This window comes from Hemitrygon akajei, chromosome 1 (genome assembly GCF_048418815.1).
Source record: "Hemitrygon akajei chromosome 1, sHemAka1.3, whole genome shotgun sequence".
NCBI classification, from domain to species: domain Eukaryota; kingdom Metazoa; phylum Chordata; class Chondrichthyes; order Myliobatiformes; family Dasyatidae; genus Hemitrygon; species Hemitrygon akajei.
The window spans coordinates 33918533-34361907 of NC_133124.1; the positions used below are offsets into that span (position 1 = coordinate 33918533).

Below are 443375 nucleotides of genomic sequence, written 5' to 3' on the forward strand. Positions count from 1 at the left end.
TTTGTATCACAATGCCATCAATTCTGCCATCCAAGTCATTGACGTATAACATAAAAAGAATCAGCCCCAACACAGACCCCTGTGGAACACCACTAGTCACAGGTAGCCCACCAGGTAAAGCTCCCCTTATTCCCACTCCTGCCAATCAGCTGATGCTCTATCCACACTGGTATAATTCCTGTAACAACATGGGATTTTAATTGTTAATCACCCTCATGTGTGGCACCTTGTCAAAAGCCTTCTGAAAATCCAAGTATACAACAGCCACCAATACTCCTTTGCTTATCCTGCTTGTTATTTCTTCAAAGAATTCCAACAGATTCATCAAGCAAGATTGTCCCTAAAGGAAACCATACTGTCTGTGGCCTATTTTATTTTGTGCCTCCAAGTACCCTGAAACCACAACCTTAACAATCGACTCCAACATCTTCCCAACTTCTGAGGTCAGAATAACTGGCCTATCATTTCTGTTCTTCTGCCTCTCTCCGTTCTTGAAGAGTGGAGTGACATTTGCAATTTGCCAGCCTTTCAGAACCATGCCAGAATCCAGTGATTCTTGAAAGATTATTACTAATGCCTCCAGAATCTCATCGGTCACCTCTTTCAGAAACCTGGGGTGTAGACCATCTGGTCCAGGTAACTTATCTACTTTCAAACCTTTTAGTTTCCCAAGAACCTTCACCCTAGTAATAGCAACTTAACACACTTCTGCCCCTTGACACACTTGAACTTCCAGCATACTGCTAGTGTCTTCCACAGTGAAGACTGATGCAAAATACTGATTCTGTTCTTCCGCCATTTCCTTGTCGCCCATTACTAGCTCTCCAGCATCATTTGCCAGCGGCTCAATACCTACTCTCAGCTCTCTTTTATGCTTTATGTAATTGATGAAACTTTTGGTATTGTCTTTAATATTGTTGGCTAGCTTACGTCTGTATTCAATCTATTCCTTCTTAGTGACTTTTTAGTTGAATTCTGTTGATTTTTAAAAGCTTCCCAATCTCCTAACTTACCACTAATTTTTGCTCTATTGTATGCCCTCTCTTTGGCTTTCATTTTGGCTTTGGTTTCTCATGTCAGCCATGGCTGAGTCATCCTGTTTTAGAATACTCCTTCCTCCTTGGGATGTATATATCCCGTGCCTTCTGAATTGTTCCCTAAAATTCCAGCCATTGCTGCTCTGCCATCATCCCTGCCAGTGTCCTCTTCCAATCAATTTTGGCCAGCTCCTCCCTTCACTTTCATCTGAAGCCATCTCTCCTCCCAATCTCACCCTTCCTATCTTTAAACTATATTTTCTGACCTTCTCCTCTCTTATCTCATATGATCAATTCTTGTTTTTGTCTCAGAATCTTTTATTTCAAAATTGACATGATGCTGAATTTTTTTGTCATGGGTTTTTCAGCATGTTTAGTGGAGCTTGACTGTTTTCAGAATTTCTAATGCACTTCTTTCAATTCTTTCAGCCTTTTCATCATAAACTACAAGCACAACATCAACCATCTGAATTTTTCTACTCCACTTATTCATTCCAAGCTACTTGCTTCCAATTTCTGAATTTGCTACCCTCAGAGATCGACCTCAGCATCATTAAACATGCCGACAAGGGCAGCTCTAGTTTCCTGAGCAAAAACCAGAATGTTTCCTCCCTCCCATGCACCCACCCACTCACACGCAGTTAGGCCTCCAACCTCCAGTGGAGTCACAGACAAGTAGAAAAAGTGGATGAGCTTAGAAGATGGATCAGCACATGGATTTATGACACTGCAGCCTTTAGAGAGACTTGGTTGCATGAGGAGCAGGACTGGCAGCTCATTGTTCCGGGGTTCTATTGTTTTAGACATGACAGAGTGGGAGAGATTAAAGGGAGAGGGGTGGCATTACGAGTCAGGCAAATGGCACAGCGGTATTCAGTCAGGACAGACTGGAGAGCTCATCTACTGAGGCTAAATGGGTAGAACAGAGAAATAAGAAAAATATGGCTATGTTAATAGAGCACCCAAAAGTCAGCAGAAGTTAGAGGAACAAATTTGTAGTGAGATCACGGACTATTTCAAGAAACATAAGGTTGTGATAGTAGGTGATTTTAACTTTCTACATATTGACTGGGAATCTCATACTGTAAAAGGGCTGCATGGGAAAGAGTTTGTTAATGTGTTCAGAAAATTTCCTTAATCAGTAACTAACTAGAGAGAATGTGCAATACTAGATCTGCTATTAGGGAACGATACAAGGTGCGTGACAGAAGTTTGTGTAGGGGAACACTTTGCGTCTAGTGATTACAATGCCATTATTTTCAAGATAATTATGGAAGACGATAGGTCTGGCCCTCGGGTTCAGATTCTAAATTGCAGAAAGGCAAATTTTGATGGTATCACAAAGAATCTGCCAAGTGTGGATTGGGGCAGGCAGATTCTGGCCAAGATGTACTTGGTAAGTGGGAGGCCTCCAAAAGTGAAATTTTGAGAGTACTGATGTTATATGTTCCTGTCAGAATAAACGGCAATGACTACAGTTGTAGAGAACCTTAGTATTTGAGAGATATTTAGGAAAAAGAAGAAGGTTCACAGCAGATATAGGCATACAGGAACAAATGAGGTACTTGAAGAGTATAGGAAATACAAGAGAACACTTTAGAAGGAAATCAGGAGGGCTAAAAGAAGACATGATGTTGTTCTAGCTGACAAGGTGATGAAGAATATTATGGGCATCTACAGATATAATAAGAGCAAAAGGATAGCAAGGGACAAAATTGATCCCGTCAAAGATGAAAATGGTAATCTATATGTGGAGCTCAAAGAGATGGGAGTGATCTTAAATGGAGTATTTTACATCTGTATTTACTTAGTAGATGGACACAAAGATGTGAGGCAATGCAGCAGCAAAGTCATGGACGCTATACAGATTACAGAGGAGGAGGTATTTGATGTCCTGAGGTAAATAGGCTGGATAAATCCCTGGGACTGACAATGTGCTCGCTCAGACCCTGGGGGAAGCTAGTGCAGAAATTGCTGGGACTTTAGCAGAAATACTTAAAGCATCCTTAGCCGTGAATGGGGTGCCAGAGGATTGGAGGTACCTAATGTTGTTCAGCTGTTTAAGAAAAGCTCTAAGAATAAGCCACTGAGACTGACATCACTAGTGGGAAAGTTATTAGAAGGTATTCTGAGGGACCAGATAGATAAGTATTTGGATAGACAAGAGCTGATTAGGAATAGTCAACATGGCTTTGTGCATGTTTGGTAATTTCTAACCAGTCTTAGAGTTTTTGAGGGTATTACCAGGAAAGTTAATGAAGGCAAGGCAGTGGATGTTGCCTACATGGACTTCAGTAAGTACTTTAATAAGGTCCCATATGGGAGATTGGTCAATAATTGGTATTCAAGATGAGGTAGTAAATTGGATTAGACATTGATTTTGCAGAAAAAGTCAGTGATTGTAGATGGTTGCTTCTCTGACTGGAGGCCTGTGACTACTGGAGTACCACAGGGATCCATTCTGAGTCTGTTGCTGTTTGTCATCTACAGTATATCAATGATCTGGATGATAATGTGGTAAATTAGACCAGCAAAACTGTGGATGACACCAAAATTGGGGGTGTCGTGGATAGTGAGGAAGACTAGCAAAGCTTGCATCAGGATCTGTACCATCTGGAAAAATGGACTGAAAATGACAGATGGATTTTAATGTAGACAAGTGTGAGGTATTGCACTTTGGGAGGATAAACACCGTGCACGGTAGGGTACTAAGGAGTGGAGTAGACAGAGGGATCTGGAATACAGATTCATAATTCCTTGAAAGTGGCATCACAGGTAAATAGGTCTGTAAAGAAAGCTTTTGGCATATTGGCCTTCATAAATCAATGTATTGAGTACAGGAGTTGGGATGTTATGTTGAAGGCATTGGTGAGGCCTATTTTGGAATATTGTGTGCAGTTTTGGTCAACTATCTACAGGAAAGATGTAAATAAGATTGAAAGAGTGCAGAGAAAATTTACAAGGTTGTTGCCGGAACTTGAGGATCAGAGTTACAGGGAAAGGTCAAGTAGATTAGGACTTTATTTCTTCGAACATACAATAGAAGATAGAGGGGAGGTTTGATAGAAGTATACACAATTATAAGGGGTATTGATATGATAAATGCAAGCAGGCGTTTTCCTCTGAGATTGTGTAAGACTCAAATTGGAGATAATTAGTTAAGGGTGAAAGGTGAAATGTTTAAGGGGAACTTGGGGGGATCTTCACTCAGAGGGGTTGAGAATGTGGAATGAACTGCCTGCATAAGTGGTGAATGCAGGTTGATTTCAACATTTAAGAGAAATTTGGATAGGTACATGGTTGGGAGGGTTATGGTCTGGGTGCAGGTCGATGGGATAAGACAGAACAATAGTCCAGCACAGAATAGATGGGCTGAAGGGCCTGTTTCTATGCTGCAGTATTCTATGACTATGACATCAGGCCTTCAACTTCTGGATTTTCTGACTTCTATCCTAGACCTTTGGTCTGGACTTCAGAACTCACCGATCATGAGACTTTGAGCTTCATGTCTTGTTTTCTCAGTGTCAGTGTACTTAGATTTATAGAGAATTGAGCGAATTGAAACGTTTCCATGTGTTAGAAATCCAGCTGATCAAGAAAAAAAATACATTGAACAGCTGGATCTTGATCAGTTCATAGACCCTATTATAAACTGTTACACATAATGTCTTTTGCCTTTCATTTTTTGTAGTAGGTTTTGTGAACTATTAGCCTGCTCTGGCCAACTCACCCAGTTCTATCTCATAACATTGAGTGAACATTATTTTAAAAATTAAAAACGTGAAGTGATAGAATCCTTCACAGCAAATTTACATGCCTAAGAATTTTCATAGATTGAGTTCATTAAATCAGCTTCTTTCAGTTACACGTTATGAAATTATTTACAAGAATTCTTGTCCAGGATTAATATTTTGATTTCAATGTTCAAGAAACTGATCCATTTTTCTTTAAAAAGAGAAATGTTTTAGAATATGTACTGGTTTGCTACAACTAAAAATTTATATGAACTATAACTTCATGTATTATGAACTATATAAAAGAATAAGAGCATAAAGACATGAAAAGCTACATTATTATTTGACTGATTCTGTTGAAGAACTAAACCAATGCTGATATGGGCCAAAATCATCTCCCTCAGTTTTAAATTCGAAAAACAGCAGGATGAGTTGGGTAGATTTTCTTATGATTGGTATTTAATTATTTGCATTAAATTCTATTTTAACAGAATCTAAACTCCTGCCCAATTCAATCAGTACTGCTTCAGAGCTGAGCTGTTTTGGTGATAACTATTTTATGTCACTGAATAAATCATACTGACACTATTTACCAAAATAAGTAAAACTGCAGTACTTGTTTCCATCCTTGCCTGGAAAGGAGATGTACTACTGCGTTGGCACTTTGAATCCTGTAAGAGGCAATAAATTGCTTCATGATAGACTGAATTGATTCCACCCCAGCAGCTGTAAAATGCGATGCTATGCAAAAGTCTTGGCACATATATAGTGAGGGTGCCTCGAAGGTTTGCGCAGTACTGTAGTAATTTTATGGATTGCACTGTACTGCTGCCTCAAAAACAAACAAATGTCATGACATATGTGAGTGATGATAAACCTGTTTCTGATATGGGTCTCGTTGTGGACTGAGAGTGGAAAGGGGGCTAGGAGAAGGGACTTATGGCTGGGAAAAGGGGAAGAGAGAGGAGAGGGAGTGGGAAGCACCAGAGAGACATTCTGACATTCTGTAATGATCAATAAACCAACTTTCTGGAATCATATGACCTCGCCTGGTTTCGGTGTCAACTGCTGCACGAGCACTTCAAACAGGAGAAAATCTGCAGAAGCTGTAAATCCAAAATAACACACACAAAACACTGGAGGAGCTCAGCTGGCCAGGCAGCATCAATGGGAAAGAGTAAATATTCAATGTTTCAGGCAGAGACCCTTCATCAGGACTGGAGAAAAAAGACTGGAGGCTCTGACTTATCATCTTTGTTCTCCAGTCCTGATGAAAGGTCTCATTCTGAAACATAACTGTTTACTCTTTTCCGTAGATGCAGCCTGGCCTGCTGAGTTCCTCCGGCATTTTGTGTGTGTTGCCCTTAGTACTTGTTCTCTGCCACCCATGCCATTCCCAGCATTCTTTGCTCCCGCCAGATTTGCAAACTCGTTCTTCACTCCACATGACAAATATAATACTGTGCAAAAGTCTTAGGCAGCCGAGTATATGGGTCTAAGACTTTTGCACAGTACTGTATCTTCCTTTAAGGCTCCAATAAATTGTGTTAGGTTTTGTGATGTACCTTGCTCATCACTCTTATTTAAAGGAAGAAAGTTATTATTCCTTCATTTCCACTCTGCTGGAGCTCTACAGTTTAGTATGGACTCGCATGTACTCACATCAGAGAATCTTAGAAATTCAGGAGGAGACCATTTGACGTGATGTGTCCATTTTGGATCTTAGAAAGGGCCTTTGTCCATAATCCTATATGCTTTGCATATAATCTGCAAAACTTTATCAATAGTTGTGTATAATTGACTCATTGCACTGAAGAGAGTGGTGAAAGCTGTAGGAGCCATGTATCAATGCTTATTCACGCTTTGTCTTGAGTTAAGTCTAGAGTTAGTTAGAGTTAGAGATGGCTGAGTATGATATATTTTTTGTTGATCAGTTAATTTCACTGAAACATTGCTTAACTTTGCTTAAAATGAATTATGTTTAACTACATTGATGAAAGCTTAAGTATGCTTATTATGCTAAGACTCTATTTTGTTATATCACTAGTTTTAGTTTCATTAGTTTTATTGCTTCAAGATTGTTTTGCTAGTTGCTCAATATACTTCTTTAACTTTGAAACCTTATTATTGGATTTGAATGGATTAACCCCCTCCCCATTCTAAGTCTCTAACAGCGGTGATGGTTTGTTCGAGTATCCACCATAAATGTGAAATCTTAATCTGATGTTACAGTGCACGTAGAGATAAAAAGGTATGCCATATGACCATAGGAGCAGAATTAGGCCAAGTCTGCTCTGCCATTCCATCACAGGTAATTTGTTAACCTCAGTATCATTCTCCTGTACCTTTGTTGCCCTGACTAATCAAGAACCTATCAAACTCCGATTTAAATATACTTGATGCACCATCAATAACTCTCTGAGACGTGAGTCGAGATATCGATTTTTATTGACTGGAAGAAAGAACAAGCAGCAATTGACCACCATGCTACATCCTGGAGACTGAGGGCAGGTCTCAGGCCCCAATCGCCTTTATACCGGGGTCTGTGGGAGGAGCCACAGGAGCAGTCAGTGGGGGGGGGGGCGTGTCCAGACAGGTATATGTAGTTCACCACAATACTCATTGACTTGGCTGTCACAATTGTCTGTGGCAATTAATTCCGCAGATACTCTACCCTCTGGCTAAAGAAATTCCTCCTCATCTCTGCTCTAAATGGATGTCCCTCTAGTCTGAGGCTGCACTCTCTGGCCCCAGAATCCCCCACTGTAGGAAACAGTCTCTCCTCATTCACACTGTCTAGCCTTTTAAATATTCAGTAGGTTTCAGTGAGGTCCCCCCCCCCCCCCCAATTCTTCTAACCAACAAGTATAGGCTCAGAGCCATCAATCGCCCCAAATACATTAACCCTTTCATTCCCAGAATCATTTTCGTAAACTTCCTCTGGACCCTCTCCAATGCCAGTACATCTTTTCTTTGATAAGGGCCCAAAACTGTACACTGTACTCCAAGTGCAGTCTGACCAATGTCTTATATAGATGCAGCATACATCCTTGCTCTTATATCTGGTCCTGCCAAAAAGAACGCTAACATTACATTTGCCTTCCTTACCACTGACTCAACCTGTAAGTTAACCTTTAGAAAATCTTGTACAAGGGTTACCAAGTCCTTTGCACCTCTGATTTTTTAATTTTCTCCCCATATAGAAAACAGTCTACACCTTAATTCCTTCTACCAAAGTGCATGACCTCACCCTTCCCTACACTGTATTCCATCTGCCACTTCCTTGCTCATTCCCCCAATCTGTCTAAGTCCTTCTGCAGACCACCTACTTCCTGAACATTACTTGCCTCTCCACCTATCTTCATATCATCTGCAAAGTTAGCCACAAAGTTATTCATTCTGTCATCCAAATCCCAACTCCGACCCCTGCAGAACACCACTAGTCACAAGCAGCCAATCAAAAAGGCCCACTTTATTCCCGTGCTTTGCCTCCAGCCAGTTAGCCAATCTTCTATCCATGCTAGGATTTTTCCTGTAATACCATGTGCTCTTGTCCTGCTAAGCAACCTCATGTGCCACACCTTGTCAAAGGCCTTCTTAAAATCAAAGTACAGTAAACAACATTCACCGATACTCCTTTGTCTATTTTGCTTATTATTTCCTCAAAGAATTTCAACAGATTTATCAGGCAAGTTTGCCCCTTTAGAAAACCCTGCTGACCTTGGCCTAATCTATCGTGTGCCTCAAATACCCCAAAGCTTCATATTTAATTATGGATTTCCCAACATCTTCCCAACCACTGATGTCAGGCTATTTGGCCTACAATTCCTTTCTTCTGCCTCCCTCCCTTCTTAAGGAGTGGAGAGAAATTTGCAATTTTCCAGTGCTCTGGAACCATTCTAGAATCTAATGATCCTTCAAAGATCATTACTAATGCCTCCACGATCTCTTCAGCTACTTCTTTCAGAACCCTGGGATGTAGTCCGTCTGATTTAAGTGATTTATCTACCTTCAGACGTTTCATATTTAAGAAGGGTGGGAGGCAGCAGAAAAGAAACTATAAGACTGTTAGCCTGACATCAGTGGTTGGGAAGTTGTTGCAATTGATTGTTAAGGATGAGATTACAGAGTACCTGGAGGGACATGACAAGATAGGCCAAAGCCAGCATAGTTTCCTGAAAGGAAAATCCTGCCTGACAAACCTACTGCAATTCTTTGAGGAAATTACAAGGAGGGTGGACAATGGAGATGCAATAGATACGGTGTACTTGGCTTTTCAGAAGACCTTTGACAAGGTGCTGAACATGAGGCTGCTTAGCAAGATAAGAGCCCATGGAATCATAGGGAAGTTACTAGTGTGGGTGGAGCATTGGCTGCTCGGCAGAAAACGGAGAGTGGGAATAAAGGGATCCTATTCTGGCTGGCTGCTAGTTACCAGTGGAGTTCCACAGGGGTTAGTGTTGGGACTGCTGCTTTCTACGATGTATGTCAATGATTTGGACTACGGTATTAATGGATTTGTGGCTAAATTTCCCAATGATACAAAGATAGGTGGAGGAGCGGGTAGTGTTGAGGAAACAGAGAGCCTGCAGAGAGACTTAGTTAGTTTAGGGGAATGGGCAAAGAAGTGGCAAATGAAATACAATGCTGGAAAGTGTATGATCATGCACTTTGGCGGAAGAAATAAATGGGCAGACTATTATTTAGATGGGGAGAGTATTCAAAATGCAGAGATGCAAAGGAACTTGGGAGTCCTCGTGCAAGATACCCTAAAGGTTAACCTCCAGGTTGAGTCGGTTGTGAAGAAGGCGAATGCAATATTGGCATTCATTTCTAGAGGTATAGAATATAAGAGCAGGGATGTGATGTTGAAGCTCTATAAGGCACTCGTGAGACCACACTTGGAGTATTATGTGCAGTTTTGGGCTCCTTATTTTAGAAAGGATATACTGACGTTGGAGAGGGTTCAGAGAAGATTCATGAGAATGATTCCAGGAATGAAAGGGTTACTGTATGAGGAACATCTGGCAGCTCTTGGGCTGTATTCCCTGAAGTTCAGAAGAATGAGTGGGATCTCATAGAAACATTCCAAATGTTAAAAGTCCTGAACAGATTAGATATGGTAAAGTTATTTCCCATGGTAGGGGATTCTAGGACAAGAGGGCACAAATTCAGGATTGAAGGACATCAGTTTAGAACTGAGATGCGGAGAAATTACTTTAGTCAGAGGGTGGTAAATCTGTGGAATTTGTTGCCATGAGCGGCTGTGAAGGCCAAGCCATTGGGTATATTTAAGGCAGAGATAGATAGGTTCTTGATTAGCCAGGGCATCAGAGGGTGTGGGGTGAAAGCAGGGGAGTGGGGATGACTGGAAGAATTGGTTCAGCACATGATTGAATGGCAGAGCAGACTGAATGGGCTAAATGGCCTACTTCTGCTCCAAATTTTATGGCCTTATGAGCTAATATTTTAAATCATCTTCTCCTTATAGTAGCAACGATACTCACTCTGCCCCTTGATATTCTCGAATTTCTGGCATACTGCTAGTGTCTTCCACAGTGAAGACCAAAGGAAAACATTTACTAACTTCATTTGCCATTTCTTTGTCCCTGTTAATATCTCTGCAGCATCATGTTCCAGTGGTCAGATATCTACTCTTGCCTCTTGTTTACTCAATTTATATTTGAGAAAGGTTTTGAACCCTCTTTCATATAAGTAGGTAGCTTACCATCATATTTCATATTTCATCTTTTCTCTCCTTATGGCTTTTTAGTGCAATTCTGTTGGTTTTTAAAAGCTTCCTAATCCTCTAACACCCAATTGTTTTTCTCTTCCCAATGATCCCGAAATCTGAAACCCTGCCCACTGCACCAATTCCTCAGCCACACCATCCTTTTGCCAAGTATCCCATCCTTACCTTCACTGGCGCTTTTCACAGGCAGCAAACCAGAGATTATCATCCTGAAGGTCTTGCTTCCTATTTTGCTACTTTACCCCCTATATTCTCTCCTCAGGACCACCTCCCATTTCCTACCTATGTCGTTGGTACCAATATATATCACAACTTCTGGCTGTTCACCCTCCCCCTTTAGAAGGCTGTGGACCTGATCTGTGAAATCCCTAACCCTGAATGAAAGCTTTATACTTTTTAACGCATTACAGAAAGCTAAACTGAAGACAAGCTTGTATGTTGATAACCAGTGACTTTATTTATCTCAGATCTTGGCACTGCAAAAGAAAGAAAGATTTTGTGTTCTCTGAGGAATAACTTTTTATGGTAACACACATAAAATACTGGAGAAACTCAGGCTGGATCTATAGAGGGGAATAGCAGTCAACATAGATGGCCAAGATCATTCACTCTCTCTACCCCTATGATTGTGTGTCTAGGGACAGCTTAAATGCCATCTATCAACTTACCTATGACACAACTGTTGCTGGAAGAATTTCAGACAGTGATGAGATATATCAGCTGGTTGAGTGGTGTCACAGCAATTCATCATCGATAAAACCAAAGAATTAATTGTGAGCTGTAGGAAGGGGAAGTCAAGGGAACACACACCAGTCCTCACTGAGGGATCAGGAGTAGAGAAGGGAGAACAATTTCAAGTTCTTGGGTGCCAACATCCCTGAGGATCCATCCAACATATTGATGCAATTACAAAGAAGGCATGACAGTGGCCTCCATTAAGAGTTTTGAGGAAAATTAGTATGTCATCAAAATCACTCGCAACTTTCTGCACATGTAACAGGATTGGAAAAAGGAGCAGGAAGGTGTAAACTCAGCCAGATCAAATATGAGCACCAGCCTTCTCAGCATCGAGAACACCTTCAAAAGGGGAAGCCTCAAAATGGCAGCATCCATCATTCAGGACTGCCTCTCTCTCCCCCTCTCCCTGCAATGTAAATACTCCAGTTAAAGCCATATCCATGTGCATGCTTTTATTTAATTGACAGGTAGTTGTACAGACACAACAGCTACCATCAAAGAGGAATTACAGGAGCCTAAAAAGACACACACTCAATGCTTCAGGAATAGCTTCTACCCTTCGAAATGGACAATGGAAGGGTTCCCCTCTGAATGAACAATGAACCCATGAACACTACCTCTGTATTTTTTCTTCTCTTTTTGCATTACTTATATACATTTACTTTTTAATGTAATTTATAGTTTTTTATTATTATGTATTGGAATGTACTGCTGCCACAAAGCAACAATTTTCATGACATATGCCAGTGATATTAAACCTGATTCTGATTCTGATTATAAATATGGGCATTAGAATATCTAACATCGAAAATTATTACATTGGTGCTTAAGTATCAAATAACCTGTCAAACCTCATTTCTCTGCAACATGACATAATAATATAGTATATAAAGTATAGGGACAGTTTAAATATTAATTGGGTATTATAATTGGGTAACACATAGTATCTGTGTTGGAAGGTTTAACCCATTTTGTACATAAAACTTCCATTACATAGTAAACAGTAAATTCTGAACAACACACACAAAATGCTGGTGGAACGCAGCAAGCCAGACCGCATCTATAGTAAGAAGTACAGTCGACGTTTCGGGCCAAGACCCTTCGTCAGGACGGGTAAGTTCTGACCTAGTTTTTCTCCATAAGTCAAGAAAGACATTTTATGTGCGACAATGAGGCTGGGGAATTAATATCAGCAGTCATCATACCTTTTCTATAGGAGCAGAAGGAACATTCATGCTGCTCAATCTGTTCTCATAAGTAGCTTTTTAAGAATACTTACTTAACTTCAAATCAAATCAAGTTTAATTATCATTCAAACCATACATGGGTACAGTCCGGCAAGATAGCATTCCTCTTGGGCCAAGATGCAAAAACTTACCAAGCACATTCACATGGCAAGAGAGAAAAAAAAGAACGCAGTCATGCAAGAAAACACAGTTTTTTATTCCAAGATCCTGAACAGCAAGTCCCATAAAATGATGGCTCCCAGCAGCGCAGCCTGTAATTCCACCAATCCAACACTGGTGGGCAGCACCAACTTGAGCGGCTACCTCAAACCGAACATGGATGCCATGCCACACCACCTCCTGCATCGTGTCAGGACAGCAGACAATGGATTCTGCAAATGCTGGAAATCTTGAGCATCTCATGACGGTGGAAGGATAGAGTGCAGACAGATGTGCAAAATACAGGTGAAAAGCCTTGACAGAGCGGGCAGATGTGGAGAGGATGTTTCCTACAGCGGGGGAGTCTCAGAATAGAAGGACGACAATTTAAAGCAGTTAATTTTTTAGCCTCAGTATGGTTAATCTGTGGAATTCATTGACTTAGGTGGCTGTGGAGACCAAGTCATTGGGTATATTTAACGTGGAGGTTAATAGGTTCCTGATTAGTAAGGATGTTAAAGGTTATGGGGAGAAGGCAGGAGAATGGAGTCGAGAGGAAAAATAAATCAGCCATGATGGAATGCCGGTGCAGGCTCGATGGGCTGAATAACATAATTCTACTCCTGTATGGTCTAAGGTGGCATTGATGGTGCAAGCTTGTACTCATCCCCCTTCTCCCCCCCTTCTTATTCTGTCCCTTTTCTTTCCAGTCCTGATGAAGGGTCTTGGCCTGAAACTTCGACAGTTCATTCCTTTCTTAGATGCTATTTAACCTGCTGAGTTTCTCTGGCATTTTGTGTATGTTGAGCCCATTTAATAGGCTGTTAAGTGCCTTGTACTAAAAACTTCTATCGCATTTACAAAAAACCTTGATGAGGATTTGATAAACCAACATGTACAAGACAACAGACCAAAAGTGGAACGATGAGATAAAGCTGCAAGGCATTTTTAAGCGCTGCATGAACTTGATGGGCAAACAGGCCTCCAGGTTTTCCTGTCAGAAACATTCAGGTGCCTAAACCAAACGTGGTGCTCCTTCAAGAAAGTTCCAGAACAGAAACGTATCCCCACAACACAGTTGACTGTTAGGTCATTCTAGTTAAGTGGAAGGAATTAAAATCTATTCCAATATGTCATACTGTACTGACAAATCAGTAAAATCTGATAAGCACATCAACAACTGAGGTAAAGGAAATTGCTTGGTTTTACCAGTATGTCACAATAAGGTCATGTGAGAAGGAACGTATGTGCTTATTTCCAGCATAGTTTCTCACACTTTACAAATCGTTGCTGTCCTGGTCTTGATTTATTTCTGCTTATGCTCAGGATTAAATAGATATATTGTGTGGATCTTGATGGACCTGAGGATGTGATTGCACTGGAGAGAGTACAGGGTAGATTCAACATGATGTTGCCTGCATTTGAGTGTTTCAGTTATAAGGAGAGATTAGATATGCCTGTGTAAAGAGATGGCCTGATAGAGCTATACAAAACTATCAGCATGATAGTTGGGTAGATAAGTACACTTCAAAAGTCTTAAGCATATTTTTAAATATATAGCTAGGCTGTACAAAGGGTGAGTTTGTAAATCTGGCAGGAGCAAAGGACATTGGGAATGGCGAGGATGGAGTGCCACGGGAGGGGTGTGGGTCAAGTGGCAGAGAAGGAGTGCCAGGATGGTGCAGGTGCATGCACACCCAGCCCTGAGACGCCAGGCAAGGTCATATGATTCCAAACAATTGGTTTATTGATCATTACAGAATGTCTCTCTGATGCTTCCTGCTCACTCCCCTCTCCCCTTCCATTTTACCAAGCATGATTTCCCCCCTCCCTGGCTCCTTCCCACTCCCTCAATCCACAATACAGTCCCATATCAGAATCAGACATCATCACTCACATATGTCGTGAATTTTGTTGTTTTTTTGGGTCAGTAGTGCAGTGCAATACATTGAATTATTAAAGTTTTGTGCAACAATCTTAGGCACCCTAACTATATATGTATGTGCTGCAGTAAGAATCTGTTTCCCATGCCGGGAGTATCTAAACCAAAAGGGCATAGACTCAGGGTGAGAGGTAGGGTGTTTAGTGGGAATCTGAGGAAGAGTTTTTAAACACAGAGGGGATTTGGAATCTGGTCGAGAAGAAGATGGGGAACAGGTCCTCTCACAGCCTTTAAGAAGCACAAAGGCATAGCAGTCTTCAAATCACATGTGGATAAATGGGTCTACTATAAATAGTGCAATGATAGGTGTGGCCATGGTGGGTTTCTGTACTGTATGACTGTAAGGTCCTGGTAAACCTGCCCTTATTTGGTCTCTATAGAGAACACTGACTTTAGAGTTCCTCTGGAGTTGGACATTGACTGGTGTGTGGGCCCCATAAACAAAAAATGCCTAATAGGCTTTGTTGGAAAGCAGAAATGGGACAGTTTTATCTTCTCTCAGTGTTACCAAATATTTTAACAGGTTTTAATTCTGGTAGGGACTGAACCTCTAAGCTCAGTCATATTTGTGGACCTGATTTCCTATGACAAACAATGCTGACGGTCTCTGATTACTTCCTGCCTTTCAAAATGCAGGTAGATCCAGCCTCGCAGAATCCCCTCCATTAATTTTCCTGCCACTGACGTTAGGCTCATTAGCCTCTAGTTTTCTGGCTTGTTCTTTGTTTAATAAATGCGCAATATTAGTCACTCTCCAGTCCTTCAGTTCTTCACTCACAGCTAATGATGCCACAGCTATCTCTGCCTGGCCCCAGAATTCCTTCCCACAGGGATTCATCTACTTTAGTATGCTTACGACACCTCCTCTTTAGTAGTAGGGATATGTTTCAGGACATCACTGTTCTTTTCCATAAATCCTTAGCTCCAGTAGCCTTCTTCACAGGAAGTGTTCATTTAAGAACTTGTCTCTCTCCTGTGGTTCCAGACATAGACAATGATAATAATTCTTAAGTAGAGCTATTATCTGCCTTGTTAGCATTTTGCTCTTAATATATTTAGAACCTCTTTGGATTTCCTTTTCCATTGTCTGTCAAAGACATCTCATGTCCTCTATTTGCCTTATGATTTCCCTCTTAAGCGTAAGCGGAAAATATCCATTCACTCCGATCTGTTCACACGCACGGACCCACGGCAGTTCTTTCACTTTATCATACATTATCAGTCTATGAAATATCCTGTTGTTTTCTGGACATGGTCTCACTTCTAGGACAGTCTTTAGGATTGTAAATGCTCTGTATATTTTTTTTTAAGCTTCACCTTTTTTTTAAGATTACTTACATTTGATCTGATCTATGTTTATTTCGAAGGTACCAGTCCAGTTTCACTTATTGACTCACTCCATCATCTCTCTCAAATCACTGCATAATCTTCATCAATTGGCAACAAACACAGGCCTATCTTTGTTTTTCCCACTGTCTTGCCAGCATGCTAGTTACTCTTTGCTGTAGTTTCCATCACCTTATTCTCCTGTATGGGCAGTCCTACAACTTCAAGAATGTTATATAGATTCACCTTTACATTTCAAACTTCATATTCTATCCTTAGTCATAAAAATATCATCAATTGACTTTATGACCTGTTGCATTTCATGTCTTGTGAACGTGAGCTACAAAATAAGCCTTCTGTTTCACTGGGACCAGCACTTCAAACAAAATTTTAGCACTTTTAGATCAAATGTAAAGGCTATATTTAGTATTTTGAATCCCGTGTATATTACAGCTCTTTAGATGGTGTTGGGCTTCATTAGTCGGGAATCCCAATTCAAGAGCTGAAAGATAATGTTGCAGCTCTATAAAGCCCTGGTTAGACCACACTAGGATATTGTGTTCAGTTCTAGTCACCTTATTATAGAAATGATGTAGAAGCTTTAGAGAGGATGCAGAGGAGATTTACCAGGATTCTGCCTGGACTAGAGGGCATGTCTTATGATTATAGCTTGAGCAAGCTAGGGCTTTTTTCTTTGGAGCGAAGGAGGATGAGAAGTGACTTGATAAAAATGTACAAGGTGACAAGAGGCATAGATCGAGTGGATAGCCAGAGACTTTTTCTCAGGGCGAATATGGCTAATACAAGGGGGCATATTTTTAAAGTGATTAGAGGAAGGTATAGAGGGAAGTCAGAGGTAAGTTCTTTACATAGTGAGTGCTGAGTGTGTGGAAAGCCCTGCCAATGCTAGTGGTAGAGGAAGATACATTCAGAGCATTTAAGAGACACTTAAATAGGCACATGGACAATAGAAAAATGAAGGGTTATGTAAGAGGGATTGACCTTAGAGTAGGTTAAAAGGTCAGCACAACATTGAAGGCCAAAGGGACAGTAATAGAACCATAGAACATTACAGCACAGAAACAGGCCTTTTGGCCCTTCTTGGCTGTGCTGAACCATTTTTCTGCCTAGTCCCACTGACCTGCACCTGGACCATATCCCTCCATACACCTCTCATCCATGTACCTGTCCAAGTTTTACTCAAATGTTAAAAGTGAGCCTGCATTCACCACTTCAACTGGCAGCTCATTCCACACTCTCACTACTCTCTGTGTGAAGAAGCTCCCCCTAATGTTCCCTTTAAACTTTTCCCTTTTCATCCTTAACCCATGTCCTCTGGCTTTTTTCTCCCCTGGTGGTGGCATCCGTCGGTCTCGAGAGACCATGGATCTGCGCCTGGAGTTTCCAGGGCGCAGGCCTGGGCAGGGTTGTATGGGAGACCGGCAGTTGCCCAAGCTGCAGGCCTTCCCCTCTCCACGCCACCGATGTTGTCCAAGGGAAGGGCACTAGGACCCATGCAGCTTGGCACTGGTGATGTTGCAGAGCAATGTGTTGTTAAATGCCTTGCTCAAGGACACAAACACGCTGCCTCAGCTGAGGCTTGAACCAGTGACCTTCAGGTTACTAGTCTAATGCCTTGCCCACTAGGCCACATGCCAACACACGTTCCCCTAGCCTCAGTGGAAAAAGCTATACCCATCATAATTTTATACACCTCTATCAAATCTCCCCTTATTCTTCTATGCTCCAGGGAATAAAGTCCCTAACCTATTCAACCTTTCTCTGTAACTCAGTTTCTCAAGTCCCGGCAACATCCTTGTAAACCTTCTCTGCACTCTTTCAGCCTTATTAATATCCTTTCTGTAATTAGGTGACCAAAACTGCTCACAATACTCCAAATTTGGCCTCACCGATGTCTTACTCAATCTCACCATAACATTCCAACTCATATACTCAATACTTTGATTTATAAAGGCCAATGTGCCAAAAGCTCTCTTTATGACCTTATCTACCTGTGATGCCACTTTTAGGGAATTATGTATCTGTATGCCCAGATCCCTCTGTTCTACTGCACTCCTAGGTGCCCTACCATGTACATTCTACCTTGGTTTGTCCTTCCAAAGTGTAATACCTCACACTTGTCTGCATTAAACTCCATCTGCCATTTGTTAGCCCATTTTTCTAGCTGGTCCAAATCCCTCTGCAAGCTTTGAAAACTTTCCTGTATCATCAGCAAACTTGCTGATCCAATTTACCACATTATCATCCAGATCACTGATATAGATGACAAATAACAATGGACCCAGCACTGATCCCTGTGGCACACCACTAGTCACAGGCCTCCACTCAGAGAAGCAATCCTCCACTACCACTCTCTGGCTTCTCCCATTGAGCCAATGTCTAATTCAACTTACTACCTCACCATGTATACCTAGTGACTGAATCTTCTTAACTACCCTCCCATGTGGGACCTTGTCAAAGCCACTGCCTTCCCTTCATCTACTTTCCTGGTAACCTCCTTGAAAAACTCTAATAGATTGGTTAAACATGACCTACCACGCACAAAGCCATGTTGACTCTCCCTAATAAGTCCCTGTCTATCCAAATACTTGTAGATCCTATCTCTTAGTACTCCTTCCAATAATTTACCTACTACTGACGTCAAATTTACTGGCCTATAATTTCCCGGATTACTTTTAGAGCTTTTTTTAAACAACAGAACAACATGAGCTATCCTCCAATCCTTCGGCACCTCACCCATGGATACCAACATTTTAAATATATCTGCCAGGGCCCCTGCACTTTCAACACTAGTCTCCATCAAGGTCCGGGGGAATACTCTGTCAGTAATGTCTATGGTCTATTAGCTCCTGTACCTAATAATGTGGCCACTGAGTGTATGTTTCTGGTTTTCTGCTTATGTAGCCAATTCAAGTTTTGACTTGTGTGTTCAGAGATGCTCTTCTACACACCACTGTTGTCATGCATGTCTATCAGTTACTGTCGCCTTCTTGTCAGCTTGAACCACTCTGGCCATTCTCCTCTGACCTCTCTCATTAACAAGGTATTTTCACCCACAGAACTGTCGCTCACTGAATGTTTTTTTTTCCCTTTTGCACCATTCTCTGTAAACTTGAAAGACTAATGTGCGTGAAAATCCCAGGACATCAGCAGGTTTTGAGATACTTAAAGCACCTTGTCTGGCACCAACAATCGTTGAAAGTCACCTAGATCACATTTCTTCCACATTCTGATGTTTGGTCTGAACAAGTGAACCTGTTGACCATGTCTGCATGCTATTATGTATTGAGTTGTTCCCACATGATTGGCTGGTTAGATATTTGCATTAATGAGTCAGTATGCCTAATCAAGTGGCTACTGAGTGTATATATATTGTTTGGTCTTTCCTTTTACCTATATCTATAGCTCCCCTTGTGCACCATAATTAATCATAGGCCTCCCAATGTGATATTACATAGAAGTTAGTTGATATGGAAAATAGCAGGTGTAGGTATCAACGTTGAACTGACCAGGTTATGTTTGGGTTCTTACTTTAGTTCACATTGTGTGTGTTGCTCAGTTCACGTTTACACACTTCCTGGGAATTCCTGATCCAAGATTTCTCTCCTTCACACAGACAAATAGCTGCAGGCTAATATCCCGTGCGATATAAACCAACTTTGTACGAATTAGTGTTTGAATAGGTGGGCTCTGAACTAAAATCACAAGGTCAATTCATGTGCCTTTTTAATATACTGTATGCTGTGGATAGTGAATGATTTATCAGATTAGCTTTAGTATGGGCAAGTTAATGAACTGATGCCTTTGTAAAAATGTTCATTAACTAGATAAATATTTGATCCAACTGAAGACTGGGAACAGATTATCTAAATATATTTCACTTTGTACTGTTAATGTTCAGGAAGGTTTTTCTGTCCTTTAGCTTCGGTATCACCAATCAACGCAGATCTTGTTACTGAAACTTCCTTTGCATTCAGTTGTCCTGTCTTGCAGATTTGCACTTTCACATCACATTTGGCACCTGATCCATTATTTAAGTGCCAGAATATGTGCAAAGCTGTCCCCTGGCTGTTTTCCAAGTGCAGTTCATCAGATAGCCAGCCCTGACAACCTCTGCTGGATAACTTCTTGAGTGCAATGTTGGAAGCTAAATCTTTTTTCCATTTGGTCTCAATGAAAGGCAAAATGTGCTCTCAATCTCTTTCTCTTACTAATTAAGCAATGAACCTTTATTTCAGTCTGAAAACTCAAAGACTCCATTTTGTTGGCCATTGATCCACATCACAAATAAAGGACATACAGTATGGGATGAAATCATGGATATTTTCAGCAACAGAAAGGTTCCCTTATAACATATGAGATAAAATATAAAACAAATTCAAGATGTATGAAATAAATTGAATTTTGGGCCTTGCCATGGCACATAGGAGATTAGTGGCTCCTCGTCCACAATTTGTGTAAATAGCTGAAACTGCTATTATTTCTGTTTCTTAGGAATCAGACAGAGACTTAGGGTGGAAATCTATTGTACTGAACAAGAATACATATTTCTCTAACATTGTTAACAAAATAAAAATGTCCAAGATATTTCAAAAGAGTTTTATTGAACAAAGTTTAACAGCGATCTACGTTCTGTAAGGATAAATTAAAGATTCAAGATTGTTTAATGTCATTTCCTGTATACAAGTATAAAGGAGAACAAACTAATTGTTACTGTGGATCTGATGCAGCACACAAAAAAACACAAAAGGTAAAGAACACAATAATAATAATAAAAACACACAATATAAATACATAAAATAGCTTATATACATAGATTGAATATATGTCCACAAAGTTATGCTAGGGTGTACATAAGGTGACTGACAGGAAAGAATAAAGTAGTGGTGGAAGTGTTGATTAATCTTGCTGCTTGGGGAAAGTAACTTTTTGAGTTTGGTGGTTCTAGCATAGATGCTACGTAGCTTCCTCTGTAATGGGAGTGGGACAAACAGTCCATGAGGAGGGTAGGTGGGATCCTTCATGATGTTACTGGCCCTTTTCTAGCACACTAATGCTATATATGTCCTTGATGGTGTATAGTCTAGTACTGTTGATGCTTTGGGCAGGTTTGACTACCCATTGTAAAGCCTTTTTATCCGCCACAGTGCAGTTTCCATACGAAGCAGTGATGCAGCTTGTCAGGATGCTGTCTACTGCACATCTGTTTCAAAGGCAACTTTTACTTCCTGACACTGAGCCAATTTCAGATCCAATTTGCCCTTTTCCGTAAGATTCCATGGGCTTTTACTTTTTAGACTATTTGTCACCCTGTTACCTGCTGAAAGAAAATTTACTCAAGTTGTTCCACGTCATCCATCTTAACATATCGATGCCAAGTATCCTTGAGTAATCTATGCCTTTCAAAACAAAGGTTTATAGTATCACTATAAATCGACTCCAAAAATATGTCCACACTAATTAATGTTAAACTAACTGGCCTATAATTCCTTGCTTGGTCTCTTCTTTCTTCTTTTTTAAACAACTGGACAACATCAGCAGTCCTCCATTCTCACACATTTATTTATTTAAGGACTGAAAAGTTATGTTTTTGAAACTGATTTTCTTCCCTCTTTCAACTGCCTAGCATGTACTTAATTTAGTAAAGCTCATAAATCTATGAGATGCCAAATGCTAATACTACCTATTTTAGCCTGTCTATCCAATCTAATATTTTGCACTCTTCTTCCTACATCTCCAGCTTTAGCAAATTTTTCCCTAAAAACAGGAGCAAAGAGCCCTACTTGCATCCTCTGCCTCCATTGTATAGGTTATCCTTTAGGTACCTATAGAAGGGTCCTGAAGAAGGGTCTCGGCCCAAAATATCGACTGTATATTCATTTCCATAGATGCTGCCTGACCTGCTGAGTTTATTCAGCATTTTGTGTTTGTTGCTTTGGATTTCCAATATCTGCAGACTTCCTTGAGTTAATAATAGAGCATATGTTTTCATTGGTCTTCCTCCTTACCTTATGACACTTCTTTGGTTTTGCTTTTTTTTTAACCCTTCCTTTGCTGTCCTAATTTCCCTTTTAAATTTCACTATACACTAAGTATCCCAGGGTACTTAAAGAGGTGGCTCTAGAAATTGTGGACGCATTGGTAATCATTTTCCAATGTTCTATAGATTCAGGAACAGTTCCTGCTGATTGGAGGGTGGCTAATGTTGTCCCACTTTTCAAGAAAGGAGGGAGAGAGAAAACAGGGAATTATAGACCGGTTAGCCTGACTTCAGTGGTGGGAAAGATGCTGGAGTCAATTATAAAAGAGGAAATTATGACATACTTGGATAGCAGTAGAAGGATCAGTCCGAGTCAGCATGGATTTATGAAGGGAAAATCATGCTTGACTAATCTTCTGGAGTTTTTTGAGGATGTAACTATGAAAATGGACAAGGGAGAGCCAGTGGATGTAGTGTACCTGGACTTCCAGAAAGCTTTTGATAAAGTCCCACATAGGAGATTAGTGGGCAAAATTAAGGCACATGGTATTGGGGGCAGAGTACTGACATGGATTGAAAATTGGCTGGCTGACAGGAAACAAAGAGTAGCGATTAACAGGTCCCTTTCGGAATGGCAGGCTGTGATCAGTGGGGTACCGCAAGGTTCGGTGCTGGGACCGCAGCTGTTTACGATATACATTAATGATTTAGATGAAGGGACTAAAAGTAACATTAGCAAATTTGCTGATGACACAAAGCTGGGTGGCAGTGTGAAATGTCAGGAGGATGTTATGAGAATGCAGGGTGACTTGGACAGGTTGGGTGAGTGGGCAAATGTATGGCAGATGCAGTTTAATGTGGATAAATGTGAGGTTATCCACTTTGGTGGCAAGAACAGGAAGGCAGATTACTATCTAAATGGAGTCAAGTTAGGAAAAGGGGAAGTACAACGAGATCTAGGTGTTCTTGTACATCAGTCAATGAAAGCAAGCATGCAGGTACAGCAGGCAGTGAAGAAAGCTAATGGCATGCTGGCTTTTATAACAAGAGGAACTGAGTATAGGAGTAAAGAGGTCCTTCTGCAGCTGTACAGGGTCCTGGTGAGACCCCCACCTGGAGTATTGTGTGCAGTTTTGGTCTCCAAATTTGAGGAAGGACATTCTTGCTATTGAGGGAGTGCAGCGTAGGTTCACAAGGTTAATTCCCGGAATGGCGGGACTGTCATATGTTGAAAGATTGGAGCGACTGGGCTTGTATACACTGGAATTTAGAAGGATGAGAGGGGATCTGATTGAAACATTAAGGGATTGGACACACTGGAGGCAGGAAGCATGTTCCTGCTGATGGGTGAGTCCAGAACTAGAGGCCACAGTTTAAGAATAAGGAGTAGGCCATTTAAAACAGAGATGCGGAAAAACTTTTTCACCCAGAGAGCGGTGGATATGTGGAATGCTCTGCCCCAGAAGGCAGTGGAGGCCAAGTCTCTGGATGCATTCAAGAGAGAGTTAGATAGAGCTCTTATAGATATTGGGGTCAAGGGATATGGGGAGAGGGCAGGAACAGGGTACTGATTGTGTATGATCAGCCATGGTCACAGTGATTGGTGGTGTTGGCTAGAAGGGCTGAATGGCCTACTCCTGCACCTACTGTCTATTGTCTATGTCTATGCTTTCTGTACTCTCCTAGGCATTCTGCAGTATTAATGGGTGAGATAAACTCCATCTTTAGCATACTTCAACAGTCCCAGCCACTTTCTGTGTGGGAACATGTTTAAAAGAGGAAGGAAGGGAAAAAAAAGTGTCCATCTGTATACAGCCTGACCTACTGGTCATGTTGTAACCCAGCTATTAACAACACATAACATAGACAAAAAAATTACGAAAGCCTAACTGCCAGATACGGTGTCACCCTAATTGAGATGTTCCCTGTTATTTCCTTCCTTCTCCTAACTTTTCTGCAGTTTAAGACTAATTCTCTCTTTCCTGTTCTCATGAAAAGTCTTAGATATAAAACATTAACTGTTTCTCTAGCTCTAGCTCAGTATTTAGAGCATTTTCTATTTTAGTTCAGATTCCCAGCCACCACTGTTTTTTCTAAATTGTCATTTATCCTGAACCTCTTGAACTTCCTTCATGGATGACTCCCATTGTTCTGATCTGAATTTACCTTCAAATAACTGTTTCCTGCCTTCTTCTGCGATATCACTTCCAGCCTAGAGAAACTTGCCTTACTCTATTGTAGTATCTAATCTTTGAAATTGTCCATAACAATGCTAAATGTAACTGATCAGTACAAAAGTCCTGTCCCACTGATACTCCTCTTGCCCCTCTTCATTCATCAAACCACATCCAGAATTCCACCCCCTCAGCATACCATCACCCTCAACTCCCCAGCATGTAACCCAACAACTCAATTCAGTATAAAACATCAATCAGGCTGATGGTAGTATGAGATACTGAAATGATCTGCATACAGTTTGGAAGATTGATTCACAATGAGCATATGTTCGGAACATTTGAAGAATTAGGGCTATAACCTAATAGGTGGATTTCATGCCTGTTGTAGAAACCAACAATCTTTGTTATCACTGTGTTACCACAGTTTACCTTACACAAATAGGTTGAGTTTCATTAATGTTGAATGCATAAGCTCCAAGACCTAGGCCTCAATCCTCCCTGTGCAACTGGATCCTAAATTTCCTTATTTCTGACCCCAGTCAGTATAGATTGGCAACAACACCTCCACCACAATCACCATCAGCACAGAGAAACCACAAGACTGTGCTTAGCGCCCTGGTCTACTCTCTTAGTACCTATGATTGTGTCATTAAGTGTAGCTCCAATGCCAAATTTAAGTTTGCTAACAACACCACTGTTTTAGGCCAAAACAAAGGTGGTAACGAATTGGCATATAGGAGAGAGATTGAAAGTCTGGTTGAAAGGTACAATGATAACAACGTCTCAGTCAACATCAGCAAAACCAAAGAGCTACTTACTGTCTTCAAGAGGAGGAAACCAGAGGTTCATGAGCCAGTCCTCATTAGGAAATTGGAGGTCAGTAACCTTAAATTCCTTGGCATTATCATATCAGTCCTGGGAGGGCATGACAGCACCTCTACTTTCTTAAAAACTTGTGAAATTCAGCATGTCATCTAAAACTTCGACAAACTTCTAGAGATGTACAGAGAGAGTATCCTAACTAGGTACACGGAAATACCAATGCCCAGGAAAAGAAAATTCTACAGAATGTGGTGGATACAGCCCAGTCCATCACAGTTAAAGCCCTCTCTACCACTGAGTACATTTACAAGGAGCACTGGCATAAGGAAGCAGCATCCATCATTAAGGAACACCAACATTTAAGCCATGTTCTCTTTTTGCTTCTACCATTGAGCAAGAGGTACAGAAGCCTTAGGTCCCACACCACTAGATTCAAGAACAGTTATTACCCTGCAACCATCAGTCTCCTAAACCAGCCTGGATAACTTCACTCACCTCAACTCCGAACTGATTCTATAACCTACAGACTTACTTTCAAGGACCTTGCAACTTGTGTTCTCAGCATTATTTTTTTTAATTTTTAGTTGTAAAATTTGTCTTCTTTTGCAAATTGATTGTTTTTCAGAGTTTGCTTATATTCTCTGTCTACCTTGCGTTCCTAATAAAGTAGCCACTAAGTACATGTTCCTGATCTTCTACTGCTGTAGCCCATCCACTTCAAGGTTCGATATTTTATGCATTCAGAGATGCTCCTTTGCACATCACTGTTGTAACACATGGTTACTTGAGTTACTGTTGCCTTCCAGCTTGAACCAATCTGGCCATTCTCTTCTGACCTCTCTCATTAACAAGGCATTTTTGCCCACAGAACAGCCACTCACTGGATATTATTTTTTGTTGCTTTTCACATCATTCTCTGTAAACTCTTGAGACTGCGGTGCATGAAAATCCCTAGAGATCAGCAGTTTCTGAGATACTCAAAGCACCCTGTCTGGCACCAACAAACATTCCACAGTCAAAGTTACTTAACTCGCATTTCTTCCCCCACTTTGATGCTTGGTCTGAATGACATCTGAACCTCTTAACCATGTCTGGATGCATTTATGCATTGAGTTGCTGCCACATGATAGGCTGTTTATTTTTTGCATTAATGAGCAGATATACAAGAGTACCTAATAAAGTAACCACTGAGTGTGCTTGTACTTTGATAATAAATTTACTTTGACTTTGACATGAAACTATCTCTTCTTGTTCCTCAGCCGTTATCTATCTGTTTTTGGTGTTTAGAATATATATAGACCTATGTTGTAACTTCAATTAATTTTCGAATGCTCATCTGATATTGTCTGCCAAACAGAAACTGCATTGTCTCCTTGCTTTGCTGTAATCGAGGAAGAAGGTGCTGCACCATGAAATCATTAATTACAATTGTAAGCAGTTCTGCTGTCAAGGGCTCACTGTACTTCTACAAGTTTGTATCAATTGGATCCATTCTTCATCTTCAATTTTTATTAAGATAGTTATTTCACACTGCACAATGAAAGATGTTCTCTTCGAAAGTTGGAACGCTACTGGAATTAATAATTAGGAACAAAATTTGAAAATAACTTAGCTAATATGGCCATGACTTAGTAGTCAAAATTGTTTAAGAACACAAAATTCTTTGATGAGTCGTCTTGTACATTTTCCGATGAAGCAGATGGACTCGGAATTTTTTTTAATCAATGTTACTTAAAATTATGAAACTCAGGAACATAAACTTCATGGAATCAACATGGGACCAGAAGACAGAGGAGCAGAATAAGGCCATGCAGCCTGTCGAGTCTGCTGCGACATTCTATCATGGCTGATTTATTATCCCTTACTAATCAAGAACCTATCCACCTCTGCTTTAAATATACCTAATGACTTCTGCGGCAATGAATTCCACAGATTCATCAACCTCTGCCTAAAGAAGTTCCTCCTCACATAAAGGGACGTGCTTTTATTCTGAGGCTGTTCCTTCCGATCCTAGACATCATAGGAAACATCCTCTCCACATCTGCTCTATCTAGGCCTTTCCATATATGATAGGTTTCAATGAGATCCCCTCTCATTCTAAACTTCAGTGAGTAAAGGCCCAGAGTCATCAAACAATCCTCATACATTAATCCTTTCATTCCTGGGATCATTCTCGTGAACCTTTTTTAAGTCTTTGTAATATATTACAAACTATTTGCATGGGCCTGAGAAGTTACTAGTTAGAGTCATCATGTTATGCAAGCATTGATTGTTAGAATACATATTACCTCTTATTCATTAACTTATGCTCTAAAATTAAAAATGAAGTGTAATTGATAAGAGGGATAAGTCAGAAATAGTTAGGAGAAGCCTGAAAAAGGAAAGGACACATAAAATATGTAAGATGACACATAAATGTTCAAAGTTCAAAACTTCCAATAAATTTACTATCAAAGGACATATACTGTATATCACAGTATACTACCCTGAGATTCATTTTCTTGCAGGCATTGTATGTAAAATATTTATAAAGGTGGGCATGCTTCAGTGGCACGGGAACATGCAGCGTTGTTTGCGGCTGCTCCCAGTGAACCTTTAGTTTCTGTTGGTTGTTAACGCAAATCACACTTTCACTGTATGTTTCGATGTACATGTGATAAATAAATGAATTTGAATCTGAATCTACTCCCCAAACCTGAGCTGAACTATCCATGGAAACGTTAGAAGTGATATTGGAATTACCGTAGATGTCGGATTATAAGCCGCTACTTTTTTCCCACATTTTGAACAGCTTTGAACACTGCGGCCTTTACTACGGTGCAGCTAATGCATGATTTTTTTTCATGCCGCCAAAAACATTTTGCCTCGTAACAGTAGACCAATAAAATTGATGAGTAGTTCACAGAGGTCCAATGAAATTGTACGATAAATCAAGCGCACTTTCACAATTAAATTATTGTAAATCAGTCATTTGTACTCACCCTCATCAACATGGAAAACACTCGAAGAAAAGCATTGTGCTGCCTTTATGGCAGTTATTTAGTTTATAATATTTTTGCTTAGTAATTCATTTTCTAGTTAAGGTTAGAAGTGTTTTAACTATATTTGTTTTCTGTACTACATCGCGGGATGCTATGACGTCACATCCGGTTTCGCCGCGTCTTGTGGGATACCGGTTTGCGATAAACGGGAAGGCGGGGGCGAGCGCATTACGCGAGCGGCATTAGATCTGAGCGAACGCTGCTTTTAAGTTAAAGGCGATCAATAACTTTTCCTGGTAGGCTGCAGTATATATATATTTTACCAGTCGTTAGGAGATATTGGAATGTTGTTCAGTAAAAAAGTATACGCAACGTATATTTAAAAGTAGCTGCGTTACAGGCACGGTTCGAAAAAAAGCATTTGCAATATGTATTTGTTTATGTTACCATATGGATTTAATTAAAAGTTAAAAAATCCTCACGTGTAATATCTTTCTGTGTAAATATCTCATATTACAACGTGGGACACCTGCGGCCGAAAATACGGTGCGGCCTAAAATCCGGTGCAGCCTGTACAAGTACAAAATTGATTTTCTTTCTAAAATTAGAGCCAGCGGCTTTTAATCAGGTGCGCTCTGTAGTGCGAAATCTACGGTAATAAAGAGAACAATTAAGTCATGCTATCAAAGCAGTCTGAAAGTGTCATGATGATGTTGTATTGTGCCGAGATCTTGCCTCACCCAAGCACGACATGCAATTTCTGCTCTCAGACTGAAGAGAAACAAGAAGCCATGGAAACAACTGGCATGACATTAATTCGTAGTATCTTTCGTTGTATTGAGAAAAGCTTGTTAGGTGAATAAAGATATTTTAAATATAAAAGTTGCAAGTATACTCTTTTGTTTTTACTTACTCACTCAAAATGATGCTGTCATTTCAATAAACAAATAAAGGCACTTTACTTATAGAAGAACATACATTGTGCAAAGCAGGATTTCTTATGAGGCGTTTCCACCACAGAGACAGAAAGAACAAAAGAATATACTAACAACGGATAACATGCAACAAATCTAAAAGAGGTTCCTAGCGTTATTATGCATTTTACATTATAACGAACCACAGTAAGAGTCCAATATTAGGAAATTTCAATGGCTTGTCATCTGGTCACAGAATGCTGATTCCTTGCTCCTTTACTCTAACTGGGGCCCCAGTTCCTGTATTCCCTTTCACTCACAAGGACCACAGTAGATTACATTAATTTCAAAAATAAACTTTATGCACATAAGATATGTACACAAAAAGAAAACCAGTGCAAAACTCATTATATTTTTAGTGTCATTTGGACAACATAGCACCATTGCCTCTCATGTATGCTCCCCTGACCCCCAAAGTGATACAGCAGGAACCCAAGTGCCACACTCTGTAACATACCTAATTCTGTTTCCTGCACTCTCTTTAAATCAGAAGATTACAAGACAGTGGAGCAGCATTAAGCCATTTGGCGCACTGAATCTGCTCCTTCATTCCATCATGGCTGATTTATTATCCCTTTCAATCCCATTCTCATGCCTTCTCTCTGTAACCTTTGACACCCTGACTAATCAAGAATGTATCAACCTCCACTTTAAATATATCTAATGATTTGGCCTCCACAGCTGTCTGTGGCAATAAATTTTACAGATTCACAATCCCCTGGCTAAAGAAATTCCTCCTCATCTCTGTTCTAAAGGTTTATCCCTCTATTCCAGCGGTTCCCAACCTGGGGTCCATGGACCCCTTGCTTAATGGTATTGGTCCATGGCATAAAAAAGGTTGGGAACCCTTGCTGTATTGTGAGACTGAGTCCTAGGCTCATGCACCAAAGGAAACATCCTCTCCATATCCACGCTGTCTAAGGCCTTCCATTATTCAATTGGTTTCAACGAGATTCCCCTTCATTCTTCTAAACTCCAGTGAATTTGGTCCCAAAGATATATGTTAACTTCTTTCTTTCCTGGAGTCACTTTTGTGAACCTCATCTATGCCCTCTCCAATGGCGGCACGCTTTTTCTTACCTTTGTAGACAAGAGACCCAAAACTGCTCACAAACTTACCAATTTTGTACCAGCATCATTGTAATGTGTGACATCTAAAAAGATCTGAATTAAACGTTGTTGGAGTACAAACTATAACATTCAATCTACTAGTCCAGCACCATCGAGTCTCAAGTATGCCAGGTTACAGGAGTTTCACTGTAATTGGAATAGCACAATCTCCAAAACTGGGTACAAGGTAAAACAGTAAAAAAAAAGCTATTTGGGTATTCACAGCCATTGCTAAGTAATTTTGAATGAATTTCTTACATATGAACAGAATAAAAATGAGCATGGAGGACTAATTCACTTCTCGTGCTTTCTCCACCATTTAATAATGTCATGGTTAATCTAGTCTTGGTCCAATACTATTTTCTTAGCTTGACTTCTGTGGAGCTTTAATACCTGTGAATCTCTGTCTTTAAGTTTATTTAATGTCTCCTTCTCATTTCTCTGGAATAGAGAATTCAAAATATTCCAGATCCTCGGAGAAGACATTCCTCCTCACAATCATTTTTAAATTGGCACATCGTTATTCTAAAAATATATCCCCAATTATGAGGAGGTATGTGACAGTGGAAAAGTGTGTATGGAACCAGAAAAGATAGCAGAAGTACTTAATGAGTACTTTGCTTCAGTATTCACTACGGAAAAGGATCTTGGCGATTGTAGGGATGACTGAAAAGCTTGAGCATATAGATATTAAGAAAGAGGATGTGCTGGAGCTTTAGGAAAGCATCAAGTTGGATGAGTCACCAGGATCAGACAAGATGTACCTCAGGCTACTGTGGGAGGTGAGAGAGAAGATTGCTGAGCCTCTGGCAATGATCTTTGCACTGGAGGTGAAGAGGTTCTAGAGGATTGGAGGGTTGTGGATGTTGTTCCATCATTCAAGAAAGGGAGTAGAGATAGCCCAGGAAATTATAGACCAGTGAATCTTACTTCAGTGGTTGGTAAGTTGTTGGAGACGATCCTGAGAGGCAAGATTTATGAACATTTGGAGAGGCATAATATGATTAAGAATAGTCAGCATGGCTTTGTGAAAGGCAGGTTGTGCCTTACGAGCCTGATTGAATTTTTTGAGGATGTGACTAAACACATTGATGAAGGTAGAGCAGGAGATGTAGTGTATATGGGTTTCAGCAAGGCATTTGACAAGGTACCCCACGCAAGGCTTATTGAGAAAGTAAAGAGGCATGGGATCCAAGGGGACATTGATTTGTGGATCCAGAACTGGCTTGCCCACAGAAGTGGCTGTAGACAGGTCATATTCTGCATGGAGGTCGGTCACCAGTGGAGTGCCTTGGGAATCTGTTCTAGGACCCCTACTCTTTGTGATTTTTATAAATGACCTAGAAGAAGAAGTGGAGGAATGGGTTAGTAAATTTGCTGATGACACAAAGGTTGGAGGTGTTGTGGATAGTGTGGAGGGCTGTCAGAGGTTACAGCGGGACATTGATAGAATGCAAAACTGGGCTGAAAAGTGGCAGATGGAGTTCAACCCAGATAAGTGTGAGGTTGTTCATTCTGGTAGGTCAAATATGATGGGCAGAATATAGTATTAATGGTAAGAGTCTTGGCAATGTGGAAGATCAGAGGGATCTTGGGGTCCGAGTCCATATGACACTCAGCTGCTGCGGAGGTTGACTGTGTGGTTAATGCAGCATACGGTGTATTGGCCTTCATTAACCATAGGATTGAGTTCAAGAGCCAAGAGGTAATGTTACAGCTAAATAGGATCCTGGTCAGACCCCACTTGGAGTACTGTGCTTAGTTCTGGTCACCTCACTACAGGAAGGATGCGGAAACTATAGAAAAGGTGCAGAGGAGATTTACAATGATGTTGCCTGAATTGGGGAGCATGCCTTATGAGAATAGGTTCAGTGAACTCAACCATTTTACCTTGGAGCGACGGAGGATGAGAGGTGATCTGATAGAGGTGTATAAGATGATGAGAGGCATTGATCATGTGGATAGTCAGAGGCTTTTTCCCTGGGCTGAAATGGCTAGCACGAGAGGGCACAGTTTTAAGGTGCTTGGAAGTAGGTACAGAGGGGATGTCAGAGGTAAGTTTTTTATGCAGAGAGTGGTGAGTGCGTGGAATGGGCTGCCAGTGACGGTGACGTAGGCAGATATGGTAGGGTCTTTTAAGAGACTTCTGTATTGGTACATGGTGCTTAGAAAAATAGAGGGCTATGTGTAACCCTAGGTAATTTCTAAGATAAGGACATGTTTGGCACAGCTTTGTGGGCCGAAGGGCCTGTATTGTGCTGTATGTTTCTATTATAGATACCCGTACTAGGGGAAAGCATCCTTTCAGAATCATTATATCATTTACCATCAGAATCTTATATTTGAATCTTATCAACTATAAAATTTTGATGATGACATAGGAAGAAGATATTTCCTGCTTCTATCTTTCAGCGAATGTAGGCCCATTCTGCTAACTTTTTTTTTGCAGTCAACCCCTTTGTTCCAGGAATAAACCTCATGAGCATTCTCTATATTTGATTATCATTTACTAAATATTTTACTGTTGGCTTCTTCACAATGGATCCCAGTGTTTACCAATAACAAATGTGAGGACAACTGCTGTAGTTTTCCTGATTTCTGCTTCCTTCCTTTCTTGAATAGTTAAATCAGCCATAATTGAATTGTGGATCAGACTAGATAGGTGGATGGCCTAATTCTAGTGCTTTCTCAGCTTATACGATGAATAAACTCATCTCAGGCTGCCAACCAGGTACAACCGACATTTCAATGACGGACTCTGCCATCTTTATCTGGGATCATGCTTGGGCATGTCTAGCCTGGTGGTGTTAATACCTCTGTTGTCCAGCCCTCCTGATTGGTTAGTCCTCATCTGATCAGGTTTCCATTCTCCCACCTTGTTTATAATCGAATTCCAGTTTTTACTTAGAGCGAGGCCTTTGTCTTTGTTAAAATTCTTTTATTTCAATAGCTCTCTATAACAGGCGGTCCCAGAAGCCAATGGCACAGCACAGCACTAAGTAAGAACAGGAATTCAATTGTAAGCAAGGTGGGGGAGCATACCTGTAAGAGACTCCTGTTCCCACATTTGGCAGGGTTAAACTCCACCTACCATTATCTCCACCCTTATCTGCAAATGATTGATTTCCCATTGTATCTTTCGGCAGTTATCTACGCAAACACGACACCACCAATCTATGTTTTCACTCATGTCAGTTTTACTGTATGTATCACAAGCAGCAGAGGTCCTAGTACGGGTCTCTGCTGAACATGGACCTCCAGCCAGAAAAATCCCAAGGACCTTTGTATGTCCTGATGAATGGAATGATATTCACTGTTTACACACACAAAATGACGGAGGGACTTAGCATCTATGAAGGAAGATGAACAGACGACGTTTCAAGTTTTAAGTACATTATTGCTGCATGTTTACAACAGGAGCTAGTGTGACTTTGCAGACTGAAAGTTGCTCTAAGTACTGTGCGTGCGCTACGATGTAGTGCAGATGGTTTTCGGTGAGGTGGCACTGTCTTCCCTCCCGTCCTGGAGTGGCGCTGTACCTGGAGGTTTCCCCTGGGAGCCTCGCCTCGGCGTTGATGCTTGGGGCGGGGGCGGAGTCAAACAGCCCCTGGCTCCTGCGGACGTGGTGCTGGCCGCGGTCGTCAGTTTGCAGCGGCCGCCGTCTTCGCAGCTTCGGAGTTCGCTTCTGCTGCCGGCGCTATGGGTCTGCGCAAGAAAAGCAAGAACCCACCGGTGTTCAGTCACGAGTTCATTGTTCAGAACCACGCCGACATCGTGTCATGTGTCGCCATGGTCTTCCTACTCGGACTCATGTTCGAGGTGAGTGAGCGACGCCCATCTGGAGTCAGCTGATGGCCAGGCTTTTTTTTAATCGGCCGGCAGCCTGCGGTTGTTCCCGTGCTTGGTGACTCCGGAGTTACGTGGCGGTCCGTTGTGTCGCGGGAACCGCCAGTCCCTTTCTCCCGGTTATTTTTTCTCACCCGAAGCCTTTCTCCTGTTTGCCGAACTGCTGAGTGTTCTGGGATTTGTAGTGTGCCTGTGAGGTATATTGAGGCGACAAGGAGTGAGGGGGAACTACTAGGACCATCGTGCAACGCGCGGTTCGATTTCCCCACGGGAACTGTTTGGGTTGACGTGTCCAATTCTCAGGGCTTTCGAACCTCATTCTGCTTTAAGTTTACTGACGGTTTCCAAAATAAGCTTATGCAAAATTTTAGCCATCCTACACTTGATTATACCTTTGTGTTTAGAACAATTCGGAAATGTAATCAAAATGTGCAGTTAAAATTTCTTACTTGTTTGTCACATTTGCATCCGAGTCCCACTTTAAAGTATGGCCTCAAATGTTCCTCAGATTACTGTCCATCAAGTCTTACTACATGTAAAGCACAGGAGTCAATCAGACTTTTGATTCGCTACGCTTTTCCCTCGAGTGTAAACGTATGTCTATCTAAACCTGCAAGAATGTAATTACACGCTGATAAAAGCCCCGCAATGGCACGTTAGTGAGAGGCTTCACATTGTGACACATTTCCTTTATAAATGCGGGCGTATTTACAATAACAGTAGCATGTTTTTAGTTTTTAATTGGGGTTAAATGTTTTTATTCATCCAATTATCCTCTGCTGGTTAATGCTGCTTCACTGTATGGCTTCGATTTCCTTACGTGCAAAGTTGTGGACACTAAGAGTAAGAGAACAAAGTAATAGTAATACATACACAAATCAAAAGTTACAAGCGAAGTTTTACTGGTAGCAACTTACAGTATATGTAATCACAAGCATTTTAAACACAGTAATTGGTATTTGGTGCAGTATATTTGTGTTGGTTGAATAAAAACTACTAAACCCTATCCCACTATCCTTTACAAACCATGGTTCTTCATGTACACGTTGAATAAGTTTTAAAAGTGACGAGGGGTTCTAACTCTTCGTTGCTTTCCAACAGTGAATTCCAGAGAACCTACCTCCCTCTGGTGGAAAAGTTTTTGTACATCATTTTAACATATGCCATCTGGAATGGTCCTTCTACCAAGGCATCTAGGTACTTCGTAGTTACTTTCTGACCCCTCCTAATTTTTACATTTCAGTCAACACCCTTCTGTCTCTTAAAATGTTTCATTCCTGGCACATTTGTCCCCTCGCCAATTTTTTAAAAAAGTACCTTATGCTCAAGTTGTTTCAGTAGTGCTGCATATAATTGAAGCATAATATTATCTGCTGTGAGATTCTGTGGCACTTTCCCGTATGCCAGGGGTGGCCAAACTTACTTAGTGTAAGAGCCACATACGATTGACTTCAGATGTTTAAGAGCCGTGAGACATGAACAAAATTTACACACACATTTCTATTGTTACATACACATTTTGTTACAAAAAATATTATATAATTGTTAAGAAATACATGTATGCAATATTTATTCATGCATGTAGTTTTTTAAACTTGCACAATATTGCACATTTTAAAATACTGCACAAGCAATATTCCATGATATAACTAAACTAGCTTCAGTCGTATCAGCTTCCTATACTGAACGTTGTCAACAGTGTCTGCTGGCTATTTAGAGATGATTTTAACACAGTTAATTTGTTTTTCCGTAATTCGGATTTACGTGGATAATAAGCCGAAAAGTTTTTGTGATTTGTTTCATAGTGGCATTTCGAATTACTGACTTTGTAATGACTGAGTGACACATTGCAGATAAGACACAATGGTTTACCTCCTTTAACAGTGAATGCAAAATCTTCCTCCCACTGTGGCTTAAAATGTCTGTTTTCATCTTCATATTTTCATTTCTTACAATTTAATGACGCCATCTTCCTTCACAAAATTTTCACAGACACTTGAAAACAAAACTTGTATCCGCAGTGTACCAACTAGATCTGCACAATTCAATGTCCTGTGTTACACTGCGTTAATGTACATGACCTGAGTGAGGTCGGGCCTAGACTCACTAAGACTTTGAGCGCCAAACGACGTAGATCTGCATCATGTATTTTGAAACTCACGCCTGTCTTCAAGCTGTCTTCAGCACCACGTAGCGATTCTCACCAACTCTTGAGCAATGGAATTAAGTCTCAAGGGATTTCCTGCAGTTCTATTTATCGGCAAAATGCTTTCCCATTCATTTCTATGCAATGGCAGCACGTGGTAAAAAGGTCAACCAACATATTTCCATGAGCCGCACATTGAATGCCAAAGAGCCGCATGTGGCTCGCGAGCCGCGGTTTGGCCACCCCTGCCACATGCCAGCTATACCATCTCACTGAATATTCCTGCTTTCTTTTAGGATCTGTGGATATAGATTCCACAGTTCCAGCCCATTTTGTAGGATGTTCCCATTTGTTCTGTATGACTTTGTTGCTTTTCCAGCCAATCCTTCGCTCTCAAAGCCTCTCACTGGCTGAACTGTCTGCTATTTGTCTATTCATCTATATTTCTACTGCCCATTATGCCACTGTTGATTAGGACAGCAGAGAAGGTCTTCTGTCTCTGGCGGTGTTCAGGACTTCTTTCATAACTGTCAGTTATATAAGTTCCGGGTGGAGTCTCAGGAATACCGTCTCACTCAGATGTAGAAGCTTACTTCTGTGCTGTTTTGATAACAGTTTTGCTTTACCTGCAAGACCGGTGGACCACTCTTAGTCTGGCCTCTACCCTTTGACCTGTTTGGCATGGGTGGCCCTATCATAAAGCCCTTAGCTAACATAGCTCTCCGGGTCACTGAGGCATGCATGCCTCCAAACCACGACAAGGGTTGTGATCCTCTTGGAGGAGGCCATCTTTATCTTGCAATATAAAGCTTTCCTTCTCACCATCAACCAGATGCTTATTTTGTTTCTAATATCTTTAAACTTTATTATGCCCTTGCAATTAGGTCTGAATTATTAATATATTACCAAAAAATATTGAGTTCTGTGTCACTACTAGTTTCCGGTGTTAGCCATTAATTAACACATTGCTAGTTTAATGCCAGAGAATCTAAGAGCATCTTTCCAGGCTTTAGCTCCAGAATGCAGTGGTTTGTGCTGAATTTGATTCTGACCTTGGGTGCTCTCTGTGTCCCTGTGGCTGGGTGGTTTATCCATGGGTACTGCAGTTTCCTCTCAAGAGTGTATAGGTGGCAAGCAAATTCAGAGGGAGCTGATGGGCATGTGAGTAAATAATTAGCATCAAGGAGCTGAAATCAATATCCATTTTATTCGCTATATACATTTACATGTATTAGGAAATTGCTGTGGTGTGTTTGTGTTGAATGAAAACATTCAGCAATAATACAGAATTAAGAATTATATAAAATAAAATTAGAAGTACAGATATGGAATAAAATGTGCATGTATTTACAATGTAAACAGCATTATATATAAAGTGGTTTAAAGTGTTTACAGTGCTGTGACTGACAAAATAGAGGGAAGTGGGGAGGTCAGCGTTAACTAGGCTGGTCTATCAGATTAACTGCCTGGGGGAAGAAGCTTTTAAGATGCAATGAAGTTCTTTTTTAATAGCCCTGCACAGTGAGCAGTAAACCAAATGTTTCATGACAGGTAGCTCAACGTCAAAGAGATGTGGTTACATGGTTTTGTTGGAGATGGTCAACACCTGGCACTTGTGCAACACATTTTCTGAGGCTTATCAACTGAAACTTGAATTTTTTTTAAAATCATCGTGCAGGATTATCTGAGGGATTGAAATCGATCTGAAAAGTGGAAAATTATTAGTGAGCATCCTGCTTGGGACTTAATTCTGGAGGAAGCATAATTGATGAAATAATTAAAGATGGGCCCTCCATGCTTTCTTGTGAAATAATTTGTACTGAATCAGCTTGGCAGATTCACATATAAATCTATGTCCTCAGTAGTCTGGCGAGGATGTTTATGGGGCCTTTCTATATCTAATGTTAATCCTTCATAAACTGGAACAAAAAAATTACCTTAAGATCATCTGTGACAGTGAGGCGGTCAGGAAAAGTATATCATGTTCTTTGTACTTTGGGCTGAAAGTAGTTCCATATTTTCCATCAATGTGTTTCATTCTTCTGCTGGACTTAGAATTATTGATGGTGGAGGTATTTATGGAGCAGCTGTATCCTGCTTAATTACCCATTTTCTTGGCTGGATGTGACAAGACTTGAGCTGTTATCTCTCCATTATGGATAGCCTTTTGTTTGCAGTGTTTTTTTTTAAATATTTATTCAAAGTTTAAAGTACATTTATTATCAAAGTATGTATACGTTATACAACCTTGAGATTTGACTCCTAACAGGCAGCCACGAAATGAAGAAGCCTAAAAAAATGTTTTAAAGATTGTCAAGCACCCAGTGAACAGGAAATAAAATCAAATAATGCAAATAATAAACGTAAGCAAACAGCATTCTGAACTGAAGTCCACAAAGAGAGTGTAACCAGTTCAGTGCAGAGCTGAGCAGCGAGCTAAACTGGCCCATCCCTCATCTCGGGCCTCAACACCCTGACCGTTTCAATCTAGCCCTGTGCTTAAATCATCATCCAAACAGCTGGTTCAGTTGCTTTGATACACTCTGGGGCCTGGACCTCACCACCTTGATTCAGCCTGTACCCGACCTTCCAAAATCGGCTTGGCGTGTAAATTGACTGACCCTTGGGTCTTCCTCGCTGTCAGTGACAGGCCCACTGCCTCACCTTGGTTCAGCCACATCGAATTGCCTCCCAAGTCCAAAAGGAAGTTGCAAGCTACCATTTGCAATGATCGTTTACCAGAAAAAGAGGGATTGAAAAAAAGTTTTTAGTTGTTTCATTAGCCACCAGCCAGAGATTCACCAGCGTCATCTTAAACCGGAACTTATTTATGCATGTGAACATATATTTTGGCTTTACCCAAGTTGTCAGATTTTTTGGGGTATGCTTGGGGTTTACTCAGCATGCTCTTCGATTTTCCCCATCGAACCAGCATTGCTGCCTGATTTGATGTTAACATGAAGGGTAGAGGAGGGTGGTGGAGTGCTATATTATTACAGATTCTAGTGAAATAAAATAATTGCTCCTAATGCCACACAGCTCCTCATGAACCTTACACTTGAGCAAAGCTGTCCTCTTTGGAGTGATTTGAATGCCACACAGCAAGGTTGAAGGTGTTCTTGGTATGAAGTTGGGAATTTGTCACCACAAATGCACAATCAATTTTTGCACACCAGCCGGTATTTGGAAATGGTCTTTTCAAATAAAATAATGTGCTGTAGCCATTGTAGTTCATATTCCATGAATCAATTGATTTGATTGTTTGAGAGGGTTCGTGACAGCATAATTATGGGCATATCACCATCAGTGCCTGTTAGGTGTGTGTGTGTGTTTTTATTCCTTGATAACTATTGAAAAGCCATTTTGCATTCTGTTTTATGGGTAAGATTGAGTAGGTTTTATAATGAAAAATGTATTTCTTATTAATCCCTAAGATATTTTATCTTTTTTTTTTACAGATGACAGCTAAGATAGCTGTTTCTTTCGTCACTCTTCAACATAATGTCACAATCTCTGCAACAGGTATGATTTTTTTTTTAATCGCGTCTCACAGCAATGCTGTTCGGTAAGCGCAGAGTAAGAATGAAAATGGAGTAGTATGATTAAGCAATCTTACTGAGTCATGTTAGTAACGGTACACGCTAGGCAGCTTACAGTATGGGAGCAATGAACCTGGTCCGTCAAGATGAAAACATGCGGCATTCAAAAGCCTGCGCGCAAAGTGAGAACCCTCCGCATGCAGGAGGTCCAGTGGATTCACTGCATGATCAGTTGGCCACATGCACACTTGCTACCACCTTGTAATCAATTTGTTGAAATGCAGTGCACAACAGACCCTTCCAGCTCTTCAAACAGTGCCGCTCAGAAACCCCTGATTTAACTCTAGCCTAATCACAGAACAATTTTAAATTGCAAATTAACCTACCTTTTGGACTGTGGGAGGAAACCGGAGCAGGCACACATTCCGCAGGGAGGACGTGTAGACTTCTTTCACAGGATGTTGGAATTGAACTCCAATGTCCCAAGCTGTAGTAGCGTTGTGCTAATGGCTACTCTACCATGGCGCCCATGGTATTAGTTCAGATACTCAGCATTTATAGCATCCCTGAGAAGTGTTGTTGAATGCTACGTAAGAGATATTAGTCAATGTTTGAAAGTGTCTTTTTAAGGTCAAGAGGATTAAGAAGCAGTTTGGGGGGGGGGGGGATTTCTGGACTTGGGATCAGGTGGCAATGCGTAGGCGTACAGCTATGAGAGAGATCTGAGATCAGTGGTTGCAATAATAACCTCAAACTCAACTGTTATTCCATTTTTTGCACTATTTATTTTGTAACTTATAGCAATTTTGTCTCTGTACTGTTACAAAACCAAAGATTTCACATAATATATGACAGTGAACCGGATTCTGATAAGCCGTTTAGACGGTAAAGGAATTGAAATGCTCGATGTGAAAGCTAGAAATGGAGTTGTACGGCTGTCTCAAATTGTGGAATTGGAGAAGGTTACAAAGAGAAAGGTAAAACTATGTGGGGTGGTGGTATCTGTGAAGACTGGGAATTTTAATATTGGGGGGCTGCCAGAGACCAGCAATCAATATAGATTGCAAACAAGGCAAAAGACGGCAGTTTGGATACAGATAGCAACGTTTAGCCTGAACTGGTGTCTGTGGTATGTCAGTGAAATATCACTGACATACCACAGTCTGGAGCTGTGAGGTATTGATGGGGTAAAAATGTTCTGGTTTAAGCTACTATATTAGTTGCCTCCATCTTTCGTTGCTAAACATACCTAAGTAGTGACAGTTCACAGGTGGCTGGTCTAGCTGTTAGGGTTAATGTGAATCTAAACAGCTTGGTCCTGTTAACCGTCCATGAATCACCGTGTGTTTGATAGCCATCAAGTACAGGAACATTTTTCGTATCCTTTTCTAATAGAAAATTACACCAACTGCTGCTGTGACAATGAGTAATTCTTTGGGCTACTTTAGATGAATTAAACTGAAATATTCCCTCCAAAGATGCGTAACTTTGTAAAGCGATTATTTTCATTAAAGTATATATTTGTACCAGTAGAGATTTACTAAAGGTAGGAAGAATTTATGAAATACGAATAGTAAGAAATTAGCTGAAAATAAGTTCTATTGGCATTTAACCATACTCAAGTGAACAGCTTAATGAAACGTACCACTTTGCAAAAGCCTGTATATAAAAAAAAATTCTCCTGCTGCCTGTTCGAAATTACTTATCATTGCAAAGGAGAACAGAGATTGGGAGGTTTGCGTGTAGTTTTGAAGGTGGCAGGACAAAAGCAGAAGTTTGTAATAATAGCATATCATATCTCTGGCCAAGTAAAGTGGGGGGGGGCAAAAAGTTTGTAAAACTTAAGTTACGCTAGTTACATTCTTAATTCTGGACACCACTCTTAAAGAATCACATTAATGCTTCAGTGGGGGTGAAGAGATTAGTGGAATGTTATAAAGGATAAATTGCAAATACTCATCTATTTAATATACACAAATTAATAAAATTTATACAAATAAAATTATTTAATTACTAGTTTCCCCTGCTATCCGAAGGTGGAGCGTTCCTATGAAACGGTTCGTAAGCTGGAATGTTGTAAAGTGAATAAGCAATTACCATTTATTTATATGGGAAAAATTTGTGAGCGTTCCCAGACCCAAAAAATAACCTACAAAATCATGCCAAATAACACATAATACCTAAAATAACAGTAACATATAGTAAAAGTAGGAATGATATGATAAATACACAGCCTATATAAAGTAGAAATACTTTTCTGCAATCATTGCAGCACTGTCTAACATTGTGAAAATCTCACTACGTAGCGGAAGCAGTCTCTCCAGTAATCTTTAAGCTATGGGGCTGCCAAATCATACCAAGTAACATAAAAATACACAGCCTTTATAAAGTAGAAATAATGTATGGACAGTGTAGTTTCACTTACCGGTTTCACTTACCGGATCAGGAAGCCAGCGAGCATACTGATGATGGTGTATAAGGCTGAGTCATCGGAGGTTGGGGTGCTCAGCAAATTTTTCCAAAAAATTGCAGTTTTGTCACAGTTAAAACACTTGCTTATACGAATAACCACCTTCTGTAATTATTTTCTTCAGTTTGCTGGGAACTTCTCAGCAGCTTCGGTATCGGCCGAAGCACTCTCTCCAGTAAACTTTAAGCTATGAAGCTGCCCTCGCCTCAGAAACTGATCAAACCACCCATGACTACCTTTAAATTCCACTTTCACAACACCTTCATCACCATCGTCCAGTGCTTTCTATTTCAGCTTATTAAAAAGACTGACTAATTTCTCCTTAAGTATAAGATAACTTAATGGAACACCATGCTTTGTACACCCATCAATCCACTCAAGCAATAGACTTTCTATTTTATCCATTATTGGATGCCAACTAAGAGAGATCATTTTGCTACAAGCAGAACCAACAGTAACATCGGCAGCTTTCAAGATTCTCTCTCTGCGTATTAATAGTGCAGATGGTTTAACACGTGGACAGTGTCCTTACTTCGTTCATCACGATTGAAATGCTTAATTATGTTCCAGGGTAGGAGCTTGGTTGCTCGGGGCGCGCACTGCCTTTTATCGTAACAGTGAAAACACCTTCTATTAGCAAAAACAGGTAACTAATGTAGGTCTTTCGTAACAGCGAGGTATCGTAAAGCAAACATTTGAAAAACGGGGGCCACCTGAAAAGTAAAAACAATTTTCATCAATAGTTTTAAGAGGGTGCATTAGTTGTCCAACTATGAACTACTTCATTGCTTTTTCACCTCAGTGAGATGGATAGGCTTGTTGCAGTGATATCAGCTTCTCAACATAAGGCTAAATGTCACTCAGTAGTCTCAGATCCCCACATTCAGTAATTTGTAGTCTGTTTCATTGCTTTGAAACAAGTTGCACTTTACTACATATGACTTTGGAAAGGCAGTAAAGGACATCTTGACCTTTTTCCACAGTGCAGGATAGCATTCAGGGATTTCTTTCTGCAACCATTGGTCTTAATATGATTTTTTTTTTAACCTTGGCTTCAGCTCAGTCATTTGTGGCAAGATCAGTTCTTCCTCCATCTTTCCTGTTAATTCCTCATTACGTGTATTCAGGAATGAATTTATTACCCAATATGGAATTTGGATCAAGAGAAGATCGTGAAATCTTTTTGACCTGTCTTTATACAGCTCACCTAGGTGTGCACAGTAATCTTGAAGATCATCTGATATTCTTTCTTTCTTTCTCTTCCAACTCAGAGAGGCTCAAAAATTGGAAAAGGTCATGATGGCCAATGTTGCACTTAAATAGGTTTGACTTGGACACAAATGTGGCAACGACTGATTTGACTTTGATAAGATTCACATCATAGCCTTGCAATTGAAGATTGATTTCATTAAACTTTTTGTGAATAATTCAAAGGTTTCAAAGGTACACTTAATGTCAGAGAAATGTATACAAAGTATATCCTGGAATTCTTTTTCTTCACGACCATCCACGAAAACAGAGGCGTACCCCAATGAGTGAATCTCAGTTAAATGTTCGAACCCCAAAGCCCCCCAGTTACCCCCTCCCACGCGTAAGCAGAGCAAAGCAGCGATCCCCCCTCCCCCACCAGCAAAAAAAAGCATTGGCGCCCTCCACCAAACACTCAAGCGTGCAGCAAAGCATCAATAAAGACACAGACTTGAAGTACCTCAAAGACTACTTGTTCATCTGGTAATTCGGCATACCATAAGCTCTCTCTCTCCCTGATAAGGGAAAATGGGATGTCTCTGTTTCACAGCGAGAGGGGAGACATAACAAACAACTCACTGATTTATGATGTTAAAAGTCCATTGCGTCGCTTTTTCCAAGCTCTGTGTCCAAAGAACTCAGGTCTCCAGGCACACAGCCAGAGATCTTCCATCTCCCACGACACACTGATTTCCTGCAGAGGCACCAACCTTGGGTCCGCCCACCTCCAGAACCACAAAATCTCAAAATTCTGAGGCCAGCTGATCTTCTAGACCGTGTCCTTGGTCTGTCAAATAACGGCCAGTCATGAGACCCCAGGAGCGGGTCCCATTTCCACAAAGAAGTGAAGTCAGCGTGTAACTCCAGGTCAGGGTCTTCAAAAGAACCCTGAAAGGGAATAATAGAAATATTAAACAAAGAAGTAGAGCTGTTTCCGAAGATGCAAGCAAAGGAGTTGCCATTAGGCGCCATTGTCTCCAAAAGCTCCTAAGTATACCTGCCAAATAAGCAAAGTCATGCCTGATATTCTCAAGTTGATTACTGAATGAAGCATTCATGTCTTCACAGAATTCTATCACACTTTTAAAGTGCACAAAAGTGATTTTGCCATTGCACATGGAAAATGGCAAGGCACATTCAAATTGTTAATCATTCTCAATGCAAAGCTCTTGAAATGGTCAAGCATTAAGAGCATGGGACTTGATTGTATTTACTGCTATGATAGTAGTATTTAATAATTTGTGCAGCCAATCACTTAGGTTTTTATGTGACAAGATGTTGTCTGTGAATTACACTGTGAATGGTAAATATGTTAGACACAGGGCTTTTCAAGAAAGTAATAACCCCACGGTGGTGTCCTGTCATTGATGATGCCCCGTCTGTTGTACAAGCAAGAATGTTGGTGAGCGGATTGCCCTTTTTTTTTCAAAAAATTGCTCAACAACCCAAAATATTGACTCCCCTTCATATCTGTTTCTTGTTCCCTTGCAAAAAAAACTCGATCTATGCTTTCATCTTTTGTGATCATAACCAAGAAGCAAAGATTCATTGCCTAGCAAACTTGATTTTATCCAACTTCAGAGCAAATTCTGTTATCCTAAGTATGTTGCATAATTCTGTTGCCCAAGTATGTGTTCCTAATTCTCAGACATTTCACCTATTTGTCTTTGAACAGAGTTGTCGCTGGCTAATTATGTGGTCTGGTGACTTACAGAGTGAAAAACCCTTCTCGAAATCTCCATTCCTTGTATGGGGCTTTCCATATTTAGTAATGAGCAACAAAATGCTGTATGAAGCATGCAAACCATTACTTGTATTGTGAAGTGCTGGGAAGTGTTTTCTCTTAAAGTTTTCACAAAGTTCTTGTTTGCTTTATCAGTGTATTGTCTTGAACATTTCAAGGAGCCTGGACAGTTTCATTGCCTCATTTGATTTTTTTTCACGCAACTTGCTGTTGGTTGCTTGGTGCTGGTATAAATCCCTATTTCAGATACTCCACACTAAACTGTCTGTACTTCTTTTCATTTGGTCTGCTTCTGCCATTTTTGTTACGGGTTAATGTCCACAGTCCATCACCTTTTAAGTCCGACCTCAAGCTTTGTAATCAGTAAAGGGGAAAGTTATGACTTTATTGTAGCTCAGACAAAACCCGGCTCTATATGTAGGTACATAGTGGTGCAGCATTAACTCATTTGGGACTTGGGCTCCAGAAGTGTGGTCTATTTGAACGTGCATATTCTGAACTTTAACGCATTGTACCCCATACCCAATTTCACAGGAAATGCATCACTTTTGATTAGAGTATGGGAATTGTACAAGGTAACACTGTACAACAATGTGTGAGCCGGGCCGGGAAATAACACTTTCTTCAGTCTAGGTCTCTCATACAGAAGTGCTTTTCAACAGCTATAACATGCTTCGAGTAAAGTCTAAGAAAACGGTGGGTTGGCAAGAGCGAAGGTGATTACATTATCGTTGTAGTCAATTATGAGGCACTGAGGATCAAATGCTTATAAGTCATTCACTTCTTAAATTGAGCCTATTGAGGTGAGCCTCAGCCGCCCACCTTGCTGTTGAGCGCCCCAGCACCCCCTTTATCTTTACCACCCCCTGGGAAACTCCCACATCCCAGGAGGGTGATATTACCAACTTTGGGAACCATTGCTTTAGACTATAAGACATAGGAGCGGAATTAAGACCATTCGGCTCATCACATCTGCTGCACGATTCCATCATGGCTCATTTATTATCCCTGTCAACCCCATTCTCCTGCCTTTTCCCCATTAATCTTTGACTTCCTGACTAACTAAGAACCTATAAACCTCTGCCTTAAATAAACCCAATGACTTGGCCTCCACAGCCACGTGCAGCAACGAATTCCACAGATTCACTACTCTCTGGCTTTAAAAGATCCTCCTCATCTCTATTTTGAATGGACATCCCCCTATTCTAAGGTTGTGCCCTCTGCTCCTAGACTTCCCCACTACAGGAAACATCCTCTCAATATCCACTGTATCTAGCTAGGCCTTTCAATATTCGATAGGTTTCAATGAGATCCACTCCTCCTCATTTTTCTAACCTCCAGTGAGTACGGGTCTAGAGCTATCAAGCATAATGTAATTCTACATTAAACCTTTCATTCCCAGAATCATTCTCCTGAACTACTTCTGGACCCGCTCCAATGCCAGCACGTCATTTCTTAGTTAAGGGGGCTCAAAACTGCTCACAGCAATACATCCTTACTTTTGTATTCTAGTCCTCTCAAACTTAATGCTATCATTACATTTGCCTTCCTTACCACTGAATCAACCTGCAAGTGCCTTTACCCCTCTGATTTTTTGAGTTTTCTTCCCCTTCAGAAAATAGTCAATGCCTTTATTCCTTCTAACAATGTTCATGACCATACATTTACCTACACTATATCTGACACTTCGTACATCTTCCAATCTGCCTGAAGTTCTTTAGCAGACTTCCTCAACACTACTTGCCCCAACACCTATCTTCATGTTGTCTGCAAATCTGGTCACAAAGTCATCAATTCTGTCATGCAAATCATTGATATATAACATGAAAAGAAGCTGTCGCAACACCAATTCCCTGTGTGAACACCACTAGTCACTGCCAGCCAACCAAAAAAAACCTCCTTTATTCCAATTCTTTTCCTCCTGCCAGTCAGCCAATCTTCTGTCCATGCTAGTACCTTCCCTGTAATACCATGTGCTCTTATCTCATTAAGCAGCCTCATGTGCCACACCTTGTCAAAGGCCTTCTGAAAATCCAAGTAAGCAACATCTACTGATTCTTTTGCATATCCTGTCTGTTAGTTCCTCAGAGAATTCCAGCTAAAGGAAACCATGGTAACTTTGACCTGTTTTATCAGATGGCTCCAAGTCCCCTGAAACCTCATCCTTAGTAATGAACTTCAGCATTTCACCAACAACTGAAGTCAGCTCGCTGGCCTATAATTTCCTTTTTTCTGCCTCCCTCCCTTCTTGAAGAGTGGAGTGACATTTGCAGTTTTCCAGTCCTTTAACTTTCATCAGCCTTGTGTCGTCTACATTTTCTCTTGATCCATCATAATATCATCTTTTTCTCATAACCATCTTAAGATTCCCATCCTTCGAGTTCTCTGTATAGCCATTCACTCCAACTGCTCCCATGTCTGGTTATACTAGTTTCTTTACAATGTAGGTAATCTACTCAGCCCTGAGCTGAACCTCCAGCTAAACGTCTGTCATTGTGAGACCATCTACTTTCTCCTTCGTAATATTTGTATTGTCACGCCGATTTCTGGTTTTGTCTACTCCATATATGAAAACCCTGGCAGAGTTCTGCTGTCTGTAGGCAAAATTTGCCATCCATTTGTTATTACCTCAATTTTAAAGTTTCCACCATGTGTTTAAATTTCTCTATTGTTTCATTGCTCCTTGTTTTGGTAACCACATTCACCTCCAGCTCTACATCCCAAAAAAAACATACTTTTCTCCATTTCTGGGCATTATTTATTCTAAGTGAAATTTCCTCAGTTTTGGTGACCTTATCTTCTGCTATTTAAGCCCTGAACTCTTCATATTCCCCTTTGGGACTCTGTCTCTCCATTTCTTTGAAACATTTCTTAATTTATTGCTTATCCTACTAACTGCTTGCTAGGGTAGTTTTTAGCATTTTTGTCTGATTACATTTCTATTAGCTGTCTTAGTAGATTTTGATGCCAGCAACAGTATATAATCCGAAATGTTGTCATTCCCTTCAACAAAAAGGCTGATGCAAAGTGCTTATTAATGTAACAATTTTTCGATGAACCTCGTCAATTCAAGTCATTGCACACTTTAAAAAAAAGTTGTTTGAATAAAAGATTAGCTTTCATCTTTATTTTCCCATAATCTTTAAAACTTTTTAATGTTGTTGTCGTATGTAGTCTTCAATTTTAATTTTGATTCTGACCTCTCCTTTAATGGGATCCTGAAACCACTGCAGGCTTCTGACTTAATGAGATTTGCTTTCCCTTTGCTATTATGATCAGTTTTCTAAATTTGCATTGTTGCTCCCACAGTAATGTGCAATGTCATTCAGTTCATCTAAAAAAAAACTCGAATCTCATCAATATTAAACCCATGTGTTCTGATGTGCTGATTTTACTTCTAGTTTAAGTTTAATATATTACAGCCATTACTCCCAAATTACTACTTTTTAGTTTTGCTAATTTAGTTTGTCAACCTTATTTGTTTATTTGCCACATATAGTAAAGTTTTGCAAGGTTGTACTTTCGTTTTACACATGATTGTAGTCTAAGTGTCAATACATGGTCATTCTTTTTGTTTAATTTTTTAGATGAAAATGCTGAATCGATCATTCTTTATCGTTATGGCTTTAAGGACATCGCTACAGTTTTCTTTTATACGTTGGTTGCTATTATTCTTCACGCCATAGTGCAAGAATACATGCTTGATGTGAGTATGGATACTTTTTACTATAATCTATGAAATGATGCATGCTTTATACAGTTTTCAAATGACTGTTCTATTTCATTTCAGAAAATCAACAGGCGGATGCATTTTTCAAAAACAAAACACAGCAAATTCAATGAATCGGGACAACTTAGTGCCTTTTACTTGGTTTCGTTTGTCTGGGGAACATGCATTCTAGCATCTGTAAGTGTGACGTTATTTTGTATAGTTTTGGTTTTGCTAATTACAATGATTGAAATATAGTCTCAACAAATAAATCTTTTCTTGTCTATAGGAAAATTATGCATCAAATCCTCGGAACTTATGGGAAAACTACCCCCACATATTGATGCCGTAAGTATTTTCATAATTAATTTAGTGAATGTAAGCATAAATTGGAATATGTATAAAACATAAGGTTGAAAAAAGCTAATAAAAATGTTTTTAAAATTCTCCAATTTTTTCAGAAAGACTCTTTATTTTTGCCTTTTTATTTCTCTACCTTATAACGTTGACTCGTGCATACTTGTGCAATGTTGGTGCACTTCTAATAAAAAGCTGTTTATGCTGGGATTTGGGCTCAGAAAGTTAAGGATTCGTGATTGTAAACTTTTTTCCCTTCGTTTTGTGCCCAGGACTTGACTGAGAGTATAGGAGCACAAAGTCATTCTTATGATTCTGTGAGAACCTGATTTCCTCTACTGACCACTTCCTGATCTTCCTTAAGACGTGATCATTGGTGATTAAACTTTATTAAATCAGCAGTTTTGCTATCACCTCAATGCAGATATCTCAGTCATATCCAAGACCTTCTGGTTTGAGGTTTAGTTGGAGATTGTCTGGACTTTCTGCCTCTAGCTATTTTCTGAAATGTTAAGTCAGTCGCTTCCTACCTACGACTGTGTAACTTCACACACTTTTGATCTTTTCAATGATTTCATGCTCCTTGGCCCTGATCATCTTATTATCACTATAAATGTCCAGTCCCTATGCACCTCTGTCCCCCATCATGAAGGCCTCAATGCTCTCCATTTCTTTCCAAGCACCAGACCCAACCAGTTCCCCTCCACCACCACCCTCCTCCATCTGGTAGAACTGGCTCTCACTCTCAATAATTTCTCCTTTGGCTCCTCCCACTTCCTCCAAAAAAAAAGGTGTAGCCATGGGCACTCACGTGTATTCCTACCTTTTTGTCAGCTACGTGTTACAGTCTATGTTCTAAGCCTACACTGGTATCAGTCCCCAACTTTTCCTACGCTACATTGACGACTGTATTGGTGCTGCTGCTCCACGTGGAGCTCGTCGAATTCATCAACTTTGCCTCCAACTTCCACCCTACCTTCGAATTTATCTGGTTCATTTCTGACTCTTTCTCAATCTCTGGAGATAGTTTATCTACTGATATCATTTATAAACCTATTGGTTCTCACAGCTACCTGGACTATACCTCTTCCCACCCTGTTACTTGTAAATACACCATCCCCTTCTCTCAATTTCTCTGTCTCTGCCACATATCTCAGGATGAAACTTTTCATTCCAGAACTAAGGAGATGTCCTCCTCCTCCAAAGAAACAGGCTTCCTTTCCTCCACCATCAATGCTGCCCTCAACCGTATCTCTTCCATTCCATGCATGTCTGCTTTTACCCCATCCTCCCGTCACCCCCCCCCCCCAGGGATAGGGTTTCTCCTGTCCTCACCTATCACCCCACCAGCCTCCACATCCAGCACACAATTCTCTGTAACTTCTACCATCTCCAATGGGATCCCACCACCAAGCACATCTCCCCCCCCCCATCCCCAGGGATCGCTCCTTACACAACTCTTGTCCATTCGTCCATCCCCACTGATCTCCCTCCTGGCACTCCTTGCGAGCAGAACAAGTGCTACACTCCCCTACACCTCTTCCCTCACTACCATTCAGGGACCCAAACAGCCCTTCCAGGTGAGGCAATACTTCACCTGTGAGACTGTTGAAGTCTTCTACTGTATCTGGTGCTCCCAGTGTGGCGGGACCCAATGTTGGTTGGGAGAACTCTTTGCCAAGCACCTATGCTCCATCTGCCGGAAAAAGTGGGATTTCCTGGTGGCAACCCATTTTAATTCTATTTCCCATTCCCATTCTGACTTGTCAGTCTATGGCCTTTCCTACTGCCACAATGAGGCTACACTCAGGTTGGAGGAGCAACACCTTGTAGATAGATAGATAGATAGATACTTTATTCATCCCCATGGGGAAATTCAACTTTTTTTCCAATGTCCCATACACTTGTTGTAGCAAAACTAATTACATACAATACTTAACTCAGTAAAAAAATATGATATGCATCTAAATCACCATCTCAAAAAGCATTAATAATAGCTTTTAAAAAGTTCTTAAGTCCTGGCGGTAGAATTGTAAAGCCTAATGGCATTGGGGAGTATTGACCTCTTCATCCTGTCTGAGGAGCATTGCATCGATAGTAACCTGTCACTGAAACTGCTTCTCTGTCTCTGGATGGTGCTATGTAGAGGATGTTCAGAGTTATCCATAATTGACCGTAGCCTACTCAGCGCCCTTCGCTCAGCTACCGATGTTAAACTCTCCAGTACTTTGCCCACGACAGAGCCCGCCTTCCTTACCAGCTTATTAAGATGTGAGGCGTCCCTCTTCTTAATGCTTCCTCCCCAACACGCCACCACAAAGAAGAGGGCGCTCTCCACAACTGACCTATAGAACATCTTCAGCATCTCACTACAGACATTGAATGACGCCAACCTTCTTAGGAAGTACATTCGACTCTGTGCCTTCCTGCACAAGGCATCTGTGTTGGCAGTCCAGTCAAGCTTCTCGTCTAACTGTACTTCCAGATACTTGTAGGTCTTAACCTGCTCCACACATTCTCCATTAATGATCACTGGCTCCATATGAGGCCTAGATCTCCTAAAGTCCACCACCATCTCCTTGGTCTTGGTGATATTGAGACGCAGGTAGTTTGAGTTGCACCATATCACAAAGTCCTGTATCAGTTTCCTATACTCCTCCTCCTGTCCATTCCTGACACACCCCACTATGGCCGTGTCATCAGCGAACTTCTGCACATGGCAGGACTCCGAGTTATATTGGAAGTCTGATGTGTACAGGGTGAACAGGACCGGAGAGAGTACGGTTCCCTGCGGCGCCCCTGTGCTGCTGACCACCGTGTCAGACCTACAGTCTCCCAAACGCACATACTGAGGTCTATCTGTCAAGTAGTCCACTATCCAATCCACCATGTGAGAGTCTACTCCCATCTCCGTTAGTTTGTGCCTTAAGATCTTGGGCTGGATGGTGTTAAAGGCACTAGAGAAGTCAAGGAATGTAATCCGTCTAGGTAGCCCCTAACCTGATGGCATGAACGTTGATTTCTTGATCTTCTGGTAATTACCCCCCTTTCCCCCCAACCTCCTCCCTTCACCATTTCCCATTCCCATTTTTCTGTCTATCATCATATCTCCTTGCCTGCCCATCATCTCCCTCTGGCGCTCCTACCCCTTCCCTTTCTTCATGGCCTTCTGACCTCTCCTATCAGATTCCCCCTTCTCCAGCTCTTTATCTCTTTCACTAATCGACTTCCCAGCTCACTACTTCACTCCTCCCCCTCTCCTGGTTTCACCTATCACCTACTACTTTATATTTCTTCCTCCCCTTCTTTTCTGACTTCTCTTTTTTCTTCTGTCCTTATGAAGGGTCTCGGCCCAAAACATCAACTGTTGAATCATTTCCATAGATGCTGCCTGACCTGCTGAGTTCCTCCAGTATTGTGTGTGTTGCTTGGATTTCCGTCATCTGTAGACCTTTTTCTTGTTTGTGGTAGAAACCACCTTTTGAGTCATTCTAATGTAATACTAAATTTCAAGTTCAAAAGAGCCATAATTTGATTTCTGATCTGTACTTCACCTGATACGACATTATGGCTGAACCAGACCTTTATTTAATTTGTAACAATTGAAGCTATTATGATCACATGGGACATTAAAGAAAATTATTGCAGTGGACTTGAGCTGGTTTATTGAGAAGCAGTTGTGACCTATATCCAAGAGTTGAAATGTGAAATGTATTTGTTCACTGGTAGCTGTTTAGTTTGACACTAATGCTCATGCTTTAATTCTAGGTAAGATTGTTATCACTTTTACAGTTGTATTTAGAATGAATGTAAGAAAGAGAAGTGTCTCAGAAGAAGAAACAGATACTCAGTTCTGTGCAGCAACATAGCTGCCAGCAAACGTTTGTTGTCAGTAATTGCTGCAGTGTTTCAGGGTTATCTAGAACTAATTTTGTTGGTAATTGCAATGATACTGCTAAAATATTATAAATATATTAGCTGTTATGTACTTAACTATTTGCATGAGTTAATATTGCTAGGTGCATTTTGATTTCAGCTGTATATTATGATTTGCACTAAATTGTCACATATGTACGTTCTTTATCATGTATTTTATTTTAGCTTTCAGGTGAAGTTTTTCTACATTGCACAGTTGGCTTATTGGTTTCATGCCTTACCGGAGCTTTATTTTCAGAAAACCCGAAAGGTAGGCTTTAGTACTTTTCCTTTGTGTGGTGTCTTACATATCTTTTCAGGTGCAGCACCCAACATTGGGCAAAAAAAGCTGATTAACATAAAGTGAAATAAGATTTGCTAATAAACACCATGGCAGAGAAGTTCAGTCTTGACTTTGCTTCAAATTAAGCTCTGTGTTAGGGCACTCTAATTAACTTGTAAGCTTTGTAATGACTGTTGGTTTTGAGTTTCCCTGATGAATGAGTGTTTAAAGCCACAACCAACCAAATGATTTTGGGTTGAGTTGACAATCTTTTCATGACCAGGGAAACTCGCTTGGCTAGGTCAGTAGTGAAAGGCTTCAGTTGCCAATCCAGAGATGGATTGAAGTGGGTAGGTGTGTTTGCAATTGATCAATAAAGGACAGTGTGGTTGGTTTCTTCTCATGTACCCTTCACTGCAGTTGAATAGCCTGCTGGTGTTTACAGCCAAGTTGTCTGGTATAAATGGCCCACCAGTAGTTTATGGCCATTGCATGTACTGCTTGGAGTTTACCAGGTCAGCTGAGTTTAGTAGGCTGGACATCTGGGGAACTATGCACATGCATTGATGACATACCTGTACACTACATGGTCCTTTGCTGTAACTGTCAAGGAAGCCCTTGATGCTTATCTGCTGTCCTTTTTTTGGTGGGGCTTCTTCCATCACCATCTAAAGTAAAGACACAGCTGAAAAGTGTCACTCATGTTTTCCATGTCAACCACCTAGAAAAATGGGTATATTTGAGACATACAAGTACAGTAAAACGTTGATAAACTGCTATCATTTTGTTTGGAATCTCGACCCCTCTGACATGGGCCACAGTTCTCTGCTCCCTTTGACACCAGAGCCTTTAGAAAACAGTTATAGCACTGACAACACCACTATTGTAGGCCAAATCAAAGGTGGTGATGATTCAACATAGAGGAGGGAGATTGAAAATGTGGATGATTGGTGCCACAGCATCAACCTCTCACTCAGTCTCAGTAAACTGAGAGGTCCATGAGCCAGTCCTCATTAGAGGGTCAGAGATGGAAAGGTCAGCAACTTTAAATTCCTTGGTGTTATCATTTCAGAGGACCCAGCACGTGTTACATACCAGCAACAATAGATCACAGATTGAGTCTGGTTTTTAATGATAAAACACTATATTTATTAGTATCTACTCAAAATATAGAAAATTAAACAAAATAAACAGAAATTAACAGTGATGTGTGTGTGTGACTCCCAAACTGTCAAGCTTAGGAACAGTTCTTAAAGTCTTAAGATGATAAAATAGAAAGGTCCAGTAATCCACGGAATAAGTGAGGGGAGGGACTGGTAAATCCATGTTAAAATGTAGAGAGGAAGCGATCACAAAGAATTCCACAGGTTCCATGCTGGGAAAACGAAGTAACAGTCGCCGAAGATCTTATCCGTCAAGTCATCCCAAAATCCACGTAGAAATACCACAAGTTGACAGTCACAGAATATATCCCAGCACATATGGTTACCACATAACACAACTGAATCCATGTAGGGGTTAACAAAAGTGGTCGCCACAGGGTACTCCAACAAAATCCACATATGGATCATACAAAGTGACAGTAACACATCCAGTGTGCACTGTGTCAATCCTTTGGACTTGGGAAAGTATCAGGCTTTACTCATTATCGTAGCGAGCTGTTCCTGCCCGCAATCCAAAGCTCCCTTTCCCCCCCCCCCCCCCTTTCTGACTTTCTCAGTAGTCTGTCTGCAGCTTGTTATACTGATGTCATAGTCCCACCTCATCCAGGCGTTTTAAAGTGACACCCAGAATAAACGAAACCGCGGTCACGTAACACACAAAAGTGCAGTTACGAAGCGCCTCTTCTTCCTTTGGAGTTTGCAAAGTTTTGGCATGACATCTAAAACTTTGACAGACCTCTATAGATGTGTGGTATCGACTGGCTGCATCATGGTCTGGTGTGGAAACACCAATGCCCTTGAATGGAAATCCTACAAAAAGTACTTGATACTGCCCGGAGGACATCACAGGTAAAGCCCTTCCCTCCAATGAGTACATCTACATGGAGTGTTGTCACAGGAAAGCAGCATCTAGCATCAGAGACCACCATCTACGTCTTGCTCTCTTCTTGCTGCTGCCATCAGCAAGAAGGTACAGGAGCTTCAAAGCTCACACGACCAGGTTCAGGAACATTTATTACCCTTCAGCCATCAGGCTGTTGAATTGAAGGTGATAACTTCACTCAGCTTCACTTGCCACATCAATGAAATGCCCCACAACTTAGGAACTCACTATCAAGGACTCTTCATCTCATGTTCTTGATATTTATTGCTTATTTATTTATTATTATTATTTCTTTCTTTTTGTATTTGCACAGTTTATTGTCTTTTGCACACTGGTCGGTGCAATCTTCATTGATTCTATTGTGGTTATTCTGTTGTGGATTTATTGAGTATGCCCACAAGAAAATGAATCCCAGGATTGTAAATGACATATGTACTTGGATAATAAATTTACTTTGAACTTTAAATTTTAAGAGAAATATGAATTGAAAGTGTATTGGAGTATTAATAGGAATAGAGGACTGAAAAATTTACCAGTTCATATCACATATTCCAGATCATACCGGCTTAAGAATTTTACCATATAATGTAACAGTCTACTACCTTTTAAAATGCAGCATTATTCCCTCTCATCCCACCATGAGATCAAAGCCTCTTGACTTTCCTACCTTAGCTCTGGAACCACAATCCTTATCCTGCAGACATCCTTCCACCATTCCCAAGTTCATGGACCATGTTCCTTCCTTGCATCTCAGTCTTCCAAACATTGTCAGTAAGGCATGGCTCATTGGGAAAAGAAACAGTCCCCCACCCCCTCCATGGGCTGAGCATACTCATCAAGTTACATCTTTGCTCTTGTTTGGTGGAAGTATTTCATGTACTGATGCTGCAGAACAGTCAGTTAGAAAATCAGCATATTGATTATTTGAATTTTCTGTATATATTGCTGAAGACTTTCCAATTTTACAGTTGTTTTATGCATTCCAGAAAAGGTTTTGATTTAAGGTGAACTCTTGAATTATTCTTTGCTGTTGCTGATTTCTCATCAATTGAGTGTCTTTTTGCTTTTAGGAAGACATTCCTCGGCAGCTTGTGTATACAAGTTTGTATATTTTTCACATCGCTGGAGCTTATTTGTTAAAGTAAGTTTTTATTTTAAAGAGATGTGAATGAGGGGAAAACCTCAAAAGGTAACATTTATTTGAATAAGACATTTAAAATAAACCTCAACAAGTTTGATAAGCAGAAGTTCCTGTTTTCATGCAAGGGCTGTTAAATAATCAAAAGAAGGCTATAGCACTTAACCATAATAGCAATTCCAAAGGAAAATTTATTTTTAAATCTCATTACCTTTTTTAAAAACTGAACTAAACAGGACATGATTTATAGTTCACCTCTAAACAATTACATTTCTTGTTTAATCATGGGTAGTTTCAGTTGCATGGTTTATTTTAAAGAAGACTTGTGGCGTTAACCTCAACTAGCAGTCTTTTTCCCCTTGGCTTCTGGACTTCCATCATTATGTTCATGAGAATGATACTAATTTGAATATTACATCTCTGGGATAGCCTGCCCTATGGAGAAAGACCAATTTACATTGACTTCGGATTGAATGGCTTGTCATATGAAGTGTTTGTTGGCTCTGGACCTATATTCACTGGGATTCAGAAGAATATCATGTGACCTCATTGAAACCTATCAAATGGTGAACGGTCTTGCTAGAATGGACGTGGAGAGGATGTTTCCTGTGGCGGGAGTGTCTAAGACCAACAGACGCAGCCGCAGAATTAGAGGATTGTCCTTTTGGAACAGAGTTGAGGAATTTCAGAGAATGGTGAACCTGTAGAATTATTTGCCACAGGCAGTTGTGGAAGCCAAGTCTTTATGTATATTTAAGGCAGAGGTTGATAGATTCTTGATTGGTCAGGATATGAAGGGATACCGGGAGAAGGCAGGAGACGGGGACTGGGGAAAATTGAATCGGCCATGATAAAATAGCAGAGCATGGCCAAATGGTCTAATTCTGCTCCTATATCTTATGGTTTGTATAGTCTTTTTAGGCTAGGATGGATTCTTCATTGAACTGTGATTTTTGTGATCAAGTTTGCTGCAAGGTCTTGAGCTATATGTGCTTATGTATGTACTGTTCATCTTGTGCAAACGGAGTTCAATTCAGAAGGTTTAGCAAAGAAAAATTTAAGTTAGAAGTTTTTTGCACTCAAATAAGAAATAGTTTTCAGTTGATTTGTTTATAAATTAGTAGATGATCTAATTTGATTAATATTATGGTATTAGTTATATTAATGGTGGAAAACATGGTTTGAGTTGAAGACGGGCAGACTGCGACAATATTGAAATTATCGATATGGATATCACACTTTTGATGCTAACTTCAGGAGTGCTGTCAGCACTATGTTGACTCTGGTTTGAATGGCGATCGATAGAATGTATAGCCTGAATGGTCATTCAACCCAGCCAAACCCTGCTGGTTACATTCTCAACATGAGATTCTGCCACCTGTAACCATCCAGCCCAGAGGTTTCCAACCTTTTTTATGCCATGGACCAATAACATTAAGCAAGGTTGGGAACCCTTGATTTAACCCTTTGTTCATGTCTGTAAAATGTCATTTCTCAATTTATGATAGATTGAGATAATGGCTCACTAAGTTTTCCCAACATTTTGTAACCCCGTTTTATTTATTTATTTAGAGATATGGCATGGAATGGGGCCCTTTTGGCCCAACCAAGCCCTGCTGCTCAGCAACCCACCTGCTTAACACTAGCCTGCTCACAGGGCAGTTTTAAATGGCCAATTAACATATTAATTTGTACGTCCAAAGAAAATTGGAAGAAATATAGTCACGGGGAAGAACATGCAAATTCTTTAGAGATGGCACAGGAATTAAACTTCAAACTCCCAACACCCCAAGCTGTAATAGTGTCGTGCTAACCACTACACTTCCTTGGCATTTGAAGATGCCATACAAGTGTATTTAATTAAAATATAGTTATGTTATCTGGTTTTCTATTTTTGTCCCTCATTGGAAAACTGCCGATTATCTTGTGAACGTGTCCATTTAGCTTCTAGAAGCAACACATCAGTCTCGTTTTGACGGTCTGTCTCATTTTGAGAAAATCTTTCCTTTTGACTTGCCTAAATGCAGTTTCTGTGTTTAGGAATTATTATTCCAATTCTTTCTAAATTTGGAGACAAGTTTCAGGCTGCTTTAACTTCTATGTGTGATCAGTTGAGTATCAAGTTTGTTACTGCTATATTAGTCTTGATACTGTTACTGTGAGTGGGGATACCTTACAAAAACTTAATATTTATGTATTCCTTGCATCCAAAACTAAAAAAAAAATCTCTCTGTATTCTGTTTTTTCTTCTCCAGCTTGAACCGTTTTGGCTTGGTACTTCTGGTGCTACACTATTTTGTGGAACTTCTGTTTCATATCTCTCGACTATTTTATTTCAGTGATGAAAGGAACGAGAGGTGGTAAGTATGTGAGAGGGAATCTGCAAGCACAAGTATTGACCATTAAGTTTATTCTTCAGTGCTATCAGAGCAGCAGTTGAGGGATAAATATTAGCCAGGACACTGCCAGAATACTGCTTTTGCATATAACATCCAGTGTTCATAATTTCTGAAGCTTATTTCCTGAATGAGTTAACCATATTATTAACCAGATGGCTCTTTTTTTGAATTTGTTTTGGTATATAAATCACATCATCGAGATAATGTGAGATTAAATAACTCAGGGAATTCACAAAATTCTCGTATTCAGATACTGCAATCCAAGAGAAAGTTAACAACATTATTTATTCATAAGGGAGTTTATGCTTCGTTTATATGGAGCATTCCTAAATCCACATTTTAAGTATTATAATTTTTATTTGGGGAGGAATATTAATGAGCTTGGAAGCAGACTGCAGAATTTTGCCAGATAACTATGCGAGTGGGTGGATTGTCTTATCAGGAAAGATTGGCCAGTTTGTTCCCAGTAGGGTTTAGAAAAGAAAAGGAAGGAAGACTTGATTGAAACATAGCAAATCCTGAAGTGTGTTGATAGCATGGGTGTAGAAGATATCTTTTGTCTTATGAGAGAGCATAAAAATAGACATCTGTGTTTAAAAAAGGATTCCCCATAGATGAGGCTTTTTTCACTTGAATGATCATGAGTTTTTGTGACTCTTGTTCGAGAGGCAGTTGAATCAGAGGTTTTGAATGTTTTCAAGGCAATTGCACACTGGTTCTTGAGGAGTAAGAGAGTGAAAGTTTAACCACAATCTTATTAAATGGTGGAGAATACCTGAGTAGTTGAATGACTTTCTCCTGCTCCTATCATCGAGCATTGAAACAGCTTAGTGCTATTTGACAAATGTGAATGCAATTTGGCTTGCAAAGAACATTTACTGAAACAGAACAGGAGGAAAGTGAACTTAGTAAATAAAATTAACTGTGGAGAATGTAGAACATTCTTTAAATGCTATTACCTAAGAATAGTCAACAGTTTCACTAATATTTTACTCTAGAGATTATGGGGAGAACACTTGTCTAAGTCACTTTAAGTGGCATTTCGCTTCACATATTTGGAAACATACATGTTCCTCAGTGATCCATATTGTGTATGAATCAAATTATTGAAATTATTAATATAAATCAAATTATTGAAATTACTATTGGAGATTACTGTTTGGGTGACAATGTAGTTTGACACAAATTAACTGATTTATCTTGGTTGTTGGGGGGGTTTATAAGTGTGTAATTACAAGTGTGGAGAAAATTTAGGAATGGATAGATTATTCTGCATATGAGTTTTCAAATAATCTGATGCACACAAATGTTGACTATTGTTTTCTCAGTGAATCTGAAATCATTATGGTTTATTATTTATTGATGGTGTTTTACAAATTAGAAACATAGAAAACCTACAGCACAATACAGGCCCTTTGGCCCACAATGTATGCTGAACATGTACTTACTTTAGAAATCAGCTCGGGTTACCCATAGCCCTCTATTTTTCTAAGCACAATGTACCTATCCAGGAGCTTCTTAAAAGACCCTATTATGTCCGCCTCCACCATCGTTACCGGCAGCCCATTCCACACACTCACCACTCTCTGTGTGTAAAATAAATAATAACAACTTACCCCTGACATCTCCTCTGTACCTACTTTCAAGAACCTTAAACTGTGCCCTCTCATGTTAGCCATTTGAGCCCTGGGAAAAAGCCTCTGACTATCCACACGATCAATGCCTCTCATCATTTTATACACCTCTAATTAGGTCACGTCTCATCCTATGTCGCTCCAAGGAGAAAAGGCCAAGTTCACTCAACCTATTCTCATAAGGCACGCTCATCAATCCAGGCAACATCCTTGTAAATCTCCTCTGCACCTTTTCTATAGTTTCTGCATCCTTCCTGTAGTGAGGTGACCAGAACTGAGCACAGTACTCCAAGTGGGGTCTGACCAGGATCCTATTTAGCTGTAACATTACCTCTTGGCTCTTGAACTCAATCCTACGGTTGATGAAGGCCAATACACCGTATGCTGTGTTAACCACAGTCAACCTGCACAGCAGCTTTCAGTGTACCATGGACTCGGACTCCAAGATCCCTCAGATCCTCCACGCTGTCAAGAGTCTTACCATTAATACTATATTCTGCCATCATATTTGACCTACCAAAATGAACCACTTCACACTTATCTGGGTTGAATTCCATCTGCCACTTCTCAGCCCAGTTTTGCATCCTATCAATATCCTGCTGCTGTAACCTCTGACAGCCCTGCACACTATCCACAACAACTCCAACCTTTGTGTCATCAGCAAATTTACTAACCCATCTCTCCACTTCTTCATCTAGGTAATTTATAAAAATCACAAAGAGAAGGGGTCCCAGAACAGACCCCTGAGGCACTCCACTGGTCACCGAACTCCATGCAAAATATGACCATCTACAACCACTCTTTGCCTTCTGTGGGCAAGCCAGTTCTGGATCCACAAAGCAATGTCCCCTTGGATCCCATGCCTCCGTACTTTCTCAATAAGCCTTGCATGGGTACCTTATCAAATGCCTTGCTGAAATCCATATGTACTACATCTGCTGCTCTTCCTTCAGCAATGTGTTTAGTCACATCCTCAAAAAATTCAGTCAGGCTCGTAAGGCACGACATGTCTTTCACAAAGCCATGCTGACTATTCCTGATCATATTATGCCTCTCCAAATGTTCATAAATCCTGTCTCTCAGTATCTTTTCCATCAGCTTACCAACCACTGAAGTAAGACTCACTGGTCTATAATTTCCTGGGCTATCTCTACCCCCTTTCTTGAACAAGGGAACAATATCAGCAACCCTCCAGTCCTTTGGAACCTCTCCTGTCCCCACTGATGATGCAAAGATTATTGCCAGAGGCTCAGCAATCTCCTCCCTCGCTTCCCACAGTAGGGGTATATCTCGTCCACTTCTGGTGACTTATCCAACTTGATGCTTTTCAAAAGCTCCAGCACATCCTCTTCTTTAATGTCTATATGCTCAAGATTTTCAGTCAGTCCGCTGTAAGTCATCCCTACAATCGCTAAGGTCCCTTTCTGTAGTGAATACTGAAGCTTTACTCATTAAGTACCACCGCTACCTCCTCCGGTTACATACAGACTTTTCCACTGTCACATTTGATTGCACCTATTCTCTCACATCTTATCCTCTTGCTCTTACATACTTGTAGAATGACTTGGGGTTTTCCTTAATTCTGCTCACCAAGGCCTTCTCATGGCCCCTTCTGGCTCTCGTAATTTCATTCTTAAGCTCCTTCCTGCTAGCCATATAATTTTCTAGAGCTCTATCATTACCTAGTTTTTTGAGCCTTTCGTAAGCTTTTCTTCTTGACTAGATTTTCAACTGCCTTATAACAAATTCACTTGTTATATGTTATTGCAGTGATCTTAAGTTTAAACATAGATCGGATTCTTGTACCTTTTTAGCTGAGTTTTCATCTGACTGAATTGCTGCTTCATCTCACTGCTCCTTTTTAGTGATTAGAAAAATATTTCTATTTTAGACCAAGTATTGGGAATACAGTCGGCCCTCCTTATCCGTGGGTTCCGCATGCACGGATTCAACCAACCACGGATCAGGAAAACCTGGAAGTTCTCTCTCCAGCACTCATTGTTTGAGCATTGTTCGCCTCACGTCTTGTGTTGTGAGCGAGAGGAAGGAGTTTAAGGCTAGTAAGGAATGGCTGGCTAGCTCTGTCAAGCACTACAGCCTCAAGAACTTAAAAGATTCACGGGAGAATCGGGATCGGCGGATGCTAAGGCAGCATCAGCGTTCCCAGAAGAGCTACAATGGTTGCGTCTGTACTGAACATGTACAGACTTTTTTCTTGTCATTATTCCCTAAACAATGCAGTATAACAACTATTTACATAGCATTTACATTGTATTAGGTATTATAAGTAATCTAGAGATGATTTAAAGTATACGGAAGGATGTGCATAGGCTATATGCAAATACTATGCCATTTTATGTAAGGGACTTGAGCATCCGTGTTTTTTGGTATCCATGGATAAGGAGGGCCGACTACTGCAGCAGCCTCCTGCTCTTGTTCTGATTATCCACCTTTAGGTTTTTCAAAGGCTGTGGGTTCCAGTTCCATATTGAGCTTAAGTACACAGTGGAATATTGGGGGTGCGCTGCACTCTTGATAGTGTTGTCATTGGTGAGGCAATAAACCATGTCGATTCTGTCTGGTAGATGTGAAAGATCTCATGGCACTATTGAAAGAAAAGCAGGGCAGTTCTTTGTGATTGGCTAATATTTATACCCTCCGTATCATTTAAACATCATGCTGCACTTATGGAAACTTGATGCATTTAAAATGGTCACAGTTCTTACATTACTAGAGTCTGAAAAGTACTCTGATTGTAAAGTGCTAAGGGATATACTAAGGTTGTGAAGTATGCTCTGTAAGCTTAATTTTTATCGAGGCTGAGCAAAGGAAAACCATAGATTGCTTTGTTACAGAAACTTTCGAAAGGAAAGTTACAATTTTGAATTTTACAGGCTTTCATTTGCCATTTATTTGCAGTTCATATATATATTGGATTTGGAATCTTACTATTCTGCTTTAATTTTCAGTTTTACGGTTTGGGCCATCTTGTTCGTAGTGGCACGACTGCTCACTCTCTCTCTGTCCGTCCTCACGATCGGATTTGGCCTTACTGGATCTCAAAATCAAAGTCTCGATTTAGCCACCGGAAATTTCAACATACTGGCTGTAAGGTACAAATGTTAAATCAGATAAAGAATGATGTTGTTGCCTTGAAGGTAATAATATAAAGTCATAACATTACTTTTCTGCACCATTTTTCAATTACACATGCCCTGATGCTAATCTTCAGGTCATCTCAATAGACTTGTCCTCTGATTATAGTGATGATTTGTTTGATGTCATTTCATCTTTAATTATTACAGATGTGAGGCGGAAATGGAAAGGGTATATCTCTCCAGTATCTTAATGGTAGATAGTTATTGTAATAGTACTTCATACAATTTTCTTGTAACTAGACTTGCTGTCTCTGCAATGCATACAGTGTAAATTAGACTTATTTCAGCAAAGGAATTGTTTACAGCACAAGAATAAAACAGTGTTCATTGTTGTATCTCTTTAAAGTTATCTTGGACCTTTTGCATAAAAATTCCTTCTACAAATATCCCAAGGGGTTTTGTAGATAATTGCATTTCTTGTAGTGTAAAGCCACGTGGAATTGATTCCTCATTTGTGCTGAACCAATTGATCTTGGTCACTGATAATTTGGATTCCACAATTGTTTTCAACATCTGAGTACAGAACTTGGAATGTTACACAGGTGTGTCCCCCACCCCCCTTTACAAAGGTAGAGTGTTCCTATGAAACCTTTCTTAAGCCAAAATGGTGTAAAGCGAAGAACCATTAATTTATATGGGAAGAATGTTCTTAAAAGCAAAAATCCTCTTTGTAGTGTGAAAACAAGTTACTAATGTAGGTCTTTTGTAAAAGCGAAATGGCGTAAAGCGAGCATTCGTAAAGCGGGGACACCTGTACTGAACTTTTATGTGACAGTGAGGCAAGTAGGAATAAAGTGTGCAGTTCTGACCACCTACTTACGGGAAAGCTTGAGAAAAGTGCAGTGAAAACTTAGAAGGATATTGCTGGAGCTGAGTTGATTAATTCGGTCTTTATTCACTGGAGTCTATATAAAATTGAGAGGTATAGAGAGGGTGAATGTATGCTGGCTTTATCCCTTTATTTCAATGCAACAAGAACTAGAAGTCATAAGTTTAGTGTGAAAGTGAGGGGAATCTGAGGGGGATCTTCATCTGGAGGGTGGTGTGAGTGGGGAATGAGCTGCTGACAGGAGTGGTGGATGCAGGTTCAATTGAAAAATTTAAGAGAAGTTTGGATAGGTATATGGATGAGAGGGGTACAGAGGGCTATGTGCTCTGGGTGGAGGTAGATGGCACTGAGCAGAAGATCAAGCTGGTATAATGGCATCAGCACTGGACTTTGAGGCAAGTGGTCCTGGGTTCGAATCCAGCTGGCTCCTTGCACACTTTCCATCTGTGCTGGGTTGAACGTCGAGCTAGCGACTCTGCTTCATAAATAAACACTAAAGAAATGTCAAGGTTGCCACCCGGTACGCCTCGAAGAGCAGAGAGGAACAACACAAAAACAGATCAAGCTGGCATGGGCAATGGTGGGCCAAACAGCCTGGTTCTGTGCTCTATAACTATGATTCACTGCATAAAAGATCAATCAATGCACCATTTTAGGCATTGTGAAGAACCAGCAGTTGTATGTGGTGCTTTTGGGCAGCATGTGACAATATCATAGCAACTGTTAGTATCTAAAAGAGGGTATAAATCACTCATTAACAAATCTGCACTGAGCACTGATAGTGTTGTGCATTAATGTACACAATTATCCTTGCCTGCAGTATCTGCATTTACTGGCCTAAACGCTGTCGTATATCTATGCTTTATCCAGGCAGGCACAGGAAGTCAGCTAATTTGAACCGCTTTTACAAATGTAATTCTATATCTATGCCAATAATTCTCTATAAACCAAGTCAATCAATTATTGGTCCATGGATAGCTACAATATGTGGGAGCCTTTTTTCTCAAGGAGCAATATATTCCCATGGAACAAAGGCAAAGGAATTATATTTCACCTTTAAGTACATGCAAACTTAACTTACAATTTCTGATAAATATTAGGCTACCTTCTTTGTTAGAGCAAAATTGTACTAAGAGGTTGCACAGATTGTCCCACATGGAGTTGACCCTGTAACATTGATTACAGTCCTTTCTATGCTGTTGGCTGATTGGGACTATGTAGCCAGCTATTCCTGGCTAAGATTTTTGCCAATGTCAAAGTGGGGATTTTCGTGTCATTGAAGGAGGCAAGGACAGTTAATTATACCATTGCTGTCCTCTCCATTATCTAAGTTCCCGATTAATGGATTTTTTGCCATCTTACTCGTTGAATTATGTCCTCAATTTTTTGCACAGTTCTAAAGCTAACTTGCCAACTATTGCCTGGATTAAATTGACCTGGAACAACTTTCAGCTATTTATCAACCTGGCCCATTGATATAAAACAGTAAATAGCTTTGTTCCATTGTCAGAAGTCTTCAGTGCAATCTTTGATCTTCAGTTAACTGACATTTGGAAAATTAGAGCAGGTCTTTAGACTAAGCAAGGGAAATTTTGGCCAGAGTTTCTTATTCTTCATAGTTAAAGAGAGCTCTGTGTACACCTTGTTAATGCAAATATCTAATCAACCAATCATGTGGCAGTAACTCAGTGTATAAAAGCATGCAGATCAAATAGCAGAATGGGGAAGAAATGTGATCTAAGTGACTTGGATCATGGAATAATTTTTGGTTTGAGTATTTCAGAAACTACTGATCTTCTGGGATTTTCATGTACGACAGTCTCTAGACTTTTTGGAAAATGGTGTGAGGAAAAAAAAAAAAACAGCCAGTGAGCTGCAGTTCTGTGGGTGAAAATGCCTTGTTAATGAGTGAGATCAGAGGAGAATGGCCAGGCTGGTTCAAGTCGACAGGAAGGTGGCAGTAACTCAACTAACCACACATTACAAACTTGTGCAGAAGAGCATCTCTGAATGCACAACCCAAAACACCTTGAAGTGGTTGGGCTACAGCAGCAGCAGACCATGAACCACTGAGTGTATATGCCATGTTGTAGCAGTTTTCAGCTCAATTGTGATATCTTTTGCAGGCTTACTATTAAGAATTCATTATGAAGATTATGTACAGTAAAGTGTTCTTAAGGGCAATGATTTTTTGGAACAGCACAGAAAATAACTGGAAATTTGATTTGAAAATGTTTTTTCTTATTGTATACATTAATTAACTAACTGACTTCATGACTTGCCCATAGGACATAGTTGTTTCTGGTAAAGAGAAGATGACACAAGCCAATGTAACTAAATGTAATTGCATTATTAATTGCAGAATAAGTGCTCTGGCTGCCATTTGCCTAACCCAAGCATATATGATGTGGAAGTTCATAAATTTCCAGCTTAAAAGGTGGAAAGAACATGCACAAATACAGGCTCTAAAAAAGAAAGCCACTAACACAAAGAACAAACCAACTAAAAAAGGAGAAAATAAAGGTTAGTTTAATCGTTTAAGATGTGATGACATTTGATGACGAGCAGTGGTATTGCAAATAATTTTTAAACTGTTTGAAATGTATGGTTTTCTCTAAGATTTTACAATGCTCCTTCACTGTTACGAAAGCATTGCTGTGAATTTGTAGCTGATTAACTGGCGTCTTGAAGAAGAATGAATGGATTGGTGTTTTGGGTTGTATTCATTTTGCCTATCAATTCTCTTATAGATGCTGATCAAAAAAGGTCAATACTTGCCCTTTTCATATTTACTCATTTTTTGTACTTTTGGTCCTTCTCCTGCCATTCTTGATTCTTATTCTTCCATTATCACTTGTACCCACTTGAAGTAATAAAAATTTTGTTTGCAATATCAAAATTAATTCTGCATGATTTTGCAATGTACTTCAATCAGAATAATTTCTTCCCTTGCATTCAATGCTATAATCATAATTTTCCATGAGGGATGTTGTTTGGCATTATGGTACAGATATGTCCCTGCTTGTTTTACATCCCTTTCATTTATGGCTTGGGTTATTTCTAATACAATCAGTTTGAATATGTTTCTGATGTTCTTTCCTGCATAGTTAGCATAGATCCTGCATCTATTGTATCTAATTCCATATTGTTCAGCTTGTTTGCAGTTCACACTATGATTGAAGTTGTAATGAATTTCAACCCCAGTTCTCAATGGGTATGAAACTATCATAACCTGTCCCTCTATTTTTCAGCTAATGGAGTAAATGGCACCGTCACTCCCGAAGATAAAGATTCTCCACGTTTGAGGAAAGCTAAATCATCTTGAAAATAGACACATCTATATACAATTTGCCATTTGCTTTATTCAAATTCCATTGACAGTTTTCTCTCAAACATTATTTAATTTGCTGTAGTAGAGATTTCTAGGTACTGAGCAACCGGAAAAAATTAAAAGCCAATACAACTAAGGGAAATGAGAAACTGAAGGGTGGGGTGGGGTGGGTTGTTTTTCTTTATTCACACTGTCCCCATTTTACAGAGAAAATAGAGCAGGTTATTGAGTTTTCAATTTGTCTGTAAAGTTCTGCTCTACCAGAACAATTCAACAAAAAAATAGAATACAGGATGACCATAACCTAATCCTCAAGTGCAAGTCTTGATGAGAAGTTGCACTGCAGCTAGGGCTAAATTTTCCTAACCTCCAGGATTTCTGCAGCAAGAAAAGTGTTTTGTTTTTAAAAGAAAAAGCAGCTCAACCTTACCAAAGTAGATTTTACTTGGGAAGATTTGGTGATCTGTCACTCCCAGTGGGGACTATGCTATGTCGGGACATGGGAAATTTCACATGTGAAACACCTCTCTACCCCTTGGGAATGCAACATCAAATAATGGTCTGTTCTCCATTTGTAGTTAGTCGCATATGCCACTAAAATGATAATCTTGCAAATTGACAAAAATACAAAGGGCTGCAGCAATGCAATTGAGGCAGTGACCTTTCTGGAAAAAAATTGATATTTTAACATTTGTTTTCACCTGTATGTTGAGTTTTGAAGTTTGTATATTTTAATTTTATTTTGTCATTCATTGCAGCCTGAAGAAAATGTTATCTTTCCTCTTAAAGGCTGTATTATCTTATAAAGTTAAATGAGCAGTTTACTTAGCAATTCATCACCAGAGCAGTTTTAAAACATATAAAGTGAGATTCTGTACAAGTTTCTATTGTTAATATTTACAGGATAATTATACTTCATTTTTTTAATACTAGAGGATTCACATAAGTGTAAGTTTATATAAAGATTTGGTTCCTAATATCATTTATTTTCCACACTTTAATTTCTTTTGATTGAAATTGCAATTCTCTCCACTTATCTGGTCATCTGCTCAAGTTAATTTGAACAGGCAGAATTTTGAGAGATCGCTGCAATATCACATTTTGAAAGAAAACCACAGAGAAAAAATTGCAGTAGAAAATCAAAGAAATATTTACTTACTATTTTTTAACTGTTAAGAACGATAAAGGCTGCCAAATTTAAATAGTTTTATAAAAAGTTGTTCAAGGCCTTAGTATGCAGTGCTGCAGATGTAATGATAGATATCAGGTAACTATTACAAGGTTTGAAAATGTACAGCATTCTGTAGATAGGGAGTTGCTAATTTGAAATGGGTTTTGATTTTATAAAAATTGCATTGAAATGAGAATTTCGTATAAGGATCTTTGTTACCATCAAGTTTAAAAACATTTATAGACTGCTAACTATAGGCGGAGCTTTTAATTTTGTAAATTAAGGAATGCTCCTGGATAAAGCACTTCAATATTTTCTTGAAATCCTGTCCATTTTTCTAGTTTGGAATATAACTAGTGGGTAAGTGAAGGATTAGAAGTTAATCTGCAAACAACCCCTTTCCTACATTGCATTTTTGATCACAAGAAAGGTGATCATACTTGTCATCAAGTTCTAATAACTAATCCATGCATGTTTCAACTTTGTTGTCTTAATTCTAAATGAAAGTTGAATTAATGAGGTAAAGGCATCCTGGTGGTGGATTCCAATATGAGAATGAAGTGCATATCACCACATAATGACTGAAAGCACAAAATTACCACAATTTGTCATTATTTGAGTGCATAGTAACAATTTTTTTGAGTGCAGAATGTTATTTTGATGTGAGATGTTCTAAAAGTAGCAGAAGTATAGGCAGTTTAATATTGTGCCTTACTGTGCCTAAACCTCACTTGGTACTGTTAGATGCTGGATGCTCAAACTACTACCTTTCCTTCACATCAAGGTCTATTGTCAAAATGTGCAAACAGCAAGAGGAAGGCAAGCTGTATTTTTGAATTAAATATTCATGGATAATTTCTTTAACTCTGTTTTATTTTATTATAGATGTTTTCAAAGTTAATGGATAAAAGTGACCTTTTTCATTGCTGGCAACTGATGAGTATTAAAATGCAAGAGTCTTACCAGGACTATAATGATCATGTCTCCAATAATCAGGAACCTGGTTTTATTTTGAACGTGTTGTCTATGAATTGTATTTCCATTTATATGAACTGTCTGAATTATTGTAACTGCATTTGTTGCAGAGTAAATGTGAAGTAAGTTGTCCATCCTAGTTTGACTTTTTATTTAATGCTGCATCACCACGTTTACTGTAATTTTTAAAAATGATTAATTTATACAACTAGAGAAACTAAATATTGAAATTACAAAACAAAAAGAGGAATTTGGCGAATGGATCAGCATCTGTGGAGGCAAAATAATAGTCTGATCCTAGTCACCACTCTGCATCAGAACCTGGGCAGAGTCTCAACCAGAAATGTTGACCATCTCTCTGCATCCACAAATGCTGCTTTCACCACTGAGTTCTGCTAGTAATTTGATGCTCCAGATTCCCAGATTTTCAGTCTCCTTAATAAACCTACTGATTCCTATGGCTTTCTTGATTATACCTCTTCCCATCCTGACTCTTGTAAAAATACTATTCTGTTTTCTCAGTTCCATTCTCTCATCTGCATGTGTCTCTAGGATTAGAATTTACTTATCAGGACATCAGAGGTGTCCTTGTCCATCAAGGAATGGGGTTTCTCTTCATTCACCATTGATGTTGCCGTGACACGCATCTCCTCCATATCCTGGACATCTGTGCCACCGACTTGCCAGGGATAGAGTTCCTCTTGTGCTCACCTATCATTCAAAGAACCTCCATATCCATCATATCATTCTCCTCATCTTCAATGGGATCCTACCACCAAAACACATCTTTACCTCCTCCTTTCCTCCCACCCCCCCACAACTTCCTGCTTTATGCAGGAATTGACAGCTCGTTCATCCATTCTTCCCTCCCCACTAATCTCTCACCTGGCAAACAACAGAAATGCTACACCTGCCCATTCACCTCCACATCTCCATTCAGGGTCTCAAACAGTCCTTCCAGGTGAGACAACACTAATATGTTCGCTCCATCTGCCAAAAGTGAAATATCACAGTGGCCAGTCATCTGAATTCCTTTCCCCATTCCCGTTCTCACATGTCAGTCCCTGGCCGTCTCTTTTACCATGAAGAGGTCGGTCTCAGGGTGGAGGAGCAACACTTAATATTAGGTACCCTCCAATATGATAGCATAAACATCGATTTGTCCTTCCAGTATTTTTTCGCCTTCCCTCTTCTTTTCCGCATTCTGGCCTCTTACCTCTTCTCTTCACCTGCCTATTATCTCCTCTTGGTGCCCCTCCTCCTTCCCTTTCTCCCATGATCCACTTTCATCTATCAGATTCCTCCTCCTCCTCCAGCATTTTACCTTTCCCACCTATGATCTTTCAGTTAATTCTTCCCTCCACACCTCTGCACCTTTTTTTATTCTGGTATCTTCCCCCTTACCTTCTAGACTTAAGAAGGGTCTCAGCCTAAAACTTCAACAGTTTATCAATTTCCATAGAAGTTGCATGACCTTGAGTTTCTCTAGCATTTTGTGTGTGTTGCTCTGGATTTCCAACTTCTGCAGAGTTTCCTGTGTGCATCTTCAGTCTCTTGCATCCATAAGACATAGAAGCAGAATTAGGCCATTCAGCCTGTCAAGTTGCTCCATCATTGCTGATCCCAGATCCCATTCAACCCCATACACCTGCCAAACTATCCATGCTAAAACTATTATTAAGCTTGCTTAACAAGGGCTGAAAAATTGGTGTAGAGGTAGATGCTCAGATTTTTGGACCATTGAGCTCTCTTCTGGGGGAGAGTTGACCTGTACAAGAGATCTGACAAGTGAGGTCAGTGTGCTTAGGGCTTGGATAATTTCATGGGACTGAGATATTTTAGTAATTATGGGTAAGAGAGGGACAGGACTATCAGCTTAATTTTGGGGGTATGGAGAGGAGAGGACTTGCATTCTTGATAAAGAAGGATGTCACATTCGTCTGAAGGATCATCCAGTGAGGCTTTATGGGTGAAGTTGGAAAATAAGAAAGGGATGAACTCATTGTTGGGATTGTACTATAGGCCCCGAAATAATCAATGAGAATTGATTGAACAAAAATCCAGGGTTGTTGTGCAGAGTTGTTGGACTGATAAGGTTGTCATTGTAGAGGACTTTGACTTGCCCAATGTAGACTGGGACTGCCATACTGTTAAGGTCTTGTATTAAGTAGAATTTAGGAAAGTTTCCTTGGGCAATATAGAGCGCTGTGCTTTAGGATGGGGCAGGTGACTTTGGGACCAAAGGAGTTCTATTAGTTTTTGAATAATTATGGATATTGGTTAGCAGATTCAAGTTCCAAATTGGAACAGGGTGGATTTGGACAATACAAAACAGGAGCTTAAAGGTTGATTGGATTCAGACACACAAAATGCTGGAGGAACTTGATGGGTCAGGCGGCATCTCTGGAAATGAATAAACAGTCAAAATTTCAGGCTGAGACCCTTCAACAGGACTGGAAAAGAAGGGGAAAGAAGCCAGAAACTGTTTATTCGTTTCCATAGATGCTACTTGGCCTGTTGAGTTCCTCAGCAATATGTGTGTTACTCTGGATTTCCAGCATCTGTAGAATCTCTTGTGTTTTTGTTTGGAGGTGGTTTTGTGAGCAAAGGGCCTGTGGTTCAAGGTAAATTTACTACCAAGGTACGTATATGTCACCATATGGTACCCTGAGTTTCATTTTCTTGTAAGCATTCACAGTAAAATAAAGACAATAGAATCAATGAAAAACTGCACAAAAGACAACCAATGTGCAAAGGAAAAGTGTGCAAATGCAGTACATAAATAATACAGAGAACCTGAGTTGTGGAGACGTTGAAAGTGAATCCGTTTATTCATTTTAAATAACGAAAAGGGAAGTGAAGATCCTAAGATTGAAATCAATGAGAAATCTTGCACAGATTTACATTCCAAATTTACCCATTGTGGGCCAGCAACTGTAGTCGATTCTTGTGTCCAAAATATCAAATACCGTATATTAACTGCCCAATAGTAAAATCTTAAGTTTGGTAGAGCCAAACCGCCCTCCTTCTTAGGCTTCTGTAAATATTTTTTAGCTAACCTAGGATTTTTGTTCTGCCACAAATACGACGATATTTTAGAATCAACTGTATCAAAAAAAGATTTAGGAGTAAAAATTGGTAATGCTTGAAATAGGTATAAAAATTTAGGTAGTATCATCATCTTAATGGCATTAATTCTACCTACCAAAGACATAGATAGTGGGGACCACCTATTAGCAAGTTGCTTAATTTGATCTATTAAAGGCAAAAAATTAGTTTTAAATAAATCTTTATGTTTTTTAGTAATTTTAATACCTAAATAAGTAAAATAGTCTGTAACAATTCTATATGGTACCCGATTATAAATTGGAGTATGCATATTTAATGGAAAAAGTTCACTCTTATTAAAATTCAATTTATACCCAGAGAAGTTACTAAATTGAGCAAGCAAAGAAGAAATAGCAGGAATAGATCTTTCAGGATCAGATATATATAATAACAAATCATCTGCATATAATGATACCTTATACATGGATGATAACATTATGTCCTTCGAACAATTATCTAATAAATATAATTTATCTAAAACCCATTTTTTTAGATATCTACAAATTAGAAATTTTTTATATAATGAACTAAAGTCTTTTTCGAAAGAATGTCCATTGGACATTACAGAAAGAATTTTAGCTCTTAATCCTTGTCAAAAGGGTCTTGTTGCTATCATTTATAATATGATTATGAATCTACAACCAGATATATCTGAAAAAATTAAGAAGGAATGGCAGGAAGAACTGCATTGCCCTATTTCTACTGAGCAATGGGAAAGTGAATCCATAAGTTATGGAATCAATTTGGTGTTGAGGTGAGTGAATTTATCCCTGCTGGTGCAGAAGGCAAATGAAAGAATTCAGGTGAGCAAAATGAGCATGAGATAACTTCAGCAGTGAAGATTACAGAAACTCCAAAGAGATTTTTTTTTTAATATTTTAAGGGGAAAAAAGTAACTAGAGCAAGAATAGTGTCCTTCAAAGACCAAAGACGGTACCTTTGAGTGGAGCCGCAGGAGATGGGCAAGGTCCTTAATAAATATTTTTCATCGTTCTACCTTGGAGAAAGATCAAAACTAGGAAAAGTAAATGGGGAGGTCTGGGGATAATCTGTATTACAGTAGAGGAGGTGCTGGATGTCTTAGAAGGTATAAAGATAGGCAAGTCTCCAGATGTAGCCTCTAGGTGGCTAAAGAAGAAATTGTGGGAGCCCTGGAATAGATACTTCCATCATTGGTGGCCATGGGTAAGTTGTTGGTAGATTGTATAGGGTGGTAAGTCTAACATCTGGTAGGTAATTTACTGGAAGGGATAGAAAGATAAGACATATCTGGAAAGATGGATGGATTTTGGGTAGCTGACATGGGAGATCATGAATTATGAACTTTATTGATTTTTTTGATGAGGTATCCAAGAAAGTTGATGAGGCCATAGACATGGTTTATATGGAGTTTGGTAAGGCTTTTGATAAAGGTTCCACATGATAGGTAGTTCTGGAAGGTTAAATTGCATGCTATCCAGGGAGAGGTGGCTAACTGGATACACAATTAGCATGAAATTGGTAGCAGAGGTGATGATGGAAGATTACTTCTCAGACTGGAGGCTCATGACTAGTGATGTAGCTCAGGTTGGTACTGGGCCCATTGTTCGTCATCTAGAATTATTTGGATACAAATGCACAAGGCATGGTCAGTAAGTATGCAGATTACACTAAAATAAGTAGGATAGCAGACAGTGGAGATGGTTACGAAAAAGTAGAGGTGGATCTTGATCAGCTGAGAAATGGCAAACGGAATTTAATTTGGATAAGGGAAGGGTGTTGCATTTTGGAAAGTCAGATCCAGGGAAGACTTCTCTGGGGAGTGTGGTGGAACAGAGGGGGCTTGACATACAAGTATATGGGTACCTGAAAGAGGAGTCTCGTGGTAAAGAGGGCTTTTGGCTTAATTGCCTTCATAAGTCAGGGCATTGAGTATGACATAGATCATGGTGCAGTTGTACAGGACACTGGTGAAATCACGCTATGTTGTGAGGGGCATAGATGGGGTAAATACAGTGGTTTAAAAAATACAGGAACATAGATTGAGAAAGTTAGAAGAGTGGGCCAAAAAAAGATTATTGTGCTGCCTGACTTGCTGAGTTCCTCCGACTTCTATGTGTGTGTTGCTCAAGATTTCCAGTATCTGCTTAATTTCTTGCATTAATGAGATTTAGCTGGCAAGTTTTTATTTACGCAGTGATAAGCGTCAGGGGATGTGGTGAAGAAGGTACAGTAGCAAGGCTTTTAGATAGGACAAAGAACATGCGGCATACTTCCTAGGACATGTGCTACTACCTCTTCCACTAACCCCATATTGTTTGATTCCCTTAATAACAAGTAGCAAATTACAAATACACCCAACCCTCCAGCTAAATACTCTCAAGGTGAAGGTGTTTATTCTCATCTCTATCCTGAATAGTTTTGAGTCTGACCCAGGAACTAGATATTCCCAGCCAAAGGAAGCATCAAATGTGTGTAACCTCTCAAGCCACTAAAAGATTTTGGACCTCGCATTCTTCTCAACTCCAAGGCCCAGAGTGTATTATCTCTCCTCCTGTGACTAGTGCACCTTTGGAGGAATGAGCCTAATGAACCTCGGCTATATTCCCACCATTGCAAGCAAGTACTTTCTTAGGGAGGCCAGTCATGGTTTAATCAGAGCTCTATCATCAGAATGTCCTCTATTCTTGTCCTCAAATCTTATCCAATAGAAATTAACATTCCATTTCCCCTTCTAATTGCTGCACCTGCAGATTAACTTTCAGTGACCGAACACCCCAAGCCCTTCTGAATACTGTACTTTTGAATCACTTCATCTTAAAAATACTCCACCTCTCCACTTTTTTTTAACCAAAGTATTTGTCCTGATATTGACTTCCACCTGCCATGTCCTTGCCCATTTTCTAAGACTGTCACTGTCCCCCGAAGCCTCTGAATCCTCGGACAGTTTTCATTACCAACCTAGTTTTATATAATCAGTAACCCTGGATACATTCCGCAAGATCTTCTTATCCAAATCGGTGATATAGTAAATACACACACAAAATTGGTAGAATTTTGACAATTGATGCTAGATCAAGTAAATATATTTAAATCATAGCTATTTGTTAAGTAAAGGTATTTAACACAGTATGTGCTAAAGGAAGGGATATGGAATTAAGTCACAGATTACCCATAGATTAAGCTCAGTACATCACAGGCAAAGCCCTTCCAACCATTGAGCACATCTATCTGAAATGCTGTAGTAGAATGTCTCCATCATCTGAAATCCTCACCACCCAGGCTATGTTCTTTCCTCGCTGCTGCCATAGGGTAGAAGGTACAGGAGCCTCAGGACTTGCACCACTGGGTTCAAGGACAGTTACCACCCCACGCTGATCAGGTTCTTGAACAAGGGGGATAACTACACTCCAGATTGAAATGTTCCCACAACCAATGATCTCACTGTAAGGACTCATTCCTTGTTATTTCATGTTCTAGTTATTTATTACTGTTTATTTATATTTGTATTTGCAGTTTGTTGTCTCTGCACTCGGATTGATCTTTCATTGATCCTGTTATAGATACTATTTGATAGATTTGCAGAGTATACCCGCAGGAAAATGAATCTCAGGGCTGTATATGGTGATATGTATGTATTTTGATAATAAAATTTACTTTAAAATCAATGGTTCCATTTAATATCAAAGAATATATACAATTTACAACCTGAATTTTCTACTCTCTGCAGATACCCACGAAATGGAAGGAAAAAGATCTCAAAATGAATGACAGAAAAACATCTAAACTCCAAAGCTCCCCATCCCTGTCCCACACATAAGCAGCAGCAAAAGCATTAGCCGCACCTCTGCCCCCCCCCCACCGCCCCAGCCATGCAAGCAAAGCCTCCAAAGAGATGGTCTACTGTTCACCCAACGGTTCGACATGCCACTGTGTGTGTCTTTCTCTCCCCCACACTTCCACTCACTCTCACTGTGTGAGGGAAGACCAGCAGCTCAGGTTTATAGTCTGCAGTGGTGCTCTTACTTCGAGTTTCCCCGACTCAAGAGTCAGCAGCAAATTCCCTCTCACCGTCGAGAGAGATAAGCAATGAGGAAATAATAAACTTACCTCTGATTTTCTGTACATTGTAGACCATTATCATTCAGTTATTGGACTGTGTAATATATTTTAGAAGCAGAAAATATTAAATACATAGAAATGTTACTGAATGTCATAAAATACCTTAGAGCGGATACTGCAGCTTTTTTCATTCATCAATGTCATTATTCTATCTGATTCTGATTTACCAATCTATTGTTTCTAAGCAATGTTATAATTGTGCAAGAACTATGTGGTGTTTTTGATTTTTCAAAAGAGGCTTAAAATTAATTCCTCAAAATATTAATCACTGCATCACTTTATTCTGAGGATATATTGTCTAATTACTGTGCTCAATCTGCTTTTTACTTCAAACTAAAGGTATTTCCTAAAATACTAGAATTTTACTATAAAGCTGAGTAGAAAGGTACAGTACTGCAGAATTTGAAAACCAAAATGAGGAAATCATTGTATTTCTGAACAAGTTACTACAAATTAACCACTTTAAATGAAGCCATCTTATTCATACTCTGCTTCCAGGGCTTGAATAATTACCATCAAGTCCTTGCACCTCGTCAAAAAGACACCACTGAAAATTTGTGAAATTGGCCACAGGCAAACTGTTTTCTGGTTTTTAGTGAATATAAAATGAAATAGAAGACTAATATATGTTTGCTGAGGGATTTCTTATCTGGGTGTAAGAATCAGGAGAAGATTGAAATTGATCCTGACAGCATTCATCCTCAGTAAGCTGGGCAATCAAACCCGTGTATCCCATCCAATATAATCTCCAAATACTTTAATCTTCTCAAAGACAGGCTGTCAAGCTGGTCATTTTTCAGGTCAATTCCCCAGAAGGTTTATGAAATAACTGCTATTTGCTTAAACTAGCCATGGATCAACCAGGAGGTATGTTGTCTGCTGAAGGCTAGATCTGTGGCATTCAAGTCTAGTGACCCAGGCCTGTACCAGGAAACCAGGTATGACTTGTGGAGGGTTATTTCAAGGGCGAAGAGACAATTTCAAATGAGGTTGGAGGTGATATCGAATGTACGACAACTCTGGCAGGGTCTGCAAGACATTACTTCCTACAAAGCGAAACCATTGCATGAATGGCAACGATGCTTCACTACCAGATGAACTCAATGCCTTCTATACACACTTTGAAGGGGAGAATATAACTACTGCTGAACCTGGCATCTCCGTCTCAGGCCAATGTTAGGCTGTCTTTAAAGAGAGTGAACTCTCACAAGGCAGAAGGTCCCGATGGAGTACCTGGTAAGGCTCTGAAAACCTGTGCCAACCAACTGTTGGGAGTATTCAAGGACATTTTCAACCTCTCACTGCTACGGGCAGAAGTTCTGACTTGCTTCAAAAACACAACAATTTTACCAGTGCCTAAGAATAATAATGTGGGCTGTCTTAATGTTACCTGCGTTTCAGCACCTAAATTACAGAGAAAGGTTGAAAAAGTTAGGTTTTTATTCTTTGGAGCATAGAAGGTTGAGGGGGGCTTGATAGAGGTATTTAAAGTTATGAGAGGGATAGAGTTGACGTCGATAGGCTTTTTCCATTGAGAGTAGGGGGGATTCAAACAAGAGGACATGAGTTGAGAGTTAGGGGGCAGAAGTTTAGGGGTAACTTAAGGGGGAATTTCTTTACTCGGAGAGTGGTAGCTGTGTGGAACGAGCTTCCGGTAAAAGTGGTAGAGGCAGGTTTGATATTGTCATTTAAATTAAAATTGGATAGGTATATGGACAGGAAAGGAATGGAGGGTTATGGGCTGAGTGCAGGTCGGTGAGACTAGGTGAGAGTAAGCGTTCAGCACGGACTAGAAGGGCTGAAATGGCCTGTTTCTGTGCTGTAATTATTATATGGTTAATGACTATCGCCCGATAGCACACACATCAACAGTGACAAAGTGCTTTGAGAGGTGAGTCATGACTAGACTTAACTCCTGCCTCAGCAAGAACCTGGACCCATTGCAATTTGCCTATCGCCACAATAGGTCAATGGCAGATGCAATCTCAATGGCTCTTCACATGTCTTTAGAGCACCTGGACAACACAAAAACCTTTGTCAGGATGCTGTTCATTAACTATAACTCAGCATTTAATACTATCATTCCCACAATCCTGATTGAGAAGTTGCAGAACCTGGGCCTCTGTACCTCACTCTGCAATTGGATTCTCGACTTCCTAACCAGAAGACCAAAATCTGTGCAGATTGGTGATAACATTTCCTCCTCGCTGACGCACTGGTGCACCTCAGGTGTGTGTCCTTAGCCCACTGCTCTACTCTCTATATCCCATGACTGGGTGGCTAGGCATAGCTCAAATACCATCTATAAATTTGCTGATGATAGAACCATTGTTGGTAGAAGCTCAGATGGTGATGAGAGGGCATATAGGAGTGAGATATGCCAACTAGTGGAGTGTTGTCACAGCAACAACCTGGCACTCAACATCAGTAAGATGAAAGAGCTGATTGTAGACTACAGGAAGGGTAAGACGAAGGAACACATACCAATCATCAGAAGTGGAGAGAGTGAGCAGCTTCAAGTTCCTGGGTGTCAAGATCCCCAAGGATCTAACCTGGTCCCAACATATTGATGTGGTTATAAAGAAGGCAAGACAGCAGCTATACTTCATTAGGAGTTTGAAGAGATTTGGTATGTCAACAAATACACTCAAAAACTTCTATAGATGTACAGTTGAGAGCATTCTGACAGGCTACATCATTGTCTGGTATGGGAGGGGGGCGCTACTGCACAGGACCAAAAGAAGCTGCAGAGGGTTATAAATTTAGTTGGCTCTATCCCGAGCGCTATCCTTCAAAGTATTGCGGACATCTTCAAGGAGTGGTGTCTCAGAAAGGCAGCGTCCATTATTAAGGACCTCAGGCACCCAGGACATGCCCTTTTCTCACTGTTACCATCAGGTAGGAGGTACAGAACCCTGAAGGAACACACTCAGCAATTCAGGAACAGCTTCTTCCCCTCTGCCATCCGATTCCTAAATGGACATTGAAACCTTGAACACTACCTCACTTTTTTAAATATATATTATTTCTGTTTTTTGCGCAATTTTTAATCTACTGTAAATCAATTACGGTACAGTAATTGATTTACTTATTTATTTTTGTTATTATTTTATTTAGTTTTTTTCTTCTATATTATGTATTGCATTGAACTGCTGCTGCTAAGTTAACAAATTCCATGACACATGCCGGTGATAATAAACCTGATTCTGATCCTGAACAAATAATTAGCTGATTTTGTCAGACTTCATGTGAAGATTCCTCAAATCACCTCTAGATGGCAGCAACAAACATTTCATAAATTGAATTCGTGGTTCCATAGACTGTTGCACGCAGGGAATGCATATTACCAACTAACTAGAAAATTGCTTCAAATACTATTTCCAATAAAATTTTTCAAAAAATATTTAAATTCAAATTCGTAATAATTTTATTATAACTTCATCTTTCATTAACTATTTAAGATAATTTTGTTGCCCTCCTTTCCAAGAATCTTTCAACCAAATACTTAGTAATTTGTTTGTATAGATTTAGTGATATGTTTAATTTATTACAGTTTCTCATTGGATTATTGGCCAGAATTTTAAGGCATTCATCATTGAGGGCCCTCACCACCCGTAACTTTCACTAACACGGTCAGGGAGGAGGTACAGGAACGCGAAGACCAGTACTCAATGTTTTAGGCACAGCTTCTTCCCCTCTGCCATCAGATTTCTGAACTCTCTGTGAATCACTACCTCACTTTTCTTTTGCATTATTTACTTAGTGTAACTCATAGTATTTTTAATGTCTTGCGCTGTACTGTTGCTACAAGATGACAAATTTCATGACATTTGTCAAGATAATCTGATTCTGGTATCAGCAGACAGCTACATAATTGATGACATTTCTCTACAAAGATGACTGCAACTTCAGGATTTCTGCATAAAGAAATTAGTTTCAAAGTTGTCATCAGTAGTTTAACAAGATAACCCGCTGACTCTGGGCATGGTGTAGAGTCCAGCAGTGAAAAGCAAATCTGCCACAAATCTCCAGTGTGTTAGGTTTGATTAAAATTAAATTACCTATAAGGTGAACAATATCAAATGTCATTAGACAAGAGAGGGGAGCAGGTTTATTTTAAACAGTTTGACTTTAAACTGTTTATAAATGTTTTGATTTGGTATTAAAACTTTGTAGTGCATCATATTTTAATAGTTATATAATATTTTTAAATATGTCTGACTGTCAGAGCCTGTAGTATTAGTTTCTTCAGCTCTTTTCCAAAGAGAACTTGTTCTGCCCCTCCATGTAATGGTGAACACTGGGGTGATATGCACAAGGTGACTGTCAGTGGCTGAGAATTAGTCAGCTGGAGAGTGAACACACAGAAATCGTGCAGCCTGGCGGGTGCTCCTATGCCATGTTGATAGATCCCATGTAGATCAGCTGGCAGGGGTATTTGCAGACGTGTTAGCCTCTCCCTTCATAAATCTGAGAGGCCCACCCGCTTTAAGAAGACCGCTGTCATCCTGTTCCCTACGAAAAATAAGCTAATATGCCTTAATGGCTCTGATACTCTACCATCAGAAAGTGCTTTGAGAAGCCAGTCACAACACACATCTACTCTAGCCTTCCAGACAAACTTGATCCTTTGCAAATCACTTAGTGCCAAAATGGGTCTATGTGGATAGCATCTCAAGTTCAAGTTTATCGTCATTCAACTGTACACATGTTTACAGCTAAACAAAACCTCATTCCAGACATAGTCGCACACAGCACATCTTTCTGAACTAAGTTCCATCTCTGCAGCACCTGGGCAGAAAAGACACCCATGTTAGACTATTGTTTATTGACTACAGCTCTGCCTTCAATATGTAATTCCAAGCAATCTCATTACTGTGCTCCAAGATGTGTGAGTCAATGCATCCCTCTGCAAACGGATCCTCAACTTCTTGACCAAGGGACCACAATAGTAAAGGCAGGCAGCAGCGACTCCGCTGTGATTATTCTCAACACTCGTGCTCTACAAGGTTGCATCCTCAGCCCTCTACTCACTGTACACTCACACTGTGTAGCCAGATTCTACAAGGTTGCAGATAATAGTGGGTTGTATCTTAAATAATGATGAGTCTGAGTACAGGAAGGAGATAGAGTCTGTTAACGTGTCATAACAGCAACTTGCCCTCACTGTCAGCAAAACAAAAGCTCTGGTTTTTGACTTCAGGAGGAGGACAATGTGTATGCTCCTCTACATTCACAGTGTTGAGATTGAGAGCCTCAAGTTCCTAGGAGTGAAAATCACCAATTGCCTGTCTTGATCCAACCATATAGACGCCACAGCCAAAAAAGCTCACCAGCACCTCTGGTTGAAATTCGGCATGTTGATCCTTCCCAATTTTTATTGATGCACCTATCCGAATGCACGATGACTCGGCTTGGCAATTGCTCTGCACATGACCACACACGACGGCAGGGAGCTGTGAACAAAGCTCAGTACATCACGGAAACCAGCCTCCCCCTGTGTCCCGCTAATGCTTCTTGCTGTGAAGCAGCAAGCATAATCATATGGTTGCCCAGTACAATAAGATAGACTGTTAACCTCACAATCTATCTCATTGTTTACCTGCACTGTTCTTTCTCTGTAAAGTGTTCACTTTGTTCTGCAGACCAATGATGTTAGTTTTCTCCCTTGTACTACCTCAATACACTGTGTAGTGAATTGATCTGTGTGAACAGAATGCAAGACAAGCTTTTCACTGTAGTTCGTTTTTTGTGACGATAATGAACCAATTCCAATTTGTTGAACCTTTAGTGCAAAGCACTGTGCTGCTTGTGACTCACAACAAACTCGTGGACAATGTCTTTGCATGTTACTTGACGTGATGAGCCACTAAGCCATGTTGTTGTCATCTCTTTGGGCAGGCCCATTGAATTGAGACTAACTTACTATGATTTCACTTTTCAGGAAGGAATTAGGGCCAGTGTCAGAACTTCAGGTTCGCCCTTAGATGGGGCAAGCAAAGGCTGATGTATAGTTAGTGAGGTAGGGTACTCCCAACAATCTTATACAATACTTCTATATACCCCCCATGCATGGCCTCATGGATCACAACACTAATCTGACTGCACCACTTAAGATGTCATGGGCTAGAGATACACAGGATTCAGTGGAAATTTTGCATTTTTTGTACCGTGGACTTAATTATTCCAGAGTCTAGTCAGATTCGAAAAAAACTATCCCTCCAAGATTTTGTAAGGAGAAACCCATTGGAGTTAGCTTTTGTAGCTTCTTCCATGCCAATCAGGCCTTTCTAGAAGGTTGTTCCTACTGTTCCTACCCTGGAGACCAGTCTCTCTCCCTTTGGGATGTGGATCAAGATATTCAAGATCTCATTGGAAATCCCCTCATTAAAAGCCTCAAGGCTTGTGGATGGGGTTTGGGGTAAAATGTGTAAAACTTCAACATTCCTTTCAATGCAGTAAAACACCTCTAAATCTTGCCAGAACAAATTAGATAATTAAATGAGATATAAGAACAAATTAGTAAAAGATTGGTCGATTAACATATTAAAGATAGGGTTGTAAGGTTAGAGCTTAGGAAAGGAACTTCAGTTCTGAAAGTCACAGCCACCGATGGTAAAGGAATTAAATTTAGGGATGACCAGGCTGGAAAACTGGTATATTAGAGATTATTTACTTACTTAGGCCCATCACCTACCTCTACTGGGACATAATCGTCTGCCTTGGGCCACTCTTCAAATTATCCCCAGATGTATCCCAACTTCATAAATCCTTGCTCTCTCAGGGATGAAGTCTTGATGAAGGATCTTGTCCAAAGCATAGGTTCTTTATTCTACTCCGCAGGTGCTGCCTAAGCTGTTGAGTTCTTCCAGCATTTTGTGTGTGTTACTCTGAACTTCCAGTATCTGTAGAATCTCCTGTGTTCAGGAATTTTAAAATCAAGATATTATTTAAGGAGGGCTCACTGTAGATCAAGACCAGGGATAGTAGGTGAATGGGGCACGACAAGTTGGGAAGGCAACAGATATACCTCTTACTTGCAGAGAGGCCAACCAGTAAAGCATTAGTTTAGTCAAGACAACTGGTAAAGAAAGAGTAAATCTCAGAGATACCAGCATAGAAACAGAGAAGTCATTGCAAGTTATTCTTTCACTAGAAATTGTTATAGAAATGTAACACTTACCCAACAGGCTGGCATATGTCTAGGGGAAAAAGAGATCCAGCCACACACCAACCCCGCCTCCCGTACACGCAGGTGCTGTGAGAATCGAGTTTATGCCTCGCGCCCCCGCCGGCAGTATCAAACCCACAACAAATACCGTTATGAAATACACTTTAAAGAGTTTACTAAAATTAAAAGAGTATTAGGCAATACAATATATATATATATATATATACAAGAAAAAAACAAAAGGCGCCAACTTATCAAAGTTCAGTCAGTTTAGTGCACATCGGTGGAGCTCATCCAGCGAACTATTCGACTCCTCGGTGGTCGTCCTCCCGAAACTCCCACTTCGGACTCCCCGGTGGTCTCCCGAGCGCACGTCCTCCTTCCTCGGCGTCTCCCTCCGGACTCCCCAAGCCCCGCGCAACCCCTCCCCCAAGTTCCCAGCCTCACAAACACAATAACATTCCCCATTGATTAACAAATGAATACAATTACCATATCAGCCATTCTAAAGCGAAACAACGGCAATAGAAACTTTTAACAGACAAAGAAGCATTCCTACTCGTAACAAACCAAAGAAGCCCTTTTTAGTAACATACACAGGACATTGTACAGAAAATTGACATCAATAAAGTGCTGTGCCATTTGAGCGATATGGACTGCTTCTGAAGGAGGACCATAAGATTGTCTCATCAAAGGCTACAGGAGGGTCAAGTCAGATGAAGAATTGATTACCTTTGTGATGAAAGAAGGGCTGGGAGTCATGAGCAAATCATGCATATGGCATTTACTTCAGATTTGATGAGAATGAATGTAAACTAATGGACCTTTCCCTTGCTTCTAAAATACAACAGGAGCTTAAGAAGGGGCTGAGACGAGCGAGAAGGGGGCATAAGAAGGCCTTGGTGAGTAGAGTAAGGGAAAACCCCAAGGTATTCTTCAATTATGTGAAGAACAAAAGGATGACAGGAGTGAAGGTAGGACCGATTAGAGATAAAGGTGGGAAGATGTGCCTGGAGGCTGTGGAAGTGAGCAAGGTCCTCAATGAATACTTCTCTTCAGTATTCACCAATGAGAGGGAACTTGAATTCAGTGAGGACAATATGAGTGAGGTTGATGTTCTGGAGCATGTTGATATTAAGGGAGAGGAGGTGTTGGAGTTGTTAAAATACATTAGGATGGATAAGTCCCCGGGGCCTGACGGAATATTTTCCAAGATGCTCCACGAGGCGAGGGAAGAGATTGCAGAGCCTCTGACTAGGATCTTTATGTCCTCGTTGTCCACAGGAATGGTACCAGAGGATTGGAGGGAGGTGAATGTTGTCGCCTTGTTCAAAAAAGGTAGTAGGGATAGTCCGGGTAATTATAGACCAGTGAGCCTTACATATGTGGTGGGAAAGCTGTTGGAAAAGATTCTTAGAGATAGGATCTATGGGCATTTAGAGAATCATGGTCTGATCAGGGACAGTCAACGTGGCTTTGTGAAGGGCAGATCGTGTCTAACAAGCCTGACAGAGTTCTTTGAGGAGGTGACCAGACATATAGATGAGAGTAGTGCAGTGGATGTGATCTACATGGATTTTAGTAAGGCATTTGACAAGGTTCCACATGATAGGCCTATTCAGAAAGTCAGAAGGCAAGGGATCCAGGGAAGTTTGGCCAGGTGGATTCAGGATTGGCTTGCCTGCAGAAGGCAAAGGATCGTGGTGGAGGGAGTACATTCAGATTGGAGGGTTGTGACTAGTGGTGTCCCACAACGATCTGTTCTGGGACCTCTACTTTTCGTGATTTTTATTTATGACCTGGATGTGAGGGTAGAAGGGTGGGTTGGCAATTTTGCAGACGACACAAAGGTTTGTGGTGTTGTAGACAGTGTAGAGGATTGTCAAAGATTGCAGAGAGACATTGATAGGATGTAGAAGTGGGCTGAGAAGTGGCAGATGGAGTTCAACCCGGAGAAGTGTGAGGTGGTACACTTTGGAAGGACAAACTCCAAGGCAGAGTACAAAGTAAATGGCAGGATACTTGGTAGTGTGGAGGAGCAGAGGGATCTGGGGGTACATGTCCACAGATCCCTGAAAGTTGCCTCACAGATAGATAGGGTTGTTAAGAAAGCTTATGGGGTGTTAGCTTTCATAAGTCGAGGGATAGAGTTTAAGTGTCGCGATGTAATGATGCAGCTCTATAAAACACTGGTTAGGCCACACTTGGAGTACTGTGTCCAGTTCTGGTCGCCTCAGTATAGGAAGGATGTGGAAGCATGGAAAGGGTACAGAGGAGATTTACCAGGATGCTGCCTGGTTTAGAGAGTATGGATTATGATCAGAGATTAAGGGAGCTAGGGCTTTACTCTTTGGAGAGAAGGAGGATGACAGGAGACATGATAGAGGTGTACAAGATATTAAGAGGAAAAGATAGAATTGATAGCCAGCGCCTCTTCCCCAGGGCACCACTGCTCAGTACAAGAGGACATGGCTTTAAGGTAAGGGGAGGGAAGTTCAAGAGGAATATTAGTGGAAGGTTTTTTATTCAGAGAGTGGTAGGTGCATGGAATGCACTGCCTGAGATAGTGGTGGAGACAGATACACTAGTGAAGTTTAAGAGACTACTAGACAGGTATATGGAGGAATTTAAGGTGGGGGGGTTATATGGGAGGCAGGGTTTGAGGGTCAGCAGAACATTGTGGGCCAAAGGGCCTGTAATGTGCTGTACTATTCTATGTTCTATGTTCTAAAATGCCATGGTTCACCAGCTGACCCCTCAAATCAGAAAGAAAACGTGCAGAGACAGAGAAGCAGTTTCAGCGACAGGTTACTGTCGATGCAATGCTCCTCAGACAGGATGAAGAGGTCAATACTCCCCAATGCCATTAGGCTTTACAATTCAACTGCCAGGACTTAAGAACTTTTTTAAAGCTATTATTAATGCTTTTTGAGTTAGTGATTTAGATGCATATCATATTATTACTGAGTTAAGTATTGTATGTAATGAGTTTTTGCTACAACAAGTGTATGGGACATTGGAAAAAAATGTTGAATTTCCCCATGGGGATGAATAAAGTATCTATCTATCTATCTATCTATCTATCTATCTATCTATCTATCTATCTATCTATCTATCTATCTATCTATCTATCTATCTATCATAGATGTTGAACATCTCAAACAGAAAAAAAACAAGTACTCAGAGTTCTTATCTGAAAGGTTACCAATCTGTGCTAATTTACTTGCTGAATATTTCCAGCATCTTTTATTTATGTTGTAGAACATGAATAAGCCTGATGTGGGAAGCTGAATGATATATGTTGAAATGTGTATTTCATAAATCTCTGCTCACAGAACAAAATGTCACAGAATAATTGGAACAGATAAGAAACAATTGGAGGTCATGGACACCACCCACTTGAGAACAGCTTGGACATGAGTAGACACAAGGAGATATGAAGCTCAAGGCCAAAGCTAAAGCCATTAATGTTGGTCACATTTCAAATCATGGGATACAGGCATCCATGGGGGGCGGGGGGTGGCTGGGAGTGAAAGCTGTACTGCAGAGATGGCGTCACCTCAAACAGCGTTCTAGGGAATTGGATTAAGGGGGCTGTTGATAGGATTTTAAACTAAACTGTTTAGTGGGAAGGAGGGGAAGGATTCATGGTTTTGGACATTTAGAAAATTAAAGGGAAAGAACGAGAATGGGGAATCAAAACCAGAGAGTGACAGAAAGGGACAAAACACACCTGCAAAGAAGGTCAAAGCCAGGAAGAATAATTCAAAAGGCAAAATTGAAGGCTCGTTATCTGAACTGACATAGCTTTCACAACACAAATGTACTGAAAATTAAAATCAAAAATTAAAATACTAAATGCTGGAAATGTTCAGCAAGTAAGGCAGCATCAATTGGGAAGGAGTAATCAAACATAAAGAATTGAATTGAATTGAATTTATTTCTTACATCCTTCACATACATGAGGAGTACAAATCTTTTACGTTACGTCTTCAGTAGATTTGAAAAAAGAGAGAAAACAAATTAGTTATAAGAAGGCAGAAGAATTGATGGCATAAGTAGAAATCAATGGCCGAACCTTGATAGCCATTGCAGAGATGTGGTCATGTAGAGGCCAAGGCTGAGAGTTAAATCTTCTGGGACACTTATCCTCTCAGAGCAACAGGAAGAAAGGAAAAATAAAAGGAATAATAAAATACAAGATCAGTACAGCAGTAGCCTCAAATACAGTGGTACAACTTACACAAACCAGGATTACAAGGGGTCCTTATCCATTTCTTTATTGGAGAAACTTGAACTTGAGGCCTCCTTTGGGGAAACTTGGAGCTGAGAACCAATGGACTTCCTGCAGGGATCTTCAGTGGCTGCAGTGACCGTGGACTCCTTGAATGAAAATTTCCACTGCTTTCTAAACTCCAGGAATGGAAAATGTCACTCCTTTGTTCCAGAAAGGAGAAAGGCAGAAGGCAAGGAACTACAAGCCAGTTAGTTTAGCACCTTTATTGGAAAATCAAAGAGCAGATAGTTAATCATTTAGGAAAGTTGAATATAATTAAACTTGGTCAACATAGTTTTAGAAAAGGTAAATTATTCTTGAATTCTTTGAGAACGTAAGAAGGAAAGTCATTACAGGAAAATCAGTAGATATAATGAATTTAAACTTTCAAAATACATTTGATGAAGTGCCACATAAGAGGCTGGTACATAAATTAAAATCTCATTTTATAGAAGGAAATATGTTACATATTGCATACTGTGTTACAGAATTATATACTGCATTTTAAAAGCACAAGTCATATGTATCAGTATTGCAATGGAATAAAGGGAATTACAGAGGCATGAGAGAGGAGCTTGCTCAGGTGGATTGGAGGAGGATACTGGCAGAGATACAGAGGTAGCTGAAGTTTCTGGGAATAGTTCACAAGGCACAGGATAGATATGTCCCACAGAAGAAGTTCTTAAATTGCATGTGTAGGTGACCTTAGCTGACAAGGGAAGTTAACGACTGCGTAAAAGCCAATGAGAGGGCATCTGAGGCAGCAAAAGTGAGTGGGAAGTGGGATGATTGGGAAGGTTTTAAAATCCAGCAAAAGGCAACTAAAAAAGCTGTAAGAAGGGAAGAGATGTAATATGAGGGTGAACTAGCCAATAATATAAAGCAGGATGTTAAAAGATTTTTCAGTAATATAAGGAGTAAAATGGAGGAGAGAGTTGATATCGGACCACTGCAAAATGCTGCTGTTGAGGTAGTAATGGGGGACAAAGAAATGGCAGATGAACTTACTGGGTATTTTGCATCTGCCTTCACTGTGGAAGACACTAGCAGTGTGCCAGAGGTCTGTGAGTGTCAGGGAGCAGGAGTGAGTGCCGTTGCTAATTCAAAGGAAAAAGTGCTAGGCAAACTCAAAGGTCTTAAGGTGGATAAGTCGCCTGCTCCAGATGGACTACATCCCAGAGTTCTGAAAGAGGTTGCTGAAGAGATAACAGATACATTGGTCATGATCATTCAAGAATCACTTAATTCTGGCATGGTTCCGGAGGACTGAATGATTACAAATATCACTGCATTCTTCAAGAAGGGAGGAAGGCGAAAGAAAGGAAATTATGGGCCAGTTAGCCTTACCTCAGTGCTTGGGAAAGTGTTGGAGTCTATTATTAAGGATGAGGTTTTGGGGTACTTGGAGACAAATGATAAAATAAGTCAAAGTCAGCATAGTTTCTGTAAAGGGAAATCTTGCCTGACAAATCTGTTAGAGTTCTTCGAGGAAGTAGCAAGCAGGGTGGACAAAGGAGAGGCAGTAGATATAATTTACTTAGATTTTCAGAAGGAATTTGATAAGGTGCCACAAGAGGCTGATTAACAAGCTAAAATCATATGCCATTACAAGAGAGATACTGGCATGAATAAAGGAATTGCTGACAGGCAGGAGGCAGTGAGTGGGAATAAAGGGGCCTTTTCTGGTCAGCTGTCTGTGACTAGTGGTGTTCCTCAGGGGTCAGTTTTGGGACCGCTACTTTTCAGATTGTTTGTCAATGATTTAGATTGTGGAATTGATGGCTTTGTGGCAAAGTTTGTGGATGATGCAAAGACAGGTGGAAGGGTAGGGAGTGCTGAGGAAGCAATGTGGTTGCAGCAAGGACCGACAAACTGGAAGAGTAGGCAAAAAAAAGTGGCAGATGGAATACAGTGTTGGGAAAAGTATGATAATGCATTTTGGTAACAGGAACAATAGCGCAGACTGTTATCTAAATTGAGAGAAGGTTCAAACATCAGACACGCAGAGGGAACTAGGAGTCCTCATGCAAGACTCTCGGAAGGTTAATTTACAGGATGAGTCTGTGGTAAAGAGGGTAAATGCAATGTTGCCATTTATTTCAAGGGGAATAGAATATAAAAACAAGGGGATAATGCTGAGCCTTTATAAGACACTGGTCAGGCCGCACTTGGAGTATTGTCAACAGTTTTGGGCCCCTTATCTCAGAAAGGATGTGTTGTCATTGGAGAGAGTCCAGAGAAGGTTCACAAGGATGATTCTGGGAATGAAGGGGTTAACAAATGTGGAGCATTTGGCAGCTTTGTGCCTGTATTCACTGGAATGTAGAAGAATGCGGGGGTGGGGGGGTCTCATTGAAACCTACCGGATGTTGAAAGGAATAGATAGGGTGGACGTGGAGAGGATGTTTTCTCTAGTGGGGGGATCCAGATCTAGATGGCACCACCTCAAAATTGAGGGGCAACCTTTTAGAACAGAGCTAAGGAGGAATTTTTTAGCCAGAGAGTAGTGAACCTGTGGAATGCTGTGCCACAGAGTGTGGTGGAGGCCGTCCATATGTATATTTAAGTCGGAAGTCGATCGTTTCCTGATCAGTCAGGGCATCAAAGGATGTGGTGAGAAAGCAGGTGTAAGGAGTTGAGTGTGATCTGGATCAGCCATGATGGAATGGTGGAGCAGACTCGATGGGCTGAATGGCCTAATTCTGCTCCTATGTCTTATGGACTAATGGATTGAAATCTGGCTGCCTTGCAGAAAGAGTTGAAATAAATGGGTTCCTTTCAGACCAGAAATAGGTAACTATTAAGCAATGGTGCTTTATTGGCCTGCGCTTTTTCACCAGTTATCTTCATGATGCCGAGGGAGGATCAGTCTGTGAGGTTTCCAAATTTGCCAGTGCCGTGAAAATAGATGGAAAGACCTGTTGTGATAAGGATATTTTGATTCTGTGATAGGATAAAGATAGATTGAATGAGTCACCAAACACCTGGCAATTGAGTTTAGGGAGTTGGGGAAGTGTGAGGTTATACTCTTGAGTAAGAATAATGAAAAGACAGATTATTATCTAGATGGAGACAGCCAGCACGCGAGTGAAATTCAGAGGACACTTGGTGTTCTGGTGCATGATCACAAATGTCAGGTAGGCAGGTCCAACAAGTAGTTAAGAAGGCAAACAGCATTTTGGCCTTCATTGCAAAGGGGATTTGAATGGAAAAGTTGGGAGGTTTTAGTTCAATTGTATATGGTTACTGGAACATTGTGTAAACTTTTTGGTCCACTTACATATAATATAGTTACAATGGATCTGTCCAAGGCAGATTAACCAGACTAATTCTTGGGATGAAAGGAAGAGGGACAAAATAGGTTGGTGTTTAGAAGAATGGTGAGGAGGGGGTGGCCTTATTCAGATATACAAAACCGGGTGTGACCTTATTCAAATATATAAAGCACAACGTGACCTCATTCAAATATAAAAAGCACAACGTGACCTTATTCAAATATAAAAAGCACAACGTGACCTAATTCAAATATGCAGAGTGTGATCTTATTCAAATATACAAAACAGAGTTTGACCTTATTCAAATATACAGAACAGCGCGTGACCTTATTCAAATATACAGAACAGCCCGTGACCTTATTCTAATATACAAAACCGGAAGTGAACTTATTCAAATATACAGAACTCTAAGTGAGTTTGGCAGGTAAGTGCTGGGGTGTTTAAGCTAACAGGAGAGTCCCATACAAGGTAACATAATCATAACGGATCCGCATCTAGAACTGAACTGTATAGAAATTTCTCCTCAAAGGGTGGTGAATCTCTTGAATCATAAACAGGCTGAGTTTAATACATTTAATAGAATAATTTGATGATTTAACAGGAAGGGTGAATAAATAGGATCCCATAGCTGCAATGTATTTCATTCTCCATCCTACTCTTTGACCATTTTTTTTTCAATGTAAGGATTGAGAAACAGCATTTCAGCCTCCATATTGGTACTTAGTAGCCTTCAGCTCTCAATATTGCATTCAGTAATTTCAGATAGCCACTCATTCCTATTATTGTCTCTCCACAGGCACTACCTGACCAACTGAGTCTTTTCACATGAACTTGGAAAACAGGATTAAGCCACTGCATCTTTGCTATTGCATATGGTCTGCCCAGCTTCTTCTGTGCCAGCTCCACTTAGCCTCCAATTCCCAAATCTCTCAAAAGTTCATAGCACATTCATTTATTTCAAAGCTTCAGTAACTTCTGTACTCTGCATTTCACTGTTCCAGTTAGTTATTATTTTTTTCTCCTTTTCATTTTCCTGCACTTACTCCTCCAGACAGGTCAGTTGTGATGAACAATAATTTATTTTCCTCTCTGAGACCTGGGTCTACATGTCTGCGAGACCACTGGGAAGTCAAAGGCCTGTTTTCTGTGAGTCCATGAGTTCAATGGAGGTCGGAAGTCCGGAGGCATCCTCTCCTGGTGTCTGTGTGCTTGGGAGAGAGGAAAGGGGCTTCTTCTGCTGTTGTTGTTACCTTGCTGTTGTTCTGCTGAACATTGTGGACATGCTATGTTGGTGCTAGCCAGTGCTCTTCCCTGTAATACCACGGGCTCTTAACTTGTTAAGCAGCCTCATGTGTGGCACCTTGTCAAAGGCCTTCTGAAAGTCCATGTACAACATCCCCTTTATCTATTCTAAGTGTGATCTCCTCAAAGAATTCCAACAGGTCTGTCAGGCAAGATTTTCCCTTGAGGAATCCGTGCTGACTTTGTCCTATCTTGTCCTGTGTCACCAAGTACTCCATAAACTCATCCTTAACAATTGATTCCAACATCTTCCCAACCACTGAGGTCAGGCTAACTGGTCTATAATTTCCTTTCTGCTGCCTTCCTCCTTTCCTAAAGAGTGAAGTGACATTTGCAATTTTCCAGTCCTCTGGAACCATGCCAGAACCCAATGATTCCTGAAAGATCATTACTATTGCCTCCACAATCTCTACTGCTACTTCTTTCAGAACCCTAGGGTGCAGTTCATCTGGTCCAGTTGATTTACGTAACCTCAGGACTTTCAGATTTGTAATAGTAACTGTACTCATTTCTCTCCCCTCACACCCTTCAATACCTAGCACAATGCTACTGTCTTCCACCATGAAGACTAATGCAAAATCCTCATTTAGTTCATCTGCCATCTCCTTGTCCCCCGTTATTTCTCCTGCCTCATTTTCTAGCAGTTCTATATCCACTCGCATTTCTCTTTTATATTTTATATAGTTGAAAAAGCTTTTGCTATCTACCTTTATATTGTTTGCTAGCTTGCAGTCATATTTCATCTTTTCCCTTCCAATGATACTTTCAGTTCCTTTCTATAGTTTTGTAAAAGCTTTCCAATCCTCTATCTTCTCACTAAATTTTGCTTTGTTGTATGCCTTCTCTTTTGCTTTTACATTAGCTTTGACTTCCCTTGTCAGCCACAGATGTACTATTTTGCCATTTGAGTATTTCTTTGTTTTTGGAATACATCTACCCTGCACCCAATTTTTCCCAGAAACACACGCCATTGCTGCTCTTCTGACATCCCTGCCAGCAGCTCCTTCCAATTTACTTTGGCCAACTCCTCTCTCATACCACCGTAATTTCCCTTACTCCACTGAAATACTGCTACATCAGACTTTAGTTTCTCCCTATCAAATTTCAAGTTGAACTCAATCATATTATGATTACTGTCTCTTAAGGGTTCCTTTTCCTTAAGCTCCCTAATCGCCTCCAGTTCATTACGTAACACCCAATCCAGTATAGCTGATCACCTAGTAAGATCAATGAAAAACTGCTCTAAAAAGCCAACTTGTAAGCATTCAACAAATTCACTCTCTTCAGATTGATTTACCAACCTAATTCTCCTAATCTACCTGCATGTTAAAAATCTCCCATGACTGTCATAAGACATGTCCCTTTAGCTCGTCTTTCCTATTTCCCATTGTAATCTGTAGTCCACATCTCTGCTTCTGTTTGGAGGCCTGTATATAACTGCCATCAGGGTCCTTTTACCCTTGCAGTTTCTTAAATCAAACCACAAGCATTCAACATCTTCTGATCCTATGTCATATCTTTCTAATGATTTGATGTTATTCTTTACCAGTAAAGCCATGCCACTCCTCTGCCTATCCCTCCAATACAACATGTAACTTTGGACATTCAACTACAACCATCCTTCAGCCACAATTCAGTGATGGGCACAACATCATACCTGACAATTTGTAAAAGTGCAAAAACATCATCCACCTTATTTCTTATAATCAGTGCATAGAGATATAACACCTTGACTACTGTTAATGCAAACAACACATATCACTGTATGTTTCGATGTCCATGTGATAAATAAATGAATCTGAATCTTTCCTGGACAACCTTAGTGTCCATCCTGTCACTGATATTCCTTTGCCTTGTCCAACTGTCTGGCTCTCTGCAACTTAAAACATGTTTGTTTTCTCCTTTTTTTGGTGCTGGTTAAGGGTCATTGGCCTGAAACGTTAACTGTGTTTCTTTGTCCACAGATGCTGTGTGGCCTGTTTCGGCCGCCGCAGAAGGAGATGCCGGATGCTGGATTCTGCACTGGCTTAGGAGCTGGCCCCTCCTGTTGGTGTTGCCCTCCAGTGTTTGCTCAGTGGAAGGCAAGCTGGTTTGCTTTCTTTGTGATTGTGTTGCGTGACATGAGGAACTGCTGGGGGCGGCTCTTGCAGAAACGTGGCTTCAGGAGAACATCCATGCATCATCCGGACACTCAGGGACTGGGGCTATATTACTAAATACTTTAAAAATACTTTTGTAACTGTATGTTTTTCTGCTATCATAATTAAATGTGCTGTGTGTGTCTGCTGGTTCTGTATTTTGCATTTGACTCCAGAGATAAGGAGTGAAATAAAGCCAGTGCTTCCACCACACCCGTGGCTCTTGCGTCAGTAACCTTCGACATGTGATGGTATTGATCACAAAGACCTTAAGCCCAATCAGATATGAATAGCCATATGTACTCTCACTAAAGTGAGTTATTTTGTAATTACCTAATCTTCAAACTCTAGTTTACTTTTCTGTTTATTCTCCACAGCGAGTTCAGTCACCAATACCCACTATCACTCTTCCAACCAAGGAGAGATACTTCCAGCTAACAAAATTGTTTAAAACACAGTTCATTTATTTTCAGAGATACACATTTAACTCCAAACCACATTCTTAAAACACATTTAAAACTCAGAGGATTTCCATCTTAACCACTTCCAAATTACAAACTACTTCTAAAACACAAACCACTCAAGTACAAAGTTCAAAGTACAATTATTATCAAAGTATGTGTACTATATACGACCTTGAGAGTCACCTGCTTATGGGCAGTCACTGAACAAAGAAACTCAATAAACCCATTAAAAAAAGACCGTCAAACATCCAATGTGCAGAGAGAAAAACAAATCATGCAAACAATAAAAGTAAGCACAGAGTAAAGCATAAAGGACAAAGATTTTCCAAAGCAAGGGTATAGCTCTTATCATCTAAAAAGATACCTGTATACCAAGATGCAGACAACAAATTTTCCGTCGCAGAAACCGAAGCTGGAGGAATGAATTCTACTTCTTCCATGTTTCTTCCATAATTTCTTGATGTCCTTTACCCCATTCCTAATAAGCCTGAACTACTCTTTATATTTATACACTTTTCAGCAACTTGAGTGACTTCACAAACATGTGATATTCCACAGATATCCTTTTAACATGCAAACAGTTTAAAAGCATCTTTATCCATGTTATCCATCTGTTCTGCGTTTCCTTGAACTAAGCAACTTAAGAGTCAGCTTGTTCATAGACAGTTCATTCCTCCTCATGGTGTGTGTATGATTGAGTCTGCGCCCATCTGTTGTGTACACGGAGATGAAAAACATTATCCCACAGCAGATGTTTATTTCAAAGCGCAAGGCCAGAATTATCTCCTGAACGTAGGGGTTGCTGATCATCTCCCCTTTCCGGTGGTGCCAGGTCAGGATTTGCCTGTTCCTCTTGATCTTTTGCATCCAAGTAAGGTCTGTAATGTTGCCCCTACACAGGCAAAAGCCAAGGACATCAAACAATCTAGCCAACCTCTCAGTGAACTTCCTTCTTATAATGCTGAAATTGAAACTAAGCCTGGAAAGGACCGGAAAACTCGTAGCCAGAAAAGACAGGAAAAGTTTCAAAATACTGAAGTGAATTCAACCATTGAACCACACCCACCCCAGCTTTTGGGGTTTCAAATACCAACTGACATCCAGGCAATGCAACAAAATTATGTTAATCTAACTCCTTATTTTAAGCAGGTTAGACACCTTAAGGAAGGGGAAAAAGTTGAACTGATGAATGGAAATGGATATTTTATAGAAAATGGGATACTGTACCGCCAGCAGGGGTCAGCGAAGCAGCTGATGGTACCTAAATCTGCTAGAGAAATTGTACTTGAGTTGGGTCACTCTATGCCCTGGGCAGGCCACCTGGGGAAACACAAAAGTTTTGACCGTATTAAGTAACATTTTCACTGGCTGGGTCTACGTGCTGATGTGGCCCAGTATAGCAGAATCTGTCCTCAATGTCAACGAAACCTCAGCCAGTTTTCCTTCTAAAGTTCCCTTTCAGTCTTTGCCAGTCATTGTTGAACGGTTGGGTATGGATGTTGTGAGCCCAGTAGAAAGAAGCAGGTCAGGAAATCTTCTACTGCTACTAGATATCCAGTAGTTTTTCCACTTAGGACTGTCAAGGCTAAGTCAATTGCTTTTTGTTTGGTGCAATTCTTTGCAAGGGTGGGGTTTCCTAAGGAAATTCTCACTGATCAGGGGACTAACTTCATGTCCAGGTTATTGAGGGATGTGTACAAACTGCTGGGGATTAAAGGCATCAGGACTACCCCATATCATCTCCAGACCGATGGGTTGACAGAGAGATTCAACCAAACCCTTAAGCAAATGTTCAGAAAGTTCATAAATGACACAGGATCTGATTGGGACCAATGGTGACCCTATTTGTTTTTTGCTTATAGGGAAGTACCTCAAGCATCAACCGGTTTTTCACCTTTTGAATTATTGTATGGGCATGAGGTAAGAGGCCCACTTGCTTTACTTAAAACCCACTGGGGAAAAGAGTCATGAAAAAGCTGTGCCACAGAGTGTCGTAGCCTATGTTGTCCACATGAGGGAGAAATTGGAAAAAATGGCTGCATTGGCTCAGCAGAATGTGATGGAGGCCCAACAGAACCAAAAAACCTGGTACAACCAAACTGCCCAGGAGCAGAGTTTTTCCCCTGGACAGAAAGTTTTGGTAATGTTCCCTACACAAGAGAGCAAGCTTTTAGCTAAGTGGCAAGGGCCTTATGACATAACATGGAAAGTGGGCCCAACTACGTATGAGATAGCAACTCCTGGCGAGGCACGCCCACAGGGAATGTTGCATGTTAACTTACTATAAGAATGGTTTCTCAGGTCTGACCAGAAAGAAGTGTTGTTGATTAGACGTGTGGAAGAAGAGGACGATGAGGAGCGGTACCTTCCGGTACCTGCCCCTGCCTTGCCCGATCTCATCCACCTCACGGCTGATCAGCAGACCCAGGTCAGTGTCCCGAAAGTTTTAAAAGAAATTCCTGATCATACAAAAGTAACTGAACGTAACATTGAGCTTAAAAAGAATGCTGCTACGAGAAGGAGCTACAGAATCCTGGAGCGCTCCTGGTGCTCCTGAAAAAGCAGAAAGAATTGATGCTGTCCCTGGGCATCATTGAGGTATCAAGAAGTGAGTGGTGTAACCCCATTGTCTTTGTTCCAAAGAAAGATGGTACTATAAGATTCTGTATAGATTTTCGTTATCTGAATCCAATCTCTGAATTTGATTCCTATCCAGTTCCTCGCATTGATGAACTTATTCACCGGTTGGGCAAATCAAAATTTCTAACCACCATTGATCTCTGCAAGGGTTACTGGCAGGTGCCATTGACTCTACAGTCCCGTGAGCTGACAGCCTTCTGTATGCCATGGGGTCTGTATCAGTTCACTGTAATGCCTTTTGGACTACGTGGTGCCCCAGCTACATTCCAAAGGTTAATGGATCAGGTATAGTTGGGATTTTCTGATTTTGCTGCAGCCTGTTTGGATGATATTGTTGTTCATAGTGCTACCTGGGAGGAGCATAAAGATCACCTGAAGGCGGTCATCGGACGTCTCCAGGAAGCAGGATTTACTGTCAACCCCTTGAAGTGTCAGTTTGCCAAGACTGAGGCTGAATATCTTGCTATATTAGTGACAACGGGGTTATCAAACCTCAGACCCACAAACTTCAAGCCAGTCAGTCCTGTCCACATCCACAGACAGACCCAGCTGAAGTCCTTCCTAGGAATGTCAGGTTGGTACAGACGATTTGTGCCTCTCGTGCTGCTGTTCTCACAGATATGACTCGGCGGATGATCCCCACTCCGCTGCAGTGGCGTGAGGAGGTGGAATGTGCTTTCAAGGACCTCAAGGATGCGCTGAGTGAGAACCCCGTGTTGTGTAGTCCTGGCTTCACTAAAGATTCTGTGTTGCAGACGGATGCCTCAGAGCGAGGTTTGGGAGCAGTGCTTTTGCAGGGAGAGCATCCCAGTGGCTTACATCAGCAGGAAATTGTGGAGAAAGAATGCTTGGCAGTGAAATGGGCTTTGGACTCCCTCAAGTACTAACTCCTGGGAAGAGAGTTCATCCTGGAAACTGACCAGAAAGCCCTGAGGTGGATGGAAGGGATGAAGGATGCTAATAGCCGTATCACCGGCTGGTACTTGGCGATGCAGCCATATCGTTTCACCACCCAGCACATTCCTGGGTGAGATACCAAAAGGAGGGGAGAGTGTGGTGGCTGCAATTACCAGGCGCACCATCAACCTGGCATATTAAAGTGTCCTGTAGCTGACCATCCTCCTGATAATCTGGCAAATGACTAAACTGTTGCATTACACCAGCCTAAGTAGATGGGGCTGGATAATTGGATTGTGCAATTCTGTTACAGCCAGGGGGTGTGTTCTCTGGAGTTGCTTCATTTATGCCGTATCTTTTTAAGGAGAGGAATGTTTTCTCTCCCCTGCAATTTATGATGGAATGGCCAGCATTGAATATAAACTTGCAGTGGTGTCTCTTGGTTTGAGGAGTATTTATTATGTTGTTGTAACCAAGTTCTGTTTTGCTGATTCAAGTTTGGACTTTTGAACAGTTCTGCTGAGTTTGTAAATAAAACCCTTTTTCTTCATCTACCTGCTCTCCCAGTTTTATGCTTACCCTGGTCTTTCACAGAAACAACCCAAATTAAACAAGCATTGTCTTATACTCTATACTTGAGCAGTAACAAAGCATGTGTAGACACTCTTTACAGACAGAGTATCTTCAAAATGCAGAGCCTATTTACAAAGCTTTTCTACAGAGAGTGCTTGTTTTAACCTTGAGCTGATTGGTGCTTGTTATTTACATTTCAAGAACTGAAGACTGACTTCCCTTTGCAACCTGATGTCCAACAACTGCTAGCTGAATGTTTGCTGACATCAGTTTTTGATCTTACAAGAGGCAGTTGTTTGTTTAGAAAGCAAGCTCAGCAAAAAAAAACCAAGAAAGAGAAATAGGCCTGCTGGCCAAGAAGTGAACATCCATCACATATGTACCTCATCAGTTTTGTATGACTCTCTGTTACATCACTCTCTTTGACACCTACTTTCCTCTAAAGCAACATTGAGTCAGATCTCAATAACAAGTGTCAGTGGTTATGAATAAACCACAGGCCTATAGCTACCTAAAAGGCAGTCAATCAGGGACTTTCACTTGTGTATTGCCAACTGCTCCGTCCCATACTGATGGATTCCTTTGAGAGTGTTGTGTTGTGGTTATCAGGCAAAGTGAAAAACATAACTTACTGTTCAAAAATGGTTCAGCTGAATGCTTAATTATTCACAAACATTTGCAGTTATTAGATTTCTATTTTTTAACGCTTTAAACTTTAAATTTGATTTCCCTTCATTGGAATAGATTAATAGATTTTGTATACATTTCTCTGAAATTAAATGTACCTTTGAAACCTTAATAAATCAGTGCTAAACATACTGAAGAAGAGTGGATTTTGTTCTTACGTTTAGCTTGAAACATAAAAGTTTGCATTTGTTGTAATCTTGAGAGTAATCGCTCTTCTATCACGAGACTATGGGTTATCTCTGTTCTGTGCTGTAATAGTTATATACCAGTAGGTGGCAGTCCACTACAATTTCCTGATGAAGTAAAACCTTTGAAATAAGTTTTCCTCCATGTGTTCAAATGTATAAATTCAACTGAATGTGTACCATGTGAGTAAATCATTTCCCTTGTACAGTTACTTTAATGTTTGTTTTCTTTTCCTTTTCAAACAAATATTTCTATGTTTAGGCAACTAAAAATGTTGCTTCTAAAAATAATTTATCTCCTTTTAGGCAATCTTTCATGAAGAAAGGTAACTTGCTTCCATTCCTGTTCAATGGATTCTGGAGTGGTTAATGAGGCTGATATGTTGTCCTGTACTGCTCCTGTAGTCCTGTAAACTTTGCTACAGGCAGAGAGGTTGGTGAACAGTGCATTCCTTCCACTGTTCCTGTTGGGCTTCTGACAAAGGGATTCAAGTTTCTCAGCAACATCCTGAATGGTCCTCTTCCATTTCGAGCAATCGCAGGCTAGGATTGCCCACGATTAGGGCTAGGATAGTAGGGATGTTGCACTTTCTAAGAACATCCTAAGGTTGTTTCCTGTAACCCCTATTACTCACTTGTCCTGATGAAGCTTGGAACAGAATGCCTGTATTTCCCAATACAAGAATACAAACACAGTGTCAAGAATACAAACTTATTGAGTGTAGTTAGTGATTCACTTATGGGAATGTGTATCTGGTTTGGTTGGCAAACCTGTGAATTTGGAGGAGTCTGCGGGGATGGCATTGATAGCATCTACTTGAGCTCTTTAAGATGATTGCTGGAAATATGCCAAGCCCTAAATGTGCATTGAAGAACATGGAACACAGCTGTCCAGAAGAGTACTTGGGTGGGAGGGCTATGGAGGGTATATATGCCGATGGCACTAGGCAAGTAATAGGTTGGCATGGACTAGATGAACTGAAAAGCCCCTCTCTGTGCTCTAGTGCTCTATAACTTTATGTCTACCTTCTTAAAGAGCTATTTCCTGAGATATGCTTTCCAGAATCTCCAAAGACATTTATTATAAGACCATTAGGCCATTTGGCTCATCGAGTCTGCTCAGCCATTACATGGCTGATCCAATTTTCCTCCTAGCTCCAACCTCCTGCCTTTTCCCTGCATCCCTTCATACCCGACCACTCAAAAATCTATCAACCTCTGTCCCAGACAGTGGAAAACATCTTGTATTGTCCCGGTACCGAAGAAACCACAACCAAAGGAGTTGAATGACTTCAGACCTGTTGCCTTGACGTCGCACGTGATGAAGACCATGGAGCGGCTGATAATACAGAATCTGAGGCCACAAACCAGGCACGCCCGGGATCCGCTTCAGTTTGCGTATAAGGAGAAGGTGGGAGTGGAGGATGCTATCACGTATTTGCTGCACAAATCACTCTCTCACCTAGATGGGGTCAGTTGTGCTGTGAGGATTACATTCCTTGACTTCTCTAGTGCCTTTAACACCATCCAGCCCAAGATCTTAAAGCACAAACTAACGGAGATGGGAGTAGACTCTCACATGGTGGATTGGATAGTGGACTACTTGACAGATAGACCTCAGTATGTGCGGTTGGGAGACTGTAGGTCTGACACAGTGGTCAGCAGCACAGGAGCGCCACAGGGAACCGTACTCTCTCCGGTCCTGTTCACCCTGTACACATCTGACTTCCAATATAACTCGGAGTCCTGCCATGTGCAGAAGTTCGCTGATGACACGGCCATAGTGGGGTGTGTCAGGAATGGACAGGAGGAGGAGTATAGGAAACTGATACAGGACTTTGTGATATGGTGCAACTCAAACTACCTGCGTCTCAATGTCACCAAGACCAAGGAGATGGTGGTGGACTTTAGGAGATCTAGGCCTCATATGGAGCCAGTGATCATTAATGGAGAATGTGTGGAGCAGGTTAAGACCTACAAGTATCTGGGAGTACAGTTGGACGAGAAGCTAGACTGGACTGCCAACACAGATGCCTTGTGCAGGAAGGCACAGAGTCGACTGTACTTCCTTAGAAGGTTGGCGTCATTCAATGTCTGCAGTGAGATGCTGAAGATGTTCTATAGGTCAGTTGTTGAGAGCGCCCTCTTCTTTGTGGTGGCGTGTTGGGGAGGAAGCATTAAGAAGAAGGACGCCTCACGTCTTAATAAGCTGATAAGGAAGGCGGGCTCTGTCGTGGGCAAAGTACTGGAGAGTTTAACATCGGTAGCTGAGCGAAGGGCGCTGAGTAGGCTACGGTCAATTATGGAAAACCCTGAACATCCTCTACATAGCACCATCCAGAGACAGAGAAGCAGTTTCAGCGACAGGTTACTGTCGATGCAATGCTCCTCAGACAGGATGAAGAGGTCAATACTCCCCAATGCCATTAGGCTTTACAATTCAACTGCCAGGACTTAAGAACTTTTTTTTTTAAAGCTATTATTAATGCTTTTTGAGTTAGTGATTTAGATGCATATCATATTATTACTGAGTTAAGTATTGTATGTAATGAGTTTTTGCTACAACAAGTGTATGGGACATTGGAAAAAATGTTGAATTTCCCCATGGGGATGAATAAAGTATCTATCTATCTATCTATCTATCTATCTTAAATATACATAAAGACTTAGCCTCCACAGCTGCCTGTGGCAAAGAAGTCACCACCCTCTGACTAAAGAAGTTCCTCTTCATCTCTGTTTTAAAAGAACGGCCCTCTATTCTGAGATTGTGTCCTCTGGTCTTAGACTTTCCCACCACAGAAAACATCCCCTTTATCAAGACCTTATGCCATTCAATATGTTTCCATGAGGTCACCCCTCACTCTTCTTAATTCTAGTGAATACAGACCCAGAGTCATCAAACACTCTTATAACCATATATAACAATCACAGCACGGAAACAGGCCATTCCGGCCCTCCCAGTCCGTGCCGAACTCTTAATCTCACCTAGTCCCACCTACCCGCACTCAGCCCATAACCCTCCACTCCTTTCCTGTCCATATACCTATCCAATTTTACCTTAAATGACACAACTGAACTGGCCTCTACTACTTCAACAGGAAGCTCATTCCACACAGCTATCACTCTCTGAGTAAAGAAATACCCCCTCGTGTTTCCCTTAAACTTTTGCCCCCTAACTCTCAAATCATGTCCTCTCGTTTGAATCTCCCCTACTCTCAATGGAAACAGCCTATTCACGTCAACTCTATCTATCCCTCTCAACATTTTAAATACATCGATCAAATCCCCCCTCAACCTTCTATGCTCCAATGAATAGAGACCTAACTTGTTCAACCTTTCTCTGTAACTTAAGTGCTGAAACCCAGGTGACATCCTAGTAAATCGACTCTGCACTCTCTCTAATTTATTGATATCTTTCCTATAATTCGGTGACCAGAACTGTACACAATATTCCAAATTTGGCCTTACCAATGCCTTGTACAATTTTAACATTACATCCCAACTTCTGTACTCAATGCTCTGATTTATAAAGGCCAGCGTTCCAAAACCCTTCTTCACCACCCTATCTACATGAGACTCTTCAAGCCATTCAATCCTGGAATCATTTTCGTAACGCTCTTGTGAACCCTCTCCAGTTTCAGCACATCCTTTCTAAGGTAAGGGGTTATTGAGGAGTAATGTGGCAGGGTGGAGATACATCTCTACCAAAGGAGCTGTAAGACAGTCCTTTACTAGCCTGCAGATCATCCTTGAGCAAGGTGTGACACCTGCTTAGCCTCTGTCCCCTCAGTCAGGATCACATGGAGCCATGGGAGCAGGAGGTAGATGGTTGTATGAGCAGCTGGTGCGTATCACAAGCCCTGGTTATGCAAGCACTGACACCAGGAGGACAATCTCTGAGAGTATTAGTAGTGGCTGGGGTCACCTGTCTTGTAAAGACACTGCCCAGAAGAGAGCAATGAAAAATCACACAGCACATAATGAATGAATGAATATAGCAGGAATAATGTTGAATAGCTGGGGGGATAGCTGGTAATGAACATTTGTGAATGAATTGAGATCCATTCTTATGTGTGCTTTAATAAGAGAGTGATTGATAATATGGAGCTTGGCTTCCAAACTAACAAACATTACATTTACAAACATTGCTTCTGCAAGCCGATAGCTTGAGTTGGTTCTGAAGTGGAGGCAATCTAGGGCAATCACTACAGGGGTGTGTGCTTAGCCCACTGCTCTACTCTCTACACCCATGTTGTATGGCTAGGCATAGCTCAAATACCGACCATTGTTAGCAGAATCTCAGATTGTGACGAGAATGCGTACAGGAGCAAGATATATCAGCTAGTTGAGTAGTCATAGCGACAACCTTGCGCTCAGCGTTAGTAAAACCAAAGAGCTGATTGTGGACTTCAAGAAGGGTAAGACAAAGGAGCACATACCAGTCCTCAGAGGGATCAGAAGTGGAGAAAGTGAGAAATTCCAAGTTTCTGGGTGTCAAGATCTCTCAGGATCAAACCTGGTCCCAACATAACAATGCAGCTATAAAGAAGGCAAGACAGCGATTATATTTCATTAGGAGTTTGAAGAGATTTGGTTTGTCACCTAAAGCACTCGGAAACTTCTGCAGGTGTACCGTGGAGAGCATTCTGACAGGTTGCATTGCTGTCTGGTATGGGGGAGCAGAGACGACTACCTCACTATTATTTTAAATTTCTGTTTTTACACTACTTATTTTAACTTAACTATTTAATATACATATATACTTAATGTAATTCAGGTTTTTTCTATATTTATCATATATTGCATTGTAATGCTGCTGCAAAGTTAACAAATTTCATGACGTTTGCCAGTAATATTAAACCTGATTCTGATTCTGAAATAAATTCTTTACACCAGCTGGCAGTCTGTTGAATGTAAGATCCAAATATCAAGGCTAAAAAAACTTCAACACATGGCAAAAATCACATTGTCAAATATCCAGGGTTAAATTCCACAATCACAATTACTCCTGTCCTGTTCGAAGTTCAGTAAAGCCGCTTATAACAAGTCACCAACTATCCACTTTGTGACTAATCCCATTGGCTGAAAAATAGATCAGAGCACCAAAACTATTCATGTCCATGTACGTTCCCATGAGCTGGGAATAATGAGGAAGCTTTTCCCCTCTCCTTTCACTTTGTCTAGCTTCAGATAGTGCTGTTTAATACTCACCAGTATTCTTAAAGATACTGTAAATAAAGTAAGTAGTTAAACTGCTTTCTTCTGCCAGATGTGACACAAAATGTGAGTGATGTATTGGGAAAGTATAATTAAGAGTCCTTTACAAACATTTTTAAAATTTGAATATGAAGTTTCTTGCAGTGATACTTCATAAATGGATCATAAATTAATATATTTGTGTAAACGCAGCGAAAGGTTTCTTGGTATCTGTAATCTAAAGCACACTGTGCTGTTTTGAGGTTACAGTATTATTGCTGGAGACAATAGGCAAGCTACTGCCAGATACTAACAGCTTGATGGCAAACTGCCAGTATTTATCTCCCTAAACGAAAGCAAGTTCAGGACTTGAGTGCACGCATGTTCAAACCCAGATCTGCTGAATTTGAGGAATTGAAATATAACCTACTTTGTGTCCAACAACAAAGGAAAAATTTAGTGAGATTCTCCATCCAGGGAATCTACTCAGAGTTCCTACACCTGTTTAGATTTAGCGCAGGATCTATAAGACCAGTTATTTCAATAGAGATTGTACAGCTACAAATGAGGGAGGTAAGAATAAATTAAACTGCAGAATTACTTAGTGTTTGCTGCAGTGTGCTTAATTATTTTAATATGTTTATCAGACTTTTTTTCTTATAAATATTTAAATTTATTTTGTTGCTTCCTTCATAATTAATCATTTTGGATACATCCAAATGTCAGGAAATTATGGATACGAATGTATTAAACAACATTCAGGTTGAGTAGAGTCATAGAGTCAGCATGGAAACAGGCCCTTTGGCCCATCTAGTCTGTGCCAAACCATTTAAACTATCGACTCCCATTGACCAGCATCGGGGTTACTGCCGTCCATACCTCTACCATCCATATACCTATCCAAATTCCTCTTAAAGGTTGAAATCAAGCTGGCATACACTGGCAGCTCATTCCACACTCTCACGACCCTCTGAGTGAAGAAGTTTTTCCTCATGTTCCCCTCAAACTTTTCACCTTTTACCTTTAACCCATGACCTCTAGTTTTCGTCCCACCCAAACTCAGTGGAAAAAGTCTGCTTGCATTTACCCTGTCTATCTATGCCCGTCATAATTTTGTATACCTCTATCGAATTTCCCCTCAATCTTAGCAAATTGTACATATTTCAAGATAAGCTGGGGCAATAGGCCATTATTTTAAAAATTGTTAACAAATGGACTAGAAAATACATAGGTTTCTGAATGTTTATATGTAAATAATCATTGTGGCCAAGTACTGATTGGATCAGGGTACTCTTAACTAGCAGTATTGGTTATCATTTATCCAAAGTGATGGTCAGCAGGCAATCTGACCGATGAAATCTGACCACACTTAACAAAATTCAGCTCAGAGGATCTGGAATAAATGGTACTGAATTCAATAACAACCAGCCATGGAATGATTTTATCTCCACCACTGGATGGGTATTTCTGGAAATCTGAAGTGTCCCACTGCTCTGCTCCTCAGATTCTTCGCTGTCACAAAATCTAGTGGTTTAGCATTTGAAGAACTGGAATGATATTCAATGGACTGAAGCATATGGAAATTTTGTCTATTTATATGTAAAATGTGGATTTTCTAACCCTATTGACCCAGTGACTTAAATGATTTCAAATTATGTGCAGTTTTCTGGAGTCCGGTGCCTGACTTTAAAATTTTTCAATCCATTTATACTGCATATCCAGGTTCATTTTATTTTCATGATGTGGGTCAGTGCCAGATATGATTCATGTTTCTGACTTGGCCCCATTAGAAGCACAGATTTGTCTCCTGTTACAAATGTTAGGCTTTGTTGCAAAGTAGAGGAGTCTGTCTTACTGGATTTAGATCTGGAAGTCAAGGAAAAGACCGACGAGCAGTTGTGTAACAATAGGGTTCTATGATCTGGAAGAATATACAGAGGTCCTACAGCAACAATGTGGCAGAACAGGAATGCTCACTCCATTCCCTACTGAGTCCATCTCCACTACCACCCCCCATTCCCCACTGCTGTCCTTCCCCACTACCACCCCCCATTCCCTACCTCTGTCCTTCCCCACTACCACCTCCCATTCCCTACCACTGTCCTTCCCCACTACCACCCCCCATTCCCTACCACTGTCCTTCCCCACTACCACCCCCCATTCCCTACCACTGTTCATCTTCACCACCACCCCCCATTCTCTACCTCTGTCCTTCCCCACTACCACCCCCCATTCCCTACCACTGTCCTTCTCCACTACCACCCCCATTCCCTACCACTGTTCATCCCCACTACCACCCCCATTCCCTACCACTGTCCTTCCCCACTACCATCCCAGTTCCCTACCACTGTCCTTCTCCACTACCACCCCCCATTCCCTACCTCTGTCCTTCCCCACTACCACCCCCCATTCCCTACCACTGTCCTTCTCCACCACCACCCCCCATTCCCTACCTCTGTCCTTCCCCACTACCACCCCCATTCCCTACCACTGTCCATCCCCACTACCACCCCATTCCCTACCACTGTCCATCCCCACTACCACCCCCCATTCCCCACCTCTGTCCATCCCCACTACCACCCCATTCCCTACCACTGTCGATCCCCACTACCACCCCCATTCCCTACCACTGTCCTTCTCCACTACCACCCCCATTCCCTACCACTGTCCTTCCCCACTACCACCCCCATTCCCTACCTCTGTCCTTCCCCACTACCAACCCCCATTCCCTACCACTGTCCTTCCCCACTACCACCCCCCATTCCCTACCTCTGTCCTTCCCCACTACCAACCCCCATTCCCTACCACTGTCCTTCCCCACTACCACCCCCCATTCCCTACCTCTGTCCATCTCCACTACCACCCCCAATCCCTACCTCTGTCCTTCCCCACTACCAACCCCCATTCCCTACCTCTGTCCTTCCCCACTACCACCCCCCATTCCCTACCTCTGTCCTTCCCCACTACCAACCCCCATTCCCCACCTCTGTCCATCTCCACTACCACCCCCATTCCCTACCACTGTCCTTCCCCATTACCACCCCCCATTCCCTACCTGTCCTTCTCCACTACCACCCCCCATTCCCTATCTCTGTCCTTCCCCACTACCACCCCCTTTCCCTACCTCTGTCCTTCCCCACTACCACCCCCATTCCCTACCTCTGTCCTTCCCCACTACCAACCCCCATTCCCTACCACTGTCCTTCCCCACTACCACCCCCCATTCCCTACCTCTGTCCTTCCCCACTACCACCCCCCATTCCCTACCTCTGTCCTTCCCCACTACCACCCCCATTCCCTACCACTGTCCTTCTCCACTACCACCCCCCCCATTCCCTACCTCTGTCCTTCCCCACTACCACCATTCCCTACCACTGTCCTTCCCCACTACCACTGTCCATCTTCACCACCACCCCCATTCCCTACCTCTGTCCTTCCCCACTACCACCCCCCATTCCCTACCACTGTCCATCTCCACCACCACCCCCCATTCCCTACCACTGTTCATCTCCACCACCACCCCATTCCCTACCTCTGTCCTTCCCCACTACCACCCCCCATTCCCTACCACTGTCCATCTCCACCACCACCCCCATTCCCTACCACTGTTCATCTCCACCACCACCCCCATTCCCTACCTGTCATTCTCCACTACCACCCCCCATTCCCTACCTGTCATTCTCCACTACCACCCCCAATCCCTACCTCTGTCCTTCCCCACTACCAACCCCCATTCCCTACCTCTGTCCATCTCCACCACCACCCCCATTCCCTAGCACTGTCCATCTCCACTACCACCCCCCATTCCCTACCTCTGTCCTTCCCCACTAGCACCCCACAATCCCTACCTCTGTCCATCTTCACTATCACCCCCTATTCCTTATTACTCCCCCATTCCCTACCACTGTCCTTTCCCACTGCCACCCCCATTCCCTACCACATCCCATTTTGTTTCATCAGCCAAAGCATGACCAGAAGAATCAGAATCGGGTTTAATGTCACGGGCAAATGTTGTGAAATTTGTTAAGTTTGTGGCAGCATTGCAATGAAATATATGATAAATAAACATAAAGAAAAAACTGTATTACATTAAGTATATATTTGTATATTAAATAGTTAAAATAAGTAGTGCAATTTAAAAAAAATAGTGTTCAATGTTCATTTAGAAATCGGATGGCAGAGGGGAAGAACTGTTCCTGAATTGCTGAATGTGTGCCTTCAGGCTTCAGTATCTCCTTCCTGACAGTAACAATGAGAAGAGGGTATGTCCTGGGTGGTGGTCCTTAATGTTGGACGCCACCCTCCTAAGTCGTGGCCTCTTGGAGATGTCTTGGATACTACTGAGTCTATACCCGTGATGGAGCTGACTAATTTTCCAAGTTTCTGAAACTTACTTATAACCCATGCAGTAGCCCCCACATACCAGACAATGATGCAGCCAGTCAGCATGTGTACTGTGGAGCGACGTTAGAAGATCACTAATGAAAGCATTGCACTGCAGAGTAACTGGGTGCAGCACTGGCAAATGATCAACAAGCAAATCAAACACATTTTAACCTCTTGATTAATTCAGCACTGTATTTGCAAATGACATGAACTATCCAGGCTGGCCATTTCTTCTGTACTTGGTTAGCTTCCCACTGATGCTTATGTAGAACTATTGCATAGTTTCAAGTTACCTCTCTTTTTCAGCATCACGCCAACACCAAATGTACAGTCTCTTGCTAACTACCTTCATGTAGAGTGTTTGCTTAATACTTTTATTGCCTTCCCATTCCTCTTGGCTATTATGCTACCAATGTCAATTGCACAAGACATGCACAGAGTTTCCAGAGTGCATTCAATGAGATGGGAGAGTGGGTACAGGAAGAAGCCTACCAAACCTGTACCCTCTCTCAGCTGTTGAGCAGCTGTATCTCCAAACAAGGCAGGGAACTCTGAAGGAGGGATAGGATATGGAAAAGCTCATCATTTGGTCTATTTATTACTTGGGTCCTGACTCCAAATTGTGCATTGATTAGCTCTGTCCATACAGTGTCATAAGTCGGCCAGTGTTGTAGTAGACTTGAAGGTGAGTGGTCCTGGGTTCAGATCCGGCCAGCTCCTTGCACATCTGTGCTGGGTTGAGCATCAAGCTAGCAGCTCAGCCTCATAAAGAAACAGACAAATGCTAAAGAAATGGCAAAGTTGCCACCTGATGCACGGCAAGGCACAGAAAGGAACCACAATACAGTGTTATGCATGGAAGCTACATGTTATTAGACCATTTCGAGAATATATTTATTGCTTCTGCCCTAGTATCCATAGATATGGCAGAGAAACAAGGAAACTGTAATAAGATCAGGCATGCAATCTGTTTTGCTGGTGTTACCCCACAAATAACCACAAAATTGTACTCAATGTACTTTTTTTTCTCTTTGTTTAAGAGCATGTTGGAGCACAGAATATGAATGAGCTGGATTCAAGACTCAAATTTTTATGTCACCTGTACATTGAAACATACTGTGAAATGTAATATTTGCATTAACAATAATAACTGTTATTATTGTTGCAAATGGATACAAGACAATAGAAACTGGAAGCATAAAGACGGTGAAATTGAATGGAGGATCTTGAAAACACTAATATCCCAGTTTCAATATTAAAAAGATTATTTTCTGAATATGAAAAAATACTTCATCAATGGGAAATCTTTATGGAGATATTCAAACCAGCCTTGGTCTCTCTCATGAATCAGCATCGATTGCTTCAGCCAAATATTTAATTTTTTTGCAATGAATGCACAGAATGATACCATTCAGGCCTTAAATAATCCTTTTGTCTTCTCCTTGGATAAGTTTGATGAGAGTGATAGATTGCTTGGTATTTCAATAGTGTTCTTGTTATCTGGTTATACCTATTCGAGCATAGTGACACAAAGATAGGAGTCTGTTGTTGCTGACTCCCATACTGGCCAGACATGCTCCCCATCTTTCCCTCAGATAATTTCATGTATGCAAGGAAGTGGAAGTAAACAGCATCTATGACTTACAGCTACTGTGACCTACAACCCAGGTCACGCACACAACTCGAGGGGCACTTCAGTCTCTGAAACAGCACCACTAAGTGCCCAGGCATGGAGCTAATACCAGGGAGACAACATTATGTAGACATCATAAGATGTGCACACTGTTGTTATAGCAAAAACACAGCAACAACAAGCATTAAAATCAAAGGCAAATTACCTTCCAGTTAACAAAATATAGTGGCAACAGAGTTGAAGCCTGTATTAAGATGAATTTATTTGTACAAAACACATGTGCCGCTGAGAGTGATGACAAGGTCAGCAGTTAAGCAGGCTGCAATTCAAGTCATCCTTTTGCAGAGAACATTAAAGATAATAGGAATTTAGTACAAAGCTAAAAAGAAATAATTATGAGGTTATCATATATCAGAAATGATGACACTACTCTCACTAGCAAATGTGCTGGCCCAATTTTACTCTCCAGGTCTACTGTGGTTTCCTCAATGATCTTCAGAATCCTCCTCTTCCAGTTAGAAAGTAAAAACTAAGAAACAAGAGAAAACCTGCAGATGCTGGAAAACTGAGCAACACACACAAAATGCTGGAAGAACTCAGCAGGCCAGGCAGCATCTATGGAAAAAAAGTACAATCAATGTTTTGGGCCGAGACCCTTCGGCAGGACCAGATGACACTCTTCAGACCTCAAGCAGTTTCCACAATTAGATAATTTATTCCCACTTAATTACATTTATTCATCTGTTTCATACTACTTAATATCCTCAACCACCAAAATCTACCATACTTAAAATTTTCACCTGACTAAGCTTAACTGGATATTTTGGGGAGATATATACTACTTGGTCCATGTTAATTTCCAACTCAAGTTCAAAGTAATATTGTATATGGTATTATAAAATAATATGGGTTATTTTATAATATAAGTTTCAACACTTTGGCTGAACTATAATTCCAAGATAGGAGGAATTGTGCTCCAGGTTTTTATCTGTAGGACAGTGTCAGTTTATGTGAATATCAGGGGTTAAAACCAGATAGGATGCCAAAAAAAAACAACCTAATGACTTTCACAATTCACTTGACTGTATCAGCATAATTTATATGGGGAAGATAGGTTGTCAGTTATCAATTGGAATTCTGTCAGCTAGTGCAATACTTCAACAGTTCATTTTGGTCCATTTTAAGCTGGGTATCCTGAAACTTACTGTGAAAGCAAGGCAGGAGTACTGGCAATTGAGGAGGGAGAATTAATCTTTGGTAAAATTTCACTGTAATCACTAGTTTTATTTAACCTTTTAGGAAAGAATATGAGCATCTTATGGACTTATGCTTTTTTTTCCCGAGAGGATATATTCTATAACTTAAAGGTTGCTTTCTGTAGTTTTGAAGTTTGCCATATCACATGAGCACTGTGTCACTTATGTTGCTTTAGACTGAACCCCAGTTCTAGTCACAGGCCAGCAGCAGTACTACGAAGAGGATAATGGCAGAGAATGGAGAAGCAGGGAAGTGGAAAAGTACAACTTAAAGAAAGCACACAGTTTTAGCTTCTTTGGAATCTCTGAACAACATTGGCTCAGGGCTCACACTATTATGGCAAATAGTGGCAGGCTTCTGTATCAAGATGGATTTACTGTTGCCTGGTCACACTGTATTAGCTTCTATCAGGGATATTATTGCACTCAATTTTCTTGCCACAATACTCTCCCTAGTGCTCTGCTGAAGTAAGCCATCAGTAACCTGGCTTGAGCTCCTTTCACCTGGAAATCCAAAGGCCATTGAGCCTTTTCCATTTCAAAGATCTGTGGACAAAATGCAGTCGAGAATTCTTGCAACACTGAAAGAGGCGATTCAATTCCTGTCTGAAAGCTCAGATTAATTCTGTTTTCACCACCCCTACAGGCAGTGACTTTCAGATCATAACTATTCTCTGCATAATTCCAGCATCCTTGTCCATCTGTTAATTGGAGCAGCTACTCTCTACTTACTCTATATAAACTAGCTATTGATCAGGCCTTTCCTTCCTTTGGTTAATACATTAAGAGTGCTTGTCATAAGGGATGGATACAGTAAAACATGTGAAAAGTCTTTATGCTAGCTAAATAATTAGCAAACTATAATCAAAATAACATTTTTCTGAAACATATTAATGCAAACCTATCACAGACTCCCAGCGTTTATTTGTACCTCTCTTATGCATTGACTGAATTGGCTTTAGTGAAGGTAGTAGGTTGTTCAGAACCCGACTCTGAGTTGCACGGGCAATTTCCCCTGGGTTTATGTCTCCAAGGAACTGCTTCACAGATCTGACATATGCAGAACATGTCATGGGGATACAAAGCAGCTTGTTGCCCAGTTGTTGCGAGTCAAAGGAGTGCCCAGATACATAAACATCAGAAAGTCTGTAGATGCTGGAAATCCAAAGCGTCACACACAAAATACTGGAGGAACTCAGCAGGTCGGGCGGCATATATGGAAATTAATAAACAGTTGATGTTGCGAACTGAGACCCTTCTTCAGGACTGAAAAGGAAGGGGGATCATGCCAGATTCCTTCCTCTTCAGCCCTTTACCTTTCCCACCCATCTGGCTTCACCTATCACCTTCTAGCTAGCTTCTGTCCCTTACCCCCACCTTTTTATTGTGGCATCTTCCCCCTTCCTTTTTAGTCCTGAAGAAGGGTCTTGCTCTGAAACATCAACTCTTCTTTCATAGACATTGCTTGTCTTGCTAAGTTCCTTAAGCATTTTGTGGGTGTTGCCCCAGATACATGCCCACTCTTGGCATCATCCTTCCCATTGTACAGGTATATTTCACTGGTGTTATCGTGCCAGTGAACACGTTGATACAGATTAGTACAGCCACATGAGACAAGGTGTGGCTCATTTCCTTGCGGCACCATTAGGATGACAATGTATTTTTCCATGACTCTGGCTGCACTGGTCCTGGAAAAAAGTATCATCATACTCACGCTTGCAGCAGGCTTCTCCAGTTTTTCTGCAATTACACAGGGCGTCCTTTGAAGACCTGTCAGTATAGTAGTGTACATGTTGTAACCACTTCTTAATGATTCTCAAGCAGTCCTCAAAGTCTGCATGCATGTTCGATTAAACAGAATTTGGGATGGTGGTACGTCCACTGGCCACTGACTCCTAATTATTTCCATTTGTGTCCATCTATTGTCAATCATCTGCGATGTACAGGAGCAGAGCTAAATACCAATGATATGTGCTTTCTGTTTCTAATGAAGTGACTGAAGTGATGTATAGTCAGAATGGATCTTGTGAAGGTGCAGTAGCTTGCTCTGCAAACGCTGAGGTACAGGTTATGAAATCATGATGGTGTGACTGTTGCAAGTTACTACTATGAATATCCTACAAGGATTTTTTTTTCTCCTTCTCACCATTGAAACCAAGACAGCACAACCATTTCTTGTGATGTAAGCATATTTGCTCCACTGTGTTTCTAGTACTCACTGCTTAAATCTAGGTTGCCCCTACACCCAATGATTTCTCTGTAGTTATGAGCTGCATCACCTGTGGAGAGACCTTTCCTGTTGTCTGCTCTGAAAGGAAAAGAACAAGTCTGTGTGTTGGCATGTGTTTATCTGATGAATGAAAGGCATTTGATGTGGATAACACCAAAGGACCAGAATGGCACTGCTCATTGAACAAGGTTGATTAATGGATGAACAACAGGGCTGTGAGGAAACACACAGAAAGAGCAGAGGATATGTGTATCCATAAGATGTGTAGATCAAGTATGATGCAATGGAGCAGTCTTGACATTTCTAAAATGGTACTCAATGCAAAGGAAAATAGTTTTTATTTGATGTTAAACATCTTTGAAAGAGGTCTGGGGATGGTGGCCTTTTGTTACTTACAATTCTTCCATTGAGACTGAAAGTGGAGATGTTCACATTATGTTCAATTCTATTCACAGGTGAGCTAATCCATTCCTGATATCTGGGGATAATCTGATAAAATAAAACACATTCCACAAAACATTTGCACATCAAAGGGCAGACAATGGTTATTTCCAATAAGAGAGAATTCAATCTCTGTTGCTTGAAAATCATTGAAGATGGTGACTGCAGAAGAGGCAGAAAATTTTGGCTTTACTTTCTGCTAGCCTCTAGGAAAGTAAAAAGTGGTAATAACTTAAGAGTATATTCAGTGAGTTCCAAAACTAATCATACTCAATTGTTTCCTCTTCAACTTTCTATCAAGGATAATCATTGGTGAACCCCCATCATCAAAATCCTGGGGATCATCACTGACTGAAAAAATTAATTAGACCATCAAAATACAGTGGTCACAAAAGCAGACCTAAAGCTAGTTATCCAAAATCTCTGATCCACCTCCTGACTCCCCAGTGCTTTACAAACATCCACATGACAGATGTCAGGAATGTAATGGAATGAAAGTCGGGACAGAAATTACTTTCCGGAAGAAATTCTGCTTTAAGAGGAGGCTTGACCACCTAGAACAAAGTAACATTGACTATTGAAACTGTTGAATAGTGATACATCCACTGACTATTGACTCTTAACTATTTCTATTTGTATCCATCTGTTGTCAATCATCTGCGATGTACAGGAGCAGAGCTAAATACCAATGATATGTGCTTTCTGTTTCTAATGAAGTATCGGTGACTGAAGTGATGTATAGTCAGAATGGATCTTATGAAGGTGCACTAGCTTGCTCTGCAAATGCTGAGACCAGGTTATGAAATCGTGACTGTTGCAATCACCACCTGCTTCTATCACCAGCGTACTGTGGTAGTGTGTACAGTTGTTCCTACAAAAAGCACTAATGTCTTCAGCAGCAATTCCCAAATTCATTATCTTTGTCAACTTGAAGAACAAGAGCAACATCTGCAGGTTCACTTTCAAGGTCCACACCATATTTACTCAGAAATATAATGCTGTACCTTCTGTGTCACAATTCTGAATCTTGAATAAGTCCCAAGACCCCTTCCCAGGATTATATCCAGCAGTGATAAAGGGATAGTGTTGTATTTTTAAGTAGCTTCCAACATTTCCAGTGATTAAAAGGCAATTAGGCTGTATTGTTGCCTGTGCTTACATCAGTTAGTATGAATCATAAGGTTTGCACTGATTTTCTTGTATCTAACTCTTTCAGAACAAACATGTATAGTCGTGCAGTCTATGATAAAATTGAGGTATCTTGACTTGTATGGGTAGGGAAAGCAGGCATTGACTTGCACATTTCGGTGCAGTAGTTCACAGAAAGCATATTGATAGCAATGTGTAACCAGAAATTATTTCACAAAACTCTGTTTTTCTTTCAGTGTCACATAATACAATGATTACTTTTAACTAGAATAAATGACCACATTTGTTGCATTTGTCACATTTATAGTGACACAGCCATACACATGGCTATGAAGATGTTAACAGTTGATCAGTGCAGAGGGGATGTAATTTATCACAGTCTTCTTCCTCTTAAGCAGTCCCTTGGTGTGGAACAAATGAAGCTTTATTAAGTATCATGGAACGAGCAGTTTGAGGAAAGATTGGGCCTAATGGATTGTATCTACTGGAATAAAAGCAGAAAATGTAGGAAACACTCAGCAGATCTGGTAGCATCTGTAGAAGAAAGGCTGTAGATGTAAGGAACCCAATAGTACCACAAGTTACACATTATCCTGAACTTTATTAACTGTGGAGTTGTAAATCTCCCTATCTAAAACTCAAGATGGTGACTCACTACTACATTCATAAGAATAATTAACGCTAGGCAATTAATACTGATCTTCCCACTAGTGCCAAAATGATTAGAGAGTTAAATAATGACACTGCTGTGTTACTCTAACATGGGCTATTTCTTTTCTCAAAGAGGAAGCTTCGTACATTTCTCCAACCATCCCCATTTCTAAAAATCTCATAGGAAATATGGCTTTGGATGAATCACCATTCTTTTAACCAGTCAAATTTAATGAGAATTGTACACATCAAACACAGTCAATGCAGTAATGTGCTCTGTTAATTCTGTTAAGAGACATAATATGATGGAGAGCAGAAATTCCTAATTATATTCAGTGAGGGATTTATTTCATTCAGCAGTCTCAGTGGGTCACTACATTACATGATCAATAGATGTACTTTATCTCTGCAACTTTCTCCCTGGGCCTCAGTTACTCCTCGCATTCACTTTTTCCCTCCCTGCTAATGATATTCTTGTTTTTAATGTTAAATATTGTATGAATATATAGCAGAGAGAAAATTTCAGTTTCTCTTTCGACTTTCATAGAGACTACAGGGAAAATACAGGAACTTCAGAATCCACAAGTGGAGCTCCAGATCTAATCATTTTCAGTTGCTTTTGCCTTTATTACCTACCATTTTCTATCTCCATATGTTCATCATTTCTGCAGAGATATATTAAGAACAATGTGCATGTCTACTTTTCTCATTTTAAAGTTCATTCAAGAGTTTGTGATGGCTTTAAAATATCCTTTAAAGTTCAATATACAGGATATATTCATCTTGAATGCCTCTTGTTCTCTCTCTATAATGGAAACAAGCCAAATTCTTCAATCAGTCATCTTAGGTGACAATCATACAATTGGAATCAATTCAGCTACCTTTTTCTATGTTGCTTCCAAAGACTGGATATCTTGCTGGAGTCTGATGATCTGAATTTCAATACTTCATGTTTGTTTTTTTCCCAATTTCTATAACTCATCACAATAACTGTCCTTTTGAAATTTCACTTTTAAAATATTTTCTCTTTGTCACCCTGAACTTTGTTTATGGACGGCAATATTTAGTCCAAGGTCATTTAAAAAATTATTTATGTCTTTCTAAAAGTTGCCTAACGCAGCTCAAATACATGAATCTTTTTCTTGACAGCAAATTTCTTTTCTCCTCTTGACTCAGTGAGCTCCTGGGTCTATAAATTAATTAATGGGTCATTTAATTACTTTCACAGTGGATCCACTTTATCCAATAACAGAGTGGATTAATATGAATGGAAGAAGAATCATTGACCTGAAATATTAAGTCTGCTTCTTTCTCCAGAGAAGCTGCCTGACCTGCTGAACATCTCAAACATTTCCTATTTTACTTAAGAGTTGCAGCTCCTTAGCTTATGTTTGCTTTTAGATATTGTCAATGATGATAAACCTGGTTTTGATTATAACTGTCATCTTCCACATAAAGAAAATCCTTATTCAAGAAACTTGTTTCATTAGCGAATTCGTTTCCAGATTCTTCTTGATATCAATGCAAAATACTCAACGTATCTGCCTAACAGAAACACATCATTCTTTGTCATGCCAATGGTATCGTCACCTCCTCAGTAGCAAGGATTTTCATATCCTTTATTTTATTTATTGTTACCATTCATAGACGTAATTTTCGGGAATCAGTCCCTATCAATATATTTGTTTGTCATTATTCTGTATTGATTTGCCATTCTTTGTCATTCCTTGTTCTCTTCCATTTGCTCTGTATTAATTTTCAAGATGACTCTTAGTCTTTCTCCTTTTTCTTAGTCTTACAGCTTTTGCTCTCTGGAGCCTTCCCACTTTATGGCTCAGTGATCATTGACTGCTACATTTTCCTTTCGTGATATTCAACTATCTGTCTTTTCACTTACAACTCATCAGTTTATTCTATGGGCCCCTGAGCAGATGGTCAGTGCACATACAGTCAATGAAGAAGATTAAAACACATAAATCAAAATTGTATAAGACATTTGTGGCTCAACGGTGAACTGTCTGCAACTACAGTATCTGTAAATGTCTTAAGACAGCCATGGCCTCTGTAGGACTTCCCACAGTTTTACCTGAATTGTGATTATTATCATTGGCATTGTCAATATTTGTCTCAGAATCAGGTTTAATATCACCGGCATATGTTATGAAATTTGTTGTCTTTGCAGCAGCAGTACAATGCAATGCACAAAATAGAAAAAAGTAGTGCAAAAATATTAAAGCAGCGAGGTAGTGTTCATTGGTTCGATGTCCATTCAGAAATCCAATGGCAGAGGGGATGAAGCTGTTCCTGAATGGTTGAGTGTGTGTCTTCAGGCTTCTGAATGCAGCAACTGAGGCAATACAGGGAAACCACTCTGATTGATTTATAATATATTCTTATTCTATTTCACTCTGTCTACTGCTGATTCTTAATAATCCCTTCCTACCACTAATCAGAACCCATGTAATGCAAACCTGTGGAATGAACAATGCTGGTTATGCAGGAAAACACTGCAGGAGACTGTCTCTGTAGTAAAAACAGAAAATACTGAAAATAATACACACAAAATGCTGGAGGAACTCAGGGTCCTGATGAAGAGTCTCAGCCCAGATGTCAATTGTTTACCTTTTCCATAGTTGCTGCCTGGCCTGCTTGATTCCTCCAGCATTTTGTGTTTTATTTTGATTTCCAGCATCTGCAGATTTCTCTCGTTTGAAATGCAGCATTGTGTAAAGAAAAATTGTTAATGTTTTTGGTCCAGGACTCAACCAAAATTGGGACAGGGAGTTCGTGAAACATTAACTGTTCTATTTTCTGCACAGGCTGAGCTCTCCAGTATTTTCTGTTTTTACCGAGACAGGGGAAAAGGAAAGGGAATTTTTTTTTAAATTTCAGAATTCCTTTATCTATACGTTATTTTCATTTATGCCTCTTACTTCCACTGTTGACAAACTCCTCTGTTTTGTAAATGTAAACAATTAATATTAAATTGTATTCTTGCTCACCAGTATTCTTGCTCCTCTTGCTAATCCACAACTTTTCCAGGTACTCCAATTCCTCCAATCAAATGCATTGCTGGGTACATCTCTCCGTATTTCTGCAATCGTTCAATATTCCTCCTCCCACCATTTCCAGAATTTCGTATTTTGCAACGCTGAACTCTTGGAATTACCAAGACCCTGCTCTTTGTCCGTTAAGTTACCAATCACGTCCGCATGAATCTCAAACATTGCGCTGGAAATTCAAACCATAATTTCCGATCTCATCTTAAGTTCCTCTTTAAAGCCAGTTATGTCCGGTGAATGATCTTATTATAAACAGAAGAGATTTCGCAGATGCTGGAAATCTTGAGCAACACACACACACGATGCTGGAGGAACTCAGCAAGTCAGGCAGCATCTATGGAAGTGAATAAACAGTCGACATTTCGGGCCGAGACCCTTCATTCAAACTGGAAAGCAACGGGGCAGAAGCCAGAATAAAATGATGGAAGGAGGGGAAAGAGTACAAGCCGATTGGTTTTACCTATCACCTGCCAGTTTGTACTCCTCACCTTATCACCTGCCAGCTTGTCTACTCCCCCCCCCCCCCCCCTTATTTTTAAATTCTGGCTTCTGTCTCCTTCCTTTTCAATCCTGATGAAGGATCTCGGTCCGAAACGTCGACTGTTTATTTCCCTCCAATTATCTTATTATGCTCGCTTTAAGATCGTAAATATTATAATGTGTTGATATTTGCAAACCTGAAAGTCTAGAGTTGTACATTGGTCCTAAAAAAAGGCACGGCTGGTCTTTGCTCCCAAAGACAAGACAGATTTAAAATGCACATGTGTGATAAACAAAGCCCCCATTCTATGTAAATCCCTTTACGGCCTTAACCCCTCCTTATCGGCGTAATCTTCTTCCAAGACTACAGCACTCGCTTCTGCACTCCGCTCCTTGAGCTTCTACTTTCATTTCCTTCCACAACTGGCAGCAGCCCAGCCTCTGAACTCGACAGTGCCCTCCCCAAACTTAACTATCACATCTGTAAAACCCAGCTGCTCGAATGGGCTTTGTCATCGCATTTGATATCTCCCTCTCTGGCTGCTCGACAATTCACCTAAAAGGCAAGATTCGTTTTGATATCCTTAAGTGCTGCCGAGCGTTTTAAACCATAAATTGACACCGGCAAAACACTCATCTCCTGATCCCACCAAGGAATTCCAAAGCTGCGACGATGAAGTCCACGTTTCCAACCCGCCCACGTTAGCCGTGAATCTCTCACTAGCTCGGGAGACTTTTAGTTTTGTAAAGATTGACTTCAAGAGAGAGTAACAGGTCAGTTTTAGCGTGCCGGGGTGGAAGGCAAAACAATTAAGAGAGATTTAATTCTGCCCATCTCGGCTCCAGGCTGCGCGGACCGTGAGCTGATGGGCATCCCGCCCGGCTGCGGGGCTACTCGCCCCGGGCGGCCAGGTGAACGGCGCCGAGATGGTTACTGGTTTCGGGGGCCGCGGCGGCAGCAGCAGCGTATGTCGCTCTCGGGCTAGGCTGGGCTGAGCCGGGCCCACCTCCCCACTCTCCGTCCGTCCCTCCCCCTCCGCTCGCCTCCCTTGATTGTGGGCGGTTGCCATTTAAATACACAAGGAGCAACATGGCGGACAGCTCGGAGAGGCCGTCTTCAGAAGCGAAGGTCAGGCTGGTGAATCGTCGCCCCTGGTGACCCTCCCCTCCAGTCCCGCCGAGCCGGTGAGTAAGCTGCCCCCTCGCTCTCCCGGACACCGACTGCCCGCCTCGCTCGCTGCTCTTCCTTTTTTTTTATTATTTTGGCGGCTCACCCTGGAGCCGAGGCGGCGGCGTGGTTTCTGCTGGGACGGGTCGGGAGGCTGAGCCTCTTGTGTTGCCCGGTGCCGCCGCCTGCGTGCGGGAGCCGGGGGACTCTGGCAGCACGCTGCGCCGGGCGTCCGCTCCCCGACTCGGCTGCTCGCAACTTCGCCGAGGCCACCAAGTACGTGTGTGTGTGTCTGTGTGGTGTTTGTTCATGGCAGTGCTGGAGCTGCAGTGTTACTCGGGGGTGTTTTGGTGGCGGCCGGGACGGGCCCTGCCCGCGCTGGTTTGGCGCTGCCCTGCCGCAGCCGCCTCGGAAAGGCGCTGCTTTCTTTAATCGCGTTTACTATTTCTCCAAAATGCGAGCTTTGCCTTCGTCTCTCCACCTAACTTGAACGGAAACACCCTTGATTGATAGGGAGGTTGACCTATGGGAGAGTTTGGAGGGCATTGGCCAGCTCATGGGAGCCAATAGGCGGCGGCGGCTCTCGGGAGAGGGGCGGGGTTAGCACTTGAGGTTAGGTTGCGCCACAGTTCGCGGAGCGGCTCACCAACTGTAATGATAAACATCGCAAACGTGTCGCAATGCGCAGGCGCCGGCTGATTCCCGCGGCGTCTCTCGGGAATTGTAGTGTTTTTTTTCCGGGCTCTTTCCGGCGGACGCGGCGACTGGGAGCGGGTGGCTGGACTACAGCTCCCCGTAGGTGCCGAGTGGACGGGTTGCTCTGCCCCCTTCCCCCACTGGCAGCGGCAAGTCTGGGGCTTCCCCCGAGAGAGGACGCCCATGGCAGGAAGGCCGGTGGCAACTACTTGGCTGCTCCTTCTAAGGTGCCACCAGCCCCTCTCCATTGAGCTGCACAAAGCGGAGTAACCTCCTTCCCCAAATGCATATTGGGCACCATTCTTACTTTCTGTTGGGGTTATTTTTGGGATTAATTTTACGTTCGAGTTAAGTTCTCGCCATAACGTTCAGAAACAAGAAGTTGAGCAGTTGTAGAAGCGGAGGACTTTCAATGCTCCGAGATCGGAAACCATTGCCTTTTGCTTTTACAGTGCGCATTTCGCATTCTGGAAAATTTGATATTTTCAGCTGTTGTACAAAAACAAACTATCAAAAGTTCTGACTTGCTATTTCCGTTACTGTTTAGAAATGCGCGTATTTAGCTACAGAATTGATTTCGTTCCCTGAATGATAATTTTTTTTACCACGTATGACAAAGTGACTTTTCCTGAATTTCATGGACACCAGTGACTATAGATGGTAGATTCTCGAGCAACATGGGGGTGGGGGGGGGGGCGGTGGAATGTCAATGTTTTGAGTCGAGTTCCTGCAGCAGGACTAAAAGCAGAGAGCCAAGAGAGGTGACAGACCATGGGCAGATGGATCCAAAGGGAGGGTGAAGTTGAAGGCCGTTGACGGAGGATGATAGTCTGTCCCTGAATAACAAGGGGTTTCTGTTTTCACGGATGTCCATAAATAGAAAATCACGCAAACATGTAATTTGTGGTAATCATACATTCAATGTAATATCAACATAAGAACTGAGAAGAATATAAGAACTGAAAAGAAAGAACACATATTAAAGTGGAGAGAGAAGGGAAGCTAGTTCTGGCATTGGTAAGGCTTTTGAATTTAGTAATGTGAGGAGAGATCGTTCATATGTAGGATGTGTCCAGAAATCGGTAGTTTGTAATCCATGGGTGGCCTATACACAGGAACATAAAAGCTGTAAGAAATGTGTTAATAGGAACAGTTGGGGGAGAGGTGAAGGGCAGGCAGAACTGGATGGGGACAGGGAATTGGTGGGTGAAATGGGTGGATAGACCAGGAGGAAAAGGATTGAGATACATAATGGGGGTTGTACATAATGGGGGTTGGAAGGGGACAAAAACAAGGAAGCTTGGGAGAGAGAAGGGGATTACACAGGAGTTTGTGGTTCCCTGAAATTGAAAAATTCGATGCTTCTATTGGGCTGTAGGCAACCCAGGCGGAATATGAGGGGTCAATTTTCTATTTTACATTTGGCCTCAGTCTGGCTATGGAGAAGGCTGTGAACAGGTTTGTGTGGGGATTGGAAATTGAAGTAACAATCGAATTCAGGATGGCCATGGTTCCTCTGCAAATTGGTCGTTTTGTACGTGTTTCATCTTGTTGATGTAGAGGATGCCACATCAGGAACACTGAACTCAGTAGGTAGATGAAAGATGGGTGTATATATGTGTGTCTCACCTGGAAGGACTGGATTGTGGTGAAGGAGGAGATATGAGAAGAAGGGTTAAAAATCCCATGGTTTCAGGAGAAAGTATCAGCCTCAAGGACCAGTGGGCTGGGGAAGGCAGAAAGGAGTGGGGAGAATTTGTGGCTAGTGGTGAGATCGTCTTGCAGCCGGCGGAAATAATGAAGGCCAATGCGCCAGATGTAGAGGCTAGGAGGATTAAAGTTGAGGATGATTTTGTTTGGGGAGTGGTAGGATGGAAGTAAAAGTTTGACAAACGGAGATGTCAGAGAGGACTGCATCAACCACAGTCCAAGGGAAGTTATGTTCCTTGTAAAATGGCATTTCAGATGTCCTGGAATGGAAGGCCTTTCCTTGAGAGCAGATGTGGAGACAGGGAAAAACTGGGAGAAAAGGATGGCATTTGTAGCAGCCGAACTAAATAACTGCTGTGTGTTTTGAAGAGGGTGCACATTGTAGTCTCTGTGTAAGTAATGAATGTTTTGAGTGGTGAATGGGGACCAATTGAGCAAGCTGTTTTGTCCTGGATAGTGTTGAGTTCCTTGACAATTGTTGAAAGTCCACTCATCCAACAAGTGCTGAACACTTCATTGTGCTGGGATGAAGGACATGCAGCCTCAGAACTGGTCTTGCGGCCACTGTTGATCCAGCTGAGCTTCTGCTCATTGGTGAATCCCAGACCGATGATGACATGGGGACTTGTGGATGCTGATGCCACTGAATATCAAGGCTAGGTGGTAACATGTTCCCTGGTTGGTGACGGTCATTCCTGGCATTTCTGTGGCATGAATGCTACTTTCCGCTCATCAGATGTATAAAGATCTGGACTGTTTCGTTTGAAGAGATTCGATTGGAACTGAATGCTTGGCGAGCAACAAGCATGCATACTTCAGATGAAAGGAGGGTAATTGAAGATGGCTGCCTGACTAGTATACTGAGGGACTCCTGCTGAAATGTCCTGGATTAGGAATGATTGATCTTTAACCACCACCTTTGTGCAGTATATCACTTCTAAAGCATTGGAGTGCTTTCCCTTTGAAACCTTCCTTGCCTCCCATTTTGCCAGAGTTCCTTGTTGCCTTAATGTCAAGTGTGATCACTCATGAATTTAGGTCTTGTGTTCCTGTTTGCTCCCAGACTGTGATTGGTTGGTCTGAATCTAATGGTTCTGGTTAAACCCAAAATGAACATCTCTGTATTAATCAGCTGAATTGAGCTTGTACTTGTATATTTCAAGACCTGTCATAGTTGTATGTCAGTTTTGTTTTCATGTTGGGTGGAAAGAACTGCAAGTATGGTTTTCTGTATTTTATGACTGAGAAGACAAGTTTCAGAGTTGTATTCTGCATACATACTTTGATAGTAAAAAGAACCTTTGAAGTTCTGTCAAAATGGTTGCACAACTGTGTTGAGATAAAAGGACCACTTAACTGCTGTGAATTCATGTATGGTTGTTTTTGTCATGACCTATATTGAGGGATTACAGTGCTTGGAGAACTCGAGTCAACTAACCAACACATCATTGAGATGTGGGAGTGATCCAAAGCACCAGCAGGAAACCTGGTTGGTGTTGGCAAGAATATGTGGACTCTGTACAGTCAGGATCAACTCTGGGTCTCTTGAAGCAACACTAACTGCACTACCATTTTCCTGCTCTTAAGAAGCAGGATCATCGAGGCATATGATATGGCAAAGACAAAGTTGCTATCTAATTTTAATTATACATTTCTGCAATTTGTTTATTTTTTTGCCACCTGTAACTTTGAGCTTTAGGTCTCCATTTATAAACTCCTCTTTAAGTACTTTATGACTTCATAGTCAGTTTCATTTGTAATCCATTTCTTAATTGTGGACATGTCATCCAGAATGAACTTGTATTGGCTTTCTCTCTGGCAATAAATGATGCCCGTCTAGATATTTGGAAATTGGTTTGCACACAATTCTGCAGCAAGTATAAACTTAGGCAGTTTTACTCATAATCACAAGGTTGATGTCTGTAACTGAGTGCTCATTTCTTGCTTTTATGTGTGAGGCTCTAACAGAGTGGGATATTACCCTGATTCACTATGAATGAGTTGCACTCTCCCCAGACCATTCCAAAACCTTGTCATAACTTTTTGTCATAGCTGTTTAAAGTTAGATTCGTTTATAGTGTGCTTTCAAAAGTCTTTGCAATTGTTTTTCTCTATCATTCTCTGCTTTCAACATTGACATCTTTTCCCACCATGTGACTTTATCCCTAGTAAGTGGTTTAATGCCACTTTGTGCCCTTTTGTGTAGTTCAGTTTTGAAAAATTACCTCGTGTTGATGCATTTTTTTTGTTCAGCAAGTTGTACCTGATGGTGTTCCGTTAAGTTATTGTCTGATAGAATGATGCGCCAAACTCAAGGGCTGAAAGGCCTACTTGTATATCTATTTTGCACTTCACAAAAGTATTTATGTCTCAGGAAGTAGTTTTTGCTGGTGATGCATTTATTCCGCAATTATAGTTGTCTTGCGAAAACACTTGAAATAAATAGCCACTTCAGAAGGTAGTTTGGAGTTAAAAGCTTGAATAGGTAAAAATAAACAGCACTGAACTATATAGATTCTACACAGAAATTCTGTGTTTGATTAATTTTCCTCAAACTATTATTTTTAAAAAATACATTGATTTGAGAATCCTATACTGCTGGAACATTGAATGCATTTTCTGGAACAAAGGTCCAGGAGTTTGAATGACTAATCTGATTACATAACCAATGCAATACTATACAGTTTATTTCAAAATAGTTTCTATATTTTTCTTGTGTACCTTTTGCACGTCATTAGTTTCTGGGTGTTCCTGAGTTTGAGTTTTCCTCTTAATTTTCTGTACATGTCAAAGTAATACTTTATGTGGTAAAGCTTTTGCTTTTTATTTCAGGCCATTTTGACACGTCTAGTAGTAGTTTGTGTGAAATGCCTTCAATTTTTCTTTCTTAAATCTTCATATTTCAATCCATTTAATGTTTCATGCTCTTTGAATCACCTCATATGAAATTTGTTTTATGCCCCTATTAGAATTTCAGTAGTGATTCGATTTGATTGATGTGGCATTAATTGAAGGAATTTAATTTTAGGAGCTGTGTTGTTTAGGTCCTTTTTGAATTGCAAGAAATTAGATGTTCTTCACTTGAAATGCTATACTCTGGGTGAAACTGTACAGTGGATCTGTTGTGAAAGTTCCAGCAGCGTAGCTTTGCGCATGTGGCCCTGCAAGCTTTGCTTCTGCTTTCTCTACTTTTGCCTCATGAGTGAAATACCCATTTCTTTGGCTAATCCTTTCCAAATATTACCTCTTCGCTCACCCTTCCCATCGTTCAGGATGGGCAATAAATACTGAGCTTATCGGTGGTCTTGAGTGCCACTCACTACTTGAAACAAATTCAGCACCATAATGGAGCTTGTATACTTGAAACTGACTTATTGGTAAAATATATTATGTGATGAAGATACAGTAATGTTTACTCACTTGTTTTCCTAATTCTGCAGCTAAATGAATTATGAGTTGTATTCATGCTTGAACTCAAAAAATGTGGAGCTTTTCTGTATATAGATCTTTAATAGTTTTTCATTATTAATTGTTGCTTTTTAATAGCATGTTAATTGGACTTTCATTTCAGATTTTTCTGCTTGTTTTCCCCCTTAAAGTTATGTCATCACTGTTGCCTGCCATTTTACCATATTTATTTGAGGTTTCTGGGGCCAGGTGCAAAAACTGAAAGAATTCCCACTAACATAGTGGACACAGCTCCACCAATGCAAAACCAGTATGTTAAACTAATTTTAGTTCTGTTTGTTTGGATTAGGATGCATGTACAGGAGAAAATACAGTTGGCTAATATTTACTCTACTATAGGCATTTGCCCAAAGGACGTGTATTTCTTGTATCTTTTTGGAATAATTCTTTATATTTTCATTTTTTGAATGATATAAAATGACTTCATTTGAATTTATTTTATTGTTTATTCTGGGATTCCCCAATTTCCCCGGTACTTTTGGATAAACCCTTGCTTTTAACTATGATCGAAACATTGGGTTTGCTGGGAATGGAATGTGGTTTTATCAAGTTTGCAAAATCTGTTAGAAAATGTATTTAAATTGAGCAGAACTAACTCAGATGTTTATCTTAAGACTCCATAACATGGTGTAAAATTCAGTAGTGAATCTGGGACTTCTGGAAAAAAACCAACACAGGTAGCACAGCAGTCATCTTAAACCATTGTCCAGAAAACTGCAAAGGTTAGCGACCAGCTTTATTTGTTTAGTCATGTTGTTTTTAAAGCTACATATTATTTGTCAACTAGAGAAAATTCTCCTACCTCTTAAGAGTAGTGATGAGGGATTTTTTACTTTCTGTGGGGAAGACATACAGCACTTGAGTTTAAAGTCCTGAAAATGGCACATGGAGCAGCAGAGCCTCCCTGGATTGACTTCTCAAGACAAGGATTTGTGCTCTAGTCCTGCTTGGCATTTGAACCCATAGTGAGAATTGTATCGCCCCCAACACTTGGGGAGCATTTGTAGTGAGTGAGAACTGAAAATGTGAAGAGAGCTTTCTTGTATCCTAAATCTGAATCTTGAATTTTTTTAAAAAATTCTTAAGTTGACAAGTCTGTGCTCACCCTTCAATATGAAGTCAATTGCAACATTTTTCATTGTTGAGATCAAATTCTCCATCTGATTTAAGTCTATTTGCTGTAGAATTTTCAACATTTAGAAAAGTAGCTGATAATTCAATTTCTGATTTTAAGTCATTCCCTACCAATTTAAATGTCTGAAAGGCCTTGCTACCTCTCTTTATTATTGATACAAGTGTATACTTGTCTGAGCCAGATATGCCTGTCCAGAAATAAATGACACAATTTCCTATTTTGATTATTTTGAAAAAAAGGATAAGGAAGGCATAGTTTTTAAAGTTTTGCTGTGTGGATATTTCATGTGTATATTGCATGTGGAGATAAATGGAGTGATCAGTTTTATGTAACTCATTAAATCATTGGTATACCCTTTAATTTATTGTTAGTATTATCAACTGCTTCACTTAGAGCTTTCATTGAAATATTATGCCTGGCCATGCATACTTCTACTGACGTTGTTATATAATCATTGTTTACAAAACAAGCTCAATAAATCATAAAAATAACAACTTTGTCACATGGCAGCCAAAGCCAGAATGAACCCCACCACAATTTGAATACTTGTACAGTGGGGTTTCCAACCTGGGGTCCATGGACCCCCTGCTTAATGTATTGCTCCATGGTTGGGGAATCCCTGGCTCCAGAGGCTGTTTAAAGCTAGTACTGAATTACTGGAGATGCTGTCCTGTGCATGATAGGTAAATCCGAGGTTCGTGTAAAATGTGTGCCACAGTAAGATAGTGTAGTGTCCCGATGGTGAAGTAGCATTTGTCTGCCAGGCGTTGCAAACTGTACAGCAAAATTCTACATGGTGGGGGTGGGGAGTAAATGACCGCTTAAGTAGTAAGTGGTCATTCATCTCATTCTGTTTGTAGAATTTTGCTGTATGTGTCTAAGAGCGATGCCACAGAAGTAAGCCATTGAGTCAAAATACATGGGTGTAGTCTGAAAACAGGAACATTGTTTTTAAAAAGTTCTTTATTCTTTGAAACGTATCTGAATGGGATGGCTTTGTGTTTAGTTGGTACTCTATCTATTCGCCAGGAACTGACTACTAAGGCATAGGTGGTCTTTTTTTGGACTGACTAAGTGGGGTATATTGGAAGGGAGTTTGTGAATAGGCTTGGTTTCTTGCATTGTGAAGGAGAGGGAGAAATAATAGGCAATCCTCCTCCTGATTGCCATCTGTCAGTATCTGTCCATATCTCTGTTGATTGGATCAGCTGCAATGCCTTTGTATTGCATGTTTTTTAAAAGCCTTTTCTGTCAAGGCACGTGAGGAGTGTATAGCTGTTGAGTTTCAAAGTTCCACTTTATAAAGAAGGCAAGAAAATAGTTGTGGAGATAAGGGAATGAGAGTGGAAGCTGCTTTGGATTGAAACCCCTTGTGTTCAGGGAATTTATAGATGTTGTGTACTTCACCTGAACATTTTTTTTCTTGTCATTTAATTTTTTTTGGTATTGTTGTCATAGACAGTTGTGAGTGATTGTGAATAAAATTTATTTCACTTAATTAGAAATTAAAGGCTGGACAAAAACAAAGTTTGCCTGTGTTCTTGCTTTTGATTTGTGTGCGCTAAACAGTTTCAGTGGGATTGTAATTATGTGACTTGTTACAAAGATGACTCTCTACTGAAATTGTAGAGGCCGGTCCAACTTGACTGCCAACTTGCTGGAATGTTACTTTGCTTAATGTAGCAAAGATTATGGATTCTGCTTGAAATATTGATATTGGGGTAGATATAGTTTTAATAATGAAGGGAGATGTTTGACAAATCTTCTGTGTCCACTTGGACTTAAATTCACAAATATATGGCACCCGAGGTTTAATATCACCAGTGTATGTTGTGAAATTTGTTTTTAAAACATTTTGGTACCTTAATTAAATGGCTTCTCTTCTCTGGGAAATTATTTTTAGCTGGTCCTCTAATTACAAAGGGACTCTCAGCAAGTCATTGAGTAGAAACCCCAGCTAATAGTTATTTTTCCATAATCCCTCATCATTCCACCCCCACTCCAGGTTCAGGTGTTGAAGCTTGTTGTACAGTCCTCTGTCATGCAGTGATATGCAGAATCAGCATGAGTCATGGATTTTAAAATCAAACTGCAGATCAAATTGTAGCTCGCTGTGGTGGTGTTTTAATATGTCATGTCAGTTGAACAGTTTGGTTATATGGTGACTGTGGAGCTTTTACTATTTATGAATGTATTGAATTAGGGTTATTGTTTAATGTTTGGTAAGCAGAAGAAAGTGTGGAAGTAATTCGACGATCTAATGTTTCCCTTTGGGCAATCATGCTTACTGAAATTACTTTGTAGTTTGGATTCTTCAGCTGCTGTTCTTTCAGGTATGGCTTTCCACAGATGTAATAAAGTTACCTTTGTATTTCCTAATTTACAACATATAAAGCCTGTGAAGTACTTGGAGAAACCAAAGGTTAATTGGAGTGTTTTTTTAATATATTTTTCCTCAGAAAATCAGCTACAGTATTGCACTTAATTACCATTCATTACTCTGTTCATTCTTGGGCTTTTCATAACACTGAACAATTTAGAATTTTCATTGCAACAGTCCCTACAATTCATTTCAACAATTGTGTATCATGGCCCAGCTTAGTTGGCTGCCATTCAGAGATATTCAAAAATTTTAAACAACTATAGGTAGTTTTTTAATAGGAATGTATTAAAACAATTAGAAGCATTTCACTAAGTGCAAAGAAATGAAATGGAAATAATTAATATTGATCCCCTCCCACTAGTGTTCCTCTGCTTTCATATGAATGAAGAAGCTTCTGCTGCGCCAGATTTAACTAGACGCAAATTCTACAAGGCAACTTCTCCATAGTGGTTGCTTGAAAATTACATAAAATTCATGACCTGTCCCTCAAGGCCAAAATAATGTAAATAGAAGCAGAAGAAAGACTTTGAATACCTCATGTCTGTTATGACATTCGGTTAGATTACAGTAGATATTTGCCTCTGCATCAGTTCTACCCTAACCTCAAATATCTTGGTTCTCGTAATACTGAGAAGTTGGTCAATGTACTTGGTGACTGAGTCTCACAGCCCTGTTTTAGTAAAGAATTTCAAGTATTCAGTACCCTACAGAATATTAAAGAAATTTCTTCTCATCTGTCTGAATGTTTGACATTGTTGACCTCTTTGTACATTATGTCTTCTGCAAGTATATTCTTGTGTAAGGAGATCAGATCTATAAACAACATTGAAAGTGCAGTCTCGCTAAGAATCTATAATAGTTGCAGTAAGGTATATTTATTTTTTGTACAAAAATCCTTTTGCAGTACAGACCAACCTGATTTGTGTCTCTAAATGTCTCTACGCTGCTGTGTTAAATTTCAGTGACTTTCTTTAGAAGAGCATCCAGGTCCCTTCAAACCAGGGGTTTCCAACCTTTCTTATGCCATGGACCAATAAATACCACTGAGCCAGGTGTCCATGGATTCCAGGTTGAGAACCCCTGCAATAAACACCAACACCTTTCAGTCTCTTGCTGCATTTTAAGGAAAAAGTTTGGGTTTTTTTTTAACCTCATCTCTGTCAAAGTAGCTCATCACTAATCATGACTTCCGAAGCTGAAAGTGGTTCATTCCCATTGTAAGCACAAGGTAGCATCCAACCAACAACATGAATATCCATTTCTATAACTTCCAGTAATTTCTCCCCTACCCCCTTCTTCCTTCTTTCCCCACTCTTGTTGCCCTCTTATCCCTTCACTTCTCACTGTCCATCACCTTCCTCTGGTTCCTCCTCAAACCCTTTCTTCCATTAGATTCCTCCTTCAGCCCTTTATCTCCTCCATCTATCCCCTCCCTGCTTCTTAATCAGTCTCCACAAACACCCACCTTCCCCCTCACCTGTTTTCACCTATCTCCTGCCAACTTGTTATCCCACCCTCCCCTCATTATTCTGGCTTTTGTCCCCGACCTTTCCAGTCCCAATGAAGGGTCCCAGCGGAAAATGTCAACAGTTTATTCCCCGACTTGCTGAGTTTCTCCAGGTTTTTGTGTGTTGCTTTCTCCCTGCTAATCAATGCTCAGTTTGTGGCTGTATTCAACTCTCAATCTCATGTAATCTAATTTTGTGTAATAATCTCCTGTGTGTCATCTTACATTACTATAGGTAACGTCTACTGGTTCCCCACTATCTGTTCTGCCAGTTGTATCCTTAATTTTTTTAAACATTTTTTTGAATATTATTTCCATTTCATGAACCCATGTTGACTCTGACCAGTATTCCTTCCAGCAAGTTCAGGACTTTTATGGAGGCATCCTGTACCTGGTGGCATTTATATAGGTAAATTACCAGCAAGTATTTTCCTGTGCAATTGGCTTATTGTTTACTGTTGCTAGTAGAGTACCAGAGCTCTTAACATAAATTTGGTTCATTGCTTCAGTGAATAATACAAAAACACAATAGACGTCTTCCGGCTCATCACCAATCAGCGGAATAGATCTTCTGGTGGTAATAGAACTATATTACTGTCTGAGCTAATTTCAGAGTCAGGTTTATCATCACTGACATATGTCATGAAAATAGTTTTTTTTTGCAGTACAGTGCAGGACATAAACTAATTACCAAAAGTTACAAAATAATCAGAGCAAAAGGGGAATAATGAGGAGTTCATGAGTTTATTGACCATTGAGAAATCTGATGGCAAGAGGGGAAGAAGCTGTTCTTAAACACTGAGTGTGGATCTTCAGGTTTCCTTTTCTCCTCCCTGATGGTAGATTCATGAAAAGGCATGTCCTGAAAGGTGAAGGCCTTTAATGATGGATACCACCTCCTTGAGGTGCCTCCTGAAGATGTCCCAAATGGTAGGGAGTGTTGGTTCATGATCATTTACAATGATCTGTGGTCTCATGCATTGGAGGCTCCATACCAGACTCTGATTTAACCAGTCAGAATGCTCTCCACTCTACAGCTATAGAAATTTACAAGAGTTTTTGGAGACATCAATTATCCTCAAACTGCTAATAAAGTGGAGTGGCTAGTGTGATGCCTCTTGTTTCAATCAGTATGTTGGGCACAGGATAGGTCCTCTCAGATGTTTGTGCCCATGGACAAAGCTGACTCCTCAATGAGGACTGGTGTGTATTCTCCTGAAGTCTACAATCAATTCCTTGGTCTTGCCGCTGATTATGAAGTTGTTGCAACACCGCTCGATCAGTTGATCTGTCTCACTCCTGTATGCAATTGAGTTTTTTGGTGTTTTAGGTATTTCCCAACATAGTCATTGCATAGAAGTACGCAATTACCTGGAATTTATTAACAATCCAGCATGACATGTCAATTGAAACATTGAGAGCATTCTAAATGCTTAATAGGGACCCAGTTTCTGTTCTTCCCTCCCCTGCACATGACCTAATTCATACTTGCCCATTATTGTTCTAAAGTGATTCTTCATTTGGGACTATAGAACATTGTGAAATTATGTAGACTGACACTGTCCCAAGAAACACGAGTAGCAGAAAATACTAGAGGTATTTAGTGGAAATGACAAAAGGAGATGCTTCAAATATGAGAATTTTTTTTTCCTAATGTCCTTGGTCATCTATTGACCTAAGTATTTGCTCCCTTATGGCTGTAGTGTATAACACTGACAAAAGGTACTGCAGTGAATCTCAATGGCACTGCTCCATCTGCACCTGTCAAACCAAACTTTGCCAAAGACAAAAGGCAGCAAGCTCATTGGAGCACTCAAAGTTGCACACTTGGAAAATATAAAACTGCGTCTGAATCCCCTCTATCCATCAGTGCTGGAAGAAATCAATGCCAGTTCAAGAAGGTGGCCCATTGGCACCTTCTTGTAGACAATTACAGATGGCATAAACACTGAGCTTAGATACCATGGCCAAGAAAGCTCACCAATGCCTCTACTTCCTCAGGAGGCTAAAGAAGTTTTGCATGTCCCTATCAACCCTTACCAATTTTTATAAATGCGCTATAGAAAACATTGCTGAACACCTATGGCATCTGCACATGACTGCAGGGAGTTGTAGATGGAGCTCAGCACATCACAGGATCCAGCCTCCCCTCTGTGTGCTCTGTCTATCGTACTTGCTGTCTCAGTAAAGCAGTCAGCATAATCAAAGACCAACCCCTGGACATTCTCTCTTCTCCCCTCTCCCAAAAAGCGGAAGATACAGAAGCCTGAAGGCACATTCCACCAGGCTCAAGGGCAGCTTCATTCCCACTGTTGAATGGACCTCTTGTATGATCAGTTGGACTCTTGACCATGATCTTCTCGGTATGATCCTGCAATTTATCATCTACCCACATTGCACTTGTTTGGTAGTTTTTACACTTTATTCTGCATTGGTATTGTGTTACGTTATTCTGCCTCTGTGTACATACTGTGGAATGATTTAATCTGTATGAACAATATGTAAGACAAGCTTTTCACAGTGATAATAAATCAGTACCAATACTGCCACAGTGCCTAAAAGTTGCACCAATGCCCTTGTATGGAAAACCCTACAAAAGCTAGCGAATATAGCCTAGTCCATCATGGGTGAAGCCCTACCCACCACTGAGCACATCTACATGGAGCGTTGTCACAGGAAAGCAGCATTCATCAGCGGGGTCCCGCCACCCAGGTCTGCTCTCATCTCGCTGCTGCCATCAGGAAGAAGGTAGAGGAGCCTCAGGAACAGGTTCAGGAACAATTATTACCTGAGAGGATGACATCACTCACCCCATCACTGAACTGTTCCCATAACGTAAGGACTCACTTTCAAGGGGTATTCATCTCATGATTTTTATTGCTTATTTATTATTACTATTTCCTTTGCTTTCCTCCTTTTGGTATTTGCACATTGGTTGTTGTCCATCCTGAGGGGTATGGTCTTTCATTGATTCTATTGGGTTTCTTGTATTTACTCGGATTGCCCGCAAGAAGACAAATCTCAGGGTTGTATATGGTGACATGTATGTGCATTGATAATAAATTTACTTTGAACTTTGATAAAATGGTGGACAATGAAACCAATTATGAAGCTTCTGATTACAACCAGCTCAGCTAACACAATATGGAACAGAACATTAAACTATATTCTCCTTGACTGCCTATTCCTCTCCACACATTCTACCTGACCTGCCGAGTGCCACTTGTAATTTGCTTTGTACTATTTGTCTTTGCAAGTTTTCGAAGGACATGGTGCAAATACGAAACAATGTGTCCTGAAGGATAAGTGATTATAGGAGCTATGAAGAATTTGAATCAACAGTCTTTAATGTAACAGTGAAAGTGAAGATATGGGGGATGCAATCGTTGAAAGCCCTAATTTTGTTCATTAAAGTCAATCAAAAGAACATGGCTGCTTGTTGGTTGTTCATCGTATTGAATGATAACAGTGAACCTGGGCAGGAGAGTTTTTAAAGTGGAAAAGCTGGGACAGTTCCACTTTCTCAACCTCGGAAGTGTGGTTTCGGTGGTATGAGTAGTTGCCACAAACCGATGTCTTGTGTGCTTGCAGTGGGTGACCATGACTACTTCTGTGTCTTTGTCATGCCCTTTGTTCTCCGTGAAGCGTTGCAGAACCGCCTTCCTGGCTGTTGGATCTCACTGTTGCTCTCATCCGCACAGTCTGTCGGAGTTGACTTCACCATGCTGGTTCAGGCAGGTCTCTATTTCATCAGGATATGAGGCCCACCATTACCCTCATCTGCTTTAGCCTGCCTGTTGAAGCGGTGTACTAGGGTGTGGCTGTTGTCGCATGGAAACAGCTACTTGGAGCCACAGGTGAGAGCTGAGTGTCTGGTGTGGACCAAAGGTGAGTGAGCTGCCCCAGAAAGGACACAAGCCCCTAAATCAGAGGTGGTATCCCTCCCTGGACACCCCATACACTGGATGAATTCCTCTGTCAATAACTATTAAGAACTAATACAGTTGTTTAGTACTGTAGTAGCATCGGTGTGTTCTAGTTCTGCTTTTCATTTAAGTACGTAATTTGTTACTCATTTAAATGGTAGTTTACCTTTTTTATAGCTTTTTAACTATTTCCATGCAACTTTGGCTAATTGGAGCGGCTGCTTAATTGGGCCAACATGTACTGGTGCGGATATCTCCCAGTTAATTAGAATCCACTGTGTACTTTCTCTTCTGTGTCAATAGAACAAGTAGAAAGAGCAAAAACCTGGTAAGAAATCATTGAGTTTGATGCACCACAAAATCTATTTCATGGCTAAAGCAAAACCAGATGAACAAAGTTCCACCAAGTTGCAATGGCAGGTGCAAATGCACAATGTCTTTTCTCCTTGTATGGCACCCCATTCTCTCTTTATGTTGAAATGCAACTGCTATCACCTAGGACACGTACTCTTCTCATTGTTATCAGGAGGGAGGTATAGAAGCCTGAAGGCGCACACAGTGATTCAGGAATAACTTCCCCTCTGTCATACAATTTGCAAATGGACATTGAACCCTTGAACTCTACCTCACTTTTTTATTATTTCTGTTTTTGCACTATTTTTAATTTTATTTAATGCAATTTATTTATTTTTTTGTATATTATCTATATTATCCTGTATTGCATTTTACTCAGTTAACAAATTTCAGGACGTGTGCCGGTGATGTTAAACCTGAATCAGATTGTGTAACATGCCTTTTGGGAATGGGAACTCAGGTGGACACAGCATACATTTGATGTCAGCAGGTAGTGAGAGTCAACACTCCTTCAGTGTTTTAAAAGTATATCCATGAAATGAACTCTTCTAGTAGATTTATCAATTTGATTGTAAACAGATGTAAACACAACACTAAATTAGTAATATAGCAGAAATAATAGGATTAAATAAACAAAGTCTTGATGTACAAAATGTTTACCTCATCGCCGATTAAATATATACCCACAGAGTTCTTAATATAATTAAAATTCCTGATTTTTTTTCTCCCTAAATGCTACATTAAGAAAATAGTCAATGAACTTTCCATACCATCTGTTGTTTCATCAAGGCCTCAATCAAAGTAACAGCTAATTCAGTTCTTACAGCTCACAGCTGTGGAATCTAGCGGGTACTGTGTACCGATTAGCGCAGTTAACACTTCATCGCATCTACCACTTCATTGTGTTGTGCATCGTAAAGTGGCTGCGTTGTAGCAGACAGACAATTAATCTGTTCAAAAAAAAATCATCCATGCATTTTTCTATCTGTGCATTAAACCCCTGAATTCAGATACTCTTCACAGTAGCGAATGCTTGTGAAAAGGAGGTGGTTTCTTTTAGCATGCTGACTGAAGCTACCTGCAGGACTGCTGTCTCTTCTTTGTATATAACTCCTCTCTAACTCCCTCCCTCTCCTTTTCCAGCTTAGTCATCACCACAGCATTGGATGCTATTTTCTTTCATTTAAGGAGATTTTTTTGTAAGTCGCTGCTGTGGGATTTAATTGGTATACTCATGTATTGCAGTTCGTGATTGGATCTCTGCTTTCTCCCTAGGGCAAGTTAACGAGCTTGTCTGGGCAGCAAAGAGGCTCCAAATGGAGATTATGCGCTTTCTCCTAGGGAAGGAATATTTGAAAACTCTTCAATTTTCTTTTTTGAAATGTCTGGTTAGAAGATTATTTTGCACCAGCAATTGTAAGTTGAATTCCCTCATATGCAAGCATTCACACCTTTCTAGTTGCTTCAACAAATTAATATTTGCAAACTAATGAACCTCTCAATTATTTGGAATGAAACTGACAACTGTATAGTTAAAATTTGAAGAAAGTACCTCGATAAAATAACCAGTGTGGTGACAATTGGAGGTGGAAATTGCAAGTCTTTGCACTGTGTCATTCTGGTGAGAGTTAATGGATCATGTTAAATATTTGAGATTGTGATAGACTGCTGCCCAAAGCATTAGCTGGTAGTTGGCTAACCAGTTTTACATTTTATGTAAGATCTGTTTAGGCTTGGCCAGTTTTTTTTGTTGCTTGAAGGATAAGTCACGTGAAAGATTTACGTTGTTAATCCTATCTGTAGTGGTTCTAGTTAATGGATACATTGCATTCAGTAAGCTTTGAGCCAGACTACCAAGAAAACAGTTCATTTGTGGTATCTGTAATTTGAAATATTTTAGAATACAAAGTTCTGTATTTCTGTTAAAATGCTTTTATAGGTGAAGTGTAAAACACATCGACCTACCAAAGCAACTGGGGGTGAAAGAAAAAGTAAAAGTGTTGATAAGTAGACGGGCTGGTAACTTGAAAATCCAAACCCAGGTCCCAGAAAATGACGGAAAATTGCGCTTGGGTAGATTGAGGTCATGGAGATGTGCAAGGAAAATGACATTCAGGTATGAGAGCAAAGACAAGGTGGGAATCTGATAAATTGTGATTCCAGGGAAGTTGAAGCACAGGGACCAGCAAGGAGAGACCTGAAACTGCAGAAACAGGTAATGTGACAAAGGCGGAGGCATTGAAAGTTTATGGGGAATTTGAAGTACCAGCTTGTGCACTGATCTGAATGACAAAGGGAAAAGTTAGGATAATGCACAAAACTTATGTGACATCATCAATAGGGATACAATGGTATTTCTGGTCTTTTCCAATGCAGTAAAAGACTCTTAACTAACATTCTAGTGGACATTGGTCTCCTGACATCCTGCTTGTTGACTTCTTTTTGTTAATAAATTGTCCCCTGACTCTGGGGATTTAACAAAAAGTCAGGATAACTGACATGGTCTCTTTCAAAAGGAATACTCTCATAGAGTCATTGAAAGCTACAGCACAGAAAAAGGCCCTTTGGCTTGTGCCAAACTATTTAAGCTGCCTAGTCTTATCGACCTACACCTGAATCATAGCCCTCCATACCCCTCCCATCTATGTACCTATCCAAACTTCTCTTAAGCATTGAAATCTCTGGTTAATTGGGCCATTGGTTAATCAGGACAGCCACTTATTTGAGACAACTTTTAAAGAACAAAATGTAATTCAGATTATTTGGAGCACTGTGCTGCTTAATTGGGGCAGGAGACTACTGCTGAACAGCTTCTAGTAGCGTCCTTTGTGTGCACTTGTGTGGACACACTACACCTTGCTTGGAGTGAACAGCTTTTAAATAGCATCAGCTTCATGTGTTGCTCTTCAACAAGTAGTGATTTTTTTTCCCCCTCTCTGTTACTGATAGTTGGTTAGAAATAAACAGTAAGACAACTTAGAATCGTTTTGCTCAATGTGGTTTTAAGCATTCAGGCTTGGAGATACCAGAAGCAGCCAGGAGTGAAAATGAAACTATTTCACTACTACAAGTTAGGAACTATGAGAGATTTGAAGGTATTGACAGTCATTTTGAACGGTTATTCAAGATGTTATAATGAAAAAGAAGGATGCATGGAAGGAGGATTTGTGGAAAATATGTATGAAGCAGTCCATGATCTACAGTAGGCATTTGCGCTGATTTTATTAAGTACTAATAAAGTTTTCCTGGAGTAGATGCTCTAATTTGTTCTGTATTTCATTCAAATACATATTTTAATAAGCTTGTGGTCTTTTGTCTTTTTAACTAATTCCATGAAACTTTGGCTGATTGGGGTAAAATGTACTGGTTCTGATGTGTCCCAGTTAATTGGAATCCTCTGCAGTCCTCATTGGGAAAAATTCAGTTAGCTGGCTAATACCTAGAATGAGGATTGTACTCAATGATTTTAATTCTTTAAGTGTGCTGCCTTTATTTGTATGAACTGACAAAATGAACAGAAATAGAGAAAATGAAGTTTCTTTAGGTTTTACATTTAATTTATGAAATTACAATCTGAACTTGACCTGCCATGTACTTGACTTGTAGAGTATAATTGTGATTTAAGTCAGTTCTGGAGTGAAATTTGTTGACAGGTCTTATCATTCTTAGTACAGTTTATGGCTGTCTTTATGTTGTTGGACTATGCAAATAGTGCAGGTGGTTTATGTTTTTAATCTAGGATGTGGTTTCTGTTCAGTCAAAATTATTCAGGTTTTTCATGACTGTTTGAGTTTGAATTTCTTGGAAAATTAGATGTCCAATTTATTTCCATTCAGTTTCCTATGTCTGAGCATAATTTTTTGTCCAAGCTGCTTTAGACTTAAATCACAACCCACAGTTGTTTCACTTGAAATTTGCAAGGATTCTGAAATTTAATTTAAGGGCGTCAGCCTGAACTGTCTGCTCTTCTCCATAGATACCATCTGGCCTGTTGAGTTCCTCCAGCATTTTGTGTGTGGCTGAAATTTAATGTTGCTGTGAATTTTTTAAGAAGTTTGGAAATCATTAAATCTTTCTTTTTGTATCATTGCACGTTTCGTTTTGCAAGTTTCTTGTGGACCTGAGCTTATTTGTATGAATGTGAGAAGAGACTAAATCATGTCAAAATTGGTTTATTCCAATCTACCCCTAACACAGAAATGTAATGCAGTTGGTGTGGTTGATTCCCAAGTCAGTGCTGGTATTTGTGACTAAACTGAAGGGCTGAGTTTTATTCAGTAGTTGGTTTTGTCCTTGCCTGTGGAATGCCCCACCCAGCAATTCAAATGGTAAACTCTTAGCTCAGCGCTCTTTAATGTCTTGTGGAAAAAAACTGGTGATTTTTAAGATATGTTAAAGGTGGGTGATGTGGGTTGTGAATCCTTAATATTACAGAGTATAATTCCAAGGCTAAATATGTAATGTAAAATCAATTGAACCAATAGGCTTGCAAACATGTAGTTTTTTAAAATGCAGTTTACATACAACAATGGAGGCAAAGAAAATCTTGCAATTAAGTACAATATTAAATTGAAAGAAAGGATTGATTATAAACAGAAGGGATATTAAAGAGCATGGGAAGTCAATACATAAATTTAGATTGATGAGTCTCTATAAACAATGCTAGCTATAGCCTGTAAACAGTGAATCGAATCCCTGGTATGAGGGTCAAGAGCAGGTTACCCGCAACTGAAATCTTCCCGCTGCACTGCAATGTGATATATTTATAGATGCAGGGTTTTTTTTAAATATGAAATTTTTTGGACTAAATTTGATTGTTAGTTTTTGAAAGGTCAGTGTGAATTTTGCTTGCTGCTTTGTATAATAGTGGAATAATCTTGCTCTTCATTGGAGTATCAGTGGTTGCGGCACTGATTCTTTGTCCTTCTGCAACATTCATCATCACAGTAAGGTGGCCTGTCTTTTTCATCATTGTGTACTCTGTGAAAATGCCACTGCATGGACCATATAACTCCTCCCCCGAATGCATTATCTAGTCCTGATTGCATTCTCCAGTCCAAGTGTTCACTTCCAGTAGGTTTGCTTTTCCAGCAGACTCTCTCATGGTCTGATCCCTGCAATGAGGCTTGTTCTTGAAGTCTTTTGCATTAAAATATGTATGTGACCCACCTCCCTGTTTGGCACTTGTTTCTACATTGTTTTGTAAAGACTTTTATGTATTCATTATAAAGAAGGCATTACTATATAGATTTTGATGACTGTAGTACAGATTTTTGATTATTTTTGCTGTTAATTACTGTAACTTAATTTCCACGTTCACATTTAATGGCCAAAGCCATTTGAAAGTCTGGATGTAAGGGCAATAGTTTTACATTGTACATTACTTAAATTTTGTAAATTGATTTATTATTGTCAGTGAAAAACCTGTCTTGCATACAGTTCATAAAGATCAATTCATTACAACAGAGCATTGAGGTAGGGAAAACAATAATAGCAAACATTCACACGAATGAGGGGTGACCTCACTGAAACCTATCGAATGGTGAAAGGCCTTGATAGAGTGGATGTGGAGAGGATGTTTCCAAAGGTGGAAGAGTCTAAGACCAGAGGGCACAGCCTCAGAATAGAGGGGCTATAATATAGTGGAATAGAGGAGTTTTGGAAAGGAGATGAGGAGAAATTTCTTTAGCAAGAGGGTGGTGAATCTGTGGAGTTCTTTGTCACAGGCAGCCGTGGAGGCCAAATCTATATGCATATTTAAGGCAGAGGTTGATTGATTCTTGATTGGTCAGAGCATGAAGGGATATGGGGAGAAGGCAGGAGACTGGGGCTGAGAGGAAAATTGGATCAGTCATGATGAAATGGCAGAGCAGTGTTGATGGGCCAAATGGCCTAATTCTGCTCCAATATCTTGTGATCTAATAACAGGTACAGAATAAAATGTAGCAGTTACATAGAAACTACGTATCATATTTTTTTTACTGAGTTAAGTATTGTATGTAATTAGTTTTGCTACAACAAGTGTATGGGACATTGGAAAAAAAGTTGAATTTCCCCATGGGGATGAATAAAGTATCTATCTATCTATCTACAATTCAGGTAGACACTGAATTGCGAGATTGTCATGAGCTAGATCGAGGTCCAGTGTCCATTTTATCGTACATGGGAGCTGTTCAATAATCTTATGACAGCGAGATAGAAGCTGATCATATGTGCTTTCAGGCTTCTGTATTTTCTGCTAGATGGGAGGGGAAAGAAGAGAGAATGGGTATAGTATTTGATGATGGTGTCTGCTTTACTGAGGCAGCAAGAAGTGTCCAGTTTGTGGAGGGGAGGCTAGTTTCTGTTCAGTTGTACGGAGAACATCAGTTCCACAAGAGATTGTAGTTCTGTTCCCAATTTTAAGAGAGGGCTCCACGCAGCATTCTTAAACTGTGGTGCCAGAACAGTTGCTTTGTCTAATGTTGATGGAAGTGGGAAAGAGTGGGAGAAAATGCTGAAGTGCCTTTTGCCATTTGGCTAGAATTTGGAATATTCTCTAAGAGATGATGGTAGTTCTTGGGAGGAACTTTGTTTACCTTTGCTAATAATGAATCAACACATGTTGGCCAATTTGGTGTTGCCAGTTTTGATCATCTACAACCAAATGGAAGTTCCTTTTTACTCTGATTTAGTTCGTACTGAAAACATTGCAAGGGTAGTGGCTTGTCAATTATACTCATTTTTAATAGTTCTTTCAGAGAAATTTAGCATGTTTCTCTTTATAATTTAGTTTTCAACACTATGCTTATAATGAGTGCTATGGTTCATCTAGACTGCAAGCTCTGGTTTAGGTAGATGCTTTGGAACAGTTATGCAAAGCAGAGCTCTCTGGGTTAAAATTCCTCTTTCCAAATAATTCCTTCAAGGATTTGATCTCAGGATGCGGACAATTTAAGCAGGACTATCATTTACAATCTGTCATTTTGCTGGATGATAGTTGGCTTTTAATCCTGCAGAACTACTGCAAATGATTTTGTGTAACTAACTGACTTGCTAGTACTTTGCAGTGCAAAGGTTGTTCACTCGGACCACCAGTCTATGCTTTCGTTATGAACAGTTTGCCCTGCTTTGTTGCGTCACAGCTCTTTTTATATGATTTTCCCTCGGTGATTTCCTAGCCTACCATTAATAACTACTGCACTAATTATCTCAACCATTTCACATATTAGCATTTTAGACCATAAGAGGCAGGAGCAGAATTAGGCCATTTGGCCCATCGAGTCTGTTCTGCCATTTCATCATGGCTGATTTATTATCTCTCTCAACCCCATTCTGCTGCCTTTTCCCTACAACCTTTGTGCCCTTGCTAATTAATCACCTAATAACCTATGTTTGAAATATACCCAATGACTTGGCCTCCATAGCTGTCTGTGGCAATAAATTCCACAGATTAATATCCTATGGCAAAAGAAACTGCTATCTAATTTTCCATAGCTTAATCACTCTGAATAAAGAAGTTTTTTCTTTTCGATTGAAAATATATATTGTATCTTCCATTTATGATTCCAAGTTTTGGGTGCTTCTTGGTTAAGGATCTTTCTATCTTTCAAGTACCTTCTCAATTTTAAAGGCTTTTGACTAAGTGAATTTAAAGCGTTCAAACATTTTGAGGTTTATTTTAATTGTTCTTGATAATTGTGGTATCTCTGTTCCTATTAATAAAAAACACTTTTAATAATTCTTTGGCCTTTTTGTCATTTGGTAACCAGAAATAGACCACTGTTAGGTGTGAACTGACAAGCTTATATACAAGCATAATATACTGATCTGCTTCTGAATTACATTTCATAAAAAGCAAATTCAAGTTATTTATTTGCAGCTTTAATCCTTGCTGATGTACATTGTCCCTTAATGACTTTTAGGAGATTTCTGGTGTGGGGTGAGATCACATTCAGGCTAGATTGGAACAGGACAAAGGGATTTCCTTCTGTAAAACACATTTGCCAAACCAATTAAGATTTTAAGGACACTGCAATGCTACATTCTAGAAATCTTTTAGAAATTGAACTCTAAAATCTCAAGCTGTCTCCAGCAAAATTTGAAATCTTTTTTTGTTGGCTGTTAATCTATGCTACTGTATCTGTAAAATATTGATTAATTGAATATTCATTCTATTGCTTTTTCTAAGATCTTGGTATGAAATGGCTGCTGTGGTTTCACTGCAAGATGGTTTCTGCAGGGAAAGAAAGTGAAAGGTGTGTTATATGCACTTGGTATGCACTGTCTTGATGACGTATATTGGTAATCTTACACAGGAAAGTAGAAATTTTGCCTTTGGGAATCTGATATGCTCAGGTAAATTCTTATATAATTTGTAGTTATATTAACAGCTATTTGGCAATAACTGCAGTGACTAAAATGGGGAAAAAACCTGCATATCTGCTCTGCCTTCTAAACTTCACATGGGGAAGGAGTGTTTGATCCTGTCGATTACTGCGTAGATTTACTCGCCCAAAGTTAACCTTGTAGAGCTGTGGACATCTCTAAGCTCAATATTGCTCTCTGGTCACTGCATTTTATGTCTGGTTGATCAGGACCGTAAATGTGCCATCAAGGCAAAATATAGTGGTACTAACCTATTTCCTTGCCATCCCTCCCAAAAAGCAAAAAATCATGGGCAAGCCTAGCATCGAGATGTGTTTATTGTGGACAATGTAGTGATTAAACTAAAATTGAAACCACCTTTTCCCAATTATCTACCTTGATTATGGAGCGTATCATATGATTACTCATTGAAACCTGTCAAATGATGATAGTGGATGTGGAGAGGATGTTTTGTATGATAGGAGAGGCTAAGACCAGGGGACACAGCCTCAGAATAGACAGATGTCCTTTTAGAACGGAGATCAGAAGGAATTTCTGTAGCCAGAGTGTGGTGAGTTTGTGAAATTTTTTGCCACAGGCAGCTATGAAAGCTAAGTTTTTATGTACAGTATATTTAAGGCAGAGGTTGATAGATTCTTGATTGGTCAGGCTATGAAGGGATACAGGGAGAAGGCAGCAGATTGGGGCTGAGGAAAATTGGATCAACCATGATGGAATGGTGGAGCAGACTCAATAGGTTAAATGGCTTAACACTGCTCCTATATCTTATGGTCTTATTACTTGAGTGTGGATCCATTGCCTTTAGTAAAGCAAAAGAACCATTATTTTTACCATGGCACTGTTAGTAAATAAAAACTGCAATGTTTCATTATCTCCAAACATCAACTACCCTTACCTGGTGTGCGTATGTATGTACTTACTAGCATGGCTTTTTATGAATAGGGTCTTTAGTCCATCTTGTTTCATAGCCCTATGCATTGAGGAACTAGTACTGAAGGTTATTCAGTTTGATGTTTTATAACAAGTTGCACAGGGGCTTGATTAAAGTACTCAATCAGGAATAATTTTTGTACCAAGGAAGCCGGGTTTTGTATTGATGAAATCTTCAGTCAAATTTTCAAAAGATCTCTGCCGTTCTAGTAGAAGAGACTCCATCATATTTTGTACTGTAATATAATGTCTCCTGCTCTTTCACATAGAAACATAGAAAATAGGTGCAGGAGTAGGCCATTCTGCCCTTCGAGCCTGCACCGCCATTCAGTATGATCATGGCTGATCATCCAACTCAGAACCCTGTACCTGCTTTCTCTCCATACCTCCGATCCCTTTAGCCACAAGGGCCATATCTAACTTCCTCTTAAATATAGCCAATGAACCGGCCTCAACTGTTTCCTGTGGCAGAGAATTCCACAGATTCACCACTCTCTGTGTGAAGAAGTTTTTCCTCATCTCGGTCCTAAAAGGCTTTTCCTTAAATGGAGCATGAATAATAAGACGGCAGAATTACAAGGGATAACTATATAACTGAAGAGCGAAACTTTGGGCAGGGCTCTAAAAGGAGAAGAAAAGGAAGCAAATTCCTAGTTTTGTTCATGAAAACACAACTGGTAGTATGAAATAGAATACACAGGACTTTTGGAAAAGTGAACATTTTTATTTAGCAGCAATGAGAAAGGTCATTTATCGATACGAAATGATGAATGATGGCCTCTGGTGAATGAGGTGAGTTGGCAAAAATATAGCACCTTAGCAAATGGGGAGAAAAGCTAATACTAATGATTGCTGAGACTGAGCACCATCTGCCTCAAGATGGCTGAGAGTAATGATATTTCGTTAGTGGCCACTTTATTATGTACTTCCTTTACCCAGTAAATTGGCCACTGGGTGTATGTCTGTGGTCTTCTGCTGATGTAGCCCATCCCGTTGAAGCTTCAATGTATTGTGTATTCAGGTATGCTTTTCTGCAAACAACTGTTGATTCGAGTTACTGTCACCTTTCTGTCAGCTTGAACCAGCCTGGCCATTTTCCTCTGACCTCTCTCATTAACAAGGCGTTTTGGCCCACGGAACTGCTGCTCACTTGATGCTTATTTTTTCGCACCATTCTCTGTAAAGTCTAGAGACTGTTGTGTGTGAAAATCCCAGGTGATCAGCAGTTTCTGAGATACTCAAACCACCCCATCTGGCACCAACAATCCTTGCAAGGTCAAAGTCACTTAGATCACATTTCTTCCCCATTCTGATGTTTGGTCTGAACAACCGAACCTCTCGACCAATGCTCAATGATTAGTTGATTAGGAGTAGACATACTTTTTTTTTTAAAGAAAAGGCTGCTTGGTGTGGATTCTTTGTCTTGGGATGCCAACTGTTAGGACTTTTGAGAAAGGTGGTCTTATATTGTACCAGAGCTTGGTTTATGATAAAATATGCAATAGTACTAAAAAGTAATAAAAATTAGTCTTCCAAGAACATATCATCTTAGATTTTGGTTATTATTGTGCAATATACAAGTTGTGGTTTCCCCCTTTAGATTGCGCTTTGAATGATTGATTCAGTCATTGATTTTGAATGATTCATCATGCACATTCTTGTACTTGCTTTTGGAGGTCAGTGAAATGTCTGTCCTTAATGTGGGGTGCATATCATTCTTTTCACAGGAAGGACCTGGGGCGGTGTGGTAGCAGAGCAGTTAACGTAATGCTGTTACAGCACCAGCAACCCAGGTTCAATTCTGACACTGCCCGTAAGAAGTTTGTACATTCAAGTGACCAAGTGGGTTTCCACCTGGTGCTCTGGTTTCCTCATTCCAACGTTGTGTGTATAAGTTGGTTATGAGTGTAATTGGGTGTTATGGGCTTGTTGGGACCTAAGGTTCTGTTAACTGTGCTATATCTTTTTTTAAAAAAATACACATTTACTTGGCCTACTAAGGGACAACATCCGGGGACTTTTCTATAAGGTTTCCTACTGGAATTTATCATCATTATGAGACCACATACACTGTACTGGATTCCAGTGCAGGTTTAATTCCTTTCCTGTTACTATTAATAAACTGCACTGACTAAGAAATGAGCAATCCTGGAATATCACGAGCTTCATTAACTATAGATGTCTTCTTAATATACTCCTGGAACTGAAGAAATTCTTTGTTTTCCTGGGATAGGTTGAGGTAAGTCCCTCAAAATGAGTATCGGTCACACAATGGGTGTTGAGTTTGGTTCTGGCAGCATGGTGCAATCAATAGGCAGCAGAAAATTGATGATTTCAGCTTCTGGCCGGCACTAATCTGATTGCTGAGTGCCCTGGGGGTGTCCAGGTTAAAGAGTAACTACCACAAGATAACACTTATCTACTGTTTAAGCTCAGTTTGCTTTTCTTATTGAGTAGCTGTATCTGACAGGGGTAGTGGAAGTTGTTGCAAAGGTGATAGTGACTTGGCAGAGAACTCCTGGCACAGCATTGGGTTGGGTTTTTCTGATTCTGTGCTGGAGGTTTGGAATAGTTGTGGAATGTGTATGGACAGTGGCTGCCTGATGGTTGAAGGAGTGAATTCCTGAAGTGGCTTACAAGGTGTGATCCAAGCAAGCTTCTTAAGGAATTGTCAAAGTTCAACTCCCGGGCAAGAAAGGACTGGCTGGTGCATTGTAGGTGATGAAAAGACCGAGAAGGCACCTGCCATGGAAATGCAAGTTTTGAGGTGTTTGAGCCCCAATGGTTAAATGTCTTTGAGCAGGAGATGAAACTATTTTTGGTGATGGCACTTTTAAGAGGTGTGAGTGTTACTTGGCACTTGCCAGTCCAGGCTTGAACCTTGGCTGGGTTTTGTTGTAAGGTTTGCTTGTGTCATGAATGCTGTCCTGAGGAGTTCGCAGTGTGCCAAGTGGTCCAGCAAGCTGGCCTTCATCGTGCAGTGTTGTGGAGAACTTCTAGAAGCTCTGTGGAGGAAGAATCTGCTCTGTGGTCTCTTCGGACGCCATCATTGCAGTTCCACCAGTGCTGGCCCAGCTGTGAATGGGGACAATGCAACCTTGAGCTGGGCCCTTTGGAGGAGTATTGCTCAGAAGCACAAAGATGAGCAAAGCTGTGCAGGGGACACCTAAGGGTTCATAACCATGGTTTGTTGATGGATTAGTGTTACCAATGCTTTAGTTGGAAATCCTAATGTTGTGTTATGTTTGTTTAGTTAGTGAGGCAGCATAGTAACAGGCCCAATGAACCTGTACCACCTAACCATGTTACCAACCTCTGGAATGTGGACATGGAGGTAAGAATTAGATTCAGGTTTATTATTCGTCTTATAAGACTTGAAATTTGTTCTGCAGTAGCAATGTTGTGCAAAAACATTACATTACTATAAATTATAAAATAAATAGTGCAGACGAGAAGTGAGTTAGTGTTTTTGGTTCTTAGACTGTTCCTAAATCTGATGTAATATAGTTTCTGTAGTCTGTTGTAATCCTATGCCTTGGGGCCTTCAAACTGGGCTGTGATGTAACTAGTCAGAATGCTCTCTACCGGATATCTGTAGAAATTTGTAAGTCTTTTGGTGATTTGCCAAATGACCGCCAACTCCTACCGAAGTAGAACTGTTAGTGTGCTGCCTTCATGATTGCATTAGTGTGCTGGGCATGAAGCAGATCCTGGGAGATGATGACACCCAGCCACAGAGAGTGGGTCAGATGAGGACAGTTCATTCATGGACAGGTGGTTGTTTTTCTGAAGCACAGTTGATTTGACAACTGGCATTCCAGCCAAAGCAACTTAGCATTTTGCAATCAAAACAGGAGATGCTGCCTGAAAAAGTTCAAGTCAGGCAACATCTGCCAGAGGCAGAAATGGAATCGACATTTTGTAACTGGTGTTTTAGTTAGAAAACTAAAGACCTGAGAACCTCAGAATTTGTACCAGCAGGTTCAGGAACAGTTATTACCCCTCAGTCAAGCTCTTGAACCAATGGGGATAACTTCACTTGCCCCATCATTGAAATGTCCCTACAAGCAATGAACTCACTTTCAAGGACTCTTCTCATGTTCTTGATTATTTATTTCTGCATGATTTGTTCTCTTCTACACTCTGGTTGAATGCCTTTTGGATGGTCTTTCATTGGTTCTGTTATTCTTTAGATTTGTTGGATATGCCCACTAGAAAATCTCAGGGTTGTATATGCTGACATACAGTGTATGTACTTGGATAATGAAATTTACTTTGAAAGAGCTGAGTATTCATCTCATGAAGAATTGGTCAATCTGCAACATCAACTCCAGGTTTGATCTCCCTCTTATAGATGCTGTCTGATCCAATTACTGTATTTCAGAACTTTTCTGTTCTTATTTCAGATGTTCAATTTGTTTTATTTTGCTTTGGTATTCCAGCATTGTGTAATAGGCTTAATGTATTGCTTAATTTGCAAATTCACCATCCAGCTCATGGTCTGATTTTACAAAGAATGCGTTCTTAGACCTTGAACTAGAAAAAGAATGGATAACAGGTGTGTCATTTCTCCTCTTTCCCCTAGTTCAATCTAATGCTAGAAGCCACAAGAATGAGGCAGCCAGGCCTTCTGAGACTTGCCCAGATCTAACAGTATTGAACAAAAGTTTGTCACCTGCAGGCAGCTGTGAACTCACATTGCGCTAGAAAATCTGGGTCAGTCTATGCATAATTGGTATTGTACATTTAAAGGGGAAAAAAGCTGATTTAAAGATTATCTACATATGAGGCCCACTGTCATTCCTGGCAAATTGACAGAACCCATCTACAAATTAAAGTCACCCCAACCCAAAGGAAAGCCCTATTGTTATTGCAGAAAATATCTGTATGCAACAGAAGTACCACAAACTTGCCAGATTGTATGGCCCTCTGCACCCATATTGAGCGAATCTTTACAGTTGGATGACAATCCAATGTAATTTGTTATCTATTTCCAGTAATTTTCATTTCATGATCTTTATGATGCTCACAATTAATAATAAAGCAAAATGTAGATAATGAAAATCTGAACAAAAAACAAATCTGAAACTGAAACAGTTCAGGCAGCAGTTGGGAAGAAACTAGTTAATATTTGAGGTCCCTGGCCTTCCATGAGAGAACAGCAATGGTCATTGTAACAGAAATATTTGTAATTTTTAGTGATGTTGTAATTGGAATATGTACAGCTGGGTACACAGGCAGGAGATAGATCTATCTTTCTTTCCTGAGTTTGCTGGTTTGTGCTTGTGGTAAGTTGCTCAATGCTTGTTTCTCTATTCTCTGTAAGTCCATAGATGAATTAGCAGCCTGTTGTTTGCCAGGTCAATTCTTCCAGGTCCAAATCCACTAGTACTTTCCAGCAAATCCACTGTTTTCACCAAATCCACTTCGCTTATACTTCCCAGCAAAGACTGCTCATAATAGTGATGAGCATTCAGCCTCCAAACGGCTTAACACCTTTTGAGTTAGCTTTAATCTCTCAAACCTTAGAATCCGTTTTAGAGTTTGTTGGCGATGGTCAGGCACAGCTCATTCGTTGTGAGACTGGATCTATTATGGGATCAGATAATCCACAATGCACTGACCAATCTGAAAGTGAGTTAAGTTTGTAGCCTACTGGTGATGTTGTTTAAGTACACTGTATCAGTCAGGTCTTTGTAACCCTGGTGGACTTGGTGCCCGAAAAGAACAAGCTCATTTAATGTTAACTATGCATCTCAGGTATAGCTAGAAAACAATAGTCCTTGGGGTTCTCGTCGTGAAGTCTCCGAGTTGCAGGTCAAACACGGGTGAGGAAGCCTGTTGATAGCCATCCACTGATCTTCCTCAGTTTAGGTGGGTCCTGCAATGTGAAGGCATAGACTTTAAATTTGCATATTGCAGGTCCCTCTACTTCTTGGTAAGTGTAACCACAATATGGTCCTTGAAAGATATTGCCCATCTCCCTGTTGAGCACTCCTTTGATTGTTTTGAAAGGGTAATGATGTTAAGCAACTAGAGCAAATAAAGCTACTCATACTGTTGCTGTTCCTCTCTGTGCCTTGTGGCGCAACAGGCGGCAACCTTGCCGTTTCTTTAGCATTTGTTTCTTTTTATGAGGCCGAGTTGCAAGCTCAACACTCAACCCAGCACGAATGGAAAGTGTGCAAGGAGCCAGCCAGATTCGAGCCCGGGACCACTTGCCTTGAAGTCTGGTGTGGATGCTACTACACCATGGGCCGGCATTAGCATGGCAGATAAATGTGTTCCACAGTCTGTAGCCTCCTAGCCTAACAAATCCATTCTTTTCAAAAGTCAAAGTAGAATTTATAGTGAGTGTGAGTGTGTGAGTGTGTGAGTGTGTGAGTGTGTGAGTGTGTGTTACCATATACAACCTTGAGATTCATTCTTGTGGGCATTTACAGAAAATTAAATACAATAGTTTACAAAAAATACATAAAGACTGACAAACAATTTATTGCAAAAGGACAAAATTGAACAAATAAAAGAGCACGAGTTGTAGCATTTTTGAAAGTGTATGTAGGTTGTGGAGGCAATTCAGAGCTGTGGTGAGTGAAGTTATCTACTCTGATTCAGGAGCCTGATAACTGTAGCATAATAACTTTTCCTGAACATAGTGTGGGACCTAAGGCTCCTGCACCTCTTGACCAATGGAGAGAACGTGCTCTGGATGCTTGGGGGCCTTAATCATGAGTTAGTAGCATCTGTTGGATCTCTTTTTAATTTCTGATCCTTGGGGAGTCAAGAATGATGAGTAGTCTTAATTCTAAGATTTCAGTTTATTTTAGAGTACGTACAAACATACAAATAGTAAGTAAAGCTAAATAAAGACCTGAAAAATGATGCCAAGATAAGAGCTAGATAGACAAAGAAATAATGAAGCAAAGAAGTCAAGATGGTGCCTCTGCGGAGGAAAAATCCCCCCCCCCTTATAGATAGAGAATTCTTTAAACAGGAATTAATTAGTTAATAGACTGCATAATTAAACCAATTGCATCATATGGGTAATGTGTTAATACTTAGCCAATGAGAAGGGTGATAAGCCGTTAGTTTAGCTGCTATACTGCTTTCTGCCAGTGAGTGTGAAAAATACACATTGTTTAAAAAGTACAAATCTTACATTAAAAAAGTATCATTTTTTAAAAAAAAGTGGTTTCCAATACTTCCTATAATCATCAAATCCTGAGACCAACTTTAGTTCAATAAGGACTGGATGAGCATGCTGAAGTGGGTCTGCCTCAGAACTGAATTGCTATCTTGGTGTTGCCACAAGGCTGAAGTATATGCATTTGCTACCATATCAGCAAGTGTGCGAATGGATAATTCATCTCGATCTACCTGGACTGTCCTCCTTATAGAAGACATCATTGACCAATCTGATTCCATTGGCTTTGTATGAGAATCGGGTTTTGACAACACTACATGAGCTAATGAGTTAAAGGAGAGGTGGAGTCTATGTTTTGCAGCAGTGTAGAATGCAGTATACAAGATGAATGTTTGCAGAAAAGAATGCATTTAAAGACCAGAGTTAATACAAAATTCAGCACCTTAGGCAATAACTATAGGGTTATTTCTCTAGGAAAATGTACTGAATCAGAATCACATTTAATATCACCAACATATGCCATGAAATTTGTTGACTTTGTGGCAGCAGTACAATGCAGGGTACCTATAAAAGATGTGCATTAAATCAACCAATCACTTCAGTCTGTGATCATCATGCCTGATTGACAGGAGATGATTCTTAACCCAGCCTGGCTGCCGTATCTACGTTGCAACTGAAATGCTGTCAACCTTTTTGAACAGTATGTTTCACTCATAACCTGCTGAAAGGCAGTAAGTTTGGATTTTCTCAGGAACCCTTTGCCTTGACATTATTCCAGTCTCTATTTAGATAGGACTGAAAGGTGGAGTCTGCAGAAGCAAATGATTACCTTTGAAATTACAGTGGCATTTGTGGTCTCAAGAAAACTTTGTAGCGTTGAAGTCTGCGGGAATGAAAGAGAAAGCTGGACGTCAGAAAATGACTCTGGTTATTACAGACCAAACCTCTTCGTGCTAGGATATAGCAGCAAGAGTTCCTTAGGGCAGTTTCCCACACCCAGCCATCTTCAGGTGTTCTCTCTGTAGGGTTATTTCTGTAGGAAAATGCAGTGGTTAAATGAGAGCTCCAGTTGCATACAGACTGTTAACGATTTGGCAGTTTCTTCATGGGAATGCCATCTTTAGAAGGGCTCCCAAAACTGCTAGACCAGTAGCTGTGCGTACACGAGAATGACAATTTCTCCAAACTCAACCTATGTTAACGTGGAAATACAGTATTATGTTGCTGGATCAAAATGCTGGTATTTCTGCCTTGTAGGTTACAGTGGTTCATCAAATTGCTTTCTCAATTTTATACCTTTATCAAGAGCAGTAAATGCTGTTCTTTTCAGCAATTGTTTTTTTTAAAAAAAATGATTGCAGCTGATAAGTGTAAAAAAAAATTGTAATACATCTGAAGTTTTCACATGGTGGAAATGAACAGAAAACTGGTATGTAGTGCAAATATTTTTAGGGAGTGTTGCTGGTGTGTTTTTATACATGTAGAACATACGTTATGTTCTTAGGTTGACAAACAAGTATTGCAGGTTCTGTGCCTTGCACAACATTCTGGCAGTTAATAGTTGCTTTAAAATCAACAAGCTTTTAATGCAAATATCTGAACCCAGTTGTGCTTTTGGAATATGTGGCTTTGTTCTGAAAGTATTTGAAAATGAGTAAGCTGTTCTCCCCCCCCCCCCCCCCACCCTCTGTTTCCAACTATAACCATGCACCATTTGTAAGTGGTAGGACAGTGGCCTTGATTCCAAGCTGTTACCATTGGATCTGCTGGGACTGCGAGGAGCTTTGCATTGGAGTTGCAGAAGGTTAGTTTAGCAATTAGAAAAATACCTACTATAGGTTGAATATCCCTTATCTGAAAATCTTCGAAATCCAAATTTTTTTTGAGCACTGGCATGACTTTACAAATGGAAAATTGCTCGAGGTGCTGGGAAGGTTCCCAGGTGATGTGTAGGTCTTGGTGCACCACAAACAGTTCTGAGAAGTGGTGTACGTGTAATGAACAGAAATTAATAAATTAATTCAGTAAATAAAAAGTAAGACAAAGACTGCTTACCAATAGCGTACAAATTCAGAGTTGGAAATGATAGCGATCCCAGGCTATCTCATTATATGTTCCAAAATCTGAAATCTAAAGCACTTCCAGCCCCAAGCATTTCAGATAAAGGGTACTCAACCTGTGATATATTGCAAGTTATTTTCCCTTATAAAAACCAACATTATCTTTCCCCCGCAATTAAATAAGTAATCTGTCAGATAGAGATCCAAACATGAAAGGATGAATTGTGTAATCTAATTATTTCTGTGGATCCTTTACATGGTACAAGTGTCCAAAATGTGAAAATATTACCTAGCCAAATTACAGTTGGTCAAAATCCAGTGAATGTGTGTGTTTGTTCTTTTTCACAGTATAAAGGTTAAAGTGTTTGTAAGTGCAATGTAAACTTAAATAGACTTCAGAATTTAAAGGCTAGCATACGTTTATTTGGAACGCATTAATGTTAGTTTGATTTGGTATGCTTGCTTTTGAGTCAGAAGATCATAAGTTCAATCCATACTTTGCAGTTATCAGCGGTGCTGTTGTGTGGAGCAGATGTTAATGCTGAGCTTGTGTTTGCTTACTCAAATTGACATAATAAATCCAATTGCACTACTTAGAGGGAAAAAAGACAGTGCAACTTTCAAGGTCCTTGCTCTTATCCCTTGAGTAACACAACCAAAATGCTTTAATTGTTCATTTATCCAAATTCATTTTGTTGGATTATTTTATTTGCAAGTTGACGGCAAATATTTTGACATTGTTAGCTAGGTGAATGTTTATTGCCTTTTTAGACATGTCTTGGAGCTGATTGGCCTAGTTATTTGAAGGCATTTAAGAGTAAATGACAATACCACTGGCAGGACTGTAGGCATAAAAGAGAGATTATGTGGACAACATGTTTCCTCCTGCAAAGGACATTACAGAAACAAACACAAATATGACAACATGTGGTTGCTATTATTAGTTTCTTTCTGCAGATTCTCTTTAATGAAATTATTTGAAATTCCTTTGCTGCTATTGTGATATTGGCATTTTTTGGTGTCTCTGGAATAATCATTTTACTAACCACGTCCTTGGTTTAGCTGTATGAAAATAGCAAATGCATTTAAAAAGTCTGCTGGGATGACCTGAGTATGTAACAAATGTCTTTTCATTTTTGGTTATATATTTTATACATGGTTTCAGAATATGTAGATCCAAATGAAGTACTAGAGTATGATATGGTAGTGTAGTGCTTTACATTGCAGCAACGGGAATTGAACCCGGGTCGTCAGTAAGCTATTTGTGCGTTCTCCACGTGACAGCATGGGCTTCTGAGTGCTTCCCACAGTTCAAAGACCACCAGTTGGTAGGTTAATTGGTTATTGTAAATTGTCCAGTGATTAGGCGCCGATTAAATCGGGGAATTGCTGGGCGGTGTGGCTTGAAGGGCAAAATAGACCCTATATCTCAATAAATATTTGAAGAAGGGTCTCTGCCCAAATATTGATTTTCATAGATGATCTCTGGCCTGAGTTCCTCCAGCATTTCGTGTGTGTTGCTACTAGATTAGTTAGACCACTCTTAAACTGTTGGCATCAATGTACATAATTGCAACATTAATGTTAAGAGGTTTCACTTCGCCAATTATGCACTTGGCATTATATTACTATTGGTCCGGAATTAGTCAGGGGCTGACCACCTGCTCAGAGGAAACTTCTCAGAAGTGGTCTCATTTTTGCTTTGCCATAGTTTGAGCTTTGTTATCTAAGGCAGGGCAATTTCTGTTGAGACTGGAGACGTGGCCATTTTTTCATATGGCTTGGGAAACGTATAATGTTTGGAGTTTCTGAGGCGCCACGTCTGGAAAATGTAACTGGATGTTTCATTCATATTTGTTTTTGTGGGGATTCGGAGAACAAGTGTTTATTATCGAATAGATTTCGTTAGATCATAGATTTTTGGTATATTAATATAATTGAGTATACGGCTTTAATTAAAAGTATTTTCTACGCAGTTTATTGTATGTGAGATATTTTTGCTGATGTCGGTGTAGTTTATATTGAATTGTGCTGAAAAGTCGTAACATCCTCGCGCTTTTGTGTCGCTGGCTTTCTTTTCCGAGTACGTTTGTTTCAGTTCACCTAACTACCCTACAGAAGTTGCAATATTGGCTGGCAACACAGTGGGGGAAGATCTGTAGAAACCTTATCAGAGGACTTGCTCCCCTTTATGCATGTTGTGGTTATATTTCTAACCGCGCAACAATAGCTTTCGGTTTTGGTCTGAATTATGCAAACTGAAACAAACACTCTCTCTCGATGGCCGCGCGGCTGTGTTAACTGCTTGATAGTTGGGGCAGGTTTTTATTGTACAGTGTGCGCTGTAGAGCCCACGTCCTGCCGGAGACATTCATCGTGATGGATCTCCTATTTCGCAGCCTCTCCGCCGCGGAGGGTCAGGAGGTTAGAGGTTGACTCGTGTGTAATTGAGGCAAATGACGATTTCGCGTTAATTGTACATTGTCTGAATTTGCAGGTGGAATATTAGCAGGGCTGCGAGCTGACTGCGCTGTAAGTTCCCACCGCCTCAATCCCACTTCTCCAGCCAATTCCTCTCCGAGTGTTTCTTAGTCACATGACTGTGATGTGATTATTATGTTGTGCCGAGCAACTGATCATATGCTTGCAGAAAGCTACACCGCCAGGGGTAGAAATCATTCAGCTGCGTAGCAGGGAATAAATGCTTGTCCTCATTTAAATTCCAACTATTCCATCTGCGACTCAAATAATACTAAGTGCGCAACCCGGTTGTTAATTCATAGTAGCCCAGAAACGGTATAATTATGTTGATTCCGTTCTTTATGATCTCTCAAATCAAGGGCAGCGGTGACGCTCTTTTGGCCCAGAAAGTGTTAGAAGCATAATGGTAATGAAGCCATCTTCATTACCACCTTCCCACCCCTCCCCCCAAATAATTAAAAAAAATTTTTGGTGTGCTATTCTTTCATGCCCAGTTGAAAGATATCCCGTTGGTAGATTTAGTGTTGAAAATCTTAACATGAATGGTGTAGAGCAAAACAGTACCACGGAATGCTTTCATAGTGAGAGTATATTTGAAAATATATGGAATTGCAGGTAAATTGGAGGAGTTCATGATCAGCTCTAAACGTCTCCACGTAGATGGAATTTTTTAACGCTGCAGGAAAAAGAATCAACACATATTTTCAAAGCATGTTGCTGAATTAAATTTGGATTTAGATTTTTTAATGTTGCATGCTAAATGCTCCTTTAGAACAAAAAGAGTTTGCAGTGATTTTAAAAATTCAAACTACAGTTTTAAAGTTAAGATCTTGAAAGATCAAAACATCAAAATAGAATATTCCCCAAAATAAATATACAGTAAAGCTATTTGCAAAATTTAACAGTTAATAGCTTCATCAATTGTGATCGTTTCTGTGTTAGCCATATTGTGCACAAACCTTTTTTTTTGCTTTACATGAACATGCTTTCTGTCGCCTGCCTGGAACTCTTTGTCAAATCTCTTAGCGTCATTGGATATTTTTTATAGTGTACATCCATGCATGGTGGATACTTTTTATCAGTTTTTGTCTTGCTTTCCTAGTTTTTATGTGTTCAAATACTTCATGTTCCGAAGCACCATACAACACAAAGTAATTTTTTCGTTATGTTCTCTCTGGTGATGTTGGAAATATGACTGCCTATATTCTCTGTTTTTGAGGCCACATGTAATGATACTGTCATTATCCAGCATGCAAGTAACTGGCATGGGAATTACACAATTAACCCTGGTGACTATATTGCCTTATGTGCTGGAACAAGTTTTAGGGTCATGATTTATAAGCACCTATCCTCCACACTATGTTTTAAACGGAGAGATTGGTTGAGTTCTACTGTAGAAATGTTTCTGCTGCTGTTCCCTCTACTTTTAGATTTCTGTTTGAGCAAATGGATTTTGTTGAGTCGACTCCCCACACCTTCGCCAACGCATTAAGAACAAAATCAATTTCTTTATCTGGATGATAGATAAGTATTTAATGCAATACTCTGGCTTTTTGAAAGGTTCCCCAGGAACCTTTACAACCACCTGTGAGGGATAAACACATGATCCACATGATGGTTCTATCAGCAATCCAGCATCTCTCTGGTACTGCATTGAAATAATAATCTGGTTTACGAGATCCTCTTTGTGGGCTGTGGTTCAGTCCTTTGTCTTTGAATCTGTAGGTGAAATTCATAGGTACAATAAATTGAATCTGGGTTATGCCAAAAAGAACATTTTCTAGCTTTGCCCATCACTATTGACCTGTGTTTTATTATCCATTTTCCTTTGAATTTGACACCCTGTAAACAATGATATTTTAATGTGATTTTTAAAAAAAGATAGTGTCAAGTTTTCACCACTGTCTGCTCCCTTCCTGATTTTTTTTGATATAATGCTTGTACGTGCAAGCTCAAAAATGGAGTAATTTAAAATTGTCGTAAGCTCTTAGTTTGTCATCTTGTAGATAACAGCTTTTCAATGTTCACTTTTGTACTTCTTTAAAAAAGTGTGACCAGTTGTGTTCCTTCACCATTCTATCAGGCTGTCTTTTCTAGACATCCACCATCCTTTTGGAATGAAGAATTTTTTTTTTCTCAACTCTCTAAGCCTTTTTCCAACTAATTTAAATCCACATCTCCTCATCATTAATCTCTCCTTAGAGATAGAGTCCTTCCCATTCCCCTCTCTAGATATCACATAATTTTGTACACCTTAAATCTCAACTCAGTTGCAAAAAAAAATGATCAGTTTAGTGAGTCCCAACTATAATTTCACAGAACAGGGGACATCCTTTACAAATCTCCTGCCCATGCTCTGGTATTCTTATGTTCCTCTTGTGATGTGGTGATCAAAATTGCAGTCAAAGGTCTTGCTGTGACTTAAGTAGTGCTTTGTATAGGTTTAGTAAGACTTTCCTATTATCCACTTTGGCTCAGCTGACAGAAAGCAAAATTCATTTAAGCCCTTCAATTATTGAAGTCGTTCCAACCATTTTGTCTATAAGTACTTGACCTGCTCCCTTCAGACTTCCCTGGATGTGTGGTCCAAGATGCTGCTGTTCCTCTCCACTTAATTTCCTTTTGTTTACCAGGAAGTCCCTCCCCTGCCGTCTTTGCCCTCCCGAAATGCAAAACCACACAGTTCTCTGGGTTGAACTATGTTCTGTCTCACCAAGTTCCTCAAAAGACACACTTACCAAGTCTTGACTAATTGAGGGATTCTTCCCTTGCCTGACAAATGTAGTTTGACACTTTTCCTGGGGAAACGTGCTAATTATGGAGAAAAGAGGAACGTGCTTTTATAGGTCATTGAACGTCCTTTAGGATGATTTTTGAAGTATAATCATGGTATTTCATAGGCCAGGTTCTTTCCTCATAACACAAAAATGCATGATGTTAATTTGTTTTGATGATTTTGTCTCTTTTTCTTCCACTAAACAAAGCGCTTTTAGATATTTTTTAGACTCTATTTCTTCTCCCCCCCCCCACCCGAATAAGCAGATAGGATTTCACTTTATTGGAAACTGGAAATGCTGTTTATCTGATCTTGCTGTCAGTATTAAACCCTGAGGGCATAGCTTGCATAGATTGAAAATAAGATTTGGACCCTCAAGACTGCTCTGGGGTATGTTGGAACAGCGCAAGACCATAGACAGAGGGGTCAGAGTGGGAGCAAGATGGAGAATTAAAGTGACAGACAGTTGAAAGCTCAGTTACCTTTGCAGATTGAATGTGGTGTTCTACAAAGTAGTCACTCAGTCTCCCTTTGGTTTTTTCAGTGTAGTTAAGACCAGGTCACTAACTCTGAAGACCCTGTGATTTTTGGTCTCCTAGGCTGACATGAGAACATCCTTCAGGAGGGTGAACCCATTGAGGGCATTCGGCCTAGACGGGGTACCTGGCCAGGTACTAAAGACCAGTGCTGATCATCTGGCTGGAGTATTCACCAATATCTTTATCTAGTGGTCCCCAACCACCAGGCCGCAGACCGGTACCAGGCCGTAAAGTGTGTGCTACCGGGCCGCGAGGAAATGATATGATTTGGTGATAAATGATGAGTCAGCTCCACATTTCCTCATTCCCTGTCACACCCACTGTTGAACGTGAATGCATGCGAGGTCATTAACCATGCAAGGTCATCAGTCGCCTAAACGCAGTGATACCCTCGTGCCAGGGATCACTGGTTGGCCTCGGGTAACCGGCAGCCTCGCGCGGCCGGCGGGAAGTACCGTTGGTACAGGCCTGGAGTGTGGACAGATGGGCGCCGCCTCTGAACCTGTTTAGCACACCGAATGTCCGTGGGGAACCCGGTGCTAAAATATTCGCAGACGACCTAATTCGGGCTCAGGGTTTCGTAAGGAGCAGAGCAGCTACCTTGTTGCGATCTACTGAAAGTCATCCCTCGAGCCAAACTTTTGTCGGCCAATAGATCCTACGGGGGGTGGGGGGGCAGGCACATGTCCTGTCGCACTCCTTGCTTGGTCGGACACTCTCTGGACTGCGACCGCCGCGGCCCCGGTATGGGGACCTTCTCCCCTTGTCTTGTCCTCTCACTGGTGTGTTGCAATGTTCATACGAGGAAAATATGTGCTGTGTGTTTAATATTAAATTTGTTAGATAAACCCTTTTAGAAACGAAATTGAGTGTATTAGTCACTTATAAGTGACTTATAGTTGACTTACCACCTATATTCCGGCTGTGATTAACACCTCCCTCCACCCCTGTTGGCCGGTCCACAAGAATATTGTCAATATTAAACCGGTCCGCGGTGCGAAAAAGGTTGGTGACCCCCATCTTTATCTATAACCTCTCACTTCAGCAGTGTGAGGTACCCACCTGCTTCAAGCAGGCTTCACTTGTACTGATGCCTAAGAAGAATGTGGTAACTTACCTCAATGACTAACATTGTGATGAAGTGCATTGAGAGGTTGGTGATGAAACGTATCAAACTCCTGCTTCAGAAACGACTTGAATCTGCTCCAATTTGCCTACCCTCACAACAGGTCTATAGCAAATTTCATTTCATTGGCTCGTCACTGAATCTTGGAACATCTCGACAGCTAAGATAGATACATCCATCAGGATGCTTTTCATTGACTACATCTCAGCATTCAATACCATCATCCTCTCAAAACTAATCAATGAGCTTCAAGTCCTAGGCCTCAATACCTCCTTGTTGAAAATGTTGTTTTTCCCTTTTCCCTGCCCACCCCCAAACAAGAATGATAAGAGAACAAGTTAGGATTATTAAACAAGTGACCATAAAAGTGTTTATTTTAAATTCTATTGATAATCAGTGTAATTCACTTGAAAAATAGTTACATTTTCGAAATGACTTTAAATATTTCACCGATGCTGGGACATTTGTGAAGTTTGGTAAGGGAATACAACGGTCTCTTGTGACCAAGTTTGAAAGGCAGCTGCTGACTTGGAAGTTTGGGTGATGTCCAGCTCAGCAAAATGTTTGCAGATGTTTCGGCTCCAATTGAGAAGCCATCATCAGTGCACAGTTGAGGGTGTTGTCTCAGAATGTCGGCTTGTATACTCCTGCGAGGTCCGAATTGGTATTGATTAGGCGTCGCGATGTGGTTGGCTGGTTCAAAACACTGAACAGTTTAGTAGTAGAAGATTCTGATTGACGAGCTTAGAGGAAAGTCCATTGGGAGTGTTTGCTTTGCTGTCCAGATTTTAAGATTATTGGCGATTTGTTGACGTTGTTTCTCTTTTTCTCTGTAAGGGTTCATATTCTGGATCTACGTCGGTAGGTTTGATGCAACCTTCTATTGAGAACCATGCTTAGAGGAATTGACCTCCCTCAAAGCTAACCAACCAGATCACAGGGTTTAATCACTATCTGTTCAGATGCCAGAGGAGTATATAAGCTGGCACTGGGACATTTACTGCTGTGAGAGAGGACTGAAGATGTGTGATCCAAAAGCTGGCACCTCAAGTATGGCACTCCCTGTGCAGTGCAGTGGTGGGTCAGGTGCTGTAATAGTTGAAGTAGGTGCAAACAAACATCTAACTCGAGAAGCAAGAACTCTACTGGAATGCTAAGGCTGGCGTTCTGAAGGCACAGTTGTGATTGAATTGGGAATTCAGTTGTGCTTGCATTTAATTTGCCTTTCTAATGTCCATCTCATTGACGACTACTATGGTTTTTATCATCTTTCTTTGTTTTGAGGGTTCTTCATCTGTTCCAGAGTGAGCACAGCAGAGGACTATCTGGATGTAACTGATTTTGTTGGATCGTGCTCCGTGATCCATTTGGTTTATGGATACTTGGGTGCCAGATGGAAACCACCACATGCTGGCATGGCTATTAATCATTTATTTCCATTATCTTTGTTCTTTCTGTTTGCTGCTTTTTCATTTATTCTTTATGGCATTCTTCACATTCTCCCTTCAGTTTATGCTTGTACACGTTACCTACTTCAAACCATATTACTTTAGCACCCTCCTCTCTGCCCCACATCTTTTCTCTTGCTGTATTTTTCTCTGGTCCCTGCAACCTTTTTTTCCTCTTCTTCTGGTCCCCGCCTCCTCTTTTTTAAAAACTCCCTCTGGTCCCCGCCTCCTCTTTTTTAGAAACTCCCTCTGGTCCCCGCCTCCTTTTTTTTTTAGAAACTCCCTCTGGTTCTTGCCTTGTTTTTGCCTAATACACGTGCACTCATATCCTTTTCACAAGATTATTGACTCATTTTACAAATACTCCCTATTTTGATTTCTATTATCAGTTATCACCAGACATTTTTTCCAGAAGAAATGTTCTGATGCATTTTCTCCCTTCCTCTTCCAACTCAGTTTGGAATTATAATTTGCAATTTGATTTATCCTTTATTTTTCGTAACATTACCTGAGGAATGGGAGCTGTCTTGCAAGTTAGAAAATAGAATAATACAGCACAGTATAGGCCCTTCGGTCCACAATGTTGAGCCGACACTTAAACCCTGCCTCCCATATAACCTTAAATTCCTCCATATACCTGACTAGTAGTCTCTTAAATTTCACTAGTGTATCTGTCTCCACCACTGACTCAGGCAGTGCATTCCACACACCAGCCACTCTCTGAGTAAAAAAACCTTCCTCTAATATCTCCCTTGAACTTTCCGCCCCTTAAAGCCATGTCCTCTTGTATTGAGCAGTGGTGCCCTGGGGAAGGGGCATTGGCTGTCAACTCCATCTATTCCTCTTAATACCTTGTATACCTCTATCCTGTCTCCTCTCATCGTCCTCTCCAAAGAGTAAAGCCCTAGCTCCCTTAATCTCTGATCATAATCCATACTCTCTAAACCAGGCAGCATCCTGGTAAATCTCCTCTGTACCCATTCCAATGCTTCCACATCCTTCCTATAGTGAGACAACCAGAACTGGACACAGTACCCCAAGTGTGGCGTAACCAAAGTTTTATAGAGCTGCGTCATTACATCGCAACTCTTAAACTCTATCCCTTGACTTATGAAAGCTAACACCCCATAAGCTTTCTTAACTACCCTATCTACCTGTGAGGCAACTTTTAGGGATCTGTGGACATGTACCCACAGATCCCTCTGCTCCTCCACACTACCAAGTATCCTGACATTTACTTTGGAGGAGAAGATGGCGGCGTGATGCAGCGCGCGCAGCCTTTCCTGGAGAATGGATATCTGTTCCTTGTTAAGTAGGGATCCGTGCACAATCCTGATTTGGAGGCAGACATGAGAACGTGGAGGAACATCTGGAGAAACTTCTGAAATGCCCGTTTCGCTGCCACTGCTACTGTGTGGTCCGGAATCTCCGGAGGAGAAGGCCTCCGAGACCCCGGCTTTGCTTGTTTCGGCAGCCGGAACGAGGTCGAAGGCGATCGGGAGGCTGTATCGGAGGGGCTGGTTGGAGGCTTGAAGTTTTTGGACGGACTCAAGAGTCTGCTGTCGTCGGGTGCTTCCGAGGCATTGTCAGTGCCTGGAAGTTTATGGCAGGGAGAGTTTCTCCAGTTTGCTGCCTGATATCGGGACGATTGGAGTTGATCGAGACTTGAGACTTTTAAACCGCGTCCATGATCTGCATTGTTCGAATTACGGTATTGTTTTGCACTGCTGTAATTATATGCTATAATTGTGTGATTTTGTCAGTGTGAGTCTTGGTTTGTCCTTTATTTTGTGATATCACTCCGGAGGAACAATGTATCATTTCTTAATGCATGCATACATTTCTAAATGAGAATAAATGAGGACTGAGGGTCCTCATAATCTAATCTAAATCTAATTTACTTTGTACTCTGCCTTGGAGTTTGTCCTTCCAAAGTGTACCACCTCACACTTCTCCGGGTTGAACTCCATCTGCCACTGCTCAGCCCACTTCTGCATCCTATCAATGTCTCTCAGCAATCTTTGACAATCCTCTCCACTATCTACAACACCACCAACCTTTGTGTCGTCTGCAAACGTGCCAACCCACCTTTCTACCCCCACATTCAGGTTGTTGATAAAAATCACGAAAAGTAGAGGTCCTAGAACAGATCCTTGTGGGACACCACAAGTCACAACCCTCCAATCTGAATGTACTCCCTCCACCATGACCCTCTGCCTTCTGCAGGCAAGCCAATTCTGAATCCACCTGGCCAAACTTCCCTGGATCCCATGCCTTCTGACTTTCTGAATAAGCCTACCGTGTGGAACCTTGTCAAATACCTTACTAAAATCCATGTAGATCACATCCACTGCACTACCCTCATCTATATGCCTGGTCACCTCCTCAAAGAACTCTATTAGGCTTGTTAGGCATGATCTGCCCTTCACAAAGCCATGCTGAGTGTCCCTGATCAGACCATGATTCTCTAAATGCCCATAGATCCTATCTCTTAAGTATCTTTTCCAACAGCTTTCCCACCACAGATGTAAGGCTCACTGGTCTATAATTACCCGGACTATCCCTACTACCTTTTTTTGAACAAGGGGACAACATTCGCCTCCCTCCAATCCTCTGGTACCATTCCTGTGGACAACGAGGACATAAAGATCCTAGCCAGAGGCTCAGCAATCTCTTCCCTCGTCTCGTGGAGCAGCTTGGAAAATATTCCGTCAGGCCCCGGGAACTTATCTGTCCTAATGTATTTTAACAACTCCAACACCTCCTCTCCCTTAATATCAACATGCTCCAGAAGATCAACCTCATTCATGTTGACTTCACCGTCATCAAGTTCCCTCTCATTGGTGAATACCGAAGAGAAGTATTCATTGAGGACCTCGCTCACTTCCACAGCCTCCAGGCACATCTTCCCACTTTCATCTCTAATCGGTCCTACCTTCACTCCTGTCATCCTTTTGTTCTTCACATAATTGAAGAATGCCTTGGGGTTTTCCTTTACCCTACTCGCTAAGGCCTTCTCATGCGCCCTTCTTGCTCTCCGTAGCCCCTTCTTAAATACCTTTCTTGCTACCCTGTATTTCTCAATAGACTCATCTGATCCTTGCTTCCTAAACCTCATGTATGCTGCTGCCTTCCATCTGACTAGATTCTCCACCTCACTTATCACCCATGGTTCCTTCATCCTACAATTCTTTATGTTCCTCACTGGGACAAATTTATCCCTAACATCCTGCAAGAGGCCCCTAAACATTGACCACATGTCCATAGTACATTTCCCTGCAAAAACATCATCCCAATTCACATCTGCAAGTTCTAGCCTTATAGCCTCATAATTTGCCCTTCACCAATAAAAAATTTTTCCTGTCCTCTCTGTTTCTGCCCTTTTCCAAGATAATGTTAAAGGCCAGGGAGCGGTGGTCACTGTCCCCCAGATGCTCACCCACTGAGAGATCTCTGACCTGACCCAGTTCATTACCTAATACTAGATCTAGTCTGGCATTCCCCCTAGTCGGCCTGTCAACATACTGTGACAGGAATCCGTCCTGGATGCACTTGACAAACTCTGCTCCGTCTAAACCATTGGAACTAATCAGGTGCCAATCAATATTAGGGAAGTTAAAGTCACCCAGTATAACAACCCTGTTATTTTTGCACCTTTCCAAAATCTGCCTCCCAATCTGCTCCTCGGTATCTCTGCTGCTACCAGGGCCTATAGAATACCCCCAGTAGAGTAACTGCTCCCTTCCTGTTCCTGACTTCCACCCATACTGACTCAAAAGAGGATCCTGCTACATTACCCACCCTTTCTGTAGCTGTAATAGTATCCCTGACCAGTAATGCCACCCATCCTTCCCTTTTTAAGGTGCTTAAGGAAGTAGCCCAAGAAATAGTGGATGCATTAGTGATAATTTTTCAAAACTCTTTAGATTCTGGATTAGTTCCTGAGGATTGGAGGGTGGCTAATGTAACCCCACTTTTTAAAAAAGGAGGGAGAGAGAAACCGGGGAATTATAGACTGGTTAGCCTGACATCGGTGGTGGGGAAAATGCTAGTCAGTCATCAAAGATGTGATAACAGCAGATTTGGAAAGCGGTGAAATCATCGGACAAAGTCAGCATGGATTTGTGAAAGGAAAATCGTCTGATGAATCTTACAGAATTTTTTGAGGATGTAACTAGTAGAGTGGATAGGGGAGAGCCAGTGGATGTGGTATATTTGGGTTTTCAAAAGGCTTTTGACAAGGTCCCACACAGGAGATTAGTGTGCAAACTTAAAGCACACTGTATTGGGGGTATGGTATTGATGTGGATAGAGAATTGGTTGGCAGACAGGAAGCAAAGAGTGGGAATAAACGGGACCTTTTCAGAATGGCAGTCAGTGACTAGTGGGGTACCGTAAGGCTCAGTGCTGGGACCCCAGTTGTTTACAATATATATTAATGATTTAGACGAGGGAATTAAATGCAGCATCTCCAAGTTTGCAGATGACACGAAGCTGGGTGGCGGTGTTAGCTGTGAGGAGGATGCTAAGAGGATGCAGGGTGACTTGGATAGGTTAGGTGAGTGGGCAAATTCATGGCAGATGCAATTTAATGTGGATAAATGTGAGGTTATCCACTTTGGTGGCAAGAACAGGAAAACATTATTATTTGAATGGTGGTCGATTAGGAAAAGGGGAGGTGCAACGAGACCTGGGTGTCATTGTACACCAGTCATTGAAAGTAGGCATGCAGGTACAGCAGGCAGTGAAAAAGGCGAATGGTATGTTGGCATTCATAGCAAGAGGATTCAAGTACAGGAGCAGAAAGGTTCTACTGCAGTTGTACAAGGCCTTGGTGAGACCGCACCTGGAGTATTGTGTGCAGTTTTGGTCCCCTAATCTGAGGAAAGACATTCTTGCCATAGAGGGAGTAAAAAGGTTCACCAGATTGATTCTTGGGATGACAGGACTTTCATATGAAGAAAGACTGGATCGACTAGGCTTATATTCATTGGAATTTAGAAGATTGAGGGGGAATCTTATTGAAACATATAAAATTCTAAAGGGATTGGACAGGCTAGATGCAGGAAGATTGTTCCCGATGTTGGGGAAGTCCAGAATGAGGGGTCACAGTTTAAGGATAAAGGGGAAGCCTTTTAGGACCGAGATGAGGAAAAACTTCTTCACACAGAAAGTGGTGAATCTGTGGAATTCTCTGCCACAGGAAACAGTTGAGGCCAGTTCATTGGCTATATTTAAGAGGGAGTTAGATATGGCCCTTGTGGCTAAAGGGATCAGGGGGTATGGAGAGAAAGCAGGTACAGGGTTCTGAGTTGGATGATCAGCCATGATCTTACTGAATGGCGGTGCAGGCTCGAAGGGCCGAATGGCCTACTCTTGCACCTATTTTCTATGTTTCCCCCCCCCCCCCCCCCCAACCCCTTTTAATGCACTGAAATCCAGGAATATTGAGACTCCATTCCTGCCCTGGTGCCAGCCAAGTCTGTAGGATGCAACCTGGCAAAGAGCAGTTTGAACAAGTAGTTTTCCTTTAAGATGCAGTTGTGTATTTTTATTCTTGTAAATTTAAAATAAAACCTGTTTTGGAGTTGAGTATCTCACTAAAATTGAATGAAAGAGAATTATTCTTTTGATGGTTAAAGCTCAATGTTTTGTTCCTCTGCGCTGATGACGATGACCCATCTCCCTGAATCCCTGCATTCTTCTATTCAGATTATTTTCTTTGCATGTTAGAAACCAGTGCAAAGTCAGACAATGGAGCAGTGGTGCTTGTTTGGTGGTGATGTTGTGAGACCAAGATGGGGTTTATAGAGTGGACAGTTCTAATGATCTTGCCAATTTTCTCCTCCACCTGATTGGTCATGGTGTTGAGAAATGGATTTGCAGAAAACTTTAATTGGTGTGCACATTGCATACACAGTTCCATGCTGGTGATTCCATTATCAGAATCGGGTAGAATCACCAGGTTAGTTGTCCATCATGGGTAAAGCCCTACCCGCCATTGAGCACATCTACACAGAGCGCTGTCGCAGGAAAGCAGCGTCCATCATCGAGGACCCCCACCACCCAGACCATGCTCTTTTCTCATTGCTGCTATCAGGAAGAAGGTACAGGTGCCTCAGGACCCATTACCAGATTCAGGAACAGTTATTACCTGAACCAGGAGGGATAATATCACTCAACTTCACTTGTCCCATCACTGAACTGGACTTGCTTTCAAACACTCTCCATCTCGTTCTTGATATTCATTGCTTGCTTGTTTATCTATTTATTTAGTTATTTAGTTAGTCATCTATCTAGTCAGTTGTTTAGTTAGTTATTATTTGCACAGTTGTTGTCTTTTGCACATACGTTTGTCAGTGCATTAGGGATGCAGAATCAAAAAGGGTAGCAAATATAGTACTCAGTGTTATATTTCATTGCACTGAGTTTAAAAAATGTTGTTGCACTATTACAGACAGTCATCTATGATGTTGTGGCCATCACTGAAGGATGGTTGTAGTCGGGAGCTGAATGTCCAAGGTTACACGTTGTATCGGAGGGATAGGAAAGTAGGCAGAGGGGTTGGTGCGGCTCTGCTGGTAAAGAATGGCATCAACTCGGTAGAAAGATGTGACATAAGATCAGAAGATTTTGAATCCTTGTGGGTTGAGTTAAGAAACTGCAAGGGTAAAAGGACTCTGGCTATATACAGGCCTCCGAACAGTAGCAGAAATGTGGACCACAGATTACAATGGGGAAATAGAAAATGCATATCAAAAGGGCAATGTTATAGTCATGGGAGATTTCAATATGCAGCTCAGTTGGGAAAATCAAGTGTGGTAATGGATCTCGAGAGTGAGTTTGTTGAATGCCTACGAGATGACTTTTTAGAGCAGTTTGTTGTTGAGCCTTCGTGGGGGATCAGTTATACTGGATATGGGCATTATGTAATGAACCGAAGGTGATTAGGTTAAAAAATGCTTAGGAGGCAATGATCACAATATGATTGAGTTGAACTTGAAATTTGATAGGGAGAAAGTAAAGTCTGACATAGCAGTGTTTCAGTGGAGTAAAGGAAGTTAGTGATATGAGAGAGGAGCTCGCCAAAATAAATTGGAAGGAGCTGCTGGCAGGGATGATAGCAGAACAGCAATGGTTAGAGATTCTGGAAGAACGAGAAAGGTGTAGGATAGATGTATTCCAAAACAAAGCAACACTCATAGCAAAATAGACCAACCATGGCTGACATGGCATACAACAACGCAAAAATTAGTGCTAAGACAGGAGTGGGATGTTTTTACAAACCTACAGAGAGCAACTAAAAGTATCATTAGGAGGGGAAAAAAGATCAAATATGAAAGCAAGCTAGCAAATAATAGCAAAGTAGATAGTAAAAGCTTCTCAATTTAAAACAAATAAGTGAGATGAGAGTATATCTAGAACTGCTAGAAAATTAGGCTAGAGAAATAATAACGGGGCAAGGAGATGGCAGATGAAATAAATGAGTAATTTGCATCAGTCTTCACTGTGGAAGACGCTAGCAGTGTGCCAGATGTTGTAGTGTGTGAGGGAAGAGAAATGAGTGCAGTTACTATTGCAAGGGAGAAGGTGCTCAAAAAGCTGAAAGACCGAAGGGCACTTAAGTCACCCGTACCAGATGAACTGCACTCTAGGGTTCTGAAAGAGGTAGTGGTTGAGATTGTGGAAGCGTTAGAAATGATCTTTCAGCTTTGGGCCTGTACTCGCTTACATTTAGAAGAATGCAGGAGGATCTCATTGAAGCCTACCGAATGTTGAAAGGACTAGGTAGGGTGGATGTGGAGAGGATGTTTCCTATGGTGGGGATATCCAGAACTAGAGGGTACAGCCTCAGTATTGAGGGGGGGACCTTTTAGAATAGAGGTGAAGAGGAATTTTTTAGTCATTAAATGGTAAATCTGTAGAATGCTTTGCCAGAGTCTGCAATGGAGGCCACGTGCGTGGGTATACTTAAGGCAGAAGTTGATTATTTCCTGATAGGTCAGGGCATTGAAGGGTATGGGGTTGAGTGGGATCTGGGATCAGCCATGGTGTAATGGTGGAGCTGACTCAATGGGCTTAATGGCCTAATTCTGCTCCTATGTCTTATTCAACTTATTCAAAAATCATTGGACTCTGGCATGGTGCCAGAGGACTGGAAAATCAGAAATGTCACTCCGCTCTTTAGAAGAGGAGTAAGGTAACAGAAAGGAAATTGTAGACCAGTTAGCCTGATCTCAGTGGTTGGGTAGATGTTGGAGTAAGTTGTTAAGGATGAGGTTATGTAGTACTTGGTGACACAGGACAAGGTAGTACAAAGTAGTTATGGTTTCCTTCAGGGAAAATCTTGCCTGATGAACCTGTTGGAATTCTTTGAGAGATTACACATAGGTTAGATAAAGGGGATGCAGTGGATGTTGTATATTTGGACTTTCAGAAGGCCTTTGACAAAGTGCCACACATGTTAAGAACCCATGGTATTGCAGGAAAGTTACTGGCATGTTTAGAGCATTGGCTGATTGGTTGGAGGCAGTGAGTGGGAATAGGAATCCTTTGGTTGGCTGCCAGTGACTAGTGGTGTTCTGCAGGAGTTGGTTTTGGGACCGCTTTTTAAAAAATTCTACACATCAGTGATTTAGATGATGGAATAGATGACTTTGTTGCTAAGTTTGCAGAAACAAAGATTGGTGGAGGGGCAGGTAGTGTTGGGGAAGGGTAGAATATGGAAAGACATGGACAGATTAGGAGAATGAGCAAGAGAGTGGCAGATGAGATAGTGTTGGAAAATGCATAGTCATGCACTTTGGTAGTAGAAATAAATGTATGGACTATTTTCTAAACGGGAAGAAAATCCAAAAATCTGAGATGACAAGGGAATTGGGAGTCCTTGAGCAGAACAACCTAAAAGTTAACTTACAGGTACAGTCGGTGGTGAGGAAGGCAATGCAATGTTGGCATTCATTTCAAGAGCTGTATCCTTGCTGGAATTTAGAAGGATTCGGGGAGGAGATCTCATTGAAACCTTTTGAATGTTGAAAGGCCTAGACAGAGTAGAAGTGGAAAGGATGTTTCCTGTGATGGGAGAGTCTAGGACGAGAGGGCACAGTCTCAGGACAGAGGGGTGTCCATTTAAAACAGATGCTGAGAAATTTCTTTAGCCAGAGAGTGGTGAGTTTGTGGAATTTATTACCACAGGCAGCTGTGGAGGCTGGTCGTTGGGTGTATTAAGGCAGAGCTTGTTAGTTTCTTGATTGCACAGGGCATTAAAGGTTATGGGCATATGGCTGGGCAGTGGGGCTGAGATGGGGGAAAGAGGGTCAGTTGGGATAGAATGGTGGAGCAGACAATGATGGGCCAAATGGCCTAATTCTACTATGTCTTATGGTCCTGTTGGGTGTGGTCTTTTAATGATTATTGTGTTTCTTGGATTTACTGTGTACTGCTGCAAAAAAAAATCTCAGTTGTATATAGGATGTACATAGTAAATGGTAGGGCATTGAGGAATGCAGTAGAACAGAGTGATCTAGGAATAATGTTGCATAGTTCCCTGAAGGTGGAATCTCGCGTGGATAGGGTGCTGAAGAAAGCTTTTGGTATACTGGCCTTTATAAATCAGAGCATTGAGTATAGGAGTTGGGATGTAATGTTAAAATTGTACAAGGCATTGGTGAGGCTAAATTTGGAGTATTGTGTACAGTTCTGGTCACCGAATTATAGGAAAGATGTCAACAAAATAGAGTACAGAGGAGATTTACTAGAATGTTACCTGGGTTTCAGCATCTAAGTTACAGAGAAAGGTTGAACAAGTTAGGTCTTTATTCTTTGGAGTGTAGAAGGTTGAGGGGGGACTTGATAGAGGTATTTAAAATTATGAGGGGGATAGATAGAGTTGACGTGGATAGGCTTTTTCCGTTGAGAGTAGGGGGAGATTCCAACAAGAGGAATGAGAGTTAAGGGGCAAAAGTTTAGGGGTAACACGAGGGGGAGCTTCTTTACTCAGAGAGTGGTAGCTGTGTGGAACGAGCTTCCAGTAGAAGTAGTAGAGGCAGGTTCGATTTTGTCATTTTAAAAAAAAATTGGATAGGTATATGGACAGGAAAGGAATGGAGGGTTACAGGCTGAGTGCAGGTCGGTGGGACTAGGTCGGTTCGGCACAGACTAGAAGGGCTGAGATGGCCTGTTTCCGTGCTGTAATTGTTATATGGTGATGTGTATGTACTCTGAATTTACTTTGAACTTTGAAACCGTGCTTTGCACTGATTTGGTCATGTATTTAAAATTTGTGAGTGGAGAGAGGCTGTGAGGGTGAGTAAGCTGGTTAGTCTATCTATGTGTGTTGTCCTCACAGCTTTTCTGTTAAATAGCAGATTTGGTTGAATATGTGGCATCCTCTAAGCAATGTTGAATGTGTTGAAGCTTAGCACTTTGGGGTTTGGGTGATTGTGACTTGCTGGAAATTACACTTGTCTTCCTGACACTTACTAGGCAATTTTCAAATGTTGTTTCGGAATTGATGCTTAAAAGCTCGGCTGCTTTTTACTGCAGTTGTACAAATGGACTTGAGCAGTGTGAAGCTGTTGAACTGTGCATTAGCTATAGGAAAACCAGGGGTGAAGCAGCTTCTGACCAGCTTAGATTGTTACAGATGCACTGGAGCTCTGAACCTCCAGTAGTCAAGTAGTTCATTCATAAGTTTATCCAGTAAATGTGGAGCATTCTCCTGGCTCTTTTGCTGAAAGATTAGTAAGGGAATGTAATGGGCAAGTGAAGTTTTGCACCGCATGTACAAGATACACCCTATCGTTATATGTGGGGGATACGTTCCTCGTAGTTGACACATAATGTGAATAATTATTTAAATGGAGAAAATAAGGATGCGTTCCAGAGGGCTTCATAAGTATGTTTTATCTGTAATTTATTCACATTTTCATACCAATATGACACAAAAGCAATACCACGAGGCAACATTTGTATTATATTTCATCAATTTAAAGTAATACTCAACGCAATAAATCATAGAAAGTTAACATAAAAGGGTGTACAGTACTCACCAACAGTGGCAGGTGTGTTTACTCCAGGAGATGAGTGGTTGTGTGGTGTTGGGAAGCTTTACGTGAATGAGGTGGAGGGTTGTGGGTCGTCAGGATCATCAAGGGCAGCAAGGGGTGAAGGAAGACTCATAGATCTCTCAGTACTGCTGGCAGCAGATGACACCGGTTTGAAGAAAGTGGTGAGGGTTGTTTGCTTGGCAGCATTTTGTTTCTAGTGTAAATTTGCTTGTAGGGAAGAATGATAGACTGCAGGGAACGACTGAAATGCTGACTCTGTTCTAAACTTGGGTCCGGGTCCGTGTCCATCACCATTTGTGCCAAGTGTTCCGCAGCCTTAAAAAATTCTGCTGGTTGCTTCACCGTAAAATTCTTCACCTGCAGCTCGACACTTTCCTCTTTATTGTTATCACCTTCAGTCTGAGTTAAATGCAGAAGGTCATCCACACTTAATTCTTCATCATGAGAATCCAGGAGTTCTACCACATCAGCAGTCTCGAGATCTGAGAATCCTTTCCCACCAATTTTACAGCTCAGGGCCACACAATCCTGGACAGCTGCTGTGAAGGCAGGAAACCCCTTGAGGGTGTGCACACACTCTGCCCACATTGATTTCCATGCTCCATTGAGAGTGGAAGACCTGACCTCTTTCCAGGATTCATCAATGTTGTTGATGGCATGTTTGATGTTGAAGGACTTCCACCGTTCCCTCACCGTTGGTAAACTCCCGGGATTTTCAAAATCGTCTGTTGCTTGCAGCATCTGAGAGAAAGTTCGCCGTAAAAAATACACCTTAAATGTGGATATCGCACCTTGGTCGAGTGGTTGAATCAGCGATGTTGTGTTAGGCGGCAGGAAATGCACCGTTATGTTAGGATGAATACTGTCCAAATGTTTAGGATGGGCTGGCGCATTGTCAAGCAACAAAAGAACTTTAAAGGCAAGATTCTGTTCCTGGCATTAGTGTTCAGTGTCACAGCAAAATGATTAGCAAACCAATCTTCAAAGATATGACCAGTGACCCATGCTTTCTTGTTAGCTGCCCAGTGGACAGGAAGCATATTCTTACTCAAACCCTTAAGAGCACGGGGGTTCAGTGAATGGTAAGCTAAGAGGCTTCATCTTGTAGTCTCCTTCCACATTGGAACACATAAGCAAAGTCAATGTATCCTTTGCTGCCTTGAAACTTGACAGTTTTTTTCATCCTTACTTATGTAAGTGCGTTTCGGCATACGCTTCCAAAAAAGCCTGGTCTCGTCTGCGTTAAACACCTGCTTTGGTGTGATGCCTAACTCAGCTATCATAGCCTGCAACTGCACAGGGTAGTGTTCAGCAGCTTCATGGTCAGCACTAGTCTGCTTACCACGCACATCTAAGTTGTGGAGACTGTGACGATTAACAAACTTAGCAAACCATCCCCTACTTGCATTAAAGCTAACAATATCACTTGACACTTCCTCACTAGCCTCTGAACAAAGGAGACCATAAATTTCCAACGCTTTCACGTTCTAGATGATTGGAACTAAGAGTTGTTTTTTTTCCCTTTGTTTCATGGTCAATGTACAAACTCAACATTTACTCCATTTTTGTCATAATTGGGTTACACACTTTGGTAACAATCTTTGAAGACACTTGTGATGAATCAACCACTGCACTTTTTATTTTCTCAGCGTTTTTCTTTGTTTCTGATTGTGGATTCACCCAGGCTGTGTTACCTTCACCCGACGCCACCCTATCTATAATTTCCAACCTTTTTTCAAGTGTCAAAGCGGTTCTCTGCTGCTTGGCTGATGGCCCAGGACTTGACATCGGACGCTTAGGAGGCATAGTTAAATATTTCAAGCACAAAATCATTCCACTGTAGGTAAAACCAACAAAAGTTTAAGAGCGCAAGATCGCACATCCACACCTTGCCAAAACCAATGCGAAACTGGCGGGAGTGAGACTGTGAGGCGTTGCGTACCTGACTTGTATTGGCGGGAAAGCGGTGCTTCTCATCCCAACAGTGAGACTGTGAGGCGTGCGCACGTGACTTGTATTGGTGGAAAAGCAGTGCTCCTCGCATAACTGTGAGTTTTGGACGCATATAAGGAGACGTTGGTAGAAATCGGTTCCTCGCATAACTGAATCCACATAGTCTGAAGACGCATATAACGAGGATAGGGTGTACTATTTTTGAACAGTTAAAATGACATTCTAACAACACTGAATGGGTGACTGGATTAGCTAAAGTTAATAAATATTTAAAATACAACACTGCGTAAGTATACCAACACTGATGCTTATTTAGCTGAATTGTATGTATTGATTCTTTTGAACTATTAATGTGCAGACTTCAGTCGTCCTATGTTGTTATAGAAGATTCTAGACTAAGTAGATTTTCAAGAATGGTGAAATGAGATTTACTGTGAAGCTTCATCATCTGTATTTTTAATTAGCCTTAATTTATTCAGAATCTTGGAATTTGCGAAAAAAAATCTTGTCTATATAAAATACTCTTTTCAAGACTAGGCCTTGGCCCACTTAATTGCATCATTTTGCAAAACCATTTTTCAATATACAATGAGTTTCTTTGAAAAATGTATTTTGAAATAGTGGCAAATTAGTATTTCAGACTTGTACCATTTATGAAATATGCTTATTATCTTTGCTTTTCTAATTGGCAAGCAATTGATGAGTATTTTCTTTTCAGCAAACAGTAGTGACATAATGTGTTTATCCACCATTCATCTGAATTCCTACATTCTCGCAATCTATTAGACATGCTCTGCCTTTCTTTACCTGTCGTAAGATATTGTCAGTTTCCCTGTTTTATCTTCTGAGTGTATTGATTGTTGTCTGGGACAAGGCTATGAATGGCACATGTGCATTACAGCAGACCTCCAGGAGATGCATGCCATTACTCAGCTCCAATATTAACAGCTCGAGGTTGGTCATGTGACAGTAAGGTCCTACTCCTTTGGGAGTCCTGCACTACAGCCAACTGCTGTTTGGAGGTGCCAATACAAAAACTCACATTCATCAGAAATGTTGTGATCCCACTTTGGTAGTATTTTTCTTGATTTCCTCAAAGCCTAACGTATGAGATGTGCCAAGCAAAGCCAGAATCTTGCCTGCGGCAAATGTCAAGTAAAGTATTGGGTGATTATTATCCTGGCATGTCTCGTTGGCGCTCATGTAAATCCTTGTTAATTGGACCAGAGGGTCACTAGACATGGCCATAAATTAAATCATGTTTGTTTTTCATAATAGCAGAGGAGACTGAAAGTACAACTCGTGATTAAGGGATTTTGACAAGTGTAATTGTGAAATCTGCCTCCACCTTCAAAGAAATTGCAGTAACAGTGCTCACATAATTGTGCTCTCATTTGAGTTAATGCAAGTTCTTAATGAGGATTGACTTTTGGCTTGAGAACTTAGCATTATTTTCCTGGTGTATAGTTCACCCAGGTGATAACAGTGGGAGTGTAATGCTTAACATTGATATCTGCATGTCATTAACTTGATTCTGCTTCACGGAAGGAATAATCTTGTGCTGAAGACTCACTGCATTATTTAAATGTTCAGATAAACCTATTCTGCAGTCATAAGCAGAATGTTGCACAGCTTACCTCAACAAGATTGACCTGTAAGAGGACTCCAGGCACCAGTTGCTTGCAGAAGGTTAACATCAAAATTTAAGTGGTCAGAATTGCCAGAAGAAATCCTGCAAATTAAAAAATAACATTTTTATCTGAATAGAAATTAATTTTTTTTAAAAACTGGAGGAAGACTTGTGACAGGAATTGTCAAGGAAGTGAAGGCCCACTGTGAATGTCTGTACATTTGGAAGCCCTGTGCTGAAGCCAATGCAAAATTTCTATTTACCAAAAATAAACAGTTCCCCTTTGCTTGGGAGAGCTTCTCTTAACTTCTGCACATAGCAGTGAGAAGCAAAGTGTCATTTGTGGCTTTTTGTAACTAAGAATCCTGTGGCAAGGTTTCTGTGAACAAGGGTGACCCTGACTCTGCCTTGAACTTTGTGTATGTTAGCTATTTGCAGGTTGTCAAGCAAACAAAAATGTCCAGGTCAGTGTGGCCGCAAGAAACCTTGCCTTGCTAGGCATCTGTTAATTGAGGAAAAGTCCTGTGATGTAATTTTGAAGAATTTTAGGTCAGTTAGTTCCTCATGTTCTCGCCAATATTTGTCCCTTAACATTTCTATATCTGATTATTTGGCCACAATCACATCACTGTTGTGGGAACTTGCTTTGTGTACAAATCGGCTCCTGTTCGACTCCAACTTTATTGGCTGCCTAATACTTTGGGATGATCTGAAAACATTGTGAAAATGGTATAAATTCAAGTGTGATTTTTTTAAAAAAAAAGTATTCATGTGAAAAAAAATTTAAGGGAAAAGTAAATAGAGATGGCAAAAAAATCAAAGTTTACTGGACAGCAATTTTTTTTTTGAAACTGTGACTTCCTCAGAAATCTCTTGTGGTTATGATAGACCACTTGAAATTGAGCATAAATATAATTTCGGGCTACTTGTATCATATAGGAATTTGGAGAAGCAAGAAATAAACTTATTGAATTTTATGCGTTTAAATGCGTAACGGTGCTGATGCCTTACAATAGTTCAACTAAGCTAAAAATGTTTTGTTGATGATTTTCATTTGTACTCAGTGTCTGAGGCTTCTCGCTTAAGTGTCCAACAATAATCAGCTGGCGTTGATGGATTCCAGTTGCCCTGATGCCTTTTCTTCATGACCACAATGTCATGGTGAAACCTTTCACTATGCTTGTCACTGACAGCGCCAAGATTTGCAGAGAAGTCGTCTAAATGAGAAGGCAGAAGATGAATCTAGAGTGCCATGTTGTTGCACTTCATAGTTTTGTATGCTTGAAGCAAGTTGTCAACCAGCTGCATATAGTGTGGTGCTCTGTAGTTGCCTAGAAATTTTTCAACGATATCCTTGAATACCTTCCATGTGTTTTTTCTCTGGTCCTACTAGAAGTTGTTTGAATTGCCTGTTTGATTTATGGACTACCAAAAATGCCTTCCTTAATCTTGGCAACGGTTATTCTGGGAAACATCTGTCTCAAATATCAAAATCTTTCTTGGACACTTTTGTGTCTGGTGACAATAGGTTCCATCCTTGCAGATTTGAACCCAGTAATTTTGCTTTTGTCTTTGACAATCCCAAGTCTCTGACCAGGTTATTTAACTCCAATTGAGTTATCAGATGAGGCTCACTCAAGTCAAGTCGCTTTTTATTGTCATTCTGACCATAAACTGCTGGTACAGTACACAGTAAAAACGAAACAACGTTCCTCCATTGAAATAACAAACAAAGGCAATTTTTAAAAAAAATGGTGTGTGATGGTACAATTTCGTGGTGATTTTTCATGATCAGCAGCCCAAAATCCTTAAAATACACCCAAATGTATTCCGGAAGCAAAATCTTTGTTGTCCAGTGAAATTTGTTTTTTAAAACTCGTACTCAGCTGAGTTTGATTTTATAAATTCAAACAAATGATTCATTCATTCAAACAGTTAACTGCTGCTGAAACCCTCATCCATGTCTTGACGAGTTTCAGTCTTAATTATAATTGAGTCCCAGAGAGAGACAGCGTGAAAATGGCCCTTCAGTCAGTTTAGTCTGTGCTGACTAGCAACCACCCATTAAATTAATCCTATATTAATCCTATTTGTTTCTGTTTTCCCCGCATCCTAATTACTGCCTCTCCTCCAGATAGACACTACGTACCTTGCCTGCATAGTAGTAATTGACAATGGCCAATTAATGCATCAGTTCTCACAGATTTGGTGTCAGGGATAAAACTGGAGCACCCAAAAACACCAGAACTCCATATCTTTGTGTGATCCTAGCTGCCTTTGCCCCTGAATTAATGAGGTCTAGGTTATTCCAAGTCCTTGTCATGCATTACTCCGCTAACTTGCTTTGTGGTCAAGTAATGCCTCAATTTTAAAATACTTGTCTTTGTTGTGAAGTCCCTCCTTATCTTCAACTACCTTACCCCACCCTTCACCTCTTAAGTTCTTCTAGCCTTTAAATAATCTGTGCTCAGAAAATTCTAATCTTTTGGTCACAATTAATTACTTCACCAATGGTAGTCATGCTGCTAGTTGGCAAGACTCTTTCGCTTAAGGGTTTACCTCCTAAATCATCATGTTTTTTTTGTTGTGAAGACACAATTTTAAAAATTGGGTCATCTTGTGTAGCTTGGTTTCAGCTGTAATTTGATGGTACTCTTGCAAAACATTGCAATATTTTTACTGTTTTGCACCACAGTGTAAATGGAAGTCATGTTGTTAAATTTGGAACGTTAATAGAGCTGCTTGCATTCGATGTTTTGGCTAGTGTGTGGGTATCAGTGGCACTGTAATCTATTGTTAAGTGATTTACTGCTTGTGAATTAAAGCAACAATGTCTGATCTAATTATGTGATGATGGATTCAGGTGACCATCAGCTGCTTGTATAACATGGCAGTACAAGGTAGCAATTGTATATTGGCAGTATGTTGGACTTGAAGCAGAAGTTATTATATTTGTATGAAAACAAATGCTAAATGTTCAATCTATCTGGGGAAGAACAGAGTTAATGTTTTAGGGTTGATGACTTTTCAGAACTGGAAAAGAACATAACAGCATAATAGTCTAAGTAAAGTACAGCACAGAAAAGTCCCTTCAGCCCATCTATGCAGGCCATTTGATGTTGTGCTGACCTTTTAACCTACTGTTAAGATCAATCTAACCCTTCCCTCCTACATAGCTGCTCATTTTTCTGTTGTCCGTGTGCCAATCTAAAACTCTCCTGAATGTCCCTAGCATACCGACCTCTGCCACTGCTGGAGATGTGACTGTGGAACAATCATCTAAAAATATTGAAGGAATATTAGAAATGGTTTGCTGAAATGTGCAAATGGTTGCAATGTACCTTGTAAGAAAATCTTGTTGTTTCTGGAGCTGGGTTGGAACAGATTGGAATGCTGTGGATCAAGTGGTCAGAATCAATGTGAAGGCAGAACAGAGGTGGTCCTCCGAGTAGTTGGTCTATTTGTGTTTTGCTCATTGCAGTGTAAGTCAGAGCATGTGTACGGTAAGCTAAACAAGCAGCATGTCTCTCAAAAGCTAGATGTTGATGCAAACAAAGTCTTTTGATTTATTCTTCAAGATCCTAATTTACTTTGGTACCTCCAACTATGTGCCCTGGGCTCCATATCCCTTTATACCTGATAAAAGTCAAAGGTTCATTTTTTTTTATTGTCAAGGTATGCATGTATAATACACCTCCAATACTCATCTTCTCCAGCTAGCCACGGAATACCGGAAAAACCATGCGAGTTGTTGAAGAGAAAAAGGACCGACATGAAAAAGGATCAAAACTCGCAAACCCCAAATCACCCCACCCCCTTGCACAAAAAAAGCTAACAGGTCTATACCCCCAAAAACCCTAAAGCCCCAACTCCCTCCCTCACAAAAAAACCCAGCAACGATAGCATCAGATCCCTCAACCCCTAATAATGATATTTAAAATGATTGAACTGGCATTGTTTTGCTGTTTGTGGAATGTGTTCCACATTCCCTCCTAGGTTTGCAGGAACAGTGTTTCCTCAGGTCTCCATGAATAGCTTAGTTTAATTTAATTTATATACTCCTTGTCCTAGATTTCTCTGCCACCAGAAGGTTTCCTTTCTATGCAAGTTCTCAATTCCTTTCAAATATTAAAGCCTCAATCAGATTATCTTTTAACTGCCAATTATATGGGGAATACCAGCCTAGTTTAAGTACAAGCTTATAATTTGACCTGTGAAACCCAATGTTTTTTTTATTTTGAGTCCCTCCAAGCTCTGATGCTTAGGAGAGAGGTCCTTTATTTTTGGGCTGTTGAGTATGGCTTCCCACTCCGGATCTGATGGTGACTAAGAAAACTCCTGTGGAAGCTATGCTTGATATGGTGGGTAGCTTGTGCTGTAGTGCACTCCTTCCAACAATCATCTTGAGTCTTTGTGTGTTCCCAAAGCATAGACTTGCATTTCTCAATGCCACCTGTTCCTCCAATTTGATTTGTATTGTACAGACTTTTAATGTTGTGTCTGTTCCAGAGTCAAGTGTCACACTTGCAAATTATGTCACTCACCCACAGGAGCTAACTGTGCATAGCTTGGGTGCCAATGTTGGGGACCTCAGCTGAGGAGATGAAATTAATGGTGGTTGACATCCTTACTGTGAATTTGTAGGTTTTTTTGGAGACATTATTGGTATGCCTTCAGATGGTGTCTGTGCTAGTTTGAAATCTTAATCCCTGAACATCCTTTTTCTCAGCCTGCCAGAGCTTGTGCTGGTGCACTAAAGGCAAAGGGCAAATTTCAGTCTCCTTTTGTTTATCCTCTTGAGATATGGGAAAAGGGCTGTGTTTTCCGGGGCTTTGTTGTGAAATTTTATTGTCAAAGGAGCACGACACAGAAGGGGCTGTCTTCACTATACAGAAGAGGTCTGAATATAACTTTTATCCTCTGGAATACTTTGTAATCACTTGAGGCTTGGTCTCTGAATATGTACATATGGAAATGACGGCCACATACTGCGGCCCAGCCATTAAGGCTGATGTGTTTTTCACCGTAAGGCACACGGGCAGAATTAGGCCATTCAGCCCATTGGGTCTGCTCTGCCATTTCATTGTGGTTGATCAATTTCTCTCTTAACCCCATTCTCCCGCCTTTTCCCCATAGGAGTGTTGGCAAAATAAGTAGAGTAGGTTGTTAATAAGTAGGGTGGTCTTGTGGATTTGTCCCAATCTAACAGGACACTTAGAGAAATACAACTTTGCAATGAGAAAGATAAAATTCCTCAGAACAGTACTCCAGATGTGGCCTAACTGTGGAACTGTATACTTTGGGTCCCAGCCCTTCTATCATAAAGGCAAACAATCTGTTAACATTCTCAATTGCTTTGGGTGCCATTTAATTTCAGCATCCAGGCACCTGTAGCCCATGTATGTGGGCCATGTGTATGTATCTATCTGCTGTTGCTTTGTCTCTAGCTCTTTGTAATTTAATTAATATTAGATTTTAGATCTCGTATTTATCTGTACTGAAGCCCATTTGTTAGCCTTTCACCTATTCAATCAATTATTGCCTCTGCTTTTATGCCCTGATATACACCACTGATAATGCCACTGCCTTCTGTGTCATAGATAAACTTGGATACAGGATTTCCTGTGCTGTTAGACAAGTTAATACTAAATATAGTGAATTGTTGAGCAGCAGCACAATTTTTGGTTGGACATTGAAGGTTACTTGCTGCCGATTCAAATGCATTGTCATTCCTTATTTTGCCTCCTAACTCAGTCAATAATTCGCTTCAGTACCATGAGCTTTAATTTTAGCTGTCTCTTGCATGGAGCCTTCTGGAACCACATTCATATGTATCCTCTCTTCTATTTATTTCCCCTTAAAAATAATTTAGGTTCGTTAGACATGACCTACCCTTTATAAATCCTTGTTGGCTCTCTCTCTCTAATCAGCTCAAATTACGACTAAGTGCTCATTCAGTCTGTCCTTAATTACAGATTTCGATAACTTCCTACAACAGATGTTAGTCTAACAGGTCTCTAATTTCATGGTTCTTTGCTCTCACTATCCCTCACTCCCTTCCTTCAAGATGATTCTTGTGTGTCGGTTTGGTTAGTGGCTTCGGATTGTCCAAGTTCAAGTTTAATTGTCATTTAACCATACATGAGTACCCATGAATACAGCCAAATGGAACAGCTTTACTCAGGGGGCCAAGAAGCAAAATACAGTCATACACAGCACAAGGCATAAGATAGCAAACACATATAAGATGACAGTAAAACATGGTTACACAAAAAAAAAGTTCCAGGTTGTGAATGTTGCAGCAGTCTGCAGTCAAACACAATACAACTCATCTTCTGCCAAGTGGATGCTGGGGGGGGGTGTGGAAATCACTGTCTCCAGCATGGAGGCCGTGCCTTACCACATCTGGCACTCCAATTGAGTGCCTGACTGACACCTCCCCCGAGTGCCTGCACACAGGCTTGTGGCCTAGTCATTGCTGTGACTGAAGCCACACAGCTTCCCCCATCATCTGCTAATAAACCAATGAATTGGGTTTGTGATATTTCAAATTGCCAGTGTCCAACGGGGTCTTGCAATCACAAGACAAGCGACTATGATTATTTGCTGTAAGACTGGGTGGCTACAAACATATGGTACCGCAGCTTGAGAATACTTGTTGCTATGACTGAGGCCACACAGCTCTCCCCCCCCACCCCGCTGTTCGCCAATAAGCCCATGAATTGGACTTGCAACGTTCCATACCAGTGTTCAACAGAGTTTCATGATCTCAAGAAAAGCGACTAATATGATCATTCACTGTAAAACTACACACTCACTTCACACAGGTGCGCCACTGCCTTAGGCAGCATCACGGTCCACACCAAGTTCAGCCTCCTCAGCTTCTCCTCCGACAATCAACTCACTGGTGGGGCAGACCTGCAGTTAATGTGCAGCAAGGTCTTGCCATCATAAAAATAGGTTAAAAAAAGACAATAATATAATGTAATGAATTTAATATCAAAAGTTGACTATTTCTGAAGTTCCATTTCCCAGAGAATGTGCTACGATTATTCTGTTAGTCATTTGTAAGTTGCTTGGTAAGTTCATTGTTCATCAGTAGTTGCTTTCTGCGGATATGACTTCTAGATCCCGGTCCTTATTTAACTGATTAATCCAGATGATCTGGAAAGTAGTTGATATTTCCCAGAGTTTGCTACATAGCCATGAAGTTTCAAGTGAATTTTATTATATTTTTGGGGCGCAGTTATTTGAGGCTAAACTGATTTCCTGTCTTTAGGTTAAAAATACTTTTGTCTCCCCGAACAAAGATATCATTAATCATAGATCTATGTATATTTCAGATGTTAGTTGCTATGTCTGTGTGACTCTGCACTGCTGTTCGTGATGACCCTTTAGATCGCAACGTTAGCTTCCTTTGTCAATCTCTTGTAACAGGCTACCTCCATAGAGACTCAATGAGCTGCAGATTATTATTTCCCAGTCGTGAAGTGAACAATACAAATGATGGTGAAACAATAAACTGTTTTGTATTATGAACAATTCTTTTCATTGCTTGGCTCTGTATTTGGACAGCTGATGCCGTAGTCGGAGATCAATTTGTTCCTTTGCTTGCACCAGGCCTATAGAGTATGTGTATCCAGATAGGGGAATGGTTCTCTTGTCTTGACTATTACATGACACAACTTGACACAAATTGTTGAAAGGTCCTTAAGCATGATTCCTGAGATTTAGATGTGAACATGGGTAGAAATAGGCATATTGCACCACCAGTGAACTATGTATTTATTCCTTGTTTGTTTCAGGACATGGGCAAATCTGGTTGGAAGTTGCTTTTCCTTTTCCTGAAGAATTTTTATTTCTCCTTTATCGCTGACCTCCTTTGAGAGATTTGTTGCTGCAGATAAACTGGCCATATCTTCCTTCCAGGATGTATTTTGCAGTAAGAGATTAATGGAATAATTACAAAATGTTGGAATGTATTCTCCATCTTGTGGTTCACAGCCACCATCAGGATGCAGCAGTTCAATTGCGCATGCACGCTGATTAACTCCTGTATGATTTTTGTTTAGATACTGATTTAATTAGGCACTATACCACCTTTTGCTTATTTCTATGGAAACCTTTTCCTTATTCCAATATTTCACTAGTTCTATTTTGCACGCTTTCATTTTAACAAGTAAAAATGAAAGTTGAATTTTTGTCTGTTTAGTAAAATAGTTCAGTTGTAAAATAGTCACACCATTGATTTTGTGCTGAAGAGAAATAATAATGTGGATTTTCTTAAAATAGTTTTCATTTGCTCAGACCATTCCAAAGCTTTACAGAATCAGTGAGCTGTTTTAAAGGGCACTTACATATCCCTCACTTATATGCATCAGGAGAACTTAGTTAACTAATTATGATTAATAACTAGTGTACAAGGGAGAGCAAATTTCAACTGCAATTTTGCTTTTGATTTGCTGCTGTGTGATATTCTTGGCAACTATTCAGTACATTGATATAATACTCCTTCTAGTTTTGGAATCTTACTGCCTGCTTGAATAATCCAAAGGAATGAAAGCAAACCTGGGATTTATAAAGAGAAAATTCATGATTTTCCTCGTGAGCAATTTTCTTTAGGAATTAATTGTAATGATTTGCAGCAAAAGTTTCTATTTTTGGTCTTTGTCGTGATGTCAAGAACGTAGTGTCTTGTTTGATGAATAGATAAAATACATTAACAAGTTAGAACACATTTTATTTAATCTTTATTTGTGTGGTTTCAGTCTTTTAAATTAATAAATTCATTATTTAGGGAAGATATTCTAAAATGGTTTATTTAATTAAGTGGAGAGTTGTAGTTTACCAATGCAGAAGATAAAAATGGATACACTTGACTGAGCTTACTAAGGCGCAAGGCTGGCACTGCCAGTCGTCCATAATGGAAGCAGGTAGCATACTTTAAGCTTCCTCTTGCTTTATGAGGAAGGTCTATCGTTGGCGGTTAGCCCGGTGTGTATTGGCAAGTCGAACTGGATGAATACCAGCAGAATCCAGCAACAGTGGTGCGGGGGGGGGGGGGGGGTGGTTTGGAAATAAGTTTAACAGATGCCTAGTGGATAAGCACGGCTTTTTGTAGGTTTAGGTTATTGGCAGGGCAAAACTAATAGAATGGAGGGGCTGACGTGAGGGTGGGGCAGTGGGAATTGCAATGCAGAACGATGCAATTCTTTATTCAGTTTCATGGTGTTTGCAGTTTTTTTTAAAGGAATAAAACCACTGGGGTAAAACAGGCATCTCAACGTGTTTAAAACTGTTTATTCTTGACACTTTCTGGAATATTAGCTACAAAATGATTTTTTAAGTCCTTTTATACAATGCAAAATTTAAGGTTCATTTCCATCATGAATGATTACTATTTTCACTGGCTAGGTAGCCCATTATTTACTCAAGCAACACTTCAAAATGACTGGATCTCATTGACTTTTTGGCAGACTGCAGAAGGAAATTGTACGTTTTAGGGTTCATGTTCCTAATTGGAACACTCTTTCAAAGCACACACACACAGTAAAATAGCCCAAAGGGTGCCTTGCTGTAAAGATTTTATAATGCTATAACAGTTTTACAAATGCTGTAACAAAAGATCTTCCCCACTCTTTAAAGATGGCGTGTCTGCACCAAATGATCTGAATTTCACCTGCACCAACAGATGTGAGTAGGTATAACAAACACAACTTCTATTTCTGCTGCTTCTTTAATGTAGCTGAAGGTGCTTCTTACAAGTCAACTATCTGAGGAAAGAGCTACAACGAATGCAAGGTGATCCTTGTATTATGGTCATGCACTCTGACGGAGGGAGTAAAGGCATTGACGATTTTATGAATGGGGAGTGAATTCAGTAATTGGAATTGCAATGACACTTGGGAGACCTAGTGTAGGATTCTCTAAAAGTTAACTTGCAGGTTGAGTCAATAGGAAGGAAGGCAAATGCAGTGTCAGCATTCATTTTGTGAGGACTGAAATATAAAAGCAAAGATGTAATGCTTTATAAGGCATTGGTCAGACCACATTTGAAGTACTGTGAGCAGTTTTGGGACCCAGAATCTAAGAAGGGGTCTGCTGACATTGGAGAGGGTCTAGAGGAGGTTTACAAAAATTCTCCTGGGAATGAAAGGATGAACGTATGAGGAGTCTTTCGCTCTGACCCTGTACTCGCTGGAGCTTAGAAGAATGAGAGGGAATCTCTTTGAAACTTATTGAATCTTGAAAGGCTTGCAAAGAGTGTATGTGGCGAGGATGTTCCGAACAGTGGGAGAACCAGGGACCTGAGGACACAAACTCGGAATAGAAGGATGTCACTTTGGGACAGAGATGTGGAAATTCTTTAGGGTGGTGAATCTGGAATTCATTGCCACAGATGGCTGTAGAGGCCAAGTCATTGGGTATATATAAAGCGGAAGTTGATGCGTTCATTTTAGTAAGCGCTTCAGAAGTTACGGGGGAAGGCAAATGGTAGAGTGGAGAAAATTGGTAAAGTGTGTGGAGTTGGAGGAGTAGGTTGTGTTGCTAAGGAGAGGTAAGGGTGTTGACAAACTTGTTAAACAAGGAGAGTGATTTTAAGATTGAGGTGTGGTCTGAGCCTGTGTAATATCAGTGATTGTAGAAGTGATAAAGGAACAAGACAGGAAGAAGCAGCAGAGTTTGAGAATCTGTAATGTGAAGTGAGCCTACAAAGTATTGGTGTCCAGAGGTAGGCAAGATACTGAAGGTTTTGTCCAGCAAATGAATTAAGGTGATGGCTATGTTGTAGGAGCTGGAAATAAGCAGTCTTGATGTTTGAGTAGGTATATGGTTCTGATGTTCTCCATAGGTTCAGCCAGGAAACAAAGGTTAAACTCTATCTGGTTCAGTCTCTAATAGTAACTGGAAGAAAGGAATAGAGACAATTAATACAGAATAGGTTTCATGGTGGAAATTGGAGGCAAGGAGTTCAGTTTTCCCAGATTAGAAAATTCCTGCTTATTACTGGATGCTGGACAAGTAGCTTGAGAAATGGTATACAGGACAGGAATCAAGTTTGAGAAAGATCGATGTACATGTGTTGGCCATTCTGTTACATGATGTTGCTGAAGAGCAGAATTTAGGTTACAGAGCACAATTATTCCTATCTCTGCCTTGTATTTTAATGAAACATGGAAGGAAATTACTGTGGTATATTTGTATAATGCATTTTGTGAAAGGGAGCCATAAATATTCTACCACACCTGTTAGTATTTCATGCATGGGTCCTGATATTCTGGGTTACTGCTTCTGAGGTTGCAAGGGATATCCTGAGGGTGTAAAATGTTGGTTATTGTAATAAAAAGCTGCCTTTCTGGTACCAGCTCACCTTTCAGAGTGAAGCCAGTCGTGAGTAGGGCAGCAAGATCAGGATGAGAGAAAATTTGGCCTGAGGCACTGTTGATGAGTAGTCCGGTCCAATTCTCAGGGTTAATATCTTTCAGGATTATTTTGTGTTTCACCTTATAATGTTTAAACATTTGTTGAATGTAATCACAAGAATTACCATGAATTACTGCTTTCCCCTTTCACTTTGGGAAAATAAGAATGTGCTTCAAAATTTACGTAGGATATGCATGTCAAATTAAGTGTGTACATCTTGGTATTTTACTGATCAGTTGACTCAGATTGAATAGTTCATGTAAGGAGTTTCTGTCAGATTATAATTATAATCTATAATTATAATTCAGTAAAGCAGTAATTGCCTTATCTGTATCAGCTGTTAGAGTAAACTGGAGATGCTTTTGTTTGCAGGGAAGAATCTTCTAGAAAAATATGACAATTAAAGTAGAAGATCCTGAGCAGTGACAGAAGATTTTGGCTTTGGAATGAACCCAAGCCGTTTTTGACATGAGCAGTAAATGAAAGATTTACTGAAGAACTTTTGCAATGGAAAATAATAATTAATGATAGTTTTACTGAGGGCTTTCTGCTATGAAGTGCGAGTAGGTACAGGATAGGGCAGGTGGGGTGGTGCAGGGTTTCTAAGAGAAAATGTTTTAGTGTAAACTTGCCTTTATTTTTACTGTTACCAGCATTTACCATATGATTTTGCACATCAGCTTAGATTAATCTGAAATAATATGGCCATGTTGGAGAAATAATCGATGCCATTAAAAATGCAGATGCTTTGATAGAATTTTTGAAGAGCCATACTTTTGAAAATGATGCCTTTTTAAAAAAAACTTAATTCAATGTGAAACCTCAAGTTCATCTTTTTTTGCCTCCACATTCTGTTTCTGTTTCAGATTCCAGCACTTTGCCTTGAAATTTTAAAATTTTATCTGATTTTTGTTGAAAACAATTAGATATCAATATAACAGAATCTCTTTGATTGCTCCCTTGTTCTGTGAATTAAATTGAGTGCTTCAGAACTGAATATCACTGACTTAAAATTTGCTGTATAACAGCAGTTCAATGCAAAGACATAAAAGCTATAAATTTCAAAATAAGTCAATAGTGCAAATCAAGCATTAATAAGATAATGCTCAGGGGTTCAAGGTCTGCTCAGAAAACTGATGGAGGGAGAGAAGCTGTTCCTAAATCATTGAGTGCAAGTTTTTGGGCTCTTGCTCAATGGAAGTAACTAAAAGAGGACCAAGTACTGACATTAACATTTTCATATGACATGGAGTTAGTGTGAGATTAACTACAGCAACCTTGCTTATAACCGCATGTTCAACAGCTTCTTGCTTGATCAGAGGTTACTGTTGGTATGATTTTTAAATTGACTGGTCTGAATTTTCGTTTAGAAATGAAGTCTATGCATTCAAATCTTTGGAGGCTTCTAGCAGGATTTCTTGTCTAAAAATGTTCGCCTTAGAATAAAATTCTGAGTTTATTTTGGAGATCATGCTATTACAATAACTTCATACCACATATTTGGAGAGTGTTCAGTTGAACTACAAATGAGCCATTCATATTACCATTGCAATGTTAATCCGTACAATAAGTTAGATACTAATGTATATACTATAATTTTTATAATTATATTTCAAAGAAATGTGTTTAATTTGTGGGTTTTTTAAATGTTTTTTTAAAAAAAAAAGCCAGTCATCATGTGTTTTCTTGACTGATGAGATGATATTTTTGACAGGGTCTACTGGTTGGCTTTTGTTGTGGTTGGAAAAGTGGTCTTTGTGAAAAGTACACCTGGTTATTTTTAGGAAACCAACTTCCTATCTATTGGCGTTCTTTAATCCTGAACAAGATTATTAGTGCCAGGCACTGGCAGATCTCTCTTCGACCTCCTATGAATGGCAGGCAAGTGTCTGAACTAGGGTGTTGATATGCTACTTGCTGGAAGACAACTGATCCAAGCTTGGTTGAGAAACCGCTACTGCACCTCACATTGAAAATGTATATCAGGAGACGAGAGCTATTGAACTGCTGTGATCATCTGAGCTGTTGGGAGCTGAATCTGAGACTTTCTGAACAGCAACAACTCAAATACACTGCTCTAGCAAGGATCTCCTGAACCTTGACAGATATATCTGTGGTTGTAAATCACCTTTACATCTGTCAAGATTCAGTCTGAACTATACACAGATTTCAGTCTCAACATGTTCTGATTTTATCATTCAGTACCTTTGCTAGTTTAAGATGTTCTTGGTGATTTGCATGTTTCTCATTGAGGCTGCTGCTTTATATTTTGGTATCTTGGATTTTCTAACTCAAATTTTTCATTTGGCATTAAAATTACAAGTTACAGCATTATCAGTATGATCATCATCCTTGATCTCATTCTGATTTAAAAATACTGTGCTTTGTGTAGTTATTCCTTTCAGGGAGGGTGGGATTGCCAAGGAAACTTGCTTTGTTGAATTATTGTTTGGTTTATCATGCCACTGAAGTTGCAAAGGAGAAGAATGTTTCAATTCTGATATGCTTTCTTCCTTCACTTTTACCCACATTTTTAAAATAAGTTTTTCAGTATTCCTCGCCTGTGTGGTCCAGATATGTTAGCAGTCTTTAACTGCAAGTGAATGTAATCAACTCACTATATAATTCTCATCTACTATAAACACTTGAGATCAGTTATCCAGATTTGATCTGTCACAACAAAAGGTGGAAAACATTGATTTTTCTTTTCCAAGCTTTGGCTCTTTCATCAACAACACCTACAGAGAGGAGGTGGAGAAGCTTGAGGCTTGTCAGCAAGACAAAGGAGATGGTTATGGACTTGAGGAGAACTGGCACCACTCGCACCCCTCTACATCGGCGGCACAGCAGTGGAAAGTGCAGGCAGTTTCGAACTCCTGGGAGTGCACATCTTGTACAACCTCTCGTGGTCACAGAACACGTCCTACACAATCACAAGAGCTCAGCAACGGCTTTACCTTCTGTGGAGTATGAAGAGAGATGGAATATGTATACACCACCACCACCACTCTGCTCATGGACAGTTTGTCCCACTTCCATCAGGAAGCTATGTCACATCCACACCGGGACCACCAGACTGAAATAGAGTTTATTTTCCCAAGCAGTAAGGCTGATTAACATCTCCACCCACCAACCCAACCCACCACCATTGCTTTATAATTTCTTGTCAGAGTTGCCTTACATACAGACATCATGCATCACTTTATGTACATAACGATCAATAAGCTATCTGATGCATTTATTGCTATTTTATTATTCTGTTCATTATCCTTTTTTTTGTGCTGCTTGGATCTGGAGTAACAATTATTTCACTTTCCTTTATACTTTCGTGTACTGGAAATTACATTAAACATACTTGAATCTTTTGATGTTTTCTAGTGTGAAAGTAAATGATATATGCAGCGTTCAATGGCTTGTGCATGGGTAAGTAGAGTGATTGGTGTCTTGTGTGTTTATACAGTTGTTCTCCCTATGTTATCTGTAACAGCCAGGGATTCTCCACTGGGAAGTTCAGGTATGTGAAGAGAAGAAGAAATATTTTTCCAGCTTTACTTAAAAGTTGGTAATCTTTGTAGTGATCTGTTTGGTAGGTTCTTTGCAATGTTTGTCGTGAAACTCCAGGAGCCCAGGCCTTAAGTGGCCATATTTTCTTCTCTATAAGGAGGCATTATTTATTATTTGCAAAATTTTGCAAAATAGTTAATATTTTCTGTTGTCTTTGACCTGAGATGTTAATGGTCTCTCTTTCCATAAATGCTGTCTCATCTGGGGGGTTTTTTGTCTAGCATTTTTAATCTCTCTCTCTCCCCCAGTGTAGAGTGCCCTGCTGCTTCAAAACATCCACCATTGTCCCTATACACAAAAAGACCAAGGTAACATGTCTGAATGATTGGTGTCCTGTTGCAGTCAGCCCAATAATAAGCAAATACTTTGAGAGGCTGATAAAGGACTACATCTGCTGCATGCTACACCCACACTGGACCCCTTAAAAATTCACCTACCAACACCACCGATCGACAGATGACACAATAGCCACATCTCTACATACCATCTTTATACACCTGGAGAGGAGGGATGCTTATGTGGGAATGCAGTTCTTGGACTACAGTTCAGCATTCAACACCATAATTCCCTCCAGGCTCAACAAGAAGTTCAGAGACTTCGGCCTTCACGCTGCCTTGTGTAGCTGGATTCTGAACTTCCTGTCAGGTGGTAAGAGTGGACTCCCTCATCTCTGCCCCTCTGACTCTCAACACAGGTGCCCCTCGGGGCTGTGCACTAAGTTTCCTCCTGGATTCTCTGTATACACATGTCTCTGTCACCACCCACAGCTCCAGCCAGCTAATTAAATTTGCTGACAATACTACATTGATTGGCCTTGCCTCAAATAATAATGAGGCAGCCTACAAAGAAAAAGCCATTACCCTGATGCAGTGGTGTCAAGAAAACAACCTCTCCCTCAATGTCACAAAAACAAAGGGGTTATAGGAGGGATGGAGGCAGGCTACCCACTATTGATATCAATGGATCTGGGCCTGAGATCACCAAGGATCTCACGTGGTCTGTACGTACTGACTGGTGAAAAAGGCACAACAGCGCCTCTTTCACCTCTTATGGTTTAAGAAGTTTGGTATGGGCCCCCAAATTCTAAGAACTTTCTACAGGGGCACTATTAATCCTGACTGACAGCATCATTGCCTGGTATGGGAACTGTACTTCCCTCAATTGCAAGACTCCGCAGAGAGTGGTGTGGACGGCCCAGTGCATCTGTAGATGTGAACTTCCCACTTATCAGGGCACTTATAGAGACAGGTACGTGAAAAAGGGTCCAAAGGATCATTGGGGACCCAAGTCACCCCAACCACAAACTGTTCCGGCTGCTACCATCTGGAAAATGGTACCGCAGCATAAAAGCCAGGACCAACAGGCTCCAGGACAGCTTCTTCCACCAGGCCATCAGACTGATTAATTCACACTGATACAATTGTATTTCTGTGCTATATTAACTGTCCTGTTATATTACAAATATAATTATAATTATAGTAATTTGTTTATTACAAATTACTATAAGTTGCACATTCATTTGGAGACGTAATGTTAAAATTTTTTACTCCTCATGTATGTGAAGGACGTAAGAAATAAAGTCAATTCAATTCTATTTTATTATTGAGATGGTGTATGGAATGTACCAAATTTATGTGGGTAAATTGTGACACAGACAACTTAATGTTTTAAAAAGTACCAACTTTAAATATGGGTTAATAATAGGAATGGTTTTTAAACAGCATTATCAGAGTTCTTGGCAGTCGTGAAGAATTTTACTTGATATCTTTCTAATGTTGCTGTAATTGCCTGAATTGGGAAATTTTGGACTTGATCAATTTAGGCAGGTGTCCAAGTAGTTGGGAACACACCTGGGAAGGTTTAATGTGGACACAGGAAGAATTGCACTTCAGCAAAGAGGTGGAATTCCCTCTATGGCTGGTACTTCATAGCTTGTGCAATTCATTTAGTCTAATTTAGTGTTGGCAGACTTGGCCAAGTAATGGCAGCACTTCCTCACAATACAAATCTGCATGAGGAAAGCATTGTCTGAAATTGATTAAGCTATTGGTGTTGTGAATGAAATATGGGATAGGTTCCCCCCCCACCACCCCATGATTGTGTAGTAAAGGTTGGCAGAACGGTCTTTGTTACTTTTAGTTTTGTTACTTGTTGATCTTCACACCATCCTGAATCAGAAAGTGGCCTTTAAGATAAACTAGATAGAGAATCTATACAAGAATGGAGAAGGATATACTGCCTGAATTTTAGTTGTCCTGATATCATTTTTCTTCCCCCTTCCCCTCGCCCATTGCAGTTATTATGCTGAATGGGACCTTAGGGGTTAATAATAGGAAAAACATTGATTTTTCTTTTCCAAACTTTGGCTCTTTCACCAACAACACCTACAGAGAGGAGGTGGAGAAGCTTGAGGCTTGTCAGCAAGACAAAGGAGATGGTTATGGACTTGAGGAGAATTGGCACCACTCGCACCCCTCTACATCGGCGGCACAGCAGTGGAAAGTGCAGGCAGTTTCGAACTCCTGGGAGTGCACATCTTGTACAACCTCTCATTGTCAGAGTTCTTGACAGTCTTGAAGAATTTTACTTGCTATCTTTCTAATGTTGTCATAATTGCCTGAATTGGGGAAAAGGCGGGTTACACCTGAACCCAAAGGGGTCCAATATCCTAGCGGGCACATTTAATAGAGCTGTTAAGGAGGGTTTAAACTAATTTGGCAGGGGAGTGGGAACCGGAGTGATAGGGCTGCGGAAGGAGAAAACAGAAGTAAATCAAAGATAGCATACAACAGAGATTATAAAATGAACAAGTAGGAGATGAGGCTTAATCAAAGCCAGTGGCATGAGTTACAGGGCAGTAGAGGTGTGGTGCAGTTAAAACAGAAAGCAACAAATACTGGACTGAGTGAATTTGAATGCACATAGCATAAGGAATAAAATGGATGATCTTGAAATTGAGCTACAGATTCGCAAATAGGACTCGGCCGTCTCTTAAACTTGGCTAAAGGATGGCTGCCATTGGGAGCTGAATGTCCAAGAATATATAGTATATCGGAAAGATAGGTTAATAGGCAGAGGGGGTGGTGTGACTATGTGTATAAGAAATAAGATTAAATAATTAGAAGGGGATGACATAGGATCGGAAGGTATAGAGTCTCCATGGGTTGAGTTAAGAAATGGCAAGGGACCCTCATGGCAGTTGTATACAGGCCTCCAAGCAGCTGGGATGTGGATTACAAATTACAGCCGGAGATAGAAAAGATGTGTCAGAAAGGCAACGTCATGATAATCGTTGGGGATTTTAACATGAAAGTGGATTGGGAAAACTAGGTCAGTACTGGACTTCGAGAGGGAATTTGTAGAATGTCTAAGGGGATGGCTTTTTAGAACAGCTTGTTGTTGAGCCCACCAGGGGATCGGCTGTGCTGGATTGGGTGTTGTGCAATGATCCGGAGTTGATAAGAGAGCTTAAGGTTAAGGAACCCTTATGAAACAGTGATCGCAATATGATCGAGTACACATTGAAATTTGAGAGGGAAAAAAATTAAACCCAATGCGTCAGTATTTCAGTGCAATAAAGGAAATTACAATGGCATGAGAGGGGAACTGGCTGAAGTTGACTGGAAAGGGCATTTGCAGGAAGGACAGCAGAGCAGCAATGGCTGGAGTTTCTGTGAAAAATGAGGGAAGTGAAAGACAGGTATATTCCAAATAAGAAATTTTCAAAGGGGAGAAGGACACTACCATGGCTGACAAGTGATGTCAGATCCAAAGTAAAAGCAAAAGAAAGGGCATACAAGGAAATCAGAGCTAGTGGGAAGATAGAAGATTGGTGAGCTTTTTAAAACTTGCAGAAGGAAACCAAAAAGGTAATTCGGAAGTAAAAGATGAATTATGAGGGGAAGCTGGTGACTAATATGAAAGAAGATACTAAAAACTTTTTAAAGTTTTTAAAGTGTAAAAGAGAGTTGAGGGTAGATACAGGAACAATAGAAAATGACACTGGAGATATTGTAATAGGAGACGCAGAATTGCGTATTTTGCATCAGTCCTCACAGTGGAATATGTCTGCAGTATACTGGACATTCAAGCCACTTCAAGAGTGTCACGGAAGTGAAGTATGTGCAGTGAAAATTACAACTGAGAAGGTGCTCAGGAAGCTTAATGGTCTGAGGGTGGATAAATCTCAACTTCTGAAGGAAGTAGCTGGAGAGATTGCAGCGGCATTAACGATAATCTTTCAAGAATTGATAGATTCTGGCATTGTACTGGATGACTAGAAAATTGCAAATGTTGTTCTGCTATTTAAGAAAGGTGGGAGGCAGCAGAAAGGAAACTATAGACCTGTTAGCATGACGTCAGTGGTTGGGAAGTTGCTGGAATTGATTGTTCGGGAAGAGATTATGAAGTGTTACGTTCCCCAGTAACAGGGTAGTTTTCCAGCAAAGATAGATGGATCCACCGAAGCCTGATGCTACTATTTTCAAACGTTTTTATTTATAAAGGGGCACAAACGTATGGTTAATACAAAACATTCAGATCATATACGTCGTCACAACTCAATCTAAAGCACAGGTATAGTAATAATCAATCAGAAATAAGCTCTACAGTTGTCTAGGGGTAATGTAGATATATATTGTTTACTGGATATTTAAAAGTCTTTTTGCGGTCACTGCAGTTCCACCAGCCGCCGTCGGTTGTGGTGTCGCGTTGGTGCACTTTTGTTAGAAAGAGAGAGAGAGAAATGTCATTAAACAGCTTCACCTGCCCGGGTCCCTACGGAGCACCGCCGTGGAATCAGAAGAGCAGGCTTCCCGGTTGTTAGTTAAAAGCGATTGTCCGTGATTCCATCCACAGACTCCCGATCCGGAGTCTAACGCACGTGGTTTCCTTCAGAATGGCGTCCCGCTCCGACGGGAAGCACTACTGTGTCTTCTTCGTGTGTCTCCTTGGTGCGTCTGAGGCTCCGCCTCGGCAGCCCACCTTTTTATCTGGACTGGCAGGGTTGTAGATGTCCATCAGGGTAGGGGGGCGAGGCAATCCTTCCCCCATCACCCATCTCACATTGCCCTGAGATTTTGCACGTAAGCCAATTCCTTATCCCACAAAGGTGTCTCCCAAGACAATGGCTATGTCCGAGGCTTTTGTCTTGTTGAGCGACCAGCCCACTTTGCCCGAGGGCTTTACACATGGTTTTCATGAGACAATAGTCAAAGAGTCGCTTTATTCTGCTTCCCTGGGGAACATGGTCTTCAGCACGTCTCCCTCTCTCTCGGGTCATTTGACCCCCCCATGACTAGGGCTCTTGCGAATCTCACAAAGGAGGGGGCTGGGGTCATAACAGAAGTACCTGGTGGCACATGACAAGATAGGCCAAAGCCAGCATGGTTTCCTGAAAGGAAGCTCCTACCTGACAAACCTACTGCAATTCTTTGAGGAAATTACAAGCAGGGTAGACAAAGGAGATGCAGTAGACGTGGTGTACTTGGATTTTCAGAAGGCCTTTGACAAGGTGCCGCACATGAGACTGCTTAGCAAGATAAGAGCCCATGGAATCACCGGAAAGTTACTAGTGTGGGTGGAGCATTGGCTGGTCAGCAGAAAACAGAGTGGGAATAAAGGGATCCTATTATGGCTGGCTGCTGGTTACCTGTGGATTTCTACAGGAGTCGGTGTTTTTAAGATGTATATCAATGATTTGGATTGTGGTATTAATGGATTTGTGGCTAAATTTGCCGATGATACAAAGATAGGTGGAGGAGCAGCTAGTGTTGTGGAAACAGAGAGCCTGCAGAGAGACTTAGACAGTTCAGGGGAATGGGCAAAGAAGTGGCAAATGAAATACAATGTGGAAAAGTGTATGTTTATGCACTTTGGTGGAAGAAATAAATGGGCAGACTATTATTTAGATGGGGAGGTGATTAAAAATGCAGAGATGCAAAGGGTCTTCGGAGTCCTTGTGCAAGATACCCTAATGGTTAACCTCCAGGTTGAGTCGGTTGTGAAGAATGAAAGCAAATGAAATATTGACATTCATTTCTAGAATGAGGGATGTGATGTTGAGGCTTTATAAGGCACTCATGAGACCACACTTGGAGTATTGTGTGCAGTTTTGGGCTCCTTATTTTGGAAAGGATATACTAACATTGGAGAGGGTTCGGAGAAGATTCACGAGAATGATTCCTGGAATGAAAGGGTTACTGTATGAGGAACATCTGGCAGCTCTTGGGCTGTATTCCCTAGAGTTCAGGAGAATGGGGGGGGATCTCATAGAAAAATTCTGAATATTAAAAGGGCTGAACAAATTAGATATGGCAAAGTTATTTCCCATAGTAGGGGATTCTAGGACGAGGGCACGACTTCAGGTTTGAAGGACGTCCTTTTAGAACTGAGATGCGGAGAAATTACTTCATTCTGAGGGTGGTCAATCTGTGGAATTTGTTGCCACGAGCGGCTGTGGAGGCCAAGTGGTTGGGTGCATTTAAGGCAGAGATAGATAGGTTCTTGATTAGTCAGGGCATCAAAGGGTAAGGGGTGAAAGCAGGGGTCTGGGGATGACTGGAAGAATTGGATCAGCCCATGATTGAATGGCGGAGTAGACTCGATGGCCTGAATGGCCTACTTCTGCTCCTATATCTTATGTCTTATCTCACACCATTTCCCATTAAACAATGGGCATCTACAGCTCTCATGAGGTGATGTACACAGTTACTGGAAAATATTTAATTGTCCATCTAATAGTCACCTTTGTCTTTTTGTAATTCTGCAAAAATATTGCATATGCTATTGAATTCAGGACAGTGTCATTTTCTTTTGATGAATTAGTCAGATCTTCCTTTCAGACTGTAATCAAATTTTTTTCTTGCAAGTGACTGTCAACCATCTTTCATTTTTTATTAGAAGCAGTATTGCTTTTAATGTCAGTGACTGCCCACATGATCACTATAGAGCTATGAATGTATTTTTTTTAAATGACAAACGCCCATAAAATGATATGGTCTACTTGACTTTTCTCATTTAATTATAATATCCTGCTCAGGTTAAGGTTTTATACTTAGAAACTACGTAGCATATAAGTTTTTTAAAAAAAATGTAGCAAATTTGCCAGCACGATTCATGAATAAAAAAGAAACTGAAACAACTAGTTGTTTTCTGATTCTCTTTTCTGATAGATAATTATTAAAATGTTTATTATCACACCAGATATTAGACTTCCTAGAACATTGGGTTACAGGACAGATTGAAACTAGCTGCAGCGATGGGGACATTGACAAAATACAGATTGTAAAATTAGGGTCTTTGCATGCTGATCCCTTTCCCTCGCATAAATGCAATGATCAGATTATTATCAACTCTTGCGTCACTTTTTGATCTTTTCTGTCAATTCTGCAACACTTATTTCAATGTTGTAGCTCTTCTTAGCTGTCACTGGTATTTCTGTGAATTCCTTGAATTCTGTGAAGCCCTTGAAATATTCCTGCTCCATAATTATCTACGTCAGTGCTAAAGGGCAGGTGGTTGACTTTCTGCACCCCACTCCCCCCAAAGAATCCATTTTCTCTAAAGTTCTATAAACAGTTTTGTGTGACCTGTTTGAGGAAAAGATTGAAAATGCTGGATCAGAACAGTCAAGCATGGCATACTCCTGGAGCTGCAAACTACTCAACTATTGTTTTGTTATGCACTGTTATAATTTTGTATGTTTTAAGAAGAATTTGCTGTTTTTCTCCATGAGCAAGAGTACTTTTTGCCATACCTCAGTGGTCCCCAACCACCGGGCTGCAAAACATGTGCTACTGGGCCGTGAGGAGGCAATATGAAACGATATGAGTCAGCTGCACCTTTCCTCATTCCCTGTCACGCCCGCTGTTGGAACTTGAATGCACACGAGGTCATTACCCATGCGTCATCCATGTCAGCGCGGGAAGAAGATCAACTCCTTGAGCTTGCAAATGACGGTGGGCTGAGAAGTATGTTTCTCTCTGCCGGCATTCTGGATCAAAGTCAAGGCTGAATATCCTGAGATAGCCACAAAAGCACTGAAAACGTTGCTTCCATTTCCAATATCCTATCTCTGTGAAGCGGGGTTTTCTGCAATGAATGCAATGGAAACTAAATTGTGGAATAGACTTGACATAAGGAATCCCCTCTTGAGTATTGCTGTCTCCCATCACCCCTCGATGGGACCGACTTGTTGCAGGGAAACAAGCCCAGGGCTCCCACTGATTCAGCGATATTGGTGTGTTGCAATGATTTTATATGTTCATATGGGGAAAATATGCGCGGTATTTAATATTATATTTGTTAGATAAACCCTTTTAGAAACAAAATTGAGTGTATTAGCCGCTTATAAGCGACTTAGTTGGCTTATCTATATTCAGGTGGTGATTACCACCCCCCCCCCACATCAGCTGGCTGGTCCACAAGAATATTGTTAATATTAAATTGGTCCATGGTGCAAAAAATGGTTGGGGACCCTTGCTATACCTTATCAAAGCTGTGCTACAGTGTTTTTATGCCAATGGTACTTCTGACATTAGATGTTAGAGATTTACTCTGTGGCACTCCTGTCTCATCACATCCTGTACTTTTGCCCAAGGAAATTACATGTGGGTTTGAGTTCTTCCATTTTCGTTCTTGGAAATATTGTACTTGAGTGGTTGATGAAACTGAAGGGAGTGGCATTTTGTCCATAATTAGAGATTCTCATTTTAGGAATGGGCAAGTTGCCTCAGTACATCCACTGCATCTTGGCATGATTTTTAAGTTGTCTTGAAAGGCACCGGAGATGAGTTATCCATGCAGATGCTTTCGTCTTTGGCTGCTTCACTGGGTTGCAGAGGGTGTCACTTTCAGTACTTCTGATCCTCACTGCAGTTGATTGAATTGTTTAGGACCGAGTGCAGAATTCCTTTATGAGCACATGTGTAATTTGGTATTTTCAGGTTGTATTTTCCACTTTTATCTTCTGTTGCCATCGTTCAGGTCTTTGGTTTGCCTTAAAATCTTTCAAGGGAATAAATTTTACCAAACTGCTTCCCCTTGAAATTAATGTCTGTTTGTTTACAATATTGCTGAAGTGATGTCTGTTGTAAAGACGAAGTGTCATATGCATAAAAATGTTGCCTGGTGTTCTTTGGTGCCTCGATGTCTGTAGAGGGGAAAGTAACAGCTGATAATTCACATTGAAGGTTTTTTATAACCAGAAGTGGATAATGGTTGGATGTAACAAGTTTTTAGAGTCAGGGAAAGACTGGTGGAAAGAGCACAGGGGAAGCCTGTCACGGGGAGACATTACAGCTTGAGCACCTCCTTATCCTGAAATGCTTGGGGCTGGAAGCATATTGGATTTCAGAATTTTTTTGGATTTTAGAGTATTTACTTCTATATAATGAGATACCTTGGGAATGGGACTCAAGCCTAAACATGAAATCCATTTACATTACATATATAGCTTATATATATATATACCCTGATGGTAGTTTTATGTAATATTTTTTTTAAATGTGCATTAAGCAATAAGGTGTACATTTTTGTAAACATCAGAAAGGTAAGCTATTGTACCTTGGCCACCCAGGTGGCCAGTTAGTGGCTGTTTGGCATCATTTCCAACTCTGAATTTATGAGCTACCAGTAAGTAGTCTTTGTCTTGCACTCATTTGTCACACGCACTGATGCAGTGTGTTGTATTTTTATCAGCAGTGAACTTGGCAAATTCTTCAGTGAATTTCTCTGCTGCTTCGTGATCAGCAGTTAGATGCTTTATCAGCAGAAATCTTTAAAAAAATTAAATGCTGTTCCTTTTAAATTTTTTGCAACCAGCCTGCTGAATATTCACAATTACCTTTATTGTGATGGATCTTTGCTTGTTTCTTGATCAGCATACTGTTAAGCTGCATTTGTTCATTCCAGTGCTGACAACTCCACTCTTTCAATGCATGATTGAGATCTCCATCTTTAGCTTCATGCAGTGTCTTTCTCTTTTTCATTAACTTCTGTTCATTACATGTGTGAGGTCACTTCTTGGAAATTAGTGAAACACAGAAACCCGTGCATCACCTGTGAACCTTTCCAGTGCCTTGTGGAATTTTCCATTTGTGTTGTCATGTTGGTACTCAGAAAATTTTAATATTTTTGAATTCCGGATAAGGGGCTTTCCGGATAAAGGAGATGTTAACGGCAGAAGTAAAGAAAGAAGACGTGCATTCAGACATAAACCCCATAGCAAATCAATTTGATTCTCTGCTTGTAAAATAAACTGATGGGAATATTTGCTGTTTTCCCTTTTTTTTTGAGTGCTCAATGCTCATTAACATCCCTGGAGATGTTTGGATGGGTACAAGGATAGTGGAGGTTTGGCTGGCTATGGTCCAGATGTGGATTGATGAGACTAGGCTGTTTAAATGGTTTGGTTTGGTAATGATTAGATAGGCTGAGTAGCCTATTTATATGCCATACTTTTCAATGGCTTTATGACCAACAGAATTTATGAAAAATAACTGATTAAATATTAGCCAATTTTGGTTGATAAAATTATTAGAGAAACATTCTTTAAGTACAAATACAGGATAATATATTGGTGAAGTACACTGCTATTTAGTTTTTACAGTTCGTGCCAGGCAAATAACTCATTCCTTAATGCCAACAAGACAAAGGTGGTGGCTATCAACCAAAGGAGAACTCGCATCACTGACACCCACCTTTACCTTGGTGGGACAGCAGTGGAAGCTGTAAGCAGTTTCAAACTCCTGGGAGTGCACATCCTGCACAACCTCTCATGGAGCCAGAACGGTCAAATAAAACTCACCCGATACCTCTACTTGCTGAGGAGAGCTAGACTTTCCACATTGATACTTGTCATTCTGCAGATGCACAGTAGAGAGCTTCCTGACAAGCCGCGCTGAGGCGGACAGAAAGACAGGTAGTCAAAACTGGCCAATGCATCACTAGCATCAGCCTACTGGCCATCAAGGACGTGTATACAGAATGGTGCCAGAAAATGGCCAATTAAAATCATGAAGGATGCCATCCCAATGTTTGTCTTACTCCCTTTGGGGAGGAGGCCAAGTAGCATTCGTGCCAGGACCAACAGGAAATTTCTTTGCCCAACCAGTAAAACGAATCAACACCTCCACCCACGAACTCCACCACTACTTTATTATTTCCTGTCAGTCTCCTTATGAACAGCCTGGTGTCACTTAATGGACATACAATCAATCTGTGTGTATAATCTATCTTATGTATTTATATTTATTGTAGTTTTAAATATTATTATGTTCTTTTATCTTTTGTGGGTTTTTTGTGCTGCATCAGATCCAGAGTAATTACCGTAGATTCCGGACTACAGAGCGCACCTGATTAAAAGCCGCTGGCTCTAATTTTAGAAATAAAATCAATTTTTTAATTGTAAAGGCCGCACCGGATTTTCAGCCGCAGGTGTCCCACGTTGTAATATGAGATATTTACACAGAAAGATATTACACGTGAGGATTTTTTAACTTTTAATTAAATCCATATGGTAACAAAAACAAATACATATTGCAAATGCTTTTTTTCGAACCGTGCCCGTAACGCGGCTACTTTTAAATATACGTTGCGTATACTTCTTTACTGAACAACATTCCAATATCTCCTAACGACTGGTAAAAAATATATATACTGCAGCCTACCAGGAAAAGTTATTGATCACCTTTAACTTAAAAGCAGCGTTTCGCTCCGCCGCTCGACCCCCACCTTTCCGTTTATTCGCAAACGGCGTTTTCCCACAAGACACCGCGAAACCGGGTGTGACGTCATAGCATCCCGCGATGTAGTACAGAAAACAAATATAGTTAAAACTCTTCTAACTTTAACTAGAAAATGAATTACTAAGCGAAAATATTATAAACTAAATAACTGCCATAAGGCAGCACAATGCTTCGAGTGTTTTCCATGTTGATGAGGGCGAGTACAAATGACTGATTTACAATAATTTAATTGTGAAAGTGCGCTTGATTTATCGTACAATTTCATTGGACCTCTGTGAACTACTCATCAATTTTATTGGTCTACTGTTATGAGGCAAAATGTTTACGAGGCGGCATGAAAAAAATCATGTATTAGCCGCTCCGTTTTAAAGGCCGCAAAGTTCAAAGCTGTTCAAAATGTGGGAAAAAAGTAGCGGCTTAAAATCCGGAATCTACGGTATTTCGTTCTCCTTTACACTTCTCTACAGGAAATATGCAAGAATGGGCAAAAATGTGCCAGATGGAATACACAGTTGGGAAATGTATGATAATGCATTTTGCTAAAAGGAACAATAGTGTGGACTATTATCTAAATGGGGAGAAGATTCAAACATTAGAGGTGCAGAGGGACTTGGGAATCCTTGTGCAAGACTCCCAGAAGGTTAATTTACAGGTTGAGTTTGTGGTAAAGAAGGCAAATGCAATGTTGGCATTTATTTCAAGGGGAATAGAATATAAAAGCAAGGAGATAATGCTGAGCCTTTATAAGACACTAGTCAGGCTGCACTTGGAGTTTCATGAACAGTTTTGGGCCCCAAATCTCAGGAAAAGATGTGTTGTCATTAGAGGAAGTCCAGAGGAGGTTCACAAGGATGATTCCAGGAATGAAGGGGTTAACATGTGAGGATCGTTTGGCAGCTTTGGGCCGGTACTCACTGCAATGTAGAAGAATGTGGGGGGATCTCATTGAAACCTACCAAACACTCCCTGGATGTTGAATGGACTAGATAGGGTGGATATGGAAAGGATGTTTCCTGTGGTGGAGGTATCCAGAACTAGAGGGCACAGCCTCAAAATTGAGGGGCAACCCTTTAGAACAGAGGTAAGCAGGAATTTTTTTCAGCCAGAGAGTAGTGAATCTGTGGAATGCTCTGCCACAGACTGCAGTGGAGGCCAAGTACATGCATATATTTAAGGCAGAAGCTGATTGTTTCTTGATTGGTCAGGGCATCAAAGGATATGGTGAAAAGGCAGGTGTATGGGGTAGATGGGGTCCAGGATCAGCCACGATGGAATGTTGGAGCAGACTGGATGGGCTGAATGGCCTAATTCTGCTCCTATGTCTTGTGGTCTAAATGACATTAAACAATGTTGAATCTTAAGTTAGAATGGAAGCAGATTCTGGAATAATAGATATGTAATATTGGGTACTGAGCAGGTCTGTTAGAAACTGCAGAGTAGAGACACCATGTTTATTAAGAGCTGCAAAGTGTTTCAGAGTTGGTGAAATACCAAGAACTAGGGAAGCTCAGCAGTTACTTTTGTGGATGAATATTTTACATATTTAATTGCGGTTCCTCATTATTCACTTGCCATGAGATGAAACATTCAATTATCTTTGTGGTTGTTTTTAGGAATGACAAGCCACAACCGAGCTATGACGAATTTCAGAGAATAGAAACTTTAGTCTGAGCAACTGTACATTAAGCTGACAGGATGTAGCTCACCATTTGGGAAATGTCAAAATGTGACAAATTGCCAGTATTTGACTGCATTTCTTTGCTACTTGAGAACTATAGTATCTAAGCTGACTTCATTATAAGCCAGTTTGACTTATTTACAGGTAGGTTCATTTCTTTACCTTCCAACACATTCACAACCTAATCTGAGTGTTTTATGAAGCAGGAGGCATGTTTTCAGATGAACAAAAATGCCATTGCTCTTGGCTGTACTTGCTCAGACATTGTGTTAAAATCTTTGGTGTGTTACTAATTAAAGCAACGTAAATACAGTGGATTCTGGTTAATTGGGCCATATATTAATCAGGGCAGCCGATAAGAGCAGACAACTCTTAAACAAAACCAAAACGAGAAAATAGCTGGGACACTATGCCGCTTAATTGGTACAGGAGACTTGCCAAACAATTTTTAACCAGCATGAGTCGAGTGCACGTGTGTGGCCGTTAAACACTGCACTGTTTGCTTTTTGTGTTTTGTTGTTTCAGAACTTTAAACTAATTCAAGAGAAGACATGGGAGTTCGGAATGCAGGTCAAACTGTATTTACCTTAGTGAGGCATGTACTTGTCATGTGGTAGTGATGACATATGCATTTCACGTACTTAAACATAAAACTAGGAATGAATTATTTAAACAAAGGATGACACTTGATCAATAAAAAATAGATGTTTTTTGAGAGTGTGTGTGTGTGTGTGTATATATATATATATATATATATATACACACACACACATAGTCATTCAAATATTAAAATATTAACAACACCATTCTTAGAGTGAAGTTTTTAAATAGTGTCAGTTATTTGGCAATCAAAAAGTAGTGATTTTTGTCACTGATAGTTGGCAAGTAATAAGCAGTAAGGCAATTCAAAGCTGTTTTGCTCATTGTGGTTTCAAGCATTCAGGCTTGGAGATGCCAGGAGTGAGAATGAAACTATTTTACAATGTCAAGTTAGGAATTACGAGGAATTTTGAAGGCAATGATAAATATCTTGTATGTTGCAATGCAAATGAAGATTTTGAGGATGCAGTTGTCAAAAGCATTGTTTGAAGGCAGCCCATTATCTGCTCTTGGTATTTGTGCTGATTTTGTCCGTATACAGTCAATCAAAAGATGGCAGCGATGAATTCTGTCGAACTATTACATTGTTTTATAGTACTGCAGTAATTTTGGTAGTGTTCTAATTTGTTCTACATTTCATTTAAATATATAATTTATTTCTTGGTTAAAATAACTGAAAGATTAGCTATCTGGCACTTTACTAACCATTGTGGATTAGTTCCGTGCAATCCTGGGGCAGTGCCTGGGTCAGCTCCAGGGCAGTGCTGAGGACATGGCTGCACTGATATTGAATAGATGCCCATGTTGATATTGGGGATTTTGGTTGAATGCCAGTGAAGTACCTCTACTAACATTGAGTTGGCTGGCATTCGCCTCATATCGGGGCATTGGACAGTGTCAATATACTGGGAGCACTTTGTGCTTTCTTGAATGCTGTTTAGAAATTAATGCCAAATTAGTTGTTGCAGAATAATGTATGAGTTTGTATCTTGGTCTGGAGTGCTGTTTAATTATAAGTTAAGAAAAACTCAGTTCAGAAGCAAATTAAGGAAAAAAAATGTTGTAGGTTATAGAATGTTATAAATACATGTTATAATATAATATCATTATGGTATAACCTGCTATGGTTTATCAAATGTAATACGCAAAATGCTGGAGGAACTCAGCAGATCGGACATCTCTGGAAATGAATAAGCAGTCGCCATTTCGGGCCTAGACCCTCCATCAGGGCTGATTAAATATATTAAAGTACACGGATGTCCCCACATACATTCCTTGATTAATTTCCTTGTAGGCATACTCAATAAATCCATAATAGAATCTATGAAAGACCGCTCCAATGTGGGCGCTCAACCAGTGTGCAAATACGAAAAGAAATAAATAAGCAATAAATATCAAGAACGTGAGAAGAGTCCTTGCAAGTGAGTCCATAGGCTGTAGGAACTTTTCAATGATAGGTCAAGTGAAGCTGGTTCAAGGGCCTGGTGGTTGAGAGGTAATAACTGTTCCTGAACCTTGTAGTCTGAGCCATGAAGCTCCTGTATTTTCTCCCTGATGGCAACAGTGAGAAGAGAGCATGACCTGAGTTGTAGAGATCCCTGATGAGGGATGCTGCCTTCCTGCAACTATGCTCAATGTAGATGTGCTCAGTGGTGGAGAGGGCATTACCCGTGATGGACTGGGCCATATCCGCTACTTTTTGTAGGACTTTCTGCATTGGTGCTTCCATACCAGCCTGTGATGCAGCCAGTCAATACGCTCCCCAGCACATCTAGAGGCACTGCCACGCTTTCTTTGTAATCATGTTTATGTACTAGGACCTGGACAAGTCCTCTGAAATGATAACACTGAGGAATTTAAAGTGGTTGACCTTCTCACCTCCTGATACCCAATGATAACTGGCTCATGGACCTCTGGTTTCCACCTCCTAAAGTCAACAATCAGCTTCTAGGTCTTGCTGATGTTGAGTGAGAGGTTGTTGTGACACCACTTAGCCAGAATTTCAATACTGTATCCCTATATACTGATTCGTCGCCACTTTTGACTCAGCCTATGACAGTGGTGTCATCAGTGAACACATATGGCATTGGAGCAGAGCTTAGCTGCACAGTCATAAGTGTAAAGTGAGTAGCGCAGGGGTCTAAGCACACAGCCTTGTGATGCACCTGTGCTGTTGGAGATTGTGGAGGAGATATTGTTGCCAATCTGAACTGACTGGGGTCTGCCCATGAGGAAATCGAGGACCCAATTGCACAGTGAGGTATGGATCCAAGGTCTTGAAGCTTATTGATTGCTGTTGAGGGGATGATGGTATTGAATTCCAAGCGGTAGTCAATAGAAAGCATCCTGATGTATGTTTCTTTGCTGTCCAGATATTCCAGGGTTGAGTGAAGAGCCAATGAGATGGTATCTGCTGTGGACCTATTGCAGCGGTAGGCAAATTGGAGTGTGCTTCCTGTAAACTTGAGGAACAAATTAGAGCAAAGTAGATGAATAGATGAGCAAATTGAACAGAATTTGTGGGTGATTGACCCTTTAGGATCAGTTGATTTCATCTGTACTTGGGTGTACTTTTAAGGGTCAAACTTAGTGGATCTTAGGAGTCTTAACTGAAAGTTTTATTCTTTTAATAAACTTACTTCCTTCAGTTACTTCTCCAAATGTTTTAATTTGGTAGAAGTTATTAAAATATTCACAGCCAAGGCCATTTTCAAGGCAGTGCAGTTTGTCATCACTAGGACATCTTCATTCCTGGGTTTTGCCAGTTGGAGAGAAATAGCCTGATGACAGAAAAAATGTAGAATTCAGATTGGGAGTCCTGTTCATTGTGTTCACTATATTTGGTCGTTGTTGTGAAAATTTCTCATACTTCGAGAAGCTTTACAAATAAGAATAGAGAAACCTACAGTGGCAGTGGGGAAAGAAAAGGTTTTTGTATTTTTTTTGAACGAACAGCATGTCAGTACAAGTAGATTCAAATTTAGTTCTTTTATTGCAATTTTTTTTCAAGGTCAAGTGCTCATTGATTTTTAGTGTATATTTAGAGGTAGTGTTCAAAATGTGAATTAAAATTATTCCAGAAAGCTTTACATTTGAGATTACAATTGATGACTTTCAGCATTGCATTTCAAAAGTAATCCATCAGGTCTCATGCTTTTCTAAACTTCAGGAAATATTTAGTTTTATTTGGCAAATGCTTAGCAAAGTGTTTACATAAGTTAATATTTTATGACTTTATCTTTCTGTAGTAATGCTCAATTTAACAGGCATACAATTGTCACCTCTAAGCTTACAAATATATTCTTAGATTTCATTATAATATAATTTTACCATTATAATTAGAAGATGATTATTTAATTAAGACCTTAAGAAACAGGAACAGTATTAGACCATACAGCCCATCAAGTCGACTCTGCCATTCCATCATGGCCTTTGTTAACCCCTTCAACCCCATTCTCTACTTTCTCCATGTAACCTTTGCCCCTCTAGTCAAGAACCTATCAACCTCTACCTCAAATTGTGCAGCTGTCTGTGACCATGAATTCCAGATTCACCACTCTCTAGCAAAAGAAAATTTTCCTCATCTCTGTTTTCAATGGATGTCCGTCTATTTTGATGCTGTGCCCTTGGGTTCGAGACTCACCCATTATGGGAAACATTCTCTCCGCATCCACTCTATCTAAGCCTTTCAATATTCGATAGGTTTCTGTGAGGTCCCTCAGTATTTTAAACTCCAGTGAGTACAGGTCTAGAGCCACCAAATGCTCCTCGTATGTGGATCCTTCCATTCCTGGAATCATTCTTGTGGCCAATTGTGGCCATAATTTTTTATTTTACAGCCATGCAAACCAGCCATTGCTCTGAGGAGGTAACTTTTATACTGACTGAAAACTAAGAGGCACTTTTCTTTTGTATATGCATACTCTGAATATTTAGAGTGAAAATTGAAAAATCACTTATTTTTAAGTTTGTTTATTAATTGAAGTGTTTAATGAAATCCAGTACAACAAGAAATCTTTCATGTTTCGTAAAATTATTCCAGCAGTTTCTTAACTCTACCCATAAGGATTCTATGTCTTCTGATCCTATGTCAACTCTTTCTAAGGATTTGATTACCGTAGATTCCGGACTACAGAGCGCACCTGATTAAAAGCCGCTGGCTCTAATTTTAGAAATAAAATCAATTTTTTAATTGTACAGGCCGCACCGGATTTTCGGCCGCAGGTGTCCCACGTTGTAATATGAGATATTTACACAGAAAGATATTACATGTGAGGATTTTTTAACTTTTAATTAAATCCATATGGTAACAAAAACAAATACATATTGCAAATGCTTTTTTTCGAACCGTGCCCGTAACGCGGCTACTTTTAAATATACGTTGCGTATACTTCTTTACTGAACAACATTCCAATATCTCCTAACGACTGGTAAAAAATATATATACTGCAGCCTACCAGGAAAAGTTATTGATCGCCTTTAACTTAAAAGCAGCGTTCGCTCAGATCCAAAGCCGCTCGCGTAATGCGCTCCCTCCCTCCGTCCCGTTTTATCGCAAACGGCATTTTCCCCACAAGACGTGGCGAAACCGGGTGTGACGTCATAGCATCCCGCGATGTAGTACAGAAAACAAATATAGTTAAAACTCTTCTAACTTTAACTAGAAAATGAATTACTAAACAAAAATATTATAAACTAAATAACTGCCATAAAGGCAGCACAATGCTTTTCTTCGAGTGTTTTCCATGTTGATGAGGGTGAGTACAAATGACTGATTTACAATAATTTAATTGTGAAAGTGCGCTTGATTTATCGTACAATTTCATTGGACCTCTGTGAACTACTCATCAATTTTATTGGTCTACTGTTACGAGGCAAAATGTTTACGAGGCGGCATGAAAAAAAATCATGTATTAGCCGCTCCGTTTTAAAGGCCGCAAAGTTCAAAGCTGTTCAAAATGTGGGAAAAAAGTAGCGGCTTAAAATCCGGAATCTACGGTAAGTGTTTACAAGGTATATCTGGGAGGGCACTATCTACTGGAATGTCCTAATCGTTGTATAACTAGCAAGATTGTAGTTGTAATGCTAAATAGTGTTTTATGAGTAAGTTGTATTGAATGGTACTGAATATCAAGCCCAATGCATAAATCAGAAACACTTATATTGGTTCATGGCCTTGAATAAATTGTCTACCATTTCGAGTATTTGAGCAGCAGCCAATTGGAGATGAGGAACAACAAAAGAGGTGACTCTCACAGTTTGAGTTTGCATTAAAAAGCACCACTCTGCAGGAGTTTTGGCACTTAAACAGCAGCCAATGAGAGATTGGGATTCATTTGTTTGCTATGTGCCATGTTGTATGACATGGATAGTCATGGTCTTTCTATGACAATGATTGTTCTTGGCAAATTTTTCTTCAGAAGTGGTTTGCTATTGCTTCCTGGGCTGTGTCTTTACATGATGAATGATCCCCAGCCACTATTGATACTCTTCGGAGATTATCTGCCTGGTGTTAGTGATTGCACATCCAGGACTGGTGATATGCACCACCTGCTCCATGACCCTGATTCAGGGGATGGGGGGGGGGGGGGTAAGCAGATGCACACCTTGCCTAACAGTGACTTGCGGGCTGATGGAAGGAAGGAGCACCTTACACCTCCTGTGGTAGAGACGTATCTCCACCCTGCCACCCCTGGGATTCATTAGCAAGAGCAACAAAAAATAAGGCAGGTGCAAGCTGAGTGGCCTTTGTTGGAGTGGAGAGTGGTAGAGTGGAGATGTGATGCTTTAACTCAAGACTTCAGTGAGGGGAGGCTTGAGTGAGAGGAGGCAGAAAGCTGCAGGTAGGTTTTTTCCCCAGTTTGTTTATTGCTTGCTTCCTTTATAATTGCACAGTTAGAGTAGGAGGGATGCCAGGCAGGATGGTTGAATGCTCCTGTTGCGGGATATGGGAAGGCACAGAAGACACCCGCGTCTGTGACGACTTCAACTGCAGATAGTGCATCCTCTGCAGCTTCCAACACTCCGCACTAAGGAGCTGGAGCTGGAACTGGATGAACTCCAGGAGGCTGAGGGGATGGTAGGACATAAGGAGGTAGTTACACCCTTGGTCAGGAGGGTAAAAGGGGTGAAACAGCCAATGCATGTTGTCCTTGTGGCCATCCTCCTCAATAAAGATTTACCATTTTGGATTCTGTTGGGGGGGGAACGACTTTCCTAGCAGACGAAAGTTGGGGCTCTGGCACTGATTCTGGCTCTGTGGCTTTGAAAGGAAGGGGGGGGAAGTAAAGGTCAGCTGGTGATGGGGGATTCATTAGCTAGGGGAACAGGTTGTATTTGTGGAGTTTCTGTGGACGAGTGCGAAATACACAAATGGTATGTTGCCTCCCGGGTGCCAAGGCATGGGACATCACAGATGGAGTCCCCGGGAGGGTGAGCAGCCAGAGGTCGTGGTCCTCATTGGTGCCAGTGATATGAGTAGGAAGAGTGACTAGGTTCTATAAAGTGAGCTCAGGCAGTTAGGTGCTAAGTTTAAGGTCTGGACCTCCAGGGTTGTGATGTCAGGATTGCCACCTGTGCCATGTGCGAATGAGGCCAGAAATATCAAGAGCATGCAGTTCAACAGGTGGGTAAGCTGTTGGTATAGGAGGGAGGACTTCAGAATTTTGCATCGTGGGACTTGTACAGAACAAATTGTTCATACCTAAGTTAGAGGAGTGGCACTAATATCTTAGCTGGAAGATTTAATAGAACTGCATGGGGATGGGGTTCAAGCTAGAATTGCAGGGGGTGGGAACTGGAGTGCCAGAACAGATGATGGAGTGGTTGTGGAGACATGTTAAGACCTCAGACAGAGTCAGGAGTCATTAGGTTGAGCATGGTGGGACTAGTGTTCTGAGGTGCATAGATTGCAATGTAAGTATTGTAGGAAAGGCAGATGAGCTTGGGGGATGGATCAGCACATGGAGTTATGATATTGTAGCCATTAGTGAGACTTGGTTGCAGGAAGGGGCAGGACTGGCATCTCTAAATTCTGGGGTTCCATTGTTTTAGATGTGACAGAACAGGAGGAATTAAAAGGGGAGGAGTGACGTTACTAGTCAGGGAAAATGTCCTAACAGTTTTCAGTCAGGACAGATTGGAGAACTTGATTAGTGAGGCTTTACAAGTAGAACTGAGGAATAAGAAATGTGGCCATGTTAATAGGGTCACATTACAGACCACCCAACAGTCCATGGGATTTAGAGGAACAAATTTGTAGAGAGATCACAGACTGTTGCAAGAAGCATTAGGATGTGATAGTAGGTGATTTTAACTTTCCACGTATTGATTGGGACTCCCGTAAAAGGACTAGGTGAGATAGTTTGTCAAATGTGTTCGGGAAAGTTTCCTCCTTTAGTAACATAGAAATCCCAATAAGAGGGTGTGCAACAATTGATCCGTTAGGGAATGAGACAGGGCAGGTGACAGGAGTTTATATAGGTGAATTCTTTGCATCTAGTGACCACAATGGCATTAGTTTCGAAGTAAATATGCAATAAGATAGGTCTGGTCCTCGGGTTGAGATTCTAAATTGGAGAAAGGCCAATGTTGATGGTATCAGAAAGGATCTGGCAAGTGTGGATGTACTTGGTAAGTGGGAGGCCTTCAAAACTGAAATTTTGAGTACAAAGCCTGTCGAACAATAGGCAACAATAGGTTTAGGGAACCTTGGTTTTGAGAGATATTGAGGCCCTGGTTAGGAAAAAAGAGGAGCATGGCAGGTAAAAACAAATGAGGTACTTGTGGAGTATAAGAGATGGAAGAGGACACTTAAATAAATCAGGAGGCTAACAGAAATCATCAGGTTGCTCTAGCGGACGAAGTGAAAGAGAATCTTCAACGGGTTCTGCAGATGTGTTAAGAGCAAAAAGATTGCAAAGGACAAAATTGGCCCTCTGGAAGATCAGAATGTTAATACATGCATGGGGCCAAAGAGATGGGGAGATCTTTAATGAATTATTTTGCATCTGTATTTCCTCGGAAGATGGACACAGAGTCTACAGAAGTGAGGCAAAGCAGCAGCGAGCTCTTGGGTCCTTACAAATTAAAGGAGGAGGTGTTTGTTATCTTGAGGCAAATTAGGGTGGATAAATCTCCAGGGCCTGACAAAGTGTTCCCTTAGACCCTGTGGGAGCCAAGTGCAGAAATTGCAGGGGCCCTATCAGAGATTTTTAAATCGGCCTCAGCTACTGGTGAGGTACCAGAGGATTGTGTAAGATGTTGGTGAGGGCTAATTTGGAGTATTGTGTGCAGTTTTGTCCACCTATTTACAGGAAAGATATAAGTAAGATTGAATGAGTACAGTTGGCCCTCCTTATCCACGAGTTCTGCATCCGTGAATTCAACCAACCGCGAATCGAGAAAACCTGGAAGAGCTCTTCCAGCACTTGTTGTTCGAGCATGTACAGATTTTTTTTCTTGTCATTATTCCCTAAACAATGCAGTATAACAACTATTTTACATAGCATTTACATTGTATTAGGTATTATAAGTAATCTAGAGATGATTTAAAGTGTGCGGGAGGATGTGCGTGGGTTATCGTGGATCGGGATCGAAAAAAATTGGGGGTTCTCTTACTAAGCAAGTCGGAACAGGTACATCTGGTATTATTTAGTGTCAGATAGTCAAACGTTTGTCTTAGTATATAGTATATATTTTAACTTTCTTTGCATATAAAACACTTAAGAACGTATGTTTCAGCACTGGGCTCGGTTCTCGAGTTCGATCCAGTGACAGACCACTTCTGAGTGCGTTCTCCACCCGTGCCGGGTTGATGTGGAGAATCAAAAACTCAAAACCCCAAAACCCAATAATTAAACCATTGGGTTATTTTGTAATAATTGTAGCTTTCATCAGGACAGGGCCTTTCTCACTTTATCCTTTAAAATTGTTCTGATCATTGACCGGTACTGTAGCCTAATGTTTTTCCAATGACCGATGGCGTTTCACCTCTTTCCGATCGCTTTATTATTTCCACTTTATTTTCACTCATGATCGTGATTATTTTCGTGAACAGAAACACTGCGGATTCAGAGCTCCATCGCCTGGTCCTAATGTCCGCCGCACTGAGACAGGTTGAATAAGGGACTTGAGCATCCGCGTTTTTTGGTATCCGCGAGGGGTCCCAGAACCAATCCCTCGTGGATAAGGAGGGCCGACTGTACAGAGAAAATTTACAAGGATGTTGCTGGAACTGGAGAACTTAAGTTATAAGGAAAGATTAATTAGGTTAGAATTTATTCCTTAGAGCATAGAAAATAGAGGGGAGATTTGATAGAGGTATACAAACTTATGAAGGGTATAGATAGGGTAAATGAAAGCAGTTTTTTTCCGTTAAGATTGGGTGAGACTACAACTAGAGGACATGAGTCAAGGGTGAAAGGTGAAAAGTTTAAGAAGAACAGGAGAGTGAGCGAGCTCCCAGAGCAAGTGTTGGATGCGATTTTGATTTCAGCATTTAAGAGAGGTATGGTTGGACGGGAGAGGTACGAAGGGCTGTGGTCCGGTGCAAGTCGACGGGATTAGGCAGTTTAAGTGGTTCGGCATGGACTGAAGGGCCTGTTTCTGTGCTGTTATTTTCTATGACTCGTTAAGAATGTAATGTGAACAGAAGCATTTTGCCAATAGTTGTAAATTTTGATATATTTTCTCTACGTGGAGGTGGAGGAGGAAACGGAAATATTTCAGTACCTGGAGCAATGCATAAAGTTAGTGAAAATCCAGTCACCTTGTCCGAACACTACTGTACACTTGGGGACACTTGATGGAAAGTCGGGCAACAGCTGAAAAATTAGCGTGCCATATGCATGCGGAATTTTGATGGCAGGTTCTAAATTATTTTTGATGGAAGGTAATGTGTAACATAGGTAGTGTTTTACAGAGGTCTTTTTGGCTTTTCATATTCAAAATTATTGAGTGCGTCCAAATTTTATTTAATTATTTAGTGATGTGGCACAGGGTAGGCCCAGCAACCCCTGACAACCCAAATTAATCCAAACCTAATCACAGGACAATTTGCAATGACCAATTAGCCTACCCAGTACATCTTTGGACTGCAGGAGGAAATCAGAGCCCCCAGGAAAACCCTAGCATTCCACAAGAAAGACGTACAGAAACTCCATTACAGACGGCACTGCAGTTGAACTCTGAACTCTGACACTCCGAGCTTTAATAGTGTCGTACTAACCACTATGCAACCATTAGTAATAGCGTCCAGCAACTCATTCGATTGCTACTGAACACCTTTTCCTGCCAGAGTAGTAATCTCTCCTGTGATGGGAAATTTGACTTGTAAACAGTTTTATTTGTTTCTTTGAACTTTGACATATTGTCTTTGGTGCATACGTTCCCTACTTGATTGAAATCATACTAATTTGTGATGATGCTGGAAATTCGCTGTCCTACAGCACCTTGCTTGTGTGAAGATTATTCATGTCTGTTTTAATCTTTTAGTGCAGTGTGTGGATGGTTGTCACAGTCAAACCCCATTCTGGTCTCTTCTGATAATTTAACATACAGTTGATATAAGCACAGGACTTTGAACCTCCATTCTCTTTCAGACACTACTAGACCCTGATGATGAACGATTCAGAATTGGGCTTAATATCACTGGCATATGACTTGAAATGTGTTGTCTTGCAGCTTTTTCCAGTGATATTAAATCTGATTCTGATTGCTTCCCTGAGTAAAGTCCATTCATTGAGTACAGGCCTGTGTAGTAGAATTTGTTTACCCTGTGTATAAAATTAATTATCTACTTTATAACATGACCGTGTTAGCTGTGCAGAGTTTTGGCTTGTTCAGAGTTGGTGAAAGATATGATACAAACAAAAGTGCTTTTCTTTCATTTTGTAATGTATATTAGAGCAATTAATACTATCTATGGTTTATGAAGCGTTTTGGAGAGATTGCTGCAATATTATGAAGCAAATCTGTGCCATTGATGGAAGTGTCTCTGAGCTAGTCCCCAGATTGTTTGAGGCAGGATCTGCTGGTGTTTTGTGGGACTGGTTGAGAAAATTGCCATGTGTAAGCATCCCTTTCCTCGTGAAATGAAGTTTTTTTTTTGCACTGCATTCACTTTGAGAAATAGAATTAAAATGCAGTATTTTACTTAGCATGCATATAGATCATATTTAGAAAAAGACTTCAGCTGGTCTTCTGTGTTGGTTGCTTCTCTCACTTTTAAGTACTGTAGGTGGGAGTGGTGAAATATTTAACCCACACTCATTCTACGTTGAACACTTAGAGGTGAAGAAAACTGCTTTCCTTCACTGTCTGTGGCACGTGCCCTGTCTGTCTCCCCGGTTTAATTTCGATCATGTTACATCATGCTTGGGAAGGCATTCTAACAACTGCGGCGAGTGCAGCTCGGGGTGGGTGGGGGTGGGTGGGTAGGGATTTGAAACTCCGTGTTCCTGAATGTGAGCCTATGGAAATAGAGCGTACTAAATTTGTTGTTCTTTTAAATTTGTTAATTCATGATAAGCTGCAAATATATCTCTCTCTCGAGTTGTCGTTTTACTTTATTTAGAATAACATTTGTGCTGGCAGCTAATGAGATTGAAGTTTCTGAAGGCATTTCACTGGCTTGAATCTGCCAGTTAACAGGAATCTAGTTTGTTGACTGCCAGAATTTTGCTGCGGGCATGAAACTACTGGATTTTGATTAGGCTTGCTCTATTTAGGAGGGAAAACCTTGAAACTGTAGACTAGTCTTTACTTTGTGTTCTACCATGCATGGGCTGAACCAGTAGGCTCATTTGCTCTAACCATATTTGCTTGTTTGTGACCCTGCTGCTATTTTCCCTGGTGTCCTGTAATCTGACACCACTGCCAGATGTTAAGAGGTGGAGCTTATCTGGGCTATTTAGACCAATAAATATGTGAAGACAGTTGTGTATATAAAATGCCAGAAAAATACAAGTGTCTTGCCTTTAAATAAAAATTATCAATCATAAATACACAATACTGAAAATATTCAAGAAGATTTATTTTGCAAGTATTAAAGGTAAATAGAAAGTTATGAATAAGTTAGTTTTGAGACCTGGTATAGTTTCTGAAAATGAATAAATTCATTGGACATAATTGGGGTTCCATTTGTAAGACTGCACCAGTATTGCATCAGATATGATTTTAATGCAGTTCATATTTCATAATCTGCAGTTAATTCCTTCTCAAAAATTGCAAGCAGTTATGTAGCTCAGCATGGGACTTTCAAATGATTGTTCTTGGTGTTGACTTCAGTATTTGTCTGCCTCGTGTACTTGAGCACCTTCTGAAGTTTCACCTTGTTCCCCGGCTCTCCCTGCCTCCATCAAAATAGCTACAGTGCAGGCCTATTGTGTAGGCGATTGTAAACCTCCAGGGAATGTGCAAATAGTTTCGCATAGGAAAGTGCTTTATGACAAGCCGTCACTGAAAAAATGGATAACAACTTGCACTGACGTAGAATTTCTAATCTCAATAATTTATCACTTTAGAAGACCAATTAAAATCAAATAAATGCTGAAATTTAAAAAAGCTAGGCAAATTAACTGGAGGCTTGGTGATGAAAAATAGGTTTCACAGGTTTGCCAAAGAAAGATGAACGTATTCGTTGAATCTGAATTCTTTTTGGTGGGGGGGGGGGGGGAGGGACTATGTTAGTGTTAACACTTATGTGGATTGTTCGTGGAAATACGAGATCGAACAGTTCAAGTTTGAAACTGCAGAGTGGCTTGTGCACAGAAAGTTGCACTAAAATATAACTTGTCCAATTCACAAAGGATCTACATTTGGTTTAATTCAATGTTAGGTACTTTGCTCTGTGCTAGTCGGAGAACAACTGTCCTCTAAGGGGTGATCTTCACCCAGTTACACAGTGGTTACCAGTGTAAACTCATGGTCATGGAGACTTTGGTCGATAACATATATTTCAAGAAGGACCTCCTGTGAGCTTAGGACACTGAGCTCCAGGATAAGAACCAGTTGACAGCGGGTAAATCCTGTGATCTATTCCAGGTGTAAGGCTTTCCAGTCAATTAAGTAATACTTGAGAATGTGGTATTTCCTTTTGATTGTAGATCAGGTGGGCTGTAGTATTCTCACAACATTTCCAGTAACCGGGTGGTCAAGGATTCACTTACTGATTTCTTACAATTAGTGTCCTTGATCTTAAGAAGTTGCTGGGGAGGTATTGTGTCAGCGGGGCTCCCCCACCTGGTTATTGGCATATTGCATTCATGATTGATTGGAGCAAGGAGTAGGTCTCCTGCAGTATTTCCACTGACTTCAACCATAATGTCTAGAGCCCCCAAACATATTGTTCATTAACTCTTAATAAGATCCAGTGTCTCCAGAGACTAAAAGCTCCACTGAGGTATTCCTTGCAAGAGTATCTCAGCAGCTAAATGCCAGAGGAAGCATTCATTATTAGTTTAGGCGCACGTTGTGAACAGAACAGCCTGTGAAGAGTTTTAAATCTGCCTGGTTGATCGCCCAATGCCAGCAAGATAGTCCTGTATATAGTCTAAATAGCCACAAAATATAGTATGCTGTTAGTTCTGCTGAGAAGGTTCCATGAAAGTCTTGGGTTTATTTTTCAAATTCCAGTTTATATTGGGAAAGGAGGAAGTAAATGTTGCACAAATAGTGTCTTTATGAACCACAAGCGTGATGTCGAAAACACATTTGACACATTAACATGAATGGCGCACAGAAGATCCGACAATAATTTTGAAAAGTGTGTGTTTTCGTCTGGACACAATTAATACAATCAACTCTGGGTTCACACTGATCTATGGCCTGATGTACAGTCGAAGTGGGTAAAATTAGTTTTGATTTATACTATTTTGGTGATGATTCAGAGTAATGAAGGTACAGCTACCACTGGGTTTGGGTAATGAACATACAAAAATAGAAGCAGGAATCGGCCTGCTGATCATTCAAACCTGCTGTGCAGGCAGTGTGATCATGGCTGATCTAACTCTCCCTGGCCTCAACATCTCTTCTGTGCCAGTTCCACATGGTCTTCAATTCCCCAATCTTTCAAAACATATTTTCCTCTTGAAATATCTCCAAAGCTGTAGCCACCACAGCTCTCCCAGGATTGAGAATTAGAGATTCACTCTTGCATGAGACTCTCCTACTCAAAATACACCTGCACAGAAGAGGTGAATGAAAATAGAGTGTGTGGGAGGAAGGATGGTGTTGGAGGTACCATCGTATTTGAGAGGTTTTATAGTGTAGAGTTTTAAAAAAAGGGGATTTGGAAATAATAGATCAATAAAGATAAGAAATCATTAGTAACAAGGATGAGATGTGCAACAACCTCCAAATTCTGCAGGAGCAGTGGCTCTCCAAAGATGAAAGGGCAGTCACTGGAATAGTTGCCTCCCAAGTCATCAACACACAGTTGAGTGTTCAACATTAGATGAGCTAAAGTAGGAAAACTGGGTTATATTGAATGCAAATTGATCATCCTAATGAAAGAATAGACTCAAAGTATAGGATGATCTGTATGCCAAATGTTTATATTTGAAAAGCAGCTTGTTCCCACAAGTTGATCTGCAGATCTCAAGGTCAGATTATTAGGACATCCCTGAAATGACAAGGAGGTTACAGCACATTTGTGCAATGAAAGTAATGCCAGATATCTGTGTGTTAAAGGGGAATTATGAAATCTGTCTGAATTGTATCAGCAAAGGAAAACTCAGCAAATTGCAACAAAAAACAATAAACAGGAAGCCAAGATCAGGACCAGGTTGATGCTCAGAGGGATCAGAAGTGGAGAGAGTGAGCAGTTTCAAGTTCCTGGGTGTCACTATCTCTGAGGACCTAACCTGGATGCAACATATCTTTGCAGCTGCAAAGAAGGCAGGACAGTGGCTATATTTCACTAGGAGTTTGGGGAGATTTGATTTGTCAACTGGAACACTTAGAAGCTTCTACAGATGTACCACGGAGGGAATTCTGACTGGCTGCATCACTGTCTGGCATGGGGGTGGGGGGTGCACTGCACAACATCAAAATCAGTTGCAGAAACTTGTAAAATTAGCTTCATCATGAGTACCAGCCTCCACGACATTTTCAAGGTCTGGTGCCTAAGGAAGGTGGTGTCCATCATTAAGGATCCCCACTACCCAGAGCATGTCCTCTTCACACTGTTAACATCTGGAAGGAGTTTCAGAAGCTTGAAGGCGCACACTCTGCGATTCAGGAATAGCTTCTTCCTTCTGCCATCCTGTTTCTAAATGGACTTTGACCCCATGAAAACTACCCCACTACTTTTTTATTATTTTGCGCTACTTATTTTAACCTAAGTATTTAATAGACATCTATATACTTAAAATAACTGAGTTTTTCCCTCTATTTATCATGTATTTCATTGTACTGCTGCCGTAAAGTTAACAAATTTCAGCAAATTATGCTGGTGATATTAATTCTGATTCTGATGTTATTTCCTGCAATGTCTAACCAGAATGGAACAATACAGTAAAAGTGAATACAGAGTAAAATCTCAAAGCACCATTCTGTGATCGCAGTAAGTAATTGCTGCAGTATGACTAGGAATCAAGGTTGACAAATCATGTAAACAAAACTTTTCACAAATGGAAGTATAGGGAGAAGAGACTCAAAGTTTGCATTAAAATGGTAATTGATGTTCGGGAAGATGCAAGTAAAAAGGATGCAGCTGTGGACGATCGCTTGGAACGTGAAATGCCAAGGGTAAAGGGGGAGATCAGCACTACAATGGAAGGTGCATCGAGAAAAACAGTATGCAATTTGGAACGTTAAATCTGCATGTTTCTAATCTGAGCATAAAATTCCAGTTCCCCCACCCACCCATTACACTTGTAAGGCTGTTTATTTTTCTTTCTGCATCATGTATATGACAAATACTTTTATTTTCCTCTTGAATGGATTGTGATAACAACTCAATTCTGTATTGAATTGAAAATTGCCCTGCCCTCGTCGACCTTCTTGGTTATTACTTCAAAAAAAACTAGTCAAATTAACTTGAATCAAATGTATGTTTCTCTTGATAATTTTTTGCTTGTAATGCTGCTACAAGAAGGTTTTTCATTGCACCTGTGCATACTTGTGCACATGACAATATAAACTCCTTAGAACCACTCTAAAAATTCAAGGGGAAAATATCATTTGTGCTGATAATTCATTTTTGTGATGCACATCTGGTGATACTGTTCTCCTTGCAATGTTTCTTTAAAACATTACTTGAGAAAAATGAGGCCACATGCTTCACAGTTGTGCCTGTTCAGTATCTACTTACCTGGACTTGTATCCACTATTCTTCCACTTAAGGTTGGCATAGTGGTGTAACCAGTACAGATGCAATGTTCAGCTTCAGGAATCTGGGTTTGGTCCTGACCTGTCGTGCTCATTGTGCTGAGTTTGCACATCCTCCCTGGTGACGATGAGATAGTTGGATATTGTAAATTGCCCTTGTGTATAGGTGAATGCTAGTATCCGGGGAGGAAGGGGAGAGAAATCGAGGTGAATGAACAGTGTAGATACTGTTTTATGGTTGGTATGGGGCCAAAGGACCTGTCCATAGTGTGCAACACTCCAACATCCCTTTCCTAGCATCCTCACTAGAGCACTCACATCTACAGTGATGAAATGCTTTGAGAGGTTGATCATGACTAGGCTGAGCCCCTACCTCAGCAAGGACCTGGACCCACTGCAATTAGCCTATCACCACAATCTCAATGGCTCTTCACAGGGCTTTAGACCACCTGGACAGCACAAACACTTACGTCAGGATGCTGCTCATTGACTATAGCTCAGCATTTAATACCATCATTCCCACAATTCTGATTGAGAAGTTACAGAACCTGAGTCTCTGTGCCTCCCTCTGCAATTGGATCCTCGACTTTCTAACCGGAGGACCTCAATCTGTGCAGATTGGTGATAACATTTGCTCCTCACTGACGATCAACACTGGTGCACCTCAGGGGTGTGTGCTTAGCCCACTGCTGTACTCTCTCTATACCCATGTCTGGGTGGCTAGGTATAGCTCAAATACCATCTATAAATTTGCTGATGATACAGCTCTCCCAGATGAGCTCAATCACTTATGCTAGGTTCAATGTCGCTAACTCTGAGCCTCCCAGGAAAGTCACCGCTATAACCTGCAACCTGGTCATCTCTAAGGCTGCGGGACCGGAGGGCATCCCAGGGCAGGTATTCAGGATGTGCACAGCGCAACTGGCAGGTGTATTTACAGACGTCTTTAATCTCTCCCTCTCCTAGTGTAGAGTGCCCTCCTGCTTCAAATTATCCACCATTGTCCCTGTACCTAAAGAGATCAAGGTAACATGCCTGAACGACTGGCGTCCTGTCGCACTCACCTCAATAATAAGCAAATACTTTGAGAGGCTGGTCAAGGATTACATCTGCAGCTTGCTACCACCCTAACTGGACCCCCTACAATTCGCCTACTGACACAACTGATTGACAGATGATGCAATAGTCACTGCTCTAAATACTGTCCTTACACATCTGGAAAAGAAGGATACTTACGTGAGAATGCTGTTCTTGGACTACAGTTCAGCATTCAACACCATAATTCCCTCCAGGCTCGACAAGAAGCTCAGAGACCTCGGCCTTGACCCTGTCTTGTGTAGCTGGATCCTGGACTTCCTGTCAGATTGTCAACAGGTTGTAAGAGTCCCTCACCTCCAACCCTCTGACTCTCAGTACAGGAGCCCCTCAGGGCTGTTACTGAGTCCCCTCCTTTACTCCCTGTATACTCATGACTGTATCGCCACCCACAGCTCCAATCTGCTAATTAAATTTGCTGACGACACTACATTGATAGGCCTTATCTCCAACAATAATGAGGTGGCCTACAGAAAAGAAGTAATGATTTTTACTTCTCATGTATGTGAAGGATGTAAGAAATAAAGTCAATTCAATTCATTGTTAGTAGAATCTCAGATAGAGACGAGAAGGTGTACAGGAGCAAGACAAGCCAACTAGTGGAGTGGTGTCGCAGCAACAACCTGGCACTCAATGTCAGTAAGACAAAAGAGCAGATTGTGGACTTCAGGAAGGGTAAAACAAAGGAACACATACCAATCCTCATAGAGGGATCAAAAGTGGAGAGAGTGAGCAGTTTCAAGTTCCTGGGTGTCAAGATCTCTGAGGGTCTAACCTGGTCCCAACATATTGATGCAGTTATAAAGAAGGCAAGACAGCAGCTGCACTTCATTAGGAGTTTGAAGAGATTTGGTATGTCAATAAGTAGACTGGAAAAACTTCTATAGAGGTACTGAGAGCATTCTGACAGGCTGCATCACGGACTGTGGCTACGGCACAGGACTGAAAGAAGCTGCAGAGGGTTATAAATTTAGTTGGCTTCATCTCGGGTACTAGCCTACGAAGTACCCAGGACATCATTAGGGAGTGGTGTCTCAGAAAGGCAGCGTCCATTATTAAGGACCTCCAGCACCCAGGACATGCCCTTTTCTCACTGTTACCATCAGGTAGGAGATACAGAAGCCTGAAGGCACACACTCAGCGATTCAGGAACAGCTTCTTCCCCTCTGCCATCCAATTCCTAAGTGGACATCGAACCCATGAACACTACCTCACTTTTTAAAATATGTATTATTTCTGTTTTTTGCACAGTTTTAAATCTGTTCAATATACATATACTGTAATTGATTTACTTATTTTTATTATTTTTCTTCTATATTATATATTGCATTGAACTGCTGCTACTAAGTTACCAACTTCCATGTCCCATGCTGGTGATAATAAACCTGATTCTGATACAACCTTCCTGTCAGCTCCAATGTTTTAGACCTCAATCCTGTGATGTGACCCTGATCTGGTGACCCATTCCTGCTGTTTTCCTTCATCGGCTCCATGTTTCAGTATGCTTCGATGTACATGTGATTTAAAAAAAAAGAATCTGAACGTTATGAATTGTGCCTGGTACCGTATTTTCTCTAGTCTTATTAAAACTTCTGTTGTTTTCTTGGTGTATGAGGTTGTACAGTTACAAGTTCACACCCGTATTGGACAGTGATGGAATTTCAGCCATGAATTTCTTTGGATTTACTCTTGAAAATTAGGATCTAGTATTAGGATGGCTGTATCTTTAGCAAAATATAGAAATTGGAGAAGATGGAAAATCTAGAAACTAATTTGCAGGCAGGAAAATGTAAAGGTTGATCAATCTAGTGACCAGTAGCATTGTGGTAGCTTTGGGATGTGTTGTGGGAGTTCGTTAGGGGTGAGGTGTTTCTGAAACACTAGAGCGGCGTTCCCAACCTGGGGTCCACGGACCCCTCAGTTAATGTTAGGGTCCATGGTATAAAAAAGGTTGGGGATCCCTGCTCAAGAGCATCATAGTGACTATCATGCCATTATGCAGAAGAGGTGATGGAGGCATTCATTTAAAATGTACTGATTAAAATCATTAGTTCTTTCACAATAGCTTCAAGTGTTAATAAGAAGGCATTTCTCTTCAGTGACGAGGAACTTCTCAAAATCTCGTTGATGACACAGATGAATGATGGTGGCTTTCAGTACAGAAATAAATACCGTCATTTCCAGTCATAAAATCATTGCTCTAAGGGGTGTACAAGTAAACATTATGAATTATTTACATTCCCAGGAATTTATTCACTCAAGCTATTATTGCAACAGAAATTGATGCTAAGATTTTAAGACACATTAAAAAAAAAAAATCCAAACTCAATTCCAACCAAAGTCCAAAAGGGATCTGTGAGTATGAGGCTAAGACCGCAAGGATGTTTGTGACCCTAAGGTGTACATTGGACCCTATTGCAGTTAGATGTTTCCAATATTGTTTCTGGAAGTACTTTAAAATAAAACGTTCATTTGACATGACCCCTCTCAAACTTTACTTCATTTCCTAGCCTCATTTGCAGTTCTAGAAAGCTGTAAGTGTTCCATAAGACCCCACTTTCATTTTCTTATGCTCCAGGGGAAAAAGTCTTAACCTTTCCAGCCACTCCTCCTAAACCAAGCTCTTCAGTCTTGGGAACAGCCTCGTAAATCATTTTTGCACCATCTCCAGTTTAACCCTTCATCATTAAAAGCTGACGATACCTTCACCCAGTACTCCAAATGTGGCCGTACCAACCTCTTGCATGTGTATCTTGGTTTCTGTACCTAATTCGTAAAATGCCTTGACAATTGTGCATAATTGGTGATTTTAATTGTGGAACCTTCACAACAGATGGTTGTCAGGACCAGAACCATCTGCATGAATTCTATTCTCTCAATCTATTGCACTTAATATTTTCTTCAGCAATATGAAGGGCTGCTAAGCAACTATTTATACAGTAGTAATGCATTCTTCTTAACTCTCCATTGGGGGGGAAATCTACTGAGCATCCTCTTTAATGCTGGTACTTGATGTTAAATATAAAACAATTTGTTTGCCAGTAGAAATTGGTCTTTTTGGTTTTTGTTATTCTCAAACGTCTTCAAAATATTGAATTTGCTGAAGAAGGGTCTCAGTGTCGACTGTATTCATTTCTTGGCCCTTCTAGTCCGTGCCAAGTGCTTACTCTCACCTAGTCCCACTGACCCGCACTCAGCTCATAACCCTCCATTCCTTTCCTGTCCATATACCTATCCAATTTTACTTTAAATGACAAGACCGAACCTGCCTCTACCACTTCTACTGGAAGCTCGTTCCACACAGCTACCACTCTCTGAGTAAAGAAATTCCCCCTTAAACTTTTGCCCCCTAACTCTCAACTCATGTCCTCTTGTTTGAATCTCCCCTACTCTCAATGGAAAAAGCCTATCCACGTCAACTCTATCTTTTTCAACCTTTTGCTGTAACTTAGGTGCTTAGTTACTCCAGCATTTTGATTATGTGGCCTCAAAATTTTAATATGCTAGCTAAATTTCCTTCATATCATTCCATATTCCATTTGATCACATATTTTAAAGAGTCAACGTTTTTATACATTTTTAGTCATTTCCTCTTTATGCAGGGATGAAAAATTGTTTCAGTGGCCTAACTATTGAATTGTACTAATGTGATCATGATCATTTTTGTAAAATGCCTGCTTTGGAAAGTGCAACTTTCTTTTGTCTCTTTACAAGATTTTTCCCTCTTTCTCACTCATTTGCAACCCCAAATGTAATTTTACATGATGCGGACATCTTCCCCACATACTTAGATCTCCTATGCACTTTCTCCATTTCCATTGCTTCCTTGTCAGAAAATCCTCTCAATGCCTCATCAAGATTATTTGTGTGAAGTGATGTCCTTGTTTGTTAGGTCATGCTGGATTCTTACCAAGCCAGAAACGTACCATTAATTTTCTTAATAACCTTCTTTTGCTGTTCTATTTATTCTGTTTCTTGTCATCAACATGAGTCATATTTCTCAAACTTGTGCAAAACCTTTTGAATGTTTAGATGTATTATTTCACTGTTCAAGTTTTTACCTACGACAGAATTTTATTTGTTGATTTAAGTGTAAACATACGCTTAGTATTTTGGTCCTGGACTTTGTGTCCTTCCAACTCATTGTTCAAGCTCAGTGACAGCATGGATTTTGTCGTGTGATTTCCTTTATAATTTTTAGATTTTTTGTTGAACGAGATGTATTGAACCTCGCTTAAAGTTGCAAGTTAAAAATTTTGTGCAGAAACTTTATTTTTTTAAAGTGGTTTTTCTTCAAAAATAGTGAACAATACTTCATAATTTTTGTAAAAGAGAGCATCAATGTCCCAGTGAGCCTACTTCGTCTTGTTCACAAGTGAACCTCTGTAACATTCTCCAACATAATCTATCAAATTCAGGTTTCAATGTATCTATTAAGTCATCATAGGCATCTGAGGGACTTTAAGCATTCTTGGCTCTGAAGAATTTTTTCTTTACTCCTTTGCTGATTACGATCTCTTGCTCAAAGACTATGCTGTCCATTGTTCCTTCCAATGTAACTGATGCTCATGTTTCTCAGGGTTCGCACCCTGAGAAACAAAAACATAAACAGAAACATCGCAAGGAACAAAAAATAGGTGCTGACACAGGCAATTTCCCCATATGCCTGTACTACCACTTCAATAAGACCATGGCTGATCCTTCAACCTTGGCACCACTTTTCTGAGCTAACCAATACCCTGTGAATAATTTCTGAAACGATATGATTTCTGTATATAATCTGGTGTCTGAGGTAATAAAGTTCATTCAAGTCCCTGTCCAGAAGCCTTTTGTTGCTCTTCTACCTCCATCACTTCATTTATATCAATTACTTTGTGTAGGGAAAATATGCCCCTCAGATCTCCTTTAAGCCTCCTCCCTCTCACGTTAAACCAAAGCATTGTAATTTCAGACGTTTCATAAAGTCGTAGAGTAACATTAACCGAAACGGGCCATAGGGCACACCCGTCCACACCGACCAAAATGTGTGTCCAAGCCAGTCCCATCCACCTGTCTTTGCCCATATCCCTCCAAACCTCTTCCACCCATCCATCTGTCCAAGTGGCCTTCAAATGTAGTTACTGCATTTACCACAGCCACCCCACCCCGATGACTCATTCCGCACACACGTCATCACTTGTGTGAAGAATCTGTCCCAAATGCCAGCTTCAAATTCCTTCCCTCTCACCCCAAACCCATGCACTCCAGGTCCTGATTACAAGGCATTGTTCAATCGGTGGTGGGGGTGGGGGGGGGGTGGGGGGTGCAGATTCAAACCTGACCTCTGGAGCTGTCCATTTTTTCTGCAGCTGCATAGGATGCTCAGGATCCCTCTCCTATCCTAAAGATTAATTGGCAACTTCAAATTACTCCTTGGTGTAGAGTAACATCATGAAGAATCTAATGGGAATCGATTGGAGCATTCGAGAGAGAGTAAGTTACTGGTGTGTAAGGATCTAAGGAGAGGTACAATGAGACAAATGGGATCGCTCCCTTGGGAGCCAGTATGGATCTGATTGACAGAGCAGCCTCCTGCGTCATTATGAGAAAAATATATTTAACAAATCTATCCCATCTCTATCCTGTTAGCCAACGGGATTATACTGGAGTGGGGTGGGGAGGGGGGGGGGGAGAGAAAATGAATGCAGTATTTTGCAATTGCATTAATCATGTGTAAATAATGAGTAATTGACATCCCTAACAGAGAACGTAACTCCGTATAGCTCGCCATTAGTTACAATCTGCTAACCAAAATATAACCCATTTAATTCTATTCGGTGCTTTCTGTCCATTAACCAGTCTTTTATTCCAAATAGTTAATAGCATTCTTGTCAGCATGTTTTGTGTAACAATCTCCTGTGTGCACTTTTATTAAATGTCTGCTGAACATATAAATTTGCTCAATCGCACTGTCCACTTTACTGGTTAGACCATTAAAATATTTGGATTTGTCAAACCTGGTTTCTCTCTTATAAAGCTATTGATTTGCCCAGTATATAAAACAAATCGAGAAATTAAAGTTCCAGTGAGATTTTCAGCTTCATGCTCTGCTGGTGTGTGATTTTTTTGAAAAAACATTGCTTTCATTGTATTTTACTGCTTTGCTTCCTGGATTAAACATCTAGCTGTATTTACAAAGTAGCTTCGACATTTGCAAGTCACCCAAGTTGATATGTAAGAAGAAAGATTTTTTTAATGTAAATTATTATTTTTGAAGCATTCGTTCCTTTACTCACCAGTGGAATTAAAGCCTGAACCATTAGAAATAGATGGGTGGAGCTGTGAGTGAAGAAGCTAAAGTTTCTCCTCCCCCCCCCCCCCCCACAAACAAGAGAAAATCTGCAGATGCTGGGAATCCAAGCAACACACACAAAATGCTGGAGGAGCTCAGCAGGCCAGGCAGCAGCTATGGAAAAGAGTACAGTCAATGTTTCAGGCCAAAACCCTTTGGCAGGACTGGAGGGTACAAAGAGGTGAGGAGTAGATTTAAGGTGGGGGGAGGGGAGGGAGAAACATAAGGTTATAGGTGAGATCTGGAAGGGTGGGGTGGGGAGATGTTGAGAGCTGGGAAGTTGATTGTTGAAAGAGATACAGGGCTGGAGAAGGGGGAATCTAACAGGACAGGACAGATAGCCTTGGAAGAAAGAAAGGAGGGTGGTAGGAGGAGCACCAGAGGAAGGTGATGGGCAGGCAAGCAGATACGGTGATGAGGAATGGGGCATTACCGTAAATTCGAGAAATCAATGTTCATGCCATTGGGTTGGAGGATACCCAGATGGAATACAATGTGTTGTTCCCATCTGGGTAGCCTCCAACCTGATGTCATGAATGTCGATTTCTTAAACTTCCAGTATTGTCTTCCCTCTTCACGGTTCTCCATTCCCTTTCCCGCCCCTCACCTTATCTCCTTACATATCCATCACCGAACCATCACCTTCCACTGGTGCTCCTTCCACTTTATCTTCCATAGCCTTCTGTCCTGTCCTGTTAGATTCTCCCTTCTCCAGCCCTGTATCTCTTTCATCAATCAGTTTCCCAAGTCTTACTTCATTCCTCCTGGTTTCATCTATCACTTTGTTTTTCTCCCTCATTTCTTCCACACCTCCCCCCCCCCCATTTTTAAACCTACTCCTCACATTTTTCTTCTCCAGTCCTGCTGAAGGGTCTCGGCCCGAAACACCAATTGTATTGTTTTCCATAGCAGCCAGGCCTGTTGCTTGGATTTCCGGCATCTGCAGATTTTCTGTTGTTTTAACTTTGAACTAGTCCCTTTTATGTATAGTATCAAAAACATGTTTCAAAGGAAGACAAAGTGAAGTTTTTACTCTCAAAGTTTCAAAAGCAGAACTTGTTATAGTTTAACGTGTTTGTCACAAAAATAGTTGGGAGTTACAGGAAGAGAGCCCAATGTATACAACCGAGGCTCGTATGAGGAGGTTGGAACTGGGCATTCTGTTATTTCGGTAATGTATTCTAAGTGAACTCAACAGTATAACATGTTTCTTAAGTGGTTACAATATAAAATTATTTATGTTTACACTGAGAATTCAGTAACATGGTTTGTATTCTCAGAAGAAGGTTGTTGAATTATTCAGGTTTTGCAGTAAGTACCAACTGAATAAAGGCCAAAATGAGATAAATACACAAATAGGATGTTTCTTAACAGAGGGCTGTTGGTAAACAAAATCCAATTTAGTTTAGCCTTGACTTTTTTTTGGTGAAGGCTACAAACCACATTCTAATGGGCATGAAATTAGCATCACCTGAATAGAAAATCGAGTAATGTTTACCTACCTGTGACAGGAGCCAGTAACTGGGGGAAATCACACCATTTCTGAAAAGAACTTGTTTGAACCTGTTATGTTTTTTGTGGAGATGATCTTCTTGTAAAGTTTAATAGTGGTGGGCAGACCAACATAAGGCGCATTACCTCCATGTACTGAGTCGGAATGTGGAGCAAAGAGATGAGAAGTATCCTACTAAATTTGCTCTCTTTCCCCCCCCCCCCCAAAGAAAATCCTCAAATAATATCAAAAAGTCTAATGCTTTACAAAAAGACAAATAGGCACTATTATACGTTACGATGGCAGTTATATCCTGCCCAACTTTCCATGTTAAACTGTGTCTGTCCCAAAGGTCTCACTTTAGCAATTAGATGTTTCCTTTACACTTCATAGGAACTGCGTTCAAACAATATATGCTACACTTCCATGTTAGCCTTGCGTTCATCCACATACCTACAAACTTTACCACTCTTTCTTGTTTAAGAGATTTACCATATAACTGGAGAGCAGTTGTGGGTGTAATGTTCCTTTTAGAGAAAGAAATAACTTGAGTCTTTCAACAGAAAAGCTAAATCCCCACCAACATCTGCATTCCTCTACTTCATTAATAGCGGCCTGCATTTTCCTAACTATATAATTTATATGGTTGTTTCTTTTCCACACTGCACCATCATCAGCAAATAACGATTTGGAAATGTCTGAGCCAACATTTAAGAAAATATCATGAATCATGAAATGAAAAAGAAGTGGGCTACATACACTTCCCTGTGGAGTCCCATTCTCTATTTCGTGCTCCTTAGAGAATGTTGTTCCCACCCAACTTCTATCTTAGTCATAGATAGAAGTCATAGTCATACTTCTCCCTCTCTCCCCCCCGTCCATTCTTTAATGTTGTCCGTCCATCTTTTCCTCTGTCTGCCTCTCCTCTTTTTCCCCCTCCACAGTTCTTGTAGAACGGTCTTTGCAAGGACACTTGATCTTGTTACGTGGCTATACCAACCATCTCAGCTTTCTTTTCTTCACTGTTGTGGGAAGGTCTTCGTGGAGGCCAATGTGGTACTGGATGGTCTTGCAGACCTGCTCATTTGTGATGTGGTCCAAGTGTGAGATGCCCAAGATGTTGTGATAGCATCTCATTTCCAATGCCTGTATCTTCTTCTGTAGCTCTGCTGTGAGGGTCCATGTCTCGCATGCGTACAGGAAGATGGAGAATACCAATGCATGCAGGAATCTGATCTTGTACTTCATGGTGATAGGTGGTCATAGAGTGCTGCATAAAATATCTCGAATCCAGTTGAACCATCTATTACCATCTTTTCCAGTTTAAGCAGCAACCTTTCATCTTGGAGACAAAAAGAACAGCACAGAAATGGGTCCTTCATCCCCTCTCGTCCATTTAATCTGCCCACACCCATTGGCCTGCACTGAAATCATAACCCTCCATACCCTTACCTTCCATGTAGCTGTCCAAACTTCTCTTAAACATTGAAATTGAGCTCACATACACTACTTGTGCTGGCAGCTCGTTCCACACTCGCAGCCCTCTGAAGAAGTTTCCCCTCGTGTTCCCCTTAAACTTTTCACTTTCACCCTTAACCCATGACCTCTCGTAATCCCGCTAATCCTCAGTGGAACAGGCCTGCTTGCATTTACCCTATCTATGCCCCACATAATTTAATATACCTCTATCAAATCACCTCTCAAGCTTCTATGTTCCAAAGAATAAAGTCCTATCTTGTTCAAACTTTCCTTATAACTCAGGTCCTGCAGTCCTGGCAACATTGAATTGAATTTAGGAGCCGAGAGGTAATGTTGCAGCTATATAGGACCCCGGTCAGACCCCACTTGGAGTACTGTGCTCAGTTCTGGTCGCCTTACTACAGGAAGGATGTGAAAGCCATAGAAAGGGTGCAGAAGAGATTTACAAGGATGTTGCCTGGATTGGGGAACATGCCTTATGAGAATAGGTTGAGTGAACTCGGCCTTTTCTTCTTGGAGCGAAGGAGGATGAGAGGTGACCTGATAGAGGTGTACAAGATGATGAGAGGCATTGATCGTATGGATAGTCAGAGGCTTTTTCCCAGGGCTGAAATGGTTATCACAAGAGGACACGTTTAAGGTGCTGGGGAGTGGGTTCAGAGGAGATGTCAGGGGTAAGTTTTTTTTTTACTCAGAGAGTGGTGAGTGCGTGGAATGGGCTGCCGGCAATGGTGATGGAGGCGGATACGATAGGGTCTTTTAAGAGGCTTTTAGATAGGTACATGGAGCTTAGTAAAATAGAGGACTATGGGTAAGCCTAGTAATTTCTAAGGTAGAGACGTGTTTGGTACAACTTTGTGGGCCAAAGGGCCTGTATTGTGCTGTAGGTTTTCCATGTTTCTATGTTCTATCCTTGTAAATTTTTTCTGTACTCTTTCAACCTTATTTACATCTTTCCTGTAGGTAGGTGACCAAAACTGCACACAACACTCCAAATCTCCATTGCTTCCTGCCATCTCCACACCCTTCCTACCTGAGAGCAACTCCCACTGGTAGTCTCAGTCCTTTGCTTCAATCCCAATCCTTTCCATGTGACTCCATCACCAGCTGACAACCCTTTCCAAATGTCCTTTGTGGAGATGAACACTCAACAGCCCCTTTTAGATACGGTTGTACACCTTGTTATGTAGATATCTAATCAGCTAATCATTTGGCAGCAACTTAATGCATAAAATCACACACGCATGGTCAAAAGGTTCAGTTGTCGTTGTGCTTTATGTGACTTTTACCATGAAATGATTGTTGGTGCCAGATGGGGTGGTGTGAGTATCTCAGAAACTGCTGATCTCCTGGGATTTTCATGCACAACAGTCTCTAGAGTTTACAGAGAGAAAAAAAATGTTCAGTGAGCAGCAGTTCTATGGCAAAAATGCCTTGATAATTAGAGAGGTCAGAGGACAATGTCTAGACTGGTTCAAGCTTATAGGAAGGTAGCAGTAACTCAAATAACCATATGCTATGACAGTGGTGTGTAGGGAAGCATCAAACCTTGAAGTGGATGGTCTATAGCAGCAGAAGACCACACCTGTAAAATGGCCACAGTCTATTTCTCTTGCGTATATTTACTCACTTAATCCTAATGCAATGCTAAAAGAGACCTTTAATATTGTATTGAGGTTTTATATTGTACATGAAGTAGGTTAACCCATAATCATCTTTTGGTTCAATTAATGTTGGCCATGAATATAATCAAGGGTTTGTCATTGCTTTTGATTATTTTAATTTTGTATTCAAAACAAGTGTTAAAAAGTCAATAAATATATTTAATAATGGTTGATTCATTTTACTGTGAATTTGGACACAGCTATTTGCAAAGATTCCATACAGACTCCCTACAAACAGAAGATTAGTCTTTGAAATTAAAGTCTTTAATCTAAAATGCTATTTCATCACCTAAAGCAATAGACAATGGAATTGCTTCAAATTATTTTCTAACATTAAAAAATGCCAAAGATATAAAGCATTAACTAATGCTTAAAGTAATGCTGTGGTCATATCATTCTCGGATTTATTTGTTGCCTGAAACGGGCTGTTAAACATGTGACAGGCCCAGCTGACATTTTTGTGAGAATGGGCCACTGCAAATTGTCATGTGCACTTTGTTTGCAAAAGATCAGGCCTTAAATGCTTAACATGTAAAAAGGCCTTTCTTCTGCATATGCTATGGTAGGTCATGGGAACAGATGGGGAACGGGGCAGAGAATGAGGGTGACGGATGTCTGCAAAGAGTGGTGACGCCAGAGTATTAGTCATGGAGTTTGGAATATTAAGGGTTGAGGTTGTGCATTTTTTGTTTGGGGAGAGGGTGATGCAGATGAGAGAGATGTTTGGTTTGCAGATGGATGAATGGGAAGTCTGGGATGTAGTCAAGGGAGGAGGGGTTACAGTCTGAAAGTAGGTCCTGAGTGGGAACAATAGATGGTGTTAAACCACAAGAGAACCCAGAACCAGATACCATGCAGTGGGACTTCCTGAGCCTCATCAAAGCTGGCAAAGCATAGTCACCAATACAGGATATTGTCACTATTTCCAATTTCTACATCATCAGATGGGCATATCCTTTTGCCAAGATCAGGGGTTATCGTGAAGCTGGTTGAGAAAGCTGAGGAGAACATTAGAAACCTTGAAAGTAGCACCATGCTCCCTTTGTTTTACATCCCCTCCAAGGGACTAGATGAGTTACCAGTTTAACATTTTGCACAGGAGAATGCATCTTTGATGGTGTGCTGTTCCTTGGCATGTCAGCCCAGACATTCTGTTTGCATCTCTGAACTGGGGCTTATCCTTGCAGTATCAGCAAGGATGCTACCACTGAACAGCAGTTGACATAAGCTATTGCAAGGCGGTCTTTTCCACTGTAACTTTTATCTTACCTTAAGATATGGCAGCAACTTCCATTTTAAAGTGCCTTCATTGCAGCAGGATATTTGGGTGCATCCCAGGGTCTCTCTCAAACTCAATCTGACAAGCAGAATGTCAAAATGATAGTCAATGGATAAGTTTTAAATGAGAAGAGAGATAAAGTCATGGAGAAGTCTGAGAAAAGAATCTTGAAGCCTTTGATCTTAACAGTTAAATATAGTTGGAGTGGTGTAAGTTCTAGGCTCTTCAAGAGGCCAGAAATGGAGGAGCATGCCATGAGGCATGAGGCTGGAAGAGAGCCACTAAAAGGAATTTAAAAACTGTCAATGTGTTTAAAATTAAAGCATTGCTTAACTGGAATCCAATGCAGATCAACAGGCATAGGGGTTGGATGGGATTTGGTATGAGTTCAGACAAAGGCAGCAGAGACTTGCGGGGCACCCATTTTTATGGAACGTAGAATGAGGGGAGGCCAGCTGAAAGCCTGTTTGACTAATCAGCTGAAGATGACCATTTTGTCAGCAGTTGACCTGAGGCTGAGGTTAAGTGGGCCACTATTTGAAAATGGAAATGATCTTAGTTCTTTGGCAGGTATGTCATCTCTTGACTCATTCTCACACTGGTTTCAGACAGGTGCCACAAGGTGCTGTTTGAGATTTGGCCCATTACATTGGTGTCATCTGCAAACTTGTAGATGGAGATAGAGCAGAATCTAGCCACATGTTCAGGAGTGCACAGGGGTAGGGTAGAGTAGGGGGCTAAGGACATAACCTTCTGAAACACTGTCAAGGATAATCATGGTGATGTTGTTTATTCTTAATGATTGTGGTCTGTCGATCAGGAAATCAGAGATCCAGTTGCAAAGGGAGGTGTTGAGTCCCACATCTAGGAGTTTGCAATTATACTATTCAAGGTGGACCTGTAGTCAATTAACAATAGTCTCGTGTAGATTTTGTTACTGTCCAGATACTTTAGAGATGAGTGTTGGGCTGGGGAGATGGCATCCTCTGTGGACCTATTTCAGTGATTCTGTTGATACAGTCTGGGACACTGGAGTTGATTGTACTAGAAAGCTCGAGTTAATGTGTCTCAAGCTTTTAAAGAGATACTAGACAATAGTGTAGTAGCTGTCAAAAAGAACAGTTTAAAGCAATATTCCAGATGTCTTTGTGATCCAATAGAAAGCGGAACCTGTATTGCAGAAGCTATTGGGCTGAAATTTCAAGGTTACAATTTAGCAAAGAAGTTTAGTAGATTCTTTAATACACCTTTGCATACTTTGGAAACATTTCTACTGAGATGTAACTTTAGAAAGCAAGTATTCATCAGTAAAATGTGTGCTTTGAAGAAGCCGAATACCCGTATTTACCCATGCCAGATGAGAGAACGCATCAAAGAAAGGAGTGTGGTTCTGGTTTATGGGCCGGGTTCTGCTGCAATGGGCCTGCTATTCACAGTCTCGGCTTGAGGTCCCAGTCTTTTCGCATTTAGCCACGGCTGGATGCAGAGGGCCCATCCTGCACACAGTAACTGCCTACAGAGCTCACACCTACTGCATCATTCTTGTAGGACAATCTCCATTGCAGTCACAGTACAGCAGCAAGAAAGTGTATTATGAAGGCGATGGGAAAACAGGTGGGATTGTTTGGAGGTTAGGAGGCGACATGGTACTCCTCTGTGCCCTTGGCCATCCCTTGTGCAATGATCTGGACCAGTGGCTCGCAAGCCACTGTGACTTATGACTAGTCCCTGAATAATCTCATTGAATTTTGTACAGGAGTACACAATGAATACATTGTGATCTTTGCCTGTGATGCTATGGACTCATGGAGTACCGAAAAATGTGTTTCACAGAGGCTATGGGCAAAACATCATTGTCCCCTTTAATTTACAAGATTTTTTGCTGATTGCAATAGGATTTGCTCCTTGTTTTACTGTGAATGGGGACACTCACACTTTTAAAGACCCATTTATATTGGTATTTGCAAACACGTCCGTTGCACATTGATTAACATATTCAGTGATGCAACTGACTCGGCAAACGTCAGTCGTGCAGTGTGGAATCGAGCCCAGAAGTGCTTGTGCTAATTCCCCGATGGTCACCAATTGACCAAGAAATGATATCTAGCATGATTTACTTTGTACAGAATTATAAATTTTACACAGATCATGCATTTTTTAAAAAAAATCAGTTTATTGGCAATAGTGTGTGTCAGTTACTTGGATAGCTTGTGCAGTAAATACAAATTGGATTTTTGGCATATACTTTAAAAGAAAACTTGGAGATTTATGAAGACCATAAATGCCTAGTGGAATCACTCACTGTTGGGAGTTCGTTGGGTATTTTTTCACAGTTAACACTTCATAAATGACTTGATAATGCATCTCAGATTTACTCTTGCAACTTTCTTGGCCTTGCATCAAAATCTTAAGGTCACTGGAAGTTAAATAAATTAGGACTCAACACTAAACTGATGAAGAATAGCTGTAACTTTTATTGCAGGGGTTATAATTTGGGTGCTACATGTTCTACTGTCAGACCATTATACGAGGGGTGATTGATAAGTTTGTGGCCTAAGGTAGAAGGAGTCAATTTTAGAAAACCTAGCACATTTATTTTTCAACATAGTCCTCTGCTACATTTATGCACTTAGTCCAGTGGTCGTGGAGCATACAGATCCCTTCTTTGTAGAAGTCGGCATCTTGGACCTCCAGAAGAGGTCCTCAGCAGGAGTGATTGATAAGTTCATGGCCTAAGGTAGAAGGAGATGAGTTATACAGCTCTCATTACATGCACGTGCAGTTCAACTCTGAGTGATTAAGTAGAAAGTTTGAAGTTATAAACGCATTTCTTTCTACCTTAGGTCACAAACTTATCAATCACCCCTGCTGTGGACCACTTCTGGAGGTCCAAGACGCTGTCTTCTACAAAGAAGGATCTGTATGCTCCACAACCGCTGGACTAAGTGTGTAAATGTAGGAAAAATAAATGTGCTAGGTTTTCTAAAATTGATTCCTTCTACCCCAGGCCACAAATTTATCAATCACCTCTCATATTTCAGTTCAATGCCATGTTTGAAAGGGAGAAATATGAGACGGTTCTAGATCTAGTTAAGGCTGGGCAGATCTGCTAATGGTGGTGACAGATGTTTTCAGAATAAAAATAATTTTGTTACCATTGACCAGTGCTGACCAAAAACAGAGAATGGATGTAGAAATGTAAAAACTAGCACAGATCCTGGAAACTACAAGCAAAACAACTTCAATGAGGCTAAACTGCAAAACGGAATAGAGAAAGAAACTTGTGATTGATATCAAACTCAATATTTTAAATTGCATCAGGAGAAAGTGGTCACATTTGCCGAGGTGGATTGAAAACAAATTGATAATATTGTCATTGAAAATCAAGAAATAGCAGACAATAAGTCTTTGGCATCAGTATTTCTAACAGAGTATGAGGATGCATGCAGGACATCCCAAGTAGAGTAGTATTGAGTCTGGGATGAACATTTGCAAAGATTAGCCCGAGAGAATTGAGGAATTTGGGGTAGCGTAGTGGTTAGCACAGTACAGGCAGCCCGGGCTCAATTCCTGCCACTGCTTGTAAGGAGCTTGTACGTTCTCCCTGTGACCACTTAGGTTTCTTCCCAAAAACCAAAGACCTACTGCTGGTAGGTTAATTGGTCATTGTAAACTGTCCCGTGATTAGAAAAGGATTAAATTAATGATGCAGCTGTATAAAACTCTAGTTAGGCCACACTTAGAGTACTGTGTCCAGTTCTGGTTGCCTCACTATAAGAAGGATGTGGAAGCATTGGAAAGGGTACAGAGGAGATTTACCAGGATGCTGCCTGGTTTAGAGAGTGTGCATTATGATCCGAGATTAAGGGAGCTAGGGCTTTACTCTTTGGAGAGGAGGAGGATGAGAGGAGACATGATAGAGGTGTACAAGATATTAAGAGGAATAGACAGAATGGACAGCCAGCGCCTCTTCCCCAGGGCACCACTGCTCAGTACAAGAGGACATGGCTTTAAGATAAGGGGAGGGAAGTTCAAGGGGGATATTAGAGGAAGGTTTTTCACTCAGAGAGTGGTTGGTGCGTGGAATGCACTGCCTGAGTCAGTGGTGGAGGCAGATACACTAGTGAAGTTTAAGAGACTACTAGACAGGTATATGGAGGAATTTAAGGTGGGGGGTTATATGGGAGGCAGGGTTTGAAGGTCGGCACAACATTGTGGGCCGAAGGGCCTGTAATGTGCTGTACTATTCTGTGTTCTAAATTGGCAGATTGCTGGGTAGCATGGCTCGGAGGACCAGAAGGGCCTACTTCATCCTGTATCTCAATAAATAAAATCAAAATAAAGACATAGTGACAGTAAAGGGTGACAGGTTCCCAGACCTGGTGTTTTCCAATCCAGGGTTTTATACAAAAGAGCAGCTAAAGATGAGAGCATGTTGTAAATGCCCTCATTTCCAGAACTATTTCATTGCTTTGGGAAGCAAAGGATTTTATGTTCCTTAAGAGGGGAGAGAGGAGAATAATCTGGGCATGAAGATGGGTTAGCATAATATGGCAGAAATTGCGTATCAACACATAAGCATACAATTACACACTATAATTTTTCAGCTACTAAATCTAGGTCATTGTTTGCAACTCCAAATATATTTGAAGTGACTAAAGTAGGGTATATGGTGTCAATGATGTGCTGCTGCAAAGGGAGGTTCCAGTTCGACCACATCAATTTTAGGGGCTGAATCTTTAGAAGGATCTTCTGGCCTATGAAGAAATGCTAGATAAATTCACTAATGTACACATTCTGTTATGCTTCAGAGACTTAAATTAGGGATATCATTTTGTAACAATTCTGGGCTTCATCCATGTTTGGGATCCATGGCCCAAAAGGTTAGTGGGGTGGAAACTCCTCTCTTACTTTTGTAAGGTCACAGTGGAACTGGATTTCAGACAGAGTTGAATGCACAGTTGCCTCAATATGTTCAGTTTTTGTCTCAACGGAGGTAAAATTCTGCTATAGTATGGAGACTCGACCTGTTCTTCCTCAAGTTAATTCCAATGCTTTAATAAGTCGTATAATGAAAAGTATAATTCTATGCAATTTATTTGGAGCTTAGACCAGAGATGTAAGCACAATAATTCTACTGCTCTAGTTAAATTGAGCAGTTTATGTAAGGGATTGGGTTATCAGTGTATTATTCTGATTAATGTTGTTACATGTTTTTTTTGGCAGAGTGAAGAGAATAATGTCTGAAGACTGTCAATCATACTGTGACCGAAATGCCCTAGGGGTGTTTTTGGAGTAGAGCCAAGGTACGTTAAAGTGTGACATTTTTGCTTGTAGACATTAACGGTTTAGAATTAGTGCACAAATCCTATGTAGTTCTTGGAGACCATAGTATGATAAAAAGAAAGATGTTGTGTAAATTATAGAACCTTTCATATCGTTGGAGCAAACCTAAGTGGATAGGCTTTGTATTTTAATCTGGGAAAATATGTGACAGAATTTCAGATAGGAAGGTTGGGTGACCTATTTTAGAGTTATGAAATAAATAATGACTTGGATATTGCTCTTTAAATCACATCATGGAGTGTTTTCTGTCCACCTCACAGAACAAACACGAGTTTGGTTTAACACTCCATTTCAAAGATGGAACAATTTGTGGACCAATTTCTCAGTGTTGCACAGAATAAAAGTTGTTTCACATATGAGCAAATCTGATGAAATTTCAATCAAACATATGTTTGAAAATATTTTGTAAAAACTTGCATTTAGTTTCAGCTTGCAATCTGAAGCTGGTTGTAGCATAGTTTTTCCAATCTTAAGATCGCTATTTTCACTAAAGAGTATTTTTTAGTATTTGGAAAAGAAGAAGCCATTGGAATTTTCAGTTTTTTGCTGTTACTGATTGTTAAAGGACCTCTGATTAGATGCGGTACTATGAGTGGCTATCTTTCCAGCTATAGTACTGGACAGATGTCAGAGGAGATGATCTGCGACTTGTCTTCCTCAGTTTGTTGATCAGTTCTCCTTACTTGGATGGTGGCTGCTTGTAGGAAATGCTCATAACAATCGAGCTTAGCTTTTCATTGTATCAGGGTTCCAAGTAGCAGCGACAAAGTTCATTTCTTTGTTCAAATTAAAATCTTTAAACTTCAGTCAGGATAAATCTGAATGAAAATTTATTGGCAAAGTGTGATCTTGAGCATGTGCTTTCATACAGTGGTCATTTTATTCCCCATGAGCCAGTGCTTGTGACTTAAATTCCTAGTTGACGATTCTTGATTTAAAAAAAAAACTAAAAACCCTTTCTGAATTTATCGCTATAATTACCAGGCTGAATCATTACATTAAGTATGCGCAACAATAACTTAAATATTCTGAAAATTTGACTTGTTGGATATTCTTTCTTGACTCCATCTGTAAGCAGCTGTACTCAGAGGATGAGGTTTGTTCGTTCTTGGCTGAGCTACTGCTTCACCTGGGGCAAAGTGAAACTGGCAAGGAGAGCGACCCATGCGGAAAGTGTGCTTGTATTAAATGAATTTTTTTGAAAGCAGTTGTGTAGGGATCCAGGTGGTTTTACCATCTGGGCTAAAATGAGACCAGATGGAGAAGTGAAAGAAAGGGAATAAAAATCTAAGATTAGAGAAGCAGAAATTAATTAACTTAAATTTAAAAATGCATATGCAAGAGATAGGATGGTGTTTCATTAATTTATCTGTGTGCGCGCATATGCTGGTAATGTTGGTGGATGTGCAAATGGTGGTAGAAGGAAAGCCATTAGATCCGATTTAAAGACTTTGTTTTCTTTTGCCTACACCAGGAAATTATTAGCTCAAGTGTAAAAGGACGTGCGCCTGTGAATGCAATTTTTTTTTGGTTTAGTGGCTGCCAGAAAATGATTGATTGGCATGTTTCAGCTTTTAGCAATTTGCTTTCTTGAAGTTGCAAATTTTAAGATTGTGGAAGTTAAAATATTAGAGTCCATTGAAGCTGTGTGTGTGTGTTTTAATTTTAGATGATATAATAGCAGAAAGTAATCAAATTACAATATCTTCATTTTCAAGGTGTGTGCTGGAATATTGAAAGATTCCTTTATCATAAATGTCAGGAAAATGCCCTCTAACATTTTTTCCTTCACTGAGAGTATGGATTCAATCACAACTGGCTAATTCACTGTCACAAGAAATATTTAAAAAAAAATACTCTGCAGTTTGTACTTGCTGCAGTATTCTATGACCTAAATTGTAAACTTTCATACAAGTAAAATGGCTGACTGAGGAATGGAATCTTATTATTGTTACTTAATGGAATTTTGGTTTAATGCAAATCACTAATTAATATTCTATGCTGTTCACTTTCAGTAATGGATCATTAGTTACCTCGTTTTGTTGCAAGCTTGGCATATTCCAAACATATAGGTTCAATATGGAGCATGTTTCAATTGATATGAGTTATACATGCGGATAAAATTTAATAAGTTCTGTAAATAATATTGTAAGCACTGAATTTGTGTTTGATACAAAGCAATGAAATAAGAATATGGTAATACTGTGTAGAAGAAGTACTCTTTTTATTTTAAAAGGCAACAGCATTTTGGTTATTGGTCCTGATATATAATGTGGTACAATTTTTCCCAACTAAAATCTCCAGGAAAGCAGCAAACCTGTGGAGAAAATGTTTCAGTGGTTGGCATTGCACCCCAATAAGTGGCAGAATTTGTTGAGAGCAGATTATTTGAAATTCTACAGTTTGGTTATCAGTTATGTATTTGATGTCTACAGTGTGTGTCTCCATCCAATATTTCTGCAATAATAAAATGGCCCATGCCAGCCTCTCAGAAGAGCTAAACAACATTTTGCACTTAGACAGTCAGTGTTTTATTCCACAAGTGTTACACCGTATGAGTGTTATACTCTGGCCATCTAAGATTTTGAAATGCTCATCCTTGACTTAATTAGGCTTCTGTTGACTATTTCCTTGTCGTCTGCATCCTAACAGTGTACTTAAATGAATCATAACTTGGCCAATGATCCATTTGGAGCTTAAAAACCCATCTATCTCAATTTTGAATGTACTTTTGATTGATTAACTGTATCCTTTGTGGAGAAATTACTCCTTTTCTGAGATCTAAGTGATTGAACCCTCATTCTGAAGCTGCATCTCAGTTCTTCTTCAGGCAAAGGAAATTATCACTTGCATTTTCTTGGTCAGACCTCCAAGAATCTTTGTTTCAGGAGACTACCACTCATTTTTCTGACCATTACAGTCATGTTGCTTGACTTTTCCTGCAGGACAGACCTCTTGCACTGGGGAATCAATGTAACGGATTTTCACCACAATCAAGACTTTTCTTCAAAGGTGAAAGGACTGTGCAGAGTTGTTGAAATATAGCCTCACCAAAGACCTGTGTAAAAGCTGGAGGAAGTCTTTTGTATGGCAATAAAAGCTGTGTTCTATTTGCCTTCCTAATCGTTTGCTCTTATGTTCATGTAGGCTTTCTTTGATTATAACAAATCTCAAATCCTTCTGAATAACTGGAAGATCTTGCTGATATTTTTCCAACTGCTTTCTCTTAAATGTGTTTTTTTTTCCAATTTTCTCCTGAAGTGGATAATTACATCTTCTCAAGTAACAATTCATTTTCTCAATCATGTAAGTCATCTGTATTTCTTTGTAGCTAATTTGGCATATTCCATACAGTTTACTTTCCTACCTAACATTTATCATTAGACAACTTACTTATATTATGCAGTATCTCCTTGTCCAGGCCAGTGATTTAAACTGCAAATGGCTGAGGTCCAAAACACTGTTCCCTCCCCTCCATTAGTCTGAACTTGCCAGCCTGAAGAGAAATCATTAATTCCTAATTTATATACTTCTGATCAATAACTAATTCTCAATCCATGCTGATATCCCGAAACCATTGGTTCCTAATGTTATACACCAGCCACCTCAGAGACATTTTAAACAGGAAAAATATTTAAGTAATTATAGGTATTGGTTCATTATTGTCACATGTACCAAGATACAGTGAAAAGCTTGTCTTGCACACTATGTATACAGATCAAATCATTGCACAGTGCATTAAGCAAGAATAAAGTATAATAACCATGTGGAATAAAGTGTAAAAGCTACAGTAAGAGTGCAGTGCAAGATCATAATGAGGTAGATTGTGAGGACAAGAGGACACCTTATTGTTCAAGAGGCCCATTCCAGAGTCTGATAACAGGAGCTGTCCATGAGCCTGGTGGTACGTGCTTTCTGGCTTTTGTATCTTCTGCCTGATGGCAGAGGGGAGAAGTGAGAATATCCAGGGTGGGTGGGGTTTTTTAATACGATGGCTGCTTTCCTGAAGCAGCAAGTAGCATAGACAGAGTCTGCATCGAAGGAAGGCTGGTTCCTGTGACGTGTTGGGCTGTGTCCAGAACGCTCTGCAGTGTCTTGTGGTTACATGCAGAGCAGTTGTCATACCGAGCCATTATCCATCTAATCTGCATGTGACCGCAAGAAACTGCAGAGAGTTCTGGGCAAAGCTCAGCATACACAGGAAACAGCCGCCCCTCCATGTACTCTGTTTATACTTCTCACTCCCTCAGTACAGCAGCTGGCATTATTAAAGACCCCGCCTACCCCAGACATCGTCTCTTTTCCCTTTCCCATTGGACAGAAGATAACAAAAGCCTGAAAGCACATACCACTAGTTATAAGCTATTTTTTTCTATAATATTTTGATGAAGAATTCCGTAATTATCAACCAGCAAGTAAAGTAACTCAGAGTCTTCTGTGCACTTGCATTTGTCCGCCGGATTGGCAGCACCTTTCAAGCGATTGTAGTTGCTCTCTGAGCACCCGTCACAGGACGTTACTGAAGAGTAGGAGGCAAAGCATATCCAGCCCATCTCCAGCAGCAGCAAAGAAAGAGGTTAAAATTGCTGGCCTCTGACTGCAAGTTGTTTTGGATGCCACATTAGGCAGAGAATACATGGGGATCCTAAATAAACTAAGCCACACTTGGGACTGCTGGTAGTTAAACAGCTCGATTTAAACCTAGAAAATGAAAGTGAATTCAGCTCTGAAGCAAGAGAAACTCTGCAGATGCTGGAAATGCAAGCGACACACACACAATGCTGGAGGAACCCTGCAGGCCAGGCAGCATCTACAGCAAAGAGTACAGTCGACGTTTCAGGCAGAGGCCCTTCATCAGGACACAGCGAATTAAGCTCTTGTTCTCGTGAGGGTGGAGCATGACTTTTTGTGCTTAAAAAAATGCTGATCCCAATAAAGCTGGTGACAGTGATGTAATCTCTGTGGTCAGTGCTCATGGATGTAACCACTTCTATGTAAATTTCAGTTTGTTAAAACATGCTAGGCTCTGACCTCTGCTGTCAACCTCTCCATTTTCCTGATCGCTGATGTTCATGGTGCTGGTTATAGTTACACCTCCAGCCCACAGTTCAGACCTGGTTTCACGCTGCACACAAGCTGTTGATCACAATCGCAACCAGGTTTAATATCACCAGCATATATCATATTTGTTAACTTTGCAGTGCAGTACAATAAAGAGGAAAAATGAATGACGGTGAGAATGTATGTGTACATATGTGGACAAAGGAAAAGGGCCAGAAGCAAAGGTTTGGGCACACTGCATGGTCAGTACTTAAAAACACCCCCTTTGGCAAGTATCACAGCTTGTAAATGCTTTCTGTAACCAGCTAAGAGTCTTTCAATTCTTGTTTGGGGGATTTTCGCCCATTCTTCCTTGCAAAAGGCTTCTAGTTCTGTGAGATTCTTGGGCCGTCTTACTTGCACTGCTCTTTTGAGGTCTATCCACAGATTTTCGATGATGTTTAGGTTGTGGGATTGTGAGGGCCATGGCAAAACCTTCAGCTTTCGCCTCTTGATTTGTGGATTTCAAAATCCATTGTGGATTTTGAGGTGTATTTAGGATCATTATCCTGTTATAGAAGCCATCCTCTTTTCATCTTCAGCTTTCTTACAGACGGTGTGATGTTTGCTTCCAGAATGCTGGTATTTAATTGGATTTATTCTTCCCTCTACCAGTGAAATGTTTCCCGTGCCACTGGCTACAACACAAGCACAAAGCATGGTCAATCCACCCCTGTGCTTAACAGTTGGAGAGCTGTTCTTTTCATCAAATTCTGCACTCTTTTTTTCTCCAAACATACCTTTGCTCATTGCGGCCACAAAGTTCTATTTTAACTTCATCAGTCCACAGGACTTGTTTCCAAAATGCATCAGGCTTGTTTAAATGTTGCTTTGCAAACTTCTGATGCTGAATTTTGTGGTGGTGACGCAGGAAAAGTTTTCTTCTGATGACTGTTCCATGGAGGTCATATTTGTGCAAGTGTCGCTGCACAGTAGAACAGTGCACCACCACTCCAGAGTCTGCTAAATCTTCCTGAAGGTGTTTTGCAGTCAAGCGGGGGTTTTGATTTGCCTTTCTAGCAATCCTACGAACAGTTCTCTCGGAAAGTTTTCTTGGTCTTCCAGACCTCAACTTGACCTCCACTGTTCCTGTTAACTGCCATTTCTTAATTACATTACGAATTGAGGAAACGACTTCCTGAAAACGCTTTGCTATCTTCTTATAGCCACCTTCTGCTTTGTGGGCATCATTTATTTTAATTTTCAGAGTGCTAGGCAGCTGCTTAGAGGAACCCATGGCTGCTGGTTGTTGGTTTGAGGAGTCAGGGTATTTATAAAGCTTTGAAATTTGCATCACCTGGCCTTTCCTAATGATGACTGTGAACAAGCCATAGCCCTAACAAGCTAATTAAAGTCTGAGACTTTGGTAAAAGTTATCTGAGAGCTCAAATCTCTTGGGGTGCCCAAACTTTTGCATGGTGCTCCTTTCCTTTATTTTCCACTCTAAAATTGTACAAAACAAAACTAATACACTAATCTTGCTTAAAATGTTGAAAAGAATGTTTCATCTTTAACTTTATGACTTTTGGAGATCAGTTCATCTTCTACTCACTTAACTATTCACAGTACAGAAATTTTGACCAGGGGTGTCCAAATTTGCATATGTGTGTGTGTGTGTGTGTGTGTGTATACACATACACACACAATAGTTAAGATAAACGGTGTAAAAACAGAACTTTCTTTAAAAAAAAGGTTGTGAGATCATGTTTATGGGTTCAGTGTCCATTTTGCAATTGGCTGGCAGAGGGGAAGAAATTGCTGAGTGCGTGCCTTCGGGATTCTCTACCTCCTTTCTGATGGTAATATTGAGAAAAGGGCATGTCCTGGGTGGTGGGGTGATGCTTCATTATTTGACAGCATAAGACATCCCATGGCAAACAGGATTCAATGGTTGACACACAAGGTGACTGTATAGGAATGCAATATATTTATCAACTCTCCCAGTAAAACAGTCATTTTATTATGTACATACTTTTGCACATAATAGGTCAATGGATAATAAAGATTTGTTGAATGGAGTCTGATAAGTAATCGTATTAATTATGTTAGGCACCTTGTTTCACTGAAGTAGTGTTGGTGTAAGCAGGTTACACTGCTAGTTAGTATACAACAGATCAAGTATTAAGTGGGAAACATTCACTGGATGTGACTCTGAATGAAGGTGCTCATAAATTATTCTAATTGAATTTGACAGTGATTTGTGTAACTGCATTTCAATGTTGAATATATTAGTAGTCCCCTTACTTGTTCCACATCTTGAATGCTTTTGGATGAGATTTAATGGTAAAATACTGTTTCATGTGTAGTTTCTGTAATTTTTTATGAAGTATGACAGACTACTGGTAGCGAATCAGTGATTGTTTCCGCAAGGGAACTGCCTGAGTTACAGTAGGTACAAACCACACACTGAAACAGTTAAGATTCAGAAATATTGGGACTCAAATGCAGTTTAAGTTGTTGTATTACTGACAGAACCGGTGGTGAAAGTGTAGATATGTACAAACCTGTTGCATGCATTCAACTTGTCATTTGGCATGTGTCTCAGTTGGACATCTATAGAGACCTATCAATCACCCTGGTTTGAAGAAATGTCTCGTTTCTGTATACATTATATTGTTATATACATGTGTATAGTTAAATGACAATAAACTTGACGACTTGAAAATGGTCAATGAATTTCCAAAGCAAAAACAAACTGGACTACTACCAGTAACTGGTATTGATTAAAAGTGGAGTGCTTGAGGGAGAAAGGCAAGATGATTAACAAAGACCTTCAATGGCATTGCCTTCATCTGCATCCTGGGACATTACTTCATGTAGCTACATGAGTAGATTAGAAGCTGTGTATCCTCCATGTAGAGACTTGTCATCTATAAAGCAAAGGTCAGGTGATGAGATCTCAAAGCTCACCATTATCTAGGATAAATGCTTTGATAAGCATTCCTAAAACCACTCCATTGCCCAGCACCGTGTGGCAGCAATGCATGTGGACCATAAAGTGTCCTGGGGCCATCTGCTCAGATTTTTGAAAGATAAGATGGTTAAGAGTTTTAGGTACCATGGAACGTCAGTATCTTTGGATTCCCCTCAACACGGTACACCACCCTGACCTGGAAATATAACATCCTTCCTTCATCATCGATGGATCAAGGTTGTAGAACTCCCTCTCCAACAGGCCCTTGTAGAAGGATATTCACCAGAAAGACTGAAGAGGTTCAAAAAGGTTGCTCACTGCTATTCCCACAAGAGAGTTAAAAAGGCAATTCGGAGAAGCAATAAATGTCTGTTTAAAAATGTTTTGTCCTTTCAACTGCAAACATGTGTGATTAGACTTCGAAACAAATATTTACTTAGACTTCAACAGTTTATTTTCCATTGTAGCTTCACAGACACTGATCAGTCCTTTACTGTAAGGGGCCAGAGCTGTCCACAATTTACACTGTCTTTTCACTCAATGTATCTTGACTGTGGAGGACTCGGAGGTTAAGTAAGAGAGCAAGATAGTGGTAAATGGTGTACAGTATGGGGAAAATACAAGAAGAATTATTTTAAATGATGAGAAGATGTTTGCACACAGAGGGTATGCGTATTGGTTAGGGAGAAGCAGAAAGTAAAATTGTGTGTGTAATTACTGATTATGAAGGAGCAACTTATACTTACCCTTATTTCAAGGGGGTTGGTATTCAAAAGTAGGGTTGGCTTACTGAGAAGATGGATTTGGTAAAGGAGTAGTTTTGGGTAGCCTGAGGAAAATTTGTATTGCTCTTAGAGGCACTGCAACGTAAACGTTCTGGGACTTGGGTGGGCTATACTGTGAGGAGCAATTTACTGAAAGTGATCTCTGCTGCCTGCAGTTTGTAAGAATGCCAGGTGATCTCATGCAAGTCATTTAAGGTTCTGTGAGGGAGCGACAGAGTAACTGTGGAAAATTCAGAATTGGTGGGTGTAGACTTGGGATCAGAGGTCAGGCAGGTGGGACTGGAATAATAAAGGGTATTATAATTCTTTGAATTTCTTAATATTTAAATGACCGTGAGTGATCAGTCGTTAAGGATCTGCAAGATTGATAGACTTTTAAATATTGTGAATCAGTGGATATGGTGATGGTGTAGGAAAATGGACTTGAGTATCAGCCAGGATCAGACTGAATGGCTGCCCGACCTCTCCTGTGTTCATTTATTTGTTTTGTCAGATTTGAGCTTGTCACTAGAGAAGGATGCCTGACATTTACACAACATGAGGGAGCCTACTTGTCCTAAATCCTGCCTCCCCCTATTCTCTACACAAGATCCTGCAGATGCTGGAAATCCAGAGGAATACACACGAACTGCTGGGGAATCTCTGCAGGTTAGGCAGCATCCATGGGGATGAATAGACAGTTGATGTTTCAGGTCTGGAAAGGATGGTGGAAGATGCCAGAATAAGAAGGTGGGGCGAAGGGAAGGAAGACAAACTAGTGTGCAGTGAAGCCAGGTGTGTGGATCAGGGAGGATGTAGTATCATGAATTGCTTGTGGCAAATAATTCCTCACTCCCAGGGTCAGAAACAGATTCTGAACGTGAACTGCGGTTGTTTTCTGAGCAAACTTTGAAATTGAACTATTATATTCAAGCCCATTCTTTTTGGAAACAGAACAATAACAGATTCCAACATGAATAAAATTGAGGTGGATGTCAACAAGCCTGAAAATTATACTATGATATGTAATATACTCTGTGCTTATGGTTAAAATATAAATGTAACTGTATTTACATCAGAAAATTAATAACATTATTTGCATTGCTATGAGCTAGTTGTAGAATTATTTAATTTAAAGGAATGTTCTGGAAGCTCGCATTTATTGAAGGCTCTGTAAGCATTACAATAGTTGCTGATTCGGTAGAGTGCTGTGTATGTAATTTTTTTTTTGGTGATTACTGTATCAACAACGTGCTAATCAGCACTGAAAGCCTGGTGTGTTACATGCAGGGAAGCTCAGCTATGATGGAGTCTTAAGAGCTACTTAAACCATTCAAAAACACAATTTCTGAGGAGCTTGCTAGACTAGATGGCCCATTCCATCACGGGTAAAACCCTCCCCACCACGGAGCACATCTACACAGAGCTCTGTCCAAGGAAAGCAGCCTCCATCATCAAGGACCCCCACCATCCAGGCCATGCTCTCTTCTCGCTGCTGCCATCAGGAAGAAGGTACAGGCGCCTCAGGACCCACACCACCAGGCCCAGGAACAGTCATTACCCCTCAACCATTCAACTCTTGTACCAGAGAGGACAACTTCGCAGACCTTCACTCGCCTCGAACTATTCCAACAAGCCATGGACTCACATTCAGGGACTATTTCTCTCATGTTTTTAGTGTTTATTGCTTATTTATTTCTTATTATTATTATTTCCTTTTTTGTTTTTGCACGTTGGTTGTTTGTACAGTTGGGTGTGGTCGTCCATTGATTTTATTGTGTTCCTTCTATTTACTGTGAATGCTTGTAAGAAAATGAATCTCAGGTTTGTATATGGTGACAGATATGTACTTTGATAGTAAATTTACTTTGAACTGTAGAGGAGAGATGTATTCTTTTCTGTCATCTCAGCTTTTTATCCTCCGTTACTGAATTACATTGGTGGCTGAAACTATCAATCAGCTTTGAAAATCTGGACAGAAAACCCATGGCTCTTTCCTGTAGAGAATGCCAAAGATTAATTGACCTCTCCAGAAACATTCCCTCCCTCAGGACTATACGGTCAGTCCCTATCCTGAGACCCAGCCATCTCTCTGTAGCTATGGTGGGCAAGTCCACTTTCCATTAACCTGCTGCAGAGATGTATAGGTACAGACATCGCAACAAACGTGACATTCAATAGCATTCAGGTCAAAGGAAACCCCTCTCAGCAGGGGCATGGGGTTGCCCAGTTAAACTGATGGGTATTTTAATGTTCCCCCTAACATTTACCATATGAACTGCAGCGTTTCAAGAAGGCAAGTCACCTCCACCATCTTGAGACAATTAAGGCAAATTAATGAGTAACCCAAACTGTTTCACTTTGTAAGGTCTTTGTTTAATAACTTATTTTAAAAGTAGTACTTTCAGCAATGCAGAAGCCCTTTACAACTGCATGGAAGTTTTAGCCTTTTGGAACTGCTGATTGTAGGATAAGGAACTCTTACTTGTGGAAAACAAGGGTGGAAAGCAAATGTGCTCTTATTAATGCTACCAAAAATTTAAAGTCTTTCACAACCTAAACCCAGGGTTTGATTTCTGACCTGTTGCTGTATTTGTTTTTAGTTTGGGTGTGAGCTGAAAAGATAATTTGGCTGTAGAATCTAATGGATGGGGGAAGGGAAGTAATGACGATTTTTGGTCTTAAATGTTTTGAGGGCGACAATAGAAATGAGTGCTATTGCCATCATGTGTTCACTGGCATATATGGACCACTACTGGTTTTGAATTGTCTCAGTAAAGCAGCCAGCATAATCAAAGGCCCACTCCCTCTTTTTTTCCCCCCTTTCTCTCCTTCCCCCTCTTTGGGTAGAGGATACAAAGGTCTGAATGCACGCACCACTAAGCTTAAGGACACCTTCCCTAGCCTGTCATAAGACAATTGAATGGTTCCATAGTACAATCAGATGGATTCTTGACCTCATGATCAACTTCATTATGACGTATCTTAATGCCTACCTGCTCCGCACTTTCTCTGTAACTGTAACTTTCTATTCTGTACTCGTGTTGTATTACCTTGCACTACTTCAACGCACTGTTGTAATGAAATGATCTGTGTGACCGTATGCAAAACAAAGCTTTTCACTGTACCTCCGTACAAGTGACAATAATAAACCAGTTTACCACTTTTATGGTTCATGTGTGCCATTGTATCTGGGCAGAACTCCAACGACAATGTCAGTGAGAGGGAAAAAAAATGCCTGCTCTAATTATTTAAGTTTACAGTTGGGAAATAACCATCTGCATGAGAGAGAGAGACAGCCTAACTGCACACTCACAAAAAAAATTGCTACCTTCTTGAAATAAATAGAAGAGTAAATGAGGGAGACAATTTCAGATAGCTTTTTCACTTTGGAGAATGGCCTTGCCTAGTTTATACATGAATGGGTGTTTGTGGACAACTCTAGCAAGTCTGGGTTGTCCAGAAGTAATTATATATTATGGATTTGTGTGCAAGTACGTCAGAAGTTATTTTTAGGTCAGGAACAACACCCAAGTACTAGGGCTGATTGCTTAAGCTCAGCACTACTGTTAATTACTATGAGTCCAGTGTGCTGGACAGGTGCTTCCAAGTCTTTCTTTCTTATGATTCCCTAAGCAAAATCAAAAAATATAGTTTTAATTCTGGAATGTTTCTAACTGAAACCTTCATATATAATTCTGCCTGCCATTTTAACTGTTAGTAAGTGTCTAAAAACAGTTGACCCAAAAAATCTTGCAGTATTATTTTGGCTTAAAGACTAGGAAATCAAGTCTTTCTGAACCTGAATAAGAGAGAACCTGCAAATGCTAGAGGAATTCCAAAGGGTTTTGGCCCAAGTCAAAGGGTTTCGACTGTACTTTTTCCCATAGATACTGCCTGGCCTGCTGAGTTCCTCCAGCATTTAAGTGTCTTTTTGAACATGGTCAGTGTTCTTTTTTTTTTGGACTTCACAGTCTTGTATTTAAATAGCACCTCATATCTCTACTGAAATATGACATGGAGTGTAATATTTAAAGAAGGATATTGTCAGGAATCCACAATGTTTAAGTGGTGCTCTGGGGTATTTTATTTATCCACTTTATTTTGCAGGACCTCAGGTTAATATTTTAATTTAAAAAAAAACATTTTTCAACAATGAGGAAAATTTTTCAGTGCTGTAGTAAAGTGCAGTCTAGTCTATGTGCTTAAAATTGAAGACTGGAGATTTTAACGAGAACACATTATCTTATGGAATCTCATTCCAGAGATTACTTATGAGCATTGATACTGTTGGTAGATTATTAGGTGTCCAAGTGTGGCAGGAATACCTAACGAACAGAGGTAGATGTCCAGCAATCTTGGGAATTCTGGAGAAGTTTTTCCTTAATCTTCATTCTAATCCACAGGTGGTGGATGAAAGTTACTAATCCGCATCTTCAACAGCTGAAGGTGCAAATGCTGGAAACCAAGATGTACGGGTGGTGGGGGGGGGGGGGGGGAGAAGTTCCTGACGAAGGGTCTCAGCCCGAAACGTCGACTGTGCTTCTCCCTATAGATGCTGCCTGGCCTGCTGTGTTCCACCAGCATTTTGTGTGTGTTGGGGGAAGAAGTTGCTGTTTTTGTTTGGAGGATATTTATAATTGCATTGGTATTGCTTCCTCCACTTATACAGAACTTGAGGCTTGCATCATCTTTGCTGTCAGGTCTTCTCCAATCACTTAGAACTAGAGGGCACAGCCACAGCATAGAAGGACATCCCTTTGGAAGAGAGATGAGGAGCAATTTCTTTAGCCAGAGGTGATGAATCTGTGGAATTCATTGCCACAGACAGCTGTGGGTATTGGGTATACAGTGAATTCCAGTTAATTGGGGCACCTCAGGATCAGTGTATTTTGGTCTAGTAGTGTGATTGCCCCAATTAGCTGAAATTTCATGGAAATTGTTTAAAAAAGTATAATAATGCCAAACTGAGTAAAAAATTATGTATGTAACTGAAAAACAGAAATTGGAACACTTCCAATACCACTGCAGTACTATAAAGCTATATGTTAGCTCCTAATACTAATTGACCGAGGAATTCATCTGTGTTGACTTCTTTTGACTATAAATGAACAAAACAGCGCAGGCACTTAGTGTGGAAAATGGATTGCCCTCATACAATGCTGTCGATGATTGCTTCCTCCAAATTTTCATTGTATCATTCAAAATGCTACCTTCAAAGTAGAAACTACAAAGAATTTGATACTTTCAAATTCTTCATAGTTTCTAACTTGTTGAAGTAGTGAAATCGTTTCATTTTCACTCCTGGTCACTTCTGGCATTTCCAACCCTGATGCTTGAAACCGCAGTGAGCAAAACAGTTCTGAATTATCTTATCGCTTCTTTCTCACCAACTAACAATGACAAAAATCCCACAAGCAAACGCAATTTTAAAACTCTTCGTTCAAAGCATGGCGCCGTGTCTGACAGCCAGGCAAGTGCATTGCGACTAATGCTAGTTAGAAACTGTTCAGCAACAGTCTCCTGCCCCAGTTAAGTGACATGCAGCTTCAGATAAACAAAGGGAATCCTGGCTATTTTCTCAATCCATTTTTGTTCTTTGAGTTGTCCCAAATAAGCAGCTGCCCTGAATAATTGATGGCTCAATTAACCAGAATCTACTGTATATAAAGCAGAGTTAATAGTTTCTCACTTAGTAAGGGTGTCAAAAGTTATGAGGAGAAGGCTGGAAATAGGGTTGAGGTGGATTATTAAATCAGTCATAGAACAGACTCAATGAGCTGAATGGCCTAATTCTAATTCTGCTCCTATTTATTTATCCACCCTTCCCTCCCTCCCGGCCTTTTGAGCTGTACTGCTCAGCAACTCCCTATTTAACCCTAATCGTGGGACAACTTGCAATGGTCAGTCAACCTACCAACTAGCATGTCTTTAGAACGTGGGAGGAAATGCACCAGGGGAAACTCGCGCAATCATGGGGGGAACGTACAAACTCCTTACAGATGGTGGCAGGAATTGAACGCAGGTTGCTGATGCTGTATAGTGTTGTGCTAACCACTATGCTACTGTGCCTGTATCTTATTATTTCTGTGGTCCAGCTCTACCTCCTTTTCATTTCTTAACTTCTCTGTCTCCATCTTGGGGAAAACAAAGCAGAGAAAAATCAGACGTCAAGCTTTTCTAAGTTGCAGAGAAGAGGGAGAGCAAGGCGGAGATCAAGAATATCTCACTGGCATGTGAGGGATGTGCCAGGTGAGAGTTAGTGAAATGGGCCTTTTAATACGTGACTAGTCTGGAAGAGGTGTGAATAAAAGGAAATAATTGAAAACAAACAGTGGTGTGTCATATGTAGAATTCAATAAACTCTGGAAATCTAAAACAAAAATCCCGATTCAGGAAATGATAAGAGGGAAGTGTGGGTGACTACATCAGAGTTGGCTCGTTCTGAAGTGAGGAAGCAGGACAGTGAAATGTGGAATTCATCGTTACGTTCTGAGGCCTGAAATATGCCAATCTGCAAGAAGAGACGGGGTTCCTTGAGCTTGGGTTGAACGTCATTGGGAAAAGTGTGAAAGACTCCCAAAGACAGGGAGGTCAGACTGGGAGTTACAGTGACCTGTGGCTGGGAGGTCAGGGTCACCCTTACTGTATAAATGGAGATGTTCTGTAAAATGAGTCACCTAGTCTGCTATTGATTTCTCCAAAGCATAGGAAGCCACTTCTCTGTAGAATACATCGAATAACTCTTGTATCAGTCTTAAATGGGGCTTTCACCCCACCTTCTCGCTTATATTAATCTTTCATTTGTTCTGCTTCCTGTACTTGTGCAAAACTTAAAACTTTCATCACTTTTACTACCAATCTTTCTCTCATTTTCAATGGTTCATCTTAGACTTCTCTCCCTGCCTCACCCAACTTTTCTTTCTTAACAGGGTATATGGGTTGATTACCAATATCTATAGTTATCTTCACAATAGTCTCCTCCCACCCGGCTTCTCTTAAGGACTGCATTCCGTTTCCCCAGCTTTTCTGTTACGTGTGTTCTAACAACAACACCTTCCACACCAGTGCATGGGTCTTCCCTATCATCATCTCCCATCCAGAATAGTTACAGTTGTCATTTATATGAACAAACACGCAGGGTAGGCAGTTTCTGTGGAAAAAGAGGTAATATTTCAATGTGCTGTCCTTTTGTTATGATCCATTTTTGCCCATCACAGAATTAACTTCCCTCATTCCTGATTTTCCCGTTTTCTCAAATACTCCTGTTTTATTGCTTGATCCCCATGAAGGTTATTTTATTTATTCATGTTGTATTGGAGTGATTAATTTTCTAGGTGTTCCCCTGCCTTTTCATTACTTTCCACAGACAGTACAACTCCTTTTTCTCCCACTTCTTGCGATTATGCCACTTCATCTGTATAATAATTTTTATTTATTGGAATAAGCCCTTCGAGCCACCCCGCCCAGCAACCCCCTGATTTAAGCCAAGCCTAATCATGGGACACTAATAAAGAGTTGATGTTTCTGTCCAAGACCCTTCATCAAGACTGGAAAGGAAGGGAAAAGAAGGTGGGGAGGTGAAGGAGCAAGCAAGAAGTTGATAGGTGAAGCCTGGTCCAAGGGAAAGGTAGGTGGATCTGAGAATGAAGTGGGAAGCTGGGAGGTGAGGGGTGGAAAATGGAAAGGGCTGAAGGAGGTGGAATCTGATAGGATAGGAGAGTGGGGCATGAGAGAAAGGGAAGCAGGTGGGCACCAGAAGGAGGCAGTAGGTAGGTGAGGAGAAAGAAAAAAATATATAGCGATAACAAATAAGCAATAAATATTGAGGACATGAGACAAACAGGCCTTGAAAGTGAGTCCAAAGGATGGGGCAAATGAAGTTAACTCCTGATTCAAGAGCCTGATAGTTAAGGGGTAATATCTGGTCCTGAACATGGTGGTGTGGGTCCTGAGGTTCCTTTACCACCTTCTTGATGGCAGCAGTGAGAAGAGAGCATGGTCTGGACGGTGGGTGTCCCTAATGCTTTCCCGTGACTGCACTTCATATACATGTGCATAATGATGGAATGGCTTTTACCCGTGATGGACTGGACCATATCCACTATATTTTTGCAGGATTTTCCATTCAACGGAATTGTTTCCATACCAGGCTGGGAAGCAACCAGTCAATATACTCTCCTCCACACATCTGTCGATGTTTGTCAAAGTTTCAGATATCATGCCGAGTCTTTGCAAGCTTCTAAGCAGCAGAAGTTCATAAGAACATAAGAAATAGGAGCAGGAAAGTAAATAGTTACCTGATCTGGAAGAATTCTTTCAGTTCTTGGAGATGGCAGGAAGGGAAAATGAAAACACAGTTGCTGCGTCTCTTCCAGTGACATTAGATTTCTAACTATTCCTTAACTCTAAGTTGATTCTTTTTAATTACATTTAATCCTTCAACAAACCCCTCTTAGTACTGCCTCAAAGAATACTGATTTGCTAGAGTGCTCTTGGTCTTCAAGCCAAATGCTCGCGGTTATGAATTGTCCTATAAAATGACATCTGTATGGGCTGTGCTGTGGTGAAACCCCTTCCCCTCTCTGCTGGTGCTCCCCCAGCAGTGAGTGACAAGACTGACATGAAGGTTGTTGTGGGGTAGACCAGGGCTAGTGGCTTACCTGCTCAGAGCTGCCATGTATGGGGTGTCCAGAGAGGGGTAGCACCTCTAGTGAAGGGACTTGTGTCACTGACCTTCGGTCCTCACTGGACACTCAGCTCTTACCTGTGGCTCCAAGTAGCAGTTTGCCTGTGACAACGGCCACATCCCAGTACTCCTATTTGATGGGAGGGCTAAATCAGGTGAGAGTAACTGGCGGGCTCAGACCACTGGAGAGTTAGGGACATGCCTGCCCCAGGATGCGAAATCGGCTACGGCAGTCAGGATGGGTGAGATCTACGTTGAGATCCAATGGCCAGAAAGGTGGTACTGCAACAATCTGTGGGGAGCCAAGGGCAGAACAAGACACAGAAGATGTCATGGTCATCTACTACAACCAAGGAAGACCCCAGTTTGTGAAGCTTGTTCATACCACTGGACTTGGACTTCTGAAGTTGAGAAAGTGGAATTGCCCAGTGCAACAGCCTTTCCACTTTAAGAACCCTCCCTCGCAGGATTGCTGCCTTCGCCAGAGGTGGTGGACAACCACCAATGCTGCGATGTGTGGTACAGGGAATGTAGGCTCATTTTGGGAGGAGGTTACAGCATCTACTCTATGTTGACAGACCACCTTGTTTGATTTACCCTTCATTTACCACCACCTGCTGTTGGAGGTAAAAGAGACCGACGCCTTCCTCTCTTTTTGGCGTCTACTTTGCACTCTCCAGCCCAATCATTCAGTGGTAAAAACTGAGGGGTCGATGGCATCAGCCCGCAGCCATTCTCCCAAGCTGACGCAATTCCAGCCCTCTCAGGTTGTCCCAGCCATGTCAAGCAATGGGCAATAAATTGCTAGGAGAGCATAAGTGGAGAGGAATGGGTTTCATGCCAGGTCAAAACTATCAGTAATTCACTTATCTGTATATCATGCTGTGAACACACGTTAGCTCAGATTTTATTAGCATTCTGTGTCCTGGGAATGCATCCTGGAACTAACTTTATTAAAAGTAAATTCCCCTCGTCTTCTTTCAGATCTCGTGTACATCTGCACACAATGTGGTCTCGTCCACACTTGGGAGACCAAATCCAGGCCTAGTTTAGTTGCCTCACCCTTCTGTCCAAACTACACCGTGTCATTGTCACTTTTAATGCCCAGCTTTTTCTTTTTCTCTTTTTCTCTCTCTTTTTGCTCTCTCTCTTTTCTCTCCTCTCTCTCTTTTTCTTTTTCTCTTTCTCTTTTCTCTCCTCTCTCTTTCTCTCTCTCTCCTGCAGAATTACAGAGAAAGAAAGCCAGGAACCAGGTTCTTCAGACCAACAAATAAGTGCTGACAAACAATTACCATTTCACTCTAACTATTCTCACACAATCCATCATCATTCCACACCCAGCCCTCATAATTCCACTCTCTATCTATGCATTAGGGACAATTTACAGTGACTCATTAACCTACCAACCCACATGTATTTGGGGTGAGAACATTCAAGCTCCACACAGACAGCACCAGAGGTCATGACTGAACTGGGTCACTGGAGCTGTAGCTCAGCTTACTGTGACACTGTCCCCTGCATCTCCTACAGAAACGGGAACCTGAGAAACAGAATTCTGTCTTTTGATTGGACACTTCACAGCCTTCCAGGCATCAATAAAATTGGATCATAAATTAAATTTGTAATTTTGAGAAGTTGGTAGCAAACTCTTGAAGTTAAATTCTAGATGTGGAGTGGTTTTTCCTACAGTGGGCAAGTCTACCACGAGGGCACAGCCTCTAAATAGAGGGACATCCATTTAGTAGAGAGATGAGAAGGAATTTCTTCAGCCAGAGAGTAGTGAATCTGTGGAATTGATTGCCATAGAAGTGGTGGATGCCAAGTCATCGGGTATGTTTAAAGCAAAGCTTGAAATGTTCTTGGTTAGTCAGGGGAGAAGGCAGGTTAATGGGGTTGAGAGGGATAATAAATCAGCTATGGTGGAGCAGACTCGATGGGCTGAGTGGCCTACTTCGTTGTCTAATGGTGGTATAGTCTAATCTTCCTATTGCTATTTACACATTAAAATAATGTGTATTCCACCCCTTTTTGTCACACAAAATGGAGGACCTCAGCAGGCCAGGCAGCATGGAAAAGAATAAACAGCCGGAGCTGTGGGCCAAGACCCTTCATCAGGGCTGAAACATCGACTGCTTACTCTTTTCCATAGAGGCTGCCTGACCTGCTGAGTTGCTCCAGCATTTTGTGTGTGTTACTTTGATTATTAGCATCAGCAGGTTTTGTCATTGCTCCAGCCTCATTTCCTGTTTTCAAACCTTCCCTTTTGCCCTTTTCCCCCTTCCCCTTTTTCCCTGCCACCATGATGACCTGTGACTTTTTGTTTCGGTGAAATGAAATGCCACTCACCACAAATGTTAACTTTGTTTCTCCCTTCACAGATGCTGTTTGACCTTCTTAATGCTTTCAGCAATTTATGCTTTTTTTTATTATTACGCTGCTAGCTGTAGCATGGTTATGGTTCAGTTCTCAGAAGACAAAATTACAGCTAAGCTGCTCATTAAATGTTAAAATCCACCATGTGGCTGGTTTTATTATATTCATGGCCATGTTGATTTTTCAAGCATTTCCTTTATTCTAATCACTGACTACCTTAGGCATGCTGAGAGAGCTATTCTTGAATCTCCTGGCTAAAATTTGTGCTTCTCAAGAAAGAAATTTTGAAACATTGATAAGGATTGGACATAATAAATGCCAGAATTGGGAACATGTGATATCCTGGTGGTTTAAAAGTTATAGAAATAAAGAAACTCTTATTTTTTCCGTCTTCTTGAGTACTATGGCTATTACCACATGTGCCCTTTTATCAGAAAGTTGGAAGATATTTGCCATTGCTAGTTTTCATTGAAGCTGAAAATGTTTCCTAACTTCTGTTTACAAGGAATTGTTAATTATCTCTACAAACTAGTGAAAAGTTTTTTCAGCTATGTGGAAAACATCCGCTGAGACATGTTTATAAAAGACTGCTTCTGGGAAGAATGTGTTTTGGTTTTAAATGTAATGAATGTGCGAGCCTGGTAGATCATAATGACTGAGCTTGCTTCACTCAATGGACAGAATCCCTTTTTTATATTCCTACCATTTCTTCAGGCCGGCTGGTGGTGTGGTGGCATCAGCACTGGACTTCAGCTTGTGTTCAGCTGCTGAATAGTCGAAATGGCTTGAGGAAGTGAATAGTTCACAGCAGATGATCCTGAGTTCAAAACAAGCCGGGTGCCAACCTGGGCAGTATCTGTGCGGACGAAAGGCCTGGGAATCTACTTTTGTATTCTACCATGAAAATCCTTCGGCCCGTGAGGTCACGGAGAGTCGGACTCAACGACTGAACAAAAACAGCAACCATTTCTTTTAGTTTACAAGGATGCATCCACAATGCATAATCACCTCATGAATTCTGCCAGTAACCTTGCTCTAAAAGCAGCAAATGGTACTTTCAAGTAGAGATTGTAGTTACTGCATAGGGGATGGGGGTAGGAAGTAAAATGTATGAAAGCAGAAATTGGGAGGGAAATGCTTGGCTAAAAGGGCTAATTTGTTTCAGATTTCATAATAAATGACAGACAGTTTCTGTGTTATCATTTTTTTTAGAGTTGTGCTAGTTTCCCACCCTGGCTTGGCCAAGTTGTAGAAAAGGGTTATTTTGGACTTGGGCAATGTATTTCAAGGAAATTCCTTCCATATACTATTTACAAAAAAAAAGTCCTTCCAAATCAAACAATTTCTTAAGTAATTACAAAACTTATGGAATGATTAAGCATTACCCTTCTGTCAAATATGATGAGGCTCGTGATTTTTTTTGTGTTGATAGCATGGGATAAAAATGACAAGCTGGAAAGGCTTAAATTAAATTAGAAATAGCTGGGTTTTTGTAGAAAGGCCACAATTTCTCCCATTTCCACTGCCTCTTTGTTAGATGTTCCAGTATTAATCATTTTTTTGGAGCGGACAAGGACCACACTCTTAGAAGTAGAACTAAAGTAGTTAGGAGGTAAATCAGGAAGCGCTTTCACCACGGGACTATTTGGTATCTGGAACAGTCTTCTCCCAAATATCCGTGAATGTTATATCAATTGAAAGTTTCAAGACTGAAATCAACTTATGTTAATCAGGTATGGATGTGGGATAAAGACAGGTAAATTGTTTGAGGAAGTGAATGGTCCTCTCGTGGCAGTGACACGTTGGAAATCGTGCTGAGATGCAATTTCATCACACTAAACGTGGTCAACTGAAAACCATCGTTTATGGAAGATGCATGCTTTTAATCTTCTACATATTTAATAGGAGAATATGTAAGTTCACTTGAAGATTTTATTAAGTTACTATGGTGCTGCCTTCAGCCCAGAATGATAGATTTGCCACTTATATAATGGAACAATTTTTTGAATGGTTATTACAGAGCAATTTCCCATAAAATTGTTCTTAAAGCCAGTATGTCTTGATAGTAATTCATACAGTTAGTGTTAATTTTGCAGCTACCTTGTTTTATTTTTAACTTGTTTTTGATAAAAGGAACAATTCCGTGTGAAAAATTGCTCAATGAATTTGCCTCACGCTTGGTAGGGAGCCTGTTTGAGTGGGTACTAAACGAGTGCTTGTGAGAGTGATGGCAGTCCACTGAGGTGGTTTTTCCAATGTCCTCCCTTGGTGAACTTTAACCTCTCCTGCCATTGTGATTTAGCCGCAGTTTTGACATTACTAGCTTACCCAAACAATTATGTTGCAATCGAATTGTATTCCTCTCCTAACACAAGGCTGGAGGGACTCAGCCGTCAGGCAGCATCTATGGAGAGGAATAATGAGTCGACATTTCGGGCCGAGGCCCTTCATCAAAACGAGTGTTGATGGGTGAGGGGAGTAAGTGTTCAGTGCTGCGTTCCCCTGTGGCCGTTGCCCTCAGGAACAAGTATACCTCCTTGGATACTGCTGGGGATTAACCCATAAGGGCACAGCAGCAGTAGCAGTGGCTGCCGAGACTCAGCAGGAAAGGTAAAGTCAGGCAAAGCGATAGTGATAGGAGGATGAACAGGAGATTCTGTGGCCGCCTAAAAGATGCCAGGGAGGTGTAAACACGAGGAAATCTGCAGATGCTGGAAATTCAAGCAACACAGAAAATGCTGGTGGAACGCAGCAGGCCAGGCAGCATCTATAGGGAGAAGCACTGTCGAAGTTTCGGGCTGAGACCTTTCGTCAGGACTAACTGAAAGAAAAGATAGTAAGAGATTTGAGAGTTGGAGAGGGAGGGTAAAATGCAAAGTGATAGGAGAAGACCGGAGGGGGTGGGGTGAAGCTGAGAGCCAGAAAGGTGATTGGTAAAAGGGATACAGAGCTGGAGAAGGGAAAGGATCATGGGACGGGAGGCCTAGGGAGGTGTGTTGTTCCAAGATGCTAGGGTCAGAGTTGCTGCAGAGGATTCTCGAGAGAGAGAGGGTGAGCAGCCAGAGGTCACGGTGCACATTGGCACCAATGACATGGGTAGAAAGGGGAGAGAGGCCCTACACAGTGAATCAGAGAAGGGGTTGAAGAGCAGGACCTCCAAGGTACTAATCTATTATTCACAGTACCATCTGCTAGTCAAGGCAGGAATAGGATGATTGTACAGGTGGATGAGTGGCTGAGGAAATGGTGCAGTGGGAAAGGTTTTGATTTCTGGATCATATGGATCTCTTCTAGGGCAAGTATGACCTATACAAAAAGCCCGGTTTAGACCTGAACCCAAGGGGGACTAATATCCTTGTGTGCAGGTTTACCAGAGCTGTTGGGGAGGGTTTAAACTAAGGTGGGAACTGGAGCTGAGGATGGGGCAGTTGGTATACACATTGATGCACCGTGTTGTGAGATTATGAGGAAGGACAGGCAGATGGGCAAAATTGCAGTCAGTGGAATGAGTGGAGGTGTAACATGGGGGGGGGGGAATTGAAAAGTGATGAATACAGAGCTGAAAGTGTTATATTTGAATGCATGCAGTATACGGAATAAAGTAGATGATCTTGTAGTACAGTTAGAGATTGGCAGGTATGATGTTGTGGGCATCTCTGAGTCATGGCTGAAAGAAGATTATAATTGGGAGCTTCACATCCAAAGATGCACATTTTTTTGAAAGGACTGCCAGATAGGCAGATGAGGTGGGGTGGGTCTGTTGGTAGAAAATGAAATCAAATCTTTAGTAAGAAGTGACACAGGATTAGTAAGAGGTGGAATCCTTGTGGGTAGAGTTAAGAAACTGCAAGGGTAAAAATACCCTGATGGAAGTAATAAACAGGCCCACAAAAAGTAGCGAGGATGTGGGGTACAAATTACAATGAGAGATAGAAAAGGCCTGTCAAAAGGAGAATGTTACGATAGTCATGGTGGATTTCAATATGCATGTTGATTGGGAAAATCAGGTTGGAGCTGGATCCGGAAAGAGAATTTGAAGAATACCTACAAGCTGGCTTTTTAGAGCAGCTTTTGGTACAGCCCACTTGGGGAAAGGCTGTTCTGGACTGGGTGTTGTGAAATGAACCAGATTTGATTAGGGGCCTTAAGGTAAAGGAACCCTTAGGAGACATAATATGATAGAATTCATCCTACGATTTGAGAAGGAAAAGCTAAAGTCAGGTGTATTACAGTGGAGTAAAGGAAATTGAAGAGGCGTGAGAGAGAAGCAGCTCAAAGTTGATGAAAGGGAACACCAGCAGGGATGTCAGCAGAATAGCCACGGCTGGAGTTCCTGGGGGCAGTTTGGAAGGTGCAGGATAGATACATAGAACAGGTGAAGTACTCTAAAAGAAGGATGAAGTAACCGTGGCTGACAAGGAAACTCAAAGACAGCATAAAAGCAAAAGAGAGGGCATATAATATTGCAAAATTTTGTGGGAAGTTAGAGGATTGAGAACCCTTTAAAAACCAACTGAGGTAACTCAGAAAAGCTAAAAGGACAGAGAAGATGAAATATGAAGGTCAGATGACCAGTAATATCAAAGAGGATGCCAAAAGTTATTTTTAAGATTTATTAAGTGTAAAATAGAAGTGCAAGTGAATATTGGACCACTGGAAAATGACAATGGGGAGCTAGAAATGGGGGATAAAGAAATGGTGGATGAAGATTGCATCAGTCGTCACTGTGGAACACACTAGCAGTATGCTGGGAATTTGAGAGTGTCATGGAGCAGAAGGTGTTTGGGAAGCTGAAAGATCTGAAGGTAGGTAAATCATCTGGACCAGATGCACTACACCTCAGGGTTCTGAAAGAGGTGGCTGAAGAGATTGTGGAGGCATTGGTAATGATCTTTCAAGAATCGCTAGATTCTGAAATTGTTCCCAAGGACTGGAAAGTTGCAAATGTCACTCTGCTCTTTAAGAAGGAAGGGAGGCAGAAGAAAGGAAATTATAGGGCATTTAGTCTGACTTTAGTTGGAGTCCATTATTAAGAATGAGGTTTTGTGATACATGGAGCCACATGATAAAGTAGGCCAAAGTCAGCATGGTTTCCTTCAGGAGAAATCCTGCCTGACAAATCTGTTGGAGTTATTTGAGGAAAGAACAGGATTGACAGAGGGGAGTTGGAGAATGCCCTTTCTTTGGATTTTCAGAAGGCCATTGACAAGGTACCGCACATGAGGCTAATTTACAAGATAAGAGCTCATTGTAGTACAGGAAAGATTCTGTGATGGATAGAAGATTGGCTGATTGGCAGGAGGTGAGTGGGAATAAAGGGGGCTTTTTCTGGTTGGCTGCCAGTGACTAGTGGTGTTCCACAGGAGTTGTTATTGGGTCTGCTTCTCTTCACATTATATGTCAGTGATTTGCATTATGGAATTGATGGTGTTGTGGCCAAATTTGAAGATGAATATAAGTGGAGGGGCAAGTAGTGTTGAGGAAGCAGGAAGTCCACAGAAAGACTTGGACAGTTTGGGAGAATGGGCAAAGACATGGAAGATGGAATATAGTATAAGGAAGTGTATGGTCATAGACTTTGGTAGAAAGAATTAAGATATAGCCTATTTTCTAAATGAGAAAATTCCAAAATCAGAGGTGCAAAAGCACTTGGAAGTCCTTGTACAGGATTTCCTAAAGGTTAACTTGCAGGTTGAGTTGTTGGTAAGGAAAGCAAATGAAATGTTAGCACTTATTCGAGAGCGCTAGAATTTAAGAGAAACGATGTGATGCTGAGGCTTTATAAGGCATTGGTCAGACAGCACTAGGAGTATTCGGAATTCAGGATTCACTCAGCGATTCAGGAACAGCTTCTGCCCCTCTGCCATCCGATCTCTAAGTGGAGACACTACCTCACTTTTTAAAAAAATATAAGGTATTTCTGTTTTTGCACATTAAAAAAAAAGCTATTCAATATACGTAATTGATTTACTTGTTTATTATGTTTTATTTTTATTCTTTTTTTCTCTCTGCTAGATTATGTATTGCATTGAACTGCTGCTGCTAAGTTAACAAATTTCACATCACATGATAATAAACCTGATTCTGAGCAGTTTTGGGTTGCCATTGGAGAAGGCCCAGTAGAGATTCACGAGAATTATTCTGGGAACGAAAGGTTAATGTATGAGGAGCATTTGATGGCTTTGGCTTGTACTCAGTGGCGTATGGAAGAATGATGGGGGGGGGGGGGGGGAATTTCATTGAAACCTTTCAAATGTTGAAAGGCCTAGATGGAGTAGATGTGGAAAGGATGTTTCCCATGGTGGGAGAGTCTAGGACAAGAGGGCACAGCCTCTGGATAGAGGGTCACCCTTTCAAAAGAGAGATGTGGTGAAATTCCTTTAGCCAAAGGGTAGTGAATTTGTGGAATTTGTTGCCACATGCAGCTGTAGAGGCTAGGTTGTTGGGTGTATTTAAGGCAGAGCTCGATAGGTTCTTGATTGGACATGGCATCAAAGGTTACGAGGAGAAGGCTGGGAACTGGGGTTGAGGAGGAAATAGCAAAAAAAAATCAGCCATGATGGAATGACATAGCAGACTTGATGAGCCAGGTGGCCTAATTCTGCTCCTGTCTTATGGTCTGTTGAAAGGAATAGACATGGAGAGGACGTTTCCTGTAATGAAATATCCTAGGACCAGATGGCGCAGCCTCAGAATAGTGGGATATCCATTTAGAACAGAGATGAGGAGGGATTTCATTAGCCTGAGGGTGGTGAATCTGTGTAATTCATTGCCATGGACAGCTGCGGAGGCCATCATTGAGTATATTGAAAGAGTATATTTGGTTCATTATTTTTATCTATAGATGCTGCCTGACCTGCTGAATCCCTCCAGCATTTTGTGTGTGTTACTCTAGATTTCAAGCATCTGAAGAATTTCTTTGGTTTATATTCCTTTTTTAACTTTGTTTATTTATTGGATGTGAATGTCATGATCGTAGGTGACCCATCTTTACTTCCCTTGGAGAAGGTGGGAAGTACTGCAGTATTTGTGACAAAGTTACTCCACATAGTGCTTTTGGGAAGTGAGTTGCTGTATGTTGACTTCGTGGCAATAAAGGAAAAGCAGTGTAGTTCCAGGTCAATGTGGTGTGGCCTTTTCTCCTTAGAGTGACAGAGGATGAGAGGGGACCTGATAGAGGTGTACAAGGTGATGAGAGGCACTGATCTTATGGATAGTCAGAGGCTTTTTTTCTAGGGCTGAAATGGCTAACACGAGGGGGATAGTTTTAAGGTACTTGGGAGTAGGTACAAGGGAGATGTAAGTTTTTCACACTGGTGGGTGGGTGGAATGCACTGCCTGCGAAGGTGGTGGAGGCAGATACAATAGGCTATGCTGTAGGGAAATTCTAGGCAGTTTCTAGAGTAGGTTACATGGTTGGCACAACATTGTGGGCCGAAGGGCCTGTACTGTGCTGTAGATTTTCTATGTTCTATAAGTTGGAGGTGGTTGTGTACCTACTGTCTCTGAGCTTCAAGTCTTGGGTTTGTGTATTGCTGTTGAAGAAACTTTGTGTAACTATAATTGTGCATGATGGCGTGGTTGAAAACAACTTTGATATTGGAGCACTGGCAGTTTTATTACAATCCTTTCTTTTCATTATTGCTGATGAGAAGTCGAAAAAGAGGAAGGGGGGGAACAGGATGAAATGTGAAGGGTGAAACATGCGGCAAACGGAATTAAGTCTACTTCCACTTTCATGAACAAATTGCTAAGACAATGGAGTGTCCTCCTTTGCTGCTGATCCCCTTTTCAACGTTGCCAAGCCAGATTGGTCTCAGTGAAGTCCCCAGCCTATGTTTAAAGATGCAGACCTGATTCTGCTTTACATTCTTGCAATGTGCACAGCAGATGCAGTTCCCATTGAAAAATCAAAGCATCCACTTCAAACTCTTTACTAATCTGAGGTTTGCACCCAAGAGAGAATGCATTTTTTCTCAATTTATTTAAATTTTAAAACGAGAAGCACTAACAATGCCACACTCTACAATGTATACATCTTGATTAGGAATTTCCACCACATTGACCACACATTATTTAATTTGGGTGCACATGAAGTATTTAATATAAAGTGTTGCAGGCCTCCAAATACTTCTGTTGTAGGCCTCCAATTCTACAATATTTTATACACACCCTTATCAAATTTTGAATGCTATTGAATCACACACCACCTCCCTCTCCACTACCCCCCCACCCCCGCCCCAACCCACCAACCCAAATTTACCCTTGAAAAGCTTATATTCGTTGTTGGGTAGTGCTGGAGTGAGTGGATTGGGGAATTAGGTTGCATTGTGCTGAAATGTCATCCTAAGTTTGAACCCGTGGCCTTCTGACTGAGAGGTGATTGTACTGTTTATCATCGAAGCTGATATCTGCTCTTGGGTTTCACTCACAAGATATACTGACAAGCAGACAGGAGCTTTCTATTCCATACGATTGGCAAGATGATTTCTGGTCATTTAATTAGTAAGACTACATTTTAGAACATAGAACTGTACCACATAGGAACATCCTTTCCACATCTACTCCGTCTAGGCATTTCAACATTTGAAATGGTTTCAATGAGAGCTCTCCCACATTCTTCTATACTCCACTGAGTACAAGCCAAAGCCATCAAATGCTCCTCATACATTAACCCTTTCGTTCCCAGAATAATTCTCGTGAATCTCTACTGGGCCTTCTCCAATGGCAACCCAAAACTGCTCAGAATCAGGTTTATTATCATGTGATGTGAAATTTGTTAACTGAGCAGCAGCAGTTCAATGCAAAACATAATCTAGCAGAGAGAAAAAAGAATAAAAATAAAACATAATAAACAAGTAAATCAATTACGTATGTTGAATAGCTTTTTTTTAAATGTGCAAAAACAGAAATACCTTATTTTTTTTTTAAAGTGAGGTAGTGTCTCCACTTAGGGATCGGATGGCAGAGGGGCAGAAGCTGTTCCTGAATCGCTGAGTGAATCCTGAATTCCGAATACTCCTAGTGCTGTCTGACCAATGCCTTATAAAGCCTCAGCATCACATCGTTTCTCTTAAATTCTAGTGCTCTCGAATAAGTGCTAACATTTCATTTGCTTTCCTTACCAACAACTCAACCTGCAAGTTAACCTTTAGGAAATCCTGTACAAGGACTCCCAAGTGCTTTTGCACCTCTGATTTTGGAATTTTCTCCTCATTTAGAAAATAGGCTATATCTTAATTGTATCCATCTCCTGTGCTTTTCAACAACCTTTTTGCAGAGTTGCTTGGAGTGTTTCTTTGTCCTGACAGTGTAGTTTTGGTCAGCCTACTGACTCACCAGCAGTTGGCCATTCCAGAACCAGGAGTATCTTTACCATCATCAATTTAAACACCTTGACTGCACACAGGTCTCCAAAAAACAGATCTCCATTTAAATAATTATGTGGCTTCTAAAACAAATTGGCTGAACCAGTGATGATTTGATATGTCATATTGATTGGGGGGGGGGGTGAATACTTAAGTAATCAATTATTTTGTTTTCTATATTTGTAATTAATTTACAAAGTAGATCATTTTGTAGAGATCTGTTTTCACTTTGACACAAAGAAGTCTTTTTCTGTTGATCAGTGTCAAAAAAGCCAAATTAAATCCACTGTGATTCAATGTTGTATAACAATAAAACATGAAAATTTCCAAGAGAGATGAATATTTTTTTTGGCACTGCATTTCTTCATTTTTTTGAAAATATAGTTCAAAGTTTATAGTAGAATTAATTATCAGAGTACACACATGTCACCACATACAAACCTGCATTTCCTTTTCATGAGGACATACTCAGCAAATCTATAGAATCGTAACTAATGAGAGCAAGAGCAAATGCCTGTGCTGCCTATAATGCCATTTTAAACTGTGTACCTTCTTGCGCATTTCTCTTCATCTAGTAACTATGGCTTCTCTGTTGAGAATTTTCCCACTGATGGAAACATCCCTTACGATTTTGTCCTGTTTGAATTTGTTGAAAGTTTCTTGTGTTTTTTTTTTAGTATAATTGCTTCAGCCAACTCCAGAGTCTCATAATTAGAATCCTTGTAGAAGACAGGCTGTACTCCACGTTGGAGTAATTGGCTAGGGAGAACGGGCCCTGAGGAACACCAGATCACAGTGGCAGATAGAGGATTGCAGTTGAAAGGCATCTATAAATAGTGGTCAAGAACACTGGAAGATGTGAAAAAGAACACCTGTCCCCCTTTATCTTCCTCCCTGTGAGAACCACAAAGGGGTTATACTTGTTTTCTCTTTTCTCCAAATATGTCTTCCCTCCAATTACAAAGGGGCTTTCCCCAACCCCCACCCCACCATATGCTAGTCCGCTCTTTAATCATCCCCAACATCTCCCACCCCTCCATCTTTCTCTGCCTCTTCTCCACACCTTGGCTTACCTCCATACCACAGAACCAGTTTCTAATTGCACTGATCATTAGCAAAAGTAATTAGCATGAATAATAGAACTCAAGGGTATGACAACAGGAAGCGGAGAGGGTTGGATCTCCTGCATGACGAGAGAACACAGAAATTGGAAGGTGTGCTAGCAAAGCGATGATGGAATGCAGGGGGGTGAAGAGGAGAAAGTGGCCCATTCAAAGTGCTAAAAGATGATGAGAGGGGGAAATAAAATCAGAGCTATTAAGGTAATGAAGGGTGACTTATTAGATGTGGGGAAACTTATTTCTGGCCAGCAATAGAGGGAAAATGTTAAGCGGTTTCCCCTAATGAATGGTGAACTGTGCTGCTTCCCAGATTGTCCATAACTGAGTACAGGAAGAACAGAGTGGAGGTGAGCATCAGCAGAAGGGAATCTTCATTCCTTTATTTTGACGCTGGTCTGGTAAGATGCTGACTCCTCCGAAGAGCAGAAATATACCAGTTTGGATTTCATGTACTCCTACTGAACAGCTTCTCTGGATGATTTAACAATAGCATTTCAATTACTGGTTCATTAATTTAACCACTGTGGTACTGCGTCTGGCAAATGATGCTTTTGGTAGATGCCACCTCTGACAAAGTAACATTTCTTCTACAGAGCATCGAAGTATTAGCTGTAGTTTAGCTTTAAAGTGAAGTTTGAACTGTCCTTCTGATGCAGAAGCAAGACTAAAATTACTGACTCAAAAACAAAAACAGTTGTATAGTAAACACAAAGTACACTGCAGATGCTGTGGTCAAATCAACACATACAAACAAGCTGGATGAACTCAGCAGTTCGGGCAGCATCCGTTGAAATACGCAGTCAACGTTTCTGGCTGAGACCCTTCGTGTCTTCTTCCTGACGAAGGGTCTTGGCCAGAAACATTGACTGCTCATTTCAATGGATGCTGCCCGACCTGCTGAGTTCATCCAGCTTGTTTGTACAGTTGTGCTGTGTGAGATTGCCAGCATCTAGCAGGGCTCAAGAGAACTGGAAAAGTTTTACATGTTACTTAAGGAGTTTTAACAAATACGTCAGTAAAAATGATTATGTACTGTCGTGTCCTGGAATACTCTGTACTCTACAAGTCCCATCAAGCCAGGGGAGCAATACAGTAGCTCAATTTAATTAAGATTAGCAGAGTTTGTAGGGAGAACCACCTGGATTATCTACATCTGTGTTAACTGGCAAAAGCATATACTGTTGGTCCTCCTTATCCGCGAGGGATTGGTTCCGGGACCCCCTGCGGATACCAGAATTCGTGGATGCTCAAGTCCCTTATTCAACCGGTCTCAATGCAGTGGACCTTAGGACCCAGTGGAACCCGAGACCTTATGTAACCTGTCTCAGTGCGGTGGACTTTAGGACCCAGCGCTGGAGCTCTGAATCCGCAATATCTGTTCACGAAAATAATCACGATCACAATTGAAAATAAAGTGGAAATAATAAAGCGATCGGAAAGTTGTGAAATGTCATCAGTCATTGGAAAAGCGTTAGGCTACATTGGTCAACGATTGGAACAATTTTAAAGGATAGAGTGAGAAAAGCTCTGCCCTGATAAAAGTTACAATTATTACTAAGCAACGCAGTGGTTTAATTATTGGGTTTTGGGTTTTTGATCCTCCATATCAACCCAGCACGGTGGAGAGCACACTCGAAAGCGGTCAGTCACTGGTTCGAGTTCCCGAGCTTGGCGCTGAAACGTACATTCTTAAGTGTTTTATATGCATAGAAAGGTAAAATATTTACTATATACTTAAGACAAACGTTTGACTAACTGACGCTAACTAATACCAGATGTACCTGTTCCGGCTTACTTGGTAAGAGAACTTCCGATTTTTTTTAAAATCCCAATCCATGATAACCCATGCATATCCTCCCGTACACTTTAAATCATCTCTAGATTACTTATAATACCTAATACAATGTAAATGCTATGTAAAATAGTTATACTGCATTGTTTAGGGAATAATGACAAGAAAAAAGATCTGTACATGCTTGAGCAGCAAGTGCTGGAAGAGCACTTCTGGGTTTTCGCGATTCGCGGTTGATTGAATTCACGCATGTGGAATTTGTGGATAAGGAGGGCCGACTGTATGATGTAATTCAGCAACTGGCAAATCAAGTCAAAGCTCTGCAATTTCGTCACACCTAGCTGTGAATGGTGATTGACAGTTAAACCACTAGAGAGAGAGAAGGGCTGTTTAAGAGCATACCATTCCTCACTGATGATTGAGCCCAATGATTGCCAAAGACTAGACCGAAGCATTTAGATGGATAGATAGATACTTTATTGATCTCAAAGGAAATTACCGTGTCACAGTAGCACAGATATGCAAATGTTAGAAGAGAAGCAAGAAAGAATAAAAATTCAGTCTCCTTGTTGCCTGAACTCTGCCTTTTCTCCTTGGAGCGACGGAGGATGAGAGGTGACCTTATAGAGGTGTACAAGATAATGAGAGGCACTGATCGTGTGGATAGTCAGAGGCTTTTTACCCAGGGCTGAAATGGCTAACACAAGAGGGCATAGTTTTAAGGTGCTTGGAAGCAGGTACAGAGGAGATGTCAGGGGTAAGTTTTTTTACGCAGAAGGTGGTGAGTGCGTGATATGGGCTGCTGGCGGCGGTGGTGGAGGCGGAAACGATAAGGGACTCCTGGATGGCTACATGGAGCTTAGAAAAATAGAGGGCTATGGGTTAAGCCTAGGTAGTTCTAAGGTAGGGACATGTTTGGCACAGCTTTGTGGGCCGAAGGGCCTGTATTGTGCTGTATGTTTTCTATGTTTCTATGTTAAAAATAAGATTTTTCAAGTCAAAGATTACAAGATCACTTCCTGGCTGTATGTTAACTCATAGAGCCTGATGGCTGAGGGTAAGAATGACCTCATATTGTGCTCTTTGGAGCTGCCTATATATCCCAGTCTATTACTGAAAGTGCTCCTCTGTTTAGCCAAGGTGGCATGCAGAGGGTGAGAAACATTATACAGAATTGCCAGGATTTTCCAGAGGATCCTTTGTTCTACCACAACCTCCAGTATGTCCAGTTTGACTCCTATAACAGAGCCAGCTTTTCTAACCTGTTTGATGCCATTGCCCCAGCATACCACTGCATAGACGATTGTACTGGGGACAGCAGACTGGTGGAACCTGTGGAGGAGAGACCTGCATACTTCAGAGGACCTCCGTCTTCTCTGGCCCTACTTGTGTTGGTGCTCCACTAAAGTCTTGGTAGGCCCTTACCATGTCCACATCCACATCTTCATCAATAGTAACAGGGAGCACTGCAAGATTGATCTTCCTAAAGTCCATCACCATCTTCTTTGTCTTACGGATGTTGAGCTGCAGATGTTTCAGCTTCCTCCATTCAACGAAGTCCTCCACCAGGGTTCTGTCTTCATCTTCTTGTCCTCCCTTTGTACACCCAACTATTGCTGAGTCGTCAATGAATTTCTGCTGATGACATGACTCAGTGCAGAGGAGGTTCACCAGGTTAATTCCAGGGATGAAGGGGTTAACCTATGAGGAGAGATTGAGTTGCCTGGGACTATACTCTCTGGAGTTCAGAAGAATGAGAGGGGATCTTATAGAAACATACAAAATTTTGAAAGGGATAGATAAGATAGAAATAGGAAAGTTGTTTCCATTGGTAGATGAGACTAGAACTACCTTGCCTCAAGGTTCAGGGGAGGAGATTTAGGACGGAGATGAGGAGAAAGTGTTTTTCCCAGAGAGTGGTGAATCTGTGGAATTCTCTGCCCAGGAAAGCAGTTGAGGTTTCTTCACTAAATATATTTAAGAAACAGTTAGATAGGTTTTTACATAGTGAGGGAATTAAGGGTTTTGGGGGGGAAAAGGCAGGTAGATGGAGCTGAGTTTACAGACAGATCAGCCATGATCTTATTGAATGGTGGGGCAGGCTCGATGGGCCGGATGGCCTACTCCTGCTCCTATTTCTTATGTTCTTATGTATCTCAAGTCTGAGGTATACAGGGTTAGCAGGAAGGGAGCCAGTACAGACCCCTGTGTAAAGATAATTTTCAATTATCTTTAGCTAAATGTGATAAGTGGACAATCCACCATTGCAGAAATAACCTTTGAGTGTAAGTTACTCAAATATAATATCAAAAAAATGGCTGAAGTTATGGTCCCTAGCAGCATTCTGGACAGAGTACTGCTATTTAGGGAATCCTTCTCACTAATAACTTGCACATTAGTATTTGGTTTGAATTTTGCCAGAGCCAATCTGGTAAATTAGGGAGTTACTCATTACAGAGTGTACACAGACACACACCTCTGCAAGATCAAGCGGGAACAAATCAGCTATTCCTGTTCCTCTGCCCCAGTTTATAAAGACATGGTACTACGAAGCCAAAGTAATATACACAGTGCTGGAGGAACCCAGCAGGCCAGGCAGTATCTATGGAAAACAGTATGGTCGACGTTTCGAGCTGAGACTCTTCGGCAAGAGAGGAGAGTGGGCCATGAGAGAAAGGAAAGGAGGAGTGACAGCTGAGGGAGGTTATAGGCAGGTGAAGTGAAGAGCTGAAAGGGGAGCCAGAATGGAGAATAGAGGGGGAGGGTGGAAGAAATGACTGGAAATTGCAGAAATTGGCGTTCATGCTGTCATTTTGGAGACTACACAGACGAATGATGTGGTGTGGCTCCTCTAACCTGAAAGTGGCTTCATCATGGCAGTAAAGGAAGCCTTGGACTGCCATGTCAGAATGGGAATTAGATGTAAAACAATTGCCACTGGGAGATCCAGCTTGTTTCAGACTGACCTGTTGAGTTCCTCTGGCATTTTGTATGTGTAACTCTGGATTTCCAGCATCTTTAGAGTTTATGTACTACAAAGCCTTCATTCAATTAGTGATCCACTTCCTTTCTGAACACTGTTTTAATCTCTCTATCGGGCTGCACTTTACAGATACAAACAGCTTAATATATGTCAAACCAAATCATGGCTCATGTCAGCATTGGTTCCTTTGCCAGTGATCTGTGTCTCTTCCACCGAGGAGAACATCTTGCCCTGACTGCTTATCATTTTGAATACCTCTGTCACATCATCTCTCAACTTTCTATCCTGTAAGGAGAACAATCCTGGCTGTAATGCAAGTCCTGAGGCATACGTTTGCATGGAAATGTACTCTTCAGATCACTGTATCCATGCAGGCCCATCTACACTCATCCCCTTTGCTCACTTTAGGCCCATGTCCTTCTATAGTAATTCTATCTTCACTGATATTGGAAATGTGTTTATGTCTGATAGTCCTATCGTTTCTTTCCTGGGGGCTTTTCTTTGGGGGTGGGGAGCACATCCCTGTTCATAGATTGTTAATTACTTTCCCCTACTGAGCTCAAGTAATAACTTATAAAAGTTAACAGCCAAGACTGCCATACTGATTACATCTTTATCTACATATGATTCAATTTGTCTTTAATCTTTATTTGTAGCAAAAAAAAAGATAATCATAATAGTTATTAAAAGGACTTTCAACATTTCCTTTATCTTCAGCCAGAAGGAGGAAAATGCCAATGCCCAGTAGCCAAGAATGCCTGTTGTTACTCTTGAAATTGCCTATCTCTGATCGGGAAATCTTTCTGCACTCATTTGTCAAATTTGCTGAATCACTAAAATGGATATAAATTTATTACCTACTTGTATATCTGCACATATTTCTTACCAGCTGAATAAAATAGCTTGTTGCATTTAATGGCGTTGGTGATGAAGATGGACATTTACGGTAGGTAGCAATAGTGAATACTTCAGTTTCATGCCTTTTTGCTTTCTATATTCTGAGGTAGTGTGCACACTAATATTTGGTTGTATACCTTACACTTACAGCTCTCCTTTAAGTAGAGTAGCTTGTAACTGCACTTTAAGTTAAATATGTTTAGGTCACATGATGTAATATAGCCAATCAAGATGAAACTGTGGCTCCACAGGTTATTGTGGCTGCATGGTGTCTGGTCTGGTTTAGTTGTTACTGGCTATATTAAAACCGTCCTTCACTGAACCATCATATTGTGGGCACCTTCTTTCACTTAGTGGAGAAATTATTGCTGCTTTCTTATTGTCAGACGCTTAGAGGTGAAATTACGAGATGCCGTTTACTGCATGATGAAGTGGGTGAGTCCCAGTCTTGATAACAGCCTTTATAGCTGTCAATAAAGATCTGTTAAAACACAGTTTATAAAGACGCAGTACTACACAGACAAAAATGAACATCAAATGTCTGTACTTTTACCCAGTGCCGCAATTTACTCAATTGTAAAAAAAAACGCAATGAAAAATTGAATTGTGTAATTGAACTGTTAGATCTCCCAAAGTGCATGCATTAATGTTTTATGATGTTGTGCTTTATATGCTAAGACTTGATTAAAGCACCAAGCTGAGTTGCGATTTATCTATTGTTCTTTTTTTTAAAAAAGCTACAGTTTTTCTTTACCAGTGTTATTAAATCTGACGCAGCCAGTAATTTACTTGCAATTCAATTTTTTAAAAAAATTTTGAGGGAGGTGCTTATTTAACTTCATCTGTGAATCTTTGGTAAAGATTTTTTTATCCGTTCTAAGCCACTGATAATATAAATCTTATTGCAATAAGCAGATATTCCTGAATTTAGCAATGATTTTTCAAAGTAAAATTCTAGCAGGTGAATATTAATATTTTTCTTTAAAAATTAGTCTAATTAAATGCAAAGTGTAGATGATTAATAAGAATAGAGAAGATCGCAGAATTTTTTAAGATGCGTTTGTTAGATTGTTGCACCATTATTAAACTTGATGACTCATTTGAAATCACTGATATTTGTTATACCCTTTCCTGTTGCTGAGCCAGTACATTGTTAACATACATGCATAATACAAATATGATTTAACTCTCTCACTTCTAACCTGGTAGCCAAGATATCCCTTCATTAGATGAGGAGAAAAGGCTGAGTACTGTTTTCTGAATGACCACATCTCACTACCAAATTATGTAACAGCTGTACAAATACAGTTGTGACCAGTATTGGACAAAATAATTTACCAAACATGCTTACATAAATATTTTTGATTTGTAATTGTTCTCAAGTTTGCTTGTTTATTTCTTCCTGTCCCCACTCTTCTTGGAATTTCATTTGAGACTGGATATTTTTTTTGCTACCGATTTGGGTATTGTTTATGAAGAAATCTAATCAGCTAATGCTTCTGGGGTCATAAACTTGTATTCTTGCTGAAATCGTTGACAATTTCCTGCTTGCCCATTGTGCAATTTGGGGAGTTATAAGCGTACCCTAAGGAAAAGGTTAAAATGAATTGTAATAACTGGAAATCTAGGATCTCAACTAAAGTTAAGTTCACACCAATATAGCTTGACGTCTTTGGTTTAAATGACAGGAGAAATTGTGCTAAGGGAAAATTGAAATGTTTATCAGAATCAGTTTTAATATCAACAGCATATGTCATGAAATTTGTTAACCTAGCGGCAGCAATACAATGCTATATGATAATATAGAAAAAATAAGTTAATCAGTGACAGTAAGTATATACGTATATTAAATAGTTAAATTAAAAATAGTGCAAAAACGGAAATACTGTAATATTAAAAAAAAGTGAGGTTGTGTTCACGGGAGAGGGGAAGAAGCTGTTCCTGAATCGCTGTGTGAACTTTGACCTCACTTTGCCTAGTAGCAAACAATTCTCTTTGGTAGCAGATTGCTTTTCATTTCCTACCAAGTTGCACTTTAAATAATAACTAGATGATTTTAAAAAAAATCATTCTCATATGCAATCGAAAACCAATGTAACATTTTATATTGTATATTAAATGTGTTGAGGGAAATTATTTTAATTGTTTTCTTGGTTAGCGAAATCTATTAATTATATCTCGGGTATGTGAAGCATTCACTGTTGGAAAGGACCTTTTATCCCCAAATCCAAATTCTCACCATATTGGCTTAAGATCCATTTGAGTAACATACCATGCATAGTACTGAAGTACATATATAATTGAAGAATGCAGTTGTACAGGTTATAGGTGGGAGAAAATCCAAAATATTTCTGCTTTAATTTTGTGTTTAATGCTTAAAATGGTTTAGAGATAATCAGATCAAATACTGGCTGGTGTTTTTTTTAATATCGTACTTGTATACAGAATCAGTATCCAAATTGGATTGGTTATGGCATCGGATAATTTTGGAATGCATGCAAACAGATTATTGAGTAACTAGATCTATTTAGTCTTTGGGGAAAAGCTACATATCAAAAGAAAGCTATCCTGTAATGTTTTGGTGAAGCTTTGTTCTTACAGTACAGTGCCTGTTGTCACAGTATTTCCTACAGCTGGGCTGGTGCATTTGTAGTACGACAAATATTAACTGGAAATTCCTTCCAATCGGGTTATTGGAAAAAATTAAGACAGCAGTTTGAAGATTGCTCCATGAAGACTGCCTGTTGTTTGAAATTTAATATTGTAGACAATAATTAGGATGTTTCTGCATGTGTTACAAAGCCATTGCTATCCATTTGCAGGCTAATGTGTTATCCCACAGTCTATCCCAATGGCATCCTGAAGTGTCTTTTAAGCATAAAAAATTCATGTTAAAGATCAGCTTTCAACCTGTAAGTGGAATTTGGCTTTGTGCTACTGACTAATGCATCCATTTTTGAACCATTAGCAAAGTGTATGTTAGAAGAGTAACTCAGTTTTTAAAAATGGGAGTTAAAGTATTTGTTTACTTTGGAGTATTTGAGGAAGGATTAGATCCAAAGAATGGAGTGCTACTATGGATCCTGATCACTTTGTGAACTTAGATAATTAGCATTGTAAATCAACAAGCAGCAGTTTAGGTGGAATTATCTTTAGATCCACTTATCAAAAGTTTAAGTATACAATGAAGGGAATAGGATTAATGATGCTCAGTGAAAATTGGGTAGTTTGTGATATTTGAGTGCCCCAGTTTTTTTTATAAAAAAGAATACCAGTAATCCCCGAGCTCTTGCTATATTTGAGATGTTGATAGACCAAGAAAGGTGTTGTTTTGCTCGTTGATCTACCTGATTCAGTTGGGTAGCTGCCAGTGTTCTGTAGAGAAGCGCAAAGGAGAAAGTCAGCCAGTGCTTCCACTTGCACAGCAGTACAGCTTGTAGTACCGCTGCCTCACAATTCCAGTCAGCCAGGTTCAGTCTTTATCTCTGGAGTTCACACATTCTCTCCATGGTTCTATGCCACAAAATATGCAGCTTGCTGCCCAGGGTCCGCAGTAGAGGTGTCTTAGTGAGTGGCAGAATGAGGTAACAAACTGGGATTAGTGAAGACTGCTGTTTGATGGACGTCACAAATTTGGTTGATAGAAGTGCTGGATTCCTTGATGCTTTCTGCCGATCATTTCTACTGGCAGATCTCGTTCAATACTTCTGGGCTTTTAGATGGTCTACTGAGTGGTGTCTCTTTCTCACTGGCCACCTCTCGAGCAAAGAGTAGCCCAGACTTTGTGCAAGGTCATTACTGTTCGTTATGGAGTAAATCAGGTCATGACTTCATTGTAAAGGTGGAGATCAGGAATTTGTCTGCTTTTCTGGAAACACTGCAAAAACTCACCAAACTACATGGCTTTGTAGCTCAGGAAGAGCGCGGGCTTGATAGACTTGCACGACATAAGTATCCATCATGCAAGGCTAAAAATGATTGATTGCTCATTGAATTTTTAGTATTAAACCAAAAAGCCTTTCTGGAACCAAAAGTTTACTTTTACAGATATGCTGCCTTATTGTTTAAAATGTAGTTAATTGTTGGAGATATTTATATCTGAAGGCATACACTCAGCGATTCAGGAACAGTTTCTTCCCTTCTGCCATATGATTTCTAAATGGATCTATATCCCATGAACACTACCTCACATTTTTATTATTTCTATTGTATGTACTTGCTGTAACTCATTTATCTATTTGTTTCTATATCTATCATGTATTGCATGGTACTGCTGCTACTAAGTTAACAAATTTCACAACATATTTAGAAATTTATGCAACAGTTCATCTCTGTGTGACTGGAGAACACAGTACAATAGTCTCTGTTTTATTATTTTGTACAGTATTATTCTGTACTTTATTTGTTAATATTTATTACAGTTGCTAAATGTATTTTTAAATGTTGCAGCTGTAATGAAATAATTTCCCACTTGGGATCAATGAAGTACTTATTACTATTATTATTATAATATGCTGGTGATATTAATTTTGATTCTGATATGACCTCATTGCTTTTCATGTTATTCTTTTCATGTAAGCTTTTCATCTTTTAATCCCATCTTTCTTCTCCATGTTTTACTCCCTGTAAGTAATATTGCATAGAATGAATTAACCTAGTTTTCACTTCCTAGAAAACATATCTCGGTGATAATTCTTCAGTCTGATTGAAGAGCCTGTGGTTTTTTGTCTTGTGCACACGTGTCTCTCATCTTCAGTAAAAAGGCTGTGTTCAAATGGCTCTCTAATCACCAAATTGGTGCACAAAAGCTCATTAAAAGTCTTTGAGCAGCTGAAAGTTTAATAAACAGTTAGTTCATTCTCCTCTGAATACAAAATCCAACCATTTGACTCCTGGGGTGAGGTACTAGAAGGTGCATGGCATACTGATGTTTTAACAATTTAGTGTCCTTAGGAAAGGAGTGGAGAAAATAGACAGGCAAAAACCAATCCATTTTCTCTTTCCAGCGCACCACTTTACACAGAAATAATTGTATAAAGAGATGGACACTTTTAGCATCATAGAACCAAGAATACTGACTGAGCTAATGGTAAAGAAGTGTCTCTGGAGCAGACAGCTTTTTGAAAACCTACAATGATATCAATGAGTTTTTTTTTTGTGCCAGAACAAAATGTAAAAGGTATGGCCTTTTAATGACTACTTCTCATCTTCATCTACAATCATGAATTATTTTGGAGAAAGAGTTGGTGGCACTCTAGAACAGATTACCATTGGAAGAGAGGAGCTTGCTGGATTGTTGCCTGTGCCACACGTCAGTGAGGGTACAGACAGGATGATTTGGCAGATAAATGCATGGCTGAGAAGCTGGCACAGGGGACAAGACTTCAGGTTCTTGGATCATTGGGATCTCTTCTGGGGGGAGTATGACCTGTTCAAAAGTGACGGGTTGCACCTGAACCTGAGGGAGACCGATATTTCTGTGGGCAGGTTTGTTCGAGCTATTGTGAAGGGTTTAAACTAATTTGGCAGGTGAGTGGGAACTGGAGTGAGGGAACTCAGGATAGGACAGGTGGTAAAAAAAACCTAAAGATAGCATGCAGTCAGATTGCCAGGAAGGGCAGGCAGGTGATGGGACTTAGTCGCAGCCAACAGGCTGAGTATCAAATCATTAGGGATGCAGAATCAGAAAGGATAGCAAATATGGTACTCAAGGTATTGTATCTAAATGCTCATAGTATAAGAAATAAGGTGGATTATCTTGTTGCACTACTACAGATTGTCAGGTATGATGTTGAGGCCATCACTGAATCATGGCTGAAGGATGGTTGTAGTTAGGAAATGAATGTCCAAGGTTACTCGTTATATCGGAGGGATATAGGAATGTAGGCAGAGGGGGTGGTGTGGCTCTACTGGTAAAGAATGGGATCAAATCAGTTGAAAGATGTGACATAGGATCGGAAGATGTTGAATCCTTGTGAGTTGAGTTAAGAAACTGCAAGGGTAAAAGACATTGATGGCAGTTATATACAGGCCTCCCAACAGTGGCTAGGAGGTGGACCACAGTTTACAACAGGAAATTGAAAAGGTGAGTCAAAAGGGCAGTGTTATGGTAGTGATGGGAGATTTTAACATGTAGGTCGATTGGGGAAAATCAGGTTGGTAATGGATCTCAAGAGAGCAAGTTTGTTAAATGCTTAAGAGATGGCTTTTTAGGGCAGTTTGTCATTGAGCCTACTAGGGGATCAGCTATACTGGATTGGGTGTTATGTAATGAACTGGAGGTGATTAGTGAGCTTAAGGTAAAAGAACCTTTAGGAACCAGTGATCACAATATGATTGAGTTCAACTTGAAATTTGATAAGGAGAAAGTAAAGTCTGATGTAGCAGTATTTCAGTGGAGTAAGGGAAATTACAGTGGTATGAGAGAGGAGTTGGCCGAAGTAAATTGGAAGGAGATGCTGGCAGGGATGTCAGCAGAGCAGCAATGGTGTGCGTTTCTGGGGAAAATGAGGAAGGTGCAGGACATGTGTATTCCAAAAATGAAGAAATACTCAAATGGTAAAATAGTACCACCGTGGCTGACAAGGGAAGTCAAAGCTATTGTAAAAGCAAAAGAAAGGGCATACAAGAAAAGAAAAATTAGTGAGAAGACAGAGGATTGGGAAGTTTTTAAAAACCTACAGAGAGCAACTAATAAAATCATTAGGAGGAAAAGATGAAATATGAAAGCAAGCTAGCAAATAATATCAAAGTGGATAGTAAAAGTTTTTTCAAGTATGAGAGTGCATATAGGACTACTAGAAAATGAGGCAGGAGAAATAATAATGGGGGACAAGGAGATGGCTGATGAACTAAATGAGTATTTTGCGTGAGTCTTCACTGTGGAAGACACTAGCAGTATGCCTGATGTTGTAGTGTGTGAAGGAAGAGAAGTGGGTGCAGTTATCATTACAAGGCAGAAGGTTTTGAAAAAGCTGAAAGACCCAAAGATACATAGACAACTGGACTAGATGAACTGCACCCTAGGGTTCTGAAAGAGGTAGCATTAGAGATTAGGGTGGCATTCGAAATGATCTTTCAAATATCATTGGAGTCTGGCATGGTGCCAGAGAACCAAAAAATTGCAAATGTTACTCCACTCTTTAAGAAAGGAGGAAGGCAGCAGAAAGGAAATTATAGACCAGTTAGCCCGACCTCAGTGTTTGGGAAGACGTTAGGGTCAATTGTCAAGGATGAGGTGATGGAGTACTTGGTGACACAGAAAGTTAGCATGGTTTCCTTCAGGGAAACTCCTGCCTGACGAACCTGTTGCAGATGATATGAAGATTGGTGGAGGAGCAGCGTTGAAGAAACAGGTAGGATGCAGGAGGACTTAGATGAATTAGGAGAATGGGCAAGAAGTGGCAAATGAAATACAGTTTTGGAAAATGCATGGTCATGCACTTTGATAGTAGAAATAAATGTGTAGACTGTTGTCTAAACGGGGAGAAAATCCTGGAATCTGAGATGCAGAGGGACGTTGTGCAGAACACCCTGAATGCTATCTTGCAGGTCGTGTCGGTGGTGAGGAAGGCAAATGCCATGTTAGCATTCATTGCAAGAGGTGTAGAAGAGAGTAAGCATGTGATGCTGAGACTTTATAAGGCACTGGTGAGGCCTCACCTTGAGTATTGTGAACAGTTTTGGACCCCTCATCATAGAAAAGATGTGCTGGAATTGGAGAGGGTCCAGAGGAGATTCACAAGAATGATTTCAGGAATGAAAATCGTATGAGGAACGCTTGATGGCTCTGAGTCTGTACTAGCTGGAATTTAGAAGGATGGTGGGGGGAGGGTGATCTCATTGAAACCTTTCGAATGTTGAAAGGTCTAGACGGAGTAGATGTGGAAAGGATGTTTCCCATGGTGGGAGAGTCTTGGACAAGAGGGCACAGCCTCAGGATAGAGAGGTGCCCTTTCAAAACAGATGCAGAGAAATTTCTTTAGGCAAAGGCCGTTGAATTTCTGGAATTTGTTGCAACATGCAGCTGTGGAAGCTAGGTCATTGGGTGTATTTAAGGCAGAGCTTGATAGGTTCTTGATTGGACACGGCATCAAAGGTTACGGGGAGAAGGCCAGAAACTGGGGTTGAGGAGAAGGGGAAAGAAAAAGCTTCGGCCATGATTGAATGGCGGAGCAGACTCAGTGGGCCAGGTTGCCTAATTCTGCTCCTATGCCTTAAGGTCTTATGGAAGTATGAAATTTAAAGAGTGTGATAAAATTTATCTCAGCTCCCAGTGGCAGGCAAGTGAGTAGATTACGGAGGCTCTGACAGAAGTCTTCAAATCTCAGGCCACAGAAAGGATGTCAGTTGACTACAGAACAGTCCCTTTCAGCAGGGAAAGGCTGTGAGTGTAACAAGAGCAGGAGAAAAATATTGAGAAAGTAACTTTGGAAGAGCAGTGTTTAAAACCTTCATTTGTAGAGACTGGAACTCATGAAGGATGTTTAACATGACTTTGTTAGGGGGAGATCCTGTCTGGCTAATTTGGTTGAATTGTGGGTGAGGGGTCGATCAAGTATATTGATGATAGTAGTGCAGTTGGTGTAGCCTATGTGAATTTTATCTCCAGTTGGTAAATAGTTTATGCTTTCATTCCTCCTCCTACCAAAATGCACGACCATGCACTTCCCTACACCATATTCCTTCTGCTGCTTCATTACCCATTCTCCCAATCTGTCCAAGTCCTTTTGGCAAATTCCTACTTCTTCACCACTACCTGCCCCTCCACCTATCTTTGTAGCATCTGCAAACTTGGGCCAGCTGAGAGAATCACAGGAGTCTCTCTATCATCCACTAGGGACATTTATAATATTTAGGGATTTCACCCCTCCATCCAGCATCCTGTTTGACTTCCTACCATCAGGCAGGAGATGAAAATGCATAAAAACAAGAATGGTTAGAATAAGAAACAGTTTCTTTCCCCAGGCCATTAGGCTTCTGAACTCACTACTGCATCGTATTCAAAGTGTCACTGGTTAATCTGTTCTGTACCTTACAATATTTAATATTCATGCACTTTAGTTTGTTATTTATGTGTGATTCATCTGTAGATTTTATCTTTGCCTTCATAAGTTATTGTGTATTAATGTGTGCTATGTGTAATACTGTGTTTTACACCCTGGTTCAAAGGAACACCTTGGTTCTGTATACATTATTTGATTATATACATGTATATAGTTAAATGACAATAAACTTACTTGTGTTTTGAATCATTGTCTTGTTGCATCATCCAACTTCTATTAAGCTTCAGGTGACGGACTGCCACCCTGACATTCTCCTGTAAAATGTCTTGATACAGTTTTGAATTCATTGTTCCCACAATTGTTAAAGCTGTCCAGGCCCTGAGGCAGCACAGCAGCCCCAAACCATAATGCTCCTTCCACCATGCTTCACAATGGGGATGAGATTTTAGTATTGGTGTGCAGTGCCCTTTTTTTCTCCAAATATAGCAATGTGCATTTCTGCCAAAAAGTTAAACTTTTGTCTCATCTGTCCACAGAAGTGTTGTAGAACATTCAGGTGTTTTTTTTTGCAAACTTGAGACATGCAGCAATGTTTTAATTTGAGAGCAGTGGTTTCCTCTGCCATGTCCTTCCATGAACACCATTCCTGTTCAGTGCTTTTATAATAGTGGGCACATTAACAGAGACTTCAAGTTCCAGAGATTTCTGCAGGTATTGTGCTGTTACCCTTGGGTTCTTTTTCATCTCCTTTTGCTTTGCTCTTGGTGTGATCTTTGAAGGGTGCTCACTAGCAACAGAACTGAATTTCCTCCATTTGATGACAATTTCTCTTACTGTTGATTAATGGGTACTCAGATCTTTAGAAATGCTTTTCTCGCCGTTTCCAGCTTCGTGCATCTCTGCAATTCTTCCTCTTCCAAGGTCCTCTGAAATTTGTTTTGATCAAAGCATGATGCACATAATCAGATCTTTCTTGAAAAGAGCAGACTCTGTCAGTAACTTGCTTGGTGTGTCTTGTTTACAGGGCAGGGCACCTCTACAACCCATATGTCCAATCTCATCTCATTGATGGAACACCTAATTCCAAATAGCTTTTGTAGAAGGCATTTCCCCAGAGGTTCACATACTTTTTTGAACCTAGATTGTGATGCACCATCAATAACTCTTGGAGACGGGAGGCAAACGATAGGCTTTTATTAGCAGCAAAATGGAGCACAGCATCTCGGAGACTGGTGGGGGGAGCAGTGCCTCCATTCGCCTTTATACAGGGGGTCTGTGGGAGGAGCCGCAGGAGCAGTCAGCAGAGGGGCGTGTCCAGACAGGTATACATAGTTTACCACATTCACCCCCCCCCCTTTGTTTTAAAAGAGAGTTCCCACGGGGCGAAGTTTCTTACAAGTATATTTACAGGTTAAGACTATCAGGCGGTCAAGTCTGTTGCTGCGATCTACGTAGCACCGGTGGTGATTGCACTGGTGACGGTGGTTGTGCTGGCTCCGGCCTGACTTGAGGTGCCAGCCCGTTAGGCGTCAGTAACCCCTCATGCGTGTGCGTGGCACCCAGTGTGGGAGTGTCGTGAGGAGTCTGTGTAGGGCTTGGTGTGCGCGGTGTCTCATGGGTATACGCCCTGGTGGGTACGGGGTTCATAGTCACCGTGGAGTGTTCAGGGTAAGGGTCTGGTGCTCCTGTGGGCGCCAGGTCACGGACGGAGACCGTGTCCTCCCGCCCATCAGGTAAGACCACGTAGGCATACTTGGGTTTCGCATGTAGTAGGTGAAACCTTTCGACCAGCGGGGAGTATTTATTGCTCTGCGCATGTTTCCAGAGCAGCACTGGCCCTGGGGACGTCAGCCAAGCCGGTAGGGTGGTCCCAGGGGCAGACTTTCTGGGAAAAGAAAAGAGTCGCTCATGAGGGGTGGCATTGGTGGACGTGCATAACGGAGCGGATGGAGTGGAGCGCCTCGGGGAGGACCTCCTGCCAGCGAGAGACCGTCAATCCATTTGACCTAAGGGCTAAGAGTGTGACCTTCCACACTGTGGCATTCTCCCTCTCCACCTGTCCATTCCCCCAGGGATTATAGCTCGTGGTCCTACTAGTAGCAATACCCCAAGCCAGCAGGTACTGGCGCAGCTCGTCACTCATAAACGAGGACCCTCTATCACTGTAGATATAGCAGGGATATCCGAACAGAGTGAAGAGCTGGCGCAGGGCTTTTATGACGGACGTGGCAGTGGTATCGGGGCAGGGGTTGGCAAAGGGGAACCGCGAGTACTCGTCGATGATGTTGAGGAAGTAGAAATTGTGGTCGATGGAGGGAAGGGGGCCCTTAAAGTCGACACTCAGTCGCTCAAAGGTGGCCTTGATAAGTTGTGCCTTTTCAGGACAGTAGAAGTGCGGTTTGCACTCAGCGCAGACTTGACAGTCCCTGGTCATCGTCCTGATTTCCTCAAGGGAGTAAGGCAGGTTCCGGGATTTCACGAAATGGTAAAGTCGGGTGGCCCCCGGGTGGCAAAGATCTGCATGGAGGGCGTATAGCCGGTCGAGCTGCGCGCTGGCACACGCTCCCCGTGATAGGGCATCAGGGGGCTCATTGAGCCTTCCAGGCCGGTACAGGATGTCATAGTTGTAGGTGGAGAGTTCGATTCTCCACCTCAAAATTTTATCATTTTTGATTTTGCCCCGCTGTTGGTTGCTGAACATGAACGCAACTGAGCGCTGGTCGGTCAGCAAGGTGAACCTTTTGCCAGCGAGATAGTGCCTCCAGTGCCTAATAGCTTCCACTATGGCCTGGGCTTCTTTCTCCACCGCGGAGTGCCAAATTTCAGGGCCCTGAAGGGTACGAGAGAAGAATGCTACCGGCCTTCCTGCCTGATTGAGGGTATCAGCCAGCGCGAAGTCGGAGGCGTCACTCTCTACTTGGAAGGGAATGGTCTCGTCCACCGCATGCATCGTTGCTTTGGCAAAGTCCCCTTTAATGCGGCTGAAGGCCTCGCGGGTCTTGGCTGAGAGGAGAAATGCGGTGGACTTGACCAGGGGGCGGGCCTTGTCTGCGTAGTGAGGGACCCATTGGGTGTAATAGGAAAAGAAGCCCAGGCACAGTTTGAGGGGTCTGAGGGTGGTGGGAAGAGGGAGTTCCAACAGGGGGCGGATATGGTCGGGGTCAGGGCCAATAACCCCCTTCTCCACGACATACCCAAGGATAGCAAGTCGGGTGGTTCCGAACACACACTTGTCCCTGTTATAGGTGAGGTTAAGAGCTTTGGCCGCTTGGAAATATCGTTGGAGGTTGGTGTCATGATCCTGCCAGTCGTGACCGTAGATGGTGATGTTATCCAGATATGGGAACATGGCCTTCAGTTGGCACTGGTCCACCATCCGGTCCATCTCCCTCTGGAAGACTGAGACCCCATTTGTGACACCAAATGGGACGCGCAGGAAGTGATAGAGCCTGCCACCCGCCTCGAAGGCGGTGTAGGGGCGGTCCTCTGGGCGGATGGGGAGCTGGTGATAAGCGGATTTCAGATCTATTGTCGAGTACACCTTGTACTGAGCTATCTGGTTGACCATATCCGCGATGCGGGGTAGGGGGTAAGCGTCAAGCTGCGTGAACCTATTGATGGTCTGACTATAGTCCACGATCATCCTATTTTTCTGCCCAGTCCGAACAACAACCACCTGGGCCCTCCAAGGACTTGTGCTTGGCTCAATGATCCCCTCCCTGAGCAGCCGCTGCACCTCCGACTGAATGAAGGCCCTGTCCCCCGCGCTGTACCTCCTGCTTTTAGTTGCCACAGGTTTACAGTCGGGGGTCAGGTTGGCGAACAGCAATGGGGGAGGGATCTTGAGGGTGGAGAGGCTGCAAGTGGTGTCAGTAGCGTGGCCGTTGGCATGGTGTTGGGTGGGATGTGTGAGTCGGTGTGTGTGTGTGGTCAGTAGTGGGGTATATGACGAAGTCCCACAAAACTGAGGATTTCTGACCGTGATTGGTGGGAGGGGCTCATCATACTCCATTGTCACACTTTTCAGGTGGCTCTGGAAGTCGAGCCCCAATAGCACAGGCGCGCACAGTTGAGGTATGACCAGTAACGCAAAGTCCCGATACTCTGTGCCCTGCACCATCAGTGTCGCTACACAACCCCCCCCCCCCCCCCCCCCCCCCGGATGTCTGTGGAATGCGATCCAGAAGCCATGGTGACCTTCTGGCTTACTGGCTGTGTCACGAGTCCGCAGCGTTGCCCTGTGTCCGGGTGAATAAAACTCTCAGTGCTGCCCGTATCAAACAGGCAGCTAGTCCTGTGCACCTCCACCAGGATGTCCATCATTGACCTGGTGAGCTGGTGTGGAACGCTTTGGTCGAGGGTTACAGAGACCAGAGTGGAATCGCCGTCTTTGTGCCCGGTAAGCCCCCGTGGATTGGAGGCGGGGCGAGGTGGCACCGACAAAGATGGCCGCCCCCATGCTTCGCACGTGGTGGGCAGGCAAGATGGCAGCGACCAAGGTGGCGACCCCCATGCCTCGCACCTGGCGCTGCTTGACCCCGCTCGCGGTTTGGACTTACAGGCCTTGGCGAAGTGGCCCTTCTTTCTGCAGCTGGAGCAGGTAGCTGCTCGGGCCGGGCAGCGTTTTCGGGGGTGCTTTTTGATACCGCAGAAGTAACACTGCGCAGACTTGCGACTGGCAGCAGCCGTGGTCGATTCGCTGGCAGGTTGCGGGGTCTGCAGCGTCCACGGGGCCGGCGGGAGATCGTGCGCCTGGACAGCGTCAGCATAGTGCAGAGCGGCCTCCAGTGTGTCGGCCAGCTCGATAGCCGAATGTAAGGTAAGATCGGCATGTTCCAGCAGCCGCTGGCGCACAAATACTGACCTGATCCCTGTAACGAAGGCATCTCTTACTAGCAGCTCTGCATGCTGCTCCGCCGTCAGTCCTCTGCAGTCGCTGGCCCGCACGAGTGTCTGTAGGGCCCAGACAAACTCAGCGCTTGACTCTCCGGCCCGCTGCCGCCGTGTCGCTAAGCAATGTCTTGCGTAGACGATGTTCACCGGCCGCAGGTACTGTCTTTTGAGGGCGTCCAGTGCCCCTTCGTAGGTCGGCAGGTCCCTGATCAGGGAGTAGACCCGCGGACTGACCCTGGAGAGGAGAACTCTGTGCATCGTGGCAGGCTCGGTCACACGAATCTCCTCCAGGTACGATTCGAAGCATGCAAGCCAGAGTTCAAAAGCGATGCCGGCTTCCGGAGATTGAGGGTCAATATCCAATCTGTCAGGTTGTAAAATGCTCTCCATGTTTTAAAATTGCTGCTAATAAAATTAATGCACCATCAATAACTTTTGGAGACGGGAGGCGAACGATAGGCTTTTATTAGCAGCAAAACAGAGCACAGCATCTCGGAGGCTGAGGGGGGGGAGCAGTGCCTCCAATCACCTTTATAGAGGGGTCTGTGGGAGGAGCCACAGGAGCAGTCAGCAGAGGGGCATGTCCAGACAGGTATATGTAGTTCACCACAGATTGTGATTGTTTAAATGGTGTACTCAGTATTGATGAGAAGTACAATTGTTTGTGTGCTCTTAGTTTAGACACATTGTGTTTGTCTATTTTTGTGACTTAGGTGATGATCAGATCCAGTTTATGAGTAATTAATATAGAAAACCAGATAATTGCAAAGGGTTCACAAACTTTTCTTGCAATTGTATGTGAAAATGCTTTTGGTATCCTCTTTTTGTAATAATGGTTAGCTTACCTTCATATTTTATCTTTCCTCTATTGCTTTTTTTGTCATCCTTTAGTTTTTAAAGCTTCCTAATCCTCTAAGCTCCCGTTAATTTTTGCTATATCATGTGCCCTCTTTTGCATTCAAATATAACACCTTCAGTGCTATATTCATTACCCTTTTTGATTTTGCCCCCTTGCAAAACTCAATTCATCCCTATAATCTAGCTATCCTTCCTCACAGTCTCACTACACACTGTATCAACATGTCTACCATTTGCCCCATACTCTGCCCTATCACTCTGGCTCCCATCCCCCTGCTAAATTAGTCTAAACCCAACAGCTCTAGCAAATCTGTCTGTATGAATAATAAACCAATACCAAAAACAGTACCAATAACAATAAGAGTTTTAACCCAGTAGTGAGTAATTGAGTAATGTATATTGACCCAGAAGTTCCCATTGATGGCAAGTTGTCAGATCTCGTTGCTGACCCACATTGCCTAGTTGAATTTCCTTGGGTCCACTCTTGTCTGCTTCCTGGAATGTGCAAGCCGCTTTGCAAACTGGGAGTAGGGCAGATGGATAGCTGGACAAGCCATGGACACTGATCGAACTGGATTCAAAATTAAAATGTTTCTGAATATTCAGAAAATATTATTTTATTAAGAGATGAAGTAAGTTAAGTAAAAAAAAATACTGATTTGCAGAAAAACGAAAGCACTTAAAAGATTACAAACATTTTAAGTATGCTATTCGGAAACTAGTGAAGCACCTTTGCAGCTGGTTTGTTTCCAATCAAATGAATGTTTTTGGTGCAGGATTTGGGGTAGATTCTCAGGCTTAAATGCATGGGAGAAAAACTGACAAAAGTCCAGCAAGTTCAGAGATTATGTTCTTGCAAGCAAAGATGAGACTCAACAATTTGGTACATTTCATGCAGGAAATCACTGGCTGTTCCATGTAACACTCTCTGCATTCCCAAACAAAATCCAGTCCTTGGGAATTATGCAGTTGCTGAAATATATTTCTGTGATAATCTCCATCCACAGGGTAAAATGAAGCGAGTTGTTTCTGCTGTTCTTTCTGCTGCACAGTCTCTCTCCATCATACCAAGCACTGTTGCTAATTGACTCATTTATTTTTCTTACCAGGCATATGTTGAAAAGTGATGCATTAATATGATATTCGGAGACTTTTTCGCCCTCTGTTTCATTTGGTGGTTCTAATTTTGAACTTTATCCATCCTGTTTGTATAGAGCTTTACATGCAGTTGCTGCTTTGTTGAAAAGCAAGAGTGCAATACACTTCATTATGTATTCATCCTCTAGCTAGTGGATTTGCCTGCATTGCTGTTGAAGAACTAAAGCCTTTTGTATACATAGAACTGATAACACTGTTCGGTCTATGCTACTTGTGCCTACTGTGATGCGAATTTGAAGTCCATGTGTGCTTGCACACAGTCTTTATCCCTCCGTTCCCTGCCTGTTCACATGCCTGTCTAAATGCCTCTGAAGTCTTGCTGAATCATATCTGCTTCCACCACTGGCCCTGGCAGCCCATTCTAAGCACCATTCTGTTTTTTTTAAGTAATCTAGTAAATCTCAGAATAAAATCAGGTTGTTATTATTATCACAGACGTAGAGTGAAATTTGTTGTTTTGCAGCAGCAATACCACGGAATGGGTAAAATATACTTGGAACAAGACCTTGCCTTCATCAGGCTGCGTGCAGAATATCAGAACCCCTTTGCTGTCCACCCTCAGGTCACCCGCAGCCTCCTGTGCTCCAGAAAGAAAAAGCAATCTAAGTTTGTCCCACCTCTCCTTTTAGCTAGTACTCTCCCAGGCCGGGAACATCACGAGAAACCTCTTCTGCACCTTCTCTAAAGCACCGAAACTTTCCTGTAATGCACTGACCAGATCTGCACACAATACTCCAAATTTGACCTAACTAGAGTTTTGTACAGTTGCAACAAAACTCCCAATGGTTGTACTGAACACCGTGACCAATGAAAGAATGCAAGCTGCATATCTTCTTCACCACCCTATCTGTGTTGCCACTTTGAGAGAGCTACAGACGCACCCCAAGATCCCTCAATGCATTAATACTCCTAAAGCCCCTGCAGTTCACAATATAATTTTCTCTTGCTTTTAACCTCCAGAGTACAAACACCTCATATTTATATGAATTAAGTTCTGCTAATTCTCTGCCCGTACTTCCAACTGATTTATGTCCTGCTGAATCATTTGACAACATTTCTCACTGTCCTTGACTCCACTCCACTATTACCCTGATGACTCTGTGACTTCAGTCTCTGAGGCTGACTTGAGAACATCCTTCAGGAGGGTGAACCCACCTGGGTGGAAGCATCTGTCCCACTTGAGGTACCTGGCCGAGTACCAAAGACCTGTGATGATCAGCTGACTGGAGTCTTCACTGATATCTTTAACCTCTTACTTTGGCAGTGTGAGGCACCCACCTACTTTAAGCAGGCTTAAATTATTCCGGTGCCTAAGAAGAATGTGGTAACCTGCCTTTGACTATCATCCTGTAGCACTTGCACCTACTGTGATGAAGTCCTTTGAGAGGTTGGCTATGGAACGTATTGACTGCTGCCTGAGAAGCAAATTAGTTCCACTCCACTTTGCCTACCATCATAACAGACTAACAACAGATGCCATTTAATCGGCTCTGGACAGCAAAGGTACGTACATCAGGATCGACTCTTCATTGACTACAGCTCAGCACTCAATACTATCATCCCCTCTAAACTGATCAATAAGCTTCAAGGCCTAGGCTTCAATATGACCTTATGCAACTGGATCCTCGATTCCTCACTTGCAGATCCCAGTCAGTTCGGATTAGCAACAACACCTCCTCCACAATCTCCCTCAGCACAGGTGCACAACAAGGCTGTGTGCTTAGCCCCCTGATCTACTCATTTTACATTTATGATTGTGTGGTTAAGCACAGCCCCAATGCCATATTTAAGCATGCTGACAACGCCACTGTTCTAGGCCAAATCAAAGGTGGTGATGAATCAGAACGTAGGAGCGAGATTAAAATCCTGGCTGAGTGGTGCCACAACAACAACCTCTCACTCGAAGTCAGCAAGACCAAAGAGCTGATTATTGACTTCAGGAGGAGGAAATTGGAAGTCCATGAGCCAGTCCTCATGGGGGTGGGGGCGGATCAGAGGTGGAGAGAGCGACTAAATTCCTCGATGTTGTTATTTCAGAGGATCTGTCCTGGGCCCAGCATGTAATGCCATTATGAAGAGAGCACAGCAGAAGCTACTGTCTTAGAAGTTTGCGAAAATTCGGCATGACATCTAAAACTTTGACAAACCTCTATAGATGTGTGGTGGAGAATATATTGACTGGTTGCATTATGGCCTGGTATGGAAACACCAATGCCCTTGTACGGAAAAGCCTACAAAGAGTGGTGGATACAGCCCAGTCCATCACGGGTAATGCCCTCCCCACCATTGAGCACATCTACACGGAGCGCTGTCACAGGAAAGAAGCATCCATCATTGAGGACCCTCATCATCCAGGCCATACGCTCTTCTCACTGCTGCCATCAGGAAGATGACACAGGAGCCTCAGGATCTGCATCACCAGATTCAGGAGCAGTTAATGTTACTGAACCATCAGGCTCTTAAATCGTAGATTTCTTTATTCGCCCATCACTAAACTGTTCCCATTGAACTGTTTTCACTTTCAAGCACTCATCATCTCATGTTCTTGATCATTATTGCTTATTTATTCATATATATTTTCTCTTTGTGTTTGCACAGTTCGTCTTATTTTGCACATTAGCTCTGTCTGTCCTGTTCGGTGTAGTGTTTTATTAATTCTAATGTACTTATTGTATTTACTGTGAATACCTGCAAGAAAATAATCTCAGGGTTGTGCAGGTGACATTAATGCACTTTGATAATAAATTTACTTTCAACTTTTCAAACTTTTGAACTACCATTTGTCTCCATTGGCCAAGCTAATTTTAATCTTCTTGATCTGCCTATCATGAGGGTCCTTGTCAAAAGCTTTTCCAAAGTCCATCTCTACAGCAATCACAACCCCATCCTCATCAATCATCTTCATTTCCTTTCCACATATCTGTACTTACTGTTCCTAATAAGTCTATTCTTTGCCAGATATGAGTATATTCTATCCCTTAAGAATCTTGTCCAATAATTCCCTGGCATTGATATAATAACCACTAGCCTATCATTTTCTGGTTTCTCTCCATTGCACTTTTATGCAGAAGAACAACATGGGCTTCTCTGCAATTGTCTGTACCTCAATTTGCTGTGACTAAAGGGGACTAATTCTTTTTACGTTATATGTCAGTGATTTGGATGATAGAATTGATAGCTTTATTGAAAAGTTTGCAGATGATGTGTTTGCAGGGTCTTTTAAGAGACTCCTGGATAAGTACATCAAGCTTAGAAAAATAGAGGGCTATGTGGTAGGGTAATCCTAGGCAGTTTCTAGGGTAGGTTACACGGTTGGCACAACATTTCTCTACGTTCCCTGTTCTATATGAAGATAGGTGGAGGGGCAGCTAGTTTTGAGGAAGTAGAGAAGCTATAGAAGGACAGACAGATTAGAAGAATGGGCAAAGAAATGGCAAATGGAATACTGTGCAAGGCAGTGTGTGGTCATGTACTTTGGTAAGAAATTAAGTGGTTGACTGTTTTCAAAATGGAGAGATTATACAAAAAACTGAGACGCAAAGGGATATGAGAGTCCTTGTGCAGCATTCCCTGAAGGTTAAATTGCAGTTTGAGTCTGTGGTGAGGAAGGCAAAAGCAATGTTGGCATTCATTTCAAGAGGACTAGAATATAAAAGCAAGGATGTAATGTTGAGACCGTATAAAACACTGGTGAGGCCTCACTTGGAGTATTGTGAGCAGTTTTGAGCTGCTGATCTTAGAAAGGATGTGCTGAAACCGCAAAGTGTTGAAAGGAGGATCACAAAAATGATTCCAGGTCTGAATGGCTTGTCATATGAAGAGCGTTTGATGGTCTGGTCCAATATTTGCTAGACTTCAGAAGAATGAGGGGTGACCTCATTGAAACCCATCGAATGGTGAAAGGCCTTGATAGAGTGGATGTGGAGAGGATATCACCTATAGTGGGGGAGTCCAAGACCAGAGGACACAGCCTCAGAATAGAGGGGCACCCTTTTAAAAGGGAGATGAGGAGGAATTTCTTTAGCCAGAGAGTGGTGAATCTGTGGAATTCATTGCTACAGGTAGCTGTGGAAGCCAAGTCTGTATGTATATTTAAGGTAGATGTTGGCAGATTGGTCAGGGCATGAAGTGATACAAGGAAAAGGCAGGAGATTGGAGCTGAGAGGAAAATAAGATCAGCCATGATGAAATGGATCAAATGGCCTAATTCTGTTCTTGTATCTTACGGGCTTAACTACATGGAACGTTGTCGCAGGAAAGCAGCATCCATCATCAGGGACCCCCACCACACAGGTCATGCTCTCTTCTCACTGCGGCCATCAGGTGAAGGTACAGGAGCCTCAGGACTCACATCACCTGGTTCAAGAACAGTTACTACGCCTCAACCATTAGCTTCTTGAGCCAAAGGGGAAAACTTCACTTGCCCCATCACTGAAATGTTTGCCAAAACCTATGAACTCACTTTCAAGGACTCTTGATCTCATGTTTGCAATGTATAAAGCTCATTTATTAATTATCATTATTTGTTTTTGTATTTGCACAGTTTGTTGTCTTTTGCATACAGGTTGAATGCCCAAGTCGGTGCAGTTTTTCATTAATTCTATTATGATTATTACTTTTATTATGGATTTATCGAGTATGCCTGCAAGAAAATGAATCTCAGGGTTGTAGATGGTGACATATATGTAGTTTGATAATAAATTTACTTTGAGCTTTCAACTTTGAAGTAGGAATGGTGTGTTTTGAGGATGGTTGTGGCAGCTCAGTAATCTTAAACGTCTGGGCAAGCATTTTAAATTGGAGCGCGGCTGATTGATGTAAATTGGCAATATACAGATTTGGGTAGAGCAGGACTGTTTGAGGTAGGACAGTACAGCTGAAGAACAGGCCCTTCAGCCCACAATGTCTGTGCCGCCCACAATCTGTTTTCTGCCTGCAGGTGATTAAAACATTCATTCTCCATTTCCCAGTTGTTCATGTATATTCAAAGGTTCAATTTAATGTCAGAGAAATGTATACAATATACATCCTGAAATGCTTTTTCTTTGCAACCATCCACGAAAACAGAAGTGCCTCAAAGAATGAATGACAGTTAAACGTGAGAACCCCAAACTCCCCGCAGCTCTCTCCTCCCATGCGTAAGCGGCAGCAAGCAACAAAACCACCCCCTCCGGCGAAAAAGCACACCCGCTACTGAGCACAAGCGTGAGCTAAGCGATAGCAAAGACTCAGACCTTGCATTTACCCTAAAGCCTATCACAGTTCATCCAGCATTCAGCAACCCACAGGTTCTCTCTCTCTCCCTAATAAGGGAGATGGAGGTGTCGCCCATTTTCACAGCGAGCGAGAGACATAACAACAACCCACTGGTTTGCGATGTTAAAAAGTCCGCTTTGTCGCTTTTTTACAAGCTCTGTGCCTGAAGATCTTGGGTCTTCGGGCCCACAGCGAAAGATTTTCCTGCCTCCCCAATGGCACACGAGTCTGCCATGACACCGCCCCTCAATCCGCTCGGCTCCAGAGCCCTGAGATCTTGGGCTTCCAAACACTAGGCCGCCTCTCAGGTGTGATGAACATTGGCCAGCTTGAAACCCCGAGAACAGGTCCCATTCCAGCAAAGAACAGAAGTCTGCCTGTAACTCCAGGTCAGGGTCTTCAAAAGAACCCCGAAAGAGAAAAATAAAAATATTAAACGTGTGTAATATTAAACACACACCTCTTAATAGATTGGCAAAGAATTTGAAAAATCCACAGTTCAGAATGGAAGATGTGGCCTTGGCTATGAATGTTTTAAACTATATGGTATTGGAGGCTATAAAAGGACAGACCAGAATTGCTTTAACCTTTAAGAGTGACTTCTGTTGGGTTCTTTAAACATTATATCCAGCAAGTTATTTCTCCAGTGTGGAGGTCATTGCGGCTGAGTGAATGAAGGCACAAAATCTTTGGGCTGAAATACACTTGCCTATTGCTGAGCAATCCACTTCTGACCCTTCGACTGTAGCTCAGCATTTAACACCATCATTCCCACAATCCTGACTGAGAAGTTGCAGAATCTGGATCTCTGTATCTCCCTCTGTAATGGGATCTTCGACTTCCTAACCGGAAGACCACAATCTGTGTGGATTGATGGTAACACATCCTCCTCGCTGATGATCAACACTGGCGTACCTCGGGTGTGTGCTTAGCCCACTGCTCTACTCTCTGTATACACATGATTGTGTGGCTGAGCATAGCTCAAATACAATCTATAAATTTGCTGATGATACAAACATTGTTTGTAGAATCTCAGGTGGTGATGAGAGGGTGTACAGGAGTGAGATATGCCAACTGGTGGAATGGTGCCGCAGCAACAACCTGGCACTCAATGTAAGATGAAAGAGCTGATTGTGGGCTTCAGGAAGGGTAAGATGAAGGAACACATACCAATCCTCATAGAGGGATCAGAAGTGGAGAGACTGAGCAGCTTTAAGTTCCTGGGTGTCAAGATCTCTGAGGATCTAACCTGGTCCTAACATACTGATTTAGTTATAAAGAAGGCAAGACAGCCGCTATACTTTATTAGGAGTTTGAAGAGATTTGGCATGTCAACAAATACACTCAAAAACTTCTTTAGTTGTACCGTGAAGAGCATTCTGACAGGCTGCATCACTGTCTGGTATGGAGGGGCTACTGCACAGGACCGAAAGAAGCTACAGAAGGTTGTAAATCTAGTCAGCTCCATCTTGGGCACTAGCCTACAAAGTACCCAGGACATCTTTAGGGAGCGGTGTCTCAGAAAGGCAGCATCCATTATTAAGGACCTCCAGCACCCAGGACATGCCCTTTTCTCACTGTTACCATCAGGTAGGAGGTACAGAAGCCTGAAGGTACACACTCAGTGATTCAGGAACAGCTTCTTCCTCTCTGCCATCTGATTCCTAAATGGACATTGAATCTTTGGACATTACCTCACTTTTTTAATATACAGTATTTCTGATTTTGCAAATTTTTAAAAATCTATTCAATATACATAATTGATTTACTTACTATTATTTTTGTTTTATTTGTTATTTTTTTCACTCTGCTAGATTATGTATTGCATTGAACTGCTGTTGCTAAGTTAACAAATTTCACGTCACATGCCGGTGATAATAAACCTGATTCTGATTCTGTGGGGCTGTGCGTTCCTGACTTGTGCCTGTGCATTGCGGTGAGGAAACTAGGAATCTGATCTCTTGCTGCAGCACTGAGCCCAGTACAGAATCTACGAATGTTGCTTTGGATTTCCAGCATATGCAGACGTTCTCGTGTTTACGATCCACGAGTGGAGCTCAGTTGGATGCAGAATGTCTCTTGGTCCCCTACTTAGTGCAGCTAAGTATCTCGTTTACATTTGATCTAATATTAACATTTTTAATTTTAATATGTTTTGAGATTATTATTTTTAAGTCACTAATTTCTAATTATTTGATGTGTCTCTGATCACTGGACTGTTTGGTGGTCTTTGAGGGCAGTGAACTGTCACGTGGCCATCATGGTGTCCCGGGGAGAGAGCTCAAGATCCACACCTTAGACCCAATGCCATGAGCAAACTGTTTTAGGCTGTGAGGTGGTTGCAGTGGCAAAGCCTGAAGTTTGTCGGATCCGTGGGGCTGCAGAGGTTTAATGCAGGTGCGTGGACAGGACAGAAGGCAAGCACAGTACAGAAATGGGCTAGGGCACAGTTATCCCTTTTTGCTTCTGAGTCCTGATTTGACCAGTGCACTACTTGCCAGTTGCCTTGCTTTTAGGGCCTGAAGCATAGAATCCTCCCCCTGGGCCAAAACCATGGCACCCAGCTTGCTGCCAGTGCCTAAGATCTGGTTTCTGCCTCTGACCATCAGTCATGGAAGGGGAAATGGACTGACTCCTGAACCAGCACGGATTACTTCACTCACCGCATCTCTGAACTAATTCTCCAGCCTTTAGGTCGATTTTCAAAGACGCCTTATAACTCACAGTGTTATTTTTATTTGCACAGTTTGTCTTATTTTGCATATTGTTCGCTTGCCAGTGCTTATGTATAGTTTTTTAAAAAATAAACTCTATTGTATTTCTTTATCGTCCTCTAAATGTCTGCAAGAAAATGAATCTCAGAGTAGTAGATGATAACATGTATGTTCTTCGATCAAAAATTTTATTTTGATTTTGGCTTCGGTAGACCTGTTTACGGGGTCAGTGCAGATCACAATATTAATTTTGTTTCCTGTAAATTAAACATCATTTGTAACGTAGAATTCTTTTTAAATGCCATTTCTAGTTGAGTGGGATTACAGTAGAGAAGCTTGAGCAGCAGGTGATGTTGCTGAAGATGTGCAGGTTACAGTAAATTACCCTTACTATTGGTAAGTGTGGGAGAATCAGACTGGAATTGATGAACACGAGATAGAATTTGTTATTAGTAAATATGTACAAGAATAGCATCAATGGAATTGCTCGGGGAGCTGTCACTGACTTGGGCTGAATGACCACCACTTATAAGATAATATAAGACCTTGAGCTGGTGAGCAGGGATAGAAACCAGAGGAAGATTTAGTATCTGGCATTGCTGGAAAAACTACTTTTTAAAAAAAAACACTACTTGAAATTAATTTTTCAAAGCATCATGCATATTTCCAAATGAAAGCTTTTTTTTTCATAGCTGCCTTATCCTGTAGCTGCCGGTTAAACTATTTCAAAACTGATCTCTGCTATATGTCAGAGTTCATTTTTTAATATCCAAGACTTCAGTCTAAAGAAACTCTCTGATTGCTGGGTTTCTCCATTCTATGTGAATGCTCATTTGTCTCACAACGTTGAGAGAGTAAGATTTGTCATAATTTCCACTGAGGAAAAATAATTACATTTTTTGAAACAATCATTGCTTTAGATTTCAGTAAAGAAATGATGCCTCTGGAAATCTTGATTCCAGTTTCAATGTCAGTCCATCTGTGAATATTTCTGAAATAAAATTAGTTTCTTGGTGTTCTAAGCATTTGGTTTTAAAAAATTAAAATGTGAAACTTAACTGATGGAAACTCATTTTTTTCCCCAGTAATCTTGGAGATTATTGTGGAAAAACAGAACTACTCATAAATCATAATTTCTTTTCAGCAGGAAGCCTGTGAATCGTGGCTGATGCCCGGAATATTAGAGATCATCTTCCCCCCCCCCCCACCTTGGCAAGAATACATTGCTATGGGAAAATATGTATTAATACATCATGCTGTTGATAGATAACCGAGGCCTTCAGATTAATGTGTCAAATGTTGAGGAGATTATTTTGTTGGTTATCTTAACTGTTACTGAGAAATTGCATGTTTTTTATATCATGTTAGGAATTTTATTTTGAATTGCCATAGAAAAGGAAAAACGGAACAAGATATTTTTAAGCAGAAGTTTTGTTCACCCTCCCTGATTCGTCAGTGGCTTTAAGACTTTAAGACACAGGAGTAGAATTAGTCCACTTGACCCTTCGAGTCTGAAATACCATTCCATCATGGCTGACTTTAATATCCTTCTGAAACCTATTTTCCTGCCTCCTTTGATACACTGACTAATCTGAATCTGAATCAACCTCTGCTTTAGCCTCAACAGTTGTATGTGGCAATGAATTCATGGATTCACCACCCTTTGTCTAAAGAAATTCCTTGCATCTATTGTAAATGGACGTCCCTGTATTTTGAAGCTGTGCCCTCTTCAAGTACAGGGTCCTCTCTAGGACCTGTGTCCTAGACTTACCCAGTATAGGGAACATCCTCTCCATATTCACTCTGTCTAGGCCTTTCAGTATTCGATAGGTTTCAATGAGACCCCCCCGTCATTCTTCTAAACTCAAGAGTACAGGCCCAGAGCCATCAAATGCTTCTCATATGTTAACCCTTTCATTCCTGGAATCATTCTCGTGAAACTTTTCTGAAACCTCTCCAATGCCAGCACATCATTTCTTAGATAAGGGGCTCAAAACTGCTCACCGTACCTCCAAGTGAGGTCTGACCAGTGCCTTATAAAGTCTCGGGATCACATCCTTGCTCTTATATTCCAGGCCTCTCGAAGTGAATGCTAACATTCCTTACCACCGACTCAACCATCAAGTTAAACTTTAGGGAATCCTGCACAAGGACTCTAAGCTGCACGGGCGTGCCGCCCCGCAGGAACTGAAGCGCTCTTGCGCATATAGCCTTTGTTGCCATACAGCTGGAATTTTCTTTTATGTAATGTTTTATTGAAGTGCTGTGTAAGTTTCAGGCCATGTAAAAATGTCTTGCTTAGAACAATGGTTGGCCTGCATAGCTGTAACAAGAAAACGCTTTCTTTTGCATCTCTGATTTTTAAAATTTTCTCCCCATTTAGAAAATAGTTTATACCTTTATTCCCTCTACCAAAGTGCATGACCATACTCTTCCCTTACACTATTACTATTTTCGATCTGCCACTCTTTGCCTGTTCTCACAATCTGTCCGAGTCCTTCTGCAGTCTCCCCGCTTCCTCAACACTACCTGCCCTCCAACCTATCTTTGTATCGTCTGCAAACTTGGCCACAAAGCCATCAATTCTATCATCCTAGTTACTGATATATAACGTGAAAAGATGCAGTCCCAATACTGACCACTCCAGAGCACCACTTGTCACTGGAGCCAACCAGAATAGGTTCCCTTAATCTGACCTTTTGCCTCTTACCAGTCAGCCAATCTTCTATCCATGCTAGTATTTTTCCTGTAATACCATGGGCTCTTGTTAAAGCAGCCTCATGTGTGGCACCTTGTCAAAGACCTTCTGAAAATGCAAGTAAACAATATCCACTGACATTACTTTGCCTATCCTGTCTCCTAATTCCTCAAAAACCTCCAATAAAGGTGCATTCAAATATAATGCCTTCAGTCCTGTATTCATCACCCTTTTCAATTTTGCCTCCATGTTGCACTTCACCTCATCCCACTGACTGCAATTTTGCCCTGTCATCTGTCTGTCCGTCCTTCCTCACAGTCTCACTGTGCACTGCATTGACGTATGCCAACTGCTTTTCTTAGAAATTTCTCCAAAACTCAGTTTTGTTAATTTGCATATTTAAGATTCAAGATTGTTTTCTGTCATTTCCTGTACACTTGTGAGGAGAAAGAAATAATTGTTTTTGGATCTGATACAGCATTTAAAAGAACACACAAAAGATAAAGAACACAATAATAAAAATAAAAAACATACAGCAAATATAAATACACGCGCTTATGTATACTGTTTGTATGTCTGCAAAGTGATACCTCATCTGTTATGATTTTATTTGAAGCAAAGTGTCGGGCAGAGATGTGTGGAAGTGCAGTGAATTGGTTGTGTAGATATGTTGTCACATACACACAGTGGTGTGTTAGCTACAAAGGAGAATTAAGCTGGGTACAATTGTTACGTTAAGCCAGTTTTATCCTTTTGTCCAGTTTCAGATTTGTGGAATATATGTCAGTGGTCATTTGGAAAAAAGAAGCTAAGGCAGGCAAGTACAAATCAGACTCTTGATTCCTGCTTCACAGAGAGGCAGGTAATGGAATTAGCCACTAGACATCAAAATGCCCACACTGTTAGGCTTGAGGGAATACAGGGGCTCCTGGGTTACAGAAACACTGACTGACTGAAATCCAGTTTCACCAAATTCTCCTGTGGATTATTCTAACATTTTTCAAAGTAGCAATAGTAAGAAAATGTGGTATTCATTTACAATTGGATGCATTAGTTTAATTATGAGCAGTGTTAAGGTAGAAAGTTCAAAGTAAATTTATTATCAAAGCACATATATGTCACCAGATACAACCCTGAGATTCTTTTTCTTGCAGGCATTCTCAATAAGCCCATAACAGAATAATAAAAAATAAATAAGCAATAAATATCGAGAACATGAGATGGAGAGACCTTGAAAGTGAGTCCAAAGGTTCTGCGAACATTTCGTTGATGGGACAAATGAAGTTGAGTGAAGTTATCCCATCTGGTTCAAAAGCTTGATGGTTGAGGGTAATATCTGTTCGTGAACCTGTTGGTGTGGGTCCTGAGGCTGCTATGTCTTCCAGATGGCAGCAGAGAAAAGAGCATGGCCTGGGTGGTGGGGGACCATGGTGATGCATGCAGCTTTCCTGTAACAATTCCATTCCCTTACCACTAGCTCCAGTCCCCTCATGACCACTGACAAACTGCACTGGGGATTGGTTTTAATTTAAATTAAAGTCATTCACTAACAGAAAAGACCCTGGTTTTTACATTGTAGAAATCAGTACAAAATAATTTTAGTAATTTCTAATGACAGGAAATAAGAATTTAACAGTTTGAAGTTGAGTGATCTGTAAATGCTATTTGATAATTACATTCTTTAGCCCAGTTTCCAAACTTAAAAGCTAAAAATAAAAGACTGACTTGAAGATAGATATAGCACAACCACAACTCATTTTCCTAAACCATCATCAGAGTGTTGGAGGCATGTATCTTCAGTTTTACCTTTAGTGTTATTTGGCAATACCTGAAAAAGATTATTTTTTCCCCAGAGTGTGCAGTGCAAGTGATTGTTAGTTCAAATTGTCATGACATTTTCAGTATTGAAAATAAATTGTTCAGTTCACATAGTTACCTTAAGATATGTTTTTATTTCCATTCTTTTGTCCCTGCCATTCCCCACCATCAAACTAATTTTATACAACTCAAAAGCCAAACTGATGGAATTTCCTCAAGTTAGAGGGATTAGCGGGCAGTGCACTTTACTGCAAGTTGGTTGTTATTTTAAAATTGCGATTTTATTTGGATGTTTGTGTATGTAGAGAAAACTTTGCTGCAATTTGAGAAGGAAAATTTTATATGGGATAGTGGTATTTCTATTTTTAGCGTTTGGGTAGAGCAGAGCCTCTGATATTCCTTTATTTGTAATGGAAAGTAAAGCTCACAGCCGTTTGAGAAGGGAACTATTGTTTGGAGCATCAGTATTTTCTATTTTTAGGATTTTGTTCGTGTAAAACTGAAGTGTTACAGTGCAAGGAGCTGCACCATATGTAGTTTATTGAAATAGCTTCCATTCATTAGCATGCATGCATCTGTTTGAGATGAATGAATTTGACAAGGAGTTCATGTGCTTTTTAAGATTTTGTGCTTTAAAAATTGGCTTGTGGCATCGCACTTGGTTGATAATAAATGTTATTTTGAAGTACGTGGTGTTGATCTGCATGACAGAACTAGAAGCATAACAATAAATTATTGTAATTGGGAAAAGAGAGATGGGCCTGTCCTCACTGGGATTTAGAAAAATGGTGGTGGGGGGTAACGTACTGAATTTGAAAGATCCAGATAGTGTGTACAGGGAGAAGGTGAGTCATTGACCAGAGGGCACAGCTTCAGAGTAGAAAGATGCCTGAGAATGTAACAGAAAAACGATGAATTTCTTTAGCCAGAGGGTGGTGAATCTGTGGAATTCATTGTCACAGGCAGCTGCAGAGAACAGGTAATTGGGTATATTTAAAGTGGAGCAGACTTGATGGGCTGAATGACTTAATTCTTCTCCTATGTTTGATGTTTTTATGGGGTGCTAAAGTAGGTTTATATGTCAGGAAGGGAGAAAGTAGATCTTCGGTTGAGGATAAGGACAAGTAAAGACCAGGATACAAAAGCCAAAAGTAGTGGATGAGGGGAATAAAGAGCAGGGAATAAAGGGCTCATGACGTTGCACTGTTTGCAACTCGTTCATAGCATTATTTGTGCTCGATGCCCAGCCATTTTGGAGCGTGGCCAAGATATTTGTGGTGAGAACACATATATGGGGGAATCTCTAGTACTGCAATAGAATGTAAAGAGTGGTCTTCAACCCTTTGCTGATGCTGTCATTGGGTATAAAATTGTATCTTATCCCTGAACTGTTCCCAGAAGATTGAAAATTAATTGTGTTATGACATGATAACACAAATGCTGAAAAGGTTAACTTGCGTAAACTCCTTGTAGTCCAATCTGAACAATATTGGACACTAGATAGTACGTGGAAACTTTTCAACATGACTTGGAAATCATCCAGTGACATTGAAATAAATTTTCCAGATTAGACATTGAGAATCTCATTCATCAGTTAAACTGTTGCAAATCTTTGTTAAAAGAAAATAGAAGTTTAAATGTCAAATTATGTCACTTTAATTTAAAATATGTTCAATTGTTGGATTCTATGTATATAAAGAAAGTTTTTTGCTACATGCTTAATTATGGAGAGTCACTATTGCTTATTCCTTATAATAATCACTGGAAATGTAATACAGCAGATTCTGGTTAATTGGGACATATTGGGGCCAGTGCCATTTGGCCCAATAAAACAGCCGACTCAATTAGCCAAAGCTTCTTGGAAATAGTTAAGATATTTTAAAAAAAAGATAAACTTACCATTTACCTGTGTCAAATTATGTACTTATGTGATATACAGAACAAATTAGAACACTACAGGTACCAGTAGTATAAAACTATGTGTTAGTTCTTAATAGTGACGAAGAAATTCCTCCAGCATACTCAGCCAGGTTCTGTTGATTGCATGTAAATGAACAAAATTATCACAGCCACCTAGTGCAGATAATAGGCTGCTTTTGACAATTGCATCCTCCAAATAATTCTTTTTCATTGTAACATTCATGATGATTGGTGATACCTTCAAATTCTTTGTAGTTCCTAACTTGTCAAAGTAGTAAAATTGTTTCATTTTGTCTTCTGGGAATTTCTGGCATCTCCAAGCCTGAATGCTGAAACCGTGGTGAGCAAAACAGTTCAGAATTGTCTTACTGTTTATTTCTCACCAACTGTCAGTGACAAAAATCACTGCTCTTTGAACACAAACAGACGGAACTAATGCTATTTAAAAACTGTTCTCTCCAAGCACGGTGTAGTGTCTAACAGCCACACAAATGCACACAACTGATGCTAGTTAGAAACTGTTTGGTAACAGTCTCCTGCCCCATTTAAGCAGAAAAATTTCCCAATTATACAAAAGGAATCATGGCTATTTTTCGATTAGTTTTTGTCCTTTAAAAGTAAGTGGCTGCCCTGATTAATCGATAGCCCAATTAACTGGAATCCACTGTATTCACCTTCTGTATTTGTATGGAAAGTGCTAGAAACAGAATGTTGTTTAAAATTTTTTGGAAATAGTTCAGCTAGATGAGAAAATGTCTCCTAGCTTCTGGTATTTTGTTTTTGCTCTTTGGATGAACTCTGAAATATTTGTGAAGGAAATTCAGAATGTTGAAGGAACTGAGATCTGGGCATTGCATTTGGATAAGGTTTTTAATCAGGTTTTTGGCTGTGATTCTTTATCTACATCCCAATGACCTGTTGGTAAATAATTGCTGTTGATGCCTTTTGAGTGTTTTAATTTTTTTATTTTGTTGGTAAAAAATGTTTCTGTAATTTGGTAGAATAAATGTGTTTCTGGGATATTGGGTATTTGCCCTCTTTGAACAAAAGAAGCCATTTCCAGCAATCACATCTTTTTTTGTGATACTTGTGCTCTGATATAAGGTATAGAAATACACATTAAGATGTACAGTGGCTTCTGGTTAATTGGGGCACATCAGGACCAGTAGATTTTGGCCCAATTAGCTGGAGTTTCATGGAAAACTGAATAACAAATTAAGTATTTAAAATGAAATATAGAACAAATTAGAACACTACCAGTCGTACTACAGTACTTTAAAACCGTGTATTAGTTCCTAATATTTATCGATGGAGGAATTTATCCAATGTACACAATGAACAAAATCACTGCAGACGCCTAGTGCAGATAATGGACTGTCTTCATACAATACTATTGATGATTGCACCCTCCAAATCTTTGCTGTAGCAATCACGATGACAGTGAATACTTCAAAATCTTCGTAATTTCTAGCTTGATGTAGTGAAATTGTTTCCTTTTAACTCCCTGCTGTTTCTGGCATCTCCAAACCTGAATGCTTGAAACTGCAGTGAGTAAAACAGTTCAGAATTGTCTTACTGCTTATTTCTCGCCAAGTATCAGTGACAAAAATCACTGCTTTTTGAACATAAACACACACAACTGACGTTTTTAAAATCTTCGCTCTAAGCATGGTGCAGTGTCTTAATGGCCACAAAGTGCGCGTGATGGATGCTAGTTAGAACCTCCTTTGGCCAAAGTTTTGCCCCAGTTAACGGCATTTTGACCCAAATAAACAACGGGAGTCCGGTAACTTTCTCGATGAGTTTCTGTCCTTTAAGAGTTGTCCCAAATAAGTGGCTGCCCCGATTAACAGTTGGCCCAGTGTTGTGGTTTGTCTGATTAAGAGAGGAATTCTACTGCGAAAGTACTTTTGTTTGCTTTTCCAAAGCTGATGCAATTTTGAAAATCTGAATATACAGTATGAATGTGGTGTTTTTTAAAGTAAATTTAGCAGCTGGTACCAAAGGAGGGATACAGCAGCTATTGTATGGAAAATGATCATATGCATTCTGTTTTTGAAACAGCTGCTGGTAATTGTCTTCACTGATGTTGCCTTGAGGCTCTTTAGACTGGTAAAGCATTTACAACCATCAAAAATTCCTCTGCTTTTTGTCTTGCTGTTTTGCCAATAAACATACGAAAACATGAAAATAAAATCTATCCATGGTGCTTATGAAGCTGCACAAAACTCCTCAATATTTTAGGGTCATAAGATTGGTGCACGGGTTGTTCATTACCTCATGATATAATTCCTAGATTTCCATTAGGAAGGAAAAGCATGTTATAAAGGTTTATTCAACCAAAATGATCAACACATTGACATAGTCTTATGTGAATTCATAGGATCTACCTAAATTGGAGTTTTTCTATATTTATGGGAAGAAACTAGACAATTTAAGGTGCAAAATTAAAATAATTTATCAAGAGGTTTGCACTGAAGTATTTTGCCCAAAGAGCAACACGCTGTGCTTGAAAAGTATAATACATGTATCAATATGCAGTCAGCTTTCTTTTGAGTCATTAAGATAAAGCAAATGTATTTCGTAGTAGATTTTTAATTAAGTTTTTAATGCATGAGGAGAAAGTAAATGAGCTCTTTATTTTAAAAGGAGGAAAAAAATCTATGTAATGTTGCTTTATATAATGAGACTTCCATTTGTATAACACTGTTCGTAGCATTAACAGCTCTACAGCCAATTAAGTACTGTATTTCTGAAAAAAGCAGTTCTAAAAGAAATTGAGATTGGATTTTTTTCAAATTAGGGTAATTTGGGAAGACTTAAATAAGAACCAGAGGTTGTAAAGTTTAAGACAGATGTCAATACAGTTGATTGGTCAAAATTCTATACAAAATACATAAATTGTAGTTGATTTTTGCTTGCAACATCATCAACAAAATATGCAAAGGTTTTGATAGGATACCTTCTTAATGCCTGTCCAGTACTCTTGAATAAATTCCCTGCTTAATGTATTTTGAGCATTATGCATAAAAGACTAATGGGGCCCACGTGTGTGACAGATTTTAATAACCGTACAACTTAATCTTGTCAGTTATTTGTTCTCTGTCAGCTATATGGCTGTTTTGGGAGGGGGACTAGACATTCATTCCAAAGTTTGAGTAAGCTGGTGTTGACTTTGTAACTTGTGGTGCTCATCAGCCTTTTGATATATGGATGTATTTGCTGAAGTCCAAGCTCTGTTACACAGTTAAATGTGCTCTCTACCCTGTCTGGATTAAATGAGCACACTGATTTGATGGGGACAATACATCTGTAGCCCATCCATGGAGCGAATAGGGAAACTAATAAGGCCCAGAGCACCAGGGAAGGCAAGATTTTTGTGGTGCCTCTAGAAAAGCCTTCTTTCACTCTGCACATAACCCAATGGATCCTCAAAAGCATACATCACTCTTCTTTCCCCTCAAGCCTCTTTGCAGGAATGTTGGCCTGACTGCTTCGCACACTGTGCGAGTGGCACTTGCATCGCAGTCTTTTATTGCCGAAGTTGCACATAATAAGATCCTGATTGGGGCAAATTAACAATATCCTTGCTCTTCAAGCCCACCTTGTTTCCTAGTAAACTCCAAGATAACAGTGACTGAAAGTAATCCTTGAAATTTGTTTTGATACTATCACCCAATGAAAAGCATTGAGAATCAGAGACACGCCTATTCAGAATCAGAATCAGAATCAGACTTTAATCGCCAAGTACCTATGCACATACAAGGAATTTACTTCTACAGGAATTTTCCTTAAGATAAGTATGGTTTTGTTAGATTGCATTCTGAAGCAATTCTATTGATGTTCAGAGGTTGTTTGCAGTATGGTATACTGTGGAAGCATTGCAATCAATGCATTTTGGTTGTGTCCTTTGATCCAGTAAAGTCAGGTAGACCTCATAAGGTTTGATTCGTGTTGTATTGACAAATTGAAGAGAACAAATCACATGATTAGGTTTCAAATAAACAGCTGATACTGTACTCCAGGTGGAGTGGGTATAGTATTAGTTTCAAATATCCCAATAACATTGATCTTGGGAAAACCCTTATCTTCTGAGGAAATGTCTTATTCATCTAATGGTGGCAACTGAATGAACTTTCGGAGACATTGTGTACGTTGATGTCAATCTCCTTTACACACAAACTGGTCCACCCAACAATTAAGAGATCTTGTTTTACTCTTCATAACGTCAGAGCAGTTAAATATGTGGGTGTGATCCAATTGTGTGACGTGAACCTTTCTGACAGTTCATACTCATCCCTTTTTGCATAGGTAACTAATGTGGGTTTAGGAAACAACTGACATCGCTATGCAAAATTTTTCTGTAAGCTTTTATCTAATTAATTGCAACCCTTTATGTTTTTGTGCATGAAATGGATTACTTCTACGCAGTACATCGAGATGCTTAATTGCATTTTGAATAAACTGGTTCACAACTTCACACTCTCAGTCTGTGCTCACAGACGAAGTCCAGGCAAGTGTATTACGTGATTTCGTGTTAATGTACATGGCAGTGAGGAATGTGGCGTTTAATGATTTGGTTTACGATGATGCTCCTACCCAACATAAAAGCTTCCAGGCTATGTGTGTCTACTGTGGAGGAATTTTTCTTTGCCACCAAGCACACTACTCCTCTAGCCTCTGGACCATGTTGTTGAAACTTTGAAAGTTTATTTTAGATGCTATAGATAGTAATCCAAGTTTAGCAGTGTTTGGATGCTGGAAAAATTACACCATGTCAGAATGTATTTATAATATATATGAAAGAGTTTCTGAATTAAATGAGACCTTCTACTATCAAGGCTTGTTGGGGGGGGGGGGGGGTGGGGAATGCGATTTGAGGGCAGTGAATGATTTTTACGAGCATCGTGAAGTGCATCCTGAGGTGAAAGAAATTGCATTAGTGGGTTATTGTTTAGGTGAGGGCCTGGGGTTTGATAGTAATGGGAGTAGAGGGGCTGCTTATGCTCCGGCACTACTCAGCTCATTGAAGAGAGCTAATTCAGTCAAAGTTCAAAGTAAATTTATTATCAAAGTACATACAGTATATGTAACCATGTACTTACTTTAAGATTGATGTTTTGCCGAAGCAGTACAGTGCAATACTTTAAAAAAATTACAATAAGTTTTGTAAAGAAATATAAAAAATAAGTAGTGCAGAAAGTGACGTAGTGTTCATGGTTCATTTAGAAATCTGATGGTGGACAGAAGGAACTGTTCTTAAAACACTGAGTGTATGTCCTCGGGCTCCTGTACCACCTTCCTGAGATACAAGGTGTCTCTTTCCCTTGAATTATCCCAGTGCTTAATTCTCAAAAATACAAGGTTTCCCTGTACAATTAGATTGGATCCTTTTCCCAATGCAAGTCCCAAAGCTCTGCATCAGAGATGATCCAAGAAGAGATCTGCAAGAGTAATGTGGCTTGACACAACTTTGGATTTTCCCAATGGAGCTGCAGCCACTTGTATTTAGACATCTGCTTTAAAGAATGTTGGGTTAAAAAAATTAGATATGGAGAAATCCTGCATCTGTGTGTAATTTTTTGCAGCCTATTCAGCGTCACATATATCCTTTGTGAGTCCAAAAGTTAGGACTTATTTGCTCAAGATAGATCTTTATGACAATATACCTGTAACATACACAGACGTTTGTAAGATAATTAAGAAGTCCAGTGCAAAACTCCACCAACCATTGAATGGAAGAAACCTCCTCCCACCGTCCAGCCACTCTGACCAGAAATTTGCAGTTATTATCTGCTCGTTGCACTTACTGGCTTTTTCAGCTCCTTTAATTATATTTACCAGTCACTGTGTCTTTTACATCTGCACTGTCTTTTTGATCATAATTTAAGTTTGTCAGTTTTCTCAGACATTTGTAAATCCAATAATCATCATCTGCTCCTTGTGCTAGCAGATTCAGAAGAATTTAGCAGAAGTTCTTAATGGTTTGTATTGCAGTAGCAATGACTGTTAGCAGAGCAAAACATTCAAACAACTTAATACTTAAGTAAAATTCGGAAAAGCACTACAATATGTTTGAACCACTTCTTGCACATTACAGCTTTCAGACCAGGATGAACAGACAAATATTTTCTTCAAGCAGCAATGCCTCAAGAAGGTGGCAGCCCTCATTAAGGACCTCATTACTCGGGTCAAGCCTTGTTCTTATTGCTACCAAAAGGAAGGAGGTACAGCAGCCTGAAGGCACACATTCAATGATTCAAAACAGCTTTTTCCCCTCTGTCATCTGATTTCTGAATGCATATTGAACCCATGAACACCATCTCACTACTTTTTAAGTACTATTTTTGCACTAATTTAATTTAATAAATATATATACAGATATTTACTGTAATTCACTTTTTTCTATTATTATGTATTGCATTGTGCTGCTGCTGCAAAGACAAAAAATTTCACAATATATGCCAGTGGCATTAAACCTTATTCTGATTCTGAAAAGTAATCTGACACTTGACAGTAAGTACACTGTTAAGGGCAAGCTCCTTAACAGTGTGGCTGAGCAGAGAGGTCTCTGGAACCAAGTTCATAGCTCATTGAAAGTGGCTACACAGGTCGATACGGTGGTTAAACATTTAAATGTCTTTAAATATTTAGGAAAATGTTTGATGGGATAGAGATGGAGGTGATGTTGCCACTTGTTAGTTGGCACAAAGTAGTGCTTATGGATGCAAGATGATTATTGGTAAACTGAATAAGAAATTCTCATGAAACTCATTGACTTTGGATGAAAGTGTAGACGGGCGAGCTAGTATATTTCCAAATGATTCTAAAATTGGTGGAATTGTGGGTAGTGTAGAAGACTGGTAAAGAATACAGTGCAGTATAAATCAGTTGCGGATATGGGCAGAGAAATGGCAGATGGAGTTTAACCCAGGTAAATGTGAGGTGTTGCACCTCGGAAGGGCAAATGTGTCAATGCTCCAAAGCTGTTGCCACGAAAATTATGTGAAAATATCTAACCATCTTTGAAGAATAGCCTTTAAAAGTGAAGTTAACTGTTGAATGAGTCACTGTTGGCATGATTCATATTGGTAAATGCTCATGTTATCTGCTTGCCCATCTTCTCTGCACTGCTTGTAGGCTGATCACCTAATGTAGTTGATGTGCTTGGTAAATTTTTGTAAACTGTCATCTTCTTGTCTCATCTTCACTCTTTTAAGTTTGTTTAGGATTACTGCAAACTGAGTAAGTGTTGGGAGAATATGGGAATACATTGGTGATGTTCACAGAGTCTGAATTTTCAGCGGGGAACTTTTTTGCACCACGACTATTTGTATCTTTCTGAGAAGGCGATCCTGACCTTTGTTCAACTCCTACCAGTGCAGCAAGTGTGTCACTTTGACTGGAATATCAGTAGATTGCCTGAACTGTTGAAGTCTCTGGAACATAGTTTGAATGCCTGACTTTCTGGCTCAGGCAAGTACCTGCTGTTGAACTGAATTGAATTCCCACTTGAATGAAGGTGAGTGGGATGATTGGAAACCCATGCTTATGTAGTTTGTCAACACTTGCTGAACATGCCTGCACCTGGAGGAAGTAGTGCAGTGTCAGAAGAGCTAAGAGCTATCACATTATGATGGTCGATTGTAAGTCACCTGTGTATACCTGTGTAATTTCATTTCATCTGGTATTTTTTGCCCATTTTTCATGTATCAATTGCTTTGTATCTGATTGGGGAGAATTTCTCTTGAAGCATAGTCAAGACTGATAAGGCATGAATAGGAAAATTCTACTTCTGTGTCATACAATATCGATTTTCGTTCTTCCCAGCCACAGCACATGCAAACCAAAGTGCACATTTCTGCATAATTTGATTCTATTCTGTGGTTTAATAGTTGTGTTAATAATGCGTGAAAGAATAATTAACAGTATTAGGTTAGTTGTACTTGACCTTATTATGGTTAACTGTTAACTGCTAATTATAACTTTGATGTCCAATGTATCTCTTTGAAATCTCAAATGAATGAGCAGTTGGAATTTGGATAACACAAGATGTAAAATACTTGGTCTGAGAAATCCATTGTCTGGCGTGTTGCACACAAAGGAATTTAACTAGTTTTAAAAGTAAAGATTTTGTGCCATTGCAATTTTAATATCTGAATTGGTTATTGAGAAGTAATAAAGGAAGTCCTTTCAGTTAGTCCTGATGAAGGGTCTCGGCCGGAAACGTTGACGGCGCTTCTCCCTATAGATGCTTCCTGGCCTGCTGTGTTCCACCAGCATTTTGTGTGTGTTGTTTGAATTTCTAGCATCTGCAGAGTTCCTCATGAGCTGTTTCAGTCCAGTAATTACACTGAAGGTTAGATATTGAGGGAGACTTGGTGATTCCAGAAAGTGTTGCCAACCTGCTTGGACTATTTGATTGACACTGTGTTGCCCATCTTCTTTCATACATAATGCTTGCACACTGGTTGAACACCCAAGTTGGTGCAGTCTTTCATTGATTCTATTATGGCTATTATTCTATAATGGATTTCTAAATTATGCCTACAAGAAAATGAATCTCAGGGTTGTATGAGGTGACATACATGCATTCTGATAATAAATTTACTTTGAACCTTAGTTTTTGCTGGATTATCTGCATTGACAGGCTGCTTCAGGGAATGGTCCTTTAAAGACCGATCCCAGGCTGGTTGTTCCATTTTAGTGGCAACTCATTACTTTTAGAAGAGCAGAGTCCCTCCTTCTGTTCAGTGAGCATTGCTGGAAGGTTAACTTGTATGGATTTTGGCGTAGGTACAATAATGAGATACCCAAAATGTTAACAATAAAAGCACACTTTCTTTATCTTCGATGTACTCCCGTGCAGTGGGAAGTCTCTGGTGCATCCTCCATTTTGGTTTGGGCTTCGCTTCTAATTTGCAGTTGCAAGAATAAATTGGGGAATTATTTTAACCACTATTCGGTGGAGTTGAGAAGAATAAAGGAAAAATCCTTAGAGAAACCCATAAAATTTTGAAATGACTGGCAGTCTAGATGCAGGAAGGATGTTCCCAAAGGTCGGAGACTCCAGAACCAGGGACCACAGTACTGCGAAACAGGGTTTGCAATTTAGAAACATGAACAGGAGAAATTCTTACACTAAAAAAGTGGTGAACCACTGGAAGTTATCATTGAAAGCAGTGGGCACTAAGCCAGTAAATATATTTAAGGAGGAGGTAGATTTATTTTAATGCCAAAGGGATTAGAGACTGCAGGAGAAAGTAGGAACAAGGTACTGAAATTGATGATTAGCTAGAGGTAAAAGGAGGGCGTCATTTTAGAATGGGCATGAGGAGGAATTTCTTTAGCCAGAGAGTAGTGAATTTGTGGAATTTGCTGCCACAGGCGGCTGTGGAGGCAAAGTCTTGGGTATATTTAGGGCGGAGGTTGATAGATTCTTGATTAGTCCAGGCAGGAAGGGATATGGGGAGAAGGCAAGAGATTGGAGCTGAGAGGGAAAATGGATCAGCCATGATAAAATGGTGGAGCAGACTTGATGGGCCAAATGGGACAAACTCCTATATCCTATGGTCTTATAATGATATTGAATATGTGAATCAGGCATGAAGTACTAAATGGCCCTCTGCTGCCTCTTAATTTGTTTTTGTGTGGCGCTGAGTTTGACTACAGGGCATAAGTAAGTAAGAGAGTGTGTGTGTGTGTGTGTGTCGCTGTCTCTCTCTCTCTCTCTCTCTCTACACGCGCGCAGACATATGCAAACTTCCTGTGAATGTAAATGTGTCTAACATCTCTATTCCAGGGGGTGACATCGCATGTGTTAGAAGTGTATTTCTATTTCCATCTGAATACTGAGGCGAGTGATTCTGGAAACTTGCATGGATGCCAAAACAGGGTGGACAGTGAAAGTTCAACATGTTTTGATAAAGTTCTAACTGAAACTTTTTTTAACTTTCTTCAGCTGCTTATATGCCCACAAGATGAGTGGAATGGGTGAAAACTCCTCTGACCTTGCCAGATTAGACTCCAGAAAACGCAAGGAATCACCATGTGACCATCCGCGACCGAGGTAAGATGCAAGGGAAATTAGAACATAGAATAGTACAGCACATTAGTGAAATGCTCAGTGACTCTCATGAATGTAAATCACAACAAATATCCAGATCACCATTTACAGCTTAACCTTGATTAAAATGTGGAAAATTGTGATGTTTTTCCTGTACGGTCATCACTAGAATATTTCTACTGAAATTGATCATTAGCTATAAGTAAAAGGAGGATGTACTCTTAGAAAGGAAGTGAGGAATTTCTTTAGCCAAAGAGTAGTGAATCTGTGGAATTCGTTGCCACAGACGGCTATGGAGGCCAAGTCATGGGTATATTTAAGGCAGAGGTTGATAGATTCTTGATTGGTCAATGTATGAAGGGATACAGGGAGAAGGCAGGAGATTGGGGCTGAGGGGAAAATTGGATCAACCATGATGAAATGGCAGAGCAGACTCGACGGGCCAAATAGTCTAACAGTGCTTCGATACCTTATGGTCTTATGCACGATAGCAACATTGTTGACAATTTTTGCTTCATACTCTGCTGACTTAAGTCAATCTTCATCAGATATTTTCTCTCTACCAGGTACTGGGATTCTAATCCGACAAATGAATTGCAATTGAATTCCTCCACCCCCCCACCCCCCCCCCCCCCCCCCCCGGTTCCTTCAAGAGCTTAAATCCAAGTGTACAATCTGGAAGTGGTGACCTGGGTCACTCCTGTTATGTGTGCCCTAGTTACTTAATTGGTTGTGCAATGGAATGGTCCTTTTTCAATTTAAAACCCTTCGAACTGGTGCTTTCCAAAGGAAAAGAGAAAAGCAAATAATAAGAAATAAAAGAGAAGTAATGAATAATAAAAGTAGGTTAAATGCTTCCGTACAGATATAAACAAAAGTGTGATGCTGAAAATATATAGGAAATATAATGTAGGGGCATATGGTAGAGGTTGGAATAGTTACCTAAATAAGTTACATTATTGAATGCAAGTAGCACAATAAATAAATTAAAAGCACACATTTGTCCTAAAGGAAATGATGTGGAAGCCAATTAGGGAGATGCCAATAAATGCTATGTGATTGAGAATCAGATACTGCAGGCTATAGATTCTTTATAATGTCAAGACAAATTAGAAAACAAGGAACAGTAGCAATGATAATAAAAGATGATGGAAGTAAAGAATTGGAGAGGAATGACATCAGTAAGGTGAGTAATCAATAGAAGATAAAACTCCAGGGAGATCTGTTTGTCATCCTCCAAATCATGGTGACTTCATGTGGGCATGTGTAAGCACATGCAGCAAGAAGCATGTAGGGAAGCTATGTGGTTATAATGGGAGATTTTAAATTTCATTACAATGTACAATAGTTCCAGCAAGAAAGCCACATAATTTTTCTTTTATCACTTTTATGGAGGGCTTACAAGAGATGAAATAGCTAGCTTTAATTCATAGCAAATCAAAATTAATTAGCATTTTGTAGTAATGGAATAAATTGTAGTCAGTGACAGTAATATAAATTGAATCTGATATTAGATTTGCAGGGGAGAAGCAAGAATTTTAAACTTCTAAGTGATAAATACATTAATCTCTTCTAGTTATCCTGAGCTGTTAATCTATAATGAAATAGTTTAAACTAATGCGTTTAAAACTGTATGAAAGATCAAAGCAGAATGTGTGGAACCAAGCAGCTTTTGACACAAAATAGGTAGAAGTAAGGCTCGCATGAAAGTTCAGAATTTTAGAAATCAATCAGTAAATATTTAAAAAGCAATGTAAATGGCAAGGTCCATTAAGGATGCACAAAACCAAGCTGGCGAAGATAATAAAAATAACAAAACTTCTGAATGCACTTTAAAAAAGATTATGACAATGAAAATGTTGATTCATTAATTGAAATAGCATTTGAGAATGTGGTGGATAAAAGGACAGCATACTTGCAAACACACATCAGTGTTCAAAGTGACAGAACCAGACAATATTTTGCAAGTTCTATGGTAAATAAAACTTAATGTAGTTAAGTGGATCTTTAAGCAAGTCGAGAAAAAAATGGAACTTAAGCAGAAATAATACATGAAAGTCATTAAACAAAAAGGATGAAAAATTGTAAATGTGGTTAGAAGTTTTTTGGTATTTTTGTACAGAAAAGCCAATAAATTATGGTAAGAATCAATGGCATCTTGAAGAGTTTTCCTTACAGAAAAGGATATTAAAACACAAAGAAGACTTTCAAGAATGGCATACGGCATGGAAATAGGCCATTTGGCCTAACTCATCCATGGCAGCTGTGTTACGGTTGGAGTTGGTCCAAGCTGCCTGCATTTGGTCCATAGGCCTCTAAGCACCTTCGATCCACTTAACTAGATGGCTTCTAAATGTTCATAATCTGCCTGCCTCAACTCTTCAAGGAAAGTTTGTAAAGGCAAAGGTTCTTTTTCTCTTGGAACACTTGATGACTTCAGAGTTGAAAGTAAATTGATTATCATAAAGTACATATATGTCACCAGATACAGGCCCAAGATTCATTTTCTTATAGGCATACACGATAAATTCATAATAGAATAATAAGCACATTTGAATCAATGCAAGACTGCACCAACTGTGCCATGTGCAAAAGTGAACAAACTGCGCATATACAAAAAGGAAAGAAATAATAAATATCAAGAACATGAGATGAAGAATCTTTGAAAGGGAGTCCATAGGTTGTGGGAACATTTCAGTGATGGGGCAAGTTGAGTGAAGTTTGGTTCAAGAGCCAAAATAGTTCAAGATGGATAAGTGTTCCTGAACCTGGTGATGTGAGCCCTGAAGCTCCTGTATCTTTTTCCTCGTGGCAACAGCGAGAAGAGAGCATGACCTGGGAGGTGGGTCCTTGATGATGGATGCTGTTTTCCAGCTAAAAAACACTTAGTGTAGATGTGCTCAGTGGGGGGGGGGGGTGACTTTCCCCATGATGGACTGGGCTGTATCCACTACTTTTTTGGATGATTTTCCATTCAAGGGCATTGGTGTTTTCATACCAGGCTACGAAGCAGCCAGTCAGTATAATCTCCACTTCCACAAAATAATTCAGGGGCTTGATAGGATTAGCATAAAGGAGATGCCTCTTCCTGTGGGGAAGTACTTGAATAAAATAAAGTCACTAATAATTCCAGGAAAGATTTCATGAGAAGATTTTGAGAATGATAAAAGAGAGGTAATTTAAAAAAAGAGAGTAATAAGTAGCATTTTTTTTTAAGGAAATGCTAGATGAGATTGAATGTCAACGTGCATTGAAAGGGTGAGTTGAGTGAATTGGGAGTAGTTTCATATGTGGCATGAACACTAGTGTGGATGTGGTGGGCTGCTTCTGTTAATTCTATCATTGGTTTCTAAAACTGAAAATTTCATGATTTGAGAAAGGAGAAAAAATCAAAGCTGAAACCTTGGTTTTTACCTTTGATATCTTAATGTCAGGCAGCATTACAGGAATCTTATTGCAAGGCAAAGTAATTGACCCTTTAAACAAATATGAGCTGATCAAGATTTCACTTGGATTTGTGAGTGATTGATCCTGCTGAAGTTTTTATTGCCTTAAAAAAGGTGGTCCACATACATGTTATCTGTGGAGAGTCCATTGCTAAAGGTTCTGCAGTCGTGTTTAGTGAGGGTATTGAGGAATATAGATCCATGAGAGGTAAACCAAGTTGACCCATGTGATTGTGGCAGTAGCAGGCTGTCCTTTATTTTTTTTGTTGTCAACTGGTCTGCAGGCCGTTTACAGTGTTGACTGCTCCATGGTCTCCCGTACCTCCCTGCCAACATCAAGCTGGTTCTATTCTTGGTTCTATTCCTGGTTCCTTCAACCTATGCCATCCAACAATCCTCCAATTAATCCTTGTGTAACAGTAAAAACATGAACCAGGGCATTACACTAGCTTAATCACGGGACAATTTACCATGACTAATTAACCCACCAACTGGTATGCTTTTAGACTATGGGAGGAAGCTGGAGCACCCGGAGGAAACTCATACAGTCACGGGGAGAATGTACAAGCTCCTTACGGGTAGCCAGTGCAATTGAAACTGGGTCGTCGGTGCTATAAAGTGTTGTGCTAACCTCTACACTATCGGGCTGCCCTAAGATTTCTCATGAAGAATGTACATCAGTTGAAGTCACAAGCCAGTTGAGATGACTTTCGCCTTGCACCACCAGCCATAATCACAGATGTCGCATAAGCAACAATACGTGGCTGCCTCCTTTTCCTTATTTGCATCTAGCCTTTTGATAGTACCATCAAAGGACGCAGTGCCCATTTACACATGGACGTTAACAACAAGCAAGTTGATCTTACTTGACTCCCTTAATCTCCTTGGCAATTTTTTGAAGCTGAACTGGGTCTTGCCACATTTAATGCTACATTTTGGCATAAACTTCTGACATCACACTTATTACCAGCAGCAGCAGTGCCCACTTCCAGCTCCATTACATTTCCTAACTCCATCTTGCCTCATCTCATCTTCTTCAAAAACCTTTAATCTGTGTATGTTTATGAAACTTCTTAACTGACGGTAATATTCTACTGGATTGCTACCATCCTCCAGACAGAGGTAATTTAAACTGGAATATAAAAGCAAGGATGTAACTTTATAAAGTGTTGGTCAGACCACATGGAGTATTGTGACCAGTTGTGGGCCCCTTGTCTAAGAAGTGCTGTACTGGCATTGGAGAGGGTCCAGAAGAGGTTCATGAAATGATTTCGGGAATGAAAGGGTTAACATACGAGGAGTGTTTGATTTCTCTGGGCCTGTACCCACTAGAGCTTACAAGAATGAGGGGAGATCTCATTGAAACTTACTGAATATTGAAAGGCTTAGATAGAGTGGATGTGAAGAGGATGTTTCCTAGAGTGGGGAAGTCTAGGACCATAGGGCAGAGTTTCAAAATTGAAGTACATGTCTTTAGAAAAGAGATGAAGAGGAATTTCTTTTGGCCAGAGGATGGTGAATCTGTGGAACGGCTGTGGTGGCCAGGGTCATTGGGTATTTTAAAAAAGTTGATAGGTTCTTGAATAGGAAGGGTGCCAAAAGTTAAGGGGAGAAGGCAGGAGAATGGGGTTGTGGGATAGAATGGTGGAGCATACTCAATAGACTCAATGGCCTAAGTCTGTTCCTATGTCTTATAGTCTAATGGAGAGGGAAAATCTTGAGATTGTTTTTCTTCTACTATTCTGAAAAACATTATTAATAGCTGAAAGCAGAATATATTTGTTTCATTGCTATTTCAACATTACTTTAGGTGCAGTATTAAATTGCTCACAGAATATGTGGTTAGTATTTTTGATTAACTCTTGCACATTTGTGTGGAGTTGCATGAAGGCTATTAATTTAGCTGCTTGTATTCAACAAGGCAAACAGAGTAACGGAGTCTTTGGTATATGTGACGCCTAATATTGCTGTTTTTTTTTATATATTAACAGCCCTAAACGTAGTACTGAGAAACGTCACCGTGAGCAAGAGAATAAGTATATTGAAGAACTTGCTGAGCTGATATTTGCTAATTTCAGTGACATTGACAACTTCAACGTAAAACCAGACAAATGTGCAATCTTAAAAGAAACTGTGAAACGAATCCGCCATATAAAGGAGCAGGGTAAGTTGTTTGACACCGTCTTAACTTGGTTTTAATTTAAGACATATTGCCGTTGCAGTTCTAAGTTAAGATGTGACGCAGTGTTTACAGGTCTAATTCCAGATACTGTACCTTGTTTCCAGTGGATTTTGTTAGCACATCAATGCATGTGAATTCTCGGGCGGGTTATTATGAGTTTGTCATGTGAGATGTCAAGAGTACACGTAAGAGTGACTAGAACAATATCAATAACGTGGATACACTACTGAAACTTGGTGCTTAAGTCTTCAGTTGATTCAATTGTTTCTTAAATGAGGGAAAGTATAGTGTTGGTAGTTTCCATAAGGGCTTAGGATAATTATATTTGTAAGAATACATCTCTTAGTTGCTCTAGCATTCCTTTCAAAAATTTAAGAATTTTAACTCACTTTCCTTGAGAGGTGTAATTAAGAATCCCATACTGGTGACTTCTTGTGAGCCATTAACTTTAATTGAAACCTAATCAAATTGTGTAATTTGCTTCCAGCTGTGCTAGTGGAAGCTCCTCTTCCATTCTGTTAGGTCAAATTTTACTTTTCATAAAGGCTGAATTCATACTGACTTAAATGAAAATACATTGAATATAGAAAATATCTTGCTTAATTTTACGGATGTTACAATTTATTCCATTTGCACGGCCTATTCCATTTGGTACGCCTCCGGTGAGTTTCTTATTGTAATTTATAGATTTTATTTTTATGTACTGCTGCTGCAAAAACAACAAATTTCATAACATATGATGGTATTAACCTGACTCTGATTCTGAATTGGTTTTCATGATGCACTGGAGCATGTCATCTGTCTTTTTTTTAACAACTTGAGCAATCCTGGGTCCACTGTGCAGATTGCAGGTTAGAAAAGATGGAATAGATGATGAGCTGCGTTGACAATAGTTAACCACTAAATTTATGAAAGGTAGAGGACTCAGCAGTGTTGCAGAGTTGATGATGTAGCAACAAAGAAGAATACTGGAAAAACTTAACACGAGAAAATCTGCAGATGCTGGAAATCCTGATGAAGGGTCTCGGTCCAAAATGTTGACTGTGTACTCTTTCCCGTAGATGCTGCCAGCATTTTGTGTGCATTGCTCTAGAAAAACTAAACAAGTCAGACAGGTTCTGTGAAATGAGTTACAGTTAGTGCTTCAGTTCTGATGAAGAATCTCAGACTTGTAATGTCAATTCTTCCTTCTTCTGATGCTGTCTGACACACAAAACTTTACCAGTGTTTTTAGTTTGATGTCTTTACACTGTACTGTTGCAATGAGCAACAGATTCCACATCATGTAAGACGGTGATAATATACCTAATTCTGGTGATGCTTTGACTTCAGATTTCCAGCATCTGCAGTTTTTTTTTTGATTTTTCAGTATGTGGTGAGAGTTACCTGAAGTTAGAAAATGCGGCTTTCATTGCATTCATTTGTAAGATACCCAAGCAGAATATGGGGCGTAAAGTCTTCCAATTTGTGCTTGGTCTGTCCTTAGCAATGGAGAAGGCTGGGGACAGACAGTGGGAGTGTGAAGGAGAATTAAAATGACAGGTAACTGGAAGCTCATGATGACCACTGCAGACAAAGCACTGGTGTTCCTCAAAATGTCACCTTGTCATCTCTAACAAAATTTCTTCCTTTTCTGGATCTTTTGTCTCCACCTCAGGAAACATTGACATCCTCGATAACTCATAGACTCTCATGATCACCTCAATTATATCTCCTCCTGCCCTGCCTCCCCTAATGATACCAGTTCTTTTTTTTTCTCAATTTCTCCATTTCCACTGCATCTGTTTTTAAGATGTGACCTTCTGCTCCAAAACTTGTGATCTGTGCTGCTGCTGGAGGCAAGGCTTTCAGTCCTAATGCAGAATTCACCCCGATACGTGGCTGGAGAATCAGGAAATTGTTTTGTGATTAGTCAGTAGAACCAGAAGGCGTGTTGGAAAACAGCTACTTTATTGCTGGCTTGTAATAATATTCACCATTTTAATAAGTGTCAGGTTTGATGTAGCATTTACAACGATGAACTTGCTAAAAGAAGTATGAAACTGTTTTGCTAAAGGAGTTGAAACATTACAAGGGCGAGATTGATGTGACATTTTTTGCTTTATTTTCCTGTGAGAGGCAGTGCAACTTGGAGAAGACTTGGAATGCTGTGAATCTCCTTGGGATGTTCACAACAGCAGCATTAAACAGGCCATGAGCTGAACTTGAGGTTCTTAACATCGATAACATTGCACAATCATTACAATCAAGACCATAGTGGTATATGTACACAATATGGGGGATCACATCTTTAGCATGAGACTTTAACATATTTTACAGGCAAGGAAAATTGGACGGGGTGAGATGTCAATCCTTGGGTATTAGCAAAGTAGAGAAATACTAGAATTCAAGATGGTCCGAGATGAGACATAACAAAACATCACATAACATATCCCTTAAATATATTGAGGGAAGAGTACAAAACTGGAGATATTTTGGTCTCTTTTATTGATAATGTAAATTGACGAGATTTAGAGAAAATACCATTGAGATAACTAACAGTTTTAGAACATAGAACAGGACAGCACCAGAACAGGCCTTCCGGCCCATAATGTGCTGAATGAATAAATTAGTATCAGATGGCCAACCAAACTGATCCCCTCTGCCTACACAACGTCACTCACATTCTTGTGTCTATCTAAATGTCTCTTGAAAGTTTCTAATGTATCTGTGTCTACCACCACCCCAGGCAACGTACTCCAGGCATGCACCACTCTCTGTGTATAAAAAAACTTGTCCCTCACATCTTTGAAATTGGCCCTACTCATCTTAAATGGAAGTCCTCTGATTTTAGACGTTTCAGCTATGGGGGAAAAGATTCTATTTTATCTATGCTTCTCGTAATCTAATAAACCTCTATCAGATCTCCCCTCAGTCTCTGCTGCTCCAGAGAAAACAACCTAAGTTTGTCCAACCTCTTGCTATAGCACATGACCCTCTAATCCAGGCAGCATCATGTTAAACCTCTTCTGCATCCACTCCAAAGCCTTGACATTCTTCCTGTAATGGGACGGCCTGAACTGTATACTCCAGATGCTTTATAAAACTAGTTTTATAAAGCTGCAACATAACTTCCTGACTTTTGAGCTTGATGCCTCAACTAATAAAAACAAGCATTTCATATGCCTTCTGAAGCACCCTGTCAACCTGTGTAGCCACTTTCAGGGAACTATGAACTTTGACCCCAAGATCCTTTGTTCCTCAACATTGTTAAGGGTCATCTTGTCACTGCTTGTGGAATTCTGGGAGATCAGTAGCTGTGGTGTCATGGGTTGTGACTGGAGGAAGTTTTAAAGGATAATGTTTTGGGATTCAGAGAGCCAAAGAAAAACAGTGAGAACTGAAGCTATAGCAGATAACAAACAACACTGCGCTAGATTGAACTGAACTGAGCTGAAATTAATACGCTTGGATTTTTACGATGATGAATTTGTGGGTTGGTGTTTTATATTCTTTGGGGTTTTTTTGCTCATTTTTTTTGCCATTAATGTGACTTCTTTTTTGCGTGTTGGACAGAGGGGTGGACTTTTTTTTAACAGGCTCCGTGGCTGTCTTTGTTTCAGTGTTGACTGTGGGAAGATAAATCTCTGAATTGTATACTGCGTGCGTACTTTGATAATGTGCTTTGAATCTTTGAGACATGGCTGAATAAGGAGGTGGTAGAGCTCTATTTTAACAAAAATAAGTAGGATTTTTACAGGAATAAATTCAAGAGGCCAGCAAGAAGAGGATTTGGGGAGGCAAGTTTTGAGTTAACAAAGCCATAGCCAAGTTTTTAACAGGAGAGTGTGGAGCTGGCAGTGTTGAAGAGATAAATGCAAGTTGTTTTAAGATATGACATTCACTGTTCTGTTCTATATTTTATAGGACAGATGATCACCATCTGCTGTAATGAATTGCTGGGAAGGGATGAGAAGTATGCTCTGTTTCTTAGGAAATAAAATTGTTTTGATTTCCCCAAAAGTCAGTTGATGCAAGTTTCAGCTCATCGGTGACTTTGTCAGTCTGAATAAATAAGTGGTTGTAAAATCTAATAGGCTGCAACCAGACACAACTGGATAATGTTACGGATGTAAATTTTATCTGTTTGCAAATTATGTAAGGAATGGAATATGTGTGTCTAATGAGGAAAAGGAGGTTGGGGGCAGGAGGTGGAACTGTGTGAACTGCTGGAAACAGGAAAAAAAATGAAGCAATTGCATTAGATGTGAGCATAGAACTCCCGAGGTCAACTCTCCTGAACAGACCACACAAGACAATGAAGTTGTTGACTGCTTCACAGTTAGGGTGAGAAAAATAAGGAAGGATACTCTACAGTAATTGCAAGAAAATTATTGGGTAGAAAGACTTTGGAAATCCAACAACATGTGCAGAACAGAAGGAATTTGAAAAGGCAGCATTGTTGGATATCAGCAGTAAGTCGAATGTTGTTGTACATGTAGCAGTTAACACAGTCGAGGTAAGATTTGGGTTCACTTCCTGCCACTGTTTGTAAGGAGTTTGTACAAATGGTACAAATAGCCTAATTGATGGGCTGAGTGGCCTAATTCTGCTCCTATGTCCAATGATCTTATTTCGGGTTAAAGGTTATGGGGAGAAGGCAGGAGAATGGGGTTGGGGGACAGTAATTCAGATGTGATGGAACTGTAGATAGATAGATAAATAGATACTTTATTCATCCCCATGGGGAAATTCAACATTTTTTCCAATGTCCCATATACTTGTTGTAGCAAAACTAATTACATACAATACTTAACTCAGTAAAAATATGATATGCATCTGAATCACTCTCTCCAAAAGCATTAATAATAGCTTTTTAAAAGTTCTTAAGTAGTTTACTTAATTACATTAAATACAATCAACCCCGGCACTTTAACATATCTTACTCCTGGCGCGATGAGCCACCAATGGCCTAATTTGGTTCCTATCACTTATGGTTCTCTCCTTGATGGTTCCAAAGACACGCGCTTAGGAGTAGTAAGTTGTAGGCATGCTATGTTGGTGCTGGAAGTATGGCAGCACTTATGAGCTGATTTGATTTGACACAGACGATGCATTTCACTGTATGTTTCAATGTATCTGTGACAAATAAAGCTGCTCTTTATCTCTTTGTACATTAAATTGCTTAGAGAGAAAGGGGGAAATTTGAAGTGTTATGCAGTTGAAAAGAGCAGTCATCTCCCGAGCAGAATGGGGGATATTGGAGAAGATCCTGAGGGAAGCTAGTGGACTAGTTTGTTACGGAATTTATATCTCACTGACATGATGGTCAGTCGTGGTTTGTCACCTTTAAATGTTTGGTTTCTGAGCCAAGGTGCCTGCAAGAAAATCAGCCTGTGGTGACATGGGAAAGATGAAAATGAAATGGGATGGCACTCCGAAGCAACCGGTAGAGCTTCTGCCTCAACTCCAACTATTTTATTTGTCATGTGTACATTGAAACAAATCGCTAACCCAGGTGGCATGGTAAATTCTGCTTGTTAGTGGATGACTGAATATTATGAACATTGAGCATAAAATTCTACAGCATATTACAGGCCCTTCGGCCCACATTGTGTTGCTGACCATGTAACCCGATATATTTCTAAGCTCCATGTACCTATCTAGGAGGCTTTTAAAAGACCCTATCGTATCCATTTCCACCACCGCTGCCGGCAGTGCATTCCAAGCACCCGCCACTCTGTGTGGAAAAACTTGCGCCTAACATCCCCTTGGTACCAAGCACCTTAAAACTATGCTCCCTCGTGTTAGTCATTTCAGCCCTGGGAAAAAGCCTCTGACTATATACACAATCAATGCCTCTCATCATCTTGTACACCTCATCATCTTATACACCTCTATCAGATCACCTCTCATCCTCCGTCGCTCCAAGAAGAAAAGGCCGAGTTCACTCAACCTATTCTCATAAGGCATGCTCCCCAATCCAGGCAACATCCTTGTAAATCTCCTCTGCACCCTTTCTATGGTTTCCGCATCCTTCCTGTAGTGAGGCGACCAGAACTGAACACAGTACTCCAAGTGGGGTCTGACCAAAATCTTGTATAACTGTAAAATTACCTCCCAGTTCTTGAACTAAAACCCATGGTGGATGAATGCCAACACACCATATGCCTTCTTAACAACACTGTCAACCTGGGCAGCAACTTTGTGTGTCCTATTGACATGGACCCCAAGATCTCTCAGATCCTCCACGCTGCCTAGAGTCTTACCATTAATATTATATTCTGTCTTCAAATTAGACCTACTGAAATGAACCACTTCACACTTGTCTGGGTTGAACTCCATCTGCCACTTCTCAGCCCAGTTCTGCATCCTGTTGATGTCCCCTGTAACCTCTGACAATGCTCCAGACTATCCACAATACCCCCAACTTTTGTGTCACCAGCAAATTTAGTTACCCACCCTTCTACTTCTTCATCCAGGTCATTTATAAAAATCACTAAGAGGAGCTGTCCCAGAACAGATCCCTATAGAACACCATGGGTCACCGACCTCCATGCAGAATTCAAACCATCTACAACCACCGTTTGCCTTCTCTGGGCAAGCAAAGGGTGATTGTAGATGGTTCGTATAGAGCAGAGAAGTGCTGAACCAGCTAAAAAGCAAAAAAAAAACACATCTGAGCACTAATCCCTCCTACCTACACCATGTCCATATCCCTCCATCTTCCTCACATTCATGAGCCTGTCTAAACATCTCTTAAAAGCCTCTAATGTATTTGCCTCCACTATCATACCAGGCAGCGCATTCTAGGCATCTATTATCCCAACATTTCCTAAGGTTGGTAGGTGCCAGGTGAAAAAAAACTAGCCATAGTGCTTTCCCCTTACATTACTTCTTCACCTTTCCTAGCTATGCCCTCCCTGCTTCCCCTCCCCCACCCCTTGATCTTTCCCCTTATTGGTTTTTCACCTGGCACCTACCAGCCTTCTCCTTCCCACCCTCCCCCCACCTTCTTTATAGGGCCCCTGCCCCCTCTCTCTTCAGTCCTGATGAAGGGTCTTGGCCTGAAACGTTGACTGTTCGTTTCCACGGATGCTGCCCCGACCTGCTGAGTTCCTCCAGCGTGTTGTATGTGTTCCAAGTTTTATTCAGCCTCTCATGATAGCGCATGCCCTCTAAACGGGGCAGCATCCTGGCGAACCTCTGCAAAGCCTCAACATCCTTCCTGTAGTGACGTGACCAGAAATGTACACAGTACTTCAGATGTGGCCTAGCCAGAGCTCGATAAAGTTGCAGCATAGCCTCTTGACTTTTGATATTGAAAGAAAGCCATGGTCATACGTGTAGCTTGACAGGTGGTGGGTAAGGGTGATTTCAGGTGGAATGGGGTACAGGGGATTTGAGCAAAAGATAAATTTAAATTGGCAGAGGTTGATTGGGATGATATTTGAGAATATTTAAATTTGGAGAGAATGGTTAGGGAGACATATGAATGGATATTTTAGAGGTTCTTTGAAATCTATGGAAAAAACCCTGCGGGAACAGATTGCTCTTTACATGCAATATTTAGTCATCTGAGTGTAATTTGAAGGCTATAACATTTTTAAGTTATTTGGTGACAAAGCCCTGATTCCTCGTCTGATGTGCAAATTCTGGAAGTGCCCAGTGATTTTCCAAAATTATTGTAAAATGAAGCAGAAAATTGGGCTGGTGATAGAAAGTTATTTCAGGGCAGTAACCAGATAATGTTTTAATGGGTGTTAGAACAATGACAAAATAGTCTGTTGACAGTTCTGACAATTTTTGGCCTTTAATGTTATAGTTCAAGATTAAGATCAGACATGCTTAAATGTCAATAACATAGTCTCACTGATTGGGGTTTTAGATACCATTCATATGTGCTGGCTTTTAAGAATATATCCTTGTGTACCTTAAATGCCGGACGAATGTTTGCGGCACTTACTGTCCTTGTTCGTCGTCATGTCTCGTTCATTGATTTCAAATAGTCATTGTTCAAGCAGCAACTCGATGGTTGATGTTTTCAGTATGTGTGTTTGTATACATTTCTTATATTCTTTGCAGTAGAAACTTCGTAGTTTTCTGAGCTATCACCTTGAAGTCCATTTCTGGGAAACGTAACCACTGCCTGTGTGATACTGAGAACCTGACAGCCTTTCCCTGACATAAGAGGTGCATGGTTGATTTCCTATCTCAGCTGGCTGAATACTGAAATAGCCAATAAGGAGAGGGGGATGAAGCAGAAGACAGGCCACAACTTCCGCTCTCCATCACAATGACCATTGCAACCACCTCTGTATCGTTAGCTGATTCTTCCCTCTCATCTGACACCGTCTTGCTGAAATAAACATCCCTATCTTCTTCATCTCTGTACAGGTATTTGCATACTTTTCCCGTCCACTACCATTCACACATTTAAGCACATCCAATGCTTTTTTTCTGGACTACAGGTAGTCCCCGAGTTATGAACATCCGACTTACGAACAACTCGTACTTACGAACTGAGGAAGGAGAACGCCGTCCGCCATTTTTAAAGTCGGATCGCGACGCCTTCTGCCATTTTAAGTCGTTGCTGTTGACACTGTGTTGTATTTGTACACTTTGTATTTGGCTTAAATTTTTTTCTTAGCAAGTTTCACCCTGACCTCCCCCCTCCCCCCTTTTCCGGTCAGCTGGTGGTGCAGTGAGATCAGCGCTGGGCTCGAGAACGGAGGTTCCCGAGTTCGATCCAATGACAGACCGCTCCCAAGCGTGCCGGGTTGATGTTGAGCTCGCAACTCGACCTCATTTAAAAAAAACACTGCCACCTACAGTTTAAATTCCCACGCGGAATATTGAGGAGGAACAAATACCTAAACCCAGCACAGCCTCCCCCTTCTCCCATTTAACCTGTCTCTGTGCAGTGGACTTTAGGACCCGGGGAATTTAGTGCGGTGGTCCTTAGGACCCAGTGGACCTTGGGAGCCGGCGGAGGTCGGGATCTGCTGCCCACTGTGTTTCTGTTCCGTTGACGGGAAGCGATCACGATTGAAAATAAAAATAAAGTGGAAATAATAAAGCATTTGGAAAAAGGTGAAACGTCATCGGTCATTGGAAAAGCGTAAGGCTACAGTCGGTCAACGATCAGAACAATTTTAAAGGATAAAGTGAGAATAATGAAGCATGTGAAGCCCTGCCCTGATGAAAGCTACAATTATTACTAAGCAACGCAGTGGTTTAATTATTGGAATAGATACGTTTCATAAGTGTTTTATATGCATAGAAAGGTAAAATGTATACTATATACTACGACAAATGTTTGACTAACTGACGCTAAGTAATACCGGATGTATTTGTTCTGAATTACGTACAAATCCGCCTTAAAGACGGACTCAGGATTGGAACTCGTTCGTAACCCGGGGACTGCCTGTATATCCAGAACTGTTTCTCCATCACTCCTTTGATGCTGACTGGCACTGGCTCCTAGGGCTCACTTAAAATTGGTTCTCTATGTGTCAGTCTTTTCATGGTCCAACTCTTTAATCTTCTCTTGCTTTATTACCACCTTTATCATTCCAACTCTCCTCAACAGTACCAGGAAACATTTTATTCATGCGCAGAGTAAACTTTAGAAACTAATTTTCAGGTAACTTAGGTATGACCAAGAACAATAGCAAGAAGTTTGAAACTGTATAATTATAACATAGAAAACAATCCCAGGAATCTGTATAGAAGCTTGATTGGACAAAAACTGAGGCCAACAGGAAGAAAAAGACTTTTGGAGGAATGGCTTTAAGCCACCTCCACAACAACTTGCATTAGTATAGCTTTTTTAACATTGTGAAACATCCCAAGGGGTAACATCAAATGCAATTTGATAACCTAACTCTGCGAAGATTGGAATTGTGTGATTAAAATTCTAGTTGGAATATTGAATTCTAAAGAGAAGGAAGGTTAATGGAAGAAGTTAAAATTTTAGGCCTATTTTGAGGTAGCTCGATACATGAGGAGGCACGAGTGGATATTGTGCATTTGGATCTTCAAAAGACCTTTGATAAGACATAGGAGCAGAATTAGGCCTTTTGACCCATTGAGTCTGTTTCACCATTTGATCATTGCAGATTTCTCTTTATAACCCCATTCTTTTACCTTCTCTCCAGAACTCTTAGCCTCCTTAGCAATCAAGTATATATCTTTGTTTGCTTTGAAATCTTTCTGACTTTCAATGTACTCAATGAAGTTCTCATTGTCTGTTTTATGTTTTTCTCCCCCCATTGGTTATCTTCTCTTTCCTGGCTTCTCAGCTCTCTTTTATTGGATACTGAATTTATCCCAGTCCTTGTGTTTCTGTTCACTTTCCACTCCAAGGGGAGCTGGCAAACTATACACACGAGAGATTCCTGCAAAACAACACACACAAAAGATACATAAGAAGTGATTAAACAAAATTAGGACATGCGGAACTTTTGATAATATGCTGATCTAGATTGAAGATTGGCTAATGGTTAACAAAAAACAAAGTAAGAATAATTGAATCAGTTTTGGATTGGGAACCTGTTATGAGTGGTGGGTACCTGCTGTTCACAATCTACATCAATTAACTAGATGAGGGGGCCAAATGTAACATATCCAGATTTGGTATTTGTATAAAACTGGGTGCCAGGTTGAAAAATCAAAATATCTGCTAATGATAGAAATCTAAATTTTTTTTAAATGGAAATACTAAGCAGGCCAGGCTGTATCTATGGGGAAAAAACAGCTAATATTCCACAAGATCATAAGACGAGGGCATATTTAGGCCATTTGCCCCATTGAGTCTGCTCCACTATTCCATCATGGTTGACTTATTCTCCCTCCCAACCCCATTCTCTTGCCTTCTCGTAACCTTCGACACCCTAATTAATCAAGGACGTATCAACCTTAAATATACCCAGTGCCATGGCCTCCCAAGTCACTTTGTATCTTTGATTTCTGAGTTTTCTCCCCATTTAGAAAATAATCTTTGCCTTTATTTTTTCTACTGAAGTGCATGACCATATACTTCCATACACCATATTCCATCTGCCGCTTCTTCTGCAGACTCCCTGCTAACTATCTTGTACCTATAGGTACCGGTACTTATTCCTCTACCTATCTCCATATTGTCTGCAAATATGACCACAGACCCATTAATTCTATCATCCAAATCATTGCAATATAACATGAAAAGACATGGTCTGATCACTGGCTGCCAACCAGAAAGAGCCCTCTTTACTCCCACGCTTTGCCTCCTGCCAGTCAGCTAATCTTCTATCCATGCTAATATCTTTCCTGTCATAACATTAGCTCTCGTTAACAGCCTCATGTGTGACACCTTGTCAGTGGCCTTCGGGAAATCCAAGTAAATAACATCCATTGACTTACCATATTTATCTTGCCTGTTATTTCTTCAAAGAATTCCTAAAGATTTGTCGGGCAAGATTTCTCCTTAAGGAAGCCATGCTGACTTTGGCCTATTTTAACATGTGCATCCAAGTACCCCGAAACTTTGTCTTTAATAATGGACTTTTATATCTTCCCAACCACTGAAGGCAAACTAGCTGGCCTATTTTCTGCCTCCCTCCCTTCATACATATGGCTCATAGCCTTTCATTCTCAGGATCATTGTCATGAACCTCTTCTGAACCTTCTCCAATACTAGCACATCTTTTCTTGGATAAGGGTGCCAAAATTGCTCCCAATCTTCCAAGTGCGCTCTGACCATTGCCTTATAGAGCCTCAGCATTACATCTTTGCTTTTGTATTCTAGTCCTCTCAAAATGAATGCTTACATTGCATTTGCCTTCCTTACCACCAAATCAACCTGCAGGTTAACATTTAGGGTATCCTGCATGATGTCTCCAGAGTCTCTTTTAACCTCCATTTTCTGTCCATTTAGAAAATAGTCTATGTTTTGCTCCTCCTACCAAAGTGCATAACCATGCACTTCTCTACACTATATTCCATTTGCCACTTTCTTTGTCATTCATGTTGTTGAACTTTGACATGATTTATGCATTAGTCTCTTAACTGTAACTGTTTCTCTTCTCACCGTTGTACCCGGACCTACTGGTTGTTTCTGCAGTTGTGGTTTTTTATGTTGGGTGCTAGTGTGAATTATGAAGAGGATACCAAGAGGCTTCAGGGGTATATAAATTGGAAAAAAAAATGCAGATTCTGGAAATCTGAAATAAAAACAGATAATGCTGCTTTGGGTCTCAGACTGAAACATTTGCTCTCTGTCTGTCTCCTTCCACAGACATTGCCTGACCTGCTGGGTGTTTCCTTCAGTTTGTGTTTTTAGTTTGGGTGTATGTGATTAGGTTAAATGAATAGGTAGAAAGATGTAAGGTCATGGTAGAAAAAATAAAAATGTGAGATTTGAAAGACGTTGGTGCAAAGGGATCAGGTTGACCTTGAACAAAAAGCACTGAATGTTAATCTGCAGGGACAGCAAATAATTAGGAACATGAACCATGTGTAGCTATCACTGCAAGAGGATTTGAGTACAAGAGTAAAGTAACCTTACTGCAGTTATGTAGGGCCCTGGTAGGACCACACCTGCAATATCGTGTACAGATCTAAAGAAGGATATATCCACAATAGAATGAATGCAGTGATGTAGAAAAGAGATTTAATAGAAACCTTAGAAGTAACCTTTTTATCCAGAGGTAATGAGTTCCTGTAATAAGCTGCCAGAGGAAGTGGTCATTGCAGTTACAAAAAGTTGACAGACCCACAGGGTTATGGGCCAAATGTGGGCAACTGGGACGAGCGGGGTGAATGCTGTAGGCGCCACGGACTAGTTAGGCCAAGGGTCTCTGCTGTCAGATTAATTCCTGGAATGTGGGAGGTCCTTGAGAAATTAAGAAGACTGGGCACACTTGAATGGCAGAGGCCAGCCATTCAGGACTGAGATAATAAGAAAGGCCTTCAGTCAAAGGGGGTAGGTGGTTGTGTGTGTGTGTGTGTGTGTGTGTGTGTGTGTGTGTGTGTGTGTGTGTGTGTGTGTGTGTGTGTGTGTGTGTGTGTGTGTGTGTGTGTGTGTGTGTGTGTGTGTGTGTGTGTGTGTGTGTGGTTGTGTGTGTGTGTGTATGTGTGAGTGTGTGTGCGTGTGAGTGTGTGTGCGTGTGAGTATATAACAATTACAGCACAGCAACAGGCCACCTTGGCCCTTCTAGTCCATGCCGAATATATATGTGAAGTTTTCCGAAACATGATTCCTGTCTACAAAATACCAAACCCTGATATTGAATGACAAAGCAGAGATCAAGAATTGCACACGTGAGTCCTGGCGCTTTCATGTTTTTAGTGTTTTTAACTGAAGGCTTGGCCTCTAATGATACCGAGATTAAAGTCTGTGTTGTGCAACATGTCAGAATTGAAGGAGCACAGAGGATTGGATAGCTACAGGAGTTAGAAAGGTGGAGAGGAAATGCATTTGGGAGGGGAATAGAAGACAGGAATGAGAATTTTAAAGTTGCCTGGCTCAGAACTTGCAGAGGCCATTGAGCACGGGGGAATGAGTGCACATAATGTGGGGTGAGCTACAGTCAGCAAAGTTTTGAATGAGCTGAAATATTATTGGCTTTACAGCAAAATAAAAGGTACTTTTAAAGAGACATTACTTTTACCTCATTTCAAATAACTTAAATAATTAAGATGTTACTTGCAATTGACTTTAAAAAGGGTACATTTGTAACTTAGGTCTTTTTAAATGGGAAAACTACATACATTTAGCCAGATGAAGTTTAGCTTTTTTGTATATTTAGATGAAAATTCTGTGTTCCCAATCCACTGTACCAGCTGTGCTTTCTTGAGAGTGGTTTTACACTATATTGGTGCATCAACTGAATGAAGGCATTGTCTTCTGTGGTCCATAGTGTAAACAAGCATGATTGACTTATCCGCTCACCACCATAGACACACTGAAATGTTGGGGTTAGAATAAATGGTTACTTGTTACATCAGGATTATGGGAAGCTCGCCTATAGAAACTAGTCTCCTCCACTATAAGCAAATGTAGGGGAAAAAATAAAATCATAAGAAATAAATATTGTATCCCACATGGTGAAAAGGTTAAGTCTGAAAGCTTTAAAAGAATCTATTTCCAAGGCCCGTATTTAAACTGCAGTGATTTTCTTGGAATTAGTCAGTTGTCAAACATTGCTAACAACTGGTTAATACGCTTAAAAGATACAATTATCCTGCTAACATCGTGGTGCAGTGCTGCACAAGGTAAAGGTCAAACTTCTGTTTATAAGGTTTCGTCCTCGGTCTCCTGATGTCCAGAGTGCTTTACAGTGAAAGAAATATATTTTCAAGTGTGATTATTGTTGTAGAGAAATGTGACAGCAAGGCCTCAAAGGAGCAATGGGGCAAACATAATTTGGAAGTACTTTTGAATAAGTATTCAAAATGGTTGCAACAACACACATAAAATGCTGGTGAAACACAGCAGGCCAGGCAGCATCTATAGGGAAAAGCGCTGTCGACGTTCCAGGCCGAGACCCTTCGTCAGGACTAACTGAGTATCTTCGTAAGACTAACCTAAGGAGGGCTAAGGCACCAGTGACCCCTGTTTCCATCCAAGGGGTCAGTGTGGATATGGTAGAGGATTACAAATACCTGGGGATACGAATGGACAATAAACTGGACTGGTCAAAGAACACTGAGGCTGTCTACAAGAAGGGTCAGAGCCGTCTCTATTTCCTGAGGAGACTGAGGTCCTTTAATATCTGCCGGACGATGCTGAGGATGTTCTACGAGTTTGTGGTGGCCAGTGCTATCATGTTTGCTGTTGTGTGCTGGGGCAGCAGGCTGAGGGTAGCAGACACCAACAGAATCAACAAACTCATTCGTAAGGCCAGTGATGTTGTGGGGGTGGAACTGGACTCAGACGGTGGTGTCTGAAAAGAGGATGCTGTCCAAGTTGCATGCCATCTTGGACAATGACTCCCATCTACTCCATAATGTACTGGTTAGGCACAGGAGTACATTCAGCCAGAGACTCATTCCACCGAGATGTAACACTGAGCGTCATAGGAAGTCATTCCTGTCTGTGGCCATCAAACTTTACAACTCCTCCCTCGGAGTGTCAGACACCCTGAGTCAATAGGCTGGTCCTGGACTTATTTCCACTTGGCATGATTAACTTATTATTATTTAATTATTTATGGTTTTATATTGCTATATTTCATCACTATTCTTGGTTGGTGCGACTGTAACGAAACCCAATTTCCCTCGGGATCAATAAAGTCTGTCTGTCTGTAAACCTTCTGGAAGGAAACATTGCTGAGCTGAGTGGACTTAGTTGAGGCCTACTTGCAGATGGAGATGGAAGAAGAGTCCATTGTGCTTCTCACTATAAACACTCAAAAAAGGCTTTTTTACTATAATAGGCTTATTTTTAGGAGTACCATCTCTGCCTGCACTTTAGCAGAAAGCAATGGACCAGATGCTGCAATGCCGTCCAGGCACTCAATGTTAATTGGATGATATCATTGTTACTAGTAAGGATGAGAAGGAACATCTTCAAAATCTCAAGACAGTGTTAAAAAAAATTAGAAGATTATGTTCAGAGCATGGCACAACAATTATGAATTCTTTAAACTATGCATCACTTACTTAGGTCACACCATTGACACAAGTGTGCTGAGAAAACTCAAGCATTGTTAGATGCCCCAAGGCCAAAGGACATGTCTCAGTTGCAGTCCTTTTATAATTTGTCAATTATTGTAACAGGTTCCTGGCTACTGAGCTCCACCCCTTTAACTCATTACTATAGATCAGGAAGACATGGCAATAGGCAAAGCAGCGTGCGATGGCTTTCCAAAAGGTAAGGAAATGGTGATGTCAGACATGGTACTCGTACATCATAATCCACATCATACATTGAAGCTTGTTGTATACTGTTCGGGATTCCGCCCTGTCTAGATGAAAGGCATTCAGAGCTGTCAGAACCACTTCCTGCAGTCCCACAGTCAACTCCTACAATCACCCAGAACCTGAGATTGTTTCTCAGCCACAAGTCTCATCTGCGAAGCAGAGTGATCCCCTTTGTCAGGGAAGATGTTATTCTACAAGAGTAAGAAATCCTCCACGGTGATTAAATCTGTAGGCCTAAATGGACAATTTAAAGTTTACTATGCTGTGAATGTCTGTATAGTAGTATAGTGTATTGTGCATATTGTTGAGATGCATTCTGTATAGAATTGGAGTTTATAGCTAAGCAGGGGGGACTGTAGTGTTGTTAATATTTCACTATTTGAGTAATATTGTGTATATTTTGTTTACTTATGCATCGTGGGTTATCTGTGAAAATACGTAAATGACATACCGTAGATTCCGGATTATAAGCCGCTACTTTTTCCCCACATTTTGAACAGCTTTGAACTCTGCGGCCTATAATCCAGAGCGGCTAATACATGGTTTTTTTTTCATGCCGCCTCGTAAACATTTTGCCTCGTAACAGTAGACCAATAAAATTGATGAGTAGTTCACAGAGGTCCAATGAAATTGTACGATAAATCAAGCGCACTTTCACAATTAAATTATTGTAAATCAGTCATTTGTACTCACCCTCATCAACATGGAAAATACTCGAAGCAAGACCCGAGCGCGTCAGACCCGATTAGACCCGATCGCAATGCGCAAGCGTCAGACCCGATTAGACCCGAGCGCATTGCGCAAGCGTCAGACCCGATTAGACCCGATCGCATTGCGCAAGCGTCAGACCCGATTAGACCCGATCGCATTGCGCAAGCGTGTCAGACCCGATTAGACCCGATCGCATTGCGCAAGCGTGTCAGACCCGATTAGACCCGATCGCATTGCGCAAGCGTCAGATCCGATTAGACCCGATCGCATTGCGCAAGCGTGTCAGACCCGATTAGACCCGATCGCAATGCGCAAGCGTCAGACCCGATTAGACCCGATCGCATTGCGCAAGCGTCAGACCCGATTAGACCCGATCGCATTGCGCAAGCGTGTCAGACCCGATTAGACCCGATCGCAATGCGCAAGCGTCAGACCCGATTAGACCCGATCGCATTGCGCAAGCGTCAGACCCGATTAGACCCGATCGCATTGCGCAAGCGTGTCAGACCCGATTAGACCCGATCGCAATGCGCAAGCGTCAGACCCGATTAGACCCGATCGCATTGCGCAAGCGTCAGACCCGATTAGACCCGATCGAAAACGCTGCTTTTAAGTTAAAGTCGATCAATAACTTTTCCTGGTAGGCTGCAATATATATATTTTTACCAGTCGCTAGGAGATATTGGAATGTTGTTCGTGCTGTTCAGTAAAAAAGTATATGCAACGTAATTTGTGTTACCGATACGTATGTATATTTAAAAGTAGCGGTGCGGCCTAAAATCCGGTGCGGCCTTTACAATTAAAAAATTGATTTTATTTCTAAAATTAGAGCCTGCGGCTAATAATCAGGTGCGCTCTGTAGTCCGGAATCTACGGTATATCATCAATCTGCCACATGATAAGTGCACAGCTCGCTTAAATTAAGCACAAAGTTAGACTCTAATTTCGGACTCCATCAACTCTGGGCCCTCTCCAGTGCCAGCACATCTTTTCCTAGAGGTCCAAAACTGCTCACCGTACTCCCAAGTGCGGTCTGACGAATGCCTTATGATGCTTCAGCATCACATCCTTGCTCTTACATTATAGTTCATTCGAAATGGACGATAACAGTACATTTGGCTCCTGTATCACCAACTGAACCTGCAAGTTAACTTTTAAAGACATCCTGCACAGGGATTCCCAAGGCCCTTTGCAGCTCTGATTTTTGAATTTTTCCCCCACTTAGAAATTAGTCTACACCTTTATTACTTCTACCGAAGTGCATGACCGTGCACTTCCCTACATTATATTCCATTTGCTACTTTACCCATTCTCCTAACCTAAGTCCTGCTGCAGTCTCCTTACTTCCTGAACACTACTTGGTCCTCCACCTATCTTCATATCATCTGCAATCATGGCTGCAAAGCCATCGATTCTGTCATCGAAGTCGTTGACATATAACGTGAAAAGAAGCGGTCCCAATACTGCCCCCTGCTGAACAACACTAGTCACCGGCAGCCAACCAGAAAAGGCCCGTTTTATTACTGCTTTTGCCTTCTGCCAGTCAGCCAATCTTCTGTCCATGCTAATGTCTTTCCGGTAATACCATGGGCTGTTTTCTAGTTAAATAGCTTCTTGAGCAGCACTTTGTCAAAGGCCTTCTGAAAATCCAAATAAACAACATCCATTGACTCTCCTTTGTCAATAAGAACATAAGAAATAGGAGCAGCAGTAGGCCATCCGGCCCATCGAGCCTGCCCCACCATTCAATATGATCATGGCTGATCTGTCTGTTAACTCTGCTCCATCTACCTGCCTTTTCCCCATAACCCTTAATTCCCCTACTATGTAAAAACTTATCTAACTGTATCTTAAATATATTTAGTGAAGAAGCCTCAACTGCTTCCCTGGGCAGAGAATTCCACAGATTCACCACTCTCTGGGAAAAGCATTTCTTCCTCATCTCCGTCTTAAATCTTCTCCCCTGAATCTTGAGGCAATGTCCCCTAGTTCTAGTCTCACCCACCAATAGAAACAACTTTCCTACTATCTTATCTATCCCTTTCAAAATTTTTGTATGTTTCTATAAGATCCCCTCTCATTCTTCTGAACTCCAGAGACTATAGTCCCAGGCGACGCAATCTCTCCTCACAGGTTAACCCCTTCATCCCTGGAATCAACCTGGTGAACCTCCTCTGCACTGCCCCCAAAGCCAGTATATCCTTCCTCAAGTACGGAGACCTGAACTGCACACAGTACTTCAGGTGCAGCCTCACCAGTACCCTGTACAGTTGCAGCATGACCTACCTGCTCTTGAATTCAATCCCTCTAGCAATGAAGGCCAACATTCTGTTCGCTGCCTTAATAATGTGTTGTACCTGCAAGCCAACTTTCTGCGATTTATGAACAAGCACTCCTAACTCCCTCTGCACAACAGCATGCTGCAATCTTTCATCATTTAAATAATAATCTGCTCTTCTATTATTCCTTCCAAAGTAGATGATCTCGCATTTACCAACGTTGTATTCCATCTGCCAAACCTTGGCCCACTCACTTAACCTATCTATATCCCTCTGCAGACTCTCCACATCCTCTGTGCAATTTGTTTTTCCACTCAGTTTAGTGTCATCAGCAAATTTTGCAACGCTACACTCAGTCCCCTCTTCCAAATCATCAATGTAAATGGTAAACAGCTGCGAGACTAGCACTGACCCCTGAGCACCCCATTCACCACTGACTGCCAACCAGAGAAGTACCCATTTATACCCACTCTCTGCCTTCTATTAGATAACCAATCCACTATCCATGCCAGTACACTTCCTCCAACTGCATGCATCCGTATCTTATTTATAAGTCTCTTGTGCGGCACCTTATCGAACGCCTTCTGGAAATCCAAGTATACGACATCCACCTGTTCCCCTCTATCCGCTGCACTCATCATGTCCTCAAAGAACTCCAGTAATTTTGTCAAACAGGACCTGTTCTTTCTGAATCCATGCTGCATCTGTCTAATGGAACCACTCCTTTTTAAATAGCAAGAACTCCTTTTTGCTATTTCTTCCTTAATGACAGCTTCAAGCATTTTCCCGACTACAGAAGTTAAGCTAACTGGCCTATAGTTGCCTGTCTTTTGCCTATATCCTTTTTTAAAAAGTAGCATGACATTTGCTGTCTTCCAATCCACCGGGACCTGCCCAGAGTCTAGACAATTTAGATAAATGATTACCAACACGTCTACTATAACCTCCACCAATGCCTTCAGCACCCTGGGATGCATCCCATCAAGACCAGGGGGCTTATCTACTTTCAGGCCCTCTAGTTTGCTCATCACTATCTCTCTAGTGACAGTGATTTTGTCAAGGTCCTCACCTCCCATTTTGTCCATAACATCATTCTTCGGCATATTAGACATGCCCTCCACCATGAAGACAGACAAAAAATAGTTGTTCAATGCCTCAGCCATTTCCTTATTACCCAATATCAATTTCCCCTTCTCGTCTTTCAAGGAACCTATGTTGACTTTAGTCACCCTCTTCCGCTTTATATATTTATAAAAATTTTCGCTATCTGTTTTTATATTTTGTGATAATTTACTTCCATATTCTGTCTTCCCTTTCCTTATTTCTTGTTTAGTTGTTCTCTGTTGCTTTTTAAAATTTTCCCAATCCTCCAGTCTCCCACTACTCTTTGCGACTTTGTACACATGAGCTTTTAATTTGATACTATCTTTTATTTCCTTAGTTATCCAAGGCTGGCTCTCCCCACACTTACTTTTGACTGGAATATACTTTTGTTGAGCACTGTGAAAAATCTCTGAAAGTATTCCGCTGTTCCTCAACTGTCCTACCAAATAGCCTGTGCTCGCAATCCACATTAGCCAACTCCTCCCTCATCCCATTGTAGTCTCCCTTGTTCAAGCATAATACACTAGTTTTAGGTCTAACTATTTCATCCTCCATCTGAATGCAAAATTCAGTCATACTATGATCACTCTTTCCAAAAGGATCCTTGACTACAAGACCATTAATCTAACCTGTCTCATTGCACAGGACCAGATCTAAGATAGTATTTTCCCTTGTAGGTTCACTAACATGCTGCTCAAGAAAGCCATCACATCACGGATGCATTCCATGAAGTCCTTCTCAAGACTTCCTTGACCAACCTGATTCACCCAATCTATGTGGAAGTTAAAATCCCCCATGACAACTGCCGTTCCATTCTTACAAGCCACAGTAATTTCTTGGTTAATCGCCTCTGCCACTGCAATATTTTTATTAGGTGGCCTATAGACAACACCCACCAGTGATTTTTTTTTCCCTTTACTATTCTTAATCTCTACCCAAATGGACTCAACATTCTGCTCTGTATATAAGATATATCGTCTCTCACAATTGCCCTGATCTCATCCCTAATCAAGAGCGCCACCCCACCTCCTCTGCCTTCCTGCCTATCTTTCCATATTACCTGATACCAATCTTGCCTGATATTTCATTAAAGAATTCCAACAGATTTGTCAGGCAAGATTTCTCCTTAGAGAAACCATGCTGACTTTGGCCTATTTTATCATGTGCCTCCAAGTACCCTGAACCTCATCCTTAATAATGGACTCCAACATCTTCCCAACCAGTCAACTCGGGCTAACTGGGCAATTGTCTGCTTCCCTCTCTTAAAGAGTAGAGTGATATTTGCAATTTTCCAGTCCTCTGATCCCATTCCAGAGTCTAGTGATTCTTGAAAGATCATTCCGAGTTCCTCCACAATCTCTTTAGTTACCTCTTTCAGAACATTGGAGTGTAGTCCACCTGATTCAGGTGACTTATCTGCCTTCAGACCTTTCATTTTCCCAAGCAGCTTCTCCTTAGTAATAGCAATTGCACTCACCTCTACCCTGTGACACACTCAAATTTCTGGCATACTGCTAGTTCATAGGGAAGACTAATATTGTATCACAAGTGTTTGGTGGAGTGTTATGTTATTACAGTTCACCTCAGATGTGGTAAAACTGGAAGGAATTTCATTATTTTGCTGTTAAATCATGACAAATTGTTTATTTGTTTGAGAGAAAATAAACTATTACCACTAGATCTTTTTTAATTAGAAATTCCTTTCTAATTAAAAGAAATATGTAAAAAGACATGATACACAATAGACGGAAATATTTCAACATGTAGTTTGAGCACATCTTTGTGACTTGGAGGTAACAACTCCAAAATATACAGATGTAGGTATGATGCAGTCAGGAGTAGAGGAGGGCACATACCTTGGAGAACCAGACAAAGGTTATTGGCGTGTCTGGTGCAGTTTTTAGATTAAAAGGCTTACATTCAGGGCTAATAATTTTTTAGATTCAGTTTGTGGTAGTGGAATATTTTGATGAGAAAGGGATATCAGAAACATGGGCACAATAACTGATATACATTAACTTGCATTTTGTGAAATTAGTGAAATAGAGAGGAAAAATTCTAAATATACTAGGCCAATTTATGGAAGGTGTATGGAAAAATATCAAGAATGAATTTTTTCCCCATGATCGGTGGATCAAAAACTAGAGGGCATAGTTTTAATGTGAGAGGTATGAGATTTAAAGGAAATCTTAGATGCAAGTTTTTTTTTACACAGAGTGGCTGATATCTGGAATGCGCTGTCAGAAGAGGTGATGGAATCAGATACAATTACTGTGTTTAAGAGGCATTTAGACACACTTAACTAGGCAGGCATAGAAGGATATGATCCTAATGCAGGCAAATGGGATTAGTGCAGAGAAGCAGAAAGGTTGTCATGGATGTGGCTGATGAAGGTCCTGTGATTGTACTGTATGACTCTGTGATTAAATTTAAACTAACACCAGTAATATGTTGCAAAAGATCAAGGCAATGCTTGACGGAAAGCAATATGCTCTGGAGCAAGATAAGGGTATGTGAGAACAGGAAAGATATTTCAATCAGTCTTTAGTAGCCAAATATAAACTGGAAAAACCCAAGTGATTTAATCAAATTAATGGTTCATGACTGCTGCATGACCCTGTGTGTCCAGGAAATTCTGGATGGCAGTACTCATTTTAACCAGTTATCTGACTATGGCCCTGGCAATGTACGGGAAATGAAAATCGTAGCACCCTGGGGAACATCAGTCTCAAAATGAGCAAGTTGAGTGTGATTCGGATTCTGCTGTGTGAAAAACCAGGAGCTAGATTTATCATTTTCAGTTTCAAGAAATAAGACTGTTCTTGGAAATGGATTGGAAGAGGTTTTTGGTAGAAGACAAATGAAACAACATTTTAAAACTGTAAATGAAGTATTTCATTACTGATCTTTTAAGAGAAATGTATCTGTAAGATTGGATTAAAAATGTGTTATCTAAAATGGAAACAATTTGTAGATGAAATAAAGAACCAGCATTTTATATAAGCTCCTTTTCCTATCTTGAGATGCTTGGAAATATGATATCTTTTTAGTTAAATTTGTAGCTTGCAATGTAAAGTAAGATGGCAGTTAGTTTATGGATAAGGCCTCGCAAACAGATGGAACATAGAACAATCAAATACTACACCACAGTCCAGCCCTTCGGCCCACAATGTACCAACTTCGTAAGCTACTCTAAGATTAATCTGACCTCTCCCTCCCACATAGCCCTTCAGTTTTCTTTCATCCATGTTCCTAATTAAGAGTCTCTAATGTATCTGCTTCTACCACCATCCCTGGCAGTATGTTCCATGCACTTACCACTCTCTGTGTTTCTAAAGAATCCTACCTCTGACATCCCCTCTACTTGAATCACCTCAAAAAGTTTGTCCGCTTGTACAACGCATTGCCACCCTGGGGAAAGGGCACTGGCTGTCCACTCTGTGGCTTTTATCATCTTCTGTGCCTCACAAGTCTCCTTTCATCCTCTAAAGAGGAAAGCCCCAGCTCACTCAACTTTTCCTCATAAGATGTTCTCTAATCCAGGCCGCATCCTTGTAAATCTCCCCTGCACACTCTGTAAAGCTTCTACGTTCTACCTATAATGAAGTGACCAGAACTGAACATAGTACTCCAAGTGTGGTCTAAACAGAGTTTTATAGAGCGACAGCATTACCTCTGCTCTTGAACTCAATTCCTGTGACTAATGAAGGCTCACACACTATATGCCTTCTTAACCACCCGAACAACTTGCAGGGCAATAACGGGAAATAACTGACCTGTTGGTCTTTGAGTAGTTCCATGAAACTTTTAGGTTCACTGAAGGAGAAAAATACTCCATCAAAAAATACACGTCCAACAGTATTAAATTCTGGGTGGTGTACTGTAAGGATCAGTGGCCAATGTTTGTAGTGTCAAAAATCTACAATGTGAATGCTGGTTATGGAGAAATCAGAGGGACACATGTGGAGTGTAAAGAAGAGACCCATCCTTGAGATTGAGCTCTGAAGTTGCAGAGAGTTTTATTTCCCATTTGAGCGAGGGGGTGACAAATGAGAAAGCATATTTTGACTGGGAAGAGGACGAGAGAACTTTAAAATGCTAGTTATAGCACTAATGTTGGTGTGCTTGGCAGGTGAGTGAAAGTAAAGCAAAAGAAATGATAGAATCATCTGGATCATTGGGTTGATCTGGGCAGATAAACTAAGATGGCGTTCCTCAACCGTATAACATGGTAGCTGAAAGGAAGATGGGGAGGACGTGGTAAAGGATTTAAAAAAACCTGATTGATATCTTAGCAGCTGTACCTGGCACAGTAGAGAGCTTTGTTCTTTTCTTGCTCCCAGTAAGTGTAAACACTGAGAATCGGTGCAGCTGTTGTGTTTAATATTCACGGCAGGAAATTTCAGTCGCTTTGTGAAATATAGTGCATTAATACTGAAAAGATAAACACATTTGGAGAGCACAGGAAGGGTCTCGTGTTTTTCTGGGAGTGAAATGTTTCCTAATGAATATGAATGCTCTGGGTTTCATGGAGCCATATGGTAGCTTTTCTAATTTCAGTGTAACGTGGTGTGCAACTAACTCAGTGGTGTTTTCCTTTCCCCTTGAAGATCGGTAACCCTGGCCTCGCCATTTCTCCTTTAAACAGCGTTGTACTTTGTTGATGATTACTTGTTGCATTCTTGCAAAAAGTCAGTTGCACTGTGCCATCTGTAATTTTTGCATTATCTTTAGCCATGGGTGTGGTACTGCAAGACTATTGTGCTGTTCCAATAGTCACGAAGGCTGGTAGGGATAAACTGGGAAACTACTGGCCAGCGAACCTAAAGTCAGTAAAGGGAAACTATTGGGGGGAAAAAAAAATTATGAACAGTTGGAAAGGTCCTGCCGAGGGTTTTAGCCCAAAACATTGACTGTTCTCTTTTCCATAGATGCTGCCCGGCCTGCTGAGTTCCTCCAGCATTGTGTGGGTGTTGCGCAGATTTCCAGCATCTGTAGATTTTCTCTTGTTTGGGAAAGACAGGTTAGGGGAAGTCTGCATGGTTTTGTGCAGAAGAACTACTGTGTTATAAGACTGATGAAGGCAGGACAGGAGCTTTACGGACTTTATGGACTTTACATGGACTTTAGCAGGGCTTTTGATAAGGTCCCTGCTCAGCTGACTGGCCTAGAAAATTCAGGGGAAAGGGATCCGATCTGTTCTGGCAAACTGGATCCAAGATTGGCTTGCTGACAGAAGGCAGAGGGTAGAGGTGGAGGGTTGGTCCTTCTGACTGGAAGCCCATAACTAGTGGTCCACCTGAGGGATTGGTGCTGGAACTTTTGTTGTTTGTGATGTATGTAAGTGACTTGGATGAGAAAGTCTCTGATCTAATGAGTAAGTTTGCTGAGCACATGAAAGTTGATGGAGACCTAGATAGTGAGGCTGGTTGCCCAAGAAAAACAGCAAGATGTAGGTCAGCTAGTAAACTGGACCAAGCAGTAGCAAATGGAATGTAATCCACAGGTGTGATGCAGGGACTTGTAAAGAGTTAATATACAACAGGTCTTCAGGTTGACCTGAAAATGATGGTGCAGGTGGAGGAGGTAGAGAAGAAAACATTGTCATCTTGGGCTTGGGTTATTGATTGTAATAGTTTTGACATCACGTTATAGCCGTACAAGACACTGGTTAGCCACACCAGAGCAAAGTTGTGGTAGCACAAGGAAGAATGCAGAAGAGATTCACCAGGATGTTACAAGGCAAGATTGGATAGACTGGGGCACAGAAGGCTGAGGGGTGACTGTGTAGAGATTTATAAAATTCTGAGGGGCATAGCAAGAGCAAAGAGCCACAGTCTTTGCCCAAGGTATGGGCGTCTGAGCCTGGAGGGCGTAGGTTTAAGGTGAGTAGGGAAATGTTTAAAGGAGATTTGTGGGGGCTAGTGGGGAGAAGTATTCCTTACAGAGGGTTAGCATATGGAAAAAGCTGCCAGAGGTAATAGTAGACACAGGTAGAAAAAGAACTTTGAAAAAGTATTTGGATAGGTACATGGACACGAATGGAATAGAGGAATATGGGCCAAATGCAGGAGAATTAAATGATCATAGATAGGTATCTCAGGCTACTTGGATGTCAGGCTGAAAGGACCAGCTCCATGTTGTATAACATCATCCTTCTATTGCTCATTTATCTTAGGACAATTACATTTTTTATGGCATGATTCATGCATATCATCGTATAGTTGGTTACATTGTAGGCACATTCCAAAGTTTTGTAGTCAAGTTTTACAGAGATCTTGGAGATGGGCACCTCCAGACTTCTCTCAGCTAGTGGAGCTGAGTTCTACTTGACGTCCCTGAACCAGTTTTCCAGATAGATGTCTGACCTCCAGCAGGGTTCCTCTCGGCTACTGGAGGTGAACCTCCTTGGCCACTGGACAAGATCCCCTCAACCACTGGAGCTGAGCTTCATCAACAGAGTCAAAAATGATAGTGAATAGTGCATTTCTTTTCCAAGGGTGTTCACCTTGTGGCTGATTTTTTTTTATAGCCTGGGGAACGATGCACATGCAGGACAACACATACTTTTTCAGGTCTTTAATTCCTTTATCTGTTTTAGATGTTTTAATGCAGAAAGAGGGTATCTGAGAAAAAAAACAACAAAATGAATTTAAAAAAGCAGTTCCCGCTGTTACAATCTCAGCTTAATTTCAGGCCACACCCTTGTTACACATGCAGTATGAAAATAACTAAAACAAAATATACAAAACCATACGGCAATTCTAAAAGGAAGCAATACAAACAACATTAGAATCACACCAACCCTGGACCTAATACACAACACCAAAATTATGAATAAATACATCTCATCTTAACTAAGAGATACACTTACGCTTGGTACACATGTACTTAACTTCCAAGCACACATGGGTTAGACCTTGAAACGAGTTCTTCTCGCTTACGCTACGGGAACAGAGATTAAGACATTCACGTTAATCTGTTACATTCACATTCGGTCATGAAACAAAAAAAAAGACAAAAATAAACTTACAAGAACTTTTACAGTATATTGCCTTATAGTTGAATTACTATAAAGACTAACTTACCAGGCCAGTAAGGAATGTCACCCAATCACGCAATCCAACACTGATAAAATTTACTCATGAAAATCTAAAGGATCCACATATAAAACATGCCAAATTACTGATATTCTAGATTTACAAACAAGTATAAATGACTTTACATGGATATTACCAAATATTATTCACCTTTCCTCACCAAACCTGGGAAAAGCACTTGAACGTTGTTTTCTCTAGAGCATGGTAACTCTTCGTTCTACTCCACACATGCAAAATGATGTCACCGTTTTCTCTTAAAGACACAGGCAGCTATTTTAGCATTACCAGGGTAAATACAATAAAAATGATATACAACAGTCACCTGGTTATATATTAATTGACTGGAGAAAGATACTGGAGTTGACTTGTTGTAGGAAGTGTGCATGAATGCTTAAACAGCATTAAATGTATAATCACTCTGTCATTCAGAAACCCTCCAACCGAGATGTTATCGCCTTGACGTTACCCTATTGCAGTGTATGCGAAAGATTGTGGGTGTGCAGTCATGAGAATTTCTCAAAATTTGCTTTTGTGATGCACTTTGTCAGTGGGAGGGGTAAATTGCTGAGTCCAGCTGTATGACTGTGATGTTTAACATAACAGAACGTGGAACCAGATTGATAAGTTGCTCCATAGGCTGCTGCTTATTGGTGAAATATCTGTATTTTAAGCATTTGATTTCCGAGATTTTGACATTACTTTTTAACAAAGTACAATATTAGTCAACAGCAGTGTTGACGTTATTGGCTGCACAATTTATGTTAATAGATAACATGAAATCTAGATTTGTGTTGAAGCAGTGAGTTAAAATATTTACTTCAGATTTTGCCGTCCTCTTTTGAATTGACATTATTTATTCAAATCTGGGAATAGTTCTTCTGCCAATAATATACTGTTACATTTATTAGTAATTTGCATTATTTGCATTTTCGTAGTGCTGACCAATCCCACTGGTTATAAAATCACAGTTGGGGGGGGGGGGGGTGAAGATTTTCTTAGAAAGTTATCGATCGTATCGTTCCAGTTGAATTCTATCCAATGTGGCCATCTCGTAGGCAGAGCTGCTGTTGCTACAGTTAGTGTAATTAAAAACAATGTCTCTGAAGGCACTGCCATAATCCCAGTGGAAAGGCAAATTCAGCAGGAAAGAATGATCCTCCCTTCTGGCAGGCTGTTGGAAATGAGCACATTGCATCTGCTTCGAGCCAGATTGCCCCGTGCACTCTCAATGTATCTTGTTTTCACTTCACGCTGCTTCTTAAGAAATTAAAATGCGGAATGGTGCTCACATAGCAGCTGTTCAGAGTGGATTTGGGATGTGAAGTGAAGGGAGAAGCAAAGAACCAGACTGCCAACCTATTTCTGACCATTAACTTTGAGAAATCAAAAGCAGATGTAGTTTGAGAGCATCAGACATTGAGTACTTCAAAATTATGCCCAGACTGGCATGTATTTTGTAATTGTCACATAAATATTTCTTGTATTGACCTTCTCAGTTAATTTTATCAACAAAACCAAGGAAAAAGTTGTTTAACTTTGTAGCCAAATAAAATTAGGCCTTGCTGTCTAACTAAGGCTGTAACTAAAATTCCAGACACAAATAATCAATATTAATATTTCTTGAACTCTAATGGCAGTCTGTACCTTGGGTTAATGAACAGATATTAAAATTGGAGCATACAAGTAAATCACATATCATTCAAGCACCAGATTAATAGTTTTCAAACTATCTTAAGACCAAGACATGACTGTAAAATAAAAGATCTGAACTTTGCAGAGAAAATCCGAAAGACTTTAGATTAAACATAGTCATAGAAAAGTATAGCACAGAAATAGGCCTATAGAAATGGTACGTGTCAAACCTTTTAAATTGCCTAGTCCCATTGACCTGCACCAGGCCAGAGCCCTCCATATACCTCCCATCCATGTACCGATCCAAACTCTGCTTAACTGTTGATATCAAGCTCACATGCACAACTTACGCTGGCAGATCATTCCACATTCTCATGACTCTGAGTGAAGAAGTTTCCCCCTCATGGTCCCCTTAAACATTTCAGCACTCACACTTAACCCATGACCTCTGGTTGTAGTCTCAGTTGAAAAAGCCTGCTTGCATTTACTCTATCTATCACTTATAATTTTGTATACCTCTATCAAATCTCTCCTCAATCTTCTATATCCCAAGGATTAAAGTTCTAATCTATTCAATCTTTCCTTATACCTCACGTCCTCAAGTCTGGAAACATCCTTGTGAATTTTCTCTATACTCTTTCAACCTTAGTTACATCTTTCCTGTAGGTAGGTGACCAAAACTGTACACAATACTGCAAATTAGTTCTCACCAATGTCTTATACAATTTCAACATAACATCCCACCTCCTGTACTTAATACTTGGATTTATAAGGCCAATGTGTCAAACGTTTTCTTTAGGACCCTATCTACCTGTGCTGCTACTTTCAATGAATTGTGGACCTGTATTCCCAGATCCCTTTGTTCTACTGCACTCCTTAGTGCCGTACCGTTCACTGTATAACACCTACCCTGCTTAGTCCAACTGAAGTGCAACATCATTCACTTGTCTGCATTAAATTCCATCTGCCATTTGTCAGCCAATTTTTTTTCCAGCTGGTCCAGATCCTGCTGCAAGCTCTGATAGCCTTCCTGTCTGTCCACTACGACCCCCAGTCTTGGTGCTATCTACAAATTTGCTGATCCAGTTTACCACATTATCATCCAGATCATTGATATAGATGATAAACAACATCGGACCTAGCACTGATCCCTGCAGCAGTCCAGTAGTCACAGGCCTTCAGTCAGAGGAGCAGCCATTTATTACCACTCTCTGGCTCCTCCCACAATGCCAATATCTAATCCAGTTTACTACTTCATCTTGAATGCCAAGCTTCTAAATCTGCCTGCCAACCTCCTATGTGGGACCTTTCTAAAGTCCATGTAGACAAAATCCACTGCCTTGCCTTCATCGACTTTCCCGGTAACTCCCTCAAAAAACTGTATAAGACTGGTTAGACATGACCTTCCAAGCACAAAGCCATGCTGATTATCCCTAAGCAGTCCCTGTCTATCCAAATACTCATATATCTGGTCCCTTAGAAAGCCTTCCAATAATTTTCCCACTATTGATGTCAGGCTCACCAACCAATAGTTTCTTGGTTTATTTTTAGAGCCGTTCTTAAACAGTGAAACAACATTAGCTATCCTCCAATCCTCTGGTACCCCACCTGTCACTAAGGATGATTTAAATATCTCTGAAAGTGCCCTTGCAATTTTTGCGCTTACTTCCCACAGGGTCTGAGGGAATATCTTGTCAGGCCCTGGGAATTTATCTACCCTAATTTGCCTCAAGACAGCAAGCACCATCTCCTCTGTAATCTGCATAGGGTCCATTAACTTGCTGCAGCTTTGTCACATTCTGTAGCCTCTGTGTCCGTCTCCCTAGTAAATACAGATGCAAAAATTCCATTTAAGTTCTCCATCTCTTTTGGCTTCCACACATAGATTACCATTCTCATCTCCCAGAGGACCAATTATGTTCCTTGCAATCATTTTGCTCTTAACATATCCATAGAATCCACTGGGATTCTCCTTCACCTTGTCTGCTAATGCAACCTCATGCCTTCTTTTAGCCCTCTTGATTTCTTTCTTAGGTGTTTGCTTGCATTTCTTATACCCCCTACTGGCCTATACCTGCTATGAACCTTGGTTTTTTGTTAACCAAGGCCCCAATATATCTTGAAAACCAAGGTTCCCTACACCTGTTACCTTTACCTTTTATTCTGAAAGGCACAAACAAGCTTTGTACTCTCAAAATTTTACTTTTGAAAGCTTCCCACTTAGCAAGAACATATTTGCCAGAAAACAGCTTTCCCCAATGTCATATCCTTTCTGATACCGTCAAAATTGGCCTTCCTCTAATTTAGAATCTAAACCTGCAGACCAGACCTATCTTTTTTCCATATTTACTTTGAAACTAATGGCATTATGATCACTGGATGCAAAACGTTCCCCTACACAATATTCTGTCATCTGCCCTGTCTCATTCTCTAATTGCAGATGAAATACCACACACTCTGTCATTGCGATGTCTGTGTACTGATTAAGGAAACCTTCATCCTCTCTATCCCATCTAGTCTGGGAGTAACAGTCAACAGATGGAAAGTAAATCCTGTTCTTTAAAGATTGAAGTTGTAGCATCAATAGGATTTATGATGTACAGTACTGGTTTACATACATATGAAAACATTTGGAATTCTGAAAAGTGCCAGCACTTCCAAACCGGTATTTACCCTTCCTGTAAATGTCAGGAAGCTCAGGGCTCCAGTGTAAAAACAGAAGCCCTAAGTGTACTGGCTGAGTTCCGCCAATGATTTATCACCCCCCCCCCCCCCAATGGAACTAAGTGACAACGTGAAAACTTTCAATAATTCTGCAGTACTTTAGCTGAGAAATCTGCTCACAGAAGCTAAGCCTGGTGAACTCATTTCAATGCAGGGTGGAGGGGAATTATAAAGTTATTTACATTTCTTTTGAACTGAGATTATTTAAATTGTTTATAAGTGTTTAAGAATGATTTATTTTAAGACATTTTTAAGAGCTTGTAACTTTTTGACGTTTAATAGTTGTTCATGAACATCAGAGATATTCTGAAGAATTCAGTGTCTTGATAGCCAGCTGAGCCAGGGGCAGCTTATGGTTTTACGATGGTCAGTGTTGTTGTTTGTTGGCCTGTATTGCTCTGGCCCATCCACATGATACTGTTAAATCAGGGTTCTGACATTTCAGATTAAGTGGATTTGGATAACACTTGCAGGCAAGTTAACATTAGGGGGTTTGTACAAGCAATCTCTGCAGTGTGTCCATTAGCAGAATTAGGCCATTTGGCCTATAAAGTCTGCTCCATCATTTTATCATGGGTGATCTATTATCCCTTTTTACCTCCATTCTCCTGCCTTTTCCCTATAACCTTTGATGTCCTGATTATTCAAGAACCTATCAACCTCTTCCCAAAGAATTGGCCTGCACAACCATCTGTGGCAATGAATTTCACAGATCCACCCTGTTCTGGCTAAAGAAATCCCTCCTACTCTGTTCTAGACGGATGTCCCTCCATTCTGAGGCTGTGCCCTCTGGCACTAGACTCCTCCACTATGGGAAACGTCCTCTCTACACTCACTCTATCTAGGCCCTTCAATTAAATCCCCCTCCTCATTCTTCTAAACTCCAGTGAGTACCAGCCCAGAGCCATCAAATGACCCTCATTTGTTAACCCTTTCATTCCTGGAATCATTCTCGTGAGCCCTCTTGCACATTTTTTTCTTAGATAAGAAGCCCCAAACTGCTCACAATACTCCAAGAATGGTCTGACCAATGCCTCATAAAGCCTCAGCATTACATGCTTGCTTTTGTATTCGAGCCCTCTCAAAATTGGTACTAAAATTGTACTTGCCTGCCTTACCACTGACTCAACCTGCAAGTTAACCTTTGGGGGATCCTGCACAAGGGTTCCCAAGTCCTTTGGCACCTTGGATTTTTGAATTTTCTCCCATTTAGAAAATAGACTATGCCTTTATTCTTTCTACCAAAATGCATGACCATACACTTCCCTGCACTACTTTCCATCTGCCACTTCTTTGCCCATTCTCCCAATCTGTCTAGGTCCCTCTGCAGACACCCTGCTTCCTCAACACTACCTGCCCCTCCACCCATCTTTGTGCCGTCCACAAATTTGGCCACAAAGCCATCATTTCCTTCATCCAAATCATTGACACGTAACACGGAAACGCTGATCCCTGCAGCACACCAGGAGTCACCAGCAGCCAACCAGAAAAGGCCCCATTATTCCCAGTCTTTGTTTCCTGTCAGTCAGTTAATCTTCTATCCATGTGTGTATCTTTCCTGTAATATCATGTGCTCTTGTTGAGGAGCTTCATGTGTGGTATCTTGTCAAAGGCCTTATGAAAATCCAAATAAAAAACACTGACTCTCCTTTGTCTATCCCTTCTGTTATTTTCTCCAAAAAATCAGGCAAGGTGTCCCCTTAAGGAAACCATGCTGACTTGGCATATTTTGTCATCTGCCTCCAACTTCCCCTGAAACCTCATCCTTAATAATTGTCTTCAACATCTTTCCAACAACTGAAGTCATGCCAATTGGTCTATAATTTCCTTTCTTCTGCCCCCCTCCCTTCTTAAGGAGTGGAGTGACATTTGTAATTTTCCAGTTCATTGGAGACATTCCAGAATCTAGTGATTCTTGAACAATCATTACCAATATACCCACAGTCTCTTCAGCCACCTCTTTCAGAACCCTGGTTTGCAGTCCATCTGGTCCAGGTGACTTATCTACCTTAAGATCTTTCAGCTGCTCAAGCAGCTGACACACTCACATTTCTGGCCTACTGCTAGTGAAGACTGATGCAAAATACGTCTTAAGTTCATACGCCATTTCTTCATTCTCCATTATTACCTGTCCAGTGGTCTGATATCCACTCTTGTGTTCTTTCACTCTTGAAAAAGCATTTTATATCCTCTTTTATATTATTAGCTAGCTTGCCTTCATATTTCATCTTTTCTCTCTTTATGGCTTTTTAATTGTCTTCTGTTGGTTTTTAGAAGCTTCCCAATCATCTAACTTCCCACTAATTTTTCGTACGTTATATGCCTTCTCTTTTGCTCTTATTCTGTCTTTGACTTCCCTTGTCAGCCGTGGTTGCCTCATTCTCCTTATAAAGTACTTCATCGTTGTGATGCATCTTTCCTGCAACTTCTGAATTGCTCCCAGAAGCTCCAGCCTTTGTAGTTCTGCTGGTGTTCCTTCGTAGTCAACTTTGGACGTTTCTATAATTCCCTTTACTCCACTGTAATACTGAATCATCTGATATTAGCTTCTCCTTCTGAAATTTCAGGGTGAATTCTATCATAGTATGACCAGTCTTTGAAGGGTTCCTTTACATCAAGCTCCAAAAGCCAGGAGCCAGCACATGGGGCATGCCGCAGGCACTTTCCAGCCCACTGCATTCAGCAGTAATGCACTTCAAATAATAGCCATTGCATTGACCACAGAGGGGTGAAAAAGAACTTTTCATGTACTGCATCCCATCGTACTACAAAATCCAGCCGCTGACTGAATTGCAGTGACCATCCCACAGACAGCAAAACGTTGGCTCAGGTTCTGCAGCTATTACAACAGAACTCAGATAAATCCTCCACAAGGAATCTGGCAACCTGTGTTGCACGAGCATCATCTTCTCAAACAATGATGTGATTGAGCGTTCCTGTTGTTGAGCAAACGTGATGTCATCATGTTAGCTCAGTAGCCCACCACTTTGATAAGTTCCCATAGACAGTTTACCAACTAGGATAAAGTTAACTTTTCTCAAATAATTATACAATTTATAGTTTGTGTTACGTATTCAGGCAACAATAAATATATATGAGTTAGGTAAGGGTTTTTATAACAAATAACACGTTTATTAAACACTGAAAACAGACCCCCTCAAAAGTAACCAAACTCAAACGTAACCGGAAAACAGCTGCTGTGCGACAGCGTAAACAGTTCTTAATAGCGTTGCAGTCCAAACAGTCTTTAAAGCGGTATTGGAAAAAAAAGTTCTTTAAAGCGGTATGCCGAAAGTTCAAAAGCTCACAGTCCATTTAAAAGGAGAGACTTTTTAAAGCGATTTAAATTCTCTTCCACGTCGATGTCCTTCAATTCCCCGGCGTCGAACTTTCCCACGAAGAATTTTATAAAATATAACGGCTTAAAGACACTGACCTTCCTTCCACACTATTCTCAAATCCTTTCTGGTCAAACCCAGGGATTAACAGCAAGAATAGTCAACGAAATCCTTCCGAATGAGGATCAAATAAGGTCGAAACCAATCCACCATCGAAAATCGATTTTCCTCGATTTTTATCTTCCAAACTTTTATCTTCACTCTCCACCAGCAAAGAAACCACTGGCAGTGACCTTTTAAACTTTAGGCATTATATAAAACTTCATTTTTCAACTAAACTGCGTCATCACATTAAATCACACAGGGACATGAAGTCAGCTTGGCAAATCCCGCCACAAACTGCCCCACCTGACAGGGTGGGTCTTCCTTTTATACCCTGTTAAAAAAAACCTGTCACATGACCTCTACTGGCGGGAAAATGACATCACTCCACCGTCACAAGACCATTACCTCAAGTCCAGTATAACTTCAACCCCAGTCACGTGACAAGGGTACCACTGTCACGTGTCACGGGTACGTAACATTTGAAATAAATGCTGTATCATACTTGTAAGATTCAAGGTGACAGCTAAAGTACCACAAGTTTGTTAAACAGTAATTATGGTTTAATACACCATTTTAAAAACTAACTTGCATCTTGGGTATTGAGGCATACAGGGTATTTGACAGCAAAAGTATTTTTTTAAATAGATGCGATTTTTGTCGTTCCATGTTCTCCCTCAATTGTTGTCTTGCAAACAGCATACCTGTGGAGGAGCAACTTTAGAATTTCCAAATTAAACTACGTGTGTCTGAGGCCTCAAATTGCTGCTATTTTCAACCCGTATGGGAGGCAAACTCTGGTATCACTATCATTATTGCCACCACATCTGGGCCTTTGTATTTTGGGGGTCCCCAATTGCTGTGTATTAGTTTATTTTAAAAGTGCAAGTTTTTCTCTTTCTCCTCTCTTTTTTAATAGTACCTTTGGCACTTGGCAGTTAGTTGAATGTGTCAGTAATGAATCTCAGCTTTTGGGATTTCTTACTCGTGTGGCTTTTGCTCGTTGTATCTGATGATGACAGGAAATGTGTGTGGGAGAGTTTTTAAAGTGGAAAGGTTGTCCCACTCTCTTGACCTTGGGAAGTCTGGGTCTAATGGTATGAGTAGTTGTCGCAACTGAGGTCTTCCTTAGTTGCAGTGGATCGCCATGACTACTGTGCCTCGCCAAGCCCTTCACTCCCCACAAAACATTGCGGAACCACCTTCCTGACTGTTGGATCTTGTCCACCCGGTCTGCCGGAGCTGACTTCACATGCACGGGGAGGCACACCCCTGTCTCACTGGGGTATGAGGCCTTCTGGTTACCCCCACCTGGTTTGACCCGCCTGTCAATGTGGTGTACCTGGGTGTGGCCACTGTCGCATGCAAACTGTTACTTGGAGCCACAGGTGAGAGCTGAGTATCTGGTGGGGACCCAAGGTGAGTGAGCTGCCCTAGAGTGAACACGGTAAGTTCCTTCACCAGAAGTACTACCCCTTCCTGGACAGCCCCATACCCCATCTTGCTCATAGTAGCTGAAGTAACTCTGCGTCCAACAAGTAACATCTATATAAATGCACTGTATCATTTGAGAATGTGTGTATCTTAGCCTTGCTTCTTTTAATAGATTTTCTTTTACCTTAATTCTGTCCACTTCCATTTGTTTGACGTTGCCATCAGTTTTTGGCCACTGATATTTTTCCTTGCTCATATTGGCTTAGTATTGTTCCACAACTTCTCTGAAACAGGCATCAGTGTCATTTAAATATGGAATGATTTAATGTTGATATTGCAGTGACCCTGCATATGAATTTATTTGTGCTACTGTATACGTGACCTTTTCAGTAACTTTCAGTGTATTCCAAATGTTTACAAGAAGTAAAAATTGCAAATGAGAATTGATTTTAATCTTGGAATGTTACTATCCAGAATGGAAGCAGCCAGTGCTTTACTCTGAGAAATCGATAACAAGATCACTAGATTGCGTATAGCCTGCTGGTTATAGAAGTGGCTGCCGAACTTTGCAACAGGGACTTCGTCACAGACGTTGAGCTGCCCTTTCATTTGTGGGACTCTCTCTACTGCTTCAGATTATCTGTTACAGGGCTTTCTGAATTTAAAAAACAATGAAGATAATATGTACAAAACTTGGCATGGTAATCTAAAGTTTTGAAATCAATTCTAAGAATCTGGAAATTAAATACTGGTAATCAATAAAAGTGTCCAACAGGCAGTTAGACAGTAATTAGAAACCTTAAAGAAGGGTATCTCTTAATGCAGTGCCTTCTCTCCGCATTTCCCACATGACTATCAGCTCCAACCCACCTGCACTGGGGGTTATTTAGCCAATTAACCCACTGATTGGGATTTGGGAGGAAAGCCATGGAGTAAGAGGGGAAATGTACAAGCTTCTTGCAGTGACAGAGTTCAGGTCCTAAGCTGAGTTGCTGGAGATGCGAGATAGTAGCATTACCTGCTGTACAGTTATGTTGTTCCTTAGTGCCGAACTTCTGACTGCCCTCTGAAGTAAGCTAACAAAGCACACAGTTGTAGCAACAGCGTCTAACAGTCAAAGGTGACCTTGGACCACAATCCAAGGCAGATCAATGCCCTAGATTACTTCACAGATTGCTACCAGACAAGATTTAACACCAAGTTTCATGAAATATTAGCTGAGGTGAAAGAGTTCAGCTTTGAAGTACAGTCGGCCCTCTTTATCTGTGGGAGATTGGTTCCGGGACCCCAGCAGATACAAAAAAACGCAGATCTCAAGTCCCTTATTTAACCTGTCTCAGTGCAGTTGACTTTAGGACCCAGCGGAGCTCCGGACCTTATTAACCTGTCTCAGTGTGGTGGACTTTAGGACCCAGCGGAGCTCCGGACCTTATTTAACCTGTCTCAGTGCAGTGGACTTTAGGACCCAGCGGAGTTTGGGACCCGCTGCCCATGGCTGCTGCTGAATCCGCAGTGTTTCTGTTCCGTTGACGGAAAATGATCACGATTGAAAATAAAGTGGAAATAATAAAGCAATTGGAAAGAGATGAAATGCCATCGGTAATTGGAAAAGTGTTAGGCTACAGTTGGTCAATGATCAGAACAATTTTAAAGGATAAAGTGAGAATAATGGAGCATGTGAAAGGCCCTGCCCCAATGAAAGCTACAATTATTAATAAGCAATGCTATGGTTTAATTATTGAAATACATACAATTCATAAGTGTTTTATATGCATAGAAAGGTAAAATATATACTATATACTAAGACAAACATTTGACTAACTGACACTAAATAATACTGGATGTACCTGCTCCGACTTACTTATAATACCTATACAAAGTAAATGCTGTGTAAATAGTTGTTATACTGTATTGTTTAGGGAATAATGACAAGAAAAAAAGTCTATACATGCCCAAACAACAAGTGTTAGAGAGTGAACTTCCGGGTTTTCCCGATCCGTGATTGGTTGAATCCACGCATGCGGAATCCGTAGATAAGGAGGGCCGACTGTATTATCCTAGTGGAGACAGCAAAATTTTGAATGGTCAAGTTCATAGGAAGTAATAATCAAATCTATGGACATCAAGCTCATGAAAGGAGTTTCTGCAGAGATCTGATGCAAGGCTACAGTTGGGATTTAACGATTGTAAGGCTGATATGTGATTGTGGACAGAATCTCACCTTGGAGAATAAATCTGGCATCAAGATTGCTAACAATCTAGCTTTGTGTTGAATAATAACAAGGAAGAAGAGCTGGCGTCACAAGTCAAATAAAATTAAATTTGGTTTATTAAATTGTTTTATAATTGTGATGGATGCAGTTGCTAGCTTGAAAACCTTTATTTTACATACTATCCATACAGGTCATTTCATCACATAGGTACCTCAAGGTAGTGCAAGGGGAAGGCAACAAGAGAGTTCAGAACAAAGTGTTGCAGAGAGATTGCAGTGCAGGTAGAAAGGAAGCTCCAAGGCCATTGGCTGAGAGGTGGAATTTACTATGGAGATCCAGTGAAATGGCTTTAGGCTTCCTTACACTTATTGGGATGACATCTTTAACTTGTATAAGTGTATGTGATGCAGGCAATTTGGAGACAGTGGAGGTGCTGAGAGTGATGAAGAGGTGGAGCTGGGTGAGAGTAATGTTTTGTACTTGATACAAAATATTACATTTTCCAGTGATCAGACCGAAGAGCAGTGTGTGGACCAAGAGTTGGTGCTTAGATGACATAAGAACAGAAAGCAACGTCAGAAGTTTTGAAGGGGGGGGGGGGGGGGCTCTCAGAGTGTGACCAGAAAGATGGGAATGTGGTTCTGTCCTGCAGGTGGGTGGAAGAAGGTGCAGTCCTGCCTGATGGGTAGAGGAATGAGGATGTGATCTCACCACAGAGGCGTGGACTTCCTGGGAAAATGCCATGGTTGTTCAAAGTTCCATTCAAAGTTGTCCAAGGACTTTAAGTGGAGAAAGGAGGTGGTATGTGTGCTGGAAGTAGTTTCTTTCTCTACTGAGAATGCTGCTGATTGTAGAATTAGAAGCTGGTATAATATTCCATGTGGGGAGAGGCTCATTAACAATATTGGCTAAAGTAGTGTCTAGGAAGAGAAGTTACATAGTTGGGGTGGAACAATTAATACAAAAAATGAATAAATGGTCATTTGTGTCTTTCAGTGGCTAGTGAGTGTGATTTTTTTTTTCAATCCTCGTGCAACAATACAATGGCAAGCATTTATCCAGTAGCAAGAACCTAAAGTCTTGCAGTGCTTTAATAGCTGAAATCATTCCACAATCCCTTTGGTCCCATCAGCAGGATATTGGGGGGGGGGGGGCGCATTTTAAATTGCTAACTAGAACTGTCTTGTAACTTTCAAGTCATTTTGTTTTAACAAATGTTGAACTATTTAATTTTTATATAACATAAGACTATTTGATCGCACTATGTTGCCACCTTATTCTTAACTAGCCGCTTGAAAGAAATATATCCTTTAAAGTCAGTACAAAGAGGTTTCAGGATTAAACTACCTGTGGGCATCCTGCAAGAATCCATGTTGCAATAAATTCCTCTTGTTTTTGCAGAAAAAGTAGCTGCAAATGAAGATGCAGTGCAGAAGGCTGATGTATCCTCCACGGGTCAAGGTGTCATCGACAAAGATGCACTTGGACCAATGATGCTCGAGGTCAGTTTAGAACCAAGAGCTATAGGAACACGGTTTTATTGTCAATTCTTAAATGACTTGCCTATTGAACTACAGTTCATTCAAATGCTTTTTGGTTTTGCTCAAACTTATAAGAGAACCTATATTACTGACATCTGATGGTTAAGTTAATCTTCCGCGGAGAAGAATCTGTTGTATTTGAGGTCTATGTCCCTAAGATTAAGCATAACTAAAATTATCAAATCAAGCCAAGTATCACCCTTCAATACTATTATTAAGATCAGATAAGAGACTCTAACCATCGTCCCATGACATTCAATGGCATCACCATCACTGAATCCCCTACTATCAATATCCTTGGGGGTTACCATTGGCAGGAAACTGAATTGGACTAGCCATATAAACACAGTGGCTACCACAGCAGGTGAAAGGCTAGGAATCCTGCAGCGTGTAATTCACCTCCTGACTCCCCAAAGCCTGTTCACCATCTCCAAGTTTCAGGTCAGGAGTGTAATGGAATACTCGCCTGGATGAGTGCAGCGCCATCAACACTCAGAAACTTGACACCACCCATTACAAGGCAGCCCACTTGATTGGTACCCCTTTCACAAGCATCCAATCCCTCCACCATCAACGGACAGTTGCAGCAGTGTGTACCATCTACAAGATGCACTGCAACAACACACCAAAGTTCCTAAGGCAGCACCTTCCAGACCCACAACCACTACCATCTTAGAAGGACAAGGATACCTGGGAATGCCACCACTTGAAAATCCCCTTCCAAGTCACTCACCAAGCTGACTTGGAAACCTGTTGCTGTTCCTTCATTGTCGCTGGGTCAGTATCAGGGATTCCCTCCTTAACTGCACTGTGGGTGTACCTACACCTCAGGGACTGCAGGGGTTCAAGAAGGCAGCTCATCACCACCTCCTCAAGGACATCTAGTGATGGACAATAAATGCTGGCTTAGCTGGCGATTCCTACATCCCGTAGATGAATAAAAAGGAGGAAAAAAAGTGAAGGCAGGGTTCACTAACATTATCTGACCTCTTACCAAAACATGATCATAGCTGCTCACTTCTGACAGGGTCTTTCAAGCACTGGGCCTTAATCCAGTGTTAGGCGGGATTATGGATGAAAGAGCTGAGTTCCAAAGGTGAGATAAAAGTTGCTTGTTCCCCTTGGCTGCACCATAGATCAACTACAAGGCACAAAGTACCTAATCGCTCAAGAACTTCTTTCATGAGGAAAGACTGAGATGACACCATTTTCTAAGTTTTCCTGCAAGTTAGATGCTTAGCCACATATTGGTTTATTATCGTCAATACCAAAGTACAGGAAAGATTTTGTTTTACATGCTGTCCATACAGATCATTTCATTACAACATTGCATTAAGGCTGTGCAAGGGAAAGCGATAACAGAATGAAGAATAAAGGTTAGAGTTACAGAGAGAATGCAGTGCAGGCAGACAATAATATACTAGGCCACAACAACGTAGATTGTGAGGGAAAGAGTCAACCGTATCGCACTAGGGAACCATTCAATAGTCAAACAGCGGGATAGATGTTCCTCTTGGAATGGTAGTGTAGGAGAAACCTCACACAGAATCCAGAGGTTCATGATTATTCACTTCCAACTCCTGGTAGAGGTACTACTCATGTGCAGTATCATTTAGCACTAGGTGTAGGAGTGGGATGGATTGGTGTTTGGCATCGGATGAAACAGATCCTTCAGCTCACTGACTCTGCTCTGGTCACCAAGCACTCATTTACAATCAACTTGTGCTGTTCCTTTTACATTCTCCCCCCCCCCCCCCCCCCACTTTACTGTGTCCTCCCCAGATTCCACCACTTGCTTGCAGTCAGGGATAATTTACAATAAATTATCAGTCTACATGTCTTTGAGTGCTCCTGGAGGAAATCCATGTGGCCACAGGGTGAAGTGTCAAATCCACACAGGATTGAGGGAGGCCAGTGCTGAATCCCCGGTCACTGGGACTTGTGAGGAAGCAGTTCCATCAGCTGTGCCACTGTGCAGCCCCTTAAGACCTTCGTCTGTTGCTAGTGTCGGCTTTGCGGTGGAAGGGGTGCATAATGAACGCTGCATCATCTGTCAGTAGGAAGATGTGGGGAGGGGTCCGTTCAAGAGGACGTCAAATGATAAAGTTGTATGGATGCATAGGGGGCTAACTGGCTGCATTGGCTTGGTATTAGTTTGACGGTCTGCATATATCTAAGCAGCTTCTGAGGTGTTGAGAGGGAGATGAAAAAAATGTTTTCGCGGATTTTTAGATTTGAAAATGAAAGTGCCACTGATTTGTCCACAGTCTCAAGTTTTCTAACATTTCGGCAGAAAAATGTGTCAAGACGGCAGAATGTCTTAAAAAACTTGTGCTTACTTTGTATTATCTGTTTTTAACAGGCTTTGGACGGATTCCTTTTTGTGGTCAATCTTGAAGGGCACATAGTGTTTGTTTCTGAGAACGTGACGCAGTACCTGAAGTACAACCAAGAGGAGCTTATAAGCTCCAGTGTGTACAGCATTCTTCATGTTGGTGATCACGAAGAGTTTGTGAGAAACTTTTTGCCGAAATCTCTCGGTAAGGATCTGTTTTAAATGCTGTTGTCTATTCACCTGCTACTTTTTAGTTGTTTGCTCGGCTATTGGTGGCTCAGAATTGGCACTGCTGCATTATTTTGCAGCTACCATTTTGTAAGGAATATTTTGATTGGTTTTTTTTTGTGAGTAAATTGAGGTTGTGTGCTATCCCCGTGCTCCTTGGCTCTGCAGTAACACCTGGGATCCTTTACTCCCATCTTGACCATCACGCTTGTCTGCCTGCTGGCCACCAACATATTCGTCCATTGACCAAGTGTAGCCCGCCTTAGAACTGTGTAGGTTGCCACGGTCTTACTGCTGAAACATATGCTTTAAAAATAGGCTGTTAGCTTTATTTCCGTTTACCTCATCAGGGTTCAGAAGCTACCCTGCTATTAGCTGGGTTGCTAAGAACCAATGAAACAAATCACAACCGAAGTCGTGATGCAATTCTAGGGGTTGTGCCTCCGAATAAAATCACCAAATTAAGATTTTAAATCCCACCTGACTAAATTTATTCCAATCATGTTTCAAAATAGTTGGCTTCCAGGTTACTGATTGTCATTGTAGCCATTAAAAGCAAAATTCCAGGATATTCTTTGCCTATTATTTTCTGCATGTTAATGTGCTGGTACATTGCTTTGAAGTGGTACATAGCAACAGTGGTACGTGCATCATATGATGGAATATTTTAACATTGAATGAAACAAAGATGTTACATTACAAATTATTTTTTCCTATCTCATACTGAAGTGTATGAATTATTATATTTCCCAGTTACTGTGGTGCCTTGGTCCAATGAAACCCCGAGACGAAACAGCCACACTTTTAACTGCCGTATGTTGGTTAAACCGCCTGGTGAAGCTGATGAGGAAGGCCATGAAAACCAGGAAGCACCTCAGAAATATGAAACTATGCAGTGTTTTGCTGTATCTCAACCAAAGTCAATAAAAGAAGAGGGAGAAGGTCAGATTTCATGCAATCTCTTTGGCATTGTGATAACCCACAACTAGTCAATCGCGTGTAATGTGCTTAAAAACCTGTAAATATGACGACTCTAGATTGCAAGCATTGCCCTTTGTTTATGCGGAGTTATAGGGCACGGATCCGCACATTTAATTCTTATATGGGATGTACATACGTGCAGTCATGTGGAAGCACTGTGTTGAAATTGGGTGTATCCCCACAGGAAGCAAAAGAAAGTCAGGCATCTATTCCGCCTAATGGCTGCATTACGGCTCCTGTTTGTGGTAACCTCGGGTCAGTCTTCCTGCTTGTCTTCCGGACACTGGCAGCTCCTTAACAAGGGCTGCCTTTGAGAAGGGGAAAAAAAACTGGTAAACATTACAACATCAGCATAATTTTTGCAACCATTGAAGCTAAAGTGTTTTAAACGAGCTTCTTTAGTATTTTAGAAGCAGAGTGTTCTTTTAACTGCATGTAAATTGCAAAAGGGATAATTTATAGAAACTTCATATTGTTTTGTTCCACGCCATGGGAGTTGCTCACTCTGTTATATATCTGACAGTTCATTACAAAAACTTGTATCTGATCAGTAATAAATAATGCAAAAATAGAAGCAGTGAAGCCATCCTATTAGCCATTTCTAAATTATGATAAGAGATAAGATAATTAAGGTAAGAGATGCTTTGGTGTTTTGGAATAATTTACATTAACTAAGGAGAGAAACAACTAAAATAGTTAATAGTCACAAAGAAATTTCACTTAATTTAACTATATTTGGTCCATCTCGGATTTATAGTACACTCTTTTTTCAAAATCTCAAACCATAAAATGATCTCCTTCCTTAAAGTTAAATAAAATCTGTAAAATAACAGTGAACCACATAGAAGGAACGTTTAAAATATTTAATGTAAAGGATGGAACTTTTTTTTAAAAAAAAGAATCATGTTATTTCTGTTCTACTTGTTTGGCTTAACCAGAATTCTTCCTGTTTGGCAGTTGCGGAGTATTTGACACAATTAAATCAGTGTTCCAACAGGATACTAGTATATTGCCTTTTAATCGTAGAAGAACTTGTTCCTTTGACTGCAACTTGTAGATGCAGCATTTTACTTATGGAAAACAAATATACTTATCGCAGCATCCGTTAAAACGAGCAGTCAAAAGGAAGCATAGCTGGGGCCCATTTCAGACCAAGGGTGTAGCTGTGGGCACTCGCATGGGCCCCGGCTGAGCCTGCCTCTTCGTGGGTTATGTGGAACAGTCCATGTTCCAAATCTGTACTGGTACTGCTCCCCAACTTTTCCTTGGCTACATTGGTGCTGCTTCCTGCACGCATGCTGAAGTTGTCAATTTATAGAAGATGTCCACTGACATCTTCTATAAACCCACTGACTCCCATAACTACCTTGATTATACCTCTTCCCACCCTGCCAAATGTAAAAGTGCTATTCCCTATTCCCAGTTCCTCCATCTCTGCCGCATCTGCTCCCACGATGAGGCTTTCCGTTCCAGGACATTTCAAATGTCCTTTCTTTAAGAATCGTGGTTTTCCCTTCTGACGTCATCAATGATGCCCTCACCCACATCTCCTCCATTTCCCGCACTTCGGCCCTCACCCCATCCTTCCATCACCACAACAGGGACCGTGTTCCCCTTGTCCTCACCTACCACCCCACCAGCCTCCGGATCCAGTATATTATCCTCCTCAACTTCAGCCACCTTCAACAGGACCCCACCACCAAGCACATCTTTCCCTCTCTACCCCTCTCTGCTTTTCGCAGGGATCGTTCCCTCCGCGACTGCCTGGTCCACACATCCCTTCCCACAGATCTCCCACCTGGTACTTATCCCTGCAAGCGTAAGTGCTACACCTGTCCCTACACCTCCTCTCTTACCACCATTCAGGGCCCCAAACAGTCCTTCCAGGTGAGGCAACACTTCACTTCTGAGTCTGTTGGGGTCATCTATTGCATCCTGTGCTCCCGGTGCAGCCTCCTCTACATCGGCGAGACCCGACGCAGATTGAGGGACCGCTTCGTCGAGCACCTCCACTCCATCCGCCACAACAGACAGGATCTCCCGGTTTGCCACCCACTTCACATTCCCATTCGGATATATCCATACATGGCCTCCTCTACTGCCATGATGAGGCCAAACTCAGGTTGGAGGAACAACACCTCATCTACCATCTGGGTAGCCTCCAGCCCCTTGGTATGAACATCGAATTCTCCAACTTTGGTAATTCCCTCCCTCTCCCTTCCCCTATCACACTTTCACTCTGCCTCCTCTTCTAGCTGCCTATCACCGCTCTCATGATTCTGCCGCCTTCTACTAACCGTAGTGCTTTTCCCCTTACATTCCTTCTTCACCTCTCCTGCCTATCCCCTCCCTCACCCCTTGATCTTTCCTCTGATTGGTTTTTCACCCGCACCTTCCCCCTCCCCCCACTTTCTTTATAGGGCCCCTGCCCCCTCCTCCTTCAGTCCTGACGAAGGGTCTCAGCCCAAAACGTTGACTGTTCATTTCAACGGATGCTGCCCGACCTACTAAGTTCATCCAGCTTTTGTACATGTTGATTTGACCACAGCATCTGCAGTGTACTTTGTGTTTTCTATACTTATCACAGTTTGCTCTTTAAAGTAGTTTGAGTTAATTTAGTAGTTGTATTTAAATTATAACAAATACTAAAAATGTTTATTACAAAATTTCCACATTTTTGTTTAAATGGACAGTGAGCGGCGAAGTACCAGTAATATAAATGTTAATCCTTCTCAAATTTTAATTGTCAGTTTGACATACCAGGTTCCACTGTTTTTATGATTTATAAACATGCATAGCAAAAACATTTCATTTGAGAGTGTTAAGAAACCTACTGTACCTCAGCTGCTTCAAAAATTGTGTAGTAACGGAAGAATGCCATATACAAAATAATCCATATTTAACCTTTACTGTAATAATTTAAAATATATAACAGATATACATTACATAAAAAGGAATATGAGCTGATTGGATATGTATTTTCACTGTTCAATTCAAATTATAGTGATAAAGAGAAACCTCTGTTAGCAATTAGGTCATATAATGCCATTATTTTCAGAGCTGTGTGAGTGGAAATTCATTTTTTGCAGTAAAACAGTGTGATAACCATTTCTGAGGGATTCATGACACTGCAGAGATTCCGGGGGGCACCTTGGGTGTGAGTTGCCTTTATGCCCAGGTGACGCGATGCTGCTTTCTCATGGCTGAAGGCAGCAATATAGTTTCAGCCCTGACCTCTGCTGCAGTCAGTGTGGAGCTTATCCCTATGACCACATTGGTTTCCTTCAGCTTCTCTGGTTTCCACCCAGTCCCAAAGACGTGGGTTGGTATTAATGGGTTGAGAGTTGTGCCTATGGTTTAGGTAAGTACTGAGATGGAGGAGATAAGAATAAGCCAGCATGGACTCAGTGGGCTGAAGGACTGTGTGTGCTCTATATTTCTGTGACTAAATGATGATTTCTATATCTTCTATGCACAGGCTAACATGTCCTCATGCAACGGGCCATTTGGAGCAAAGGGGATTACTTGTAGCACATTGTCATGGAAACAGCGTTTTAGTCAACAGGGTCATAGAGCACTACAGTGCATAAGCAGGCCCTTCAGCCCATCTAGTGCATGCCAAGCTCTTATTCTGCCTAGTTCCAGAAACTCACACCTTGACCATAGTCCTCCATACCACTCCCATCCATGTACTTAACCAAATTTCTCCTAACTGCTGCAATCAAGTTCACCTCATTGCTTTGAAGGACCCGAGCCGACGTACCCATTTACCTTTCAACCCTGTCCAGCAGCTCTTTTGATCTTCATCCAAGTACTCACTGTTGACAAAGAACACAATTGACGATGATGATCTCCGTACCTTATTCCCTCTGCAGCCCCCCGCCCCCACAGATATCCACTTTACCTCCTTTCTACCCCTGGCCCTCTGCATGATCCCACTCACCACTGCTCAAAGCATCAAGCTCAGATGGCTCCACTGTCACTGACCTGACTGGGCTTCTGGCAGCCAGCCACATTATCGACCAAACTGGTCCACAGACATGACTACCCGTTATGTTCCCAGAGAAGCATAAATTTCTGTTGGCTGTGCCCATACCCTTGGTGTTGAGCACAATAAGGCCCGGTGACTCAAACTTCTGATGTTCCACAGCAGTGCCTAGCAAGCACAGCAGAATTTCCAGAACTTTCTGTTCCATAAAGCAGAAATTCAGTTATGTGGAAACAATATTCTGTATTATGTTCTTCTGTATCATCTCCAGGTTGTGAGATTTGTTGGAAAAAGAGAGAGAGAGATACCGCTTCTACCTCTTCCAACAATTCTGAGTGAGACACAGAGAGATCTGTATTTACTGACAATTACCCTTATTGTTCAAACTAACAAATATGTGAATTCACACACTAAATACCTTGTGCGCACACCTGCTAAGTATCCCTGTCTCTCCTGGATAGTCAAAGAATAGCAAAGGTATTACCCGGGCGGAGGAATTTACGCTGGCCAGGCGTTCCTTGTTCCTCGTGGTCCCAATTCACTCTCCATGTGCGTCACGCAGGGTTCTTCTCACTTGTATCTGCGATGGTTATTCTTCGAAGTTACCGCCCCCGGCGCACACAAAGCATCCACTTTTATATCCATTGCTTATCAATTCAAATGTCGCATTCCCGTGCCACTGGCTGCAGGTCATGTGTCTGGCCTTTAACACCTGGTCATTGGCTCTGGTCCAAGCCAGCATCCGTCTATTATCCTCTTCCCATCAAGGGACAGTTGCTGACTCCTGGCTCTTTGTTCTCAGTCAGCAATGAGCTTGAATCACCTCAGGCGTTCACAATCCTGCATGTTATAGCCAACCAAAGAACACCTCACAAATAACTCCTTATTTGAAAATGACCTCCAGTTCAGCAGATTACCTGAAGAGTCTTTGTGCCTTCTTTAAAACACTAATCCAAGTCCAGCATGTCAAGCTCACAAAATGGAGAATCGAGTGTCTTCACAAAATGGCAGCTTCCATCCCCCAAGCACACGGCAAGAACAAAGACTGCTTCCACTGCCTTTGATTCATTTGAATTCACTGATTTGAAGATTGTCATTCTTTCTGGCCAACAGATTCCATATCATGATTGTGTTAGTTGACTAATATGAACTTATGAATAGTGCATGTCAGGTACGATTGACACACTCCTCACTGCTGTAACATCTTGGGTCTCAGAAAATCAGCTACTCACCAAGAAAATGTGGTTTTCAGTCATCAGCAAAAATACTCATTGTTTCATTTGCAAGATCTTCAACATGATAAAATAAATAAATGTGCAGTAGCAAATACTTGTTAGAACATAGAACAGTCCAGCACAGAAACAGGCCATTCATCCTACAATGTTTTACCAAACTACATAATCAAATGCCCAACCAAACTAAACCCGTTAGGCCTTCATAATCAAGTTCAAGTTTGTCATTCAGCCATAAACAAATACTCAAGGATACAGCCAAACGAAACTGCATTACTCCTGGGCCAAGGTGCAAAATACAATACTAATGGTCACAGACGGGACAAGGCACATATACAATGTCAGGAAAATACAGGCAAAAAAAATATATATTGTCCAAGACCCTGTGTCCATGAACGTAGCAGCACTCTGCAGTTGACTTGACTTGACTTGAATAGAGCTTGTCATCTGCTGAATGAACACCAGGGGGCAGCACTGGCTCTAGCCATCACGCCACACCACCTCCAGTGGAGCATACCGACTCCAACACCTCTCCCCTGGGCAACTGTAGATGCCTATCCTCACTGCAACTGCCACACAGCTCCCCTGGCGCTTATCAATAAATCAGTGATTCAGACTTTACAGTTCATAAGAGATGCACAATGTTCATATCTTTCTATTTTCTGTACATTCATGTGCTTATCTATGAGCCTCTTGAATGCCTCTATCATATTTGCCTCTAAACCACCCTGGTACCCTCCACTCTCTCTGTTAAAAAACAATGAGATGTGCAGTATGTGCCCCATACGTATGAAACAACCCTTTCTCAACTTAAATGTAAAAGGTACGCCCTTTGGTATTACAGTTCCATTGGCCTCTTGCTGTCAAATAATTTTAGATTGCGTTTTAAATAGAGGCAGAAAGCAAGATGAAAATAATTTTGTGTATAACACTGTTGGGTGATAGCAAATCTCGGTTTGTCATATCAACCGTTATGATAAAGCTGGGTGTAATCTGCATGCATTTTAAAAATTGATGTAACCTCTATTCCTGCCTCTACCTCTACCCTCCCTGTAAGGGTCAGAAAAAGACGCAGAATAGACAAGGGAATTAGTGGAATTAGTGGCATCTCTACACAGACAGATGTTACTTTTTACATAAAGGAGTTTTGAACCTGAGATGGAAAAGTGGGGTCATGGGTAGATCAATAATTGAGTAGGTGGTTTTCAGTGGGGGATAGCAAAATCATTCTATAATCTTAGAACTAAAAAAAATAGTTGCATCAATAAAAAGAAGTGACAACTGAGATCGGGTAATAGACGGCCAGGCTAGTGGAATGTTATTCTAATTTACAATCTTAGGACTTTGTGTGTGAACGTAGCTGTTAAATTATGGAAGAGATGGGCTGAACGGAGGTTAACTGCATCAAATATCATCAGCTGAGTTGCCTGTGTTACCATGCACGTTGTATAAGAATTTCAGAGCCCCTCTGATAGATGTGATAAGCTGCATGTAAGTGGATTTGGCATTGATTGTCACGCGCAGGCACTGGTTTCATACCCAGCTTGGATCGTTGAGTTTAAGGAAGTCCGAGCAGGGACAGATTTGACAGATAATCTCCATAATCCTGAATTTCCCACAATGTGAAACTAACTGGCATGCTGCAGAATGGATAACAGGGGAAATGAATGTCAATAAGAGCTCTTGATTAAGCTTGTGGCTGACCTACGTTCAAGTACTTCAACTTGTTTTTGGTTATGCTTATTCCCAATATTGGGGGGGGGGGGGGTCCCTGATATGAGAATTTTTATACCTTAGTGTTAACCTCCCTTGCATTGAGCCACAAATTTCTTAAGTAAAGGCAAAAATCTGTGTAATAAATTAGAACTCGGGACAGTATATGAATTTCTCAGTTTTCTTTATAATTTCGTTATTCCCAAAAGGCTCCAGAAATAGGAGGCCAATTTTTAAAATAAATTTTTCCAAAACGCGTGCTTGTCTGTTTACCGATAACCTTTTCCCAATTTTTATTTGATAACGTAAACCTACTGGTATCAGAGAACTTTGGGGGATTGTGGAAGTTGCAGCAAGGTAAGGGTTAAAGTAATGCCCAGGCAAGGATAGTTTACAAATAATATGCAGTCACTCCAAGCAAGCTAAATCTTTTAAAAGAGATCGTGGAAGAGCATAACTTCTCTTTGTACAGCAGGGGACCGGAGCCATATGATATATTTAGATAAGATAAGGATGCACAGGGAAGATTCTAGAGTGACACTTGCTATTGTTCAGTTACTTTACTAATTCTGAAGTATTATTGGCCTTTAACATCGGCTATTAATTCTGGTATTATTGTAGTGTGATTGGTGTAGTGTCATGCAAATAAGGATTTTGAACATGCCCAAGGTTACCAAATAGTATCTGTATTCAACGAGTCATTTCTGTATAAAAATGGCATTTCTTTGTTCAAACTTGAGAACGGTGGCCACGCTGAAACAAAGTGTGATTGAGCAACAAGATCAAGTTTTCAGAGTCCAGTCCATCGGCGATGACAGGACATTTATGATCATCCTGGATGTTGTTTCCAGATCTGTCCCAATGCCAGAATATCTGGTCTTTTCATCATGTGCAGCATCTCCTTTGAAGATCACGGCTTTACCCAGGGATCAAATGGAATAAAATTTCTAACGCTCTATGGCCCATGACAAATACTATAGTTTTTCTGACTGAATTTAGATAACTTGGTGTATCAGTGATTGTTGCACTTAAAGTTTGGTGCATTATAATTCATTGCCAACTTCTCCGATGGTGGTGGAGGCAGATACGATAGGGTCTTATAAGAGACTCCTGAACAGGTATATGGAGCTCAGAAAAGTAGAGGGCTATGGGTAACCCTAGGTAATTTCTAAGATAGGGACATGTTCGGCACAGCTTTCCTGTACTCTGCTGTAAGCTTTCTATGTTTCTGGTGTTACATAACAAAGTTTTAAACTTTACTGAAAATTTATTTTTTCCTGCCCTCAGATTTGCAGTCCTGTTTAATCTGTGTTGCAAGGAGGGCTCCTGTGAAGGAGAGATCTCAATTCGCTAATACTGAAAGTTTTACCACAAAACATGATTTATCAGGTAAAATAATGTGACTGTTTTAAATTTGGGAATTTCTCATTTTGGAAATTTGACATATGAGATTAGTTTCTTTATTCCTCTTTTTTTTAAAAAAAAAACCAAGGCAAACTGAAATCTCTGGACATAAATGCATTACGTGCATCAATGAAGCCAGGCTGGGAAGACTTAGTGCGAAGGTGCATTCAAAGATTTCACCTACAAAATGACAAAGAGATTGCATTTGCTAAGAGGCATCATCATGAAGGTGAGGCTTTCGAGTATACACAATAAAATGATCTGAGCAACTTGCTTGGTTACTGTAAAGTAAAAATTCAAACTTTAAATCTAATATAAAAACAGTACAAGTAATGTACTATAAATCTGTATATTTAAAGCAATAAGACAGATTAATGGTGCACTTGAAAACTTTGCAATTCTGATAAGACTGCTAGGCTTGAAGTTTTAATTTAATTTCAGCTGCTTTAATGTTTACTAAGGGTTTGCTGTGTGCTCCTGCTATTTCTTCAGATTCTCTTTCTGTTAAATGGAATGCCCTTGCTTTTTCTGGCCAGTTTTATTCATGCTTTGCAGAAATCTTCAGTATTTTGCTGTGTGAGCCTTGAATTGAGTGCTGTATTTGCAAGTGTTACAGCTCAAATTGCTGGCAAAATTTTATGATACAGTGTGGACTAGGCCTTTCTGGCCCTTTGAGCTACAGCGCCCAGCAACCCGACATCCCCAAGTTAACCCTAACCTAATCATGGGACAATTTGTAATGGCCAGTTAACCTATGTGGTACGTCTTTGGATTTTGGGAGGAAAGCCAGAGAAAACCTGCACATCCCACGGGGTGGATGTACAGATACTCCTTATGGAGGATTGAACTCCCAACTCCGAAACCCCAAGCTGTAATAGCACGGCTACCATGACGTTCTACTCAGCCAGTCCATCTGCGTCAATGGGAAGAGTGTTGTTTTAGCGACCTTCATTAGAACTGGGAAGGAAACAAAAGAAGCTTGTTAAACTAGAGGGAAGATGGGTAAAACCACTGTGATCATGGGAACATGTCGTCTGCTCAATACGTGATAGGAGCTGTTGGGCAGAGGCAGCATTCTTAAGACTTTGAGAATTGAGAAGTGCAGAAGAAGACTTGCCAACCGGGTCAGCTGGGCATGTCCTCCATTCCCAGAAGGGTTAAAAAAAAAAGACAAGAACAGATACTGAGCCAGAATCAGAGATGTCTGGCTGATACACACAGAAGTCAAGTTTTCTGAAGTTTAGAATTGGAATTAACATGACTGGTATATGTTGTGAAATTTGTTGTTTTGTGGCAGGGGTACATTGTTGAGATACATAGCAATAAAAAAGTGTGTGTGTGTGTGTGTAAGTGTGTAAAATTTAAATTAAAAGCCAGTGCAAAGAGAGAGGACAAAAATAGTAAGGTAATGTTCATGGGTTCACTATCCATTCAGAAGTAAGATGGTGGAGGGGATTAAGCTGTTACTGAAATGTTGACTGTGTGACCTCAGGCTCAGGTACCTCCTCCTTGATGATAGTAGTGAGCAAAGGGCATGTCCTGGGTGATGGGAGTCCTTAATGACGGACACTCTGTGTGAGGTTTGCTTTTTGAAGGTGCCCTGGATGCTGGGGAAGCCGGTGCCCATTAGGGAGCTGGCTGAGTTTACAAATTTTTGCAGCTTTTTTCGACCCTGTACAGTGGCCCCTCTGTACCAGACTGTTGTAGAATTCAATACTGAGTCCAGAAGGCTGCAGCCTGCCCAGACAGAAAGTGAGGTTCTATCCCTCAAGTTTGTATTAGACCCCAGTGTGCCTGCATGGATCAGTGTGAAAGTGAAACAGAGAATTAAAATACCAGGCCACAGAAAGTTCAGGGTCATCCCTACGGACTGGGTGCAGGAGTGCTGTGTGGTGAATCCCCAGCCGGCATTTACATTGTGAACGCTGTGGTACATTAGAATGTAGTCCTCCCTCCTTAACTTCCTGTTAGCTTAACAAGCTTCTGTTGTCTCTTTTCCAGGTCTGATGAAGGATCTTTAACCTGAAAAATTAACACTTCTTCTCTGTCACAGATGTGGCCTGGTCTGTGGAGTATTCCAGAATTTTCTGCTTTGTTTTAATTTTAAATTTCCGTCACTTGCAGTCCTTTCTGATTTTCACCAGTGTCACAACCTACCATCCAACCCTTAACTATGGACCAAATGACTGCTATTCTGGCTAAGGTTGTTTTTAATTATTAGAATGGAAATTGAACCTGAAATTTCTAGGTGTATATTGCTTGTTTACGCACTAAGTCAGGAGAGAGTCAAATAGATATATTGGGGAGAAGAGCAGCCCTTTGATTCTCCATTGGCATCAATTGCAAAGTAGTTGGGTTGGCCGTCACAAAGAATCATTACTTGAAAGAAACCCGAATGAGTAGCCAGCACTTCTGCATGTCTGTGCGAGGATTCTAATTTTTTTAAGTATAGTATCTGATGCTCAGAGCTTTCAGGAAGCATTGTGTGCCATTTATCATTTTTCCTCAATTTCTCTGAATTACAGTGTTAAGGCAGGGTCAGGCTTTGAGTCCCGTGTATCGGTTTTCTTTATCTGATGGCACCATGGTTGCTGCACAAACAAGGAGCAGGCTTATACGCACTCCAAACGCGAGCGAGCCTCAGTTTATCATGTCACGGCATGTTGTTCAAAGGTAAGCATCCTTTCCGTGGCCTTTTGATTAAAAACTTAGTGCTTTGCCTCAGAAATCAGATGTGCTGAAGCTTCAAATTAGAATGTGGTATCAGTAATAGAAAGATTTTGTACTGTGCATAAAACGCTGGAGGAACTCAGCTGGTCAGGCAGCTTCTAAAGAGGGGGAGCCCTGGGGGCTGTGTACTAAGTCCCCTCCTTTACTCCCTGTATATCCATGACTGTGTTGTCACCCACAGCTCCAATCTGCTAATTAAATTTGCCGACAGCACTACATTGATCGGCCTTACCTCAAACAATAACGAGTGGGCCTACAGGGAAAAAGTCATCTTTCTGACACAGTGGTGTCAAGTAAACAACCTCTCCCTCAATGTCGCAAAAAAAACAAAGGAGACGGTTGTGGATTACAGGAGGAATGGAGACAGGCTAGCCCCTATTGACATCAATGGATCTGGGGGGGGGGGGGGTGAGAGGGTGAACAGCTTCAAGTTCCTCGGCATCCACATCACCGAGGACCTCACGTGGTCTGTACATACCAGCTGTGTGGTGAAAAAGGCACAACAGCACCTCTTTCACCTCAGACAGTCGAGGAAGTTTGTTATGGGCCCCCAAATCCTAAGAAATTTCTACAGGGGCACAATTGAGAGCATCCTGACTGACTGCATCACTGCCTGGTATGGGAACTGTACCTCCCTTAATCGCAGGATTCTGCAGAGAGTGGTGCGGACAGCCCAATGCATCTGTAGTTGTGAACTTCCCATGATTCAGGACATTGTAAAAAGGGCCCATAGGATCATTGGAGACCCAGGACACCCCAACCACAATTTATTCCAGCTGCTACCATCCAGGAAACAGTACCGCAGCATAAAAGTCAGGACCAACAGGCTCCGGGACATCTTCCTCCCTCAGGCCATCAGACTGATTAACTCACACTGATTTGAGTGTATTTCTATGTAACATTGATTGTTCTATTTATTATAAATTACTATGATTGCACATTTAGACAGAGACGTAACGTAAAGATTTTTACTCCTCATGTATGTGAAAGATGTAAGAAATAAGGTCAATTCAATTCCATAAACAGTCGATGTTTCAGGCCGTGGCCCTTCATCAAGACTGGAAAGAAAAGAGGGAAATGAGCTGCTTCTTTCCTCTTCCTCTCCAGTCCTGGTGAAGGGTCTCAGCCTGAAACTCCCAACTCTTTATTCCTGTCCTCCGTTGCTATCTGGCCTGCCGAATTATTCCAGGACTTTTTTGTATGTTCCTCCGGATTTCCAGCAACCTCTTGTGTTTCAGATTCTGTACCAGGTCTTTGACTTGATAATGGACTGCGGGTTGTCTAGATCACACTTGTTGGTCTTCACACAGTGGCTCATTGTCAGTGACGTTGACCTTAGACTTTCCCACGTAGCTGGATGCTTCTTCTACAAGTTGGCCACCAGTTGTGGAAGGCAGTCTAGATGTACATGTGGCATCCGGTATTTTGTTAGTACTTCCATGAGCGTTTTCTCTTGGTGCAAGGGAGACTGAGAAATGTCCCACTGAGATGAGATGCAGATGAAAGTCAGCAGCCTGAGACAAGTTAAATTAAATATCCGGTTGAATGGAAGACAGTTATAAACAAGATCAGACTGTTTCCCCTCGTACTCTTTTCATGATGCATTATGAAGTTGTAAACGTGCTGATAGCCATAGCAGAGACTCTGCTCCAAAGTTGGTTGTCATCTCCATGTGCTCACACTCTGCACAGAGAAAAGACAACATCTGTTCAGGAGTTTGTTCCATTGTTAGTCTTCAAGGACTAAATTGGACATGCAGCCCCATACAAGAAAGTACCATGTGATTGTTCCATTAACCCAGAATGACTATCTGGATATGAAAATCCATGTATCAAATGAAAATGATCTTGCCTGGCTTTCCAAGATGTTCGACACTGACTAGAGCATTGTAGTCACAATTAACAATGGAACCCTGCCACTGTGTCTAAGAGTTTCTGTTAATTAACACACCATATGCACACACAGCACCACTGAACTTCACTGTATGTTATGTATTTTTAAATTTGCAAAATTTATTCCATATCCTTAGTAAGTGACACACCACACACAGTGGTGCTTTGACACATCTTGAGGTGATCAATGCAAAATTTACATGTGCCATTGAAGCTTGGGGCCCTCACATAGAAACAGGTCTTTGCAATGAGTGCAAGACCTGCTTCAGCAAAGCTTTAACAGAAGATGTCTGCACAACATTACAAAGAACGTGGAACACTACAGCACAGTACAAGCCCTTTGGCCCATGATATTGTGCCGACTTTCACCCTTCCCTCCATTTTTCAATCATCTGTGTACCTATCTAACTTCCTGAAATTCCCCAAATGTATCTGCCTCACTATGTAAAAAGCTTAACTCTGGTTCCCCCCCATACTTTCCTCCTATCACCTTAAAATTATGCCCCCTCATATTAGCCATTTCTATCATGAGCTTTCCACTTGATCTATGCCACTTATCGTCTTGTTCAGCTCTATCAAGTCGCCTCTCATCTTCCTTCACTTTAAAGAGAAAATGCCTGGTTAGCTCAACCTATCTTAATAAAAACACATCCTGTAGTCCAGGCAGCATCCTGGTTAATCTCCTCTGCACCCTCTCTAAAGCTTCTACATTCTTCCTATAATGAGTTGACCAGAACCGAGTATTCCAAGTGTGGTTTAACCAGGCATTTATGGAGCGGCAGCATTACTTCTCGATGTTTCCAAAGCTGAGGTTTGCAACTGCTAGGTGTCTTTTAAGTTTAAAATAAACGTGACCGTTCCCCCTCTTGTGCACTGGAACATTGCCACCCCATCTCCAGTGCCCACGCTCGTAAGAATTCCTGTATTCCACCCCTCCGGCGATGCTGTTTAAATGTATGCGTCTGATTTTAATTGCCGTGGTGTGATCTGTACGTTTTGTTTAAAACTGCAGAGAGCAAAATGTTTGTGGGATGAATCAGGAATCGACTGGACAAGGAATGGGAAAGTCATTGAATCCAAATTCCAGTGGTCCGGCTCTGGCGGGTGTTTCGGCTGCAGCCACAGGTCAAGAGATGGCGATGAGCAGCAATTCTAACTTTGCCATGAATGGCCTGAAGGATCAGACAGGTATGGGGCAGATGCCAGGAAACAGGTTTGTTACCGGTGGAATGAATCATGGATCAAGCATGCAAGCAGCCACTCCTCAGGGTAGTAACTATGCACTCAAAATGAGCAGCCCATCGCGGAGTAGTCCCGGTGTGACTGCTGGGCAACAGAACTCCATGCTTTCTCCCAGACATCGTGGGAGTCCTGGGATGGTCGGCAGCCCCCGCATCTCAGCTAATCAGTTTTCTCCCGTCGGAAACTTGCATTCTCCAGTCGGGGTTTGTAGCAGCACAGGGAATAGCCATAGCTACTCCAGCAGCTCCCTTAACGCACTTCAAGCCCTCAGTGAAGGACATGGGGTATCTCATGGGGCGTCGCCCGAACTGAAAATGGTGACTTCACAGAGTTCTCCTGGAAGCATCAGTTCTTCGCTCACCAAAAAGGGGAGCATGGACTCCAAAGATTCTTTCGGGTTGTATGGTGAGCCAGTGTCGGCTGAAGTTGCGGCTGGCCAGCCAGAAAGTGGACTTTCTGGGGAACAGAAAGATAGCGGTGAAAGTAACTTAAATCCGTTTGGTGGCGGAGAGAGGACTGATGGCCAAGGCAGAGGGCACGACAGCAAAGGACATACCAAACTTTTACAGTTACTGATCACCAAGTCAGATCAAATGGAGGCGACCCCTTTGCCAAGTACTCTTGGGGATTCTATTAAAGACTCACCAGGCAATTCATTAGGACTACTGTCTACTTCAGCAGTGACGTCATCCACAACCAACACCTCTACATCACATGGGCCCTCACTGAAAGAAAAACACAAAATTTTGCACAGGCTCCTGCAGGACAGCACTTCTCCTGTAGACTTGGCAAAGCTGACAGCAGAGGCCACAGGTAAGGAGCACCACAACCAGGACGTTGGCGGTTCAATTACTGGTGGAGAAATAACAATCAAGCAAGAGCAAATGAGCCCCAAGAGGAAAGAAAATGCACTACTTCGATACCTACTGGACAAGGACGACACGAGTATGCATAATATTAAACCTAAACTCGAGCGAATGGACAGCAAGTTGGATCCCTGCATGAGCACTAAACCAGCAATCAAGTCTGAGAAGGAGATGAACTTTGAGCCATCAGAACAGGTGGGTGCATTTCATTTATATGCTTTTGTGTTAAAACGCGAATTTATTTGGTAATCATTTGTTATATTTTTTAAGCGATATGTCCCCATTGAAATCTTTCTGGCTGGAAGAATCTAGATGGGCCACATGGCATTTTGGGTCATTTATTGTGATGCTTGTTAGTTGCTGATTTTAAGGTGAGGTAACTTAGTCCACCTTGAGAACTAAATCTAGGCCATCTCAGTACTACAACGTATTGAATCACCCAAGAAAATAGAAGAACAAACTAATTTGCTTCGTGACTATTTTATTTTTTTTAAGTGCAGGTCTCGTTTATTTGAGTTCAAGTAGGCCTTACAGAATAATTTATTTGATTTTGTTATAGATGTGTTAATCAATTGAAGAAGTTTATCAGTGGGCGTAAGGAATGCTTGTTGCTGTACTGATTGTGTTATGGGTGGAATAATAGGCTGAATCGGCTGTTCTCACTCCTGCGCATACTCAGTCATGCTGTTTCGTTTGGCTGTATTCATGGGTATTCATGCATGGTTGCATGAGCTTGAACTTAACCCTATCTGGAGGTTGGATTCCAGTGGAACTGACCTGCACCATTGCAGATCTTAGCACTGAAGAGCCTAACGATGGGAATTGAAACGTGGGTGCTGTTGTATCAGTCCCCATACTAGGTTTCTATTCCCACTGGCTTAGACAGCAGTCCCCCTCAATCAAATGGCCCTGGTAATCTGTGGGAAAGAAATTAAGTGCAGGGATCGTTTGACTTTATTTTATGTTAATGTTATTTGTTTGTTCTCTAGGGTACTTGTATGTTTAATCTATCATGTTGTAAACACCATTTATAACTTTTTGAATAGATTCTAAATAGTACTGTCTTTCAGATATAAAACTATTCAAATGCCTCGTTTCAGGGGCCTTTTATCAGCCTGAACAGTAACTTGGAGTCCTAGAGCCCATCGTGGGGCTTTTTGCCCAACTACACAAAATCCATCAAGACCATGTCGTTCTTTGTTTTGCCAATATAACTTTCTGCCTAACGGAATAATTTCTGTTGGTTCAACCACTCTCTGTGCTTTCTTTAAAAGATCACAGGCTCCTTTTAGAACCATTTCTTTCTATTTTAAATATAAGCCCTTTTGTTTCTGACATCTACCATTGGAAAAATATTTTGACCTTATGTTATCTATGCCTTTCACAATTTTATAATCTTTTGCAAATCAGCTGTCAGTCTCCTTCACTCCAGAAGAAAAGAAGCCCAGTTTATCCAATCTCTCCCCGTAACTAAAGTACTTCAATCTAGGCGACATCCTGGTGAAATGTCCCTGCAATCTTCCCAGAGCAATCACGTCTTTGTATAGAACTGCAGACGATGAACTTCCCAAAATGCACTAGCATTAAGGGTTTGGGTGGGGGGATAGAATTTGTTAACTTTAAAGCTTCCTGAAGCAGTATATAGACAGACCTATCCAAGGGGAGGCTGCACTCAACTTGATTTTAGGAAATGAGGCTGGGCAAGTAGCTAATGTGTCAGTGGGGGAGCACTTTGGCAATTCTGTTTGTTATGATTGTTATGGAAAAATGACTGATAAAGAATAGAAAAAGGGGCTCATCCGCCACATGTTAGTCCTAAGTTGGAGCAAGGCCAATTTTGATGGAGCTAGGAACTTGTTAAAGTTGACTGGGAGAGGTTGTTCATGGCTAAAGGGACATTTGGCAAGTGGGCTGCTTTTAAAAGTAAGACAGGCAGAGTTCAGGATGAGAATATTCCTGTTGGAGTGAAGGCCAAGGATGGCAGAATTAGGGAACTTTGGTTGGTGAGGGATATTAAGGAACTGGTCAGGAGAATGGTAGAGGCAACAGGGATCAAACGGATCACTTGAGGATTATAGGGAATACATGAGTATGCATAAGGAAATGAGAAGGGGAGTTTTTTTGTATCTTTATCAGTCATGAGTCAGATACCAGAAGATAAGTAAAGAAGAATCCTAGAATGTTCAACTAAAGCAGTAACCAGGGTGAAAGTAGGTCCCCTTAAGTATCAATATGATCATCTACGTGCAGGGCCACAGGAGATGGCTGAGAGTTTAAATGAATGTTTCTCTGTATTTGCTGAGCTGAACGACATGGATGCTGGTAAGATCAGAGAAGAGAAAGGTGATATCCTGAAACAGATCAACATTATGGAGAGGGAGGTATCGGTAATCTTGAGGTACATAAAGGTGGGTAAATCTCTGGGACCTGGCCAGGTACATCTTAGGAAATACTGGAAAGCGGGAAGGAATTTTTATTTCTTTGTTAGCCGTGGTTGTGGTACAGGAAGACTGGCAAAAGGCTATGGTTGTGCCTATATTTAGGAAGGACTACAAGTACAAGCCAAGAAACTACAACCTGATGAGCCTAGCATCAATAGTGGGAATGTTGCTAAGAAGCCGTTCACAAGAACATTTAGAAAGGAAAGCACTGATTAAGAATCGTCAGCATGGCTTTGTTTGTTGGAGATCACCTTTCACAAATTTGGTTCAGTTTTTTTTACAAAGTTATAGCCAAATGGTTTGGTAATAATAGGAAGAGGGGGGAAGTGGAGATTGGAGACCTGTGATGCGCTGCAGGGATCAGTCCTCTGACCTTTACTCTTCACCATACTAATGATAATGAAGAGAACATTGGTGGCATGATTAGTATCCAAATCAGAATCTGGTTTAATATCTCTGTCTATATGATGTGAAAATTCATTGCAAAGATGTAAAATTAGTATAACCTACAAAATGAATAGTACAAGAAAAAAAAGAATAAAGTGGTAGTGATCAGGGGCTGTTCAGAAATCTGAAATAAGAAGGGACAAAGCTGTCTCTGAATCATTGAGCATGCATGGGTCTTCTGTCTCATGTGCCACCTCTAGTAATAGTAACAAGAAGAGGATGAGGGGTACTGAACGATGGATGATGCCTTTTTGCGGCACTGCCTCTTGAAGATGGTGTGGAGATTTGTACCCATGATGAAGCTGGCAGAGACTACAACCCTCTGCAGCCTCTTGCAGTTCTGTGCTTTGGAGCCTCTAATGAAGGCTATGATACAGCCAGTCAGAGTGCTCCACGTCCATCCATGGAAATTTGGGTGCGTCTTTGGTGGCATATCAAATGAAATACCGAAAAGTTGGCGACACAGATTAACTGATGGAATTTAACCCGGACAAGTATAAAGTGAAACATTTTTGTGAAGTAAAACTGGGTCAGGGTATACCCAGTGAACGGCTAGACTCTGGTGCAAGTGCAGAGTTTGCTAGAAGTAGTAACACAGATAAACAGGGTGATGAGGAAAGTATATGGTGTGCTTGTCTTCTCTGGCAAAGGCATTGTGTATAGGAGCTTGGATCGTTAAGTTACAGTTATACAAGTGGTGGGTTAGGTCGGAGTATTAAGTGAAGTTCTGATCACCACACTGTAGGAAGGATTTGATTAAATACAGAGGGTGCAGGAAAGACTGACAGGAATCTTGCCTTAACTGGAAGGCCGGAGCAACAAACAGTGACTGTATAGGCTGAGACGAAGTTGGCTGAGGGGTAACTGTTTAAAGGTTATATAACTATGAGGGCTATAGGTGGGGTAACGGAGTCTAAGACTAAATGGCAAAGGTTTAAGGTGAGAAGGGAGAGATGTAAAGGGGGTCTTGGGAGGCAGGTTTTTACACATAGGGTGGTGGATATGTGGAATGATTTGTCAGAGGAGGTGGAAGGCACGGGTGTACCATTTAAAACATATTTGACAGCTTAATGGATGAGAAAGATTTAGAGGAATTTTGGTCCAAATGGAATTAGTGTAGACAGGCCTCTTGGACGGCATAGAAGATTTGGGTTGAAGGGCCTCTTTTCCACGTTGTATAACTCTATGAATCACCCAGCTTGTGCTGGGATTATTTTTTTCTGTCTGTGCTCCATCCAACTTTCCATTTGATCTACATCCATATCCTGCTGTAGGCTTAGGCTGCCTTCCTCACCATCTACAATACCACCAATCTCTGAAACCCTTCTCCATTGGCCTGGATGATTCATGGTTATTAATAGTCAGCTTGTTCTGTTCTTTCGTTTGGAAAAGCCAAGTGCAGGCAGCAGGGCAAGTGAGGAGGAAAGCCAGCAAGGCCTTGCCCAACATGTTCCCCTTGATAAGACATTGGGTATAAACCAACGGTATTTTAGTAAAAATCTTCTCTATAACGATGTGTCCAAATGTGGCAACTTGTTACATTGATATTTACTGTTCTTTAGTTATGGAGGAGGTAAAGAGTAAAATTAATTCTCTTAAGTCGGAATATTGTTGTGATTTGACACCACAAGAGCCCCCGGCCCTCATGCAAGTTAGTTATTGGTATTCTGACTGAGAATACGGGAGCTGGGTGCCAAGGAGATCTTAGCTCAGGCCAGTTACGTATTTTTCCTGTGACTCTCCTTCCATTGCTTTGTCTTCTTTCTGCCTCTACTATTCCAATGTTTTCTAGCCTCCCTCACCACACTCAACCTCCTATTATCGAGGGGCTGTTTTGTTTAGCCTAATATGTTTAGTGGCTATTGCACTTTTTGCATAGGTGAAAATTCAGAAGTTCCTTCCCTAAACCTCTCTTACTGTTCTTTTAGCAATTCCTCAAAAACTGCTACTAAGTGCATGTCTTGTAGTCACGTATCCTGATACCTTCTTTGCCTGACCTTTGAAGTTCCTGGAGATGTTCTCTCACGTTGATTGAAAGCCCATTATTGTATTATATTGTTCCTTTAAATCAACACTTTGCTTCTTTTTAACTTCCCATATTACTCCTCACAGATCCTTTTCAGAGTCTATGTACTTGTTCCAATCTATTATTTTGGTGGTTTGGCTGCTTCATTCAGAGAACATGTCTTATGAGGGTAGGTTGAATGAGGTAATGCTTTTCTCTTCACTGCAAAGAAGGATGAGAGCTAACTTGATGGAGCTTTAAAAGATGATAAAAGGCATATATTAAGTGGATAGCCAGAAACTTTTTCCAGGGCTGAAATGGCTAACATGAGGCGGCATAATTTTAAGGTGATTGGAGGAAGGTGTGGGGCGGATCTATGAAGTAAGTATTTTACACAGAGAGTGGTGGGTGTGTTGAATGCCCTGCCAGAGGTGGTGGTAGAGGCAGATACATTAAGGGTAATTAAGAAACTCTTAGATAGGCACAGGGATGAAAGAAAAATGGAGGGCTATGTGGGAGGGAAGGGTTAGATTGATCTTAGAGTAGGTTATAAGGTTGGCACAACATTGTGGGCCAGAGGTTCTGTACTCTGCTGTAGTGTTCTATGTTCTGTGTTTGTCTGTAGTAATTCGACAATGTGTAATAAAGTCATGATCAAACTGCAGTACTAAGTCTTCTGGCTGAGCTGAAATGAAAAACACCTGTTTAGCTTTTCTTCCCCCGAGTCCTTTTTTTTTAATAAAGCAGATTTCATAATATTTCTCTTAAGCCAAGTATTACCACTTCTCATTTTGTGGTTTTGTAATCGTATAATTATTACGGAAGCATTGAGTGTGACATAAGTAATGGTCATAAAATCAGATTTGAATCTAGCTTCATCCTTTCCCCCCCCATCACTTGTTCTGGTGCATGATCTCAGTGCCAATAGACTTCTGCATGACAAGGCAAAGATCCAGCACAGCCCATATAATGAGCAGTCTCTGATGGCCTACTTACAGGAGGGTGAAAGCAATTATTAGTTTCATGATATGCTTTCAAATTTCATTTCAAGAATGCCAGGACACGTGCTCTGCCTGGCACTCATTCAACCCGGGTGTATTTGTTGCTGTGTGCAACACAGCTACTGCGGTGCACGCTAAAGTTCACAAGAGTGCAGAGGTTAGTGATGCTGCAGAACTCTTCGGAACGAGATTTCAGGATCCAAAACTCCACATACTACTTAACGTCTCAGATATTGTGTTAAATTGAAGGAAGTAAAGGGCAGTATAAAAATAAAAGAGAAGAAGTATAACATAGCAAAGATGAGCGGGAAACTGGAGGACTGGGAAGCTTTTAAAGAGCAACAGAAGATAACAAAAAAGGCAATATGCCAAGAAAAAATGAGGTACGAAGGTAAACTAGCCAAGAATATAAAGGAGGATAGTAAAAGCTTCTTTAGGTATGTGAATATCAAAAAAATAGTTAAGACCAAAATTGGGCCATTGAAGACAGAAACGGGTGAATTTATTATGGGGAACAAGGAAATGGCAGACGAGTTGAACAGGTACTTTGGATCTGTCTTCACTAGGGAAGACACAAACAATCTCCCAGATGTAATAGTGGCCAAAGGAACTAGGGTAAAGGATGAACTGAAGGAAATTTATATTAGACAGGAAACGGTGCTGGATAGACTGTTGAGTCTGAAGGCTGATAAGTCCCCGGGACCTGATGATCTGCATCCCAAAGAGGTGGCTCTAGAAATCGTGGACGCATTGGTAATCATTTTCCAATGTTCTATAGATTCAGGAACAGTTCCTGCGGATTGGAGGGTGGCTAATGTTGTCCCACTTTTCAAGAAAGGAGGGAGAGAGAAAATAGGGAATTATAGACCGGTTAGCCTGACGTCAGTAGTGGGAAAGATGTTGGAGTCAATTATAAAAGAGGAAATTACGACACATTTGGATAGCAGTAGAAGGATCAGTCCAAGTCAGCATGGATTTATGAAGGGAAAATCATGCTTGACTAATCTTCTGGAGTTTTTTGAGGATGTAACTATGAAAATGGACAAGGGAAAGCCAGTGGATGTAGTGTACCTGGACTTCCAGAAAGCTTTTGATAAAGTCCCACATAGGAGATTAGTGGGCAAAATTAGGGCACATGGTATTGGGGGCGGAGTACTGACATGGATTGAAATTTGGCTGGCTGACAGGAAACAAAGAGTAGTGATTAACAGGTCCCTTTCGGAATGGCAGGCAGTGATCAGTGGGGTACCGCAAGTTTTGGTACTGGGACCGCAGCTGTTTACGATATACATTAATAATTTAGATGAAGGGATTAAAAGTAACATTAGCAAATTTGCTGATGACACAAAGCTGGGTGGCAGTGTGAAATGTCAGGAGGATGTTATGAGAATGCAGGGTGACTTGGACAGGTTGGGTGAGTGGGCAAGTGTATGGCAGATGCAGTTTAATGTGGATAAATGTGAGGTTATCCACTTTGGTGGCAAGAACAGGAAGGCAGATTACTATCTAAATGGAGTCAAGTTAGGAAAAGGGGAAGTACAACGAGATCTAGGTGTTCCTGTACATCAGTCAATGAAAGCAAGCATGCAGGTACAGCAGGCAGTGAAGAAAGCTAATGGCATGCTGGCTTTTATAACAAGAGGAATTGAGTATAGGAGTAAAGAGGTCCTTCTGCAGCTGTACAGGGTCCTGGTGAGACCCCACCTGGAGTATTGTGTGCAGTTTTGGTCTCCAAATTTGAGGAAGGACATTCTTGCTATTGAGGGAGTGCAGCGTAGGTTCACAAGGTTAATTCCCGGAATGGCGGGACTGTCATATGTTGAAAGATTGGAGCGACTGGGCTTGTATACACTGGAATTTAGAAGGATGAGAGGGGATCTGATTGAAACATATAAGATTATTAAGGGATTGGACACACTCGAGGCAGGAAGCATGTTCCCGCTGATGGGTGAGTCCAGAACTAGAGGCCACAGTTTAAGAATAAGGGGTAGGCCATTTAGAACAGAGATGCGGAAAAACTTTTTCACCCAGAGAGTGGTGGATATGTGGAATGCTCTGCCTCAGAAGGCAGAGGAGGCAAAGTCTCTGGATGCATTCAAGAGAGAGTTAGATAGAGCTCTTATAGATAGTGGGGTCAAGGGATATGGGGAGAGGGCAGGAACGGGGTACTGATTGTGTATGATCAGCCATGATCACAGTGAATGGCGGTGCTGGCTAGAAGGGCCGAATGGCCTACTCCTGCACCTACTGTCTATTGTCTATTATATTATAAATTATGCAAAGGAAGGTGCATATGAGCCAACAGCACCGTTCTGCTGTTAGTTCATGGTATTTCTTGCCAGTTTTACAGAGGAGTTGTCCTACAACTCTATTTTACAAAATACATTTTAGTCTTTATAGTATTTGCAACTGAACACTGAGGACTTGTCAGTTATTTTTCTGTAACTGCTAGCTTTTACGCACTAAAATGTTTCTTGGTAATAGAATTTCTTTTCCTTGAGTGGGTCTTCCAGCTCTACCCTGTCAACAGCCTGTGCATGCAAATTACAAGTCACAGAAATTCTGTCTCACAGTGTCTGAGATCAGCTAATGACATAATCATTGGCAAATCTGATCTGTGTGGCTTCTTTTATGTGATGGCCTTATCAACAAAGTTATATATGATCTGGTCTTTGCTGCGATGAAGTCAATCTAAGAGCCTTGTAGATCATTTTGATTTGAGTAAGATGCAACACTGCAATTTGCTGTGAGATTTATATCTAATAAGCAGTATAATGTTGTTACTAAATGCTTCATTAAAAGTGCAAATGATTAAAAGTGGTTATTTTGCAAGAGAAAATGATTCAATTTAGTTCTGTCATCGGAAGGTTTCTTTCATGCTCTTTGTCAGTCACCAGCACCAATACATTTATTCTTCACCATTATGTGAATTGTATTGATGTTCATTGCCGAAATGGCCAACTTGGGAATAATTAATAATGTAAAAATAGGTTAACTCATTATCTCTGGAAGCAGATGCCATATTGTCACCTTTGCTCCACTGCACTCTTGGGAATGACGCCCACAATTTTCCCAGTTTGTCATTTCTCAGAAGGTCTCATGCACACACATGCACATACAACATGCATACACCACACATTGAACAAAACACTAAGGACCTCCAAAAAAGGGAACCTTGATTAATGTCTTAAATGATTATAAAACTATATTTTTGTAGTTAAATATTCCTTGAATTGGACCTTGAAATGATGCTGGAGAGGTAGAATTGGGGACGATAAAATGGTGGATGAATTTCATAAGTATTTTGTGGCAGTGTTCGCTGTGGAAGATACTAGCAGTATGTCAGAAATTTGAGAGTGTCGAGGGGCAGAAGTGGGTGTAGATGATATAAGGAAAAGTGATGGGGAAGCTGAATGGTCTGTAGCTAGATCAGTCACCTGCAACAGATGGACTACACCCCAGGATTCTGAAAGAGGTAGCCAAAGAGATAGTGGAGACATTCGTAATGATCTTTCAAGAATCATTGGATTTTGGCAAGGTTCTGAAGGACTGGGAAATTACAATGGCACTCCACTCTTTAAGAAGACAGGGAGGCAGAACGAAGGGAATTATAGGCCACTTAGCTTGATTTCAGTGGTTGGGAAGATGTTGGAGGCCATTATAAAGGATGAAGTTTTGGGGGCACCTGACAAAATAGGCCTGAGTAGGCAAGGTTTCCTTGAGGGAAATCTTGCCTGACAAATCTGTTAGAACTCTTTGACTCTCCTTTATCTATCCTGCCTGTTAGTGAATGTTGTTTACATGGATTTTCGGAAAGCCTTTGACAAGATGCCACACATGAGACTGCTTAACAAGATGAGAGCCCATGGTATTACAGGAAAGTTAGTAGCATTTACAGATGATTAGCTGATTGACAGGAGGCAAAGAGTGGGAATAAAGGGGCTTAATCTGATTGACTCCTGGTATCTAGTGGTGTTCCACAGAAGTTGGTATTAGGACCTCTTCTTTTCACATTATATGTCAATGATTTGGATGACGGAATTGATGGCTTTGTGGCCAGGTTTTCAGATGTTACAAAAATAGGTGGAGAGGCAGAAGGAGACAGGGTGTCGGCAGAAGGACTTGAACAGATTGGGAGAATGGGTAAAGAAGTGGCATAAGGAATATAGTGTGGAGAAGTTAATGGTGATGTACTTTAGTAGAAGGAATAAAGACATAGAATATTTTCTAAATGCGGAGAACATTTAAAAATCAGAGGTGCAAAGGGGCTTGGCGAGCCCTTGGGCAGGATTCCCTAAAGGTTGACTTGCAGGTCATGTCGGTGGTAAGGAGGCAGATGGAATGTTAACATTCATTTTAAGAGGACATAATTATGTCCTGATGATGTGATGCTGAGGTTTTATAGGCATTGTTCAGACCACTCCTGGAGTATCGTGAGCAGTTTTGGGCCACTTATCTAAGAAAACGTGCTGGCATTGGAGAGGGTCCAAAGGAGACTCACAGGAATGATTCCGAGAAAGAAAGGGTTTGTGCGTCAGAAACGATTGATCACTGTGGGTCTGTACTTGCTGGAGTTTAGAAGAATGAGGAGGTCTCATTGAAACCTATCAAATATTGAAAGGCCTAGAGAGTGGATGTGGATTTTTATGTTTCCTGTAGTTGGTGAGTCTAGGACCAGCAGGCACAGCCTCAGAATAGAGGGACGTCTATTTTAAACAGAGATGAAAAGGAATTTCTTTAGCCAGAGTGTGGTGAATCTGTGTAATTCATTGCCACCGATGGCTGTGGAGGCCAAGTCATTGAGTATATTTAAAGCAGAGGTTGATAGGTTCATGGTTAGTCAGCGCATCAAAGGTTACAGGGGGAAGGCAGGAAAGTGGGGTTGAGAGGGATAATAGATCAACCGTGATGGAATGGCAGAGCAGACTTGACGGGCAAAATGTCCTAATTCTGCTCTTATGTCTGAAGGACCAGAGAAGATGTAAGTAATATATAAATACTACTGAATTCCCCCCTTTTTGTTTGAAGCTTCTGAACTATATTTGATGGAAGACTAATTGCCAATTCACAACATTAAAATTTAGTGATGCTTTAGGGTCCTTGCTGTTATTATCGTTTAGTCGTGAAAGTTTTTCACATTTTTAAGCATATGGGAGTATTCGGGAACCAAAAAGCTGGCAACTAGTAATGGATATGGCCCAATGAATTACAGGTAAAGCCCTCCCCACCACTGAGCACATCCGCAAGGACCCTCACCACCGAGGCTGTGCTCTTTTCTCGCTGCTGCCATCACACAGGAGGTACAGGAGCCTCAGGATACACACCACCAGTTTCAGTAACAGTTATTATCTCTCAACCATAAGCCTCTTGAGTCAGTGGGGGCAACTTCACTTGGCCCATCACTGAACTCTTCCTACAACCTATGGACTCACTTTCAAGGACTCTTTATCTCATGTTCTCGATATTATTATTATTTTGAGTTTTTTCTTTCTGTATGTGCACAGTGTGTCTTTTTCGGATTGATCGTTTGTCCAGCTTGTGTGTGGTCTTATATCGATTCTATGGTTTTTCTTCGTATTTACTGCAAATCCCTGTAACTAAATGAATCTCAGGGTTGTATATGGTGACATGCATCTACTTTGATAATAAATTTGCTTTGAACTTATGAAGTGTACCACTGGTATGCAGAAAAATAAGACCATTTTGAGCTGAACCACGTTTAACCAATATTTCTTCATGTATTCAGACACAAATCAGAAAAATGCAACATCAGTTTGAGAAGCCGTAATGTGGTTGTGACAATGTACTTCAAATACTGAGTTTGAAAAATATCAGAATTAATCAGTAACACAAGGATCTCAAGCAACACGCACACAATTCTGGAGGCACAAAATTCATCACCTACCATCCCATGAGCCTGCGTATCCAGCTGATCATTCTCCGTAACTTCCACTGTCTCCGACAGCATCCAACCACCAGACACATCGTTCCTTGTCTCTTTCCCACCCACCCCCCCCCCCCCTCACTTTTAACAGGGATTTTTCTCTACACGACTCCCTTGACCATTCGTCATCCTCTCCGATATCCCTTCTGGCACATCCTGCAATGAAAAGTGCTACACCTGCCCTTAGTACTCCTCCCTCACCACCATTCAAGGCCTCAAACATTCTTTGTATCCTGGGCCGCCTCCTACATCAGTGAAAGACAACACATTGTCAAGCACCTTCGCTCTCTGCACCACAATAGGCAAGATGTTCTGGTGGCCATCTGCTTCAATTCAACTTCACGTTCTCATTCTGACATTCCTGTCCATGGCCCCTGCTGATGATAACCAAATGCAGATTGGAGGAGACCTCCTATTCCATCTCCAACCTGATGGTATGAACATCGATTTCTCTAACTTGTGGTAACCACTCCCATTTTTCACTCACCCTCCATTTTGTTTTCCCCCTTTCTGCTGGCCCTCTCATCCATCCTCTTCTCCCTTCCCTTTACTCTACTGTTCTGTCCTATCCAATTCCTTCTTCCTTCACTCTGTACCCTCTTCCATCTATCACCTCCCAGCTTCTAATGTCATCCATCCCTCATTGACCCACCCACCTCCCCCCTTACCCTGGTCTCACCTATTGACCCACCCACCTTCCCCCTTACCCTGGTCTCACCTATTGACCCACCCACCTTTCCCCTTGCCCGGTCTCACCTATTACCTGCCACCTTATACTCATCCCTATCTCCCCAGGGTTTCTGGTTTCTGCTCCCTTCCCGTCCAGTTCTCAGTCTGAAATGTTGACTGTTTATTCCTGTCCCTAAACTTAAATCATGTTTCCAGATGTTCCTGCAGTTTCCTAGACCTGTTGGTAATGTGATCTCCACATAAAGATTCAAAGTTCAAAGTAAATTTATTATCAACGTACGTTTATGTCACCATATTGGACTATCTTTAGATTTGTTTTCTTGCAGGCATTTACAGGAAAATAAAGAAATACAATTAAATTTATGAAAAACTATACATATGCAAAAACTGACAACCAAACTATAAACTAGGACAAATCGTACAAATGATAAAAAGTTAAACATTAGCACAACTACAATCCAGTCTTCTGAATTCAATGTGAAGTATCTCATTAGATCCTTAGCAGTTTCAAACAGGAAACCAGTATCACAAGCCTAAAGTATAATGGTAATTAAATCCTACAATACTCTGATACAAGATCTTCAGGATACTTGACAGGGTGGAATTAGAAAGATTGATCACTCCAGAGGTGGAATCTTGAACCAAGGACCAGTTTTTTTTAAAAGCTGTTGTGACAGATGAGGCTTGTTTTGTCTCTGAGGGTCTTTCTCAAAGAGTGGTAGAAGTAGAATTTTTGGATGTCTCAGGCAGAGGTGGTTAAATTCCCGATAAGGGTTTGGGTGAAATGTTACCCTGGGGAATGAGGAGTGCAGAGTTAACATTAAAACAAATCAGCCAAGATCTCTTAAGTCCCAGAACAGACTCAAAGGTGGCAAGCAGCCTCCTCCTGGCTCCGGGAGAAATCTGCGTCCAGCGTCTGCAGTTTTTCTCGTGTTTCAGCCTGCTCCTGCTCCTAGTTTGTATAATCTCAGTTGAATGAATTGAATGGCGCTAATCCCATTTAGATAAACATTGTGTTTAAACCATTTATGACGGCTGAACTTTCAGGGGATTACTGTTAAGTAATTCACTTAAGGGATATCTTTTTAATTGATTTCCTAAATTTGAATTCACATCAATGTTAAGTGGATGGTCCCGAAATGAATAAAATTTTAATGGTATATGGCAAAGTATACTTCGCATTGCTAATATACCTCGGGGCCTAATGAAGTATTTTCCTAGGACAGTTCTCATTTCAAGGAATTACCCCATTTCAGGGTGCATGTGCAAGAGCTTTGCACCCTTGTTTTGGGATAGTATGGGGCTGGGGAGGTGGTGGGTGGAATGTCAGAGGTAAGTTTTTAATGGAGTAAGTGCTGGGTTCGTGGATGGTGGTAAAGGCAAATACGTTAGGGACATTTAAGGAATTCTTAAATGGATGATGGATAAATGGAGGGCAGCGTGGGAGGGAAGAGTTATAGTGCTGTGTAAAAATCTTACTCACACACACACACACACACACACACACTCACACACTCACACACTCTCACACACTCTCACACACACACACACTCTCACACACTCTCACACTCTCTCACACACACACACACACACACACACTCTCACACACACACACACACACACACACACACTCTCACACACACACTCTCACACACTCACACTCACACACTCTCACACACACTCTCACACACACACTCTCACACACACACACTCTCACACACACTCACACTCACACACTCTCACACACACACTCTCACACACACACTCTCACACACACACTCTCACACACACACTCTCACACACACACTCTCACACACACTCTCACACACACTCACACACTCACACTCACACACACTCTCACACACACACACACAGATATGTATATATAGAGAGAGAGCGCTAGGGTGCATAAAAAATTTGGATAGTAGTGAATATTGGTTTGGAAACTGAAATAAGAGTACCTAGCTTTATATTAGCTCAAGACATAAAATTCAATTGAAAAGACATAATATACAAAACTGTGCAGAAGTCTTAGGCACCCTAGCTATATATACGTGCCTAGGACTTGCAGAGTGTTGGAGATTGACGTTCAAGAAGATTAAACGGGTTGGCACAACATAGGCCAAAGTGCCTGCACTAGGCTCTAGTGTTCTATGTTCTATCTTGGCTGGATGTGTGTTCAAGATTTTATAACTTGTCTGGTGATTTAGTGGGTGGCTGCACCACATTCAATTGATTTCCTTCCCTTTCCTTGTTGGCCCAACTGGGCTTCAGCATTGCACGTGAGCCTTCTGTGGGGCATGGAGGGGCGAAGCAATTAAGAAGGGTTTTTATTTCCTGCCCCGCCTGAGTAAAGTGCATGAGCACTGACTGCTGGTGGGCATCGAGCTTCTCTGTAGTGCCTCCTTCTGGTCACTAATTCTTCACATTTAATGGTGTGAGACTGAGAGACGGAACAAGGCTGTGTGGCCATGATGTCCTACCCGAACAAAAAAAAAATCATTCCTCCTTGAGGAAAAAAAAGGAATTTGGGGGCCGGGTGGTACACGATCATTTAAAAATGATTAAATAGGCCTCAGTACTTAATTAGTATCCACCAATTGGGCTTGAACACAAAATTGATGGGTGGTAATTGGCTTTGTTGTTGACAGCAGATCAGCAGTGACTTGGATAACTTAGAAGAAATTCTTGATGACCTGCAGAACAGTCAGCTACAGCAGATTTTCCCAGACATGAAAGCGGTTTCTGCTAGTGGACCAGTTGACAAGCAGACCATCTTCCAGGACCTCCTACAAATTGGCAATGGAAACGTCTCTGCGTCGCCACTTGGAACACCAAGTCCGTTATCTGGGATGTTACAAAATGGTAAGAGTTTCATACGTGATTTACATTGCTTTGATATATGCTGTTTTGGACTTGAACATGTGCAGTTTCATAATCTATAGTTAGTGTAGTCCTGCAAAATAGAGCCATGAGTGAACTGCGGGAACAGAGTGATTTTCGTTGGTTTACTTTACGTACTTGGATCCAGCCTCACTTTTAATAATGCGCCCAGCTTTGATCAACAACCAAGGTGAGGGTAGGGATTACATGTTTCTGTCCATTGATACACAGTTCTGATGCTGTGTTCCCTGCCTATTGGTTAGAGAAGGAAAGGCGAAGTGCTGATCTTAGTGCGATGGGGTACTTGGCATTCCAGACCTCTTCACCCACTGCTGCTAAGGGTCTCCTGTGTTCACTTTAGCCAACCTCGACTTCGTTCCGAAAGTAACTTCCAACACTTAGAGTCTTGGCGTCAGAGAGAAGTACGGCATGGGGCAGGCCCTTCAGCCCATCTAGTCCATGCCAAAACCATTTAAAGCTCAGAAAATACTCAGCAAGGCATGCGGCAGGTTTGGAGATAGAACCAGTGTTAATGTTTTGTGTCAATTTAAGATGCTGATATAAAAAAAGTTTTAAGTTTCCTGCTCAGCAGATGTGGTGTTCTATCATTTTCTGTTTATTTTAAACTTCCAACATTCATAGTGCATAGTTTTTAATATTCAAATGGAGTTGTGTTTGGCTTGTCAAATTTCCAAACTAACAAAAGTGTTTGCATGCATAGTAAGGAATACATTGCAACCCATTCTTTGCCGTCTTTTTGATTACCTGAGTTTATTTAGTCTTGTGGACCAGGCAGCTCAGTACTGCAATCCTCCTAACAGGGTTCAGCTCCCTGCCATACATTTGTACTAAGGTTTCAGTGACTGTATGCAACTTAATGAATACAAGATGTTGAGACTATATATGAATTTTGTCAAGATGCTGCAGAGGGAGTTGTGGGAATATGTGTTACATTGCACTGAATCACTGCAGGGTCTGTCTGTGAGAGTGGGATTGTGGGAAATGGAGATCAAACCCGAGCTGAGCCCCCCGGATAATGGAGCGGCCAGCACGCAGTCCCAGAATGAGGGGAAGGAGACGCTCGAGAACTTGGAATTCTCTCTCCTGGCAGGGTGTGGAAGTTCAATCATTCAGTTACACTGAAACCAAATGTTAGTATGTTTCTGAACATTAGAAGATCAAGGGTTAGGAAAATGGTGTTGAAATTAGAAGAGAAGCCATGATCTCATTAAATGGCAGAGAAGGAGTGTGGAGTCATTGTTACCTACTGCACCAATGGAGCCTTCTTTCCAGTATACAAGTAACACAAAATTTCTGGAGTTAAATCATGACCTACTGCATCATCCTTGTAGTAATATAATTTAAATATATAATCCTCTGCTCAGCCCCCCTAACAAAAATCATTTCCTCTTCCCTTTTTCTGTCCTTTCAAAAATAATTCTTTATTCCCTCTGTCTTCCTCACAAAAATAATCTGCTCATCACTGAACAACAATCCACTGCCTATCTCTATTGGTTGAACTTGTCATAAAAACACAGTTTGATTGAGCTGCAGCAACACACACACACACGCACGCACTCTCACATGATGCTGGAGGAGCTTAGTGGGTCATGCGGCATCTATGGAGGGAAAAGAATAGTAGACGTTTTGGGCTAGAACTCTTCCACAGAACTGAAAAGAAAGAGGGCAAAAGGCAGACTAAGAAGGAGGAAGAGCATGAGCTGATGGGTGAATCCAGGTGAGAGGGGCAAGGGTGGGAAGGAGGATGAAGCTTCAAGCTGGTGTATGATAGGTGGAAGAGTAGGAATCTGATGAGAGGTCAGTAGATCATAAAATAAAAGGAAAGAGGTGGAGAACGAAAGGGAGGAAAGTGTGAGTGAGGACTGGGGAAGGGAGCGAGAAGGGGTAAAGGAACAAGAGAGAGATGGGTAAACAAAGGGGTGGGGTGGTCGGGAGAGTGGTTACTGGAAGTTAGTGAGATCGATGTTGATGTCATCAAGTTGGAGATTAAATATGAGGTGTTGTCTCCCCCTGTCTGTGCCTGGCCTCAACATAGCACCAGAAGAGGCTATGGACAGACTAGACAGTGTGGGAATGGGAAGTGGAATTAAAATGGCTGGCCACTGTGAAATCCTGGGAGTTAGACCAGATGGAACAAAAGCAATCCAACAATCTGCATTGGGTCTCGCTGATGTAGAGGAGGCTACACCAGGAGCGTCAGTTACAATAAATGACCCCAATGCTTGATCTAGCAATCTGTTGGAAATGTACTGAAAGCTATTGATTTTCAGTATGCTTGGTTTAGGTAGTTGAAAGATGAGAGATCATACAGTTAGTGTCTTTTTTTGTCCTTGTTATGTTTGTTGGAACAGTGTGCTCGCCATCTGCTGTTTAGCGCTGGAACTGCAACTATTGAGTTTTGTAAATCACTTTCTTTTTCCTTTCCTGTCTTTGTGTTTGTCAGCTCTGACGAATATGTTACCTAACGGATTGCATCATAAGCTATGTAGGCAACACAGTAGGTCATCTGATTATATTTTCCTCAGAGCTGAAGGTTGACACAAGTCAGTCATCGATTTCACCTCCACATTGACCTTGCCATTGTTAATCGACGTAGCTTGGTGACTGTTATCACAAATGGCATCAGATTTAATGTTTAATCATGTTTTCATTCATTCTATAACCTAACATTAGAAAAATTGAATTACTTTGTATATTTGTCTTCATGGGTGTATGAATGCTGATTTATTAGAATTTTTTATTTTAAAGTTCTGCTATCATACCTTTTTTAATCTTTTAAGATAAAGACTAAAGATTATCTTTATTTGCCACACGTACTGAAAAATACAGTGAAATATGTCTATCACTTGAGATTCATATTAAAATGATAATACAACTTTTGAAAGTCTCAAATAATTTTTTAAGATTAGTAAATGGTATTATTTCTTCTGTGCCTCCTTTCTTGCATGCATGTTGCAAACATACTTCATCCACACTTTTGCTATGTTTCATCCATATTCAGGCCTTTCTAGTTTAAAATTGAAGGATATATGAGGGAAAAAATACACTATCCTTCCTTTGAATGGTAAATTACTAGAATTTATTTATTTAATGTAATACTGTTGCTGAGAATTTGTATGAGTATTTGGAGCAGAAATGGACTATCCAGCCATTCCTGGCTGCTCCGCTGTCCATCAAGAACACGGCTGGTCATCAATGTTCGGACACCAGATACATACTCTTGACCCAATAATCGATCTGTTCTGAATGAACTTTATGACAGCTGTCCAGGTTTAGAGAATTCTGAAGGTTCATCAGACAACATTAGATCACTCCTCGTCTTGGTCGGAAATTGTCTCCACCTTTTTTCTGGGACTGTGATTCCTGGTTCTGCACGCCTCAGCCAGAAAGCTGGAGTTGTGAGCTCATTAAACTAGTTGCTTCTCTTTTTTTATGGTATCAATGCCCCCTGGTGTGAACTTGGAAATGCATTTATGCTTCGTGACTGATCTCATGAACAGTGGAAAATTTTGTTGCTGTTCAATTTTTTCCTATCACTAGGAGAAGCTAAAGAGATATTAATCCAGATGCATGTCTTGGTATTGTCCTGAAGGATCTACAAGTTCTATAATGTTAGAAACAGAACCTACAACTTCTAGCATAGATAAGAACGTCACTGAGTGAAAGCAGACTCTGATCATTTGCAAAATTAGAAAATTCCTAGAGGGGCTCAGCAAGGGAGTATCATAAATAAGGCAAAAATGAATAATACGTGGACCTGTGACGTTGTGGCCATTACACACACTTGGATGTCTCAGGGGCAGGAATGGCTTTAGATGGTTCAAGAAAGACAGGGTGGGAGGCAAAAGAGGTGTGGGCGTGGCATTCCTAATCAGGGATGGTATCACGGCTGCAGAAAAGGAGGAAAACATGGAGGGATGGTCTACTGAGTCAGTGTGGGTGGAAGTCAGAAACAGGAAAGGGGCATTAACTCTACTGGGTGTTTTTATAGACCTCCCAATAGTAACAGGGATATCGAGGAGCAGATAGGGAGGCAGATTCTGGAACAGTGCAATAATAATAGGGTTGTTGTGACGGGTGATTTTAACTATCCTAGTATTGATGGGCATCTACTTAGAGCAAAAGGTTTCGTTGGGGTGGAGTTTGTTAGGTGTATTCAAGAAGGTTTCCTGGCACAATATATAGATTAGCCAACTAGAGGAGAGGCTGCACGTGATCTGGTATTGGGAAATGAACCTGGTCAGGTGTCAGATCTCTCAGTGAGAGAGCATTTTGGAGGTAGTGATCACAACTGCGTCTCCTTCACCATAACGCTGGGGAGGGATAGGAGCAGACAATTTGGGAAAACATTTAATTAGGGTAGTGGGAAATATGATGCTATTAGGCAGAAACTTGCGAGCATTAATTGAGAGCAGATGTTCTGAAGAAAATACACAGCAAAAATGTGGCAAATGTTCAGGGAACATTTGCATAGCATTCTGCATTAGTATGTTTCATTGAGGCAGGGAAAGGATGGTAGGGTAAAAGAACCATGGTGTACACAAGATGTAGAAAATCTAGGTAAGAAAAGAAAAGCTTATGAAAGGTTCAAGAAGCCAGATACAGTTAGAGCTCTAGAAAATTACAAGGTTGCCAAGAAGGAATTTAAGAATGAAATTAGGAGAAGTAGAAGGGGCCATGAGAAGGCCTTGGTGAGCAGGATTAAGGAAAATCCCCAAGGTATTGTTTAAGTAGATGAAGAACAAGTCATGTGAGAATAGGATCAACCAGCTGTGATAGTGGAAACGTGTGCATGGAGTCGGAGGAAGTAGCAGAGTTACTTAATGAATATTTTGCTTCAGTATTCACCAGGGGAAAAAAATTCTTAGCAATTGTGGAGATGACTTGCAGTGGACTGAAACGGTTGAGCATATAGACATTAAGAAAGAGGATGTGCTGGAGCTTTTGAAAAGCATTAAGTTAGATAAGTCACTGGGTTCAGACGAGATGTACCCCAGGCTATTGTGGGAAGTGAGGGAGGAGATTGCTGACCGTCTGGCAGTGAACTTTGCATCATCAATAGAAGAAGTACCAGAGGATTGGAAGGTTGCAAATGTTGTTCATTTGTTCAAGAAAGGGAGTAGAGATAACCCAGGAAATTATAGACCAGTGAGGCTTACTTCAGTAGTGGGCAAGCTGTTGAAGGCTCTGAGAGGCAAGACTTATGAGCATTTGGAGAGAGATAATCTGATTAGGGATAGTCAGCATGGGTTTGTCAAGGGCAGGTCATGCCATACGAGCCTGATTGAATACCTTGAGGATTTAATAAAACACATTGATGAAGGTAGAGCAGTGGATGTAGTGTATATGGATTTCAGTAAGCCATTTGATAAGGTTCCCTATACAAGGCTCATTCAGAAAGTAAGGAGGCATGAGATCCAAGGAGACCTCACTTTTTGGGTCCAGAATTGGCTTGACCTTAGAATACTTAGGGTGGCTGTAGATGGTTCATATTCTGCATGGAGGTCAGTGACCAGTGGTGTTCCACAGGGATCTGTCCTGGGACCCCTCCTCTTTGTGATTTTCATAAATGACCTGGATGAGGAAGTAGAAAAGTGGGTTAGTAATTTTGCTGGTGACACAAATTTGGGGGTTTTATGGATAGTCTGGTGTTTTGGTAGGTCAAATTTGAAGACAGAGTATAATATTAATGGTAAGACTCTTAGCAGTGTGGAGCATCAGAGAGATCCTGGGGTCCGTGTCCATAGGACACTCAAAGCTGCTGCATGTGTTGACAGTGTTGTTCAGAAAGCTTATGGTGTGATGGCCTTCATCAGCCATGGGATTAAGTTCAAGAGCCATGAGATGATGTTACAGCTATATAAAACTTTGGTCAGACCCCACTTGGAGAACTCTGTTCAGTTCTGGTCACCTCACTACAGGAAGGATGTGGATACTATAGAGAGAGTGCAGAGGAGATTTACAAGGTTGTTGCCTGGATTGGAGAGCATGCCTTATGAGAATAGGTTGAGAGAACTTGGCATTTTCTCCTTGGAGCGACGGAGGATGAGAGGTGACCTTATAGAGGTGTATAAAATGATGACGAGGCATTGATCATGTGGATAGCCAGAGGCTTTTTTCCCCCATGGCTGAAATGGCTAGCACAAAGTTTTAAGGTGCTTGGAAGTAGGTACGGGGGGTGGGGTGGTGTGGATGTCAGAGGTAAGTTCATCACACAGAGAGTGGTGGGTGTGTGGAATGCACTGCCAGTGACGATGGTAGACAATAGGGTCTTCTAAGAGACCCTTAGATAGGTACACAGAGCTTAGGAAAATAGAGGGCTATGTGGTAGGGAAATTCTAGGCAGTTTTTAGAGTAAATTACATGGTTGGCACAACATTGTAGGTCAAAGGGCCTGTAATGTTCTGTAGATCTCTATGCTCTGTGTTCTACCACATTATGGAGGCCAAGCAAGCTTCAACATTGACTGTGACTCCACTTTGCATAATGACTGTACATAGTAGATCAATGAAGATGTAGTAGTGTCATCTACAAGGCCTGGGTTAACCCTCACTACCATTGCTTACCTCATTCAATCCCTCAGTTAATAATAAGTGTATAAAATGTTCATGTTTTAAACATCCTAACCTTATGAACTGAGAACCTGTTTTGCATAGTGATTTGTTAATTGTTTAATATTAAATATATTAAGAACTTGCTTGTGAACAGCTCATGTTAACCATATAACTTCGTTGTCAAGTTGCTGTTGTGCAGTAGTGGGCAGCTCAGTCTAAATTGCATTGTTGGCAGACGTGACTTTGAGCTGCATTTGAGAGTTTGTACCATGAAAGAAGCTTGGTAATTTTAGTTAGTGACGAACAGGAAAAAGGTCTTCCACTGGCTTGAGTCACACCTGCAAACAGATGGGTTATAGCTACAGAGACTAGTCATTACACTCCAGACACATCACTGCAAGAGTAAATCAGGAGCTATGTCCTAGGCCCACCATCTTCACCTGTGGTAATTGCCTAAAGTCAGTTGGCATCATGACTTCACTGGGCAGGTTCTTTCAGGAAACAAATCAGACCAAGATTCCCTCAGGTTCTTGAATTGTTTAACTTTGTTTTTGAAAGTATGAATGGACGCACCTGGAGCTATGTATCTATGTACCATGAAGAACTGGACTGTCTAACCTGTCGATCCCACATTTCGGAAGAACATCAAGCACCCTTAATCAGGGGGCTTCTGACCTCCCTCTCCGCAGCTCTCAAAATTAGTGAAAATTTAAAACTTTTTTTTCAGTATTTACTGTAATTCAGCTACAAATGTTTTGAAATTTGTTTCCCCCCCACCTCCCCCATGCATGTGGGGCCTTGCTCTTTCTAGTGTAGCTGTAAAGTAAATGGAATGCATCCCCATGGAGAGCAGAAACTTGCATCAGGATAGCCGTGGAAGATGAAGTAACTAATGGCCGAAGTCAATGGGACTGTGGTCAGCGGGAGATTCAGTAGCAGCCTGACATACACATCACATCAATGTCCCAAGGCTTTTTGCAGGGCTCTGTTTTCAAGATGCACCAGAAGTTGCCATTTCTGGCAGAGCAAAATGAACAATCGTGTACCAACTAAAAATGCCAAATTTCTTGCACAGAAAATTACACTTGGACTCAAAATAACTCTTGTCAATGAAAAATACTAATCAATGCACACAAAGTGCCGGAGGAACTCAGCAGGTTAGGCAGCAAATAAAAATAAATAAACAGTTGATATTTTAGATTGAAACCCTTCTTTAGGACCAGAGAAGAAAGGGGAAGATGCCAGGATAAAAAGGTGGGGGGAAGGGAGTAAGGACAAGATATAAGGTGATAGGTGAAGTCAGGTGAATGCGAAAGGTAAAGGGCTGGAGAAGAAGAAACCTGGTAGGAAGGAAGAGTAGTCCATGAGAAAAAGGGAAGAAGGAGGGACACAATGGGAGGTGATAGGCAAGTGAGGAGAATATGTAAGAGGCCAAGTGGGAATGAAAGAAGAGGAAAAAAGAAAAAAAAGAACAATTATTGGAAGGAGAAATCATTGTTCATGCCATCAAATTGGAGGCTGTCCTGATGGAATGCAAAGTTTTGCTCCTCCACCCCGAGAGTGGCTTCATCGTGGCCGAGGAAAAGGCCATGGACTGACATGTCAGAACGGGAATGGGGACAGGAATTAAAATGGTCGGCTAACCGGAACTTCAGTTTGTGGCAGATGGACTGTAGGTGCTTGACTCTCCAATATTGGTTTCTGAGTTAATAGAACATTATAGAGGAGGTATTTTAGGAAATGGTGAATTTCAGGTTTACTTTGGGTGTTCAGCAAAACCCAGCAACCTTGTGTTGATCAGTTTACTCCAGTGGTGAACTAAGAGTGAATGCCAAAGAGCCTGCACCTCAGATAGTGGTTCATAGGTCCTCCTGTACACTGTGAATCGGTCTTTATCTGAAATTGCTGCAAAATTTGCATGTACTCTCTATTTTGTCAGCAAATAATGGACAATTTATCTTCATTGTATGATTGAGACAAAAGGCTCTTAAGGCTTTGGGAGAGTAAATGTCTAATAGCACAGTTTGTCACTAATGCACATTTTGTTTTCTTCTAACTCAAACAACAGCTTTCAATAATCCTCGAGCTGTGCAGCCAGGCAGACCACAACAAGGCCGAAACGCAGGACTGGACATCCACATGCAGGGTCAGACAAGTGCAGGACCATTCCCACCAATACGAAACAGCAGTCCATTTGCTGTAATGTCACAGCAAGTGATGGGCAATCAGACAATGCTGAGTAGTCAAGGAGGCTTGGCAGTCAGTGCAGGTACGTTCATCAGTGTTAGAATTGTTGCAGCTTGATGCTTCTTTTAATCTTTCTATTTCTGGTTAGGAATATGATCAAGTAAGTTAAAGAATTCCTTACTTCAAAGCATGAAAGTTCTATAAGCTGTATTTGTTTTTTGTTTTTCCGCTTCTCCACTTAAAGAACTAACCTGTTGTGTCTGAATTGAAAGAGTGGTTATCAGCAGAGCATTTCACAACAGAGATTATCTCAGCTGTGTTCACATTGCTCTTTCTTTTTTCCTGTTATGTTTCCCTCACCTAGTTTGCTCTCTCTCGCTCGTTCTCTCTTTTTCTCACGCTCTCTCTCCCTCACTCTCTTGCCTGCTGTCTCACGCTCACTCTGCCCCTCCTGTCATCACACCACCTGTCATTTCTATCGATTGAGTATTTGCCTCCCTAATCGCTGTCACATCCTATCACCTCTCCTTGATGACCTTATTGACCAATCACCATATCAAGCTGATTCCACCAATCAATAATCCAGGAATCCCTCCCTCTAGGCCAATCTCTTCTCAGAAGCGTGGATCTAATGGCTTCATCCTCTTTCATCCACCAGATCAGCAGTGGGAGTGAATCTTGCCTCATTTCTTTCTCTCTCTCTCTCACTCCTGTCAATGCTGTCACAAAAGTGTGATCTGTCTTCTCTGAACTCCCTATTTATGAGACCAAGATCCTTCCTTTAGCCTTATCATTGATCATCAACATAGTGGCTTCAAACAAGATGTCGCCAGTTACTGATAACCTTTGTCCTAAATGAAAGCATCTTGTTTAACATTTCCATTCTATTTGCATCAGCTGGCCCTTCTTCATCAAATCGTGCTTTGCTCTTTATAATCATTCCCCTTCCTTGAGCAGTACCGCTCCCACTCACTGCCCAATCCCCTTCCTCACTGTGCTTTTCTTCAGATTTGCTGTCTTTACACCACTGCACAGAATAACCCTCTTCCTTTCCAAGCCACTCGCTAACAACTTCCCGTTCTTCATTAAATGTGTCACTGCCCAAATTCAAAGTAAATTCACTATCAAAATACAATTTGTCATCATATATTACCCTGAGATTCATTTTCTTGCCAGCGTACCCAAAAAATCCATAACCAGAAAAGAATCAATGAAAGACCTCACCAACAGTGCTGACAACCGGTGTGCAAATGCAAAAAGAAAGTGAAAAACATACATATAATAATTAAATAAGCAATAAATATTGAGAATGTGAGATGACGGGCATCTTGAAACTGAGTCCATAGGTTGTGGGAACAGTTCAGTGATGGACAAGTGAATGTATCCTCTTTAGCTCAGGAACTGATCATTGATGGCTACTAATTGTCCCTGAACCTGGTGGTGTGAGTCCTGAGGCTCCTGTACCACCTTCCTGATGGCATCAGTGAGAAGAGAGCATGGCCTGGGTGCTGGGGGTCCCCAGTGATGGATGCTGCTTTCCTGCGGCAGTGCTCTGTGTAGACGTGTTCAATGGCAGAGAGAGTTTTACCCGTGATGAGGGATTTTCTGTTGAAGGGCATTGGTGTTTCCATACCAGGCAGTAATCTCAAACCTATCAGTCACACAACGTCATCTCACCCACTGGAACTCCTGTCCCTAGTATTGCCAGAACTGTAATTACAGAGGGAAATGCATAATCTTGCCTCATCTTCTCTACCTATCTGGAATCTTTAATGTATTCGACCAAGGGAGCCAACTCTCTTGGATGGTACTGCCCTTGCGTATTTTGTTCTTAACTGTCCATTTGCAGATCGTCTGTAAATGTCAGGCTTCACCTTTGTCCTCACTATTACCTGACAAGTCTTTCCCTACTCTTACTTTAACTGACAAATGTTAAAACAAGTGTTTTATACTCTTAATTGTTCAGAAGGTTGGACTTCGGTCCATGTCACAATTCCTGTCTGTTGACCAGGACACTAGACCACTGTGGCTGAACCAGACCATTTGTAATGTGGTGTCGAATTCCATTCAGATCTGTGCTAATCACCAAGGGTGGGTCGACTTGGTTACCGACATCAGTCACTGCCTGTGCCTCAGTCAAACTGCTTTTGATACCCTCATGGACCTAACCATTCCATTTCCCTCTCAGCCACATTTCCATCTTTCAGCCTGTACCAAAGTGAACTCATATAAAACATTACTTTCTGTATACTAACCTACAAGAAGTACTGCAGATACTGGAAACCTAGAGCAACACATGCAGTGTGGTACAGGAGCTCAGCAGCTCAGGCAGAATCCATGGGTGGAAATAAACAGTCAACGTTTCTGGCCAAGACCCTTCATCAGGAGTCTACATTTTGGGCCAAGACCCCTTCATTAGGTCCTGATGAAGGGTCTCAGCCCGAAACGTCAACTGTCCATGGATACTGTCTGACCTGCTGAGCTCCTCCAGCACATTGCATGTGTTTCTACAAAAAGTCCTGTTCTGCCATCGGCATTATGCTCATTCACTCATTGACAATACCAAATTCAAAGTAAGTCTCGGTAAATTTATTACAAGGTACATTTACAGTATATGTACAGTACCTTGAGACTCATTTTCTTGCAGGCATTTACAGGAAAATAAAAGCATTCATCTCTTACTTTAAATTCCCTCCACTATTTCCTTCCTCTGTCTCTGGCTCAACTCTACAAACCGAAAATAATTGAGCTTTTCTAAATCATCATTTCCATGTTCCCAACATTAATTGCTTCACCTTGTATAGCCTTGCCTTTAGCTACCTAGAGCTTAAAGTCCGGAGTTGCCTTTCTTCCTGGGCCCTTAGTTACCAGTGGAGCATATTCCATTGATGACCTCCTGTCTCTAACATCTTCTGTTCTGAGCTGGTTTCTCGTGGGTGTAGTTCCCTCCCTAAATTTCTATTTCTTTCTCTCTCTCTCTCTCTCTCTCTCTCTCTCTCTCTCTCTCTCTCTCTCTCTCTCTCTCTCTCTCTCTCTCTCCTCTCCTCTCCTCTCCTCTCCTCTCCTCTCCTCTCCTCTCCTCTCCTCTCCTCTCCTCTCCTCTCCTCTCCTCTCCTCTCCTCTCCTCTCCTCTCCTCTCCTCTCCTCTCCTCTCCTCTCCTCTCCTCTCCTCTCCTCTCCTCTCCTCTCCTCTCCTCCCCTCCCCTCCCCTCCCCTCCCCTCCCCTCTCTCTCTCCCCCCCTCTCTCCTCTCTTCCCCCCCCTCTCTCCTCTCTTCCCCCCCCTCTCTCCTCTCTTCCCCCCCCTCCCTCCTCTCTTCCCCCCCCTCCCTCCTCTCTTCCCCCTCTCCCTCTCCTCACCTTAACATTTTCTTTAGTGGCTAGATCAGATTTTGTTTGCTAACTTGAAGAATCATGGCACATTTTTAAACAGGTTAAAAAAAATCTCTTAAGTGTAAGTTGTTGCTGTTGTTTTCTTCTAGAGAGGTAAATGAAATATATTCTTTGCAGAGTTTGCAATGCATGAAAACCATAAGACATAGGACCAGAATTAGTCTGCTGTGCCATTCCATCATGGCTGATTTATTCCCCTGCCTTCTCCCCTTATCCTTTGGCACCCTTACTAATCAAGAATCTGTCAACCTCTGTTTTAAATAAACCCAATAGCGGCCTCCACAGCTGTCTGTGGCAATGAATTCCAGATTTACCACCCCATGGAATTCCTCCTTCTCTTTGTTCCAAAGGGATATTCTTCTACTCTGAGACTGTGCCTTCTGGTCGTACACTCCCCCACTACAGGAAACATCCTCTCCATGTCCACTCTGTCTATGCCCTTTAATATTTGAGAAGTTGAGTTGATGCTGTACACCTGCCAACTGGTGATGGTATCAATTCAGTTCTGAGGCAGAGAATGTGAAGATTTTATTGCAGTTAGAATGTTGTATCATGTATCTTCACTCCCAAAAGCAATGTTTTTCATGAGACATCAGGTACAGAGACCATGTTTAAGTAATCTTACCCTTACTTTCTGGAGACTTTCTTTTTAATGCAAACACTTTTCAAGTGTTTGCTTCCTTTGCTTGTCCTGGTATCAGAAGATTTATGTGATCAGTGTTAAAGTACTGAAATGCCTAATATAATTGCAATGGCATTGTCTAAACTGGTTTAGTTCAGTTTCTATCCTCCTTGGCTTTGTGAGTTGCACACAGATATAAAGCCAAGCCAAGTCACGTCTTGCCCTTTGCCTATTGAGAGTACTCACTGAGAGTATGTTGTGTTGAACACAATCTAACTGTGTAATCTTTGGCGGATTTTAATTTCCATGATCCAGAGGACCCTTCTGTCGTATCAGTTCGTTGGATACATCCTAAGAAATGAACTGTGGATCTCTTGCTGAAACCCTGCTTTCAGATTGTACCAGACTTCCCAGTGTTATATACCAGAGAATCTGCAAGATGGGCCAAAACACCTAACCAAAGTTTTCTGGCAGAGCTTGCAACCATTAGGCACACTGCCTGTGATCTCCCCTCCTGGTTATATGTTAAACTGAAACATTTTGTCATTCCTTCATCACCTGATCTAAAAATTGGAACTCGTGGCTCCCAGCAGCACTGTGGGAGTTATCCTCACTAAGGGAACTGCGGTGAAAATGGTTCATGACCTCCTCAAGAACTGTCAGGGCAGGCTGTAAATACTGTCAGTGCCAGCTTGACTCACATCCAATTAATGGATTTTTTTTAAGAAGTAGGACTAGGCACTTCTTGGTTAGGTCAAATACTTTTCCTGAAATTTGAAATGTCAAGAACAAAGTGAATGTGTTATATGACATCCGTTTGGCTAGGCTCGAAGGTGTAATTGAAGCTGTTGATTACTCACTTTGCAAAAGAAACTCTTGAGGACTAAGTAACCTTGTTTTTATTAAAAGAATTCTGAGAGCTTTTCAGATATAAGGACAAAATGGTGTTGAATATTGAGCTAGAACAGTGTCTTTCTGAAAAAATGGTCACATTGTGTGCTTGTGAGTGGAGACAGAGAGGAATTGGCGTAACAGCAGTAGGTGGTATTCTATTCATTTGTAAAGTGTCACACACAAAATGCTGGTGGAACACAGCAGGCCAGGCAGCATCTATAAGGAGAAGCATTGTCGACGTTTTGGGCCGAGACCCTCCGTTAGGACTAACTGAAAGGAAAGGTAGTAAGAGATTTGAAAGTAGCGGGGGGAGGAGGAAATGCGAAATGATAGGAGAAGACCGGAGGGGGTGGGATGAAGCTAAGAGCTGGAAAGGTGATTGGTGATACACAGCTGGAGAAGGGAAAGGATCATGGGACGGGAGGCCTCAGGAGAAAGAAAGGGGGAGGGGGGGCAGCACCAGAGGGAAATGGAGAAAAGGCAAACAACTAAATATGTCAGGGATGGGGTACTTTCAAATCTCTTACTATCTTTCCTTTCAGTTAGTCCTGACGAAGGGTCTCGGCCCGAAACGTCAACAGTGCTTCTCCTTATAGATGCTGCCTGGCCTGCTGCGTTCCACCAGCATTTTGTGTGTGTTGTTTGAATTTCCAGCATCTGCAGATTTCCTCATGTTTGCATTTGTAAAGTATGTTTAATGGCTGCCTTATTTTTTAATTATGCGAGTGCAGTGAATTTTGGGTTTATCATCACTGTCCTGGTTGATGTCAAATGCGTTGCTTTATGTCAGCAGTACAGTGCAAAGGCATAAAACTAATATAAATTACAAAATAAATAGTGCAAAAAAAATTAATTCATGAAGTATTGTATGAGGTAATTGGCAGCTAACTGAAATTACTTCAAAAGGAAAATGATGATTAATGTGCACTACGTCTCTTCCCCAGCATTTAACTCCCACTAACCAAAATCAAATGCGTACTATACCTGTCTCAAACTTTCAAAGTGCCATTTGAGGCTTGTATTTCAAAGAACTGAAAGCTGAAATGCCTGTTCAATTTAAAAACTTCATTCAATAAACTTTTAAGTAAATGCTATAATCTAGCATGCCATCTTTCAACTGATTAAGAGAGGACTCTAACATTACAGTATCATGTATACCACTTGAAGGTGTCATTATAGTCAATAATAATGCTTCCTATAGTGACTTTGCTTTAAAACAATCATTCATAAAAGTTCATTTGTGATAAATCAGTGGAAGTGGTCTGGCTTAAGTAGCAGGAGCATAATTGACGTGATTCTTTGATCATAATGGAAGGAGGAGGATTTCCCCAGACAGGGTATACCCATTATGAGTTGCAATTAGAGACAAACATCGGAAAAATGTTTGTGTAATTTTCCTGTGTTGTGTAATATTTAAAATTTTGACTGAAAGGTGTCATTGACCCCCCCCCCCTCCTCTACTGAATAATTAGTTTCTGGCCTTGTATGCCAGCACGTTTAAAAATACATTAAATTTCTCAGTCGCAATAAGTTGTTTTACATGTAAAAAGAGCACTTGCTGTTGGGTTTTAGTAACTTATCTTCAGCTCATTTGGAAAGTAAAGCATTGACGTATTTGGTAGCAAAAGTGATTCACTTCCTCAGGAAGGAAGCTAGGGTTATCCACACTCCTCGGCACCTGTCACTCGTACATAAAGCAACACTTCCTATCAGCAAGATTTTACAGTATTTGTAGTCCACAGAAGAGATATTATGCACGTTCACTGAACTTTTGATATTATTGTGACTAAATGACTCGATTTTATTGGGAGTAGTGTTTTATAGTGCTGCATACCAACGGGAAAATGTCTCTACAATGAAGAGCTCTGCAGTAATTTCAGATTTGAAAATAAATGGATGACAAGAACTTGTCAAAGTAGCACGATAAGGATTTATACAACGTGTACTGCCTGAGAAAGGAAAATGAATTCCAGAAGCAGGATTACTCTCCAGCCTTCCTTGTTCCTTCCTAGGGATGGTCAGTAGTATGGCAAGTGGAGTCCCCCGACCCAGCATGGCTTCTGTAGACTGGTGTCAGTCGAGCTCTGCTGTGAACACCACGGGCAGCTCAGGATCCAACACAATAAGCAGGACAACACTGCAAGGCAGCATGATCGGCAGTCCTACTTCTGCTATTCCAATGAGACCGAACAGTCAGCCTGGTCAGAGATCGATGCTCCAAACACAAATGATGGGTATGTTGTAGCATTTTTTAAATTCCAATGCCTTACTTTGTTAAGAAAAGCTTCTACATTTGTAAAAATATGTATTATTCTCTAAAAGGTATCAAATGCCACTTTAAAAAGCAATTGCTTTTCTGCTACCTTTCACTTTGATCAGGGTCATCAGAAATTGAGGTGGGTATGGGAGGTTCATCGTATGGTCAGCAACAAGCACCTCCAAACCAAACAGCACCTTGGCCTGACAGTATAATGCCTATTGATCAGGGGCCTTTTGCCAGTCAAAATCGGTAAGTTGCAGTATTGCTTATAACTAAATAACTTGTCTTTTCAAAGAATTTGAATTGAGTTGATGGTCATTATTCCAGCAGTATCTTACCATTTCACAGAGAGAGCAGCATTTGAACTATTAATAGTTCAAAGATCTTAAATGGGAGCTGACAACTTCAGATTGGAAAGGAGTAAAACTATTATGAGAGTTTCAAGATTCAAGATTGTTTGTCATTCTGCAGAACGAAATGATCGTTACTCCAGATTTGATGCAGCATTAAAAAACACATAACATGAAAGAGATATTCTCCATATCAAAGTGGAAATGATCTGTGGGTACATGGGTTATGTTGATTTAACTAATTAAGAGTATACATCTTAGGGCGACATGGTGACACAGCAGTTAACTGGATTTGGTCCTGACCTTGGTTGCCGTATGTAGAAAGTTAGCAAGTTCTTGCAAAGTGGACCTCCTGTGGTTTCCTGGTTTCCTCATAGCAGCCAAAGTGTGCTGTTCAGTTAGCTGATGATTGTAAGTTACAGCTTAGTGTAGGTTACTGGCACAGAAAGTCAAGAAGAGTTAATGGGAATGTCGTAGAGCATTACAGCACAGGTACAGGTCCTTTTGCCCATCTAGTCCATGCTGGTCTGCTTTTCTAGGGATAGCCCTGCTTATCTCCCTTACCATGTATCTGTCTAAATCTCTCTTAAATGCCAAGGATGGTGGTGAGGCAGATACATTAGGGGCAGTAAAGAAACTCTTGGATAAGCACATGGATGATAGAAAAATGTCGGGCTATGTAGAAGGGAAGGGTTAGATTGATGTTAAAGTAGGATAAAAGGTCGCTACAACATCGTGGGCCAAACGGCATGTATGATGTTGTAATTTTCTCAATAGACAATAGACAGTAGGTGCAGGAGTAGGCCATTCGGTCCTTCTAGCCAGCACCGCCATTCACTGTGATCATGGCTGATCATACACAATCAGCACCCCGTTCCTGCCCTCTCCCCATATCCCTTGACCCCACTATCTATAAGAGCTCTATCTAACTCTCTCTTGAATGCATCCAGAGACTTGGCCTCCTCTGCTTTCTGGGGTAGAGCATTCCACATATCCACCACTCTCTGGGTGAAAAGGTTTTTCCGCATCTCTGTTCTAAATGGCCTATCCCTTATCCCTAAACTGTGGCCTCTGGTTCTGGACTCACCCATCAGCGGGAACATGCTTCCTGCCTCCAGTGTGTCCAATCCCTTAATAATCTTATTAATGTTCAAAGTAACTTCAAAGTTCAAAGTAACTTTATGTCACCATATACAACCCTGAGATTAATTTTCTTGTGGGCAATCACAGTAGATACAAGAAACACAGTGGAATAATCAGTGGAAGATCGCACCCAGCAGGATGGACAACAATCAATGTGGGAAAAAAAGCTATGTAAATACAAAACGAAAGAGGGAAAAATTAACAGAAATAATAAATAAACAATAAATATCAAGAATATGAGATGAAGATGCCTTGAAAATGAGGTCATAGGTTGTGGGAGCGGTTCAGATATGGGATGAGTGAAGTTAACCCCTCTGGTTTAAGAGCCTGACAGTTGAGAGATAATAACTCTTTGTTCCTGAACATGGTGGTGTTGGTCCTGTGTCTCCTGTGCTACCTTCCTAATGGCAACAGCACTCCATGTAGATGTGCTCAGTGGTGGGGAGGGCTTTACCCATGATGGAATGGGCCATATTCTTGTAGACATTTCCATACAAGGACATTGATGTTTCCATGCTGTGCTGTGATGTAACCAGTCAATATAGTCTCCACCACACATCTATAGAAATATGTCAAGAGTTTTAGATGGCATGCTGAATCTTTGTAAACTGCTAAGAAAGTAGAGGCACTGCCATGCTTTCTTTGTAATTGTATTGAAGTGCTGGACAGCTCCTATGAAGTGATAACACTGAGGAACTTAAAGTTGCTGACTCTCTCCACCTTTAATCCCTCGATGAGGACTGGCTCATGGATCTCCAGCTTACTCCTCCTGAAGTCGATAATCATCTCCTTGGTCTTGCTGACGTTGAGTGAGAGGTGGTTTCAATCTCTCTCCTATATGCTGATTCACCATCACCATTGATTCAGCCAACAACAGTGGTGTTGTCAGCAGGCTTAAATATGGCACTGGAATTGTGCTTAGCCTCACAGTCTGAAGTATAAAGTGAGTAGAGCAGGGGGCTAAGCCTTGTGGTGCACTTATGGCAAGGGAGGTCATGGAGCAAATGTTGTTGCCAATCCGAATTGGCTGGGGTCTGCAAGAGAGGAAATCAAAGATCCAGTTGCACAAGGAGATGATAAGGTCTAGGATTGAAGCTTATTAATTAGTAGTACTGAATGCCGAGCTGTAATCAATAAAGAGCATCCTGGTCTATGCACCTTTGCCATCTAGATGTTCCAGAATTGAGTGAACAGCCAATGAAATGGCATCTGCTGTTGACCTGTTGTAATGGTCGGCAAATTGGAGTGGATGCGAGTCGCTTCTCAGGCAGGAGTTAATATGTTTAATCACTAACCTCTCAAAGCACTCCATCACAATGAATGTAAGTGCTCCTGGATGAGTCATTGAGGCAGATTACCATTTTCTAAAGGCACCGGTATAATTGAAGCCTGCTTGAAACAGGTGGATACCTCAGGCTGCTGAAGCGAGAGGTTAAATAAAGACTTTGGTGAAGACTCCAGCCAGTGAATCAGCTCTGGCCTTCAATACTCGGCCAGGTATCCCGTCTGGGCCAGATGCTTTCCGTGGGTTCACCCTCCTAAAGGATGCTCTCACATCAGCCTCACAGACTGAAATCACAGGGTCATTAAGTGCTATGCAGGTTTGTGAAGGTGCCTCCATATTTTGATGGTTAAGGTGAGCATAAAAGGCATTGAGTGTTTTTGGGTGTATCTAAGGCAGAGATTGATAGGTTCTTGATTGGACATGGCATCAAAGGTCACGGGGAGAAGGCCGGGAACTGGGGTTGAGGAGGTCTAAAAAAGGATCAGCCATGATTGAATGGTGGAGCAGACTCCATGGGCCAGATAGCCTAATTCTGCTCCTTTATCTTAAGGTCTTATTCCAATTTGCCTGAACATTGCCCCAAACAACAAAACAGAAAGCAGATCCCGATCCTTTGCAAATCAGAATCAGGTTTATTATCTCCAGCATGTGACGTGAAATTAGTTAACTTAGCAACAGCAGTTCAATGGAATATATAGTACAGAAGAGAAAACAAAAAAACAAAAATAATAATAAATAAATATATCAATTACAATATGCATATATTGAATAGATTAAAAGAGTGCATAAACAGAAATAGTATGTATTAAAAAAGTGAGGTAGTGTCCGAGGGTTCAAAGTCCATTTAGGAATCGGGTGGCAGAGGGGAAGCAGCTGTTCCTGAATTGCTGAGTTTGTGCCTTCAGGGTTTTGTACCTCCTATCTGATGGTAACAGTGAGTAAAGGGCATGCCTTGGGTGCTGGAGGTCCTTAATAACGGACATTGCCTTTTTGAGACACCGCTCCCTGAAGATGTCCTGGGTACTCATACTAGCACCGGCTCCTAACACCACTCTTCTTTGTGTATTTCCTCCACATTTTGTTCCACTCCCCTTCCCCCGGCTTGTTGCATTGGCCACAGAAAGAGGCATCAGCTGAAACGATAGCTGACTTCCTGCTGAAGCTCATATTTACCACACATTTAAGGATATACAGGATGTTGAGGCATAAACTTAAACAATCTGTGTAAAAGTGGAGCTTGAAATGCATCATTCAAGGTGGGGTTTACAGAAAGTGGGAAGGGTGAGCCACATGTAGTTGAAAAAGTGCACCTAGCCTGGTTGCTTATTTATTGCAAATAAATATCTTTATTTGATTGTGGCTTCAATAAAGTAAATTTTGGAATAGATGCTTAATGGAAAATACCCTTCATCAGGGATGTGCAAAAATCCAAATATGGTTGATCTTTCTTAATTAAAAGTAAAACTCTTCTGCAAACCGATACTATTCATATTCTGTTTGAAAAACAATCATTTTGACTATAGCGATGCTACAATTTTATTTTGTGGTTTTCACACAGAGAAATGTTAAAAAACCTGTCTGAACATCTTAAGTACAATCTTTTTTTCACATTAGTAGGCAGTCGTACAGCAGTTCTCAAGATGACCTGCTTTGTCCATCTTTACCAACGGAAGCTACAAATGATGAGGGTGCCATTCTAGACCAGTTACGTTCAGCACTAAAGAATATTGATGAACTGGGACTGGAGGAAATTGACCGGGCACTTGGAATACCTGAACTCGTTAATCAGGTAAATGCTCATACCTGCAGAAAAGGTAGAGAACAAGAAGGTGCCACTGTAAGTTCTGACTCACAAAATTGCAGATTACACTACGAGCAGAAAAACCCTCCGGTGTGAACTTACTGAGAAGTAGGAGCCAAGAGTTACCAGGAGAATCCTTGAGCCTGATCTGCTGCTAAGCAGTTCCACTTTCTCAACTTTAACCCATTCCCTTAACTATCTTTACACCAGACTACATCTGCTTTAGTCCAGAGACTGGCAATGACTATAGAAGAGGCAGGTTGGGGCACTGGGAGGAGGGTTCCGAAAGAACCATAGTCCAGCAGGTACAATGTCGCTACTTCCTGTCTCTTCACGGGTGGTACTGCATTGAGAGAGTGCAAACTCGCCAGAGCACGGGGAGCCATTCCAGTGAGGGGAGAAAAGTGAAATGCAGTTGTGATATAATAGCATAGTTAGGGGAACAGGTACTTCACAGTAGCAAAGAGTTTCAAAGTGCATGTTGCTTAACAGTGCTAGGGTTAAGGACAGAGAAGGAATTGGAGGGGGAGTGGGAGGCCCCTGTGGATTCTGTGGGTAAGTTGAGGAAGGAGGTTGAACGAAAGGATTGTGAGGAATGATGAGGCAAAATTGAGAAGCAGGATCATAAGGGTGACAATCTGGTGTTATTACCCGAGTCCTGTGCAAATTGGCAAAGAATAAATAATATTTAGGGAGGAGAAAAGACCAACTTTAAGTTTTGCCTTTGTTTTTCCAGAGCCAAAGTGTGGATCACCAGCCAGAGTCTTTTCCGAGCCAGAAGTCCACAATGATGGTAGAAAAACCTCAAGTCTATAATCAGCCATATGGTCCACAGACGACAGTAGTACAAGGAAACTATTCTACCATGCAGGAACCTAACTTTCATCCTTTGGCAGCTCAAATGGGACAACGCCCAGGATACCCGATGTTACGTATGCAACCAAGGCCTGCACTGAGGTCATCTGGGATGGTGCCTAACCAGCCCAATCAGCTCCGGCTTCAGCTTCAACAAAGGCTTCAAGGACAACAAATAGTAATGCACTTACCTTCTGCACTAAACTCCAGAAGCAGTTCTCTAAGCCATTCTGAAACAAAAACGTAAAAGCTAAGTTATTGTAAAGAAAGCTGTAGCTGAGCACGTTCCTCTTTGAGGGCAAAAATTTCTAACTTGCCCAGGTCTGGAAGGTGTACATATTTCCTTGGCATTGACTCAATCTGATTATCCCTCTTTTCACACACATTCCCCTCTCTAATGAGGCAAATATTTGGTAGGCAGCATCTGGGATGATAACATCCTCTTTTGCTTCTACCAATTGTCCAAATGAACTGGAATTTTTAGTCAGTGCCAACCAGATACCATATTATACCCTTACATGATGTTACACAGTGACAGAGCTGTCCCATTAGTAATATGCACAAGTGCTGTGCCCACTAGTGCAGTGCCCCAAGTGTTATGCTGGCATAGACCTGTGCCCACGTGCACTGCATACCAGTATTACTCAGTGACATATCCGTGCCCATCGGTACTGTATCCCAGTGCTCTACAGCATCACACCTACGCTCTCCAATACTGTATGCAGTAATAGCCCTGTGCCTAGCAGTATAATGCAAGGACAGACCTGCATTCACCAGCCCTAATCCCTGTATCTACGTCTAGTTATGGATTCCATCTGTGGTCCAGATGTGTTCGTCCTTGGAGCTGGTATAACATTGAACCCATTCCAGTGTGAAGACAGTGCCTGATCCCAGAAGAATGAGCTGTTTGGGGGGGGGGGGAGGGGCTGCACAGTCCATAAGATGAGCTGGATTCCTCCATTGAGTCTTCAGCTGCAGCCTGCATTGCCTCTTCTCAATCTCGACACCCTTGAGGCTTCAGTGTAAACTGTGGCATCACCAGCTGCTTCTTTTGAGGCAGAAAGCCTGCACTGAGAAATTGATCCTGCCCCCCCCCCCCCCCACCTTCAATTCGTTTTGCTCCACACTTGCCACGTAAGATGATTGCACACAAGGCAGGGGTGATGTAGTCCCCACACTCAGATTGTGAGGTTAAGTTCAGAAATTCCAACACCCGAAATGGATTGAAAATCCGTCACATTACTGCGGGGATGCAGCTCTGTGTGAGGTGTTCTCCTTTGGATAAACTGTCTGCCCATCTTCTCTCAAGATGCTTGTGAAAGATCAAGTGGTATTTTAAAGAGTTAAGGAGTCCTGGTATTACAGCCCTTTTCACAATTTAGCTTCCCTGGTTCCTACATGAAGCAACAAGCACACTTAACAGTGATTCCCTGAATTTAAAGCGTATTTGGATAACATGAGGTTATGGAAAAAGGCAGTGGAAATGTGAAGCTTCCTTGAAGAAAATGTTCTGTTAGTTTACACATTTTCTTTTGGAGGAAGAAGAAAGCACAGTATTCCTTTTAAAAATATATCATGCAAGGAAGCTTTCACAATTATCGTTGATTGTAGAGTTTATATTTAGAAGCATTGCAGCACCATATTAACATAATAAATATTTATATCCTTACAGACGAGCATTAAGCAATGAAACTTTTGCTGTCCTGTCTGATTAATAAAAAAATTTTTGACTTGGCATTGCTCAATTTTTGGAGATTGCTTCTGCAAGACTTGTCTCTTGTAACTCATATACAATCTTGTTCCCCATTAATTAAAACAGATAGTGATCAACAGGGAAAGAGGGAGAGGTGGATGGTGGCAGGAGTACTGTTAAACCCAATCCTGGTCTCAATCCCTTATACACAAGTTTGATGCATTTGTCAAGTACTATGGCACTGGGTTGATTGTAGCTCCTTCTGCAATGTCTATGCTTCTTCAGCTTTTGTTATTAAACAATCAGCATCTTTTTTGTAATCACTAATTTTGTAATTTGTGTTTTGTTAGAATCGACAGCCACTGATGAACCCACTCACCACTGTCTCAAATATGAATCTACCTCTAAGAGCTAGTGTGCCACCGCAGATGAGTGGTCAGGTAGGCATTAGAAAACACTGTGAGACGACTCTGACTTGTTCTGTCAGTCCTTCACTTCAAATAATGGTTTCCCCATTCATTTACTGAATAAGTCCAATCCAGGTCAGAGATCTAGACTTGCTTCCTGCTCTTGACTTGGTCATTGGGTATCAAGAGCGTGAATTGTACATCTTGCAGTAAAATGATGGGCAATTTTTCTGGTATTTCCAGAGACCAAGAAGCTGAGTCTACATCCTAACCTCACCAGAAACGTTTTAATATATTTACCAATATTATTTAAATGTAAAATAGTGCCTCTTTAGGAAAATGAATTGGGAAATTATTCTTGAATCTACACTTTTGAGTGAGGGAGCAAAAGAATTGGAAGGAAAGACTTTTCAGACCTACATGTAATATGGATTTAAAATCATACCTGTTAAATACACATTTTTGATCAATGAAAAATATACCAGAAGACACTAAAATTGTTCTTGCAATTTTCAAATAATTTATCTGTTTAACTAAAAACATTGTGTTAAAACATTGCCAATTTCAATGGTAATCTGTATTGTTTTAAAGATTGGAATATTAATATATGATAAATTAGTGTAAAAGACTAAACAAAATGTCATCACCCTTTTTTCTCTAAAACCTGTCAGGAATTAAATGAATTTGGATTAATTGGGCAAAAACATTTTGCAGTATGCAGAGATGATAAGAAACCACAAAATAATTCAGACTGTCACCTTGATATAAATAAAACAGGATTTTTATTTGGAAAATCCCCTCAACTTGTTATAAATGTTAATAGAATAAATTCCAATTTTGGAAAAACTTGCTCTATTATTAATTTTTGGAATTGATATGGACAGTTATTTCAGACACTTGTTTTGAGGGGGGGGGGGGTCATTATAAACAATGTTGATTTTAGTTTTCAGCCCCAACCTCTCCTACACTAGGTAAGGAAGATGTCAAGATACAGACCATGTTTAGCGGTGAAAGCACACAGCTCCTTACAAACTGATTTGGAGAAAGATTCTAAGTGCATGAGAGAGACGAATTTTGATTTCTTGTTTCAGGGACCTATAAATGCACAGATGCTGGCCCAGAGACAGCGTGAACTTCTGAATCAGCACCTGCGCCAAAGGCAATTGATTCAGCAGCAACAGCAGCAGCAGGTGCAACAGAGAACCATGATGATGCGGCAGCAGGGCCTGAACATCCCACCAAATATGGCAGCCTCTGGTAGCATAGCAACTGCCATGAGCACTCCTCGGATTCCTCAGGCATCACCACAACAGTTCCCATACCCTCCGAACTATGGTACTGGGCTTACTTCCCCACCACCTTCCACCAGCCCTTTCCCCCCGGTGTCCCCAAATCCTGGGTCACAGCTCCTCTCTCACAGCTCCTTGCATGGCTCCCAGATGAATCTGGCTAACCAGGGAATGATAGGAAATGTGGGAGGACAGTTTGGGCCTGTAATGAGTCCCCAAATGCAGCAAAATGCCTTCCAGTTTCCCAGCTCAGGTACTGCCTTTCCTCTGAGTGCTGTTAACTACTAGAATGGCAAAACTATTTATTGTAAAGATTGCATTCTGCCTTGTCTTTGTGTGATGGGAAATTAATTTGGCTTTGCATTGGGTGTGGAGCTGTTGCTTGTAATGTCTTTACCTTATTTAACCTTACCCACCTTCCCTTTAGTTACAAGTGAATGTGAAAATTCAATACTAACTTGCATGCTTTCGTTGTCTAACACAGTTCTCAGAATCAGATTTATTATCACTGATGTTTGACGTGAAATCTGTTGTTTTGCAGTAATCATATAGTGCAAAGACAATAATATAAATTACAAATATAAATGGTGCAGAAAAAGGAGTAATGAGTGTATGGGTTCATGGACTGCACAGGAGTCTGATAGCAGAGGGACAGAAGCTTTCCTAACTGGCTAAAGGGCAGATCTTAAGTCTGGAAAATGCCACAAAAGTAATCCATTGATGAGATATTTCACATCAGCAGATATGTTTAAAATTAGTTTGTTTTGATCATTGGTTTTCAAAAATTATGTGGATGAGTTGTTGGACCTAGCATCAGAGCAATACCCAGAAAAAATTCTATAACAGAGGTGCCCGACTGCAAGCTCTGCTTGGACGCTGATGTAATTTATTAGTAATGACTGGAAAAGGGAGCATTTACAATGTAAAGAAAGAACAAAGCTAAACTAAATGAGTTTTAAGTGGATATTTCCAGACGAAGTGAGGTAAATGGCATGTGCTGTATCCTCTGAAATCCTAGAATATATTTTTGACATTTAATTTTTGTCTCTCAGTAGAATAATAAGACCCATTTCTTCAGTAAGATTTTTTTGCTTGGGAAAGAACACCACTAATTCATGAGTGAAATTGTGTATGTCCTTTCAAAGATGTTTGCAGAATTTGTTTCTGTGCCCTGACTGTAGGGATTTACTTTTCTCGTGCTTTTCACAATGAAATCTCATCTGCAAAATTAACACATAATGCAGAACCAAATTTGAAGAGCTGTTCTGAGTTGAAGTAAGCTTTGTGCCAATGATGAAATTTGTAAAGGTTCAACAGAAAGCTATTTATATTTTTTTAAATATTTTCAGTGTCAGTTGTTAATCATTCAAATATCTGGCATTGACTTGAATTGTACAAAATCAATGCTGGATAATTACAGTACAAAATGGTTTAAAATAACATAGCACTTGCAATTTTGTTTTAGAAAAGTTTTTAACTGTACGTAAACATTACAGAACTAAATTGAACCCTGGTCAAATTAGTCATTATTTGACTTATAAATCTCATCAACAAAAAGAGTCCAAAGGAGTTGAATTAGGTATTCTCTCAAGAAACAAGACTCTTATGATGTTTTACCCACTAACAATACATTGATTCAGGATGCAGTGGAATTCTTAACAGTGGACTACTAGACTTAGAAGACTGAGTAAACATTGAATTGAAATTTATAAATTCCCAAACTGCACTGAGCAGAATTGAACTACGTTGAATATCTGTGGAACTTTTCTTGGGGCCGTGCTTTTTATGCCTATAAAGGCTTTGGTTAAATATTTGTAATGCAATAATTAAATCCACGTTAATACACCATTCACCCTATTTGTTTGGATGTGAAAGGGACATTTATAAATGCCAGTTTAAATAATTAAATATTACACCAAAATAAGAATCTTACATGATAGAAACATTCCAAATATGGTAGCAATTTAATGTATTCCAAACATAGTGACTTTGATCCTGAATTCCATATATAAAAGTTTTCCCACTTTGCAATAAACATTCTCTAGGTTTTTATTATCAGGAATAATCTACTTTGAGTATTCAGTGGGTACTGTGAATGTTATTCCCTAGGTGAAGAAACCTCTCATAAGAATTATAGCAGTTGTTGCTCTCAAGATGTTTTGTTGCCTGTAAACTCTTGTCATAGATTTTTTTTCAGTGATAGCAAATGAAAATGCTTTATTTCACATGAATATTTTCTTGTACCTTCTGATATATTTGTTCTCCAAATTGAGCCTTCAGATTAGTTAAGTAGGGTGTTACGGGCCCAGGCGTAACTAAATCAGTACTATTATAAACCTCTCTCATGCTTAATAGTGAAAATATTCGGTCTTCTTGGCCGCAGATTGTGACTAGTGTTATTATTGTGACATGTAATTGTAGACCTTTTTCCATTTTAAATGTTGACATAAAATCGTGTAATAGTGAAAAAAGTGGATCAATGATACTTGACAAGTAACATTTTAATGTCAGTTAAATGTTAGAGAAAAATGAGAAATGGAGATTGATTTAGTTCATTAATCCAATATTCTAGTCTCTTATCCCTGTACACTGTTGATCTCCACCAGAGTAAATTCTGCATGTTATCGTTATAAAATTAGATCTCATTTCAAAATTTCTTCTATTTGAAAGTGACAGTGCCAGTTAGGTTTCATTCACATTTAATTTGTTCAGTAGTGGCTGTCTTTATAAAATTTTTAAGGACTAGTAAATTCTAACATTGATCCTATTGTGGGAAATAGGAGCCTTCCTACCAAGAGTTAGCTAAACTATTCTGCTGACTCTTGAGGGAAATGAATTTAAATGGAATGGCACAGTGTTATAGACTGAGAAAGCTGGAGATCTGATTCATATTCTCTCCTATATTTGCTAGTCAGATCACAGTTGACTTCCTAAGGTTGCTGTTTCTATTCAGAGGGTAGGTCTGGAGAATTTCGGTATTAGCCAAGATTCCAGTGTCTTCGATAAACAGAGAAAAAGTAAGATCGATAAGAGGAAAAGATAAAACATAATCTCTCAAGTTTTTAAAATTTCTTAATAAGTAACATGCATAGTTGCATAAAGGAGACAAAGCCTAACGTAGCCATTTTCTGTGAAAGTCATCCATCTTCTACGCCAGTGGAGTTAATTTATTATGACCATGAATATTTCATCGTGAGCTACACTTTACGATACATGAAAAAGGGGCCGTGGATGACAAAGCTAGGTTTAGGTTTGGTGCAAGTTTTGAATGGCACTGTTGGGAAAACATTCAAAATTAAATTTCAGGAGCTGAATGCCAATAAGTTGAGAAGTAAATATATTTAATTAGATGTATAGGTACAATGCATTAATTTTCAGCAGTCTCTGGGGAATTTACCTTCAGAAACAGACTTATATAATGCTAATTCCTGCTCATGTCCATCTATTAAAATTCTTAGGGACAAGTTGCTACTTCAGACAATAAAAACAAAGGTTTATTGAAATTTGTGAATATGATTGCAGTTCAGACAATTTAACCTCCACACATTTATTGACTTTACTGTGCATTTGAGACATTTTTAATAGAACCAAATCAAAGATCAAAATAAGCTGATTGAAGAGGCAAATCATTCTAAAGTACCAGAATTAATCTTCAGATATTCTGGGCACAGGTTAAACAATTGAGGACACAGAAGGCTGATGCTGTTTTGCTGTCTCACTATTTCATTCAACAAATATTCTTTGAAGGTGTTTGATATTTTCAGAGACAGATTGCTCTGTTGGTAATGGAGAAGTGGGTGCATTTTTAAAATTAATAATTTACTGCCATTCTTCACAGTAAATTCATTAAATGAGTGGAGTTGCAAGTGGAAGAAAATATGTCAACTATGTTGACATTTATTTAGATTTCCTTGTCAATGTGACTAATTGTCATTAAAGGAGAAGTTTTCAATTGTATAATTTTAATACATAGAGTGTACTAAAATATTAAGATTGTTTTTTAAACTGTACATTGTTCAAAGTTGTTTTTTTATGGGGTTTGCTTTACAGGAATGAATCAGCAGTCTGATGCAGGATTTGGTGGGTCGACAACCCCCCAAAGCCCATTAATGTCTCCAAGGATGAGTCATACACAGAGTCCAATGATACAGCAGTCTCAGCCTACACCTACCTACCAATCACCTTCTGAGATTAATGGCTGGCCACAGGGAAGCATTAATGGAAACAGGTACTTTCCCCAACACCTCCGTACTTCCACTACGGAGGGAGACAGCTGAGAAAGCAGGCAGATGTAGATACATACACCACTGCACTCAAGACACTTGGGGTGGTTGGCAGCAAATGGAGCCTTCTCATTGTTTCTAATTTTTTTTTTAAGAATAAAAAGGTCACATTGTGCTTATGCAAAGAGGAGTGATTGAATTGTGGAGAAGGGTAAATAGTATTGATCTAGCAGGCCCTGATCTTGGGTATGTTGGGTATTCAATCTACCAGCATGCTTTTTTGGAGGGACTATTTTAATTATTTTGTCCTATGATGGGGGGGGCAAAATTTATATAATATTTATATATCTAAAATAGTTAAAATAAGTAATGCAAAAGTATAAGTTTTAAAAAGTAGTGAGGTTGTGTTGATGGGTTCAATGTTCATTCAGAAATCAGATGACAGAGGGAAAGAAGCTGTTGAGTGTGTGCCTTCAGGCTTGTTCTGTACCTCCTTCCTGATGGTAGCAATGAGAACAGGACACGACCTGGGTGATAGGGACTTTAATGATGGATGTTGCCATTATAGTTGCAAAACTGTGTAGTAACACAGTTACTGTGTAGTCCCTAGAAACCCTTTATTATTTTCAGCCTGTCCACCCACCTTTTGCCATTCAAAATGAACCATGCTTTACATAGATACGGTAAGGAGTTCATGGAATGAGTGGGATGGGTTACCTGCATTTTGACTCCATGACTCCATCATCTTTATCAATTGCAATTGGGTGGTTAGCACAACGCATTACAGTACAGGTGACGCAGGTTCAATTCCCTCCACTGCCTGAAAGGAGTTTGTACATTCTCCCCGTGACCGTGTGGGTTTCCTCCCACAGTCCAAAGACGTACCGGATGGTAGGTTAATTGGTCATTGTAGATTGTCCTGTGATTAGGCCAGGATTAAATCGGGGTAGCTGGACGGTGTGGCTCAAAGGGCCGGAAGGGCTATCCGTGCTGTATCTCAATAAAATAAAAGGGTGTCCGGAGGAGAGTAATGGAGTAATTCAGCCTGTATCAGATAAAAACACCAGTGAGGGTTTGAGACTTAATATTTCAGCTCTTGAGTGTGGCAGGCAATGCCCTTGTTGTCTACTGCTTAAGAATTGTGCCTTAAGATTCACTGACAGATATACTCCAAGAAGTAAAAGTTTTCAGGAAAATGTACTCAATCTAATCCTTGATTTTTGTTTTCCCTCTCAGCATGTTTTCACAGCCGTCCCCACCACAGTTTGGACAGCAGGCAAACACCAGCATGTACAGCAACAACATGAATGTCAGTGTTTCTATGGCAACCAATACTGCTGGTATGAACAACATGAATCAGATGTCAGGGCAGATTAACATGACCTCAATGACCTCTGTGCCTACATCAGGATTGTCCTCAATGGGTGCTGAACAGGTAAGAGATGGGCAGTGTTTTTCTAAATATCAGGAAGACTGCATTAGCAGCCAAGTAGTGCCCGATATTCAAGGTGCTAAGATTTCAACAAATGCATCTCAGAAAAGGATCATGGCATTTTCAGATATTGAAAGTACTTAAGTGTAAAATACGTTATACTGGAAAGCATTTAAAGTATGAAATCGACCAATGATGCTATTGGTAAAATGCTGCCCTTTGCTGAAAGGTTGAAGCATTAATGCCAACAGGCAAACATAATTATGTACCATAATATTAGTGTTTCTGTGACAAACTGTTTCGCTGGTGTGAGCCTGTGTGGTGTCCTATGTGATCCTTTCATGGTTGCTTTATAAAAGTTGCCAGCATGTTGGCCTGCATTGTGATGATTGCTGACACAATTGAAAGTAGAAGTCCAAGCAATACTGGAAGTCAAATTCAGGCACGCCTTCATAAACCCACCTCTGGATCCAGTAATAGCAGTGAATTGCTAAAGAAGGGATCCAGATATATGCTTACAACTAGAATGGCTGTGATGTAGGCAGTGGTTTGGTTCAATTCAGTGATGCACTGGTAAATGTTCAGTATATTTTAACCTGATGATTTTAGATATTAGTGTTCTAATATATTTAATTTTCATTCTTCATAACTATTTTTGTTTTTAAATGTGATTGTTAAAAGCCTTTGACTGCCAACAGGCAAAGTGAAAGGGCTGCCATGAAAGGAAGGTGACACTTTTCGTGCCAACTGCTATACAGTGGCCACCAATGTTGAATCATGACCAGAAACGCTAGGCAGAGCTCTTCTCTATTAATGCCTTATGTTGCAGTTAACATGGAGCACAGCTCAAGGAGCACTGAACTATAACTTTCTATGTAAAGACAGTTAGGACCAGTTTATGAGATGGGGAGAAGTTTCCCTCATTTTTATAGTGGTGTTGCAGGCATATTTCAGCTGCTGGATCGATGAGTTTTATCAAATGGATACTTGAATGGCCTTTGGAGGAACACACAAAGCCTCAGAGGGTCTTGACCAAAATGTTGAATGTCCATTTCCCTCCTTAGATGCTGCCTGACCTGCTAAGTTCTTCCAGTGCTTTACGTGTTGCTCCAGATATCAGCATCTCTGCAGACTTTTGTATCTCTGAAAAGTCCTTGGTCTGTAGTTCCAGCTATGGCCAGATACAATCATTGCTCTTAGTTCTCAAGTGCAGGCAGAGAATATCAGCTCTTGCATTTCTAATCAATATGTAATTGGTCTGAACTTCTAGGTAGGGGACTGAAATGTGTTTTTATTGTTTTTCTCCGTCCTTTGCCCAATCACCTTCCACAATGATACCTCACACACTTGAAAAATGGAACTTTCTCAAAAGTGAAAATTAGCAAAAGAAAAGTAAATGCATTTTTGAAAAAGGCAATTTGGTGTTTTTTTCTCTCTATTGGCTCACCTAAAAAATTATGTTTCCCATCTCTAAAGTTGCTGACTGGGTAAGTATTGGCTGTAGCATAAAGAAAGAGAATATAAGCAATCTCAGTGTAGGCAGAAAGGAGACAAAGCAAACAAAGACCTAAAATTAATGGCCCGTAGTACGATAAGTTGGCCTCTTGACCTCACAATCAACACCATTATGATCTTGCATCTTATTGTCTACTTTCTCTGTAACTGTCATACATTATTCTGCATTGTCGTTGTCCGAAGTAGTAAAGTTTACCTTTACTACCTCAATGCACTGTGTAATAATTTGATTTGTTTGAACAGTATGCAAGGCAACTTTTCACTGTATCTCAATACATGTGACAATAATAAATCAACTCCAATGTGGTTTGGCCTTGGATTTTTTTTAATTTTTAAAATTTTTTTTACAAATTTTAAATATTAAGTTAAAGTTGTTTGTCATATGTACAGGTGTAATGTAAAACTTACATCATATAAACTTATTAGCATCATACAGTATAAACAGCATTTACAAGAAAAACAAATTAATGTAAATTATGCATAATTTTTACAAGAAAACAGAATAAGCAAAAATAAAGTCCGTTTCAGTGCAAGATTGTCATGGTGTTGCTAAACTCTGATTAGGGATATGGTGTTTGGTTCAAGAACCCAAATAGCTGAAGGGAAAAAGCTGTTCTTGAACCTGGTGGTATAGCACTGGAGGTTTCTGCACCTCCTGCCCAGTGTTAACTACGAAAAGATGGCATGGCCTGCGTGGTGGGGTTCTTTGATGTAGAGTTGCCTGTTTTAGGCAGCACCTCCTGTAGATACTAGCAAAAGTGGAAGGCTGTGTGCCCATGATGCATTGGGTTCCCTGCAGCTTCTTACATTTCTGCACATTCAAATTGCCACACCAGACCACGATACAATCATTCAGGATACTTACAGCAGTACATTTGTAGAAATTTGTTAGTGTATTTAGTGACAGATTGAACCTCCTTGACCTGCTAAGAAAGATGTTTGCTTTCTTTATGATTACATCTATGTGCTGGGCCCAGGCTGCATCATCCAATACATTAATGCCAAGGAATTTAAAGCAGCTGGCTTGCTCCACTGCCGTTTCCTCAGTGTGGTGTGCATGTTCACTCTCCTTCCCCTTCCTGAAGTCAGCAGTCAGCCCTTTAGTTTTGCTGACACTGAGCGAGAGGTGATGGTGGTGGTGACCTGCCTCGCCCTAGTAAGCTGACACATCACCACACATGGTTTGTCCAACAACTGTCGTGCAAATTGGTGAATTTGACGATGGTGTTGCAGCTGTGTTTAGCCCCACAGTCACACTAGAGCAGGGGGCTAAGCACGCAGCCTTGCACTGCACCCGTGTTAATGGTCAGTGAGGAGGTGGTGATTTTGCCAGTCTTCATTGGTTCAGGTCTGTCAATGAGGAGGTCAAGTATCTATTTGCATGGGAGGTACACGGGCCCTGCTCTTGAAGCTTGATGATGAGTTTAGATGAGATGATTGTGTTGAAAACCAAACTGCAGTACGTAAACCAAGCATGTAGAATGCAGGTCTAATGTGGCTAATGTCCTGCTTTTAACGGTTGTATGTGCTTGAAAAGCTGCGCTAAACTAAGAAAGCAATAGAACCCCTCAACAATTTCATTCAAAACCCCAATACTACACAATTCTGCCACAAAAAGCATTTTCACCTTGCACACAGGAAGTTTTACTTCAAGACCCACTGTGGACTTCAGCATCATTATACGAGGGGTGATTGATAAGTTCGTGGTCTGAGGTAGAAGGAGTCAATTTTAGAAAACCTAGACATTTATTTTTCCTACATTTACACACTTAGTCCAGTGGTCGTGGAGCATACAGATCCTTCTTTGTAGAAGTCAGCATCTCGGACCTCCAGAAGTGGTCCAAGGCAGGGGTGATTGATAAGTTTGTGGTCTGAGGTAGAAGGAGATGAGTTATTAACTTCAAACTTTCTGCATTTTCACTGAGTTGAACTGCACATGCATGTAATGAGAACTGGATAATTCATCTCCTTCTACCTTAGGCCATGAACTTATCAATCACCCCTCATAAGGCCTTAAAGGAAATTGGGAGAGTCACGGGTTCTATTCCTGGAGAAGCAGATGTCATTGGGAAGCGCTAGCCTAGAGAGAAAGAGAGAGGATCAGCTGCTTGTGGATTAGGTGTCTGATTATTGGGTGGGTGAAATTTCAATGTAAAATCATTGCAATGGTGTTGGATGGGATTTTGGTGAGACAGAGGATGGAGATAGGACAGGAGGGAGTTGGTGGTGCTAGTGGGTGGTCCAGGGAAGTTGGATCATATAGGAAATTTGCTGAGGGCGGGATAGAGAATAGTGGCAGTGGAGGATCATGATAGGAAAATGTGGGAGGTGAGTGAGCTGTCAGATATGTGACGGGGTCAGATGGAGGTGTGGGGAAGTCCTGAGGAAGAACTGAATCAGCAACTATTTTTCAGAAAACCTACCTGAAAAGAGTTCTCAAGTTTGCCTTTCACTGTTGAAGCAATTCTCTCAAATATTGTGCATCCTGATGTAGAGAGAGAGTGCATATGTTGTGGTGACCAAGTAAAGCCAGAAAATGCTAGAAGGTCAGGCAGTATCTATGGGAAGATGCTTCTTGCTTTTTCCTATTTTTATTTCAGATTTCCAGCATCTTTTGATTTTCATTTAATGTTTTGGTAACCAGACATGGTAGAATGCACGAACACTAGTTGACCAGAATCCTGAGTCCCATTCTTATGTTTTTATTCACTTTATATTTGCTGCTGAGGTGGTTAAAAAGAAATTGGTTAAAATACTACACTCTTCTTGGCAGAAGCGTTTTCAGTCTAAAGGATCAAATCTCTTGCACTTTTTCCAAGTTAGTCAGCATAATAAGACACCCATCACAAGCAACTGTGGGTTGTGAATAACGTCATTGAGATAACCTAGAACATTAATGGAATCGATACTTTAATGCCAAAATGAACTGTCATACAATTTACATTGCATTTCCCCTCCAGTCGGGAGACAAAAAAAGAATTGATGTCTGTACATCAGTTACTTTCATAATGGTTTTATACAAGTATGTGAAACCACCAAATAAGTATTTTAAATGGAAAAGATAAGAGGAAAGGTTGAGTGCAGGCTTTCCCATCCTGGCATCCACAGACCCCTTGCTTAATGGTATTGGTCCAAGGCACAAAAAAGATTGTGAACCCCTGATTTAAAGGGATAGGGACCAAATATGGACAAGAGGGACTACACTAGGTGGGCTTGGCCATCGTGGGTGATTTGGGCCATAGGATCTATTTCCGCACGCTATTACTTTGTGACTCTCTGAATGTTAGTCATTATCACGTAATTAACCATCATGCGAACTGTGCTTATGAAAATGAGCCTGAAGATAAAATTAATATAAAATTTTTATAAGAAAAACTTAAAACGTAATCATAGTTGATCAGTGGCTCTTTATTTATACTGTATAAATAATGTATCCTTCCAGTCAGCAGTGTCATAGATATACTGCTTTGCTAACGGTTGTTTTTGTGGCAACATGCGCATCATAAAAGTAATCCATTTTCACTGAACATTTTGAATTGCTCTTAGCTGCAAATATATTCTACATTAAGTACCATGATGACCCAATTCCAATTAAAGTCCTATTATGTGTATTTTGAATTTATTATGAAATAGATGAATTATTTAAGTGCATATTCAGTTAAGAGTTGAGGCTGGACCACGCAGGTAATTAGTTCTACAACTGCATAATTAAGTATTGGAACTAATGTACATATAATGTCCAGTTTATAGCCCTGTAGAATCCTTTGCTGCATCAAAATAAGCTTGTAATACTCCATTAAAATTGAGGAGGTGCTTTTAAGTTTATATAATCTTATCTGAAAATTATACCTTAAAGCTTGTTCCTGAAAATTTAAATCCAAATGCACTTCCTGCCATTTATCAGGCAAATGGTGATCCTGTGCCATGGATAAACCCATGGCATGCAGTGTCACCCCAAGATTCTTTAAATCCCCCCCATAATAAAAAGATACATCATGATCATCTTTACCACCAAATGAAGCAGTGAATGATGTTTTTTTCTAACAATCCAAAAATCTCATGCCGGCTTTGTACCAGCTGGACAGTTGCAAGAGCATGTGATGTTGGATGGTACATTTTGAAATCGTCCCAGACACAGTGTACACATCAGTGTATGGATAAGAAATGATGGGCCAGTTGGCATTGGCTTCATTTTGCTGATGTTGTTTTCCTTCTGTCATTAGCGAGTGAACACTGGGTATTTTGTAATAATAATGGTAAATATTGTACATAGTTTAGCGTCTGCATAAATACTTAGCTGTCTTTTAAAGGGATTAATATTAGCAATTTTAACAGGTTTTCTAAAATGCATTATTAATTTCAATCTGTCCTGTTGCACTTTTAATAATAGTAAAACAATGAATACACATAAATAAGCAACAGAACTCGTGCTTCTTCCTTAAAGTCCATAATTATTGTTACTAATTCATTAATCGATGATAATCTCTGCTCAAAATTACCATGGCAGGTGATTATTCTTTTAAGAAGATTATTGCCAATTTGGGTACATGCTCTTTATAGGTTTTCTTTCTGGTCTCATCTTTGGTTATTCCTTAACTTTTGTCATCCACCGATCTGCTTTATAAAGTTAAAAGTTACTTAAATTCTCTATTAATGCTTTTCTGTTAAAATCTGGAACAATTTTTTGTGAAGTTTTAAATTGGCTTGGTTTTTGTTCTTCATTGGTTGTGATTATTTTTATTTGGACATTGCCTTACAACTTACAAAGGTTAGCAGGATGGTTTCCTGCATTCCCTGACAAAACTTATCAAAAATTATTTGCTAAACATTTTGTTACTGGTATTGCGCTGCTAATTTTGTCAGACACATCCTGAAGTAAACCCTTACCAGTGGGTTCAGCTTTTTTTTTTAAAGAGGAGATTTAGCCTTACCTGGGCCACAGGCAGTCACAGATTATCCATGTGTCTTCCAGAATAGTTTTCCCCACCGCAGTCTGTTCACACTGCACGGTCCTCCTAGGGATTCACAAGCAGATCTGTCTGGATTTCATCCTGCTCTCATACCACCTTGATTTTTTCCCCCCCTTTACTATGCTGCTTTCCAGTCTCCTGGCCCAAAAAGCCTTGTCCTTGCAATGGCCACAAAGGTGACGCAGAGGTGCTTCCTCACAAACCTGGGTTCAATCCTCACCTTGGCTGCTGTCCATGTGGAGTTTGCATTGTCTCCCAGTGTTGCTGTTTCCTCCCATTTCGCAAAGAAGGGTTGGCTGTCAGCCAAGTAGGTTAATGATTGGTCCAGACTTAATGGACCAAAGGATCTGTGTGACTTTGACATACAACCATTCTACATTTGCGCCCCCGCCGCCACTCAATGATGATCTGATGGCCCTCCACAGATCCCTTCCACCTGTATGAACTCGTTCTCACGTTAAGCAAATTCTCCTTTAACTCCACCCACTCCAGCTATGGGAACTCAAATAGGCCCAAGCTCCACTTGGCTCTCTGTGGGATAAACAAAACAAAGTGAGCTTCAGCCTCATCCCTCAAATCTTGTTTTTGGTTACACTTAAAGGTTTTGGTGAAGCCTCCACAGTTATTAAATCAACCAGCACAAATATGAGCTCAGGCATTTAGAATGGCCACTCTGCCTGATAATGACAGCAGTACCAGGATAAATGGCAGGAATAAAAGGTAGCATCAAACCTCAATGTGGCTAGTGGCTTTCTTTCACTGCAGCTCCAGAGTGAGATTTTATAATTTCCCACATCTTTCTCTCCTTAATACTCCATGTAAGTTTTTCAATTCTCCCATGAATTCAATCCTTAAGTAAATTGACATTGCACCTCTTGGGTTAAAACTTAGAGATATTGTGGGTAATGTTATCTCATCAATCTAGTTTGAAGTGAAGCCAAGTCCCAGCAATGAATGTTGGGATATTGTGTCACCTGCTCTTATTGATAGACTGCTAATCTTAAACAGCAGATGCCATTAAATATTTACCACAGAAGCTGCCTTTTGGATGATAGTTGTTGCTGATGTGAAGTTAAAAGTTTTTTTTCCCTTCTTCAGAATGAAAGATTCATTGCAAGACTGCTCCAATAACCAGTTACAATAAATAATTAATTACATTTCCATTAGTACAACAGAGATTTATTAACTAGTGTATGTAAAAGCAAAACAAGTCTCAACACAATCCTTTTTTTTTACAAAAAAAATCTATGCTGTCTCATTAAAAGGCAATACTTTAAAACATTTAAACTGTGTAACTTTGTGCATGACTTGTTAACTCCTTGGCTGCTACTGCACACTCACTGGGGCAAGAAGCAAGGTGCATTGCAAATCAAACAGCAGGAAAGATTATTCATTTGTATGCAAGCTGTTTTTAAGAAGTACTTAAAACAAATTTGCTCTTTGAGCTAGAGACCAGCGAGAATGGCTAAGATGTTCCTAGGTTTCCATAATCGCTTACTGATCTGAATCCACTGAATTTTACTATGTTGTCTTGTGTTTGTCTCTGTTAATTAAATATGTATTTTGTGCTTTTCAATCTTACAGAAATATTGCTGACCATCTGGATTGCTATTCCTCCTGTCTTCAACTAGGTCCAGAAGGTCCACGTGCTTGCTGATGTACAGTGCAAGGTCAACATTTAGGTGGTAACAATTATACCAACAAACAAGCTCCACCAGATCAAGCCAAGAAAAGTGCAGCAGCCAATTGAACTCTCAGCCAGTCTCAGAGAAATTCTTATTACAAGTGTTGCTAACAGAGTGACAGGCTCCTTAGTAGCAACGTACTTGCCTACCGAAGCTGCTTTGTCCATTAATTGCATTCACCATAAGTGTGACTTAAGTCTGTCCTCACAACAGATCGACATCGGCTTCGAACCTTGTCCGATGAATGTATTTCTATCGTCGTTTTGCAGAACGATCAGCTCTTTGCGCTTTTTTTTTGATCCTCGGTGGTTGCTGACTTTTCTGCTATTTAATCCAGTGTGCAGGCTTTCAGCCATATTTCCCTTCAGTATTTAGAAATGAAGCCTTTCTTTAAAAGGTTCTGCTGTGAATATAAATAAACATACCAATAAGCTGAAAACTGTAAGAATAAAGAATTTGATTTGGAAGGTATTTAAATGGAATATGAATTTTGTTTCTGATAAAGCCAAGTGGGGAATAGACTTCAGGTGGTTTGTGACTTCTGTCAGCAAGAGTTGGTGCATTATCTTTTCATGCTGTGCTTGTGTTCTGCAGTCACAGTTAAATATCCAGGGTGCATGAAACTTTTGCCCTAATTTTTCATTATATTGATGAAATAATATAATACTTTGGCTCTGCAGACTGAGGCTACCTATTAAACATTATCAGCTCCACAGACTCCCACCTCTCACACCAGATTAACTTATCTGACCATAACTGTTACATGCTGATTGAAAAATATAGAATTACCAACATCTCATAATAAGACCAATCTAATGCTTTGCTGTGGTTACCAATCTAGACAGGTGACCAAATGTGTAGCTTCTTCACTTTCTCTCTCTCTCTCTCTCTCTCTCTCTGTGTCTCTCTCACTCACACTTACTCAGACTCCTGATTGTTCTCCCAGGCCAGATCTACATGCTAGATCCGATAGCCTGTCAGAGATGGGGACTCATGTTCTGTACCCATGCACAAAATGCAGAATAGTTTTCTCTTGGTCGTTTGGACTGTCTCAGGAAAGCCCTTAATGCCACCCTGCCCCCAGACCCACTCCAGTGCCCCAACAAAAGGCAGGAATTTGTAACTATTTCCCTCTGCAGTACAACAGAAGAGTCTGTCACACACCCAGACAGAGTTCCAATTCGACGACTAACACCCGATCTTCCTGCAAAAAAAAAGTTCCCATCCTACAAATGTTAATCACTCCCCTCGGCGCTAAAGGCCAGCTACCTTATCACCATCGCCACCGTCCCTTCTTCAAGAGCATGACTGTTTGCTCCTCACGGGCTGTGCTCCTTCCACCGGTAGCAGCAGACTAACAGACTGGCTTGTTTCGGCTCCTTTGCGGCCTTATCTCTGTCAACCAGTGTGATCCAGCCTCTCCTCCACACAGGCTGAGGTGCAGCACGGAGTCCAGGTGTATCACTGAAAGCAGCTAGGTAATTCTCCACCTCAATACTTTCAAATAATTCTGCAATGGCAGAATATCAAAAGCAAGTATAAAATGTTTCCCTCTTTGGTGTACATTTCTTGTCCATTTTGTACAATTTTCCAGCAAATAATGTTTTTCATTAGCACTGGTCAAAGTTAACTGAAAAGTCACGGGTTTCTGAATACCCAGCTGGGTACTAATGCACAGACAGGAAAATTGAAGAGTTATTTTTTATTTTAGCTGGACTTTTAAAATGAGGAGATGCCCTGTGTTGAGCTTCACTGCTAATTCATGGTGATTTAACATTGCAACTCAGTAATCATGGAGAGTATTACTAAAGTTAATTTTCTAATTCTGTTAATTGTCCCTGAACAATCATGTGGTTTGGGACTGAACTGTACAAAGGGGTTTAATTTCAGGGTCGTGTAGGTAAAAACTTAATCTGCATCTGACGAGAAACTCACAAAATGGTGCGTACTATCTTCTGTACAGAACCAATATTGCATTACAGGATTCATTGCCGTTCTGGTATCAAGTCACATAGTTTTTTTTACTCTAATGCAAAATTCATCATGTTAACCATTCTATTGACCCCTGAATATGTTTGGAGTTAAGGTTTGTTGAGTTTCTTTTGATAGGTGTGTGGGAGGGGGTTTAAGTGTCTTCTTCATTCTGCATTTATTATGTAGCCAATCAAAGCTTTTGGCTTTGAAAAATTAAGCAGATATTGTGAAACATACTCTCACAATATACCAAATGCTACAATATCAGCAGTTCCATTAAGGCAGACTATTCAATGCAGTTTAGTTCCAACGCAATGCTATCCTAATATGTATATTAGATCCAATCATTATAACTATTAAATTCACCTTCACACTCATGACTTTGCTTCTGGTGTGTTTAGTTGAGTTTACTCGCATAAGCTTGCATGGGATAGTAATGCTTGCATTGTGAGCTATAAAAATTAAGGTATTATGGACTGTTCAAGCTTATTGTTTTAAACTAAATTGTTCATTGCAGTCCGATTGTGCTGAGGGCGGACCTTTTTGTGAGCTGCAGAACCCTAGTGCTTCATTATGATTTCCTAAAGTCAGTGGCAGTTTCCAAAAGCTAAATTGTGTAGATCTAGATTCAGACGTCACCACAAGTAAGAGAACACAAACAGCCATAACATTTTCATATGGTACAGTATTTTGTAAAATAAGATTTGATGACTTTTGGAAAGCTGTTAGCTATACAAGAGTGATGTATGTAACCAAGCAATAAATTTTACTTGAGAGCATTATGTTTTACATACTTGTGGTATTTTGATGAAGTAAAATTCTTAAGCTGCTGATTTAAAGTGAGGTACTACAGTATTATATTAGATACCTTAGCAGCAGTGTCTCTCGTTTATTTTGTAAATAAAAGAATCATGATGCCTTGATAGGTAGCTAACAAGTCTGTTTCAGTAGCATTTGAGGCCAGTGTCTTAAATGGCTCTTCTAATAGATATTCTGCAGCCACTTTTAGATTTCCAAAATGTTTGAATATCATGCCAAAACCCCAAACTGCTACTTTGGTGCATGTAGCTTCTCTCAGTCTAATTTGTGATTTAAATTGGGAAAAATGTGTTGAATGGGTTGGAAGCAGGTGTTTTATTATGTAGTTTCTCTCTCAAGCTGTAACATTCTGAGTCCTGATACCTCACTGTTTTTGTGTCAGGCTGTATGGAACATGCTGTCATTTAAGGCCCAAAACCCACACTGATCATATTGATCACTGTACAAACTGAATACAGACCTGTTTTTGCCTCAACAGTTGCTTTTAGAAAGGAAAAGCTGCCACATCTCAGCTATAGATTGTTCATTTGATAAAGAAATGTATTCTATCTGTGTGTCCAAATAACATTGTGTTTCAGATTGCTTTGGTATGATATAGCTTTATGTAAATACTGCTGTGAAATAGAAAAGTATTCTGAAATGCAGGCATTTAGAGCCTAGACCTTTGCATTTATGTCTATGGGAACATTGTGTAATAATCCAACAAGCTTTTCTGTATTTACCCTATTTCATATCTCTGCTTTAATTTGAAATATATGGTTTGTGACAGGGTGTTATTACTTTTGAAAGTGTGCAAATAACCACTGTGTAGTTACCTACAGAGCCAAAAGATTTAAACACAAATATCTAAATGGAAGGGGGGTGGGTAGGTGTGTTTCACACGTTCATTTAAACTCTGCACTGAAACCCCATTTTATATCGCCTCTAGATCTGAATGCATAAAGGTCTACTCTCTTAGAAAGTGGATCATGGGAGCTACTTTCATTGGGAAGCAACATCTTTGATTGTATTATGTTCAATCTTAAACATTTTCCTCTAACAGACTTAAAGCAAAAGGAATCAAAGCTAACATTAAGAACAATGTATTCTAGTGGTGTAACATTGCAGACAAGCAGGGCTGTGTTGCTCTGTTTTGCAAAATCCAAAGATTTCACTGAGTTGATTTTAAAATACAGTACAGCTAAGCCATGGTGTGTTGGTGTCATTCAACATCATTTTATAGTATTTCTACACAGTTGATTGTTGACTGGATGCAGACCCGTTCTCTGCACAAACAATTCTATGGATTTTCAATTTGATAGGCAAACCCCGTCTACTTTTTCATTTAGAGCTTGAATTTGTTTTGTAAGATCTGTCAATTTCTTAGTACAGTGCAGGAACCTCAAATGCTATAAATTAGCATAATGCCTTAGATATGTTTTTATGTCCTGTATATTCCTAGCAGCTCTTTGTTGTATTATATTGTTTGTATAGTGAATTGTGTAAAATTTTTTGGATGTGTCATCAGTTATTATTTTTTTGTCAGATAAATAGAAATAATGGTTGCCTACTGCAATATGGACCCATGATTATTGCTTCGTTTTTTTTTACATACATTACTTTGTTCCTTTTGTGGTCAGTAGTGGGGCACTATTTGTAAACTTTTCTTCCCCCCACCCCAAATCTCTGAGTGGTGTATATTGACGAATTGCAAATTCTAAGCAATATGTAAAGTAAGTTTCTTCAGCAGAAGGCTTACAGTGTTGCAAGTTCAGAGATGTATTTTTTTTAGTTCACACTAAACACTTTTTTTTCCTTTGGGCATCCATGTTTGTATCCTTATTGTGAGCATTTTATGCCAACTTAGGTATATTCAAAAAGATTAAATACATTTATGCAAGTTGTTAACTAATATTGCTTTTGCTGAGGTCATTTGCTTAATTGATGTTAAATAATGCTGTTGTAAATAAAGAATCCTGTTATTGCGATGTTTAATAAAATTTAATTCCTTTGAATTTTGCATACTTTTTAATGGAGTTGCAACAAAATGCTTTTAAGCGATCCTTGGGTTGTGTTAGGTAATACAAACTTAGTATGGAACTAAGTCATTTACATTACTCACACAAAGCAAGATTGAGATAGTCCTTAAAATTTTCTGTGGTGATGGTGACTGCTGATTTTAGTCGCACATGGTTGCATACCTTCAACAGCCTTTAATTATTTGTCTTACCTGATGATAGACAAGTAAGTACACTGCCTAACTTTCATTCAGTAGGGTCTTGTGACTCTGAGCTCCCCTTACAGCAGTGTTGGATGTGCAACTTCTGTGTGCAGTAGACAGTGCCCCCTGCAGGCACTCCTACACCACTGGAACTGTGCTGCAGGCAGCACTGAGATTTGTTCATAACTTCCCACAAGACCTCCCTCAAAGCAAGAAGGTTCTAAGGATGTGCTTAGCACAATGAATTGAAGCTGAGTTCAAGCTTGGGTTGTGCGTATTGCACAAAACATTTATAGAACATGGCCCTCTGAGCATTAATGTGTTTCTGAGCTTCTGACCAAAATCCTTACAGTGACCACGTCATTAAAATCCCTTGCTTGTACTGTATTTAAAATAAGCTACAAAAGCTATCGGCTGGGTTTGGTCTGCCTGATGGCACCATCAAATGTTGATGCTGCTGCTTTTCCTCAGGCTGGTGAACCTGAGGAAGATGGCAAGCAAGGCCCCATCCACTGTCAAAGCCCTTCAGGGGGAAGAGGGTGGCCCTGTACAGTGCCTGGCCTTCCTTAAGCAGAATGTGCCCAGG

General features: G+C 40.8%; 2 protein-coding genes across 10 annotated transcripts; both read left to right on the forward strand.

Annotated features, from left to right (window-relative positions):
• Positions 1-33544: 33544 nt before the first annotated feature.
• On the forward strand, positions 33545-70049 carry tram1 (translocation associated membrane protein 1). The gene is made up of 11 exons (XM_073040704.1): positions 33545-33798; positions 39430-39493; positions 48560-48678; positions 48763-48879; positions 48971-49029; positions 53140-53224; positions 56353-56423; positions 58676-58780; positions 63423-63566; positions 66803-66963; positions 67692-70049. The coding sequence occupies exons 1-11, from the start codon at positions 33679-33681 to the stop codon at positions 67763-67765; spliced, it is 1119 nt and encodes a 372-aa protein (XP_072896805.1). The 5' UTR covers positions 33545-33678; the 3' UTR covers positions 67766-70049.
• A 51594-nt stretch (positions 70050-121643) lies between these two features.
• On the forward strand, positions 121644-442583 carry ncoa2 (nuclear receptor coactivator 2). Of its 9 annotated transcripts, none has more exons than XM_073040731.1 (22): positions 121644-121781; positions 243000-243079; positions 319402-319509; positions 324944-325116; positions 365058-365158; positions 367560-367737; positions 368514-368702; positions 376962-377063; positions 377167-377307; positions 379604-379751; positions 382713-384003; positions 398988-399201; positions 407863-408063; positions 414901-415122; positions 415268-415397; positions 419541-419715; positions 420464-420760; positions 422626-422715; positions 423774-424224; positions 428022-428199; positions 429431-429629; positions 437696-442583. In XM_073040731.1, the coding sequence occupies exons 3-22, from the start codon at positions 319421-319423 to the stop codon at positions 437705-437707; spliced, it is 4581 nt and encodes a 1526-aa protein (XP_072896832.1). In that variant the 5' UTR covers positions 121644-121781; positions 243000-243079; positions 319402-319420; the 3' UTR covers positions 437708-442583. The 9 variants fall into 9 exon arrangements, with proteins under 9 accessions (XP_072896832.1, XP_072896843.1, XP_072896821.1 ...); XM_073040742.1 differs by lacking the exon at positions 121644-121781 and adding an exon at positions 121808-121992; XM_073040720.1 differs by lacking the exon at positions 121644-121781 and adding an exon at positions 122266-122403.
• The last annotated feature ends 792 nt before the right edge of the window (positions 442584-443375 follow it).

Bases quoted from the DNA above. Each gene is read 5' to 3' on its own strand.
- tram1 (XM_073040704.1), top strand. From the start codon at position 33,679: ATGGGTCTGCGCAAGAAAAGCAAGAACCCACCGGTGTTCAGTCACGAG. The intron at 53,225-56,352 runs GTAGGCTTTAGT...TTTTGCTTTTAG, and splicing joins ATTTTCAGAAAACCCGAAAG to GAAGACATTCCTCGGCAGCT. The intron at 63,567-66,802 runs GTACAAATGTTA...TATTAATTGCAG, and splicing joins TTCAACATACTGGCTGTAAG to AATAAGTGCTCTGGCTGCCA.
- ncoa2 (XM_073040731.1), top strand. From the start codon at position 319,421: ATGAGTGGAATGGGTGAAAACTCCTCTGACCTTGCCAGATTAGACTCC. The intron at 368,703-376,961 runs GTCAGATTTCAT...TCCTGCCCTCAG, and splicing joins AATAAAAGAAGAGGGAGAAG to ATTTGCAGTCCTGTTTAATC. The intron at 399,202-407,862 runs GTAAGAGTTTCA...CTCAAACAACAG, and splicing joins ATCTGGGATGTTACAAAATG to CTTTCAATAATCCTCGAGCT.